This window comes from Numenius arquata, chromosome 4 (genome assembly GCF_964106895.1).
Source record: "Numenius arquata chromosome 4, bNumArq3.hap1.1, whole genome shotgun sequence".
NCBI classification, from domain to species: domain Eukaryota; kingdom Metazoa; phylum Chordata; class Aves; order Charadriiformes; family Scolopacidae; genus Numenius; species Numenius arquata.
The window spans coordinates 28928362-29505077 of NC_133579.1; the positions used below are offsets into that span (position 1 = coordinate 28928362).

A 576716-nucleotide genomic window follows, 5' to 3' on the forward strand; every position below is an offset into this window, starting at 1 on the left:
TTCCAGCAGCATTTCAAACAAATGCAGTTTTGAAAGTAATTCCTGAAGTTGGTGAATGCTAAGTATCCTCTGAGAACACCGTTACACAGATATTCACACTAGAAATCCAGAGGAATGTCCTGTTTATGACCATTCTAAAAATGAAGTGCTGTGTTTCTCAGTCTCTTTAGAAAAGGGAGTTTGAGAAATATCTACTGAGATGTAATTAATCTTTTCCAGTTGTAATTAAGAATCATGCAATTAAGAGCTGCACCCGTCATTTGTAGATGTGCTTATAAACTGCTATACATACATTTCTAAACTCTAACAGATACCTCCTTCCAGTTGCAGTTTGGTTTAGAGAAATTTAATTTTAGATGAATTTTTAATTCTTTAAGAAATTGAATTTTATCCAATACATTTGCAATTGAAAGCTATTTCTTGAACATTATTTCTGCAGATAATTGCATCCCTTATAGCAGTATGGGATAAATAAAAAAACATCAGAGCAAAAGAAGAAAATCACATTATGAATGAGGAAATATGATAGCCAAACCTTATAGGTTTAAGCCCCTTCTTATGTCTCTATATATGTAGACAGCTATCAAGAAAGGTAAACTCACACTGTCCAACTAGGGGAAGAGTCATCTCTCAACCTGCTCTCTCTTTCGCATCGGTTAACATCATTCTGCTTGCAACATAAAGACAATGGTGGCTACCAACATTCATTTAGGTCGGTGTTTCTTTTGACACTCCAACTCATGGAAAATGAAAGAAAAGCACTTTCTCTAGCTACTGGTGAAATGAGAAATTGGTCAAAGACTGAGGTCTTTGAGAAAGTTGTCTAACAACACGAACTCCCATGCAGGGGGACACAACTAAAATGACGCATAGATATTAGCAAGGAAAAGATGCATTTGAATTTACATACATTTACTTCTCCAGATTCTAGAAGTTTATCTTTTCTATAGGCATTGTAAAGTATGACAAAATAGATCTTTTCTCATTATTTTCCCTGATCAGAAACCAAATGGCCCAAAGCCAACCCATGAGAAACTCATGAATGTTTTCAACCATTCTACAAACTTCAAGTATGGTTTACGCCTTTGGGAATTTTCTGAGTCTGTGGAATTACTGAAGCAATATTTATTAAATATCACTTAACCCGATCTCTTTCTTTTTCCAGATGCTGCCATGTAATATCTGCTTACCTATTGCATAAACTTTTTACCTTTTCTTGGAATTAATACAATGAGTTATGAGTATAGGAAACCTAAATTGAGAATTTTCTAATTTAAGTCCTCTGAATCATCTTCTAGAAAGATGCTACTGGCCTGTTGGGTTTTTAATGCTAGGTAGTCTGAATTCTGTTCTATGTTAAACATACTACCTACTCAGAGTAGTAAAAATTTACATCCATATTTTGCAGAAACAAAGGGAATGCACTGTCAAAGCAGTGAGCCTCTGTTAGAATCTAGGCCTACATTAGGCTTTAAATTCATCAAACCACCAGTTTATCTCCCAGATGTTGTAAGGTAGGATGTTAGGTTGCTATCACTATTCCTTCCCTGAAAGAATGATCAATAGCAAACATGATGGATAGTGCTAGGCAGAGAAAGAGTGGTCCTGGTTGTGAAAGATGCTGATTACATTTTGCCCTGTGGGGCAAACTTTCATTTCACAGAACTGCTAATACAAAGCATCCCTTTCACTCAATCAGGGCTTATTGGAAGGCTTCTGTTCTCTCCCTTGCAGCTCTAAAAAAATATGGCACAGAAACTCTCCAGTTATCTCACTGTCAGAAACCTAATGTTTCTGGCTTCAAAGCTGTTTACAGCAATGCTGTGTCAAAGAAGGCCACTGTCACATTTCCTGAGCCGTTATCCCAAATCAGTGTCCTAGAAAAATTTCTCTGCTTTTTCTTCTGCCAGCTATTTCTCTGCTATTTACTTTTCCCTTTTCTCTAGCTCAACCTAGGGACTGTGTATGGTTCCCTAATCTTCAGCCTCTTTGACTAAATAATGCTATGTGTCACTATTAACTGAAATGTAGGTCAGAGTACCGTATAACATTATTTCTTAAATTATTGTGGTTATTACTTCATCTTGCCACCAAAAAAGGAATTATGCCTGTGACCACTCTTTCTCAAATATTTCTGCACCACCATGAAATATCTGAGAATAGACAATAAAATTGCTTTTTCTTCTTTTGTGTCAGAATGAATCTAATGTACTATTAGGGAAAAACTGTCTCCATTGCAGGAAAGTCACTTGTGGTTCGCTGCCCCAACATCATTCAACATGCATTGAAAGCTGTTTTGAAGGGATGCAGTGACAAAAATATGTGAAAAATGTATTGTGTTTTTACCTGAAATACAGCATCTTCTTACAGTCTTCCTCCATGCTTTCCAAATCAGAAATTGGGTAGGAGGGAACAGAGTGAAAATTGAACTTAATAAAAATAGTCAAGAAACAAGTAAAAAATCAAAAGAGAAATATTTAAACCAGGACTCTTTTTTTTGACAATTTAGAATCCTATATTTATTCATTTATTTATTAGATACTTACTTATAGATTTATATTCATAAAAATACTCATAGTGAGATTGTAATAGGTATCTCTTTAAAAAATAAAAAGAAACTTTAAAAAGCTGGTAGAATTAAAGCCTGATATTGTTATATTTTTTAATAATTAACATTTAAAGATTCAGGTGGCTTAATCATGTCACAATTGCATCTTTAAAGATTTCTGCAGCTGACATTGTTTCTGACTGTATGGAATGCAAATTCAAATACCCATATCTTTCATTGTTTGTAGGTATGTTTTTTATAGAAATGTCCTCTGAGTATAACTAAGAAAAATAAATGTTTTGGAGAGATATTTCAGCATAAGATTTATTTATTTTTTTTGTCTCTTAATGTTATAATTGGATTGTTGGCTATTGCAAAGATCCAGAATGAGGACCTAACATATAAAGTACCTTATTTTGTACTTTACCTATTTCATATAGTTTAACCTGGCTAGCAGTGTAGACCAGACAGACGCAACGAGGAATTAAAATCCTCATCTTCAACATCTGTCTTCTCTAACTTCTTCCTTACAATTTGCTCCCATTCCCACTTTCACCTGATGTCCTTACACATTTCTTTTCTGAAATTAGAGGTTATTTCTCTCATCATGGCTATGTCTTTTCATTCACAGACCATGAGAAAAAAATCAGTCTTGGAGTCTAAATTCCCTTATAATTTCTAACTGTTAATTCTTCAGCTGAAAAAGAAGACTGTTTAAAGCCCTGACATCACCATGTGAATTTTATACTAGGGTCTTCGGAGGTAAGTGTCACTGGTAAGTGTCTTTCCAGGTTCTGTTGCTGCTTTTAAAATTATTCCTGGTACCACAGCACACTAACTTTTCATAGTTGTAAGTACTGCTTACAATAAGGCTTTGTTTGGGTCTGCCATTTTCTCTTGGAAAGTATCAGGTGACAGGAATGCAAAATGCCATGTTGACAGCAAAATGCTTACTTGACAGTTTTGACCTGCTGTAGACATCACATTGACAAATGCCACAACAGGATCCAATGGGTGGCATTTGACAGGTGCTATGCCAGGCAGACATACCTCCTGGCTTCCATCCTTTTCCTTCTGCTCTTGCTTGCACTCAGACAATGCTCAGTCTTCAGAAACAGAAATACATTTACAACAAAAAGCTTGTAAACTGGGATGGTGAAGGCATAAAGTGTGAGAATGTCCCTGTAGAGTGTGGCATAGGACAACAATTCTAGCAAAGAAAAATGAATTGTGATATTTTATAGCTCCTGGTAGATTGCAATTTTGAAAAGTGAAAAAAGAAAAGCAAAGTAAGTCTGACTTAACACATAGGATGTAAACAATGATGTAAACAGCATAAAACATAGTGTTTCCCTACAATTTTCAACAATGGATTTTTTTATTGTTTGCTAACATGTCCAAGGAGATGTTATGATCTTGGTTACTCATTCTGCTGCTGAAACAAGCAAATAGGTCAAGGCAAAATCTCCCAGAGACAGAGCTGCCTTGAAGTCCATCAGTCTAGATGCCAGGCAACTTCATGCTGAATCACAGTCTAATTAATAATCAATGTTGTTGGTGTATTCTACGACAGCAGACTTACCCTATAACTATTTCGCATAAATGTCAGAAAAATCTTGTTCAGAAGTCTACGTAATTATCCATTTCCTAGATCCCATCATTATATCACGCATAACGGGTTTGACATCATCTTAGCAATAGTTACCACAAAATTTGATCTGAGTAGAGTCCCCTTCACAATTAAGATATCTAGAATGTAGAGTGAATTCTATTTTAACATGCCATTTAATGAGCTCTAAATGTGATATGAGTAAAGAATAAGAAAAGCTTAATTTCTATTATATACTTTGACCCATTCCATAATATTTCTATTCAGAATAAATATACCTAAGTTCAAACAATAGTCAAAATTCAATATAATTTCTAAATGTCACAAAAATATGATTTTAGTCAGATAAAATCTTAAATAGAAGCATGACTAAAATAATTGTGATTTTTTGCATATTCGTAATAATAATCATAATTTTTATAGCACTTAAGACTTCCAACTTATCTCTTTCATTTAAGGGTCTCAGAGCTCATTACTGGTTTAAGAGCTCAGACATCTTTATAAAGTGAACAGATGTTATCTTCGTTTTGCAATAGGAATATTGGCAGAAAATCATCTTCTAGGAAAGTCACTAAAAACTGTTCCAGACTCTGTTCCTCCTCTCCCTATATTATATTTCTGCATATTTTAACTATCCCAGCACTATTGCTTCAAAATTGGAAATGTTTTATCTGGTTAGAATTCAGGAATGCTGTGACATTTTTACCTGGTTCATTCTTTCAGCTCAGTATGTATACTTATTTCATAGTCACTCATTTTCTTGCACTTATATTTACATAATGATAGCACAGTTCTATCTTAGTAACTTTTAGCATAGTATGCAAATTCCTATTCTCTGAATTGCAGGAAGCTGTTATTAACCAAGCAAAATACAGGGATTTACATTAATCAATGTGTTGCTCTCTCAGTTATTTTATTGCAGTTATCTAAATTTCATAGCTCTAAATATCTAAGGTAAGAAAGAAAGACTTTTGAAAATTGAGCTGGAGTGAACTGAGTTTTTGTAATTGACATGTTTTTTATTGACCATGGTTTTGTGGACCACACGGTCTTGTAGCTTTTTATGATAAATATCACACAGGTAAGAAAAATTATAAAAAGTAAAGACTGTACAATAATCTAGGTGAAGGCACCATCATATAAATGTTTGTACAGTAAAACGTGTTGCATAACATTTTCTTCTAAATCTAGTTTGTTGATAACTTTATCCTATAGAAATACTTATTTAAAATACTGAAAGATGAAATGTTCTCAGGGAAGCATAGTTACTTAACAATACAGTAATAATAAGAATAGCTACTCAAAGATACAATAATAATTGTGGCATTAGACACATAGAGACAGGTTTCCCAGTATCTTTCTATCTATCTGTCTATCTATCTATCATCTATCTGTCTATCTCTAGTATCACCACTCTGTTGACTCTGAAAGAATGACAGCAATTTACAGAGGGTCAAAGAAATTTGTCCAATATACTTAAGTGACTTAGAAGCTCAACTGTAGAGAACTCCAGCTCTTAATTGTGTAGGCACATTTTCAACCCTTTGACCTATTTGTTCTGGGAGACGTTTAAGAATAAAAATGTACATTTGGTCTTAGGTGATTCATCCTCAACTTTAGGAGCACTTTGTGTGATATCAAGAGAAAATATGTCACAAAAAATAACAAGCACAATTTTTCTTCATAAGGAGACAAAACCTCTCCTTTGCCTTGTTCTCAGAGCAGCTGCAGGCTGGTGGCTGGGACACTGCTTGGGGAGGTGAGATGCCAGTGGAAGATTAGAGCCAGTTTACATCGAGATATGATTTGTCTATTAGGCTGCCAAAAGTTGTTTGGGTGTTATACCTTGTACCGTATGTCCTTTGATATGTTTAATGTTTCTTCTTTTCTCATACTGGGGTAGCTCTTGTCTTGGGGATAGTAAGATTCACCCCCAACCACACACTTTTATAATTCTTTGAGTCTTATTTCCCTCCTGCTAAGCACAGAGTGCACATGCTGTCAGCAAGTCCGTAATCATCTTACACAGTTGTAATTATTGGGGAGAGCAGGGGGGGATGCTCTGGTTATACCCAAAGCTAGAGAGGGTGGCTTAAGGTAACTCAGGATGAGCATGAAAAACAGCATTGAGGAGAAAGTGAGAAGATCCCTGCGTCCCAGCTGTCCTGTGATTTTGTCCATGAGGTAAATGGACTGAGTCTATTATATAACTGTTTGCTTCAGCCTCCTTCTTATGATGAACGTGAACAACTGGGGTTTTCAGTCTTGAAAATCTGCTTTAGGAAAGCATTACAAATTTCTTAGATTTCTGTGCCTACACAGTAGCCCTTACCCAGGAATTTTCTGGCTATGCCCAACATGTCAGGTGGACATAGGAAAATTCAGACTAAGCCAAAAAGAGGTGCATAGGAGAAAACAGAAAAGTAATATTGATCTAATTTTCTGTGTTCCAATGTATTACACTTAAATATTCTAATCATTAACATTGTCTTTATAATCAATGATCTATACTGTTTTGTGTAATACTTCTTTTCTCTAAGCCACCTCTGTGCTACATACATGCAAATGCACACACACACCTACTGTAAAATTTTCTGTTGAAATTCCTATCAGCTGAAAACCATTAGAGCTGCCACTGTCTCATGAATTAAAGGTTTGTACAGGATAACTGTATACACATCTGAGAAAACCTAAAATGAGTGTTCAGGGCAACTTTCTAGCAGCTGTTTTGAAGCTATGCAAAGCAGCTAAAACTGGGACCCAGAACTGTTCTCAGTGGTTTTAGATTAATACACCATTCCCAAAATTAGGGGTTGTAAATATTTGTAATTGCCTGCAAATTTGCAGCAGCTGAAATAAAGTACTCATTAAACCTGGTCTTCCACTCCAGTTATCTTTGTTTTTTTCTTTCCCTCAGGAATCCATTTTCTCTTGGCTAATGCCAATAGTGCTAAATTTTTTCAAGACAATTGCTATATAAAACGTATATACATTCAATATTAATTTCATAACTTCTCCACAAACTATCAGGAGTGATATGAAAGTTATTGTCTATACTCTTATGGAAAGATAATTTTATAGTATTACTATACATTAATAGGAAGCAACGGAGACCTAAATAGAGAACTAATGGCTCATGCATGTGTTTATTTTTTGAAGTATGAGTATATCCCCGGAACTCAAATATAAGCACATATAGAAACATGGCAAGATTTTGTTCTAAAGTTATTTGTTTAAGACTCTGCAAATACAACAGTGTAATTATAAAAAGAGTACATCTCATAAACATATCCATAGCCTCAAATTTACAAATGTAGGAGCAGAACCACTTAATGATCTCTGGAAATCAACTAGAATGACCTAAGGGACTAGCACATATTTTGTCCCAAAGTGTTGGTTTTAAATAATTTCCTGGTTTTTAAATCTAGAACCCTAATTTGGCATCTCATCTATTTATATTATATACATATACATATACATATACATATACATATACATATACATATACATATAGGTTCTTTAAAAAGGAATACAAAAGAACCAGCTTTATCATCAGGCTGATACCTACTGTTGGCCTGAAAGAAATACTGACCTACCAGTGTTTTGTACACAGGGAGGCACTTCTTTCCAACCTCTATTGACAGGCTCTTCAAAAAATTAGTCAATTTTTTCAGAGTTAGTGATGTTGCTATGTTTTCCCTCCATAAATTTACATATAGGAGTATGCAGTCAAGAGGCCTTGACGAGGACCTAATACAGATTTCTTACTCCCAGAGCATCTTAGCCCATACTTTGTGAGGCGTTTGTTCATCTAGGCGTATACAGGTGTGCTCTGAGAAGCATGTGCTCTCCTAATCTGTGAAGATTTCTAAATATAGGTCAGGCCTACATGAGAGAGAGTTCAGCCTGGAGAGGAATTTCTTCCTTCATAAGAGGCAAAAAGATAAAACATGAACTATCTGAGAACTGTAAGATAAAACTTATGGCCCCAAAGATATTTGCATGTCTCCAAAGTTTGGTAGCTACTGAGATGGGGTTTTTAAAACCACAGTTTTACAGTAACCAAATCCATTTATGTGCCTCTGTGGATCTGGTTCCTCTTTATCCTCACCAGGCTCTCGATTAAGCTTGTCTTTAAAAGCTTTGACTAAATTAGACTTTTATTACTAAGAAGAAAAGTAGTGTCTTTGTTTACCGTTACAAATGGGAAAATGTTTGAGTTTGTAGTCACAGCACTTTGGTAAAGAATGAAAGACAATTAAATCTAACAGGGAAATCTAATAAATCATTCACTGGAAAAACTGGGAGACACGTAATAGTTTTTCCTGCAACAACTGTGAGGAATCCAGAAAGATTTGCTGTCTTCTGAAGCTGAACAAGGCACAAATAATAGCGAGCACCAGAAAAGAACTATTGCTTCTAATGCTAGTCAGCTCCTCACAGCTAAGTTTTTGCCCAGAGCTTCTGTTACCTTTTTCTTCCTGGGCTCCTGTGATATTACATTTATTTTCTCTTGTGGTCTTTGAACAGAAGTGTACAAAACCTTCAATATAAAACTTGGGTCAATTTTCAAACTCAAAGAAGCTACACAGTGATCAGTCACAGAATTACTGATTGAGGCTGGATCTGTAGTAGATATGTACGGTTTGTATGGCAGTCAGCTAAGAGTTGGGTCTGTGTGCAAGTATATTATTATTCCAAACCAAATACAGACCTCAGGGGGTACAAACTCAACTGGATCAAACCTTAATAAACCAACAAACCTGAAAGAAACAAATTCCTTTCCCACACGTAGGAAAAGGAAAATATGCTGCAATTACATGAGACAGCAAAACCACAGGTTTTTACATATATCTGTGAAAGGTGTAACAGGCTAGTATTTAACTACAATCTGCTTTGAGATTTAATGAAAAAAACATGCTGCTGTTGATGATGTTACAATGATAGTGAACTATTTTGTTTGCTAAATAAAATTAGGTTGTAAAGAGACAGATTGCTAGGATAGCAGCAAAAGTGAATTTGGGGACAATAATGCTTTCATCAGGGAAATAATCCAAAATGTTGCTATGTCTCTGGAGTTTTTAGTTTTTAGTTTGCTGAAGGTTTTACAGGCACATTAAGAATATAAAAACATCATGGAATGGTTCTTTGTAGAAAAGGTTTCTTCTTCAGCTCTCTTGCCTAATGGCAAATATTTGCAGCTTCATGAGACTACCCAAAAATTCATCTTCCTTTGAGTTTTCACATGCCAAAGGATTAATCTGGAGTAAATCAGAAACACTCAGAAACGTGTAGCAGTTATGAAGCTCACATAATTTTGAAAATTCATCTTTGTGGACTTCTTAGACGCACAAATCAGATTAATGTTATCTGAAAAAAAAGTGCCCATCTCAAAAAACTTACATTTAGATTCTTATCAATTAAGACTGTCCACGGATTTCATACCTTGATTTTGTGTAACTTAAAGGTGAAGATTCACCCAATGTTTCTGAGGGAGATAGGGCTTAAAAGAGCTTGAGGGGAGTGAGCTGGGCCTGCAGTTTATTAAGTCAGAAAGACAAATGGCAGATCTGCAGCAGCAAAAATATTAATGCATTATCACATAAGATTTTAAATACTGCCTGTAAGTTCAATTGCTGATAAAGTGGTATTAAATTAATTCAAATTACAAAAATAAAATGCACAAAGTAGCAATAAGATTCTACTTTCAGTCTTTGTGAAAAATACAGTTCTGGTTTGTTAGGTAACTAGACATATGGCTTTTGACCTGCAGAACTGAAGGTCTACTCAAAATTGCTTCAAATTTTGTATGACAAAGAAACAAAGAACAGCTGTGATGGTTTAAAGCTATTATTGTCTCTGTTTAGCTAGACCTCTTTCTACTAGAACTAAGACTCTGCTTGAAGTCACTTTTTGATAACTTCTCAAGGAGATGGGGAGATGGATTTTATTAGAAGTATGCCATAGCCATTTTCCCAACCTTCAAGTACTCAGAATGTTGCCCTCTGTTTAGTTGCCGGTTATCCAAATGAACGAAATAACTGAAAGTTTGTAGTTCAAATTTGTATGCGGATTTCACTGCTGATTTTGATTTCTGTGTTCTTTATTTATTTTAATTAGATGAGTTTGGATTTGCATTTTGGTTTTAACTTTCTCTTTTTTTTTCTTGACCTCATTTCAGGGCCCATGAATTTCAGGCAGGATGTACTTTATGTCTGATTTTTAAAGCTTTACATATTTGTAAGGATTACTTTGTGGTTTCAGATAAATTGTATTGTTTTGGCCTGCATCTTTTCTCGTTAGCCATCACATGTTGCAGTTGGCAACACATCTTTGACAGGATTTTTCCTGGTTTTGATTTGATCCATGTTCTCTTGGGTTATGTATCCCAACCCAGGGACCATTAACGTAGTTACAAGGCTGTTAACAAAGACATACTCGTTTGCTTCCACAGAAGCAGTCAAAGCCAGGAACTTTTGGAAATTCAGCTTACAATCTCCAACAATGCTCTAGCTCTTTGAGTCAGCAGAATCACTCCAACTTGTTTCATGGGGAGCCATTACTTTTTCAGAACCCACACTGCCTAGACCATTCTCCAGGATGTTACAGGCTCATAAGGTTTGTTAACAGCACATGCAATAGGATTTTGGTATAATTTCTGGTTAAATCTCTTCCTTGAATAGGACAAACTGAAATGAAGTAGAAACAAACTCTAATTGATCACTGACACGTATTTCCCAGTGATCAAGGTTTCAAAGGGGGAGGGGAAAAAATTGCATTAAAATTAATTAATCTCTCATAAAAATGTGTAAAGCAGTCAGACGTACCTATATCACAGAAGGCAGGTTTCAAATGCTTTCCGTTACTCTGAGAAACCCCTTCTTCTTATTTAATGAAACACAATGATGTCACAGTCGATGTGGTGGATGGAAAAAAAAAGTTCCCTTTTTCTTTTCACAACAAGAAATATTAACACATTATATGCATCAATGCATACAAAAATCATATAATTTAGAAAACATTCTCTGCACAAAAGCTAGTTTAGCACTCTAGAGCACACAGCACTCCACCCAGAAAAAAAACACAGTGGAAAAAAAAAATAGTCAGTGTTCTTTTCATAGTGTATGATGATCTTCTGGTGTTTGCACTTAATATTCTTAGTTTGCTCTGTTATTGGTTTTATGCATTATTGCTCTGTATATAAAGTATAGATATCTTACCAATTATTCTCACCAGTTATCCAGTCTCTATACTTCTCTTCCTGCCCTTAATTGATTGCTTTGTTTAAATTTTACATAAATCTTTATCTTTTCAATATAATTTTTTATTTAATATCTTCTGTAAAGAAAGGGAGAAAGAGCTGCTCTTTTTCTGAAGAGAACTGAAATGTGCACAGCATTAGAAAAGAAGTAAAATTTTGTGGTTTTTTTACTTTATCAATGTTTAACATACATTAGTTAAGTATTCAGTCATTATTTATCTTCTTTTCTTTTTCTCTTCAGTGTGGAACCAAAAGACAGTGTTTGAGGAAGGCAGTACTCACAGTTCAAAGAAATAATTTTTAAGGTCATTATTGCAGCACTGAAGCACTTTCTCTTTGTGCATAAAACTGACAATTTTGATGAAAGGTGGAGCGGCTGTTTCTTCCAATTTCTTTCTCAAAATGATGTTTTGTGATTTCTTTTTAAGTGATTCCCTTTCATGTTTATTTAGTTGTGCAAACTACAGAATTGGACAGGGAAGCAGATGTGGCCTGAAGTTGTAATTACTCATAACAAACCCAAACACTTAGTGAAGAGAAACCTTTTGATGAACATGATTTATGTAATTGTCATTTGACAAACAAATGTCATCATAACTGATGCATTTCTGTATTGCTGGTCAGTTTGCTTCTGTTAAAGACAAAGTATGGGTATGAGACAAAAAATTTAGTGTTGAGTTTTTTCTATAATTTATGAGATTGCAACTTAAAATTATTGTAATGAACTTCAACAAACTAGTCTGATTCAGAAAGTCAAAAATTCTGTCTATGATCTAAAATAATGCAAAAACCCTTGTATTGAACTTAGAAGGAAATAAAATAGGAGAGTAACAAAAGTGAAAATGGAAAATCATGAACTCATTTGCATACATAAAGGACAAAAACCTAGTTGCTTTAATTCAGTCCAGACTGATCTGACTCCAAGGTCAGTGAAAGTTCCCTAAGTATTGAGGATGACTACACTTATGAGAGAACAGAGGACTCAGACGAGAGTGTGCTTTTCCAGCAGCAATAGGATCTGACATCAGAATAGCTTTTGAAAAAAAATAACCAGCCACACAAACCAAAAACAGAGACGTGCACTAACATACACACGCAGTGGGAATTACAGTTGTAAAATACAAAATGGACTTTTGGGAATAATTGCCATGATTCTCATTTCTGGTTTTGATAACTCATTTAAGCATTTTTTCCCTCATTTAAGAAAAGTTAATGTCTGCTTTTTAGTGATGATATCTGGCTGAAACTAGCAGCACCTGCTTTACAGTTTTTGCTGCCACAGGCAATCTAGAAAATGTTCATGTAGGTGAACCTCCAGTGGCACAACAAATGGTCATTAAACAATTTGCTGCCCTTAATATTTTGCTGCCCTAGGCAACTACCTGTTCTACCTGTGTGGTAGAACCAGTTCTAGGAATTGCTGATGCCTCACGTGTCTTATCTTGCTTTTTATGTTTGACTCTGCACACTACAGCTCACTGATCCTCTAAAATAACATTGATTCAGTTGTCTATCCAGCTCCAAAGGTGGATCCCTTCCCAAATGTTTTGGGTAGTACAGAATCTCTTGGTTTCTAATCACTGTCATTTTATTGCCTAACTTGCTACTGGACTTTCATTTTGGCAGTGAACTCACTATTTAGCCTCCTGACTTCATTTCTATCATGGTGCTGAACTTACATTAACCCCTCTATACCATTTTTTGTCCCCTCCTATGTTCTTTAGTTCTCTGTCTTCTTACTGTCTCCTTCCTTTCCTTTCACACTCTGGCAGGCTACCACTTTCTTGTTACTTTGACTGCCCTGCAATAGATGGTGTGCACTCTGATAGCCCTCAAGCTGCTTATAGCTACTCCATTTCTTTTTCTGTGTGGCAGGAAGTCACAGACTTAAATATAAAATAAATAAATAGCATAAAATATTAGAAAGCTGCAAGTTCTAACATTCTTCCTTTCTCGCTTTGAGCTCTACTCTAATCCATAGAGCAAGACTGTTATGATATTATTTCTTAAGAAAAATGATGTAATAATTAAACCCTCAATGTCCACTTTAAAGTGTTATTTTTTTCATAGCCAGTGCTAATAATTTGGCAAAGGAAAATAATTTCATTGCATTATGTTGACATTTTGTCCCATGGGTCAGAGAACAGACTCTCTTGTCTATGTTCCCTTTTATCCTTCTAATCTTGATCTTCTCTAATAATTTTCTAACCTAGAAAACAATAGTGAGGATTCTTTTCTTCAGTCAATAGCTGTTAAATTTTAAAGTAAAAACTAAATTACCCATGACTGGAAAAAAATTCAATATTGTATTAACATACTGTTCATGTTCTCTCTTCCCATCTAATGACCCACATTTGAGTTTTCAGATTTTTAAATTTTAGGATTAAAAGATATCATATTCTTATGCGAAGTTATATAGTAGATTTCTTGAGTAATGATCAGTGTAAGTAAAATATTGCCTCAAGAATGCAATGTTTTAATATTTTTGTTAGCTGTTCTGCAAGCCACTTGCCATCCTGGAATATCAGATACTTTCATGCAAACCAGACTGAATCATTTCACCACAGTCAGGTTATTTTTGATATAGACATGAATGGGCACATCGTGGCCTTAACTGCAAGTATTTTTGCTTCCCTATTTACAAGTACCCAAAGTAATTGTTGCTCCTGAGTATTTCTGAGGCTTTCTTTATAGGGCAAGAGCAGGGATAGGGGCAAAGATACTGCTGGATCTTGACACAAGAACATGGTTAGAAAGATGGAGTAGTGGGGGAAAGAAAACTTAAAATGTCTTTTTGGCAATCAGAAGTCCACAAAAATCCTTAAGGAATGGGCTGATTAAATTGAGGTCAACTGAAATTGTGGGATGAATCTGTTTTGACTTCTTCCTCATAGTGAGATCCCAAAGAAGATCTAACAGCATAATTAAGCACTAAATACAGTTTCTACTAGAACTTACATAGAAAAAGATGACTCAAAAGAATTTATCTGTCTCAAAATCTACAGTCTCAAAGACTTTGTCTCTGAGTTTATTCAATTTCTTCCAGGAGAGGAGAAAACTCCATGTTTTTAGGGAGTTCCACCAGACTGAATTTCTCCCTTTTTAAAAGAACATGGAAACATAGAATAAATACAGAGCTATTGTCCACCACGGATTATAAAATCAGTTCTGTACTTCCAGTCTCTAAAGAAGTTGTCTCAAAATCTGGTGTACCATGACCTGTGCAGTAGAGAAATTTAATTCAGCTCCTGGTAATTACCAGGAGGGAGTTCATTGCACTTGACCTCTAGGTCAGCCCACTTCCTATAGAAAAAATTGCATGTATTTTTCATATTCATCCATACTGTAGAATCACCTCCTTTTTTTCCTTCCAATAAGTAAGTAAACTCCATAGGTGTTGCTGGGCCGTTTATATTTAAAGCACTGTATATGCGTGTGCATGTATGTATATATAAATGTATATAAACATAGATATATAAATATATTCCATTCATCTGCCTTCATATTCCCTCATATCAGTACCTTTTTGAACTCCTGACCATGTGCCCAACACTGATTGAACGTCCTGTAGTTCCAATCCCAGTGTTACCATACCATGTTGGATGACTTGACTACAGGTCAAACAAAACCCACTAATTTTTTAAAGTACTCACAGAAAGTTTAAAAAGACTTAAGGTGACATTTTGACCTTGAGACTTTCATCATATTGTTGGAATATAGAGCGTATTTTCTTCCATGTTGCCTGAAGAAAAATTTCAAAAGCAACAAGGATCCAGGTGTACTGATCTCTGTGCAGGAACAGCCGGGCTTGATTCACACTGGGCACCAGTATTGCCTATGGCCAATGGTATGTTTTGAGTTCATTCAGTGTAGGTCCAGACACTGTACTTATGGTGTGATTTAGCAGGTTTTTTTCTACTTCCCTTAATATTTTTCATTTTAAAGGACGGCAGCAGGTACCCCCTATCCTCATGAATTAGTGTATATAAGTTTGGCTGCAGTTGTATTCTCCTGCCCTCCCCTCCCCTCCTCCTATATATAGTCTACATAGTCTACTCAATATATATACTTGTTCCTAATAAATTGCCTCGCTCTCTCTCTCCTCTCTCCTTTTTTATTTTTATTTTTTCACTGTTATACTTGTTTGCACTCAAAACTGGTTGTAACTCCCAGTTTGGAAATTTTGAGTTGAAAAAAGGAAAGCATTGAAACAGAAAACAACTAAGAGATTTATAGCCATTTACATTTCTTGCACTGACATAAGTTCCCAAAAGCCTCAAATTGTCAGCAGAACTAGAAAGGATTCATTATTTTGTCAGTCAGCTACTGCAACTAACTTTAACAAAAACAAGTGATTCTGAAGAGCTGGTGTAAATGCAAATAGACGAATTCCCTTATCTACCTCCCCCTTATGTACTTTCTTGAAGGAACTGCTAAGTTTTCACTTCTAGGACAAAGCTGAAGTTTACCCTTCCTTTCCAATGTCTTGTATGGTTTATAAAATCACTTGAATAAATTTGGGTTGGGGATTTTTCCCCTCTGAATTATTCTTTTTATACAGCTCTTTTCCTTTTGCAGATAACATTTTCACTGTTCTGATGTGGTATATTATTGGTCCAGAAAGATTTGATAGATAAATTTATACAAATAAATTTGTATTTTTGTATATAAAGTACTGATGAAAAAATATTTGCAAATAATTAACCAGAAGAATCACACCGTGGTGTAAAATCAAATCTTAAAGAGTAATCAAGACTACATACCTAGTTTGTGGGTGTCTTCAAATTGGATGTCAGCCTGAATTCCAATAAGCTTTTGGATGAATAGGCAGTAAATTTAGTTTACTACAAGATTGCATTGCTTCATTTGGAATGTCTTCCAAATTTGTGGTATTTGAAGACAACTTTCAGCAAAACAGGTTGATGTTGCTGTCTTTTACTTCATCAAATTTTCTCCTGGTAGACGTAAGACTGTCTTGTTTGAACTATGAAAATACTGAAGAGTGTAATTTAAGTTCCTGTTCTACTGTCTGTCTAAGGATAGCATGAAATATCTATGTCATGAAAATACTAATGACAGTAATAGCAGTGTTCCCTACAACAATATTCAAAACTTCCTTTTAAACACTATCTTTGCTCACCAGAAAAAAATAAGTTGTTCTTACTCTGTTCATAAGTTGATAGGAATGGGCAAGACATAAATTGCAGATGGCTAGCTATATATTTTTGTCTTTTACAGGTGCCAGGCTCTTTCAAATATATCTTAAGCCTGTATTTTTTAAATCCGGCTGCCTTCATTTCCCTTAATTCCAGAACTACAAAGCTTTGCCGCTAATTAAATGAGGAGATGCATGGGGATCTCTTTTCACACGTTAACTTTTCTCGTGCATATTGACTTTTTTTTTCCCCCTTCAGGACCTTAAGAACAACAAAGTGATTAAAATGACTAGAAGACAGGTTCTGAATAGACTACTAATGTATTGTTTTCACAATAAGTAGCACAGACCATAAAACCATAAAACAATAAGCTCTCTGCTTTACTTTTCCCCAGAAAGCTTTCCTACATTCCCTTTAGCCCACTTATTTTCATCTTTATACTGAAGTGAGCAGATTGCTCATTGCAATATCTATGTTCTCTCTCATCAGTTAAGCTTAGTGTCTTTCTTCCCCCTTGCTACCTAGAATTGTAGATTGTAGATTGTTCAGTTTGTACTTGTATCCCAAGCTTTGCCTGGAAAAAGCAAACTTAGGCAGCCTAGGGGATACCAATCTGGGGTTGAACACCCTATTGTTACCCTAGAGCCTCAGTATTACTGCTTTCAGCATCTTCATTCTTGCAGCTGTTAGGTTTCCTGCTGATTTCCTTGGTACTGCATCTATCAGTCTAACTTTGGACATGCAGCAGGATATTATCATTACAATAAACTAAGGAGCGTATAGAGGTTCTATCACAGTATTGTAATCTTATGGTAAGTGATAAAAAAATTTACATGGGACTGAAGTTAATTTTCATTCTTCGTATGTATATGTGTATGTATATGTGTCTGTACACATGCACATTTTAAGGATTTCTTTTTTTAAGCTAATTTTTTTTTTTTTGGCTAATTAGAAAGCAATTGTTTTCCAAAACACTTTTTGATTATTTCTTTTTTCCTAGGTAAATGTCTTTGAATATATATTCAGCAGTGAAAAAGGTAGCAGTACTTCTGCTGCACAAAATTTATCATGAAATACCACATAAAATCACACAGCTAAAGCACTGGAAATAATTTAATTAGAGATTTTAAAATATTTTTGACAAATAAGTTTCCATTGAAATATGCTGTTTTGATACTGTTTCATAGTGGGTTTGATGGTAGTTTCTCTGGATTGTTTTCTCAGATCTGAATGAAACTAACAAAATTAATCTGTTCCATCTTTCCCCTCTATTGGTTTCTTTTTTTCCCATTGTAACTGAGAGCAATTACCTGAAATCTGTGTTCAATGCTCAGAGTTTTGCTCCATATTAGTTGAAGACAGGCCTTAAATTGGGTGTCCCAGACACAGTCATCTTTTCCGGGTTAAAGACTTGTAGGACTCCTTGTTTTGGTGAAAACTTAAAAAAGATTGGCCACTGAAAACAAGACACGATTGCTGTTTTCCAACCAGCAGCTCACAGGAAATTAACAGTGTCATACTTTCTGATCAATGTAATAGAAATGTTTGTCCACTGCACCAGACTGTGATAAGGTTAAATTAAATATTTCAGAGTTGAATATATAATAGAGAAGTCTACATTTAGTTATTATTTTTTAAGTTATTGCTAGAAGACTGCGCTTGAAACAGTACTGGGTAGTAAGCATTCCTTCAGGATTTGAGCAACTTGGTCTAGTGGGAGGTGTCCCTGCCCATGGCAGTGGGGTTAGAACTTGATGATCTTTAAGGTCCCTTCCAACCCAAATCATTCTATGATTCTATGATTCCAGGATCAAACCAGCAAGCCACCATCAACTTAGGAAACACACACCAAGCACCATTCCAAACACCTTCATAAGTGTGAATCATATGCAATCCCCGCTGATGCTAATCCGACTTGCTTCCTTGAAACTGATACCTGATGGGAGGTACTTATCTTCCCTGATTGCAGAAAATTTCACAATGAATTTCAAACAGCTATCCAGACATGCAGAACCCACATTGAGTGAAAGAAGAGGAACCTGTGAAGCAGAAGTTAATTTCTGTCACTGTTCCAAATGGCACCCCCCAAAAAAAAAAATAAAAAAATTCTTGTACCAGAAAAACACAGATGAGGAATCTCTAGAAAATAACCGTTTTGTTGTGGTTTTTTTTTTTTTTTTGCAAGAATGAACACTAGCTTTGAAAATTTATTTCAACTTCTAATAACCTCTTCTAATAAACTTCTAATAAGAAGCCTAATATCTATTTTCTGGCACAGTGATCACTAGAGGCATGCCACTGACAAGAGTGAACAATGTATAGCTTCTGATGCTAAACACCATGCTTACGTAAGCATATATTAGATTGGGCTAGATTAGATTGGAGGGTCAATGAATGAGAAGGAATCAGTAGAGCAGTGGGAGAACTAAAAATAGCAATAAGTGTTTCATGGAAACAGTAGATGGATACCCAAACCTCAGATTTCCAACATTCCTAGTTTTAAGTTATGCTTATGTACCCAAGATACTTAGGTAATTTCCATTTTTTGCGTGTTTGATTAGTGTTATGGACATATTACTGATACGCACACCAAACGACTCAGTGGAGGTAATGATGTTTCACAGTAGTGTTGAAGTTGTAATAAATTCAAGAAAGCTTAGTGGAAAAACTATATCCAGTTACATGGTTCAAGTAGGCTCCTTTTCTGTAAAAATTTTCCCAGAATCCAATTACATTTTCTAAGCATTCCCAAACATTCTGAATACCTATCTGAGACCAACTAAGCCAGACATATGAATTTTACTGGTTTTAACCATTACAGTAACAAACCAAACTCAGTAAAATCCAGTAAACTCTCAAATATTATTAAAAAAGAATATAATTTATGTGTTTTTAAACACTAAAAGTTAAATATCAGCTTCCTTCTTTCCTCATATTTGTTTTTTTGTGCAGGCAAGAATTAACAAGTAAATAAACAAGATTGATCAACATTGCAATGATTCTTTTCCCTCCTGGAATTAAAATTCTATTAAACCCATTTTAAATCTGATCTACAATGGCCACAAATGGCAACACAGATTTCAAGTCTAACTCTATTAAGGTTAAATAACATTAACTGGCTTCTTCAGAAAAGGGCAAAAAAATCCTATTCTTCTAGTGCACACTATAAATATATTTAACCTAAGCTACTTCTCTTGGAGTAATATATTACCAGAAAAATAACATGAATAATTCTGTTAAAAAATAGTCACTCTCCTTTTCACTTATTAAAGAAGGACTCAGATTGGGGGGGATTTCAGTATTTCAACTCTAATTTTCAATATGTGCTTTCAGTGGAGTTCAGTTTAGAACTGATAATTGAATTTGTCTCAAAGTATTAGTCACTGACATTGCATCGGTGATAGGAAAATTAGTACTCTTTCTCAACACTTTATTTATCCCATTGTTAACAGTCTTGCTGATATAAATGCTGCTCACTCCAGGTATGTGACAGTATATTAAAAAGCTTGAAGCTCTGTTTGCACTGTTGGTAACACTGGGAGAGACAAACTATGACTGAAGAACAGTTATTATAATTAGCACTATATATAAAGCTACAGTTTTAAAATTAAGGGCATCTTGCTATAAATCTAACCCTATTGTAAAAATTCACACATCTCATTTTCAATTCTGGATGCCATGATATTTCTTTGAACGTTTCCTGATATAAATGTTTCTTTCTTCACAGGTGCAACTTTAATTAATTTATCATTTGTGAAGCAAACAAACAGGAGGCAGTTATTTCAACTACTGCTGTTACGGACAGCAGAAGACTATTCAACAAGTAGTCAAGTGACTATAGTTATAAAATGGCAACATTCTGTATACTAAGTTGAAATATAAATCCAGTCTATGTTTAAATTGTTCATTCATCAGATTACTCTTCATACTAGATGCCACAGCCAATGGACTAGTAGTGTCTATCCATGCTCATTTGTTCACACAGAACACTCTCCAGAGTACAGAAATGAGTTTTGGACAACAGAGAATTACTTCCCTGTTCCTTTAATAGCTGCACATCTCACCCAGCCCTTCTGACAAGGAGAAGGACTCTCAGTTCCTTCTAAAGTCAAAAGATTCAGGCTTTGTTTCTGCTTTTTCCATTCCAGGTTGAGTAGTATCAATGCAGCAGTTAATGAAACAGTTGCAATAATCCCCATGTTACAGCCCAGCTTGCAGGAAATCATGAATTCCCAGAGCAAGTAAGTTTGACCTTTAAGCTTTCACACATCCTTGTTTCAAAAAAAGAAAGAATATACATACATACATAAATACATACATAAATACATGGAAAAGCAAACTATATAATAAATGTTTTGATCAGTGTCTGATATTTCCAGGGGATTTCGGACCTTGTATCCTTGTTTCATATAGGAAAAATAAACATACATACATATTTACATAAATACATGGAAAAACAAATTATATAACAAATATTTTGATCAGCAACTGGTACCCCCAGGGGATTTCGGATGATTGGCAAGGTGCCATAAATACCAGAGAAATAAAATGCAGAAATTACTTCAGCCTGATGGATTTAGAAGTCTAAAGCGGTCTAATGCACATTTTATGCCTCAGTCTTTTTATGTCACTACAGCTTATACTACTGCATTGACCACAACAGAATGATCTTTACCGTCGCTGAATGTCTGGATGTGCTGTTAGCTGCTCATAAAAGATTTGAACTTTCATTTTTTTCTCACTAAAAGCAGTATCCTTTAGCAAAGTAGCATTCCTTGCACTTAATTTGTTGTCATCTGAACATACTCTGTCCTTCGCATGTCATCTCTGTCTATCTTCAATAGAAAATCAGTACTTCTCTAACAGCAAGAAAATATTGGAATTTAGCTTTACTTTGAGATTTCCGATGCTTCTGTCTTGAACAAAAAAATTGAAGGATATTGCTGGGCATGTTAAAGCATTTTTTACTGACTGTACTTAATGAATATGCCTCTATCAATACATGCATATTAGTTCCTAATTGAACAGTAGTAGAAATTAATCTTTACAATATGATAGTTATTGTTAAAATAGATAATGAAGGTGTTTGGGAGTTTTTGTAAGAATTTTTTTCCTTGATTTGAATAGTAATAAAATCTGAACGTAACATTTGGACATAGAAAGGCCTGATGGTTTAATGATGCCTTATAACCATATCACAGTGCATTTCTATCACTTATTATATGTTACAGAAAGATCCTACAGGGTACAAGACAAACTTATCAGCAATTTATTGTGTTATGTTTTTATCAGCCAGTAATGATTTGACCTGAATTATACTTGAAAGCTAGCCTGACTTAAATATTTACCTTAGTAGAAATGAACTCTTTTCTGTTGAATATACAGCTTAGAACGATTAGTTAAATATATGACTATGAGCAACACAGAGTGGTACTTTAAAACAAGCTCCTTAGTATTCATAAAATTTCACTTGTACCATTCAGAGCCACAACCTGTCATTATTACCTTTGCTATTAAGAGACTGTTTCAGCTTGTATGTTTTGGGCATTAGTGGCTTTTAAGGTTATGTATTCATCCTGTTGCATGCGAATAACTTGTAATTCCTAGTAACATTCTGGGGAGATACTCATACAAATCCTTACTGAATTAAGAATAAAGAAAGGGCAGCGTAAATGGATAGAACATTGAAAACAATGAAAACTTTTGTTATAAAAGAGTAAAAGTCAGATTTTGGTGCCCAGTGGCCAATTAGTTAATTTAATAGTGTCTCAGTTTATGCACGCATAAAATAGTAATGATTTTCACCAGTATTTCATCTTGGAGCCAAGACTACAGGCTTGTTAAAAACATAATTAAAATAGTTTTAGAATAATGCATGGAAGATATCACCAAAAGGTCACTGGCAGAGTTTATTTGTTATTTCTACTCTAGACAGTTCTAACTTTGTCATCTCTGGAAATACGTTCCCTAATAATTCTACCTTTTTCTCTCCGAAACATAAAGAGAAATCAAGTGACCTTTTAGCTACTGTAAATGTCATTATGAGCTGTGATGTGAACAAGAAGGAAGTGAAAGTTTATCGATTCAATCCTATAAATGTCCAGCAGACAACCAACGCAAATAAAAGAGGGGTGGAATTTCAAGAGCTCTTCACAGTGACCTGACTTTTACTCTTGTCAAATAGACACATACACGACCTACTCAGAGTAATTAGCAGACACAGCGCCTCACTTTTCTTACAAATGTCCTTCATTTTTATTAAACATTTGTATTTTACATGTAATTTAACAAGGAAAAAAAAAAAGTTTCTCTATATAATAAGCACAATAACACTACACCAGAACTGTTCCAGTTTTAGGTGGGTGTTTTTTGTACTTGTGTTCTGACATCAGTAAGAAAACAGCTGGACTTTGACAAAAAATGAGTGCCCCTCTGCTGTGTCTGCAATCTTGGTGGATGATATGGAATTTGTGAAATTATGACAATCACTAGCAAAATAAGAATTTGACTGACATTAAAATATGTTTGGGTGAGAGGGAGAGGAGCTGGGAATATTCCTCAACATGTTCAGGCTGGCATATATAGTTTCCTCCCATAAATTGCCTGTGACAAATATTTTCATTCCATCAGCATCTTTACAAATCTTTTTCATTTAATTGTTGTTAAATGCTAATTGGTCTATGAGAAAATCCATTATCATATTTCATTTGTCAAGGACAGCAATGAAATTTATGTATTAACACTATCAAATCCAAGAAGAGGAAGTTATTAATGTTTTATCTTAATTCAAACATGAATTCAGTGCTTTAGAATTCAGTATGGTGCTTCTTATATCAGTGGTATTACAGATTTTGTAGTGTCTTCTTGTTTCCCATTTGCTATGCAATCTGAGATGAAGATTGACTATGAAAGGTACAGGATGCCACAGGCTTTATATGGTTATAAATCTAAATGATGTCAAAATGGTGAAAATGTTGGATAATGACTTTGGAATATTAATGAATGTCTCATTAGAAAGATTAATAGTATATAAACTAGATTTTCATTTTGGTTCTAAATTTGATACAGAGAACTGTAGTGAAAGCACACAGAGACATGCTCAATTATTATACTGCTCTTAATTATAAAATCAATTGCATGGGAAAAAAAAAAGTGCTGTTTGTGTGCAGTAGATAACTCATCTGGGTTAAACATCATCCCAAATACAAAAAGTGACTGAACTTAGTAAAAATGAAGTGAAGAGAGGAGAAAATAAATAGGAAGGCCAAGTTTGTCTGGTTAATTCATAGACTTTGGTCTTCCTAAAATTGTATTGTGTTGACAGAAGTCCCTGGCTATACTATTTTCAATATGCTTTGATGCCAGCAATCCAGAAATCCATATAATCAGACAATGTAGCTCTTGCCTCCCCACATAGTCCTTTCTCCATTTCTTTGTGGGGTTGGAGGCAACTCAGTTCTCAGGGAATGAATGATCAAACTTTTAGTAAAAGTATGACAATGTTGGAGTCAGAAGGTAGTGTCATCTTCTGGAAGTGGAAGATGGCAGTCCAGGGTTGATAGGACTGTAAAACTAAGAAGCTTGGGTAGGGGAAAAATATAAACATGAAATTAAGAAGAGGAGATTATGAGCTGTATACTGAATCATATTCTTTCTAATATTGCTCTACCATAATTTTATTATATTCTTTCAGCTGTCCCTCACCTATATTTCTTAATTTCTGTTTTGGCTATTTAGGTCGCTCTCTTAAGATTAGTTCCACATGGACAGAGATCTGTGCTTACATGGAGCAAGTCTGCTCCACTGTAGTAGGACTCATTATAAGACTTTGCAAGTGCCCTAATTCACCAAATTTTCTTAAAGTGTCTATGAAGCACTGAGAACTGTTTTGCTATGGATAGCCAAGCACTGAAAACTGTTATTCTATAGATAGCCAATATCTATAAGTCCAAACTTGAATATTCTCTGGATGAAGTTCTTTTGACTTTTCTATTTTAATATTTTTTTATTATTAATAACTAATATTAATTATTTATTAATGCCTGACCAACCTCGTTACCTTCTAAGAGGGAATGACTACATCAGTGGACAAGGGAAGAGCTACAGGTTTCTATCTATCTGAACGAACCTGTGTTAGGCCTTTGACATGCTCCCCCAGACCATCCTTCTCTCTAAGTTGGAAAGATATGGACTTGATGAGTGGACTGTTTGGTGGTTGAGGAATTGGCAGGATGGTCACATCCAGAGGGTAGTGGTCAATGGCTAAATGTCCAGATGGAGATTGATCACAAATGGTGTCCCTCAAGGTTCCGTATTTGGAGACCAGTACCGTTCAATATTTTCATTAATGACTTAGAAAGTGGTATTGAGTGCAATCTCAGCAAGTTTGTGGATGACACTAAGCTGAGTGGTGCAGTTGGCATGCCTGAGGGACAGAGTGCCATCCAGAAGGACCTGGACAGGCTTGAGAAGTGGGCTTCTGTGAACTTCATGAGGTTCAACAAGGCCAAATGCAGGGTCCTGCACATGCATTGGGGCAACCCTGGTATCAGTACAGGCTGGGAGATGAAGGGATTGAGAGTAACCCTGCCGAGAAGGACTTGGGGGTATTGGTGGATGAAAAGCTGGACTTGAGCCAACAATGTGCACTTGCAGCCAACGGTATCCTGGTCTCCATCAAATGAAACATGGCCTGCAGGTTGAGGGAGGTGATTCTGCCCCTCTACCCTGCTCTGGTGAGACCCCACCTGGAGGACTGCATCCAGCTCTAGGGTCCTCAGTCCAGGAAAGACATGGACCTGTTGGAGTGGGTCCAGAGAAGGGCCACAAAATGATCAGGGGGTTGGAACACCTTTCCTATAAGGACAGGCTGTTGGGACAGGGTTGGGGTTGTTCAATATGGAGAAGGCTCTGGGGAGATCTTATTGCAGCCTTTCAGTACTTAAATGAACCCTAGAGGAAAGATGGGGACAAACGTTTTAGCACAGCCTGTTGCAATAGGATGAGAGGTAATGGTTTTAAATTAAAAGAGGGAATATTTAGACTAGATATAAGGAAGAAATTTTTTACAATGACAGCAGTGAAACACTGGAACAGGTTTCCCAGGCAGGTGGTAATGTCCCATCCCTGGAAACATTCAAGGTCAGGCTGGATAAGGCTCTGAGCAACCTCTTCTAGTTGAAGATGTCCCTCCCCATGGTGGGGGAGGTTGGACTAGATGACCTTTAATGGTCCCTTCCAACCCAAACTATCCTATGATTCTGTGATTATTTTCTCTGTGAATGGTACTTCATTTGACCATGTTTTCAGTAAAAAGAGAAATAACATAAGAAGGTTACATTAAGACTTCTGGCTTAAAAGAAAATTACATTTTAAGGAAGATTTCTGTCTTAAAAATCATGGAAATAGCCATAAATGTAAACTATACTACATAAACACAGAGCAAGCTCTATGTCCAAATTTATTGCACACAAGAATATTGTATTACAAATACAGACAAGTCTGACACTATGAAAGGTTCAGGAAAGACAACTGCTACTGAGGGTTTTCTTGGCAAGGAGAAGAAAAAAGGTCACCCAGAATAAAATAGCTTAAAAGAGTAGGCAAGGGATACACAGAGAAACATGTAGAAATGCAACATAAAAAGTAGGACCTGATTGTGGAATAATAATAAGAGTGAGTATGGGAAAACTTTAAGGTGTTTGAATGTGCAACCATTAATTTTGGTATGGTAATGACAGGATTATGTGAAATGGTGGCTTCATTGGTATTGGTGGGAAAAAGCTGGTTTAGCAAAGGACAGCTGGTTTAGCAATTTGGATACCTAGGAAGTAAATGACTGAAAAAATTCAAAGGTATCAAATCAAGAAGGTAACAAACCCTTGTGATCTGAACCCATCTTGCACCCGTTCAGCACTGATGGTAGAACTGACTCCCCTGCTGCTACCCTCCCCAGGCAGCTCATGTAACTGACACTGGGCAGGTGCCCTGCCTCAGGCAGAGGTTATAAGCCTGCTTCAGGCTGAGAAACAGAGCAGAAATTCAAGTAATACATCATTCCAGCAATGAAGTGGGTGATGGAAGTCAACTATACTCTCCCTTCACTCTCCCAAACGAGAAATATATTGTCTTGACAAGCCCACAGGATATGTATTAATGACTGGCAAAAGGACACAGGTAGGTATGCGATGGTGTTGAGATAGGGATAGGTGTTTGGGGTCATTTGTTACTCAGCTTGGGGACCTTTGTTAACCCTGATTCTCCCTATTGCTTAAAGGAGGTGTCAATGAAAAATCTTAATTTTGCTACTTCAAGGCAAACTTGTTTCATCCTTACCATTAAGTTTTGCTTTCCTTTCTAAGAAGTCTTGAGGGAGCTTTGAAAGTAAAACAAGCAAAACTCCCACCAAAACAGGTATTCCAGAGACAATGGAAGACCAAATGTGAATGAATAGCAAAGTTTATAGAGAAATTAAATAAGAGACCAATGATGTAAATCTTATATAGGAAGGAAAATTATTTTGTTAATTAATTGGAAAGTATTTAAAGGGATCAAGAGGAAAAATAAAAGAGTTTTAAAGACTGTTTTGGGGCTTCTGAGAAGCTGGAGATGCAAGAATATGGGAGATATAATGGCAGAAAAGTAGTCTAAGAATAAGCCATAAAGGTCCTAGATGAAACCTGAGTTTTAGGTAAAAGAAAGCTCAGTGGGCGACATGCTACAGACAGGAGAAAAAGAGAGATGATGCTAATAAGAGATATATCCAATAATCAAGACAGAAATTAATAGAAGAGAAAGAACATCAGGATTTAAAAAAAAAAAAAAAGGCATAGAAAAAATGTTTGCTTTGTTGGGTTTTTTTGGTTTAGATTGTGCCTGCTATTTCAGTTCAACAGAAAGGCCCAGAGATAGAGAAGAAATCATCAGAAAATTACTTATTCAAAAGCATACTTTGACCTGAGGACCAAAGAAGTGAAACTAAAAGTGTAAGCGTATAAAGTTGGAAATGAGCAAGGATAAAGGAATATACCTGGACACTTGAAAAAAATGTTTAGCTGTCTGAGCAGTTATGATAGGAATGGGGAAAGAAATCACTTATAAGAGAGGTCACATAGAGTAGAGAAGATGATACAGATCTTTTCAAAATTAAAAGCTCCTCCCTTTCAAATCTATGATGTTACTGAAGTGAGAGTGCTAGCTTTAGGAAAGAACCTGAATCCAGTAATCGCACCCAAACTACAAGAAGATAAGCAGATCCAATTTAAAAGAGGATGCTTCACAAAACAGCACTTTCACTGACTATGATATATCTTGCTCATGATGTGAAGTTATGGTTTAATCCTCTTGTAAAGAAGGGATGTGAATGAATGTTGTTAACAAGTTACATTCACATTCAATTGCCATTGCATCTAAGTCACCTTTAAGTAAATGAGATAATGAGTTTGGGAAAACACGAAATACAAAACATGCATCAATGTAAATAAATTGATGATTTGTGCATACAAAAACCACAATTCCTTGGAATGCACAATAATTAATAAGTATAATGTTTTTTGAAACTCTTTCTGCATAGATATTATCAATGTCATTCTGTTCCTTTTTGCTGGCTCATGAGCATTTAGTCCTAAAAGTACTTGGTATGTCTGTATTTCTTTAATTAATTCTTGCTGCCAAGAGGCTATTTTATCACTTTAATTCCAGCTCTGAGCAGAGAAGTACTTCTTGAGGTCTGTACTAACACCACTTCTTTATGGGTGTATAAGCAGCATGACATGCGGCGTTATGGAGCAATGGAGGTGGCATTCATCACTTCGGAGTCTGAGGTTATGATTCGGAACCCCCAATGTGCAATAACAGTATCAGTGAGATTGGAGCATTTTCTTCACTGCAAATATTGCAGTCAGTTCTGTGACCACATGAAGTTACTCAGCAGATCAAATTGCTTATTTTCAAGGTTTAATTCTAACCTAGCTGCTTTCTCCGGCAATTATTTTCCTTATCACAACTCACAATTACTGTGAAAGCATTCTTCTGAAATTGGTTTCTGTGCTGCAAAATAAGTGAAATAGTAAACTGCCCAATTATTTTGAGTAATGAAGAACATTTTTTGAGGAAATCTTGCCACCATTTGTACAAACCTTCAGATTCATAAGTTTTCCAAATTTCACTGAATTTCACTGAATTTTTAGAGTTGGAAGGGACCATAGAGATCATCTAGTCCAACTCCCCTGCTGAAGCAGGATTGCCCAGAGCACGTTAGAGCATGTTACTCAGGATTGCATCCAGGCGGGTCTTGAAAATCGCTAAAGAAGGGGACTCCACAACCTCCCTGGGCAGCCTGTTCCGGGGCTCTGTCACCCTCACCGTGAAGAAGTTTCTTCTCATATTTGAGTGGAACCTCCTATGTTCCAACTTGTGCCCATTGCCCCTTGTCCTCTCACTGGCAACCACTGAAAAGAGTCTGGCTTCCTACTCCTTCAACCCACCCTTTAGATACTTATAAGCATTGATAAGGTCTCCCCTCAGCCTTCTCTTCTCCAGGCTAAAGAGTCCCAGCTCTCTCAGCCTTTCTTCATAAGGGAGATGCTCCAATCCTTGAATCATCCATTCATCAATTAACTGAATTACTTTGAAATGGGACTATTCTATGTGCAGTATCAAGAAGTGATATGGTTGTTTTTCTTTGCTAAGCAGCAAGTTTTACATTTCAATGTCATTTATGTTACCCATTGCAATGAAAGTCAACTGGAGTATAGTTAGAAAAGTCTGTCGTGCATTTTCAAAATGGCCAGTCTTCCATGAAGGAAGACTTCCATGAATTTTTTCAGAGAAATAAAGGTTATTAACATACAACTGTGGGTGCTTATTAGTCAAGGAGTCATGAAAGTTTTAGATTCTCATTAGAAAGAGAGCCCAGTCCAGAAATATCTGTACCTTGCCTGCCCTTTCTCCTTCACTAGCAGAATTGAGACATTTTCATAGTTAAAACAGCAGCCAGAAACCACAGCAGATCATCCTGGCCCACTGAAACATTATTTCTGAGGTCGTATGTAGTGTTATCTATGGGTTTGAAAATACCCGTTCCTCAAGCCTGATTTCTGAAACTTTAGCTCTAAGAGTTTGTATCATCATTCCAGTTATAGAAACACACACGTATGTATACTGAAAAAAACTCTTGAGCTGCTTCCTTAGAAAATCTATATCTGCAAAAGACACCAACATTAAATATTTGCAATGAAACTCTGTTGTGGTTTAACCCCAGCTGGCAACTAGAACCATTCAGCCACCCCCGTTTTGCTCCCCCTCCTCTCCTGGGGGGAGAAGAGGGAAAAAAGGAGGGGAAAGGGAGGTAAAAAAAACTTGTAACCTTGTGGATTGAGATAAAGACAGTTTAATAGAAACAATAACAGAAAAGAAAAAAAAAAATAAGAATATTAATAATGACATGGGTCACTCTCACTGCCTGGTGAACTGGCACCATCCCAAGCAGTGATCACAGATTCTCCCACCCCACTGACTAACCCCCGTTTATATACTGAGCATGACGTTCACGGTATGGAATATTTCATCATTATGTCATTCTGTCTATTTGTCTATGGAAAGCTGAAAAAAGTCCTGGAATACTGTAAATATCACTTAGCAACAACTAAAAACAATAGGCATTATTGACATTCCCTTCACAGCAATCACTAGAAAGAAAATTAACTCTTTCCCAGCTGAAACCAGGACAAGGTCTAAGTCATGTATGTCTATCAACTGATTCTTTGTAAAGAATGAAGAAAGATGCATGAAAAAAATGTTTGAAGTATGAACCATTTACTCCTTTTTTAAGGTAATTACACTGTTTGAAGCAAGATACCTGGAGACTTTTCAAGCATCAATTTTCACTCTCTGTTTAACTTACATAAATAACAAAGCCTTGCAGGTTCCTTGGGTCATTTTCCTCTATGGTTGTATAAAGAGATGGAAAAGTTTAGAGTGTTTCTCTCGTAGTTTTTCCTTTGCCTGGAAAAGCTATGCATGGTAGTGTTCACACTAGTTTTTTCTGTGGATTCCAGGGCTGGCCTGACTGCTCTCCTTTCAACACCAGAATTAGGGAGATGTGAAGCTCTCCTAATGTAAGAACTTCTTTTCCTTATGTTGGTTTCAGCAGTATGAGGTGCTCAAAAATCACAAGATTAGCACATTTCAAGAAGATCTGTCCCTTCTTGTATCAATTTACAGTCAATATAAAAAATGGTTGAAATAGTTGTTAGTGCTTTCTACACAACTGCTATTTATTAGCATGACAGAACTACACACTAAGAAAATTGAACTCTGTGTTGTGACACATTATGAAATTTAAAGTTTCAAATAGTTTTCTATCCATGTACATAGTACCTGCTTTCATGTATTTCTTCACGATATTCACTACTGCAATGTATGTGTCAGCTTCCAAGTTACTCATTGGTTGTCATGTGTTTTGTTACAAAATTTTGTTGTTGTTCTGGTTTTTGTACAAATATGTCCTGATATCCAAGAGCCAAAGTTTAAGTCTGTATGTCGTCTACTGCCTAATTAATCAGGTCATCAATTTGTTGGTCTTGGACCATGACCACAGCCCTGATAGTCCTTAAAGTTGAAAATAAAAGGTTTTTCCAAGAGCAGCTGAAGTCTCCTGACATTACAGTCTCCTTCTGTTGTTGAACGCTTTTCATTACTCATACATATGGTTTAACTGGACATAAATTTCTAAACAGTCATTGCACATCCTCGTGTCTAGAATGCTTCTTCAGGTGTGGTGAATATATTCACTTCATCCTAAGTTTGCAGAATTATTAAACAAAATCTTGACTTTTACTTGCAGTTCATGTAATTTCTTGTAGAAAGTGTAACTTCCAATGATGCTTGTCTTTGTTATTTCAAGGAAAATATATTCAAAATATGACTACTGCAGTTTATTCTTTTTGGTTCTTTGCTTGTGATAATATATTGTAACTCCTTTTCTGTAAAGAGGTCTTTGTCCTCTGTAGGGTTGTTTGACTGACAGCTACCTACGTGATGGACCTGCAAATAGTTGCGGCTTTCCTCATCTGTGTCTAACATCACAGTTCTGTTGGACTCTCAGAATCAAGTGTTGAAGTCACTTGAATGCACTCAGCAGCTTCATCTTACTTTCAATTTCTCATACATGCATGTCTGAGTGCATGTTCCTTGTGATCTTAATGGTGATCAGGCTGTTAGGTGTTCCAGAGAGTGCAGAAATTAATTCACTATAAGCATTGCCCCTATTAAAAACTGCTGGCATTGTATCATCACACCTGAATCCTTTTCCAAGGCACAACATTACAAACTTGAATTATTATTTTTTTCTTTTTCCCTTGCACTGAGAAAATTCTGGCCTTGTATGGCGATTAAATATTGTCTTACTACTCAGCAGTGGGTAGCACTGCCTTGTGTTAATTGCTACACAAAGTGATAACATCTCTTGTTTCATGGCTTTCTTACTGACAGCCTGCATGCACCCAGTTGTAATTATGACAATTGAATGAATGGCAGCTCACTTTTCTAGGACATGTACCTTAAGAATCATGAGAGAGATTACAAACATGCTTTTCCTTGGAAATTTCTACATCCGCCATATCTGCATGTACTGAGCTTCTTTTTAGCTCTTTCTGCTGTATTTTCACCATAGGGAAATAAGTACTCCAGTTTCTTACACTTTTTCCTCTGCATTATCATTTGGTCTGTCTTTGTCCTGTGGTCTGAATTCATTCAATAGGATTCTGATTATTTGTGCTGAATTATTGATTTGCAATTTTCATTCCCTTTTATGGATAAATCAGCTGCCCTCCTTAATTTGGATGCATGATATATGGATTAAGTATACATCTTTCAATTAAAAAAATAATTTAAAATTTTTCTTTAATTGCAGGATTCTTTTTTCTCTATCCACAAAGTTACAGAGTTCCCATCTCTTTAGCAAAAACATTTTTCTGCTTCTCAGTATCAGACAAAAATATCCTCCTAGTATTTCATTTTCTAAGGGTAAAGTATTTATCTTACAATTATATTGGCTGTGCCCATGATTCAGACATAGTTGCTGACAGTAGTTTCACAGACATGTCAATTCTTGTCAGACATGTTATTGATTCATATGACTCTGTTCTGAGTTACTCACACCCCCCCATCTTACGCCTTTGTAACATGCACATGCCTGACCCTGTGCGAGCTCAAGAAGCACTAACGCATACCTAATTTCACTTCCCCTTTTTTTTTTTTTTTGTCTGGAAGTTCAGCTTTCTGTGTTGTCTCTATCCTTCTCTGATAGCCTTTTCCCAATGCTTTTAATTACTGTATTGTGTGATTATTAATCAAGTTCTCTTTCTCCGAGTGTCCCTTCCATTGTGTTTCATGCATTTCTTGCTGGAAAATGAGAAAAGGTAAGAAGTTTATGATAACCTGTGATCTTTGTTAAGACATTTATCCAAATGATAAAAGCAGTTCTAACACTGCATTCCCCATAGCTTAATTCTCTGGGACATTACCCAAATTCCTCTTAATGTAATTTCTATTCCTTCATCCAGTTCTTTCTATGTTATTAAAATTCATATTTAAAAGTAGGCTGGATTGGCCAGCAATGGAGAGATCAGGGGGATGGAGTGAAAAGGAACAGGAATGCCTCCGTTGTGTCTGAGGAGTCTAGGGTGAGTATTTAGAGTTTCAGGAAGAATTAAGTGGGATTCAGAAACTGTGGGAAGATATGTATGTTTGAGGGGAGGGTCTTTCCCTCCCTTAATAAACATTCCTCCCTCTGGCTGCTCTGATCTCTAAAGAAGGCTCTCGCAGCCCTCTTCTTGGTCCTTTCCTTCCTTCATGTAATCCCCAGTGTTCATCCATCCTGTCCTCCACATGGCATTTGTCTGTCTATCACACATCTGCATGTGTGGTTGTTTTTTTCTCACTAAGACTGGTTTTTCCAATTATTCCTGTTGCATTTGTAAATGCTAGGTTTTAAGAGACAGTAAAGTATTATGTATAAGAATATTGATTTCTGTTTAAATATATTTTGAAAATGGAGAAACGGAGTTTTGCAAGGAGCAAGTGATGACCAAAACACAGGAAATAAAATGCCAGAATTTTAGTTTGTCCTCACTTCTCCATTGGAAAAAAATAACCTTTTTCCCCTTGGAAGTTGTAATGTGAAGTCTGAATGGAAACCTAACCATAATTGCTGTTGCTGTATAATAAATCACATGAAATGTGAAAGGTACAATATGTAATACAAGTAGGAAGATCAGTTGTCTGGCAGATTACGTTAGTGGTAATTAAATTCTCACTGTATTTTCTAATATTGAAACTACTGTGTTAATAGAGCCGTGTGACCTAAAGGTGTATGTCTCATTTTGTTAGCTCAGAATAATGATGCAGAGAGGATCTGTGTGACAATTAAATGTATATCTCAGTGAGAAAAGACAAGAAGTAGGACCCATCTTCTTGCCCTTGCTACTGCTAATACAATGCAAAAAGAGCTGCCCTCTTCTCAGCCAGGAGACATGTTCCTTCACCAAATTTGCTTGAAGAATTATTCTCAGAGCCTGCATACGAGAGTGCTGAGAAGCACTACCAGGAGCACTGGTGAGAATGGCAGCTATGTTGCAGTATCAGAAATTGTTAGTTGGAAAAACACTTCTGAGAAACAAACACATCCAGCCAATCAAATCATCACATCAAGATCCTTGAACATATGAATTTTCCTGGGAAAAAAAAAAAAAAAAAAAATTAAATCCCTTAGAAGTATACAAAAATTGCCAAGAAGAAAACCAACAATGACACAGATAGATAACAAACTATGATGAGATTTTGCCTAATCCTTACCTCAGTGAAGTGTTTGGAAAGGGAGTTGACAGTGTCCTAAGGGATTTGGAGAAATGCAAAAAAGGCTGCCACAAATAACATACTTTTTAACTCTCAACACCAGGACATGGAATTCCACCCCCTCCTAGGCATCCAGCCTAAGTCTCAAACTGCAGATAAATGGTGAAACTGTGGGGAAGACTGACCTCCATCTCTTTCTTGCCCACCCCAAAAGCTATCTTACGCTGTGCCAAGTTTGGTTTCTAACTGTAGCTTGAAATTGTTGGAGTCATATGTGACATTCTTTTGCATCAAGATATCTGACATGCTCCACCTGACTCTTTCATCAAAGTAACATTCATTCACAACTATGTGCCATTGCCCTGGTGATTTAAAGGCATTGCAGAGTATGAAGAAAAAATGAATCACGGGCAACCAATACAAGAAGTGGCACGGTTTGCAGGCTCTCAACTGAAAGGACTGCAGAGACTCAAACCTTTTGTTCCAAAAGTAGCCAGTACTCCTTTGTGTACTTTCTGTATGCTTACTTTGCCAAATAGCTATGAGAAATACTGTGGCTGGTTGTAAAGGGAAGGCAACATCATTTACCATTCTGGTTTGCCTTGCTGGACTTAGAATTCAGATACCAGTGGAGAAAGAAGAGCCTTCCATGTAAAGATTTCTTCTCTTTTGCATGTGGTCTGCTTATTGAATCATCTGTGGGAAGGTATCTAGGACACTGAAAATTCCCTTGGTATCCCCTTGATGTCTGTCACAGCTGTGTATCCCTACTGTAATCATATTAAGTTTTAGAGTGTATTTTAGTGATAGAAAAAAGAGTGGCATAAAACATAAACACCGAAGTATATGCCACTGCTAGATGGGCAGAGATTCCTGTTGGAAAATGAAGTAGGGTTTCCTGGGTTAGATTAGATTTGATCTGTATGATGTATAAGATGAATAAAATATTTTAAAAAGAACATATTTTAAAGCTCTGGCTTGTTTATCTGGTTGTTTTTTTTCTTTCTACTATATACATGGAAGCTAAGGTAAGTAATTTTTTTATGTACCCATCTGGAACCAAAGCCCTTAGTGATTCAAGAACAAAGCAGATTTGATGCACTATTGATTTTCTACCTTAGCAGTAGAAAAACAATTGCTCTATGCTAAGACCTGTTTTTCTGAATCTCTGCCATCCATCTTCTTAACATTTATGTAATGTAGCATTTTCACAGAAAAAGAAATTCACACAAGGTTAAAAAGGGAAAAAAAACTTCTTTCATAACAATTTTAAGCAAGTCTTCATATTGTAAAATAACTTTTGAAAAATATTTAATACACTTTCCACTATTAAATATCTGGACTTCTTTGTAGTACGTAAATGTCCTCTGAATTGCATCTCTTACTTCCCTGCTCTCAGATCACATGCTGGTCAGTTTACCTGAAGCAGTGCAGGGACAGGTTTAGTCACTATTATGTGCTGAATTTCTTTTCCTAGACAGCCTTGAATACAGAGTTTTGGCCTTAACTTTCCTCATTCAATCTGTGGTTTATGTAAGAGGCATCAGGAGCCACCAGTTTGGAAAATCAGTACCAATGCCTCTAAGGAAGAGTAACAGGAACGGTGTGCAGGAAGCTCCTGCTTGGGATCTAGTTACAATGCATCTGAGTACAATCCTCTCTCTTGTAGGATTTCTTTGCCTGTGATCTGCAGACAGTTTAGAGCTCTTCAGAAGCGGAGAGCAAATCACAGGAGCTGAGTTACAGTGTAACCTTCTCATGATATATTGTACTATAAGGGCTATTTTACAGCAGCATTCACAAGTCACTAAAAAGTCCAAGACAAAGCAGTATCTTATGTGTTTATAGGTGCAGACGACAGAATGTTTAAGGCAACAATCCCATCAGTTCATAAATCATTAAAGGTGAGACTGCCTCCAGTTCATGACAAAGTTCAAGAAGAATAATATTTTGTAGAAATAACATGTGATATCTATACAGAAACCTGAAGTTTTTACATATTCTGAAAAAAATGAGTGCCTTCCTTCAAAAGGTCTATTGCAAACCACTAGAAGATATGTCATTGCATTCTACTGTCCAGTCTAATCCTGTATCATTTAGTATGAATAATAAATAGGAATCTGTTCCTATACAAGGCTGATCAAAATTCAAAGTGAATATTTTCCATCCCTAAAATCAGTGTTTTATGGAAATGTTAATAGCCATCAAGAGGGAAAAAAAAAAAAAAGAAAAAAGAAAAAAGAAAAAAAGAAAAAAATGAACTGGAAAGATTGCACAGAAATCTAAGTGAAATATACTGTGTAAGGTTGCACCAAAAATAAAATAAAAATATAAAAATATTGTCATCAGGATCCCAGATCAGCGTCTCTCAGATTGTCCCCAGATATTTCTGGATTAAAGCAAATATTAGAAAAATTCTGTTTTGCATGGAGGAACTGCTCTCTTCAAACTCCTTTTGTAGTCAGAACACTCCATCACAATTCTGATTCATTCTTTCAGAGGTGGCATCATCTACCCAGAGAATGTTCCCATCCTATAGTCCAAAATTATGATTTTCACAAAGATAATAACTTTTCCTGCCACTTTTTCCTCTTTTTCTATTTTATCACATTGTACTTCTGTTAATCATGACTGATATTTTTCTTCACCCAGCCTTGTCTCTTCCTCTGCTCTTTAATATCATTTAACTATGTCTCTTCTCCATGATTTCTGTCTGCCTAGAGAGTGCAAGACAATTTGGTAAGCACTTCTTGTCAGGATTTCTACAATTTGGTCTAGAATGCTTCTTCAGAAGTACTTTATTACTACAGAACCAAGCAAAATCAAAAAAATAGTACATGTGTTCCTATGGAAAAGAATATTTATGAAATTCTTGTCTCCTTTAACCTTGAATTTATTTCAAAGCCTATAGATGTCATTGACAGCCTTTCTGTTTACTCCCATATTCTTGTGTTCCAACATACATGACTCTTGTGAATAAAATTTATATCTTATACATGCAACAAGAAGAAAGAAAGAAACAAATAAGTAAGGTTGGGGAGAGGCAAGTGATGCAAATCAGTATTATTCCATAAGCTTCAGTGGAGCTATGCTGATTTATACAATTTGAAAATGACCTGTCTTAGAAAGAAATGAAATTAGCTTACATCAAAGATTAGTATCCCACAGAAGAAATTTGCCACCTGTTGCTGCTACCTTATGGGACAGACGGCTTTGAGGAAGGGGTGGTAAACAGTGAAACAAGTGAATGTAAGAGCCAATATTGAAATTTCACTGATGAACCAAATAATTGCTTCTTCCCAATCCATTTTACAATTTTGGATTTACTATGCCACTTGGATTGTTGACAGTAGATTCTGGACCACGTGAATTAGGTGATAGTAGCTGCTAAGTTTTTCATCAGTTCCATATTCCCATATTTTTACATATTCTCTCCTTGTGGTTAATTTTGTTTTGCAGAACTCTTTATGAGTCCTACAAGTGCTCCATGATAAGATTCTGCTCAAAGGACTAAGATAATAAATATAACCAAAAAAGAATCAATGTTGTGACAATGATGTGATGAACCAAAGAGAATCTTAAAGTTTCTATTTCTAATTGCATTCTGGTTTTACCTACTATTTTTGGCTTCTTTTAAGCACCATAGGAGTAAACCTTATCTGAGGACTGATTTTCATGTCTACCTTATTCAAATAATGATTCCCACATTCTGGCTGCCAAGGTAGATTTTTAAGATTCTCATAGATTATATTCACTGTCAAGAAAACACAGCTTTAGAAAGCACAGAAACAATCAAATAATAAGAATGTGTGAAGTATGTTCATGCAGAGTGTGGCAGACAGACTAACTGATTGACTGAAAAGACAAAATGTTACTGTTAAGTTTTTTTTTTTCCTAATTTAATGAAAAACTAAAGAACATTTAGCTACTTTTAAACTACTTAGCTTCAGTTGGATTCTAAGAGTAAACGCTTCTCATTTCTCACCCAAAAGAAGTGAGTAAGATTATGTCAAGAAGAGCAAAAACTGTGAATTAACCATAAGAATTGCCTGTCAAAGTCTGTAGTTTATAGTTTAGGCATTATTAGAGGTTACTCATAAGTTTCTTAGTATGAAATGAGCTGACATCTTTTCTCTCTGTATTTTTGACTCATGTCAGTTTCATAGAGTTCTCCAAGGTTTCAGCAATGTTTTGGCAAGGCTGTGGTGGTTGCTATCTTTATAAGTAAGTGAAGCCACAGTAAACAAAAAGAATTATATGAGATGTCCTTGAGCTACATACAAACAAAAACTTGTCTACAGAAAGAACTATAATGAATCTGTTTGTGATGCATAGTAATTCATCAGATCAAACAATATTTACTAGTGTAAAGAAGGCAAGGTGTGCACCCATTAGACATAAGATAATCAGGAAACACTATCAACTGAGTGTGAACAATAAACTATGAATCCATGCATGCAGTATAAACTAATATAAACCTTTGAATTTCTGCATGTACACCCTCCCCTTCCCCTGTCCACTTCTGCTTCTCTTTCTTTTCAGGACTAGAAACAAGAATGAAAGGGGGATGAGAATTTGTTCCATGTGCGCTCCCTTTCTCAGTAGGGAGTAATAGTTATAAAGGAAATCCACAAATCTTTTTTTAAATTCATTTTTTGTGTTGAAGTTTAGCATTTAAAAAAATTTAAGTTTGTTTTGTAATTATCAAATCTGAAACTAATATGGCAAATAAAGAAATCATTACAGTGCACAAGTTTATTTCACTCTCAGGTCTAAACCTGAAGCATGAAGAAGCTGTCTAATATATCTGTTCAATTCCAACACAGTTTTACACAAAGTGATTAGTCACCAGAATACCTGATATCCTTTGTTACATCTTCCTGAAACCAACCCCACTTTGAAGTATTGCTGTTGCTGAGGTCTCCATGAGTCAGCCAGGTTTGTTTCATTGAGACTATACATTGCCCTTAAATGTTTATGGTAAATCCATATTTATTGCAACAGAAAAGCCATACATGGATGTCTGGTCAAAATCTGCCTCAAAACTTTTAATGCAAATTTGTGCAGTATGAACAGCTTTGTTCATTTGGTGTTATGGAGTCAAACCTGCATGTCTGCAATTTTTAGTAGCCATTAATTGTTGTCTTGCACTGTTCTCTGTGCCTTCCACTTCATTAATCACAAGCACAGCGGTAGACCAGGGGGTGCACGATAGGAGCACCTAAACTATAAGGAGTAAATTTTTTGCTTCTGCTCAAAATTGTGCAGTACGCTGCCCTTCCAATGTTCTCTTTTATAGGAAATGCTATTTGAAACCAGTAGGAACTGGACTATCTCAAAGTTATAGTGAAAGACACAATATTATGGTACCTGCACTACTTTCTATATCTATTATCTAGTGATGGTACATTATGTGATGACAATCCTTTGTCACATAAATTTAAAACAATGAAAGCTTTAGACTACCCCTGGGAAATAGAGAAAGTAACGAGTGGCATATTTGCAACTTGGTTTTGTTGCCTGTTCATTTTTCTCTAAACATTAGTAAAAGTAATCAAACAGCTGCACTCAGTGTACTGGGCACACCTGGCTACAGGATGTCCTGTACAGGGTGAGGCCATGATCTTCCCTGTGCTGGTCATGGATGTCACTGACACCAGTAGGAACAGCACTGCAGTCTGTCAGGGATCCCCAGTGCACTGACCTTGATGCACTTAAGAAAGAGACATGGCCACCACAGGGAGCGAACATGTGAGGAGAAAGGTGAGGAGAAATGGAGGGGACATGAAGGGGCAATTTCTGGGGACAAGGCTGGAGATGCACTCTGTGAAGGGTGTGTTCCATGCCAGAGCAGGGACTACTGAAGGACCATGGCTGTGGATGACACACTCTGGGGCGTAAACATCCCCAAAAGACTGGGGCCTTCACTGAAGGTCTTGGGAGGAATCAAGTATAAAAACCAGCAAAAACAATTGGAGATGAACCTGGGGAAACAGGGATGTTTCCTAAGTGCTTGTTTAACTGACTATTTATTCCCAATATCTGAATTGGTAATAAAAGGATTGTGTTAAATGTCAGTAAATTAAATTAAACTTGGTAAATTTACCCAGGTTGAGTCTATTTTGCCCACAGCAATGGGTTAAGATGATTCTTTTTCCCAATATTTTAAGATATATTGTGGTGACAGATGTTTTGATTTAAATTAACCCGACTTTGCTCCTCTCTCAATAATTTGACAATTTACTTTGCTGACCATATGGCTATAACTAGAACCATAATCTATTGTATTTGAACTGAAGAACAAGGTGCTGAGGACAAACGATAAGAGAATAATTTGCTTTCCGTATCTGCTAATCACTGCAGAGATGTTTTGCATAATGAAAACAACGTTCTAAATTAAAATTGTTCCTTTTATCGTATCAAGATTCTCATCCTATTTAGGCATTTTTTAACATATTCAATGCTTTATTTAATGCTATAATTTTCTTATTTTCTAGTAGAAATCAAAATCCTAGAGTCAGAAAAGGGAAAAAAAATGCTGAGTTCCTGATTTTTCCGGTCAAACTTCTGCTTAAACACTGTGTGCAATGTATGTAAAGAAGGATTGGATTTTCAGCACTTAATTATTTTAGCCAGTTGCCATCTGTTCTTTGAATTCTGACCTTTCTTTCCAGGTTGAGGCTACATGGAGTATCTGCAGGCAAGCCAATTAGATCATGGATGTTTCGTGCTGACATTACAACAGACTTAATGTCCACCTGCAGAACCTCGGTTTATAAATTTAATAGTGATGACACAGTGGCCTTCTGCAACCTTCATGCAGCAAGCAAATAATAGTTTATTACACTTGGCATTGTTCGTTTCAAACGTGGCACAATGAGCAGTGGCAAAATCACATTTTGATTTGTTTCTTCAGCCCATGACATTAATCATACTTTGTCAAAAGTTTTTCATGCTGGTTTCTCACAAAGATAATGCAGGTTGACTCTAAAACACAACCCCATAAAACTACCCTTTTCTTGGCCAAGAGGAATAGTCACAGACTGAAATAGCAAGGAGCTTTAAGCCACCTATTCTCCCATAAAATTCTCAGACAGCCAACGTCGAACTTTGTAGGAAGTCCGTCACTCTACTCTCATACCGCCTGTCTTCTACTTATGGAAATGATTAACTGTCTACTGAGTTCTTGCACTGGCATCATGAATAAATACAAAATGTCACCATATTTCTAAGAGTAATCATGTTAACAGATGATTGTCCATCAACATATAATAGTGATACAATATTATTTCAATATTTTTCACTAGTAAGCGGTACCAAAGACATACTCAAGTCTACCTCAGCCTCTAATGAGGACCTAATTACTTACGTGAACGTCAAATTTCACCTCAAACCTCAAATGTTATAATTCATTAATTCAATATTATCATCAAAGTGTATACATCTATAGGACTTAATACCTAAAAGTTTCTTTGTAAAGAAGCTTCTGGAAAAATATATAGCTTCAGTTTCATTAAGTGTCTGAAAAAATAAGAAGAAAGATTTGAGGAACATTTTGAAGCTGACTGTAAGTGCAAAGATGAGCTGTAGGGCATGATGTGAAGCCTATCAATGTCAATGAGCATCAGCCCTTGTATTGATTTTAATGGTCTTTGAATCAGATCTTAAGTGTGAGATTTTGATAACCCATTAGAGCTTCCACATTTTAAAACTGAACTTCTTCTATTGATCCACTAATTCAAAGATGGAAAATAAACGTTACATGAAGAAGCACAAATCTTTACGACTGCATGGGAACACACTACTTCAGTGTTTCCTATGCTTACAGTATTGAGTCAGATAGCTGTATATGTAAAGTACTATGTTGTAGAGTTTCAGAAGCAATTTTGCTAAGTTTGAAGGAGATTAATCTTTTAATAGAACCGCAAGTTGTCTGTTTGCTCTTAATAGGAACTTTTTATTCCTTTCTCCACTTCTTCGATGCTGCAAAGTGCAATAAAACCAACTGTGTTTGCACTGGATGAAATTCCCTCTGTTTCAGTGCTAGGCAGTGATAAAACTTCTAATGAGCCACTTTGTTCATTCTGTTTATTTGGCAGCATCAAACAGAAAACTTATGCATCAGGAAAAAATATCTAGAGGTTATGTCATCTTGCTGATCTATACTCCTAAACGGAACATTTTCAGGATTCTGGATAGAGAACTAGATGTTAATTCAGCTTAACAAATGAGTCCAAATACTGAATTTCTTTTGTACGGATACTGAGATGTTTCAGCCCTTCCTCAATGACATCTGAAAAAAAGGGAAAATTAAACTGACTTAGATAAACATTTAACATAAAACATCTTTCTTAAAGGTAATAAGCACGTTACATTCAAAGTGTCACACAGAAAGTAATTATATTTTTAAACTGATATGTGATGCATTTATGTAAATGCTAAACTTTTCATTTGAAATAATTGGGCACAATAATGTACTTTTTTTTCACTGAAAACTACAAATCACATCAATAGTAAATGTCTCAGTCCTTAATTTGCTACAGCATATCATTTATCTCTATGATTGCTTCTTTATTACCATTTAACCATGGCTGTGGCAAGACACTCTGAAGACCAGGCATGCTATTCTTTTCATGCTTTCCACCGTCACTGCCTACACACTTTTTTTCCAATTAAATTTGGCCTAAGGAAGAGTAGTACCAGTAGATGAGTATATACAAAAAATTCTTATCCTCCATGCATTTTGACTCTTTTGTCCCCTTGTGATAATCAATATTTAATCATAGATTTATTTTTTTTATTCTATCAACATATTTATCACATACTTAGTATCAGTCTTGCTCAACCCTCCTACTGCCCAGAATACAACAGACAATGTTCAAGCAAACAGAAATACTATTTTATTTCATTTTCTCTGTTCTATTGTAGGCTGACATACTGAGTTGACAGAGATCTTACTTTGGTTAGTCCTTTTCATTTTTTGCTCTTAAGAAGCAGTTAATAAATGCTTTTCTTTTTTAACCTCATTTTGGTAAGTCAGTTGTAACAAGAACAACAGAACAGAGAAAATGTGTTGCATGGAAACCTCCCTGCTGCTCAGTCTGTGTGCCATCATGTGTCATCTCCTCTCTCACTCATGCCTTCACTTGTCAGGCTGCTACGGGACTGGCATTAGCGTGATGCAATGACCAGGCATGACTAGGTCCTTAGAGTTCAGAAGTCCATTTTTCCAGACCATGCCAGCTCATTTTCGTCTGTTCAGTTGCCATTTTTGGAAGGGATTATTTAAGTTTAATTAGAAGACTATGAAAAAACATTTGGCCTCCATGGTTTAGGGCCAAATTCATGCCATGTTTATTTATTATTTTTTTTTTATTACTGTCCTCTTGAATTCACAGTAACACTATGAACTGCATTGCTTGTAAGCAATCATGGATCCAGTGAAGCCAATCTTCTTTCTATTTATATCTTTTGGAAATAAGGACCAGAGAGCGTGTAGAACAGACCTTTTTTAGGAAAAGATTAGTACCTCATTAGAAAGCATCTTGTGCGTTACAGTACTAGAACATTCTTGCTCTCCATTCAGATTAGGTAATCATGGAGTCAGCTCATCAGTTGCAGTAATGATGAAAGTGGAAATCACTGAGGAAAAAAATACTACATCATCATTTAAAAAAATCAAAATAAATCAAAGCATCAAAAACCAATCTGTCCATATTTTACAGCAGCTATGCAACTCATGTCAAAATACTGTGATATACTGAGGTACCCTGGTATTAGTTACAACACCTAACAATATAGGGAGACACTGAGATAGAAGCAAGAGGCCACTGTCCCAAGAAACAACATCAAGAAATAAGAACACTTTACTGACATTATAAATTTTATATTTTGACAGAAATTGGTTTGAAAAAAAAAAAAAAAAATGGAGTTCATGTTACTGCATTAAAGAGATAACTGAATTTTATGCTCAGTGAGGACTAGGGGATTCATTGATTATATGTAGAACAACTGAACAGTTAGTGAAATTCCAGCAGTATCTCTCAGTCTTGGTCCTAAAACCAGAAGTCAACATGGGCATATCTGTGCTACACCTGTAAATCACCCATCATTGTCATAACCAGCAAGAAAATAACCTGAATGTTACTCACCGTCATTCCAGCTGAGCTGTAGATTTAACGTTTGTATACTTTATATACAGTACATAAATGTTATCAGTGACTGCTGGGATTTAAGAGGAAACTGAGCACTCTGCAAGAACAAAGCCCTAAATAACAATTTGTATTCTGTTTGAGTAGAACCTGAAGCAAAAAGTTGATTCACATTTGCTCATTGATTGCATTACAATGCAGAAAAAGATGACAGTCAAAAATAGCAGAAATGTTTTATTTCACAGCTTTTTGGTTCAACCAGCAAATTAAACAAGAATAACAAAACCAATTTCCTTATTTTTAATGTCTGTGATCCTTTCAAATTTTTGAAGAAATTGATCATGACTTCACTTCCTTGAATTAAAGATTATTTTTGCCCTTGTTGAAAGCAGTTAATGTTGCAAATTATTTCTTTTCAGGCATGCCTGAAGCATTTTAATGGGAAAAATTCATCCCAGTGACATTTTTAAGTAGTGGATTAATGCATTCTTAATATAACTGTTCTTTATATAGGTTAAAGAAGCTGGGAAGTTGTTAATATTGCCAAATATTTAAGATATTTACTTCAATCTAAGGCATTACGGTTAACAATGTAAGAGAAAAGATTAAACAGATAAATTTTATTCTCTTAAAATTTGCAAACTACCCACACATCAGTAAATTACGTGAGGCACTTGTTGAAACAATGGAAATAATACAGAGATCTAATTTTTTATATATGAATACTTAAAAGACTATTTTAAATTAACAAATTTGAGGGACTAAGTTTCTAGTGATAACTCAGTTTTTTCAACTCAAAAACTAAGATTGGATTAATCTGAAGATACCAAAATTAAACTTCTCAGCTTTTTTTTTTTTTTTTTTTTACAGTTAGCTGGATGTATTTATTGACAGCAATGTTCTATCACAGAATTTGATTTTGACAAACTGTCATTTTCTGAGAAAAGTTCCTCACAAATTCAACATCTGATGTTTAAAGGAGTAAGGACCAGAGTTTGCCATTCATGATACTTAAGGACAATCAATTTCCAGCAAGGACTAAATAAAGTAGCAATATTTTCCCAGTGGGCTTCAGCTGACTGGAGTAAACAATATTTCACAAAAAAAGTTCACAATATTTACCTTTATGCAGTGTTCTTTGTTCTACACACAGTTCAAAGTAGCTAACAGAATGAAAGGTGCATCCAGAGTGAGGAATGTACCAGAATTTGTAGAATAGTGAGAGAAAAAAAGATACTTTTTACAACAGAAATCACACATTTGTGTTTGCTTAATATGGTATGAGCTATTTTACATGACAAGAGTGTTAGTATAGCTTTTCTGGGTAACCAGGGTATGAGTTAAGAACCTATAGCACCAAGAACATAAAGTGATAAGAAATTTAAATGCTCATAGTTAATTTATATAAGTCCAGATTGAGACTTCTGGAACATCCTAAAAAATATCTGAAACTTCTTCAAAAGCTTCAATGATTAATATACAAGCAACCTGAATTTTATATTAACATTTCTGTTTGTTTTACCTATCCACTTAACTGTGAATCAAATATTATCTGTGAATTAGACATTCCAAAGCCCAGTCTAAGTTATTCTTCTCCTTTCTATGTAATGCTAATCTTTCTTAACATCTGGAAAGTAAAGATGAAGAATAACAAAAATACTGGAGTGAGGTCAAGTGATGATCTGATACTTTTCTATAATTATACAGTATGTGTATGATGGACTTCCCACGTGTTTGTGCAAGGAGCTGATAGGTAGCTCACAGAATTCCTTTGAAACTGTTATGGTCCATCTTGAGTAAAAAGGAAGATGAACTTGTGTTCACTTAAGATGTTTTGACTGATTTGTTATGCTAGAACAGAGGAAAAGAGGAACTGCCATGTGAGGCAGTAATTTTTGTCCTTCAGCTTTCTAAGACGTTAACACAGCTTCCTAATCATTGATGTAGATTAAGTTAAAATATGTCACCACTCACATATGAATAAATGGAAGAATTTTAAATGTTTACAGCATAGTATAAACTAGTCATAGTACCTGTGAGCCATTACTCCTAAATTAATCATGATCTTCTTGATTTAGTACTCTCACTCATTTTCATTTCTCTCTTACGTGTGTGTTTCTCAAACACGCAAATATGCCCCAAACAGCATACTTGCTCTGATTCCTAAAGTTTGTTCTAATTTTAGGTATTTCAGGTAAGAAAAAAAAAATATTTCTTTTCTTTTGTCTTGTTTTAGCTTGGAAGGATTTGAAAGATGGTTGGTGTCTCTCTGCTACCTTTTGCAGCATTCTTCAGATTGCTTTCTGTCAAGTTTGTTTGACTTCTGCTGGTAAATTCAGTAATATTAGGGAAGAGCGACATATGTGATCATGTGTGTCTCAATTCTATAAGAAAGCAAGTAAAATGTACACTTGTTAAATATTAGTTTTGATAGATTATTTTTTATTAACTTCTCCACTTATTTATCTTGTTTAGGCAAATCAGTGGAAAGACAAGAGAAAAGAAAGATGCGACAATAAACTAAGACCTTAATCAACCCTTTAAGTGGGAATAGTATAAAAATGGGGATAGGCAGACATTAATTAATTTTATTTTTTCTCTAACCAAAAATTCCACCCAAGTTTTGACTGTTTTAGACAGGCTCAAGTTCTGCTTGACTGAGTAGCCTAGGTTCTGGGCCATGACAATGCAGTAGCAAACTTTTTGACTCTAAGCATGATTACATATATATCTGTAATATCAGTGAACTCACATGTACCTGCAGAATATTTCATCTGGAAAAAGGACAGAAGTTCTCTAGTAATTAAAAAAGAGTTAAAAAGTCAGAGAGTTATGGAGAATACATTAACTGACAGTGTCAGTTTTACAGTGGTCACTTTTAAGAGGAGACAGGCTTCTCTGGTCTCCAAGAATATTATTTAGTGTAACTAAAAAGTTGCCTGGAAAAGCATCCCAGATCAATGTCTTTATCTCAGTTTACATCAGTGGCTGATTTTGCCTGCCTATTCCATATTGTCAACTTTAGGACAAAATCATATATTTTCATGGCATGTGTTGTTTCTGTCAACTACACAGGACATGATTATAAGAATGATTGTTGGCTGGCTACTGCCATGAAATAGTTACTTTTTTTTTTTTGTTGTTGTTGCTGCATTTTAACTGTGTTCTCCTATTTACACACTCACACTTCCAGGGACACCAGTCCCTTCCATGTCAGGCTGAGTTAAGTGGACTTTTAGCATGAATTTGAGTGCATCCACACTGTAAACTTACTTTGTAGATGTCAGGTCCCAGCTGTTCTAACCTACAACATACCTGCTCTTAGCCCTCACTGACATTTTGAAATGTAAGTTGCTACTGTGTTACTGGACGGTAATTTGTGCCATAGAGGAGATTTTCTTCACAAACTAAGTGGGACTGCAAGGGTTCTCAAAATATAACTTTTTTCTCTCATTTGGAAATAAACCATTGCATAAAGCTTTCAACTTTCCCTTATGTCCTTGTTCAAAAAATAAAAGTAGATACACTGGATTCAGGCATTTTTTACTTTCACCAGCAAGTCCAGCACTCAGGTTAAGAAATTTAGGTGACTTAAGAAACTTAGCTTTCTATAGAGACTTAAAAGACTTCATGCATTTTAAAACACTTTAGCATTTTTAAATAGCTTCAAGGTTTTGAAGATGTGTGAGTCCTTTAGGACAGGCTATCCTGCTGCAAAACTAGTTTGCATTTGTTTGAAATAAGAAAGCTACTTAAGGAACCTAAGATGTTCTAAGCTCCTACTTTAAACGTCTCATAGTCTTATCTCTGTTACACAGGATTTGGTCTGTGTTTATAGTGCAAATAGAATTGCAAAGCTCTGGAAAAGATGCACTCCCTGACTTTAAAAGAGAGAGGGACTGGGCCCAAGGCTCTGAAGTAGTATTGCTCCATCTCTTCCTTGGAAAGCCTTGTCATACTATCATCTAATGTAGGAATATTTTTTCTTTCCTAAGGACAAAAGCAAAGCTTGCTGACAGAATTTAACAGATAACTGCCACTCTGAGTCATAAACTTTGACTCCTTCTTCTAAAAATTTCTATATCCAACATATTTTGATAGATTGCCTGTTCTGCTGCTAGTTTTTCTTGGTTTTGGCAATTCATGATATTGCTACAAAATCACACTTCCTCCTGCCTACCTGGTGGTATTCCATACACATTACCCAGGTCAGTTGAAGTTTTAGAAGCCACCTATGGCAAAGGAGGTTATAGGTCTGAGTCGAGATCTGAACTCTGTCCATAAGTGGAAAACAGGAGACAGTGACTGCATAGATAGAGATCAGCTCAAGAGAAATATGTTGCACTGCATTTCAGATAACCATGTATATCCTTGAAGGGTTGTCAATAAACACCAACAGAACAGCAGTCTGGGCCTACCATAAGACATGGACTGCTTCTATCTCCACGTCAGTGAATTCCTGTATCTTCTATTCTGTTGCTCACAGCATGAACGAAGCAATATCATGGGTTGTCACTAATGTCATAGTACGTAGTCCAGTGGGCTTACCTCAGAAAAAGGTTTTACTCTAAAAGTTGTGGAAGATGGCCACATGTATGAAGGACAGAAGATAAGGACACCGCAATACAGAGACTGCCCAGTCTTGAATGTTGACAACTTATCTTTCAGGGGGGATGAGATATACCAGGTAAAGCTCACATGTGACACGTTTCAAAGCATTTTCTAAATGGTACTTTTAAGAGTACCATTTGGTAAGCATATCTCCTTGTTCGATTTATTATCTTTATTACCTGTTATTGGTATTAATGGAAAGACAAATCTAATCTTAGATTATGCTTTGTGGTTCTCAGGTTCAAAACAGTGACTTAGACCACATTTGAAGAAAGTGGGATTTTTAAGATCAATTACAGGATGTTAGTAAGAGGAACAAGGTCAGACTGCCCAAGAAAGACTGGAAGAATGACTTTACAAAAATCTATTTAATGAAGCTTTCATATTATTACAAAAGTTTAAATTACATTCAGAGCTGCCTAAAATTATATGACATATTTACATCCTACTTTCAGTGAGAAACTTTCTTGTAATTTCACCCTCCTCTCCTGATCTGGTAAAACAAGCAGAAGACACTTGAATGAAGGAGATACTTGACAGACTTCTATAGCTAATAGAAGTCTAATTTCTATATCATATTTCAGAGATGAAATACTATTATCAAACCTTCTTTTATATACAGTTGCTCCAAAGACACTTAGGGAAAGCTTCACAGAATCACACAGAAACAGAGAATGATTGAGCTTACTAAATTACAGTCATTAAATCATGGAATTGTAGAATAATTTACGTTGAAAGAGACCTCTGGAGGTCCTCTGGCCCAGAGCAGGACCAGTTTGGATGTTGGATCTAATTAGGAAGTTAGAAAAGGTTGTTCAGTACCTCATCCAGCAGAATTTTGAGCCTCTCCAAGGAGATAATACGTTATATTTTCCTACAGTAGTCAATCAGCTTCTTATCTATTTCCAGGAAGCCCACTCAGTGAAGCTCCGTAGTTTCGAAGGATTTGGATGGTGCTTTGGAAGCATTTATTTCAAGAATGGACACACTCATGCAAATTCTTTAGTGCCAGGTTCACATGTAGGGCCTAGGCTCCTAGCCAGCTCAGAAGGAGAGCTGAGCTATCTCACGTTTATCTGTAAAATGGACTTTATAGACTGGATATCCCTAGTATGGCATATCTTATTTGCCTAAGGAGCCTGAAAGAACCATCTGGTCGTTTTTGATCCTCATAGTTATTGTGATAAGAAACTCATTCAGGCAATTCTTCTGCAGCTGCAAAAAAGTGGTGAGACAGGCTGTATTTGGAAGAGAAAAAAAGATCTCAAATGCTGCTAAATATGTTTCAGGATAATGGCCTCAATAGCACATCTGATGAGTATTTAGGATAAGTGAATGCTGAATGCTTTATCAGTGATAACACAGACAAAGGTTATCAGCATGTGCCACATATCAAACATTGATCTCACTGCAATTAATTTAAGTGAAAAATTGTCTCCATCAGCAAATGCTTTTGCGCAACATCAAAGCCCGTTTCTTTGCTGTTCCTCTTCTTTTTAATGGGAACCTTTGACCTGTCCAAGCAAGTAAGAAATCTTTGTTTCTTTTAATTTATTAGAGTTTCCCATGCTTTGTAATTAACCTCTCAACCTTGCAGCCTGAATGTGGTAGAAATTTTTATTAATGTTTTGATAAACGACATTCTTTTTTCACCTTCTGGGATTATTTTTGTAGAAATGTAAGTATTGTAATCTTAATATGATCCAAATCACCTTCACTGTATTAAGAGATGCTCTACTGATTCTATTTTTTACTATAAGATTACTCAAAGCCCATTTAAATGAATGTCAATACCCATGGAAATTTTGAATATATATTGTCATTGTTATTAGAAGGTACTGGTACAAAGGTTAGCTTCTGAGGTACAAGAAGAACACTTTGAAAAGATGACAGCAACCTAAATACCGCACACTGGTAGGGGCAGTGTGTGACTTTGCACAGGCACTGAAGAAAAGAAACTCTTACAAAGGAATAGAGGCAAAGTTCTGCCAGCAGGTTCTTGAACACAGTCATGGCCATGTCCAACATTTATTTAAAAATATCAACATGTACAAGATATGCAAAACAAGGACAATAATTAGAACACAGGGTAACTGCATTTTGCTCCAAAGAGACCTGGGGCAAATTGTTTGGGCAACCATTATGGGCATAATAAATCAATTCTAGAGGTCACCAGCACCAAACAGTGTGAACATAAAGCTGCACTTTGTGTTTTACCCTGCCCAAGTCACATTGTGGAACTGATTAATTGACTATGGTCAATGCTACAGGGTTGACTACAGAAGGACTGCAGCAAAAAGTGCAGTAAGTAACTTTGCTGAGCAGAAGTACAACCAGACAGTCCAGTTTGTTTCCAGATTACCACGTTATGATTTCAATTTACTTGTAAACTATGCCAAAAGAAAGATTATTACAAATGAAAGTTTGGCAGAGTTTTCTAAAGGGCAACACAAAAAATATGAATAGAGGACCATCAGTAAAAATATTATAAAGCAAGCACAAATTACAGATATATGTAATAATGCAACATCACTCTAATTGTTCTGATTACTTTAACTTTTAATCTGCAGAAGATAGACTCTTTGAAAAAAAAAATTAAATTGATTTTCCAGTGTCCAGCTGTTCAATACTTATATTTATTGCATGATCTGTTCAATACTCTAAGATGTTCTCTGCCTGAAGAGACTGATTATATTAAGAGTATTGTAAACTAATATTCTATTTTCATAATATTGACTGGAAGAAGAAAGCCTTCATTTAGATTTTCTTGCCTTTGCCTTAATTTGTAAGAAAACATGCAAAACCAACAAGGAGTACAAGAGTTATACATATCTTAAGTACAATTTATGAAGCTGACATACCGTCAACAAAAACTATAAAATTATTGTTTAGCCCATAAATTGATCAACTAGAAATTGTAGCCCAGGGAGGAGAATTAGCAATGTGATGTTGTGATGCTGGCTGTCAATGACATATGTAAGTGGCTGAAAAAGGTATCCTGCTGAAAAACAACTCACCTTGCTCTTGGAGATATATGCAAAAGACTTTGGATAACCAGATCACACAACAATGAGAGTGGTATGGTTCTTGCGGGAGGACTTCTGACTGATTATTTGAAGAAATATAGTTCTGGTAGGAAATAAATACTCCTTACAGTCTGCAATACTGTAGGTCCATTATATTGGCAACACACACAGAGAGGGGAGCCTGGTAAGAAGAACAATAACTGAAGTTTCCACTGTATTTCCATTGTACTGTAAACTTAGACAGAAATCTCATTGTGTCAATTTTGACCACCTTTCTAATTCTTCCCTATACCGAGTTTCAGAAGTCCTACATAAGGAACAGAGATTATATGTATTTGCCTGCTAACTTTGTATCTTTCACTAGTGCTCTGCCTCCTGCAGCAATATTACAGAAACATTAACTACCTATACGGCACTTAGAGTAAAAGTTGCACATTTCTAGTATTGCTTGCTAGTATAGCCCATAGGAACTCATGAGACAGTGTCTGCTCTTAGTTACACCACCTCTCTCCAAATTTCTAGATCACAAGTGAGAGCCAGTTTAGAAAAATTAACAATAAGATTCACAAGCAAGAGCTAGGTGGCAGACCAATAGTTATCCAGATTTATATCAGAGCCTACAAATTGTAGAGCTACTAAAATCCTGCAGGTTCCTGACATCCAAGTTATATGCTTTTGCATAAAATTAAAGCATCTTCATAACGGCTTACAGCTTTTCTCTACCCCAAGCTTATATATCTTTAGAAGCTAAAATAGTTGTACACTTCAAAAGCAAAAGCAGTAAAACATTTATTTATTTTCAAATGTGAAAGGTCTCCTTCCTTTCAAAACAACTGCATTTAATTATTAATAGCAACGTACTGTAATCTTAATATGATACAAAAATTCAACTAAATCACCTGCTGTTGCATTTGCAAATGCACATTTCCATGGAGAGGCACAAATTGGATTTATTTGGAGCAATATATGACATTAATACAATCAGAGCTAGGATGAAATATATACTTTAATTATTAAATAGAAAAAAGCAAAAATACAAATATTTAAGGGTCTAATATTTCTGAAAACTTCTCATGGAGAAGTTTCCTTTCTTAAAGGACAATATTTTCATTCATTTTGTCAATGAGCTATTTCTATGGAGCTGAGTATTAGCAGTCTTATATTAGTTTGCTTGGGTCTGGATACACTGCAACATTATGTATGACTAGCTCTAAAGTCCAATATAGTATGATGTTGGCCCACAGTACACAGAAGAAGAGTAATATTTAAAGTGGACTGATTCTGAGCACATGAACGCTAGTGGCTTGTGACTCTTTCTGGTCTATGAAAATAACAAATACTTAACATTTTAATCATGAAATAACTTAACAAATACAGAATATGACTGTAATATTCTCGTGTATCATGTAAAATATAACATGATAACCCAACTTAGAATTCATTCTCAGCACTTTTTCTTTAAACGATTTTTTAACTGATTGGGAAAAGATTTTTGTCCTTTTTTGTATGACGGCACGATGCCATCCAGAGGCCAACTGAGCTCATTACAAGGTTTGGTTGCTATACAAAAACCTTCTACAAAAGCCAGCCATTTCCTGGTCCACATAAGGTTTGATCCCTATTTCGCCATTAGGAAATATATGTTTTTTTATAAGGAGACCTCACCTAGGACTGAAATAATATTTATATCTCCATGACTCTCAACATCTTAAAAGTTCTCTATATGATAGGACTGTTCAGTAAGGTAGCAAACAAGAAGCTTGAGAGTTACGACTAATCCAAGAAGAGCACATTAGTAGAAGAGAAGTTAGGCATTAGACAACTTTAATAAATTAAAGCATTTAGCTTCCTGAAATTCCCTCATGTACTTTCTGTCCTGTGCGTCACTCACTGAGTACTATAAAGTGGGAAAACAATGTCCTCTCAGTTTTCAGCGGCAATAGCAGAAAGTTTATGTATAGCTTTGAATTTCCTTAAGAGTTCATTCTCAAAGAAAAATCTGCAGACTCACTGAATATTTAAAAGTAAAACCAAACCAAAATAAACACACAAAGCTTTATTTTTTTTGTTCCCAGATTATTTATCTTTGGATCTAGTATCACATATCAAAGTAAAGAGTGTAATTCTGAGATGTTATTTCCCAGCCTACAGCATATATTCATTATAATTAGACCAGAATATTTTCATCATCTATCTGAAAAACAAAAAAACCCCCAACTTTCTTTTACTTAAACATGAGATTAATTGCACTTTTAAAATTTTGTTTATAACAAAATTTTTCCATTTTTCCTTTAAAAAATAGAAGTCATATAAATGTTGAAAAGATTTATGTTGCTTTACATTTCAATAAAATCATTGCTTGCACATAATATAATTATTTTTCATATGAAAAAATGCATTATGACAAGGGTACATTAAAATATTAAATTCATATTTCCAAGATTAAAGAACTCAGGAAATGAAAATTATTAATAATTAAATGGGAAAAGAAGAATAAAGTTAATTCAATATTTTACTCTCAGAATGACAATATTGGACTTCATTCACTTTGTTTATAAATCCTAAGTAAAGATTAAAAACTTGACCTCTGTGATTAATTAGTTGTGTTCCCGAAATTGGAAAATTTATCCCCTAAGATTTTTATAAGATGTGAGAGAACTTGACAGAAAAAGTTATGACCATGCACCAGTCAAATCCTACTCCCAGACTTGTTAGGAATCATCAGGTTGATTATGAAGAAGGTAATGATTAGCAAATAGGCATAGAATAAACCAGCTCAGTTGGATTTATTAGACATGGTGCATATCTTCAGATGCTTCAGTTTCTGAAGAGGAAAGTTTTCTTGGAGTCAATAAGAGTACATTTTAAGCTGAAAGCTGAGCTTGAGTCAAGGCTGTCTACATGCTGCACTAAAGGCCCACATGGGCAGCATCAGCATCATCACAGACTCTAGAAATTTGTACACCGAGTGTGGATGGTTTGCACAAAGTCAGATTAACATCAGCAGTGTGTCTAATTCATGGCCATTAGCTTGCTTAAGTCTTCCTGTTTTTCACTTCATAGGGTGGGTGTAGCTAGAGGATTTTGTTTACTTGAGGGCTCATAGGAAACAACGTATTTTGGGAACACGCTTGAAGTCACATAGCACATTGTTTCTTTATGCCACAAGGAGACGTGATCCACAGTATTTATTTCTCCTTGAAAAGGATGTAATCATAAGCCATTTCAGACTTTACAAGTTATTTTCTCTACAATATTTGAAGTTCTCCATGTTTTAAGCAGCGATGTCAAAGGAATCTAGATCACTGACTTATTTACATTCACGGTAAAGTTTTCAAGAAAGAAATATATTTTCTATAAAAAAAAAAGATAGATTCAAAGATATAAAATATTTTATCTGTTTCCTGTAAGTAGTACTTATCTCAGTAGAAAAATCTATAGAGACTATGTTACATGGTTCATTATGATGTAAGAAATTCATGAGCAAACAGAAGGAAAATTGATTATGGATAGATTAGCATTATTGCAAACTATGTTCGGTGATTGCATTTTTTTCCCTGCATGGTATTCTATGAACTACAAGACAGTATTGTGAAAATACTACTGAGTTAAGCGTAATTTATAAATTAATTAGACTGGTCTTCTGTAACTAAAAAAAAATTAGAATTCAAGTTGCATTATTTTAGATTTATAGCACCAGTGATAATTAACTTCAATCAAGCATGATGAGTTGTAACTTCAGTACTAGGTTAATAAGGCAATTGTTTTAGTAAAAACATAGAAAACATTTACCCTAACTACCAAAAAACAAAATGCATATTATAAAAATTCCACATTGTCCTTTTCTCTCTGAATATAATCAGTGTCTTTTTCTATAATTCATTAGTATTCTTGCTGTCCCTTGTTGTATTCTTTTCAACTAGCCTGTGTGAGAAATAGAAAGCTAATACTTAAAAAAAAAAAGTTCCTTTTCTAAAGAAAGTTCACCTTCTATATAGAGTCCATGTGAAAAAGAAATCCAAAGAAATATTGCTCTGAGATTATTTCAATTAAAAAAGTGGGATTTAATCTGCAAATACCTTGGAAGGGCAGGAAGGTGTTCCTGTGTCTAGTAATCTCTGAGTTATTGTAGCTACTAAATTAAAACTACATTTACTTCAGTACTCCTTCCTCAGCTTTGCTTCTGCAAAGATTTCTTCACCAACTTAATTGTATACAATACAATTAATCATACAAAAGTAGATTTCAATGGAATTATTCATTACAGTTAAGGCTAAAGTTCTGGCTATCTATTTGAAAGTTAGAATTTAAATGTTAAAAAATGTATCAATGAGCAGTAAAACAAAAGCACTCTGGACTTCAAATTATCATATCTATAAATTTTACTATTTGGAGTCTCATCTGGACTTTGTTTCTCTAGCCCCCAAAGTGCATTTGAGTTCTCAGGCTGGTCAAATGGGCAAGCCATAGCACTTTCTGTATCTGGAGAAGAATAAGGCATGGGAAACTTGGGGGATAAGAAGAAAACATTAACATGATCGTGTTTTAGGCACAGACTACGCATATCCCCCAAAATGATTGTTAGAGATAATAGGGCAAATAGTGTGGTATGCAACATGCACTACAAAAATTGAATCTGGATGCATTCTATGTCAGCCTGTACTTCCTATACTATTGCAAATGATGTATTAGTCTGTGTTTTTTGAGTGGCTGATGGTGGGTTTTTTTCCATATTCTTAATTATAATGTTGATTACTTTAAGCAATATTAAGAAAACTGGAAGTTGCTTTATATGCGAGAGCTGAGCTGCTTCCAATTACGCAGAGAATGTCACTTTTCTTTAGCAGGGTAATCAGTCTATAATGTTACACTGAAATTTTGACTTCACTTGCAATAAGATGCAGTTAATTAACTTGAAGCAGTATGAAAGTTCATGTTGAAGAGTCATTGGAACTGAGTGAAAAAGTAAACTCAACTGAAAATCAAAAGACAAAAATTGTCTCTTTATCCTGTGTTTTGACTTGCTCCAAAAATCCCAGTTCTCTTAGTAACTCCTCAATGCTTTATTACCTTCTTTTAATATTTTTTTTCTGCACCTCTTCAGTCTCTCATTTTCTATAATTTTTGATCAGGTCAACTATGCTTAAGACATTTTGTTAATTTTAATCAGTTGGAGTAGATCAAATGGAAATCTATCAGTGAATCCCTCAATGTCACACGACCTCAGCTTCTGTCTCATGTTTCCAGTCTTTTCTATGAGCCAATATTTGCATTTGAAATATATTTTCTGTGATGCATGAGTCTCCCTTTGGCCGATCTAAATGCTAAATCGTGGCATTTCCATCAGGTAGCCTCATCTCCTGAGGACAAGAAACATGCAAATTGACATCTCTGAATTTATCCTGCCATTGGTAGAAAAAGTTCAACAGGTTAAGTAAAGGTGAACAAAATTTTCTTTCTAGAAATCAAAAAACCATGTATTTGGCTTTGTATGCATATGTAAAAATGGACATTTTGATATTTGATGATTATATTTTTGGAATTCTGTGTGCAATGACAAATTTCAATACTGATTCAGTACAAAAATAAGCATAGAAGAGTTTGAATTTATTTCAGAGCAGAAATCAAATTTCATAAGAGATGGTCCAGCTTTCCCTTTTTTTCATAGAATATCTGTGTTCTAACCATGAGCTGAAAAGGCCAGTCCTAATTTATTCTAACAACCCATTTCTATGGGACAAAATGTTTCCTGTCTCATTGACTTCCACTCTTCAGTGAACTCGAACATATTTCAAGATTAATTTAAAGGATGTAATTAGTTTGGAGAAACTTGCAGCCTGGAAATTAGTTCTGTTTCTTCCTCTTCCTTCTCAAACTGGAACTACATTAGAAATAGTGATTTGGTCTAACAAAAGGCTTGAATTTGGAATCATACAATCAGAGAATCATTTAGGTTGTAAAAGACCATTAAGATCATCAAGTCCAAACATTATCTTAGCACTGCCAAAGTTAGTTAGCCAAAGTTAACCTAGCACCACTAAATCATGTCCCTAAGCACCACATCTACGAGTCTTTTAAATACATCCAGGGATGGTGACTCAACCAGTTCCCGGGGCAGCCTGTACCAATGCTTGATAACCTTTCGGCGAAGAAGTATTTCCTAATATCCAATCTAAACCTCCCCTGGGGCAACTTGAGGCCGTTTCCTCTACCTGTTACTTGGGAGAAAAGACCAACCCCCACCTCGACACAACCTCCTTTCAGGTAGTTGTAGAGAGCACTAAGGTCTCCCTGTGGCCCCCTTTTCTCCAGGCTAAACAACCCCAGTTCCCTCAGCTGCTCCTCATATGACTTGTGCTCTAGAGCCTTCACCAGCTTTGTTGCCCTTCTCTGAACAGGCTCCAGCACCTCAATGTCTTTCCTGTAGCGAGGGACCCAAAACTGAACACAATATTCGAAGTGCAGCCTCACCAGGGCTGAGTACAGGGGGACAATCACTTCCCTAGTCCTGCTGGTCACACGATTTCTGATACAAGTCAGGATGCTGTTGGCCATCTTGGCTACCTGGGCACACTGTCAGTTCATATTCAGCCAGCTGTCAACCAGCACTCCCAGGTCAGTTTCCCTGGACAGCTTTCCAGCCACTCTTCCCCAAGCCTCTAGGGTTGCATGGAGTTGTTGTGACCCAAGCGCAGGACCCAGCACTTGGCCTTGAACCTCATACCATTGGCCTTGGCCCATCAATCCAGCCTGTCCAGATCTTTCTGTAGACCCTTCTTACCCTCAAGCATATCAACAATCCTGCCCAACTTGGTGTCATCTGCAAACTTACTGAGGGTGTACTTGATCCCATCATCCAGATCATTGATAAAGATATTAAACAGAACTTGCCACAATACTGAGCCTTCTGGAGAACACCACTGGTGACAGGCTGCCAACTGGATTTAACTTCATTCTTCACAACTCTTTGGGCCCAGCCACCCAGCCAGTTTTTATGCAGTGAAGAGTATGTCCGTCCAAGCCATGAGCAGTCAGCTTCTCCAGAGGAATGCTGTGGGAAATGGTGTCAAAGGCTTTACTAAAGTCTACGTAGACAACATCCACAGCCTTTCCCTCATCCACTAAGCGGGTCACCTTGTCACAGAAGGAGACCAGGTTAGTAAAGGAGAACCTGCCTTTCATAAGCCCATGCTGACTGGACATGGCTGTCCTGTACGTTCTCATAGTTCAGTTTAAAAGTTTCAGAGTCTGAGAGAGAGTTCAGCTGCATGGATCACCAAACTATGAACTTTGAAGTGTTTTTTTCACAGCATTTCTCATTATCATCTCATTAGAAAAATGGAAGGAATATAAAGGACATATTTTTATATTCTTTACCTATAGCTGTGATACTTATCTACTTAGATGAAAGCTAATTTTGACTCAGATTTTAAACAGGAGCAAGACTAGAGCATAGTATCAAGTACCAAGTACATAGGGTAGTTATAGTAGAACCTTAGAATCATAGAAAAATTGATATTTGAAGGGACCTCTGGAGGTCATCTAGTCCAGACCCTGTGTTCAAGCAGGGTTACCTACAGCCTGGTTGCCCAAGACCATATCCAGACAGCTTTTGAGTATCTCCAAGGATGGAGACTCCACAGCTTCCTTGGGCAACCTGTGCCAGTGCTTGGTCATCATCACAGTAAAAACGTGTTATCTGATGTTCGGATGGAACCTCCTGTGCTTCAGTGTTTCCCCATTGCCTCTGGTCCTGTCACTGGGCACCACTGAAAAGGACCTGTATGCATCTTTTTTGCATCTTAGCTTCAGCTATTTATATACCTTAAAAACAGTATTCCAGGTGTGGTTTCAAGAGTTCCAAGTAGAGGAGAAGGATCACTTCCCTCGACCTGCTGGCAACAGTCCTCTTAATGTAGCCCAGAACACTGTTAGTCTTTTTTTTGTTGCAGGCGTACATTGCTGGCTCACGTTCAACATTTTTGTCCACCAGGAACCCCAAAGTCCTTTTCTACTAAGCTGCTTTCCAGCCAATCAGCTCTCTTCATGTACTGGTACCTGGGGTTGTTCCTACTCAGGTGCAGCACTTTGCACTACCTCTTGTTGAACTGCATGAGCTTCCTGTCAGACCATTTCTCCAGATTGTTGAGGTCCTTACGGATGGCAGAACAATCCTGTAGCATATCAGCCACTCCTCTTAGTTTTCTGTCATCGGCAAATTTGCTGAGGGTACACAGTGTCCCATCAACCAGATCATTAATGAAGATGTTGAATAGGATCGGACCCAGTATTGACCCCTGAGGTACACCACTAGCCTCCAACTAGACTTTATGCTACTAATCACCACTTTTTCAGGCCATCCATTCAGCCAGTTTTCACTCCACCTCATTGAAATGGGCTGCTCATCCAGCCTATACTTCGTCAGCTTTTCTATTAGGAACTGATGGGTGACAGTGTCAAAAGCCATCCTGAAGTAAAGGTAGAAAACATCCACTGTTCTACTCTCATCTACCAAGCCAGTCATAGTAGACAATGAGCCAGGGAACATAATCTTGTTCAAGAGGAATTTGGTAGTTCATAAAAACCATGATGCAAGAAAGGGAGGTTCATCACGCTCTTAATTTATGAATGAATAATTATTTCAAGTAATAACTTCACAACAGTGGCAGCAGTAGAGAGGAATAAAGATACCATAAATGCACAACTAGTGTCATGAAAAGTAGGTAGCTATTAAACATTATCAATTAATCCTTTCAGATAGATTACTTCAGAACAAATAGCCTCCAAACTAATGATAACTGTAAGACCGTAAATAGTTAAAAGCAAAGCATACCTTATGTTCTTTATTTGTGTGAACCAATAATAAATTAATGCATTAGTTCATACTTTTTCTATATGTAGAGTTTGGAGAAGCTCATAACCATCTTAATCAATCCCACAAATTATTTGCTTTTGTCATAATTTTTTTTCATTAAAGTAATGAAGTTTTTCACTGAATAAAAATGAAACAGGAAAGATGCAATGTTAATCTCTCTAAAAAAGCTTATTAAATATTCAAAAGCTTTTATGTGGAGTAATAAATTTTAGCTGAAGACCCATACATATAGGTTACCACTGTGTGATATATATATATATATCTCTCACAGTTAAGTGTGATTTAAAGGCTTCTGAAGGCTGCTACTGAAGCTGGAATGCATTAACAACTGTATCTTTGAAGCTAAACCTGTCATGTTTGTTAGCATACATACACCAGTGCAATTAATAAATATATTAAATTGTCAGGTATGGTTTCTATTAAATACCGTAAATGAATTCATATTACTCTAGAAGTCAACGAAAACAAATGAATAACTGTTATACAAATTTAAAGTCTGAAATAATACCAGCACTTAAAAGAGAGCCTGTGCTTTAAAGCTGAAATATTAATGATGATATTCAAATTGCAATGTAAATCTCTTTTTAAAATTACATTATCTAGCTCTTAAAATTTCATATTATTAAACTTCCTGTAAATGAGATAATTGCCTTGGAGACTCCTGAATTTTAGGTACTAAGTCTCTGGTGGGTGAATGGTTTTACCATATAGACTTATTCCCTAAATTCGTCAAGGTAAAGGTAAGAAATAGAAAGAAAATAGAAAGAAACCATAGTGTCAAGAAGTCTTATGCTGAAATACCAATTAATTCTGATGTTGCAGTGAGAGAAAATAGTCAGTATTGTCCTTTTGTCTACATCTGCTTACATTCCTGAAGAGACGTTGGATACATGTTCTTTTGTGACCTGCTCAGCTGAGTGATTTGTGCAGATAATTTAAAATTAAGAAGTAATACAAAGCCTCTGACATCTATCTTTTCCTTGTTTACAGAAGAGCAGTCTTTTTGAGCATATTTTCAGCTAGTTGGAGGAAGAGTGTTCATGTGAAAGGTACTGAGAAGCTTCTATCCATTTACAAAAGAGATAGTATTTCACAAAATTGAAACTGTCCAAAGATTGATTAAATCTCCCCAGAAAAGCAAAACCTAAAAGAGTATCTGAAACCATCTCAGAGAAATGCATCTCAGAGAAATTGGGTGTCCCCGTTGACTGCGGGGGGGGGGTCAGACTAGATGACCTTTGAAGGTCCCTTCTGGCCCAGATGATTCTATGATTCTATGAAATTATGAAGAGAACTGAGGAATCAATTAAAATGACAGTTGAGTTCTTGTCAAATGCCTGAGGAGTGGCTTGTAGACAGACTGCAAAGCCACATAGCCGGACATAAAATATTTTTGCTCACCCGGAAAAGCTGCAAACAGATACTGGTATTCAGTTATGTGTACACATCAGATGGAAGAATGATCAGCAATTTCTCTGTGATAGATCAAGATGAGGCAAGAATGGAAATTTTAGAACTAGTGGAAAGCTTTGGCCACTGCAGAATTTCTTGCTTAAAGTGAGCTGAGTACAGAATGCAGGAAAAAATTGTCAAGGGAGGAAACCACTGTGAAAACTGTCTGCTTGAATAAAAAATAAGGGCAACCAGAGAATTTGAGACAAGAGATGTCTAAAACTTCCATTTTTCAGCTCAGATGAAGAAAAGAAAACTAAATCAATGCAAAAATTTTATTTTCATGGAAAGCAAAACTCATCAGATTCTCTTTAAACTCAATTTAACCTCATATTTCTGCTGAATAATTGGCGAAATGAATAGGAAAAAGTATTTCTAGCACAAGTTTTCAGCAGTGCAATAAACAATATTACACCTTTAAAGAAAAATCTTCATTAAAGGGATCTAGCACAAACTTTCAGTATGTGGCTTGGATCCACATAACTTTTTTTTGTTCACTGGGGAAAGAAATCTCACTTGAACTGCCAGAGGATTTGAAAAAAATATATATCTGTCTGACTTACCCAGACACCTAGTAGACCTAGGTACTGATGTTTAGCCGGATATTGATTCTCAGATTCTTATTCTGAAATTACTATAATTGTTATTTATCTGTGAAGCAGACCAATAAAATGAACACAGACAAAGAACTAGATGAAAACTATCTGTCATGTGTCCCACAACATATCTAATGAAAAAGGATTGCAACTTGTTCTTATTTGCAGTGTCTTGGAAAGGAAAAAAAAAAAGAAGAGTTAACTATCTCAAATAAAATGAGAGGAGACTGACAATAACATAAAAGCCACAACTATAGAGAAATGTGCCTGCAAGACAAAAAACCCCAAGCAACCAAGCAAACAGAAGCTTTTCAAAGACAAATGAAAGCCTAAGCCAAAATAAGAGGATTATATATTCAAGTCAAACAGGGAAGAATATCGCATATGTCTAAGATAGTACCTTAATCTGTTGGAAAACTGTCAAAAAAACTGCTCACCACAGACAAAAACCAAACAAGTATCACTTTTTGAACGGCAATATTTGGTACCTGCTCATCTGGCACTACACTACTAAAAGCAACATATTGCAAACTCTCTTCAGGGGATGATTTTTCACATCATTTGACAAGAAATAGATCAACTCTTGTGTATGTATACATGTATGCTTATGGGTATGTGCATGAGTATGTGCATATATGTGTGTATATATGTGTGTATATTCACTTACACACGTGTTTGATAGAGAGGATGGATACAACAGCAGTGTCAAATAGAGCAGATGTTTGTAAAGGTAAGCAGCTGTTGCTGTCCCATGACATGAAACAGTCTCTCAATAGTTAATCTGTGACTCCACATCTATCACCAAAGATAATTGCAGTGTTGTCATAATATTAAAGGGTGCAATTACCTGGGCCTTAGAGTTTTAAAGTATTTAACCACCTTAAGTGTATAATTATCCATTAATCTGAAGATAACATTTGATTGCCTGCTGCTGAATTCACACAGTAATTACATGTTTATCCATATTATAAAGTAAAATAAACCTTTTAAGATAATAGCTATCTAAATGTTTGTTTCTTAATAAGATTACAAATATATCAGCTACTACAATTTATCAGGCAATTTTTTATTTTTTTTTTAATAGAACTGCATCAGGATGAGCTGAAACTTTACTGCTACTGTCAATTTTAGCACATTGCAGTAGAGAAGCAATCATGCAGAAGCCATATTCATTCATATTTTAACACTCCAGGGGTATTGGAAATGGTAGAATATGTAATGGATCTTTTGGGAAATCTGCTTCTTTCTTTTGCGCTTGTTCATTTTGTCAACTAACCTGTTAGTTCCAAGGTCAGCCGCAAGTTAATGTCCTATCACAACTATGTTATGTTTTAGTAAGAGACATCATAGCTCTGTGATGTAAGAATACATTTCCTGATTCTTTCTCTTTATGAAGCTTTAGCAGTTATTGAGACAGAACTTGTAAAAATTTACAACTGCAGAAAATTTCAGTAGTACCAGGAAAGATCTCTCATGGCTCCCATTTGGCATTTTTACCTGCTCCAATGTGACAGAAAGGGCAGTTGCATACAAAGTAGATATGACATTGTAACAAAACTGCATGAACACACAAGTAATGGCAAAAATAGTGTTAAAAATGTCCAGAATTTTAGTATTAATGCTGGACTCGGAACAAAGAAGAATCATAGGAGAGGAAAAAAGGCAAGACAACAAATTTTATTAATATCTAGGAATAAATTTTCTATTTGAAACTAAAAAAGCTTTAGAGAAAAAGTTTGTTCCATCTGTTAAATTACAGTATGTGCTTTATTAGAAAAGAAAAGAAAAGAAAAGAAAAGAAAAGAAAAGAAAAGAAAAGAAAAGAAAAGAAAAGAAAAGAAAAGAAAAGAAAAGAAAAGAAAAGAAAAGAAAAGAAAAGAAAAGAAAAAGAAAAGAAAAAGACTTCTTCAAAAACAGCAAGGAGGGAAATATTAATGCATTTAGGCTGAATGTACAGAGAGTAACAGAATGATTTGGGGTCTTAGCCATTAGAATTCATTATTTTCATTAATAAACTGAATTGTATTTTTTAAATTCAAAGTTGTCACCAAGATGAGAGGGACTACAAGAAAAATGAAGAGACTTAATAGAATTTCTAAGTGGTCATGACGGGTAGGAATTATATCTACATTGTCTGAAAATAAAAGATAGTCCCGAGTAGGGACAAGCATTGTGTTTTATGTTGGGAACTGGGCAACTGCATAAAGATAACCTGGGGGTAACTGATTAAAAATCTGGTTACAGGGATCACAAACCTCTATGGATCAGTAATGTCATGTTGATGTAAAAAAGGGCAAGTATCTATCTTCCTTGGAAGCATAAAGAATAGTATGGCCATGGAGAAAGGAAAATATTCTTTATCTCTGAAGAAGACAGTGCAGAAAATTTACCTACATTCCAATGTGAGGACTCCAGTTCAAGAAAAATGATGCCTGAGAGAGAGACCAGAGGAAGTCATGGTTATGTGTTACAGACCTCTGACCATGATCTATAAAGCAGGTTTCTGAATAAACTAGAGAAGTTTAGTCTGAGAAATAATGTGATGGAGATACAACAATCTTCTCATGCATAGAAAACTGCTGAAGAGAAGAAGATGGTAGTCTGCTCTCAGTAAAATAGGAGAAGAAGTAAAAAGTTTAAATTCCAGCAAGGAAGGTTCCAGCTGGATGTGAGGGACAGGAATAACGAACTATGAGAATGAGTTGCTTCAAGAATTTATGGACCTTCCTCATAGAAAACTCATTAGAACTGTCTATCCTGGTTTCTTAAGGAATTTAGTCCTGTGTAACAGGTCTGTCCATATATTTCTCTGTGTTTCTGATCCACCAAACAACAGATCAATTTAAACCAGATTTGATGAACAGTATAGGTCTCAAAGATATTTTATATATTTGAAGGAAAATATATTATGGGTAAAGGTAAGAAGCTTCGTTTAAATTCCTTACGTGTATTTTGAACTCAGCCTTTGCTAAATAACAAAGACGCTCTCTATGAGATCAGATGTGACATGAATGTATATGAAACCTAGTTCAGTTTAACTGTTTCTACTGTATCATGGATAGACAAAAGGGTTTTGAGGCATGTGGAGTTCCAGCTTTATGTGTGCTTCAGTTTTGACTGTTTGCAACTGACATTCAGACTAATCTGATTGTAAAAAATTAAGCTTAGATTATATTTTTAAACTTTTTTCTCATCCAAATTAACTTTCTCCATGTCCTTGTTCTGTGATGGTCCTTCCTCTAAATTCTGATTATTTGTCGGTAGGACTGGAAAACCTGAGAAAATCATTGCCCAAATTGGTTTCACTACATATAAAATCAGACAAAAGAAATACTTGTTTCTGTAATGTTAAGAATTTTCTTATCATCAGGACGATAACAACATCACTGAATTGTTCTGGGGTGAGGACAGGATGATCCATTATGTTTGTTTCATGATGGAATAATGTCTGATCTCCTAGGACCTACTGTGTGCATGATTTATCTCAATCCTTTCTGTCATTTTCCCATTAAACAACCATGACTAAATATAATAGGTGTATAATCTCACACTTACATTAGACCAATGGACTGTATGAATATACATATGGCACTCTCCAGTGCCTCTGTCAGTATAATGCCATATACATTTATGACAAAATTAAGCTTTGTTAACTTTGTGAAGAAGATTATTTACATTCCACATATGAAAAAGCTAGCCCATAAATGTTGTCATACTATAAAGCCATCCTGTCTTTTACTTCACCATGAGTGTGTAGTCTTTTTTATATTTTTACTAATGGCGGGCTTATCCTTCCCTTCCCTTCCCTTCCCTTCCCTTCCCTTCCCTTCCCTTCCCTTCCCTTCCCTTCCCTTCCCTTCCCTTCCCTTCCCTTCCCTTCCCTTCCCTTCCCTTCCCTTCCCTTCCCTTCCCTTCCCTTCCCTTCCCTTCCCTTCCCTTCCCTTCCCTTCCCTTCCCTTCCCTTCCCTTCCCTTCCCTGTTTCTTGATATAGTTGTAAGCTATAGCTGGCTATATATATATAGAAGGTTTCTCATGTTAATGTGATACATTTTGTTTTGTTTCTATTTCAATAGCCTGAAATCAGAACTGAATTAACAGCATCATGCTCCCAAAATGGAGCAGTTAACGATTGCATTACAGAAATTTTTTATCATACCAACTGGATTCTTTATCACTTACTGGTTTTTAGGGAAAAAAACCCCATATGAAACGGAAAATAACTATTTTTTTATTCTTCAACCCATTATCAGATGCATAGTATTTAAAATGTTTGTTTTCACAGAGAAAAATGTTCCTTTTTATTTAGTGCAGGTGAGAATAACCCTGTGCTGTATATGTGAGCATGACAGGCCATTTCTTTGAACCTCTCATGATTGGTTGAAAACTTTCTTTAAACAGAAGATAGGGTGTCAACATGTAAAATTTAATGGCCACATCTGAGCTGCAGAAGCACTCCTTGTGTCAGGGAAAAAGTTCACTATCTGCTGTCTCCTCTTCCTCTGTTTCCCATAGGGAAAAAAAGCAGAGCCTGCAAGCAGGGAGGGAGCCAGGTCTTCCACACTGGATGATTTCAGCAGCCCTGCAGCCATGTCCACAGCTCTTATCTGCTGAAGTGCTCGTTATAGCACCAGGCCTTTGAAAGCACCAGGTTACCTCAGCTCCGCTGACAGAGAGGCGTGCTGATGCATTGCTCGCAGGTGGGTTATCAGTACTCAACAGACCAGGTCTGCATGTGCAAAAGGGCTAACAGCATCAAAAGTTTTCCTTATGCTGTTTGCAAACATAATATGTGATTAAGGGTTTCAAGCGTACTGCCTTAATTCTTGTATGGAGAGGCAGGGGAATGGAAGTGATAGACAAGTTCAGTTTACTTAAAAATAAATCATACTTGTCAGTCACAATGTTTGGCCTCAAGATTTTTTATTTTATTTGTAGCAAAGGATTTCAGGCTGAGAAAGATGACTAACCCTGCTTTAATTACTTCAGAGAACTTTGAAAAGCAGCTTTCTTCCAGTTTAATGCTCTAAAAGTCTGTAATTTTTATCTATAAGCTTAATATGTACCCATAAGGAGAAAAAAAAAATGCTGTTGGAGAAAAGCAAAATAATTAATTTATAAATCCATATTTATTTTAAAGCATGCTGAGATAAAAGACTAGAAGATTTCATTGTACTGAAATAAACTTGATTATATTAAGTTCTCTTAATTTAAAAAAAAATATATATTTTAAAGCATCCTGCACAATTCTTCTACAAAGCTGTAAGAAACATGAGAAAAATCAGGATTTCTAAATATTAGTTTTTCCCAAAGGCATACTACTGCTTGTGATGTTGTTTCTCTAAAATCCTTATTCTTCCAATATTATATGCTTGTCAATTGACAACTGAAATACAATATTGCCATTGGGGTTACTGAGAGGTGAAGCTACCAACAACACAGTAGACTAACTGCTGTAGTTTCAACTGTGTCAAAATTTCTGCTATCACCATTACTTCTTGGCAAAGTATAGAAATCGCTTGCTTGCCAAAGTACTCTCAAGGTCAATGACAAAACATTTACTGTGAATTCCAGAAACCGTTTTTATTTTAACAAAATTTCAGAGAAAAAATAGCCTAGTTGGTAAACTTAAAAAACCCACAGAGCCTCTCAGCAGGTGGAAAAGTACAGGACTAATATTTTGGAGTAAAAATAATAAAATATATTAAGAAACAATAAAGATTTATGGAAAAAGCATTTGGCATTTATGTCTTCACTGGTCATTTGCTTTCTCCACAATTGTATCTATTCCATTTAAATATATACGTTCTCAAAAATAATATATTCTTCCAAAAATGAAATGACACTAAACAAAAGATCTATTAATACTAGTATGAGACTTCAAGAGATTTACTTAGAGCTTAATACCCTCCTTGGGACAAAGCCTTGAACCTACCAATGCTCTGGAGGCATGTGTTAGCAGTTTCGTAAAACATATCTTGTTGTGTCTTAGTGCTGCAGTTAGATAGATAGTGGAGTTACATGTGCTCCTCAGAACGGGATTAATAACAATTTCCTGACCTTGGAAACAATACTAATCAGTGCTATTGTATTTACATGCAAAAAATAAGAGTTTCTGTATCCTGCTACTGTTCAGAGACTTGTATGTATGAGGAAGTCTGACAACACTGCCATGCTTGAAAGACACCTATACACTTAAGCGCTTTGCAATGAAAAGGTCGTTTTTAAAAGCAGAATACTTAGGGGGCCAACATAGCTGGCTTCCTAACTCTGCTTTTAGTAGATTCCTGCATCAGAGAATGATGGAATTTCAAGGGCTTGACTTAATTTTGTATGACCATAACCAACTCTTCTTGGTCTCTCCATTGAGGTTATCTGTCTTTTGAAAGATCATTTGGCTGGAGAACATCATGCAATTGCAAGAGCCAGCCTTTCCTTTAGTAGTGATATAGTAACTTCTCCCAGATGTTTTTTGAATTTTTTTTTTATATATTCTAAGGTTGTACTGAAGGGCACAGTAGTAGGATGCTAGCAATAGTTTGTGTGAGGGCTATATGTTATTTAGAGAAATATATCTTATGTTTTTAATGTGTTTATGAAGCTGTTTGTGAAGAACTACCTGATCTGAGTTCTGCTTATTCAGAGACTAGTAGAGAAGATCAGCTATATTGATATTCTGAGTCTGCTGTAAGTTTGACTGTGATTCCTATGTGGGAAAAAAGGGGCCATATGTGAGATCTTTAAGGTGTGTTAGCAATGGGGAATGAGATGGGTGAGATGGGTCCCTAGGCACCAAGAGTGCAGAGGTGTACACCAACAAAAGACACTGCCCAGTCTGAACACTACATGAGGCTAGAAAGCTAAAAGCACAATGTTCCTATGGGACTGTAAGAGTAGTTAATTATTCAGAGCTGTTGGTATGGTAGTAGGTTATGATTGATGTTCAAAATAAAGTCAGTGTAGACTGGTGCTACACAGTGCTGAAAATCTTTTAATTTGCAAGAAAGTTTTCCAATGATCAAGACAAAGAATTGCATTTGTATAATGGGACTGGATCTTATTTGTTCACACCATGGTTTATGGCTTTCTTTACTAGGAATGATTGACTTTAGCTTCTAATAGAGGCTGAGGATCTGAGTAAAGACACTACATAATAATCTTTGAATGGAACTTGCAGGTGAGTATGATGGCAAAATGCAAATATTAATCAATTCATATTTCAACAAGTCAATTGTAAAAAACCTTATAGATTTGCCTTATTCCAGTGAATGATTTACAAACGTATTTAATGGGGTCTAGTGGCATGAATGGTGCTGTTGGAAGTACCCTTGAAATGCGTGGTGTTCCTTTGCTCTCAGTTCTGGAGCAGGCAGATACTGTTCAGAGTTCGCCTGTACAAAAGGTAATACACTCTTGCTTTTTCTCTTTTGAATACCTTCAGTGTTACAGTGGTAGCTCAGTGTACTGTTCTCATTTTACATCACCTTTGTGAGCTGATAAAAGTTGAACATGCATTGAGTTTTAATAAATAGAGCAGGCACGGATGTGAATGGGATGATTTCAGACTGTTCCATTGTGACTTTTTAGCAACAGGATAATATTTTCTGAATTCTATAAGAAAATGCTGCATAAATCTTTCTTCTGAGAAAAGAAAATGCAGTTTCATCTTTGCGTTAAAAACAAAACAAAACAAAACAGGCTCAGGACCTGCAAAATGTGGAAAATTTAAAATATTTCCCTTATAACTTTTTTTTTTTTTTCCTGTAGTTCTTCTTAGTGTTAAGGCAGAATTCAATATACATATTTTATTTTAGGCTGCTTTGAGAGGTCGGTATGTAGCACGTCTACCTTTCTTTCACTTCTATATGTATGATCTATATGCATCAGTGTATATATGTAATCTGTTAACCATTTCATCAGTCAGAAGTGTTGTCAACATAGAAATAGGCAATCTGTCTGCCTTCAGAGATCTATTGAAATCTGGAGCTAAACTTATTGTTGCTTTCTCCTCAGAGGTAAGCATTTTTAAGGAAACACAAAGGCAAAAAAGACTTGTCCAAGCTACTGCCACTCTTCATGTGCACTTCAATGTTTTAGGTTCTCCGGTTGGATTCACCTGCCACTGCCTGATAGGACCCTCAGCAGTCAAGAACAGCAGTTGCTTCTCCTTGACTGAGAACAGAAGTTGGGAAATTTCATACATTCTTAACTAGGAGGCATTAATGAATTACCAAATATATCATTCTGGCTGCCCTCAGTTTATCTTTTTATTAGTACAGAAACTGGCAAGTAACCCTCACCTTTCAAACACAGATGCATATATGGGAGAGGTTTAGAGATGCTGGTTGAGCAGAAAAGTTTACCTTTCCAAGACAAAAAAGCAACTTTTTTTAGATTCAGAGTCCATTCCCAAAACTGCTCTTAACAAATAGCAGGATGCCTAACCTGCTCTTTTCCCCATACTAGCCTACTTGCTTTGTAGGAAAAGTACAGGTAGATATGTAGGTCTTCCTACTTGAAGAGAACAAATATTTAATTGTGTCCTTTATCCTGATAGTGTTCTAAACCCTGAATTTATAAGACAATATAGAACAAGGTTTTGTTTTCTTACAACTGGTTTCAAATGAAGCAGTTCTATTTAGTATTGATATCACTGCGAAGTCCAAGAGAAAGCTGGTCTATCACATATTTTAAAGAGTTATGAGGAAGAAACAGCACTTCTGGGTCCTTGTTCTCATATTTACCTCATACAAAGTTATTTGGACAAAGTGGTCTAAACTTTTTAGAAGAACAGACTTCCTTACCATATCATGCAGTCACTGAACAGGTTACCTATATGGAAAATGAAAAGCACATCCTACTTCTAATTTGAAAAGATGCCACCTAGAACTGTCTTTTTCTTGGTCCTACAATGTATGAGGCATAAACTAGCCAAACCAGCAGACAAAGTTTTGTCAGTCTAGACGTGCAACTGGGCAACTGTGTTCCTTTGATTGTGATTTCTTAATTCATTTCACCTCAAGCACATATTCCCGTCCCCCCTTTCTTTTTTTGGTTGCATTTGGCCTCTGAACTGAAAAATCACTTTTTGTTATAACTCTCTAGTTTCCACAGCTATAACTTTCTTTGAGGTTCTTCCAGAAAATGTTTTGTGGAGACACTTGCTGTCTACAAGGCACCTTTCTTGTAGAATATGCTTGGAATAGACAAAACAGAGAGAGAATCATAGCTGTGATACATCAGCCTGTATCAAAGTCCTGTTGGTGAAAACAGAATGAAAAAAACCTAAATGACTTAATAAGAAAATAAGGTTCTCAGCCTTTCTTTCCCCCCACCCCTCTTGCCCCCAACCCCACTAGGCAAAAAAATCAGTAGCTTGTATCCTTTTTAAGCAATCACCGTCTCTGTGCTGCTTGGCCTGCCAGCAGTGTTTGCTCTCTCAAAACCTGCAACTGTTCTTTTTCCACAGGCACACATTAAATCACTTTCTCACAGACAGTTTTCTGTAGACAAGTTACATGAACGACATTACAGGAGATGGTCCAATGAGAAAGAGAGAATTACTTTTTAAGGCTTATCAACTTCTCTCAGAAATTCACTTGGCTTTCAGAAAGCAGCTTTAGTCAGTACTCCCAGAAATCATCCCCCTCCAAGCAACTTCTTTTTCTTCTTTTGTCTTTGTCATCAACTTATGGGCAAGGGCCCATTCCTCTTGTCACAGACACCTCTGGCATCATAGTCTGTGTTTGAAACAAAAATAAATCACTGTACAAAGAAACGCCTCACTCTAAGTGTCCATCTAACTTAATGACATACATGCTGCATGTTTTTGCTGAAGTCTGGGCAAAAACAAGAACTATATTACAAACATTTCTGTTTACTCCTCATTCTATGTCGGTCTGTTGAGAGTCTCTGACTACCTTGGCACTACTTGGGTGAATACTCGGTGAGACCGAATGCTGCCACACCTGAGAGAGAGCACATCTCCTGCACTGCAGCAGTTCAGTGTGTCTAGTCTATTGTACACAGGCTTCCTGCTCACTGACACTTAGCTGCCATTTCCTTGATAAATTGGGAATGTGGGGCTCTCTGAGAGCACCTTGTGATCATACTCATTCAAGTTCTCCTAACATTATATACCAAATGCTTTCTAAAGCTGGAAGATATACCTCTATAGCGGCTTGCTTATGTCGTCTTCCTCCAGCTACTTGCTCTTAGCTTTTCTGTGCTTGTAGTTAATCAGTGTGCTCTACCACAACTTAGGGCTAAGTGGCACTAGCAGGCAGCTTTACAGGTCTACTTCCACTCTTTTAGATTTAAGACACCGCAAGATCTCTCCCACCTCCAAATGAATGGATTAATATCATTCATCATTTATGCATCTTACTTTAGTATGTAAAAGGATGTCTGCACTCTTGTAGAGACAGTACAGTTGTATCATCTAAGTACAATCACTTAAAAAAGTTACAGTACAGCTCTTCTCATTAAGAAAATAACCTTATTTTTGTATTATAAATACTTGCTCTTGCAGCACTTGGCAGGCTGTTATGAATTTAACCTGGGCCAGACAAAAATCATAATAAATCCTTCTCCAAGTTGCTGAATTAACTGAATGAATAAACTTATATACTGCTATTGTGCATATTGTTCTCTTTTTTATCACTCCAACCATCAAAAAAAAAACCAAAAACAAACCAGTTTTGATTTTATCCAGCATACTACAAGGATTGTGCTTTTGGGTCTGGAGAGTCTGAATTTAATTGTTGTTTTTTGTTGATTAAGGTCCACTGAATTTAAATATCAAGCTCTCATTGCAGTCTTGCTTAGCATGAAGAACACATCACAGTCCACCTAGGTTAAACCTGAGTAATAGAAGCGAAACAATGATTTTGCTTTGTTCAGTTTGTTATTGATGGAGGTGATCAAAAGAAAAAAATAGCAAAATTTTAAAAGGTGACTTCATTTCAAAATTTTGTGATTTGGGGCAGGAATGGGTTTGTTATAAATGTTTGTGTTGTGAAAAGAGTTGTAGTTATTTTTAGGATACTCTTATCCACTGAAGTGTGATTTCTATCATTAAAATAAATTATCATAAAATGTACTTATTTTTATCAAAATTTCTAATAATATATTTTTTTGCTTAACTGTCTTTACTAACAAGTAAGGCTGAACTTAATACATGGATATAGCATCTGAATACAAACCTTAAAAACAGATACACATCATGAACAGATAACACAGATGTCTGCCAAATTTGTATTAAAAAAATTCCTAAAGTTATAAATTTTTAAGTGATACTGACTGTTCACATTGATAAATAAAAAGTTTCAAGCCTTGAACATGAAAGTCCGTGCCTATTTTTCTGATTTAGTGTGCTATTGTGTAGCTTACACTAACCTATACTGTGGTCTTCACTCTGTGCAAGGCTTGTATAGTATTAAAGTTAAAACATGTAACATGTAAGAGATACCAAAAAAGTCATGTGACGAAATCTTCAATTTTTTCATTCATGCTATTTCAGGCAGTCTTCTCCTATGGTTAAACTGACCAATGACATATTTAAATTAGGATTTGAGGTCACTTCTTTCATATTAATAAATTCAGTATATGCTAAAAAGATACCAAAGTAATGCTCAATTGAATTATTCAGTAGGATAACTAATGTTCATGCTTTGTTCTCCTTGAAAGCAGGCAGTGGTTAAGGCAAATAGAATCTAGAATGGATGCAGAACAGAATGAACAGCAGCTCTTACAGACTCAATCTTTTCTTCAAATCCCATCTTTTTGTATTTCCTAGGACTCAGAAGAAATTTCTCTATTCCTTGAGCATGCTTTAATATCCTGTTAATTTTCTTTGCTTATAGATTTTTGGATGAATAATAGTGGACTTCTGTTCTGTTGTTGAAAAGCGGAAAAAAAGAATGGGAACAGAAGTTTTTGGAATGCCTGTTCATGGAAAATATGTCTGAGAAAGTCTTAGAGAGCAATAAAACTAAAAACAAAAGTGGGGGAAAATGCAAATCTTTTAAAATAATACTTTTTAAATTATTTTCTATCAATATCTAATGCACTGGTTCTGAGTTCCTTTTCAAAGGCTGACTCAAAGCACGAACATAAGCCAATGCTTATATTCATTTGCTCTGTATCAGCCGCACGTTATTCAGGTTACATGGTGAAGTGTTTGAAAGTTAATGCAAGGTACAACTCCCTGTGTAGTCCTAGATCTGTCATTGCATGTAGTCCAAGGACAACTGGTGATTTCCTATCAAAAACTGTATTATGCCAAGTAACTGAAGGCTGTACTATCAAGCACTTAGGAACTAAGAGGTGGCTTGAGGACTGTGCAATCAATCTGAATTCTGATGTTTCCAAATCCACCTTTCAGTTCTTCTCCTTCTCCTGCTTTTGCAGTAATGTGGTACTTCCAGGCAGCTCAATGTGTCTGCTTAATACATTGCTTAGGAGTAGTATAAACCTGGTCTGGGAATGCACCAGGGTAATTTTGGCACACGACCAAGATTTTTTCCCGAGGAACAGAATTTAAGAGACGAGACATTTCTTTTTTTTTTTTTTGTACCTTCAGTCAAATGTGAATGTGATTCCATGAAAAGAGAAAACTCACTTTTGTCATCTTCATAGATTTCTTCCCTTCAGGCTCCACAGTCTGTGGCAAATTGCAGAAACGTGGAAGTTTTGAAAAACTTCTTCAAATTGGAAAGCATTAGATGTTTTGAGTATATAAGCCATAATAAGCTACTATTATAATACTCAGGAAAGGATTTTCTGAACTTTGGTCTTGGTACAAGAAAGAATGTGCCATTCACCATTAAAAATAAACTAATAAAAAGTCATTGAAAAGCTGAGAAAAAAAAGTGCTTCCATTACCAATAGATTAAAAGAAGTTCAGTTTGGTCCATTTTTCTGAAACTGTTTTTGTAAAAAAGGTTTATTTCATATGCAAATATACAAGACAAAAATCTCCCATAACCTAAATGGAAATTTTATGAGGTAAAAATCTTCAGTAGCTTCCTACTCATAGGGCATAGATTAGGGACTGCACGGTATTTGACACGTAAACGGCATTGCCATTTTGTAAGTTATATATTAGACTCATTCAAAACCCAAATGCATGCACACACATGCTGGTGAGAGCAGAATAGGTCTGCAGTCGCACAGCTTTAGCAGAAGAATATATAGTAGTGCACTACAGGGCTTTGTAACCACTGTGGAACCATGAGAGGTATTTTCACCTGCTGCTGTACAGCTGAGCTCTAGGAAGACATGACTATAAACAAGATATGAATATATACACGTAAATAAATCCATACTTACGTTCATAGATTGTTTAAAATGCATCAGCAGTGACAGCAAAAACATTATGTAACTGGTAAATAGAAGAAAAAAGTTGAAGAAACCATAAAAACAATTATAATAAAAAGAAGGAAAATAGCTTACACAACAGGTAAATTATCTGAATTTCATACAAGGCCAGAGAAAAACTATTAAAATTGGCTTAGATGTTGGACCTGCTTATTCAGTCCTTTGCAAATCCTAAATTGTTTATGTTTTGTATAGAAAACAGAAAAGTGTAAATAGACTCCTTCCCCTGACACCTGTCTGTGAATCCATGCAAAGCTTTGATTTTTCTTGTTTCTCTGAGCCTCACCACTTAGATTTTCTGAGTACATGACTAGTGTCATATGTCAATGATCTTAAATGAACTTCAGTAGTACTCATAGGAGATCCTCTGTTGCCTTTTTTTTAAAGATGCAATCCAATGCCACAGTAGCTGTGGAATGTTTGTTAGATATTGCCTGATTTAGAAGGTCCGAGAATGGAAAATGCCAGCAATTAACACATGTGGCTATTCACTCCTCAAAGAGGAACAGATGTCTCTCCAGCAAGATTTTGAAATGGATGGACTCCGTAACATTCTCAGAAAATGAATATTAAAGGAAATAATTTATAAAGGATACATTGAAGGAATGTGAAAGTTTTTCTTCTTCAAAGCTTTCATCAAAATGGTATTTTGATGAAATGGTCAAATGATCCTACTTTTCCTTGGCTCTGTTAAAGTAGAGAAGGTTACAAACAAATGTTTGATTGTAATGAGACAGGATGTTAAATTTGCCTCCCGATTTCTGCTTAGATGGACCTGTGGCTTTCCTTAATAATCTTAATGTGACAAGTCAGAAATGGAATCAGTAAAACTATCAAGAGTTAATTGGGATCTCTTCAATGTAATGTAATCTAACTGTTAAGCTTATTATATCACCCACATTTTGGATTGCTCTACTGCCTACCAGGCTCTGAAAACTTCATCTACAGTCTCATACCTGCTATTAATATCTATTTATTTAGTTCTGGGGAAAGATCATGAGGGATGTAATTCAAAAGCCTTGTTTTAAGTTCCTCTTCTTTTTAATCTTGGCAGATGCCTAACCTTCATCACCATGTGGTTGTCATTTATAACAGGCATGGCCTTCATAGAGTATGAAAGAAATATTTTATTTGGAGCAAATTTATGCATTATTTTTAAAAAAAATAACAAGCTAGAGAGTATAAAAGGGTACCAATTTTTTATATTAATAAATGTTTCCTACCTAAATATGCCTTCCAGAAAAGAGAAATTAAAAAAAAAAATCTGCTTTGCAGATTCAGAGGAGAAAGAAAAAAAATCTTAATTTTCAATAAATATAATACCTACTGGAAATCATATAACAGTTGTAGTTATCTCATCTTTGAAATCAATAATAATGCTTGCTCCTGATTAAAATAGTCAGTCACATGTAAAAGGTAAAACCTGGATTGTCTGTGGTAAAAAAAGAAAAAAAGAAAAATACAGGTAGCAAGAGCAAATACTAACATTACCTTCTAATAAAAGATGATATGCAAGTAATAGCGTATCTGACAGTCACAAATGATCAACTTGGAAATTTCTATCAAATCATTACAGTTGTCTGAAAATACACTTAGTGCTCAAAACTGTTAAGTTCATGGAAAGTACTCCTTTCAAATTACTGTCTTTGGAACAAAAGAATGAATTAGGTGCCCAGATCTGTATAACTAAATTGAAGCTATTAAAAAAAAAGAAAGAAAAGAAAAAATGCAGTCAAGTAAGTCAGACGCTGATGGATTCCTGGATGATTTTTAAACACTCATAAAATGTTTAACTCCATTTTATAGACATACACAAGGGTTTTATTGCACTGTTAGGACATGAAAACAGATAACAGTTCTATTATAAGTTACACTTTGGACCCTACATTTATTTGTGTATGAACACATGCTTACATGTACATTTAGAAGCAAATGAATGAATATTAGAGAAGAATTTTTCGTTCAGCCTAAAATGTCACAAATATTTTCAAATAAAATGATACCAATTTTTCAGAGAAAAATTACCTCATCTGAAAAACCTTTTTTTAACTATTTGACCTAGAAAAGTGTTCATATATTCCATTTCTCAAAAAAAATGTTTATCCATTTTCTATTTTCTCAAGCTGCAGCTTCGACTGTTCTATACAGGGAAAAAAAAATGCGTTAACTACAAAAAATAGTATTAAGCATTAATCTTAAAAGATTAAGAATTGGCAATTAGCTGTGTACATAATACCTTTATTCTAAAGATTTACAGAAGGTCAGTGGTTTCAATATTAAACCATTTTGCAAAGGTATTCAGGTAAGATTAAGTAAATTGCGAAATCATACATGTATGTGTTTGGAGATAAGTAGGGGAATATTTATGTTTCACATTGTACATATTCTGAAGGGGTGCCTACCACCTACTCTATCTGATGCTGCAAGAAATGGAGGGTGAGGAATGATGACTTGGTAACACATTAAAAACAGTGACATGACACAACACTCCATTTCCAGTGGAAAGCACATGGCTGTGAGGACTGAAATAGGTTTTTCCTCCTTATGTTCCTCAGCTGCCCACACGAAGGACCCAGGCTGGAATCGCTGGGGTCACGCAGAGTAGAAAAATTCAGTGTCAGCCCAGGGAAAATGCAGACTGCAACCACAATTCCTGTAGACTTTAACAGTTTGGTGCTGGGTTTTTCACTGGATTCGAAGGCAGACTCACATTAGGGTATATAAAAATGCAATATCATCCCCGGCTCTTGGGCCCTACCCAAAAGGTCTTGAAAGGTAGATGTCCCCATGAGCTCACAGGTTTTTTTGGGACTCTGCGAGTCCCAGCCTAGTCCTGTGAAAGTTATAGGTACTGACAGCAACCGCAGAACATCTCTACAAATTTGACATCTGTTTGCTAGCATCAGCCCAGATACACCCACACAACAGTAGAATATGCACCAGTTTCGGGTATGGTGCTCCCAGGATGTTCTCAGGTGAACAAAGGTTTATAAAACAGTGGGTTTATACACAATCCTGGAGGAGGTGCTTCATCCAGTTCTCTAAAGCTTCAGGATGTTTTGTGGTAAAGTAAATAATGTAAGGTATGATACTGAAGCAGTGGGTTTGTGACCTCCTCCACTGCCATTGGTAATACTGTATTCTGAAATATCTGATATCCACAAGGGCCACTATTTGAAACAGTGAAGGCAAAAATTTTGGTTGTGAGCCCATGGAAAAGTTATGCATCCAGATGCCTTTCTCAGGCTGCGGGGGCTCCTCACAGTGTCAGGGACTGGTGCACTGTCAGTACAGCTGGATTTTAAACAAGCCATTTCTTGATCAAAACCAATGAACTCTAGGAATTTGTGGGTTTTCTCCTCTACTAGATGTCCTAGTCTCAGTAACCACAACTCACCTGCTGTATCCTGCAAAACCTGGGAGTAAGAAGCTCATGCTGTATATAGTCCAGAGTGAGATCATGGGGATTGGCCACAAGGTAACAGCAACACTGAATATGTGATAGATGAACTTTACTTGCCTTCCTTTACTGATAGGACTAGTTGCAGACTTTGTCCTTTACCTGACATCAGCTTTCACAGAATTTCTAAGCTACTACCCACCTTTAATTTTTTTTATTCTTATCAGACGGGGTAGTCCGCTAAGCTGTGTCAAGCTTCACAAGGATCCTGAGCATGTTCTCAAGGATGGTCCCTGCTTGACATGTTTCGCAATACCTTCCTGCATACCCAAAGCTTTCCTGCATAACTCCTGTTATTTCTTTTCCTCAGATCTCCACGCTGGCAACTCCCGGATAGTCTAGACAACAGAAGTGGAAGTACATGTTTCTGTTTGAATATTTTAGAGTGATATAGGTGGAAGCTGAATATCGAACCATTGCAGTTCCTGTGTCTTAGGAATAGGCTCACTAGAGCTGTAATAATGAAATATATTCATTTGCATGCAACCACTCAGAGTCAGCTTTCCTGATAGACAAAATTTAAGGCTAAGAGATTGTCATTTCCTTAAAGCATAGAGTTGCAACAATATCATGAAAATACATAAAAAAAAATAAATAAAGCAACAAAATGTGTGATGAAGACTGTATTTAACAATATTCACATTTTATTTTTCAGCATCTCAGCTAGATTCCACTCCTCTTTCTGTTAGGTTAAGATGGAATCTCCTTAAAATTTAAGACAGTTCTCTCTTCCTCTTATTTGCTCAGGTTCTTGCTGTCTCCTGCCCCTTGCGAAATGGGTAAGAAGGGGAAAGCATAAGACAACTATAACACAAAAACATGCTAAGATGGATTGTCATTGCTTTCACTTGTGTTTTGGAAGACTTTGTGAAATTCTGCATGGAGACACTTGATTGTGTTACAGTCAGTCCCATTCCTCCACCTTCTCAAGGTTCTTCAGTTAACATTTCTATCCCACATCTTTATTATCACATTCTTTATTTTAGGTTGTTTTGTTCCTTGTGAATATTTCTGGAGACATATTCATAAAACCTTATTCTTTATATTATAAGAAATGTAAAATGAATAGTCCTCTTTCCTATGTTAATTCTATGTTCATGTGGTTTAGTTTGGAAGGAAATTTTTCTTTTTTGAGACTCTATCACAAGACAAGATTTAACATTACCTGAGAGGATGGACAAACAGAGAGGTCAATCAAATATCATAATTTCCTTGTGGGAGAAGAGGGAATTGTAGGAATAGGATATGCTTATAATGAATTTGATGCCTTTTGTTCCACTGTGGTACTTTTCATTAAGGATAACTGCCAATTTATAGACTGGAAAGTCATAGCAAATATGAAGAAATATGGTAAGTAGGTGAAATATTTTTTTAATACAGGACTTCCTGTGGTACAAAACTTTGAAGAATGAGAATTTAAGTTTGTCTCCAGTTTTAAATCTACTTTGTTAAGTTTCAACCTTTGTGTTTTTCAATATAATTACAATGGAAAATAATACTTTCTACATAAAATGTGATTTTATTCCATAAAAGTTTTCTGCAGCTGTTTCTGAAGATTGTTGGACTATTGTATGTAAAATGCCAAACATATTATTTTACATAGACCACTTATGTGTTATTCACCATGTTTCATGTTTAGAAATTGGCAGAAGCCAGTCAGAAAATTGTTTTTATAGCTATATTTTTTTGCAAGGGGATTAGGCTCAATGGCTTCTCTAAGATATAGCTGCCTTAATTCAAAACATTATTTCCCCCATAAGCAGAAGCAAAGTGTCTTACTCTTGGATATTGCACTTCATAGTCAAATATATCAGCCTAAGCCCTTTATGACAAAACCAGTATACATATAATTCTAATATCCCTGCTACAGGGCATTGTTCTCCAAAACCCAAATGGAGCAGACATCTAGGGGAAAGTAATGCCTCAAGATGGTGTAGTTACCTCTGAGAGAGCACATCTGTCAGGACAAAGTTAGTTTGTCAACACAGATTTTGGGGTCCCAGCCATGCCCATGGGATTTCTTGTTTTGGGGCAAATAACAAAAAACATTAATTATGTTTTGCATCAAAAGTCAGAGTCTCAGAGGAGCAGAGTTTTGACTCTCACTAGCTCTCTGGCAGAAAAACAGGGGTGACAATATTCCCTTTTCTGATCTCCAGAAACAGACTAACCTAAATCAGATATGATTTATATCACCCTATAAACCGTGAGATGTCACTTTTTTTTATTTACCTTTCTGACACGGGTCAGAAACAACAGGGTAAGATATTAGCCCATCCATCTACCCTGTATTTGGGGGATGAAAGAATATGCTCCATGGGCCTGGATAGTAAACCGGTAATAAATATGCACACGGTTTTATGCAGGAACTAATGGCTTTGCTTTTTACAGTGCCCATGGAAAACAACAGTTTTTTAATATTGTCTATCTAGGTGATTTATGTTTCATGCTAGTTCACAAAGGACTCTGGTTAGTATGTGATTTATGGGTTGGAGCAAAATAATTGTCTGAAGCCTAGCTGAAGGTAGGCTTCCAATGCATTAATAATACATTAGTTAATGTTTCTTTCTTGGCATTGCCTATGCAAAATTCTATTATCATAATAAAAATTACTGTTTATTTTAGATTGGAAACAGCTTTAGGTGAGAACATGTTTTTTATCAGATGTCTTGATTAAACACTAACTGCCAGTTCCCTGATAAACTTTTAACCAGAGGGACTCAGCTGGTATTTGGTCAGGGAAGAAGAGGGGGAAACAGTTTGCTTTGCTAAAAACTGAGGGAGGGAGCTCTCTCTGCTCCTCTTTGGTAAGTGTGGTGAAAACCCATCCTAGCTGGAAACTTCAAACACCGATAACTGTCACTAGAGAATTGTTCACGAGCGTGAATTGTTCACAAACAGGGGATATTTCAGTCAGATTTAAAATATATACTGCCAAAATTTGTTCATTTTGTGAAGCAGTCACAGATGAAGAAAATTTAATTTAAACCAATTGCTTTCTGACAGAGGTAAATGGCAATGCATATTGTCTTTCCAAAATAGTATTAGATTTGATTGAATTTATGTTGGGTAGATTAGAAATTAACTTCTCTGCTTGAAATAATTTGTGACTTGATTACCTGCTGAATCATTTCCCTTTCTAAATGATGATTTCACATCAACAGATATATCAGAAAGTATCTTTTACACAATATATAAGGCATTAGTTTATAGCAATGTATTCTTTGTAAGGTATCATACTATATCTTTCCTGGCTCCTCCTTTCCTCCTTCCTCCATTGAATTTGTACCTACTGAGTTTCTGAGAACATTTGCCTTCCTAAGATTTCTGAAAAAAACACCAGAGTAAAGCATTTGGGGTGACTGCTCTGGGGAATCTTTCTTCTTAATTGTGAGTTTCACAGCAAATACAATGTATGAATGTATTATGAACACAATATCATTTTGACAGGGAAGGAACAAAATGGTTCGGCTGTATTCCTGTGATTCAGAGTGGCCTTGCTATGCATTTGTGCCACAAGCTACCCATGGGACCTGTATGCAAATGAATATTTGATCGTTCTGACTGGTGTTATCCAAAGCAGCTGAAAATAAATAGTAGATTGATCATCTTAAAAGCTCAGGCTGGCTAGTTTGCACTATGTAGAATATAGAATGAAAATGCTTTGTATTTTACACTTATTTTGCTTATCTCTTATTGCACTTTTATTATACTAAAATAAATAATAATAATGCAATACATACATAGATTGAAAGAAAAATACGAGACCAATAATAATTATGCTTAAATAAAATCTGATTATGATGATAGATATGAATCTATTTATTTTTAAATAAAATAATTATATTTAAGTAAAAATTATGTTTAAAGAAAATCTGTTTAAAATTACTAATAGAGATATGATTAACTATGCCATCAAAACCATTTTCCATGCATGTTTTATGATAAAATAATATACTGAAGAATAAATGGCTGATTAGCTTTGGAAATATATCACCTTCTTCACTTTCACTGGCAGGAAATTTTCCAAACAGTAGAGTTCTGACAACAAGACATGCATGTTAGGGAGGTAACACAAGTTCTCCTGCGTTGTAACCCCTTACTGCAGAGATCGGAAAAACTAAAAAATGCCCAGGAATGCTGTATGTTCTGAAACTGTTGGCCTTTTTGTATGATATACAGCACAAACTTAAAAAAAAAAATCATACCATTAGCTCTCTCAATTTGAGGACACATACAATTTTTCTCAGATCCTACAAGTCAATTTTTGTGTAGTTGAGAGGTGGTGAAAAGGGGGCAGGGACTGCATGTGAAATCAGGTCTATAAATGGAAAAATCTCTTAGGGTTAATCTGTAAGGGAAATGTCTTTTTGTCAGTTAATTGAATAGGATTATGTACTTTTCTGGTTGGCAATTGAAGGGAAATGTTCCTCTCCTTTTTGATCCTTCAGGAACGTTCTGTACTTTAAACAATCACTAGTCTCATTTTGAACAAAGCTTATGTTTAATATGTTGTAAGGTGTCTTGAAAGAATTCTCTTATAGGCATGTCCCAGTTTTCTCTCTAAAACCACAGAATATTCTGATTTGACACATCATTAAAACAGAAATTAAGGAAGAAGTCATATTCTGCCCAAAGTAGAAGTTCAAACTTATAATATCCTTTTGACACTTTATTAGAAATACCTAGGAAGCCACAATTCTATATAGGCTAAGTATTTTTCTCTATTCCTTTTCATGATCATATATTCTACAAACAACTGCATAATTATATAGAAGATTTTGCCTGGATAAAAATAATGCAGAATCTTACCCCTAGCAGATGTTCCAAAATTCATATAATCGGGAATCAAGTTGCTAGAAAATAAAAAGGCAAATAAACTTTAATCTGCTTCACCATTTACTAATTTACTATGGCAAAACCAATCAGAACAAATGAAATAACACGAGTTATCGTGGAGAAAGAGAATTTTCTTGGCCTAGAGTCACAATATTCACACTTGTTGGTTTTCGATGAAAAGCCAACAGCAGTCAATGAAGATGTAAAATTCTTTAGATAATATTAAGATTCTGTTGGTTTGCCTTTTTTTAAATGGGATTCTACACCTGATTTATAGTGGGCTAGCAAAATACTTTTAGTTCAGTTAAATATGTTTTAGAAATCAGGAACATCAAGATTTCTCTTTTATCTCCCATTTCCCCTGTATAGTTATATAAAGGGAAGCAACAAAGGTTTTCCTTATAATTCCATCACCCAAGCATTGTAATCAATTTTCTAGATTGTATCTTCTCTATTTGCTGCAAGATTGATCTCTAGATGTAATCTCCGAAGAGCTTTACGGAAAAATTCTAATTTGCAGAAGGTTGGATATGCAAAAACAACTAAGTTATAACAAACTTCATAATCCATTGGGTAAGAATATTATCAATTTTGAAAACCTGAAATAAATCTGACAAACTTTCAACTACAGAAGCACTTTTCATTGTCCCAGTCTGTAGCACACTGTATGCTGCACATTCATAAAACTTCAGGGCAATGGTGCAGTAGGAAGCAGACATCTAGGAAAAGACCTTATGAAGCTTTTATTAAGCTTATAATAAAAATTGAACTTTTTTCACTGAAAGTGTTTATGAACTACAATTTTATAAAACAATAGTAATACATTCTCTTGTAAATCCTCTGCATTTGTAGTTTTTCTTTCTCAAGCAGTTTAGGTTCATTCTTGTTCATCCCTATTTTGCATATAACTAAAGCAAACAAGCAATTCCAATTTCTTTCTCATCCTGATCTCTTCTGAACATTGTCTGTTTTTCTGAGAAGTCATTCTTTTTCCTATATCCACCTCAATGGGCAGTATAAGTAATTAAAGACACGGCCATCACTGCGGAGGGCACAGAATGCCTATGTGTGACATGTCATTTTTCAAGTTCAGATGGACTTGTGCTTTTTCCTTTTACTTTTGTAGTTTAGATGTTTGTTTAATTGAGTTAGTTGTATTGACACAATATGTCAACGTTCAGTGGTGGGCGTCTACGCGGCTTGGCTGAAAGCACAGGCGGAAAGATGCCCTCCTGGGCCGTGTTTCCAAAGGAACCTGCCACCCGAGCGGAGGATGCTGCGGCCACGGCCACGGCGATCTGTCAGCCTTGAGAAAAGTGGGGAAAATCGCCAAGGCCGAGGAGAGCATCTGTCTTCAGCTCTGTGACATGCCCGGGGGTGCCGGGATCGAGGGGGCTCACCCCCCAACCAGGCTCCGAAGGTCCGCGCCGCCCTCCCAGGGACACCAGTCCGGGCGGCCCCGACCCCCGGCGGCGGGCAGGGCCGGCACCGGAGGCGGGTTCCGCGGCCGCGGCGCCGGGGGCGGTGTCCCCGCTCCGCTCCGCCCGCCGCCCCGCCCGCCTCCCCGCCCGTAGGCGCGGGCAGCCGCGGAGCCGCCGCCGGGCGGAGCGGTGCGGGGTCGGCGGCCAGGGCGGCGGCGGCGGCGCTGGGGAAGCGAAGGGGCTGGCGGAAAAGCGGGGCGGCGCGGAGCGCGGCGTCCGCGGGAGGAGCGCGGCGCGGGCGGAGCGAAGCGCGGCGCCTGCCGCTGCCTGGATGCCAGAGGCGCCTCGGGAGCCGGCGGCCGGCGGCACCCGGGAGGGCCCGGGGGAAGAGGAGGAGGAGGAGGAGGAGGAGGCGGCGGCAGCGGCGGGGGAGGAGGAGGACGCCTCCGAGAGCGAGGAAGCAGGCATCGCTGGCCATGGCTTCCAACTTTAACGATATAGTCAAGCAGGGCTATGTGAAAATCCGCAGCAGGAAGCTGGGGGTGAGTGAGCTCTCCCTTCGCCGGCCCTGACCGGGGTCGGGGCGAGGCGCTGGTGGCCGCCTCGCTGGCCGGGGTGGGGGCGGCGGTGCCCCGGGCCGGGGCCGGCAGTGCGGGGCGCGGCGACCTGCTGCTGCCGCTGCCGCCGCTGCTTGGACTTTGCTCCCTTCTCCGTAGGGGTCGGCGGGGATGAGCTGCCATTGCACGGCGGAGGGGTGGATTTTCCCCTCTCCCGCTCCGGGAAGACGCCGCTTGTCCCTGCCTTTTCAGCGAGCGTCTTCCCCGGTCACTGTCCGCGGGAATCTTCTCCCCGTCCCTCCGTCCTCCCCGAGTCCCACAACCCAGGCCGGGGCAGACACCCCTCTTCGGCGGCCCTCGCCTTGCTGCCTCCGGCAGGGGCTTGGGCGGGGGGAAGAAGGCGCAGGCAGGGTCTGTGAAAACTTTGTGCACGGACTCTCCCTCCCTGCCGTTTTGGGAAAGGGAGGTCTTCAGGGCAAGTTCTGAAAACATTGGAGGCTGGCACCAGAGCAGCTCGCTAATAACTGGGAAAAGCTGGGGGGAGGGGGCAACGACAACACACTGGTGCTGGAGGGCATGGGAGGCTGGGGAAGGGGAGCCTTCAGTGGGCCGAGGGGCAGGCAGGGAGGGAAGAGGGTGACAGCCGCGTGGAGCGAAAGGCTGATGCAGGGTCTGACTGTGATCAAAACTAGGAGTGGCCTCTTAGCTGAGGGTGGCTGGCCTCAGGACCCACCGGGATGCTCAGCACGGCCAAAGATAAGACTGTGTTACCGGGTTGGCCATGGGCGCTTTCCCTGGTGGGGTACAGCAAGCCTTGAAAAGGCAGTGAAGGTAAAGCAGAGTCCGTGCAGGGACCAGGATTTCCTGAACTTCAGATGGTCCTGGGACTCATCAGTTTGAGCTTTCTGCTACCCTTTGTGTGTGTGAGAACAAGAAAGCTCCGGGGAGGTGGAAGCTCCGAGGCCTCCGTTGGCTTGCACAGCTACGATGATGCCAATAATCCCAAAAGACCAGGGTCCCTGTGGTCTTGAGACTAAACCTGGCTGGGGCTGGGAGGAGGGCTGGGGTTCTTCTTTGCATTCACCCTTGGGTTTTTTTCTCTGTGTGTACAGAAAAGTGCAGGGTCCCTACCTGCTCTCACCTCCAGGAGGGTGGGCTGCCTCTCCCTGCTTCCCCTGAAGCCTAACAGAGCAGGGACCATGTGAAATCTGCCCTCCTCCAAGTCATGCTCTGTGAGCTTATCACCGTGCTAATATTTATCTCCTCCTCCTTCTCCCTTCCCTCCAGATGCTGTGCTTTGCTTGGAGACACAGTGTGCAGGATGGTGGGAGACTAATCATAAATTGACCTTTGGAGCCTTGGCAGGGCTGGGCTGTTAATTCCGAAAGAGAACAGAAGAGTTTGGTCCGAATCTTTAATAGCGCCAACTCCACATGTTTGAGCGATGGTGTAAATCCAAAGAGAATGGATGCTCTTATTATTGCAATGCCAGAGTCACTCCATGCATCAGTCAAGCATTAGTCTATCTGAAGAATCAATTTCTAAGCCCTAGTTTGTTTCTGGAAGTCCTCTGCTTAACCTTTGCTCATCACTTTTTCCCCAGCTCAGCAGTGTTATTAGATCTCACACAAAGCAGTGAGATGATGGTATCACATCACCTTGATGTTGGTAGTTGGAAGCAGAGTTAATCTATTTGATTTGCAAGTCTGCATTTGAAGGTACCTGAGAGTCCTTTAAGTGTGAAATTATGTATACGCATATCTCTATATGTGCGAGTAGTTTTATATACCTATGTGCATAGTGTATATGCAAAAAATGTAGAGTTCATATTACAGTAATCTTGGAAGATACTTGCTGACTTGTGAAAATGAAATTATAAGGACAGTGATATTGCATTGCAGCGTATCTTAAGTAGCTTGAATATTTTGTTTTGGAGACAATCTGTTTTTTTGGGAGAGGGCATGTAACTGCTTTTTTTTTTGGAGTGGGTATTATTCATTGTCAGAATGATTATCATACTTCTACATGAAGCAGAAGTGAAACAGTTCATACAGTGTCTATGGAGGATTTTCTCCTGCTGAAGAGGTGTGTGGGGGTGACAATTCAGACTACACAGCCTCAGGCAGGTGGTAGTATAAGCTTAAATATGACATGGGGATACACATCTGAATAAATCTATTAAGTACAATGTAAAATGGATTATATTTTATAGAAAATAGCATCAAAATTCAAATGAGTATGATGGTTGAAAGGTATGAATATGTGTGTATATATCCATAGCTAATTGGATTCTTGTGACTGAATTTCTGAATTAATGCAATTTTTATTCACCCAGTGAAACATTAAAGGTTTGTATTTTTTTCCCTTATGTCTATCTCCAAGTCCAAACCTTAATGAGTTACACTAGAGCTGTCATAATGGAGGTGAATACATCAGTTTTCAGGGATATAAATGTCTGTTAACAAATGAGCCTCCACAAAATATTGAAAGGAGGGACGAGACCTATGTGTTCTGGAAACTAAGGCTAAGATAATTTTGAAAAATGTAAATAGAATTATATCTCTTGACGGTTATGTTTCATTCGTATACATTGGAAGTTACTGATTTTTTTTTTTTTTTGGGTCATAGTAGTCTACATTCTTTGAATGCTTCAATGTCTCCTGAAAAGTAGATTGATTAGAACTTGGAGAGCTGAGGTGACTAATACCAATTTTAGTGCTAGACTTGGGCAATAAAACCAATTCTAACCTTTAGGCTGGTAGCCAACTCATTACGGAAATTCTTCCAGTGCAGCTTTTATTCTGTCTTGTTTTGTGACTGAGGGAGCCCTGGCTGGGAATCAAATAGAAGATAGTTGAATAGAATGCAATCCGTGAAGTTTCAAGTAAAACTGAATGGCATAATACCATAGAGCAAAATCAGATAGCGTATTTCATTTTATAAAAAAACCTCAGCAACAACCTTTGACTTGGGGTGGACTTTTTGGTAGAAATTAGTTTTCCAATAATTTTGTTTTCAAAAACTCAAGTGGTAAGTCGTCTTCTGATTGCCTCCTTTTATTGATTTTGTACTTTGTAAAATAGAAGCTCTATGATTTATTTTTTTCATTATTTTTACAAGGTATAACATATTTACCTCTGACTTACTATGATTATACCTTGCTTTATGTACTTGTTACCCTGGCTACCTACTCCCCATATATCTGCAGGTTCATAGTATGCATGAGTGCTGTCTCCAGTCACGGAGGATGGACAAGCGTCCATCCTGAACCATGCAATCGGGATTTGGAGCTATTTTGCCATAAATAAGTGATTCTGTTCAGAAAGGTTATCTGAAGTCAAAGACAAGGCCTAAGTCTTGATGGAAATACATGGCAAGAAGTACTGTGAGAATTTGCCCTTACGTTTTGTTTAGTGATACCTGATCATCAAGACTTTTTGCCTTCTTTTCACCATAATCCCCAAGTGCTTGTCTGCCATTGGATTTACATCGTAATGGAATTCTGTATATTTTCTTACAGTCCAGTATTTTCAAGTAGATCCCGTTGTTCTGATATCTTTGTGTTGTTAAAGATATCAGGGTTGGATAAAGATGCAGGGTTGGATACTGAGTTTGCCAAAATGAGGAGCTTTACAAGCCTCTGTGTTGTTGTTGGGAGTCTGACATCTGCCTCCATTGGGAATATCGTGCTTTCTGCCATGGAGGCGTTGGGCCACAAAGAAACATCCGGCCAGTTAGACCACTTAGGCTGAGCTTTATATAAAACATTTCTATAGTGCTTTGAAATTTTAAATATATGTTCAAGCCTATGAAAAACACTGACATGTATACACGACACCTTCATTGAGGTATCACAAGTATCTTTGAAACTTAGAAAATGTAGTCAGTGAGGATAACTGTAATTAAAGCATCTTTTTAAAATCTGTTTCCCTGCAGCCTAAATATGCCTTTCTTCTCAGTGCTCTGGCATTCCTGCGCTGTTTGATATTTTGCTTTTTTCTAATACTACATAAAGGAAATACCTCATTCTTGCAGCCATTACATTTGACCTGTGTGACCCTCCTTTGAAATAAATTTGATTGTAATGTGGTGTGCTGTTCAGATCAGAATAGGTCATTTGTGTAGCGTGGAACAGGACTGTGCTGCCTTTGTTCTTTTGGAATCTTTCATACTTGTGTCGCATTAAAATTCATATGACACAATTTTATTCTGTGCTGGCTGTGCTTATAGGCTGAAACTTTCTTGTAGCAGATTGGAATCCCTTTGTTGCTTCCTAGTAAACTAAGCTGCAAGGATTTCATGCCTTGTTGAAGTGCTGTTTCTTAGAAGAAAGACAATTTGATGTCACATTAGGAAGTCTAATTAAAAATGAGCATTGTGTCACTTTGATAGTCTTGTTTTGACCCATATCAACCTTCGAAGTCATAATCTTTTTTGTTTGTTTGCTTTTTTTTTTTTTTTTTTTTGGCACGTCTTGGCCACAGAACAGAAGAATCCTGTATAATGGAAATTTTCACTCAGTTGGTGAATAAATACTGATTTTTATGCGTTTCTACGTACTGAATAGAATTATTTCCTGAGTGGTTCAGCTTATACTTTAATACTGCTATCCAAAGAGAAAATTGTACCTGCCAGTCAGTCTTGATTGAGTAATAAATAACAGGTTGCTGTTAGTTAACAAAACGAAAAGTTTTACCATATAAAACCCCCTATTTTTGACCATACTTTTAGATCATTACAGATACCTTTTCTGGAAATGAACATAGTGTTTCTCCTGCTGTTAACACTGTCTTCAATCAATCAGCACTAACAATGCTGTGAATTCAAACAGGTTATATATAATATATTAATATAATTATATATTATATATATATAATTATATATAATATAACCGAAGAAAATAATGCAGCCTGGAATGGATATCCTTTCCATAGATTATTTTATGTTATTATTTATGGCAAATCTGCTCAGCCTGTTTGAAAGTACTGAGATTGCCATTTATAACTGCATCCTGAAAGATGACCTTAACTATGAATTACATCTCAGAGCATGAAAATAATTCAAATGAAACTTTAAAAACTGAATTCCTACTTATAATGATTTTTAATAAAGCTCCAGAGTGACAGGATTTAGACGCCAGATTCCTTCCGTGTAAAGGAGGTCCTTTTTCACACTAGTGCGAGGCAACCTGAGATATATATTAATTAAGAATTAAAAGTATTTCACTGTAATCCATTAAAGAAGATAGTCACATTTGCTGCTTAATCAAAGTATCATTTAAAATACCAATAATTACTGCTTTCAGTACTTTTTCTTGCTACAGTTACATGAATGTATTTGCAGTATTAAATGGAAAATATATGGATTTCCAATTTGGTCATTATGGAAATAACAATAATTTTGAGCTTTTGACCATTTCTTATTGATTAAGCGTATTGTGCAGGAAATGGAAAGAAATATCTTGCAGTCATTATAAACAAGGACAAAAAGTCCAACAACTTTTTTATGCTAATGTTTGCATTTAAAGAAATTTGTGAGTCAGGCTTGTAATAAGCACTTCAGAGTTGCTGTGTTTCCCAGTTGCTTTTCTTGATGTGCTTTTCTACTTCGTAGTTCTCAAGAGGTCTGATAGCCAAAGGTCGATTAATTTTGTAATGGATGACATTTATTGAAAGGGACGAATAGTTTCTTTTTTTCAGATACCGTATCAATTCCATGTTATCAATGGATAATAGATGCTGCTATTTTCACTCTTGTGTGTAATATCATTAGCCTCGGTGAGACTATATTTTAGCTGTATGACGACTACACAAAGAAGTGTGTGTAGACTTGATCTGTTTCACTTGCATATTGTGAGATGGTAAAATTTCATTGAGAGTTTATTTATATCTCCTGTGATGTGATGGCCTTTTGGTTTTTCATTTAGGAGTCTGTCATTTTTGTCCTACAATGGACATTAAAGACCAGATGAAAAGACCCTAAAGTCAATTTAAAGGAGCCCATTAACTTTGGTGGCTTTGGTTAAGAGTCCAGGTGGTATCATTAACAGCATGCATAGAACATGAATTTCCTTCTTGTAAAATGCCCTTCAAATCCTACTCAAAGGAGTTGTCCTTTCTCGAATCGGTAATTATGGAAGGAACATTCTCTATGAATCCTTGAAATATACAACGAATTATTCATGTCATTCCAGTAGTGAGTTTTCTTCCTAGTTTTTTAGAAATAATCTTGCCTTGAATCATTCATTCAGATTTTTGCAAGCAGTGCAAAATGCTTCATTGCGGTTGCCTGGCAACAACATATTCAGGCAACAGCATATGTGAATCAGTTGTTAGTTATACATTTATATATATGACTATGTATAAAGAATACATTTTAGAGAGGTACTAATGAGAAATTTCTAGAAAAGCACACTGTGAAATGCTCTTTTGGTTTTTTTATGACTTTTTTTAGAAAGGAGTTTGGGTCTACATTACCCTGGAAAGTTTGTCCTTTATTTTAGCTTGTGTAAAAGATCTGCTAGTTGAACAGCTTTTCACAAATGTCATGATATAGTTAATATACTTGTATGCAGTCATAGCAAGTAATATAAAATATTCTTTTTGTTGAAGATGAAAAATACTTGAATATGTATGGATGCTGATTTATATCCCTCACTGTTCTTTAATAATGTATTATTGAACCAAAATGTGGGTACTTCACTGTATACTGCAGCTATTCAAATGTTATATTTAAAATAATAAATATAAATGTTGTGCTGTATTTTATGTTTTTAATCTCTTCAACTTGCAGTGCAGCTCTAAAGGTATCAATCACACAATCAAAAAGGTATACTGGTCTAGGATTGTAATTAACTATCATTTTGTTGAAAACTGTTTTCCAGTTAAAACATGCAGCTCAACTCTAAAAACTATGAAATTTCTTTAGTAAGGTCAACAAAGATAAAAATGGAAATCTTTCAATCTTGTGGAGAAAGTTTGTATACAGTAGGACAAAATTGCAGACTTATAAAGAGGAGTTGAGGGAGAGCAGTGTTTGCTCTAACTGTATCTTAACACTTTTGTGTTTCATAAATGCTTTAGGTTTTTTGGTGGTTTTTTACTATTCATAATACATACCCAGGCACCATGTCTGAGAAGAAAATTTGCATGACAGTTTAGTGCAGCTAGCAAACCACTAGAACTGAGAACCTGGTACAAGTCAAGAGATTTCAAAATAGTGAGATTTTTCAACTGGTTTGAGAATCAGATCCAGGTGTACTCTTTCTGACCGGGACAGGCAGAACCTTTTTCAGAAAACTGTGAAGAGTTTTGATGATGAATGTTAATATTGAATTCTAGTTAGAAATTAAGGGGTAGAGGGTGGGGGAATGCAGTCTGTAAGGTACTGGTGAAATATACTTCCTTTCTGTGAACTTCACCACAAAATAATTTTGCAGCTTTTTAACAATTGTGATGTGTGAAACGTATCATGGCCATCATACTGAGAGGTTATAAGACCATGCAACTGGAGCTTCAGAGGAATTACTTTTCACTTCAGATGCACGTAAATTAGGAAGATAATTAATGAAAGTGTGTACATCTTTTAAAAGATTGATCTTATTTCCCTCTGTTATTCAGCTGCCAAGCTGGCCCTCATCATCTCCAGCTTATCTGGGCTGAACTTTGGAAAGGTTGTATTCATTAACGTGTCAGTAAGGAATTAGAAACACATGGCATTGACTAGATCCGAAAAAAGGTTACACGCTATCTGCCTACCAGAGGAAAGGCTCTTTAGCATGTTTAACCTACCTGCAAAAAGAATTAATAGCAAAGTTTGATATTAAAAGTTTTCCACTGCTGTAGAACCAATAAGAGCCATTTTTGAGCAGGAAGCTCATGATGCTTCTAACACTTTCTGTTCTCTGTCCGTGGGGTATTTTTTTTAGACACTGTTGCTCCCACGTTTTCTGCCCTCAGAGTGAATTGGTATATTCTCTTTTCACACACAAACATTATTTTTTTTTTCCTGCAAAGAGAAAGGAATATGTGAAGTCATACAAAATAATAATTAAAAGGGTTTTCTGAAGGAGCAGTCATAATTATTGTTTTGTACAGTGCCTGGAAAGAGGAGACCACATTTGTGGTTGTCCTTTCAGCATTATTATGATAAAAGCAATTACAATAAATATAAGTTATATTTAGGTATTGTTCTTATTTATCTGACTATTTGTAGAGAATGTAGTCTTTGATAAAGTATTTACCTGATGGAGTAAATGTGTTATCTAGCTCAAATGTGATGAATGTGAAAAAATAAAATATATGAGGCTTAACTAAGGATGGAGATAACTTCCTTTTTAACTGAAAGTTGATATACTAAATTATTAATCGCTAGATTACTATGATGATAATAAGGTACTTAAAAATGAAATTGTTTTGCTGATGAAAGTAATTTTTGTTGATGCAGTTAGAATAGTAGTACTTTCCCTGAATGGTAATTACTTTTCTTCTTGAAACTACTTTTCTGTGAATACCTCAGCAGGATGTAGAGTTTCCATACAAGAACAGAGAGAGAACAAGGAATTTTTGGCGCAACAAGAGCAAGTTATAGCTGTTCAGTGCATGATCCTTTCAGTTGCTAAACATGTTCAGATCTCTCTCTCTGGCTCCTGTGGCAGGTTCTCAGCTTCTCATATGATAGCATTCTTAATGAAAGTCATTTTATGTGTTGATTATGAAAGGCCAAATACTACGTTAGTTATATTGTCTACTCATATATTAGTGATACTTTAAGTTGCACGGTGTTTACCTACTGTCTGAGAGAGATTGAGACTCTTCACCTGGGATGGCTTAAGTTTCGTATCTGGGAATAAATTTCTTAATTTCTGAGTACCAAAGAGGTATTTGATGCTTGGTATTATTGTTCTCAAAGTTACAGTTTTTTGAACTCCACCCATGTATACTGTTACTGATAATCCTAAAAATACTGGGACTTACAGAGATACAAATACACAAAGAAAGAATTTTTGTGAGTGAGGAGAAATATATGCTGCTTTTTGCCTTTCAGGAGAAAAACTTGTATGTGTGTATATATTTATATGTATCTATATAAAAGAATAACAACATCCTAACAACAAAGCTAGAAGTTTAACTTTCCATAGTTGTAGCAAGAAGGGTAGTAAAAGAAAAGATATTTTACTGATTTTTTTTTTTTTTTTTTTAGTCCTTGTATCTTAAACTACAGTAAGTTTTTTCTGGAGCTTTTTGAACTTTTGATGAAATAACCTCTTTCTATAAGACAGAAATCTTTGTGCTTACATGTTGGACTGTATATGAGAAGACTTAAATTTTAGTCTTTTTCAGAGATGTAATTTGTGATCTTGAGCACTTTGATTCATTCCAGCCTTATTCTCAATTATACTAAGCCCACTGTACACTACATAAATTAAATTTAAAGCTGCATTAAGGCCCCTTATACTGCCAGCATAGTGAAGAATGCTGTTAGCGTAAATGGGAAACAGGCTTTCTAAGCTTAAGTTTTCTGTCTATAAAATGAGTATAATCTCTTTTCTTCCACTACTTCTTTATTTTGTCAGCTCCAACTATAAACACTTGAAAAATTCTTATTTTACATATGTAGGTTGGCTAGCACTGATCATGGTCAAAACTGTTATTAGATGCTACCACTGTACAGGAAACATTGGAATAATTCCGAATTTATTTTTAATACTTCGAATCAGAGAACCATGGAATGGTTGAGGTTGGAAGGGACTTCTGGAGGTCATCTGGTCCAACACTCCTGCTCAGGCAGGGTGACTCCGTATTTTACTGTTGTTTGAAGACTAATATTTTTGGTTTGAAAATGTATTTCATTGAATTCTGTGAAGTATCTCTTTTCACAGTCAAGATTTTTTCAGGTATCCGAGTTATTTTAATTTTTTGTATGTAATGACAGTAAATCTTTTGCTCTGCCCTGCCACGATCTTACTGATAGAAATGATTGCTCATCAATTTTCATCTTAGAAACAGGTGTCACTTATAGAAAGGCGAGAAGTCTGAAGCTGATAACTTTGATAGGCCTTGTGCCTCTTTTGCCTTATTTGAGAGAGACTTGTAGCACAAAATCTAAAGTCTCGAGTGGTTTCACTTTTAAAAGTAGATATTGAAAATGTTAAAGGTACATCTTAAGTCACAGAACAATTCTGAAAGCTGAGTATGGTCCATGAGAAAATTTCATAAATGCTACGGTTACTGGTCTGCAATTGTGGATGTAAATGTCTGGCCCCAGACATGCAGAAATTAGCTTTGTCAAATGCATGTCACACAATAAAACAATCTTATTTTAAGGGGGAGGAAGGGTTAGAAATGTTACTGCATCATCTTTTTCCTTTTCTAATGCAGCGTATCACTGGTCAAATTTTGAGAAGATGTCGGAGTTTTCTCATCTCCAAATTTTATAAAAGGCATATTCTCCCAAAAAACAATTTGGAAAACTCTTACCCCGTAGGCTTATATGAAGCTTTCTGCTAAGGACTGCTAATACCTAGCCTTAAGTTGTGCATTTAATCCACTGATATCTTGGAGCTCAACACAGGGAGCGTGTATTTGCCTGGTACCATAGAGGAAGATCTGTGAGACTTTGTGCAGGTTGCAGGATGAATCATTTGAGTGCGCTTGCAGAGTCTAGAGGTGACAACATACGTTGTCTCTTGAGGAAATCTACCTGCGCAGTATGTGCAATAAAAAAGTAAGTACAGAAGAGTTTATTGAAAAGGAACGTATGAGGTAAAAAAAAAGCAGTTAATCAAATTATGGTTTGTTCAGAATAGTAATGCTAGCTTGAGCACTTCCAGAAAAGGCATTTTAACAGTCAGTATTGTCAGGGTGATGGTTTGCCTTTAATAAAAAAAAAAAAACAACAACCAAAAACAAACCAAACACCTTTATCTGCAGCCTTTTGAAATCACTGAAAGGTTTTTATTCTCTTCAGTAGATCATAGCTCAAAGCAAAAATTTGAAAGGATACTGGGTAGCCTTTTCTAATACGATGCGTATTTGGTTGGATATACTCTTAAGCTTATGCAGTGTCAAGACATTTGAGTAGTAATGTCTTTAATGAAACTCAGTTCCTTCATCGTGTTACATTTTTCCAATTTTTGAATAATCCTGAGGTTTAGTTGGGTTTTTTTTTCTAATAATGAAAATTCTAATGTAGACTCATCCAAAAAAAAGAATAGAAAAGGGAAATATTAAAAATAGGCAAATATCCTACTTTTTGCAGTAAATATGAACATGTAGATGAACTAGATCAGCTGTTTCTGGTGTATGTAATCATTCCTTTCATTAGATCGTACTATTCTGTGCAGGTACATTTTTTTATTGCTTCTGGCAAGTCATAAGATCAAACATTTTTGCAAGAAAGGCTGTACAACAGGCAAAAAGTTCCTAAGCAGTAAATCTACATTTGCATGTAAATCTTAGCTGGTGTGAACTAGTGAAAGTGAGATGTACAAAAAGCCGAGTAACAAATTCTAAGATCTATCTTCACCTATTGGAACAGAATGTCTGACAACAATTATTCCCGATAATGGCGTGAGGTGTATCAAATGTTTAAATATTAAAAATATAGCAGAAGGAATAAGGAGCAAAAGAAGGGAAGCAGACTGTTCTTTTGTGATGTCACTGTGTGAAAAACAGGAATTCAATTATTTCTATGGTCCCAGAGTTCTTAGTAAAGCAGAAGACTGCAGTTATTTTAAAGGTGGAGTAGATATGTTAATGCAAAGGCTCTATTTCTAGAATGTAAGCCAGTGCACGATACAGGAGTTGCCCGAGGCCCAGTGGCCAAACACGATATTGCTGGGTGACTACCGAAGCTTCAGGTTATTTTGAAGAATTACGTCTGAATGCCTGTATAGGAACGTTAGAGATGATTGTTTCCAAACACTTCCTATAATTTGGGATGAAGACAATACTTACAAATTGTGAAAGGGAGGTGTAAGTAATGATAACAGCTTAGCAGCCAGTGGAGAACACTGGTTGAACCATCAGAGTGAGGTGTCTGAAGTGCTTCAAAAACTGAAGCCGCGCAATGAGACACAGGGAGGAGTCTGTGGAGAAGCCATGGAATAGAGGTAGATGAGATTTATGGGGAATGAGGAGAAAATTTATACTGGTGGGCCTCATGCTGTACTTATTTGAGGATAAATGTTACTCTTAACAGCTTTTATACGATAATATACCTACAGTGTTTAGATGTATTGCTTTGGGACTTCTTGAACTGAGGGAGAAAATAGAAAAGTAAATGTGTATATTTTATGGACTTTAAAATGTTTTTGACATGATTTCAACACATTATTTTGACATGATCGTATCATAATGCAGTTTATGTCCTAAGAGAACCCAGAGGTTAAATACATTTCAAGATGTTTTTGGAGGTGTATTTTCCAGAACTCTTGATGTCAGAAAATAATTTTTGCCAGTGATCTCTTTATTTTTATTTTTTTTTTTCCTCCTCTGCTTCTCTATAATGTGATTCTGTGGCTTATGGTCATTTCTCCTAAGGAGAAATATTCTAGGTGAATTTCTTCTCCACTGCAATCTTGCAATCTGAACAAAAATTAGTTTAATGCTGTTATGAGGTGATGCCTCTTGTTCAATTCTTTAGAATCCTTTTCTTTTTTTTTTCCCATCTCTGTCTTACCTGAAATATTTCCTAGACCAGCCTGTAGATAAATAGTTGATCTTCTGATAGCAAAATTAACACTTTTCCCTTCTGTAATCTGGGAACTACTAGAAAGAGTACATACCTGTTCTCATTTAAGCAAACAGATACGATACACTTCCTAATATACCTAGATTGATTTACTTGTATTAATTATAAAGGGTTCAGCTAATGGGCCAAATATCTACTTGTCAGTAGAAAAGGATATGAAGAAATACAGTCTGCTTCGGTTATATGAGGCTTTTTGGTCAAAGAAAATGTAAAAAGTTGTAAATGATATTGATTTTTGTTGACCTGAGCTAACCCATGGCAGTGCCACAGCTGTGCTCTTGCTGATATCCATGGGTGAGTTGAATGCTCAATAGATGAACTAAGTTAAACCAGGGGACTGAAATGGGGAATGCTACTTGCTACCCTTTGAAGTCAACTTTAGATACGTATAAAGCAAAGCCTAGCTGCCTGTGTAGCTCTTAGGATGGTCATGACTGGAATAGTGGAAATAGAGGAAGCACAACTAGCAATACATAATTACCAAGAGATTTTTATTTTTTAATCATCACTAGTGTTTGTTCATTAAGTTAGGTTTGCAGTGAATTTATATACAAATACAGAGGAAGGACCTCCACTGAAGAGGTCCAAATCTGCTCTTGTTTGTGCAAATATCTCTGAAAGCATATGTGTTTGCTGATATTACATACCCGCCACAGGGCTCACCATAGCAGTGAAAATTTTGATCGAGTTTTATTCAATCTTTTGTTGCAGGAGTTTTGTAAAGTAAAATTCAATCAGTCCCAGAAAATGCTATTAAAAACTAAGCTGAATAGAGCAGTTCCACGTTTTCAAAATTCTGATATTGAAAAGATATTTTGAAATATCTTTTTCTAGGTAGATCAGTAATTTTAGGAGTGCATCCCATGTAAGTAGGTTTTGTTCAGATTTCATGTTTCAGCTTTTCTTTGGAATCAGGAGGGTTAAAAAACTTAATTTCTGAAACCAAAAATTGAAATGCTTGTAGAATATTTTGTCCTCAGGACCAGATGCCTTAGGCATAGGCCTTTAATCCCTGTGCCCTAGTTACAGCAATTAAGGTTCATGAAATATAAATTTTGTTACATGTGCATCTTGGTTTCTCCTTTTTTCTTCTGTTTCAAAATCAGCCTGAAATATTAATGATCATATTAAATGCACTCTGTTATGTGAATTGCTGTTAATATTGCATTCTACTTATCCTGACAGATGCAGTGAATGACATTTTCTAACATTTAGACTTAAATGTGTATTCTCTTGCTGAAGGAAATCTGACTTTCATAATATGGTTTCTTGTAGGCCTGCCTCTTTATCTGCATTTAAATTAAAAAGGTGCTGAAGATATGCAGCACTTTGGAAGACCACAGCTTATAATTGTTCATGATTTCTAGTGCTGCAGTGCAAATTAATCATTGTCAAACTGTGCTGGGGAGCATAGAAATGCCTAACAACGTCATGGTCCCTGCCTGAAAGAGCTTACACTCTTAACATCTGAAATGTTAAAGCCATCCTTCAAAGTCTCGTGTTATTTTTTTCACTGAAAGGTGTCTCTCCATCTAAATTTATCATCTGTTTCTGCCTATCATGTCTATGCAAATGATTTCTAAAGCTTGATTGTAACAGCTCCCTTCTCCCCTCAACTGATGAAGAAGCAGTCACCAATGTGAATAAAGTCCCCATCAAAGCACTTGTATTACACAGTTTTCTTGGAATCAGGGAAGGCACTGATGGAGGTGGAAAAGCGGTTTGGTTTAGATGATTCAAAGCTGAAACCAATCAAAGAAGTGCTGCTTATGCAGCAACAGGTATAGCAATGCTTAGGTTGCACTTCACTTATAGAGATAGTAGTCACTTTGGTAGAGATGTGAAAGCTGCCGAATGAAAAATTCATAGCCTGCTGGGGGGTTGGTTTTGTTTTTTAAGGCAGAGGCGTATGTCACTGTAAAACAGCTATGTCTACTTTAATGTGGCCAGAAAAGAGGCACTTAACCGTACTACAGCGAAAAGAATGAGTTAGTAAACCCGGCACACAATCTGTCTCTGCTGTAGCTCTTGGCACACAACAGCTCTAATTGGTGGAAGCTATTGAGGCCTTAATTGCTGATTTTGCAGTACTGCCATGTTTACTGATAAGGTTTAATGCAAGCTAAAATTTGTTAACTAGAGAGAAACAGTTACACTTGCGCAGAGAGTGTGAGGACAAACAGCACCAAACAGCACCGTAGCACCAAATGACAACGAAGTATTTCAGCACGTGGCATCATTAAATTTCCCCTTTCAGGCTAACAAAAATGTCTTTCTTTGAGAAGAAGAGCAGGAAAAACATTTCTGAGTTATACATTATGCAGCTAGTATTGAAATAAGCCAATAGGTGAAGTAATAGCTGGATGTTCACCTCAATAATGTACTCTTAAATATAATTTTTTTGCCTCCTGGAGGAGGACAGATGCAACTATTAGATTTACGTTGCATCAGGAGGTCTGGGATTAAATTGAGTATATAAAAAAAGAAACACCAGTTGTGGCCGTCAGCTGAAGACTAGCTACACCAGTAGATGATGTAGTAGTAGTATCTTCCTATTATTAAAAAATAGCTTGAATAGCAAAATTTATTCACTAAACTGTCATTTCCTTCAGGTTTCTGAACATCCCAACAGCTTCACTGTCTGCCAAGTGAGTGAAGGGCCACTGCATTTAAATTTTAAGAAGTTTAGTTCTTGAACTGAGAGATCCTCACATTTATTTTTAATGCAGTGTTATTACAGTGTAATACAGTAGCTTTTTAAGCTCCTAACCTGCTGTTTCATTTCTGAACTATAAGTTAAAATCATTATTTGTATTTGAGTTTACATAATAGTAATAAAAATACCAAGTAATGTTATTATATGGTTGTTTATGTCCCAAAAGCTAAAAGGAAAAATAAATGGAAATGTGTTTTGTACTTAAACATATCACTCTGGAAGTGCCAGTTTTCTGTTTCCTAGCATGTTTTTCAGGTACTGGATGCATAGCTTAGAGCAGAGGAACATGTAAGATATTAGCTGAGTGAAAAGCAGATGCTACTGTCAACTCCAGATGAGTTTTTGTTTTTATGTTTGAAAAATACATGACTATGTATTCAGAGAGATTTTGTGCTTGCAGATGATTAAGATCTGTATCATTTTGTTACTGAACATACTGTATTTTGAGTATATTCTGTAAGCCATTTATGTCATCTCACACAGTTCATAAGGGTCTATGACAGTGTTAAAATATTGTAAGTTTTGTTACGTGGTGTTTTAATAGATATATAACAAGACAGCTTTTTTAAATACAGACAAGTGGCAAGTTTTCAGTTTCTTCAGGGCTTTGCATCCTCTGTAGTAATCCATAACGCTGGGTGGTTCTAGCCTTGAAAGGCTGAGAAAGAGCAAAACAAGCCTTTCATCATCAAGGTCATCATTAAACAAAACTTATCTAGATACATGAGAGATGCACTCCAAGTCTATCTACTAATGCTCTGTTACCCACAGACAGGGCAAAATATACCTAAATCCTGTTGATTTTATTAAAATTGGAACAGCAAGGTATTTCCAAGAAGAATTACAGAAAATGAGAAATACTTTGCAGTGTGAAAAATCTATGGTCTCTTTAACTCTCTAGCTGCATGCATCATGATGGGGTTTAAAAAAAAAAAAGAAAAAAAGGGAAAGTGAAATGTTCCTTACTTTCCTTCCTGTTGCCAAGAAACAGTTACCAAAATGTATCTATGTGCTCTCTTAATATAAGAAAGGGTGTTCAAGTCCTAGTGACAGCAAAATCATGAACTCTTACTCTGCCTTTTTCTTTTACTTTACTGAAGTGTGAAACAAAAAATATGAAACAATAAGTTTTTAATCAGATAAACAAACTAGGTAACACTGTTGTAGAAATATTGACTTGGTATTTCCTAGCCATTTAATGGATGTGTGTGTTCACAATGTTGCATTCCTAGTTCTATGTTTCATATTCTATCAGTAATTTTAAAATCACATCTTTTTGCATGAACTGTATGAAGTGAATCACGTGTGATGACTCTACTGTATAGTGCTTTACATCTAAGGGTCATGTAAATTTGTTTTATCTCCTATTTCAGTTCTTTTCTTTTGAGAACTTCATCCCTGTAACATTTTAAATAGTAATAATGAGTTAAAATATGGAGAACAAGGTTTTAGAAACACAAAGTAGTATTTGTTTGTATCTTCCCATAAGGTATATTAGCTTACAGCAATAGTCCACCACCACACCACCCCCCCCAAAAAAAATCAATATTTTGTGTTACTAGCAAATCAAACTTCTGAAATATGCAATATTTATGTTAACATTCATTAAAAAATGTGCAATAATGCACATTATTAATTGCTCATTATTATTTTGCCTTCTTAAGAGAGCTCTTCTTTGTCAAAATCAAAACATTAATTTTACAAGAGACAGAAAATTCTTATTAAAAGTTTGAAGCACCAGTCAGAAAGTACTCAATGGACTAGACCAGGCTATCTCCTCTTTTACCTGAAGCCTTGTGATGTTGTAAACTAATAAAAGTTACTTAGCTGCAAGACCTAGTTTTTCTAAATTAATGAGTCTGAAGATTTAAAAGAACTAAGGTATTAGTCTAAAATTCAGTCCATTGTTATGCTTCAGCTGTCCAGAACTTTTATTCGGCTTACGAGGAGTTAACAAATTTCAAACTGAAAATTACCTTTTTCAGTAATGATACACTCTTTTAATATTTGCTTTTTGCCTAATCTGAAATCAATGATGAAAGAAATAATTCACTATTATTCCTTTCTTCTCTTTAATCAGTAGATGGCTCTACCAAGCCACTAACATCTTCTGGTCATGGTGACTGCATTTGATTGAGGGCAGTTGAGTGATTTGAGTAGGTAGTTAAGATGTTTGCAGATGAAGGAGGCTCTCTTCGCTCCTTTTTTTTTTTGTTTGTTTTATTTTATTCTCTTTTCCATATAAATTAGGGAAAAAAGGGATAACATCAAATGTAGATACTGAGGTACTAATTGCATTTAAGTGTTGCACTCATGATTGATGAAGTCATCATTGTTCTCAGTCAGCTTGACTCACTTATTTTGAATATGCTCACAGCAAGATATCTTGGACCAAAAAGAAGAATTTCCTGCTTTAAAAGGAGTAAGTTAAACAGTATAATCTTGAATATAATAATAATAATAAAAAAAAAAGATTTAGGGAAAGAAAAATATTCTCCTGCCTCTGTTGCAGTTGGTTCCTCAATTCTTTTCAAAAATTTTCCTTTGAGTGCTTGTCAAGTGTATTCTCCATTATTTGTTGCTGACATTTATTAAAGGTGAACAGAATTGGTGATAAATTATATTCATTTCTATCATAGGAAAAAAAATAGCTAAAATGAAGAAACAATTTGTCTCTGTAGTTTCATTTTCCTCTTACAACTCTTTGATGCATCATAAATGCAGTGAACACGGCTATTGACTTGATTCACTCTCTTTCACAATACGTCGTTGCTGCTCTGGAGAGAGATTTGAGACAGCGCTGGACAAGCAGAAAAGAGACATGAAACAGAAGTAAACAGTTTCAGAATAAGAAAATAAAGAAGACTAGAAACAGTCAATTTAGTATATGGCAAACATTTTCTAAGTGAGAAATAAAGGAATATAACTTCTGTAGCTTAAACTGGAGGTCATAGTTTCTAGCTTTGCTATGCTTGTTATAATAGGAGTTTCAACCCGCAGTACTCACTAGTCTTGTGTGGGAGGGGTATTACTGCAGGACAAAAGGTCCTATCTGATTTCTTATTGTGAGGCTGTTTAATTGCACATTAATATAATGCCATGTACAAATGTGGTACTAGATGAACTGCACACACATGTTGCAATGTAATGCTTTAAATTTTAAATCTTTGGCTAGATCTGCCTTTTAAATTTACTTTCTTGCAGCTGCAGTGGTTAATAATGTATTATTGCTGTGACTGGAAAAAAATGAACTGTGAAATTTCAGGCACTTGACTGGTCACTTTTAAAAACATAGCCAAATGCATGATGTCAGTTCTTGTTTTCGAAGAAGATAAAGCAATTCTGGGATCATCCAGTTCAGTGATGCTAATCATATGTGGCCAGGATAGATATAAAAGGGAAAGAGTAGGGAAGATAGGTTCATGTTTTAGTTTCGGGTTTTGCTTGGCCCTTTACTACCTACACTAAGGCAATTCAACAGCCATCTGTGATGAATAATAGAAAATGAGCAACTACATTTTGTGTTTCACTCTCTCAAATTCTCTGAACCTTTTTCTGTCTTACGCATCTGCTGCCAGTGCTGTTGAGTCAGCAGTTTATTTCAATTCAAGTAATCAAAACTCTCAAAAACTACTGTGCTTTTGTTTGCCCCCCAAAAGCAGCTTCTGTCAATATAATATCCTTTTATTTTACCTCTGTTCTTCACCCTTTTCTCTGGTGGAAGTCTACCCTTGTGTCTGCAAGGGTTTAATTTCTGTCCAAGGTCACAGGACTCTGGACTTACCTAGCCTTACTGGCAGCTGGGAAAATTACATTTGGCAGCAAGACCATTTTCCTTGGAGCTCAATGAATGCCAGCACACTGTTCAAGCTTTGCTCTTGGCTAATACCTTCTCTACTGGAGATCTGGAAAACTGTAGCCAATTAAGATCTTGCTTCTTTTGGTTTCATCTCCGCAAATGGCCATGATACTGGCTCATTGTCAGTGTTGTAAACTCTCTTTTCCCTAGGAGAAGAACAAGTTGAGGGAATACACAAATAGTAATGAATATTGCTTAGGACAGCTTTTATTCATTAAGCTATTATTATTAAGTAAATCAAACCATTATTATTAATAGCAGATACTAATTCACACAACATGTTTACTTATTTGCTCTCACAGTTTACTTATGTGCCTGCTTATAGTTTATATAGTTATATAGGAGGAGTGGTGGGAAGCCAATGTGGCTGTCTACCCAGTAGCAGAGGGCTGTGCTGGCATGCCAGGGGCTTCTACGGAGGTGTTGAGGAAGAACTTCAGGTGGCCCTTTTGGTCATCAGGTCTGCAAATGATGCTGTAGTCTTTGCATGTGCCAGTCACTGCCTTCTTGGATGGGATCAGAGTTGTACAGCCTGTTCTTGATGTTTGTATGTGCCCATGGCCTTGTCCTTGCAACTGGCGGCTGGTGTTGCGAGTATATCAGCTCTTGCAATCTCAACAGGAAACTTGGTCTCCAGAGCTTATCTGTCCTTGGGGAACTTTCACACACTAATGTCTCATCCACATTAGAGTTCAAATGCGTTTCCTCTCTTTGGCCAATTTTCTGATAAGTAGTTTCTCCATTGAAATATATACAGGCCTTGATAGCACCGAGGAAATTGCATCGGTTGATTTGCAGCTATGTGACTCTTGTCTCCAACACTGATGAGAGTAATCTTTTTCAAGCTCTATGTTCTTATTTCACTTCCACTTTTCTGCTTGCCCTTTTAGGAATAATCATCAGTATTAAATTAAAAGTGAATAAGGATCTTCCAGCAAAGGGGACTGATGCTAAGCTAAGTGCAGAGTGAGAAGACAACCTATGAAGAGTAAAAGAATGCCAAGGTCTTTATAAATAAATGCAGAAACACATGATAAGACTAAAATTCTTATTTATTTATGGAATTCAGAATCAGCAACTGTTCACTGAATACCTCACTTTGTGTCCTCTCTTGAAGTTAAACTGGCTACTCAGCAAAATTCACTATATATTTCGTAATATTTTTGACTGTGTGTTTATGCAATGATGCTACACTGATCAGAAAGCAAGCAGGAGGTTAATTGAATACAACTCTAAAAGCCCAGACTGTGTAAGTTTTGAGAAGCTTTATAAGTGCAGACTTACTGAAAACATATACTGTTTTGCACGCGAGTTTAAACACTGTGTAAGTCTGTCTTCGTAGTTCTCACTTTTAAATTAGTTTGCTAGACAGATTTAATGATATCTTACTTTAAGGTGTATTAGCTGAATATTTTTCCTTACTGATAACAGTTCTTGGAAGGGTGGTTGCCTAACTGAACGTGCATTTACCATTGTGAATGTAAGAGCACTTTTATCCTTTTACTATAAAGTCTGTGGCTTTTCATACCTGAATGAAATGCTGATTTATCAAATGAATAGAATTTATTTTGTAACTGAAGTTGAAATACTTGTAGTAAGTGAAGGACAATGTTTGACATTGAGGATAACTCAATGTTGTAATTGAGTTAAACAAAAATAATACTTTCTTGTTGCAAACGTAAACAAAAGAAGAAGTGCCTGTGTGAATAATGGAGTCTGACTAGAAAGAGTCATACCTTATGTTTCAGGTAAAATATTTTTGCCTAAACTGTCAAGTTACTTACTACAATAGCTGTGCATCTAGGTCAGGAGAGAGATGAGAGAGGAGTGGGAAGATTTCATTTCACCAAAATTATTTTAGACAAATCGTCAAATGCAATTTAATTGATGGGAAAAATTCTCTAAGATGTGTCTCTGCAACTCTGCTTAGGAGGCCATGCGTAGGCCAGGCCACATAGTGAGGACTTCACCTATCTAAAGCATTTCTGAGTTGTCAGTCACTGCAATAACTAAGTGTCATACTGATTTGAAATTATTGTAGTATGTACTATGACAGAAGCTTCCTCCATGCATATTTTTGCAGTTTTTCTCAAGATTTCTGCAGAGAAATCACCTCTGGAATGACAGAATGTATTGGTAGTGTAGTCTCAGATCCCCCAAAAAAAAGGAAGATCCTGATTTCAGTTTGAGGGATTTATCTTACGTAAGAATCATTTAGGCTGATGCAGTATTTCAGAATGACCACAGTGACTGGGCATTGTAGTACGATGGTCGCGTTCGTTTAGTGAAGGTTGGATGCCTGAAGTGGTTTAGTCGTATAGGATTTTCCTTCCTTGTGCCATTCCGTCTTTAATCTTCCTATTAGAAATGCGAATATGTGTGGTTATATTCTCACAGAAAACTAAACCTAAGAACTTACTAAATAACACTGTGAGAAACTGAATTATGTGGGTTTAAGACTGACTAAAGTATGTTAATTTGTGCCGTGCCCTTGTACACTTGAATTCAATGTTTTCTCTCTTTTACTTCAGGATTATTGAGTCCTCAAGCATTTCCTGGCTTTTAGATAACACAGCTTCACCATTTTATGTCTGAAAGGCCTTTGAACAATCTCTTTGCAGTAATGGCATGCCACACTCTTACATTATCAATGCTTTTAATTCTTAGAAGACTTAAAGTCCTCCTGAAATCTGTGTATACTATATGCACGTTTTTGTGGGTATTTTCCTTGAAGCTTATGAATTATGCAGGACACTTTGATGTTCAGTTCTAGTTTCATATACTAATTCACTATCCTTTTCATATCAACACGTTAGTCAAACATATGCTGAAATGAAAGGAGAGCTGGGCTGCCTTGAGTATATATGTATCTGAGCACATGGGTAGCAAAGCACTGAGAGAAATGTGTCTTTCATTTTATATATGACCTAATACGAGGTTGACTCTCCATGTAGAATTTTTCCAGACCACAGTTAGTGGTCCTGCAGAAACCGTACAGGAAGGCATAGAGGTTGTTCTTCCTGTACAGTGGATTTTGTGGCCATAGGGCTGGCACAAAAAATAAGATTGCATGGGATAACTGAAAGTCTTCCTGGTTTGAGGGTGGTTGGCCATCCCTTCTTTTCAACTCCAGATAGGCATTTAAAGGTCTTACGGTAGAGGCATTGAAAGACCACTTGCACGAACTGTTACGCTAGAAAATGTTTTACATAGTGGTTAGTTGTGTTATCTGTAACTGGTGTGGCTCAGTGACAAGTCATGCAGTAAATAACCTATTTGTGTGTCTATATGTTGAAAGCTTTGTCTGAGCACTAAGTGGGTCATCCAAGGAGAATGGCAGCCAGATGGGATGTGTGCTGCTGTCCTTTGTGTGGTGTTTCAGCAGTCCAGGAGAGAAAAGATCAGTTCTTGGGAAGCATTTGTGTGTTTGTTAATACGCTGTCACTGTCATAAAGTTGTTGTGTGCATCTTTTTGTATTCCTGTATACCTGTGATAAGTGATGCCCATTATCCTCATGGCACCATGCTGTGAACTGGGCAGGGAGATCTGTGCTGAGGGTGCCACTGGATGCGGAATGTAAAGATGTGTTTAGCTGCCAGGCATCACTTCTAAGCATGCACAATATGTCGTCTGTTTTGAATAACCAGCAATCCTCTACACTGCTTTCAATGAGGGTGGGTAAGCCTGGGCTTGCAATGCTTTTAAGACTTAATGTTCTTTTGGGTTAAACCTGATGTTTTTCAAGAGAATCTAACCCAAATCTTAAAAATCTATAGGCTATGTTTGGACAGAATCTTTTAACACCTGTATTTCTGTAAAATGCACAGCTGTATGAAACAAGTCTTCAAGTGTTACAACACTTTTCCTCCCCCCACTTCCATAAAAAAATAGCCCTGCCATTTCTTTTGATCTTTTAGAGAAACCAATTTGTGTAATATAAATTGGTTTCATTTTGTGATGTTTTGTTTCCATTCAATAACAAGATTAAAATAATTTAGCACCTATTTTTAGCTTGGTTTGCATTCATAGGGCTGCTTTAATCAACCTGACTTTAGAAAGGCTCCATTATGTTAAGCTTATCCCTAGCTGCAGATGCAATAATTCTGGATTAGTGTCATCAAGGTGTGCTTTGAAGGTGGGAGGGTAGGCCTAACATTGATAGCAACCATATTAATAGCTGAACTTGTGAGTTTTCTTAATAAAAATGGGAGTAATTTTCATTTGGTGATTCATTCACATGAGACTGACCCTTTTTTTAACATGGGTAGATTGCCCTGAGAAGAGTAAGGATGCTGACAGAAGAACAGGAATAAAACTGGCACTTTACACTAGAAATTCAATTTAATCTAATACTATTTAATATGAAATTATTTGTCTTAATACTAATACAACAATATGTAATTTTAAAGGTAGCCTTTTCACAATAGTGATGTAAAACTTCCATGGCAAGTCTGAGTTACTTCGTCAGTTTTTTCTTCATTTTATCCTGACTTCTCAATGATTCTTTAACCAATTTCCCACTTTCGTCACCAGAAGTATGTATTATTTCAACTCCATTTTCCTCATTAATTAATCCAGGAATTACCCTAAAGCCCATGTTGTGCATTTTATGCCTCGCTCATGATGACTAAAATCACCAGAGTTCATCTTCGTATTTCATTTTTCATCAGTAAAATACAGACGATGTTAGCTAAATAAGTCAGAACATGCATTTTCTCTTTAACAAGACTAGGACTAGTGAGCCAGCAGTAGTAACAGTGTGAACCCTTCTGTTAAAAATTGGGGGCTTTGAGTGCTTGGCTCACTTAAAACCTCACTAGATCTTTAAGTAGAGGTGTAAATTTGCATGCCTAAACTTAAATGCATAGAATTCAGTCAATAAACATACTAAAAGGGCAATCTCAATTCCTTTTAATGAACAGATGTATGTGCTAATTAGTAATATATGTTCATTGTTTTTTTAATTGTGAAAATAAATTCTTTCATTCACGACTTCCAAAGCTTCTGATCCACCAGTCACATTTGGGAATGTATATCTTCTCCGACTAGTCTATAGAGCTATCGTATCTACAAATCTTTTTCCATAACTCTTCGTAGTGACAAAAAATGCAATTAAAATTTATCCTCCTGGGGAGAAAAATCTGTTTAGGGGATTATGCCACTTGTGTCATAGTTAGATGAAGTATGTTAGCCCTGTTTAATGGTTTATACTAGTCATGATTAAGATGATACAATTTCAGGTGCACTAAATACTCAGTATTTAGATATTTTCACATTATAAATGTCTTCTTCCCTTTAGAAAATATAATCTAGGTTCTTAACAAAACTTAGGTCTTACAATTAGACTTTTCTTTAGTATGTACAAATCCAGTGATGTACATAATGGTAAAAGTGTTGATTTACAGCATTATGACTAATTAATGCATAGTTTAATAGTATTTGTTATTTTAGATATAAGCGTAAAGCAGAACTCCAGTTTTAAACTCCTGGAGTTTAGTAATTTCTCATAATTTGCATTTTTTTCTTTTAGACAGTAGATATGTTATTCAATAAAACAATTTTTTCTATATCATTTGCATCATAGTTGGAGTGTAGCTGAGGAGCAGTAGCAGATATTGTATGTTTGAGGAAGGCAAAGAGAATATAAAAAGATGATATCTGATGGCAACAAAATATTTAATAATAATATTGATGAAAAGTTTCAAATGTGAGTTCATAATAGGCCACAAAGTTCACAATTGAAATATTATGCTTATGTTAAGGATTTTTCTCCTTAATGTTTAGGAGCTAGGCTGAATAAACTGCAATACACTGATTGTAAAAAGGGAAAATGTGATATACCTAAGGGCAGAGAACATTGGTATTAATTTTGTTATGAAAAGTTATTTGTAAAATCAGAAAAACATTTTTCTGACATTTTGCCTGGGAATGTTTAGTCTGTGCTTCAGTTTCTGCTGAGTTCTTTACAGCCAGGTTGTAACGTCACTTTTGCATTTGTCTGTTAGTGTAGCAACACATTGTGGGATATTTAACCAGAGTCCTCTTTTTGTTATTGTTCCACGTCTTTCAAGGTAGCATAAACGTGGCAATTCTCTGGTTTGGGGAAAAACAAACAAACAAACACAATACAAAAATAAGATTTTTAGGACATAATGAGATAAAAAGTAAATTATTTTTACAGAAATATCTGATGTTGATTTTTCTCTTTACAATTAACTGCAACATATCAGAGAAAGTAAAAACGCTAGGAATGAAAACATCTGTTTAACATCTAAGCACACATTTCAGACAACTCCATCATTTTCAATAACATGACACAAATATAATTACCTTATTTGTGATCTTTGTATTAGTGGAAGGAGCTTCAGTCATACTTTTTTGTTCTACTCTTAACTATAAGGATCCATCTTACACTGTATGCTTTAAAAAGCCACAAAGTCTTGCAAATGATAAATTACAGCATAAAACCAAAACCACTCACAAACATTTCTAGCAAGCTTTCTAACACTTATTCAGCATTGATACCAACTGATTTCTGTGATGATATAACAGTACCCTACCTCATTAATGTTTCCACATAAAACGGAAAACCAAGACTCTTGTTTTGAATACAAATGGCAATTAAACACAGTCCTAGCACAGGAATTGTTCTGAATTAGAATGAAAATTAGATAATTTTTTTTTAAGTAAATGCTTAATTTTCCTGTTTATCAGATGGTTGTCTAGAAAAGTAAAATATGAATGGATTGATCTTGAGAGGAAAATACATCAGAATTGGAGAATATAAACAATACAGACAAACATTTGAATAATTCTGCAGGATTTTATTATGTAAGTCCACTTGTATGTGCCAGGGAACCATGTCATTCAATAAATACTCTTTTTACTAAGACTACTTTTTAGATAACTACCTGAAATTCATTAAGTAAGGAAGAACATTTATGAAATATGAAGATATCATCATGGAAGTTGAAATATACTGCTACATGGATCACTGCATATAAAAATTATATCGGATTCTGCAGGCTTTGAAACCTATTATATTTCTTGAGGGCCTCACAACATCAATTTTAAATACAAAAATTATTCAAATAATAAGTGGAATAGCATGTCTTTGCAAATGGCAAAATGAACCGTTAAAACGGAGAAGGGATGGAGCCATAAAAACCCCAAGTCCAGTTAAGTTCCCTGATGTATTCGATAATGTTTATCAATATACTACTATCAGAATTTAGAATTCCTCTCCATTTCAACCCAAAATTTCCTTTGCAGAAGAAATTATAAATGCTGCGCCAGCTCAGTGATTATAACTATTTCCCATTCTTAGTGATTGACAAAAAGTGCTTACACAGAAGTCTTTCAGGATCGGATACTGTAATGTTTCCCATTCCTTTTCCCTCTGCCATTTCTTTTCCTTTAAAAGTATCTCTCTTGAACAAGTTGCTGGGGAAAAGGTGTGTCATAATAACAATCGGCAAAATGATGTGTGTGTGTGAATGCCTGTGAGAAGCACAATACCAATGGGCTTGTTCTGAATCAGAGGGGTGAGATTGAGAAATTGATTTTTTTCTGAAGCACAGCTTACACGTTTATTACGATTCATAGTGAAAAACTTAATGTCTTCTTTCAGTTGGTGGAGAACTTAAATGATATTTCCTGTATGGTGGACTAGTCTTTATGTGACCTTTAGCTATTATCATGTTCTTGAGAAAGATAACAGCACTGCTTCTTTTAGCATCACTGTGTCAGAGATGAATTGCAAAGTTCCTTATCCTTCCTTTGCAGTGATAAGTACAAATATCGTTCATTTCTGATCTTCTCTTAACTCAGGACGGTAAAACTGGGCAGAGAAAAAGCAAGCTGTCATCATTAGGAAAATGGCAGTTGACAGGTAAAAACAAATTCTAATTTGGAAGTAAGGTGGAATTGTTGTCCCTTAGGTGGGGTTAAAGAGATTACTTGCCCCTTGAGTGAAGGTTGCACACTCAGTTTAAAACACAAATAGATTGATCTGAAGTCCCCAGACATCAGTTATTTTAAATTTTTTTTTTCTGCCTTAATGGGCTTTTTCTTGTGTCATAACTTTACATCTTGAAAAATTTGATCTATTTTTCAAGCACTTTCAGTAATTGTATAAGCCTTCCTTTCTCTTTTAACATAATACATCAGGCAGATTTGAGACAGGGAATATATCTTGCTTTAAATCGTAAAGTAACTTATTAGTTTGCTTTATAGAAGCCTTATTCTGATATCTACATGGAATAGATCCTACAGCCACTTGTTTCCTAAGTAGCTGGTAGATGTGAAACCACTTAGGTGAGATACCGCATTATGGCACAGCCTGGCCCTAAATTTGGGTGTACGCTGCTGGTGCTATTTGTTGAGGCTGTTATCATCATCGTAACTGCACCATTTATTTCACTGAGCAGCACAGCAAATGACATGGTAATCATATGTAAGCAATTTACACAGATGTGATACAGTAGTTTGGGTTTGGATGCTGTATTATCATAAATAGAATTTTTTTGCTACTGACATTTTGTATGAGCCTTTGGATATGTAATTGTGAGGGACATTTAACTGAGCTTTGAGAGTACCCACTTTTCAAGAACATTTTGGTTAAATTAGTGCCCATTTTATTACTCATTACTTATGCCAAAGATATTTTTAAAAGTGTTTATTCAGTAAATTATCTTAAACGATGGAAACCCTTTCCTCCTCACAGTTTTGTTCAGTCTTGTTTTTTTATTTTATTAAAACACTCCATGAACTGTCATGCCTATGTTTCTATATATTCATGCTAGGTATTAACTGATTAATCCTCCTGCTTGAAGATTATGAAGTCCTCAAATCTGAGTATAATTCAACAAATCCAGATTAAAAAGCTTTTAAGCACTGAGGATCATGGATCTCTTGGGGACTTCAACAATTATTTCATTTTTTTGCCAAGGAAACCAAGCCATTAAGAATCATCATGTGCTTTAAGTTCTCTGAACCCAGAGGGCTGACTGACAGTATTGCCTGTTTCTCATTTGCTTGATCATTTATTTCCTTCCAGCTAGCTCCTTAGAAGCTGATTTTGAAGGGCTCTTCCCACACCAAACATACTCATTCACACAAGTAGTATACAGTCGCTTGCATAGGCAGGCACCCAGACATTTGTGCAGATACCTAAACTCCATGAGAAACAGAATATTTTATCTTTCATTTCATTTCAACAATTCCCTTCTCATATTTTTTTTTTAAATCTGTTAGAATTGTTTAATAATGTAGTTTATGAACTTAACCTATTATTTGGAGAATGGCAGCTGAAAAACAAATTGTAAAAAAGAAGAATATATACTAGTATCTTACAAGTATTTTTGGCCTAATCCAGAGAGAAGAATTTTCTGTTTGAAATATGAATTCTGCACTGTGTTAATTCTGATTTGAAAGGCCTGAAAAATGTGTGTTGCTTTTAAAATTCTACTGATATTAATTTATCTATTTTGGTATGTGGCTTTTGTGCAAGTCAGATTCTTGTTACCCAAATATTGACTAGTCCATATTTTTTTTAATCATTCTGTATGTATAATTCAATATAAAGTTAAAAATTTATTCTTTCCCTCTCTTCCTTCTCCATTTTGGAGGGGGAGTTTGGTTTTTTGTTTTGGGATTTGTTTGATTTTTTTTTTTTGTAAAGGAATATCTTAAAAATGGCTTAAACTAAGAATTGCATTTAATACAAGTGGGCCTGGACCACAATTAAATGATAACTTGGAATAACAAGCTGCTGTCTTGTAGGCATCCACATACAAGCCTAAGTCTGTTAGCAGTGAAAGAATCAAGTTCTAGTTGTTCATGGTTGTTTTCAGCTCCCACAGAAGTGCCTGGGGGTCCTTGCTATTGAAGGGTTCCAAAGGAAGGAAAAAGAGAGTTTGGTCATTAGTGTTTTATCCTAGATGGTATATTGTTCATAGAACAATCACTGAAAACATTTGGGATCATACTAACATACTGAAGAATTATTTTTTTTTTGAGGCAGTTGCTTTTCCATTGGCTGTTTGTTGCCATAACAGTCTTCCTTGCAAAATGTGAGATTGTTATTTCTGTTTATTGTCCCTGGAGACATAGAATGATGTGTGGTTGTCCAGAATTAGGCTGAACAGATCTGAATATTCAAGCCTCTGTTCTTCTCTCTCAGCCCCCTGCATTTAGTTGCAGTAAGTAAATCACCTAAGTGAGGAACTCAAGCTAATTTGGAAATGTGCAATCAAAATTTGCAAGACTTCTGCAAAGACTTCAGCAAGGCTTTTGACACTGTCTCCCATAACATCCTCATTGGGAAACTAAGGAAGTGAGGGCTGGATGAGGGGACAGTGAGGTGGATTGAGAACTGGCTATGTGACAGGACCCAAAGGGTAATGATTAATGAAGCAGGTTCAAGCTGGAGGCCTGTAACCAGTGGTGTCCCCCAGGGGTCAATACTTGGTCCAGTCCTGTTCAACATACTCATCAGCGACCTGGACGAGGGGACAGAGTGTATCCTTAGCAAGTTTGCTGATGATACCAAACTGGGAGGGGTGGCTGACACCCCAGAGGGCCGTGCTGCCATCCAGCGAGACCTGGACAGGCTGGAGAGCTGGGCAAGGAAGAACCTCATGAGGTTCAACAGGGAAAAGCGTAGGGTCCTGCACATGGGGAAGAAGAATGTTAGGCACCAATACAGGTTAGGCGTGGACCTGCTGGAGACAAGTTCCGAAGAGAAAGATCTGGGGGTCCTGGTAGACAGCAAAATGACAATGAGCAATGTCCACAGTGTGCTCTTGTGGCCAGGAAGGCCAATGGAATCGTGGGCTGCATAGGGAAGAGTGTGGCTAGTAGGTCGAGGGAAGTCATTCTCCCCCTCTACTCTGCACTGGTGAGGCCACAACTGGAATACTGTGTCCAGTTCTGGGCTCCCCAATTCAAGAGGGACAGGGAACTACTGGAAAGAGTCCAGCGAAGAGCAACAAAGATGATTCAAGGATTGGAGCATCTCCCTTATGAAGAAAGGCTGAGAGAGCTGGGACTCTTTAGCCTGGAGAAGAGAAGGCTGAGGGGAGACCTTATCAATGCTTCTCAGTATCTAAAGGGTGGGTTGAAGGAGGAGGGAGCCAGACTCTTTTCAGTGGTTGCCAGTGAGAGGACGAGGGGCAACGGGCACAAGTTGGAACATAGGAGGTTCCACTCAAATATGAGAAGAAACTTCTTCACGGTGAGGGTGACAGAGCCCTGGAACAGGCTGCCCAGGGAGGTTGTGGAGTCCCCTTCTTTGGAGATTTTCAAGACCCGCCTGGATGCAGTCCTGAGTAACATGCTCTAACGTGCTCTAGGCAATCCTGCTTCAGCAGGGGAGTTGGACTAGATGATCTCTATGGTCCCTTCCAACTCTAAAAAAATTCAGTGAAATTCAGTGAAAATGAAGAGACAGATGCCTCTAAAGTGCAGCTCATCCCAGGTCCCACAGAGACAGGAGTCACAGTTCTGAGATGCTCCCCTGCATGTATTGCATAGAAGGTCCCACGCAGAAGTCAGGGATGCAGAAGATAATATTGGGTGATCGTGAAATCCTAGATGAAATATTGTTAATAAGACTGTGAGACAGAAAGTAAACGTTAAGAGAAAAAGGATTATTCTAAATTTATGCTTTTTACAGCTTTGTGCTGCATTAACTCAGAGAGGAATATGAAACTTGAGTGTTTCCTTACTTTTCTTCTGCTTGTTTTTTGTGATTGTAATAATTAAAGATTGTTCATTCCCTACATCATCAGGAATACTAGTGGTTGCACCAAGGAGAAAATTTGCCGAGAACAATACCCTTGGAATCACTTAAGAATAATTATCCTCTTTCTTTTTGCATTCTCTTTTTGAGACTTTTTTTCCCACTGATGTCAATGTTCATCTTATATTTAGTCTGTAGGCGCCATTATATGTAGGCTTTTAGGGGACTAAAAGGATTTTTGGCATAAAAAGACTTTTTAGTGGGTTAAGATATGTATTTCTTGTGGAATTTTGTACTTAAATCAGTATTCAAACTGCCCTTCTGTCTGCAGGTTTTCAAACTAAAAATAAAATTTGTCAGAACAATAATAATAAAAGAAGAATGTTGTCATTTCACCACTCAGGTAGTGATGCCAGACCCTAAGCATATCACTGTTTGCTTATTAGTCACCAAAATATATTTGCTTCAGTAGCAGACAGCAGCAGAAATGGCATACTGAAATATTAATTACTCACTGAGAAGACACAAAACATATTGGAACTTCTTTTTCAAACTGTTGTGTATACTTTATTGGCACACATATACTGTCTATATTTTCCATATTATCACTTCATGAGTTCTTTTATCTTGTCCCAGTTGATCTATTCTTACATTTTTTTCAAGACTCTAGAAGATTTATTAAATGCAGCTGAAATATGCTTTTTAAAAAGCTAAACTCCTCTTGAGGTTTTAGGTTCTTCCTAGCTCCATTTTTTTGTGTGGTAATTGTATAAGGAATTTAGGGACTGACTCAGTCCAGTGGTGCTGCCTTGCTTACACAACGTATTCTCTACTAGAACTCTCCTGTGGATGATAATACAGGTGTGTGAGAGGATTTAAAGCAGTAGGTCCAGTACTAACAGAAGGATGCTCTCTTTACAAGTATTATTAACTAGTTCCAGGAAGGAGTGTAGTCATTTATATCATAAAAACAACACAGCAAATAATAAGATTAATATTTCTTAAAGTTAAACTGAATTCAATTAAATTGAATTCTTAGTGAAGGTCACTTTTGGTGGCTGAGTGAAAGGCCATTCCAATTCAGAAAGCAAAGTCTGGATGCGAAGAAGGAAATTAACCTATGAAGATTTAGTATCTCTTCTTCCTCTAGTTTTTCTCTTGGAGTTGTGCTATGGAAGCTTCTCAGCCTGTACCCAATACCAGCCAAACTACTGGTACAATCAAGATAGCGTCAAGTTTCAGATGTCAATAATGTCTTTTTCTTTTTCATATTTTAGTTACTACTCTCATGTTCTCTGTGCCTCTCAAGACAGCAGCATAGTATGAAACGGCAAAAAAATTAAGCTGAACATGTTACTAGCCATTCCTGGAGGTTCATTCAGCATTCTTTACCCGAACTACAGTCTGATCTGGACCACGGGCAGCCTGGAGATCTCTCTCTCTGAGTCCAGCAGAACATGCAGCTGCTCTAAACAGGTGCTCGAAACCCTCAGGTTTGAAAGGGAACCTTTGGTGAGACTAGCTCCCACATCACATTTTTTTCCCGAGTTTAACTACTGCTTACTTCAAAAAGTGACAGTTGTGCTTCATGCAAATCGTAGCACCATCTCCCATGTACTCTACAAGTGCACTGTATTAGTGAACAAAGGGGAAAAAAGGACAATTGTGGTTGAATCATTCTTGGCAAAAGACGTCAGACTTAGAGTCCTGAAGTTCTTTGTTGTGGGGTGATGAGGTGCAGCGTGCCTCAGACAACTGCAGCCCCCCTTGCTGTGTATCTGAATAGTCTCCCCGTGAATTTTCTTTGGCTAAGGCAGTTCCCATCCTCATGTACATTCATGTGTATGCCTCCCTCCGTGGCCTAGCTGGTTTTGCATTGCTATGTATGATTCATCTAGGCTCATCAGTTACTAGAAATCTATAGGAGTTTTGAAAAAGAATACTGATTTGAGTTTCTGTTTACTGTTTCAGTCTATTAATAATGTCTACCAACTTTAAACACTTAAATGTAGAAATATGCATTAAAATTGGACCATATAAGGTGAAGTTTTCTAGTTTATGAATTTTATTTCTTTAGGAAAAGTACGATGTCTTTGTTAAGTACCTTAACTACATCTAGCCTTTTCTTTTAAGGGCCTGCATTCTCACAAGGGAACCATTCAGTGCTGTGATTGGATTAATACAAATTGGATGGGAAAATGGGGCTGGGGTAAGAGCAATTGAATCTGGAAAGTTTATGAGAGCTGCTAGTTCAGGGTGAATAATAAAATAAAGACAGCAGTTTTGCAATTTTGAAAAGCTCTGTGCTATGTAATAGACTATAATTTAATTCTGTGAGACTATTTTATTAGATTTTTTCCCAAGTAAAATCACAATTCCTATTGTTTCTTATCATATGTCTCATTACTGCTGCAAGTATTATCCTCTTTATATGATTAGAGTGATTCATACTTCACTCTCTTGGTTGTTTTGTACATAGTTGCAAGTAAATAATGGTAGCAGTTTGGTGCTTCTGCATATAAGACCAATAGGTTCTTTGGGTTTTTTTCTAAACAGGGATGTATATTTTTGCAAAGGAGTGATGTTATCATCTGTTATCACGTTATGTGATGTTATCATGTCTTATACTGAGATCAGTCAACAGATGCGTCACTGATAAACTGTAAATTCTCAGCATTTGTCACAGTAATAACTCTGAAGAAATGCTTGTGCCAGTCATTCATAGTTTTACAATAAATCTCTATGAAGTTCATTGTCATTTGCACTTATTACACTGTGTAGATACTTCTTGAAAATACATGGTTATCATTTGTATATTTGAACATACAACTGTGATAAAAATGTATCTAACAAACAAAATAGTCCCTTTTTGAGAGAACCTGGTTCTGTGTGAGAAGGAACACTTTTCCTGTGTTTTTCTAAATCCAGTCAAAGCCAAAGAGAGTTGGGAGAGTGAGGTTTCAATTCACCCCTTACTGAATTGCAAGGACTTCACTGGCTCGGCAGAAAAGAGCAATTGGTTCCAGTTCCTGAAGAAGCAATGGTTTAAGAAATGACTTACAGGAAAGAAATGTGGCGTTATTGGTGAAACTGTTTGATGAATTGAGACCTGGTTCTTATTCTTGCCCATTCAGAGTTGTGTATAGCTATCAGATTCAACCGGGTGGGACTGCCTGAGAAGATGAAGTTATCTCAATGTTGATTGCCTGGTTGCTTTTTACTTCAGAATTTTTAATTAATGCTTACTTGGTGGAAGAGATGGGGGAAAGGGAGGAGTAAGGAAGGGAGCAGGGGATGTCTGAAATGACATTGTGCTGAAGCAACTGGTCTAAATATAACTGCAAGTACAGCAAAGCACAGACATGCTCACAAAACTGTGAACAGAAGCATAGTTTTTAATGGATTTTTTTCAGTTCAACTAATTTCATGAAGGATTTTTACATTTTCTCCTGCTTTTAAAATTAGGTGCACTCAATCAGGGGTTCAACTTAGGTGAAGGTAGATACTAGTAATGGACAATATGGGCTATGCACCCATTGTGCCAAAGGACAGCATTAACATTTGATCCTTACTGAAGAAGGTTGGGGAATTCAATGAGTCCTGTGTTTTGGGTTCTGGATTTTACTCGTGGATCAGAGCACTAGTTTAGAGTCTGCTCAAAAAGTATACTTAAACTTTCACAAAATGGATCAAAGTATATTGGATATTACTTTTTGCCTGCCTTAGGGTATCTCCAGAAATTTGTTTTAGTTATTGTATACCCACATTAATTAATATATTGTGTGGTAGTGCAAGAATATTTTTTATTTATTAGCTTTTCTACTTTTTGAATTGTCAATTTTAAACTGATTATTAAAACTCTTCAAAAAGCTGCTGACTTGTATTTTTACATTTCCCTCTCTGTTCCCCTCCCTCCTTCCCCCTTTGGATTCAGATAGTAATTAACATAGTAGCTGTCATTGAAATTAAATGCAGAGGAAAAGGATTTGAAAGTATTGCATTGCGGAATGTACATGACAGTTATAAACAGTTTTATTACAATATTGAGAAATAACTGAGAAATTGAGTTGTAAAATAAGAGACAAATCCTACCTATATTTTTTTGTGAAAATACTAATATTAAATTTTTGGGTATGCTTGTCTTTAGTGATTTCTCTGTTTCCTTCTTAAAGAAGGAAAGTATGACACTCTTCTTTGGGATGTAAATAATAATTTCATTAAAATTACATTATTCTGTCACTATTTCTGTTATTTTAATTCATTGGATTAAATGAATTCAGCTTCATTTCTCATGAAGAGCCTTCAAGTAACATATCAGCTTGATTTTGTATAACTGAGAAAAGAAACATCTCATGAAGGCTGAATCAAACCATGTCATACTTTGTTGCATTCTCCAGTGGAGCACAACATGGTAGCTATTAGATTTTCAATTTTTGAGATTGTCATTGTTTATTACTGCCATGACTACATTTACTCTTTGAATGGGAAATGCATACTGAATTTGTTTCTGAACTTTCTTCTTGTTTACTTATATTACTTTTGTGTTTAAGAGATTGAAAGTTTATTAAAACAAAAAATTGGAAAAATTACATCAAAGCCCAAGGTAGTTTTCTTCATTTTTATCAAAATATTTTACCATAAGTTTTAGGTTCCAGCATAGCTTAAATATTAAAGTAAATGTGAATGATTCTGATTCACATGGAAAAGAAATGTCAATACTAGTAGGTTCTAATAACTGAAATAATATGTCAGAGACTTAGGGATCATCTTTTAATATTTATGTAATGTAGGTTAAGTGAATGTGAAAACCATGAATTGGTAAGAATGAGGTGGCATTCCTCCAAGTGAAAGTAATCTTTAAGAGCTTTACCAAAAATAGTTACAGATGTTTTAAATGAGATTTCATTATTTTAGTCAGTTTCATTCACCTTTCTGTTACTTTTTATGAGCATTTCCACTTCCAATCTGCTGCTTTTATTCAGACCTAAGACATAGTAATTCCATGATGTCTGTTTATGATACTGCAACATGTTGCTATGGAAATTATTAGGAAGTCATAAATGTGAGGCCTACTTCTGACTGAGGTTTTGGTCTCTCTGCTTCTCCTCATTTATCAATTTATCTAACTATACAGCTACTACAAATCTTCAGGCTTATTCAGGATATAATTGTGAAAGTATGAGTATGCCAAAAGTGCAAGTAACCTTCTTCAGGTGTTTTAACAAGGGACTGGAATGATCAATAGGAATTTGATATCTCTTTCCTACATGAATCCATGATGTTAGAGCCAGATGTTTTAATATATTCAACCCAAATGTTTTTTGATTTGTAGCAGTAATATCACTTTATCTTGTAAGTGTTCTTCATCTGACTGTTTCTGAGCTTTCTTTTCCCAAAACGTTAATTAAGTTAATGTTCTAATGTGCAGTAGGTTAATATAGTTTTCATTTTACAGATGAAGAAACTAGATCTAAAAAGGTCATGTCTCATGTCAGTGACAGATGGAGGTACATAGTACTGTTCTGCTTTAGCCACTGGGAAAAAATAAGTCTTTCTCCAAGCTGTGCATTTGCAACTGTTACTATAACCAGACATAAATACCCAGAAATTGGGCTTTTCATTACAAGAACACATATTTCCATCAGATGAAGGATGCCAAAGCAGAGGAATGACATCATTCAAGTGCACTGGTTACTAGACATTGGACAAAAATGTAGCATATAGCATGTGTGTGTATATACATACATGCATGTGTATGTATGAATATACATAGTTAATATATATTTTAAACTGTGCTTTTTAAAGAGCTGTGGAAAATCTTTCAGGAGATCTGCAATCTGATTTTATGTTTAGAAATATATCAGAAAGAATCATCTCTTCCAGAAACAGATGTATTTCCCCAGGTTTGAAATAGAAAGTCTGTTCAGTAGTCTGAAACAAAAACTGATGGGGAAAAAACTCTTCAGTGGAGTGAGCAGCTACATATTCTGCAGAATAAAAATTTTAAAAAAATTATTTAGAGAAAAAAGTGTTTCATTTCAACCTTTTAACTAGGTTTTGAGACCGTCCCTCCTTCTCTCAGAAGCTCCTAAACATTCTTAAATCCCGCCTTCCAGACATTGCGTCTATGGAGAATCTTAGACAGATTGTAGGCCTAGCATCTAGGCTTCCCAGGATTTCTAGGTTGCTCTTGAATAGGTTTTGAGATGTCTGAAAGTATTGCTCACTTGGTCAAATTTGAAAGCTGTGGGAATTTGAAAGCTCCTCACCGGCCTAGTTCTGGACTGAAAAGGCTGGGAAACCTGTTAGCTTTGGCTTCAGTACTGTTTGACCTGTAGGATGGATGTTTCTATGTAATTGGGAACAGTTTTCTAAGAGAAAATTACAAATTTTTAGCAAAGCTGAAATTTTCTCTTGAAAGTCATAGCACTTGTAGAATACACATTTTCTATCAAAATATTAATAAAAGAGGAAGTTCCAGACCAGAACCATCAGCCAGTTTTCAGTAGGATGATTCATGACTATGGACGATACTAGATGTAACCAAAGAAGACTAACTTGTGTAATTGTATATAGCAGGGTGTTTTTCATATATGTAGGAATTAGATTACCTAGAAATGCAATTAGATACATATTTATCCAAATTTAATTTTTAGCAAGACACTGAGATACCTGCCATTGCTTGTAATTTTTCTCTCTAGCCTAAGTGAATAACACCACAGTATACCATCTGAATTACTTCACCACCATGAACACACAGACTGGTGTGTTTCTCAAGAAATGATTCAAAAGCCCTCTTTTGGTTGCACTTAGCACTTCCTTGTTATTTTTCTGTGGAGGTGATCTTCTGTCCCAATCCTATTTTCGTTTCTGTTGTAAGGGAAGCCAGTTGTCGAGGGTTTCATTTCTCCTGTTCCAGCAGCCTGCGCACATGCATGTTCCAAGTCTCTCCTGTACCTCGTCTTAGACTCTCAGCCTAGGCAGTAGCTGACCCCTAGACCCCACTGTCTCCCCCACTTGGAGCACTTGGACCTATGACCCCCTTACATTTGTGGTCCCACTCCAGTTGCTGGTACTCGGACCTCGTACTGTCCTTGCAGGTTAGTCCAGCTCAAAGTTCACTGCTCCCACACAAGCTCACTCAGAGCTAAGAGTGCACCCACACAGAAGATAGACTACTAACGAGATAGGATGGGCTGTGATGCAATGTAGGGCTCAGTCAGGCAAGTGTGCCGACCAACAACCTGTCTACATGCAACTAGCCTCTTTTGTCCCCTTTTCTCTCTATTTTCCCATGTTTATCCCTCACAGATCCATCTTGACCCCTGCTTTTCCATGTCGTTGGTCCTTTCCCTGAATATCTCATAATAAGTTTTACACAATACCAAATATTCTCTCTCCTTTTTTCCCTAATTCTTTTCCCCCATAATAAACCCTATGCCCCGGTCACCCCATTTAATGTGCATGGCTTCCCAGGGAGAGAATTTCCCTCTTTACCCGCTTCAGCGGATGTCCTTACCAGGAGCAATGATCTCATCCTTTTTCTTTGATGGCCTTTGGAGGCCATCAGTGTGCTCCCTTTTTGTTTCTTAAGTTACTGAGGTTTCTACACCTATCACTGCTCCTCTGTGTCCGTGGTCATCAGCTGTTAGTTAGATAACCTAGCATTTGTTATCAGACAAGATCACTGATAATTAGGTTAGTCTGGAAGCGACATAAACAAATTACCTCAGGCATCCAAAGCAGACTTTGTGTAGAACTTAGGTTACTCATCCAAAACTGTGGTTCTCACTACCCCTTTTCACAGCATCTGGTTACGTGAATTTTCTTGCTCTCTGCTGTGCATTAGGACTTTAGTCCTAAGGTTTCAGAAATTAAAATCACTTCCATTTTTATCCCTGGAAAAGCTTGATTTATTAGACATGTTCAGGTCCCTTTTATTAGATTGAAGCAGGAATTGCCCATTTCTTTTTGTAACATAGCCAGTGCACTATATATATCCTGCCTCAAAGCAGTACTTCAGGAAATGAGTTAGCACAGTTCAGACCTAAGTGCAAATCGACCTCCCCTGAAAGTTAGCTAACACAGAGAGGGAGTGGGTTTCAAGAAACATTCAGCTCTTCCCTCTCTTTTTTTATGTAAATGTGATCAGGTCGCTTCTTGCATAACAACTTGTTTTAGGTTCCTCCTATACAGAATACATGTTTATACAAATCGTAACCTTCCCATAATTTTGTAGAGAAATAGGTCATTTAATTAGGACTGTTACTTTGTTGTGGGGTCAAATGTCTAAAAAATGGGTAATGAAACTGATAGTCAAAGCATTTAAGGAGTTGATATTGTTATATTTCTTTATAGAAATAAGGGTAAAATGCATAATCTAAGTTACAGCTTTAAATAAACTTAATGAGTGACAATTACTACTGTCCTCTGGGAAAGAACGAGATAAGCACAAGGAAACTAATTTTTTCAACAACGAGAGTTTTAAAGGTACTCTTGCCGTGTATCCTTTCATAGCTGGAGTTTCATTTGAAGAGTGGTAGACTCCTGGAACAGTTGGTTTTCATCAGAAATTATTAATAAGAGAAATGGTATAGTTTGGCAGATTTGCTTGGTGAAACCTTCAAAGAATAAAAGCAGTATTCTATAATACTCTGTTGGTTAAGCTGAACTAATTTTAAACACAAGTAGTTCAAGTTCTTTTTGAAAAACTAAATTCTAATCTACTATACCTGCCCTCTTCCTCCCCCTCCCCCACTTTTGTCTTTGCTTTTTTTTTAATTTAAAAATATATAGAAAAGTAAGTGTAGAGAGATTCTTATTGATAAATGAAATATTGTTATTGACATGCAGATGTCAGGGGACATGTGCCTTAGATATATGTCAATTGAGAGCTTTGTTTTAGTTAAAATATTGATATTTACTGTTTTTCTAGTGTCAGAATTATATCTTGCTGACTGTTTTGTTTGGGTTTTTTTGTGTTGGAAATTATAAATACATTTTCCATTCTTTTGAATTTTCCTTAGCCAATTTCTATTGCTATTCTTATTAGTGTGTTTCTTTCATTTTATGTAATTTTCTATGATCTTTGAGGTCCCTTCCAACTCTAACCATTCTATGATTCTATGATTTTCTTTTATTCTATTTTTCTTTGGGAGCATTTTGTTCCTCAGAGTAAAATGTAACCTCATGTACTAGGTTCAGCCTTGTAGACCTCCCATGCCTTGCCTGTTTCCAGATAACACAGGCATTCCAAATATATTGGGGAGAAACCTGTGTGTCTTATAATATTCAAATTTTGTCTGTGTTCTCTGAATTTATGTACAAGAATAACTGCGATGTCAGTTGAAATAGTAGGGTAGAAAAAAACCCACACAACAACAAACACAAAAAAGCATCTGATACTCATCTGGTTACTGTAAACTTCAATTTTGTGACACTTATTGAACAACTAACATCATTCACTGATGTTTTAAAGATATGAGTACTATCTTGTGCATAGAATGCATTATTTCATTGAGGGGAAGAGGGGCTGATATGCTCTTGGGTGACAGAGTTCTTAAGGAGTGTTTTTTTCAGTCAAGTTACTAATATTCTTTCTCTGATACGAAAAGCACAATCCTTTTGTTTACATGGAAATTTGTATTGCATAACTGTGTGTGATTTTCAGCTCTGCTCCACAAATAGAATATGAAAAGAGCAATGTAATATAATAGTGCGTGTCCCCATGTACTTTCTAGAGTAGCATAAGGTTGTCTTTTAAGAGTTCTGACATTTTTTACTAAAGATATAAATACTGTTTAAAGTTAAAGCTGCTTTTATGTAGCCTGGTGTGATGGGTTGACCCCCACCAGCGTCCAAGTACTCACTCAGCCGCTCACTCAGTCCCCCTGCCCAGAAGGATGAGGGAAAGAATAAGAAAAACAAAAGTGAGAAAATTCATGGGTTGGGATAAAGGCAATTTAATAGATGAAAGAAAGAGGGAAAAAAGAAAACAAGAAATGCAAAAGAAATCACTTATCACCTCCAACAAGCAGACTGATGCCCAGCCATTTGCTAAGCATCAGCCACATTGGGAGGCAACTCTTCACCCCTCCCACTTCATCTTCCTCTAAGCCAGTTCTTGTTGCTGAACATTATGTTACATAGTATGGGATACTCCTTTGGCTAATTTGGGCCAGCTGTCCTGTCTGTTTTTGCTCCCGACTTCTTGCCATCCCATGCTGGGTGTGAGGGCAAAATGGGAAAAAGAGAAAGCCTTGATGCTGTGCAAGCACTGTTCAGCAATAGCCAAAACTTTGTTGTGTTATCAGCGTGTTTGGCCACAAATCCAAAACACAGCTGTGAAAAAACTAACTTCATCCCAGCCAAATGAAGTGCACCTTTTTAGCATAACTAATAAATGGAATATCATGCTGCAATTTTAGAAGCGTATCCGACATCAAGAGAAGTAATAGGAATAGGTACTGAGTAATACATTTGGATGATATCTTAGGTATGAACAGTGATGTACATTATATAGAAGTGATGGTGGTTAGAGGTATATGAAAAAGTTGTAATCCTACTTTATTTCTGAAGTTATCTTTGCTTATTCTGCACTGCTTTACGATATTTCCATTTGATATATTTGCTATCGTTTGTTCATGGCAGCATACAATGAATTGTTTTATTTATTTCTCAGTACAGTCAAACATTAGATCTTGCTGATCTTCAGCAATGCAATGTGTTAGTCATCGGAGTCTAGCTTTAAGTCTGCATTGAGAAAGTCTGAAAGTAGCTGGTTTTATATGTTCTTTTTTTCTAGTTCGTGCTTAATCTCTGAAAATGCTTCAGTTTTCGTTGTATTAGAACTGTTCATTCTTTAGCTTATAAAGGCAGATAAAAATACAAAGATGAAGGAAATGAAACAAGAAAGTACATAGCGAATATGAGATAATTGCATTGTGCAACAAAGGAGGAAGAAATTCATTTTATTGTAAAGATTTGAGCTCTCTATTTTATTTGATTCCAATCTGCATTGTCCTCATAATTTTGCTTCTTGTCCAACACAGTGCTGGAACAGTATTTAATCCATAATAATTTTGTACATAAGCATAATTCAGATTTCAAAAAGCCCATTCTGTTCTTGATATTCTAAGTCATTACAAATTGATATTTTTTTTTCATAAATGACCTCCCCAGAAGTTCAAGAAAACAAAAAATGAAAGAATGAGATCTAGCACCTAAATTCCAAAATTAACCACAATAAAAAAGAGAACTGCTAATAAATGTTAATGTCTGAGTACAGTTACTGACTGAGGACTTACATTGTGCATTTTCACTATGACTAGAAAACTGGATGGGGAGTAATGTAAACTAAATCCTGAGGAACTGGCAAGGCATATTGCAGGGCTGTGTGGATTTTCCAGCATGTTTGCAAAGATGACCTTCACTAAAGCATTTGTTTGGTGATATCTTCAGTTATAGATACTTTGTTAATCCTTAAAAGATAGCCTGAAAAAATCCAGTTATCCTTTTGGATTTTTTTCTGCCTTCCCATTGGACATTTTCTCTAAATGCAGCTTTTTTTTTTTCTACCTAAAATTTTACAGAAATACTAATTTTTAAGCAGATATTCAAATGTCCATCTGTTATCTAAAACTAATTCTATAAAAAGCTAACAGCAGACATGTTTTTGAACAATCTCAGCGTCAATGTAGAATTTTTATTTTAAACTGATTTAATGGCAAGATTAGAAAAGTCTACCTGAGACTTCACAAAATTATCTGTATTTTTTTGTAAAAAGTTGTTTGTTTGGCTAATAGTCTACATTTATCTGTGCGTTAATAAGAGAAACTTAGTATTTCCTAATACATTTGTTCTCTAGATGAGATGCAGCTCAGTGAAAACTTACTTTACTTGTATCAGTCGTTTCACCAGTGGACAAAAGACCACGGACTTCTTAACTTCTAGTGTAAAACATGAGTAAAAATGTTGACTTCTGAGACCTGAACATCTAGGGGACCTAAACCCAACTGTTAAGTAGTATAGGTAGTTAAATATGTATAATAACATACATATATAAATTCTGAATTAGAACCTAAAGTCTAACTTAACAATGAAACTTAGCTTTATTTCACTTATTAGATTTTGCCCAGTTATCATAGAATCATAGAATGGTTTGGGTTGGAAGGGACCTTAAAGATCATTGAGTTCCAACTCCTCTGCCATGGGCAGGGACACCTCTCGCTAGACCAGGTTGCTGAAAGCCCCATCCAGCCTGGTCTTGAACACTTCCAGGGATGGGGCATCCACAACTTCCCTGGGCAACCTGTTGCAGTGCCTCACCACCCTCACAGTAAAGAATGTCTTCCTAATATCTAATCTAAATCTCCCCTCTTTCAGTTTAAAACTGTTACCCCTCATCCTATTGCTACACTCCCTGATAAAGAGTCCCTCCCCATCCCTCCTGTAGGCCCCCTTCAGGTACTGGAAGGCTGCTATAAGGTCTCCCATTTCCACTTAGACATTGAGCCGTTGACCTCAACACTTTGAATGCAGCCATCCAGCCAGTTCCTTATCCACGGAGTGTTCCATCCATCAAATCCATGCCTTTCCAATTTAGAGACCAGGATGTCATGTGGAGGACAGTGTCAGTTATATATGCATATATATCAAATTATATTGTTGCTGTATTAGAAATCTACATTGTATTGCACTTTATGCATTATTATCATGTAATAATACATAATATAAAGTTCAGTATTAGAAAAAACAAAAAAAATGCAGGATTTTGATTAGCACAGTAAAGAAAGTGAGGTTTTGTAAGTAACCAATTTTGTTTAAAACTATCTGTTCTTGAAAATATCTTGAACATATGGACTAAATAGTTGATTGCAATGAAAGCATATTTGTGTATGAGTGTGTAGGAGTTTAGGAGAAGGAAGGAGAAGTAGGTGTTAAACATGACAGTAAGGTGGGAAAAAGTGACAATGGGAGAATGAAAAACCTAATGCAGAAATTTATCTTGTGCAACTATCTTTGACACTTATGTAACTTTGGGTACAGCTATATCTACAAGCTATTTCTGAATCAATACCTGTATACTCTTACTCTGCTGTAAATATGAGGCAGCTTATTCCTATTAATTTTAAGGCAATGTATATACATAATCATATTCTTTCAAAGAAAATCATCTTGAGTACCATCTTATATGTTAACTCCAGGATGCTTTTAGCCATTGGAATAGGTTGCTTTTCATACAACAAGACAAGTAAGACTCTTCCATTATGGCTTGGAAGCACTTGGTATTTGTAATGAAAATTTCATGTTATAAAGTGTAACTTTACTTGAGAGAATTCATAAATACTGACAAGGTGACAGATTTTGTATCTTTAAGGAAAAAATTATGTTTATCATGAACCTGACACTTCATCGTCTCAGGTTACATTCCAATCAAGTGTTCATGCAGTAATTGAGACAAATATTTTTTTATATATTGAAATGAATTGAAATTAGTATGTTTATAATGTCTATAAAATGTGGAATAAAAGAAAGGAATTATGTACTAAGGTTAGGTTTGGGGAAAAATTTTCTGACCTTTAGCAGCTAATTACTTTACTTGCTGAGTGATTAAAAGAGCAGTGGATTGTATTAAGATGTTAACAACTCTCAGTAATGACCTGTTCCCCATTGGCATGCCTCTAACTTTATTACCTCTTGTGATAATTAAATAATAGCTAAACCTGTGTGAGCTCCCAGGAAATGCAACAAATGCAAAAATATGATATTTTGTGTTCATGTCATGCTGATTTTTGTTGCATATTTTATGGTTTTGTTTTCACAACAGGTTTTCTTCATTATGAGTGTGTACAGGTTTACATATGGAAGAAATAAAGATGAGAAGTTAGAAAGAGTGTGTCAGAGGCTCATTGTCCTAAGACAAACTTGACAAGATATTGTTAAATTCGTTTCTATCAATAACATTGGATTTAAAAAAAATAAATTATGTGCCTCACTGACAGCTTACCTTGTTTAGGTCAATGGTTTATTCTCCATTGTATTAACAAAAAGTGTAACTAAAATGGACAAACTCAAACTTGTGTATAGATAAGAAAGGGTGTTTCAGTGTTTCGTAGGAGATGCAGGCTGCCTTAATCTAAAAGAAATGTCTTTTCTTTTAAACGCTAATTTCTTTGGGCCAGTCTTTAAAACATGACAGTTTTCAGTTGTACTGGAACTTTCCTTATGTTGTTAACCGTGTACAAGAATAGTGCAGCTAAGGGCTCCACCATCTGGCTAATAAACAGTGAGCTCATAAAGTGAAGTCATAAACCTGAAAGAGCTAGGAGAACCTTTCACCAAAGCAAGCTGTGTAGGTTCTTATGACCATTTCTTCAGGGCTTGTGCATCCTCCTGTAATTCATGAAATGATCTGACAGCCACCCAAGGAAAATGTGTTAGACATTTTAATATATTTTAATATTTTTCTTTTGGTTTTAGGTTCCAGTAGAAGCATGAATGAAAAAATGCAGACAATGTTTGGAATAGAAATTGGTGATAAGTCCATTTTTTCTTGTATCCCAAAGTTCATTCCAGACTTGTGTCAGACTTGTTCTGATGAACCTCTTTAAGCAATTTGTATACATTTCTATACATACATAGAGTATCCGTTATATCTGAGAAATGGAAATTTTCACCTTGGTCCTTTGTTCCACTGCTTTATATATTCCCTTCGTGTCCTAGACCTAAGCATTTGCGATCTGTAGAAGAGAGTAAAGATTTTGTGTTCTGTAAGCAGTCGATGTAGGGATCTGATACATTTTCCATTTCTTTTATTTCTGAGTACGCTTCTTGATGTCTTGTGTAAGTGTTCTATATTCCTGAGGGTTGGTGGCTTCATGGCCAGGTGTGTTGTATTGCTGAAGACAGGAGGCAGGAAAGCATGTTTTATGTGGTCAGTCTGTAACCTGCTAGGATGAAATGCATTGTCTGAGCCAGCTATAGATAGTAGAACACATTCTTTACATAAAGTATAAACTATCATAGTTCAACATCCTAAATTCAGGAGCAGCCTTACATTGTAATCTGCGTCAACCAGTTTACAGACACAAATTTTTAAACAAAGGCGATGATGTTATAGATAAAACTCCTCAATGTAATTTCCTTTGCCAAATTCAAGCATATGAACCTTATCCCAAGTTGGTATCAGCCAAGTGTTATTCATCCAGCCAAAATTTTTAACGGTAGTGGAAATTGTTATGGGTCAGTTTGTTTGGGCTTCTTTAGCAAGGTGCAAAGAAGTTCTGCAAACGGGATATAAATAACTTGAAACTGTAAAGCAATAATTTCTTGCTTGATATACAACAGATAGGCAGGATCTAATGAACTCTTAGGCTAAGCATTAACATGCTCACCACTCCTATGAGGCAGCAAAAAGTCTTTGCTAGGTAGACAGGCAGCAGTTAGGAGAGGAACAGTTGATACCTGCAAATCCCTGGAAGGGGTCTTCACAGCTGCTATGTGTCTATCCACCACCACCAGCACTGATGTGGATGACACTGGTGACCCAGCAGTCCTCACCCAGACCAACCAGCCTCTCTCTTCCTATTTTTCTTTAGGGTTTTATGCCTTTCTATGTTGGCATCTACTTTCTGAAGTCCTTGAATTGCTGATAATTAATAATCCTACTTCTGTCTGTAATTAGAGTGAAAGCCAGGCTGCTGGGTCATATCACAACTGGGCCTTGCATCCTTGGTACACAAGCAGGGGTTTGAGTTGAAGGGCTTGGCTACAGTGAGGGAGGACTAACTGGAGTTGGAGAGAGAAAGGGTGACAAGTTATAGATCGTGATTAGTTATACTTTATATTGGTGTGTGTTACTGACACATCATGCTGGTGCAATTTTCCAGAAGTTACAACTCACTTCACACTTGCCCCTGAATGCGGAATAGAATGAGGACAAGCAGGGTTGTTTTAAGGACTCTGAAAATGAAGATTTTTTTGCCTAGATGATGATCCTCAGCAGCATATTTTGGGCTTTTTGTTCAGAAAGCATTCAAATACATTCAATAAATTGTTCTGCCACTGTCACCAGCTGTGTCACAGAGCAGTATAGGACAATTGAAATTAATAGGTTACCACTAATCAATGACAGCAAAGGACCACTAGAAGTCATTCACTTCTGTAGTCTGCCTTGAATCCACATTGTGCCCCATCTAAGTTCGTTGGCTTTTGTGAACAGGCCTGAAATTGGCTTTTAGCTAGGTTTTGAAACTTTGTCAGAAAAGGAAATTTAACTGTAGTCAATAGTTAGCCAGAGGTGGCTTGTCCCAAATGCAGTTTTTTTCATATCTGCTGGATGTTTTGAAGACCTTAAAGAAGGAAAGAAAATTTAGTTCCTGAATATATCAGTAGATGTTTTCTTCAGAACAGTAATCTTCTCTTACAAGACAGGAAAGTGGTTTTTCTCATTTAAGTCAAATTGCCATCACAGTATCATCTGCTTTCTTCTATGAGAAGATAATAGGGCCAAAGTCATGGAGCAAGAGCGGCATGTTTTCTGATAAGAGAAAGAAGGATTCATGCAGCACAATGTGTGCATGTGTGCAGCACATGTGTGCAATAATACAAGCACGTATCTGTGCTTGTATTATTCCTTCACAGATTCTAGCAAAGAAAGAGTCAGTCTGTGGTACCTAGGACTCAGCTGGCCAAAGTGTATCAAAGACAAATAATTAAAGTTGACAAAATGGTTCAATGTTTTGTTTTAAGTTCATCTATTTTTGTTTTATAGAATCTAACCCTGAATACTTGTAAGGAGTTTGAAAGTCTATGAAGAATTTGCAGTGTATCCCAGCAGTAAATATGAAATAGTAGTATCTCATCAGTAAATCTGAAAATACACATTTTTATCAATCTAAGAAAAATACAGTAAATTTTTAGAGGCAATGAGAAGATAGCATAAAATAACATAGTGGCCTTTGGGGATAGTTTCCTCTGTTATAAGCGTATTAAAATAAGCTGGTATCTGATATTTTTTTCTGACTTCAACAGCAAAGGTAAAACTATCATGTTTCTACAATTCTGGTGCCTTGTAATAGTTTTAAACTTTAATTTCTCAATAATTATTTATTATGTAAATTTTCTAGTTTATTAGTCATACAAAAATCAACTTTCAGTAAAAGCCTAGTCTTTTCTACTTTTAAAGTCATTATATTGTAGCACTGATTAATTCATGTAATCAGTAGCAGTGAAGTAGCATTGGAGCAAACTAGATTACCGTTCAATCACAAATGTGTAATTTTAGCTAAGTCAGTATCCCAAAGTCAAGTGAAAAGTTAGAAGTAGTCTCATGTGGATGGACAGGATATTTTGCTACCCAGAAGAAACATCTACTAATTAAGAGCTACTTAAGCAATCATTAAGAAATGTATTAGAAGAATGTTTTACCTCAGCTATTGCTACAGAAGCAAAAGTAACAATATCTGCTATTCAGCTTCAGTTTAAAATAAATCTCTGCTTCTCCCTGAAAAGAAAATATAGTATCAATGTATGGAATTACTACAATTTATGCTCTATGGAAGTTCAAATGAAATGAGATCCTTTTCAAAATCTAAACATTCAAAAAAATGAGTCTCAAGGACAGTGCCTAAGATGTTGAATAGAGTTTCTGCTTTTGCATGGTTATGTTTATACAGTAAGATAATATTTTTTACTTCAAAAGAATCAGTTCCTTTCAAACCTGACTTTTTCTTTTTTTCTTTTTTTTTTTTTTTGGTTACAATTTTGGTACCTATAAAAAGAAGCTCTTGACATTTTACATCATTCTCTACCCTTGCTCTTTATATAGAACTCTCATTGATTTCAATTGTGTATATTGAATTAGACTAGGATAGATGGCTTTTCATTTATAAAAAGGTGGTGACAATATTAACCTCTATGCTGATATAAAGGCTGTTAAATCCTCCTTCATTATAAAATGCTTTAAATAACATCTCAGGATTACATTTTATAATTTCTAGGCCATCATGAATTGAGATGCTGTGAATGTATGAAGGCAAGTAGAATGAGTTCTGAACATCTTTTTTTTAAAATTCACTGTTCCAAAAGTTGTGCAAAATACTGATTGTTTCTGCAATGAACTTTTTGAATCATGGTGACATCCTTTGTCCATCTAAGAGTATTTTAAATAACAAAAATGTATTAATCACCTTCTGTAGACTCACAAGGAGATATTTGCGTTGACCTCCCTCTGAAGTTTTCCCATATTATTATATGGGAGAGAACAAATTTTTCCATGCACTTTTGTCTGTCACAGAAAGGGTAAATGAATCTGTGTCTATCCAAAATCTCTGCCACTGTTCTGTGGTCTAGACTGATTTTAACAGCAGTTGAACTACAAAGTCTTTCCGGGCATTGGTGTTCCCTGAAATTCATCTTAAGAAGAACATGACAATGAAGAAAAAAAAGGCATAGAAATATTTAATTTTATAAATTGTAACATTGGATCGTTTTTCCTTCTTCTTCTTTTTAACCCACTTCTTCACTGTCTTTGTAAAAGCATCTATGATATTCTTGGATTGTTGCAAAACATGATCCTTGAACATCTGAAAGTTCAAGAGGATTAAAATTTTGACTTAGGAAACGAGAGTGGACAGGGAAAAATACATGCAATTCCAACAAAAACAGTTAATTGTGGAGAAATAATGGAGATGCATTTCTCTGTTACTTCTGCGTATGATAAATCTCAGAAGGTATTATGACAATATGTATTATGCCCAAGCTGTTTGATATATCAAAGTTGAAAATATAATAATTTGATTCCCCTAACATGAGTCAGGTAAGTCCTTATGAAGCCTTAGTGGACAAATAATATGTTTATAAATATACAGCCACTACAGAGGATAGTTTTTACTACATATAGAATTTCTGATAACAAAGGTATTAAATTCCTCTTCTGTTGATTGAATGGATACTGGATGTGCCACACAGATACTACAAGCAGTAAAAAGAATATGTGAGTCAAAATAACTTATACAGATTTAGACCATAGAAATCTGCATTTCTGTTATGTTTCAGTGTCCAAGTTGTACAAAAAACGAAATGACTTGAATAGAACCCTTTCTTCAGTATGGAAAACATTACCCAGCTTTAAAACTAAACATAACATCTTTTTGACTATTTTGCTGTTGGTTTTCCTATTTTGTATTTTGCAAGAAGTGGCAAGATATAGCTAACATCTCCAAAAGCATTGTCTGGAAAGGAATGCATGTGGTTCAAAATGAAATTACATTTCTCTCCAGTTAAAAAAGGAGCTGTTGTGAATACGTCTGCTGGCTAATGCTCACTGTTCCTTCTGAACAGTGACTTAATGTCCCAAGCCTTGTTTTTAAAGCTTTGAGTAACTACAAAGTGCTGAAGAACTGTTCTGCCTCAGAAACCCCGTTCTTTAGGAACAGCTCAGTTTTTAGAAACTCTGTTCTTTAGCAACAAACTGAACTGTATTTTCCATAAGAGAGTAATCCAGCAGTTTAAAGGGAGCAAGTCTAGAGTATTGTAAACCAGATATCCATAAAATGAGGGCATATATATGATGTCTGTATTTACTTCTGAAAGTTGTTTTTCTTTTAAACTAGAAAACTTTTTAGAGTTTCTGTATTGGTTCCATGTTTGAATTAACTTTATTTTTTAACATTGGCTTGAGTGCTTAGCACCTTCTAAAATTCCCTTCTATTAATATTTCCTTAAAGCAAACAGATTCATTCCTTTTCAGAAGAAAACCCAAAGTAATGGAATTTTGTATCAAAAACAAGTGTTAATTGGGATTAGTATTAACACTTCTTATTTAGGAGGACATATAGTAAGTATATTGCTGTCTAGAGAGATGTCTTTATTAATTGCACATGCTGGTCATTGTTTCTGTGTTTGATATAGCTTTGAAAAGGAATTAGACAATTCGAGTTGGTAAAAGGTCTTGTAAAAGGAAAGCCTTATGTAGGTGGATTTTTCCTGTTAACTCCTGTGAAAGTAAATTATGTAAAAACAAAACAAAACAAGGAAATGAACTCCATTGGAAAAAAATGCCTTGTTAAAATAATTTAACTTTATACTCAAATTGATTTAAAAAATCATGGCAGATAATTAATCTTTCATTCCTTGTGCTTACAGTTTAAGAGATCAGGAGCTTTGATTAATCCTTTATTTCATCAGCACTATGGTTAAAGTGATATGGATTTGGAACAAAATTTGGCTTTTGTGTTGGTGGAAAAGGAAGGATGTGTTATATGTTTTCCATGCGGGGAAGCAGGATGTCAAGATATCATTTCATTTAGAAAAGTAAGAAATATTGATCTGCAATAGGTAACATTTAAATTCATAAACTTTCACGGTTCATTATTTTTTCCAAGCTTTTGCTTGCCAGGATTAAGCTAGATATGCTCTATTTTGTCAGGAGAGTATAGACTGACACCTGACAACCTACCGTCTGCTGCATGAATATATATGTTTTCAGCAAACAGTTGAACTTGTCTTGAGCATGGGGCCATAAGAAACATTGGCCAAACAAAACAAAACAATCCAGCATTTTAGGGTCCATCTGTTAAAAAGATATCACAAAGCTGTTTTCTCCACTGCTGAAGGAAAGCAATTTAGCCCAATATGTAGTTTATGTATTTATACTTATTTCAGTTTGTTATAATTTCTTGAAAGCTTGATTTTGCCTTGGGACATAAATTGTTTCGTTTAAACAAAGACTTATCAAGAAATTCAGAAGAGATTGTATGTGATCGGAATTAAATCTGTGTTGTTAAAGGACAGCTATAAATATTAATTCCTCTTTATTTTTGAGTAAGCTGGGCCTGCAGTAAAGCTTTTCTTTAAAGAGAAATAAACCTTTTAAAACCCTACAAATAAAAGGAGGCAAACAAGCATGATTATGGAATTATGAACTGGAAGTCTGCTGTTACATTGGCTGTGACTGATTGAAGCAACATCATTTACCCAGCTTCTTTAGCAAAAGAAAAAGCTGGGGGCGAATCCTGGAGTGCTTGCTCAGTTTTTTCTCAAGCAAAGCTTTCCTTTCAGTCAATGATAGGTGGAATACTTTGAAAAAGAAATATATACCACTTCAATTAGGTTCAATTAGATAGAGAGAGGACACTGGAAAGTAAATAAATGGAAGTGTGGGACTCAATAAATTAGGGCAATTAGCACCTGTAAAGAAGTATCAGTACACTGTCTTATCTAGACACACTCTTATGTAAATTTTAGCCTAGCTTATTAGCACTTACTAGATTTCCTGACATTTCTCATTATAAGAATTGATTTTAAAATGTTAATAGCTTATCATATTTTTTATATTTGTGCTAAATTATTCAGTCTATAATTTAGCCCTTTTATTGACTCTGTTTTCATCAGCTTCAGTTCAGGCAGCAACGCTGAAGAAAAAACTTGTTTAGCTACATTAGAACAAAGAAACTGTCGTAGATTACTGAGTTTAAGGAGGTGTGTCTGATGAAAATAATTTGAGAAGCTCTTTTAACTTCATGATTTTAGGTATAGATTTCTTACCTGGAGGAGATAACATTTGTGATAGAAGTGCAGAGAGGTCATAGGCAACCTGGAATTTCAGAAAGACCTTGGAACAAGGAGCTGGGCAAACTGATCAAACAGGAGGATAGGGAACAATATGAGCAGAGGGGTCCTGGGAAGGAGAAGGATAACAAACAGAAACAAAATTGGGAAAAAAAAGGAAGAGACTGGGATGCTTTCCCAAATGAGATAATAGCACCGTTGGACAGGGATTCTTGGTTTGTGCTTCAAAGGCTTTAGGAGTGTGTTAGATAGACAAGAAAAAATGGTAGTGAGACAAAAAACAGAGGGTAAAAGTTCTGAACAGGACACAAAGCAATGTAAAACTTTATTATACTATGTGTGCACAAGGATAAAAGTGTAAGATTGCACATGCAGTTTTAATTCCATGTAATTTCCTAATGACTTTTTTTTTTCCTTTGGATGTCTGAAAGAAATACGGGAGTTTAAAGCCAACTGGAAAAAGAAAATTGTGTTCTACTGTGTGGTGTCATACAGATGCCAACTTCGTCCACCATATTGCTTAAAAATTTTGGATCTGTGACATGGTTTTCTGCCATTTTAAAAATAATTGCCTTGATGACAATAGTAAATTGGCATTTACTGCCAATAGAATTACATGTGAAGTTCACTTTTCTACTGGATTTTAAAAAGCAAGTGTGGATTTGAGGAGGAATAAGTAATCTTTTTTATGTTCAAGGAGATGTTTCTTCGAGATTTTCTATCTGAAAAGATGGCATAATATTTATTTGGATGATCTTCTCTCTCCATTTCCCTATTCCTTTCTTTGTGAGGTTGGAAGATTTCTGGTAACACAGACATTCTCTCGAGCCTTTTTCTCTGAGAGGACTGTTGCTACAAAAACAGGTATTCAAAGAAACAGCAACCTAAAAACGTATGGAAGACCTAATATTGCAGTACTCGGTTATTTGGCATACATCAGTCTGTCAGATAATGTTATCTTAGTAAATGACAGTCCTGTGGATATGGCATTTAGTGAGATAAGAAAGAAGTTCTAGAACTGTTTAGAAATATGTGACAGGCTTCAGGGAAATGATGGCAAAAAAAGGTATAATATGATTTGAATATTTTTAGATTAGCAAGATTTTCTGCATGTGGTTATTTTCTGAGGTTTAAATAATTGCAACAATATACATGAATTCTAATCTCCATAAATTTAGATATGCCAGTATAATCTATCGAACTTAACTGGCATTTGAGAAAAAAAGAATAGTAAAACTTATTCCTTTCACTATGCAATCTTTAAAGGTAAGGGTCCTTTGGCATAATTTGAGCAGAGTATCCTTTCATCGCTGTGTGAATACTCTTTCAAATATTGTATATTAAATATGATAACTCTGTTTTATTTGCAGTGTTTGAGTGCCCCAGCTCTCTTACATGGACACAATACTATTTTTTGTAACAACTCTTGTTATAATCATCTATGAAATTTGAGTCACATTTGAGTGTTACCTCACAGCCCAGAACTTTCTCTGAATAATAGTTGAAAAATATGTGTAATAGTGAATTGTCATCTGAATGTATTTTTTTCTTCTTCATTGTATACTTTGATTATGAAGGGCTGAGGTTATGAGACAAACATTGTTTTATTGGCTCTGCTTTTATCTTTTCAAAGCAAAGGTAGTCTTGCTATCAGGCTTTAGATTAATTTGATGTAGTGTTCTCACTAGCTACTCTGTCAGTATTAACAAAGTATGAGTAAAATAAAATGTGTTTCAAAATGAAATTGGAATTGCCAAAAATGCAACAAGAGAACTGCTGACATGGAAGAAATCCTCAGTTAATTCATTGTATTATATAAATAAGTTATAATTTTTGAGGGAAATTTAGCAACGTTTGCTGCTGTAGTTGCATGATACTGCAAATCATTAGCATATTTTGAGCAGTAGCATTTTCTCCCTTTGCCATTATAAATATTTATGAAGTATTTTCTTACTTGTTTTAGAGTGTATTTTTATAAAATATATTTGGAATATCCATGTGTATTGCATCCAAGTTACAACCAAGGTTGGGGTACCAGACCCCAACAAGCATATAGGTAAAACTTACCTATACCAATGTATCAATACAGGATATTAGAGTGATCAGTTCTCTATAACAGATTCTGAAGGAAGGTGCCTTTCCAGCTATCTGGGTTTTTTTTTTCAGTTATACGCAATCAAAGACATTTCTGCCTAGGCTGTCAATCATGGGCAGCTGCAGTATGTTGCTACACAGTTCTATACATGCTTGAGTTATACCTTAAATAAACTTGTATTGCACTTCTCAGAAGCTAATCTTTTATAATGTGCATTGATACCATTAGGCATTATCTTTATGCTTCTGAGGTTTCTCCTATCTTGTATCACTACTTTTGTATCTTCTGATGTAGTTTGTGGTTTTTTCTTCAGAAACCTATGAGATGTGGCTTCCTGATAACATGACATTTACTAGCACAATGCCATTATGTAAAGTTTCTTATTGTTGTAGGTTTAATCTAGGGTCATTCACTCTGCAAATATAATAGGTCCATTAAGAGATTTCTGATAGACAGACAGTCAATGCTTTCAGAAGTACTTGTTACTCATATCTATTAGTTGTTGCACTATCTCTAGTCCTTTATCAAAATTACTGTTAGAGATAGAGTGATACAGTTCTTATGCTGTTAGGCATTGCTGTTGTACAAGAAGTAGCTGTTATCTTGCCTAGACTTCCATAACGGTTTTGCTGCCATCTCATAAATGAGGAAAACTTCCACAAATGGATGTAAAATCAGATGAATAATCAGGGAACTATTGATACAATATTAAAACAGTGTTCAGGGAACACTAGATCACTGTTAAAAAGCAAGGATGTATCCAAAGAAATTTCCTTGGGATTGTTGTGGATCCAGACTCCCAAATGGTTTCACCAATGACCTAAATGAGGAAGTGGAAAGCATACACGTTAGACTTGCTATATGTAATGACTTACTGCAAATACCTTCAAATATATGATTAGAATTTTATATGATTTTGGTAAACTGAGGAGGTAGTTTAAACAAATTCGAAGACCCATAATAAGGACATGTATACAAAAAAATTGAGTGTGTAAGCTTGCTTTGAAAGAGTTCAAAAAAAGCAAATACAATTTGCTCAACCTTAACAAAGGCCTTTAAAGTAGTCTTATTAAACGAGTGTGAAAGGTCCAATACAAATAGCATAAATACACCTTCTAGCATGAGCCTGAATGGGAACCTATTCACTGACCTGCCTTGCTAAACCACAGTGAAGACCGAAAAACTTAGCAGCAGTAGATTTTGCTGTCAATATGTGTTTTGAGAATAAACCACAAATTTTATGAAGAAATGTTGGGTTTTTTTCATTTATTAGATAGTATAAAAATTAAAAATTTGATAAATATTTGAAATTGCTGTAGCGTAGAGCTGAGACCAGCAGTTTGGAGTAGGACAGCACAGAAAACCTGTAGGTCATTTGGAAAGTATGTATTGAGGAACTGTGCCCCTTTACTAGGTTTAATTGAACCTTATTTAAGTAGATCTTTGTGACAGCTAAATAGCTACCTAGAATTAGAAGTTTGTGATATTGTGAAATTGCCCATGTGCAGGGAGTCAGCAGAGGTCTTCAAACAGATAGTGTTTTCTGAAGAGAGTGGTGAGACATTTCATTGATCCTTTAATTGTTTACCCATAAGTCTAGGAATGTGCTCAGCAAAAATGTTCATAACTTGTATAGGAATATACAAGGGCTGGAAAAGCATTTAAAAATAAAGAGAGCAGGGGATTTGTCAGTAAGTAGATCCTATCATCCTCTCTCTACCTTTTGGTGATGTAATTGGTACCTCAGAAGACATTGCAGCCAGTGGGCTGAAATAGGGTGGCTCTAGGGTATTAGATGAATATTGAGTTGCTCTAGCCAACTTGGAAATGTCCCAGAACACTTTTGGTCTGGCCTACTGTTTTGGCTTCAAGAGCATTTTACATGCATAGATTTGATGCATAGTACAAAGACAACAACATCCCAGCTTTTCTGTGTCATAGGAAACTGTGTACATAAATTACTTTTTAGTGAACAGTCCAACTTTGGTCTGTATTTTTATCATTTCTAAAAGATATAATGCTCCTTTTTAGCATAAAAATTACTGAATTGAGGAAAAGAATTTAAGACAGACAGACTGCATATAGTGCATACTGCCAGCACATCTGGAAGACAGTTATTCTCTATTTACGCAAGAGACAGAAGAGAAAACTGGCAGCTTTGCTGCTATTATAAATCCCATCACTTCTAAAGGAGTTAATGGATGCCCAGCTAATCAGTCTTTGTTATCTTGTAACATTCAGAGGCAAAATAAAGGCCATAAAAATAAAAAGCAAAGGAAACTCATTGGTCTGGTACATTAAAATATGTGGTTTTGTCTTCCCAATGGACTCCCAACAGACCTGTTGAACAGTGTGTAATTTGGTTTTAAAATGTGCAATGGTTTAGTTGTTTGGATGAAAAATTGATTCTATAGGTGGAATGGCTGTTGTGGTTACTGACTTACATTCTTTCATCTCATCTTTTGAGATGAAAATGGTTCTATCAATTTTACCACCAGCTGCAGGGCAGTCTTGCCTGTAACAAGCTTTGTTTTCTTTATTCTGAATTTGACTGCAAAATAAAAGAGTACATCGTGTGTGACAACCCAGAATATTTCTCTCCCTTTTCTTTGAAGACAAGAACCACAAATTACTTACCGCTGGGTAGACCTAAATGAAAAAGGAATCAAATTCTATTAGTGTACAGCACTGTCTCACCAGAGCAGATAAGCTGAAAAATAAATTTGCTGAATGACATAAATAACAGCCTAATTTGGAAAGGGTCCTGAATATCATCAGGGACATTTTAACATTGCCAAAATGTAACCAAAATATAGTATCAAGTTAAAGAGAGAGCTTCATTCCTCACAAGAAAATTCCACTTAAATCAGATTCTCAATCATACAGTTCTTAGGAAATAAAAAATGTACATTACTTACTCCACATTTGTCACTTATTGAGGGATGGAGTAATATATTGACCTGGAGATGAGTGGAGGAATTCCCCTCTGAAGTTAATAAAACTGGATTATGGCTCACCAGGTCTAACACCCATTAAGTATCCCTCACTTCATAAAGAAACCACTAGTCCTTCTTGTCAGTGCCCACTGAATAGCTTTCTTCACCGGTCCCTATGTCTAGAGCAGCAGTGGGTCACAGTATAGTTCTGAATACTGTAGAAATGAGTGCCTTCTTCCGCGTGGCCTTGCTGCTCTTTTCTGGTGTTTTCATGGAAAGGTAGGACTGTCAGAGCACAGTGGAAAAACCAGCGTAGCTGCTAGTGCATCTGGGGTTTATCTCAGCCGTTGGTTCCTCACAGGAGTGGGATGTGAGTAATAGCCTCTACTGTGCTGCTCTGAGTCATAACAGGAAACTTTGTCAGAACAGAAAACTGTCAGGGAGTGTTTTTTACTGTGTACCTTGTCATCCCACCTTGTTACTGTCTTGTGGGAAAGCTGGTTTGTGAATAGGTGCTTTTTGCTTGTAGCCTAAATGGTTGGAAACAGCTATAGAAGAATTTTCCAAAATAGCTGACTGTCTTTCAGCTGATCATAAACATAACTTGGGTTGATACCACCCATCCCCGTTCAAAAATAGCAAGACAAAATAGTCCAATTGCATTTCTCTGTGCTTTGCTGTCATGGGATACTCTGTTGTAGAATTGTTTCAGGGAACCACATGGGGAGATTTGTCAAACTGCCATTTAGTGAGCATGGCCAGACTGACTTTGAGTAGTCTGCTTTCCATTTTGCACCATTTTTGAAGACTCCAAATCAGATATTTTAACAACTATTTTTTATGGCCAACGCATGACAAAAGAAGGCTTATGTTTCTTTGTAGGTGAAAGAAACTTGAAAAGAAAACAAAGGATCGAACACTTCGGATTTTTTTTTTGTCTGACACTTAGATCAGTACTAGCTAGGTAATTACCCAAAGTCATAATTCATACAAAACACTCTGGATGTCAAAAAAGAATTAGAGATCTGTCTTTGGGCTGCATTAATTGACTTAGTTCAAGACTAATTTTCCCATATTTGGGCATCTTAAAAATGCAGCATTAATCAGAAGTATACTAACCTGGATGTGAGATGAGACTTACTTCTTCTCACTGCAGAACTCACAAGAGGAAAACTGTGATTTAAGGTTTTACAGAGAGGAGGTTAGTTTTTCACGCTATTTTCTGCAAGTAGAATGTAAAATATGAGAAATCCCTTCTTACCAACCCTGTGGCACCATGACTCCTTTATGTTAGCAGCAGCATGGTTCTTGAGCAGTTCTGCCTGGGATATTACAACCATTGAGTTCTTGATGGTTCACTTTAAAAGCCTTGGGGGAGGAGAAATGAAAAGTTCTGCAATTATTTTTTTCTTTTCCCCATCCTACACAGCATCCCTGTAAGGGTTTCACATGTAGACAGTACATGGAAAAAATACTGCAAAAGAATAGATAAGTATTACATATAATCTAGAATTTTTCAGAAAAATTCAGTTTCTGGCTGGCCAATTTCAACTACTATGGCCATTAAAATGAAGATTTCATGACACTGTCCCTGTTTTCCTCAATTATAAACTGTCGTCACAAAATCAGAGGCCAGACTGATCACAGTGGAAGAGCAGAGATTTGAGCAGTTATTTATGAACTTCACAAAGTTCCTGTTTGTACAACCAAATCATGTAAATTCCGTGTTTTCTACAGATTTCTGTGAGGACCTTTTATTGTAGTGCCTTGCTTTTGAGCTTTATATTTTCTGGCTTAGTGTTATGCAAATACACTGTGCACTGTTTTCACACATTTCTTCATAAAAAAGTTATAGTTCATTATAGCAATAAGTTCTGTTTATTTTGGGTGGTCATCACTGTACATCTTTTTGAATTCTAATACAGCAAAATGGATATATTTGTTAACTAGAGACATCCATGTTCTCTGCCACTATAAAATAGCCTACTCTACAATGCAAAAGGAAGGGAGGGAACTGGTAAGGTTCATAATTAAATGGTTGTGCAGAACTCTGTGGCTGTGGATTGATGATAGAAATTGGCCAGTGGCTTCCTGACTTTGCTCAGAAAGTCTCTCTATTTCCTCCCTTCCCTACATTTTCCTTTCTAGGAAGCAGCAGAGCAGTCACTTAGTTGTGCCACCTGAGATATGGATGAGGGAAGTGATCCTACTTCAGAAATACATAAATAATTAAATGAGTATGAGCCCTCCCCGTCCCCTCATAAGCCAAAATAATGTATCGTAAGGCTTCAAAGTGGGTTCCACAAACAAATATTCTTTTATTCTGGCACCAGCAGAGCACAGAGATAGGGGGCGCAAACAAGTGGTTGGGGACAGGAACCTCTAAAAGTAGTTTTGTTGCCAAGGGCATCTTAACATGAAAACACAGCCTTACAATAATATTAGGAACGGAAATATTTGTGCTCTCTGCAGGGAGCTGCATCTATTTTCTCTTGTGTTTGGTTAATGTAAATTTAAAAATAGAAGAATGTACAATATCCTCAACTTTTGTCTCAATTTGCGGCTAATGAGAGAGAAAACACATTTTCATCACAATTCTTGCAGATTGGAGGCTTGAATCCCAAAGCTATTTTTTTCTCAGTCTTAGTGTTTGTTCTCAGTCTTAGTGTTTGTTAGGGATTTTCTTTTGAGTACTTAAAATTTTAAAGACTCAAGTAACTTTTTGTTTTGTTAAGGCTTTTGTGCTCTGCACCCATTCCAGGGTAGCCACTGGTCATATAAGAACCAAGAAGCAAGAGCAAGTCAACATAACTGCCTGAAAGTAAAATTAATTTCTGTAAGATCGGACCATCCAATTATTGTGAGATTAAATATTGCATAGTTTTGGCACCTGCTGTGAGAGCAGAGTAAGACTTTTATTAGGTATTATAATCTATGAGCAGTCACAGTATTATCAAATCTGATGGGATTCTCTGTAAAAAAAATACATACTTTTTTTTTAAGATAGTTTGCTTATAGAAGATTTACTGCTTGAAAGAGTAGATGCTTTAACGATTCAATACGTTTTCCTCAGAGATACAGTTTTAATCTGCAGACATTAATACTCAGGCTACATAAAAGGAACATTATTGACCAGTTAAGGCAATATATTCCTTGAAGAAAGAATGAGCTTCAAATGAAATGCTAGGTCATGCTTTGTAGAAATGCTGCCCTGTCTTCCTGTCTTTCACCTTGTGGAGGTTTCTGAAAGGGACAGTGGGTGAATTACAAACGGCATTTGAAATGAAACTGAGTTTTCTCATCCACGTCCTGAGACTGAGTTCTCATTCAGAATTCATCCTTTCTGGCCGTATTCCTGGATTCATGAGCCCTTATTATTATCTCTGGTTTCCAGCATGGTTCTAATGAGGGCCAACTATGACCTCCTTTATTCATATAAGCCAACAGAGGCTCCTGTGAAAATGTTTGTGGCATTTCAGTGTAGACTTCAGAGCACGCAAGATTAACAGAATAAACTTCTACAAATTCTTTTTACTCAGATTTTCTGCTCAAAATTTCATATGCAAGCACAGTTAGATTCTAGACTCACAATCCATAGAGAGTGAATGAAGACATTTAAAATTAATAGAATATATTGTATTAGAGTAACGTATTAGATTTAGTGAAATAAAGATCAGAAACAGCAAAGTAAATGGATACTTTCTTTTCTGAAATGTGCTTTATGTAATGGCTGTACCGTCTGTCCCACCCAGTATCCAATGAAATTAGTAGAAGACACCTATGTTAGTAGCAGTAAAACATCAAGGCAATTTTAGGGTGATGATTCTTTCCCCAAGTTCTTGCATTCATTCTTTTCTGACCTAAGGAATTCATCAATAGTGTCATGTGTGCTACTCCCTGGTGAGCATTTCCCTCTGAATTTGTCTATATTGGCATCCAATACAGCTAGAGCAGTAAGTTCCACAAAATTATTTTTAGGGATATGAAGAGTACTTCCTTTATTATTTTATTTACTGAAAAATAGTTTCATCTAATGTCCCTATTTTTTTTGCATTATGAAACAGTGAATAAGTATTCTGTATCCATCTTCACCTTGCCAGTCATAATTTTATGTGCTTACACAATCTCTCTCCTCGGGCATGCCTTTTCCAGACCGAGGCATTTCCAATTTCTTAGCATATCCCATTACAGAAGCTCTTATGTACTTTTAGTAACTATTTCCCTTCTCCATACATTGCTGGCTGTACCATGTCAGTTCTGAGAAGCAATAACTCTGGTTCCAAAAGTTACATTGACTTTTCACAATTTTACAATACTTATCCACTTCCTATTCACTTTGTTCTTTGTTTTGTTTTTGACTGGTTTGACTGGTGTGGAAGCCAGGCTTACTGCTCTGTATTTCCACAGCTCATACCCAGTCTCTTTGAAGAAAATTTTTTGTCACATTTCTAACTACTGTAATAAGTAGAAGGGCCACTCTAAAGGCTGAAGATTTTTCACTTGAGTTGCTCGACTCTTGTATAAGTGCTATTGGCTTGTATCTTTTATTGTTCATTTTATTGATGCTCTGCCGTAGTGTTTTAAATAGTTTAAATCCTGCTTAAAAAAGACTTTAACCTTTTAACTGTTCCATTTACTTTCAGTTTACTAACTTAAATACTTACATGTAGTTCCTCTGTTTGAAGTGCATGTTAATGAGTGAATGTTTTAATTTATTAAGCTTAATTATCTTGTTTCTTCTTTAAAGCACCATAGTATCACCTCCTATGTTATTCTTGTATTTCTCTACAAGAATGTATTCAACTAATTATCTTTTTTAACACAATATCCAAGTTGCCTAACATATCAGTGTCCTCCTTCTGTAATTGCCTGTTTCATTTTCATTACTTGTGAACACCTGGCTGATGTTTATACTATATATCTTTTCTTAATACCTATCACTTCAGAGCTGTCATGTTGAAAATGTACATTTCCTTAAAAAAAAAAAAAAAAAAAAAGGAAGAAAGAGAAAAAAAAAAGGTTGGTATTATTTTTACAAAGAAAAGAGATTGCTGCCTGTGATAGATAAATGTGCGTCTTCTCCCCTTTCCACTGTGACATTGAAAACTCATCAAAAATCAGTGCTCTACTATCTCCTTTTTGGATAATTTGTGGTACTCTTTGCTAACAGAAGGAGTTAAAGTTCCTTAAAATCCAAACAGATTCACTATCCTTTTCCATCTGTTTTTGCTTTGTACTGGAGACCTAGATCCCACAGCTGTGTTTCTAATTTTGCTTCTATTACCATTAATGTGCACTTAAAAGAAATACAAATTCCTGCTCAAAGGAAATGCAAATTGAGTACATGGTAAATATCCTGACCTGTACACATCAAGAGCTAAGAGAGGAGCCTAGTTTCTGGTTTTATTCTGTTTTTTACATATTATTCAATCAGGTACTTCAATAGCATTAAGCTAAAACTAGAGCAAACAGGAGTTTTGAGGAAGATATGAGACTACTATGGAGTAAGGTATAACTCCACAGGCATGAATTCCTTTCTTCAGATATGGATACAGATAGAGCAAGGGATCAATGAAAAATAAACGTATATAAACTCTAATAGACTAATCTAGTACTAAATAAGCATGCAAATACAAGCTTAGTTCTGGATTGTTTCACAGAATGCCAAAGGAAGCTCTGACACACTTTTGGCTTTTAGTGTTCCTTCTTTATATCCTGTGACAATTAGTAAGATTAATTATCCAAGCCAAGCCAAGTAGTCTTCCCAAGTGTTGCTGTATTTTCTTTCTCTGCTCATAAACAGCCAAAACTCACAAAATTTGGCCAACAAAGACAAAACCTCTTTCTGTAGGCAGTAGCAGGTTACCTGTTCAGTGTATTTAGGCTTGTTTCCTAAAATCAGTCTTGATTGCAGTGAACTAAATTATAGAAATAGATATTTATCGATCTTTCTGGTTACTTTCAGTGAACTCATCCCAAGGTAACAGCTTACCTTCATTATTTGAGAGGAACTATATATAGTATCTCTGATATTTTGAACAGTAGTGGAATTTTTCTTCTTTTCTTTCCATGAAAGAGTTTCGTTGTTTCTAATCACTTTGTTAATAGTTGAAAATCTGTAAGAATTTTCTTTGTAATTGAATGGGGGTTTTGCTTTAGATGGTCACTGGTTTTTTTTTTTTTCAACTCAGTGGTAACATTCTCAACCCAAAAGAAACAAAGTAGCAAAATGTCAGCTTCCTTGCATGAGCATTCCCTCATAACATATACGTTGCATATAAAAAATAACTTTCTCAACAGTTTGAAATTTTGAATTTGCATGAATCAACACAATGTTTTCCTTTCCAGATGACTAAAAACACATTATAAAAGCTTGTAAGTGTGATTTATGGTGGAATTGGTTTTCGTTTTTTTCAGTGGAGGTATTTTCTAAGACTTAATTGTTGGCAGTTTGTATTTTAAGGAGAAGCTGTACAGTTTTTTTTTTTCATAATTTTCCCCAGTACTTTAATTTGAGGAAGTCACATTTCTAGCCACAACTTTTAAATGTCAGCACTAATGTTTTTAAATTATTCTACACCACTTGTAATATAAAATATTTATATTTATGCATTTTGAAAGCAAAGTTAGAGAAATATCTATGAAAATTAGTATGATGCTTTTTTTTAGAAAAAAGTTTTTTTATCCTATTTTTTTCATCGTACTGTTTTTTCTGATCTGTTTTTATCACAAACAGATGTCTAAGGGCGCATCTGCCTTAGCATTTCATTTGGAGTAGAAGGGCCTTTCTTGGTCCCTACTTAGGCTTTGGTTTGCATTACAAAGCCATCTTGGAGGACTCAGAATAGAATTCTTTTAAGTGAAAATCTCCCCAAAGATGTGCTGGGGGTGTGCCTAATGCAGTCCAATGTATAAGGGCACTTCCTCAATCAAACAAAAAAATTCCAAGTGAAATGTCTATTACATGGACACTGGCTCCTCAGTACCATCCACAAACCCATGGTATCTCTGATGTAGGCATAGCCTTTAGAACAGGATCCAGATTTCTGTTCTGTGGGAAAAATTCTAGCAGTGGCAATAGAGAGAAACAAGTAATAATTTCTAAAAGAAGTACATTTAAGTAATTTCTAGATACTTTGTTTATTAATATTAATGGTTGAATTTTCCATTGAAACTCTGTTTGATGTCTTCCTACTAAATTATTTGTGACACATCTACTTTCTTTATTAAATGTCACTTTTTCCACTGTAACTCTTTCAGTTAAAATCCTAAAGTCTGTCATACATGTTGTCAGAATAGGAAATATATTTTTTTCTTACCTGTAAGAAATTGTTGAGCAACCATACATTGGCTGCACTGTACCAGAAGATATTTACATACAGGACCAGGTTCTCCTAATTCTTGTCCAAACATAAATCCTGGGCACAAGCCCTCAGATTGTTTCTGATAATTCATGTGATCTGCATGTTTTGGGATTTTAATTATGTTAATATTTTACAAGTATGCTGATTTCACTCTTTGAAAGAAAGATAATAAGGAACATCTGGAAATTGGGAAGAATGATGTTTATTTCACTGAGGAGGTCTGGCTGAAGAGCTATTCATTTATAAGCATTGTACAATTAACGTAAACAAGACATATACTATAGCATGGTTAGCATTTGTCTTGAAGAACAGCATTCTCCCTAAGTACATTTGTTTTCAGCATTGACAGCTAGGAAGTTAAAAAGCAGCTGCTTGGCAGGTGGATTTAATTCCTGTCGCGAATATGTTTGCAATTGATTTTTACTCTCACTCGCTGCATAAAATCCTGTTAATAATTATTTAAAGATAATGCTAATATTCTGAAGGAAAAATAAGAAAAGTTATTAATGATATGAAATTAAAAGATATTTTAAAAAAAAATCTTTAAAAATCATGAAATAGGTTTTTTTTAAATAAATTTAAAAGCAAGTTCATAAAGCACTTCTTTATTCTTTATCTGTGCTGGAGAAGGATCACAGTAGCATAATAGGTTTTGATCCTGTTAAAATTATCATAAAGGCTATCAGTCATGTCACTGGAAAAAGGTTTAAACCGATAGGATTCTGTTTGAGGTTAAAGTATTTTGTATATATAAGTGATGAATGAATAGCAATTTTCTCCATTAAATACAGTAACAAAGTACTGTTTTCATAATGAGCTGTCAGCTCACATCTTTTTTATCCTATGTGTTATTATTGGTATTTTTCAGGTTGGCATTGTTAATGAAGATTCATGACTAGTCGCTCATGCTTGTAGTTAACTTTAGGTATTAGTTATGAAAACTTCCTCAATCAATTCACAGAATACGGTTTTGCTGATGCTGCATATTTAGTGCTATGAAGTTCTGCCAATGGTAAGCTTGTGAAGCCCTGAGCTAATTGACTTTTTCAATTTCAAAACTGAAGTAATATTGTGCCAATTTTCTTGGAACATTATTTTATAGAAATTCTTGCACAAAATTGTCCCATATGTGTTATTTTCCGTCTGTTAAGAAAACCAGAGCAGACAAACCACAAACCTTAAGTAAAAGAAATCTACCATATTCTACACATAGAAGTTGACATGCAGGAACACCATAGAAACTTATATTCAGAATCACACTTTTAATGACACTGTTGTGTAACAAAGTAAGAAAAATCTGTAGTACTGGTTATTGAAAATCATTTTTACTTTGTCCCTTTTCCTCTGATGTTTCTTTTATGTTCCCAATAAACACTTACCACTATTATTGTTCTTTTGATTTAAGGGATTTTCAAATGTGCCTTGCATCAGATAATAGCAGTCCAGCATTTCATATTTGTGTACATTTTCATTTGTAATTTAATGTAAACCCTATTACTGTAGCATGTTTTTAAAGGCAACATCAGGAAATATTCTAAAGAATTAAAAAGTGGCATTTCAACTCTGGCTTCTGGAGGGAAATGCCAAATTTTAGAGTTAGGTTCATTGGATTTCCCTTGAAGGGCCTAGATGGCTCAGATTGGATTCTGAAATATGCTGGCTGAGGAGTGGTCATAAGTGGAAAATTGTAGCATAAGGATATTCCTTCTCTCTCTATTGAATGGTTATTCAGAAACAGCTTAATAACCTCTAGTTGGAGAATGTACTTATAATCTTTTTTAAAAATGTTGGTAGCTAGCTTTTCTGTTACAATATCCTGAAGAAAACATTTGTTTGAAGATCTAGACATGGACTTCTTGTATCATAGGTGTGCCATCACCTACACAATCAAATATAAGGAATGGAAATTACAGTTCCTGTATTTTACTCTTTAATTATAAGGAAGAAAACGGTTTAGTTCTGTACATATAGTTGTTACATTGTGGAAACTGGAATGGACCTTGAGGGATCATCTTGCCTTTGTCCAATAAGTCTGTAGGATCAAGTATTCCAAAGAATTCCCTGACATTTCTCTAAGTTGTTTAGAAATAGTCTTTAGTCACTGTATTTTAGTATTTTAAGATCAGTTTGTTTCTTTTGGGACTGAGAGGCTTACAGGATTTTTTAGGTCACAGGCCTGGATTTATGCATTCATTACACCCAAGTTTTGTTGGGTTTTTTTGGCAATTTAGTACTTACTTGAATCTGCTTTTAATGTTATTTTTTTAAAGAAAAGGCTGTAAGTGTTACTTCTCTTTTAATTTTTTTTTTTTTTGGGGGGGTGGGTGGGGTGGGGTGGTGGTGGTGATGGTGGTTTTTTGTTTGTTTGTTATGGTATGATGTTTCCTTTTATGTGCTATGCCTTCCAGCTTGTTTTTGAAAGGTATGTAAGAAGATTTGTAAAGATGAGGCTGTGTCAGAAATGACATTTTAATTTTTGATGTCTGAAGAATTTATAAACAAAGTTATTTACCTACAGGAAAGTGCTATAGGGTTATCACTGACTTTCTGTTGAGGATGCACAGGATGCATGATGGTGGTCTTCAGCAGCTTTAAAAAGACAGGCTAGTCAGCACTGAAATATATATTCTGCATGTTTGCATTCTATCTCTTCGATGTCATTACCTGCAGTCTTGTCAAATTTTGCAGAAGGTAACATTTAGCACAAGAAGGCATTTGAAGAAAAGATAAATGACTGCAGAAAATGGGATGTTGTTACTTTTGAATGTTCATTGACAGAAAACTCAGCTGCCGTTTTTGTGAGGAGTTATGTTGCAAAACTTGAGTAAACACAAAGCCTGGAGTTCTCATTTCATTTTAATGTCCCTTCAAGACTTTCACCAAGAGCAGGGAGGTGACTGCTTAGGTATTGACCCAATTCATAAACATAAGATACATCATGGGTTGTAAGAATGAAAAGTGCATCTAGCACGATCATTTTTCTCTATCAGTGCCCATAAGCTGTCATGCAGTGATCAGTAAAAGCAAAACAAGTGTATACGATATTTTTCACAACTGGTGTCCCAGCGTCTAACAGTTGCTCACTCATGAGTTTTCCTAAGTCTTCCATGGTTTGTCTACTTGGTAACTCTTAACAGATGCCTCCTCCAGCACATGTCCAGCCTTCCCTTGAATCCCCTGCCGATGTTTTGCACCCACAATACTCTTTGCCAAAATAGTTCTATGGCGTCCTAACCACTGCCAGACAAATCGCCTCCTGTGACTGGTTTGAATGTGGATCTTGCTGTTTTCATCTCCTACCCTCAGTTCCTCTACTGGAAGTGTTGGTGAATAATTTACCCCTGGCTCTCCCACACCATGTCACTTCTGATCTTGGAGATCTGTACTTTAGCCACCTACCCTCCCAGCCATGCCATCCATTCTTCAGGCTGAAAAGGCCCTGTTACTCCTCTGACAGAAGCTGTTTATTACCTTTGGGATAGGTCCCGATTTCCCTTGGAGGTGACCCTTCTTAGAGGGGAATGAAAGATGGAATGAACCATGGTCTTAGTGGCATAAAAATGCTCTCCATTTTTCTCTGTTGCTTTCCTAATCTTTCCTAGCACTTGATTTGTCTTTCTGCCTGAGCTAATGATTTTAGGGAACTCTGTATACTGATGCTGAGGCTTAAAGTCCCTAATTTCCTAAAATAGATGGGCTTGGTTCCCTGGCTTCTGTTTACAGATGTGTTTCTCTGCTGAATTTTTGTATAATATTGCCATTGCAGCATTGACAGCATTGTTGCCATTTCAATGCTTGGTTGCTCAGAAGTGCCTTGTCTGCTTTCTCACAGCTTGCCCTCATCCTGGTTATCTCCAGAACCAGTGTATCATTTCCAGTTGCCTGACTGGTTGCCCTCTTATGAGGCCCTCAGGGGATATGGTGAGCAGCACTGGACCCAGTAAAGGGTACTGCTGACCCACCTCCATCATGACAACTGAACATGTGCTCCTACCCATTTCCCATCTTTTACTCAATTATTTATCTGTTCCATGATATTCCTTCTTACGTCAGGGTTGCCTTGTTTCCTTAAAAGTCAACATCAAACATCTTTTGGAAATCCAAATATGTATTCATAATTTTGTTTAATATAGACTATTATACTTAGAAAAATTACCTTTGTACTCTAGCTTATGCAAGTTATTTTCTCCCTATATTACACTGTGTAGTACCAATATAAGCTCTTTAGTCATGCTCCTCTTCCTTCTGAAATACAGCTTCAATGGTTGGTCAAATGTTTTCTGACAGAGGGACATTAATGACATGGCCTATATACTTATATCAGAGTTCAAATTTCTTATCTCAATTTAAACTGAAAAAAAATTACAGAAGACACTACATTTCAGTTAAATCTTTCTATTCTTTTTTTTTTTCAGGAAAATTGGTTGCTACTTTCATCCTCTAAGATCAATGAATTAAATATGGGTTCAGGATAAATTTTGTGCCTTCCTAACTGAAAGATCTTCATCTGTTCCATGAGAAATTAATGCAAATTCAGTGTCTTAGGTAAAGATAGAAACAATAAATCTATGGCTTAGATAGATGGATATTCTTATTTTCTCTAAATGAGGATATAATAAATTAATTTTCAACTATAACAGAGGTTAGTGATTGGGAGGGAGGTTATTTCTGTTGAACAATAGAAATATTGCTAAAAATTTTTTTGCAAATTTCAATGATTCTATACATATGTATTTTCTGATTATATATTAACTTACCTTCATTAAGCTGTTCTTCCAAAACTCAGAGTGTTTGAATTTATCCTCCCAGCTTTTAGAGCATCCATATTTACTCATGAAGTGCCTGCTTAGTCCATAACAAAATATAGCTTTGGTAAATAGGTAAATATATTTATGTAAGAGGTTCTTTAAGGCAAATCCCCTGAAATACATGATGTAGAGCCTATTTTATTCTGGTTTATATCTGCAAAAGCATTTGTGATTATGTTAAAAAAATGGCACCCTAAGTTGTAAGTTGTTTTGGGTTTTTTGGAGAAAAAATTGTGACTTTATACTAAATACTTAAATGTGGAAAGAATGTAAAAATAATTTCAAAAAAATCATAAATGTCACCACTGATTATAGGAGTACACTGTACATTGTAGAGGGCTTGAGATTCAGTATGGATAACCTCACCTCAAGAAAATATGAGGAGATGAGTCACTTGGCCTGCCACTCTTGGAATTCAGGACTTTTCTTCCTTGTCAGCTCAGAAATTAATTCAGCAAATGTCACAATAGTTTTCTTAAATCAACTCCTAAAAAAAATGAAGTTGTCTTTGTGGAAGTGTTTACATGATCAGGGTCTGGAATAGAAAAAAGAAGGGAGAAAAACATTGTACAGGTAGAAGAAACAATAATAGAATAAGACACCAAGGACGTGGCAGGGTAGCTGAACAGATGTTCACATATTGGTCTATTGTGTACTGTTTTCTTCAAATAAAAAAGAGAAGATTTTTCCTCCCAAACTGATACAATTTAGAGAAGAGAAATATACATATTCAGCCAGCTAGTTATTTTTATTTAAAATATCTATGTAATTTCATTAAACCTTCCCTGCCTCAGCGAATTTACTATTGCAAATGAAAATTCAAATTACGGTGTTGGTGCCTACATATTAGAACACATTTTACGTATAAATAGGATAATTGTAACAGACTGCTCAAAAGGCAGGAATTTTGTCCCTATTTGTGTTGTTCAGTGAAGCATAAGCAGCAGCAATAATGCTCTCAAGAAAGATAAAAAGAGTAAAAACCTGTGTACCTTTAAAATAATTGGCTTTGTGTTTGTGCATGCACAGCAGCCAAGGACTTAATGAAAACTTTAAAAACCTTCATTCATACAGTCTCATGGAGTGTAAACAACCAGGTAGAAGACTTTGATAGACTGCCTCATTATAGCAGTGCCTGTACCATTTAATCACAAAGCAAATGTCAAGCCAGTGGCCTCTTACAATGTAGAATGTAATTTTTCTATTTGAAACCTGTTTTGCACAAGCCAAACTCAATTGCTTTAAGAGAAAGCTGACACCTATTCCAACCTCCTTACGTTAACGCGCACACATTTCCTTACAATTTAGGGTGGATATACCTGGTTGATATTCAGAGCTGTCGAAATATTAACATACATAGTAAGTTTATTTATAAAAAACAAATTAGCTTTGACTATTAAAGTTCATCATTTTGGTCTTTCTCTTTTTTCTTTTTATCGTATGGGCATTAACAAAAACTTGCATCCCTGGTGGAGCTGTTGTGAATTCTTTTGTTATTTTCCTAGAATTGTTTTTTTCAAAAATACAGGCCAAAATTCAGGTGAAAATATGTTAGAGTTAGATGCAAATTGAAATTCTATATAAAAAATATTTGGGTTTTAGTTTCTCACAAAGTGTATTGTCATCTGCATTTTAAGAATTCAATGATGTTAGTCAAACCCATGCATAATGCTGTCATATCTCACTTAAGTTTTTTCTTTTCATTTCTTTCATTCTTTTTCTTTTCTTCATTTAAAAATACCATGTTAATAGTAATATTGGAATATTTAAAAACTCCTAAGTATTTGTTTTTTCTTAATCATGAAAGTCCTCTGTCTTCATTATAACACTGCAGTTTCATCTTAACAGTACGATTAAACTTTAAGAAAATATGTAATTAAACCTTCTCTGATGGAATTCAATTTATAATATTCAGCAAATAGAGCTTTTCTCTTTGAGTTGTCCACAATTTGCATTAGCAGTATGAATGAGTATCTCTTATATGATGTGTTCTGTTGTTGGGTTTTTTTAAGAGAGGTGTAAATACTGGGCTACAAAGACTACAAAGCCTGTTAAGCATAAGTAATTTTGTACAAATATATACAGTTCTTCAGACCAAAAGTGGAATTCTATTCTATGAAGAACTGTAACAAAAGTCTGTGCATGGACTTATATCCCAAATAGCTTGTCAAAGTGAGACTGAAGAGTCTTATTTAACACAGCGAACTGAGTGTCAGCTTTCTGCACAGAGCTGGATTGTGCCCTACAATTACAGCAAGTTAGAGCATGAATTATTTCAGTCATGATATTTTCTTGCATTTTAGGTGGAAGTTTGAATCAGCAAATATTTATACAGCTATAGCTGCTTGTTGCAGTCAATCTTGCTGAAGCTAAATGGTGCTTGCTTGTGACTATCAAGAGATTCTGTATGCAAATGTATGTATATGAGAAAGATAAGGTTTCTAGATGGACTGAGTGATGATAGCTACAGGAACCTTCTCTGTAGCTACTGAAATTCCATTGTCTGAAGTGAAGTAGGAAATACAGATACTTTTTCAGCTATTGAAACTGTTCAACATTATTAACTTGATCTTTAATATATTACTAACCTTGACCATGTGTCAAAGTGAAGCAGAAAAATACACAGAGGAAGCCCTGTATTCAGTTATAGCAGGAGAAAGAGTGTCTGTGAATACAAAGTGCTGTTGGTGAGATAACCTTTATGCTGTAAAGGTGCCATGTAAAATATGCAGAAGCTATTCCAGATCAGAGTAAATCAAATTGCTAAAGTAAGCAGGTTGCCATCTCTACTTTTCATTTTGACTGATTAGTAGCCTAACTAAAAGCCACTACAATTTACACAGTCATTTTTTCTTTTTTTTTTTTTTCTTCCCTTTATCTTTGAATTTTTTTTGTTGCTTTAGAAAAAGATGCTCATGGAATTATCAATTCTATGTATTCATCAGTAAGGCTTATCTATTATGAATAGATACTCAATATTTTTGTTTCATCTGGAACTAAGCTTCATAGGACAGAATAACTCATTTCAGATAGAGGAAATAACAGCTGGTTTGCTGGTTTTTCCTGCCTACGTATGTACTGTGTCGAGTTCTGGGCTTCCCAGTTCAAGAAGGACAGGAAACTGCTGGAGGGGGTACAGCAAAGAGCTACAAAGATGGTTAGGGGACTAGAACATCTCTCTTATGAGGAAACACTGAGGGACTTGGGTCTTCTTAGTCTGGAGAAGAGAAGGCTGAGGGGGGATCTGATCAATGCCTATAAATACTTAAAGGGTGGGGGTCAAGAAGATGGGGGCAGTCTTTCTTCAGTGGTGCCCAGTGACAGAACAAGAGGTAACAGGCACAAACTTGAACACAGGAAATTCCATCTAAACATGAGGAGGAACTTCTTTACTTTGAGGGTGGCAGAGCACTGGAATAGGCTGCCCAGGGAGGCGGTGGAGTCTCCATCTCTGGAGACATTCAAAACCCACCTGAACACATTCCTGTGCAACCTGCTCTAGGTGGATCTGCTTTGGCAGGGGGGTTGGTCCAGATTATCTCCAGAGGTCCCTTTCAACCCCATATCATTCTGTGATTCTGTACATCATTGCATATTATGCATATTATATTTGAATGATATGTACAAAATACATATGAAACCTAGTGACAGTTTGTGGACTGGACTCTCACAAAACTTGGCACAGGGGCTCCTTGTCCTGTTAAACAATCTGTGTTTTTCAGGTTTCAAGTAAAGACATTTGTGTTTTTGTCATGAGAAAGCAGAGTCCTAATAGTTGTCATTTATCATCCAAAGAGAGACATGGATCTGAAGAACAAGAAGATTCCCATTAATGCTTCAGCCAAATGACCGTCTTTCCTCTTGAAGAAGGGAATGTCACAAGCTCTGTATACTAAACCCTTAGATGGTCAACCTTTCTTAGAGGGTTTCAGTATATCTCTTCCTGCAAACAGAAAGGTCTTGATCGTGTTCTTCTGGAACAAATGGAAGGATTTCCACGGATTTAAATGCAGGTCAAACCAAAAAGGGACATCCTTATGCAAGAGAACAAAGGAAAATTACTGAACAGTTTGAATGTTTTTTTTTAAAAAAAAAGCTTCAAATTTAGTATTTGGAAAAAAATTTGAAGTTTCAAATCTGTGGTTTTGTTTGCTTTATGGAAGACCACTGGGATTAAGTAACTACAAGAAAAAATGTTTATGGAGCTGACAAATACAACAATTAGAGGCCAGCTGGGAAGTTTCTCCAAATACTCCCTTTAGACAAATAAAAATCCTATAGAAATTATTTTTTTTTAATAAAAAATTAGAGAATGGATAAATTTTAAATTTAGATCAGTTTCTAATTTCCAATTTGAATTTAAAGATTTAAACCCAATATTTTATTTTACATTTGTTAGACATGAAAATAAATATTTAATTTATATTTTTCCCTTCCTGAGATTCCTTGCCAAATTTCATCCCCCATGATACAAAGTTTAGTTTGACCTATGGGTACGTCTTATTGCGACAGTCATATAATGGGCAATGTAAGATTCTGGCCTGTGGAGAAAGTGGTAGCAGCCTGAAATGCAACTTAAATGAGGCGGAAGCAGGGCATCACCACTGAAAATTAATTCTAAATTTGGAAAGTGTCTGGAAAGTGAGAGATTTCCAGTTATTTACTTCAAAACTTTTTAAATGTAACTTTAAAAAAATTTAAGTTTTCATCTATTCTGAAACTAAAACAAACATTGAAATACAGGGCTTTTCACCTGGCCAGATTTCCTGAAAAGCTTTCACAGCACCTAGCACATTGACTGTGGTTACTAATAACTGGCTTAACTAGAGACTCATTGCTAGAGAGTGAAGTACATGGCAAATACTCATTATCCTTTTAATTTCATACTTGATGTTACTGTAATTCAGATACAGTATCACCACAGTGCTTTTACAAGGTATTTTTTCTGTCACTTTGTTAGTTTGCTGTTTGTATGAGTTACTGCTTATTTCACAAAACGAAGGTGTGTTATTGAGATGACCAAAGACAGCAGGCCTGTTCATGTAAAGGTTAATAATAAGAGACCTGGATAATTTAATCCATACCTCTCTTTGTTCCTTTCTTCCTGCTTGCAGTGAGTGTTCACCTGCACAGCTGTTCTAGAGGTCATAGAAACTGTAATAATTCATTGTACACACTAGAACAGTTCTCTGAGACTCTGAGTACAGTCACACTAATTATAGTAACTATATTTTAACTATTAAAATCCTCCTTTAAGATGAGAAAAACCTAAGCTTCCAGAGTGAAAAAGGTGTTACCATTTTAATTCTTTGAGATTTTTAAATATAGTGAAATTAGCCATTTAATGTTTTATGCAAGAGTGTAATCATCTATATTCAGTGATTTGGCAGAAGCACAGTAAAGAATGGAGATAATACCCATTCCACCATCATGTCTCTTCCCAAAGCAGCTTTGGTACACTGCTGATGCCAAATTACATAAGCATCTCTGTTATACTTTTAAAGTCTTCTGCATCTTTGCTGACATTGCTTAAAGGTGTGCTAATTACTGTCAGTTGCTGCAATACCGGACACGTGTGAGCTTGGAATTGGGCAAAGAAAACTGATTCATTTTATGTAGGACACTGAACAGGCAGCAGATGGTAATAAGCTTCAGTCAACACCAAGCTGGGCAGGATTCACACCACCAAGCTAGATGTGGAAAACTCACAATCCCTTGGCTAATCCCATGAGCCAGCCATTCTCCCTAATTGTGTCTTTCCATAAGAAGATGTACTTTACATGTTCCAGTCTCAGCTGAATGAATAAACATGATTTAATGTACTGACTGTAGGATTTTACTAATCTATTTATTAGTTCCCCTTTCAAGGGAAGTTATAATGATGTGTTTTCACTTAAAGCAATTAGAATGTATTTTTAACAGGGGAAATGACTTAGATTATAATTACAGAGCATTATGCTGTACTTTTAATGATTTTGCTCTTTAGAAAAATGAACAGCGAGAATCATTTTGCATGAAGTTATTATCTTGCTCTCACAACATAATACTGACTTCCTTCTCAGGCTGTTAGGTCACCACAGCTATTGGATCAGGTGTGTGTGTCTTAGACTAAAATAAAAAAGAAGAAGATTAATAAATATTTACAGTTACATCTGTAGTACCTGAAATGTCTTGTCTTGATTACACTATTTGACTCGTGATATAATTTTGAGGCAACACCAAAGCTAAACATGTGAAGATTTTACTGGTCTTTTTTATATTTATAATTCCCAGTGTTGCACGTCTAAAGCAGAAAATTACATCTAGTGCTAGATTTAATCCAGATTATCATGTCATGTCCTATGTATTGAACAGAGAAGATAAAATAGAGATAGAGAAGCTAGGGCAAATGCAATTCCACTCCTTATAGTAAAGGCCAAAAAAAAAAAAAAAAAAAAGCCAGAAAGTTATATGACATACCTGTTTTGCACAGAGCTGGTTTACAGTCTCATGAGAAAAGGGGACAATCACAAAACAGTAGATATGAAGCATAGCAGGAAGGTCTTCAGCCTTATGTATCCACTGGTTTGCATGCAGGCATTGTGGTAATGGGAGAAGAGGCAGCAGCTGCGAGTCCCTTTTTTTCCTCATCTGCTGTGTAAACTCTTTTCTAAGAAGGCTATTTGGCTGACTAGTTTTGGCAATATTTTTTTCTCAAAATACGTTAAGGAAGGTAGTTATGCTTTCCAAACACTGAGTCTTTCAGCTGGTGTAGATATTACTGAAATCGATGGTAGGCAACAAAAAAGAAAACTCATATTAGTGAGGTTATCTGAATCAATCCTCTGTACTGAGACCTGAGATCTCCTAAGTTACCCCACATCAACAATACATACTAGCTCCCTTCCTGTGAAAGTTACTTTTCTAAAAGCAAGCAAGTAAAAAGCATAAGTGGTACTGTGTTGTGAAAGTGAGACAAAGCAGGAAAAGTTTAGAGATTATGGTTTTACAGCCAAATAGTTGGAAACATTAGTCTTTTGACAGTGTTACATTATTGCTGTTATCTCTTAGGTAAATGCTTGCCCTTTTTAGATGTTTCACTGTACTGTGTACATGAATAAAGTGTGATTTTCTGAGTGTGATAGGAGAATAGCATAGGAGGAAGGTTCTGAACTGTACGAATTTCAGGCAAGAAAATGGGGAGAGCTACTTATTGCTTTCCTAGACAGGGCAGGTGGGAAATGCACTGGAATGAGTGGAGGTGAGCTGGGACAGTTTGGACCTTGAATGCATGCCTGAAGTATGGGACTGAGTGCAATGAAAACAAAAATAATGGGGTTGAATGAGTTCATAGTGCTAAGCTGAAATTGGAGGAAATGGGAGAGTGAGATGATGGGGTAGGAGGAGGTAGGGCTCAGCAGATAAGGAAATAGGAAGGATGCATTAGATGGAGTAGACTCATACCCTAGCTCAGCTTTCTTCCAGACATGTTACTGATACTTTAAGAATAACGTTTAACTTCCTGCATCACAAAACGTTTTCAACCATCATACCAGTTCTCTTTTTCTCCATGCAGCTAGCCATTTTCTTTTAAGGTACCAGGTGCTGTGAATCAAAGCATCAAAAGAGGGGGTTTTGTGATACGTAATCCTATAAGATGATCCATGTTTTTCTTTACCCGTCTCGTGACTGACAGAAACATCTTAATTTGGTTATAGACATATCTTTTAATGCAGGGATTTCCTTTAGTCATAACAGTTTATTAAATCCTCTCTGTATGTGATGGCTGGCTGTTTAGGATGAGCTGACTGGGTGCCATTGGAAGCATTTGGTTCTTGTAAAAGTCTATCAAGACTTGACTTTTTTGTTGTCAATCCCTGAAAGGGTTACAGGATTTGAGGAAAAAAAACCCATGCTGGCTCTTGGGTAGGTGTGTGGGTGGGCTGGAATTATAAAGATATGAGTTGGGAAGGGTGAAGTATGGACATTTGATTCAGAGCAGTTCTGTAAAAGGCAGAGGAAACTCTATGGAAAACAGAGCATGTGTTCAATGTGTTATTAATTTTTCCTCCTTTTGCTTTTTACTTTCTGTTGCAAGGCTGCTATTGGGTAAGCAGTTTGTCAATGTATAATATATTTGAAATACTCTGATAGGAACACAGTGATTAATTGGCTTGGCTGTATTGAAGGCATAGCAATTTGTAGTCAAATGATTTTTTGATTAGCTTTAGGATTTCTTCTGAGAAAATACTCTATGGGGCGTTCATAGATAAACATCCAAATTTTAAATTTCATCAGAGTTCAGATCACTTGCTAAAAAAGATGATATTAGGTGATTTTTTGTTTGTTTTAATTTTCCTGCAACTTTTTATTAATGTGGTAACTTTCTTCCAGAGCCTTTTTGTTTGTTAACTAATAATGAAACCTATGCTGTTGTGAATATAAATTTGCTATTAATGTTGTTTAGTAAATAATGAATGTCAGCAGTAGGCAAAGAAATTTTAAATCAACTTAATGTTTAAAGCCTAGTGTACTTTGTATTCTTCTGTCCTCTACGGGCTATATTGAGTGCTGCTGCAGTAAAGCATGTGAAGATGTCATCCCTTATTGAGATAATGTATGATATAAGGAATGGGAATGAACAATAAAATAAAGTGTCTATTTTGAAGTAGTCATCCATTCACTGTTTGAGGTTTACTGGCAATAACTAAAGAACTTATACCTTGAAATTGATTGAAAAAACAAACTAACCAACCCAAACACTTGTTTGTTTGCTTTTTAAAAGTATCTGTCCCAATATTCTAGCTGAAGATATAGAGTTTGGCCTACTTTAAGAAGGTACTTCAAACTAGTGCTGTGTTTGAATGCTTGACAAACATTCCCTCAGCCTTGTTTTTCTTTCAGCTTTCAGTGACAGTAGAGCCATGATGATGCTTGGGAAATTAGTGTGTTGCTATGGAAATGGCTGTGATGCCACCAGTTCAGCATTTATGCTTCATTGCCGGTTGCAATGCAAAGAGATAAATGAGGGAGAAATCTCTAGGCTACTGTATCTATTCAAGGAAAAAATAAAAATACTCTAAATTTTTATTTTACTGATGAGTTCATGGAGATGTTATTAGTACCTCAGGATATTCAGATGTTCTTGGTTTTTGTTTTGGGGGTTTTTTTGTTTGTTTGTTTGTTTGTTTGTTTTGTTTTCTCTTTCCTATGGCTGATAAGTTAAGCACTTGTCTGAATTTTGAGAGATTCAGTTTCTGTGCCTGATTCAAAATGATCCAAGACAAAACTATTTCAACCCAGGAATTAGGGCACTCAACAGGGATGTCAAATTACAGCAGAGCTTACATAAATAACCTGTTGTCCTGCCTTTTCAGTTCCCATAAAACAGGACGATTGCTCTCCAGTAAGCTGTAGGCACAAATTCTCCTCACTAAATTCAAGAAACTAGCGAAATCATTGAAGAAGGAACTGCCAGCAATCATGTACTTTGGAGTTTCTGGTTGGGCGTCTGTATGTGTGCATACAGGGGAAGGGGTTCTGTCATACATTTATTTTGCTTGGTTTGGAAGGATTAACTAAAGAAGTTGTTGGAGGAAGGGAAGTATTGTGAAACAATACAGAAAGGAAGAGAAATGGTCATTTATGAGACTGTTACACTCTGCTTGTTTTGCTGCAATGCAGGAAATATCTGTCCTATGGGTGTGAACACGATCATTCATTTATGAGATGCATTATTTTTTAGGGATTGTTCACTATAGCCACAAGAGCTTCTTGTTATAGAAAATGTGTGTCTGAGTCATGACTCTCCTCTGAGTTTTCCTGAATGATAATGATGATCTATGGTCATTCTTGGGGTGGCTTGTTTTTTTGCAGGCAGCCATCCTGGCCTTCAGCCATGAGGCCTGATGTGACTGCCTGCAAGTAGAGTGGGTAGCTGACCATTGCACAAGGTCACAAGTGTACTTGCTTGGACCTCTTTCTCTTCCACGGTTTAGTCACTGCTGCTTGAATAGATGCAAAGTTTCAGCTCCGGAGGTGAAATTCTTGCTCATAAACAAGACAACTGAAGTGCCAGCTTTCAAATCACTGAGGTGTAAGCTGCCACTTCCACTGGCAAAATTCCCCTGCACTCAGACTTGGACCATCTGGGAGTCTTCTCTGGAGAGTAAATGTTAATTATTTCATTCTATCTGAAAAATGATTCTATGGTGAGGCTGGATAAAAAATTAGTGCTAATTTCCTTCTAATTCTCAGAAATCAAATTAGTTTGTCCAGTTAGTATTTAGTTGTGAAAAGTTACTTCCTTGGGGTGTTGGAAATACTTATATGTGAGCAAGAAAATAGAAGTCAGGTAACATGAAAAGAAGGATAGCCAATCTTTATTTATTTATGTATTTACCACTGTCATATTTTCTTAAAGGAATCTACTATTGGGAATTGACAATGTGAATTTTTTTTCAAAGTTTTTTATCATTTCTGGTGCATCTGACAACCTGTCAATAGCTTGAAGCAACTTTCGATGCTTGCCTTTAGCAGTACTTGTAGTTTAGATGAAAAATGAAGTAATCAAAATCTAGTTATACATCCTAAGTGTCTTCTTCACACAAAAGTTTTTGCCTTATTCATTCAGCTATCATTAATTGCAGGTGACATGCAGGAAATTAGTTTTCTGGAATGCTTAGAAGCAAATTCTTTTCTGTTCAAGCAATAACGTGCATCCTTGGAGTCACACCAGACTCAGTGTTGTGACTCTTAGGACTCCTGGATTGGTTATGAAAATGTTAGAAATCCAATGGAATAATGTTTTAAGAACACTGAAATTTCAACTTCTAGTTTGCAAGGTGTTAAGTACCCTTCTGAAATCAACAGGAAGCAGTTGATTTGAGCCTGTGGCTTCTCTACTGTAGGTTGTGGTGTAACCTTCATGAGGGCAGTTGTCATCAAAACCACTGCAGCAAAGTAGCAGGGCTGTAAACACTCTGTGATTTGTTCAATGCTTCTCTTAAAATATGACAAAAGTGTCATTACAGGGAAAAAAAATTAAAACCCCATATGTTGGTCATATACTATTTCTTCTCTAAAATTTAACAAAATGGTCATTGTTAGCATGCACAGGATACAAGTTATCCTAGACTGACAGTAAAAGATACAAGTTTTGAACTGTTCCAGCAGTGTCTGATACAAGTATCTTGATGATGTGATCAAAACTTTAAAAACTTGTGAACAAAGAGTACCTTGGTGTAGTGGAAAGTAAAAGCACACTTTTTTGTAATAGTAGATAAAACTGTGATCCCAGATACGGAGTAATTTTTTTCCCTTCATATTTTCAGAAGAATGGAAACTACCATTCTAGTGCTTGAAATCTAATTTCTATTCAGCTTTTGTTCAGAGCCTGACATCTGCATGCATGTTTTGAACTGTGCTATGTTTAGACTGAAGAGATGAGGTCAGAGAACTACGCGACTTGGAGGCATAAAGCGTGATGGATTAAAAAATTGGAATTACATATCCTTACTGTAGACAAAGCCACACTAAATATTTCTTTAAAAATTACTAACCCTTAATCCACAGACACTGTAATCATATTTTACAGCCATATAGAGGGCCACAACCATTGTTAAAAGACCCTTACTTTAGCTCATTAACTTTTTGTTTTGTTTTGTTTTCACTAAAGTTAACAACACCTAAGCTTTTTAGGAAGTCCTTTATTTGGAAGGGAGAAAGTTGCATTTCAGATCTTTTTGCAATCTTAAAAGGGGAAAGACCTGCCATCCTAAGTTACTTCTCCCAAAAAGCGACAAAAGTTTTGTTGCTGAGAAGGTAGCAATGAACGAATGGGGTAGAGGGAATGGAAAGAGAAGACTAAGGTTGACTTGGGAAAAGCACATTGTGTTAATGTTTTCTACAGTTTCAGAAGTAGACCTTGATAGAAGACTGCTTTGATACCTTTTAACCATTTGCCTTTGCTTGAGAGCCCAGCTGCCAGGGTCTGCAAGTGGCAAAACTTCTTGTAGGCTCTATGGACCAATTTTGCTCCACCTCATTGAAGTCCAATTTTAAACAGAATAAAGGGCAAAACTGAGAAGAATAAAAAGGCTGTGTCTTCAGAGAAAGAGCTCTCCAAGTTGTTTTTCCTCAGAAATTCTTTTCAGAGAAAAATATAACTAAACTTGTCTCTAAAAGAAAAAAGTGAGCATTTATGGTTGTATTTAGTAATTAATTCACGTATTCATAGGATCATGGAGGTGGCTAGTCCAACACCCCTGAGTTGCCTACTAGTATGTGATTTTAAAATAATCTCAGCCAAAATATCAAAATTTTGCTATTCATAGTTTGCAGGAATCCTCTGCAGCAGCAATGAAAGGGATACCAAAGTAAATTTCTTAATGTAAGCACTCTCTTATAAGACAAACACCATCCCTATGACAGTTCTAGGAAATTTTAATCACCAGTAGCAAATCAGAAAGAGTGCTGCCTTAAAAATTAAGAACTTCAGTCAGCAAAGCTTGCAAGTGCTTATTTTTTTAATAACATGTACTTTGTTTAAATCCTCTGTGCTAATGAGTTTTCCAATTGGTGTGCCTATAAATTAGTTAAATTTTGACATCTTCTGTGCCTTCATTTGAGAGTGTACATTCCTCACAATAAAGCTTCTGAGTAAAGGTATACTTATATATATATATATATTTAGAACAAACACTTACTTACATAAATGATTTGCATCTCTGGAGAAGTGATGTAGTGTTGTTATAAGGAATGGTGACAAGTACAATGACATAACACACACGACCTTAAAGGAATTAACTATGTGTTGTATTGTGTTACTGAATTAACTTCAATGTTTTTTTTAAATTTGCTGGCTTTTCCTGAAAAAAAAAAAAAAAAAAAAAAACAAACCACGAAGAATTACTATTTCCTTTATGAAAATCAAACTTTTTTTTTTTTTTTTAATATTTGTAGACATGAGGGGAGAGGGTGAGGAACTTTGAACTTCTCTTTTAAAATAATCCCATTTTAAATAGGCACTGAGATTCCAAGACTAAGCCCAAAACATGGTCAATCCAAGGTTGGTGCTGGACAAAAAAAATGATTATCCAAAGGAATGGAAAACATGTTAGTTAGTCATAGGCAAAGTTCTTTGGGTGCAAGGAATTTGTTGCTTCAATTTTAATTGGAGTTTGTTTGAAGACTTCTAGAACGGAAGATTAAGGTAGGAAAAAAAAACCACCTGTTGCCTTCTCACAATTTCTGAATGCTGAATAGCACTGAACAACAAGCTAAATATACGTGGACAACTTTGTGCAAATTCTGTTGGGACAATTATAACGGTTCTTGCAAGGAAGACATAGGATAAGAAAAAGTTAATACTAGTGTGCTTCTAGAGTTTGTCCACAAGATCAGCTCTAGTATTGATCTGTGTAGGTATATCTTGTAAAAGTATTACTTTCCTAATTTTTTACTATGTTTTGATTGTGAATTTTTGTTATCAATGACCAAAAATTAAAATTCTGAAAAGAAACTGGGAAAACATTCATGTAGACCTGTTCAGAGTAATTTCGACCACCTGTCTTATAGTATTTTGAAGCCAAGCTTGACCCAGTTTAGTGAAATAGACCATTGCTCTCTTGTCTTACTGGTTCTGTCTGTGGTCAGTGAGAATATTGCTCTCACTCCTTTTTGAAATACAGATACCTACATCTGCACCTGCAAAAGATGATTAGAAAAGTTTAATATAAATAAAGCATAAATAGAAAACATGTAGTGAACAGCTACGATATTACTTTCTTAAGAGACCAAGTTTAGAAAAAAATGAAAACACCCATAAATCTACTGTCTTCAATGCCTTTCCCATTAAAAACTGCTTTCTAATGATGTTTTTGCAGACTTCAGAAACAAGGATAGGACCATCAAAAAGATCTGCAAAATATTTTAAAACACTTCATACCAAACCAAGTATTGCTGTAGAATGGAGTTTGCTAATGTTTAAGAATGGAAGACTTCAGCTATGTATGTTGGATGGAAATAAACAGACTCTTCTGTGGCATTGCACCTTATATCTCCTGGAACATATCCTGTGAGACAATTACTACTGCTAATAATACTCGTCAATTGCTGTGATGCTAATGCCAAAAGAATGGAGAGTGTTCATAGCAGAAAGGAATTCCTGTCATATGCAACAATAGCAGCAATAACAGAGGTAACAGTAGAGAAAAATAGAATTCTGTGAAAGTCAAAAATTTTCCCTGCAACTTTCCCTGTAATGGTCGATGTTCCATTATAAGTCAGCTCCATTTAAGTAATATTTTATTCATTTATAAAACTTTAGAGCTTAAATCCATCATAAACCAAGACTGAAGTCATTTAAGATGATTATTGAAAGATATTTAAAGTCCAACAGGGCAGGCTTAAGAAGACCTGAGGGAAAACAATAGGAAGCAATGACTTGTTAATTTGAAAGGCAGAGGAGCCGAAGGAGAAATTACATACAATGTGCTGTCTGAAAAGAACAGAGTTGGATCCTTCTAAAGAGAAATAGAACAAAAGGTAAGATGGTACAGCATCCTCAGCTACTGACTGTCACAGTGGCTGTCTTGCTGTGACCTGATGCTGTGAGTTCACTGGTGAATGCTGGATTGGACTACCATGTCTGCACTTGAACAGCTCTTCCTGCTGATCGATTCATTATAATATATGTTAAAAATACAAAAGCTGGTAGAAGAATGTACTAAAACAAGTGATTTGAAGTTGAAGGCAGAAATTGTTAGTGCAGATGTGAACTGCAAGAATTAAAATTTCTGCTGGGACAAGGCTTATAAATTAGGTCACAATGAAAGCTAGCTCTTCAAAGCACGATGGTTGTATATTAGCCACTGAGCACCTATGAGAAAAGTATTATGATTGTGAAATGTCCAGTATTTTGTTCCCTGCTACTCTTGAGGAAGGAAATTATTTCTACCCTAGTGAGGCAGTGCCATGAAGACAACAAGAAAAACTGTCAGACTTCAAATATCTTCTTGGTTATAAATAGCGTGACGAGTACTGAAGGAGATCAAAAAGTAGCAGGCACCTATTGCATGACTTTCTACAACTGAAGGAGCCAGGACTCAGTGACTTTCACATTTCTTCTCATTCATCTATGCCCAACTGTTACCTAACTCTATTTCGTTGATATGCAAGCTGCATCATTTTAAGTGCAGGCTTTAAAGCAAAAAGGGAGTATGTGAAGCAATTGTTCCTTTGCAGTGCTGGACTTAGATCTGTCTGTATTCTAGCAAGATTTTAATGGCCATGTAAAAAGAGTTGGTTGGATTGATTTCTGAGATACTGGAATGTAACTGTGACTTTAGAGTCTTATTTATGATGTAAATACATCAGCACATCTATTGGTGAATGACCAGAAAATATATTAATTAACATGCAGAAAGTGAAGTTTACCTACTGCTATGAGTATGTATTGTCTGACATGTATAGATGATGTAAATATAAACACCACCTCTCAAACTCTGAATCATTCACCAAGGATGCCTGAGATTATGAGTGCTCATTTATGTAATTCTACACTGAAAACTTTTTTTCCTGACTTGTCTCTCGTCCCCACCCTACCCCCAAATGAGAAACTTTAATTCTAAGGTATTGAAAATAATTTGGGAATTTTCCCCATGACTTCATTACAAAACAAATAAGTCTAGAAGTCACACTTTCTGTGGACTCTTGATTTGAGACAGTACCTGTGGTGAGCCAGTCAACTGGCACCACATACATAAATTCTTACTGTGAAGAAGGTAAGAATTGCTCATGATACTTTGCTTATTTCACTGTTCTAATGCTAAAACTTACAATAAAGTTATTCGTCCATTCTCTGACAGTCTCTGTATTTATCATACAGAATTCTGCAGAATTTTTTTAGTTCATGATTCATAGTATATTCTTATTCAGAGTAGCTATTAATAAAGGTAGAGTAATCATTCTATTAAACCTATGGGGTATTTTCCATAAAATCTGCATATTTTATTTTATTTTATAACTATAGTTTTCTACTGACTTTTTACATGGAAAGTTTGCTTAAGAAGAAAGCTGACTTCCTGTGGTTTTCTAAGTTTACTCATTGCTATCACTATATAATAAAACTGTATCTGTAACAAGTCTCCTACTTTTTAAGTCTTAAACTCTCACTCAGACTTCACAACTGAAATTTGAGGATTAACCAGTTTATACTGCAAAGCCAAATGTTGCTTTTGGTAGAATTAATATTAATGAACACACAACATTTTTTTCCCTCTCTCTCTGTCTTTCTCTCTTGTGTTAGACCACATATTGCAACTTCAGATCTTGTAGATGAGACCATCTCAGCAGTTGTAGGAAGGGAACAACACAATTTTCTGCTATTGACCTATTTGCACTTTTAATACTGCAAGTGAGAAAAGGGACTTGCATTAGCTAATATTGAATGAATATGCTAGATGTTTGTACTCTGTATAGGCTATTGCAGGTTGTCTGTTTAATTTGACCAGAAATGCTACAATATTTTTCTTTCTCTTCTTCTACTCAGTCTTGCCCTCGGGCGGTCCCCAGAGCAGAGAAAATCAGGATGTTTTCTATGTATATGCAGCTGATGAGAATAGGAAAATAAATAGCATCAGTTTGGCAGACTAATAATTTTCTTCTGCTTATAAGAAATGATTGTAAATGGACAGTCTTATCTCCTATAAGCTCTGGAAAGCTGGTGGAAGTGATATTGCAGGGAAAGTTGTTTTGTTGTGGGTTTTTTTTCCCCTGAGATCATATTATTAACTTGGTGGGATGTGACCATCTTTCCCTTAACCAAGAAATTTGTGTTTGATCTATGATGCCTTGAGTGTTACTGGTTTGGGTCTGAGCCAAAGCATACAAAAGCACTGGCATGGCTTCTCTGGATTTACCTGGATAAACTTTGGGTGAATCTCTACAACACTTCCAGGGCAGATTTTTTTGAGTCCTATCACAGGTACAGAGCAGGGAATTTGGAGTGGTCTTTCGTCTTATGAAGTCTGGGTTTGGAGACCATCTGCTTTTCCTTTGCATTATTTCCCTGGGGTTGTAACAACATCATTTCTAATCCTCCGTAGTAGCACATTTCCCCACAGAGTGTCCTGGATGGGAATGTAACACATCAGCTGCATTTGAGTTCTTAGGGAAACTCTTTCATGGTAGTTTTCTTTGAGCAAAAACTGGCTTTATCTGTCAAAAATTTGCCGTTGCAACAAAAGCTGAACAAAACTGGTGTTAGTAGTTACAAGAGCTAAGGACTAAAGCTTTTTCTTCCAAATCCTCATAGTTTTGTGTAAAAGTGTTTTCTCATAATTTTCTTGCTTTGGATTACTTGTTTATTCAGTGTAATATTGCTGCATAGTAATAACAGATTGGTACATCTTGAAGCAGAGGTTCTCAGTAGTAGCACGAGTGGCACAGAGCAAATCATTAATATAAATGAATGAAATATTTGAAATACATATTTTTCTGTTTGCATACATCTTGCTCTTAAACTGTTAAGACCCAGAGCAAATTAGGGTAACTTTTTGGTTTGGTTTGGTTTAGTTTTAGTTTTGTTTTTACTTTAAAAAATCCAGGTAGTTCTGTCTACCAAAAATTGCAGAAAATTTTACTGCAGTACTCAATTTTAGTATCCCTTTTATTTCTACTGCAGAGGGTTCTTGCTAACTCTGGGCTTTTAACTATTTCCAGTTACCATGACCTGTTAGTTTATCTTCTTCCTCTTCAATTAGGTTAAAAGATATAATGAAGGTCTTTGGGGGTTCAAAATGTGATTCTTTAGCAGGAGACAATTTAACCTGTAGGGTACAATAATGCAGTGATCAAATGTCAAGAAAACAGCACTGATATTAGACATCGTCTTGATCATTACTATTTGTAGGATCCTGCTCAAATCCTACTGTAGGCTTAATTTTGAAGAATGGTGTCTTTTCTATATAAAATGAATTTCTCTGTAAAATCTAGCAAAAGTCATAATAATTACGCTCGTGAGACCCCCACCTGCAGTACTGTGTCCAGCTTTGGAGTCCTCAACATAGAAAGAACATGGACCTGTTGGAACGGGTCCAGCGGAGGGCCACAGAAATGATCAGAGGGCTGGAGCACCTCTCCTATGAAGACAGGCTGAGAGAGCTGGGGTTGTTCAGCCTGGAGAAGAGAAGGCTCCGGGGAGACCTCATAGCAGCCTTCCAATAGCTGAAGGGAGCCTACAGGAGAGCTGGAGAGGGACTCTTTGTCAGGAAGTGTAGTGACAGGACAAGGGGTAATGGTTTTAAATTGAAAGAGGGGAAATTTAGATTGGATACCAGAAAGAAATTCTTTACTGTGAGGGTGGTGAGGCACTGGAACAGATTGCCCAGGGAAGTTGTGGATGCCCCATCCCTGGAAGTGTTTAAGGCCAGGCTGGATGGGGCTTTAAGCAACCTGCTCTAGTGGAGGTGTCCCTGCCCATGGCAGGGGGGTTGGAACTAGTTGGTGGTTAAGGTCCCTTCCAACTCTACTCATTTTTGATTCTCTGATTCTATAATACTTAAAGGATGTCACTTCATAAAAAGGGATACATTTCATTTGTAGGAAACCCACATGATTGATTCATACAACCTTTTACTTCAGAGGTTTATTGAATGATATGTCATTGTGTGAGCCGATGCAGGCAGGATGCAGGAACAACCACAAAACCATGGATTAAGGGCAAAGAACAAATTTAATCTCAATACCTCATGGATCAGGGAACCTCTGAAGCAGCACCTGGGCAGAGGCAGGCAAGCAGGGGAACGCAGGCACGGCGGAGCAAGAGTCCTTATTAGCAAGAGCGTCCTTGTTAGCAAGGGAGTGCGAGAGCGAGGGAGCTCCCACTTGCTGTTTGGGCCTGTATTTCAAGGATTCTGGCAGGCAGAGTTTTCTGCTTTGATCTCTTCAACAGCAGGGCAGGAATCTCAGGCGTGTTTGATAAAGTGCCCCTGAGTCCATCCCAGGCCTGTGTTATCTAAGTGCAGGTGTCCTACTTGTTGAGCACACAGAACTAAGCAACAATTAGTGTGATATATGTGTTTTCCAGCACCCCACATGAGAGTCACTTGAGCGTATTTACAGTCCTCCTCGCCAATCTTCCGTTACTTTCCCACAGTCATGTATAAGTGCGAGTTTTAAAATCAGTACTCTGTTCTGTAGTGCAATATATCAGAGGATGTTTGAGGGGCTTTTCTTCTACGTTAGCATTTCTGTATTGTTTAGTCTCACTGTATTTAAACATGTTGCATACACTTCATACGTATGTGTGTGTGCCTGGGACTGTGACCAGGCATTTAATAGCAGCAACTATAGATTACAGTAAGGTTCACCCATACATATCAGTGTGGCTGGATTTGCAAGGTGTTCTAGATATATGCTGAAATGACAACATACGTCCAAGAATAAAAGACTCTAACTTTCTTATTCTACTTTGAGGATCAATTGCTCTTAGAAATTATTCACCTACAGAAATATACAGTTGGACTTAAATTCAGCTCACATTTTTGTTCTTTCTGGAAAGTGCTTTAGAGTTGGTGCTGTGCTCAGCTATATTAAATCTCATGCAAAGCACATCATTTCCACTTATTTTATCAGTCAAAATAACAGCATCTTGAGGACTGCAATACCTCTGCTAAGACAAGTTTCTGTGTGCTAATACAGAAAAAAGTAAGGAGAGATGTGGCAGAATACTAGCTGATGTAAACCTAAAGAATGATTTTTGATTCTGAAGCTGAATTTGAGCTTGTAACACTCTAATTTGAGCTGTGAAAATTATTTGAGTTTTTGTCCCTCAGTAGTACAGAACAGATGTTTGTGATTGCTGTTCTGCTTCATTTTAAGGTATTCTGTTGCGTGGTTTCGATTTTGCAACACTTATTTTCACAAATGCTGGCCTTCCTAACATAAAACATTAAGAATCTGCGCAAATAGATACAATCTTTCAATATAAGTGTGTTATCTCAGATTTGTGTTAAGGTCTGCATTTTGTATTATAAAGACCTAAATAAGAAGTCTATCTCAATAACTCAAACTTGTCTGTTTCTCAGCTTTAAGTTCCCTTGTAGATATGCTAAATGCTTTTAACGTTTTGAAGAACGAAGTGATGAGTGCATACTAAATATGTTTCAAATATAATGCATTTCAGCTTAGTAAGCTTGTATATGGAAGAGTCAAAAATTAAGATGCTTTATTGCAGTGGTATTTCCATTACTTCAATATATAGCTATATGATTAAAAACTAAGGATAGGAGTTATAACTTTTCTTCTGAAAATATTACTTTCCATTGCAAAATATCAAACAGTTATTTGTGGTCTGTCATAATCAAGCAGACTGTATTTATTTGTAACTAATTAAAGTAAAATGTTATAAAATGTAGGAAAAAAAATGGTATTTCCACTAAAATTCTTCAGATGAGTGAAGCTAGTTATTCCAGTTCAGTATGAGAAATTACTCAAATTCAGTATCAAAATATAACAAAACCATAACTTTCTCTGTAGGTATTTTTTTCTGATTACCTTTAGGAAAGGTACCTGTGGGAGAAGATACAAACTTCAGTACCAATTCTGGCTAAGTAATTGTTCATAAGTAGCTGCTACACGTTCAGGTTAAGCTCAGTTAAACCACTTGAGGTTTCTTAAGCATAATAATTTCTTTGAAAACATTGCAAGTTCTGGGATTTTCCTGCTGGATGCCTGCTAAAACGGTTGTAATCTTTTTTTTTTGTTGTGGTTTTCTTTGAGGTTTATTTGTCATCTACTCTGAGGCCAGACATGAAGCAAACAGTTTTCCTCCAAATGAATCACTGAAGTTACTCTTGCCAAAACTGAGTCAGAAGGGCAGAAAGCCAAAAAATGGCTACTGGAACTGATTTTTTAAAATAATCATAACATCAATTCAAATGTAAGTGATAACTTCTGCTGGTCGGCAGACTGCTATGAAGACTGAGTGCATTATTTATCTAGTGTGTCCTTCTGTCCTTGAATTGCCCTGCTGGCAGTTCAAAGCAAACATAAGACAGTGCGTTTTTAAACTCTGGGTGCCTAAGGATTCATAAAACTGTGTAACACTTTCCACGTGAATACAACATGCAAATCTTTCCAGATACGTATTTTTCCCTCTTCTTTCAACACAGAAAAAAAAAAGACTTCAGATCCCATAGATGAAGTGTTTATACACAAAGTAGTTTAGTTAGTATAGGAATAGCTGGAAAATTACTGTGGTGTGCTTTGGTTTCACAGAACTCTCTAATAATAAAATAAATCTTTTTATGGATTACATGTATAGCCTGTGACTATAGCACCATAAATTATAGTATATTATGAAAATCTATATGAATCTATAATGGCATGTTATGGCAGCAGAAGGATGACGTGTGTGTATATATATACTATTACTGGTTGAATTGTCCCTAATCATTTCTCTCTAACCATCTTAATTCTCACTGACTGCAATCAAGCCCACAAGGATTGATCTAATCTGGGATGAAACAGTTTGTAGCAGATGTTTCTATATTTCTTCTATTCCCAGCTTTAAGTGCCAGTAGATTTGCAATCTGGAAAATAATAATAATAAAAAAAAATAGTATCAGAAATTTTAGGATTTTTACTATGACACTAAAATGATCTGAGGCCTAATTGTGTTCTATAATGTTGCAGAAGGTCATACTACAAGGTTTATAAACTAGAGGTTTAACCTTGCTTCCTAATTAGGATGATAAAATGAAGCTCAAGGGTATGTGCAAGGTTATCATATATGAGGAATGTTTCCCTGTTGGATGGCCTTCATAACTCACCTTCAGACAGCATTTTTTATTAAAGGTGTTACTAGTGATCTTTTTGGGACATATTTGTGGTTTTTTTTAATCCTGCCTTTACAGTTTAAACAGCTTTGCTTTTATTGCAATTGGTTTGTAGTAGATGTTTGAAGAAAATCTGTTGAAATAGGCAAGAGCAGGTGGAGAGTTAGAATCAATAAAAAAAGGGAAAACCTCCCAAGGCTTTTTGTATCTTTTGATAAAGTTTTGGCCCCACATCCCAGAGCTGCTGACAGAAGCATGTAACCTCATGCTTCTGAGCAGGGCTAGGTGTTATTTTTGCTTCTCCTCCTGTTTGCAGGGAAGTGGGGTGTCAGAGGACTGTGGAGGACCTCTGCTCTGCTTCTGGGAGGTATACAGGTTCCCAGTGGTGTGGTAAAGGAGCAGGAGTTGGCCTCCTTTCTCTGCTACTCTGCACCCTCTGCACTAATTTGGGAGCTCACTGGTGTGTGGTAGTGTTCCACCCACCTCTCCTGCTTTGCCATACGGATCCAAATTTGCCACCCAAAATGCACCCACTTAGTGCGGTGGTTACTGTATTTCAAAAAAGCAGACAGTGAAATCAGTGCTGTTCAAGACAGGAAAAAGCTTCTAGGACAGGAAGACAGGAAGAGTTTCTAGGGCACCTTAATTTCTGAGATGCCCGGTAACCCAAGTGTGGGAGAGATGGCTTGTCTTGTTATAAAGTGTTGGTAACTGAAATAGGTGGCTTGCAACTATAAGGGTGGTTTTTTTCTCTTTTTCCTATTGACTTTACTCAGCCATAGCTTAAATACTGTAACTTGTTTTCATTAGCTGAGGCATGAATGGTTTTGTCTTCCCATTTTCCTCTTGGGCCTTTTTACAGATAATAACTGCTTTTCAATTTCTCTTAAATTTTACTTGAATACGTGACAAGTGTAGTTCCACTGAAGCGATAAGGTGTCACCCCTCATCTCTTCTCCCTTTACCAAAATATGCACAGAAAAAGAAAAAGTGGTGGGTGTCAAAACAATGGTTAAATATGACTTTACTGTGACAACTATTTTTATTTTTCTTATTATGAAGGCTACAGTTTTTAATTTGTGAGTCAAGGGGTTTTTTTAGCTGACAACATACTTCTTTTATCTCACATACCCCCCAAAAAAGACAATATCCATTCCTTAATGGAGATAACTAGCAAAGTAAATTTGAACATTTTCATGGTTTCGTGCTTTTAATACACACAGTGCAGATGTCATTATTTAACAGGAGAGCACTGCACATTGAAAGTCAAGGAGGAGAAACCAACTAGCCTTTCCTACAGATAACGAGATGTAAATTCAGGACTGGACATTAATCTGTAGATGTCTTCCTGGGAGAACCTTTGTTTTATTATGCTAGCAGAAAGCCCCATGAGTGGTGCTTCAGTGACCATTCTGGTCAGTGATGGTTTCTGTTGGTAACTAGGAGCTGACTCACTGCTGGTTCTCTCAAGAGACAAATGTTTCTACAGCTACTGACAGAAAATTAGATTTTTAGTTTTCCAATATAGTAAAGATGGTGATCACCTTTTGTACTATCTTTTAGATAGGGGCAGGGAGATTTCAGAGCATCTTAAGTGGTTTGAAAAAAAAAAAAAGCTCATAGTGTTATAACTTTTCTATTTTGGCATTAAAAAAATAAAAATAAAGAAAAAGAGTGGAGTTTTGTTTCTGCTGGGTTTTTTTGAGGTGGAAATTCTAGAATAATTTGTACAGATGTGTCAATATATACCCCTTCTCTAAATATTAGTGATGACTGGCAGAACTTTATTAGCTTCAGCTGTGGATGAAAAGAAATGTTAATCTCAATATCATCTCTTGTAAATGACTAGGAAAAGTCTTTAGAAATCTATGGAAAATGGAAAATCCTATGTAAAATTCCCATTGTAGAGCAATTATTTTAAATCATTTTCGGAAAAGGAAAATATTTTCTTCTTTCTAGAAAAGTAATTTAGTCAATGGATTTCCTGTAATATGTTTTAATGGCTTTATTATCAATAACCATGGCAACAATAAAACAGAACTGTATGATATGAACATGAAGAATAATGATACATTCAGAGGTCAAACTTTTGCATATATTAGTCAAGAGTATTAAAAAATATAAACATGCTGGAAAGGTGAGCTGAGAGGTGCATTAAGCAGAAGAAAAAGTAAGACAAGACAGTTATACAGAGATTTTCATCATGAATTGGTCTATTGCAGCGTTTCAAGTAAAATATAAAGAAGTGATCTCTAAAGATTGATAGAAATGGAGCAACACTGGAAGTCGAATTTCTGACTGGAAAAAGTTCAGAAATCATTTGGGGTTGATAAGATTATGTTATTGCAGATCTCGAATCCTGTTCCCTTGCTAACGAGATAAGGCTACTCAGAGTCCGTCTTTAGGAACAGAGGCTTCTGTCCTTTGCAAGCTTGTACATCATAATGAAAATCATCCCCATATGATATTACAAGGGACAGCGAATCAGTCTCACTAGACCACAAGTGTTTGGAGTTACTGCCATTGCTTACTGACATATAGTTGCACAGGTAGTGGAATCTAGAGGAATATTTTTTTTCTGCTTTGTCCATCTTGTAAAACTGAGAGAGGAAGGGTGCAGTTTAAAGAGGTTCTGCTATGCCGTGGACTCAGCAGATAATTTCAATAGAAGCCTTCTCAGGTTTGTATTGAGCAAATTTTGGTCCTTCTAATTGATACGTTAATAAAAGGAAACTGAAACATAACATGTACTTAATGCTATCTTTCTGAATTTCTCCAGGAAAAAAAAAAAAAAAAGCTACAGTGTAGTGTTAGACTTCATCTTGTTTACCCTTGATGCAAAATTTTTATATCATTTTTATTGAGCCATGAGTGCTCATCCAAGAATGCTGTAAAACTGATTAAATGATCAAATATTTGGCATTTCTTCAGCTATGCATGTGTGAAAAACAGACACTTAAATCTCACAGGAAATGCTATATTTTACGGAGGCAACATTGCAAATCGTTCTCATTCTCTCTGTTGTTAAAGGGTTGATACTGTTTTCTTTCACAATGGCTACCCCAAGTATTTGAGGACTTCAGAAGTCTTTCAGAAGTTTTGATTACAGCCAATGGCATCCTAAACTAGGCCAGGGATAAAAGAGTATCTCACAGTTCGTGAATAATTGAGTAGGCTTCTGTATAACAATGAGGTGCCTTATGAAAGGCAAATGTTTGTTTTCTGTGTGCTCACATCTGCACCTATTTATTCATATTTATAGGTAAATTCATATGCTAATGCTTTTTCAAACACTGAGATAAAAACTGTCTGTTGATGTAATCAGATAAAATACTGCTGAAGTGCGGGGGAACTGTATGTTTATACAAGCTTTAAAAGTGATTGTAGGTTAAAAAAAAAAAAATTCCAAAGGCAAGGATGTACCATGGTATATGTACATACCAAATCAGGAGTCCTCTTCAAGTCATTCCATTCTTCAGATCTCTTCTCTCACTAAAGGTCTGGAAAAAACAGATGTCAATACATTGAAGCAGTAACAGCCTAAAGGTAAAAGTTATGGTCCCCGCCTCTTGATGTTCAGTGTTCTCCTTTAAAAGTAAGGGCTGTTCATTCCCGCAGTCTAAATGCTGAAGCCTTTGAATTAATCCCAATGCTGAAATTTGGGAAAAGGCCTAATGAGGAGCATCCTTAAAGATATCTAATATCTAGCCCTCTTCGATGAATACCTTGTAGTCCTCACTCATAAGGGTGTCCAAGCCTCCCTCTTGAATTTTGTCAATTTAGCTTCTACACTGTCCCAGATTGATATCCAGTGAAAAAAGACAAGTTGCCATTCAGGAGAGTCTGCTCATTTATCACTGAAGGAATTGCTTTGTAGTATGCATTAGATGACCTTTTATCTGGAAAATATTCTTATCGTCACGGGGAGAAATCTGACTCCTTAAATTTGCTTGTCTAGTTTTCCATTTATTAGGGATATTAATACTGTACTGGAGCTAACTGATAATTTGCATTATAACAAAATACAACTGTGCCATATTAAAAAACAAACAAAAAAAAAAAAGAAAAAAAATTACTCTGTCAGTTAATACAAAGCTTCTGTTACTTTATCACCAGCTGTCCAAAATTCAGGTCATCTGTAAAATGTGGATTCTATGTCTGTGCTAAAACCCACCACCACTGATGATGGGGAATGTAGGTTGATCTGTTTTTCTAAAGAGAAGTCTGTGAGGACTGTAAACCATTTAAGGCAGATAATGGAAATAAGGAAATCAATACAAGATTTGAAATGAAAGCTATGGTTTTTACCTTGATAAAGAACTTCTTAGGAAAAGACTTTCCTCAGAGGAAGAGAGATGAACTGAAAATACACATAGACTAAAAAAACCCCCAGAAAACTCTCAGAAGAGCCAGGAGTATTATTAAAAGTCACACTTTTGTTGAATGAATAAATATGTCCATTTTGGACAGTTTGTGTTATTGCTTCTAGTAAGGTTAAAATAGAGTGAATATCCTCTACCTGTGTGTTACCTGCAAAAGCGGATATTTTCACACTGTAACACTGTGAAGAGTTAATGTGAGTTATTCAAGAGATAACTATGGGAGCAGTTCTGTAGCTTTGGTAAAATAAGTTGCAACACTGCCAAGATGTTATTTGAAGAAAGTACTATCTAATAAAGATGGTTTATGGTGTCCCACAGTGTAATGTCATTTTTTTTCAGGAAATATGATATTGTCTTTGCTTTCCCCCAGGTTAGGTGAAGTAATTTCTGAGGTAGGAAGTACAGTTGTACGGTTGCCACTTTACAACCTTAGTAGAAAAAAAAAAACAAACTTGTGTGCTTTGTAAGAAGTATACTTGCAGAGGATTTCATTAAATGTTGTTTTCTTCCAAAAGTCTTCATAATTAAACATATTGATATTGTGGTCCAATGTTAGGTTTTTAAAAGAAAATTTTATTTTGATTGATAATATTAATCTGAGATAATGACAACAGGATAGTGTCAGTATTAGATCAGAATGTGGATAATTAAGCTTAATTATTTAATGACACTGTATTTACTGCTTATACTCCATTTGGACAGCATCCCACTGAGGGGAAAAATCTTCAATTCAGCTCTCCCTGCTCATATTTCCTTGGGTGTTTTTATTCTTTCTTTGGTAATGAGAGATGTGTTTGATCTGATCCAAGTTAAATAGTTCTGTGCTTCTTGCATTGTGTCATTAAATTTTGTAGAATTTCTGAAGAAATAAGGCTCCTCATATATGGGCAGTAGAACCATTAACTAGCATTGGGTTGGTTTTGTTCTTTAATGTATCGACATAATAACATAAAATTCCATATGGTATTGTTTATGGAGCTGTGCAAGTACTGAAGAAGAGGATGAAGTGAACTATTTTTATAGATTATAAAACTAGCTTGATATCTAATCCCTTATTGTGATTATCCTTAATCAGCTTCTCTTTGAAGTACAAATGTATTCTTATTTGATAATTCAGTCCTGATTTTAAACTTCTGGTTATGGCAATACCAACAGAACACTTGGTAAATAGTCTAATAAAGTACCCTCATTGCTTAAAAATGCATTTTAAGCACAATCTAGTGTGTTTCTCACTAAAATTTGAGGATAATATTGTTTTGTGCTTTCTGAAGGATTTTATTTTTCACTACATGTTCCCAAACTTTAACAATCTGGTTTTTTCCTTAGAATGTTTGTCATTCAATTAAGTGAGAGGACTAGATGTTGTTGTCCAGTAATGGTCACATTGGTGCTTATTTCAACTTTGTGTTTTCTTTTCTTTGTGTACTATCTTATAGATTACTGTGTTGTGTTAAAAGCTGCAATGAATGTTTATCAATGGTATCGATACTCCCATAGAGTATAGAAGTGAAAGCTAGAAATGCATGAAGTAATTTCTGAAAGTGCATTCTCCAGTTACAACCTTATAATTCTTTTCATTTGCAAAGTTCATGGATTTACTTGCATCTCAGAAATTGTCAAATTCGGCATGCATGAAAGAAACTGAAACAGAATGTCTACAAAGGACTGACAGTCAATATGTATATGAATTGAGGAATTTGGGTTACTTATTTAGAAATAATTGATGTCCTCAGAATTTGCCAGAGTTTTAAAATAAAATATTGTCATTTTAAAATGTCTTAAGTCAATTATGTAACTGAATGCATTTGTGATACTTACCATTTTTAAAGAAAAACTGATATAATCCATTAATTTTGTTTGCAGATTTTCAGGCGTTGTTGGTTGGTTTTCAAGAAGGCTTCCAGTAAAGGACCCAGGAGGCTAGAAAAGTTTCCAGATGAGAAGGCAGCATATTTCAGGAACTTTCACAAGGTAAGTCATGCCTTTCTTGTGAACTGAAGCATTGCTTGTTTACCACTCTTCCTTGCGAAAAGAATGTTCTTGATATGTCTAGTTTGCAAACAATGCAGCAAGAATTGGGTTGAAAACCTAATCCCGACAGTGAAACTCCTGTAAATCTCAGTGATGCAGGTGAGGTATCATCCTGTTTTTTCCAGATAAGCACAAAAACCCCAATGTGTGTGAAGTGACAGACTGATGTTTTGGTGTTTTTTTCTTTAAACATTAGTATTTTGGAATGTGTAAAATTGGCTGCTTAATCAGATGTTTAACCTTAGGTATTAATTAAGTATTGAACAAATCCTGAAAATGCTGAATGCTTCAGTTGCAATGGCAACACTGGTTGAATATGTAACGTTTCTCCCAGAACTCATCAAGATTTACAAGCTCTGTCAACAGCAAGGATTTTTATGGGTAAAAATTCAGAATTCACTGAATGAGATTCTCCCTGCTTTTACTGTCACTCACTTCTGTGATGGAAAACAAGATATTTGAGCATGGGTTTTTCTTGCTGTCTTGTAAATTACTGTTATCAGCTCCCCAAGTCAGTCAGTAGACTTCAAGCTAACTGATCCCAAAACAGGGCGGGGCTCTGTGCCTGTACTATTGTCTTCTATCTAGTCACCTTTAGCTTTATGTCATATTCACATTAGATATTATGTTAAAACTGGCAAGTTGAAACACAAAGATGACTTAGCCAAGGTCACATGGCATGCAGTGAAAGCGTGTGGATGTAAGTCTAGATCTCTTGAAGGCAGGTCTAATGCTTTTTTATCATAAAACTACAAATTAGCCTTTAAGTTCCAGTAACCTCTTGGTATCTTTAAATGAAAAATGTATATATAATAAATAGCGTACAATTACCCTGTGAATATTTTCTAAGAAAACTGGCCCCGGTAATTTCATACTGCCAAAAATCCAACTTCTGATCTTGTACTGGTATCCAGGTTCAGGACTGACGTGTACTAGACAACTTCAAAAAACATTTACTTTGAAGATGCAACTGAATGATGGGTGTTTAAAAGGTTTAATTAGATGGTTTGGACTGATAGGTGCAGTGATGGCTGAAATCCCAAGGACATCCCTTATCTATGAAGTTTGTATGGATTAGCAACAGGGCAGAAAGACCAAAGTGTGAGGCTTTGAGGGGAGCTTCTGGGGAAGTGGGTAAAAAATATTTTTGGAGCATGTTATTGCCTATAGCATACTTTATGTGTAAAAGGATTCATAAACACTTTCTATGTTGCTTGTCAACTGTCGCCTTTGTAGAAAAATCATATGAAAAGTAAGAATAATTTAAGCTGAAAAAATACCATAGTGTTGTAGCTGCATGTTGTTGTATTGATGGAAACCTGTCCCTTTGCATGTAAGGGGTTCTTTTTCATCCCTTTTTTTCCTCTTATTCCACTCCTTGGTAGGAGAAGAGATACCCTATTTAAAAGGATACAGAATTTTGGCTGTAGAGAAAAAAGAATTGTATCCATTCACTTGGATGATACCCATTTTTCAAATAAAGTAATTAAATAATTTCTAAAGTTATACTATCAGAAAGTAGAAGCCCTGAATCATATTCTTAGGCTTGATTTGGCTTTTTTAAAGGATATCTGATTTTTTCATAATGATTATTCTCAATTGCCTCCATTCTAATAAATGAAATAGTGGTGAAGTAGATGTGCATGAGTTGTAAATATTCATCAAGTGTGACTATTGAGGGAACAGTGCAGGTCATTATGGGATCAAATACAATTATTTGATTTCTGTATTTGATCAAAATACCCTGATTCTCTTTCTTTCTTTTCTAGAGCTGCTTATTGCTTTATTATGTTTTGAAGTAGTTCAAAATTCATGTTTATTGCAATCCAGTGCAAACTGTTAGGCCTGTTTTGAAATTATGCTCCCTTATTCATTCACAAAATACAAGGAGGGCATCTGGTGTACAGAGTTGAAGGGTAACACTGAACTCTAAGAATCAATGAAAAAATTGATTAAATATTAAAAAAAAAAAGAAAGTCCTGGTGTTTTTTAAGGAAGATTAAAATATGTTTCAAGCCTGATTCCTTATGAAAGGACAACATACTTCAAAAGGGTGAGAATCTCTGATCACATGCTAATACTCTTATAAGATTATGTATGTCAACTCTGAGATCCTTACTCCCAAACAATCTCTTTATAACTAGTAGAAGAAAGGAGGTGGTGCAGAGGGGGACTCAGAATGTACTGGGATTCTCTAGGAACTTGTGTCCTGCAGACATTCAGGTTGGTTTAGGTTACCATGGGAGAAGGTCTAGGACTAGCACACAGTCTTTCTACATTGTGCTGTGCAGGTTTTCTAGCTTTCTCATGCAAAGAGTTACAGGAGAAAAATTTACCTCTCAAGTGGAAACATAGCAAAAATTAATGCCATTGATTTATCTGCATTCAAATCAGTATGCAGGATCACAAACAGTACTCCAATATAAGTAACTCATCAAGATCTTGAGCATCTCCACTTTTCCATTGATGTCTGGGCTTGAAATGCAGCTCTAATCATATTCCCATGTAAAGCACTTTACCTAGATGGCTATGTATCTCCTATACTTGCATGATAAACCTGTGTACTGGTAAATGTGAATTACAGAATTCTATGATTCTACAGAAGGGGCTGTGCTCTAAAAAAAAAAAAGTAAATACATAAAAAAATGAAGAGAAACAAGACTAGTAGCTCAAAACTAGGAGAATTAAAAACAGAGATTTTCTGGTTTACTTATCCTAAATATATATTTATTAATGTAGAGATAAGCTGGCCTCTTTTGAAAATGGACTTCCCCCTCCCTGGTATCCAGTCAATACATGAGTTTATTTCTTATTCTATAAATTCTCTAATGCTGTTGTGCATTCTAGTTATTTTCTTAATATAAATAACAGTAATGGCATTAGTCCTTGTAGATAAGTGCCTCCTGACAATAACAGTGAATATTACATTCATTAGTTGAAACATGACCTCATGTGTTCATTCTAGTTTCTGTTATTAAATTAAAAATTCTCATTACTGTAAATTTAGATCATTACACTCTTGGCCAGGTAAGTTATAGCTTAGATGTACTGTTTTCCCTTGAACGTTCTTTGTACAGGTTGTGCAGAGCAGCCGTGTCTACTCCCATTACTCCAAAAAGGGTGTGAAGTGGCAATAGCTCTGCACCCGTCCCAGGGGTCCTGCACCTGGGACATGGCAATCCCAGGCACAAATACAGGTTGGGTGGAGAATGGCTGGAGAGCAGCCCTGAGGAGAAGGACTTGGGAGTGCTCGTGGATGAGAAGCTCAACATGAGCTGGCAGTGCGCACTGGCAGCCCAGAAAGCCAACCGCATCCTGGGCTGCATGAAAAGAAGTGTGGCCAGCAGGTCGCGGGAGATGAGTCCGCCCCTCTACTCTGCGCTCGTGAGACCCCACCTGCAGTACTGTGTCCAGCTCTGGAGTCCTCAACATAGAAAGAACATGGACCTGTTGGAACAGGTCCAGTGGAGGGCCACAAAAATGATCAGAGGGCTAGAGCACCTCTCCAGTAAGACAGGCTGAGAGAGCTGGGGCTGTTCAGCCTGGAGAAGAGAAGGCTCCAGGGACACCTTATAGCGGCCTTCCAGTACCTGAAGGGGGCCTACAGGAGAGATGGGGAGGGACTCTTTATCAGGGAGTGTAGCAATAGGATGAGGGGTAACAGTTTTAAACTGAAAGAGGGGAGATTTAGATTAGATATTAGGAAGACATTCTTTACTGTGAGAGTGGTGAGGCACTGCAACAGGTTGCCCAGGGAAGTTGTGGATGCCCCATCCCTGGAAGTGTTCAAGACCAGGCTGCATGGGGCTTTGAGCAACCTGCTCTAGTGGGAGGTGTCCCTGCCCATGGCAGGGTGGTTGGAACTCAATGATCTTTAAGGTCCCTTCCAACTCTAACCATATTCTATGATTCTATGATTTTCTTGGGAGCTGTTCCTATACTATCAGAAAAGGCCAAAACCAGACACTAAAGCTTTACTAGCTGAAAAGAGGGAATAAATGACAAGCCTTGATTTTGTAAAAGATAAAAGGTATGTAAAAGGTTACATTCTTTCAGGTGTTGGAGACATACTGATCAGACAGTACCAGTGCCTGTTACACGTTATGGGGGAGCTTGCAGGAGCATTGCAGTAAGTCAGCACGGCTAAGTAGCAACATGAAGGTTACTGGAAATGAGAGGTCAAACTTCAAAACTTGAAGCGTATCCAAATAAACTAGAAAGCATTACACAGTTGACCAATTAATTGTTAAAACAGAATTAGAAAAAGCAAAGTGGAGCTTGAAGAGCAACTAACCGGAAGAGTAAAAACTGTTTATAAATACAGATTCTGACCCACCAGGAGCAAAAAGCTTGTCAAAGACACTGCGCATCCAAATGACAGCCAGAGTATAAGGGAAGTGAGCAAAAAGGAGAGCATAAATGAGGACAGTTGCATTGGGGTTTACTGGTGAGGAAACTGTCATGCTCTGATATGGGTATGCAAGGGAGCATTCTGTGGAGATGTCTCTCTATCACAGACTTGATCATAGATACTTCAACCCCAGGTACACAGAATGGTCTCTAGGAAATAATGGAGAACATTTTAACCCAAGAGCCTAAAGGGAACTTAGGGATAACATAGCTGAATTACTAATGACAGTCCCTACACTCCAAAATTGGAACCAACAGATTTGGATTCTTCAATTCCTTGTAAAATCTCCAGTCCCATTAATGCACGCTTCCCTTTCACTAATAAGGTAAATAACCTTCACATGAAGTGAAGGTGCAAGTTGGGTCTGTTTTTGACAAGACATAGCTGTCTTGGGGCAAGAGAAGCTTGAATCTCTCAATGGTGGCATGCTTACCCTTCAAATAAATAAATAGGTAATGTCTGGCATAGAGTTCACTATTTATCAATTTAATCCCTCCAGTATGGGAGATTGTTCTGTTAAGATTGTGTCAACAACAGCTATCTCTAAGGTTTTGAGTTTTAAGTTAGCAAAATTGAAGTAGGACAAGATTTTCAGATGGTTTTATTCTTTAATTGTTTTTTCTCTTATCACATTTGATTATGATGTGCTTTATATAAATCTGGAAATGCAAAATAAAATAAATTGCACAACATTTTAGCATTGACTTTGATAGTCAAAAATATATATGGAGCAGATGGTCTTAAGCATGCTATACAATATGTGTCCATAAAAATAAATAATAATCAAGAAAAAGAATAGCAGTAGCCTTCTAACTGTAATCTACTAAATTAAATTTGTTGTCAGGGCCACACAGGGGAAGCTACATTACATATTTTCTTTCACTGCTTGATTATCCTGAAGAAACTTGTCGAATGCTAAATACTAGTTTCATAAAATGGTGATTCATGTAATGCAATCCCAGTGTTTTTATGGCAAGTCCTTATATCAGCTACAGTGTTTTCTTGAACAGATCTCGGCAATAAGATCTTCTGTGCATATGCACACACAAGCGCACTCCCAGAATTTCTGTGGTGCCTTCGTAGTCCTGTTTTGTCAGAGGAAGGAGGAGAGAGATTCTTTTTGTGTTTAAAAACTCATTATGCAGAAACAATAAGGTATTTACTCTTCTACAGCACAGTTGCTAGTCTCCAATTGACATGGCCTTAAACCGTGAGGTGGTTATTCACTTCAAAATATTTCAGGATAAACGAATTCCTGATAACTTTGAAAAACACTAAATTCTGCCACAGTCATCTATGTGCTAGCCCATACTATACTCAAATGTAATTACAACTGTAAAATTAAAAATAAAAATATTTACATATGGTAGCATTATGGTAACCATTATAAGAACTTCTCACTGATTGTTTCCACTTACTCAGTTACCTTTTGTTTTTTGTTTTTTTTTTTTTTTTCTCAGTGTTCCACTGCCAGATTGCCTAAATAAAGATTCTTATTGCTAAAGAAATGTGAACTAGCCTACTGTTTATTCTAGTTTACTCCAAGACTCCTGCTTTATTGTGGAACATTTCAGCCTCTTGTGTTGCTCATACTCACTACATATCGGAAGTTATGCAAGTCTCCTTATGGACATGTATAATCCGGGATGTTACTATTATTACTCATGATGTTGCATTGCTTATTAGATGTAAAGGCATTCTCAAAAGGAAGTTGGATAAACGTCTGTCAAAATGTAATTGTTAAGCTTGAGTTCTTGCTCTTTTTATGATAAGATATATTATAACACTTGATTTGCGTCCAAATTTGAATATTATTTGAATTCAGCCTTCCTTGCTTTTTTTTTTTTTTTTAATAAAGTTAATGCTTTCTGTTTTTCAAAACCTCAAAGTCAAACCTGTCTGGGTTTGCTATGTTGATCATTCTGTTTCCAGTAATTAGTGTATTTTCTCCTCTGGTTAAATTCACTCACAAATATAAAATTTGTATTAGAGGAAAGCTAAATGTGCACCTTATGAAGATCTGATCACATTCACAGATATTGGATTTTTAATTTGACAACAATCCCAAATTTAGACCATTTTGACCTTTCCCTCTTCTCCCCTTATCCTCGTTCTTTAAAAGTGTGGTCATATTTTAATGCCCAGAACTTCTTTCAGAAAATTTCAAAATAGTGATCTCAATGTAGTATTTTCTTAGGAGCCCAGTGACTGTGTGTGTGCATGTGTGAATATCTTAGTTCTTGAACAGTATTTTGCAAATTTTTATCTGCAAAGAATTGAGAATTTAACAGTTATTTTTTGTGAGTCTTTACTCCTTGAGGTTGAAAGATGTTCTCAAATGTACTTTGTATGGTATCCTTAGTTTGCTGAATCTTCCAAAGCATAGAAAACTACATTTTCCTGAAAACTGTGTGATTTTTTCCCTATTTTGGCATGTATTTCTCTTCAAATATTTGTTTACAGCACTTTCAATTAATATCTTGTCTTTTAGCAAAATCATCTTGTTGGTATGGGAAGGTTATGAAGGACATTGCTTTCATGGGCAGCTATTACTCAGCTGATGAGTTTAAAATGATCACTATTTAAATGAATAACTGTTAGTAAAATTACTCAGTTCTGTACAGCAAACAATAAGATTTGCAGTAATTATCAGATCCCTCTTAAAATATAGACATATCTGAACAACATAATTGTTCAAAGCAAGCATTCTGTGCACCAAAAAGAAAATTGCAGAAATAATTGGAACTGTGCTGGTAATAAAGCTGTTAATAGAGTCTGAGCATATCTAAGGGCAGCATGAAAATGAATAAAACAAAATCTTTTTCAGCAATCTTTGTATTAAGGCAGTAACATCTTTCCTTAACAATGTAGTGAAGAAATCTACGAGCTGAGCATGCTGACAGGACTTTGAGCTCCTACAAGCATGGACCTAAAATGCTTAAATGACCCTATGAGTCTCTTCCTGTGCAGGACTCTACTCATCCTTCTAAACTTTGAAGGCACAGGGTATTAGGAGTGTCAATTCACAGAGTAAATAAAGGATTGATGTCAATGGGTGGCTTTGAATTCCTCAATAGTGGCATCAGTGGCTGAATCTAAGTATCAAGGAGGGAATAAATGGTGGGAAAAGTAAAGATAATCCCTTAGTCTCTACTGGTAACACAAAGCAACTTCCAGACGTGTTAGTGATGGTTCTTATATGAAGATCCATGTACATTTACTACAGTAAATTTATAGTAGTACTTGAATGCATGCAGTTTTGTAGCAAAAGGGATACTCTACTCTTAAAAATCAGCTGTTAAAATAGGAGGCGGTATTCCTGTTATATTAAGTGTTAAAACAATCTCTGACTGAACTATTTACTGTAGAAAATATTATTGGATAGGGGAGGAACATTTAAATATTTCAGTGGGAAAGAAAAAAAAAAAAAAAGGAAGAATTTTTTAAGGTAAAGCTTCCAAAATGTCATTGACCCACAGAATAATTCAGGTTGAAAGGGATTTCTGGAGTCCATCTAGTTCAATCTCCCACTCAAAGCAACACCAGTCAGATCACGTTGCTCATGGCTGTGTCCAGTTGGGCTTTGAATATCTTCAGGGATAGAGGCTCCACAACCTGTACAAAGTTAAACATGAAGTCCTGCACCTGAGACCTAATAACCGAAGCAGGAAAAGAGGCTGAGGTCTGAGTGGCTGGAGAGCAGCTGTGCTGAAAAGGCCCCGAGGGTCCTGCTGGGCAGCGAGCTGAGCCTGAACCAGGAAGCAATGAAGGCAAACCATGTCCTGGACTGCCTCAGCAGGAGTATGGCCAGCAGACTGAGGACTCTCAACTTGGAAGGCTCCCCCTACTGAGTGCTTGTTAAGCCATACCTGGAATATTGTGTCAAACCAGGACACCCACGCTGCTCTATTCAAGAGAGAAACTGAAAAAACTGAGAGGGTCCAGCAGAGGGACAGTGAGGAAATTGGAAGTTGCAGAACCTGGCATATGAGGAAAGGTTGAAGGAACTGGCTTTGCACAAGTGAAGAGAGAAGGCCCGGTGGGATCCAACTTCCCGTTTTGATGAGGTGGCTGAGGTGAGAAAAGGAGGTGCTCTCTTCTCAAGGATGTGCAGGGTAAGGACAAGAGGCAACAGGCGGAGGTTGCTTTAGAGCAGATTAGCTGGATATAAAGAGAAAAAAAAAAATTAGCCATGGGAACAACAGCATCAGAGCAGAGAGGTCAGTGTTTCCGCACTGGAAATCTTGAAAACCTAGCTTGGCAGAGCCCTGTGCAATGTAATCTAAGGCCCTGATTTCAAGGTTGGACCAGATGATCTTCTGGGTCTCTTCCAACCTAAACTTTCATGTGAACTATGAAGTGTGCGTCCTTAAAGTTGTTATGGGCTCCTGATACATCCCTGTGCTGCATGTGTTTTGTCAAACTGCTCCTGCCCCCTCCTGACTATATTTCAGGTATTTCTAGTGACGGAAAAAATATACTTAATCTTCCTAGTGTCTCTTAAAACAGCTCCAACAGAGCTTTTCTTGGAACTACTTTATTGTTACTGCTTTACAGTAGAGAACATGATGGTCTGTGTGTCAGTTACATTTATTCTAGTTTTGCCATGAAAATCTAACCATGTTTTGGCAAAGTTTAAAGCCTTTGCAAACCTGTATCTTATGCATGTTTATTAGAAACACTGCTGACTTTGACAGCTAAAATGTCTCATGTCATCTGTAAAGCTTTGTATGTGATGGAAACTCAGATAATTTTCTCTCTTGAGTAATGAAATATGTTCCCTCCAGTTCTTTCAGGGCTAAAGCCTGACATTCACTCTAATAGCTACTTGTCATTTCTGAAGACTAGTACGGGGTCAGGTATTTGAGATGAGATCATGGAGCCATTCTTTGTATGTATATCCTCTGGCACCTAGGTAACATGGAAAGGAAAGTTTTTGAATTAAAACTTAGAGAAGAAATAGACCAAATGTTAGAGCATAGGGGAAAAATAAAGGAATAAATGTTCTGGCACTCTATGAAAGCACCTTATCAATTAGATATCTGGGCAAAGCACCAGGAGCTTCTGGCAGACAGAAAGCTGGCTGTTCAAGAAGTTGGTATGAGAAATGCTAAAGGCAAGAATGGAATAGGAAGATGGTGAAGAAAGTGCATATTATTAAGGGTAAACCGAAATCCATTTTAACTGACTTCACACAAAAACAAGGAGATGGGTACAGAAATAAAAATCTGACAATGAGAGGGAGGTGGACGAGGAAGCAAAGAGTATGGGCATAGTTCATCAGCTCAAATATATCTTGGGCAAATATATCTTGGGCAAAGAATATCAGTGCAGCAGGATGGATCCACATTAAGAGAAAGTAAGAGGGATTGTTCAGATTTTTGCACCAAAGCAAATTGCACTTTAATAATACTACCTACCTCATTTGTTTCAGCAGCTGGGAGTTGTGCACTTCTCAGACATTTCCCAGGATTAGCAAGTTCTGAAATAAGAAGACCCAATGTTTGGGAATGAGGGTTTCAGTGCCAGGTACTCAGATGAAGCTGGGGGACAGGTACTGCTGAGAGGAGAGACTGGAAATAAGGTCTCTGAAGGAGGTCTCCACTGGTCCTTGGGGAGAGATCAAGAGGAAACTATTGAGCTAGAATATAAAACAGCTGGGTTCTGCTGTGGTGATTTGCACTAAGCTCCCCTTTTTAATGCAAGGGTTGTTGAAAAGCTGAATCCTGGATATTTCAAACTCAGATCAAAAGTTTAAAGGGCATATTTTTGACTTTCATTTGTTTTCACCATAAAATTTCTTTGTTCCTCCCCTGTCAATATTATCCACACCTCTCATAAGTGAGGAAGGTGTGAAAGGAAGTTATTATTTGTGAAACCATCTGTGTGAAATATCCTTGTGTGATGACCATTATGGAAGAACCCTGAGAGAAACCAGGGTGTAACCAGTATACCTTTAAGTTCAGGAAAAAAAGTATGAAGTTATGGGAATCAAACATAATTTATAAAGTTTCTATTTAACAGGATGGTATTTATCACTTATTCAGACTAAGGGAAAAATAGTTATGAAAAATCAAATATGATCACATAATTAAGAGAATGTGTATCATAATATATATAGAAGGGGTGCCAATAAACATAAAAGTGTTTATTTGTCTTAACATACAGAGATCAGACCCAACCGGACCCGGTGCCATACAAACAATAGTAAAATGGTGGACTAGACATATAGAACTAGTAGTCAAAGTAATATTTAAGCCTTCCTTTCCTAGCCTTCAACACTTGATTCTGCAATTGTTATTTTTTTACAATATTATGTGTGTCTATTTTCAATATTCAAGTGTAGAAAGTATATCTACATAAATAGTAAAAGTTCATGATGAAAGTTAAGGACCTAATTATCTAGCCTGCTGTTTATAATACTAGTAAAGAAATGTTATGTGAGGAATTATTTTTTTTCCTTAATGATAACATTTTCCCTTGAAGCTACTCTGAATTGTGTCTGTGTTGTTGGAGGAATGTTTACCATTTTGATGTGGAAATGGGAGGAGGCCTTGTCACCTGTCCAGTAGCTATAAAAGGAAACAGACTGGTACAAACATCATGTTATAGTGTACCAGGGAGAGCAGACAGGTTTGTCACTGTAATTCACTTTCTCTTAATAAAAGGAGATGAAATATAATAAGTCTTACGAATACTAAGTTTCATTTAAGGTTTTGATTTGCTTATAGTAAGGGAAACTTTGCAACGTAAATAAAGAACAATTTATTATGAAATTGGCACAAAGCTATCTAATTTTTACTTCTTCATAGAAGGAAATTTGAAATTCAAATCACTGGCTGATGAAGGTTATTAAAAATGCATTAGAGTTGAAAATGTAGCTGTATATAATTGTTATAATAGATATTCAAAATTAATTTATTCCCAATGACAATTAAACTAAAAGAATTTTCAAATTATCAGCTAACAAATTTCAGTTAATTTTAGAAGCAAATAAAATGAAAACATTTTTAAAAGTTTTTTAAAAAATAAAACTATCTCTTTTAAAAAAATCCAACAGAAAGGTTACATTTCTGTTCAGAATCTTTCCTTTTCTTCTTTTTTAAATTACTGTACTCTATTGCTTTTTTTTTTTTTTCCTCAGGTTCTCTCTATTGCATTTTCTCTCTTCCTTAGTTTCTCCTAATGAATTCTGGACCATTTTGAGCGTATGTGTACACACGCATGTACAGGCATGTGCTGAATGTATGTTAATTTAAACTCATAAATTTTCTTTCTATATCTGTTTTTTCATCTAGTCGATACATTTTTCTGATGAGTAACAAGAATTTCATAGGTAATATTGTGCTATTAATACTGCTGTCAGAATATCTGAAATGCCTTTAATATATATGTTTATATTTAAGAACAGTGTCAAAATGCCAGTTTTTTTGTTGATTGGAATGGGTGCTATTTTTAAAGACACTGAGTCATATTTATACCCTTTAAAAATAAATGGGGGTAAAGTTTTCTAAATAATACCATTTTTTGTGGTTTTGTATCTATTGTTTTGATCCTTTTTAAAAACAAAACAAATTAGGCAAGTGGGTATCTCTGTAGTTGTGTTTGTATATGTGCATGCATGGGCTTGTACCACTTGCTGTTGTCCACAGCCAGCTACGGGGCAGAGCCCTCAGCTGAGTCCTGTGCTCATGTGTGACTTCCTCACCCTTGGATCAAGTGAGAAGAGCCAGGAATGGGGAGGGCAAAAATGATAATTTTTTTCTCCTTTTCTGGTTAATGTCATTTCTCTTTTTCTGAACATAGCTCTTGATAGTTCAGTGGATACCCAGCATCTGAGAGGTCCTTGAAACCTCCGTCACGAGCAGTCTCTCAACTGTGATTTTTTTTTTTTTTGTTCCCCTGTGAGTGGTACAATGGGAGTAAGCCAGCCTTTCTCACCTAATTTTCACCCAAGGCTTCCTCATGTTTTCAAGATCTGGCTAAAGGGAGCTACAGCCTTAGTTGAAGGTTTTCAGAGTTTGAAAGGAGTAGGAAGGGGAGTTAAACTTAGGGCTCAGCCACTGGAATAATGTACAGCATAGATACAGCCAAAATAACTTATGTGCATTGAAAGCCTATGGTTACTTGTATCCTCTAACACTGCTGACCCTGTTTGGCAATATGGTGAGGATTTCATAGCTAGGGTTATACCTAGCAGTTCAGCAAGAAGAATTACATACCTGTCACTTACTGCATCCAGCAAAGTTATATTTTGTAAGCGTGTCTTTCCTTGTAATTTGTTTTCAAATCTAGTCTGTTAATAAACATGTATTTTGAACTTATCTAACAAGATAAGTTTGGGAATTATTACAGATCAGCCAATTTAAGTAAACCAAGAAGAAAATTTAAATGAAGTTTTGGAAGGGTGTATCTCTCCTTTTCTTTTTACTCGAAGACGAATAGCATATTCCTTTTAATTAACCTTTTTTTTAATACCTTTGGGCCGAAACTAGAAAAGGTCTGCATATAATCATGTACTTTGAGAATGTTAACAGTAAGAACTCTTAAAAATGAAAACAGTTTCTAGCTGTCCAGTATATTTTAGTAGCCTCATAAGGCTATTAAAACTCATATAATGATATAATTCATTTACACGTTCATTCTGAAATATTGTCTTATTACTCTACTTGGATAATTACACTACAGTAAAGAAACGCCCCATTTTGTTTCTCAGGCATAAGCACAGTGCTACTGTTTGCATACCTCGTAACTCTAGCAGGAAGTTTGATACTGAAAGTATCTTTCTTTTTATTGTAGATGAAGTTTGGAAAGATAATTGGGAAACCTGCTTTATTTCAGTTGTAAATCGCTTTCCCTCCCTGCCATCTCTCTAGCATGGTGTGGCATTTTTCAAGTGTGAACCTGGGTTTCAAATTAGAGTGTTCTTTTAGTAGTAAGGCATTAATTATTTTAAATTTTGTCAACACTCACTTTTACAGAAGGCTATTTTTTCCCCCTTTTTTTTTAATACTATACTAAAACAGTGGTCTAGTATTCAGTTTGCACATCAAAATGAAAGGTCGTATTGGAAAACATGTTTCAAAGGTTCTTAAGGACAGTAAGGAAATGGGATTGGGAAGAACTGGAATTTTTACATTAAAAATGACTGTCTAGAAAAATACCCTTTGAAGTATGAAAGCATTTATTTTTCAGTATGTATTTTAAAATCCTAATTAAAATGTTTGTTAAGGGAAGAAGTCCACATACACATGAACTGATCAGATTTTAACTATTGCTTTAAAACACTAGGTTATCGGCCAAAACCAGAATAATCTCAACAGGCTGGTTGATTTTATGGATTAGGCAGCAGTTCAATTCACAGAATCACAGAATATTTTTGGTTGGATGGGACCTTTGAGATCATTGAGTCCAACCAACAAAAAAAACCCAAAAAAACACACACCCAAAAAATCCCAGAACACCAACACCAAAACCAAACCAAACGCCCACAGCCACACCCCACCCCACCCCACCCCACCCACAAACAGACACAAACCAACAATCTCGGGCACTAGAGCATGCCCTGAAGTGCCATGTCTACACGTTTCTTAAATACCTCCAGGGATGGCGACTCCACCACCTCCCTGGGCAGGCTGTTCCAGTGCCTGACCACTCTCTCAGTAGAGTAATTAATTCTTCCTAATACCTAATCTAAACCTCCCCTGCCTCAACTTCAGACCATTTCCTCTGGTCCTGCCATTATTCCCTTGGGAGAAGAGGCCAACACCCACCTCACTACAACCTCCTTTCAGGTAGTTGTAGAGGGCAATGAGGTCCCCCCTCAGCCTCCTCTTCTCCAAACTAAACATGCCCAGTTCCCTCAGCCTCTCCTCATATGACTTGTTCTCTAGACCCCTCACCAGCTTGGTGGCTCTCCTCTGGACACGCTCCAGCAGCTCAATGTCCTTCCTGTAGTGAGGGGCCCAGAACTGAACACAGGACTCGAGGTGAGGCCTCACCAGGGCCGAGTACAGAGGCACGATCACTTCCCTACTCCTGCTGGCCATGCTATTCCTGATACAGGCCAGGATGCCGTTGGCCTTCTTGGCCACCTGGGCACACTGCTGGCTCATGTTAAGCCGGCTGTCCACCAATACCCCCAGGTCCTTTTCTGCTGGGCAGCTTTACAGCCACTCTTCCCCAAGCCTGTAGCATTGCCTGGGGTTGTTGTGACCAAAATGCAGGACCCGGCACTTGGCCTTATTAAACCTCATCCCATTGGCTTTGGCCCATTGATCCAACCTGTCCAGGTCCCTCTTACAGCAGTACAGTTTGAGGGAAAGTAAAGTAACTTGGCTTGGCAAAGCCTCTGCTTCTTTGCTTATTAAAGGTAGCTGGTATGACTTAATATGCTTATTCTGCCCTGGTAGGTTTGATTTACAAACACTGTGAAACAATATAACATTTGAAGTGGCATAACAAAATCTAATCGAGTAAGTTTGGTTTCCATCCTTTATATCTTTAGATTTCATTGATCAAAGCAAACAGTTTGTAACTGCTTATCTGGGAAGTGGCCAGTTAAAATACAGCATGAATCTGGGTAGCCAGGTGGTAGCCCTGATGAAAATCAACAATAGTAAAACTCAGCAATATTTAGCAATAGTAAAGACAGAAAAAAGAGGTAGTTGAGGTAAAGATTCAGGTTTTCTCTTTCTTTTACATTTATTTGAATTTTGAGAAATGAAAAGATAGTTATTTTATTTTATATTCAGTCTAAATTTATATAATGTCATCTACATTCTCCATAAATGTTGAAAAATTTAAACTTTTTCATTTTTTTAAATCTTATTTTTATCTGGAGGGCAAGAAGAAATTATTCAGTATCCCTCTGCTATCAGACCTAGGCACATTTCTTCCCATGAAACTTCACTTTCTTGCTCTGACATTACTGGTTTATACTTAGCCTGATTTATTTTTAATATATACATTCATTCTGTCCCCCTTTTTTTTTTCATTTGAGTGTATTATCTACTTATTAAGTAACAGATGAGATTCTTGCTGCTGTTATAGGTGTGGTTTCAATTTAGTGCTTACAGGAATGAACATTTACTTGACAGCAGTTTCTTAAACTCTTATTCCTCTGAAATAGCAGCTGGAGACCTGCCCCAGAGGTATAATGTGGAGGTTGATATGCCACTCCTTGGCAAAATTCCTGGAGAGTGTTGTTACCATAACAACTCATCTTCTCCCAAGGATAAATCTGCATGCAGAGATGGGGAAAACTCTTCTGTTTTCTTTTGCTTTTCTGATCCTGGGATTTCTCTTCTCCCTTCTTATGTTCTTGTAATCTTGTGTTTTATGTTTTGCTATTCTTTCATGAAATAGGTTTTTCATTTTTCTTTCTGCCTCTTAGTACTTTCTTACATCAAGTCTTGATTTTCAGTTTCTTGCATCCCCTGGTCCTATTGTTGATTACCATGTGCTGTTCTTGTGCAGAATATGCTGAAGTCAGGAAAATGTGTTTCAGCTTAAATACTCTGAATGCTTACTCCTATATGGGTTTGTCCAAACCCATAAAGGTCCAAATAGCCTTACAGATCTATTACCATTCCTTTGTTAGACTCGCGGGTTAATTCAGATGTGAATGGACCTTAGGGGATCTCTTGTCCGACTCCTGCTCACAGTAGAGCCAGCTCTGATGTCAGACATAGTTGCTCAGGGCTTTGTCCAGTTGTGTTTTGAAAACTTCCAGGGATGGAGACCGCCTCTCTGGGCAGCCTGTCCCACTGCCAGGCTGTCTTCATGGTGAAAACATTGCTTCTCATATGTGGCCTGAACGTCTCTTGTCTCAGTTTATGCCCTTTATCCCTCTTCCTTCCAGCAGTCACAGCTGTGAAGAGCCTGTCTCTGCCTCTTTGATAACCTCCCTGCAGGCACTAGGGCTGCTGGTAGGTGCCCCCAAAGCCATCTGTGCTACAGCCTGGAGCAGCCACCATCCTTCAACCTCTCCCCACACAGGGCAGGTGGTCCAGCTCTGGCTGTCTTGGGGGCCCTCTGCTGAACTTGCTCTTGTTTATCAATTACATTGGGGTCCTGAAACTGGATACAGTATTGTAGACGTGATCTAATGAATGCTGGGTAAAGGAGAAAAGTCACTTCCCTTGCTGCACTGGCTGTACTTCTGTTAATGCAGCCGTTTCCCCAGTCCCACAGGCCTTTATGCTTTTCAAGCAGTGCATTACCTTTTTTTTTTAAAAGCCAAAATCACGTCCAGCTCTGTCTGAATCTGTAACAAGACTTCTACTCTGTGGCAATTGGATTTAACCACGTAAAAGGAGCTGCCACTAATTGCAGATAAGATGAGACTGAAAACTGAGCTGAAGGGAGATGGTTTGTTTCTTTGAGATACTCCTCTCTGTAGTCCTTTCATCTGCAATGGACCAGCATCTCCTTTTCTCCTTTTCTCCTTTTGCAACCCAGCAGCAGCATTCACAGTAGCATTAGCATATCGATGCCTCCTTTGCCCTTTCCTTGCTATGATAGTTCACATAGCTCTTGCTTCTTATCTCGCTCACGTATGGTTGTCAAGCTGTTTCTGGTTTGAGGTAGTTCTCTACTGTCTGGGCATCACTCACTAGAGTCCCTGATCCTTGCCACTGTGTTAGCTTTTGCTCTGTTACATTACTGCTTGCGTGTTTTTGCACAACAGATGGTAGTATGTGGGCCATTATTAAGAAATAAGAGGATGAACATTTACGTTTTGTTGCTCTCTCTTCTGCTTCCATTTTTGCTAGATAGAAATTAAATGACAGGACGGGATTGCACAATGAAAAAAAGAAATCCATTTATGTAAATTCAGACCTTTTCCTCTGCCCAAGCAATTTCCAGGACTCTGCACAGTGGAAATAACATTCAGTAAATGGAATCGCAGAATCATTCCCCTCCCAATTTCATACGGAAAGCACACATTTGATATTTTATGCATGGTTGTGGTTTTTTTTTAATCTTTTCTGGACGTCCTTTCCTATTTACTGTGGAATTATATTTTTTCGTAGTGATGTAGATGTAATGTGTGATTTGGAATACTTTTATAATGGTGGAAGAGTTATTCAATCTATTAAAATGTACAATTTGAGCATCAGAGCCATAGAAGTATCATATACATATATTCTTTACATGTTTATGTAACACAAAAGTGGATAGTGTAGGTCCTAGATGTTCAGCTCCCTGACTATAACAAATTATTAGTACGATAAGCAAACACATAAATGGTCAGTGTAGATCAGTGATGAAGTATGATGGATTCAAGAGAAAGTGTGTTGAATTGTTCCTAAAATCCTTCCTCTTTGAGAGAACTAAATGTAGTTCCAAAGAAAGTAATCAGAAAAATGTCAAATTATGTTGACTACTAAGAAGCAACAAATCCCACTTAATCTGAGCCTTTATTTAACTTATGCATATTTTGTAATTTAATAGCCTTTCACATCAAAGAATATAATTAAGATGCCAAAAAAGAGAAAAAAAAATGACAAAACCCCCCAATTATTTTAAAGGGCAGGTATCCTATTTAAGTTGCATTGACAGCGGCTGTTTTGTCATATCAAATATTTTGCTGACATAATGGAAATGTGCTCTTGTAATTATTTCCTGTTGTTTACTTGGGTAAAAAATGCACTTTCAAAAAAAAGACTATAGGTCTCTATAACTTGGGTCAAGGACTCCAAGACCAAAAAAATGTGTGTGTTTTTCCCATGAAAAAATAAGCTCTTGACCTGGATGAGTTGTTATAGCCAGCGTACAGACTGGGAGAGTGGGAGAGTTCTGAAATGTCATGTCAAGACAGGTAAGGGTTAAAGCACTTTTAGAGAGACCAGAAGTTTGCAATCTATTACCTGATCTATTCTGGCTGGTCAGAGGTAACCGTCTACTTCAGTGAATGGATCTACTGTTCAAAGTTTCCATATAGCAATCCTGAATAATTTCCTTAATCGTCAGCCTATGGCTGTGTATCTTGCTTGGATTTGGGCTATTGCTGCCTGCCACTGCAGACTAACTTATACTAATAATTTTCCTGTACTTGAATTATTTACTAGGAATACGCAGCATGACTTTACTGAAATCAGACTGCAGTTGTTTTAGGTAAGGAGAAGTGAAGTTAGACTTCTGAAAACTGTCAGGATGTTTTCAGTTCTTTTCCAAATCTGTTGGCACAGAAAGGCACGAAAGCTAATACAGACCAATCCCTTAGTTTTTCTTGTAACTCAGTCCCCTGGCATCAGGCAATGCTTGGGCATTCTGACAGAGAATAAGGAATGGAAGTGATTTGGTATTAACATCAAATTTAGGATCTTCATGTATAAAGGTGACTTCAAGCTCCTGTGAACTTCTCGAGGTATAAATGATTGTCATAAGACATAGGATGGGGAAACTCTTCAAGGAAACTAAGATTTTCAATTTATTTTTTTTCTAAGTGAGTGCATAAGCTCTATTATTCCTCTGATCCTCTTATCTTTTTGACTATATAACATGAGATTTGTTAGCTTCTAGTTCCTTCAGAGGAGTCCTTTCCCACTTTTCCTCTTCCTCCTAAGGTTGATGCCATGTTCAGTATTTTATTTTTCTTTTTCTTTTAAAAAGAAACTTTTTTTATACAGTTATAATATAGAGCAGCAACCAACGCTCTTTTTTTTTGCCTTCTTTTCTTTTTTCTTTTTTTTTTTCTAATTGATCCACTCAGATGTGGCTAGACAGCATCTACAAGATGATGATTATTGATATTATTATTCCTATATAACATTTACTTAAAGGAAGCAAATAGAGCTCTGAAAGTGGTGCCCTTTTTAGATGAGATGTTATACCAACACAAAACAAGTTTTAAGTATTGGGCTTATCTGCAGACCAAGATAAAGAAAAACAATGAGGATGAGAGGAAGTGCATTGCATTACTTGAAGCAATATTTGGATGATTCTTAAGTTCTCCAGACATCTGAGCAATGGGGGCTGAAAACTAACTATAAGCTCTTTTGCATTCTTGTTCAGTGCCTGATATTCCTCTGTAAAGAAGTTTTGCATTTTGGTGAACAACTTGAGACTATTCCAAAAAAACCCGTGCAGATCAAGCTGTTCTGATGTGGAATCTTTGAGGTGATCCAAATTCCTGACTGTGAGAAGAAGCAAGTTACCAAACCCAATGCTGATGTGTAGCCTTGATACCCTGGTGCAAGCCTAGCCTAGTTTAATATTGCAGGAGTAAGATGCTGCCTCTACCAATCCTAGAAATTCTCCTACCTTGTAGCCCTTCAGGTTTATGTCCTTTCATCAAATATTAACCAGAAGTAAAGGAGCTGGATGTCTCTGATATAGCTATTTCAATCCCCCTCCCACCAAGAAAGAAAAAAATTTTATATATGAAAAAAATGCAATAAAAAACCTTTGGCAAGAAAAAGGTTCTTACATTTAAGGAACTATTCCACATCTTTTTTTCAACCAGTATTCATTGTCATTCTAGAAACAAGAAAAATGGTTTTAGAGACTGATACAGGAAAAGACCAAGAAACCAAGTAGAAAAAAAAAAAGCAAGGAAATGTATGCGTGGGCTGCTGAGTGATGGACATATGAGGCAGGAATTATTGATGAGGAGTAGGAGAACTGAGAAATGGGCCAGGTGCTAAGAGTCCCTAACATGTACCACACTGAGCACCATATGGAGTACTGCTCTAAATGGTAGTGCCAATGTCTAGTACAGAAAATAAACTGTTAACATACTAACGCTAGTGAAAAGTTGTAAACTACATAATCGTAGCTTAATACAACAGGATCTGTTTAGCCTGCTGGAAGAAATCATAAAGGATAAGAGTAGGTAAGAAATCTATATGCAAGATTACTCACTGAACAAATAATATTAGGGATTTTATAAATGGGAAATAGGAAAACTGATTTTCCAAGTTTTTGTTGATTTGTGTTGGTTTTAATATTACTAAAGTGTTAGGCAATATGTAATGCCACAATGGGAATATTTCCATCTTTTTTTTTTGTGGAAAGTCTAGGTAAGACTCTTACATGTGTAATAGCACATTAAATCTTCCTTTTATTTTTTCTTCTTACTGGTACAAGGTCACCAATGGTGTTGGTATTTCTAGAATATTATTTTGTTGTTGTGAAGAACAGCAATGTTTTCAATGAACTAGCCTGTATTTTGTCAACTTATGATTTTGTCTGTTATGATACCGCAGGAAGCAAATTTTGGTATAGCATTCCGTACCAAAAAATGTAAATTTGCCTAATGCACTGCTTATTAAAAAAGGACTTTTCTTTTTGATAAATTTTCAATTTGATTAGTCTTGTAGAATCTTCTTGAAGTTTGCAAAGAAATGGTTTAAATTATTTTTTTTTAAAGTTATTATTTTTGGGGGATTTTTTTTTTGTCTTTTCAGCAGCTTTGATACTTTTTCCCTTTTAAAAAGGTTTCCTTATTTATTTATTTATTAAAAATAATATCTAAAAATGTATACCACATTTTTAAAAATCACTGAGACAAAGCAGTCTGGTTGCCAAGGCAAAGTTCTTCATACAAAATAATATAAACTCTCAGGTGTTTATTTTTTAATTGCAAATGTTCAGCAAGTAGAGAAATGACTCAGGCTTCATTGGCATTAAACCCAGAATTCAGAATTTGATTAACTTCATTTCTCTCTAGCAGTGGGAGTATAGGCTTTCACAGTATTATTACTCTTGCCACTATCTTTCTCCTCTGGTTGTGGAGGGAAACATACAGTACGATTTCAATAGATGAACATGGAAGCAAAAATTCATATCTCTATTTGATATTAAAAATTACATATCCAATAAAAATATTGAGGGGCTTATTTGATAATATGACCTCTCTCATTGTTAGCATCAGCTCAGGTTCCTGAGACGTTAACTGGTGGGGTCTTTTTTCTGTCAACCTGCCCAACAGATAAAACTGGAACTGCTTCTTCAACTTGTATATGGTTTGGTGTACATCACCCAGCAATGTGCTCTTGCCACAAAGAAAGCTAACAGTATCATGGGCTGCATTAGGAGTAGCATTGCCAGCAGATCAAGGGAGGTGATCCTTCCCCTCAGCAGCAGTGCAGCTACACCTGGAGTACTGTGTCCAGTTCTGGGCTCCCAGTACAGGAGAGACATAGACATACTGAAGGATCATGAAGTTAATGAGACAACTAGGGAAAGCCTGAGAGAGCTGGGACTGTGTAGCATGGAGATGAGAAGGCTCACTCATTATATACTCATCAGTGAAGGATTTAGAGAAGACAGAGTCAGACTTTTTGCAGTGGTGCCCAGTGGCGGGACCAAAGGCAATGGGCAAACACTGAAACACAGGTGGTTTCCTCTGAATATCAGGAAACACTTTTTCACTGTGAAGGTGACTGAACACTGGTACTGGTTGCCCAAAGAGGCTGTAGAGTCACCCACCTCGGAGATATTCACAAGCCATCTGGAAATGATCCACAGCAACTGATTCTAGGTGACCCTACTTGAGCATGAGGGGTTGGACCACATGACCTCCAGAGATCCCTTCCAACCTCAACCATTCGGTGACGTTGTGAAATTTCCTGCTTTCTCAGATACAATGATGGGATTGAGTGCTAAAGCTCAGTTACTTTTTTTCTCTTTTCTTTTTCCTGATAGTTTGCCCAGTAAAATTAATTATTTTTCCTAACTAACATCTGTATAAACTCCCTTTATCCTCAGAATAGTATGACTAAAACAGTAGTATTTTCAGGAAAACCTTCAGTTCTTGTAACGTAAAGCATTTCAAGGTGAAAGATGTGATTATTTTTTTTCTTAATTATCTTCTTTAAAAAAAAAACAAAAACAAAAAACAAAACCAAACAACTGGCAGAGGTGTTTTGGCTACCCACATTAAACCTTTAAAGCATTTGACAAGAAAAGAGATATCTCACAATATCTCATGGTAGTTTGAAATATGTCCATTGTTAAGGAAAGATGTACACAAGGGGAATGTGACTTCTGTGTGAAAATATGAATGGCTCAAAAAACCTTGCTTTAAAAAAATTAAGTAAAAGTTGGAAGAGGCAATTCATGTAAGTCTTTACATGTCATACAGGAGTTATAAGAAGTTCTGTGCTGTCTAAGGAGATAGTATGATTCCAGAGACAAAAGAAAGTTGAAATCTGTTTTTTAAAAAAAACCCTTTTACCCTGCATGGAGACTGTTTTTCTTCAGTTGCCTTGCATTTTGTTCAACAAAATCTCTCATATGGGTACTGAAAAGAAGCACATCAGAATCTGGTGGTGTTTTCATTGTGTCTTTCAGACATTAAATTCCCACCAGCAAACAAAATAAAATTCTATTTTTCATTCATTTTGTGCTGACAATATTCCTAAGTGTGTGAATGATCTTGCATAAAAACAATGTTCTGACAATATTTTAAATAAAACAGGCTTAATGTACTGATCAACAAAAGAACACATACAATCATCCTTATAGATGGATAGGTGTGCATCCCTAGTTGTCTGTATTTGTGTTTCGAACAAAAAATACTGTGAAAGTTACGTAACATTGATGCCAGACATGTAAGTTTTTTGGATCTGTTATCAAACTTATCAGCATTTCAGGATCTTTCAATAATCTATAACACTCAAATGTTAAAGAAAAGAATAGATCTCTACAGTTTGAAAGGGACTGGAAGAAGGCTTAATATGCCCTGTTGTCACTAGTCAAAGTACTTCTGTTTCCTTTCCTGCTATTCCAGAAAGAGAAATTTCCCCTTTTTAACATAACAAGATTTAAGTTTTTTTTTTTTTTCTGCATGGTGTGCAGTCACACATGCACACACACATAGAAATACCGCTTTCTGTTTCGTTTGCTTGTGTTAGAATCACTGCAGTTTTTTCTTCCTATTATTGTTTTCCCTTTCATATTGCACTGTCAGTTATCTTTTTGAACCTTTGAGAAGAAAGCTATGTGCATATTTAAATTCTTTTTAAAAATATAAATTCTCTTTAAGAATAACCTGGACTTTTTGTGTCCCAGATCTTTTTAAATATTTTCCTCTTATATCCTTTAATTATTTAGCAAGACTAGTAGATCCATATTTTCGCTGTCTCCTACTTTGGGTCTACTACGGATCTGGCAGGCTCACTTCAGCTCATGGGAAGAACCATAGAGTGAGTCCTCTTAGAACACATTTCCAGGCATGTGGAGGAGAAGACAGTAATTGTGAAGAGGCAGCATGGATTTACCAAGGGTAAATCATGCTTGACCAATCTGACAGCTGTCTATGATTTGGGATGAGGAGAGAAAAGTGGATGTCATTGGGCACACAGCTTTAGCATGGCTTTTGACATTATGTCCCATAGTATTCTTATATCCATGTTGGGATGTTGTCATCTAGGTGGGTGGGTGTCTAGATGATGAAAAGCTGGTTGGTTAGTCAGACTCAGAAAGTCAAGGTTAATGGGTCACACTCTACCTGAAGGTCAGTAGCAAGTGTAGAACTGCCAGGGTCTGTACTGGGACATCTCTTGGTTAGTATTGTTGTCAGGGGCCTGGAGGAGGTAATGGAGCATGCACTCACCAACTGTGCAGGTAGCAAATTGGGAAGGATCACTTGATATGCTTTCAATCCAGAGACCTGAACAGGCTGGAGGAATGGGCTGACAGGGACCTTCTGAAACTCAATAAGGGCAAGTGTCAAGCACTGACCCTGGGACAGAGGAGCCCCTGTGAGGGCACAGGCTTGGGATGGACAGACTGGGGGCAGCCCTGTAGGAAGGGCCCTGGGGCTTGGTGCCTCAGCCATCAAAGATGGCAGACAGCTCCACAGGCTGTATGAACAGGACCATGGGCAGTCAATACAGAGAGTGATTATCCCCATCTGGTCAGCCATCATTGGAACATATCTAGAGTACTGCATCCAGTTTTGGCCTACCTATTACATAAAAAATGTTAACAAATGGGAGTGAGTTTTGCTGAAGGCTGTCAGGGTAGACCCCATAGCAGTCTTCAGTTCTGGTCTCAGGTTTGTCATCAGCACCTACTTCATGCTTTGTCTCAGTTTTTTTCCCTGGCTTCTTGATGGCTCATCTGCTCACAATCTTTTTTCCAATGTCTTTGCCCCAACATTTTCCATTTTTTTACTGCACTATATAAAATCTGTGTGTTAAAAAAACATTCTTTCCAGCATATGAAAAGGAATCCTAAAGCTGTACACAGGGAGTATAAGAATTACAAAACAAAACAGAAAAACCCAGCCACATTCAGGCCATTTTTTCCCTATAGATGGCCAAACTCATATGGATGACATTTTAAAGAAATTAATTCAGCCTGAGGCAGATGTCCTGCTTGAAAAAGCTAACTATAAACAGAAAAAGTTTGCTCAGAGTTCCAAGAAACTGAGAAAAAGATTTTATAATGTGAAGTGTTAAGCAGTTTAATATAGGCTGTGCTATCAGCTCTGGTTGTAATAACATGTTTTTTTTCCATTTATGTTAATTGCGGTTATCTACTTGCATCAAAGGAAAATGGAAATAGAATGAATTGTTTATGCTATAAATTTGCTACAAAAGTATTTTTTTGTTGATAAGCTTTTCTAATATTTGGAAAATAAAATAAAATAGTGTGCTCTTATGAGGATGACAATTACACTTTAAAGACAGATGAGGATCTATCCTTACAAATCTGAGATACTAATTGGAATGATAATTGAGTTATTTCCCTTAACTAATAAGACACTGCTGTTCCTACATTAGGTTATGTATTTGATGCAGATTCTAATACTAGTTAAAGTAGTACAAATCTAGAAACTGAAAAAAATATTGTAGAATAATCACAAGGCTGTCTTGATGTCATTGTGATAACTATGTTTCCAAGTAGAACTTTATTAGAGAAGTGGACCATTCTCTTTTTGATACATTACATTTTATAGAAAGTTTTGCAGCTCTAGACTCTACCTATTTATGTGGGTTTGCCTATTAAAAACCTTATAAATGTAAATAACCTTAGGGTGAAAAAACAGATTATAGTAAAAATCTAGTAGTTATGGATAATATTTTTACTAGTACTATTTATACACTGTCCTAAAATACTTTTCTTCATTTTAAGGTAACTGAGCTGCACAATATCAAAAACATAACTAGATTGCCTCGAGAGACAAAGAAGCATGCAGTGGCAATTATCTTTCATGATGAGACGTCAAAGACATTTGCGTGTGAGTCAGGTAAGCAATCAGTACTGCATCTCTAGCTTGAAGAAATTAAGTTACACACTGAAGTCTTGCTCAGATGAATTAACTTAAAACACCAGATAGAAATCATTAGCTTAAAGGAATTTGTTGTAAAGAAGAACTTTGGAGTTTGTGGTTTAGGCTTTGGTAGGGATGTTTTTAATATGCTTTGGGAGGTGTTGGGGGTGATACAGACCTCTTTCTTCCATTACTTATCTTTGATTGTACACAGGTGGTCTAAAGACTGGAGATTTTCAGCTAAACTTGTAAAACTGTGTGAAAAATACCTATGGGATGTTATTAAGTCGAGATGTGAAACGTTCTTTTTTTTACCAATTTTTGCTACATGCACTTACTAAACTAATTGCCACGGATTGCCATGGAGACCAGCTTCAGGGCAAGTAAGACTGTGCTGGGGGAGGGATCTGTAGCAAAAAGGCCAATGAGAAGCACTTTTGGGGGCTTTTTGAAGCCAGGACAAGCCCCCTGCTCGTGCTGGGGCTGACAGCTGGTGGGAGGTGCTGCTGAGGGAGCCTGGGCGGAGCCACCACCGCCCCTGGTTCACCAAGCCTCCAGGTTATAAGAAGCCTCAGGGAGGGCAGGGACTAGTCCCTGGCCACAGGGCGCAGAGCGAGCACCCGGTGCTTGTCTGTGTAACCCGGCGGGTGCCTCAGCCGGCTGCAGTCTGTACGGCAGGGCGGTGAGCCTCTGCCAGTGTATGAGGTAAGTTCAATCCCTCTAAGTGGCCAGAGGACTAGGGGGCTCATCCCAACTGACCTTCGAGTCGCAAGGTGTCAGTTGCTTGTAGAGATCCAGCCATGGTTGCTACCTGGTCAAAGACTGTTAGAAAAGCTGTGGGCACCCAGACAGAGGCCCCACGCAAACATGTGGGTGTTCAGGCCTCTGGCTGCAGAGAGTGCCAGGGCCTGGCTCTTGTGATGGAGGGTAGGGGAGACAACACCTGTATCAGATGTGAACAGGTGAATGATCTGCTCAGCCTGGTGGCCGAGCTGAAGGATGAAGTGGAGAAGCTGAGGAGTATCAGGGAGTGTGAGGGAGAGATTGACTGGTGGGCCCGCTCCCTGAGAGTAAGGGAACAGGTTGAGGCCTCACATAAATCAGAGAACTCTCTCCCCTCTTGTCACCAAGCAACAGGAGGATATCTCAGAGAAGAGGGGGAATGGAAACAGGTCCCTGCTTGGGGAAGCAGGTGAGCCCCCTCCCGGCCCCTCCCACCTCCCCAGTTACCCTTGCAGAACAGGTATGGAGTCCTGCAGGAGGAACTGGCTGTTGGAGAGGAGGATAGTGCACCCAGGCTGGAGAAGTCAGAAAGAACAAGTCACCATAGACCCGGCATCACTACTAGCTCCAAAAGGAAAAGCAGACGGGTCATTGTTGTGGGTGACTCTCTACTGAGGGGGGCAGAGGGACCAATATGCCACCCTGACCCACTTCACAGGGAAGTCTGCTGCCTCCCTGGGGCATGGGTTAGGGACATGTTGGAAAAACTTCCTGCCCTGGTAAGCCATTCTGATTATTACCCCCTGTTAGTATTTCTGGTGGGTAGTGATGAAGTGGGTAGAAGGAGGCCAAAATCAATTAAAAGAGATTTTAAAGCCTTGGGACGGCTGCTTAAGGGATCAGGAATGCAAGTTGTGTTCTCCTCTATCCCTTCAGTGGCAACTATGAATGAGGAAATTAATAGGGAGAGGCAACAGGTCAACTTGTGGCTCTGGGACTGGTGTTATTGGCAGGGTTTTGGGGTTCTTGAGCATAGGCAGCTATACGAGACACCTGGCCTGCTGGGGGCAGGTGGGATGCACCTGTCCCAGAGGGGGAAAAGAATTTTGGGGCAGGAGTTAGCAGGGTTCATTGGTAGGGCTTTAAACTAGATATGAGGGGGGAAGGGGAGCTAACTGGGCCTGTCAGGATTAAACCCAAGGGAAGCATGTCAAGGCTTGAAGGATGCTGGGTTAGTGAGGACTCTCACTCTGTCTTTTCATTTGAGAAAAGGGATAGACGTTTAGAAATTTCTGATTGCGAACAATGGGAAAACCCTATCCCGAAAGGGGAAAAGGGTACTAGGCCAGGAGTTAACAAAGCTCATGGACAGAGCTTTAAACTAGAGGTGGAGGGGGAAGGGGATAAAACCAGGCCCACTGATAATGAGCCTGGGGGTAAAGGGTCAAGGATGGGGGTGAAATCGGGAGCCCAGCTCAAGTGCATCTATGCACGTAGCATGGGCAACAAACAGGATGAGCTGGAAGCCATGGTGCAGCAGGACAGCTATGACGTAGTTGCCATCACGGAAACATGGTGGGATGACGGTCACGACTGGAATACTGTGATGAGTGGCTATAAGCTCTTCAGAAGGAACAGGCAAGGAAGGAGAGGCGGGGGTGTGGCTCTGTACATTCGGGAGTGTTTTGACTGTTTAGAGCTGGATTCCAGTGATGACGAAGTTGAGTGTTTGTGGGTAAGGATGAAGGGGAAGGCTAACAAGGGGGATTTTGTGTTGGGAGCCTGCTATAGACCACCCAACCAGGATGAGCAGGTTGATGAAGTATTCTGTAAGAGGCTGGCTGAAGTCTCTCAATCGCCAGCCCTTGTTCTGGTTGGGGACTTCAACCTACCGGATATATGCTGGAAATATAACACAGCAGAGAGCAGGCAGTCTAGGAGGTTCCTTGAGTGTATGGAAGATAACTTCCTGACGCAACTGGTAGGAGAGCCTACCAGGGGAGGTGCCTCGCTAGACCTACTGTTCACAAACGAAGAAGGACTAGTGGGAGATGTGGAGGTCGGAGGCCATCTTGGTCTTAGCGATCATGAAATGGTCAAGTTTTCAATTCTTAGTGAGGTAAGGAAAGGGATTTGCAAAACGTCCACCTTGGACTTCTGGAGGGCGGACTTTAGCCTGTTCAGAACCCTGGTTGGGAGGGTCCCTTGGGAGATAATCCTGCGGGGCAAAGGGGTCCAGGAAGGCTGGACGCTCTTCAAGAAGGAAATCCTAAAGGCCCAGGAGCAGGCTGTCCCCATGAGGCGCAAAATTAAAGGGAGGGGAAAATGGCTGGCCTGGATGAACAAAGAGCTTTTGATGGGACTTAAGGAGAAAAGGAGGGTTTACCACCATTGGAAGAAGGGACAAGCAACTCAGGAAGAGTACAGAGATCTTGTTAGGTTATACAGAGAAAAAAATTAGGAAGGCAAAAGCCCAGCTGGAACTCAACCTGGCCATTAATATAAGGGACAACAAAAAAAGTTTTTATAAATATGTCAACAAAAAGAGAGTGAGGGAGAATCTCCATCCCTTACTGGATGCGGGGGTAAACATTGCGACCAAGGACGAGGAGAAGGCTGAGATGCTTAATGCTTTCTTTGCCTCCGTCTTCAATAGTCGGACCAGCTACCCCCAGGGTGTACAGTCTCCTGGGCTGGAAGATAAGGATGGAGAGCAGAACAACCACCCCGTAATCCAGGAGGAAGTAGTTAATGATTTGCTTATGCACCTGGACACGCATAAGTCCATGGGTCCAGATGGGATTCACCCAAGGGTACTCAGGGAGCTGGCGGGAGAGCTCACCAAGCCTCTCTCCATTATCTATCAACAATCCTGGTCAACAGGAGAGGTACCAGATGACTGGGGGTGGCCAATGTGATGCCCATCTACAAGAAGGGCCAGAAGGAGGATCCAGGAAACTATAGGCCTGTCAGTCTGACCTCGGTACTGGGAAAGATCATGGAGAAGATCATCTTGAGTGAGCTCTCACGGCAAGTGCAGGGCAGCCAAGGGATCAGGGCCAGCCAGCATGGGTTTATGAAAGGGAGGTCCTGCTTAACCAACTTGATCTCTTTCTATGACCATGTGACCCGCCTTCTTGATGCGGGGAAGGCTGTGGACGTTGTCTACCTGGACTTTGGTAACCAAAGTCCCCCACAGCGTTCTCCTGGAGAAGCTGGCGAATTATGGCATAGACAAGTGTACTCTTCACTGGGTAAAAAACTGGCTGGATGGCCATGCCCAGAGAGTTGTAATTAATGGGGTGAAATCCGGTTGGCGGCCGGTCACCAGCGGTGTCCCTCAGGGCTCAGTTTTGGGGCCGATCTTGTTTAATATCTTTATTGATGATCTGGATAAGGGGATTGAGTGCACCCTCAGTAAGTTTGCAGATGACACCAAGCAAGGTGGGAGTGTTGGCCTGCTTGAGGGTCGGCAGGCTCTACAGAGGGACCTGGACAGGTTGGATCAATGGGCCAAGGCCAATGGGATGAGGTTTAATAAGGCCAAGTGCTGGGTCCTACATTTTGGTCACAACAGCCCCAGGCAATGCTACAGGCTTGGGGAAGAGTGGCTGTAAAGCTGCCCAGCAGAAAAGGACCTGGGCATATTGGTGGACAGCCGGCTTAACAGCAGTGTGCCCAGGTGGCCAGGAAGGCCAACGGCATCCTGGCCTGTATCAGGAATAGCATGGCCAGCAGGAGTAGGGAAGTGATCGTGCCTCTGTACTCGGCCCTGGTGAGGCCTCACCTCGAGTCCTGTGTTCAGTTCTGGGCCCCTCACTACAGGAAGGACATTGAGCTGCTGGAGCGTGTCCAGAGGAGAGCCACCAAGCTGGTGAGGGGTCTAGAGAACAAGTCATATGAGGAGAGGCTGAGGGAACTGGGCATGTTTAGTTTGGAGAAGAGGAGGCTGAGGGGGGACCTCATTGCCCTCTACAACTACCTGAAAGGAGGTTGTAGTGAGGTGGGTGTTGGCCTCTTCTGTCAAGTGAATAATGGCAGGACCAGAGGAAATGGTCTGAAGTTGAGGCAGGGGAGGTTTAGATTAGGTATTAGGAAGAATTACTCTACTGAGAGGGTGGTCAGGCACTGGAACAGCCTGCCCAGGGAGGTGGTGGAGTCGCCATCCCTGGAGGTATTTAAGAAACGTGTAGACATGGCACTTCAGGGCATGCTCTAGTGCCCGAGATTGTTGGTTTGTGTCTGTTTGTGGGTGGGGTGGGGTGTGGCTGTGGGCGTTTGGTTTGGTTTTGGTGTTGGTGTTCTGGGATTTTTTGGGTGTGTGTTTTTTTGGGGTTTTTTTGTTGGTTGGACTCAATGATCTCAAAGGTCCCATCCAACCAAAAATATTCTGTGATTCTGTAATAATTATCATGCCATTGCAAATAAGAGGTAAATACCAACTAAAACCTCAGGATATTACAAAGCTGGATGTCAAGCAGTATGCAGTTTGAACAGCTACATGGTGTGATGAATGAGTTGACAACAGACTCGGGCGTCATGGTACATAATGACAGGTAGTTACTTGTGAGACGCTGAACACTGCACTATTAAAGAGCACTGTTTTCTTGTCAGAAAATGCAGTTGTACATGTCCGTGTCCTAGGGTATATTTTACCTGAAAAAAAAAGTTTTTAAAAAGAGAATTTTTTTAATGATAAAGCTTCTGTTTATTTAGTGACATATTTGAGACTGTGCTTTTTAAAATTGTATCTTAATATTATGATATAAACATTGCATGGTGTACAATCTAAGTTAAATACAATGAAACAAAATTCAAGAAACCTGTGGAGGAGGTAGGTTAAAAGTGTCTAAGGTCATGAATTATGTGGTTTTTGGATCAAGTATTGCAAACACTGATATGTTCATCCCATCACAAAAGACAGATTGACACAGTTTTGTTTGTTTATTCATTTAAATTTAAAAACACACACATAGAAAATCCGTGGCTTTCTAGGATTAGTTTAACAGATTATTAGATAATAGTTCATATTAAAGACCAAAAAAAAATACTTTTCACAGCTTGTTTCCACAAGAGTTCTGCCTTTGCACAAGGAACTATTACCATTTGTACTGCTGCCAAAGTGTGCCAAGTACTTTACTTTCCTTTATAAAACTTACCAAAATTTAAGGAATATTTAGAGATCTGCTTGTTATTTAAGATGTTTTCTTCTTCTCAGATCTCAAAAAAAAATATTTAGTGGCAGTGGTTTCTATGGGACAATGCCTAGACTTTTAGCCAATTCCTGTTGTATAGTGATGTACACAGTGGGGTTTATTTTTCGAAAATCAGGCCACTTCTTTGGTTAACACAATAGTGCCTGTACTCTACTAACACCTCTTCTTTCCTATAGCTTCAGTGGGAAAGAACCACTCAAGTGATTTTGACTCAGTCAAAAAATCTTCTCCTGGAGCCATAGCTGCTTGACCTACTTGAATTATTTAGGGAGCCCAAAGTTTCCACCGTGGAGTCTCTAAATATACAGAAGTAGATATTTTGTTTCCTATCATGTTGACCTCCAGGGGCAGATGGAACAACAATAATGCTGAACCCGTTGCAAAAGGTCTGCTGAGCATAGAGTAAATTATTTCTTGGAAAGGATGAGGAAGTAATGCTCAAAGCTGAGTTGGTTCTGTATGGGGGCTGAACAATGTGCAGTAGGGTTTTTGTCAGAGTTTTACCAGGAAATGTTTTAAAATAACCGTATCATTTTGATTTTGAAAATATGTGCTGATATCTTTGTACAGTCTAAAAGTTGATGAGATGAAATATAGCACATTTTTCTGGTACTTAGCTTTCTTAATTATGGAATTAAGCACAGTAAAACGCTATTCTGTTTTAAAATGTGTCTCTAAAGATATAGAACACTTTGGTCCTCCCCAGGAAGCCTGAGAGCTGTGATACCAGCACACTGGGTGTGCTGGCTGGGAGGCTGTGTTTTTTTCCTGAGCTCCTGTGGCTTCTAACCCCTCAGCTCACTTATTGTCTTCAAGGCAGCTACTGTCAAGTCTGAGCTCTAGATGGGCTGTAGCCCCCATATTTCCATTAGGATTTCAGCAAACTAATCATCTGAGGAGTGTCTAATTTTGGTAATCTTCATTTGCTAAAAACATTCTGTAGAACACCAAGCAATAATCCCCCACGTGCTTTTCTTATAATTTAGCAGTTCCCATCACTACCACCAGTGATCCCCACATCTGCAACAGCTGTAGAAATCTGATCCATTCTGAAGCTCTATTGAAATATTTTGAAGAGCAAACCAGTCTCAGCTATTACAGTTCCCTGATTAACAGCATGGGATAACAAGTCTTTGAAGAAGACTTATCACTCTTCAGGGAGAGAGGGAAGCTACTTGCTGTCACTGTATCTCTTTCTGACATCTGTTCTAGTGGGCAGAGACCTGTGACTTCGGTGATTAGCAAGCAACATTTTTAAATTATCTCAGTTACCATCAGAATTTTTTCAGTGGAAGTAAACTAATGAGAAGACTTGGCTGATTAAATAACATGAAAAGTAGTCATAACTCAGTGAACTTAAGACAGGCTCTAAAGAGTGGCAGCTCTAAAGACCATGGCAAATTGCTGTCACCTTAGCAAGGAACATGCTAAGGTCTCAGTTTCAGCCTCCCTGAAAATTATGTGAAAGTTATTGCCATTAAGGGAATTTTAAATATTTTTTTTTTTAATCAAGAATCATGAAATTCTGAGTTGCTTTAGAATCAGGGAAATGCAAAATCCTCAGGTTGCTAACAAATTAAGAATTGAGATTAAATTAGATGTTGCCAAATGTATAAGCAGGTTGAACGGAAGGGCAGAATACTGTGAAGAGAAATAAAGCAGTTTGCGGGATTTGAGTATATTTACTCCAGCATAATAAAAGTTAAAAAGATATTACTGTTGACTTTTAGATACATCAAGGAGGGAAAAAAAAGGAATTTTTTTAGGATATAAAGTGACCTTATCGTAGGAACAAATATAGAATATATGCCCAGTATCAGTCTATGTTGCTATGGCCATTCAAATAGCAGGAGCCACACAGACTGAAAACTTAGAGGAAAATAAAAGTTAAAGCAGTGAGGTTCCACACAGAAATCCTTTCCCATTCCCACATGTTTTTTTTCTGCTCTCCACAGTGTATTATCAAGCAAATGGAGAAATTCTTTTAACTCTGGATGCTAGCTACTGAGTTTGAGGTGCTGTCTTTCCCAAATACCTTTTGAAAAAAACTTGTTGGGATGGGTTCTGTTTGTTTCTTTGTTTTGTTGTTGGGGTTTTTTTCAGGTGACTGTGATGTTAGCTTTTGTGTAGATATAGCTATGCTCAGACACATGTATCTATTAAGAAGCTCTTCTTCCTGCAAGCCTAATGTCTGTAATAAGGCAGTAATCCACATGTCTGCACTGAGACAGGCATTCTGAAATGCCCTGTAAGCTCTCTCTAAAGTTGTAGGTATGATGCAGTGAGAAATGGTGGCTCTGCAGGGACCAGCAAGAAAATGAAATTGGTGGACATGAATACTGATTAAAGCTGGAAGTTTATGTTGCTATTATGGAAGTTCCTAGTATGATGAGGATTGTGCCTGAATAATAGCTAGCTTTCAAGAAATGAAGACTCCAGGTTGCACTAGGTCAGTGACAGGCCATACGGGAGCGTGTTTTCCCATTTAGTGATGCCAACAAAATATTAAGCAATACAAGTCCCTGGCTCTTTTAGTGTCAGTGGACCCACCAGCACAGGTTTGTGTAAAATTTATTTTGATTTGCAAACAACAGTATGTGAGGAAAATTGATGAACTTGTAAACCTATTGATAAAATGAAAGTGAGGTGTTGCAAATAGTATGGATTCAGAGACAAGAGAGACAAAATAAATTAGGGCTGAAATGTGATTTCAGTGCTTTGAGTATAGAATGAGACTTAACGTAAGGAAAAGAGAAGAGGCAAAATCATAGAGAAATCTTAAAAATGCGACTGTGAAACAAATGCTGGCATCCCCCAAGACACAGATATTTGTCTGAGTTCTCTTCAGTATAATGCCTCATTCTGTATAGAATTAGATTAATTGAAGGGGTTTATTTCTTTGAAGGCATGCATGAACTGCAGTTCTAGAGTCATTGCAATCAAGAAATGTTTTCATTATTTTTAAGAGGTTATACTTTGGCATTCCCTTAAAACTTCCATGATGATCTCCAGAGGTCCCTTCCAACCCCATATCATTCTGTGATTCCACTGCTCAAGTTCTGGGGAAAATAGAATTGGGGCATTGCAAAAAGTCAATTAGCTGCCCTATTTGAAAATTCTGGTTTAGGGGTTTATTCATCATTACACTACATTGATATAGCTTAACAGATATTAATATTCTTGCAGCTGTTTTGGCTCAATCCACTATGTTAATGTCTTGAATGTCTTGCTGCTGTGATGGCTACCTTGATAAAACTCTTTATACATCTATAGCATAAACAGTCTTTTTCTTCTATATTCTTATGCTTTCAACTTTTTCTGAGTGCAGTCAAACTGTGATAAGTAAGTCTTGTTATAACTGCAAAAAAAAAAGGTTTTAATTTGTTGAAAATGAAAGACTGTTGGTGTCAAGTGACAATGTGTTCAGCAACTCGTTTTTTTTAGTTCTGTGCATATTTTTCCTTTTAAGCCTGTTTTCACCATTTGTTGGTGTTGCTTTCTTTTCTTTAAAAAAAAATTACATTGCTGCTTTCATTTAAAAAGGCACAAATTCAGTTCACTTTTGTACTGAAAAAGCTTTTGGGCTATTGCCAAATTACTACTGATTATGAGCTGGGCTTTTTCTCCTTGATAGTTTTCACAAGCAAAAATATTCTGTGCTTGAAGAGTTTGACAGATGTCAGTGGAATATTAGATGTAATTCGTATCACTATATCCTTTGACAGCTAAGAAGCCTGGAGGTTTTGGATTAAAATTACAGAGAAACATTGAGGCTTTGAGATGAAGCATCAGTGATCTTACCTGCTGTTATTACTAGAAATAAAAATGGCTACATAAACCTTAAAAGCAACTAGATTAAAGTTCCCATTTTCACTGTTAGTTTTGCAAGTTTGAAGCTCCAGGCTCGTAGAGGTATTGCAAGTGAAGAACAGCTTCCCAAATGAAGTTTTGGTATGGGAAAGAGGAATACAAAGTTCACATTCTGCATGCAGAAAAACAATCCCATATAGGTGAAAATATTCTGAAAGATGGTATATTTCTCTGTTAAAGTGATAGGGGTTGTTATATGAAAATCTGTGACCCTGCCTTTTCTACATTCTGTTTGTAATTTTTATTTTTTTATATATACTGAAGGGACCTTACTTACTTCTCTGTAAGGCACATGGTTCATTGGAGGTCAGACACATGTTCTCACTTCCACACGTGCCATGATATTTTAAGACCCAAAAAAAGAGTGAAAAGACGGGCATTGCATGAAGTTAAATATGTTTCTCTGGAATCTTACATTCTCCCTTTTTGATCATAATATTTGAAACACTATCCACATTCAGAGTAAGGTTATAAATTTTATATTCTAAGATTAATATTTAGGATATGTATTCTTTTTTTTTTTCTGGACAAATAGTTCCCTTTTCATTAATAATTACTTTTATTTCCTAAGTTTTTTCATGTTTGCCTAAAAACATGCATCTTTATTCTGACTTTAATTAGAAATATGCAAGGTCAGCTGAATTTTGGTTTTAGAGAGACTAAGATAAATACATGAATTTCAAAACCACTTCCTTAGAAGTTCAACATACAGTTACCTTTCCCAGTAAGCACAGAGTGGAGGTAGGTTAGTGAGGGTGAAGTCCAGGCTGTCAGGCATACAGTAGTATGGAATTGTTTGTTGAACTTTAATAAAAGGTTTCATGGTTGCTCATTTGTTTGGAGTTTTTTTTCCTCATAAGCGACTAAACATCTGATGAACCTTGCCAAATCTGCAGCCTCCATGTTTCACACCAGAATAAAGTTTGTATTAGTGTGATGGCACAAAACCATAAAAATGTAGTCTAACAACATGGTCTAACATAGCTTCTGGCTCTTTACCTTAAACTGAAACCTGAAATTATTAAATACTTTGTGCATCTATATGTAACGAGATTTCTTCCTGATTCCCTTGTGAGATTCTTAGCAGGTTTGATAAATATACTGTGCCGTAAGTAACTGCTAGTCCTATGAAACAAAGATATGGATATACTGTTTTATCCTTTATATAATTCATGGCATAAATGAATTTCAATGACAGAATAACTTTTAATCATGTTATAAGTGTGAAAGTCCAAATCGTACATTTTATTAGAAGGTAAGGCAATCAGGCACTACCTGATGCCTTCATGCTGTGTGTCCCACAGTGTCCCTACCCCTTGCTTTTAAAAATATTGGCCTGTTCTACACTGCCAAAAGGCATTCGCACACAATAATAAAAGTATTACTGAGAATCTTGATGAGTTTTATGCATAAAATTGCTTCACGTTTTGAACTGTTATTAGCAGTTTGTGGAAGAGGGAATGAAAATGCAACTTCATTAACTGAATGCCAGATAAATGTGACAAAGCCTGGAAAAGAAACTCAGGCAGAGGACTTCTCTCCATATTAAACATCTACTATAGATATATATATCATTATTGAATCTGCTTTCACTAAAATACCTATGCATGAGGTTGTAGTATGGATTTGCAATTGCTATCACCAGTAAGAAATGTGAAATATTAAAAAAATATGCAAAATAGAGAAACGATCCTCTTTCTTCCTCTTCATCCACTTATTTCTGATGTAGCTAGATGCTTGTATTCTGTGGTTATACCTTGGCATTCATCAGAGAAATTGCACAAGTGGTTTTCCACACAATGTGAGAATAGATTAACTATGTTCTGAAGCAGGATTATGCCCATGTCATCTTCCTCCTGGAAAAAAAACCCAAACACCTGCTTGTTCCAATTGCTGCATATTTTATATAATGTAGAAACAAAAAACACTCCAGGTTTATTTTTTAATGCATTCTTACATGTGGGAATCATGTTATGATGCAACACATTGAGCTCAAAAGGGGTGAAGGTTGCAAGCAAATTTAATGTTTTCATTTTAAAAGTACCTTTGGAATACCCATGTTAATAAGCACTCTCGTGTTTGCAAAACAGATCATGGTAAGTATTTGTCACTGAACTTTAAGTAAAGTAACTTCTTACTGGCTTTCTGCAATATAAAAGTTTTGGGGATTTTTTTTAAAGACCTTGTAAAGTTGCCATTATACTTAAGGTAGTTTTTCCCTCATACTGTTCTGGTTCTTAGGCATATTACCTTGATTTCATTCTGATGATCGTAGAGCTGAATTCTTAATAACCACTGCATTTGAAATGATGGTCTGATTGGCATTTAGCCAATTTTAACCGATGAAATTTCATTATCAGAAAATATAGAACAATACAGAGTAAGTCTTAGCAGGAAAGGAAAAAAAAGTGAAGAAAATAATAATTGTTTGTATTTATGATAGAAAATAAGGCTGGAAGTAATCTTGGGAAGCCTCCCTGTCCTAAGGAAGTATACACTATACCTATTTATAGGTGTATATGTTTATTATTGTGTATATGTTTATAATTCCGGGTGGATTATGTCTTGTCTATTTAGGTTTTTTTGAACCTAATTAAAAGAAATGAAAATGTATCAGGAATATTAAGGCTAAAAAGGCAATGGCGTGTAGCATACAGTTGAAACTAGAGCAAAAATCCTGTCTTTTCCATCTTGGTTAATCTGTCCCACACTGCATTATGTACGTGGTAGTCTTTAATTGAATAATTTGTTATAGGGACCTCTATTGTGGTAGGTACTTTAGAAGAGAAGTGTATGAGACAGCGTTTTAAGAAGTTTTCTGTAAAGCCAGGAAAAATGGATTCAATTTCTTTCCTAGGCTTGTACTTTCTAGCACCTAGCGCTACAAAACATAATAGTGTACGTTTGGATGTTTTCAAATTTACTACTTCCTGTGTTCTAAGATTGCAATTTAAAAAAACATTTTTAAAATGTTCTTGTAAGAAGGAAATTAAAACAAAATATTTTCCTTGGAAATTCAGGGAGGACTCCAGAACCTGATTATTGCAGTGTAGCTGTTCTTCTCCAGGCTTTTAGGTTTCTGACCCCCATCAACATGATACAACTGCCCTTGATGCTGAAGTTGTGGATTCTTCAGCAGCCTGCCAGGAAGACAGGCAGAGAGATGGGTAGATTTCTGACAGTGCATTTAGGTCTTGATGAATCTGCATTTAGTCAGAAAAGTCCCAACCAGGTCTAAGGATGAACCAGTTCGAAGCAAATCATCACTGCCTTGAGATTTATCCCCGAAAACCTTGCAGAAATGTTAGCACTATATTAAGAGGTTTCATCTGCAAAGGATTGTATTTTTCATTGCCTGATGAAGGGGAGAGTCAATAAAGAACGGTTTTTTGGTTATGCCTTCGTGCCTAGAAACAACCAGTCTTGGCTGCAAGCCAGCCTTCTGCAGGCCAGCTCTAGTCTGTAAAATGTGCAGCTTTAAGTTAGGAAGCCATCGGGTCTCTGCAAATTTCCCATGCTCCACATCTGCTTTGCAATAGAGTCAAAATAGAAACTTGATCACCTGCTCTTACCAGTAAACACAATGCTGGGCCTGCGAGGAGTCAGGGCATGTTCAACGACAATTTTCAGAATGTATCGTTAGCTAAAATAAATCTGCTCTACCTCTGTTTTCAACATTCTTATCTAGGACCCACAGAACATGCAGTTATGTTGTAGTGGCTTGACCTCAGCTGGCCACCAGATGCCCACCAGGCCACTCTCTCACTCCCTGTCCTCAGCAGGACAGGGGGAGAAGATACAAAGAAAAGCTCTTGGGTCAAAGTAGGCACAGGGAGATCGCTCACCAGTTACTGAAACAGGAAAAGCAGACGTGGGGAAGATTACTTTAATTTATTGCCAATTAATAACAGAGTAGGATAGTGAGAAATAAAAAACAAAACTAAAAACACCCTCCCCCCACTTCTTCCCAGGCTCAACTTCACTTGTGGTTCCACCTTCTTTCCCCACATGGTGCAGAGGGATAGGGAATGGAGGTTGCAGTCAGTTCATAACATTTTGTTTCTGCTGCTCCTTCCTCCTCATGTCCTTCCCCTGCTCCAGTGTGGGGTCACATCCCATGAACTTCTCCAATATGGATCCATATCTGCTCCACCATGGTCATCCTCTGACTGCAGGGGGACAACCTGTGTCTTCTCGCAGAAACCACCCCTGCAACACCCCTTACTACCAAAACCTTGCCATGTAAACCCAATACATGTAAAAAGAAATGTTGATGCATCAGGGAGCTGTTAGCAAATAAGCAACTCTAAAGTAACCCTATGTAACTCTTCATTATTTACTTTGTGTCTCTTCTTTCATTTTTTAGTTTTTTATTATTGGAACTAGTATTATTAAAGCTCTCGGGTTTTAAGCATATCTATTTACTTTGATTATCAGTCAGTCAAACTCCTAATTCTTTTGGTCTGCCCTTCAGCAAAGTACTGGGGTGTTACTGACTTGGTATTAATATGCGAACACGGAGAGGTACATAGCTGGTGGACTTCTAGATGTTTCCTTTTTTTCCATTTTTTTTACCCATTTAAAAACTTCTGTAACAGTAATAGAAGATACCACTACTCAAATCATAGTTATTGTGTTTGGGCATATTTCTACTTCCTTTCCCTTTGGGATTGGTGTAATACCCTACCTGCCCTCCACAATTTTGCTAATGGTGGGGTGGAAGCCAGGTATCACCTGAGATAAAAAGTCTTCTGCTCATCTACATGAAATGTAGGTCAGGTCTCCTGGGATTTGTGAATATATATCACACTGTAAAATTACGTGACTTCTGCAGTTCTTGACCTCTCCTGAGGATAGCATACATTTAGTGATAGCACAAAAATCATGACATTAATTTATAGATTGAATTTGGAGTATTGACAGATGATGTATGGCAGGCTGAGCCTAGGGAGAGTTCAGTGTGTAACATGATAATTTACTGCTCCAAACCCAAAACACACAATCTATTTTTCATTCTCTGTCACTATTCAGCTTGCATCACATTTGGCTACTTACAGTGTGTAAGGTATATAGGACTGTTAGAAGGTTAACTCTTTCAAAACACCTTTGTCACTGAATGAAGGCAAGCTGAGAAGAATAGCATGTGTAAGAAAAAGTTTTGTATGCTACCAATGTGTACTTAACCAGGTATTCAGCATGGGATATTCTACTTCATGTACAGGCTAGGCATGAAAATTTTGGACAAATTGTGTACGTTTGGGTTGTTTTTTTTTTTATCCCTAAGATAAATATTTGATGTTCACTGTCCATCTATCTTCATATAATTTTGAGAGGTTTCTTGAAGTGCATTGCCAATATGAATGTTGCTATCAGCATTAAAACCCCAGTGGGCTGCTGAACAATCAGAATGGCAACTACAGTCAGAGTGATCGGTAAAGCTTATAAATTTGCATTTTGCTGCTGAGAACTAAAGCAATTCTTAAGACAGAACCATGTGTGAGACTACAGGTGTATAGTGATAGGCAAAGATAACGTTTTATCTGACTTTTGTCCACATCTTCGTGTGTTATTTTCTAGAGTTGTCCGAGCTTCTTTACTTGCAGAGCAAAGTTAATGTGTTCTCACAGCCCATTTAGGTTTTTTAATCTCTTTGGCTTGAACTATCATTTAACTTTTTAAGAACACAAGTAAATAATTTTTGGTTAGAAATAGCTCTAAATTTCATTAATTCAAAATGTTCACTTTTCCTGTGTATTTGAAAAGACTACCACATCTATAATTTATGTCCTTCAAACAAAAGCAGAAAATGTGCTCTCTTCAGAAACATACAAGAAGCTTTCCAGTAAATAATTATGGCCTCATAACCTCTGAGAGTAGCACACAAAATAATCTCTTGTATTCTTACTATCTGGAGACATATCCAGTCCTTTTCTGAATTTTATACAGTACCATGTTTATCTTTTAAAATATCAATTCTATTTCCCAGTGGTTATGCATTAGTTTTAACAGTAGTCTTATCAAGACTATATTTCCTGAGAGTAGTCTAGAGCCACTGACACTGGCCACTGGTTTTGAGATTTAACTAGAATAGTTCATTAATCTTCAAAAATAGGGTTGTGGTTACAAACACGCAACAGTTTCTTTCATATTCCCAGATTTCAGGTGTGTATGCAAATGAATTACAAATATAACAATTAGCAGAGATTTCAATTACTAAATAGTGTGTTCCGAGGTGACTGAGATTCCCCTGTTTACAGTAATTGATGATCTTGGGATGAAGTTCCAAGCAAGTCAGAATTATTTCTCTCAAAGAGAGGACTCGGACATTTCTCTGGCAATAAATAAGAATGTTTTCCTGAATTAATTTTACTGTGTGAGTAGTTCCTCTGTCAGTTTGGGATGGTCAGCCTTAAATTCTCTGGGGATCTTACACTAAATCCTTTCTTTTTTTTTATTTCAAATAGGGAAATTTATTGTAAGGCCAAGAAACAAATTGTGCTTCAGATGTCCAAAGAAGCTTATTTTTTTAAAATAAGGCTTTATCAGCCATAATCAGTGTTCCTTTTAATGTAGTTTTAAAGTAGCATGGTTTTAAAAGTGGCCCAAAGTATGCTGCTCTTCTTCAAATCACTATGACATTAATTGCAATTCAGTCTTTTCCATATCAGCTCTAGAAAAGCTTTCTTGTTTCCAATTTGTCTCCTAAAGCATGGCTGCTTTTAAAGTTTTGTTTAAAGCAATTCCAACGGCTACTAAATATGCCTTGCAAGTTAATCTAAGGTTAAAACTGAAGTTAATCAATGGAAAAAACAATAAAGGGAGCTGTTGACTGCACAGGTCTTCAGAATTTGCATTTTAGTTTTTAAATAGTCATGTAGTTAAATCTCTTTTTAATTTTGTTTTGAAACTTAAAAATAGTGTATTCATGTGCAAATAAGTCAAGTAAGGTGTTAATGATGGAAAATATGTTTATTTTAGCCCTCCATTGAAATAGCGACCACTCATTTGAAATTTTTATATAAAAATATGGAAATTTTATATTCTTATTTGTGGACTTTTTTGCATTTTTAATTTAGATTCACCTTTTTTCAATTTGTAAATTTTCCAGAAAGCAGAATAAACATCATATTAGATTTACATTTTTCAGGTGGTTGGTGGATCAAACTTGCAAAGCTGTTTGATAGTTTTTGATGATCACGTAGTGTGACAGTTCAGTACATCGTTTCAAATAAGTTTTGGATTTCTTTGTAGTAAAGGGATTATTTTTTAATTAATTCAAATTGACCAATCACCTATTTAAATCCTTCTACATGCCATGGTGAAGAGATAATCAACAATTATGTTCACAAAAATAATGTAAATATTTCCAAACTGTGTTCATGTTTTTCTTCTAACAATGCATTCATATGCTGTCCTGGCATGTGTTAGAGGTTTGAGCTTCATGCTCAGTAAAATCTAGATCATATGTATTAATGTTCTGGCATCAAGTGAAGATTTGAGCCTTACTTTGAAGTAAAACTGCATATTCATTAGAATTATGAGGAATTTTGATCTAATTTTAAATGATGGAAATCTAGATCTGTTTACAATCTGGAAAGTTTACATTTTGAAAATATGGGACATTTCTTAGTCTTTCCATGTTTGTGTCTGTATCTGGACTTAATTTTACACTGTTTAGTTTTTTTTTTGTTTTGTTTTGTTTTAAACTGCACAGAATAAGATTATGAGCAGCTCTTATTGGACTGCCTCTTTATTAGATAGCATTAAGGAGTGATTAGCCTGCATGTTTATGATCATGTAAGGTAAAGCTGAAAAACTGATATTATCAAGTTGCTTGTTTGTTTTCTAAACTAAGCCTTTCCTTAAAAATGTGTGTAGTCCTAAAGTTAAAATACCGGCATAATGTTGTTATTTTCCTAGTAATGAAAGCATGAAAAACTGGTCTATTATGGAGCATCATTTGCTTCTAAACTAGATATAATTGCAAGTAATCCCCAATTTAGGAGAAAACAGGAAGGCCTATTGGTTAAATTATGTAGACTTAGAATTAGTGAAGTGGAAAAAGGAATCAAGTCAGTCAGCAAGGTGATCATTTAATCATCTTTAAAGCAAGAGCAATGCCTCACTAATACATACTATCTCTGTTTCAACAAATGGGAAATACTTTGTAAAGTGTCCCCCAAAGATAGCTCTTTGGACTGATGTAGGAAACTCAGTCAACTCCATTTCAAAATGGTACTTGCTCAGTGACAGTATGAATTTGTCTATTTCTTTAAAGTTCTTCAGTGGCCAAACCTCTCAGTAGCATAGCATTTCATTTCAATTTCAAGGGGAAAAAATAAATCAATCCTGTAACTGAAGTTTATATTCCATAAATAAAACATGAATTCAATATTACAGCTGTTTTTTCTGCCCAGATTGTGTTACGGATAATTTTGACTGGACCTAGCAATTGAAATAATCAAATTAGAGAATTTGCTGTGGGCATATAAAATTAATGTGGCTCATAAATGTGAAATGAAAGAACATTTGAACGTGCTAATGGACAATCTTCTAGATAATTAAGCTAACCTATCTAGGAAAGACAGGTTTTGGTAGGTATGTTCCTATAAACATTAGTCCAGTAGGAATGACAAAATGCGTTACTGTGTAGCTTCTGCTTTATATTCTAAACATCTACAGTCATACCGTGGTAGCTTTGCTTGAGCACGCAAGGAGGTTAGCCTAAACTTTGCTATAGCATACAATCACCTTGCTGAAAAAGTGAGAAGTGAATTAAATAAGGTGTCTGACATTTGTCTTCTCTATTCTCTTTAGCAATGGGAAATGAAATAATACAGGAAACTAAAAAAATCAAAGTAATTTCAAAATTTTTTTGCTTAGTGATAGTGTGAATCTTTTCCAAGTGTAGTATAACATCCATGACATCTATGTGATTCAGGAAGCAGTGCTCCCAGTATATGTCACTAGACAGAGGCACACCCATTAATAAATGCTGTCCTTGCTGTGTTACTCATCAGTAATAGAGTACAAATCAGCATTATTCAGGTATGCAACCTCTCTATATTATGTTTGTCTAACAACAATTCCAGCATGTGCTGAGTATAACTAGTTTTCTTTGCACATGACATTTCATGCTGACAGTTATACTTTTTGCTAGGAAACGTTTATTATTTATCTATAGGAAAAGACTGTAGTTTATTGTGGTTAAGAACCAACTGAAAAGAAATTCTAAGGATCCAGTGTCATTAACTAGTCCTGCAAATGCAATGCCCTGTTATGCATTTCTTGATATTTGGAGATTTTCTCAGATTCGTATCCTATCAAAAATTGCCATTTTAGTTAAAAACTAGACATGAGTATAATAAAAATTAATACTGTACGACCACAATCTAAGTGGAAAGGCTTAATGTCTTAATTTCTAAGGGTTTATTTTCGAAATCTATGATCATATAGTACTAGAAAATGTGAGTAGGAAGGAGCTGGAAAAAGACATGTATGTTTCTGCATGTGATTATGTCAAACTACTTTATAGGCAGTTTGCATCTGTGTGCATGCTAAATTAAGAAACTGGTGGTAGCCCATGAATTATGAAGTTTTGAATCATTTTAATTTTGTAAGGTTTTCACATCTATAATTTCAGTCGTCTTTGTGAATCAAATAGAAGCCAGCATGTAAAAAAAATTGTATGTATGCTGATGAAGATTATTATGAATTCTGAAGAAATATTGTCTTTAATGGATGTCTTGAAGAAAAACTACAAATTTATAACTCTAAGTAGTGTATATGTAAAAATCTTCATTCAAATATGATTTTTGTACTTAAAAGCATTATACATGTATTTGTCAATACAAACCTTGGGCTTCAAGAGGGATCAGATCAGTGGTGTAAAGGAAGATGCCAAGTTTTCCATTGTAAACGGAAAAGATTTTCTCTCTTTCTAGCTTAGTAAAGCACTACTCCTCCAGAATTTCACTGTCGTTTTTATAACAAATTTATTTAGTTTGTGCTTCAATCTACTATATTACACTACTCGTTTTAGTCATGGAAACCGATTCATTAATTTTAAACGTTATAAAGATTCTATGCAAAGGCATATGTTATGGTTTATTATGAAAATGTAAAGAATAATAAGTGTCTGACTGCCCTTACCTGACTCAGTAAAAAGGAGAGAATTATGCATTTAGTTGCTTTTTGTGATTTGGCTGCTAGTATTTTCTCATCATAACACTGATCCAGGAAGAAAACGCTGATGTCAAATTCATTTGTTTATAAGTCAATAAACTCCTGGTTACCTTTACACATCACAAAAAAAGAAGGTGGTTTTTTCGCATTTTTTAAGGCAAAAAAGCTAGGAGTAGGCCACAGTTTCCAGGCAGAAGGAAGAGTAACACTGCAGTCAGCAATTTCCTCATGTAAAAGAATTAATGCAGAAAATAAGAAAGAACGTATAGCAGCGTATATATTGTACGTTTTTTTGTCCATTTGTTGAGTGTGCACTGATGGTGCTAGGTAACTGCTTTCAAATGACAATGATCAATTTTCTCATCACTACTGTTAATAACTCATTTCTGTTTATAATTGGTTTTCCAGCTTGTTCTCTCCATGAAAAGCTATCAGCCAGGGAGAACCTGGATTTGAATTTAGCTTAGGTCATGAGAGATCCCAAAGAGGAGTTTTGCCTGGAGTCCAAGTAAGGAACACAGAAGGAGACCAGTCTTTGCTAGTGTATGAATCCAACTCTTCCATAAAGGAAAGGATGTCTATCGCCTGCTCTCTAGTACTGTGTGTGTTTATAAATCAGTTCACACGGTAGTTCTAAGTACCAGTCGGTCACCAGTGTGCATAAATTACAACTTCAGATGCTGTTTTTCACTGTAATCAGCACCCCTGATTTACAAACCACAATCCTAACCTTTCTGTGCAGTTCTCACTTTATAAGGTTCAAAATATTAAATTTAAACATTCGGTATACTTTTATGATGAGTTGTTTACCCTTAAATAAGGATGAAAAATTTGAAGTAAAACAATCTTTCATCAGTGAGTCTCCAGTTAACATGGCCTTAAGCCATCATTCAGCAAAGTTTTTGAAGTTTCAAATGATTTAATTGTGGTGTGTTCTGTAAGATTGCACTCATCAAGACTTATTCTGATTTTCTTGGAGGAAAATGACACATAATTGAAGTTAGATCTATTTGCTGTTTTCCTGGTTCAGCAAAGGACAGAGTTTTGCTGAGCTGAATCTTAGAAGTGTTCCACTGAGTAAAAAAAAAAATAATAAAAAAAATTTTAAAAAATTGGGATTCTGAGTTTCAACGTTAAGCAGACTGCCTCTTCTCAAGCAGTATGTGTCTCTTACTTAAGACCATGTTGGTAGAGATATCAGCGGTGCATATCAAAACCCAGGAATCTAAAATGGCATAACTTAGATATTGTATTTTAGGAGACTAATACTTACAGGAGATTTTGCCTGACTGGAAACCATCTGTTTTCATAGAAATTCAAAGAATGTCTATTCTCATAAAACATTTTTTAATTCAAATAAAATTTAGGTGCATCAAATGTAGGGACCCATTTATTGCTGAGAATAAAAGATACAAGAAAGTGTAAAATAAGAGTAAGAATTCATAATAAAAAAGAATCCCTTTGGGTTTAAATTCTGTAGATATGAAATTTGAGAAAAACATTTCTCATTAAATTTCCTTAGATACTAACTCCAGACTATGCAACTTTTAAGGTTGGTTTTTGGTTGGGTTTTTTTTTTTTTTTTCTTTTTGCAGCACTACCACTTTAAAATCCACAGAGGATAAAGCAAAAGACACACAGAGTCATCTCTAGCTAATGCTTAGTTCTGTTTGAGAGTAAAATTTTACACAGCTGGAAATCAAATAGAACACATACCACAGTGTTACGATCTTGCAGATTAATTCAGTCAGAAGTTGTCTGCAATTGCTTTGAACCAATTTCTTTGCACTTCCAATAACAAAAAATCCTGCTTGTTGACTATAATAGTAACAAGGACTCACGTCTTTACAATACTAATTTTAGGGTCTGGGGGAAAATGCTGTATTTCTTGGGCAATGGAAGCACAGAAAGAAAAAAAAATATTCAGGAGGTTTTTTATTTTGAAAGTGGCATATAGCACTTTGCAGGAAAGGTTTCCTAGAGCCTTAGAGCAACATCAGAAGGGGGCAACACTGACAAACAGTGCCCTCAGTGCTCAGCCAAAAAATGGAACAATGTTTAATAAATCTTAAGTATTCAAAGCTGGAAGTCTTGCTTTAGTCAGACATGTTTAGCTAAAGAAAGGAAGACAGGGAGATTCCAAAGACTTCCTAGTCTGCTAGTCATTGTCTGCTCCTACTGATTGAACGCAGAAGATATTCAGATGGCTGGAGTGAAAGTCCTGTGGTCAAAGGCATAAGAGCAATGAAACATACAGTGGCAACAGTGCATGTTTTTTCTGCCATGTATTGAAACTAGTCTTTATCACTTTGAGTTTGTATAGGAAAATAATGGTTTTAGAATTATTTACCTTATCTAATAGTATTTCTGATCTTCAAGTGGCAAGATTTGTCAATATTTCAAGGATAAGACTGAATCTTTAACATATAACAAAAAAAGGGAAATTAACCTTAGGATTTGTACTAGTTTATTTGGGTATGGATTCTCTTATTAGACCATAAATTAAACATTTGACAATAGGAGAGAGGCATATTTTAGATCTACGCAGAAGTTATACAATTTTCCATGCATGTAAGAAAAGGCCCTATAACCTTTCAAGATGAATAAAAGTATTATTGGAGTAGACTAAATCTGAAATATTAAGAAGTTTTAAGCCAGACAAGTGCTATTGCTGACTGCCAGTCATGGGGTAGCTGCATAAGTTGATGTGATAGCATCCTCTGTGTGTTGTTACTGGTGACATACCTTTTGGGACACTTGACTGATAGTGTTTATATCATTCCCACTACAGACAAGCTGCCTGAGGTTACTTTACTTTCATGCCATTGTCATTTAATGTTAGTAATTGTTGAAACAAGTATGGATTGACAATCCTGGGGAAGCAATTCCCATGCCAGATTCTTGTAACTGGCCTGTTAGTTTCAGACAATAATGTAAATGTTTCTTCTATGTTCAGGCAGGTTTTCATAACTATTACTTTACACTTGAAAGAAAGTTTGAATTGAGAGTGAAAGTTGGCTAGGGATATTTTTGAGTAATGATGCTCTGTCAACTCACTGTTGATCTGTTGGACATACTAATGCTTGATAAACATTTATGGTATAATGAAAGTCACTAGTCCTCAGCATGAAGCAGTATACATGATCTGTAAGGATAACCATAAATCTACCTTCATGGACTTATTTATCCACTAAATAGCATTTTCTTCCCAGAATGGCATCATTCATTTCTGTAGGACTAATCACTGAGTAAAGTGATATTCATTTTTTTTAATAGCAGAAATTAGCCAATAATAAAAAAAAAAAAAAAAGGAGTCCTGAAGTTACATTAACACTAGTATTGAGCAAATAAAATCACTTTCTTGTAGATTAACTATTTTCCTTCATTTTCACATAAACTCTCAATTTTTTAAACAAGTCAAGTAGGTTCTATTTCTGTATGAAAATTATATTCTCAAGCAGCATTTCAGATGGGAAACTTCATTTCTTACTGCTTTAACTTTGGTTAGAGACTGCTAGTCTGTGTTGTGGGGCATTTATTTCAGGGTTTGAGTGAAAGGTGCTCTTTCACTGCAATTTTGCACTGGAAAGGAGGAGCAATGTAGGTAAGAGTAGATATTATATGCAACTAAAGTTTATTTTAGGTAAATAGTTTAACGGATAGTAACATCAATATGATAAATCTTTTTAAATACTGTTATTGCTTTCAAAAGCATTCACTTAACATTGTACATGTTTATATTATAGACAGGATAGTATACAGTCTAGCAGCTGAGTGCTGGTTATTCAAGCTGACACTTTTGATCCGACTTGCAGAAACGAAGAGGATATTGTCAGGAAAATGTCAGTTTTCATAAACCCCTATAAGTACAGGGATACACAGCTGGCTATTTGCAAACAGGTACATGCCCAAATTAAAAAAAACCCTGTTTGTGATGTATCTTGCAGTATCCCTAGGTAAGTGTGGATGATTTTTGGCAGATCCATTTTAATTTTATTATAGCTAATAAAAGTCTTTTGGCAATTATTGCAATTAACTATGCTATCCTTATGCCAACACAAGTTTAAAATAGCAAATTATGGGAAAATAAACGTTTCTTTTTGTATAATACTTAGATTATATCTTCACTCAGTTAAAAAAAAAAAGTGCATTAGCAAAATATACCAACAAAGTTACAGAATGTGTCCTTATTCTGTAATTATTTGTTTAGACTGCTTAGATTTGTTTAGATTGCTGCATTATTCAATATTTTCTTAAGAAAAAAAATTTATAATTCTCAAATTGTACAGAGAAAGGTGGGTATGTCATGAAACTGATGGTATATTCAAAAATATGCATACATTTTAATAGCTGGAAACAGTTAAAATTTAAGTGTCTTATGATATTAAAAGAAAAAAGTGACAATGACATGTCACTGACTCTTTTTTTTCTAAACAGTGCTGTCAGATTTCCTTTAAAATATTTTTCCACAGCCTGAATATAGAGCATTTTCAGGAAATTAATAAAATTTAACAGTATACATTCATCACTTTTCCTTTGCCTTTTTGGTTCAGAGATTTACACTTATGCAATAACAGGACACTCTACTCCAGGTAAAAGATTCAAAAATCACAGTTCAAAAAAAATTAAAAAAAGTTTCCTTAGAGGTACTACTAGTTGAAGTCCAAGCAAAAATTCTATATATGAATCCCATATCTCATAAAATGTCTTCAAATATAATTGGTCAATAAAAAAATCATTTTAATATTTCTTTCAGAGTTACATCCCACTATCTTTGTTGCTATTTAATTGAAATCAAGTTTTAGTCTACATACAGACTAATTTTCTGTTCTTTTACGCTGAATGTCCCCTTCATTGCTTCCTATCATTTAACAAAAAAATTGCTTAATTCATGCATAGCCAGCGTTAATCAGTAATAAATGTTATTAAACAAAATAAGGACTATCCTCCAAGCAATGACAAGAAATAGCCATGCTGCTTTGCATTTGTATGTGTTTGAGTGTGTGTGATATGCTCTAGCGAAAGTGCCATAAGTAGCAGAGACACTTTTAGATAACATATTTTAAATATTTATAAAATAAAATCATGTTTGAATCATCAAAGGATGATATATATCCTGATAATGGATACAGGTTTTTTAAGGTATTATTGATTTTAATAAGGAATTACGTGCCTGCAGGCAATAGTATTATTTGCTAGTGAAAAAAAAATGAAATTAATTTGCTGCATGTATTGTATGTAGTGCAGTACAATAGCACATCAGTCCTTTGGGGATCCTATGATTTTTTTTTTTCCTATTAACTTCTAATTAAGGCTGGGTGATTTTTAGAAGACCCAAACTGGAAAGTGGCTTGTCTGCACCATCTTTGTTTCTTGGTAGAAAATATCAGATGATATTGATATCAGTCCTAGTGAAGCAGACAGGATAGATTCTCCAATTTCATTCAGAGTAAGAATATTCAGTTGGGTTTGGACCTCTTATAGGTGTAGTTTAGAGGGAAGAAGAGTCAAACAATTTGTGCAGGAAATGCATAAAATGTTTCAGAAGCGGAGAAACTAACATTCTAGGTTTATATATTTTGACATTAAGGAACACTCAAAAAGTAAGGGAGGTTTTTGGATTTGCACAATGGCAGTGTTTGTTATCCTCCTCTAATAGTGCATACATGTTATTTCCAACTTAAATCCTTGGTCACATCACTTTGTGTGGGCTGCATGAGAAGAGGAAGAGACAAACTTCCTCATCTCTGTTTTTAAACTTTAAGAGGTGCGTATAAATTGACACATTTTTTTTACAAATGCAATAATTTGTTGCTGGTGGTGATTGAAGGGATCTACTGCAATGGAGGGGACTGTTACTCAGGGAGACAAAAGCAGAACTGAGTAGGAGTGGTCACCTCTTTGGGGCTTTATCTCAGGCTAGTGGCATTCGACTGTGCTGGCAACTTGTGGTGGGTGATGAAAGGCTCCTGTAAGATTGTGCAGTGTAAGCACAGGAGGTAAATGTGAAAAAATGTGAAGTTATCAGGATTCAGAAGGGATTTGATTTAGTCCCTGCACAAAATGCTTCCCAAGTTAGGAGTCTGAAAACAATCCCATCTCTAGCTTTAGAGGCCTAGAGAATCTCTGAGGACAGTGAAGTGAAATATATCCTTGTATCTCTATCTCTGCCCTCCACCACTTCCCTGTAGAATATTTTGTGTAACATAAAGTGTTTTAAACCATAAGTAGCAGAAGAGCTCTTTCACTCTTACAAATTTATAATTCTGACACCATTTGCCAATATTATTTCATCATCTTTATTATATCACCAAACCCATTTATCATTTGCAATACACAACTTCAGTGGTTGGCGTAGGCACAGCACCAGTTTAATCACCTGGGAACTGAAGTAGAAATGACATATAATCTCAGGCATGACCTAGAAGCTCAGGTAAACTGCAGGGAAATATTGCTAATAACAAGATGTGTGTTTTCAGATAACAATTTTACAGATTTGTTCCCCAAAATATTTCTTATGCAATAAACAGTGCCTAATTAAGGTCTCCCATCTCTTTGAATTTGATCTCACTTCATGACATTTATATAGCAGCATTTTCTGATCGAGTAACAGTAAAGATGAAAATGCAAGTATTTGGATTTTATTTATAGCTGTGAAAGCATGCTTTACAATTTATCATTCAGTCTAAGAATTCAGTTATCTTAAAAGGAAACTAAATTTTTCAATGACAAGTACCAGTTACAACTAAAAACTCAGCATTTACCACCAATAAATCTAATCTATGTGCATTAAAGAGAAGAATTTTGCTGATAGCTTTTTATGGCTTGGTTCCACTGTAATATTTCATCTGTTCCAATGTATCTATATAATCAAAGTGAAGAAATAACAGTTGTAGCTGCGTTTTGTGATGTGGTAGCTGTCATTCTTAAAGATTGCTACTGTGACTGAAGCATTTATGTACTAAAAATTATAATAAATAAATTTTAAATATCATAAATAATATTTAATTTGTTATCCAGAAACACAAAACATTCTATAGACCTTTTACAAAAAAATGGTGAACTGCTTTATAGATGCACATAATGAAAGGAGAAATACAGCTTTAGCTTTGAAAGGTAACTCACCTGCTTCTAAAGAAGATTTCACATGTCTGTCAAGGAAAAGGTTGCAGGCAATCCCTTGCAAGTAAGAAATAGCTATTAGGATGCATTAGGTAAAACTACCTCGCAGAGTGCCATCATACCCTTGACCTTACAAACACATTTGTAGATAATGTTGTTGTTTCTGACAGCAGACACAAATCCTCACAGTTCTGTGGGAAGATATTTCAGTTCTGCATGGAAACTATATTTTCTGTAGTATTAAGTCAATCATTTTTGTAAGATACACAGTTTGAGTATTACAGTAATACAATGCATGTTATACCCCACACTTTGCAAAATACAGCCATGGTCTTATAATGCTTACAGTAATATAAGTTCCTTCTGTGTGGCAGTTGGAGAAGGGTCTAATCTAGGTCTAATCACCAATGTCTGGCAGTGAAGAAGCAGCAGCTTAAACTGCCAGAGTCAAACATTCTGAAAGGCAGTTTCTGAATCCAGACTTTCAAGATCTAGATGTTCCTGTCATAGAGAGAGGCAAATGGATTGAGGAGATGAAAATAAGGACTCTTACAAGAAACAGCTTTCTAGAACAATGCGTCTTGTTTGTTTGTTTCCCAAAAAATCTGCTGGAAATCTGGTGAGAGAATACATATAAATAGAACTTGTTGCTGTTACATGAATCCTGTTTTGAATATATATTGATGTTAAATTAAGCTGGATTTATGGAAATGCCAATATGTTTTCCTTTCTCCTTAGACGTTTGTAAAATTAGAAAGGTTAGTTTAGTGTTTGTTTGCCATCATATCATTCTACATTTCCAGAATGTACCCTTTCAGGCCGGGTGCAGGCACAGTGAAAGAAAGTAATAAAATGCAGATTTTGTAAAATACATAAAATGTTATATCCTGACCATGTGCCAGGAAAAGCTACAGGCTTTATATAGAGCTATGCGTTCTGTCAGCATATATATTGTTCTGCAATATGATTTAGGCAGAAAAGAAACGGTGAGGGGGATGGGAAGGAAACATGGGAGCACTAGACTAGATTTGCATTGTCACCTTTGTGCTGCCAGCCTTTCTGCAATGATTTCCCTGAGTTTATCTGTAGCTGAAAGCATATTTTGGGAGACTCAGTGTGAACCCTCCCTGGGGGAGCTCGGCTTACCCATATGATGGTGCACTGCCCCGCACACTCCCTCTGCGTGCTGCCAGAGTATGGCAGCATGTCTTGTAGTCCACTTTTGTCATCTCCCTGACATGAAGCCCTCTCCATGGGAAGGTATGATTTATAGGCACAGCTCTGGTTCAACAAATAACCAAGGAAATAGCAAAGACTGAAGGAGAGGAAGGGAAAACAGGAGGGAAATTTCTTCATGCATGACCAGAAAATGAATTTTGGAGGTAGGCTTTTAGACAAATTCATCTTATTCCTTTTAAAAGCCCTAAGTTTTTATTGCTGTCCAGAGATATACCTGTTCTCTCCTTACTTCCATCAAGGAGGCTGTATCTGTAGAACTGTTAAGGAACAGTATGTTGTTACTTCAGTATTTTTTTCTCACATACAAAGTTAAATCAGTATTTTTTTCTCACATACAAAGTTAAATGCCATCTGGATGTTAGTGACAGAAAGTTCTGTCTCTTACAAGCAGAAGTTGAGGTTGTTATTAGAAAACCAATTTTGGGGATCTGTGCTCCAAGACAAAGACTGCAAAAAAACCAGGAAGGATAAGGGAAACCCCTTTGCTTACATCATTCTGGACAAGCCCCTGAAATTGTTTGTGTCCCTGTGACAACAACATTTGGCTCTCAAAAATCCCAAAACAGGCTCTGCCTGGGAACTCAGTCAGCTGGTAGCCAGAGTAACTCAGGAGAAATCTATTCCTGGATTATTCAGGACCCTGAACAAAGGATGGTATCCAAACATTCTTGGAGACCTGAAATTGCATGCCTGTCTCCCTTTCTTGTCCAGCAAATGTTTCTGTCACTTAAGATCTATGCCTAACCAGGCAAGGATTTGAGGACTGTACCAATTAGGCATGGAAAGATTTTCCTTGGATATAAATTTTCACTAATTATAATGAGTCATCATCACTAGGTGCTTCAGGGCTTGCATGCAGTATTTTTTCTATCTCTCTGAATTTCAGCAATGCATGGGAGAGATTGTCACGAAAGTATTTTCCAGATGTCCCCAAAAATAGAAATGAAAAAACTGTGGCAGTTTAATATAGACATTTCTAAATGACTGGAGTCACTCACTCCTAAAGATGATCAGATATAGACTGACTGTGACAATGGATGCTCAGCGTGTGCCTGGTGCCAAGCCTGCTCTCCAGAAAGTTTCCCTAAGGTGAAGCCTACTCTGTAAAAAAAGGCAGTTGGCCTAGTTATATGATTTTTGTTAGTTGTGGTTTCACACTGTGTGAAAGCCAACTTGAGATACTACTTGTTTGACCAATGCCAGAGATTTTGTGATGTTAAGTTTGGGAGGTGGATAGGATGAGGCTGGGTGTGGAGGAGGGGCTGTTGTGGTGTCTTGGGGCTTTATGCCTCGGGGAATTTATATCTTGTAGACTAACAGATAAGGAGCTTTCAGATGTACGTGATTGGGATGCAACGGAGGACTGGGAAAGAACTAGGAGGTTTTGAATTTTCATACAAATGTTCCAACTAATGCCCAAACTTCTGTGAGACGAAAAGAAGGTGAACAGAACTGAAGAAATTAATTATTCAAGCTAACTTGACAGGCATAGCTGTTCTGTACAGCAGAGAAGGAAGTTTCAGATTTGACAATGCTTTTATTACTGTTTTTTATCTTTCCTTCTAGAAAAATACTCCAGAAGCTTTAGAAACAGAAAGTTTTTTAATAGTTTAGATTCACCTAAAGAGCAGTAGAGAATATTTCAGATATTATATCTAATGTTCTTCTATATCGCATTTTTTCTTTCAAGAAGGTCTACTAGGAAGATAATGCCTTGAAAACTCACTAGTCCTTTCTCTTTTTTGTTAACTCTACCTCCTACCCTCAAATTTCAGAATGGGAGATGCAGTCCTGATAGTCTAAACCCCTTTAGAAATTCATAAATCAAGGCAAAGGAATAGGTGTGGAAGTTTATGCTAATAACTCATGTTTCAACACAAGCGTATTGTCATAAATCTGGTCAGTAAGAAGGTATTGATTTAACTTCACTTGGTTTTGAGTAAAATATTAACACTAACTTTTTTTTTCCTGTTTTTCCAGAACTAGAGGCAGAGGAATGGTGCAAACATCTTTGCATGGAGTGTCTAGGAACCAGGCTCAATGATATAAGTCTTGGGGAACCAGATTTGCTTGCTGCTGGAGTCCAGAGAGAACAAAATGGTAAGTAATTTTGTAATTGCTCCTAGATAATTTCTTAAGTTATCAAATGCAATTCCCATGTTATCTTTGATTGTGTTTGTTGTTGCTAGACTTTTTACTATTAGCTAGAAGCACATCATTAATAACTAAACCTTTTTATGTGTTTTTAAGGCTCATTCCTATTTTTTCTCAAATAAAGATGATTAAATTCCATACCAAATAGCATGGATAGAGTGACTTCATGTGTCCATTGTGTTTGCATTTTCCTGTCATGAGAAATTATGACTATGACCTTTCTGGTTCTGGAAACAATGGTCTCTGTGCAGAGGAATAAAGCAGCAGCTGTTGTTCCACAGCTTATAAAAGACAGCAATGAACATATCAACACCACTTTGGACTGCCAAACACATATTTGCTTTAAACTTATACCTGTCTTGAATAATGAAGTCAAGGTCATCTAAGTTGTGAAATACAGCTGAAAAGGGCAATGACAGATGCTGGTCAGCACTAAGCCTGAGCTTGTAAGTCTCCATATAAAGGCTATTTGGTGCAGAACTTTAGATTAGATGTGTGTACAGGAAGGATGCTAGTGGATGGAACATGCAATAACAAAAGAATATCTGTGATTATCCTGTCATTTAATTCCTATTAATGAACATGAGGGCAACTCAAAATGTGCTCATTTATTCCTCCCTAAATTACAGCACTCAGTGATTATTACTGTCTCAATGCTTTTATAAAACCCAATAGCTTTTAACAAAGTAATAAAACAAACTGACTCAATGGTCATAAAATATCAAGCCAACTATCATTATAAACAAAATTACGTAATTAAATTATAGAATGAATAGCACTATATTGATTATATTGTATTAATTTCATCAGAGTCCAGACATATCTGAACATAATAACATGAAGTATGCAGAAATCTTTAAGAAATTTTGTTCAAAAATCAGACATGTTCAAATGCAATTCAAAAGAAGTTCAAATGTTTATGAAGTTGTTTGCTTGCTATGAGACACAGGATTTAATTTGTAGTCTCGAACTAGAGACTACAGTTACTCAGCTACTGAGTAGCTCTCTCAAAGGGAGAGCTACTAATGTTGTAGGGCAGCAATAATGATCAGACACCACTCAAAGCATCCTATCTGCTATATGCTCATGATGCTCATTTATACCATACCATAGCATATGCTATATGCTCATTTATACCATACAGGTATAAAACTCATATGCATATGATTGATAACAGAACTATGTGTTTCTTCACAAATGCAAAGGGAAATAAATCTTGTCAAAAGCCTGTGATGTGAGAAAAATAACTTGAAATTTCTCATGCTCTTTCTGCGGTGAATTCATGTACTGTCCAGCAGCTTTCAGACATAGATGGCAAGTATTACATTTCATCTTGTTGTTGAAAGAGATCCAGTTATACACAAGACCTCCAGAAGACATAGATTAGTTCTGTTCTGTGCACTAGTCTTGATTCAATTGCTTTAGTCTAGAAATTAATTGTAGTGCTACCAACCAGTATATATGAACATAATTGACATCTTTATTATTTTAAGTAAATAAATGAAAAGAAACAAAGAGGCAAAACATGTATTTTTTGTACAAATCACATGAATAATAATGTGTGGAAAGTATCATTAGCCATATTCTTTTAAACCAAGTGGCTGAGTAGGTATAATCCAATATTTGATGATCATGCTCTGCTAAATAATTAGTTACAGTATCTCAGACAAGTAATTTTGATACCTATCAGCTTCCTTCCCTCATCCCCTTGATGCACAACTCTGCATTTTAATAAGCATGTTTGAAATTCAAAGTTGTCTCCTCAGTTGTCTTGTTTAGAAGCAAAGCAAATTCTGGCCTGGGGGGCCTTTTAATGAACTTGGAAGTAGGGGAGAGCACAGAGATTGTTACTATTGGTATGAAATCTAGCATTTTGTTCATTTAGCTGTGCTGTAAGAACCTGCAGTTGCATTCAAATTTCTTTAACAGATTCCTTCAGTAAAATCAGTTGAGTGGAACTCTGACTTCAGTTTACACTAGTTATCTTATTCTGCAAACTTGGCAGTGCCATTTCCCATATGACAGTTTTATGGAAACAATGACTAATTGGAGGGTGAAATCATTTTGTGAGCTCTGATAAAAAATACAAATTTAAAAATTATTTTCTTGCACATTTTCCCCTTATTGTATCTTTTAAAGGCATGCTATCAATAATTGTAGTTCAAAAGATACCTAAAAATCTTTCAAAACTCTACTGAGTTTTTTCTGACCTGAAACTGAAAGGTCAAAATTAATTTTCCAATTTGAAATCCATGAAAAGTGACTATATGTATGAAATGTCTAAATTCTTACTCGTGAAAATGGCAGCTATGTCACTCTCACGGTCATTTTATTATTTTTGTGTTAAATAAAAACTGTTCACTGGTATAGCAGCTTTCAATGGCATTGTTTCAAAACATTGCAAGTATGTCAACTTCATAGAATTCCTCTTGAGTTAGTCAATGTAATAATATTTACTTGAAACAGAGATGTGAGAATACAGTTTGTAAAATTTGAAATAGAATCATAAAGCCTCAGCAACTAGTTTCATGCAGGTTCTGTTGCCTGAACCATACGAGGGCTTTCTTTCAGGTGACTGAACAAAAGGTGTCTCTTAGTATCTGAGCAAGACCACCGATTGCAGTATCATGAAGACTACGGTGCCAGTGGTTTTGCAGTTTCAGATATTTTTTTGTTTTTTACATTTTAAGAGCTAAAAGCAATTGAATAAGGGTGTTATACTGTTGATATCTCTGTGATATGACAGGGTGTTAATACCATTAATCCCAAAAGAACAGGTGTATTAAACATTAATCTTATGTCATTCCACTGTCTTTTCATTTTGCCCTAAAGATTTTCTGAAATGTTTAAAATTTAATAAAGATACTTCCTTGATCATAAAAGAACTATCCTAATAAGGAGTGGGGTTTTTTATGTGCTGCTTTACATTTTCCTAGCAATAATATTTTTAATACAAAATGTTCTTAATCTGTCCAACTACTTGCCCATTCTGTTCCCTAAATGACATTTGCATGATGTGTGTCATCTACTTGTAAGGGTCGAGTAAATTAGCTATCTCTGGAAAAAACAGGAAGTTTTCTGTTGTGTGGGTTTCTGATTTAGTCGCTGTGTATGACCACTGTAGCCAGTACCTTCACTTTGCAACATTTATAATAATTTTCTTAATTGTTATTGTATATGCCCTGGGACCATAAAAGCTCATTGCTATGTGATACTTATATTGTTTATACCCAAGAACTTACATTTCAGAAAATACCTGTCAAGGAAAATATGTGTGTTTGCTATGATTTATCTAACATCTCTTTTTGTTACATCTGGGCCTGTTTATCCTCCCGCTCTTACTCTTGTGGTTCTCCTGAGATGGTCTTTCGATTTCAGCGGGGAAGACACCTGATTCTCTATGACACAAATGCAACAATATGGTTTGCAAAATGGTTTGTTCCAAAGGCTGGCAAAGTTGCTGTTTGGTGTGCAAATGTCACAGCTAAAAGGCCATGCATTCATGGGGCATTTTTGTCACAGGAGGATAAATGTTTACAGTAGTGCAGCTATCTGAAAGAGACGTTCCTTTATAGTTCTGAGTTGTTCAGTAAGTACCAGTGAGATCTATTTTATTGGTTACACCCTTGCTTGACCCTCCAGCACCAAGCAATTCTGCAGTGGTGATAGCTAAAACAGCCAAACTATAGATCTGCACTGGTTATAGCAGAGACCTCTGGCTATTGAGTCTCCTAAGAAGAATAGAGATATTTAAGCAATTCTTGTGCAAAGCATACCAGTAACAGAAAGCTTCTCACTGGATTTCATCTCTATTACTGCTTTCAAGAAGAATTACTGCAAATCTTACTGTGTAAACTCCATTGTGGAAAATGTCCTTTAGGTGGTTTTGTTTTTATACTTAAGGCTCACAACTAATGACTGCTTAGTTTGCAATGATAAACAGATTCCAATAAAAGTGAGACTTGAAATGGAGCTTCTGTTACTCTCCAACCATTTTACCTTCTCTCTCCTACAAATCTAAGTGATTTGTTTGTGTTCCTCAGCCCTATAGCAGCAAGCCTGTTTCTCTTTAAATTTCTTTTCACACGAAACACAGTCTCTTACTGTTTATGAAGGTCCATTTAGATTATTTGATAAAGAATGAAAATATATTATTAAATCAAAAGCAGTAAATACTACATGATCAGGTAACGAATTTAGTATAATGGCAGTGGAGCTGTATATACAATGATAAGACAAATAATAATACACATTTATAACTCCAGGAAAGAAAATCTGGACTCAGTTGGATCTGATAACACTGTTGACAAGTAGTCTTCTAAGCAATATCATATGATACTTACACACACATTTATTATTCCTTAGGTTTCTCAAGCTGCTGCTAGGGAAAGAAATGTAGAGTGCAATATTCATTTGGAAGAACTGGAAACTTCCTTTCCAGCTCTCAATGCATTTGGAAGCATTTTGTAGTCCACACCAAAATATGACAACAAAAACAAATCTGTTTTCTTAATATACCTTTGCCTGCCTAGCTGTCATCGTATCTAGAATTTTGTCCATGCTCATGATTTTTTTTCAAAATATCAGTTTCCAGTGTGTCTCTGTATTTTCATTCTCTATAAAAGGAGATAATTACAAAGAAGTCATCCAAATGGACAGATCCAAACAGTCATCCAAACAGACTATGTTTATGTGAAAAAGAAATCAAAATATTCAACACAATATTGGTTAAAAAAGCATTGTATGTAGACAGTGCTACTAAATTCACTCTTTAAGACCAAGTGCTTCTCTTTGGTGAAGACTATTCCTATCTATTTTGAATACTAAATAATAACACTAAACTAACTGAATACTTGTACTAAATCATATTCCATTATTTTTTACTTGTAAAACTATTGTAAACAATGAAGAAAATAGGCAAAGGCAAATTTAAAAATGCAAATTTTTTCAGCTGAAAAGGCCTGTTCATCTTTTGCTGCTGTAGCACATTCATTGTTAGTCTCATGTTTGAGATGTCAATATGATGCTTTTCTATTATGTGTGCTGGTGCTTTGTCTTTTTTCTTTTAATACATTAAAGCTAATTTTGATTTTATAAGTCTGGAAAAGTTTGAAAGATAATTGATTTTTTACTCTTACTCCCTGCCTAATATTTAAATTAATACCTCATAAAAATTCCTTGTAAAGTTTTTCCTCTTTTTCCTAACATTTCTTTTACCTTCCTTTTTTATTTAAAAAGATTCCACAGTACAGTAGTATTGCTTCCTGGATTTTAATTGCAAGAAAATCATTAATTTCTGTTAGTAAAGATGTAACGTTTCATAGTGAACAACGTCCTTGAATCCTCAGAAGAGGATTATGAGTTATTTCTTTATGCTGCATATTGAGATTAAAAACTACAGCCAAACCATAGAGACTTTGTAATTATGTTCAGAGAGCTGACTTCTTTTAGGGCATTTTCTAGGGTCTGTAGAATTCCTGTTTGTGATTTGCTACATAAAAGCATTTTGCATGTTTTTTATTCATTTTCTGTTATCCTTAATCCCTTTTTATACTTTGTGGGTTTTTTTTTAAGTAAACCAAACATGGCTTTATTCAGGAAAGAAAGGTGTTTACAGTTTTAATGGCTGGTTAATCCAGTGAGTTTTCAGATTCTTCTATACCTTGCTGCTTATCAGTGAAACAAATTAAAATAATTGATTTATAGCAGTCTTTATATTTTCATTGAGATGTTAATAAACTGTTCCATTCATTTTAATGGAATCAGAGCAGAACAATTATAAGCAAAGGGATAAAATGAATTCTGAAGTCCTGGTTCCTCACTGAGTAAAGCAGGAGAGAATCATTCTAATAGACCTGAAATATGATCAAACACAAAATTGTGACTTCAAGACATAGATCTCTCTTTTCACCTGAAAATTAGCTACAGAAAGTCAGCAGCAGAAGTCTCATAGATGGTGAAGGAGTTTCCTCCAGATAGAAACTGAATGTTTGCTTTTGAAGCCTCTGCTTGTAGAGATCCCACCAACCTGACTGACTCCTTCAATAAGTACTTTTTTCCTCACATTAAAGCTGAAATGAAACAAGCTATCTGGATTGCAAGATTGCAATGTTATCTGGTCAATTTTCCAACAGGGATGATTTAAGCAAAGGAATCCAGTGGTAAAATGGCAGAAACGGAATCATTGGCGTCACAGTCATTTTACTTCCCCGATACAGCTGGACTTTGAGCTGGAAGACAGCATTTCGGAGTTGCTGCCAAGTCTCTGTCTCAGTCAATATGCTCGTTTTAACAAAGACTCTTATGCTCCTGTGCTCTCGAAAACATTATTAAAGGTCATATTCTTGCCAAAGCCCAAATGCTAAACACCTTTATATGCACAAAGTGTATGATGAAGCATTGCTCTGCTTATTCAAGGAGATGGGAAAGAGCAGTTACACAGAAAAGAGCGGAATAAGTGTGGCAATATATCAGCATTTTTTTCTCATTCTGGCTCCCCCACTCTCTGAACTTTGCTCTCACCAATTTTAGAGGAAGGAGGAGAATAGTGATGCTGAATGCTGAGGAATGGCACCTGCTCAGTCTCAGCCTTGTCTTTTCCAACAGGATAGCACCTACTTCTATTTACTACCCAATGGACTGGTATGGTCTCATCCCACTCATATGCAGGTAGTCACTGACCCACAGAGATGCTAAATATCCTATTCAATGTGATTCAGAAGATCTGGTGACAGAATTCAGCTGGGATTCCCAAATCTTGCCTATGAATATTTGTTATTGCCTGGTTGTTATTGTTCAAGGGCAAAACTTGCCTCTGAAAATGGAACGATCGTATTACCATTACCTAGATACATGTTCAAATATTTTATGAAATGGAATAAGTGGACCCTGCATTTTAATTCCTAAAATCATTTAGTAGTGTCCACGCCTTTCCGTGTCCTCAGTCTTCCACTACTCTAAAGTCCTCCGTTTTGTTTCAAAAGCAAATATATCCATCCTCAATCTTCTTCAGCACATATGTTTGTACACTTGCCACTTTGAGTAAGTTCCAAGGGATCAAAGTTTTGCCCTGCAGAGGATGTTCAGTTTAATCAAACATACTTTCTTTAATCCATGACACCTCACCTTAGATGCTGACCTCCCATGAAAAGTTAGCAAATGACTCCTGACAGTTTGAGGATACCATGTGTCCTGAATACCCTTCATGATATAATATTGTCAAACACTTCAGAAAAGTTGAGCGTTTCATGACTATCCTGGTAGCTTCTAAAACAAGTTGAAATATTCTGTGCCTTCTACACAACAGTTTAATGTTTACTTCAGAAAATAATTGCACCTTTCCATTTTCTCTGCTGTCTGAGACGATGCCAGTGAAGACAGGGAAAGATTTTGATTCTCATATAGTAGCCCCATTCAACCATAAACACATTGTGTGATTTCATGTAATATAAAGGGGAAACTGAGAGTACCAGCTGATATATTGGTCATCTGTATCTTTCTTTCAAATAGAGGAGGTAAGTAAAAGGAAGGAACAGCATGGCAGTGCAAAACTGGAGTCTAATAAATGATAAAAGCACAGCTGTGAAGCTCCTAGGCATTTTTGCGTGACCATCACAATGACATATGGATACTGAAAATGATCATACATATATAAAAATATATATAATTCCATTTCAAAGTATAACTTACCTTGTTCTCCACCATTCCCTTCCAATGCAGTCATTGACCCATACTCCCATGTAAGTCGTTCCTTTTACTCCAGTAGGGGTTAGGTTAGACCTGTGCCCAATACATTCCTCTGAGGATTAAGGGAAATTCTTTGCAGTGATCTCAGCAGCACCTGCTAATCTATTTGTACTGTGTGTCAGAAGACTTTCATAAAACATTAGGAGTTTCACACTTGGGACCTTAGTCATAAAATGAAACTTTTAGGGCTAACACCCATTAGTGTGATTAATGAGAACTAGAGCCTGGGAGAAGAGGCTGACTTGCTATGAGACTGAATGAATCAATTGGGGAATCATTAATAGAACAAAATTAAATCAACTGAAACAGAATAACACTGGGGATGACAAGTTTACTTATAGCTATGCAGGACAAAAATTCTTACTGTTCACCCAGCAGTTCCCTGCTTCCATTTATTCCACAGCCAAACTTTTGCTACTTTATTGACACACACACATACTTATACACACACATACTTATACACACACTTCTAACATTTTATCTTAACTCACTTAATTGCAATATTTGTCGGAAAAGTGTATATATATATATCAAATATTTAAAAAACGAAGACATAATGTCTGTGATACTGAATGTCAAATACCATGGGAAGCTGCATCTAATTTTTACTGTTATGATAAACTTCTCTCATTTTATTCCTCTTCTGATTACTTTAAAATCTTTCCTAGTTTTTATGAGGACATCATGAGAAAATTCAGTGCAAATGCTGGATTAAAAGTGTTCCACACCAAACTCATTCATTTATTAAGTCATTGAAGACAATTTTCTCATCAGATGTCCCTTTAAAGTACATTTTCCCAGTACTGTTTATTGAATGAGCATTGCTCATGCTTATACTTTAAATTGTTTTTACCTTTTTTAGCAAGACCCTTCAGTGCTGTAGCACTGACATTTTGCATTTCTATCCTATTTCAAAAATGAAAGGAAATTATGAGAGGAAGTTGTGAATCAGCTGCACTCTCCCATATTATGCTATTAAGCCCTAAGAGTTCAGTGCCTTTAGAGTTAAAATATAGGCTAACGCTTCCAACTGTACAACCTGAAATTTAACTGATTTTTTCGTTCTTTGTAGAAGCAGATCATAGAAACATTAGTTATTCTTCAAATAAAATTGCACTTTTATTTAAAATTCTCTTGCTATTACTGTAGTTTACTTTCTTCCATATGAGTTAATGGTGTTTTATATCATCTTGGTTTTTTCCTCTTTTCCTTTTTTTTTTTAAAGATTTTTTTTTTGTTGCTTATTAAATCACATGCAATTCAGGCACTTCAGAAGATTGTTAATGCCCTTGACCTCTTACTCAATGAGTGCACGCTGCAGTGGATCTGCAGTGGAAGTGCAGCTTATAGCAATTGATGTCATGACCATAATAATATATTTTGTTAGATTAGATTTTTCAAGAAAGCAACAGATGATTAAAAATGTTATTAATTTGACAAATGATAAGGAGTTTGGCAAATAAATAGAAACTGAACCCAAAGAACATCATTATTAACAAGCTTCAATAAGTAAACCTGGGTTTGCAATTTCAAGGACAGTTTTTCTAAGGAGCAGTGGTTGTACGTACATGTTTTGCCAACAGATCTGTACTTCTGTTCTTTGAGAGAAGAGCCTCTATCTGAGTTCAAGTAATTGTAAATTTTGATTTGCAAAGAGTCATGAACCTTAATGTGAGGATAAAAGGCTTCGATTAAGTTGCTGGGGACATGTTAAAGAGGACTGTGAAGATCATCTGTGAAAGGTGTTTCAGTCTGCTGCTTTATTTATAATGAAAATGAAATGAAGATTCTGAATCCTCTCATGTACATTAGAAAGGTTTCTTCGACATCAGTGGATCTTCACCTCTGTTCAAGGCTAGAAATGTGGTCTTGATTTCTGAACCATCAGTAAATAAATACTTTTTTACTTTTTTTTTTTTTCCCAGTATAAACTCTTGCTTTAACTGGTGATGCCTTATTCTGTGGTTTGTTGTTTGTTTTTTTTTCCAGAACGATTCAATGTATACCTTATGCCTACACCAAATTTAGATATCTATGGGGAATGTACAATGCAGATCACACATGAAAACATCTATCTCTGGGACATCCACAACGCCAAGGTCAAGCTGGTCATGTGGCCTCTGAGCTCTTTGAGAAGATATGGACGTGATTCAACATGGTTCACATTTGAGTCTGGAAGGTAAGATCTAAGGAGAAGCAGCAAGAAGAAGAAATTAGCAGTGATTTTTGAGAAGTAGTCTGATAAGTTATATGAGCCCCTTGTTATAACAAAAAAAAATTATAAAAATTATAACAAAAACACGGCCTCTCCATAGACTTCCATTTATTGAATATTACTTTTCAATATATTCAACCCAGTGTTTGAAATAAACATTGATATATCTTATATTTATAATGAGCTTAAGCTTTCTCTGACTTTTATTTAACTGTGGCTGAATTGCCATTCTTAAGGTTTATGAATCTCACTGTGCTTAAACACTATTGTGGTATAATTTGAGTACTTTTGGTGTAGAAGAAATTAATTCTGGATTCTGGAAAAGGCTCATCACACAAAATGAAAGGAACAACTTCTGTTATGGTAGATATTACTCTTTTTGGCTGTTCCTGATGACTGATTGACACCCTAGAGTATAACTGCAAGCAGGAGTACAGAGAGCGTTGTGAACCCATAAAAAGGCTAGCTCTTTTTTCTGCCTACAGTTTTAATCTTCATTGCCATTTTCATCCTCTGGTCAGTTTTAAATGTCCGTGGAGCTCTGTTTTGCCCCCCTTTCATATCTTTTTAATGCATTTCATATCTTGCCATTAGGTCCACCGCCTTTTCTGCACAGAAATAATTCTGCATTTATCTCTGTCTGGTGATGTTTCACCTTGTATTTTATGGTTCTAGACTTTTCTGAGTTTGTCATTATCCCTTATGCTAAGCCTGAATTTTCTGAAGCAATCTGAAATTGCAGGTGTCTCTACTCTCTTGGGTTAACCTCACTGCCTTGTTAAAAATCTTTATACGTATTTCGATGTGTACTTCCTTATTCAATATCATTAACAAATATTCACAAAAGTAGTTGGTGATCACAAACAAAAATGTGGATCAAACAGACCCTACAGCCTAAGAAGATAAAATTCCTCTGCAGTTTCTTATAGATGGGAATTACCACTTAACTCATAATTTTGTATATCCAGATTGATGTCACCAGAGCATTTCAGTGCTCTGCTACTTTTCTGTGATGACTTCACTATTAAAAATCATGAAGACGTCATTACTTTTTTTTGTTTAATATTGTTTAACTGAAAATTAGCAATGGCTGATCCATGTTTCAATTTAATTTCAAAGATTAAGCTGTGGGAGTCATTCAAATATACAATTTTATCAAGAATAATTGGCTAAATCATTCCTTCCCCTAGACCTCAAACTACCAAATGTGAAACCAGTTCAAGCAGCGTACCTATGCAACTCCAGAAAGCAAATAAAATGCCAAAAACAATGCCTGAAACCCACCACATTATTCTGGGGAAAACAGACAAGTAAGCAGACAAAGAAAGAAACAAAAGCCCCATGATTTAGCTTTATCATCCCATTCTTTGTGAATATCCCACTCGTCTGACCCTTTGGCTAAATTTGAATTTGCAACTATGCATTTTATTAAAGGGGAAGGAGTTATTTTTGCATAAAAAGGCAACAGTTGAAGACTTACTAATGTTTGCTCATTCAGAATGAGAAGGGCAACGAAGCTGGTGAGGGGTCTGGAGCACAAGTCTTACGAGGAGAGGCTGAGGGAGCTGGGGTTGTTCAGTCTGGGGAAGAGGAGACTGAGGGGAGACCTTATTGCTCTCTACAAGTACCTGAAAGGAGGCTGTAGAGAGGCGGGGGTCGGTCTCTTCTCCCAAGTTACAGATGATAGGACAAGAGGCAATGGCCTCAAGTTGCGCCAGGGGAAGTTCAGGTTAGATATTAGGAAATATTTCTTTACTGAAAGGGTTGTCAGGCATTGGAATGGGCTGCCCAGGGAGGTGGTTGAGGCACCATCCCTGGAGGTATTCAAGAGAGGAGTTGACATAGTGCTTGGGAATATGGATTAGTGTTGGGTGGTGTGGTGGTGTGTGTGTGGGTTGCGTGTGTGGTGGTTTTGTTTTGTTTTTGTTTGGTTTTTTTTTTTTTTTTTTTTTTTTTTTCATTGGTTGGACTAGATGATCTTAAAAGGTCCCTTCCAACCTCTGTGATTCTGTGATTCTGTAATAGTATATCTGTCTGTGCATAGACCCACTTCTTTTAATTGATTCTGAAAGGAACTATCTTTGGAAATGGGAATCGTCGTTACTTAAATTAAGCTGCTAAAACTAATTCAGATTAATCAGTTGAAGTTGATTTCTTATACGTCTCAAAATGTAGGTGTGTTATTCACTACAGTGTTTTAATTATGAAAAAGTCATTCTATATGATAGTGAAATTCGTTTTTTTTTACAAGATAGTTACTTTCTGTATTGCTCTATTTTTATCTATGGCACATCAGTACAAACAAATGATGTATAGTGATTGTGTGTATTCAAGTAAAATGTGAGTTTTATCTCTCTGCTTTTTCAGACCTCCTACAGTATTTTAAATCCATACTAGTATCTGAATATCATCTTCCCCTACAATCTATGGACCGTGCAACTTGATAAAAAGGGGATTGTTTTCTTGTGCTTTATTATGAGCTAGCTCTTCCTTTATCTGTCATGCTTTATTGTCTTTGATCTGATTCCTCCCTTTTGCTTGCTTGGGAGCACTTTATCTGTCTGATTCGGAAATGCATAAAGACTAGATTTAGACTGGCAGAAAAATGTAGAGGTAGAAAATAGGCCTACAGAAAAGTCAGTATATTCAATAACATCTGAAGACTATATAGGGCAAAGCTAACACTAATTTTCAAATCTGTTGTTGATTTGTTTGAGTTTTCATTTTTATTTTTTAATCAGCATCTTTCTGAACATGCTTTTCTTTATCCCTTGATCTACTAGTACATTAATACAGTAAATTCCTGATGCATGCTGTATTATCAGAACTGAAGCCCTCATCCATGTTTTATGAGAATGTAACACAGTAAAAGTGATGTTGCTTTAATTTTTCCCTAAGGCCTAAATATTAAATGTAGACAATTGCTTTAAAGGAAATATTTTTAAATAGGTTCTTATTTTTTACTGAGTTTTAGCAGCTATGCAGTGTATGTGGTTTGCATGAACATTAAGTGTTCAGTTTTTTAAATTATCCATACCAGTTTTGGTATTTCTGTGGTTCAGAAAATAAATCCCTCCCATTAAAATAAATGGACATATTCACAAAGAGACACTATGATAAATAAATGGATCAAAATTAATCTTTTAGACAATTAAATTTATCTTTTAATAAATACATTGCTTTACATTTAAATGGGACATGGACTCAGAGGTATAAAACTAAACTGTTCACTTGTCTAATGAAATGTAATAACTACATAATTGGGATGATGTCTAAAATATGGGAGGAATGAACACAGATTCTTTTAGACTGCCAGTTTAGTTTTGCATTGGAGTTCGTAAATATGTATCTTTGCACTACCTATGAAGTTAGATCCATCATCCTTATTTTTCATTATTTAGTGAACCAATGAAAGTAAATATTTCTTGCACAGTCATTTACTTAATCTCTGTTCTTCTCTATCCAAACTCTGCTGAGATTTCAAGGAAGCACAGTTTTGTGTGTCTTAGTTCAATGCTGGATGGAGGGTTTCTCATTATTTAAAGTACCTGATTAGGGCTAATCCCATGCAATCTATCCATCGATCTGAAAATAGTATATCACAATTCCATTAGGCACTACAATAGCTTTGTACTGATTAATACTGTGCATCTAACACAGTGAAAGGGTCCCACAGTAATTCAGAGCACCTAAGGTAGGAGCCTAGCATTTCCTTTTCCAAGAGCTAGGCTTTCCACCTGATCAGCTTCAGATTGGCTTGGGGAGTTTTAATGTTGAATCATCAATGAGTCAACAGGATTTCCTTAATTTATGGACCTGTGTAATGTGTTCCAGCACCTCATTTTCATTATTTTGGGTATTGAATGTGCTGGCGACGCTATGCCTAAGAATGCAGTTGATATGCATGTTTTAAATTCACTCTCTGGAAACTGCAAAAAGCAGTTGTCCAAGCTTTCCTTTTAGTAAAACAAGATGGCTAAGGCACCTTTTTAGGACCATAAGAGAAGACTCCTAAGAATTCAGAATTGTTTGTCATCTCTCGGGGTGAGGCACTAAGAAAAGTAAACACATATGGATTCTTTGTTCCTTTTGAAATGTTCTTTATTTTGTTTTGCTGCAATTCTGCCATTTACATTAAACAATATTTCCTATGTATGGAAACTGTCTGGTCACATCAATTAAGTGCTGGCCAGAAGTATCCCAGAAAAAAGCCAAAGTCAAGCTGAAGTTAAGCATGGTGAGAAAATACAATAATGGGATGGGCTGTGGAAGCCCCAGCCAAACTTTGTCAAATAATGTAAGTTTCCAGCTGAGTGGAGAGGTGTAGATGGTAGGTATGTTATTGGAGTTTTGAGAACAGAAGGAGCCACAAATCCACGACACACTCTTTTTTTCTGAAATATATTTTCTTATATTTTGTAGACAAAATGTTGAAATTTATGTATTTCTAAGTTTATTCTTGTTGTGCATTCAGAGACACCCATTGAACCACACTAAACTATTCCGTCTTTATTTGCCTTTGATTTTGTGGTTTTTTCTTCATCAGAGAAAATCTAATGAAATGTGGTATTGTCTGTCACTTCTAAGATCTGGCATCTGTTTCTTTGGTTGAGAAAATACTAAGCTGAGGCATTGCGGAGTGGTGACATGAGAATTACTTAGGTTTTTTTTTTTCCTTTTATGCAACCCAAGACTGACTTACTCATTTTCTCAGCGGTAGATATGCAGATGGTAGGGTCATCTGAAGCAGAAAGTTCAGTGTTTGCTTCAGGCGCTACATCTGACTGAAATCTTTCATTTGTCTGTCAGTCCTCTGTGGCAATTTTTGGTGTGAATGTGAAATGTATTAGTCAATTAACCCTTAAAGTTAGGTTAGAGGAAACATCCTCTTTTTCCTTTATGTGGGGAGTGGCCCCCTAGGTATGTGCGTCATGAGACAGTTGTTCCGGGACTTCATACACCAATGTACATATCAACTCAGCTCTATACCTCCCTGAGAAGAAGCATTCAGTTCCTGATTGCTGGAGGATGAAGTGTGCCGTGGATGAAGTTTCATAGAATCATAGAATGGTTTAGTGTGGAAGGGATCTTAAAGATCATCTTGTTCCAACCCCCACCATGGGCAGAGACACCTTCCACTAGACCAGGTTGCTCAAAGCCCCATCCAGCCTGGTCTTGAACACTTCCGGGATGGGGCATCCACAACTTCTCTGGGCCACCTGTTCCAGTGCCTCACCACCCTCACAGTAAAGAATTTCATCCTAATATCTAATCTAAATCTCCCCTCTTCCAGTTTAAAACCATTACCTCTTGTCCTATCATTACATGCCCTTGTAAAATCTCCCTCTCCAGCTTTCTTGTAGGCCAGCTTTCAGTTGGCTTTCTGGGCTGCAAGCACACATTGCAGGCTCATGTTGAGCTTCTCATCCACCAACACCCCCGAGTGCTTCTCATCAGGGCTGTTCTCAATCCATTCGCCGCCCAGCCTTTGAGCATATTTGTGCTTGGGATTGCTGTGACCTTGCACTTGGCCTTGTTGAACTTTATGAGGTTTGCAAGGGCCTAACTCTCAAGGCTCTCCAGGTTCCTGTGCATGGCATCCCTTCTCTCCAACATGTCAACTGCACCACACAGCTTGGTGTCATCTGCAAACTTGCTGAGGGTGCACTGAATCCCACTGTCCATGTCACTGACAGCGATGTTAAACAGCACCAATCCCAATACGACCCCTGAGGAATGACACTCATCACTGCTCACCACTTGGACATTGAAACAGTGACTGCAGCTCTCAGTGCTACTATCCAGCCAGTTCTTTATCCACTGAGTGGGTCATCCATCAAATCCATGCCTCTCCAGTTTAGAGACAAGGGTGCCATGTGGTACAGTGTCACATGCTTTGCAGAAGTCCAGGTAGATGACATAAATTGCTCTTTCTTTATCCACCCATGCTGTAAACCCATCATAAAATGCCACCGTATTTGTCAGGCATGATTTTCCCTTAGTGAAATTGTGTTGGCTGTCACCAATCAACATTTTTCATGTGCCTTAGCGGAGGATCTGCTCCATGATCTTGCCAGGCACAGAGGTGAGATTGACTGGTCCGTAGCTCCCTGGGTCTTCTTGTTTTCCCTTTTCAAAAGCAGGGGTTATGCTTCCCCTTTTCCAGTCAGCAGGAACTTCACCAGACTGCCACAAGTTCTCAAATATGATGGATAATGGTGCAATATAATGGTGTAATAAACACCCACAACAGTGTCTCTCATTAAGGGGCAGTCCAAAATGTGAGACACTATTGTGTGTGTTTATTACAGGCCACCTGATCAGGATGGGGAAGCTGATGAGGCCTTTTACAGACAGCTGAAAGTAGCCTTGCAATCACAGGCCTTGGTTCTCATGGGGGACTGCAATCACCCTGATATCTCCTGCGAAGGCTACACAGCCAAGCACGTACAGGAGGTTCCTCCAGCGTATTGATGATAACTTCTTGACGCAGGTGGTGGAGGAGCCAACAAGGTGAGGTGTACTACTAGACCTAGTTCTGACAAACAAAGAGGGACTGATGGAAGACATTAAGGTTGGGGGCAGCCTTGGCTGTAGTGATCATGAAAAGATAGAGTTCAGGATCATGGGTAGTATGTGCAAAACAACAAGTAGGATTGAAACCTTGGACTTCAGGAGGGCTAACTTTGATCTCTTCAAGAAACTGCTTGGAGAAATCCCATGGGTTAGGACTCTGGAAGGTAGGAGAGCTCAAGAGAGCTGGAGGATATTCAAATATTTCTTTCTCCAAGTTCAGGATCGGTGCATCCCTAAGAGCAAAAAATCAGGCAAGGGAAGCAGGAGACCTGCGTGGTTAAGCAGGGAGCTTCTGAAAATGCTCAAGTGGAAGAAGAAAGCTTTCTTGGGCCCATCTTCCCTCTAAGTCTTTATTCCACAGTACTCTGCCAAGCAGATCCCTGAAGAGGCCAAAGTCTACTCTCCTGAAGTCCAGGATAGTGGGCTTGCTGTTTGCCTTCCTTGCTGCCCTAAGGATCTTGAACTCCACTATTTCATGGTAACCAGCCAAGGCTTCCCCTGAGCTTCACATTTCCCACCAGCCTCTCCTTGTTGGTGAGAACAAGGTCCTGCATAGCACCTCTCCTTGTTGGCTCCTCTGCCACTTGGAGAAGGAAGTTATCATCAGTGCAAGTTTATCACAGGTTAATCATAGAATTATAAATCATATATTATAAATCATTCTAAATATATCATCATTATAAATCATAGGCTTGTCATAGAATTTGTACGTCACTTTGGGTTGAGCAGCACCATGAGCACTCATGTGCAGCTGCAATAAATAGATCTATCATTTAATGTAAAGGCTACCTCAGAGCTATCAGTATCCCACACTTAATAGCTAAGTTTTTTAGGATCTTCTTCCTCTTTTACACCTTCCTAATATTTTCAAAAAGTCTAATTATCGGACGTGAACTTTCTGTGGTTTTATCTGTTTTCTCACTGCCTCTTCTCTTCTTTCTTGTATTCTTTCCTCAAGCAGTACATATTGCTAAAATCTGAAAATAACTCTAAAAAAAAAAAAAAAACAGGAATCACTTGTATGTATTCACCCCCTTGTTTCTTCAGTAATGGCTTAGTTCTTATTTTAGGACAAGTGGCATTTTTACCACTGAAAAAGTTTAATTAGTTCCTGGTATTTAGCAATGCCAAGGTTATACTATGTTGTAATTGTAGCGTTCCATTCCTACTTTTTTTCCATTCCAACTTCATTCCAGCCCTCAATTTGCCTCCTGCCAAATTCTTGACCTGGAATAAGTTCTGTGTTAGTCATCTGATTCACTTAAACCCTACTTAAAAATGAGCTGTGTGTTTAACTCATCTACAGGACTCTTACTCTGGTTTAGATCATGGTACCTAATCTAAGAACTCTTTTACCAGCGGAAACTAATATAGCTCATTGTAAGTGATTTATAAAGCGCTCCTTGCATTTTCTCTCTGCCAAAGCTCCTCTCACACTGCTCTAGTGTTGGTAAGTCAGAATGTGTTCCACCAAAACTCATATACAATGAAATTCTCCACAGTATAACCTAATATGGCAAACAGAAAATGAATTATATACAAGCTTTGTTATCCTAAATTTCTACTGCATGTTCTAAAATCTTCTGCTTTTTTTCTTTTTGTCTCTGTTTTGACAATTCAGCCATCATATAGACACCTACGAAACACTTTCCCCAACTGACAAAGAATGCCTGAACCATTTCACTTTGCTGTGAAAGCTCTAATTTTGATGAGAAAAGCAATGGCATCTCAAAAAAAAGACAGTATATTGGCAGAATAAAGTTACCTTTATTAAGCTGTAATTTTTTCACAAATAGATTGAGAAGCCAGTGACTCCTATGACGGAGAAGCAAGCTCTGCAGCTGAAGTTGTGTGGAATAGTAATGAACAAATTTATAAATATTAAATTGATAGAAATGAGCACATCAGTAATTCATTAATTCACCATTGCCTAAACAGTAAATTTCCTTATGAATTTGCTCTGAATGAAACATATGCAATTAGAAAAACAGTCACCTAAAGTTTGTCCAGTTAACACAAAAGACATACAGCTCAGGAAAGCTGTAGTCTCTGTGGTATTTATAGAAGTGTCTTGTATTTACATATTTTACAACCCAGAGGGTGCAGCATGAGTTTTCAAGTGATCACTAGATATCAAATATCATTGCTATAATTCAAATGTTACAAAGATTTTTAATGAAATTGCTAAGAATTGTATTATGTTTGCCAAATGTATTAGCAGACAGTATATTATGTCCCTTCTGATGATCCTGAGATAACATGAACTGTGCCCTTCAGCTGAAGCACTCAGTTTGCCTTCTCCCTTCATAACACGGTTGTATGTCATAATCAAAATAGCGCTTGTTTTAAAATATTTTGATACCAGCTGTCATTTTGCTTTCAGATGGCTTTACATCCATGCTTGGCTCCAGGTTTTGTATTTACTTACCATATTCCAATCGTCACTTTTTCATAAATTTGCTCTGCGGTAAACTGTAAGCATGCATTGCTAGATTAATATTCCTGATGCTGAATATGACTAATGAGGTTATTGCTGTGTAATCTAGGAGCAGAGAAGCAGCAGACAAAATAACTCATACATTCTTAATCATATTAGGACTCACTTGTTGTTCCAACTCTACATTTTAACGTTTGAATTCCACAGTGGGCAATAGCAAAAATTAGTCTCATATGGCAGTTGTAAATATCTTGAGATGCTGCAACACCAGGTCCTTCTCTCTCCAAGAGTCATAATAACATTTAACCTTCTACCTCAAAAAGCAGGAGGACTGAAATATCTCAGGTTTGAAATGCAAAACAATAAAAAGCCCCATTAAAATAAAATAAAATAAATAAACAGCAAACCCCAGAAACTCACATATACAAAATGCTAATAAAATTTGTAATGGTCTTCATTTTTTATATAGATACAGTAAGAGCCAGAGTGTCTATTTTAGCACTTAAATACTGTTGCATCTCTCCCTCAGCAAGCCTATTTGCATAAGCTAGTTAAAAATGCTGAAACTGGGCACCTAATTGTCTATAAAGACAGTAGGAGAGTGTTAAACACTTCTCAAAGGGTAATGCAGAAGGCCGTGTTTTGCACAGAGAACCATCTAACCAGAAAGAATGCTAAGCACAAATAAATCCTCCTTTTCTCCAAAGCTTATGAATGTAGTATCATCGATTGAAGAGGAGGTTTGAAATGCCCTCTGTGCTGTGGCTGTGTACTGTACAAACGTAGAAGGAAGTGATGAAAATGCAAAGGCTGGAATTTGCACAACAAAAGAGCCTTGTTCATGAATATGTAGGAACCTGTGCAAACCTGCGCTCGCACATACACACACCCAGCATTTCAGAAGTGTAAAGGGGCACGGTTTTAAATGTTTGTGAGCTTCATTTGTTGTCAGGAACTGTGATTCCTCAGCTTCAGCTGGCACACATGTTTATTCTAACTGTCATTCTAGTGTCTGAACAGTTGTCTCTTGTATGTCACACGTAAAAAACTGCAATGGAAGTTACATTTTTCTCTGTCTTGGGACATGATTATACTGGAATCAAGTTAAGTACAGCATGACTGCCAGTCACTACTCGTGAGCTGAGAAAGCTGCTTTAGCAGGCTGGTCTTGGAAGGTTTGCCTAATACCTAGTTTCCCCTGTTCTTTAGTGTTAATTTATTGTTCTCACAAAGGCACAAACTCATCTATAAAATACCTATTGGCATTTTTTTGATTAATTTCACTAAAATGTAGCTTTTATTGAGGATGAGAATACCCAGTAACTTTGCTTCAAAAAGAGGTCAATAGAGCCGTTTTGGCCTTTACTGTCAGTCACAGATGTATAGCAGTTCCAGAAGTAACTCTGTATTCTGGATATAATGATAGTGTGAGAGCAGAAACTAGTGTGGAAATTTCCATGGTGGTTGTTTTTTGCAGTAGTTGTACTCTGGCTTTTCATTAGTAATTTGAATGCCATTACAAACAGAGCTATATATATATATGTATATTTTATATATATATGTTTCCAAACATACTTATGTATGTGATTTCAGTACACCCAGGACTGTGTTGGAATATCTGAGTAACTGTGGAGGTTACTAAATTTTTAATTTTTTTTTTTCTATTGCTGTAGTTTTTTACAAATTTTGAATGCAGAACTCAGTAAATAATCATGGAGGTAAAGAATTTTCTTTATATTTTCTTCTTATTGACTTAATTAATTAATGATTTCATTAATTATGTTACTGACTAGAAAAAAATATTCTTCTATAAAAAAACTATAGGTAAACAAAACCAAAACAATAATATTGAAAGTAAATCAGTGAGGAGTTTGCATTCATTTGCTTTTTGTGTGAAAAGGATTATTATTTTTAATTATTTTTATGTCCATACCAGAGAATACCTAGGATATTTTGGTTCAAACCTTTAAAACATGCTAAAAAAGTCTTATATGTTCTTCACCACTTCTGAACAGTTGCACCCTTAATGAAATCCAAGTTACTGTTGGTGAACATTTGCTACTAAGACAGATACACACACACAAATATGTTTAAAGACATATAAAATAATATAAAATGTATTCTTCCCAAAATGGGTATATAACTAAATAGGAAGACCTGAAAGAACTTCCAAATTGACCATTTTTGAGTAATTCCTTTTATTTTTTTATATAGTGATAGGATATGCTGATTGAATGCAAATCCATGTGATAAATTCCAGGTTTTGTTTTCATAAAGCATTTTGCTAAGGAGAAAATAAGTAATAATTGAAAACCATGGCGCAGCCCTCTTATCATTATCATCTATTATGCCCCCTTCAAGTCTTATTGCAACTAAATGTCCTCTCACTCTCATTTAAATTAACTAAAAACTCTCAAAATAATGGCACATAAGGGAGATGAAGAGGACTTTACACAAGGTGCTTGCTCAGTAGCATTCTGGAAAAGTCAGGCTATTTTTGAGGTGACTGGTTCCACAGGCTTCTTTAATCTTCCGCTTATTTATAAGGTACTGAAGGAAGGTTTGTCCCTTAACCCCTGTTAGAGGAAATGCTATTAGCTACTGTGTCCCTCTTAATAGTACTTCTTTGCTATCATGGTAAGTTATTACTATTATTGCACTATTAATAATGCTGTACTCTGTGGTATGTGATTTATTTCTGCTGTGAGTAGTTATTTGTCACATATTTTCTAAAAAGCTTCTATCTTATTAGAAAGAGGGGAGGGAGAAGCAGCATCTAATGGAATCCCTCAGTCTCGGCAGCTCCAAACATCATTTGATCTTTCTGACTTTATGGAAGAAAACTCAGTACAGTGCTATAATTCACCGAGATGCTTCATCTACTTGATTATCCTGTCAGCAGCCAAAAAGTCAAATATAACATTGCACTTACATAGCTTGCTTGAACCAGTGCAACAAAACAGATTTTCACATTTTAAAAATGTTATTTTTTTTAATTCTCTGTCCAACTTGGAAAATGCCTCTCCTTTAAAATGTTACTTTAAATAATCCCTGATACACTTTTTGAGAACAACATTTTGGGATGAATGACAGGAGAGATTTTATTTTCCTGAAATGTGTGCTGTTACGGCTGAAATTTCATTAAATTGACTATAAAAGTAAATAAAAATTATCACTTATTGCAAAACTGCTTTTATTACTATGCAGTATTTAAAAAAACTCATAAAATTGAAATTTTCTGACCATTAGTATCATTTACGGTCAGGAATGGGATTGAAGGGCAGAAAACTTTATAGTCTAGGTTATGATTCAGTGGAAAACCCTGAAATTCCTTCAGATGATGACTGAGGGTGCCAAACCTTTATTTAATGAAAGAACAGGTTAGATCATCTATCTTTCTGGTGACTTACTTATCTAAGAGTACTGTCACTGCCACCAGAGAATAAAGAGTGACAGCAGTGATGCAAATCAACATTGGTCTGGGGAGGACCAGGACATGAATGTGCTAAAGCTGGTTTGCACACACATTGGACAGCAAGGGGACCAGCTTGCTTGAACTAAAATAAACTCAAGGTATTGATGAAAATAGGAGGGAAGGTTTTGTGGGGGTGGGGGACAGAATGGGCTAAACACACGGAATAGGAGATAGGAATGTGGTGATATGCATGGGCTTATAAACCCGAAATAGGGAGGGAAGGAGGGTCTTTTGAGTAAAAGCAAAAGGTAGCTGGTTTTCCGATGGGACACTGTAGCAGCTTTTGGAGTACATGTAGCATTTTAGGAGTAACATCTAATCAGAGTGTGCGGAAGATCTGAGCAAAAAGTAGCTAGAAGAGGTTGGCCAGAATAAGTGCTTGTGGTTGGCAGATGTTCACAATGCCATCTCAAATATATCATTTCACAGGTACTTTGCCTTTTTGTGGGAGGCTTCTTTAAGCCCCATTGGACCAAATTCTCAGAGAGAAACAAGTGAAAGATGAGTATAATTAGCTCTCGGCCTTAGAAGCACAGATGAAATGGAGGGCAGCCAAGAAAAAACTGTTCAGTGCATGTGGAAGTAGTGTCGAATAGCTTGTAGAAAGGACCATCAGAGAAATTAGAGCAGAGATAGTAATACACAGAAATAGAAATGTATATTAGCATTTATCTTGAGACTAATATTCTGTCTATAATAAGAAGAATGCCTACAATATGAATGTTCTAGAGTGAGAAAATGGGGAAATAATTCAAAAGATAGGATACTCAAAATGGTTTTAATGACATAAACAAAATAGCCACAAACATACCCAAGCTATTATGTGTAAATGTCTAGGGAAGGTATGGTGACCTTTTGCTGCATGAGAACAATGAACATCCATTATATATCATACTGCACATAGGGGATTTTCACCCTTTCTCTTCTGCCACCTGTAGTGCTTCCTTTTTGGATAGCTCTATATAAATGTTTGATGAAGCCAGTATGTATTGCATCTATAGTTCATGGATTTTTTTAAAGCTGGCATACAGAATCATAGACAGAAGGGATTGATGCATTCCAGTGTTCAGAGCAGTTCCATGGCTGTTATAAATTTCTTATAAAAATATTACTAAGGCAATGTAGAAGCCTTAACTCTGAAATATTGAACTAGAGGAGTAAGCTCCAGTGTAAAAGTAGCTTGTTAGTGTTTTTTCAAAGCAAAGGATGATTGCTTTTTTCATTTTGCTTTCTAACAATGCCCCAAGTTCCCTGGGAGGAGAGCAGGCATGCTGTGCTTTAAAATGTTATGCATTAAAGAAGATGCATTTCATACTTTTAGATTCCACTGTCCCAAATTTGTTTTGCAGTCTGTTTTTCCACTCTTCTGGTGGACTTGTCAAGGTGCATTTCTTGTCAATTAGTAGTATCTCGTGCTATGCAGAGAGCTGGTCGGAAGGAATATTTGCCCAGAATAGATGGTGGCAGCTACACACAATTCTTACTTAAACCTTTTTGCTTTAACCAATATCCTCACCAAAGATAGCATAAAACGCATCTTTATCCAGTACAGCGTCAGTAGTTTCACACACTACTTATAGCAGATATTCAACTAAGGGAACCTAATCAGTGTAACTGCTGTTAATCAAAGGTGGAAACACACATTTATGAGAACATCAGAAAACGGCTAGCTGTTGCACCCCATGAAGTTTTAGAAAGAAGATTGTATGAGATATGAGATATTCTAAGAAAATATGCGGGGACCTCAAGTATGTAGCTGTAAACTAAATACGGCTTTCTGCTTAATTTTCATTCTTTTGTGTGCTTTTCCTGTCCTTTTTCTGCATAATTTGATATATGTGATTCTTTGCGATGTTTTTCTTTTGCGGGACCCATTTTGTTTCTTTGGTTTTACGCTTGTTTTATCCACTTGTACCTTTCCCTACCCACTTCCTTGTGTAATTGAAAGGAGTAATAAAATTTTACAAAAACTATTTTGAGTGTTCTAAAGCCCTTATCAAGTTGCTACTTACTGAGACACAGACTACAACTGATTTTAGCTATCAGGCTAATGAGAAATCCTTACAAAGAATTTTCCCACTGCTGGAACCATTAACACAAGGATACACAGAGTCAGAGTTGGAGTCAGAGATGCCAGGTGAATGCAGTGCGACTTGTTTGATCCATAACAGAATTGCTGCTGTTTGCGATCGAGACAACAGGGAAAAATCTGTCTGCTTCACTTCTGTCTGGCTTATATCAAACAGGAAATGTTGAAGCAAGTGGGAGGGAAGTCATGTTTCCTCTCTAAATTGAGTACCACATGTAGAAAATTGGTGGAAGTTCAATGAATGTTTTATACCTGGGGGGGGGGGGGGGGCGGGGGGGGCTGTACATTTTCTGTAATTATTTTTTGATGTTATTATTGCACATCCAGTTTACCACCAAAGATATTATTTGACCACTTGTGTCTGTATGCATCTCTAGTTAAAGTTCAGACTAGAAATGTGGCCTTCAGCTAAGATCTGCAGTTCTTACTGTCAGCACCTGAGAAATACAGCTTTTATTTTAAACAAACCCCTGCCTTGTCTCATCTCTGGTGCTTTTGTCTGTCCCAGGTGTTGCTACTGTGGCAGGCTGCTCCCAAACTGGAGTTGACAATCTGCCAGTTTTGAGATTAGTGTTGATGAGTCCTTGGATATCATTAGCATATGTTAATTACTCATTAGTGTATGTACATAGCATGGTGAGTGTCTCTGAACCAACCCTATGTGCCCGTAATATTTGCATATGACTTTCTGAAAATTCCTCTGTGGCCACAGTGGTCAAAGCAGTAGCTCTCACACCTTGAAGACGGAGAGTGACATTGAAAGAAGACAGCAATACTTAAATCCCTATCACGACAAAGTCATACTGTACTGAAAGTTTCAGAGTGGCAAACCATAAATGATTTAAGTAGCCAAAAACATTATTGATGGTGCTTTTAAATTGGGAGGGCAGGTGGGGAACACTTGAAAGGCTTTATTTTGAAGTTGTCGTAACTCAAAAATCTCAACATTGAGTGCTCAGTGTGATAGTGATTTCTTTGCACTTCGTGCGTCCCACTTTTGAAAAGAGAGAATGCAGCATTAATTTTCCATGAACTGGGAAAACAGATGTTTTGAATACACATTATGATTAAGTGTGACTAATTCACTTTGATTTCCTGGTTCTATGGTTCTAAACCTGGCTCTATATTAGTTCCTTAATAATTTTTACCTCTATTGTCTTGATATTATTCATCCATCAAAAAGGTTAATTGTGTGTGTTAGTTCATTTTTGGCCCTCCAGAATTTTGCCTCCTCTGCTTCGGTGGATATATTCTTATACTTTGATCAAAATGCAGGAAATACCTGTTTTTTATTCTCGCTGTCAAAATGAAAAAGAGAGCAATGACACAAACACAGATCTGTCTGCATCAAGGTAGGGGCAGTGTGTTTCTAACAGCATTCAATACAAAGATGAAATGTTATTGAAGCATTATAGGACAAATCCTCTTGTAGATCATTTCAAATGTGGTCCTATGTTAAATTCTTAATATCGTATTTGTTGGTATGTGCACATGTAAAACTGGTTTTTATTAATTCTTTTTAGCTTAACTTGTAGATTGAGCATAATCAATTACTACAAATATTGTTGGCACCTCTACAATAGTGTCCAGTGTAATAGCTTCTAAGCAGCCCAAGTTCCTCAAAGACAAAGTAAAATGAACAATTATACCTACATATATTAGCTCTTTGGCTGTTGCTATGCTAACATTACAGATGACAGATGCCTCCTTCTTACAAAACTTTTTAACTGGCAGATGCCTCCTTCTTAGAAAACTTGTTACTTCCTGAGAAAAGATCAAGTAAGTTCAGAATTGTGTCACATTATGTTCAGAACTAACTCAGCCTCTAGTGAGTATCATCTAAGAGGATTTCCATCTGCAACACCATGGGCAAGGAGTAGTCCCAAACAAAACTGACTTTAGGGCTCCAAAAGGGAAGGAAAAAAAAAAAAAAAAAAAAAAAAAAAAAAGAAGAAAATAAAGATCCTGGGCAACTAAGTTTTATTGCTTCTGTTGTAGCAAGTAGTGATGCGCTGCCACAGGGCTCCTGTATTATTGCACTTATTGTATTATTATCATTTATTTTAACCAGTAATGGCCTTATTTGGGTTTTATGTCTTAACATATTTGTGTTTGTCAAAGTCAGAGGTATTCATGTAGTTTAATTTTTCTTCACCTGTGTTCTGCTACTAAAGACAGTGAGAGGAGCTGAGCAATATTGTTATGCGATGTGTGTGTCTTCATTGGGGATTATTAGCTCTGAACAGGGTGGCAGAAGTCCTGTAGCAAATATCTGTATTTGAATATGATCACAGCTTCCAGCTTCCTCTCATTCAAAAGTGAGATGACAAATAATAGCCAAACCATGATGAGTGAAAAGATTTAATCAAAAGAATTTAGCTGCTTGTAGTCTTTGCAATCTCTTTATTTTTCTCAGGCCAATGTTTTTCATTCATCTGTTTGTTGTACAGCCAACCGTAACTGCTGCTTCTGTGCTAAAATATTAATAGTAATATATGGGTGCTTGGTTTATCTTTCAGGGAGCTGGTAAGAATAGATACTTGTCCAAGAGACTGTTAAATAGTATTTCATTGTTACCAACAAGACTTGAGCTTTAAAAACTAACAGAACTAATTACCTAACAACATTCCATGTTTGTTCTTTTACTTAAACTGTCAAAAATGCAATTGTCTTGTGTATTTAAGAATATGTCAACAATTGGTTTTATTATTCCCCCCTTTTTTTTTTTAATTCCTTTTTGTGTAATATATGATTTTTTTTATTCTAAAGAAAATTTAAAGTGGTAAAAAGGTCTCCATAAAGTGGCTTGTTTTGGATATACATATGCATTAATTACCTAGACTGATTTCTTAAATAATATGAACTGAATACTGACACGAGGGTAATTTGCATACGCAACCTAGAATCCTTCTTACTTAGAGGTAATAAAGCACAAATAGCACAATTCAATCTTCCTCATCAAAATGTCTAGGTCATGTTTTATGAAACTAGTCTATAAGCAGGAAGAGACAAAAAATGTAGGTAAAGTCATAGTAAAGTTTTTGGGATTCAACTTCTTAGACTCCAGAATATTGCTTCTCTTGTTGACTATAGTTTCATTTCTAGGGTCTAGGAAATGGAAAACAAGCTCTGCACAGGGTGTTTACTATTATGTATGGCTATATTTCATAATTACATATCACTCTCCACGTTCTACCTTCTATGAATTACTTCAATAAAATCATCTTTTCTGCTTTTTATGCTGTAATTAGCATTGAGAATGAGTTACTATCTTTGACTATTCAGCACCAGTTACATTTATTCTGACATATCAAAGTAATTACAATAAACAAGAACATTTTAATGAGAATAGATGGGAAAGCTTGGTGCCAACCAAATGAAAGTGGTCTGCAACAAGTCCCAGACAGAATCCTCCTTCTGTAAATGTAAATACATTTTTTTCCACTGTGTCTTATGATGGACAGGGATAAACTCAGTGGAAATGAATTACAGTGCTAGTGGCCCATCATTGATAAAGTCCAGAGAAAGACACAGCCTGCTTTCTGCACTTCCATTACGCAAAAAGTGGAAAGCATCTGACATGCAGGAATGGCTTAGTGTCCCTGAAGTTTTAGCAGTGTGATATATGCCCCACTAGTCTAAATGTGCTATCACAGAGGGCAGCGCCAAGACAGCAATTGTAGAGGCAGCACAGGCAATGAGAAGAAAAAATATCCCAAGAGGCATAATTACCACTACTACTGTACAGAAATCTCTCCCATCTGACAAAACAAATAAAAACATGTTTTCATGAGAAAATTTCTGTTTATATTATATTATACCACTTAAATGGTCATTTGGTTTAGGCAGAAAAAAAAAAATAATCTTATCGTGAAAAGACACAATTCTCAGAAAAAATCTCCCTTTTAGAGGGAAAATTCTGTTCAGAAAGATCAGCAGTGTATTTATCAGACTAGCACATAAGATTTTTGTTACAGCAACTGCATATAATATCTTACAAAGATGTGCAGCTATCACTTGGAAAGTACTAAGGTCCTCTAGGAAATATTGGAGCAAGTCTGCTGGATTCCTCTGAGTCATGAAATCCCAGCTACCTGGGAGCAAATCATCACTCATTTCCACTCCATCTCTGAGCATTTTACTTCTCAGAATTGCAAAATGTTGCCACAAATGATCTTATTAGGAAAGCTGCTTTGATGGTATGAGAGATTCTTTAGTTCTTTTAGTTGAAAAAGCTGAGGATGACTCAAGAAATACAAGATCTGACCTTGAACAAATCTTCAGGGCTAAGCTCCATGATCAAGTTACTGAGCCATATCAGAGGTGTGGTAATACTCCATGTTCCCTGTATTAATTTGGGCCAAATTCAAGGAGATTGCACATGAGTGCTAATTTAAGTTTAAACACTTCTGTCTATATCTCATGAGCATGTGCAGGAACAATGGAAAGTTACCCGCCTCAGCTGATGTGCAACAACATGACGATAAATGTTATGGAGGAATGTGTATAGCCAGCCAGTAGATATCATGCATAATTACTTTTTCACGTTGTATATTCTTGCCAATAAATAACCATCATTAAGGGGGGCAAGCAGATGCCTCATATATCAGATAATTTTCATTATTTGCTTCTCAGATCATAAAATTGCCAGGATACCCGTTTGACACTTTGGATAAAACTCTGAAATGCTGACAGCAAAGCATTGCAATCTAACTCATTATTCACGTAGGGTATGAGTAACAGGCGTCACACAGAAGATTTAGAGAGTCTATGTCTTGTTGTTCTGGATGTTACCCTTTATATTGTTTTTTTGCTTTGTGTTGACTATCTTCATTTCCCTTTCACAGATTTTTCATAGGACATTTTTGCTGCTTACACCAACCTTGTCCCAACTTTAGTTCTTTCTAACCATGTCTGATGTTGAAGTTCTATACCTGAATCAATTACACTTTATGCACATTTCCCATTAATTGCCTTCTCTCTGCTTCACTGATACACCTTCCTAGGTCCCATACATATCCTATTTATGTAGTTATCTTTTTTCTTATTGATTCCCCCACCAAATGTATCCCTTTTTTGCTTGCTTTATTGTAAGTTAGGATTCTTACCAATATTTTATTTCTTCCTCTGCTTTTCTATCCTTTCAATATAGAAGTTGACTTACAATTTTATAAAAACGTACATGGTTTATTTTACAGTGGTGTTGATAAGTATTCCTAGGTATAAAGGGAGATTTTTATCTCAATATGCCCCAGCCACAAAGAGTTTACTTGCTTTCCTTGCTTTTTTTTCATTTTCTCAGAAAAGAACAAGTTTCAGAGGAAGCAAGCTAGCATGTGTTGAAGGCTGGAATGAGCAAAGAATTTGGACCCTCAGGGGAGATTTGCATTCATTTTATAGTGAGGTCTACTGGTTAGCTAGCCTGTCTTTAGTGTACGCTGCGTGTAACGTCCTTGCACACAAAGAACAAACAGGATTTCTGTCAAAATGGCTTAGCTCAAGTTGAGATAACAACAAGGAAAGAACAAAAGTTAGATATCCACCAGAGAGATAGTGTTTGCGTGTCTCCACTGATAATCTAATTAAGTTGGAGACAAAATTGCTAGTTTCCGCTACTTTTGAGAAAATCAAAGCTATAGCAACACAAGAAATAAGTGTCTCAGTTCAGAGCTAAGTATTGCATACCAATTAGTTTTTTCCTGACTGACAGCCACAGCTTCAAGGCTTTAAAGAAAGGCCATCTTTTATTTACTACTCGTCGTGTGACAGTAGCAGGTCTGGTCCCATATGTGGCATCTGAGTACCTTCTTCGGCATACAGGAAATAAGCACTAGCTAATTTCATTTCTGGGCCTTGAAGTGCCTGAGCAAACAGCTTCACTGTTTAAAGGAAATAATTTTTCTCACATCAGGTGTGAATGATGAAACACCAGTTACATCCAGCTTGGTACTAGTAACTTTTAGGACTCTGATTACTGGACAATATCTATTCATGATCTGTTCTCATTTAAAAATTTGAAGTCCTTTTTTTTTTTAAGAACAAGAAATGCTAACCTAGGGGTAGTTATTTCTTATATATTAGTTATTAATAGCTATACTTATTCATAATAATGAATAGTAACAGGTTTACAGTAACAGTAATATTAATAGTAACAGGTTTTTATGATATTTTTTCACTGCCTTTTTGAGGATGTTTACCTTTTTTAGTTTTGTATGTAGTTTTATATACTTTTGAGTAATGAGTTTACAAATCAGCCATTATTTCTTTAATGCTAAATTATTTGTGGGTAAAAAGAAATCATTCAAATCCTTTAAAAATAGGTCTAGCTATATGAAGAACTAAAACTTTTTGTTACATTTTTCATTTATGCTTTCTTTTAAAATAAGAACTTATAGCAAATTATAGCATATAATGCTTCTGAGCATCTTAGTTTTCAGACAACCTTCATTTTTGTGCAAATGCATTTTACGCTTAACTGAAGTAGTGAAGTGAAGCTGAGATGTCAAACTCTTGGCCTCTCATGCAGTTGCAGAATATTGCGCTGTTTATTAAACTTTTAAATATTTCAACCATGACACACAAGCATGAACCTCTATTTGGGAAAAAGTACCATTTGTTAATGGTGGTCAAGTGAAGTTAACAAAGTTTCCTTTTTGAAGGGAACTCTGCAAGGTTAATATATAGCATTGATTCTGCTCTAAAAAGACTGAGTTATTGTAGTGAGCAGAGGGAGTGGGAAACCATTGTGTGAATTTGGGAAATGTTGCACAAAAATCTGGCACTACTGGTGGTAAAAAATCTCTTTGGCTTGAACAGAAGCCCCTTCTTTGAGTAAAAGCAAGAACTTTCACTGTTGATCTCTGAATCCAGTTTGTCCTGGGCCACAAGCTTAGCTCTCACCTTCTCTCTATTCCTTCCTCTGGCTCTTGAGACAGGTCTACTAACAATGATGGTTGTGAGAAGCTGTGGCAGTATTTTAAGAAGTAAAAAAAAAAAAAAAATGATGATTTGTAACATTCTTTATCTACTGGTTTCGTTATCTGCCCAGTTCTATCATTCTGTAATAATACAGAAAAAAAAATGCACTTTCCTATTTCAGTCAAAGCACTTCATACATTTTAATGCATTGAATCCTTAAATATCCTAAAGCACAGGTTAATGACATCCCTGTTTTAAAGTTGGAAAACACAGAAATAGAGAAGCTAACATCAGCACTTTTCAAGCATCTGCAGACTGTTAAGTTTCTCATAAAAAAATTAAAATATACAAAGTCATTGAAATTTGTTTTTACAGTGAAGTTCATACTGAGTTGGTTGGGCTGCAGTGCACAACTGTGGCAGTATCAGGAAAAGAAGATGCCCACACCTTTCTTCTGTCTTTTCTCTAGAGTGATTCTAGGAAATGTAAAAGCTATGAAGATATTACTAAATTGACATAAAATTATTAACAAATTTTTCTTTATGAAGTATCAAAAATGTAGAAAAGCATTTTGCAGAAAATCAAAAAGTCATAATTATGACAAGTTTTGGAAGTCTTGTGACAAGTTTTGGAGTCTCTATGCTTTGGAAAAGGTCTTTTTAATTTTAAAAGGTTGGTAGAAAGCAGATATTTTTAAAGGTTTCTCAAAAGTTCCAAGCAGCAATTATTTGATTGATTTTAAAATATAATTCAAAGTAACCAAAAAAGATGCAGCTAAAAAAAAATGTATGCTTTAAACACAGAGAAATTTGAATTTACCCATAGTTATTTCACTTTCGGTCATAATAAAGCAACACATTAACAAAGTTAAACCTGAAACTCTGGCTTTAAATGGACAGATATCTGGCACTTAGTAGAGGCTGTAGTGAAAACAGTCTATTTGTTCTGCTCTCTGTATTTGAACTGTAAATAGAACAAGAAGTGTGTTTCAGCTCATGGGCTTGCCCATTCCCATTGGCCAGATAAGTAAAGGTCCTCTGTTTGTTCGGCAAAACTCTTAAGCTTAGAAAAGTACACTTACCCCTTTGCCTGTCCCCATCTTCATGCCTAGGAGTGCTTCTAATTAGCCCTAAAACATGCCACTGCTCTTGGTGGCATAATTACAATAGAATCAAAAATGATAGTTTTATTCCAACAATTTTTGCTTTTACAGAACTCAGATGTGCCAGGTACCGATTGCTTCATTCTTGGGGCCTTCAAGTCCTGTTAAACTTCAAAGCTAGTTAGGGGTATTCAGCACTTTAAAAAATCATGCCCATAATTCTCCTCCATCTCCAGTTTAGAGCAGCTGTGTGTATTTCATCCATCATTAGCCAAGGAAGCCCACAGTCCAGACACTGGGAGGCTGCCATCAGTGGCTTTCCAGCATTGTCATGACACATCCACCACAGTCACCCATTGCGGTTGGGAAGCAGGGCCCCATGGTGCTGTCCTGTGCAGTGGTTGGGGTGCAGGGGCAGTGCCCCATCCTGCACCACTGCCTCCAACCAGGGCTCATGCAGATGTGGTGGTGGCTAGGTTTTGCTCAGTCAAAACAAGCAGCTTAACTCCTGAATCTTAATCATGGCCTGTTGCTTGCTTCCTTGTTTTTATCCCTGTAGGATTTTTCATCCTCTGAAACTAAGAAAAAGATCATATTTTGCTTCAGTTTCTGAAACCTCATCGTTTTTTCCAGACTTTCCATTTCACGGTGTTTGGATTTTATTAAGATCTCTTCACACAAAAGCAGAGTACCCGCTATATGATGCCCTGAGGGATCTGAAAGGCTGTTGCCATAACGTTGCAAAACTCTGGAGACATTTTATTTCTACCAGAAGCTCTTTGGAGAGTTGTGGCTAAGGATATAAAATATCTTAAATGTTTACAGCAGGGATCTTGATCTCTGTTGAAATTTAATACAAAAGCTTCTCTTTTTTAGTCTATTAATTAATGCACCACATTAATACTGTTCGAATAATACCTGTCTACTATGTGGATTGTATTTTCTTTACATCTTGAAATGGGGAAGACTATTTTTATTACAGAATTATGGATAATATCCATGTGGATGGTATCGTGAATCACCGGTTCTTAAGACTGTGACTTTTTTATCAACACCTCAGTTGACCATTACTAAGTATATCCACCAGGTATTTTCCAGAAGCACCTCTGTTTTATCTGTTTCTGCTTCCAGCACTCTCTGGTCATCCAAAACCAGCAATGCATGAGTTCTTTATAGGAGGCTCATGAAAGCACATCTCCTCCAGTGAATAGGCAAAGCCTGTCTAAGGGTTAATAGGGTTTTATTTTCACTGGTCAGCCTTGAAATCAAAAGCAACTGCTGAACTCTCAGTAGTCTTTTATATGGCACAATAGTCCTGTTCAGACGAGTCTTGAAATAAAATTGTGTAGGAAGCTGTATTCTAATTTGACAAAAAGAAGTGTCATGAAAAAAATATCCCATTTTCAAAAAGCTGTAATGTAACGGTGTGTGTGCATGCATGCAATATGACGGGAAACATACTTAAATGACTCTTTAATTCAAACAATATAGATCTAGAGGTTCACTTGACAGGAAAATATTTTATAAGATTTAATATAGGAAAAATCTTACAGAATCTGGGATGCAAACTCTAAAGATGTTGATATTTAAAAAACTGTTAGAATGTTAGACTATTCAGGACACATTTTTCTAAAATGCTTTGCAAGTCTTCATGCCTCAGGCTTTTGGGGGCCATGCTGAATGTGCTGGGATATTAAAAAAATTAGACTACTAATTATAATATAAGCAACCCAAACATTAAAGGAATCTGGTATTTTAAGGCAAATCAAAATCTTTCTATTGTTGAAGGGTGTTATGCATCAGTGACTCAAATCAACAATGTTCTTTCACAGATAACTGAAAATCTTTACAGGAAGTATCAGACCAAATAAAAATGATTTTTAAATTCCATTTCTAAAATTGCAAGAAGTCTATAAAAATACAGAAATCAGACACTGATAATATAATGGAATTACTAATATAAATATGTCGAAGTGCACCATTATTTAACACCATATATATATATCCTCAAAGTAATGGTCACTCAATGATCTAACACAGTTGTTTACTCCCATTTTCTATATTTCCCAGCCATCTTTGTTCTTGTATTTACCATGGACCACACTTCTTCCTCAGAATAGTACTACAGCGATATCACAGATAACGATAAGAGCAGTTGCTCTCTCAAAAGAAGAAAGTGAATTTTATTTCTGGTGTTTTTTTTCACAATTTAATCTTCTTATACTACAGAAATACTGTTCCTATTGTCAAATAGACTGAATGGCTTTTATAATTATCAGGATAGCCTTAGACACTGCCTCACATAAATGTACTAACAGAGACAGTTATAAATTAACCCTCTTAATGCTGTCTTTCAATACAGCTTTTTTGTAGTGATTAACTATAATAGCATTTTTCATTGGTCAATGTTCTCTTAAAATGTCAGCTTTTCAAAGTCATGATGTGCTATGTACTTCTGGCATCATTTGGTTAAGAAAATTAAATTTATCTCCTACTTACCAGTGCAGACATTTGAAACAATGCTGGAAATAGCTGACTGTATTACCTCAAGTTTTTATTCTATGATAAAACTTCTTTTTCACTCTCCAGATGATGATTAAAACTGAATCTAAAGGTTACACTCACGAAGTTCTGCACATCTCTTGGAATATGTCTCTCTTCAATGGTAAAAATAACTGCCAATGTTCAGAATTCCAGAGTTTTAACTACAAAAGTTGGCATTTTCTGCTGCAAGGTGTGCACTTTTTTGTAATAGTTAGATACAAATTACACGGCACTCATTTTTTTTCCTTCCGTTCTCTTTAAATCTCACTGCAGGATGTGTGACACAGGAGAAGGGCTGTTCACCTTTCAGACACGAGAAGGAGAAATGATATATCAGAAAGTCCATTCTGCAACACTGGCAATAGCAGAGCAACATGAAAGATTAATGATGGAGATGGAGCAGAAGGCACGGGTAAGTTCCTTTCACCAAAATCTTTAGGCTTATAAAATCTAGTAATAAGAAAAAGAAGTATGGAGTAATAGCAGCCCATGGATTCAGCCATAATGACGGTATTAGCTCTGTGGCTAAGACAAAACAGACTTTAGGTTTTATGTACTTTCATGGTCAGGGATTTTCAGCGTGTGCTACACAATGATCTGTTGTTGGTGTGTTTTTGGAATGCTGGCTACCATTAAATGCTAGATCCATGGTTACCATCTTGAAAATTGTGGCTCTATTACTCAAAGATTAAGCCTTTAGCTGAAGCCAGCTGTGAGTTGACTGTCGATGAGTAAGTGTTAATTGCTCCTCATGGCCTCACAGGCAATAAAAATAGTCCAGTATAAACACTCCTAGGTGCAAGCAGACATGTTCTGTTTTTCTTAATCCCAGAAAGATATTATTTTCCCTACACTATCATAAATAGCAATGCAATGTTGGTTCAAAATGAGGGTTTTTTTAATTTAAGTTCAGAATTTCCAGTTTGCACAAGTTACCTTTAAGCAACTACTGAAAAGTTTGGAGTTTTTTAGGACAAAAAGAAAAAAAAAGTGTTTCCTGTATGCTTAAAATTAGAGATGGTCTTAAATGATCATTCCTGAAAGATAACTTTAAACTGTGGTTTGAAGGTCCATTTATATCCACTAGAGAAGAAAGATATGGGGAGGACAGAGAACCCGGTTTGCGTGCTTTTCCTCTCAGGTGACCACAATTGCCCACATATCTTTGTCCCTAGAAAGAGATTTCAGTGTAATTGCACCATTTCCGATGACTCTCTCTTCCTTCATTCCCTCGCACACCATGTACGTGCCCATAGTTAAGCAAACATGACTTGCATGATCCTCTCCCCCAATAATCCATCACTGTCAGAATATCTTGCTCACACTCTTGAGAGAAAGGCTCTTGCAAAGGGCAACTCAAGACTCCAGTGTTTAACTCCTTCTCCTAATCACTCCCCAGATAAGTCTATCTTCCCCTATTTATTGAAAAAGAAACTTGAAAAATACTTAAATTTCCATGCCAAAATCTGTTATGTTGAATGCTCCCCTCAGACTCTGCATGTCTCAGTCAGAGCTGAGAGACAGGAAGCCATAAAAAGGGGTTTTTTGGTGGTTTTTGAAGAAAGGTAGATGAGCTTTTAAACAAAACTAGACAAAATATGAGCATTTCCACAATAGTTGAGATGCACGAACTTTGGGCAGAAAAAGCAGGAAGAGGAGAGTTCAGAATTGAGATTAAAATAAGGTTAGGGACACAGGAGCAATTGCTGGAAAGTCCAAGACAAGATAGATGATACAGTAAATGAAAAAGCACCTAAAGTAGTAGAAATGCTGGCAAAAAACCAACTGCATTCTTTTGGGCAGAAAGTAATTGAATAATAGTCCAAAACCAGGAAAAAGCATCATTATAAACATTTTTGCTTTTAAAGTGTCTACACCAGTAAGAGAAATGAGAGCATTTTCATCCTCCCATAATAAGTGCTTAGACCAGGATCATACGGGATTTTCTTTTCATGAAACTACCACTGTCAAGTCTTCCAGCTATCGATTAGCAGCTTTGCTGCTTAGCAAGGCCGTTTCTGGTCTGCCATCAGATTACTTCCTTGAAACCTCATTTATGAATGCTATGGCCAGATGGTATGTAATATCAAACTCTGAGAGCAGGTTGAGTAATAGAAATGACTCATCAGCCACACAGTGTACAATGTACTTGGGTCCGGGATGAGGCTGCGCTGTGATGTGCAGAGGGAGGTTGGTAGAGGCCGGTAGAAACTGTGGGCTGCATAAAAGAAGCTGAAAAATCTGTTGATTTTATAGTTTAAGCTAATGTAGCTTTGGTTTTGGAAGCTCAGCTGCTCCTGACTGATGGGTTGCTGAACTTTTAAGGGGTCATCTGTGTCATCTGCATCACTTGAGTTGTATTCATGTTAGAAACCAAATCTGAAGATATTAAGTAGACTAAGTATGTGTTATTTTCCTTTTATCAAGTATAATTGCTTCTCCCATATCTAAATCCAACACTTATGCCTATATATATTTTTTCCTTAAGACCTGGAATTGAAATACAAGCAAGAGTATATTTTTAAATCAAGGATCTAGAGGCCGTAAATATCTTTTAGGTCTTCCCAAAGCTTGACCTTTGATCCTTTGTATCTGTAGCTCTATAGTTGGGGGTTTTTGCTCTTTCCTGACCCTTTCTCTAATGAACAGCTCATGTTTAATATTATAGAATTAAATCTTTTTTTTTGGTAAAGGTGAAAATGAACGGAATTTTTAAAAGTAAAGAAGGCTTAATGCTAATCCATTATTATGCAAATCAGAAAAAGGGAAGAAACATAACAATAATTCCAACTTTATTCCTTCCTTTCAATCATTCAAAGTTATATATTAGAAAGGACTCTTGAATATTTGTGTATTCTTTCCTAAATGTTAACACATTTTAATTACTTATAATTACTTCAATGTATTAATGTACACTGAAGTTTATTAGTGTATTAATATACACTGAAGTTTCATTTAACTTTTTTGAGATTATAATAGGTTGTAATTCAATATTATAAAAAGTGAATACAGTTTATAAAAGACATCAATGTTCATTTTTTACCAAAGCAACTTTGATACATATTACGGTTAGTTCTTATAATGAATATGCAAAGTTTGTTGCCTTACTAATAGAAAGGACAGAAAACACACAAAAAAACCCCAGAAACAAATTCTGGCAGAAGAAAAAAGGTAAAGTTAGTTACTGCTGCCAGAGACTTGTCAGATAAAGGTATTGCAAGCAGCCACAGACCACACTTATTCCATTTACGGAGGTCTCTGCACACAAAAATACTGCTTCAAAATACTAAGCAATAAATTCATTTTCATGCTAAGAAATCCATTGCTCAAGCCAAGTAACATGCTGGATAACTATGTAAAATAGAGAGAGACATGAGAAGGAAACTAATTCTTCCCATTAGCTTCAAAAGTGCATGGATTGGATGCAAAATTGTTCTGTGGAAGCTGGTACAGTACCAAGTCTGCCTCATTGGCATCACAAGCAGAAGAAGAGAGAAGCCCAGTCAGTTTACGTAGACAGTCGTGTGCGCACTTTTGTCTTCTGCCCATTTCTCTTTCAAATTATAACACTGGAAGAAGGACCTGAAATTCGGGGTCAGTAGTCACTGGCATAGGTATGGTTTCAAGAGGGTTATAAGTTTTACTGGGGCTGTATTTTATTCAAATATTACGGCAAAGTGGACAATGATCTAATATTGCTCAGGTGGTCTTGACTGAGTTTGAAACATTAAATTGTGTCCTGGGTTGAGAGACACAGGACTAACTTTTCTTCTAATGCTGGGGAAAATTGCACTTTTAGAAGACTCTAGTGTCTGAATTTGTGAAAATATTTACTTTATAGCCAGCCAGGCTCTGTGGGATTCAAGGGTTTAGTGTTTTTGAGCCTTGCCAGGTGCAGGGACAAGGAGGAGCAAGGCCTGGGCATTTGACCCAGGCTGGCCAACAGGAGTATTTCATACCATGAACGTCACATTCAATATAAATTAGAAAAGTTTGCTGCTCACTCTCTCCATGATGGCAGCGGTCCAGACAACTCCTTGCCCCGGTGCTGGAACCCTGAGGCCTTTCCTTCCTCCTGAAGCCATTGCGCTCGCAGTGTCCGATATTAGCTGTCCACTGCTGGGAGTGCACAGCTTCCTACTGATAGAATTGGCTGAGTATAATTCCTGTATATCTTATATCAGTATCAGGATTAATACTGGTTCTTTAGTATTATTGTTAATTATTTAGTCTTAGTCTATTAAATCTATTTATATTTCAACCCTTGTGTTTCTTTGTGTTCCCCGATTTCCCTTTCCGGATGGGGAGGGGTCATTGGGTGATAGAATAATTGTCTATCGACAATAGATTGTTATGGGTTCTCTCAAACCATAACAAATTGGCAGAGTGATAGTATTTTGTGCTCACTTTGTTTGGGACAGTAGTAAATTTGGGCCAATGCTAGTACTTAAATTTAAATTCTTTTGGGGGAAATTGTTATCTGTATATTCACTTTTTTCAGTCTTTCTTTTTTAAATGGATCATTGTAACACAGATGATAATTTTGTTTTGCAGATGTTTTGGGGGGAGGAGGTGATATTGGAGTTTGCTAGTTTGGAAAAAAAAAAATCAAGCTAAAAGGAATAGGATTCTGCAAGGTTACTGAGCTGAATTAGTTTACAGAGGCAGCAATAAACCTTTATATCTTCTCAATCATCCAGTCCTGAGGAGAGAAATAAAAAGAATAATTCACTCTTCATAAATGCTGAGTATTCTTCTCCTTGCAAGCATAAGATGATGTCAGTTTTCATGATCTGTTTTTAAAGAATCTGAGTTAAGCTAATTTTTACACACCAGCATATGAAAACAGTTGTCCTCAGCAGCACTTGTCTATCTAACCCCTACACCAGGATGACAACGTGCTTACCGGAACATGGCATTGGAATTTAAGACCTGATTTTCTTCCTTACTGCCAGCTTTGATCTTCTGCCACTCAGCCTTCACTGAAAACCTTCCTGGTGTAACTTCTGCACCCACTGTTCTTCCAGTGTATAAAATGGGAGCTAAGGGCTGTAGATTTCTCATGTTATAACTACACATATGAGTGAGGCACACTAAGGAGAAAGTCATACCTTTGTGACCTTATAAATTACTTTTTTCAAGAGCTGCCAGTAAAAACCTAGTATGTAATCTCAAAAGAATAAAAATTTATAATGTGTAAAACAATAATTCTAAATAAGATAGCACTAAAGTTGATGTTAGCCAGCTGAAGTTAATCAAATATCAGTAAGACTGAAGTATAAATACATGAAGAAATGATGATGGTGCAAGTTTCATAATTTATTATCATAGGAAATTTTCTGACACTTGTTTTGCTTTAGACAGCAGAGCTGTAAAAATGATGTCATTTAAGATTGTGATCCTTGTAACATTTACCAGAAGATAAATGCCTTTATGAAAAACTGCATCTGTATATTTCTCTTCTGTTCTCATTATTTACAAGTCTTGTCTCTAATATTCAGCTTAATATAAGTGAATAAGTCATCATGATAGATTTGAGTCATTTAAAAAAGATAGTATCAATGAGTTTATGTATTATTTTAAAAAAAAAAAAAAAAATTATTAGGAAGGAAATATGAATGTGCCAAAGAAGACAAATGCCAGGCAATGGAACTGGGCTTAAGGAGAGGTTGGAGAGGAAAGTGGCTGAGAAAGAAGCCTGCAAGTCATTTAATCTTTCTCTTTCTTTTCTAGAACAGAATGAGGAGAGTAACAGTATTTCATAGGGCTGGTCTGAGGATAAATATAAATTACAGGGTTGTCAGGTATGGTATTAATAAGAATGTAAATACAATAAAGAATATCAATGTAAATTGTCTTAGAATCATAAAAGAAAACAACAAAGTCTGAGGCTGGAGAAAATAACAGCATTAGTTTCATAGTGAACTTTTAATTTAGCTTTGCTCTGTAAACAAGTCTGCACTATTTCTCCACGTATTTTTAACCTGATCACAACCTAAACAAATACTCATCGAAGCAATACAGGATCGAACATCATCAACAAACACATCAAACATTCTAAATTTTCCTTTTAAAATGATGGCTTCAATTTGAAGTATACTACCTTTGCCAATGTGTCTTCAGGGCTTTGTCTGGTTTATGGTTATTGTTTATGTCTTTGTTCGATGGTTTACCTATCACCTATTATTTTCAAGTTGTGAAGTATGAGAAATGCAGAGAGACACTAGCGGCTGCTGCCCACTCAATAACTATATGAAATATTTAGTTAAAATATATGTTTTTGGGCTCCATTTCAGCACTGCAATTTACTTAATATGAAAAAGCTCTTTTATGTTGTAATTCTGCCTGAATGCATTTGTGTCAAGTCAATACCTGGGGGAGAAAATGAAGAAAATTCCAGAGTTCATCCATAGATGATCCCATGTCATGACACATTGGTCTCTAAGTACATTTTCTTCTGTTTCCAAATTATGTATAAGCTCAAATACTGAGGTTCTGAATACATATGATCATTCTTGAACTCATGCAGTTTATGTAAGCTAAAGTATAGCCTCAGGTCAGTAATTCATGCAAAAAACTTAGCTCGGTATTGTTCTGTATATCTCATCTACTGTATGATGTTGCTGTATAATGTTTGTTTAGAAACTTTATAACCCTGTAAAAAGCTGGATGCTTTATTGCAATACATGGTGAATTGTTTACTTGGTTCGCACAAGTGTTGTGAAACTTATTTTGATTACTAGTTCTAGAGGTCTTTGAAAGTTACAGGTTAAAGCTGAAATAGCCTTGCAATGCTTTTGACAACAGAGGACTTCTAGAGAAGTAAAGCACACCCTTCTTTGCAGTGGAAATCAATAATTGAAAATTGGGAGTGTTCCACTGGATCTGCCTGTGCACTGGGAAGCTATGACCAGCTTTAAACATCGCCAAGATTAACAACAAAAACAAGAATGCTGACTTCTTTCCCTCCCCCCCTGCCCCCAGTCAGAATCTGTGTACTTTTAGGTTTGAGTTTTGTAAACCTAATTCCCTTAAGTACCAGTAATTTCCCACAGGGTTCTTGGTTCATTAAGCACATAATGACATTTTTCCTGAGTCTGATTTTTCTGTGAGAATTTTCTTAAGAATTTTGCCAGGCTTTTTGTTAGTCCTCAGGCTCAGAAAATTGTATGCACTTGGATGAAGTAAATCCTAGAGTCGTGTCGCAAGTCTATTCCCGACATTCACCACTTCAGACGTAAGGGTATTGTGAAAATTCAGACTCGGTTTCAGCAGCAGTTAATGATTCCTCAAACTGGAGCTGTTTTATTTCTTAATCTTATTTGAAAGAAAAAGTTTTCATGAACATAGACTTATTTCATAGGCATTTTTTCAGGGACTGTTACTCATATCCAATAATAGGCATTCAAATAGTGCAGCAGCATTAAAAAACTATGCAGCAAGTGCCAATCACTTCCTAAAAAAAATACTTCATGCCGCCATGAAATCTGAAATTCCACAGCCACTAGAGATCCCTGCCTACTCCTTTCTTACCAAGTCAACACCTTTTTTATCACCTTCCTCTGTCAGCTGCAGGAGTCTACTGTCTCCTATATGGCACCCTGCAGACAGTGAGAGGATGAGGTGTAAAGCCCGGCTTCTGCAGGGGATGCTGCAGGTGGTTGATGTTACTGGATGTTTGCTGTGTGTCTGAATGAAACCACAGTATAGGCAAAGTCTTTACTATGGTGAGGAAGGGTTAGTGCAGCTTCTTGTATGCAGCGATAGAGCTGGGGGGGTGGGGGTGAGAACAGAGCTATTCGTCATGTCAGAAGCACTGCAGACAACATAAAGATTTGTGGAGTGTGTAGGCAAGTGGTGTGGGTAGGTGCAAGAGCAGAGCTGGCAAGTCCTTGCATAAGAGTGTATCAGATATTTTGGTAGTTGATGATGTAACTCAAATGCCATTTTGCCACTCAAAAACTAAAGCTTGCTCTAGAGTTTCGGATGTTTTTGAAGCAGTGGTATTCATGAGGGCTCTCATTCAGAGCATGGTGGGAAAAATTAAATTCCTCCCTTGCCTGACACAGTTTTGAAATTTCTCTTATCTGTAGCCATTGGGCTGGACGACCTTGAATGCAAAAAGATGCTCTAAATCTCTCCTAGAGACTAAAACCCAAGTATCTCATCACATGGATGTGCATCCTAACTTAGAAATTACTCTCATTCTTTCCTTCTTAAAAATTTCTGGGATATTTTGTATAATGTTAGAGTATCGTTCTAGCTTTCTGTCTATTGTACTACCTAAGAGTCAGATTGAAATCTGCCTTCCTCCTAATATAAAGTAGGAGCTGAATCAAAACTTGTAATAAAAGCTTCACAGAGGTATCTCAAAACTGAGATAATTCAATTTCTTGTCTACCAGGAGCCTGCTCCATCCTATGAATCCACCCTAAAGCTGCATACATGAATGCTATGAAGATTGTTTTCCCTGTTCTCCTCATTTATATGTTTGCATGAAAGAATGCTGTATTGTGACCATTTCGATTTAAGCAGCCAGGATCTGGTTAGTTTGTTTAAATGCAACAGGGCAAAGATGTTTGCGTAGTCAGGTATCTGAAGATGCAAACCCTCCTGAGAATTTAGCACGTAGGCGCTTTCAAAATCCATGTAGCCCCCTATCTACATTTTAGGAACTTTTTAGAGTTAGGTACGTATTTCTTAGAGGTCAAGTATCATTTATTTCAACTTCACAAAGTTGCATTTGAATATAAGTGTATTTGAAAGTTGATGACATAAGCACATTTGCAATTTTTTTCCCTTATACTTTGCAAAATATCAAAGAAAAAATAAAAGCTTTGCAGAGCTATCAAAGTAGTTGGAGAGGCAATGTCAAGTTGAAAATAATATTTCTTTCCAGAAAATGCAGAAAGTGAAAAGCCAAAGAACTTTCCCTGAACAAAATTGATGATTTGATTAGCACTCTTATTTGCTAAAAGCCGTGGGTGGTATAAGTGATAAATTAGGAATTGTTGCTGTAATTATACGATAGTTGTTGCATGCCTGACTGAAACCTATTTGGCTATTCCTAGCCCCCCCCTTAACTAAACTCTGAGAAGCCTTTAGTATGGAAGGGAAATTTTCTTTGGCATTGTGTACATTTAAAACAACTTGCTTGTATAACTCTACTGGTAGGTTTTTGTCATCAAACTGTCTTAACAGAGGAATAGGTTATGTTGATTTAAGTATTACTAGAAAAATCATTCTCAAGCTAGTTCTCCAGTGGGCTTAATTTGTTACTAATCTCATATCTGCTATTTTGAGAAGAACTGTTTCTTGTAAACTAAAGTAGCCTATAGAGCTCCTATTATTATTAGCAAAAATAATAGCTGATGAAGTCACCCAATGCTCTCAGGAGACAGGTATTATTATAATAATTATACTAATGAACAAAATGAGGCACAGAAAGATTGAGGCCAAATTCAGCTGCATATGAATTGCCCAAGGTCATAGAGTAATCAGCTGTATGCTGGGAATAGCACAGCAACAAAACAACAAAACAAATCCTGAATCATAGTCAATTACTTATTCACAGAAGAATTAACTTCTGAAAAAGTTATTTTTCACATGATTTTCATCAGTCTTTTGAACTATATTATCATTCTGTGTCTCCTGTCAAGCAAGACCTTCCTCTGTTTCAGCAACAGGAGTACAGGAGTTCTTTATATCACCCAAGGGAATAGTTAAGGCTTTGTCTCTGATTAATAGGAAACTTTTTTATCAATGATTTACAGAGGGGAACAGTGCTTTTCAGAGAATAGGAGAATTATCAAATGTAATAATCTGAGAGGAGATCAAAAATTCTCATAATAGTCCTAAAGTTACTCTGTAAATCCCTCCTGTGCTTTTTATGCTTTGGCTCATCAGGTACCTGTTGGTTGGACAAAAATTAGGTGAAGTTCACCCTTTGTCTTCATTTTGCTTTTTTTCTCTGTTTCAATTCCTTTTCATAAAAATGACATGCTTTTTTAACAGGAAAATTATTTCTAATAATCTCTCTGATTATGTTTAGATTGAAGACAACACATATTTATTCTCTAAAAAAGCTGTATCTGAAATACAGGCACTTTTCCTAGTACAAGCTCTCTTTTGATATGTATTAATCAAAGCCTGTCCAGATAGGGGTTGTTTGTGTTCCTTTTTTTCTCTCAGCCTTGGGTCGTAGTTCTTGCCTCACTGATATCCCATACGATGCCAGCCATGCTAACAGTTTCTAATTATCAGCTGTGCAGGAATCTGGTTCAGAAAAACGTAAGACAGTAGTACAGACAGTATGACCCTGTACTGTTGATTTGACATTGTTTCATTTACTACAGTAGCTACATTAAATAAAGATATGCAGCTACTACAGTAAGCAAAATAATGTCATGTTAATGCACTGGCACAGCACATCTCATTAGCTCTCAGATTTTCAAACTTGTTGACTATAGGGTCAGAAGAACTGGCATTGGAAGGGACTGCTGGTGAACAGCTCACCTAATCTTCTGTTCAAAGCAGGGATAGCATCAAAACTAGATCAGGTTACCCAGGGTCTTATCCAGTTAAGTTTTGAATACCCCCAAGGACATAGATTATGGGTACCCTTTCCAGCACTTGGCTGCTCTCATTGTGAAGAATTTTTCCTTAAGTCTGTCTTGAATTTCCCTTGCCATAGCCTGTGACTGTTGCCTCTTTTTCTTTCACTGTGCATCTCTGGTAACAGTTCTCTTTACCACATACCTTTAAGAAGACAGGGAGGATCCAGAGTTAGATTTCTATTAGCTTTCTTTTTCTCATGCTGAACAAACATTAGACTCTTAATCCAACGTCACTGATCATATTCTGCTTCTTAGAGGTTTTCTGTCAGGCTCTCCCCAGTTTGATGTTTCTCTTGTGCCAGGGCACAAGACTCTGTGAATGCAGCTGAACTTCCAGATGTAGTTTCACAAATGCCAAATAGTGGGGAAGTGTGATTTCCCCTGACCTGCTGGCCATGCTTTTGCTAATGTGGTCCAGTATGTGGTTAATGTCCATCACTGTGTATGTACTCTGATCACTCATGTTATCACCAGGACCGCTATGTCCTTTTGTCAGAGCTTTTACCTAGCAGGTCAGTCCCCAGGCTGTACTCATTCACTGAGTTGCCCTAACCCAGTTGCAGCATTAACATCTGTCATGGCTGAACTTTGTGAGATTCCTGTCAGCCCTTTCCTTTGCTTTGCTGAGGTCTCTCTGAATGGAAGCCGTCCCATCTCGGGTCTGACTGCTCCCCCCCCAGTTTGAAGTCACCCCCGGATTTGCTAAGGGTGGATTCTGTACCATGCCCATGTTGATGATGTTAAAAAGTTGGAGCACTGACCCATCTAAACCGCAGGACTAGGTTTTTCAAAAATGTTTCAGTTCTGCAAGATTTTCAGTGGCATCGCTCTGTTACTTAAGACTGTCTCAGGGTAAAAGCTGCTAGTCTCATCACATATTCAGTCTGTCAGAATCCATTTCCATAAAAGTAGCTGCCAGGCAAGTTTCATATGGATTCATATGGCTGGGTGTTGAATGCATATCTCTACAGTGTCTGTGATTCAACATCCATTGACAAATCAGCCTCGGCTGTTGTTTATAAAATGAAAGAACTTGTGGTCTCTTCACTATTCTTAATCATTTCCTTGTAGGACACAGTGGTAAAAGTTGCAATTGCTACTGGCTGATAGATTTTGTAAAATCATTTGTAAAATGATGGCATTTCTGGAATGTTTCCCACATATTATTCAGTGATCACCTTTACATACATTTTGTATTACATGAAGAAAAAAAGCAATGGAGTTGCAGATTTCCATGGCAACAACTATAATTCTATTTCCTTTGTTTCATGAAGCTGGAATTTACCAGCAAAGAGTTGTTCTGTTAAATGGCAACCACGGATCTCAAAAGGCTTATAGGGCATGCAATCATGCAACTACAACCTCTACTACAGCAAGCAACTTTTGCCAGGCGAAAAAAAAAAAAAAAAAACCTGAGCTATTGTCTGAAAATGAAATTAAACAGAGAAGTGTTGCCAGTTGTAGGATTTATTAGGCTCCTGCAAGTATGTTGAAAGATACAGGAATTTGCAAACACCTCTCTGTTTCCAAATTTGAGTTCCTGATTTCCAGCTATTTTTGCTACATCAGTAAACTAGCATCAGTAAGGGTGCAAAGATTTCACTAGCTTACTTTATATGCAGAAATTTTGACTGTGATTTGGAGAGTCTTGTCGCTGATTTTAAGTTCTCTGATCCAAAAAAATATTTGCGAAGATGCATTATGTACCTTAATTTAGAAGTGTATGCGTTTCTTTTCAATAAATGCTTATTGCAGTTTTAAAACTGAGCAATGTCAAGAATTGTCTGTATATCTACCTGGATACATGATCATGATGTGATCCTCATGTGTGTGGGCACAGAGAGTAGAAAAGAATAGCCCTTTATTTTTATATACCAGCTTCTCAGTTGATTTTAAATCTGTAAAAGCCCAATAAAGGCAGTGGAGCTACTAAAGTAAATATTAACGGAAATATGAATAAATTACTTTAAATTAAACTAATATGTTTATTTGGGTGTTCATAGGCACAGGCATATTTTTTAGCCCCTCCATCAAAAAGCTAAAACTTAATTATTTACATTCATGTACATTGATATGCATTGCACATGTTTAACTAGCACCAGTATGTATGATTCAAGATGCATTTGTCATGTTTAAAAGTAACTAGTTAAAAGGAAGGAAATGTGTTCCTTTGGAAGGTATTGAAGAGTCATCTAAGAGGGCTTTACTACATGATAGCAATCTTTATGTATTTTGGGTTTGTTATTTTTTTCTTCTTAACTGAAATGCCTTTATATGACATAAAACTCAGTTGTGAAAATGTCAGAAAGCAAAGGTCAGCAAGACTATGTGTGTTACTGAATACTAGAGTCACGCACTGATAAACTTAATAAAGAATATTCATGAAAGATTATTGATGATTATTGTTTCAGCAAGTATTCAGAAAATTGTCTTCCTGTCATTTTATTAAAGTTCATTGGTAACAGCAATTTCTATATACTGAAATGAAGTAGCTAAAAATGTGATTTCCACAAATATGTGTAATTGGAAACTACTGATCTGGTTTAGATCACACAAGAAAAACTTCATAAGAAAGCTTGTGAGGTCCAAGGCATTTGCTTTATCAGAAAGAATGAAACTCAAAACTGCGCATTGGTAAGCAATCTTAGTACAGATCCTAGCCTTTTTTTTTTTTTTTTTTTTTTTTTTTTTTTTTGCCAAAATACATATGTAAGCCTTAGAATTCCAGTTTTTCAGCCCCAAACTTACTCATGTAAGGTTCTCCCAGCTGGGGACATTCTGGGCTCATCCTTATTTCACATTTGTTGCCACATGCTGGAGAGAGTTTTTGAAGTCCATTCTCCACCAAGGGACATTTTTTCATGCCGTGACTTTCACCATACCAGCTCTAAAAGTGGCCAAAGCCAACTTCTAAGAGGTCAGAAAGGCTGTCCTCCCAGTACTCCCAAGTAAAATACTGAGGACTTGAACCCAAACACCTCTTTAAGATATGTCATATCTTTTGGCAAGAAATACCATGAAGAAACTTGCACACTTTGAAATCTTCTCCAAATCATATCAGGTTGAGGTCAAACACAAGCAGATTTGTCAGAGAGAGGGAACCCAGCAAAGCAAGGAGTAAAAAACAGACAGAGATGAAGGAGGACAAGACTTTTTAAGTTGGCACTGATGGCAAGCCTCACTATTTTTAACTTTGGCTTGACACACCTCATGAAAGACAACCTTCTGGAACACCATAAATCTTAGGTTGAGTTCCCCAAGAAACACTTACTCCTGGTGAAGCATACCAGCATTTGTGGACAGTCTCTTTCTTTGACCTCTCCAACTGATCCATTTCAGTTCATTCTTTCCCACCCCAGCTCTGTTTTAGTTTGTGTCCATTGCCTCTGGTCTTGTCACTGGGCACCACTGGAAGGAGTCTGCCTCTGTCTTCTTTGTAGAGGTTCCTTCAGGTATTTACAAACATTGATAAGATCCCCCTGGAGCCTTCTCTTCTCCAGGCTAAACAGTACCAGCTCTTGCAGCCTTTCCTCATAGGAAAGATGCTCCAGTCCCTTTGTCTTCTTAGTGGTGTTTTGCTGGACTCTTTCCAGCATGTCGATGTCTCTCTTGCACTGGAGAAGTCTCTTGCCCAGAACTGACGCAGCACTCCAGGTGTGGCCTCATCAGTGCTGAGTAGAGGGGAAAGATAACCTCTCTTGACTGGTTGGCTCATGTTCAACTTGATGTCCACCAGGATCCCCAAGTCCTTTTCTGAAAAGTTGCTTTCCAGATTGGTGGCCACCAGCATGTACTGGTGTCCAGGGCTGTTCTTCCTCAGGTGCAGAACTGTACTTCCTCATGTCGAACTTCATGAAGTTATTGTCAGCCCATTTCTCCAGACTGTTGAGGTCCCTCTGGATGGTAGCTCGACGCTCTGGCGTATCAGCCACTACTCCCAGTTATGTAACATATGTATATCTGTTGAGGGTGCACTCTGCCCCATCATTCTAAGCATTAATGGAGATGCTGAACAGGACTTGACCCAGTATTGACCCCTGGGGTACACTACTAGTTAGTGGCCTCCAACTAGATTTCATGACACTGATCACCACCCTCTCAACCCATCCATTGAGCCAGTTTTCAGTCCACATCATTAAAATGGGCTGCTCATCCAGCCCATACTTCTTCAGCTTCTCCATGAGGATCTTATGGGAAACAGTGTCAAAAGCCTTCCTGAAGTCAAAGTAGACAATATCCACTGCTTTCCCCTCATCTGCCAAGCTGGTCATTTCATCATAGAAGAGTATCAGATTGATCAAGCATGTCTTCCTTTTTGTGAATCCATGCTGACTAATCCTGATGAATTCCTTATCATTCATGTGCCTGGAAATAATTTCCATGTTTAGCTGCCCCATCACCTTCCCAGGGACCAAGGTGAGGCTGACCACCCTGTAGTTCTCTGGGCCTTCCTTGTTGCCCTTCTTGAAGATAGCAGTGTTATTGGCTTTCCTCCTGTCCTCAGGCACCTCTCCCAGTCACAGTGTTGTTTTGGCAAACTAAATAGCATCTTCTGTACTCTACAGGCTACTATTAACTCCTTAATTCAGTGAAGACCAAAACTCCTCCTAGCCCTCCCATCATTGACTTGTATTTTATATCACCTCCTAAGAAACACTCATAATGATGCACATAATTCACTGCTTGTTTTTGAAATGAGACAAAGCTGTAAATGAATATTTCAGTAATGAACTGCTTGAGATGAATGACCCCTAGAGCATATCTTTGGAGGTTAAGCTAATACCCTAGAGCTTAAGCTGATCTATATCAGTGCATTCTGTACCACCCGCCGTCACTTTAAGCATTCATGAGTCAACATGATGAACTGTTCTAGGACTGTGATTCATTTCCATTTTTGACTTGAATAAAATGTGTAGGGATGTGATATTATTTTGGATTTTACTTTTTGGTTGTAGGTGGTTTTTTGCTCTGATTCTGCCCATTTCCCATCTGCAAATAGCCATACCTGTAAACAAGCGTATCAGTACTGAGCACCTTCAAAAATCCTAGATTTTTACTTGCAAAGCCTGAAGATTTTGTCCTGGGTGACACTGCTTAGAGAAATTATTTCATGGTTCCACACAGTCTCATCCCCAAATTCTGTATATTTTTGGGTCAGCAAATATCTATCTACAAAATGTTTTCCTTTGTGTCGTTTAACAGCACCTCTGTTTAATTAAAGCTCCCATTTAACGGTAATGGGAAGGACAATCAATATCTGCAAATAATGTCTCTGCTATACTGGATTCTCTATCATATAGATACAGATATATGTATTTATCGAAGAAATTTGCTCACACTTCTAGAAATCTCTCCTATGTGTTAAAAACTCCTACCATTTGTTTCCACTAAGACCTACTGTATAATCAGGCTTGAAATAGTCTCAACTCTGTTCATGTCAGCATCATCTCTCATGTTATTAGTGAATGGTTTTATTCAATGAAAAATTGAATAAAAAAAGTATTTCATATATTGCCTCTGTATAATACAATGGCTCAAACCTTGTAAAGATGTAAGAACCTGACCTTCTGCCCTCACAGTAATTAGTAGTTTCCATAGACAGGAAACTTCTTTCATGAAAGAAACAAAACCACAATTTTTTGACAGAATATGGGTGAAGACACACACCTTACTCACACTTAACAAATATAATCCCAATGCACTGTAAAATCCAGCTACTTTTCTCCAACATTAATCCATTCTGTCAGACAACAAAGTGATCTATTATGAGCTCCTTTTAGAGTAAAGGAAAAAAAAAAAAAGAAAGAAAGAAAGAAACCCATAACAATTCTGCCAGAAAAATAGCAAAATGTCCCAATTCTTTCTTTATAGTGTGGCCAAGGAGACTGGAAAAAAATATCAGTCCCATTGAATTTCCCTTCAGAATGCTTTTCTTTCACCATTGCTTTATTATTCATACATAATGTTATTCCACCGCCAAAGACAAATCATCATCCACCTTGGCACTGCAAAGTGGTGTTATTATTTAGAGATTTTTTCCTCCATAATTGATTAAGAAACTCTCTAAAAGGTCATAACAAGGTTAGAATAGCTACTGAAAGCTTAAATGTTAGAAATATATTATAAAGGCTGAAATCGCTGAAATGACTTTCACAGCTAGCTTTTCTGTAAGTCTTTTCAGAAGACTTGTGAGGTCATATGTGGGGGGATTTGCCAGTATTGTGTATTCTGTCAGGAACAGCAGGCTGGATAAAAATAGAAAAATAAACATAAAGCAGTGCATAGCAAATAAATAGTATGCTGATACCTATAAGCGTTTATATTAACAGTCCAAACACAGTCCAAATAACACATGACAATTTTCTAAGCAAGCTAAGTAATCATGAACAAAGGGTTATGGGGAAATTATAAACAGAGAGTAATTATTAGTAATACATCACCAAAGGGAAGAATATTTTCATTGGACTTTCATAGGAATATATCCTGCATCCCATTTTAGTACTTTCATAGAGGGTCTGGATCAAGGCACAATCCAGTTATTAGACTTCTTGGTCTTACAGGTGTAAGACAATATGGAAGTGGGTCAACAAAGAGAAAGAATTTAAAATTACAAGTCAGAAAAAATGTTTGGAACAGCAGAATAAAATTCAACAGAAACATGGACAAATCACAGTTCTTAAGAAGAAATAATGTGCTTCCCACTACTGGTTGGGAACAGTTTTTATAGAACAGGTCTATGCCATAGTACAGAGGCTGAGCATGTGATAACAGTATCTGCTTTTGCTAAAAAGGCAAACACGACACTTTTCCTTGGTCGTTATTGAAAACTCATTTAAACAGAAAAAAATACTTCTTCCCTCCTGCTTGTTCTCTAACTCACCTGATAACTGAGCTGGTACCTCAGCTGATGCTAACTTCTAGATTGTGTGATTCTTAAACTGTAGTTCACTGTAGATACCAGTGAAATGAGTCTGTGCTATTCCACTGTCAGATAATGCACACTTGAGAAGTGAAATACATTTCTTGAACCTTCTTCCTCTTCAAGTCATAACACACAAAGCAAGCTTCTTTAGAGTTACAAAGAAAAAAAAATCTAAATAGTGATATTTAATTCATATTTCCAGACTACAATTCTCATTAGTCTTCTGTGACCTAGTTCTCTTGCTGTTTGTTTAAAGACTCTAATGAGGATGTGAAATGAGACAGAGTTTTTTATCTGTAATAAACTAACCTATTTCCAGAGCATATCTGCAAAAACAAACTGTCTTTATTGCAGGATTGCAGGCTAAAATTGGAATTAACTGTACATTGTTCAGTTCTTCTCCCCAAGCCAAATATATTTTCTGTCACCTTCGGTGTTTTGACTTTTTTAATGCAAAAAGAAAATGAGAGAATAATGTGCTAAACAGATCAAAGCTCAGAACCCTAATACATTTAACAGGCTCCATTCTTGGAATTGTATTCATTATTGATATCAGAATAACAAATCTATTTAAGTCAATGGAGATACACTATGGGAATTAAAAGAAAATTTAACCCTTAAGGGGTTAACCCTTAAGGGTTAACTTAACCCTTGTCTCATGAAAGAACAATAATGAAAAATATGGGGAACTTTTTACAGTGACACATTAATAGATTTTTTTTTTATTTCTATTTTGATCAAATAGCCCTTTAAAAATTACAAAGTTGTTGCTGGCAATGCAATGGCTTCATATGACTTAATAATTTGGATGTTTTGGATTTGGACATTGGATTTGGATACAAGAAAGAAATGCAATGCCCACCGTGTAAAAGGTATCTTATTAAAGAAAGATTCTGGAGGAAACCTAACTACTAGTTATTTCATGTGAGATAACAAAAACATTTCAATGATGGAATTTTTTATATTCCCACTAAAAAAAATCTGTGAATTGATGTTTTGATTCATGCATTTCTACTTTTTTGTTTTCACCCAAGTTCTAATTACATCATCATTTTCTCCCTCTAAAACGGGGTAAAAAGTCTGGATTATGTTTTGAGTTTCCTGAAGTCTCATCAGATATTTGTAGCAACATCATTCTAAATGGATATTTCATTTCATGCTACATTAATATATTGTATGTGTTTAATTTGATATACTGGTTTTACTTTCCTCTATATTTCTACACCTAGATACCAAAGATTAAGGTCAGTTCATAGATGCAAGATTGCACAAAACCTTCAGTGAAGTCATAGAATGGTTTGAGTTCGAAGGGACCTTTAAAGATCATCTAGTCTAACCCCCTGCCACGGGCAAGGACATCTTCAACTAGATGAGGTTGCTCAGAGCCCCATCCAACCTGACCTTAAATGTTTCCAGGGATGGGGCATCTACAACTTCTCTGGACAACCTGATCCAGTGTTTCACTAACCTCATCATAAAACAATTTCATCCTTTTACCTAGTCTGAATCTAGCCTTGTTTAGTTTAAAACCATTACCCCTTGTTCTATAGCAACAGGCCCCACTAAAAAGTCTGTCACCATCTTTTTTATAAGCCTGCTTTACGTTTTGAAAAGCTGCAATAAGGTCTTCCCAGAGTCTTCTCTTCTGCAGGCTGAACAACCCCAACTCTCTAATCCTGTCCTCACAGGAGAGGTGTTCCAACCCTCTGATCATTTTTGTGGCCCTCTTCTGGACCTGCTCCAACAGATCTATGTCTTTCCTGTGCTGAAGACTCATCAGAGCAGAATAGAGGGGCAGAATTACCTCAAATTCATTCTCAGATCAGCCAATAATATGGTTTTTATATTGATAAAAAAGATTAAAAGTAAAATTGTAGCTGACAGTGATCTAACAATAAGTAAAAATAATTTCTTGGACAAATTAATGTGCTATTAAATTATCATCCTTTATATGATACACAAGGTGATAAGATCTTTAAATATATGTGTTTATATTTCTATTTTAAAGTCTCAAATTAAAAACAAAATTGACAACGTATTCTTAAGTTATTTTTTTCCCAAAGAATCACAGAATCACAGAATCACATGGGGTTGGAAGGGACCTCTGGAGATCATCTAGTCCAACCCCCCTGCCAAAGCAGGTCCACCTCGAGCAGGTTGCACAGGAACAAATCCAGGCGGGTTTTGAATGTCTCCAGAGAAGGAGACTCCACCACCTCCCTGGGCAGGTTATTCCAGTGCTTTGCCACCCTCAGAGTAAAGAAGTTCCTCCTCATGTTTGGATGGAACTTCTTATGTACAAGTTTGTGCCCATTTGTCCATTTGCCTCTTGTCCTGTCACTGGGCACCACTGAAAAAAGACCAGCCCCGTCCTCTTGACACCCACCCTTTAAGTATTTATAGGTGTTGATCAGATCCCCCCTCAGTCTTCTCTAGACTAAAAAGACCCAAGTCCCTCAGCCTTTCCTCATAAGAGAGATGCTCCAGGCCCCTAATCATCTTTGTAACCCTCTGCTGTACCCTCTCCAGCAGTTCCCTGTCCTTCTTAACTGGGGAGCCCAGAACTGGACACAGTACTCCAGACGGGGCCTCACCAGGGCAGAGTAGAGGGGCAGGATAACCTCTCTTGACCTGCTGGTCACATTCTTCCTGATGCATCCCAGGATGCCATTGGCCTTCTTGGCCACAAGGGCACATTGTTGGCTGATGGTCATCCTATTCTCCACCAGGACTCCCAGGTCTTTCTCCTCAGAGGTGCTCTCCAGCAGGTCAGCCCCCAACCTGTACTGGTGCATGGGGTTATTCCTCCCCAGGTGCAGCACCCTACACTTGCCTTTATTGAAGTACAACAGGTTCCTCTCTGCCCAGCTCTCCAGCCTGTCCAGGTCTCGCTGTATGGCAGCACAGCCCTCCGGGGTGTCAACGACCCCACCCAGTTTTGTATCGTCAGCAAACTTGCTGAGGGTACACTCCATTCCCTCAACCAGGTCATTGATGAATATATTGAAGAGGACTGGACCCAGTACTGACCCCTAAGGGACTCCACTTGTTACAGACCTCCACCTAGATTCTGTGACTCTAATAACAACCCTCTGAGCTCTGTCTTTCAGCCAGTTTTCAATCCGCTTCACTGTCCATTCCTCTAATCCACACTTCCTAAGCTTACCTATGAGGATGCTGTGGGAGACTGTGGCAAAAGCCTTGCTGAAGTCAAGGTAGACAACATCCACTGCCCTCCCCTCATCTATCCAACCAGTCATGCCATCATAGAAGGCTATCAGGTTAAGGAATTTATTTTAATAAAATAGAAACTTCATTTTCTCTCTATAGAGTCCCTAAAGAAATGTAGTTCATCTGGTCCTGTTGTAGTTAGCATATGGCAATACTACTTGCCCAAAAGGTGATATCAGAAGTTGTTCTTTAATTAGAGAACAAGAGGAAACAAAGAACTGTGAGTGCTCTCAATGTGATCTTCTGCACTAGAGCAGTTCTTGCCTTAATTTATAATCAAAATGTATATTTTGATTCTTTCAAAGCTTTAATGTGTGCTTATAAAGTTCTGCATTGGTGTTGGTCAGATCAGGAAGGAGCTAGTCATCTCAGACCAGGAATAATGATATAACTTTAACCACTTCAATTCAGTTTAGCTTTCAGATAATGAACCAGAGTCAAAGGGGTTTTCTTACTGGAATTATTTTTTATTTATCTGCTTTACTGGAATTATTATTCTGAAGAATGCATACTAATATAAAGTATTGCCTATTATCTCAAGACTAGAATTTACCTTTTAGGTCAATAAATTATACACAGAAATTGTCTGTGTATAGAAGTTACATGATTTTCTTTATTTTTCTTACTCAATGAATTTACTCTTGTTACCCTTGCTATACTAACATGGTACAATAATAGGTTGTTTGATATTGCCCTGATCTCCACAATAAAGGAAATTCTCTGTATTAATAAACTTTAAATTCTCCAGTATTCCTAAAAATAAAATTGCTATGATAAGGCTTTTGAACTTTTTTTAATGGAGGAAATGTTTCTGAAAGTTCTTTACTTTGTACCAAATAGTTTCCAGTGATGATCTGCACTACTGACAAATGAAATGTAATATTTGGCTATAAATGAGCAGAAAAGACATTAGCTGTAGACAGGGAGTAATTTAGATGACAATTCTTAAGAAAACAACAGAAGTAATTACAGTAGATTGATCTGATGCAAAATATCTGCAACACATCAGTGTGTGTTAATACACAAAAATGAAATAATTGTGGATCTCTGTGTGGATACTGTCTATAAAAGTGGCATAAAAGTCTATAAAAGTCTATACTGTCTTTTTTATTACAGAATAGCATGAGTTTGTACAGATAATTTATTTATTTATTTATTTGGCATTATGATTCTGAATGAGAAATCCCTAGGAGTTAATCATTAGCCTACAGTAAATTATCCAAACTTTGAATACCTTCTGCTCTGTAGCTGGACTCTCTGAAAATGGGGGTTTCTATGCACACCCTTTCAGAGTATCACACTTACCATCCTGGTGCTGCTTCCGAAATTAAGGTGTTTTCTACTCTAAATCTGCAGACATAGTTGATCCTTCAGTGTTAATCCTTCCAGACATCGCCTGAAGAAATTACATGCCCCACAGCATCACCTTGATTTGTTATTCCCACAATTGTAGATTGCGGATATTGTAGATCCTGCAAATTATTGATCACGTTTTATATTCTGTAAAGCCAGAAGTACAAAAATTTTGCAGATACATTCTCTTTTCTTCCAGACAGACAAAGCATAGGTTATACAGGTATATCCAAAGAAATTGTCAGGATGTGCAGTCCTTCATCATTCTTTTTTTTCTGTAGCCTAGTCTTGTCTTTCATTCACATCATGCATTGGAGACCGAGCTCTCTTTATTAAAGTTTACATTCCTCCTGTCAGGTTTCTGTGCTGTAGCTTTTGTACATATGGACACTTATCATATAATTGACAGTTTCAGTTACATGAAGTCCTCCAGACTGGGAAAATTTTTGCTTGAGGCTGTAACCTGCTGCTGGTGATGAGATGCCTCCACTTGAATGGAGTATTAGGGGATTAATGGCTCTTCATTACTAATTCTCTGCTGATTCAATCCAATATTCAATCCAATATGCAGGTTAAATGACCAAAAAGAAATGTGGTAGTAGAGGGTTTTAAGATTTCAGGTATATGTTAATTCTTCATTATTTTAAAATAAAAAATAACAAAGTCCTGGTAGCAATAAAAATAGCAGTAGATAAACAAGGACATATTCCTGTGTCCTAATATTAGCCTGTGCTAATGAACCTTTATACCCAAATATACTTTTGCAGATTTTTCCAGCGCATTCACAGTGCTGATGTTTATAACACAGTTTCAATGATAGTATAAAATCTGTGGTAATTCAGAAAATACTATCTTCATAACAACATTGGTTCAATTTACAGTTTTGAGATTATTTATCAAGTATGGTTATGTGTGATCTTCCATTTATGTTTGCTTTGGTTTTTAGCTCCAGACCAGTCTGTCTGAACCAATGACATTATCCAAGTCGATCTCACTTCCTCGTAGTGCATATTGGCATCATATCACCCGGCAGAACAGCGTTGGAGAAATCTACAGTTTACAAGGCAAGTTCCTTATAAGTAAATGTCATGTCCATTAGCTTCTTTCCATTTGATCAGAATTCATGCAAATTGCTTTTTATTTGCACTGGCTGTTTTCTCTCCATTTCACTTTATCAATTGTCAGGAACCTCAACAGGATTCCCAAATTTACATAAAACAGGGTTTTTTTAGTCATTTTGTAAACTAATGGTGAAAATTATTCCCAAAATCACCACATAAAGCTGGATAGACAATTTGGCTCAATGTAGCTTCTCAGTAGCTAATTAATGTGAGGTTGTTTTAGTATTTTCTTCCAATAAGACTGTGTATGTATTTGGGCAACCTCAGGGTACCCAATTAAATCTACATAAAGTGGCTGTATGAGTTGCAAGATTAAAACAAAATAATTATAGGAATAAGAGCTATTCTTGGTGAATTTACTTGGCAAATCATACATATAGACAGTTGATTGGACTAACAGGACTTGTGTATGTACATATCATTGTGGTTTGTCTCCAATTCTCTTTCATATGTTTAGATTCTAAGCTATTTGCTTATGACTTTAAACACTATAATTAACATAATTTGATGATGATGATGAAATTGATTTGTATCTTTCAGGAAACTGAAATTATTGTTATATTTAAAATGTAGACCTTAGTTAATAGTATTGTTTTCACTTTTAAAAAATAACAACCTATCATAAACATATTTCTTTGTATTACTTGGAGAGGGCTTAAGGATTTTGTTTCACTTATCTCTTAATAATCTGTTTGCATAAGCAATTTACATTTAGATAGGAGATTAGAAACTGCTCACAAACGAGTACTCAATGCAAGAAAACATATTACCTGTTTTCATGAAAATAAGTGAAACGCATTATATAGATGAAAGACATGAAGTGTTTTATTCTGTAAATTATCACATAAATTAAAATCAGCAGCTGAGCTGTGAATTCAGTGCGTGACTCATTAAAGGGTACAGCATTTGTTTCCCATCATCCCCCATCCAACAAAGACAAAGTGAATTTCTAATCACGGTTATAATCTTAAAGTTAAATAACAGTAATGGAAAAAAGAAAATAACCTTCCACAAGTTGTTTGTTAAAAAAGTTGTGCTTGTAGATCACCTTAAAAATATTCACCATATCACTGATAGTTTTTCATGAACACAATAAGAATGCAAAAAAAAAAAAAGTTTATTTGTAGAGATGTTGGAGTACCTCTTCTTATGTTCTTGATATGTCTTTCCTTTGGCAAAAAGATAGTAAAGGTGTTACGATATGCATGAAGTGAGATAAATGTATAGAACATCTTTCCTTCTCTGCAATCTTTTGTTTTTTACAAATGGCCGTTGCAATAAGGGAAATCAAAACTTGATATATCAATTAAAAGTTTAATATCTATACTAATTGGCTTTGCAGGAGGAAACATATTGGAAGTGTATTATTAAAAATGCAAGAATTTTACTTTCAGAAGTATTCAGATTTTATTCACACTTCCACTGAAACATGGGGCTAATGAATATTTCAGACCGTAAGATTGTCATTTCTCTTACATGTATTATGATGACTGAAACTTGAGAAAATGTACCTGATTTCAGGAAACACTAGTTCAGTTTTAACAGTGGGCTAAGAAATGCATCCAGCGGAAAATTTTGTCTCCTTCTGCTTGCAAAACTTTTACATGCAAGATTATTCATCATCTGTAATGAAGGTTTCTTTGAACCTTCTGCTGCAATGACTAATTAAATGCAATGTACTTGTACAGAAGTTGAAAGGAGCACAAAATACACCTTTTCCTCCTAGTACCTGTTCATACTGATAGTCTTTGCACAGCAGAAACCTACTGATTGTCAAAGCATCAGCCCACAGATGCTTCATAGATGTGGGTGGAAGGTGGGTAGCAAGGAAGCAGATTGCGAACATCACTTCAGCCCTCACCTTAGTACAGCAGCCAGCTGAGAGGAGCTGTTGCAGAGGGAAAAATCACTTGCTGCTGCTGTGATCTCCTCTGAACTTGGAAAGGTGTATTACACCTTCAGAGAGGAGACATTTTCTTTAGAGAATAATCCATCAGACTCAGTTCTGCACTTCAGGTGTATTTATGGCAAAGCTTTTTACATTCAAGAAACAAATTTTAAATTCTACACATTCTTTTGAATAAAAAAAACATATAACAAACTCTAAAATGAAATAACTAGTGTGGTGTCTGCCGGTGTTCAGATTACTATCAATACCAGAAAAGTAACAACGTAACTCACTGTTAAGTACAGTGTAAAAGTGTTTCCATAGTGGCAATTATTTCAAACTTGCAGTCTGAAGTAACTAGAATTTAATTAATAACAGCTGGTGATATATAGGGAGAAATGAATATGTGCTCATATTACCTTAGATAAATTGGCTCTTTGGGAGTTATTTAGCAGTCGAATTTAACTTAATTAGTAGTGTGAGTTGATCTGATAATGAGTATGCTGTAGAGTACAAGGTAGGGGGTTTTGTGTTTGTTTGTTTTTGTTTTTTTTAAAGACTACATTTCAGATGAGAAAAGGCAATTCAATAAATGGGCACTGGGTTTATCATCCTCCATCTGCCCATGAAAACACTTACATGTAAAGACCTGAAAAGATTAAAGCACAGAATAATACTGCTAAAGGAACACAGGTTGCACAAAATACACCAAAATGAGGTGGGCTGGTTTCTCTCTTTACACAGCTTTTCTTCCATTTGTGTCTTCTCTGCACTCTTTCAGTTCTTGATTGCACTGCTAAGATAAAAGTAGTAATTTAGTAGTCTAATTAATCTTGTCAATAGGAACAACTTGGTGGTTGGCTCTTACTAGTGGCAGCACATCACTACCAGTATTCAGTTCCAATTTTACAGTATAGTGCTGCAGGTCTGACAGAGTTCATGCGTGATCTGCAGCCGCTGTAGAGGTTGTGGCATGGGGCCCCATTAGCTGACACAGTGGTGCCCTTTCAGCTCTGTGCTTTGCCTCTCCTCTCTGATGTGACATCGGGCATGTGGCAAGCCCCACCACTGCACAATAAAAAGAAAAGGGGAATTGCTGCCATGCCAGGAAGCAGCACAAAATTTTTACAGCCATCAGGTTAAATTTCAGTCTAATCTTCTGTGTTGGAATGATTTCACTTAAAATCCCATTTGATACCCACGGCTTTACAAATCACAATACTTCTTTCTAAAGAGTGCATATTAATAATCCAGATCTTGCCTTTAATTACAATTCAGAAATGAAATAGTGTCCTTACATTTTTTTATCATAAAATAGTTCAAGTAACAGAGAAAAAAAGAAAAAATAATTACTTACACATTATTTTTTGTGCATATATGTCTTACATGAATTGTACATTTTCATGTATAATAAACAGCTTTATGAAGGATTAGAACCCATCTGAAGATAAACTTTCATTGATATGTTATGCTCTCCTATATATAAAGATTTACAAAAATACAAAAACTACAAGCCAAGAGCAGCCTTCTGAACTGAGGTCATAGTTAAGGAGAACACGAAAGCCTTGTAAGCATAAAGAAAAACCCCTGGATGTATCCTCATAACTCATTGTTTATTGTTATTACCTGGCCTATGATTTAGCACTGTTTCACAAGAGATTAAAAATTGAGAAACAAAGCACATATCTTTTTATGCATCAAAAGATAATAAATACTGTTAATCCATTATATATTTTAAAATTTTGCATTTGGGGTTTTAAATTTGTTTAGGAAGAAAAAATGATTGCAGATTGAGTTTTCAGCTAGCTGAAAGGTACTGTTGTAGTTCTTGCTGTAGAGAATTTAGACAGTACAAATTTTAAACACAGTCAGTTTGGATATTATTAAACAAATAAGGCCAGGTAAAATTTTTATATGGGAACCTGCATTACCTTTTTGTATTGCAGTTATTGAAATCCCTGAGGAAATCATTATTTAGAAAATCTGTTTAGAGTCTGGCCTTCCTCCAAGAAATTCAAAATTAAGAATCACTTTCAATCACCCCTGTTGTGTTTGAGTCTGGTTTGTATTCCTTATTTGGACTTCGGTTTTGCGATTCATACTCAACGTGGTGAACATCTATGCACATAAGCAATCCTATTAATTTCTATGAGAGTACTCATATGAAGGAATGTATATTTGTATAAGAATTACACCAGCAACATCTTATATGTTTTCCTCTTAAAGAGAACAGTAATGTTTTGTCCACAGTAAATTGCTAATCACAATTTCCTTATCACAAATGCAAATTTTCTCTTTCACAAATGCTCACCACATTTTGTTGTAAACCCATAGCAAAGTAATTAAATTCCACTGAAAGATGCCTGCAAAGAGCTAGAGTCTCATGTTTTTAAATTTAGTGAGGAACTTTGAGAAATAAAACTATAGTCTTCAATAAGGAGAGACTCAAGTTGGAAGCATCATTTGTAAGTGCATGTCAAAATCAGAAACACACAGAAGTAAAAACTGGCCTCAATGAAGTTTGTAGGAATTTTGCCATTGATACAATTGTCTTTTGTATTGCACACTAAAGATGCAAGAAAAATAAATCTGCTTTTGCAAATCAAAGCAGAGGGAATCATAGAATCATAAAATAGAATCATAGAATAGAGTCATAGAATCGTCTAGGTTGGAAGAGACCCTTGGGATCATCGAGTCCAACCATCTACCCTACTCTACAAAGTTGTCCCCTATACCATATCCCCCAACACCACATCTAAACAGCTCTTAAACACATCCAGGGATGGTGACTCAACCACCTCCCTGGGCAGCCTATTCCAATGCCTGACCACTCTTTCTGTGAAAAATTATTTCCTAATGTTGAGTCTAAATTCCTAATCCTTTCCTAAGGATTTCCTAATTTCCTAAGGATTTCCTAAATTCCTTTCCTAATGTTCAGCCAGGAATCTCTGGCTCCTCTTTGGCCTCAGTAAGCAAGTCTGCATTGCCCCATGTCTCTTGGCCTTGTTCGGTGAGAGCTCACCCTTCTTTTGGTTTTGGATATATTTTAAGTAGAATAACATGTAGTATTAACCCATTCAGCTAAAAGGTTTTGTATGTAAAAGGGAGACAAGGTCACACACAAATGATTTCTCTCAGCTACGTTTCCAGCCTTTTCAAAGTAAAAGCTCTGATATGTCATTAAAAGTAATCAGAGAGTATTCGAGTTGCTAAGTATTTAGAAGGGTTTGAATCATCCTTTTCAACTCTCCTTAGGCTAATCCTGCAGGAATTTCCTATGTGGGCTTCTGCAGTTTTCTGCAAATTAAAGTATGCAAAATGAATTGGAGGACATTCATCATTTTGGCATTTCCATTGTTTGTTCATATGCCCAGCAATAGAGTACAGAATCCATTTCCCTATCTAATCTTGATGCCAGAATAATGTGAATGACATAAAATGTTAGAATATATCTGTTATATAAAGCTGATCACTCAGTAATGTTTCACTTAGTGTCTACCAGCAGCTAAAGCTGAAATGTTTTATAGCCTGCCATCTTCCCATTTCCTTTGCTGAATCTCATCAGGACTCTCACATTAGTAAATGAAGCCTATAAAATTTGAAGTATGAATAAAGGACACCTGAAACAGGATACTTACTGAGAAGAAACTACGTAAAAGCTACATTATTAAAATGACTGTATTATGTGGCTTCTCAAGTCTTATGCAGTAGATTTGATCCTTTTATTTTGAGCTTTGAAATTCTGTACAAAATAGCGCATCACTGGACTGATTTTAAAATGGCATATTGGAAATGGGAAGTGTCTTAGAAACTAGTAGAGAAGAACCTTATTTTGTTCAACAGTGATTGTTATAGCTAATTGAGAGCATTACTGACAATCTCTAAAGAGTATCTTGACATATTCCCTTTCATTCTGATAAATGGTTGCTGAGGTAAGAGGTTCTTACAGTTATAAGCCATGAAAAATAGGGGGGAAAAGCCAAATAAGATTAATAAAGAATATTCTGTTGTCAAATTCAGAAGTTCTGATTTCATTTAAGAGCTATATTGTGATGCCCTTTCTCTCAGAAGATAGTCCTCCAGTGAGATCACTTGTCAATGAGGTTATTCTGTGCTAGACCAGAAAGTGTAGAAGTCACTGTAGTCTCAAGTTACAACTGAAAGCCCAGTGTAAGAAGAGCAGTTAAATACTGGCTGATTGCCTCCTCTCCTTTCCAAAAACCAACAAATGTAAGTTCTTCAGTGCAAACTAAACAAATTATTAGTTATAAATCTATTTTTATATCTTAGCTTAATGACTTCATGAATATGCGATGGCACTAGCTTCTTCCTCACCTTTAGCGTGAGAAGCAAATCAAGCTTTGTCCCTAGCTTAACTTACCTGAAACCAGGAATCTTTACTCTGAGTTAGTTTAAGACTAATTACAGTTATGCTACAGTCATTTGATATCTCTGTTGTATCGTAAAATTCAGCGACCTGCATTGTATCATGAGAGCTGTAGTTCAGTGAAAGAATATGTGTAGTGGGCGAATAGGCATAATGAGCTCCACGGATGACAACTGTTGGCTGGTATTGGATTGTCTGAACAAGAAAGGTTTGCTATGTTATATCAAAGAGAAAATTGAAATACTTGTCAAGGGCCAATTTTGTGAAAACTGCTTTTTTCTATTAAATCGTTTCACCAATAAAGCTGGACTACTCTAGCTATGACTAGCTTATTTTGTGTTAAGTATGTTATCACAGTTAAAATCGAGAAGATTGTTGGCTCATTTTTGTAATTTCAAACCAATTGAAATATTTCTCTGCTGACAAACCAGATTTTCTAGTCAAATTATTACTCAAAATCATGGATGCGTTAAACCTCCTTTAAAACAATTTTGGGCAGGGAAAAGCCCGCATATGTGTGAAAAAAGTACCTGGGCAAAAAGATGGATTTTCTTTAGTATCTATTTGCAGGAACTGTTTCTACTTCGTTTTCTTTCAATAAATACTTTTAAATAAAATAAGAATTATTGAAATTGATACTTCTATAATAATTCTTTTATAATCTATTCTTTTATAATCTAGAAACAAATTCTTTTATAATCTAGAAACAATGTAAGTTTTGAAAATAAGCTGTGTAATGGGAAGAGTGGGGGACATTAATAATACCAGCTTTGCCAGCACTAATGAGGAAAGAACCCAAGATCAACTATTTCAAGTGCAATTGACTGTGTTCTACTTAAGTGGAAAAAAGATCCAATCCAATGCCCCCCTTCACATTCTAATGTTTATGACATAAAATGGGATCATACAAATATATATATAAATATATATTTAAGTGCTTGTCAGAAGTGACGTAACATTGACCTAACTGCCTGTTGTTTGGTTATTATGAAGTTTAAAATATATTTGTTATAGAAAGAATATCCTAAGATCTCAAATACATTAATTCTATGTTTCTGTAAGATTGTCTTTTAGGTGTATCTCACTTTACTAACATGCAAAAATATTACGGTGACATTTTTGGCACATGACATATAGTCTGTTGTTACTAGAGACCTATTTATTTTCACGGTAGGGCCAATTTAGGCACGATGGACACCCTACTCAGTATGTTCAATTTAATCAAGCCATAAGAATATATTCTTTATAAATCCATAGTGAATTTCAGCTGTGCAGGACTGATTAAAAAATCATAGTATTATTCAGTAGAGAGAAAAAAAATGTTCAAAAAATCTTAGAACATCTTTCATTCTCTATTTGTTCAAAAAAGCCTTTCATCTTGGTGAATTCTTATATCCTGCCAACTTTTTATTTGATCAAAATGATACATTGTAAGAAACTAAGATAAATTTCACAGAAGTAAGAACTGTGAATAACAATGAGAATTTCCTCCCAGTGCACAGTTTGCAAGATTTCACCAAAGTGAAAGTTTTTCCTCTTTTCCAAAACTGAAGTCTGCCAGCTCCCTGTTTGAATACTCGAAGTTTGCCGTTTAGTTGCTGGATACTTATTTATCCTTCAAAATTCTTTGAAGATGCCTTTTGGGAAAGGATTTTAATCAAAGGCTTATTACCCTGAGTTTAAGAAAAAATGAGATATTCTGTTTTAAAGCTATATGGAAGAAAGCAAAATGCAATACCAGACTGGGAAAGAGATAAGAGAGAAAGGACTTGGTAGAAACCAGAGGAAGGGTGGGGTTAGCAGCTCAGTAGTGTATAACTACAGGGTCTGGAATTTACATTATAAAAATGAAAGACTCTCTCCTTCCTACGTCTAACAAAAAACATCCACACGAGGATTCAGTGTAGAGTAGCAGAGCAGCGTATCATAAAGCCATATCTATCCTGAATGCAGATGGTAGAGGTGAGGTCCTAAGTGGAATGAGGGTTTTCGCTGTTCAGTAGCAAACACCTTAATTGGAGAGTGAAGCTCGAATGAAAAGATCCTTACTATTCCTTTTAATGACTTAAATATTTATGTTATTGCTGTTAGGCCAAGTTTACACGCAGCGGCACTGTGCCGTAGTTATTTTCTCTGACCTGGTAGTGCATGTGGCACAATGGGGCATGTGTGGTTGTGTTCCCAGCAGCATCCTGTCTCCTCCTCTGTACAGTAATGCCACACCTCAGCCCAGCTCAAGGAAGCAGAGGAAATCCAGCAGCCTGCCGGCTGAGGGAGGCACGGCTTGTCTCCTTGTGCTGGTGGGGCTGTTCTGCCCAGGGTCTGTGGACTGAGAAACTAAGGATGCATCTTCTCTCTGCCTCCTGTCCACCTTGGACTTTCATCCTTACTCAGGGTAGAAAGCAGGGTCTTGTGCATCCCTCCTCTGTCCCTGGGAATAATCTTTGGTGGGGGCTGCCACTGCCAGTAATGAACCCACTTTTTTCCCCACCAAACTCTGTTGAACCCTCTGTAGCCACCACAGTGTTCCCAAAGCTGCTTAATATGAGCTGAACTAGGTGCAACTTATAGTCACTGTTATCATGCACTCAAAGTAAAGCATCTACTTTGTTAATGGAATACTTAGCTGAGAATTAGCTAATTATGCACAGGTGTGCGTTTAACCTACATAAGACACATGGACAGTTAGTTATATCTATACCACTGTTTTTATCTTTCTGAAATATAATTAAAAGAGGATTTTGATTAGTTGTTTGGTTTCAGCTTCCAAGAAAAATACTCTTCTGCTGGCTTACAACATTGCTTGATTTTCTTGAGTTTCACTAATTAAACAATTAAATCCCTCAGTTTTATTCTTTTCCATACTGTACTTCTCTAAAATTGTCATTACTGAGTATGGTGCTTTTTCGTGGAAGTTAGTGAAAACTGCATGAAGCAAGTTTTCATTTTTATGTCATTTTGCTACTTTTCCACACATCTGTATAAATAGATAACAGTAACAGAATGTTTTCTTCCTAAATACCTACTATGGACGTGCCAGAGTAGCACCTCTGTGTCCATACCCTTGCCTACTTTTTTACTAAAATAGGAACAAGTCTTGCTTTTTAATAAGGTTTCTGCATGCTGTGTTAGGGTGTCTAATGGGAAGTTGTTAGGTTTCCTAGCTTCTTGGTCATGGACTGATGGCATCAAACCAGGAACACAGGTACCCAAATGTGCTTTCTATCTTCTCTCTTCATGTGTAGACATCTCAGGTTTTGGGAATATTGGTGCTGAAAGTATGGTTCAGAGCCTGTGCTGAGGCTTAAATTTTAATTTGAAAAAGCTTATTCTCATTGTAATTGTTATAAATACAGCATCAATTTAAATGATTGATTGTTAACAGGCTTTGGCCACTTGTTTTTATCCATTATTGCTGTTATACTGTTCCAGGATGTCTCGGCAGGTTTGCAGGGCTCCTGTTTGTGAGGTGACAGTCCTATCATCATCAAACATTTGAAGTCACAAGCTTTTTATGATGGAGAAGATAACCTGTTCTAGGTTACAAAATTGAAATGTATTTCATTCAGTCTTGTCAACTATCTCATTATTCCCCATTCATCAGAGCAGGTATTTAATTCTGAGAAATAGCTCAGCAGTTTTTCATCCCCTTTCATGCCTCTTATAGAAACGCTTTCCTCTCATCAAGTATGTGCATTTTGGTTTAAGTGTCAATCTGTTTGTGAAGAGTCTTGTTTTTCTCCTAACTGTCACCATGTACTAACTAAGACAACCCATTTTTAACAAATAAATGCAGGGAAGGGGTCCTGGCCGGGGGGAGAGGAACAGGGCCAGGGGCAGAAAATTGTGAACATTATCATCACTGTGTGATTTTTCAGTCCTAATACGTACTGGTTTTATGCACTAGTAATGCCTTTTGACTCTCTAGGATACCAATGAGAAGGTCTCTTCTCAATGCCCGTGGCTGCAAAATTCTTGTATTTTCTAGACCATAGATCTTCTGTTCATCTAGAGTAAGAATGAAGAAAAGAGATTTTTCTTGAACTCCTTCACCATTTTGTACTATTTCCGGATTTGCTGGCCAGCACTTCAAAGCAAAGAACTACTCCATCTTGTGCTCATGGATTGGGCCAGCACCAAGGTGCCTTAGGACTAAAGAAATATAAAGAAGGGCTCAAGATGCCTCTTTATGTACTCTTATTACCTTCAAACCTTGTATCGACCTGTAGGAATTAGCCATAAATTTTGCAGTGGTGTTTATTGTGTAATAAATTACCAAAGAGGGGGACAATTTAAGCTGTTATCTTCAAGGTGTGACTGGTTTTTTGCTTATGCTGCAGTAAATCAGGAATGTTGCCAGAGACATGAATGACATTATGCTAGTGCATAACTACTATAAAAAGGGAAAATGTACAGAAAATATAAAATAGTATCATTGCTGTGAATATAAGATACTTAGTCATTTTTTTATTTAAATATTCAAAACTGCAAGATGTAAAAGAAAACCTTCATGACTAGACAAGAAAGAAAAGTTAATTTATTGTTAAGGCATTGGTCCTCAGCTATTACAAGTCATCCTTGTTCATGAAAAAAAATATTCCGCTGACCTAGACAAGATGAAAACCTTTCTCTATAACTCATGTCCATAGAGCACTGTAGCATAAGCAGGACCCCCACTTTTGAGCATTTCTTCAGTGGCCCATGTAATTATGTAGAGCCTTTTTGACTGAAGTTAATCTTTATTCCGATAGTCATGGATCTCTGTTGGATTTTTACATGGCAATGTAGATGTATTTTATATGATAAAATATTTGCGCATTTACTTTGTTCTTAAAAGCCATCTATATGAAAGAAATATCTTTTTCTCATTTTTTTTTACATTGATGTGATTAGACAAAAAAAGAAAAACCCTCAAAACTGAGAATATCATTGCAACTGTGGAAATGGTTTAATAAAGCCTTCTCAGTACCATCACATAGCGTGAAATTGTCCCAACACACATACTGTTGCAGTATAGATTAATACCTAGAGAATGCGTCCATACCATTACCCTGTCAGTAAAGCAATATTCAGCCTCAACAGTAGGGAGTTATGATGCCCTTATCTCCCTGAAAACAGCTCAGTAGGAGCTCTAAAGCCAAACTCTGTGAGTTGCTGCTTGAAAGTATTTTTTATCCAGAAGTGATAGACAGAATTAGCTTTGAACTTTGCTTTTGCTGACCTCAGAGGAGTAAATTACCTTACTCTTAGAGGAAGTATGACTCACTGTCTGACTGTTTGCACAGCGTTTGCAGGTTTCACCTGTCTGGGGAAGAATCGTTGAAATCCAACAATTATTTCTCAATAATTATCTCTTATCTGGCAGCCAAGCACTATTCTTCGACAATGATGCCAGAGCGTATGCACAATTTTAGTAGATACTGTTTGAAATTTGTTGTTTCCTGAAGTGGAAGTGGCTGCTGAAGCCATTAACCCATCAAGACAATTTTACCTAGGAAAAAATTATTCAGAATTAGTTCATAGCATTTTATTTGCAATGGAAATAGTTATATGTATTTCCCTTACGCAAATGTACTTCCAGATAGTTACAGATGTGTTTTTTGTCTGGAGTTATACTAACAGAAACTGAATGCAAAACTCATTGATGAGTATATCAATCATTCCCCAAATATCTCCTACAAAAATGTTAACAAGGTTTTTAAACCTACACAGTGAAAAAGTATTATACAGATCAAAATGAAATATATGATTGTAGATAATATGTGCATGGTAAGACAAACCATGTTACAAAATGATCATTTCAGCATGAAGAGTTTCATATATTATCATACATTACTTTTGGATGCATTGTTGTAACACAGATATTATTTCAATGTCTTCTAAGCTGTATAGCTAAAATGTATCAAGATGTGTCAGATGCTGAATATGTACATTATATGTCTTGTAAATTGTATATTCAGTTCTAAATAGCTGCAAATTTAAATCCAACTCACATCTAGGTGCTTTTTCTCATGGAAGTACCCGTTAGATCAAAAATATCATTTAGTGAAAATTGGAGTTAAACAGAAAACCGTGTTGTCTATCATATGTTTTACATATGTATATCAGACTTCACAGACATAAATATATGGCCAGGTACAGCATATTGTACATCTCCTTAGACCTTCTGTGTCAGACAGTTGTCTTTTATGAGTTGCCCAATGTACAGTATGTTCCTGTTAAAATCTTTTCTCACTTCTTTTCCATGTAACATTGTCTTTATTTCTCATAGATCATAAGTGGATTTATTCCCTATTGTTCAAATGCATATCACGTCTATGATATGCAAATAGTTGGTGACAATTAGGTCCAGTATTCCTGGTTATGTGATAGAACAAAATGAGCGCCAGATCCCAATCTGTTATAGATCAACATAGCTCTGCTAAAGAGACTTCTAAGTGTGTTTATGAGAGATTCATATTTCTATTCTTACTGCATAATATATCAGAAATGTTTATCTCACCACAGTTAAGTATCCTTTATATGTTAGTATTCTTTACTTGTACTATCTGCTGTCATAAATGCAATGTTTAATATTTACCGTTATAATGTGCTAAAAATATTTTTCATTTGAAACTCATTTTTGTCATCCTAAAGTTTCCTTTGCTGAGCAGATGAATTTATGTTTTGTTTTGTATGCCAAATCATGACTTAATTTTTTTTATGTTGGCATTATGGCTATGTGCAAAATGGTATTGCTGGCAAGCATTTGCTGTGCACTAAATCTAGTGTTTGTGGAAAGTGTAATAGACACACTTACTGCCACATGCCAGCTTGAAGCTTCTTTCCTAAGGACTGGCTCATCATGCACAAAGACAAAAAGAGAGATTTTCTGATTTGGATGATCACAAAGAAAGAAATATTGTTATAGCAGTATAGCACCATTAGACTGAAATGGAGATGCCTTCGACAAGAGTTTTCCATAAGGGGATAAGGAGTTCAGGTCTTTCATATTCACTACGACCATCAGCACACCGAAGAAAAAAGTGAAGGAGCAAGAAGAAAGTCCATGTTCAATAATATTAATGAGCATTGTTAAGTTGAAAAACTTCATATCTTCAAATGTTAATTTAATGAAAGATGTTTGTGGTTGGTTTGTTTGCTTGCTCATTTTCAATAGGAGAAGAATCCTGCATGGATTTTGATGCTCAACTTAGAAATATAAATTATTATAAGCGGTAGCAATGTCTTGATTAAAATATTGCCTTGCTTACTATGATCCTCTTAATGCATGGAATAGGACTGTGATTTAACAAGGCAATAAATCCAATTTTTATGTACTTACTGCTTGATAAGAAATGCCATGGCTATGTGATTCAGAATGCTGAACTGACACACTCTTTAAAACAGTTCAAATTTGCTCAAAATATTTTGATAGATAGCTTTGTGAAGGCAAACTTTATGCCAAATTAGACATCACTTGAACTTGATATCAAAGCAGGTATTGTCTGTCCTCTGGTTTCTGGCATAATGCCAATTGAAAGGCATATGGCTAGCATAAACATTCTGCTGTATGTTCTCACTTACTCAGCATCAACAAGCTCCAGTTCTGAGGCCTGATCTAGATTCAGTCTGTGGGATCAAATGATGTATCTGTGCCTCGTTGGCATTAAGAACCATGACCCAGATCTCCACTTTGAATTTTTCTCCTCAATGCCACGGTTGTGGGACTCAGGTCAAACAACTCAGGTTCAAAGACTAGATCTCCAGCAGGGATGCAAGAGATGACACACACATTTTGGACAAAATGTAATTGAGTCCTGGCTCTGAACCAGTCTAACATTTAAATCGCCCTAAATGAGTTGGTCTGCCTTTCAGATGTAGATTACTTCTTCCTCAATATTGTAGGGAGTATATGTTACCTTAGGCCTCTGGAGGGTATAAATCCCTAAATAGAATTCAGCATTGATATTGATATGATTATAGCTGCTCATGCAAGCTGAAGGTGTGACTCCTGGGAAAGTAGACAAATGCCTTGAATTCTCACCAGCTAGGAGTATAGTGTTGGTACGGAGAGTACTTTAAATATTGCAAGAAAGCTCTCAGGCCTTCTCAAGACCTTGTGTCAAGGCAAAGGCCTCATAAAACAATGCAAGTAGTTCCAGATACCTATGTCTATGTATCTTATATAGACCATGTCCATGAAAAACTGAACGTTTTAAAATTTTTGTGTGTTTTTTATAATGGATTTCTGTGATAACATTTTTCTTTCCTCAATCCTTTTCTCAGTTCTCATAGTTTATGCTGTGAAGTGGGATCATTGAACTGGCACAGATAATACAACAGTTTCTTCCTTCTGGAAGAGAGTGGTAGATAAGTCATGTGGAAATTATTAGGAATAGCTTGTTTATCTCTGAAATTAGTTCTTTTTTCCCACTGAGAAACAGGGTGATTTGGAGAAATATTATACACAACCACTATTGCAGTTTTATGTAGTTGATTGGGATAAAGGATGTTAGCCATTAAACATTACTATTGCCTGATTCTGAAATCAAACAAATAATTGTGCTTTAATTCCTTATCATGATTCTCAAGAAACACTTAATTTTAATTGTTTTACTGTTACATTTTTACTACTAACACTTGTTTCACTAACATGAAATTTCAATTTCATCATTTTACTTGAATATCTGAGTCAATTCAAGAAGCCAGAAGCAGCCAAAAAATAACTGAGATACCTCAGGATGGGAGGCAAGGGGAGGTGGGAGTGGGAGGATGTTTTCTGAGAAATTTTTTCCAGAAAGAGAACTTTCAAAAAGTGAATGATCAATATTATATTGGGTTCCTCCTACAGCAGAAGCTGTGTGCCAAGATTTAAGCTTATTTTTTAATAATTGCTGTATTTTCATGGCTGGAGAGTTTCAGTTTGGATCAGCATCTTAGGAGAAAGAGGAAATGCATTAAACTCTTTTGATTACTAATTGCTTAGAAATGATAAAACAGTACATTATATCTACAGCTTATCTTATAGCTACTAACAATGAGCACCTTTATGTTTTAATCAAACTGTAGTAGGGCTATATAGTCTAACACTTACAGACTAGAGGAAGGAGTGTGTTTAATACCACAGACTTTTGTAATCCTTTTAAAAATACTGAGTGAAGAAGGAGGTGAGGTTATATTTCATAGTGACTCAAAAATATGAAAGATTTTGGTCTCTGCCCTGGAATGTTAATAAAAGCACTGTAGTGACAAAAATATATAGCCTTTTCCAGGATGGAAGGAACGAAACGTATGTTCTGCCTTCTGGCAAGAACAATGGTTAGGCATTTTATCTGTCAAATCTATCTGAATATGTAATGCTTCTAGAAACATAATATCTGTGTACTAAAATATGTGAAACTTAAACTAACAATTCTACAAACCAAAATCATGATGAAAATAAAAAACATGTTCTGAATTATATGTGTAATTTCTAGGAAAAGGAAGAACATCAGAGATGTTAAAATTATATCCATTATCTAAATATTAAGTAGGTTTTTATGTGTGTATATTATACAGATGGTGCCCAAAGAAGAAATTATCTTTTTAAAGGCACTATTAAATAGCTCAAATTTGACAGAAGGTTTTGCATATTAAAAACTATTACTGGATTTCTTCCAGTAAATTAAAAGTTTAAATACAAATTTTCCAGATTTTTTGGGGGAGCTTACTTTTTTGACTTTATGTTGTGAGAGAGTGGCCACAAATAATACAACATTTTCAAATATTTTGAGAAGTACAATAAGTATAATCCAATAATTTAACAATCAACAGCTAGAAATGAAAATCCATTTCTAAAATATTTTATTTTAGAGAAAAAAAACTAGGCAAAGAGTGTATTCTATTAATATCATTCAATTGGTTGACTCAAATTTACATTTATTTATTTTACAAATAAAATTAATTTAATAAGTTATAAGAAAATTCACTCTAAGCTGCTTTCTAACTTTGAAAACTGCTTGTCTTTTGTGTAATATAGATCTGCTCATTACCTTATTTTCTCACAGTGCATGCATAAACTAACTCAACTCTACATCTGTATTTGGCTAGACTTATATTTGTATCACTTCATTCTCTTATTTGTTGAAATAAGACTTCGAAGTGGCCTTTTATTTGATATTTTCACACTTTGATTACATTCATGTTCTTTGTCTTGCATTTCTTCTAGCAACAACAATCAAGATGGATATACTTAATTTTTTGTTAGTATATTTTCTGGTGATAACCGCTTTGTTATTTTCAGGATTGCATTTAACATGCCAAGGAGATTAAGTACTATTATCATACAAGAGGAACTAACTGTGTCTATGAACAAATTACCTTATCAGTAATTGTTCTTAAAGGGTTAGTTCACACGCATAGATTGCAGTGAACATCTGGATCATTAATCAGCTTCACCATAAATATTTTAATTATTTTAATTTCCAGTTGAAATTTCCTAGCAAAAAGGCAAAGAAGTCATACTGACTTGCAACATATGTCCTCACTATGATTTGAGACATGATCCACTGATCTATTCTGTAATTTACTGGTAGTTTAAATATAATAGATTATAGATTTATAATCTTGTTCACTTTGTTAGCAAAGGCCATCACTGTGTGCAATAAAATTCAGGCAAAGACAATACCCAAAAAAAAAAAAAAAAAACCAACCTGTCACAGCACAGTCAGATCTTTATAAGAGAAGTAGAAGATACTGTCATGAAAGACTCAGATGAAAGGGTGAAGGAATGTGGGAATAGTGATACTCATTTGTGTGCAAATTATCTCTCTTCTTTATATTAAATATACTTTTTTGTTGTTCACATTGAAAATCCATAGAAGAAACAGTTATTTTACTTTATTTGCATTTCTGTCATTCTAAATATAATAAGCTTACAGCAAGATGATATAATATACCCATAAATGTAATAAAATCATAACCTATCATCAACATCTATCTGGTTTCAGACAAAACTATAGAGTAGATATGATGAGAGCAGTTTGTGACACAGTCTTATTATATTGCTGAAGTGGCTGAAACAACTGCTTGGAACAGAGGCACCTAGATTTTACCCAAAGGAGAGCACATTCTGCACTTGCCATGAGAACAAGAGACATGAGTTATTTCTATAAAAAGGAGCAAATTAGCTGAACACCTTCCCATAGGTCAAGAGACATGCTAGGTTTCACTGTCACATGCACAGTATGTAGCTATGTACTACAATTGGAGGGCTCTAGGAGCTATATTTATTGTCATTATTGCCATTGAATGACAAAAAAGTACATGTGTACAAGAAAATGTGTCTTTTGCCCTAAGGAGACTTCAGTTTTTTTGTAAATGGAAAATGGCCAGTATTAGCTAAGTCAGACCTGAGATATGCTTACTTTGTGTGGAAATTCCATATTTTTTGGTGGGAATAAGAAGGAGTGACCTCTACCAGAAGTTTTTGTATTCAAGTGGACTTCTATAGAAATTTCAGATGTTAGAATAAATCAGTGGATGGCAGAAGAGAGGAGCATTTGAAAATGCAGGATCAGAATAACTTCTTAATCTGTAATTTATCATATTACTTTTGCGAGCTATGGGGTAGATTACTTATTCTCATATTTAAGAGAGTTTTATTTTTCTCAGAGCTCAGACCACTACGAGAGCTTCTCGTTAAAGATGACTTTATGAAATAACTGTTAGCTGTTTCCTTTGCTCCCAGTCCATTAACTGCTAATGAGTAAGGGAGGGTTCTAATGTCTAAATAATGTCTAACATCTAAGCCATCAAAACAGTGTATGAAACAGTCAGTTTCTAAAGACTACAAATGTGATCCCTCTAGTAATTTGCAAACTTGGCAAAACTAATTAGCTCATAGACCAAATGCCATTTTGTGATCAGAAGGGACAGCAGTTACAAGACTGCTTAAGTGCATCCATATCACAGTTAAAGGAAAAGGTAAGTGACATAAATACTCCAGACAGAACTTCATACCACTAGACATTAGGTCTTTAAAAGGAAAATGGGATAGGCTAAACTTGGAGGGAGCGTGTGTGTGTGTGCGCAGCTTTTTTTTGTGTAACTACACAAACACAAACCACAAATTAAATCTATTACAGAGCAGCAGAAATACTGTAGTGCAGCAACTTATGCAACTTCTACTCTGATTCGATATTAATCATTATTAATCAGACTCATTCATAAACTTGATGGGATTGGTCTATCTATGATGCTGAAAAAAAAATGTGTGCTAATGACTGCATACAAATGAATTTTCTGCCTGCTCAAGTGCTGAACCCCTTCCCAATCAAAAGTGAGAACTTCAAAGGAATGCTTTAGCACAAAGGTAACATGTTTGATAGGAGAAGTTGAGTTGTATTCACTAAAACGTTGTGACAGAGGAACAGAGTTGTTAGCTTTACTGTGCTAACAGAATTCCATCCAGACTGTTCAGTTAACTGAAACAAGAGTATCTATTGAGATGGGCTGTATTTCATGTCTGTATGTATTTTTACTATTCAGAAGAACTTTCCAATGTCTATACTTTTCTTCTTCTCTTAGACACTATGATGATCTCAAGTGTAGCCCAAATTCCTTTTTCCTGGAGAAATGATTTACTATGCATTTTTACATGAAAGTAGGCATTTCTTAGAGCAGGCTTATCATAGTTCTGCATGTAGTCCTGACAGTGGGAGAACTGCTATTTCCTTAGCAATACTAAAACTACAGTGCTGGGTTCCTCTTCCATAATTTTAGCATAACAGCAGGATGGAGACATTAATTTTCTGGTGAAAAATTTAGAAGTTTAAAATATTCCTTCTTCTACAGACTGTGAATCTAAATGCAAATGCCAGTGCATGTTTTGGTTCAAATTCAGAGAAACAGAGCGTAAGAATGATAATTTTCATTTCTTAGCATGATATTCCTTCTTTAAATTGTTATGAAGTTGTCACATGAGTTGTTAAACAGGTGCTTTGTTTCATTCCACACTGCTAAGTTTTAGCATTTTGTTTGTATGTGTGGCCATACAGTGCTCCTGGTTCAGTGTTATTCTCTGGCAAAGTATGTAAGGGGGAAGACATCTATGCTACCATTCATTACTTTCCATTACACAACTCATTCTAATTGTTCTTCTTGCTTGTTTAATGATACAGTAAAAAATAGATATTATGATGCTTTCAGTCTGTACTTTTATGCAGTATATGATATCATAGGGCCAAATTACCATCCATTATTAATGTTAGGAAATGGTGGCTTTAAATGTCCTCCTTATTAAATACATTCTCAGACTTTTAACTTTTTTCTAGAAGTATACATGATGAATGATTCTGCATATGTCTGGCTGAGAGAATGTAACCTGAAAACATAAACGCATTTCAAATTGGAATACTGTGCCATGTGACAAAAAAAACCAGAACATTTTCTAGGGCCATTTATTTTTTAATGAGCCTAACTAACATGGTGTGGCTTCAGAGCAAGGGAATTAAGATCCATTGCTCGGTACAATACACTACTGGAGGACGTGAAAGTGTCCTTGACATAAGCAGCAGTTGAGGCAGAGAATCCACTGTTTTTAAAAATAATCCTACTACAAGAAACTATTTTCCAGTGCAATTTCAGTTTGTGTGAGTTAGGTTTGGTAAATTTAATGTCATCAAAAGTGGTGATTTGGGATGGGGGGAACACAGAAGTAAATGACACCCAAACTCTTTGTCTTTTGTAGTGCCATGCTATGTCAAGGCAGTGACCAGCATCTTGGAAATTATTCAATGAGTAATGGCAAATATTCTTTTTGTATAGTCACAAGTCTTTGAATTTACCTTGTTAGGAAAATGGCAGCTTGGATGGTAGCACACTGAAAACAGTATGCTGTCTCTTCCCTGAACTAGCAGAGATTGCAGGGAAAGACTAAGAGATTCCCTGCTTTGTTACATTTCTGTATGAAGGTAATCTCCTTTAAAATGGATCCCTGGGCAGCCACCAGCTGCAACAGTCTACAGCAGCATCATAGATTCAGCACAAACATATATAACCTTTTTCCCCCCACCAAATTCCCAGAATTATCCAGATGTGTCATTCTCCCTAGCTCATTCCTCATGGGAGGGTAATATTGATTCCAGCTGATGCTGTTGTTATAAAAGCACACTTCTGCTCCTACATTAGTAATCTGAGCATGTGGTATCTAAGTGAATAAAAAGTGCTCCCTTCCATTCAGTGGGTTGCGTGAAATAAGTGTAGTTTTTCTCCTCACTTTTTAAAGTGAAGATTCCCACAAAAGTCATCAGTCTGATATACATCTGCAATAGTTGTTGTATGCTGAAAGTCTGAGCAAATTAATGAACAGTTTGAAAAGAGTTTGAAATTTCAGTTCAGGGACCGAAAGATTATTTTCAAGTCTTCCTGCATTTAAAGAGAGATTCCCTTTAATGGTAGATTTGGTCTGTATTCTTCATTAACATTTCTTTGAGCTTTTCCTAGTTCATAGGGAGAAAACTGGGGAAAAATTAAAGAATTCCTATATGAGCACACAACTGATTGATATTATCTATGCTTCTCTTTGCAATACATTGCTTGATTCCTTGCATACATATGACTCGTATGATGTATCTGAAAAGGTGGGCAATGTTCTGACCCTAAATCTTATGCTCTGCAATATAAGTAGCATGTTACACTATAGTACTTATATACCTACAGTTGTATATGTAATATAACTGCAATTATTGTTCTGTTTACTGCATATGAGATGAGTTCAGAGTCTGGCCTGCACCCCCTCTGTTGAATAACTGTGGCAAGGCTGCCGAGACCTACCTATATGGCTGATCAGTCAAAGCAAATCACCTTGTCAGTAGCTTATCTATGAAAGTCCATGTGGGTTGTCTGTATGCTTATCTGGTACTAAAATAGAAACAAGCTTTTCTTCTTTTTTTTTCCTTTTTTTTTTTTTTTTTAGAGTGGCTATAGATATCTTTGCTGAGTCTCAAACAGCATTGATACTTTTCTTGCAAACTAAGCTTTTAAGGAAGTACATTTTCAAGTATTTCCAAAGTGAAAACATTCTTCATTTTAGAATTTGGTCAAGTACATTCAACAATGATCAGAAACACGTGTACATCTTCCCCTTTTCAAGCTGTGATTCATCAAGCTTCAGAGTCGTATTAGGCAGAAATCTTTTGTAAGACTGAGGAAATCAGAATAAATCAACCAGGGATAAGTTCTTTAAATTCCTAGCTTTTTCACATGGAAAGATTACGTCTCTGTACTCTTTGATAAGTAAAGGATATTTTTTTTATTGCATTTAAACTTTCTGGCTTGCTTTGTTTTCCCTAACTGTTTTCTTTCTTTGACTCTGGAGCCCACATCACTAGGTAGATGGGATAGACAGATGTGAACGCCAGTGTTAGCCTAAATGTGTCATCAAATTTAAACTGGTCTCAAGTGGGTTCATCAGTGTGTGAAAATTTAAATTTTTTTCTTTCCTACATTACATATTTTCAAAACTGTAGTTTGGGTCCAATCACAGGATTCAGAGCAAGGACCATTGTGCAGGAGAAAGAAGAGCCTTGTTGGCAGCTTGCGTTGAGACTCAAATTGCCTTCACTCACTGCCTTCTCTCCTTGCTTCTTTCTGTCAGTAGTATGGTTATATCTGTACAGATCAAATCTTGCACATGTCGGTGTCTGTGCTTCAGCCCTTAGAAAATGTGTATTTAGCCCCTGAGTGGGTTAATGTCAGGAGAAGTCTTTGATTAATTCTCTGTCACCTTCCACTCTTTTCCAGAAGGACTCTAGCAGAACTAGTAGGTTCCACAAAGTATCGTTCAAAAAGTACGGCTGAAAGGAGAAAAAGCAGCATGTCATGTCTTTAAAATGCATTATGGCTCTTCTGTATACATAAATGACTGTGCATGTACTCAGCCACGTATATTTTTGCAGTAGGGAATAAGTAACTTTTATGGATCATGCATTAGATCTGCGGTTGAAAATGAGACTTCAGGACTAGATTTCATTAACTCATTTCTTCTCATTACTCGTATGGATTTTGAGATTTGTTCTCTGGTCTTTGTCAGTGACAATTGAATAACAGGCTACCTCCTGGATCAGCAAGAACCATTTACTCTTTCTTCTTCCTTATTCTTTCTTCTGGACAGAATAGCAGCTATCGTTATTCTTACTGAAACAGGGCAGAGTGCTTCAAACTACAGGAGTTTCATTCCTACAAAATTCCAGCAACTTCTTCAGTGTTGCAAAAGATTTTTACCTAATACAGTTCTGCAGCTAAATGAATCACGGCTCAAAGCCAGGTGGCATATGTCTTGTGACTATACACTCCCATAAATACAGTAGAGCAGAAGCCTAAATGGAAACACATCTTTTTGAAACCATCTGTTCTTACAGATATCTGCAACAATAAAGAAAATAAAGGCTTTAAATGGTGCTATGCTGTTTTAAACCTTAAAGGCATTTCCTGTTAGTCTTTCCTTTCATTCTGAGAAGCTCAATTTGTTTCACTTGGAAATAACTTAGCTGCCATGTTTGTTGCTGTTCTGTTTATGAGCTTTGGAGAATCTGACTGTGGATGGCTTACCTATATATGAATATTTATAAAACAGAACCTTTTTTGTGCTGGAAAGTGCTGGGTTGCCCTCTGGTGAATGTAATTTTTCTTTGATTTTACATTTTATAATAGTTCACAGGATGAAACCATTCCCTTAGTGGCTTGTTTGTTTATTCGAGGGAAGTTGTGTATGATTTGTTCAAAGACAACACCGCAGTGGCTCAGCCACAAAGCTGATAATGTTTAACTATTGCTTATTTATTTAATTGCATCACATTGCTATCATGATATCTTGACTGTAAAAATGCTCAGCTGGAACAATGTTCCTAAACTTGTGTATTTAGATCGTACTCCTTAATTGGTGCAGTCTATATAATGTTAACACTGATAAAAAGAGGTGTTTCTTACTGGGGTTGAATCTATTGTTCTCTCAGAGTTGTAGTCTTTTGTGTGTTGCAGCCAGTGAGTGCTGCAAAAAGAGTACTATTACAGATTCACATCCGCATCCAACAAATCTTCTCATGACTGAAACCTAATTTATAAGATTACAGAGTCTTTGCTAATGCTGTGGTCAATGTTTTAACTCTGTTTACAAAATTTCTGTAGTCCCTTGCAGTGTTGTTGGAAGACAGAGATTTCTTTTAAAGTGAAATACAGATTGCAACTCTCAGAAATTCAAGATCTACAGCAGTATATGGGACTGAACCACAGTGGCATAAACTGTCCCATTCCTGAAAGACTAACAAAGAGCAGAAGTGACAAAGGGAGAAACTGCAACTAGAACTACAATTTCCAGCCTAGAAGGTCAATGTTAATTCATGGACACCTATGGTTTAACTGGTTATCTGAAATAGTTAAACCTATATGTTCCACATACTTGGCAAGCAATTCTGCTTAGGCATCAGAATTTGGGGGGCAGGAGAAATGGCACAGGTACCATACCTAATTATAGGTATGTTAAAAAAAACTGGCATGTTTGATCTACATATAACTACCTGGCAGCATAAATTTGTAGGAAGCACGTTAGCTTTCTTTTTCCATCATGCCTTGTTTTCAGCAGAGTGATAGAGCAGGGGAAGGTCACTCTTGGCCACCCTGGGAAAGGTGCCAGCCCCTGAACTGCAAAGCATAATTGCCCTTTTACTCGAGGCCAGAGGCATGTGCTGGAAGAAAGACCTTTCTGCCCGAGTGTCTTCTCCCAGGGAAGGGAGACATGAAATGTCACACCAATTATCTGAGAAATGAACAGTGTAAGGAAAACTGGCTGCCTTGTGAAGCTGCAGCCAGAGCCCCAATTACTGAATGAAGCTGAGGGGTTTTTTATAGTGTTGGCCCCGCATTTGGCTGTCACACTAACCGCAATGCCCCATCGTGTGTGGAAGAATCAGGTGTGACCGCAGCAAGATGAGCTGCAAAATGAGGTTGTGAGCCTTTGGTGGGGGATGAAGGTGGGTAGAGCCTAAATCGACCTTTGCTTTCAAAGCCCTGAAGTCGTTTCTATGGGTTTTGGGAGCAATCTTCCTGAAGGAGGTGGAATTGCAGGGCTGCAGCTGGTATCTGGAACAGTGACGCCTGGGTGCGCGAAAAGCTGCACTCCGCTTCAGTGGTGTGTTACTGGTGGAAGAAAAATAATCCCACTCATCAAGAACATTTCAACCAGAACAGGGATTTTGGGTAGTTATTTCTCAGCAAAACACAGTCAGCCAAAAAGTACAACAGAACGTGAAATACAATACGCTATTGTTTTATCAGGAAATTAAATCTTTTGGGGAAAAAAAGTTTCCACATTTCAGGTGGGACCAGGTTGTTGTCATGCAGATGCTTTATATCCAAATGATACGCTTTTCTGGTGCATGAAGAAAATTTGCATTGTAATACAGTTAATTAATATTCACAGTTTTCAGCAGGTGTGCTAACTTCTCATGTGACAGTGGGATGTTCTGCTAAGTGCTGTGACATGACAGCAGCTGTGATGAATGGAGCTAAGATATTAAAATCTTTTAAGCAGCAATGGTATTCTAGCTGATAAAGCACCAGTTTAAAAAATTGATTTATTTAGAGGTTCTAAGACAGGTAAACAGCTAAAGGAGTCCAGCAAGACACATTACAGGTGATAAAATGCTTAATGATATGTCACAGCATACTATACTTCAATATATTTCTCTTCATTTCCCTCAATAATATTTAGTATATACTCTGTAAAGCATCCTTTTTTATCAAGTCCTCTTTAAATGTATGGGCATTTGAGAAACAAGTAATAGTGAAAGAATTTTTTTACCTGAGACATGATCTGCTTATATAAAATAAAGCCAATTTAGAAATAAATGCTATGAGAAAAAGTGAAAGAGTAAAAATTAAAAATATTAAAAGTATTTTTGATTCTTGATATTAAACTGAATAATCTGTAATCATAGAATCATAAAATGGTTAGAGTTGGAAGGGACCTTGAAGACCACCAAGTTCCAACCCACCTGCCGTGGTCAGGGACACCGCCCACTAGAGCAGGTTGCTCAAAGCCCCATCCAGCCTGGCCTTAAACACTTCCAGGGACGGGGCATCCACAGCTTCTCTGGGCAACCTGTTCCAGTGTCTCACCACTCTCACAGTAAAGAATTTCTTCCTAATATCTGATCGAAACCTACCGTCTTTCAGTTTAAAACCATTGCCCCTCGTCCTATCACCATACTCCCTGATAAAGACTCCCTCCCCATCTTTCCATGCTTAATGGGAAAATTTTATGCATGATATTGCTGATTAAGCTAAGAAACAATTTATGGAAATAGGGAATGTATGAATCCTTACGAAAATTCAGTTATATCTGATCATCTCAGGAGAATTAGTTTTCCATCATCTATTGCTAGACAATATTTGAATGATTTGGGAATATTTGTGTGGGAAAATGAAAATAGTATTTTATTTAATATAAAGTAAATAAATCAATAAAATTTTAATATTAAAATTATTATTTATCCAAATTTTAAAAAGTCTGTGTCTCTGTCAATTATCATTGCCCAATTTATCAATTCTTATTCAATCAAGCTGAACATAAGACAAGTGGCATAATGCTAGTTAACTCTCATTTATCAGAGCTAAAGAGTATGTTTGGATTTTGATGAAGTTTAAGAATTTAAAAGATTTCTCAAAGATAAGCAAACAAATAGGTATTCTTGCCAAAAGGGGTACAGTTATTCTGTTTCATGAAACTGCTGAATAAATAAATATTTTGTCATCTAAAATGAACAGTAATTAATATTTAAACTATTTGTAAAAAGACTAGAATCTAGAAATCATTTGGGGGGGTTGTTTGTTTTTCTTTTTTTTTTTTTTTTTAATAAAAATGACTTCCTAACAATATCTAGTATTAAATGTTGTATATAATTAGAAAAATAAGTAAAATAGCAGACTTGAGACAGACACAGAACAAACTGCAAATAAAAACTTTATATCAGCCAGCAGTATTTGAAAAAATCATCACCAAGTGCCCTTATCTTTTGCATATGCATGTTTATTATCATTTAGAGACAAGTCCTACTGTAATAGCTCTGCTTTCTAGTCATTTCTAGTGAGGCAGGAGCTGGGTGCAGTAGAAGATGATACTAATAGAGGAAAATAAGAAAACCCTCTGTTTGAAGAGGTATCCTCCATCTCACTAAAAGGACTATACTCCATCCCTGTGCCTTACCTTTGGGCATTAAGGAGTAAAGCAGGCAGGAGAGTGATCACCGTTACTACAGACTAATAAAAAAGAGTGTTTTATCTTCTGTATGGTGTTCTAGGCAGAAATATTAGAAACCTGGAAACCTCCCAGTCCTGTTCCTACTACATCACAGGTGGGTTGAGCAAGGGACAGATCATCTTAGTGGTTTGGTATTGCTCATCATTTGAAATTATTCTCAATGTTTTCATAGCTTCTGTTTGGCAAATTAAATATATATATATTAGGTTTTTGTTAGGCAAAATTAGGGTATTAAAATAAATTAAAAGGATAGATCTTGTGTAAAATCATGCAAGTGACTACTGTAGATGTAAAGTCTCTGATCAAGGAGTGATACCAAATGAACCAAAAATCACATCCTATTTTGAGGGAGGAAATGCTTTCTGTCACATAGTACCTCCATTCTTAGATTTAGTGGAGTGATATTTGCCTCCATTATTTAATTCAAAGTTAAAATATGAATATACTACTTCCTTTTCCTCCACCCCAGTTCTTGCGAAGGTCCAAGTACACAAAAAGAAAAAAGCATGTGCTGTAGAACTCTTTCTTTACTTTTGATTTATTTTTTTTATTACTTTTCAAATTAGATTCCTTTGCTTTTGTGGGAAAAGAAATTCAAGATATTGTGACACATCTCTGCTGCTTTTCAAGGCAATTAATTTTTAAAATGAAGAAGAATAATAGCTAGCTGGCAGAAACAGTAACACTACATTTTTCAGTGTTCTCCTTGCTGCTGCTGCTTCCTTATTTTTCCTTTTAAGGTAGCAGTTTAGTAGTAATAGGGTAGTTTTGTAACGCATCATGGCAGTCCAGTTGCCTGTTTCATTGCTACTTAGCCATTCTACCAAAGACTTAAAAACTGGATCTCCCCTTGCTCATTGCCTCTTCTGAAATCCCTGGGTATCTTCTAAAAAACACATTTATAGGAGCAAAACATATGGTCTCGAAGCCTTCAGCAGCAGGTCTGAATGTCTTCTAAAATTCAGATAGCTCCCCAGTTGTCTTTTGAATTCAGTTCCTGATTATCCTCTAACACAAATGGACAGACACATCCCATGTCCCAGAAAAGTTCCTTTTTAGCATGATTGTTCTCATGAAGCTCTTTAAAAAGGCTGACATGTTTGTTTTGTTTTGTTTTGCCTTTCAAAGTGGATTTATGAAGCCAGGGATTGTTAAGCTGAGTATTCACTGGCTGACATTTTGCACTAGTACATCAGTTTCTGAGCTATTTTAGAGGCTTCTATACCCATTCTTGTATTTTGTTGAATATCAATCGTAAAGAAACAAAAGTGGAAACAACTGTTACCTGGGTCTCATTCTCACACTTATGAAGAAAAATATAAAATCTTAAACAAATTCTAAGATCTCATCTTGTGAGAGACAAAGGTCTCCAAGAAAGATATAATACTCCTTCCTCTGTGCCTTAGTAGTGCATGTGTCTGCAGCTGCAAGACTATATAAAGAAAATTATTTCAACCACAATTTCTAGATATGGGATGTAAATATGGTGATTTTATGATGCAGAATCAATGTCCTGAGTAATCAGGATGGTGCAGTTATCACTGGTGTGAGCTGTAACATAAAAGATTTTATTTTTTGTTCTTCTTTTGATATAAATTATTTATATTTTGTTGTTAATAGCATATCTGTTCCATGAGAATTATCTCACACCTCAGATTGAGGACACAGCTAAGAATTCCTCAGTACTGCTTTATTCTGTTTAATAAGCAATAAGTAAAAGTCCTCACAATTACTGGTTTTTGATCATTATTTCTCCAGGGAGGAGGAGGCTATAAAGAGATAAATTGAAAATAACTGGAAAAAGCCATTTGTTTTCTTCTTTATTTTAGCAAATTGCTTGGTTAGGTATTTTTAGTTATTTTTTTTCTCCTTAAAATTGTCCTCAGTATGCTCTTAAAATAGAGGATATATATGTTTAATTTTAGTTTGGCTTTACTCTTGCATCCTGGAACCAGTACCTTATACAGCACAGTTTTGCAAGCTGCCATTTTGCCTTTAATGTAAAAGTATGTCATCATGTTTCATCAGTCATATGGTACCTTCAGCCTAATTTCTGCTAAAGTTATACTTTAACTTCCTTTTAAATATCAGCTGATTTCCAGCTCTCTAAATTCCCATTTTTTTGTCCTGCTGGAAAGCTACTTGTACTCTGTTATTTATTTCCCTCCTTTTAGAGCTGTACTAATAAAGTAAAAATTTAAGTGCAAGTTAATAATTTTTCCAGTGTTCATGAAGAAGTGGTGCCACAATTCAAGAATACCATCTCATATTGTATGCGTCTACATTATGTGCTGCTCAGGTGTAATAGGCACTGAGAGTAGAAGTAGCACAAAAAGCAGCAAGCCATGGTGGCAGAAAGCAAAGCTGGTTTTAGTTTCTTTTGTGTCCTAGTGTACTCTGAGCAGCGACACACAAAAGGCTGCTCTGAATTTCACCTGCCTCTGTGTGGCTGCCAGTGGCTGAAAATGACTGGAGCGCCGGGTGGTCTAACCATAAGCAAGAAATTCCCCAGATTTCATTCAGAAATTATGAAGTGGGTCCTTTATGCTTCTTTTCTTTCCCTTCTACTGCTGATGGCTCCATGCTATCCATCTTGCTCTTAGCTAAACTGCTACCCAACACCAGTATCTTTAACATTCAGCTATCCTGTGAGCTTCATCTTTGTTCGTCTCATCATCTGTTATCTGTATACTGCGACTACAGACACTCATAATGAATTTAACTTCTGCAATACAGCTCTTTCCAGTCAAAGCCAACGGCAAAATCGCCACCAGGAAAATGCCTTGCTTTAATTTAAGACACTCTTTTCTCAAAACGTCTGTATGAAGTATAATTACTTTGTACATGTCACATTCTGAATCTCATTGCTGGTTATTGCTTTGTGCTATGGGCACTTTTTTTTTTTTCACTTCCTAGTTTGCTTTAGTAACACTTAACTAATAGGCGGTGAGAAAGGGTGGAATGAATGTGCCTTAAGAGATGATAGTTCTCTACCCCGCTTCCAGCAGATCAGTCAATTGATTTGCCAGAATGCATTGGGGTTTGTCAGGGCTCTCTCCCCAGCAGCTGGGATTAAGGAAAGCTGTTGCAGGGACTGCTGCTGCGCTGCTCTTACAGCTTCTGTGATTTGAGTGGCCAAGAAGGAATACCAGCAAAAAAAATCCCAATCTTCAGTGAGATGAGGAACAGAAGAGGCAAAACATAGGACAGGATATTTACGGGTTTAATAACAAATGTGGGTGGTAATTCCAGTGTCTCTTATTTTTATCATTGATTTTGATATTCTATTTATTTATTTATTTACTTGTTTGGATGGGGGAAGGAAGTAAGTGCTTTGGCTTAATCTGTTTCTTCTGTCATCCAAGAGAGTAAAGAAAAAGGGACTTCTCCCATCTGCAGGCACAAGCAGATCAAGCATTTTGACACACCTTTACACAAGTCTGATGCAAATGACACAGCTTGTTCCCACTGAATCACAGTGAATTCCCTTTCAGGGAAAAAAAAGCAATAGAACATCACTTGCATCCCTCAGTGAATTACAGCCATTGTTTTTTATTTCCTAGTGGGTAATTGAAGGCTTTTACAGCTAGAAAAAATTATTTATAGAGTCATGAAAAATGGATTAACTTTCCTGAGTGCTTCATTGATGTTTTAGGCATCTACTTTATTCCAATTAAACTTATATAATCTAAAATCAATGAACTTCTTTATTTTAGAGAATAAATTATAGAGGAAAATAATTTGTTTAGCCTCTGTGAACTGCCTTATTTCCACATATTTTATATATGTAATCTTTGCAAGGAACAAAAGAATTCAAAGTGTTATTAAGCTCAATACAGACAGAAACCTTCCTTTGTTCCCAGCACCTTCAGTGGCTGCACAGAAGCGAAGCTTTGGGAAGGAAACTAGGAAATTTCCTGCTGGGTTAGACATGCATCCATCTAATAAACTGTTCTTACTCTTGCAATGGCTTCTACCAAATGCCTCAGAAGAAGGCATGGAAATGTGCAGGAGATGTTATGTATCTTTCCCCAAAATTAGGTTTATACAGCTTCCTAACAGATAGAGAATTTCTCAGACTCGAAATACACCTTAATTATCTATCATAAAATCAATTTATGTATTTTTTGTGTACGGTGTTTATGTTTCCCATCTGAAAACTACAGAATTTGGTTCCAATTCAGATCAATAAATGTCGATTTATCTCAAGAGAATACTTGGCTAATTAAAGACAAGTAAGTGCACTGTTTAATGATCATAACTAAAATAAGTTTTAAAAATACAATATAATCCTTATTAATGGGAAAAAAAAATCATTCTCAGTCTGAGCACTGAACAGAGCATGGGGGTGGGAAGACTTTCAGTTAAATATCACTGACTGGAAATGGTCATTGTTACTATGTCAGCAATTGGCATCAAGTCTGTTGAGTTAGCTCAAGATGGGATTCGCTAAGATACTTATTCCAAGGTTGCTGGAGTTACATCAGGTTTGCCACATGGATCTCAAATTCTTCTATTAACAATGAATTTTTATGCTCAGTAACTTGTCTATGTGTTTGAGCCCTGAGATATTTTAAATAGGCACAGGGTTTTATTTCTGTTTCGGTGAATCATGCCTGGGTTATCCTGAATAAACTGCTAAATGCGAGAAATCTGAACTTAATCATGTAAAAACAAAGAAGGCATTAAGTTGTTATTCTTCAGAAAATATTCAAGAAACCTTCTAGAGGCAGATGGAATAATGATTGAGAAATATCCAAAACGTAAATTAAAAAATTAGTAATATAAAAAGTACTAGTTTCTTCTAGTCAGTCCTTTCAATCTCAGCTTGTTTCCTCTCTAAAATATAAAATAAACTCAAAATCTTAAATTACAATAGCATATTGGTAGCCTGCAAAACTTCTCATCAGAAAAACATTAATTACTTTTTCTGCTACAGTTTTACAACTTCATTTTACAAACAGACATTAAACATGTAATAATACTATCATTTAAACTGAAAGATTCCCTCTTGTTTGTACAAGCTGATTTGGTTTACTGCTTCTTTTCAAAACTCTCTCCTGGTTTTCTACTTCCAGAAGTGTATAAGAGGAGTTTTTGCTGCAAAGATGATAGCAGGAAGAGAGGGAGTTTTTAACACACTTTTTCTATAATTCCACCATGAAAGGAAAGTGTATCTCTATGATACTTTTCTATCTTTACAATTAGCTATCATCATGCTTTCATTGGGTTAGCACCAATGATGCATTTAGTCTAAGAAACATCTGTAATTTACAAGTGTTTAGTGACTGCATGTCATTCAGGAGATTGTCTTTGTTATTTTAGTGGGAAAGTATCAAAGCATTCCAAAATTCATAGTTACAGTTTTTCAGTAATTTCAAATAATCCTTTTAAGTTGTTATAAGCAGGCATAATAAAAGGTGAAGTCTATTTTAAAGAAAGTCAAGCAACCTTGCATTTTAGATAATATGCCTCAAGTCTTACTAAGTTTAAGAGAAGCCTATAATTTCAAGTTGTTATTTTAAACGTTAGCCTTTCTTCTTTAGAACGTTGGCTGGAGAAGTGTGTCTTCCTGGATTCAAGTGTTTGAGGAAGCTTCTTAATTGTTGCCAGAGAGCTAATTATCAGCTAATGCAATATTTTCACTTTTATATGGCATCTACTGTTACTATCTCATTGTAGCTTGAAATAATATTAAGGCCCTCTAAAGAATATTTCCAAGGACTATTTCATAGAAAGCTACTTCATAGAAAGCTTAAATCTGAATAACGAATGGTTTAATAAATGCTTTCAATGCATGGGTAAAAAATAGAACAGATTCTGAAAGGTTCTAAAAACTGTGTTTCATCCCTGCTTATATTAATGTGAGATCTATTATCTTTTCTGAAGTTTGTTCATTGGTGACAGGAAAAAATGCAAAAAATCACAGAAAATCTTTAGTTGATTGAAGTAACTCATTTTATATAATTGGGGACTACATTTTTACCTCCCACAAACCACCCGCCTCTTCCCCTTCCCGGAAAAATCCACATAAGCAAGACTAATTCCTCATTTTACACCATAAATATAATGGTCCTTGAATGAAAGATGTTTTACCAGAGTCCAAGAATTTTTTCTGGTTTTGGAGCACATTGCCTACAATATGAACAACATTTTGTCCTTTAATACCTATAGGGAAATGCAGTAATGGGATGACTCTGGGTCCTGTAAGAGAGATAGAAGAATCAAGATCAAAATAGATGATGACTTTTGCTGGTTTGAGCAGTAGCAGAGCTCAAACGGGACTGAGACTGCAGTGCAACAATTTGCTGAGGTAATCTAAGACACAGCTGATGCTAAAATGAGTGGCCCAATTACACCTCATAACGATTTTCAACAGCCAGGCATTACTACCTTTACTTTGAACAGGCCAGAAGTGGAGCACATCTGACTCCACAGTGAAAACCAATCAGGCATAAAACAGGTTTTGGATTTGGGTTTGCTTTTTTGGTTGGTTGCTTGGTTTTGATAAGAGTTAGTTTTGTTACCCTTTATCTCCCTATTTCCCTGGCTTTTCAGATGTGCAAAGTGCCAAAGGAAAGGCTCAGCTGTATCACCACAACAACCCTGAATGTCTTAGATTTTATATTTTGTATGTGTTTATTTATCACATTATACTCACTTGATAAAATTATCTCTTGAAATTAACATTTGTAGAATAGGTATCCATTTGGGGTGGTATAAATCATAAATCCTTCGTCTCCATCTTTTTCTATGTCAAGAAATGTAAACTATACCACCTGAATATTTTTTTCCTTTTATTTTTTTTCCAATCAAAGCTGTATTTTACTCACATAAAAACGTGGTGAAAAACATATTCCCTCCATCCTGTCAGACCAAATTTGCTGTCTGGCTTCAGACCTCATGTGCTGAGTTTCATTTTATGGCAATTTTTTATAGGCTAGTTATAAATCTTTTTGAATGGAGTGTTTATAATGAAAATACTACCAGGCCAGAAAATATTGACCACACTAAAGATCAGCAGAATTATAACAGCAACAAGATTGAACAGCACTGATCAATTAGCCTCCAGTAGCATCCCATTTTCAAAGTCAGTACGCTATCTCCACTTCATACACTTTTTGTCAATGTAAGTAATTTTTTCCTTCATTTGGCTTTAGATACTCTACTTTGAAATTAGAAATTCACTATTTCACTTCACCTCTGTAGTATCAGTAGAATTGCATAAGGTCTATATAGTGTTTTGTGGAATAGTGTATCCAAGGGGAAATGTCAACATGATTTGAAATGCAATAAATATTTAACAGTGAGATATTCCTTATCATCAAAGTGATATGCAATGTCTAAATTTGCATTTTTGCATTGAATTTTTTAGTAAGGTGGTTCATGCTAAATCTGTAACAGGTTTAGGGCATTATTTTTTTTTAACAAGCTATCTGATAAGACCCCTGTCTTGACTGGACATTTAGTTTGGCTGTGATGAAAATGCAACAAAAACATTTTGAGGAAGGGAAAAGGGAACAGTGAGCTAATAAATTGGTAAACCAAGATTATAACACTCCATACATAGCTGCCTATTTTAAATTACACTGGTAGATGTAATTTTTGAGGATGTAAAATAAAATTATACTAGAAATCTATTTATGCACAAAGATCAACAATCAGTTGACTCTCATAATGTCTTGCTGCTCTACACAGGCATCAAAAGCAAAAGATGACAGCAAAGTGGGTAGCTTTACCTACTTAAATACAGAAGAAAATCATTACTTGATACAATGTAACTGCACACAATTTTATCAATTTTTCACATTTGTTTCGTTTTTAACTACCTTTATATTCTTCCCACTTCTCAGTTATTCCAGGAGGGTAATTTTTGTGAGTGTGTCCTTTTCTTGGTTTGTTATGTCCCCATAAGGCGAAGTACTGCCAAGACTGAAATAATATTCTTACTGTTGCTTTCCTTAGCTGTTTTCTCTTCCTCCTATATTAGCCTTTCCCAATGCACTTAGGATTAGAGCATTGTTTTCTTCTTATTTCTTGCATTTTGCCATCATCTTATTGTTTGTCATCATTCTCATCCAATTCAAATGTTCCTTGAAGTGAAAGAAATCGTCACTTGCACTTCTACCATTTTCTTTCCTTAGTATCAGTAGCACAGAATGTCTCAGTTTCGTGACATTTCTGTTTAAAAAGGTCATTAAGTTTAGAGTTTGAACAGGAAAATGGAACTACCTGCATTTAGCATAAAAATGCTTAGTCTCTGTGTACTGCTGTGGTCAATGAAATAATTTAACTTTACTTTGGACAGGCATGAGGTTCAGAAACAGAGATATTATTCCCATAATAAGCCTCACTTATACAATTTACGTGGAAGTGTTTTTTGTTGGTTTCTGGTTCACTAAGGCTGTGGTTAAAAGGATAAATTAGTCTGGGGATGCTAGACACATTCTATACTCAGCCTTTTCAGGTAGCTTTGTTAGGGCACTCATTCAAGATTGTATTTAGAGTCTTAAGTAACTTGTTGATCATTTTGACACATTTCCTCTCAAAGGCTTTTCTTCAAGGTCGTGATGCCTATATCTTTCATTATAAAACAAAGCCCTTGACCACAGTCACTCCTTTAGCACACACAAGTTGTATCACCTGTTTAATGATTCAGAGAAAACTCTCCTAATAGAGTGCCAGTCAGGAAGAACAGCTGAATGTTTTCTTTAACTGATTGAAAACAAGGTAGCTTGTTTTCTCTCACAAAGCAAAATAGCCGAAAATAAAGTATTGCATCATATCACAGAATAGTTTGAGCTGGAAAATGACTCTGGAATTGATTCATTCCAACTGCTTGCTCAGTGCAGAGCTAGTGTAGATCAGGGTTCCCTGATAAATACTTTAAAATCAATAAACTTAAATTTTAAAGTATCACTGCAGAAAATTTCACTTCTGCACAATCTGTGAAACCAAGCTCGGAAACCCTTCTTTCTGAGAGTTTTCATCTGGAAAATTCTGTTTGTTTTGAAGCAAAGTTGGACCTTAGCCTAATTTTGTGTTAAGTGAGAACATGATTATGCCTCCTTCAACTGTGTTGGCATAGTGAAGGAGCTGGACTGAGAACAGAGAGAGAGAGGAGGCTGGTTTCACATTGCAGCATTAGCACAAGTGTAAAAAGCTGTAAAGATGAAATCAATTAATCTCTGTAAGGACCACTGCAGTCTGTGTATGGAAGACAACCTAAGAAAGTGCAAGCTTACTGTCTTCATCTGCGTGTTGGCTCAGAGTGCAGGACTGAAAAAAATTGCCACTCAGGTCAGATACTTTCTTTTATTTAATCTCCCTGTAGTTCAGGCATGCAGACATACAATTATGTATTACAAATAGAACAGCACAAGTCAAAGAGATGTAATGTGTAAAACAGATTACTTTTCCCAAATATGTGTCATATTTTGGCTGCAGGAATGGGGGTAGAAAGGGGAAAGATTATTGGGTAATATGAGATGTGTACAAATAACTTTCTTTTCCATCTCCTAGGTAGATGTTAGGTAGCCAGTGTTTATATATGTCTCCTCTCTTTATAAACACACAGCAGCATAAAAAGCTGGTACTAAGAATAAAAAGAACTAGAACAAATCCCTACTGGACAAAGAATAATGAATTAAAATTAGAGGGCGAGGTAAAACCTGTTCGTCTTTGAGAAGGATGTAGTTGATGTTCTCATATTTCTACCACAGGAGCTGCATCAGCTTGTGATAGCTTAAGTAGGTAATACACAGTTTAAATGCAATAGGAGACCAAGTATTTGGAAACACACAACCACAATTAAACCAACCTGACCTTTAGTCAATACATTAGTTTTAGTTATGTGACTCAAGACACCACTTTTATACTTGCTATTTTAGATAAGGGGACAGATGAAATAATTCTTATTTTTTATATACATAATGTTTATAAGTAATTTACATTATTCATAGGTATTGAAACAATTATCACTGTTGCAAAGCCCTAAGGACATGTATTTTCTTTATTTCAAAATAATGACATGTAAATGTACTCTTCATAAAACCCCAGCATTCTTGTGCCAAAATTGGAAGGTTGAAAACTTTGTCCTTAACACTAAAAAATTTGACATATTGTAAATTTACTGATTTTAAACTACCAGTCCTACAATCTTCTCTGCGTGCGCATGTAAAATTTCTTCTTTTCTAGAGGAAGACTTGATGACAATGCCAAAAGCTTTTAAGATAAATAATAGTCTTCCAACTATGGAAATACATACATATTGTATATACTGTATATATACTGTAACAAATATATTCTACTAAGATACTAATCCAAACGATAGCAAAAAAAAAAAAATTAATTCTAAAAAATTCTAAAGAAAATTAAAATGTTATTTAATTAAGAATAAAAAGGAAATATTTTAAAATATTGGGGGCGGGTGTTACATTAACTCTCGTAATATATTTCCTGTGTATTTTATGATCAAATTAAATTATTTTTGCTCAAAAATATTTCTAATAAAAAATATACTATTTTCTTAAAAATCTGCCTTAAAAATTATGTAATTCTCTTTCCTGATATTCATTTTCCCCTCAGAATGATAAATATTTGATGAAATGAAATCCAGAATTATTTTACAAAATATAAAAGTTGGAGCCCAGCTGTGATCCCTGGAGTTTTAATTCCCACTGTAGTTAAATTCTAGGGAAAATTTGTATTTCTTTACATGGAACTGAAACAGACCCACAGTTTCACTTTCAATAGGTATATGGAAATCAATATGCTGTAAAGTAGTTTATGCTATTTTTCCATCTGCTTCCTTCCATTGCATCTTTTTGTGAGTGACAGCATCGTAATTGCTGTACCAATTAATGCCCTTCCAATCCAACTGCATCGTTAGTGCAAAATAAATGTTTTGCTTTGTAGCAGTTTGTCCTGCTATGAAACTTTGCTTTAGTTATTCCAATCATCTAACAGCAGAAAAGGAAAAGCTGCTTTGTCATCAACAGCTCAATAGAAGACACTGTATATTCAATACAGGGAGTTGGCAGAATTTTAACCAGTATCAATTTATAAATAGGATAACAGCAATCATTTATTTTCTGCCTTAAATGAAAGTATCCTTTTTGATGCAATAATAGCCACTTAACTGATTTGAGATTGTAGTGGGGTTTTTTTGAGGAACAATTTCTTTATGCAGAATAAAATGTGGAGTCTCTTTCTTTGCAACAAAAGCTCTTAGAGGATAAAAGCTTCCATCTGACATAAGCAGTCATAATAATTTAGTTTCCTGCAGTAAGTGTTTCATTTTCCCTACTGGGCTTTCAGTGCATAGCTACAGTGCCTTTCCCAGTTTGTCCTGTGTCTTAAGAAAAAATCTTCAAAGAACATCCGAGGTTGAAGCATCCCAAGACAGGCTTCTCCACCAAAACCATATCCTCAGTACAATCTGCAGGCTTCCTCTGGTATAAATAGGAGCTTTCACTGCTGTTGGAGAAAGTCCTTAGAGGACATAAATCTAGATTAAAGTCTGGTACTAGTTTTGTGAACTTTTCTGGCTGAAGGGCTGCATTAATTGTCTGGTGAGAATTGTGTCAGGAAACAACATACAACTAACTCCTTACTAACATTTCATGCCTGAAACATCTGTTAGCTAATTGTTTTTTTTTCCACCTCCTTGCACCATCCTTTGTGGATAAAACCTCATTTTCTCTATTTTACTGGTTTCCAGACTGTTCTGTTTATTGTGAACAACAGAATTTTCCAATGAATATTTCTAAAAAGAAAAGATTGCTTTACAGTGCAACAAGTGATTCAGTTTATTTGGTCTTAGCTTGCACTGATTAACTCATAGAAATTTCTTTTGAACAACCATGTTTTTCTATAACATTTATGGAAACATCTATAGCAGTCACAGAGCTCGTCCTCATGAAGTCTCAGAGCATTCACAAGTAAAAATGTATAAAACATAATACTAATAAAGATATCCAATTGGCTTTAATTTAATGACTACAATTTTGTGCTCATGGTCTTGCAAATGGAAATGCCAAATTTTATTTTCAAAAATAAAGTTGATTATTATTACCTATAAAAGTAGAACTGCATTAGAAGAACATCATTTTGTTTGTAAAGTCATCTGTTCAGAGGTTAAGAAATCCCAGATGAAAGCTTGCTGTGCAGCTGCAAAAGTCTGCTTCTTTATTTTTCCTAATGACTATCTAATATGAGGTACTTAATAGGCCTGTAGCAGAAGCTGAAACACAGGAGTGTCTGGTTCTATTAATTTTTAATCATTGTACTGCAAAAAATATGCACTTATATTAGATCTTGTATTAGAAAAGCTTAGTCACAGGGCTTCGAAAGTGATGCTGCATCAGAGAAGTGAGTAGTCCAGTAGCAAGAGCATTCACCTGCATTTTGTTGCATGTTGCTCACAGGTCATCATTCCCCAAACAAACTATCTGGAGCCAAAGCCAGTCTGAGAAAAATCCTGCCATCTCTTACCCTTGGCTGCTTGTTCCTGCTCATCAGCTGTGCCAGTACAACGATTTGTAGGGCTCTTGCAAACCAGATGACCAAAGTGCTTCAGTCTACAAAGCAGCCTTTCAGTCGCAATGGCACAACTGAGGGACAGTGTACAGCAGAGAGGAGAAAGGGAATATTTTCAGCTGATTTTTCCATTACAGAAAGTGTAATGTTGAATCTTACCCACAGGCAGAGGGGAATTTTAACACGACTTGTACATCACAGATAAGTACTCTAACCAAAGAATATCAGATGAGAGAGTCCCTTGAATTCTGGTGCTGGAAAAGAAAAACATGACCTTTTTTTTCACTTAGAATAGAAAAAGGGTTGGCCCCTGCCTCATGGTTAAGAATTTGAATTCTAAATACAAAACAGAGAGACAACTCCCAAGAAGCAGCAGTAAGGGAGCTTTTAAAGCCTATCCCTGGTTCTCTTTTTTTTTTCTTTTTTTTTCTTCTTTTTTTTCTTTTCATTTAGCTGAGTACTGCAAGTTTTCTCTTAGAAGTTGTGATCGATCCACTTATATGTACATCAGTCACTGCTGTTACTAGGAAACCATTGGTTTTTTCCTCTAAAGATTTGTTATAAATAAGCACCATGTCATGAAATAAGATCCTTGTGTATACTGCCTCTACTTCCAACATAATTAAGATCAGGAAAAATCTAATTTTGGTGTAATTTGCCAGGTTACATTAAATTATCTTGATGAATCATTCATATCTAATTGCTTTGGACTACAACTTCATTGCATTCTGTGATCCTAAGAGTAAATTTAAATAAAGGTTGAAGTAGGCTGAATATCTTTCCAAGGTCCTGTCCTAGAACAGGAAAAACCCAAAACATTTCGTATGTAAACCACAGGGAAAAGGTCACGAAGTATGTGTTAGTCAAATTCCTTTTATGCTGACTTCAGAAGAACTGTGGAGAGAGTTTTGTGTTCTTGAAAACAACCGTGGTACCAAAGAACTGCAAAATCCACAAACAGCATTCTTCTTCTCTCTTAAACTTTTAAGGCTCAAATATGACACAGAAAATACTATTGAAGCAGGAAGCTTAGAAAACTGTGGAGCTTAAATTCTTTGCTGCAAAAACTTTATCTTTAGTTTCAAAATCCTTACTACTGACATAAAGTGTAGCTGTGGAGACGCTGCAGTACCTAAGACTCCATAAGGCTGTCAGCTGTATGAATATTAAAATAATATTTAGTAGGAATGCAAATAAAAAAAGCAATTATCATTTAGAATTTCCAGTATGAGACAGACCAAACTAAAACGAAAAAAAAAAAAAAACCAACAAACCCCTAAATTTTGGAAATGTACTACTTAACATCTTAAGCCAACTTGGAACTGTTGGACTATTTCATTATTTTACCGCCATTATTTTTGATTCATTTTATTTAAATATATTAACATAGTTTATTGTTTTAAAGAAATTAATTTGAAAGTAAGTATATTGCGTAGAGGCATTCTTTCCTAAACTCACAAATTCTCTATTACCCATAGCTTTCTCATTTCATTTGAACTGGTCCTCTATTTTATTATTATTTCCATAGGCTGATGTCATTCTCTCCAGCTTGAGCCTCGACCAAGTGTCTTAGAGCCTTTGGTTGTGTTAAGTGTGTCTTTTAATCTTCTGGATCTGAGACTCCCTCTCTCTGACTACATATCCTAGTAGTCAGGGAAGAAGTCACTTATCCTCATTAACTCCTTTGGTTACAGAATGGCTAAAATCATAGCAGCTACAAATTTTCTTTTAAAAAACAGTAATGGATGTGCTAGCAGCTGAGGCACACATCCAGGAAATGGAAGACCTGAATTTAATTTCCTTTCTAACCTTAATAGGTTCAAATTCATCTTCTGTGTTCTAAGACACTGCCTTGATACCTTGGTTACAAATTAGTTTTGTAGGAGCAATCTTCATCACTGTATTGAAGCTGCAGTATTCTACAGAAATGAATTCAAAATTAATTATATGAGATACAGCACATGATACAAATAGGCCTGAGATTAGGGTACTCTCTTGATTGGCAAGCGTCTTTACTCCTGCTCATTGTCACAGGGTATATTTGTGCCGTTTACATTTTTTGGATAAAATACATAAAGTGAGTGGAGGAAAATGGTACCTTGACATATTTTGTTTATCTTTATTGGTAAGAAAGAGAAAAATTTTACATAGCCAGTCACATGGCTGGATTAGCAGTTCCCTATGGCCCTTAGAATATATATGATTCTAGCTTCTGGATAAAAAGAATACAAGGGCTTATATCCTTAGAAGGAAAAATGCCAGATTTGGAACACAAAATTAAAACCTACAATCACGCAACTTTCTATGTTTAGGTTTGTATTAAATAATAAAAAAAAAATTAACAGTAATTGTGATGCTAATCACAAATAAAACTGAAAATATATGAAGGTTTCACTTAATATCATGGTTAAAAGTTGGTCAAAGCAATAAAACATTTGAGAATATTTACAAACAATTTATTATCAGTGCTTTTGCTTAGCAGCTCAGACCTTACAGCCACTATACATTTTAATTCAGTTTGATGCAAAAGTTTCTTGAAGCAGAAAAAATTTAAACCTGGCATCTCAGTCAGATTTTGGTAGCCAATGTCAATTTAACCCAGTGAATGAACAGTAAAATAACATATACAAAATTCATCCTGCTTGGTCATGCTATGAAAGGGATTTTTATTACCATTAACAGGCCACTGTGAATTCAGTCTCTAATTTTATTGTCTCCAGTGTCACTGAGACGTACCTTTTATTCTATTTTTCATTTAGTTGAGTTTTTTTCTGTCTTGGTCCCAGTATTGCTCTGATAGCTCGTCTTCAAGGGGATCACAATTTTTTTTCATGAAGCAGTCAGTAACATTTTGTAGCCAAACTTTTCCTATTTGAAAAACAGTAAGTACCTGAAGCAGCATTTGTGTGACAAACCCCTTTGAAACCACTGGCATTACTTCCACCACTTAAGCAGTGCTTCAGATAAATAAGAAGTGCACTAGTTCTTCATCAGCTTTAACTAACAAATGTAACTGAGATTTATAGGGTAGGAAATATAGAGATATGATATTCTAAAATTAAAAAAAAAAAAAAAAAAAGAATAAAATTCTCACCCTAACTAATGCCTGAGTTGGGTTTGGGACCTTCTGCCTCCGCTGGGCATTCATCTCCTGCTCCTGCCTCTGGCACGGGCAAAACCCTCCTCTGCAGCCCCAGAAAGGCCCTATGTGGCACATCTCTCCAGGCACCCTGGCACCACGGGCCATTACAAAGTTAGCCCATCGGAGCCCACATCCATGGCAAAAGTTCTCGAGTATATTAAAATTTATTAAATTAAAGCCCAGTTACATCTTTTGCGTCCTTGTCCTCACCCCCACAGGTCACAGCCTCGGCTCAGCGAAGGTGTCCCGGGCGCAGACGTTTCCCAGCTACCCCTCGGAGCAGGGCGAGGAGCACCAGCAGTCCCTCTCGCTGGCCAGCAGCTACGCCTTCAGCTATGGCTCGGGCCTGGTGCAATGACAGCCGGGGGCAGCCGGCCAAGAGAAGAGAGACAGTTGAGCCTGGAGCCTGCTGCCAGGGCCGGGGAGCCAACCGGCCCCCTCTGCACCCACCATTTGCCGTGAAAACTGATGCCTACCAGCTCCAGCCAGGTCACCGCCAAGGCGGAAACCTGGAGAGGTGGCTTCCCCGAAGCAGAGGCTAAGTCTTTATTTATTTATTTTGCCGTTCCTTTTGTCGATAAGTTCAGAAAGGAGGGGGGTTGGGGGGAGGGGGGGGAGGGGGACGCGTTCGTGTTGTGAGGAAATGGTGGAAACAAACGAAACTGTGTTGGTGTGAAGGTTTCTTCATGACCAGAGAAGGCCCCTTCTGGGGCTTATCGCAATGGCGCATTCGACATCAGGGCCTTCCTACCCACCTCCACCAGCAGGCCCAGCCCGTCTTCACCCATAACGTTGTTAGGTCCTTGCTGCAGCCCACTGATTCCCACTGGCATCGCTTCAGTGTCACCGACTTGAGACACAGTGACAGCACTTGCAGGGGTCACCTTCAGATCCAAGTGAGTTCGTTCATTACCCTGGAAGGTGGTCGGGTGTTTTTTGAGCCAGATGCCAACAGATACTGGAGTAGCAGGCTAATACGGTGTGTTGGGAACAGAGTTTGATGTGTTAAGGTTATTGCCCGGTACGGCTCTAATCTTAAATTCCTGGGGCACAAATTCACCCCTTACTAATACATGTGTAATTCTCATAACACCCCTGAGAGCTGTGAACATCCATATCAGCAGCACAGCCTCGTTCTCAGAAATGCTGTGAAGTCGTCTTATTTGCAAATTATTTAGGTAACCATGCCTGCAAGGCTAACTTTAAAAAGCGGGAAAACTGTTCTTCAGAGAAATAAAAACGGGCTGCATCCCCAGCTGGCAACCGCCTGTGCCACGGCTGGGCCAGATACGCTAGAGCTGAGCTCTGGTCTTGTCTTTCTGGTCAGCGTTACTTTGATTTTCTCTGTTTTCTTCTCAGATTTCCATTTTAGGTGCACATTGTATCTTGTATGATCACGTGTCAAGCATCAGTTTACTTTGAAAAGGAGGATGAGTACATCTCGATGGAAATTTTCTGTCTTTGGAAGACATCTTTATAAAATGAACTGTAGTAGGTGTGTTTGTAATCAGTAACAAGGGAGTAAGCTGGAAGGCATACCTGCAGGTGGGGAACAAGTTTTATCGGTCCTGAACACTTAGATTTTTGTAAGTGGTATCGAATATTTATGTGCTCCTCACAATGCCCTGATATATTTGAAGTTGTGGGGAGAAAAATCTGCCCTCTTGTTATGATCTGAGCAGCCTTGTGTTCTGTTCCCAGTGTGAAATGATTGCCATGATTACCAGAGGGATTCTTCTCATTAGTTGTTTCTCAGGACAGGTTGAAGAAGCGTATGAAGGAGGAGACACATAGACTCTTTTCCAATGAAACAATCAGTTTTATGTACCATAGTTTAACTGAAAAAGTGCTGTTGGGTTGTTTTATATATGCACATATATATATATATGTATTAAAAAGTACGGAAGAAACTTCTGCTTTTGATTAAACATTTACTGACACAGTATGTCCAGCTTCTCTCCCACCATTTTGCAGGCTAAGAGACCTTGCAGAATTACAGCTTTCTACACCTCAGTGAACAGCTGCTGAATAAAAAAGCTTTGTGATCCACTTGAATGAAACACGTCTACCCCACCACAATCAGCTTTATTTATTTTTCCTCTTTTCCCCCGTCTCATTCACTACGTCTTTACCTTCTCACAGTGCTGCCATACTCAGGAATAGAATGGCTCCCTACAGAGGGTATTTTGATGAGCTAAAATGAAAAACTGCTCTCCCACGCTGTCAGGGAGCTGTACCTATGGTGCTCTCTGAGCTGTACCCATCAAGGAAGCTTCATTCACACTTTCATTTAAGAAAAAAGTTTGGTTGACGCTTTGCTTTGAAAAAATTTCCAGTTTGCAAATGTTACATACAAAATGTGATACAAAAGGATAGATACTCTGCTGGTGTAATTCTGTTATTCAATGCAGCTTTGCCAAATACATGCCTTTTGAGAAACTGGCCAGTTATTTTTATTCCTATGCAACTGTGATTCTTTCACTTGCCCTAAAATTATATATTTTCTTTAAAATTCCTCAGATTAAGTTTCCAATATGTTCTACAGATTTCTATGCTGTGTCCAAGTAACTATTTTCCTCTGTGACTCGAATACTAGTCATTTAATACTTACATGTTCTACATAGTCCAACAGTGGGGAAAAGGCAAAACAGGAGAGTATCAGAACTGCTTTATAGTTCCAGTGCCCGTATACTTTAAGAACCTATCTAAATCCTAAAGGTAGTGCTTGGATAAAAAGCATAAGATCTACATAGTGTGCTCTTTCCATTTCCTGGGAACAGTTGCTGTGCGTCACAGGTGATTTTGTCTTCCTATGCAGTGCATTAATATAGTCTAGTTAATGAAAACGTAGATGCTATTTCCAAAGAAAACACACACACACAAAAATGGGGGGGGGGGGGAATGGCCGTGTATAGGAGCTTTCATTACATAATGCAACTCTCAATTCATACATTTATAAATATCTGTGAAGTCCCATCATGTAGCAATAGGCAGAAAACTGAACTCCAGGACAAAGCTGGAGAATGCAACCAGCAAAAGCAAACCTATTTGGAACCTCTTTCATGGAGAGAGTAAACACAGCCACACTGGAAGTTGAAAATAAGGATGCAACTTCACAGCATACTGTAACACAATCTAAGAAAACTGCCACCTGAAGCACAAAGGTATTCAGCAGCCAGTGGATGTTGCCATTGGTGCCACTCCAAACCAGCAGTTGATATCACTATAACATTTGTGTATCCATATAGCTTCCAAAAATGTTCCTCAGAAAAGCTCCATGAGAACCAGGCAGGCACTGTGCCAACAAGTTTGCCAGAAAATTCTGTTTTCATGGAGTTGCTTTAATTCCTGGCATATGCCTGCTGATAATCTAAGTGATTCCCCACTGAGACTACTTTGTACAGCTCCTAGTGCTTCCGCCAGAAGGAAAACTCTCTTTTGGCACACGTGGTAGAGCTGCCTGCCTAGAGACTACAAGGGCCTTTAAATAGGCCCAGGGACCCCATGGGTCCCTGTTCAAGTCTCGGCTTTCTTCATGTGCAAGGCACAGAGATAATACATCTACTCCTGACCCAAGAGAAGCTCTCTGTTTTCTGCTAATGAGCTAGGAAGAAATGGAGGGCAAGAAAATGTCTTCAGTGGTAACCAGATGCTACTGGTACAAATGGAATTTAGCATTAGTACATTATAAAATAGAAGAAATAATATAAGGCTATAGCTTTCATTTTGGTTCTGAGGCCGTGTTATGAATATATAACTGTAACCATGATTTACATTTTTTTTAAATGACCCTTGATAACAATATATTGACCCTTATGAACAAATAACATACAGCATTACTAAATATAGTTACTAATATATCTTAACTGTGAATATTATAGATTGATTGCATGCTGGTACTTTTGATTTTGAAGTTACTTGGTGCAGAAAAAGAGAAATAGAAGACTGGTAGTAAATTACCAAATGGTGATAAGTTACTTGAGTAGCCCCATTTTTTAAACAGCTACTTTTTATTATTGATAGTTTAAATCAACTGTGAGTATACTCTTTTGAAACAATTTTGCCTCCCTATGTAAAGTAAAAAGAAAGAAAAATATCTTGTAACATGGAGTTTGCTGTCTTACTGAGTAAATTTTTAGACTTTACTTTCCGAGGCAGGCTCTGATTCCAGTTCCTTACATGTATCAGTTCCGTGCAAAATTCTGTTCTTGTGGGTTTTTTGTTGGTTTTTTTTTTCTTCCTAAAGCTAGCAAGTAAAGCTTGGAAACCAAAGAAGTTTGCTAGACCACAACAATAGCTGCTGTCTTTTGTTTTGACAAAACTCTACCATGATATTTTGGGAAAATACTTCATTTCACAACACGTGAATAGAAATCCTGCTGGGAAGCGGCACATTTCTAATCAAGTCTTGTTCTAAGCCAATAAGACTTTGCTGGAGGAGGGGCTGAAATTGAATATCTGAGGTCAAAAGTCTTTTAAAGTGCTCTCTATAGCAATAATTTAAGTACAACATACAGCCTTCAGGCATCCATTTATTTAGGAGTTGCTAAGTGCAGGCAGTCCGTTAAGACCCTTACCTGTTTATGGGACAAAGAAAAAGCAGAGGATTAATCAGATCTTTCTATTGCATTTATCAAAAAAGGAATGAACTTCATGCTTGTTCAGTTATCCAGTCTAGTAGGCAATACTATGAGAAGCAGTGATTTTTGAGATATTTGATCTCTAGGAACTGAACAAACCATCAGCCTGTAGAATATAAACTTCTACTTAGACTTAGCTCACCAGCCACATTCACTAGTTTTTGTCTGGTAACCTAGAAACCGCAGGGTGGTATTCCATGGGAAAATATAAGCCTCTTGAATGGCTGTGCTTTTTAGCATGAAATACAGCATTATTTACAACTGTTTCTTCCCAAAAAGGAAGGAGGAAGCTGTTTCAATTAATGCCTTTTTTAGTGTTTAATATGAGTGTATCTTAGCTCCTTTTTATACCTGCCGCAAAGGAATAAATGTGGCTTTTATCCACATACAGAATAGAGTGGACTGCGGAGAAAATGTGAAAAGCTGCTGTTTGATTACAAGAACAGATCCAACAACACTGGAAAGTTTCATTTTTCCATACATTGTCCAAATACTTGTGAGTCTTTCCAAATCAACTTGTTATGCAACTTGTATATATTAGAATCTTACATTTTCACCACAAATGGCTGGGGTGCCTTCCTATGTTTTGTAAGTAGAAGATAATGACTGTGCAACACCGTTGTAGTGGCATAACTTGAAAATCAAAGGGTATAAGGTTGGATATATTAAATCTGTAGGTATAAAGTCTTGCACTCCATAAAGGGTGGTGTGTTTGTTCTTGATATTATAAATAAATGCTCTTCTTTTTTTGTTTTAGATAAAAAGATGTGCTATATTGGAAACAAGTATATGCATACAGTGGAATGAAAGAGATGTCAAAGAATATTGACTAACCTGTTATAACAAGAAGTTGTCTCTCTCTGTGCCCTTACAAGACAGGAAAAGGTGATAAGTGAAGGTGCTGTGTGTTCAGCAATTATTTAAATGCCATTATGCTTAGAAACCTAAATATGAGAATTCAGAGGTAAACTAGTTCCATTGAAGAAGATGAAGTTTCAGTTGCAAAGATTCTTTTCTCATCTTTGCATGCGTATGCAGTGTGACAGATTTTTATGGACGTGGTTAAAAGATATGAAAGTAACTGATGTTTAAGTATGATTGATTATAATTAAAGCATTTCAAAATATCAATCTTGCTGATATTGCAAGTTGTAATGGAGAAAATATTTCCTTTTTAACTATATGCAAGCTCAGAATCTAATATGCTCTCTAAGATGAAGGAGTTAATCTTTTTAAATCTCACACTGAAAGTCCCAAAGAACAGATTTCATTGGGTATTTTTTCCTTCAGTACAGAAATCCTCATGAGGTTAAATAGATTTACCATGTTCCGTTACAATCCTGGGATTTTCAAGTGAATTTTACAGCAGACTTTTTCCTGTAACAATATTTGACATGAATTAAGTTAACCCTCATTTTTAATATAGGCTACACATTGTTTTCAATCTTTTTTTTTTTAATTGTATGATAGCAGGACTGTAGTGGGCATAGAAAATAGCACAAAATTAATCAGCTGTCTTAGGAATTCCGTACCCGTAACAAAAAAATAGGTTGCAGTTAAACACTTATTCTCACTGCTGCTCCTATAGCTAAAACAGAATAAATAATGTAAAATAAAGCTATCCTTGTTGATGTTAATTGTTGCATTTCCTGAGTTTCCACAGATGACAGGCTGTGACAGGAGATGTTTATTTTCCCGGTCTGCTTTTTGTAAGTTATACTGATTTAAGGTGATTACAGGGAAAAATAGACAATTCAGAAAAAAAGTATTATGACTTCTTACCAAAGTATGACACATGCTCACCTTTTATTTCTTTTTCCTTCTTTGAATAACTTCATTATAGAAAGAGAGAGAAGTTTTTGAAACCTAATAAATAGGAAATGAAAAGTATGGTAAGAAACCAACAAAAATAAAAAAATAGATTCTGTAATCTTTAAAAAGATTAGGAGAATTTAGCAGACATTTAAGCACGTAGCAATGGGTCATGTTGAGTGCAAAACAGTTTCCTGGAGCATTCATCTTCTTCTGACTTTGTCAGGAGCTGGGAACAAGTTGCTCTAAGTTGCTCTGTAACAATGGACTCAGGAGTGCTGGGCTCATTTTCCCATAACCTGGCTGGAAGAACCAAGTACCACTCCAACATGCATTTTGCAATATAGATGCTTAAAAAGTAGTATTTTGCACAATGCATCACAATTGTTATCACACAACTTTGTGGAACTTACTGCAGCCAGGTATTGCTAAAAATACTATTTAGAATATTTCAGAGGTGATCAAATTCTGGGTAATAAAAACAACATCTGCATTTATGATGCATAAAAATACATACGTAGGTGCTCAGCTTTTATGCTTCTAATTACAAAATGATCTGACAGAGTTCTGTGGGAAACTTTCTCCCATCCTACCTTTGTTGGGTAAATTTTGGAAATTTAAAAGAAAATAATAAATGCCTGCTTCAGTTTTATTTCAGAGAAAAGAAAATACTATTAACAGAGAGTAATTTTAATACATATAAATATTCCTAACATACACTTCTCTCTTCAATACACATAGAGACATCAATGCAAATGGAGAAAGGTATGGAGGGGGAAAGGAAAGATACTGTTTATTTCTTTGACTATATCTTAGTATGATAAGCTATTGATCACTTATCTTATAAAACTTACTGGTTAATACTACAAATGAATTATTTAGTGTAACAATAATTAAACAAACTTTTAAGAAAGGTGTTAAATATCCTTTAGAATCACTGAGACACTTCTTTTCTAAAACTACAAAATTCTCTTTTTAAGTAAGCATAAAATTAGAAGAAGTATGTCAGCCACTGCTAGTAATTCATATTAGATATCTAATTAGACTGGCTAACAATGTGGATAGTGTGGAAGTAATAAACATATTATTATTTTGAAACTTGTCTTAGATAACTTTGTGCATTTCCTTTGGTATTTCTAGCTTGAACGTTATGTCCTAAGTTATACGTAAGGTTATATAACTGCAAGACTATAACACAGATAATAAGGTAGATCTACAGCTTTATATCTGAAGCCTAATCGGGGTCAAGAAATGCATCAGAGCAGTGGCACAGTCCTGTGGCACGGTGGCAGCCTGCTCCAGTAGTCTCTGAGCTCCCACAGGTGAGGCTTTCTTGGTGATCCTGAGGCTTTCTTATTTTAAAGGAAGTGTTGGCAAACTCATCATGTGTTTGGCCCATAGTTATCCAGAGGCTCATCCTCTTCTCATCACTCTAAATGCATGTTACTCTTAGAAATGAACTGATAAAAAGAATTATGGGCAAAAGCAGAAACAAGGACACACTCACCGGAGGACTGCCCTGCTGAGCATTGCAGGCTCTTCTTACTCCTTAAAACGTGAGTTGTTTCTGTACAGGAGCCCAGCTTCATGGGGAAGGCTGGAAAGGGCAGGGGAGAGGAGGTGTGTGTCTGATGCAGATCTAGGGGAGAAGTGGGTCAGGGTCTTCCATTTCCTGGCTGGTTTGGCAGGTGGGATGCTGGGTGAACTGACTGTGGTAGCAGAAATGGCCAGCATTTCATGTGACAGTGAAAAGTCTAGCCCAGCTTAGTGTTTTGAAGACCACTGTGGGTCTTCAGCCTCAGGGTGGAATCCTTCGCACTGGATGTCAAAGGGACAGTGGCCACTCTGAGCCCACACATACCCTGACACCACATCCCCGCGAGGCATGGAAATGGAGGCACAACTTGTGCTCTAGCCCAAAACAGTTCCCCAGGAATGTGGGAGTGTTGCAAACGTCTTTGAATTGCCTTACTTACACCTTAAATAATACTGTCTGAGAATTTGACGTATAGTTTCTACTCCTGGGCTCCACAGCCTAAAAAAGCATTTTTTCACCTATCCTGTAGACAGGCAGGGCCAGTTTTGGAACTAGCCCTTAGTGTCAGACTTACAAAGCCATTTAGGGGATTAAGTCCTATTGAGCATCTAGGCTTTAAAGGAAATAAGTTTTTCACTTCCACTGGGGAGTACTCACTGAGGCAGAGTTTCAGCTACTGTAAATAAATGTCATTGATTTGAACTTTCACACAGCTCAATAACAAAATATTTAGAGGAGCATGATGCAGATAAGATTTAAAAATAAATTTTAAAAAATCAGAGCCCTGCTTCCCAGATGCCTTCATGATTAAAAATAGATCACTACCGCCCCTCAAAAAAACACCACAAAAAAAAAAACACCACCAAACTAGAAATGAATTGGATAATGAGATCAGTCCTCTGAAATCTTTTCTTTTTCTGAAGTAAGGTTTCTTATTTGGATCTCTCAGGAGTAAGGTAGCATCCAGCTGTCATCAAAATAATAAATGCTGGTAGCACTTTTACGTTAACTATTCTGCCTGCTTTGTTGCGTTAGTCCTCAGTCCTCTCCTCTTGTCCCATGTCATGTTACTTCTTTGATTTTTTTTTTCCTCCTTCTTAGCTATTTGGGCAAGTGGTACAGCATGAAATAGCATAGTAATTGTTCAACATAAAAATTTCCAAATTACAGCTGATGAAGTTTACTCATAAGGAACTAAAAGTTACCAGAAGAAAAAGGCAAATCTATGGGAAATATTGAAAATAAACAGCAATAAACAATAGTTTGTACTATTTTACACAGGAAAGTCTATTTACATAATCGAAACTATCACAATAAACAGGCTCTTTCTGGGTTTCATCTTGCCAGATTCATAAAACATTTAAAGAGTTTTAATATTAGATTTCAAACTACACGTTTTGAAGTTTCTCTTGTGTGTAGCTTACTAGTTTTTAAGCCAATGAGAATATTGATAAGTTTTGAGTAGTTTTCTTTTGGTTTTCATTTATATCAGTCTCATGTTCAGCTGCTGTTCACTGATATTACCATGGTACAAAAATGAAGCTGTTGTTTCGAGTCTTTTTTTTTTGTAAAAAAAAAAAAAAATGGTTCTTATTATGCTATGTGTGATGTGATTTTCCCTGTGGACTATGCTGGTAGAAGTAATATGTCTGGAATTTAAATTAAAACAGATTAAATACCTGCAAAGATGTGCACTACAGATTTTTCTTTTCTTCCTCAAATCTCAAAAATAAGCAGTTATTTTGAAAAGACAGGCTAAAAGCACCAAGGGAGGCAAGAAATAAGGGCATTACCAGAAATAATCCAAACAATCTGGTATTCCAGATTAACCTCAACCTCTCCCCCTTTTTTACCCTCAGTAAAGTAGGGATGTATTTTGACTGTCTCTACAAACAGTGAAACAATACCAACTTCTCGGCTTATGGGTACTTCTGTACTAGGGTTCCAACTGAGAAATTCAATGTAATCAAATTCATTACATTATCATTTTGGCATTTTAATATAAATGTTATCATCAAAGAAACAACCCAATGCTACAGGGTCTTATTTGTAATGCTGTGCACAACTTAGAATTATCTGCTATAACATTTGATAACTCAGGAAATAAACCGACTTATTAATAGTTCAGTTTTGTGTATCCTCATCAACTTCACATGCAAGCATTTATATAATCTGGAAATATTCACTTAGTCACAGAAAAAAAAAAAAAATCCCTTGCAATGTTTATGTGTCCTTGTTCAGGAGTACACAAAACCAAAACGAGATGTTTTCTAATGGTATATGACCTTGTGACCAGTTTAAGACTTCAGTGCTAAATTGAAGGACCCTTTGGCTTAGGATTTTAGATTTTTTGCTGAAGCGTACTATAGCCACACAATGCTATTATCGCTCAAATAGTTTCAGAGAATCCTTCTGTCTTCGTTATTCCCAGAAGAACCCAGACTCCTTTTTTTCTGTGCACGTGAAGAAAGCTTTCCATTGGAAAAGGCAACGCAAAATGTGCTTTTCACTGTCAGGCTGTTGATGCTCCTTCCTAGCCAGCCAAGTGGAACCAGTAACCGATCTGTAGGCAGACTCACGATGTCTCCCCACCAACCCCTTTCCAAAAAACCCCAAAACATATTCAGCAACACTTTTACTAATGCTTCAAGAGAAAAGGGGAATCAAGCATAGGTGGGCCAGGCACCTGTAGTATGCAGACATATATGATTATCAGCTGTCATGGTAACACCTTCATCTACTGGGATTTCGTCCTCAGTAATACAGCAGATTTGTAAAAGGCCAAAAGATGCGTAGATCCTAATTCTCAGGTCTGCCTTCTAGTTCTGTTTGTTTAAGGATTTTTTTGTCTGTTTGTTCAATTTCTGTGTGATTTCTTCCGTAGGTTTCGGCAGAATATATACATATGCACACATACAACTGAATATGTATGTGTATTGTTTTGTAAATGTTCTCAATCATGCTTTTTTCTGCTTTGCATCATTTATTCACTTCTCTTCCATGTTCTCATTTATTTTTTGTGCAACTAAACCTTATAATAAATTATTATTAAATATGACCTGATGGTGGCAGTCTTCATGTTTTGTTTTCTTCTGGGCATGAGGGGAGGGGTTGAGGGGGGTGGAGGGAGGGAGGAGAGCAGGGGCTACACTTCTATTCCATTCCCAAGTAAAAAGCACTGAAATAACCGTGGTGAGTGTAAAACCACACAGCTGTCAGATAGCAAGTTTCTGTTCATACTTTTAAATCTAGGTTCAAGGATCCCTGATATATTTGCTTTTGTCAGCTGAATAGTGCTGTTTGCCCAGCAGCAAAATAACACCTCCTGTGTGTAAAATCATGGATATTTATTATTCTATAGAATTCTCAATTTGAGATGCAAAAATCATGGACGTAGACAACATCGAGCACATTTTCTTTCTCACCCTGTCACATAGGCTTCTGAGACACAGAGATTTCTCAGACCAAATTAACTTTATGTAAACGTATGCAGCTCCATTCTGCATATCAGAGCTGTTCTAAAATTCTCACTTGAGAGTACAACTACTGGGTAAAAATGCTTAAATCACAGAAGTACAGATAATCTTTAATTCTACATATGAATCAAAGGATACTTTAATGCCACAGGCTGTAATACAACGCAGACACACCTGGCTGTCCAGCCAAGGCAGCCCAGGCAGCGCCCAGCACAGCCAGTTTGCTTCCACGTCTTGCTGGTGCAAAGGAAATAAAGTCTAAGCTGCAAATATAAGGCCTGTGCTTTGGTTCCTTCATTCTTAAGAAGGAATTTAATGGTCTTTACTTAGATTTGTGTGGCACATTTTTCCAGTTGACATAAATCTCCTCTGTCTGCCAGGGTGACAATTCTCCTCTTCTTTCTGTGTTCCGTATGCCATGAAAATTGGATCTTTCATAACTGTTAGCAGGCTAGAAGAACATTAAAAAACAGAAAAGAAAAAGGTGAAGGACTTTTCTCAAAACAGCTGCAACTTTGACAAAGGATAAAAATGACGAATTTTCCTCATATGCTGATTAATTATTGGGAAATATTCAACCATCAAACAAAATATTTTTTGTCTTCTTTTTTTCTATGGCTACATTTGAGGTTCAAGTCATATGAAAAAAGAAGTTGCACTTTGAATACGTTTCACAGCTGTCCTACATCAGGTGCCTGGTAAAGCACCAGCGATGTGCCCCCTTCCCCTTGCATACACACTTCCGATTCTGAAATAGTCTGCTACGTCAATCTTAAAACATGAATTACTCTAAAGGTATCGACCCTTATGAATTAGTCATATCATTAAGACAACTTAATGTGATGGTGCCTTTGTTAACAGGCATGGGAGAAAAGATGGTTTCTGAAGCAAATGGCTTGTCCCTAGCATATGGTCACCCTAGGAAGACCTTCATTCTGGTACAAACTGACCCAAGAGTCAGAATGAGAGAAATGCAGGCGTTCAAAATGCTTTATAAGGACATATCTGCAGTGAAGCTCACTGTTAGATCATACAGAAGTGGCATCTGAGAGGAGATAGGTGGAAAGTTAGAGTCTCACATCCACTGTGAGAATTAGGTAATTTCCCTAAGCACAACATAACTTCATACCTTGACTTAAGGTGTGAAGAGACAAGGCAGAAGCAGTGAAGTTGGCTCCTATCTTTCCACTTCTAAACTTCAGGCCATGAATAGGATTAAGGGGGGAAAAAAAGGCTCGAGCTCCAAAATCATAGAATCATAGAATCATAGAATGGTTGGAGTTGGAAGGGACCTTAAAAATCTTCGAGTTCCAACCTCCCTGCCATGGGCAGGGACACCTCCCACTAGAGCAGGTTGCTTAAAGCCCCATCCAACCTGGCCTTAAACACTTCCAGGGATGGGGCAGCCACAACTTCCCTGGGCAACCTGTTCCAGTGCTTCACCACCCTCACAGGAAAGAATTTCCTCCTAATATCTAATCTAAATCTCCCCTCTTCCAATTTAGAACTGTTACCCCTTGTCCTGTCACTACGCTCCCTGATAAAGAGTCCCTCTCCATTTCTCCTGTAGGCCCCCTTCAGGTACAGGAAGACAGCTATAAGGCTTCCTCAGAGCCTTCTCTTCTCCAGGCTGAACAACCCCAGCTCTCTCAGCCTGTCTTCATAGGAGAGGTGCTCCATCCCTCTGATCATTTTCGTGGTTCTCCGCTGGACCGATTCCAACAGGTCCATGTCCTTCCTGTGTTGAGGACTCCGGAGCTGGACACAGTATACCAGGAGGGGTCTCATGAGAGCAGAGGGGCAGAATCACCTCCCTCGACCTGCTGGCCACACTTCTTTTGATGCAGCCCAGGATGCAGTTGGCTTTCTGGGCTGTCAGCGTGCATTGCCAGCTCATGTCAAGCTTCTCATCCATAAGCACTTCCAAGTCCTTCTCCTCAGGGCTGCTCTCCAGCCATTCTCCGCCCAACTTCTACTTGTGCCTGGGATTGCCATGTCCCAGGTGCAGAACCCTGCACTTGGTTTGGTTGAAATTCATGAGGTTTGCACGGGTCCACCTCTCAAGCCTGTCCAGGTCCCTCCAGATGGCATCCCTTCCCTCCAGCGCGTCAGCTGTGCCACACAGCTTGGTGTCATCGGCAAACTTGCTGAGGGTGCACTCTATCCCACTGTCCATGTCACCAACAAAGATGTTAAACAGCACTGGTCCTAGTACTGACCCCTGAGGAACACCACTCGTCACTGGCTTCCACTTGGACATTGAGCCATTGACCACAACCCTTTGAGTGCAGCCATCCAACCAGTTCCTTATACACTAAGTGGTCCATCCATCAAATCCATGACTTTCCAATGTTGAGACCAGGATGTCGTGTGGGACAGTGATTGTTACAATACAAAAAAGAGAAGAGAAGCACAGAAACAGCTGTCCCAATGAATTATAGTGAAGCTGAACTAGAAGAAATAGATAAAGACAAAGGATATCACAAGATACAATTTTTTGCCTCAATTTTACAAGTAGTGACTTGAGAAAAAAAGGTATTTACAGTACACAAATAGTAGAAAAGCTAGCAAACCCGAAGAGCTAATTTGTTAATAACATGGAACACAGTTGGGTCTCTAAATGTAGCTGTAAAACATGAAAGAACATTCTTCAAAAAACAGTGACTGGCGATAATCGTACTTTAAAACATTCAATTTTTCCTGTTTTAGTTTAAGATTAGACTATAAGATTCAAGGGATATAAAAAGCAGATACAGAAGAGAAAGATGTTAAATATACAATATAAAATACGAGTAAATTCCAGCTCTCCAGCTGATCTTACCATCATCTGGGTAGAGTACAAAGCTTCTGATAAGGCCTCTGTGATCCTCTTCCTCTTCTTTCTGATGACACACATTCAGTCAGAAACACAGTGCAGGAAACTGCATCATACATGATAGTATAGTCCAAAATATCTAATTCCAGCATACAAGAGAGATGCTGGTATTGCTTACTTTCCCACTGAAACCAATCAATACAATAAAAATCCCAGTAGTCTTTCCTCTGACTTGCAAATTGTAACATACGTGAGATTAGCGGTGTTTCATAAAACCTCTACACTGATAAGAAGACCCTTTGATTCAGGGGCAAATAGAATAATATACTGCCAACAAGTTCCAGCAGCCTTATATTTTATGGTAGGGGAAGAAATATTTTTTCTGCTCACAATTTCTTTTCATTGGAAATAGAGATTCTGGGTAAGACCACTAGTGTATATTTAGCAACAAATACAGCAAACTTAGATAATGATTTAAACTATTAGTTTGGATCCAGCTATGAGCAAATTTGGAACATAAAATCAGAAGACAAAAAAATACTACATGTAGAAAACCTCAAGTTGTCACTTCTCCTTCTCCATGCACAAAATAGGAACAGCCTATGCTTAGGTGTATGTTTATGTTATTCCTGACAAATCACCGTTGGCATGAAGTTTCACCTAATAGTACTGTAAACTTTTAGCTGACTAAGGAACTTGAGTAAGCCATTTGTTTTTCTAATGTGAAAAAAAGGGGGTGGGGGGGTGGGGGGGTGGAGAAAAATGTCACTTTTTTCATAGTCTGTAAAACTGATTAGTTTTTTCAAGTTCAAAATTTTGGCAAGAAAAGTCAATTTTCACATCTACTTTTTATTTAATTAGATCTGAAGAGGATATTAGGATGAGCTGTTAACACCTTCATACTTACCTCTTCAGTATATTAAGCAAACTGGTCTGTTACTCACTTTTTGTGATAAGCAGTGGTGATGCAGAAGATCAGTAGGAAAACTAACAGTAAGACAGCAGCAGAAACTCCTCCAGCTATGTAGATAATAAAGAATTTATGATCCCAAGTTGCTAAAATATAATTGTAATAAATATGGTTAGTAATCTGTATAAACCAGCATGAACTTTTTATGACAAACTAAGTTGAAAATCAATTATTATGTAGAGACGCTATTCCAAGACAGCTCATGCCCAATATTCAGACCTCACAACCATTTCCTCATTTCTGAAACGTCTTTCTTATGCTGAACTAGCTCCTATGAAAGTTGTGACCGGGATGATCAAAGGTGAGTGAACACAGCACAGTTATATGAAAAAAACAGTGATGCCTTGTATAATCCTTTCCTATCTCCTTCCCTCCCTTGGTGAGAAATCAGTCCGTACATAAGTGACTGGATACATGGATAATAAAAGCACTTAGACTGCTGAAGTGAATGTTCTTGTCCTTGTAAAGGTTGTCCAATAAGAGATACCTGACAATCATTCAATACTTCCGTGGGCAACAAGGTATTTTTCAGAGTACCAGGAAGATCATGTCAGTCCTGAAGAGGTTTTCTATTCAGTACTGCACATGGTGTATCAGTTATTTTCTGCTTGAATTAAAAAAGAAATCTGTTCACATTTTGACAAAAATATTTCCACAGAAATTTCTCCCATTGTGATGGCTATTTTTTTCATAAACTAATACTGTACTTGCTTGGATGATGGATGTTAGAAAACTCACTCTATTTGTTCCAGCCTAAGCAAAAACCTCTTCTTTGAGATTTACAGTCAAGGCAGGAAAAGTTACATTTATAGTAATTTTGCTTAAAATACATTTTCTTCAATACTGAGTCACATCTCCAAATGAAGCTAAGGAGCAACACGTAATAATGAAAAAGTAGAGACAGGCTTCAAGGTATAAGTCAATATATTCTTATGTTGCTCAAGGTTATAGAGAGGTAATGTGAGATCATTCTCATTTTTGAGGTGAAAAAAGCTGGAGGAAAGAACAGGGATACTCAAAATCACACAGAAAGCCCACAACACAAGGCCTCAGCACAATTATCTTGCATTTAAAACACTTAAGAGTTTTCCTCTTGTCACAATTCCGAACTTGGTTAGTGGTAGCATTTCAACAACAACAGCAAAGTGTGTTAAACCACAGAACTTCAAGTCAGGTTTTTGCAGCCCACCACAGTGCCCTGCTTCCTGTTTCTCTTGTATCTTTGCCCTAGTGCTCTGCAGACTTCAGACTAATAGCACAAAAAGCAAGCAAACACAAATAGCATGCAATGAACACTTCTGTACATGGTGTATTTGTGGCTAACAGTATCAGCTACCACGGGAAACATCTTAGCCAAATGATCTTCTATCAGTCTCAAATGACCCTATACGTCAGCAGTGTCTTGAGAAGGCAAGCGCTGGTTGTGACTCTGCCCAGTTACCTACCAAAGAAGGTATGTTCTTTGCATAAACATGCATATTTCCTGCATATTTCCTGCATGTTCTTCGGTTTCTCAACATATAGGAGTAAAACAAAACAAGAACTCCAAAAAAGTGAGGATGCTCTGGGACAGAAAAGGAGTAATGCCTCTTGCATTACTTACTACAAGAGATGGTGATCATATCTTGTGGCAACAAACTTGTTTCTTGTGTTTCAGAGAAACACTAGAAATGTATTGGTGAACAGGGACTAAAAAACTGTCTTTAAGTTAGTCCCTCTTTAACGTTCCGCTCACTGTACAGAAGAAGATAGCATCTGAAGATGAAAGCACAGCTGCCCCAAAAAGCTTTCATTCTGGGCAGACAAGAAAGTTACATGCTCAATTCATAGATGAAGGAAAACTATCAGTATCACTAGCGACAGTAATCACAGCTAACCAGCTGCTGAACCATCACCAGGTGGCTTTTCTCTCCCAGATCAAAAAAGTTCCCAGCTTCTAATCTGGCTATCCTGAATACTGGTTGGGACTTGCTCAGGTACACCTCTTTAGTATTAATGTGCTCGTTTGAAAGGATAACAAAAAAAATACTGATTACAGAAGAGTCTTATCCTTGAATTCTAATGTTATTTTACTGGAAAGAAAAAAGAAAGAAAATCCTCTCAGAAGTTGTGCTGCTGAAGGTGTGTGACACAATAGAGACAGCTGCCTGATAACAAAAACTGATCTCTTTTGTATAATAACTGCATATTAAATCACTCTACTTCCAGCATGTCTTCAATTGCTGTGCACTTCAAATGACAGGATGGTGCATATAGCTATGTCCAAATTCAGGAAAAATTAGAATGTCTTTTTTTCCAAGTGTTTAGCTACCTGCCACAGAAAATCATTATCTGTGTCAGTGAGTAATTGTGGAAATAAGGGGAAAACACCCTGTAAGCAACAAAGAAAAAAAATTAAAATCTTTCATTTAATTATCATCAAGGATGGCTGAATCTGGATAGAGTTCCAGACTTCAGCAGCATCCCCACCCTTCAGTCTGAGCACTCCAGACCTCTTTTTTTTTTCCTGAAGTTTCACCTTCAGTTTTATCAGGTCAAGATAATAATCTCTGAGTTAATGAGTTTGAGAGCTGAGATTATCAGATGTCAGTTAAATTTGGGTGAGAAAAATCATTAGACTTTTTTTAGAACCGACAACAACTCAAAGCCCTTTTGCCTTTTCTCTTTTGAAGTGAGCAAAGCCTTCCTGAGACATTTGTTTTCTTTAATTATACAAAAGTTAGTAATTACTAACTTCAACATAACATTCAAGGTTTTGCAGAAACATGTCAGAGGCTTGTCATGTGTCTCTTTAGTTCTTGGGTTCTCATCAAAGGTGATATGCTGACAGGAGGCTATTAAATGTATTTTCAGCATCAGTACAATTTCTGTTAAGTATTACACAATGTGTCCCTCTCTCTTCCATTGTCGTAGCCTTGGCATTTTCTCTGCAAGATTGTGAAATTTTTTCGTGGGAAGGGAAGGTTTTGACCCTCAATGCTCTGACTTTGGTTTTGAGGAGGAAGCACTGATGGGCCAGACAGTTATTTCTTTTAACAAGAGATTTGAACTGCACTGTAAAGATCTTCATGTAACTTGTCACATGCCTTGCTGGACTGGCACGTTTGGTATGCTAACTAGACATCACTGAAATAGTTTTGCCCAAAACTGAAAGGCAGAAATCCAGCATGAATGCGGTCATGCCCAGAGAAAGGTGGTTTCTTGAGTAGAGACCAACAGACATGGACTGATATCTTGTGTTCATATTGGATGAATTCCCAAAGGAAGAAGGGAAGCTAATTTCACTCCTACCCTGATTCTCCTCACCCCTGACTGCAGCCTTATCTTCTGTCCGTTTTCTATGATGCAGAAATACTGCTGTCTCATCCCAGGTCAGAAGGACTTTATGATAACCCTCAATGACTGGAAAAGTCATTGCTTCTCTATGAAGATCATATTGAGTGCTATTGAAAGACATTAAAAGGGCAATTAGAGGCACAGTCAGCATGGATTCACAAAGGAAAAGTCCAATCTAATTTGATATCCTTTTATGATAAGGTCACCTGCATAGTAGATGAAGGGAACAAATGTCAGATTCTGCACCTGGGACGCAGTAATGTTGGGCACAAGTGCAAATTGGGAGAGGAGTGGCTGGAGAGCAGCCCTGCAGAAAGGGATGTGGGGATGCTGGTCACCAGCAGGCTCATCACGAGTCACAGTCTGCCCTGGCAGCCATGAGGGCAAACTGCATCCTGGGGTGCGTTAAATACAGCGTAACCAGCTGATGCAGCCTCACCCTGAGTACTGTGTGCAGTTCTGGGCCCCACAACTTAATTATATTAAGGTACTTTAATGCATCCAAAGGAGGGAAACAAAGCTGGTGAAAGGGCTAGTACAAACCATAATGTAATTCTGACTCCTAAACGTACTTTAAATACAACCACCAACCAGTTTTTTCAGATCTAGTGGGAACACACAGCAACACAAAATGTTTTTATTTTTCCTTGTCTAAGAGAGCTTGCTATCCTGCTCTTTGCTACAGCAAGAAAATAACCAAGTAAATCTTTTTAAAAATGGCTGGGTCTTCAAGGTGGACTAAGCATTTCTTTTTCAACCCTTCTAATTTTTCAGTTCTTTCATATGACATCTTCCCTTCTTTCCCAATCATCTAGCAAAATAATGCATGGATTTTAAGACTGTTTCCTTCCTTCAGAAACATGTTAAAAATGAAATCTGACCAAAAGAAAAAGCATGGTAAGTAAAAGTTAGTAATGTTTAGATGTGGAATCTGGTTACATGACCAATCTCTGTATTAATAGAATTTTTAGAAGGAGAAATATGGTGGAGAACACATCAGAAATTCATCCAAAGTCTCTTGAACCCATTATGTAATATTCAGCCTCCTGTTTCTATAGGTGTTGTCCAAGAAAAGCTGCACTTTACATACACATCTTGCTTTATGTGTTCCAGGTTTTGAGGTCAAAAAATATTTGCAGAAGACTCATTTCAGATTACTGAAAAACCACAATCACAATATTTAGTGGGATAGGATAGACAAACTTAATGACATTGAATGGATCTCATGGTTTTGTTTGCGCTGATGTTCGAAAATATTAAATGTAGCATGCCAACTTCTACTGATACAAATTCAAGAATATCACAGGCTTTTCCAAGACTTGAATACCTATTTCCCTCTCTGCATTTTTATTTCATAGCAATTCTATGCTGAATCTCCTGGCAAAAATACATTCACCTTTAGACAAGTAGTAAGTTGCTTCTTTCTACTGTTGCTTCGTTCTATTGTAGCACCTCTTTGAATCAGTAGGTTTGGAACTACTGTCAGTTCTGCAAATAATCCTGTGCTTTTATTTCCACCTCCTTTCACCCAGGATTCCTCCTCTTTAAAAATTCTTGGCATTGTATCAATGACAGCTTCTCAAAACAAAACAAAACAAAACAAAAGTTTCTTATCATTCCTCTTACTCTCAACATAAACAGTTTTCCCTCTTACGGTTTACAGTGCAGCTATTCTCCCAGATCCTAGACTCAATATTTTAAAACATCTCTGGAACTGGGCAAGGTGAGAAGATTTGCAGTACCCATGCAGAATCACACCAACAGAGTGAAAACATTGGAAGAGTTTGGTAGGAAATCCAAGCTAGAGTGTGGCTTAGCTGCAATGCTGAGCCGAAGAAAATGAAGGGACTGAACTGACAGAACACACACAAAAAAATAGCGTAGCAAGTTTCTGTCGCCACTTGGTTTATTCAAGCCACAGCTGTTGCATCAAGCAGAGTAAGTCACTCATGAGTTTATGAGAGACTTAACTGGTTATACCACAGGGAGAGGTGGGAGCTGATGCCTGGCCTGTCTCTCCTTTCCCCTTTGTGTTTCTCCATATCTCACTGGAAATATTAACTGTGTATTATGAAACTGTTCCAAACGTTAAAAAGAAATAACTGGAAATCCTTGACAATTCACTTCCTTTGGAATTAATGAAAATTCAACAAAATGCACTTCATAAGTGAGGGTTTAAAAGGGAGACAATGGGGTGTTCTTTGAATCATACTGTGCTTCAGCTTCTTCAATGGTTTCAGACATTTTTTTCTCCAAGAAACATGCATAACAATGCTGGCCTTGTTAGCACTAAAAATGATAAATCGGATTTGTTCCAGGAGCAAAAGAAGCATGGAAACTAAACTTCTTTTTTTTTAAGAAGAAATAGTTTGTGTAGGTAGAACTGACAATTCTTAAAGTTGTGGGGTTTTTTTGAACTCATTATATGCTTTCATTTCGGTATGAGAAGCACCGTACTTGGAGTAAACAGAAAATATTTCTATTGCTCTACAACTTGGATATTCTTGATTACATGAACATAGACAACATATTGAAATCTGAAAGTTTAAAATTATCAGAGGTGAGAGGAATTTTTCTCCTGATACCCCTTTTCTTTTCATCACATTCTACTCAATTTCATGGACTTTTATGGTCAAGTATTCAGAATAAAGCAGGTCAGCATTTTTTTTCCCAAGCACATTCTCCACTTCTCAATAAAAATATCATAGATCATGCATATTCCAAAGTTTCATACTTCATGCCATAGCTCTTAGTACTGCCAAAGAGAGGTCTACTAACATTTATTACCAGGAAGAAAAGCAGTACCCTCAAAAGATACCAGAGAGATGGACTGAGTGCTGCAATAGGAGAAGAAGGACTGGGGTGGTACAAGAACCACATCTTCAAAATGCATGCTATAGAGAAGAACCAAAACTGAGGGTTTTTTTCTGTCATAACAGAAAATAGAAGTAAAGGTGGGATTCAGCTCACAGTTTGAGAAATCTGTTTTAAGTGTCTACATGTAGAGACCTGAGTTCCCATTATAATCAAACTGTGACAACAGCTAAACCTAGAGAGCTTCTCAGCTCACCCTAAAGAAACTCCTTCCATGAATAAGGTAGAGGTTGTTTTATGAATTTTTACATTTTCGTATGAGTGTGTGCTCTTTGCCTTTGTTGGAAGATAGGTCTCTCCCCTGGGACCCTGCAGTGCACTCTGCTAATGGAGAATTCCCTTCATGGCTTCTTTGGGAGAATGCCCACCTCTCCCTGCAAACTCAAGCAGTCTCTTCTTTCAAAGTATCTCCTTCCAAACATCAAACCAGTTTCTCACAAACAGGTCTAAAGTCCTATAATGAAATAAGACAACTTTTAAACCAGCTTCTTTCTGTGGAAACAAGATAAATTGTTAAATTTGCTATCTTTTACATGCTGCTAATTGAAATGCGGTATTTTAAACAAATTCTCACTTGTTATTGAAGAGTTATTTTACATGGGTAAAAGCGTTAATAGCTCAGATGGTCCTATTGTAAAAACATTTACCACTTCCTCTTCTACTTACCAGCCACAGTAAAACTCATCACATAGGTTTTGTTTCTTCCAGTAGCTACGCAGCGGTACGTTGCAAAGTCAGAGTCAGTAATGTTTTGAATGATGATCATGGAGTTCGCCTGATCAGAACAATCCACCAGTGTACGCTCTTTGAAATCTGAACCAAAACTTTGCTTTCCTGATGGGTGACACAGAACAACAGTATCTACCTGATCTGCTTTAATCCTTTCCCACAACACTTGCTGCACTGAATCTCCAATTTCATAAGGGCAAGTAAAAGTGACATTTCCTCCTGGCTTGGTAAACATGTGATTAGTTTGTTTCTCAGATACTTCAAAAGCATCTGTGGAAAAAACACAAAGAACCAACAAAAACCTGCTTATAATTAATTCAAGTGAATTTTAGTATCAACAATTCCTGTATGGCAAATATTAATGAAATTGACTTACAGCAGAAAAGTACATCATTTGAACTATTGAAAAATACCATTTATACCTATCTATGACTATATTTTTGTGCACATTTACACAAAACAGTCTCTATGGAACTGGGAGGCTGCGATGACATTGCAAGGCTATTTCTATACATTTTGAGTACATGAATGCTTTATTAACAGTTTCAGCAAATATTCAACAGCATAAATTATTAAATTCATTATAGTCTTGTTCTACTTTCACACTAATTATAATAAGAAAATGGTTTGGTGTGACCCTAAGGACATGCATAAGTAAATTATGTTAAAAGACGTTCCAGCCTATGAACTACATTTCTCCCATTCACAAACTTCACCACTGAAATGAAAAAAAAAATTTCCCTTCATATGCTTATCTTGGGAAAAACCTGTGTGATGGTGAGGCTGTGGTAGCAAAGGAGACTTCCAGACAAATTCAAGACTTCCACCGCATATAAACCATAGATATAATACATCTTAAATATTTTTGACTGAAATCCCTGTGCTCTGAGTTGTTTTTAGTAATAGAATTCACTGTTTACAAATTGAAAATAATAATAATAATTTAAAGCTTCAGTAGAAGGAGTGTTAATGTTTCTGATATTCAGAGCATTTAATAACCACTTGGTTTCTAAGGTCAGCTTTGTAATGCCTATATGCCATAAGTTAGGGTTAGCACCGTCATCTTTTTGAAGACATCAACGTTGAAAAAGATTAATGATCACACTGCTTTTCCTGTACTGTAAAAGGACTGATCTTTCCAGCTCTTTCAAGCTCTTCAATGAATTTCTTCAACGAAGAGAATGCACTCTACGAGTGCAGAGGAGGGCAACGAAGCTGGTGAAGGGCCTGGAAAATAAATCATATGAAGAGCGGTTGAAGGAGCTGGGACTGTTTAGTATGAGGAAGAGGAGGCTGAGGGGAGACCTCATCACTCTCTACAACTACTTGAAAGGACACTGTAGAGAGGTTGGTGCTGGTCTCTTCGCACAGGTAATTAATGACAGAACGAGAGGGAATGGCTTCAAGCTCCAGCAGGGTAGGTTTAGACTGAACATTAGGAAATAATTTTTCACAGAAAGAGTGGTCGGGCATTGGAATAGGCTGCCCAGGGAGGTGGTTGAGTCACCATCCCTGGATGTGTTTAAGAGCCGTTTAGATGTGGTGTTGGGGGATATGGTATAGGGGAGAACTTTGTAGAGTAGGGTAGGTGGTTGGACTCGATGATCCCAAGGGTCTCTTCCAACCTAGACGATGCTACGATTCTTTTTTTTATTAGATGTCTTTAAGCCAAAAATGTCACTACTATATATTTTTTATGTGTTTGCTGCTATCTACGGTGGCAATGGGAAGCAGAGACAAATTATGTTGGAAAAATGACAGTCATAAAATGCAACAAAATCTGTTTATAAAAAAAAGTTTTAAAATTAAGGTGTAGCCAGATTCGTGGGATGGGATGGTTACAGTAGCACTCTGGGTGGAACTGAATACACTGTAGGAAAAAGATATATTTAGATCCTCCTTGATATAACATTTTTATCAAAAATCTATGGCAAAAATTCCCAGTAAACTGTATTGCTTTGGATGCTGGTAGTGCCAGGGTTGTCAAAATTGTAGGTACTGGAGAAATTGATACAGATTGGCCTAGCTCACCTCCTAAGATAGGTGCAAATAGTAGGATCTCATGCAGATAAGCATACTACCCTGAATCTGGGAATAAGTGATTCCATTCACGTTGTCAGGATGGAGACTTCATTATGGAAGTCTGTGACTTCTGAGACGTGCACAGTCTCTGTGAAACAGTGAATGAAAAAGACTAGCCTGCAATTTTTTATCAATGGAACGCAGCACAGAAAAATTACATTCCCTCTGCCTTTGGAGACCAGAAGTATGATTAAAACATTGAAATGTTGAAAGACAAAAGGAACTGTGTCTAATGAGTTTACCTAAAAAAAAATTAATGAAGAACTTGAAGATCTATGTAGACTGCAATCAAGAAGACAGAAAGTTAATGATTGACAAGGATGGAAGAGAGATAAATTCACTAACCCAAACAGAAGGTACAACACAGTGAAGCTAATTAACTCCTTGGACAGCTTGCCAAAGACAGTTGAATTTCTATTACTGAAGACGGCTGCCAAGGCTGGATAATCATTTAAGATAGCACGCTAGTTCCAGCAAGAATATACTCATGGAAGTCTAAGCATTATTCAAATCAGACTACTATGATGGGACTCTACACTTGCAAAATATGTTCCTTGAAGTGCAGCCCCTCAAAAGTCACTACACTAGAAAATGTAATTTTTTTCATAACAGCTAGGAAAGAGGGGTAAATGAAAAGGTAATTGAAACCAATTCTCTCTCTTGCCCATCACATTCTAACAGGTCAGATCTTTAACTCCTGCCCCCCTTTCCAGACCAGTAACTTCCAGCAAATATCCTTCCCTGAGAAATCATGTCTTCTTCACTGTGCAGTCTTTGCTGTATTCTTCAGCTATGAGCAAACCCTACTGCTAACTGTGCTCTCCTTAGGAGCCTTGAAGTCTCCCCATCTGTTCCTGGGTCCATCCTTGCCGTCCTATTCATTTCATACCAATGTTGCCACGAACTCTGGGTGTTTCTCCTATCTAAAAACGCTTATTGGGGAAATTACATGTATGATGATGATACCTCCCAGCTTCCAGAGGATTCCCACCTGACCCAAAGGGCAGCAACCTGCCCTTGTGTAAAAAACAGCCTTCTTCCCTGCTGCCCTCCTGCACATTTGCTAGAAAAATATACATTATACATACAGTGAACTGACAACAAGAAGTTAAAACATTTTCCATCAAAATCATGAAAATCCCTTCTGTCTTAAAATTTATTAGTTAACTTTGTATGTTGTATTTGACAAACAATATATCACAGTTTCCCAATAATATATAATACTACAACATACTATAATATACTGTAACAGGTACATTACAAAGCAAAGATTGCCTTGCGACTTCAGTGAAGAATTTCCAGGTATAAATCTTGATATATTTGTGTAATTTTCTGGTATACAAATAATATGTTACTCGTGAGAACTATGTAAAAGGGCCAAATTAAAAGAGAAAAAGGTTTGAGATTCTTGGCTGCTGTGCATTCTATCATAAACATTTTCAAACACAGACACTATGACACATTTTATTTTTTTGTACTGCAAGTATATTTTACTTGACAGAATGCAGCAACATTCAAGTATTTTCACTCTTGATGAAAGATGTAAGTTGCTCCCCTTCTTGCACTATGATACCTTGCAGAAATTAAATGATTATGTAAGGCACATGCAGTGGAGAATCAGGCCTACGTAGTTCTAATTAAATCTTCCAAGCACACTGAAGTGTTCCAGGCCTTTGTTTTAAGCAATTGTCCCATTTTATTTTGACACCAGCATCAGCATAGTTCTTTCCTCCCCCCTCTCCTCTGTTCAACCACTTTCTTTATTTAGCACCTTTCTGAACACAGTTTCTTTGCTTTCAGCCTGGTAAGCGTAGGATGAGAACCTCCCGCTTTGAGAAATACTTCTATGGGCAAAAGGCACATGGCACACCCACATATGTTCACCCCACACACGCACAACCCAAGGTGACACCATGTGTGAACATTTCAGAAATGCTAAAAAAAAAAAGTATCATTGCATTTGATAAAAATAGACTTCTCCTGCCTCTGCTCATTCCGGCCACTGCCACTCCTGCCTGCTCTGCCCCCTGTCATGGCCATGTCATCTTGCCTCCTGGACAGAAAGTGGGAGGAGGTGACAAGCCCTCACAATAGGTGCACTTGCCTCTGCTTAGAAAAGAAGTGCTCTGGATTTGATATCCTCCCCACATCTCTTTTGGCATAAAGTTATCTCATCATATTTTGCAATTACACTTTTTTTCCATCAACTTTAGGGCCATGAGACATATAAAGGAGAAAAAAAATGTAGGCTTTCCTATTTTAAAAAACATAATCTTTCCATATTTTTCTTGGAAAACAAATCTCAGAAATATAGAGCTATTAAAGAGAGTAAACCAACTTCCCAGGATTTAAAGGATCAAGCAACAAAAATGAAATTCTGCAGCAGGGAAATTGTTGAAATTAAGAAATTCCTTTTGGAAGGAAAATAAATTAATGGTCTAATCTTCCTTTCCCCCTGCTATACCTAGTCCCTTTGCTACAGGCAAGTAAAAGTCAAAATCAACATCACGTAAAAGTTTGGTCCCCATTCTTCTGGGTAAAGACTTTATATGCTTTGTCTCCTGTCATTCTTTCAGTCTTGATAGGATTAGCTGGTTTTGTTTCTTCAAAGGAAAGCTACTTAAACAGCTGGACTTGTTTTCAGCCAGTTTATTAATTTTTAAAGTCAGTATATGTGACATTTTAATTACTCAGACATCCCAACATACAGACATTTTCCACATGCTCCCAGGTACCACAAGGTCAGGACAAGCTCACGCTGCTCAGACTGATGGTAACATAGTTACCTTCAGAGTAGCTACCCTTAGGAAGTAATGCTCTCCATCAGAAATAACTAATGACCTTAGGATATTTTTCAAAACCACAAAGCTAACTTAGCTCTACAGCAGAGACAAGTTCCCAAGTCCCACTTGGTTTGCTGAAGCTCTGCATAAAAACACAATCTTCTTCCTCTGCTTATAATAAGAAGTGAGAAAATAAATTGCAAATGAGAAGGAGGCTTAAATTTTTATGAAGATGAGCTTTCTCCAGGGCTTTTCTTCGCACCAAGAAAACCAACTTTCAGATGAGAAAAGACTTCAAGACCGACCCCTTCACCCTTCTTGAATAAGCTAAATATGGATTATATTTAGCTCCTAAACTAGTGTCTTCCAAGTGTATTAACAAATACCATGCAATTTTGTTGAGTTTCTAAAAAAAATGTTTTTGCCCTTTTTTGAATGAGACAGGAAAATATGGATGTAAAGCTATTAAAAACATGGGACAATAAAGATCTTAATTTCTAATGAGCTGCTGACACCAGTTCTACAATCAAACTCAGAAACGAGCAGTAGTGAGGTGTTTGAAAGGGATTTATTTTTCTAATTGCGACTATTGGGATCATAAAATGAAAGTATTTACACTCCTTTGCCCTTAAAACATCCTTTTAATATATATTAAGTTATATTGTAACAATTTCGTGAGTCTTTCTGTACAAATTATTAATCCTGCATGATGTTATAAACACTGCATGCAATTTTAATTCACCTGCCACCTTCTGTTTGTTTACCCATATTCCACTCCTCTTTGGTGTTATTTTACTCTTTTAAACTGAACTTTAATTATCTAGAGTGCAAAAAAAAAAAGAAGAATCCAAAGAGAGGGAGAGAGAAAGAGTACGGTGCTAGTAAGAGTGAGAAAATCGTCCTCTCTTCAGGTATAAACATTCATAAACGCCCAGCAAGGAGAACTTGGTTGTTGGGGAAGAAGTCATTGGATAAAAGCAAAAAAACCCATAAAAACAGGATTCATCTGCAGGAGAGTCTTGAAGATATGAGTTCAAAATCTCAAATTTTCATTCTCTCTAGGAATTTCATTACTTCAGGATGAAGGGAGTTTACCAGCAATAGAAGGTCAATGAGCAGAGAGGTGGAGTGACACAGGACACCGTGCTCAGGGTTCAGTTATTGTTAATGATTTGACAGTGGATGAAGAGAAATGCTATACTGAGAAACCACGTCACAGCATACTTGCATATGTGTGCATTTGTGCCTACCTGCTCACATCTTCCATGAGGCTCCTGAGTGTCAGACTTCAGGCAGAGCAGAGGATAGCAGAGGATATCATGTTTTAAGCCACAAAGAAAAAAGGCAGGAGCAAGGGGAAGGGAAAGGGTGTGGAAAATGAAACTGGCTCCTAAGGACAACTATTTCAATCAGTGTTTCTCAGGAGGAAAAGCCAAGGGTCCCAAGGCAATGGACAGGGTACACACCAGTGCTGCCCAGCCACAGAAGTGTTATAACACCCAGGAGTGCAGCATGAGGAGACTCTATGGGGTATCGCTGCCCTGCATCTCAGATCCTAGTTATTCTTTTTAATGGATTGTTTTATTGACTGAAAAGATACTGAAGAAGAAGGAAATATACAGTTTATTTCTTAATAAGTTTGTTATGCAGCTTGATACCAGGTAAGAAAATGAAAGAAATCAATATAACATCAGTACTTTTTACTGAATGTTTCTTTTCCATTTCTTTTTGTCCTTATTAAGTTATAAATTATATCCCTGTCTGACAGGCCAGTTGAAAGAAAGGTTCATCATTAGAAATATAAGCAGCAGCAGAACTTCTGCAGACAGGAAAATTTCAGAACTTAAAATATTAATCACCTCTTAGTGATTTGCTTTAGAGCATTTGGAAGTTGAACTATCTGAATTTGTAATTCCTTTTACCCTATGCTTTTCACCTATCTCTGTTCATTCCATAACTTAACATGTATTTCCCCAAATAAAATATTGTCCAGTCCATGCTAGTCAGTACTACCTCCTTAATTTTGAATATTTTAAAGCTGTCACTGTGCACTTCCTATTTTCCCCTGCAATTGCATCCTGTAATGATTTCCAAATACCATTAAATCAAAATTTCACCCCTCACATTTACACTTTCAGAAAAAAAAAAAAGAAGTCATAAAAATTTTGGATCTGGATTTAACTACTGGGTTCCACAACAGTTATGGTTGATAGTAGAGATAATACCATACCTTAGGTCAGCAGATGAACACATGAGAAGTGAGAGTCATCCGCAAATTATCACACAACAGCAAGTCAGTTAATAACTATAGTATCAAGCTGACATGCAATGCACGTTCATCAAAACAATGCTCATAAGGAACATATAAAACAACCTTTCTAATTTTATCTTACTTTGGTAAAGACACAACAGTCCTCATGGGTACTGAATGTTACAATTTTTTTTCCTTAACGTAGCATATTCTGATGCAAACAAAGTAACCAAGAGTACATAACAACATCATTATTCTTAGTAACTAACTGAACATTCAAAATGGTAAGGAATAAAAAGATAAAAAGAGGGAAAAAAGTCAAAAAATCCCCAGTGCCGAATAAAAGGATCTGGATGCTCTGATCACTAGCCAAATAAAATCAAAAATGTTATTGCATTGTCTGTTTCCAAAAGACAAATTTTCTCAGGTATGCCAACAGAGAGTCATATACAAGACAAAGGAGGCATTATTCTGCTTCATATAGCAATAGTAAGACCTTAGATGGAACATGGTGCTTCATTCTATGTAACTTATTTTAATAAGGTTATATACAAACTGGAAAAAATTCTAATGAGAACAAGCATGATGAAATTTAGAATCATGAACTAAGAAGAAAAGTTAAAAGAACTGTATTTGCTTTGTACTGATGACTGAAGGCTGGCAAAATGAGAGCCTGCCTTTTTTTCAAAGGGAAGGCTATAGTGAATAAACAAGAGATACGTAGGTTAGCTATAATGGGAAAAAAAATCTCCTTATAAGGCTTCTAGAATGACTACACAAGGATATTATGCATGCATTTCCAAATGGGAATTGGTGAGAGACAATACAGATATGCTTATCCTGCCTCAGAACACAGAGGTGGATGAAATGAATTTGGAATGTCTCTTCCAGCCTCAGTTTTCCAAAATTCTATAATTCCTTCTGATCTAAGCTTTTCCTTCAGAAAGGAAGAGGAGATATCTGCTCTACTCCCAACAGGGCTGGTTTGGGCTTTTTCCCCTGGCCTTTGCTACTGAAGGGGTATCCAATCCTTAGTTCATCACAGAAGATAAAAAGTAAGAAAAGCAGCATTTAACAGGTCAATAATCACAGCAGAGGTGTGAAAAAGGCAGCTTCACTTGCCTCCATGCTCTTGCTTTCTAATTAGGTGCTGACAGCTGTGGTTGACGCTGTGTAAGATATAGAGATAGTCCTTGCTCTGGGGAGCTCAGCGTCTAAGAGTCGAAGAATGAAGATCCCTCAGGATTAGTTCTTGCTTCCATGTGCTTTAAAGGGCTGATAATTTTTCACTGTAGACCTATGAATCACATTCTAAATTGAGACAGAGATAAATAGAAAGCAAGCTATTTCAGGTGGATAGGGACTTGAAAAAAATCTATGCAACGTGCTTCTTTTGGCAGGCAGAAGAACATTAATATAGAAGTAAGTGCTGAGTGGCACGGATATCATCACACTAGCTAAGAATAGAAAAGCTCTGTGTCTGCTATCACAGAAGAGGTTGATCACTCTATTTAAAATATGGGAGCACTTCATGGCACATCTGGCATTTAAATACTGTATTAATGAACTTCCATTCTTATTCAGAGTTGCTAGCAAAACATACCCCCTGAGCAAATGGTCCATTGTCACTGAGTGACAGAAAAACACATTTACACATGATTTAAAAAAAAAAAAAATTAAAAAAGAACAATTTCCAATCTTAAAACAGAAAAAAAAAACCCAAACCAACCCAAAAAAACCCCACACCAGACCAACCAATTGTGAAACTCTGCATAACTCACATTATGGATGTAAAAGCCACTACGAACATCAAAAGAATATTTCCCATTCTATTCAGAGAATAGAATGGGATTTTTTAAGTCAAACTAGTACTATTTAAATGCCTAACTGAAATAAACTCCTGAGAATATAAACCTAAGTTTCATAATATACAGAAATTCATGTTAGAATTCAACAGTTTTGAAAAGCAAATAAACAGAGGACAAAAATATTCCTGGTAATTTTAACTACATTCACTCTTTACGTAAATAAATATACAACACTGCTCTGCCATAAAGGTCAGTTTTCATTTAAACAGTTTATATATCACATAATTCTTCACTGCTGAAGAATTTTGACTTTCTATCTAGATGTGTAGCAATGTCATAGTGTATAGAGTAGAAAAACATCAGTTTGTGATCTCTCTAATGACGTTTATTGTATTCTATATTTTAATTTAAATTTGCATTGTAAATTTGTTCGTCATGTATTTTAAGATTGCTCATCTAACTTTAAGTGAGTTCTGCATCACAAAGCTCTTCACAAGTAGCCTTACTTTGCCTCTTAAACAGTTTTTGTCTACAGTCAATCATCTCTGATTCTGTTAACTTTAAAAAAATCAATATTCTGACTACACACTTTAATGGAAACTTAAAAACCCTTAATTCAGGGATTGTTATATTTTGATGTAATGCAACCTAGAGAACTAACTATTAATACGACCAAGTGTTTTGGGAGGATGTGTGAAGCACGTGAAACCAGATGTACTTACCAGTACTTTGCAAGACAGAATGAATCATAAGATAGTTTGTAGTTGCGTAGGAGGCATCAATCCAGTGGTCTGGTAATGTGAAAAGTATTGCACTGAACTGCAGCTGACAAAGAAATGCCTCATACTTTCATAAGGGCAAGACACAAAAGGGCAAGATTATCATCATGGGCAATGACAACACAAAGCTATAACCAAGTAGTAATAGTACATCATGTATCATCACCGGTATGAGAGTGCAATAGGAAAAAAGTTTCATGTAGCGTCTATATAGGAAGTCTAAATTAAACCCATTAAGTTCAACAAAGTATTGGACCTGGTAGACATTTTAAAACTAAATTATCAGTAATTTATTTTGCTAGGTTGGGAATAAGACAGAAATAAACTTCAGATTTGTAGAAGTCTGAAGATCTTGATGTATAGATATTAAAGGAAATTGTATTTTGAACCAACAATTGTTTACTGATCTTTTCTTAACATTTTCTGTTGATATATATATCCTCTTTATAGTGCTCCATGGAGTCAAGAATGGCTGAAAAAGAACAGACAAAGCTAAGAACTTAAAGGCACGATATGCATGACAGGATAACAGGACCAGACCTTAATTTCTGTTGAAAAAATGATGAAGAGGCCAGAATAATTCCTTCAACTCTTTTTCTGTGACTTATTCAAACTCAGTAAAAATCCCTTCAAAGATAAGTAACTTGTTCTGATGGGCTCTGATGAATTAAGAGAGAAGAACCAAAGGACTGCCAACAGGTTTGGAAAAGGATCAAGTAAACAAATGGATTATGTCTCAAGTATCCATAGGTAAGCAAAGATCTGGACAAACCAGAAAAAGACAAAGGGTATAGTATGAAGAAAAAAGGAATTTTGCCAATACTTCTTCCCATTCCTTTGTAAATTAAAGTCATTCAAATATCCATTCCGAAGTGCTAGGGACTGGAAATGTATCCTTTCTCTGTACACATTTCTTAGCAAAAGTTTATCATTTAAAAAAAAAAAAAAAAGAAAGAAAGAAAGAAGTAAGCTTGCAGAATTCCTGCTGCTTTTTTGCTATTGTTAGGTACATGGTTGGCAATTGGCAAAATGACACAGCAAAGTACTGTGCTTTGAGTGGCGACCTGGGATGATGGTTAAGCATGCACCTCCGTACACACCGGCCCAATAGACTGACCGAGTACACTGCTTTCTCAGTTGCTCTTTCATTTGAAAGTAAAATTACACTTGCAGCTTTAAATGCTTTCTCTTCCAGGCAGCAAACATATGAAATAACATCTTTTTGATGATCAACAGTTCCTGTGTGACGTCTCCAACACCAGTGCTTCTTCTATTAGTAGTGCTCCTCACATTTTATACGGCACTCAAAATCAGTCTTCAGACATACATGTCTAAGCACTGTATATAAGAAGCTACAGATCATCCTTGAACTGTTCATGAAGAAAGGTGAACTAAAACTACTGACTATTGCTATAAAATCATTGCATCTTATAAAAAAGTGTACAAGGATTTTTCTCTGAAAGTATGAGTTTTGTTTGCTTAGTGCAGGAGTACTTGTGACTCATAAAATGTGGGAACAATAAGGGGAAAAAAAATGCCTTGAATTCTGTTCTGAAAACTGTTGAATATATGTTCACATTACAGGAAAACAGAAGCAACAGATTCACCTGGTTGGAAAATATCTTCCTGTGGGATAACTACACTATTCTTTGCCAATATATTAAGATGTAACAACGGCAGAACATACTCTCAATTTCTTCACAATTATGGTACAGAATTTCAGCACTGCATCCACTTTTAAAAATGTCCTGTAACTACATAACTTGTGAAGTTTCCAATATAATATCCTGAGTATTATTGCTTTTCTGTCAGTATATTTCAGTAACTGCCCAATAAAGAAAGCATGGATAACATTGTACAGTCTGCAAGAGTTCTTCCTCACCTATTTCATAGATGTCATAGGAAATCTTTAGCCAAAATTTAAGGCAAAAAGAACAAAATATGTCCCAATATTTTTATTATATATCCTGATACAGCTCCATGACTAAGCTTAGACCACATCTAGTAAAAAAAAAAAAATCAATTACTACAATAATTACATCAAAAATTTGATATAAGTGGTGATTTACCACCACTTCTAGGATCTTCCATCTGCCACTAATGCAGACCGCTATAATGAGAGCTATAACCTCCTCTGTCTCCTGGGATCTCAGATCCTTATGACAGCTCAGCCACTGTTTATCCAAGATTAATCTTTTGGGGGTTTTGTTTTGTTTTTTTAAACTTTTGTCCCTGATTGAAAATAATCAGGTTCACCACACCTAGACCATGGCAGGGTGAACTGCTCTTCTGCAACCCGAGACTAAAGCAGGAGCAGAGTCCTAAACAGAGTTTCTCCAGTATTATTTTGCCACCTCATACACTGCAAATCTGTTGTGATCTTTTAGTCACTCAATAGTATCTTTAATCACATATGAAAGAGTGTAACCACAGTGGACTTTTTATTTATAAAGCTGCCTTTACTCTAAAGGGAAATAAATTGGGATGTTGTCAAAATACTAATAAAAAGAAACATGCTTAATGCTTTTCAAATACTCGACTTTTTTCTTCTCTTTCTGTGTTTTTGTTTAAAAAAGAAAGTCATGGTCCCCAAACTTTTTTAACTGCTTGATCTTGTAGTGTCAGGGGTCTTGTTAACACTTAAGTTGCTGGATCTAGTGACACTACTGTAACCGTTAGACACTACTTCAAATATATTCTCATTAAGCATCAGCCCCTCAGGCTTCAAATTATGCAAATGAAAAATGTTGACAAATTAGAATCATACCAATTTTACTCATTTTGTGTTTGTAATTTTAAAAAATTATACAAAGCACATGGGAAAGCAGAATCAGACTCATGACCTCGAAGTTGACTAGAGCAGCTTCGAACAGTTTGAGTGCAAAAACATTCATTGTTTTGCAAGCTAGCAAAAGCTAATCCAAGATACTTTATCCAAATGTATGTAACTTCCAGCAGATATGATTGCCATGTGAAGAACATTTCACCTTATACTTTAATTAAGAATCTCTATCATGGGTATAATGCCATATGGCATTATTTCCATTTATTTCCACTACTTCTATTCAATGGAAATTCTGAAAGCAAATCATATATCCTGTATCTATATTCTGTCACCAGCTTTCACTGAAGTGTGTGCTGCAAAATCCTCAGTGGCATGCTTACCTACTTAAGTTGGTGCATAAATGTCTCTTGGTCCCTCAGCAATAGGTCAATATAGATAAATCCTGACAATTTTCAATGCCCTGGTAGCACAAATTAAATTATAAACCAGGCTTCAGTTGAGATTGACAGAAGAACCTTAATAACATCAACTTAACTTCCTCTGTGCCATTTTACCAGAGCAAACTTAAGTTTCATGTTGAATATTATGTGACAACAAAGTTGCATCCATTTAAAGGCAGATAAAACTCTAGCTTAGCCAACTAATCTTTAAAACTAAAGCAACAAATTGCAAAACATTATACACCAGGCAAGTCTTTAAAAAAAAAAAAAAAACCTCAGAAAAAAATAAGCCACACATTAGTCTATTAAAAGTTTGTTGATTAACTGTCATAAACAGAAGAAATTGATTTTGCAGTAAGTTGTTTATTTGTCTGGGGTAGTGTAGGTAAATTAATGTTTTCAGAAAAGTAATGTCTATTGGGAATCAATAAATCTTAAATCTCAACCAAAGAAAACGATGTAATTGAAAAAAAAGTTTTAATTGCCTATAAAATGATCTTTCTAGTAGGTTGGCCAGATTTCTTTATCGCAGAGAATATTAGATTCCTTAAAAACCACTTCATTTTCCAAGACATCAACTATTTGTGTGTATTAATCCTATAGAACAAGATCCATATCCAGTGAAATTATGAGACTAACATTCAGCTTTCTCAAAGCTTTTTCCCTGGTGCAGAATTAAAGATTAACATCAGTGTCCTAATTTTACCAGTTGGACGACAAAGAAGAAAAATTATATTTCTAGTGTCAGCAGCAAGAGAAAATACTGACTGCATTGAAGGGAATTTGAAGTTTACTGTTGATTTAGTCAAAGTATGATGTCATCCAGGGACTTTAAAATATTTAGTACTTATGAATGTGTTAGTAAAGTAAGATAAAGCCTGATTGATAACAGCTCTTCTATAACTGCTACATAAATAATTAGCATCTCTAAACTTAGGTTTTAATAATGTTTAATTTTCAGTGCAGATTGAAGTAGTAACATTTTATCTTCCCTGGTGATACACTATATTCTCTTCAGGTCAATGTATATAAAGATCATCTTTATACGCGTTTATTGGCAGCTGAGCAGGATTGATTGTTCCTGTTCTCAGAAACCTTGATTCTTTAAATGGAAAATGATTAATTTCTATTCAACATTATTATGTCCCTCTGTAGTAGAATTAAATTGATATACTTGAAAAATTGCGAGTTTGTTGGTTTGTTTGTTAGGTTTGTGTTTTAGCATGTTTAAACCAAAAGAGGAATCTTACATACTGAGAATACTGAATCCCAGAGTATTATTTAAAACAACATACCTCTGACAACTGATCCACTTTTTGTGTGGTTTACAGTATGCTGAACTCTGTAAGTGGATTACCTAATAAAGGTATTGGAGTGAAGGGTAACATCCCACTAGAAAGTGACTGCCTTGTTTCTTGCGTCATTTCAGATTAACCCTAGCCAGTACATACAGGAATAAATAGCTGAGATCAGTACTGCCTCATCCAGGAAAAGGACTAAATGAGCTTGCAGATCTCTACTGCTTCTAACTTTTAGGATTTTATAGAAAACAAACCCAATGGCTCAGCACTGCCAGAACTCAGGTTGGACCAAACCACATAAGAGAACTAGTTTGCCTGTTCCTTTTTGTAAACAGCAACCTGTATTTCCAGATCTTAGCTTATTTGAATGCAACCGAAAAGTATGTTTCTAATGCCTACAGTTGCATTAATTTTGTGCACTAAAAGGACTGCCAGAAAAAAAGAAACTAGGGAGCTAGTACTTCAGTAACATTACTTACATAATAAAAAAGACACCAGAGCAAAGCGAGCATTCAGAGATACCACTAAAGTATCACAATGGAGGAACTCTGACCTGGACCACAAGCCCACCCTAACGGACCCCACTCAACTCTTTCACTAGTAGGAAGTTCCCTCTTCATGTGAATGACTGTGAATTGTACAGTTACGCCAGTGTGCCACAACGGGGAAAATCGTTTCAGGTTCAAACTATCTTACCTAACTCAACAATCTGTGGGAGACGATAACTTTTTTCAAAGTCAGGGCAATAACTTGTGTGTGGCTTAATTTCTGAATTGATGAGCAGCAAAGTTTGCTAATAAAAAGCTAGCAGAGATAGGAAGACAGATTGGGATTCCTATTTCTTCAGTGTCATCAACAAACGTGCTGGCTAAAATCAAGTTTCAAAAACCTTCAGTGATGAAGGCAGGAACAATATACCTTCAATTTTTGAGGTTTAGATATCTCCTACATGAGTCAGGTCCACTGTTTCATTGTAACATTGAAATTACAGATATATAGATAAAATAAGATTGAAATTAAGACTCTGGAGGATTAGTCTAGGAAAAGAACAGTCATTTTTATCTTCTGGTCTTTCAAATGCTAGGAACTAAATTTTCCTTTCAACCTATTCTTTCCTAGCTGCGAAATACAATAAAATATTGAATGAAGTCTGTTTTCACTCTGGAGGATTGGAAAGAGGAACAGATTATTTCTACATGCACAGTATCAAACCAACAAACCAATAACCAAAACTATCTTTTGAAGGCTATTCTGTCATATGTACATAATGATATTCTAAGGAATTCTATCAGAGAAGTTTGGTAATTTGCATCAGAGTTGCCAGTTGACCATGCATGGAAACATACTAGAAAAGGGTTTTCTCGTCTTAGTCATACAGCTGGAAAGAAACCCAATTGGATGAGTGGTCAGGTAATTAGAGAGCCTTTCAAAAGTACACAGGCAGCTACACAGAAAGTACACGGGCATAACTTGATCTTTCTCTTTCTTTCTTCCCTTTCCATCTTTAAAAAAGTCTCCTTTTAAAGAAAAGGTCTTTTTTTGTTCATTTAAACTTTCCTACTTCCCTCCTTTTTGTTGCCACAGCATTCCTAAATGGTTATTTTGTTCCTGAAAAGCAAGCACAGAAGAGATTCTAGAAAATAAAAACAAAACCAAACCAAACCAACAACAAGAAAATCATAGTTTCAGACTGGGAATACTCTCACCATATAACATAGTGATAAAAACATAGTATCCTCCATAGATAGTCACAAGGTTCATCCATGTAATTTCATGGATAGTTGTGATTTAATGCTCTGCAGATATCCTATATCTTGTTGAAATGCTATGAAAACCTTGTCCCAATGGAAATATCGCTACTGCAATGACCGTAAGTACCTGAAGTCTGCCATGTAATACATTGCTGCTGTGACATCTGTCCATCTCCTCCGGTTCTCCTCCTTACTTCCCGCATCTCTTAAAACAACCTTTTGTCAAGGTAATATATTTCTTTTCTGTTGTGCTAGTTCTTTCCCCAAAATTACTCCATTTCTGCATGCTATATAACTGAAAAGAAAAATTACAATGCCAAGATACTCCCTCAATTGGCATGGATTTCTGTTTAGCATATCAGAAATTTAAAAAACAATGAGAGATGTACTTACCTGGCTGAATAATTTCTATTACTTTTTCCCAAACTCCATCTGGGTAAGTTACAATAGAGCAAAAGTAAAGACCAACATCCTCCAAAGTGCTCTTGATGAAGGATAAGGACTTGTCTTCCCTGGAAGCATTTTCAAAATAAATTCTTCCATTGTATTTGTCTTCGATATGTATGCCATAGATTGGATGCAAGACAGCTATATTTTCTTTATGAGTTACATTAAATTTCACCCAGGATGTCTGGATTATCACGGCATGTTTTGGATATATGCATTCCAGTTTCACCTTCTCAGTAAGTTTGACAGTTGAATCCACAAACTTTCCTTCCACGTTGACTAAAACACACACAGAAGTTCAGTTTCAGAATTAATATAACTGAAAACTGAAATTCTAGAAAAACTCAGAAACAACTTTGGCAGCACTACAAGCAAAGCACTGAAGAAAAAGGTGACTAAAAAAAACCCAAACCCTAGACATTATTATTACTTTTAACTTGAGGATATCATCAAACAATTAAAATTTGTCTGAACCACATGGTAATGCACTTGTGAATTGTGATTATATGTGTCACGATGCAATTAAAAAAAAGAAAGATGTTAGCTAGGAATAAGAAAGCAACCTTACTTCTACAAAGCTGGAGAACAGCAATGAAGAGAACTGCGTGGTCCATCTTGAAGAACACTGGAATCAGTGACAGTAGCGTGACATGGTTTTATTCATTCTCTGCGCACCATGTGCCCTTCTCACAGGATGCTTTTATTTTTGAAATATGAAAAACATAATGAGCTTTTTACTTTCACATTCTAAGAAGCATGAAGTTTGAGGTCTCAGTGCAGTTGCATCAGAGAGGGACTTAATTCCTATCAAAATCTACCTCAGAGTAGTTTGCATTACTAATCAATCTCTAGCAATATGCACAAATACTATGATAACTGATGAAGCAGGGATCTTTAGGTTTCAGCAGCAGAAGCAAACAGAAGTCTTCCATGCCATGTATCCAAAATCAACAGAATTTTTCCATTTTTCTGACACAACAGTTCAACATTAACCTATTATTCAGGGAGTATAAAATGTAAAGAGAAGGCAAGACAGTTCCGATATATTAGAGGTCATAATTCTGTGACTAGTTATAGAAAGCAATGTCTTGAGGCCTGAGAATTTATTTGTGTTAACGTCATGAGCTAGTATTCTGGGATCAAAATTATGCAGCTCAAAAATTCTTGTTCAAAGGTGTAAGAATCTTGAGTATTTGTGACTCATGTTGAAATTTGTCAAAACAAGCCACACTCTTACATTTTTTATGGATTTTTCCCAGGACAACTGCAAGCATTTTTGCACCTCAGCAGGCTATAGTTTTATAGAGCTGCTTAGAATTGGAACAACATGATTGACTTGAAGTCAAAACTAAGCTTGAATCGACTGGCTAAAATTCTCAAATGAGTAAACAAATGTAATTCAAACTAAAGCTGACAACAGAGATTATATTTTAGGTGAGTAATAGCCTGCACAAGCTTGAGCAGAATTTAGCATTAGATCTGTTTAAGACTTCTCCCACAGTGCAACAACTTGTGCATAAACTGAAATCTGTATATATTTCTCTGTATTATACTAGGCATGTTTTAGGACTAGACAACATTTTGAATGTTTTCAGTGATTCCATTTTGCCATTTCCTAGTTATATCTGTAATTCTCCATTGTTATGGTTGCATTTATTTCTACTCTACCTTGTCTGGATTCTCAAAGTACACCTAGATAGTCAGTAGTCCATCTAATGCTGAGTGTAAAAATCTAAATAGAAGAGAATTGAGTTGAAGATTGAGTCTTGTTTTATTTGCATTACAAAGCTATCTTTTCAAACAGATCAAAAGATTAACTTGCATTAAGCTTGTCTCAGGAAACAGAAGTATTGCTGATAAGAAAAGCAGGAAACGGGAAGCTTCAGAGACTAAACTGCAGATTTTGTTTTGGAAAAAAAAAGGGATCTTGCGAGTTGAAGAGGTCCAGTTCCTGCATGCTGTGGGGCATAGGGGTCTTTAAACCAGCTACCCAGGTTCTATATGGTTCCTACATTTAAATCTTGAGCCGCAGTGGCTAGCTGTTCTCAAATTGCAGTTACAAATGAGGCAAAAAGACAAAGTAACTCTCTAGCCTGAAATACTATTTTTTATGTCATACTACGTATGTATATAGTAGTTTACAGATGAGTGGTGTTCCACAAAATCTAAAGTGGAATGAAAAAGATAAACATATGCTATTTTTTTTTACTATTACGACTACAAATTAATTTTTTTTACACATCTGTTTTCTTTATTTAAAGTTAAGATAAAGTACTCAGGAAGTCTCCAAAATGAAGACAAATTCCACTAAATTAAAATTATTCTTTACTCATCCATTTGTAAATATAAATTACAGTTTTATTGCTCTGAATTTGATGCTCGTTTTTCTCCATCTGGCATTGAAAGAAAAACAGAAGTTAAGAAATTAATATCCAACTCCACATGATGACTATCATTGATCGATGATATAATCGATGATATAATATACAGTTAATATCAATATCATATCGATGATATACAGTTAATACAAATGTCAGACATTCTTGGTCAGCTAGTCACAAGAACAGGGTCTCTTGTCATACCTGCTAAAAAAGGAACCTGTAACCAGAGCATTATGAGGTCTCCCTCTAAAGCCTGCAATACAAGTACCCTCCAGACACCAGTATAAGTGCCCTCTAGACATCTGGGCAACACACCTGCAAGTCACAAATCAGAAAGCAGTAGGCACTGTGGAAGTTGGCTCTACTAGTATAATTTGGGAGCAGACACACACTTAAAGTATCGTATTTTTACAGAAGATGTAACCTATAGAAAGAGAAATACACACCATCTCCACTCTGCCCTCCCGGGCAGTGGACTCATCAGAGCAGGCAGTGTAGGGAATGTCCATCGTCCAGCCCCCTCCCTTCCAGCCTCTCCTCATACGTCCCTGACCTCTAACCTCTGTTTCTCCCTGCCTCCCCACCACTGAAAGGCTGGAAAATCTACATATCTCTGGTCATCTGTGGATAAGAGACTCACAGCAGCAGCACATTTCATGGAACTTGAGCAGTTCTGCCTCTCTGGTTCTCTGCCCACAGTTCCCCACAGCCTGGCTCTTTTTTGACAGTACTTTCTCACCATCCTCTGAACCCCCAAAGCAAAGGAAGGGAAGGCTCACAAAGACAAACAAGCTGTATTTAACTATTTGTTGGCTAAATGCCAATTACAGTTTGGCAACAAAAGCAGCATAGCGGAGTTTTCCGGCTGAAAGTACAAGTGTAGGATGTGGTTTAAAAGAAAAAAACTAGAAAAAAAGAGCAAAAAAGATTGTGCAGTAAACATAATGGAGATCTACAGCTTGGATTTTAATCATGGCTTGAACATACATCTTCAGTGACCCCGGGTGAGCCATTTCATTTCCTGGTGCATTAATTTCCCAAACTTCAATATATACATAATATGTAATGAATGCTGCTGTTTCAAAGCATGTTTCAATAATCTCTCTAATGAGGTTTTTTAATGGAATTTGCTATAAAACTGTGAAGAATAAGGCATACATATAGGGCCAGCACAGTATGTTAATACTTTTTTTAATGATTCATTAGTATTTAAGATTTAACAGATAGGCCTGTAGCAATAGTGCAGAAAGAGAGAAAAATATATGTGCAGGCTGCTGCTACCACCAGAATAAAAAGGCCTTGACTGTGGCAGTGCAATGAAGCAGCTAAAAAGACCACTCCAGGTACCACTTCTTTACCTACAAACATGACCAATTGGAAAATGATCAAGGTAAAAAGGTTCTTTAGTTTCAGTGAATGTCCAGTGAAGATAATGAAGCAATTGGGCTGGAAGAAGGGAAGTTTTAGCTATTTTGCACTTGGTGTGAGTTTCCATGAAGATTAGCTCTAACCCTGTAGAAGCCAAGTTAACCAACCCAAAATAGTTCAGTAACAAGTGATATAACTCCTTATTTCTTTGTGGATGAGGGTCCCCTCCACGCTGCCAGTGTGCTGCCCTCAAGGAAAATACCTCTTTTTCCATTCACCATTCTGTGTTTCTTTAAGCAGGATGCCTGAGCGGTACAGTCAGATAAAGGCACAATAATTCTGTTTGCTTTTTCCTATTCTGCATCTAATCTAATTGAACAAATAACACACACACACACACACACACACCCCAAATTGGATTAATCTATAGGCATGCCTGATTTAGTAACATAATGGATAGGATTCTTCAGCATGTATTCATAAATCTCAGAGGAAAAGTTAAGTTAAAGCCAGATATTCCTTCAAGGAGAAAGAATAAAATCATGAATTAAATACAATCATATTTTGGGGATATAGCGGGAAAGATGATTCAGAGAAGAAAAAAAAAATTATTCTAAAAGGCTTTCCCAAATGTAGAAGAGTAAAGAAAATATAATCTACATACTCAAGTCCTTGATAATTTTTAATTGTTAAACATACTTGCCTCTAAGAGGTTACGTTACATAAATTACGGTTCTATAATGAAATGCTTGACCCCCCAAAAAAAAAATGTCTTTGCAAGAGGATATGTATTCAGGAATCTTTAGATAAAGGAATAAGTTTCTACATTTCTGGAACTGGAAAATTATTTTCATTTTTGGAACTGGCCCACTAACTGCATACTCATCCTAACATAACACCCAACGCCTAAATGGGTCAGGAAGCTAAAGAACTGTTGTAGTATGAAGGCGAGGTAACACTAAGTGTTTGAGATTCAGGAAGGGTATTTTCACAGCTTTTTTCAGCGAAATTACTCATGAGTAATGGATACCATCTGAACATGGAAAAGCTATGTTTAGTGACAGAATATGCTAATGGTGAGATGTACTAATGGTATAAAGATCTGATTAAGAAAGTGGAAGAAACATCACTGCTGAAAAAACTTCGAACACCATAAAGCACTATTGCTGCCGACTCTTAGGCGAAAGGTGTGTTGGTAGGAGATAAGATTTGTGGTATCTTTTAAGTTCACTGTGTAAGTAACATTCCTTTGACAGATTCATAGCATGAGAATCACCCTGTGACAACTTGCTGAACTTCAGTGACGTTTGTGGGCCTGCATGTGAGGGGGAAACCCTTAAAGCAGCCAATCAAAGTACTCTGTCCATTTGAATAACACAAAAGTGGAAAATACAATAAAAAAGTGAACTGAAGATAATTATGAAGACAATGAAAAAAGCCAAGTTAATCTACCTAAACAAAGAGAGAGAAAACCTCAACAAATAATCCCAAGAAAATATCCAGTTAATTTATTTTGTTTATGTTTTTATTTACATCATTGCTTAATGATAAAAGCTATCGCCTTGCTTTTTTCTTGTATCTCAACCTATTCTGTTCTGTGATCTTGATTGTAAATGTCTGCCACTGATTAGGTCAATAAGGTACCAAAAATGTCCTTAAAAACATGTTATAAATTCTTCTACTTTTATAACAGGAATATAGTACTGGATTTCTGTTCACATTTTGTTGATAATTACGCTATGCATTTTTATCCAGTAATAACATGGAAGACAGCATTTGAAAGACATGAAAGAAACTAATTCACAAAGGAAAGTAGCAAATTACATTTGAGTCTCAAAGAATTTCATGTACTAATACTGTTCAGTTGACTATGCTTACTTCTTTCAGTTTAGTTCTTGTCTTCCTGTTGAAGTCTCTAATTTTATTAACTTCCAAAAAGTGATATTATTTGCAGAAACCTGAAAGTTTCATTTTAATGAAAGAAAAATGAAAGCAGAAAGGCTTCAAGGTTCTTACACAAATCCATTATTGGGATGGGAAATGGACCTTTCTGTTTCAGAGGACAGCCATTCTCATACACCTGTCATTTTTTCTGAATTATCCTTTTCCTGGTTCAACTCTACTTTTTATGTCCATCAGGTTCCTAAAAAAAAACCTGTTAAAAGTCAGTTTAAGGAAATGAATGTGGACTTTTTCTTTTGCTGTCAGAGGCTTACAGAGCTGTTTTCTAAACAATACCCTCAAATACAGCATGGATGTGAAAACTTCCTGCAGAGGCGGTTCACTTAAGGTTGAGGTTATCCTTAATTATAAGATGTTGTCAGCTCAGACGTGTCTCCAAGAAAGATCTGTAACTTTTATATGGCAAAGAGGCTTATGAGTTTTAAAATGACCTTCAAAATCCAGGAAGAAAGCTAAAGAGAGCAAACAATGCATCTTTCGTCTATGGCTTCTTTAACCGTTTTTGTTGATGCATCCAGGACCTGACACAGTCTACCTTTCTAGCAGAGAAAGTTATCTCATGCATCTTCTTTTTCTTTAGCACTTTTTGTGCCCCTTTATTGGGAAAAAGCTTGGTAAACAGCAAAGTGACAGTTAATCATTTTCTGATAATGCACATCTCTTTCCTACAAGATCCACTCAAGTAGTCAATGGTACCTAAAATCTCCCTCCTACACACAAAAAACCCAGAGAAAACCAAAACCAAAGGAAACCACCCCAAACAACAAATGCCAAACCCAAATATCTTCAAGTTAGTAGTGATGATGCACATAAACAGAAAATCAGATTAGTGCTTTGTTAGCTATTTGTGGTTTGATGAGCTCTGCATATTGGTTTTTCTATTTATTAAAAAAAAAAAAAAAAAGGCAGTGGGGGAATGTGCCATTGGGCAACAGAGATGGAAGCTGCTGGTGGTGCTGGGCTGGCTGCCCCAGTGGAGACCAGCCTCTCCCCTGCCCACTGCTGAGATGAGCTGGATACAGTCAAGCACTGAGATGGGGATGGGGCAGGAAGCCATGTGCTCGCCATGTAGGCACTGGCTGGGGTAGTTGGGAGAAGATGAGATGGGATCCCAAAGCATACAAGACTCATGGGGTCAGTGTCAGGCTGCCTTTACAGGCACAGAGGTGGCTGCAGGGGGCTGCTCACCCAGATGGTGTGGAGAGGATTAGCAGCAGAACTGGGAGAGAGACCTGCTCCCATGAGGCTGTAGGGTTCAGGGGAAAACTTATTTTCAAACTGTCTTATTTAGTCTGCTACACCTATCAGATTTGAGATCTGTCTTTTTAAAGAGATACCTTGCTCTGGTTAATTACCTGTGTTCTGAAGAAATGCAGCCAAGGACATCCAGGTCATACCTTGGTATGGTGGCATCAGGGAAAGCAGCAGTAGTTCCTACTCAAAGATCCTGCTGACTTAGTGGTCCTTTACACAGAAAGGTTTGTATTCAGATTTCCAGATAACTACCTAGGCACAAAAACATGGTCACTTCTTTCCTTCTCCTCTTTTTGATCTTTGACATTTTTAAATGTTCTAAGAGATACCAACCCAACCATTCAAACTGCCCCTCAGAAGGAGCATACTTCAGAACAAACTGAAGTACACTGCTTAAAGATTTTCAAAATGGAAAACAAAAAAATATTTACTAGTAAACTTTTGAATCAATAATGGATTAAGCTCTCCTCACTCTATGACCTTGGAAAGGGGGATTAAGAAGGACAAAGAAACTATGTAAAAACAGTTACCTCCTACTAAATCTTTACATATGTAATGAAATTAAAGAATCAACAAAACCTAAAGAAAAAAAAAAAAAAGATTATTTTCTATTGTAATGAATGAAGGTAATTTGTTGGTTTTGGAGGTTTGGGGTTTTTGGTTGTTTTTTTTTTTTTTTTTTAACTCTACACCCCCATATACTGATACATAGCGATTTCTCAGGTAAAAATTCTTTTTGTACTAAAATCTAGAACAGATGTTTCTTGAACACACCATTACTTTACAGAAGTTCATTTGTTTAGGCAAAGGCAAAAAGAAGAGCAAAGCTTTTTCAATAAAGGTATCACAGCCAATTGTAAATTAATGGAAAGAAGGAATATCTGCTGCAATCATTTGTTTTAGTAGAAATAGCATAATTGTACCATAAACTCCTGCCTGATTCACTACAACACACTACGTCTGTTTTATGCTAATGTAATTCCAAGAAAATCAATGATACTTATACTGACATAAAGCAGTGGTGAGTCATATTCTCAATTAGTCTCTTCAGTTTGAGAAGGAATATCAGAGATTTTTCTTTATTTTCCAAAATTTAGCCTGCAACCATGTCCATGGTTTTCTAAGAACCTGAAATTTTAATTACATCTATAGGGCTTCAGAGCACCCATTAAAGTATCATCACAAGTTATTTTATGAGGATTTATTTTTTTAATTTAGTTATTGTGACTGCATAAGTCTTTTGTTTCATTATGTGTTCATAACAAGAGGCACTGGTCTCTGACAGATTTTTTTTTTAATTATGTGTGTGATCTACAGGAATGATAAAATGCCTATAAAGTAGCTTAGCTGCTCAAAAAAGGCTTATCAACTGTTCTAACACAGCTATCCTAACATATTGATTCTGCTATCAATTAAAAAGACTATGCTTTTATTTTTATGGTTGGATTCAATTCCTCTTACTTGAAATCATGTGTGAAGACCCTGCCTTTTTGAAATATAACCCATTTTCAACAATCCAAAGTTAAAAATTGCAGTATTTCTTTACTTACAATTATGTCTTTCTATTTTTAATTTAATTTCTGTTTCTTTTTTGTTAACAAGAAAGAGATTTTTAAAAAAAGTAGTGATCTGAGTGTATGATGTGCGCGAGTGCTCAAAGGCTTACCAGAATAATCTGATGCATTAGACAGGCAAGAATTTAAACAGATAATCTGAAGCAAACCTTGCTAGGATAATTGTAAACTGTTGGTTGGCTGAATTTAGGTTGATCAGAAATAACCAGAGACTTTGGTTTTGCAGGCAGTTCATTCTTAAAGAGCTAAGGGGGAGAGCTGCTCATGTACACACTAGACTGTCACCCATACAACTTCAGGTTTCGAGTTCTTCAAGCTAATAGCCTGGATTAAGATCTCCAAGGTCAAAATTGCATTTATCATCTTCCTTGCAGTAGTGTTTGTATATATTACAAATTATATTTTGCGATGTGAAACCTGGATACATAGCATTAGTATTTTTTGTTTGATTATTTTTCAAAGCATAAAATGAAAGCTGTGTTTTACCCTTGGATTCCTGGGATTGAGAGCTTTGTGTGCTGGTTTTTGTTGTTTCTGTTGTAGATGATGGCAAATGATATTTCCTGAGTGTTATGTTTCAGTCTCAATGGGCTTTTTTTCTTTTTCTCACAACTGAATCAACTGTATTTTCTACTAAGCCTGAGATGAATACATATGCGTCCCCCTTTCATTTAAGTAGAAATTCTATTGCTTAAAAAACCATACATATATATATAAATATACAGAATGTGGCAGCTGACAATTCATCAAATAGTGAATAAATTCTTCTGAGAACAAAGATACAGATTTCCTGTCATTCTGATATTAGCTATTCTTTGTATAGGATGGGTAGCATCAAAAGCATCTTAAACAGTTCTCAGCCTGCTTTTCTGAAAAGATTTTGACAGTGTTAATTACTTCTGCTAACAGACATTTCTGACACTAATATGACCTTCTGCTGCATTTGAAAAAGGCTGTCATCTTTGATGCACTGATATATCCCATGAAAAACCCGAGAAATGAAATGAAATGAAACAAAACAAAACAAAACTTATCATGAAGTCATTTCCAGTGACTTCACCAAAACACAGATTTTACTTCTTCTCTGGGGGGACTTCTGTACAAAGAAATTAACTCCTTTTGAATGTACCAATAACATGCACCGATGGCAAGAGAGGACAGAAGCACAAAACTCTACTCACTGCCCCATGAGGTAGCCAGCCTGGCTTCACAGATGGGCGAGCTAGTCAGAGTTTGTCTGAGATAGAAGTTGGTGGTGGGCCTGTGCACCATTTCATCCTGGTCAGCATCTGATTATCTGCAATTCTAGAATAGACCATGCTAGTCCCTGTAAAATCAGAGGAAAAGACAGAAGAATTCTAACTAAACCCCAAAAGAACTATTATCAGACTGTAGGAGATGGCAGAATGGGGATGTTTTAAGGATGAGAAATATAGAATGCCAAAGTAGATCATCATATATTCACTTTATTTTCCATGGAAAAGATCAAGGGCCTTGCTGTGCATGAAACTTGGACCTTTGCACTCCCATGGTTAGAGTAATGCCATCACCCTTGGACTGGTGCATTTGTACCAACACAAAATCTTGTTTATTCACTACTTGTGGTTTCATTCACATATAAGAAGGTGAATATACACATGGGAGTCAACTTTATGTAGCATGTTTGTAAGAGAGTAACTAATAATGTTACACTGGTATAAAAAAAGCTGACCTTATGGTAGTGTAATAACGTCAGTATAAAAAGATCAAATATTAAAGTATTTGGCACAAAATCTGTTGACTGACTGTTAAGTGCTTCAGTTGCAATTTATAGGTAAGATTCAACAAAAGTTTCTAGAACTGCAGCAATGGAAAACACCTTAAATAGGTCATTGCTAAGCACAAAGGAAAAAAAATAAAGATCAAACAAATGAAATTCAAACAATCTATGATGGCACAGATAGCTGCTGCTTTCACACGTGTTTATAGATGTGGTCCTTTGAACTTATTTTCTACAATATCAGGCTATTTTATGTGTTATGCTATTTCTTTTTCTTTCTCTCTATTTTTTTCCTTTTTTTTTTTTTTTTTTTTTAAATGTACAGTTTCACTTAGGTTTCAAACCCTTGGTTTAGCACTTAGTGGTAGCACACCTACCACTGTTTCCAGTTGGTCATTTTACCTCTAACTGAATATAAATTTATGCCAGCATGTCGGGGAGAAAACACAGAATATTTTAAAGTCATATGAGAAAGTGTGCAGGCTGTTAAGGATCTTTATTCTGGTATATTATTGCAACTACACTCCCAGCACAGGATAAGGAGATTTATTACCATTAAGAGATGTTTCAGTTCAGAGGGAGAATAAAATAATCCACCCTGAAGAGCTACATTCTGGGTGATTACATTTTGACCTCAATTCCTGCTATATTCCCTAGTGAATTTGTCCATACAATAACATTTCGCCTGCTGGGACCGAGTCCAACATCACCTAAAGTTAGATTTTTCTATTTATTTTTATGGTCTTTGGCTTCTTAAAATCAGTTGCTGTTACATCCATAACAATTGTTTTCCATGTTCATTGCTCTGTCATGAAATGTTTTTAAAGGCACACCAGATAAAACCCACAACATTAAACTGCATGTTTAATAACATACAGGCTCTGAATAATACCAGTGGAAGAATACAAACCTTTACAATCTATTGCTGTGCTATATTTTTTTTTCTTGTTTTTATTCTTAGGATACAAACTTCCAATCACTAAGAAAGTCAGCTTTAAAAATAATATTCAAAGGCATTTTTCTGGTCTCAGTCATTTGGCCACTTAAAACTGCATAAAAATAGTTGCTTTATTCAAATCAGGGTTGTTTTTTTTTTTTCCCTGCTGATGTGTGAAAAATGCAATAAATGGAAACAATGCAACAGGAAATTACTGTCACCAAATACCCAAAGTGAGCAGAAACAGGTTTTTTTTTTCCTATAACTATTAAATTCAAAAAAACAGTAAGGAAAGATTTTTGGGAAACCATTATTAGTTTTACACTGAACATCACTGCTCACTTTCAAATCATTCTTGTTATTTTGGCTGCCGTTTGGTTGCTGACTTTGTTGTGTCCCCCCCCAGCACAGGGAGGGGATGTGGTGGGAGGGTGAGCCCTGAGATGCAGAGGCAGGCACAGGCTTTGCAGTGCCCCCAAAACCTCAGACCTTCCCCTGCGGGCTGCTCCAGCTTCTGGTGACCTCCTACCAAATGGCTCCACTCCTTCTCGTGTATTAATACACATTTTTGTAGAGGTGCTTTACAAACCTTTAGTTATTGCACAGTAATTCAGGCAACACAAGATTTTTCACTCAAGTGTAGCATTTTTATTAGGTCAGAAACCAGCGTGCAGGTGTATTTAATATTCCTTTTTAAAGCATATTTTTAATGCTGGAAACTGTACATCTTGCAGGCATGAAGCAACCACACCAAAGTGCCTAAGGAACAGTCTCCTGAGCTGGGGATTAATGAGCAGCTGATGTCTTAATTTACACAGAGTAAAAATCACACCAAAAGCTTCAGAAAAATTGTGAATTCCAGTGGCACTGCTTCTACTTGCAGGAGAAGCTTGTGTTAACCCTTGAAACTTCACGGTTATTTGCCATTTATGAAAAACTTTCAAACTGCAGAGAATATAATCATAAAGGCACCAAAGCCTGCGCGTAGCCTCAGGATTCACCAAATTCCAGGTTCAGTAAGGCTCTGAAATTCAGAAAAAGTAGCTTTAATTGGAAGCAACTCACAGTTTTTACTTGGGTGTTGTTATTCAGCTCCAGAAGACACTCTTCTGGAAAAATCTCCTGATGGGCAAGAAAAACTCCAGCTGAGAAGGAGGAGTGAGTTACACTCCAGCTGCCACAGTGATGGGAAAACAGTCCTCTGCAAATCCTCAATTACACAGAGTCCTGGAATGGCAACCTAGAGGAAAGACAATTTTCCCCTTCCTGATTTGGCAAAATCTACTTTTGAAGTGGAAGCACTTTGAACTTTTCTACAACAGCCTAAATTTGTGATGCGAGCATGTTGGGTGCTGTTGCCTCAGTTAAGAGTGCATCTTTCTCAGCTCACCTAGATGTTGACATCTGTATTCTCTCAAAAGAGGTTTTGAAGAGTTTTTTTTGTTTTGATCTTTTGGTGTTTTGTTGGTGGGTTTTTTTCTCTCAGTATTGTTCAGGTTTTGGTTTAACATTTGGTTTAATGATTGGCACTAAGCCATACTAACTGGTCTTGGAAGTCAGTAGCAGCCTGTGATGCAGATCTAACACAGGAAATTAAACCGAGGAGACATTATCTTCTTGTTAAACTGAGTTAACAGACCCCAGCTAAATTGGCTAGCCAGTTTTTAATAACACACATTTATGACTCCTGATCTAAACCAAGGACACAGGTGATCCTCTGACTCCAGGTATGTGTAAGGTACGGGGCCACAGGCAGCATGGACATCCCCTCTCTCTCCCATTCTCTGTCTCTGCAAAGCCCGGCACCGCTACGTAGGGTTACTGAAGGAGTGAGAATAGAAAACACCTAGTTTTAAAAGGCATTACTTGCTGCTGATGATCTCATATGTATTTCAACTCCAGGTCAGTTTTCTGGAAATATTCTCAATTGGAAAGCATTTGTAAAACTGCCTCTTTAAAGAAAGATAGGGAACACCAGTGAAAAATTACAAGTCGTGTATATTACTTATTCTAGTGAACAAAATCTTGTATTATCTACATGAAGCACTGGGAATTGGCAGCCTGTATTCTGATGGCTTCAAGTGCTTCAAACATTCAACTCACTAGTGGTGTTTCTTGTGTCATGCTACCCTACACTTCATGTTTGTTTTAGAAGCACTTTTCCTATGGAAAAGGAAGGAAAACAAAACAAAAAAAGTTTTACCTGCCAGTAAGAAGCAAAAGCTCTTACAGAAAGTACGTATGGATAAGTATTGCTTTGGGTTCAGATGTGCTCTTTATTGGCGGTAAGAACAAGATGTGACTTAATCAGACCTACCTGGCTGATTGAGAAATTTATTTCACATGCACACAAAAAACCTCCTGTTTTCTCCTAAGTTTTCTGCGAGCCTTTTCACTTTTAGAAATTAATTTTTTTTGGTCTTTACTTCTTTTTGTGCTGTTCTTGGCAAATATTAGGTCAAAGAAAATGCTACGATTTTATTTTTAAACAGTAAGTTAGCTATATTTTACAGAAAGCAGTACATGCATGATTTGGGGTTGCTAACCTCAAGGCTTCTCAAGACAGAGTATCAGCTTTGATACTAACAGTCAGAAGTCCCCTTATAGAGTGATTCTTTTGCAAATAGACATGACTTGGCCAGCTTTAACTGTGAAAGGAAGTACAGCAGTTTTCCTTGACCCTTTCTTCTTTTCCAAAAAATTTTGTCCAGCTGAACCTCTGTTGCACTAAAATGGTTCACAAATCAAAAAGAAAAACAACCACCTTCCACCTATTCTTGTCAGCAGTGGACCAAAAATGTTTAAGGCACACCTAAACCAGCTTTCCCCCCATTTTCAAAGAGAAGGAACAAACAAATTGGAACTTGGTTACAGTTTTTCCTTCTTATCAATAAAGTCAGAAACTGGATTCAGCCAAACCTCCCTGCTCTAAATAAAGAGATGTGGGTGAATGCGGTCTGTCCTATTATTTCAAAGTTAGGCTCAACTCTATGTCCTCATGGCTTGTGAACACAGCTCTCAGCTGGGCGAGCTTTGGGCTGGTTCTCTCCTACTATAACCTAACTGTGAAATAGCTATTGAGTTTTGAGGGTATTACTTATTTCCATTCTGAAATTCTAGTGGGTTTTGGAGTGTTTTGTTGTGGTTTTTTTTTTCACCATATACCTTTAACTCTCACAATATCCAAGTAAATAAAATACCACACGAGATGATAAAAGACTATGTCTAATCAGCTATAGCAGATTCTACATTGGAAATGTTTTGCTCACCACAAAATGCTTATTAAACAAGTATTCCAACATAAGCAAAGAAATCGTGCTTACAGGCTAAAACACATACATTTGGCTAAAGTATTTTGAACATTGCACCATTGTTAATATGCATAATTTACTATTAATAAAACATCTTCACTTGTGACAAATATTTGTCACAACTATTTAATGTGATAATTTCTTGCACAGGATTTGCAAATGAGGGGAGCAACGTTAGCAAAGTTTTCTGCTTTTTTGCAGAGGCATATATCTGACAGGTTGAAAGTACCAAAAGGGGCTTGTGTGCATCACCCATCCTTTGTAAAACCACAAACCAACAGATAGATACCTGCTAGCTTCCTGAAAATCATCAGTTGCGTTCGGTAGCAAGAATTACTGTTAACCTCAGATATTTCAAGAAAATCACATGAACGTTGGTCTTAACTTGGGGAAAGTGAAGAAACAACAGATGCTGCTTAGAAAAAATAAAGGACAATTAAAAAAAAAGTAATAATGCATGTACTTTTCAATAAAACAACAAGAAATATTGAAATTCTATGATTTAATTTTAAAAATCAACATTATATTTCAAACTAGTTTGATAACAATGGCTGATAATTTAAATGGCATAATTGTTCATATTGAAAAGAATTAGAAATGCCATATGAAATTCAAGATTCATGTATCTGATTAAATTGTTGTCCAGAAAAATTTACATTTTTACACCCTAAATAATGCATTGCTGGATCTAAAATGTAGACAATGGTGTGTCAGTAATCCAAAGCAAAGGAAAAGAGGCAGAATAGAAGCAGAAAACCCTGGCACTGAAGTTACTCAAAATGGATTAGAAACCTCTGAAAAAGTATAAACATCTTAAAAATATCTAAAAATAAACCCCATAAAAATATTGATAATTAATGTTAATCAAAAATCTGTTTATGAATCTTATGACATTTCTTTATAAAGAAGATTATTTTCAGGTGAAGTGGAAAGGAAATGTAAATATTTTGTGGAACAAAAAATGAGCTTGTTTCCAAACAGCTTAATCACGTACTTATTAAAAACTCTTTTAACTCCCAACTGCCTCCCAACATTTCAATTTTGAATGAAATTATATAACCAGAAGCAGTATTGATTTCTATTAAAATTACATTTCTGCTCAGCAAAGACCTGTACACATCAAGTGAACACTAAAGACCAGGATCTAAAAACGTAGAACTTCATAGTTCTGCTGGCAAGTGATCAAGAAGCTGGAATGACAACATAACATCCCAATTGAGCATTCAGAATTGGTCCATGGGTTCACGAAGAATGAGTGTGTTTGTGAACCTGAGCATGCTGCTTTGCTGTAAATCCAATAGACTGACACTCCCATTTTGGATGTAGGAAAGCAGGTGCTGTGAGAATCTCCTCTTCCAGTGAAAATGAAACCAGCATTCACACCATACATTTTTTTTCTTGAAAATTTTGTGGTGGTTGAGATAGGGTCGGCGGGGAAAACATGCAGCTGAATGCCAAACTGAATCGTAAAACCCCTACTGTTAATCTTCAACATCTAAAACACCAGTTATAAAAATAAAACGTGCCCAAGGGTAGCTGGCACTGAGGTCATAGGGCACAGACTGACCCTCACCCATGGGGCCAAACCCTTCTGAGCTACACAACAGGGTGACTAACCAGCTCTTTGGAGTGCCCAGGGGCCACACAGAGTGGCTGAATGAGGTCAGGTAATAACCAAAAGATGAGGAGGAGGCGATAGGTGAAGAACACACATCTTCTACAGTGTGGCCCAGGAGCCAAAAAGGACTGAGGTGAAATTACATTTCCCACAACTATTACTTCTAAAGTAATAGTAGTATGACTGCTCTCACAGCAGTGCAGCTGTAAATGATGACTCTAGGAGGCCATCTGGGGGAAAGGTTTTAACAACCAGAAGAAACCTCAAGTAAACTGTGGAGTGTCCCTAAACTCCTTAGAGGACAGCAATCCTAGGTGTCTGCTAACCAATTTTTTTTTCCCCCCCTAGAAGACAGTAAAACACTCCTGCGAAGGACAGTCAGACTTGAGAAGCTGACATGGTAGATTCTATTTTACTGTGACAGGAAATCCTTATATAAAGCTGTGCCAAAATCTCAGTACAGAACATTCACCTCCTCAGTCTGGCAAGTACTGCTCCATCATTCCACTGAAGCCAGAAGCCTGTAATTTGCAAGTTTGACATGGAGAGGAACCAGTGAAAAACTCCACCAGGGGCTGTGTAGTCGCTATGACTGAGTGAGGAGAATCCATAGTTCTAAATAGTTGGAAATGCAAAAAAAATAGCACCTTTCTCATGAATTAATTCTTTTCCTGAGAACGTTCAAGTAGGCTTCAAAACCTATTACTCAAAGGTTTGAAAAATTCATCAGCAAGTCATGACTTAAGGTCTCTATTTGCATGAACACAGACACACAATCAAAACTAAATGATTTAAGTTTAATCCACAATTCCACAATTTATTACCACTCAAGCAAAAATTATTTCTTTGAAAGTTTTGAACATGCAGTAGATGACACATCAGTTTGAAAAATCTGAAAGCCTCATTTGTAGTGGATTTTATGTATCTACCTCTTTTGAATTTAAAATAACTTCTTTCTTGATTACAAACTTATCATAAAAGATAAAGCAATGAAATAAGAGCATAATATATCTGCAGATAGTACAAACGGTAATTGTGTTTCAAGAGACTCCTAGCTTGCATGGCCATGCTTTTTATTAGAGAAACTAGATGCATGCTGAATATTACCTTTTAAATTCTGTAGTCTATTCAGGTAATCCATCTCCACCTTAATTGTACTTTCCTCTGTAGGATACAAAATTATTTTATAGCTTTTAAAATTTGAAGGTATTTTAGGATTTAATTGTCTTTGAAAATCCAAACATGATAAATAGCACACCCTTGAAAATATATTTATCTCCAAAATTTTGAAATTAAGTTTAACTGTGAATGAGGTCTCAATATTTTAATTTTCTTCCATGAAAGCTATTAAGACTAAAGGTTATTGTGAGGCTAATTGTGCTAGTCTAAGTACCAGCAAACAGAAATTATAGGGTCATTTACATTTTATAACCCACCTCTTTATTAACATGCAGGGAGACAGGATGCAGCTGCTGTGCATCCTCAATTTTTGAGGGAAGAGGTGATGAAGAGAGTGCTGTCCTGTAAATAAATAAATAAATAAATTTCTCTTTCCTTAATCTCGAAGGAGAAAAGTTTTAACTTTGTACACAAAGTCAATATAGAGACTTGATCTACATGCCCTTAGAGGCTAAAAATTTTTTTTATTTTCCTGAGGAGCAACACCAAACAGAAGTATTTACTTACGCTATCACTACAGTTGCTTCCCACAATTGTAAAATGGTACAAAATACTGAGAAAATAGTGGTTAGATCTATGCTCATTTTAGGATAAACACAGGCTTATTGCCTGCACTGATATGCACTAAGGCTTATTGTAACAACAAATGTATTAGTAATTTATATGGATTTTTCAATATGAATAATTTCTTCAAGAATTTGTACAGCTCAGTAAAATAGAAATGTTTAATAGAAAACAAGTATCTAGTTCTTCTATGTTCTTATTATATTGTACTTGCATTTAATGAAGTCCTTCAACTATGCAGCCTTATTTCACCTTGCTAGATCTGGATATGTGTATTTCTACACTTTGAAAGAGCTCTTGCTATCCTTGCAGAGTGGTTACTTCCGCCGGAATTAATTTAGCATTGAGTGTTCTCATTTTTTGTGTCTCTGAAAAAGAAAGCAAACTGGTAAACAATCTGCATTTTGACTTACAACCTGATTTATGAGAGAAATCATCAGGGCCGAGTACGCTGAAAGATAAGTCCCTGTAGAGAACTGGCACTTGCTAGTCTGCGGGGAAGAAACCTCCCACCAAGCCCAGGCAGCAATCGCTGACTTGCAGAGCTGTTTGCTGTGGAGTGTTCTGCCCTGCAGCTTACTCTTCTGCAACACTATGGGACAAGCATGACAGCATTTAACAACCACTTCGCAAGTTACAATAATTATGCAACTTATCAAGAGGAAAAGAATCAGGCTCCGGTGGTCTATTCCTTGCTTTTCCTTTGGTGGAGGAGTGGGAGGTTAGCCGATTAGTACATGTCTAGTAAAGATTTAATCCAGCCACTATAAGCATCACACTTATGTCAACTGAGTAATATCAAGTCACACATTATTTACAAGCATCGTTAAGCAAACAAACAAAAAAAATCTCCTCTGTCTGTGGAAAATGCTTTCATCACCTGGTTAGCAAGAAAAGGCTAATTACAGGTAAACACAGCCTTGCTACTACTCTTTTAGAGGTGCTACCCAAGTTTTGCTTCCTATTTTCTTTTTTTATATTGGATATTAGGAAAAATTTCTTCACTGAAAGAGTTGTCAAGCACTGGAATGTACTGCCCAGTGAAGTGGTTGAGTCACCATCTCTGGAGGTATTTAAAAGATGTGTAGATGTGGTGCTGAGGGACATGGCTCAGTAGTAACTTGGCAGTGCTAGGTTAACAGCTGGACTTGATCTTACAGGTCTCTTCCAACCATAATGATGCTATGATGTTATTTGCTCACTTTCATCTGTCCCTGCTGTAACACAAAACTGTACGTGTTGAGGGAAATTTAAACATCCTGCTGGATATTTCAGAAGCACATTCAATAAGACTGTCATGTGTTTAGTCATCAATGTTTAAATATTTTTCTGTCAAACTCATTTAGCAGAGAATACCGAAAAGCTTACAACAATAATAGTTACATGGGACCAGTTCAAAGAAAACAGGCCTGGATAACAGACTGGCTTCTACTTCAAGGAAAAGATTTGAAGTGTTTATAAATTGGAAACCGACAGATTGTGGCTCAAATATTTTCTATGATGTTGTAACTAAAACCGATGCACATATCTCACATCCTGAATAAACTGCTATATTAACATAAGTGCTACCTGTAATATTAGCAATTGAGAGCTCTTTTCAATTGCTAGCATCTTAAAAAAAAATGCAGCAGTTTGAACTGAAAACCCCTTAAAAAATAAAACACAGTTGTCTGTTCTATACCAAATAGATATAACATACCATGACTGCCAGCATTTTCAGTATGCACTGTGCACACCCACAACATTAAAAATAGTCCACTGACAACAAATGCTGACGTCAATTTAAAAAACCTTTATTAAGACCAATCTAAACCAGCAATTCTAATACTTTACAGTAACAATTTCAATGCATAATTTAAGAAAATTACTGATTTTTCACATCCTTTTCTTCGGTACATTCTTTCTTCTGTGTACATACTTTACATAGTAGCATCATTATAATTTCCCATTGGGATTACAGTACAAATAGTTTGAACCACATTTAATGCAATTTCTTTGGTTCAAAGTGATGAACTCCTTCCTCAAAGGCTTCATAAATTTCTTCCACAGCACCTATGCTGCTCCCATGAATCCGTGAATTAGAAGTGTTTTCTTTAAATTTCAGGCTGCCATTGAATAAGCTGTCCGATTTCAACTTGAGAAGTCATCTGATGATCATTAAGAATCAAGAAGGTGCACTATATTTTCTAAGCATTTTAAATAGTAGGCATGTAGCTCATTTTCTTCTGGCTGTGGAGTAGCTAAAAGGAAGAAAAAAAACCAGATTTGAACTTCCAGTTGATTATTAATACAAAAGTATTTTTTAAAGATCACATCAAATGCCTTGCTAGAATTCGTGCTATTTTATGATCTTAACCTCTACATTACAGGTAGTAAATCAAGTACTAATGTTGCAAAGTCTGGGGTTTTTTGTTTGTTTGGGTGGGTGGTTTTTTTTGGTTGGGTTTTTTTTTTTTGTTGTTTTTGTTGTTTTTAAAGGCTAGGTTTTTTAACAGCATTCCAAGCCCCTACTTAGTTGTAACAAATAAAGTGAAAAGTGCCTTTTGATTATGCTATGTTACAACGAGGTCATGCCATGTTCCTGCCAAAACTTCTCCTTGGGTGGGACAAAGTGGGAAATGAAAAATAACAATATACGTGTCGAAAAATTCCACTACTTGAACTCAGAAGAACAATCTATCATTTTAGCACAATTATCACTGTAAGTGATAAAAGCTTTAATAGGGTAGACTACTTGAGAGCCTTAATGCAGGAAAACATAGATGACAACTTCACGTGATTGTAAACTGTAAAAATTACAGTTGCATAAAATCTTTCGTACTCAATATTTTGATATCTAAATCTTTATTGAATTAAAAATCAATCTTTCAGTCTAGGACTTTATGTTCTAAAATAGTACATAAATAATTAGGGATCAAAGCTACACTGTGCTAGTCTGTAAAAGATGCATATATCTGCCTTGTTGATTCAACATATTTTTACAAGTTTCTTATCAGTGGCAGTTATGCTATAAAGAACAATACAAACTATTTATTAACACACTATCAGTTCATGAAATGTTGCATTATATTATGTTTAATGGTTGACTTAGTAAAGAACAGTAACAGTATGTTGACAAAATCAATGGATTTGGGTAACAGTACAGGGAGAATTCTAGCAAAAATACGTCTCCTTATTAGGATCCTGACAGTATTCATTGTAGGCACAAATTTTGTGGCAATTCTGTTGTGCAAAATAACCACTGGAACTTGTATTGTAAGCCCCTCAACTGATAAACCTATTTGAGTACACCTATACAGCAACTAAAGTCAGTAGGAAAACTCACTGGCTTAAAATGAAACATTTGCATGTTTTTGCAAGATTGGAGTCTTGACGTGACTAACAACAAATAAACCCATTATTAGCTATTGAAACTCCAGCTACAGACCAGTGTTTGAACATCTTTCAAAATTAACGTTCTTGAGCTGAAGATAGCAACCTATCATATAAAAGCTATTCAAACGATAGTTACATTCAGCTACTTGAACAAAAAACTCAAGCTTTCAGAAAGCCAGCTAATTCACGGTACAGTATTTTAAGACCAGCACTGTGATCTGTTCTGATCCCTTCTCTGTGTGACTGAACACAATAAGGTTGAGCACTGTTAAGCAAAGTCAATGCTAAATGAACAATTTTTCTTATCACTAAATTTAAGAATTAACACAAAAGTGTACCGTGCAAAGAAAGCAGTTTGCTGCAAGCACCATCAGACCTATTCTTACAATTCGCAATTACCTGAGGTCTTATTTATTATTTGTTAGTTTATATCTGTATTTATAAGATGCCTAACCATAAAGCATATTACTAGTCATGATTTTAGAGACAAAAGCATCCTTTCAAAAACTTGCAGCACAACAAAAATTCTTGTGATGACGTAAAGTGAAATGTATTAATGATCTACCTGATGGAAAAATACAGAATTGGCATTAGTTGGAACTAAGATTTACCTTTCTTCACTAAAGAATAAGCCTCATCTATTCTTCTCCTTATTGATGGATTCTTCAAAGTCACTTTTGCCTGCAGCACACACAAAGTACAATGAATTTACTTTCTTTGCCACACTTTCGCGCTTTAACAGCAAAGTTTAGAAAATAATTCAGCAGAACATGAGATGCAAGAATTTTAGAATTAGCATATGACTGTATCATCATACAGATTGCATTTATATAAGAAATCACAAATCACAGAAGGAAAGCTGCTCCCTTACCATGTTGTTTAACCCCCTAGCCTGAGCCACTATGTGATTAAAATAATAAAATGGAACTGCTGCTGCAAACTTCATTTACTTAAAGGTTACTGTATTGTTTATAGCGTAATAAAATTAACAATACATTTTTTTCAACTATTTCTCAAATACTAACCTTCTGATAGTTGTGAAGCAAAGCCCAAAGTGCAGCTGCTCCTATTCTCTGAACAGCACAACTATCACTCTCCAAACAGCCAGACAGTACTGCAATCGCTTTATCTAATGAGAAAAAAGGAAAAAAAAACCCTCATCTAAAAAATACCATCAAAAGCACACAAATACATTTACAAGTCTCAGTATTTTGATCCTTGGAGTACACTTATTTCTATGAAAAGTATTGGCATGGCAGACCAATTACAGAAACTTTCTAATCAGATTAATTACATTTAAATATGCTCATGAAATTGGCAGATTACATTGAAAGAAGTGTTAAAAAGAATATAGCAAAACAAAATGAAGCAATGTTAAAAAATTAAGCCATCAGCATAAAACATGCATGTTATGTACAGCCATGAGCTATGCATAAGGACTAAGCCATGAAACTGTTTGATAACTCCCAGTAGCCACATTTTGAGCCACATCAGGATAGAAATTAAGCTGTTTTTATTTTCCTTAGTACTTATTATGTAGATGATTTGTAACAAATGAGAAATATCTGCCACCCCACTGTAGGTGCCTTAATTTCCTAGCCTTGCTCTGAAGTGAGACTCTTCAAGTTTGCTTGTCCACTTCATAATAAAAAAATCACAGATTATGTAACTGAATAATGCATGTTTAATTAAGGCAGCAAATCAGCATCTTGGGGAAAAAAATGAAAAGCATGGACACTATGGAAAACCTGCTGAGAACTTATAACAGCTATAAGACAGGAGCATTCTCTGTGCAATTAAATGGGAGAAAGAAACATGCCTTTTACTAACAACCGAGAAAAAAGTTCTGTGCATGTTGTTACATGAAATATAAGTGCCATGATCATAACTTTATCATTATCATAAACGTTTTCTGCACATGAAAAAAATACAAAATAGTTTGTCTCAGCATCCATGACTTGCAGGAGCTAATAAGGTTTTCTCCAACTGAAAGACGGGAACTTCCATGGCAGAAATACTTTTTTAGAAATATTTCTAAAGTCAGTTATTTCAAACTGACTGACAGAATCCTTCAACACTACCTGCCCTCTGAAAAATTAGCTGTTTAAGAAAACTGCAAAAATCCTTTCATTCATGTGTTATTATATTTAAATGACCACTCATGATAAATCTTGATTTTTTTTTTAAACTATTTATTTGCTTTTCTTTTTGCTATATATTCTTATTTTAATTGCTTTTCTGCCAAAATATATGTTCTATAATTACTTCTATTAAAATAATTTTAATGAAAATGCTTTTCTAAATAACAATATGAGCTCTTGGTCAGTAACCCAAATTGCAATGAAAATTTGGTATTCTGGGACACAAAATATTCTCAGGGTACAATAGCTTGTATACCCTTTAGATACTCACCATTAGCTAATATCTTTGGTTTATTAGTTGTACTAAAACATATGTTATGTAGAATGAGAAGTGCTAGATGTTGGCTGCTCTTGTGTTTGTAGTTACACATTTCCACAATCTGGTCTAAAAAACCATTTATCTTCATGATCATCTGCTGTCCATCTTCTCCAAAAGATACATTCAGTAGCAGCTTTAGCCAAAGAGTAGACATATTACCAGCATTTTTATGACTTCCTTTTGGTGTTGAAAGAGACAAAAAATTCTGCAGGAAGTTACTCTATCAGAAGGAAGAAAAAGGATGTTAGAATTTATACTATTCTATGCTTTGTTCACTGCTGTTTGACCTTCTAATCTGCATGCTTGACCAAAAACCAGTACTAATGTTTCATTTACATATTTCAGGGTACCCATTATTAACCAAGGATTTTTGAAAGAATTACATACAGAAAAGAGTCCACATCTTGGTTAAAACCTTTATATGGTAATACATTTTCTTCTGTAATAATTTTCGCAATGTAGATACATAAAAGTTGACCCAACACAATGTATTTCTTTAAAGGCTAATTCCCACCACTACATATGCTTTTTGCTTTGCACTTATTATTTCTGCCCAAAAATAAGCTAGAAGCAATTTAACCGAATCAATACACCACTGACCTAATGTATTCTCAATTCCCTATTTATTATTGCTTGCATTATTAGCAAGTGTTAAAGTTATCATAGAATCATAGGATATCACCAGTTGAAAAGGACCCATAAGGATCTATAGTACCCCCCACCCTGTTCACTGACAGCCATAGTAGTGTCCTCTATTTTTGTCAGCTTTGAAGAAAAAGATCTGTATGTCGACATGGCATACTCTACTGCTTCCCAATCTCAGGGTTTGCCTCCACTTTAAGGAGATTCTGAGCAGGTATAAATCTATTGCCCTGCTGCAAGAGGGAGAAGTTCTAATATAAGATTCCTACGATGAAAAAAAGTCCTTGACTAAATATTCCCAACCTCACTGACCCTCGACAACACATACAGGCGTCTGGTCAAAACCAAACAATCCAGGATACAAACTCATTGTGTTTTTATTCACGTGAATACAATATTGGTAATATAATTTTAAAAGATGGAATTAATAATTCAGCATTGCTTACACTTATGAAACCAGAGCTCACAGAGAGACAATGAAAACTAAGTACTATCACACTAGAGTGAAACTCTGAAGACAGCAAAAGTCAAAACAATTCACAGAACAGAACAGCTACCATAAAAAAGATCTCAAACTCTTTGTTTCTATGAAAAAGTTTTGAGTATCAGCAATTTTGTAACTGTATGAACATGTTTTACATAATTAGCACCAAAAAAAAAGATCATATTCCCCCCTGTCTTTTTTACCAGTAATTAGGTCCAAGCACAGAACATTGTTAACGTAAATTGAAAGAAACTGTCGTAGTTATTAAACTAATATAAAAGATGCTAAAAACAAATAGATTTTTTATGATTTCTGTTGCGTTAGTTGATTTCCTACATGGCTGGACTTGTCTCAAGGTTGTGAATTTATTTAAATGATCAAAGTTAAATTTGAAAGAAACAGATTTTTCAAAGAGCATTTGATAAAATAGAGTAAGGATCATTCAATATACAAATTAAAAAGGGAAAAGACAGTACTTACATTTATATAGTATGAATAGGTTTCTACCTAACAGCCAATTACTGACATGAGACATCTTCTCTAAAACTGTAATTTTTATAAAGATTATGTTTCACATGGTATACCTAATTATTTAAACAATATTTAATTTCTTGTTTACCCATATGCAGTTTTTTCTATTATATGCTCACTTTCACGATCCACTAGTGATTTCTATCAACATATATGGGTATTAAAAATTTTACACTCTACTGAAACTGAGAGGTTATAAAAAACTCTAGCAAAAACTGTGTAGTTCCATGTGCTGTTTCTGTCCAGACTATGAATATGACCAAATTACGTGCTGCACTTAAGGAACAGTAACACAACTAACTTAGAAGACACAACGGTTTTGATTCCCCCAGAAGCATCTCTGTGTGACAACAGGATACTCCATATTGAAAGGAGGGCTTATTAAAAAGGAAAATACATCCTTCACTTTGCTAAAAATCAAGAATATTATTTCCTTACCTTCTGAATAATGCCTTTACAGTCATGAGACAGTGCAAGGTTAGAAAGAAGACAAAAGACCACCTGCTGAATTGGGCTGTTATCGTTTGACACTTGGGAAGCCAATTTCAAGATGTTATGCATTAATGAATTGCCAGCTGCACTTCGGGCAGATGGAAGTGATGATTGTCCACCACTGGCCCAACAAAGTGAAGCACAACCTTAAAGAAATCAAATGTTTATCATATGAGAAATGCACATATACATTTAAAAAAAAAAAAAAACAAAAACAAAGCACTATAGAAAGAGCAGTCTAACAGCTAAAAGATTGAGATGGGACTTTTCAAAGGACTGGTTTTTTTTTTTTCTTCCTGTGAACCACAGTGAATTCAATGGGACATACTTTGAATAGAAACATGCTGAGCGTGACAGTTTACTGGAATAGGAATCTACTGTTCTTTTGTTCTAGAATCTAAGAGGCAATTCTGCTGTTAGAGAAGCCATTGCTCCATCTTAGAAAGTCTTCTTAAAAAAAAAGAACATTGTATCTAAGGCATCATACAATTATTCGGCATGAGAAAGGACCTTCTGAAACTGGTTCAGGAAAGGAGGTCTCCATACATCTGAAAGGTTTAATAAGTTTCTAAACATATTTTTCTGAGAAATAAAAGCACTGTCTGCATCTGTCATTACCTTGTGCCACAGAAGCATATAAAACCCTGTACTAGAGTTACAAAGCTCAAATTGCCCCCAGTGACAGGGAGCAACTAAGTTACCAACATGTTGTTTGTGCGCAAATATGCATATATACCTTTTTATTTAGTGGCATTTGCCATCTGCAATAACGTTTAACTTCTTACAGGGCGAAAGTAAATTAAAACAAGACAGTTTTTAACTGTTACAAACATCTACGTGCATTTCTTTGTCTGACTACACCAAGGGGAATTGGTTAACCAGTTCAAAGTAGGTGAGTTTGGGTCACCTCATAAGCCAACTAATCTGAACAGAAAGAAAAAACACTAGTAATCTAAAACCACTTACCCTTATTAGGAAGGAAAATAAAAATGCAGCCTAGAGTCACTCAGACTTAAGAAAAAAGAAAGACCATCAGAAATTCAGCTTGACTTCTAGTACATCACAGGACATTACATTTTAATTTTATATCCTGTGGCTGACTAATACATATTCGACCTTTCATTAGTTCACATTAAAATAATGTCTTTATGAAAAAAAGCATTGCAAGCTCATTTAAGGTCTGGAGACATTAACTTAAAAAGAGGGTAAAAAAGCCCAGAAACTGTTCAGTTAGTATATTTTAACCATACTAACTTTTTTATGGTATCTTGACAGGGAGAAATCAACAGATACTTATATGTCTCTTCAAGCCACTGGGAAATCATTATCTGAGTCAATAACCAAGATGTAGAATGAGACAAATTCATACTACAAAAAGGAACAGGCTTCTAGTACTGGGCATAATTACTCGTCAGTGGAAGTAAAGCGTTTCCTCAAATGAAGAAGAGAATCCTTATAAAAAATATACTTTAGTCAAATACCAGCTACTGAGCCCAATGCATAAATAAATGGAAGGAATTTAATACAGAATTAAATTAGATTATTGAATATTTCACAACCAGAATGTTTTCAATAAGGGCTGAAATACAAACTGTATAAAACTACTGATACACTATTCTCTGTGAGAGAATTCCTAGACTAGTATTTCTACAGTATACTATTCAGTTTTGGCAGGACTTCCAGTGTAACCTTCAAACATAATGGTTTGAATTAAATGCTATTTAATCCCTTAATACAATTGTACTCTTGCTAAATCCAACAGACTGAAACAGGATCTGAACAGAAGTCTTGAATGCATTAAAATCAAAACACTTGATAGACTTTGATGGACCAGTGCTTTTATACTTTCCTCTTACGGTAGTAATAGACATTCTTTTCCCTTTATTATGCTTTTCTGTCTTAATTATTCCAGTTAAATATTTTGATGAATTACATCATAGAGTGACTCTCATACCTGCAGGATAGTCTGCAGTGTAGACACAAAGCAAATGCAGAGCTATGTGCATTGAGGAGTCATCTATTAAAAACCACGGCCATAGTGAATGCAGAACAGGAACAAGATGAGCTTTGAGTGCTGCCATCTACAAGAAAAAGGGGAAGAATTAAAACTACTACATTATTATATACTTTGAAAATGGAGTATAAATGAAGTGAGAAAAGCATATTTTTTATCTTATTGTGTCCTGCTAGCTTGCTTTAAAAGATTGTACGGAAAGAACTGACACCCTCATTTCAACACTAAAGAAATAAAGTCTTATCCCAGTCAAAACCAGCACACATTTTAATTACTGAGCCACATGCAAACAAAAGTAAAGATTTATTCATTCCAACTGTGATTGTTCAAGAACTCCCTATTCTAAAGTTTTACTTTACTTTACTACTCCAACTAAACTAATTCTTGCTATTCAAAAAGCATGGAAATAAAAGAGTACAGTTGTACAGAGAAAATGATAGAAAACTTCAGGTATCAACCACAACCTCCTTCCCTCCTCTAAGCAATTGTGTCTGCAGACCCCGATCAAAACAAGAAAAATATTTCATAATAATCTTATCTGAGATCATAGCACAACCAAGTTATGGGGACGTTAGGGATAACCAGATGGCTTATCCAGGCCCATAATTTACATGGTGTTCTGTATACAAAAAGGATGCTAACACATGCGCTCAACAGGAAGGTCTGGAAATCTCGTGGTTCCACCAATGCATTTACTAAAAGTAGCACAAGTTGTATCAGAGTGCCAAGACACATTAAACTGTGAAAGACAAAATGGAATCAGCAAAGAGAAATGGTATCAGCAATAAGAAAGTGGAAGAGTAGTGATCAGAAAGAAAGAATATAGGAAAGAATGAAAACTAATGTAATATTTTCATGGAAAAAAAACAGGTAGGCAGAAGAACTGAAGGAGAAAAGAAACTGAAAAGCACAGAGAAAAAACAAAGAATATGAAATGAAAAGAAGAAATTCAAAACAAGACTCTGAGCAAGTAAATTATTTAAAAAAAACAAGATGAAAACAAAATTGTGCCCTGCAGGATTAGTGTAATTTAACCTTAACTTAATTTAATCTTAACAAAGAAAAGTAAATGGCAAATTATTATTTAAGATTTGTTTTCTGCTTGGGTTTTGGTTTTTTTTTTTTGTCTTTCATAAAGGAAAAGGAAAAAAGGGTAGAGGAATAACGAGATGAAACTATTTTCCAAGACGCAAAGTGTATCTCCTCTGCACCTTTCTTGTGGCCGCACACTTTTCTCCACTTCCGTTTTTCACATTATATGCTTTGAAAATTGGAATTATGGATTTAAGCAAAGCAGAAGTGTGTATAAAGGACGATAGCCACCTGAAACCTTTGGGAGATGATGTTTCAATATGAACATCAAATTCCTAATGCATGCATGAAATATTCTTAGGAGGTGAGAATCACGATGAAATTTGAAGCATTTCTTGCCATTAATTTCAAGCTTAAATTTAGCCAGCTTGAAAATAATTTCCAAGTAGAAAAAAAACATATGATATTCATTCACTAACTGAATGTGCTCACATTATTTCAGTATAAGAATACTTACTTTGCATTCGTCATTTTGAAAGAGGCAGTTTCTGAGGAGCTGCATAGAACACTTTAACTGCTTGATGAGGTTATCCTCCTATCCAGAGAAAAATATTTGAAGATCATCAACATAAGACCAGAATGAATTTTATACAAAGAGGAAAGAGATTTCAAATGAGAGGTGCAAATCTAAGGCATCAACATTTGGGTCATATGTCTTCAGCAGAGTTTCCTTCTGATCTCAGATAGGATTCATCTCAGCTACCTTTAAACACGTATACTAAAGACATTTTTAACAAGTTACTCAACAAGTCATCCTCATCTCTCTTTATAACCCACAGATACTATTTCTAGGGGCACTGATCTGGCCAAATGCAGACTTGTAATATAGAGCTCCATTTCTCTTACAACTAATGAAGAATGGGTGGGAACATTTTCCAGATATTTGTTCCATTCTAAAGCAGACATCTAAAACAAGTCAAATGAATCACTCCCTCGAAGTACCTATTTTTCTTCCTTGAATAAAAACAAGGATAAACTAGCTCTGTCTTGCAGATCTCTATATTTGGTCAGACCAATCCATCCTTATATTCCAGTGTCTTAGTTCCCTATTCTTAATAACAGAAATAGTTTCCAACCTGATAAGAATATTACAAAGATAAATACGGACCTTTGGACAGTGAGGTACTATGCTGAGATTCATGTATATGAGTAAACACAAAACCAAACAAATCTATCTTCATAACAGTGCTGTGACACTAAAAGGCTAGTAATAGCTGACCTAACTTCTATAAGGTTGACATACTAAACCAATTCTGAAAGATGATGAAATTCCAATAAGCTTGTTCACCACAAGAGACTATTTCTGTTTTATCAAGCATAAAGGAACAAAAATGTAAAATAGGATTCATGCTTAATCTCAGACAAGGTGAAGCAACAATACTTGCTTATAAATCATATCATGCACACTTGATAACATTTGGAGACAAAGTAAAAGTCTATCTCAAAAACGTTAATAAAAGGCAGGTGTAGTAGATGAAAAAGTCATCATTACAAATGTATTTTATGATTGATTTGTCTCATTTTTAGCTAAATAAAATGCTAACTCTAAGACGTTCCTTCAAGAACTTTGATATTTATTAATTTATTTAATAATACAAATAGCACTAAATCCTATAAAATGCCACAAGCTACAAGTTATACTTTATGTGTAAACTTCTAGGAGGTTGAAAAAGTTATAGACTGTGTTTATGGCACTATTTTTATGTATTTATTTTAGGATATCTTGCTGTAAAAAGCAAGAACCAATTTTGAGAGTTTTTTTTGAAAGCTTGTCTATTTGTAAATACTTTTCATGCCCTTGGTTAGCATCACAGTAATTATTGTGAGAGTAAAGAAATATCAGGTAAAATACTTTAGTTGTCCTGAGAATGAAGCTAGGTCAAACACATTTTTCCCAACAGTTACAGGAAAAGAATGAGAATGAGAAAAAGAAAAGAAGCTGTGAAAACGTCCCTTTGACAGCCTCGAAGTGGGCCGAGAGGCAGTTTTGTGAATGATCAGCTAAATCTGCCTGTGAAAGCAACATCTCAGCTTCCCTCACGTGAAACTAGATTGCTTGTTGTTATACATGACATATGATGAGCAGTATTCATACATATGATATAGCAACCTACAGTCCCAGCTCAGCAGGGAGATCTGCCACAAAGTCTTGCAAATCTCTTTCAAAAAATTCTTAATTAAATATAAACAATCTTTCTGACGTATCTCAGAGGCTCCTTTCCTTCAATTTCTTTCAAGTTTTAAATTCCTTCTACATTTAACAGAGGAGCAAATGTCCCCAGCTTCCCCCTTCTCAACCCAAGGACGAGCTGGCTTCAACCTTACTGGACACGTCCAGAGCAGGACACCTTTCAGCCTTCATCCCTTGAAGAAGGGATAATAAATGTGTTTAGGGGATCTCAAGAAAAAATATCGTAGCCTTCAAATATCAGGGTCAAACTCAAATTCTTTTAAGAGCTCATTGTTATAAAACAGTTCCACACTCTCACAAACCAAGGTTAACGCCTGTTTGTGCCAATGCCTCAGAGAAAAATACTATTGAGCCTAAACAATGCTGAAATATCCTGCAGGAAGATGTTTTCTTCAATTTCTGCTCTGTGTGGGAGTGGACAAGATATCAAACTTGACAGTAGAGGTTATTGTCTGTAATTTAATAATTCTCTTAGATGAAAGTGTTAGAAAACAAGCAGATTGCAACAGAAATCTTATCAAACTGTTGTATGATGGTAAGAAATAATCTATGTCTAGATGTGGTAAGGAAGAGCTGGGTGATGTCAGAGTCTGGAACAACTGGAAAGAAGGTTGAAAAGAAAAAAGCTAAACAAAAAAATTGTGAATGGAGAGAAGAAACCGGGAGTACTGGCAGTGGTAGAAGTGCAGTTATGAGGTAAAAAGAAACCCCTCTGACAAGAAGTTAAAGCCAGAGACAATTTAATCTGATGACAAAATGTCCAGACCAAGTATGCAGGAGGACAGAAAAAAGAATTAGAATTGGAAGCCAGATAATATGAAAAGGTGGAGAACAAAAAACTATGACTTACATGTGCAAGCAGACTGGAACTAGTTTTGGGGTGGGAGGGAGATTGATGGGTACAAGAACAGAAAAAAAAATAAATGGCTAGCACTGGTTGAAGGACACCAAGAAAGAAAACTTGAGAAACAAAAATTATTATTGTGGAAACAAGATGAGAAAAATTAGCTGAATTGGATAGGACCATGAAGTCAAGGCTGAGTCCAACTATGAAACTCTTAGATATTGTTGTAGGCTAAACAAAAATAAATTGTGAGCACTGGCAGGTGACAAATGGATGAACATATATGTGTGAATGTCTGAAACTAAACTTTTGAACTCTCAATCAGAAGCCTCCTAGTTGCTGGCTTCATCTAGAATGGGCTAGATGCTAATTCTGATAAGCTTCCCACTAGAAGTGGGAAGTCCTGAATCTTCAAATTAATAAAAAGACATGAAATAGAACCACTAACTCAGAGGATGATCAGGTATTGTACTTTGCACATAGATTATTTAGACTAGGTAAACAGGAGCTTGGAGTTCTGGAAAGAAAAGCTGGTGGCTAAAAGAAGTATTCCTGAAAAGAAATGGTCTCTGAAAGAAAGAAATGGGCCCAAATATAAGAATGAGAAGATCCTGGCTGGAGGAACAATCCTGCAAGCGGGAGAAGAACCTGAAGACCAGAGAGATGCATGGAGACAAACACCAGCGCAAAACCAAGGGGCTTTGGCCAGTAACACCCAAGACTGGTAACTGAGCAACTGCAAAGCACAAACTGATATGGTTTGCTGCCTGACTTTCCTGAACCAGCAGTCATCTCCATCCTGGAAAAGGAAGTTGAGATCTAGTGAACATAAGGTTGAATGGGAGAGTGAATGTGCGAGATAATCAAGTTGGCAAAAGCTCTAAAATCAATGAATCTTAAAGAAGTCCCAGTATCCAGATCCACTACGAGGTGTCATTTACCTGTGACAGATACCAACAGTATCCACCTCCAGAAAAACAACCCAAAACAAATAAACAAGAGCTGGGAAGTGCCTTATCATATCAGTCTTTTGGTTTCTATAGTTACCTTTTTCTTCTGTGCTTTCCCAGGCTTTAGGGCATCCAAATTCAGCTGTGCATGAATATGCTTCATGTTTTCTATACAGCTGTCTATCAGATCAACTGGAAGACAAAAAAAATATTAATATTTAGAAGTTCATTCACAATCGAAAATATTTTATGAAACATAAAATATCTTTTTTGCAATTATCTTGATTAATATTACCCTCTGGAACTGAGATTTAAGGATTCAGATGTTCAAATTCTGCTAGTTCATGATATATTGTTATCTTCTTAATACCAGGAAGTAACTAACAGTCTCCAAGATAGAGTGTGTCTGGTTGAATAATCTCAAGAAGCAAGAATACATTTAAGTCCTCTTGCAACAGAGTCCAGTGAGTGGAATGCCCAAAGGAAGGACTGATAAGATGAAGAGGGGAAGATGATTTGGGAGGAAGAGGACGGCAACTCATAACTCTACAGGATATCTTCAATGATGCTGCCTAGAAGACTGAAACTGCAAGAGTTTAGGGCATGCATTTCTCTTATCCAAGTCTTCTCTAACAGCAGCAGATTTGCTGCATCTGAGGTAAAGGAAAGCAAATGTTCAGGTAACACAAAGTGCAAAATGTTGAGTTAGGCTCTTTTCTTGGGATCTAAAGTCTTTATTACAAGATCATGACACGGACCTCCACAACAAGGAGGATTTGATGGGTGAACTGTTTGGTGGATAAGGAATTGTTTGGATGGTCGCACCCAGAGGGTAGTGGTCAAGGGCTCAATGTCCAGATGGAGATCAGTGACAAGTGGTGTCGCTCAGGGGTCCGTAGTGGGACCAGTACTGTTCAATATCTTAATCAATGACAGACATAAACAGTGGGATGAAGTGCACCCTCAGCAAGACTGCAGGTAACACCAAGCTGAGTGGTGTGTTTGACATGCCTGAGGGATGGGATGCCATCCAGAGGGACAAGGACAAGCTCAAGAAGTTGGTCTGTGTTAACCTCATGAGGTTCAAGAAGACTATGTGCAAGGTCCTGCATCCGGTCAGGGCAGTCCCCAGTATCAATATGGGCTGGGGGATGAAGGGATTGAAAGCAGCCCTGCCAAGAAGGACTTGGGGGTACTGGTGGATGAAAAGCTGGACATGAGCTGGCAATGTATGCTCGCATCCCAGAAAGCCAACCATATCCTGGGCTGCATCAAAAGGAGAGTGGCCAGTAGGTGGAGTGAGGTGATTCTGCCCCTCTACCCGGCTCTGGTGAGACCCCACCTGGAATACTGTGTCCAGCTGTGGAGCCCTCAGCACAGGAAAGACATGGATCTGTTGGAGCGAGTCCAAAGGAGGGCCACAAAAATCATCAGAGGGATGAAACACCTCTCCTGTGAGGAAAGGCTGAGAGAGTTGGGGTTGTTCAGCCTGGAGAAGGAAAGGTTCCGGGGAGACCTTATTGCAGCCTTTCAATACTTAAAGGGGGCTTACAAGAAAGATGGGGACAAACTTTTTAGTAGGGCCTCTTGTGATAGGACAAGGCATAACGTTTTTAAACTAAAAGAGGGTAGATTTAGACTAGATAAAAAGAAAGAATTTTTACAATGAGGGTGGTGAAACACAGGAAAAAGTTGTCCAAAGAAGTAGTAGACGTCCCATCCCCAGAGACATTCAAGTTCAGGTTGGATGGGCTCTGAGCAACCTGATCTAGTTGAAGATGTCCTCATTGCAGGGAGGTTGGACTAGATGAGCTTTAAAGGTCCCTTCCAATCCAAACTATTCTATGATCATAGGCTCATGGAATAATTCAAGTTGGAAGAGATGGCTTCCAGAGGTCATACAGTCCAACCTCCTGCTCAAACCAGAATCAGCTGTAAGATTAGGCAAGGTTTACCTGACGCCTTATCCAGTTGGGTCTTGAAAACATCCAAAGATAGAGACTGCATACTATGTATAGCCCCTGCTTGATTGCCTTCAAGGGGGAACCGTTTCTTTACAGCCAGTCTGACTCTCATGTTTCGATTTATGCCCATTCTCTCTCATCCTCCTACACAATGTACTGCTGTGAAAAACCTGAGTCTGTTTGCTTCAAAATCTCATAGGTACGAGAAGGCTGCTATTAGGTCCTCCTGAAGCTTTCTTTTTGCCAGGTTGAACACGGCCAGTTTCCTCAGCCTCTCCTCTAAGGACAGGTGGACACAATAACCTTGGTGGCCCTCTATTGAACTTGCTCCAGTTTGTCGATATCTTTCTTACTGGGCCCAAACTGGATGTATTATTCTAGATTTGGTCTAACGAGTGCTAAATAGGGGAAAGATAATCCTTTCCTCTCGATCTACTGGCTGTGTTCCTTTTAATACAGCCCAGGATGCTGATAATCTTCTAACATTCAGCTTACTGCCTACCAAGACCTCAAGGTCCTTCTCAGATCCCCAGTCACTGCTATAAGGGTTGTTCCTTTCCAGGTGCAGGACTTTGCATTTATATCTTAAAAAGTAGTCCTTAAGAGCTGAACAGGTGATGTCGGAGCTACAGATACCTTCAGGACATTGATTTGAACCCCAGAACTCCTCTTCCTCTTTTCTAAGGTTTGTGTTGCATCGCAGCAAGGATGACCTGAAGGCTGCTCTAGCACAGAACTTGATGCACTTCATGCACTGGCAGTGCCTTCACAGGAAGCCAGGTCTATAGACGATCTAGTGGGTCATTAATAGAAGAAGAACCCCAGTTGAAGCAAGCGCTGAGTAGACGACCAGTACACTGGGAAAGAGCATAAAGTAGGTATACAGCATATGATTTGAAGTTCAGAGTTTTCTGCCATTGTTGGGGTCAGACACGGAGCACATATGTGTAGGCTATCTATTTCAGTGTAGGTTTAAAGGACCAAACAAACCAACAGAGAGACACAAGTAACGAGAAAGCACCCAAGACAAAGTGCACGTGGGCTGATCAACAGGTATTAAATGCATGATACATAAGAAATGCAAGTTAACCAGTCTTTCCTGTGTTCTAGTGGGCGTAAAAAGTCTTTGATTAGAGGTTTGGTTTTTTCACTTTACTACTGTAGTATTGTAGTATTAACTACTGTAAAGTAAAAACCCTAGGCATGAAAGATGTTGCATTGCAAGGGAAGAAGGCCCTACTTAAACTGTAAAATGGGAAGAAAGAAACAAAGAGGCAGGGAAAAACAAAGCTAAGAAAAAAGTCTCTTCTTGTCCAGGTACAGCCAGAACTGAGAAGACAGGGCATACTTTTCACCTACAAACCTGTATTGGCATAGCATGAAACAAGAAATGGAGGATACTGCCAGTACAAAATCTCATTTTGAGTGGATGAATATGTCACTAGCAGTAAAAGATCACAGATCCCTTCTCACTCTAACACAGACCTATGATTTAACCACAAATTTTTAGACTGGCTACAACATGTTGTATCTGCAGCTGAAAACTTTAATTATTAATAAGCTTTCTCCGTAAAAATCTGCAGAAAATGCCACTGAAAACTATGACTTTTGTTTTTAAAGAAACATTATGATTTAAAAAAATATGTAAAACACCTGCAAGCATTTAATTCATAAATCATTTAACATACATTTTGAAATGCTCACCTTCCAAAGCACATTTCTGGGCACTTTTACTGACAGCTAACAGAGACAGCAATGCATTTGTAGCAACTTCTTTCAGCACATCCTTCGAAGATTTTGTTTCACAGACCTACAAGTAATGCAATTTCATTATCAAAATGAAAAAGTGACCATATTAAGAATAGTATTCAGATCTATAAATATGTTGTCATAGTCTATATTTTCATAGCCATTTATAGACTGTTTGTGTATGTTCATTGCTATATTCCTATCCAGAGTTCTTCCTCTCTATATTGCTGTTTATAGTCTGTCTGCATAGAATTGATTCATTATTTTTTCTAATTAAAATTAAAAAAAAAATTTTTTTTTTTTTCTCCTAAGCCCACTCCTCTTACTCTTTTCATAACATTCTACCTTCCTAAAGCCTAGATTCCCAGCCCTAGCATTCCAGATCTTTCCTAATATTCAGACTTACTATCGCGGACAATTCACTGACATGCCTTAAGTGCAATCTCACTTTCCTTAGACACAATGATGAAGAAGAGATATTAAATATCAGTGAAATTCTTTAGAATAAAAATATAATTGACATATGGATGGTTTTTTTAGTTACTCTTCTAACCAGAGAAAAATGGTAGTTTGTCCTATTTTTGTGAGGCCTTTGTGAGCATCATCACATTTCTAATAACAAATATAATCTCTGCGCTTTCACAGGAATATTTATTTGGAGTCATATAACAAGATAGCTGAAAGACAAGGAGCTGTCTGTGCTTTATATATTATGCACTACAGAATTTTGTCCATCTAGCAATTTTCCCTAAAATATCATTCCAATACTGACATCCAATATAAACATATAGGAAATATATAAAGGAAAGAGGTATGCACTGTAAGCAGAATAATATAGTAAAATAAGAACTGTTGCTGGATCACAGTAGAAAGAAAAACATATTTTAAGATTAGCCAGAAATACAGCATCTTAAGAAAAGCTTAAGACAGATAGACAGATATCTAATCACTTCAGACAGGTATCTAATCACTACCTAGCCATAGGACCTCACAGATTATACACCTCTACATACATCACATATATCACCTTTTATTGGCTTTAGTCCTCCAGTTAGTAATTGTCTAATGAATTTTTCAAATTTTAATATGCAATAAAATATCAATGTATGCTCTAGTTTTATCATTTACTGAAGTGTTCAGTGTAACCAGGACTGAAAATGTTAAGGGATGAAAACTAATAAAATTAATAACTTGAAAAAAAAAACCCCAAACCTTGTCATTGATAAGGACAACTGAACCAAGTTAAAGCACTAAAGCATGGACTCAGTTCTGCATTTATAGCTGACAAAAAAAAATTTCAAATTTAGACTATAACTGGTTTTATTAGATCCCAAGTGAAATCTCAAAGCTATCAGCAACACAAGAATGTTCTAAGTAAATTAACTATTTTTCTGTACTGATGATTTCTTTTCAAGTTAAATAATTTAGATGTTTTGAGTAATTAAAAATACAAAAAGCTTAAAGTTTAAACTTGATGCTAATTAAAATATGCCAGGAAAAAAACCAAAATGTTGAGTTCCTTCAATCCTGCATAACTGAAAATGTAGATATTGATTTATTCACTCTAAGGCTTTTGCCCTATTAAAAACAGCTAGCAACTTTTAATTTTTCTTAATACTTAGGAATGTTTTAGTAATTAAAAATCATATATCCCTGTCAATCTCTTGGGTATTTTCCTTTAATTATTATGTGGCAGGTTAAAACTTATTAAATAACTGAAGTGGGTTGTCCTATATTTGTATCTTTTTAAAAAGTTTTAAATTCATCTGTTTTCTAAACTTTATCTTAAAAAATAGCAAAAGTCCATTCTTTCTTGAAGCATGCTCTTTATGCATTTTTTCTTACTCTGCAATAAAGAACTGCATTTTATAATAAAAAGAAATTTAGGTCAATCATAGGGAACACAAATAATTAATTATCAATTGATGATTAACTAGTAGTTGAATGGAAAAAATCAACTCTATGTAAATTTATAATGCCTTCTGCCAGCAGATTCTATAGCTTTAAACTGCTAGAATTAAAGTATTAAAATGAGAACGGACATTTTTAATCCTTTTTTAAATTATGATGTGTAATGAATTTATGATGTCCCATAAATCTACAGCAGATCTAGCTATGTTAGTCTGCACCTACTGTAAGTTAGTTGAAGGTGAGATCACAGCCTTTCTAAAACACTGTAAATTTTATATCTAGAAAAAAAAAGGTAGGGCCTAAATTTGAGACTTTTTATGTATGGATTACGGTTTCCTTACTACTTTTACTTCTGATCTTAAAAGCATATCTACAAGGGTTAAAGTTTACATACACAAAAGCACCAAAACTTTTCAAAGTCGGCATGTGTGTTTACCAGATTGGTTGGATGCAATAATGCATACTAATTTAGGACCTGGTCTGCTAATATTCACACCTGCAGACTGGGTCCCAAGTTAGCTTTTGTCATTGCATATCACCTATTCTGTAGGTTTTATGTAATTAGGATGATTAATGGAGATGACAGATTGTTTGAAAATTCTCTCATAGCCTTTTCTATGTTAGTCAATTATTTGCTTGTGTGTGCCTCTTGAAGAAAGATCATATTTAAATCTTTTGGGTTGTGTTTTTGTTTTTGTTTTTTTTTTGTTTTTGTTTTAATAGCTTACTTTACATCCTATGGGCTCCTCTTTCAACTGTCTCTCAATGACCACCAAGGGGTGGGAGAGGGGGAAGTAAATAAATATCTGTAAAACTAAAACTGTTTCTTTCCCAATTCTGTTATCCTTTTTGGGGGATCATAGCAGCTATATCCTTTTCATGTATTAGAAAGCCCCAGACAGCATAGGTTATCTTTTGAGATCCTTTATGAACAAATGTAATGTCCATCTACAGTTCTGAACAGCTAAAGAGCAAGCTGACAGCTGGTATCTCTTACAATACTCAAAATATGTCATAGTGTCTCATGTACTTTCATTGCCCTGGCTACAGTTAATTCCTCATTGTATAGGCTTCTTCTGCTATCACTGTAAGAATCATCACTTTTTGCTGGCAAAGGCTGGTAATCAGCTATGTATACTTGTACAAAAATAGAGGAATATGACTTACAACACATCTTTGTCTGACATGCTTTCATGCAGTTGCATTTTTTGTGCCAGAGCCAAGGAGTTCAGTTTTAGGCACATACAAAAGCATTAAACACAAAAACCTAAGAGGATATCGAGCAAATCATAGGATTTTAATAAAGTGCCCTTGTTTTGCTGTCAGAGTCTGAAAATCATGTCCTTATAGGAAACCATTAATATATGCTCCTTAAGTGCAACAACAATGATCTTAAACTGTCAGGGAATGAACTAGAAGGCTTAAGGATTCATTTCGGTTCACAATTTTTACGAAGGCAGCTGGTAAGAACAACAATGCTGTCATTTACAACAGGGATAACTACATCTCAAACCTTAAAAAACTCACTACATGTTTGGAAAAATAGAAAATAAAAGCATATCAGTATTTGGCCAAACATATTCTATCTATGTATCACCTTTCTACATGCTGTTTCACCATAACTGCCTCACAAGGCATTTCCTAGAAGTTGCTGCTTTGCAATTGTTCCAGCTTATTACATGAATTTCAAAAATTAGTGTAATAGATGTCTCAAATTAAAGAGGACTTGGTTCATAACTGGAAACAATTGCTTTTTCATTAGCTAACTACATTCCTTTTTAACAAAATACAAAAATGAAAAATATATCCTGCAATTACATTGTGAAATTTTAAATACCTGAATAATTAATGCAGTAAGTTGAGTTACTGACACCTGGCATCCTTCGACGCAATCCATAAGAAAGCTAATAGTTGGATTCTCACATATACTCTGTTTATCTTGGAGCTGTCGTCTCCCTTCCTCATTCAAAAGGACAGAGAGGAACCGTAAACTAGCCATGTATAAAGCAGGATATGTGGCTGACAGATGAATACAATCACAAATGGTATCTGAAAGGTTAAATAGAAACATAAATTTTTTTATATTTAGTTCTGAATAAAGCTTAAGTGCTTCGGAACTCAGAAAGACACATCAAAGAAAGTGTGAGGCAAGAAGTTATACCTGTGCACTGCACAAGGAATTCTACAAATGCTATGCATCTGATAAGTCTTTAAAAATCCAAGGAAGAAAAATTTGAGTTTTATAGGTTTGAATGAACTAATTGCTCTGCATTAATTTGACTATAAAACAAAAAAGCAATTTCCATTTACTAAATCACTTGTTTGTTCAACAATTTTCTGAACTCTCCTCACTTTATTCACCAGTTTACAATATAATACCAACAGTATCCACCAGCTGCTTTAATGCAATTGGATTTGGATTCACCAGATCATTTAACATGTATCTGGTTGAAATCACAACCTTGAAAGGACCATGCTTATACTTCAGTATTGAAACATATCAGAGAATATTGGTGACTTAGAGCCCAGACCAGGCAAGTAACTAAGGAAGGAATAATTAAAAAACAAACAAACAAACAAAACCCTGTATAATAATCTTGAATTCCTATAGCTCTTATCTCCCCTCAAAACTTTGTTTTCCTTTCACGTAAGATACAGAAAAGCACATAAGGAAAACAATGCAGTGCTAATGGATCATTTCAGGCTCTACTCACAGGTGCCGTATTTGGTTAAGGTTTACAACTAGAATCACTACCCCATATATGCAAACAAAACTCGTGAAATTATCTGGCAGTTCAAAAGTTAGTCTGATGATATAAGGAAGAACTGTAAAAATCCAATTAAGGGAAAAAGTCAGTGAAGCTCTGGACAAATTTGGTTTTCATTCTGGATATTTCACTGATAATTACTTAATAGCTTCTACACAGGAATGCCCCTTTTCTACTTGTTTGTTTATTTTACTCATTTCTTCGTTAAAATCCATCTAGGAATAGTTATTACCAATGATTGCTGTACAATGATTTGCAAGGGCTGCTGTCACAGCTGGAAAAGATATTTGGCCAGTCTTCCACAATAACGTAGCTAAAAAGTCGAAAAAGTCTATCCATGTTTCATGAAGTACAGACGTTAACTCAGTATCTGCAAAGATAATATAGAAAAAAAAAAATCAAAACAATTACACATGTGCAAAAACCTGGATAGCTAAGCCTGAAACAACTGTCAATTTAAATGAAGGTGGTATGCAAATGAAGACCTGCCTCTATCTGGCCGTACTAGAAACAAAGTACTTCATTACCTAACCCATCTTTGGAGCGAATGGCAAGAACCGAGAAGGTATTTCCCAAGAGCGGTTTCAACAGTTCATCCTGGATTACAAGCTGAGAGTCCACCAATAAACATGATTTCAGAAGCTTGGACACAGACGACAAGTACTGAAGTTGCAATAACACCTGTTAAATATTTTTTAAAAGATATGAAATAAATCCACATATTTGCACTTTCCACGTTTTTTTTTTTTTAATTTAAATACTCACATTACCTCAACTGATTCATAACATTTTGAATTAATATGCATCACTTAAAACAATAATAGGATATAAATTAAAAATTGTTCTCCTAATTTTTCCTGTAGAAGAGGAAACACAATTCCTGGTCTGGTAACACATGTGTGAAACCAATTTTCTAGAGACAAAGAATAAAGTTCCTTGTGAGAAAGTCATGACTCTCATTATATGTACAGCATCATATTCTCTGGAAGCTCACGAACTAAAACTTAAAAATGGTCATTAACATTGACAAATATATGTGTGTTTCCTGAAAACGGCAGCTCAATTTGAAACTTTAAAAAAAAAATTATTCCTGAATTATTTATTTATTAATTTCCACAAGATTTCTACAGAAACATCTTCTTAATAACCTGGATATTTTTCTTCAAATTAAATCTGAACGCAGAAGCTTTAAAATGGTGCTGAGCCAGGAACATAGTATGTTCTATATGTTATATATACAGAGTTAAATTTGATAGAAAAGCACTTCCGTTGACAGTAACCCTATAGGGTTTGCATAAATCAAAATTAGTTGAGAGTTATATAAGTGTCTGCAGGATTGGAGATAAAGCAAAGCAGCCAGGCTTGTTGTGGAAAATAAATATTAAATATGTCAGTAACTGTATCTGGCTTGCACTTCACTACCATACAAAGAAATTCTATTATGTTACCTCTGTAACTGCTAAACTCAATTTATATTTTTAAAACACAAATGTTCTCAGTTTCAGTTTGATGGTTCTAGGTATAGTTCTAACACAGAAATTAATTATTCTGTGTTGAATATAACATGGTTTATTTTCTCTTAAACCTTGTCAAAAGCACAGAGATTCACATGAATGTACCCTATAGCAGTGTGTCTGGACTATGTTAATGAACCTAGATTATGCAAACATAATCAATTTCATAATTTAAAAAAAAAATTAGAGAGTAACAAATGCTTCTCTAACCTGAACTTTTATGTGTTCTCTATGACATGGACGTCCCAATGGAGCTTTCAGTTCCAAGATACATCTCTCAACCAGATTAGCACTTATAAGACTAAAATAAAATAAAATAAATTTGTTAGAAATATACTTCAATAATTAAGCATTCTATCAACTTAACATTCCATAGAAGAGAACATTTTAAATAAACAGAATAAAAATAAATTATGAAGCACTTCCTTAAAATAGTGGGGTTTAGCAGTAAGTCTAGTGCAATGGTAACTATAGTAGCAGTAAGTTGTTTCAAAATAGTTAGACTAACATAAATTCCAATGGCTGTTACTGCGCTGGTAGACACTCTTTGTTTATATTTGATTGCTTATTTTCTTTCCTGTAGGAGAATAAACAGCTGTGTAATAGTATAAGCTGTATTCAAACAAGGTAGGCTTTTTTTTAATTAATTGCAGTATGAAAAGCAACTACAAAAGGTCTTGAAAACCTTAAAAAGAACTGAACTAATTTTCATGCTTCACTTCAGGACTTCCAAACAATTTCTACAGATGAAAGAATTTGTTACGATGCAAGTGGAAACATGATATACAATCTGAAGACTATTTTGAAGAGGGTCCTTCTTTAAAAAAAGAAAAAAAACACTAGGGTCTATCATCCAATACTTTCCCAAATCTCACAAGCATAATTTAGCCACTTTTAGTGTGACAGCCCTTGGCTCATCCTCAAAGTATTGCATACAATTCAAAGAAGAAAATCATAAAATTAACTGAAATGATCTGCAACTCTGAATACCTGACTATATAATGTACTCTTCTACTAAAAAAAAAAAAAATAAAAATTTAAAAATCACCACTCCAAAAAGGATGACTGAATGGCTATCTAGACAAAACCCTAAAACATTACCAGAGAACCACAGTAGTCTGGTAGAAGATAGACACCACAAATGGAATCACCAATATAACTACCTTTTCTGTGAAAAAAAAATAAAGAAAGATTCCAAATTCTTTTCTTTTGTTGACTGTATTATTAGAAAAAGGCATTTTTGAACCCTTCAGAAGCAAGAAGTTATCAATATATTTAACATTTTTCGTAAGAAACACTGGTAGATCTCATTTCAAACTTATCATCTCTATTGCTACACCTTGTTTGCAGGTCAGCAGTTATTGATCTCATACCTGCTGAGAGCTGTTAGCAAATGTGCTTGTTGAAGAGCAATTCCAGTATCTTCTGGTGTGACAACCAGCAGATTGTGCAGAAGGCTGCAAACAGCTGACAAAAGGGCAGGTGTGACTACAGCATGCTGTTTAGACAGAGTAGCAGACATGGGAGAACCATTTTGACTTGGAGATTCTGTTGAGGTTGTATCACTTTGACCTAGAATGTGTTTAATAAAAAAAAGGAAAGAAAAACCACAAAAGATTAGAGCAGTTACATAAAACAAATTGTTGTTCCTTTTTCATAAAATATCCAAGTTGCCTCTACATTTAAAACAGTATATTCTGTATATATAAACAGTATATAAAATAGTATTCTGGAATGAGAAAAAATAACCAAGAAATCAGATACAGGAAAAGTGCTATTTAAAATAGTTCTGAAATAAAATGTTCTTTCTACAAGGTATTAATAATCATTAAAGATAAAAGGTAAATTTGGAAAGATCTAAATCTTCACTTCTCTCAACAGAAAAATGTTTATATTTGTAGATATCTCTCCATACATACATCTTTCTTTTTTTCTGTACATTATATATATTTTTATCTTTCTACATATAAAGAGAAGCATATATACATATATATACGCGCACGCATGTACGTATATGACAGCTTTACCAAAATGAAATATTTTGAAAGGGTGACTGGATGATAGGAATAGAACCTTAGTCTTGAGTTACATTTCAAGTCATATCAGCCATTTTCATGTATTTCTGTCAGATGTATTTCACCCTATCTAAAGGAAGCATTTCATGTTTGTCTTCCAAAACAACTACTAGAAACATCAATGGTGCTTGTTCCAGCAATACACAATATGCATGTTTAAATACTGGAATATGGGCAGGCTAACACATTGTATTCATCATTATGCTCACAAAGTTTGACTTACCTTGTGTGATAAGCCGATCAACTACAGTTTCAGGAATAAAACCAGTTGAATTCGTTGGGACTATTGCCTGAAGTTCAGCAGCACTCTCCAGTGACGGTGATACAGACTGAATCTAGAAAGACATAAAGGAAACTGGTTGACTCCAGCTTTTATAGAGCAGACTTCTACTTTATTTTGCTCGAACAATGTGGGGGAAGGAGGGAAACAAACCACTAACCCACCAAAATCAACTAACCCACAGAACCAAAAATGATACAAAAATTACTGTTCAAAGTTAATTTGATTAAATTTTTCTCACCATATGTATATATATAAAAATATAAACATCCAATAATTGAAACTATTGAAAGATGTGCAATATGAGCAGCCTGAAACATTTCAGTTAAAAACTGATCAATGCCCATCTTACTGGAAATTCCTCCTCTTCATCCTTCTTTTTCATCCATATAATTGACTCGATCTACATTTGGACTAAGATAGAAAGGCATCACTGAAGCATTTAAACTCAAATTTTTCATGGACTATTTGCTCTACTGAGAACATCAGCACTTGTCCATTTGTACCAGGACACGCTCAGATAAAAATATCACAAGCACATTAGTCATTAAAGTTGAAGTTCCAGAATCTTTCCAACTCTGGGTACTTATCTTAACCTTAGTCCTGTGATCCTTACATGCATTCATTTCACGGTGAAGATATAAGATATTTACATGACAGTAGAAAATTTTCCTGTCATACTACCATGATCCTTCTACCAATTCTACATTATCTATCATATTATTAATTTTGCATGCTTTCAAAAGTTCTTAATGCTCTTGCTACTGTGTTTAAAACCACAAGCTTGAGATCAGAAGATCAGCATAATAACATACTTTTGTGACACGACATGACCTATGACCTGTTTCAGCATATGGGATAAGGTCACTTTTTCACTTCTGTTTTTTGTTTTCTAGCTGGACAATTCACATCAGATAAATTTTCTTCAAGTGTCACTATACTGTGTAAAGAATACAGAACACTGGGGTATACAAGGAAATCCTGAAACAGTCACAGCTCAAAGGATATTAGACTTCCTCACAGTAAGCTTTCTAAGGAATACTGAAATATTTCAAAGGTTTTTTTTTTAAAGTTTTATTAGAATATCAGTTGGAATATTTTTTTACCTAAGGAAAAGTAAAAAAGGGTGAAGGGAGGAAATCGCAGATTACTGTCTTCCTAGCTATTTTACCCTTGCAGTTAGGTCACTGCTTTCCAGGCTTGGCTTTGATTTACTCAGCAGCATTTTGAGATATGGAAATTCTTTACTTAGTCTTTTTTCATTCCCTAGAAGGTTTAGTCCCACTTCGCAATCCCCATCACTTAGGCTTCTATCAGCACATCTTCAATTGAGACCAGAGTCCCCGCATGAGCTAAAAGTTGCCACTTCCATGGTCTAACTCCCTTCTCTCCCCTGTTTTCATCTGGTCTCCCACCACTGTCCATCCTACAATCTTGAATCTTAGTCCTCAAGCATGCTCAGCTGTTTCTCAAAAAAACCGGAAGGTTACTGTAACACAGAAGACAAGCTACAGTAAGATTTGGGGCATATGTCTCAAACTCAGGATTCACATATAGCTTGAGTCACAAACACTAGGACATGCTTGGCTAAATAATTTTCTTATTAGCAAAATTTAGTACCAAATTGTACCAACCAATTGAAATTCAAATTCTGTTTAGATTACACAAATAAAACCCATATTTGCCAACTGAAATAAATTATTTAGTGTTTCATGCTTGCTGATTTAAATAATTATTTAAAATCCATTATTTATATTAGAGGAAATCAATCCATCTTGACACACGGTAAATTCTGCATTTATTCAGCACTACTCTTCAGTTCCAAGCATTCTAAAAAATGACAAAAACCATCACTTATTTTCTTTAAAAGTACAAACCCAAAATGCAACTTCTAACAGTCCATATGGCTCTTCTGCAACAAGTAAAGCCCTAAAATGAATTATTACTATGCTGCGAGTAATCTTAAAGATAATATTATGAATTTATACAAGCTTTCACATATTAGTAAATAATATCTTCTACATTCCACAGCAATTCTTTCTCCATCTTCTAAAACTGTCTAAACATGTTAGGCAAAGAAATAAAAATAAGGTCTTAGATATGTTTAAAAAAAAATCAATAAAAGCTTGATCTGGTTAGAAAAATATCAGCTTCCTCTACTGATGGAACATTTATTGGTAATTGCTTCACAGTGGGAAATGGGTTAAAACCAGAAATTTTCTGCTATCTTAACAGAAAACATACAGTAACACAATGGAGTTGTTTCCACAATGCTCTGCCTTCCAGGAAAGAAAAGATATTACTGCTTTTATAAATCACCTTTGATAAAGATGAACTGGGGGTCTGAGACATTGCATCTAGTAAAGGATATTTACTACTGTCACCATATTCTTTCTGGGAGCAATGAAGCATTCTGTTGCTTAACAGTGAAACAACAGACTTTGGATGGGGGTTTAATTGAGGAAAAGAAAGGGTTGTGTAGAGGGAGAGATGGCAACTGCAGATAAGAACTAACACAAAAGAATACAAAAATTGCCTGACTGGAAGTACAGGAGAAATGTGAGGGTTTTGCTGTTTATCTACTAGATATGAATAAAAGGTCTTTTCTTAACCTCTAGTATAAAAATCCCTCTGGCATTGCTTTAATAGGCTTGCAGTGATTAATTCTATTCAGTTCTCTTTTCAAAGGTTTAAATCACTTAACTGTATAGCAGTCTGGTAACCATGGCTCCAGAAAATAAAGCACACATTTTTATAAAATAGCAAGAAGATTTCATAGAAAAGAATGGCCATGACTTAAAGCTATCTGGGAAATGTCTGTAGATCTTTAACCTGCGCCATTTTTAGCTCAAGTTTTTTAATAACTGCTCATTTTGCTAAGCTGTCCTGGGCACAGAACAGCCCTAGTGTATTTATGGAGCGTGAAGCAAGTCAGTATCTTCATGTTGATTGGTGATTTCAATCATACATACTAAACACAAACACGCTGGTTAAAATAAGAATAAGGATTTGTTCTCTGTAAGGATAACCTGAGTTAATGTTTAAACTATGAATTCTATAAAAGACAAGATTCTTAATCTTCTCCAAATTGGACTTTTGCAGTATCCACATTCCGGTTTAAAGAAAAATAAAGATAAATTTGTCAAGAATCTATAACCACCGAGATCTTAAAGACACTAAATACATATGAGTACTGCATATGAGTTAACAGAGTACAGACAATCCAGCTCTGCTGTTGTCTTTTACACGACCTTGAATCATTGATTTCATTCCCACATCGCCATTCTTTACTCTATAAAATAGGCAAAATTGTCAGTACCTCTGACAGACTGGTTTACGTATTGAAGTAAAAAAAGAATAATTTCGGTTATTAATTTACTTGCTTTTTATTTTTCTCAATTTTACTTTCTGCAAATTAGGAGAAAAATTTGTGGATGGGGAAAAAAAGATGAAGCCAAAAGATAATTTAGATACCGTTTTCACTTAAGGTTTTATGAACCTTTGATAGCAGATAGCTCAATTAAAGTATTGATTACATGAAATCTGAAAAAACAGAGAAAACTCATAGTGTCTTTTTCTTCTTGTCAAAACTTTTTTCAAATATCAAAAAGAAAGAATCCAGCAGACCTTTTCTCTTCACAGAAAAGAAATTCATATAATCCAGTAAAATACATTACTTTTGCTTCTGCAAAGATCTTCAGGATGTAGCTTACTGAAGCAAAAAGCAGTTTCAGCTTCCTAGACTGACATTCATCAAATGAATAGATACGGACATATTTAGAAGAAATTTTTTTTTTTTTCCCAGTGTTATTAAAATATCAGAGAAGACCTTCCAATAGAAACAATAACTCTACTTGGTCTGATAGCTGATAAGTCTCAATTATTTGTGGCTTTTGCCATCAAAACTGTACCATACACACCCACAAAATTTCCAGTCAATAAGACCTGCAGACTCCCTTTAATCTGTGATGGGGATAGCGTGCCATCTAGTGGGCTTGGAATAACTACATCTTCCTACCATCAATAAATAGTATATAGAGACAAACTCCTACAAACTTTGGTAATGGCTTCATAAATGTATTTCTTTTTCTCATACATCCAAATGGAAAGCCTTGGGCCAAACTGTAGGAACATGAAATGTGAAGTTATATAGGAATAAATTGCAAATGTCTGATTTCAGAACAACTTTGAGTTTTTAAAAGTATTTTCAAACTTTACTAGATAGACAGTTAATGGTCATTAACCACCCCCTGAAATACAGTTTGTATTTAGCCTCAGTTCACTTCCCCTATCTTTCTTCTCCTAATTAATACTGACATTGGAACATCAGACCTCTGCATCTTTCCTTCCATTTTAGAAATTCACTGTCACATCTGCACCGGTATTTTTATAAAGATAAGAAACTTAGTTAATAAAAACAAGAGTTTACAGATGCTAAAAAGATCCATGAAGGACAAATGAAAATTAAAAACTTCTATAAATGACAATCAAAGTTTTTCTGTGAAATCTTCATATATATCAGGGGAAGAAGGAAAACAAAACCAAAACCAAACTTGAATAAAACTGTCTTACATTACCTGTAAGAGCGTAATGTTAGCAAATATGAAGTCTATAACATCTTGAAGACTAATAAAAATGAGTGTATCTTAATATTACATTGTGCTTTCCACTTAAATAATTAGTTGTCCATCTGTTAAATGGAATTGTAGAGCTATGCCTTTATGTTAAACCACGATACTACTTTACACATATAAATAAAAATACATTAATTTGATCTAGTAGATTCCAATTTTTATTTCTTTATTTCTTTTTTCAAATTACTGAAGATATTTCCTGTAATGAACTCTCCAACTCTTAATAAGAACTCATGCACAACTTTATGTAGATTAGACACTCAACCCTCATAAGAATTGCTGAAATTTAACTTTTCCCTCAAGTAACATGAACACAAGATGATGAAATTTGTTCAACTTTTATTCCTATAAGAAATTGGCACTCAATTGTTTCCAAATTGCTTTTTATGGAATAAACTGCTTTTAATCAACACAAGATGTAAATAGTTTATTAAGCAGTATTTATATCTACTTCCTGATTTACATGTACTTTCAAGTATTCAAATACACTGCAGTTTATGAAAATATATGACCTTTATCAGGTAATTAATGAATGTTATAAAAGCTTCCTCCACAGCTTGATCTGATATTGCAAACCTACTCTAGAACTGGTGGTATGTATTTAGATTTCTCTTCCTTTGCATTTGCCATCTTGAAAGACAGCATATGTTTACAGCCTTTTATTGCAGCAATCATCCTAGCCAGAAAAATTTTTCAAGTAGCCACCTGCTTTCTTATATTTTTCATCTCTATTTTGGGTCTTGCAAACATTTATGCCACTTTTATATTTTATAAAAGCATTTTCAGAATCCAGAGTTTATTATGACACAGAATATAATTTTAACCCAATGTACTCCTGCAGTTTTGATTGATTAAGTTCTTTAGCCATGTAGTGTACATACAGGTTCACTCTGAAAGAACAGTTTGGATAAAAGCAGCAGAAGTGACAACTAAAGATGGAGATGACTGCATTTTGTCAATAAAGCCAATTACAAAGTACTCTTTAGGGAATATGTCTTGCTGTGAGAAGCTACAGAATTCAGCACTGCCTTATGCATTTAACTAGTCAAGGTAAGCGATTTTATTTATTTTTGCTTAGGTAAATAACCATAAAAGTTCCATTTAGCATATTAAAGCTACTTTAGAGTAAATTTCAATTTAGTTTCAGCTGTTTAATTTCATTTTTGTTTTGTGTTTTGGTTTGGTTTTTTTTAGCATTTGTAAGAGTCCTAATTTTCTTCAAAGCGTTTAATGAACAACTTCGTATTTAAAATAAATAGATTACTCTGCAAGTTACCATAGTTTCCGATGTTGACTGAGAATGTGAAGTTCGGCTTTGACTGGATGGAGCCTTCCAAAGATCAAGAGAATCATCAAAATCTGTAGGAAAAACAAAAAGAAGAATTAAAATTGAACAACATTTTTTTCTTTTTCATTACCACAAAACCACGAGTGAGCCTAACAAGCTTTTCAAAGGATTGTTTCAGTGAAACAGAAAAGTAGCCAACCAGAGTTATCCTTCTGAAGAGCTCAGAATACAAGTTTTCACACATTGTACTGTTGAATTCTTATCCAGCAAATTCCTTGAATAAACAGAAAGTAAATAAAATACAATTTTCAGCTGCAACATAGAATAGTCTGGAAAAAGCTACACTTAGCTCACACTGCAGTAGCATAGCTTTTAGTAATTTGAAATAGTTCAGATTTATTTTTTTAATGTAATAGGAACAAAGCATTGAAGATACTGGGGTCTCACAGCACAAACATAATGAACAGGTGTCCTTGTCTTCAAAAACTTCAAGTTGACATTCTAAGAGGAGGACTTTTAAGAGAACCCATATTCATAAGTATAATGAAGGCAGAATTACTTTGTAAATCTGTTTCACAATAAAAAGTGCTAAAAAATTTATAGCACAAACCTGTTAATAATGGGTTTTGAGGCTTTCATATATATATATAAAACAACAAAGAATAAAGATTACACAGATTCTGAGTGCAAAACCCACAAAAGTAGAAGTCCTATATATATCTCTTAGCTAATTACTAAACTGAGATAACTAATTTTATTTTTAACATAACTTTGCAGATGAGTTCTTTTTATATTCCTGAGAAATGTCAGGAAAAAATGACAAAAATATTTTCAGGAAGATAAACCAAAGCGAGATCTTCTATTAAGAGATGACAAAGGACCTACTAAAAAGCAGAATCAAGTCATTATAGATAAACAATACAATTCTAAACCTCTGAACAAAGGACTTAAGCCTTTCAAGCACTATAGTTTTAGAGATGGAGCAAACATTGTCCTGTCCTCCGTTTTTAAATAAACAAAAATTTGGTTTCTTGTTCCTGAAATATTGTAGATGTTTCTTCCCCATATTTAAAAAATGCTGGATTTTTTTATTATTTACTTTTCAATGACCTGATAAAACGTATATAAGCTGTTCACTGAAAAGTTCTGCAATCCTAGAGTTTGAGCTACTCTTAAACATGATATTGCATCAGCTAACAGAACTACCAAGAGGCACAAAAACAGGACCATGGGAGGAATGAAATGTGTTGGACTGCAAAAAATACATTCATAGATAAATAAAGGAAACCACAGAAGAAATCGAGGATTTTTATGGCTGGAATTTTTTATACTGCTGATGTACTTCTCTGATAATTCAGTGAGTTGACCAAGAATATTTTGTTTCCTTGGGTCTGTCAAAGTCATAACTTAGTAGGGGAAATAGCATTCCTCTTCTGTTCATGCTTCTGCAATGTAAGTTTAAGAGAAGCAGGCCTATGAGAACTGTTTAAATATGCAGTCTTAGAGGATGGAAATACAGAAATCTAGGCACACAATAAAAGAAAGAAACCAAAAAGAATTAACTTATTTTCCACCCCTTGAGCAGTTTTTGCTAATTGAGCTCTCTGAAGAATTTCCTAGCTTTCTAAACCTAAGTTCATAATACATATTTGGACAAGAATGTGGGTTCCCACAATGCATCATACTAAGACATAGAAATACTGTTCAGAAAACAATTAGTCAACATAAGAGTTAGATCTGAGATACTCCAAGGGTATATATACAGGTTAAAAAAAATAAATCAATCCAATCTGAGTATTAATTTGGTAAGTCTGTAAATTAAACTGTATCTGTCTTAGAATGCAGCTAACTTCAGCATATTAGAGTACGCTCCTACTCATGTATCTTTGAAAGTGAACACATCAAGAAACAGGAGTCCTAGAAACAGTCCATATATTTCTTTTTCCTAAACTTTCATTGTACTGGTCTGTCATTAAGTCACAACTTTGAGCGTGGTGAGACACTGGAACGAGTTGCCCAGAGAAGTTGTGGATGCCCCATTCCTGGAAGTGTTCAAAGCCAGGTTGGATGGGGCTTTGAGTAACCTGGTCTACTGGAAGGTGTCCCTGCCCAGGGCAGATGGGTTGGAAGTAGGTGATCTTTGAGGTCCCTTCCAAATCTAACCATTCTAGGATTCTATGATTTTAACTGTAAAAAATATTTTACCCCCAATACTTTACAAGAAAATATATTGAAGAACCAATTACATCTTTTCCATTTGTAACTTTTTGAAGATGTAAATAGCAGCTCAGAGCTTTTCCTGAGATATGTTTAACTAGTGACTTATCTATTCTTAGATCCTTAGAGCAGTATTTTGACTTAACAGCATATTTAAGTTCATGGTTTACATGTTCAAGTTCAGTTCCGTTTTTAGTAAGAATTACTTGAGATAAGCTACTTAAAACTAGAAGTTATTTAAGCAGTTTTAAAATACTACAGGATTACATTAACATCACTTACCAGTTATACCATCTTTTTCTATGATGAGGTGGTCGTCCTTGGAAGAATTCAAATCAAACATATAACATCCTAGGTAACAGTGTTTCACCATCTGATTCACATGTTCATAGAACTGGCAGTGATACAAAAGGGCCTTAAGTGCAGGTTTTCCTGTCTGAGAGAGGCCAGATTCTTCGTCATGTACACAGGGACCCTGAAGATGTGAAATTCATAAAGATCACTTCTTTAAAGGAGTCTCTTATGTAAAATAAACTGTCAAAAAACCCAAGTTAAGCCTAATACTGTGTAAGTGTGTATACACATAGCTGGTTTACAGACTGTAACAAACAGATTCTGCAAATCAAATGTAGGTTTTATTAAGGCTGAGCTAAATCACAATATTTTACAAAAACTGCAATGATTTAGCAAAACAGAAGTAGCTGTTTAGCTCCTGAGAAATTTGTTAACAGTTAAGTAGAAAGTCACTTAAAGCTAAAACTGCATGGTTTTAATCCAGTGTATGTATCAGGAGACTTTACAATTTTCATTTCTCATTTAATTCTACTTACAGATATCAACTAATGCAAAAGTTTTCTTTGGAAAAAGAGCACACATATACTAAGATAAAAGCAAATATCCTGAAAAGGTCATCCTGTTCTAAAGTATACTGCCATTTTACCACATCAATCCAAGTCAATCTACTATCATAAAAGATTTATTTAGAAAACAAGACATAAAAAGAAAGAAATTCTCTTTGAAGAATGGTTTTCAGTGATTTCTTTTTAAATACTGACTTCAGGGAAAACTTTCTCAAGAAGTAGATTTACACCTGAAAAGAAAGACTTCATAGTCTTCTTTCAAATAAACAGTTTGATTTGACTGCCTTCATTACAGTATTTCTCCAGTGTTTTCTATGGTAACAGGAGAAAACAAGAAGTTTTATTGAACTACAACATAACCTGTTTTAGAGTGACCAATAAAAATAGAAGTGTTAATTGGCAAAAGAACCCAGACTGAGAAAAATAATCAAACCAATTACATTCTGCAAGGCAGTTTTAGTAGGCATCTTGCAGTACTTCAAAAAGAAACTAGTTAAAATTACGGAAAGAAAATTTGTCAGCGCTAATTAGAAACTTTCTTTGGCAGTCAGGAAAGAGCAGAGGTAGATGAACTGCAAGTAATTTGAACAACACTATTTGTCCCCAAGAGGCTCTAGAACTCATCCAACCCCTCCATTTACACTGAATACAAGCTTATGTTCCAAGAAAACAAAACAAAAAACAGGTCAAGTAGAAGCAGTAAAACTATTTTGTGTTACAGGGTAAGTTATAACCAGAGTTTTGGATGGCTACTGCTCACTTTTTTTGGTTTCTGTAATATATTAACAGACTATTTTCACTATTTGCCTTTTATGCCAACTAATGGAGAATCAGATAGGACAAACAGTTTGAAGAAGAATATAGCATGTCATATAAACTGTTCATGATGAATTATAAAACTGTACTCGTACACTGTCAGCAATATACTTAGACTGTATCAACTATGATAAATGCATAATTTGAAAATTTTGTTAAATTTAGTCAAAATTTTACTATCCAGAATTGTCTTTGACAGTTAAAAAAGCTATGCCAGACACTTTATTGTACAAGAAGGGCCCTGAAAGAGTTATTCATCAATTACATTCATAAAGTGTTCTGACTTCAGCAATCTTCATACAACGCAGCATGTTGCAATCTTAGAATACTTTACACAGGTTGACTTTACTCATGACAAAAACATTTCCCAAGCAGATCAGCGAGATAACAACACCACTATAGCCATTGTCATGAAAAAACTGGCCTACAAACTCTATTAACAGCCTTTCTCTTTCTGGCCCTATTTGTCTAAGAGATAAAATGAGTTCTATGTTGGCTACAGTACGTTGTTACTATTACTCACCCAGATACTCTTAATAGCTTTCCTTTGAACTTCTCGCATTAAGGGCAACAGACAAACATCTTATTCAGGGCAAGGGAAAAAAAGTAACTCTGAAATATAGAATTTGATCCTCGTAGTATCTTAAAATTTTAATTGTTGTTTGTATTTTCAACAGTTTTAATTTACCAGTTACCATAAACTGTTCTTTGATAATATCTTTCAGCATGAACTGCTCATCACTTATTAAGTGATGAGCAATCTCCATTAAATTGTACTTCTTAATAAGGATCACATTGACTCAAAGCTTCTATTAATTGCAGTGGAATTCATCCAGAATTCTGCAACTAGATTCAATTTTTGTCACCTCACCAGAGTTGTTGAAATGTTCAAAAAAAAAGAAAAAAAAGCAACTTCAAATAGAGTTTATATTGAGAGTTACAATGGCTGCCCCTTGTAAAACCTCCGCTACTATAAGTAGTAATTCTTTACATTCAGATTGATAAAATATAAGTAATAAGCAATACGACTGAAATAAGGGCTAGACTGTTAAGATTACTTGAACTTCTTCCTTTATGATCGGATGTAAAGAAAAGATAAGAAGTACTGTAAAATGCAGCTCTACAAGAAACAGCATAATTGTTGGGGGCTGAATCATAGATAACTTACCCTAATAAAATAAGAGGAATGTCTTTCAGCACTAACTTGATCTTTTGCAGAAAGGAATAGATAAATAGGATATAGTTACATCTGCAGATTTCTTCAAAAAAGAACATACACAGTTCTTATACAGGTGCAATCTCACACATTTGAAGGAGCAAGATGGACAAAAAGAACAGGTATCAAGACCACAAAAATTTGAAAAATGGGGAACTAAGGATCAAAGATCTTTAAGTACAATGAACCAGATTTGCTAAAAGTAACATGAGATGACTGACTTAAGATCAGAACTGGAAAATCTCCAGGGGATCTTATCAGTTTGCATAAATACCTGACGAGAGAAAGTAAAGGGAGAGACATGCTTTTCATTGCTATCCAGTGACAGGACAAAAGTCAATGAGCAAAAGATTGAAATACAGGAAACTGTATTTAAACTTAAAATTTTTTTTCCTTGTGAAGGTAGTGAAACTTTAGAACAAATTGCCCAGAGAGGTTGTGGAGTTGCCATCCTTGGAGGGGTTATGCTTTTAAGAAGCATTTAAGTTGACTTAAGTAACAAGCTACTTCATCTTTGGAAAGGGTTGTTTCTCATAACTTAGTTATTTCTTTCAAAACATTTTATAAACATCGTATTCTTAGAATTTCTCTTTCCTTATACCCCTCAAATCACATTGCATTCCAAGTGTGGGTAAAATAAATGACCAATTTCTATCCTAAAGTGATGCTATATAAGTAAGCAAGTTTCCTATGAACCCAAAGATGCTACATTCATGAAAAACAACAAACATAAAACTAACTTTAGTTCTTTACTTGAGCTTGCTGGAAGTTTGAAAGAAGTTTGTCATATATTTCTCCTTCCAAAATGTCACTTTAGACATAATTTTTTAAGTTTATATTTCATAGGTACACTAACATAAGCTTTTATATCAAATAACGTCTCTCTATGACAATATGACCTTTCTCATTAAATGTAATAGTCACTTACTTGCCAAATACAATCTTTCATGTCTTCTGTAGGAATTGGAATCACAAGGAGATTTTGTAGAATAAAAGCAGCCTGAAAGAAACAAAGGCATCTATATTGCCATCTAGCCGTTAGAGTTCAAAAAAACCCACATCAGATTAAACAGCACATTCTACATATTACTCCATTGCTCATGTTGGAAAAACACATAACCTAAAACCCCTCAGACTTAACCTATGAGAGATGTCATCAGGGCACGGCAAAAGAAAAGGCTGGTAAGAAAAAAAAGATACGGAATCCATGGAATAGAAATCACTAGGAAACAAACTTATTTTTGTATAAAATACTTTCATCACTGTTCCAGGACTGTCAATCCTGTTCAATAAGCATTACATAGCAAGAAGTATTTGAAAAAAATCCCTGAACAGGAAAACCTAGGAACAGTTTATGACTCTTCACTCTATTGTCCTCATTTATTTTTATTTTTTTTTATTCATTAAAAAATAATTGGGGCAATGTGGAGACACGTAGACACATATGTCCCAAACAGTTTCCTTTCTCAACACATGGTATGTGTATTTTTCTAATTTATATTACACGTTTCACATGTATATGTGGGTGGACTGAAATGGCTTTTTAATACTTTTATATTTTGTCAATATTTTGTCAGTATTTGACCCTTAGAAGACTACTAAAATTATTTGGGAATTAAATAAAAAAATGAAGCACACATTCTCAATAGCATTTTGCACAAATAAATTCAAAATATTACTTTGGAATATGTAATTAGTTGAGCAACAGAGCTGGGAAGAAACTAACCCACTATTTGTCACTGTTGTTCTTTCTTAGTCATTGGAAAACAAGAAAACTTTACAACTGGAGTTAATAGAAAGTTGCAAAAAATGTGTACGCAGCTTAAATATAGTATTATAAAGTTCTATGTGCTGTTCTACCAGAGTACAAACTTTCAGTTTAGTGCTTTGGCAAATTAGGTTACCTCATGTCTGCAATGAAGAGATATTTACTACAGATCAGGTGATGGGTTTATGAACACCAAAGCATTCATAAATTGAACAAAACTGCCACTAAAATTTGGGCTAATTTGCTATGCTTTAGCAACCTATTTGTCTCCTGAGTAAGCCTTAGGAGTTTTTATTAGCTCACTTATATTTTTAGATCATTTCTGCTTTTATACTAGTCATCTGTATTTGTTGCCCCTTGAGTAATTCTAAGTAAGAAGCTGAACATTTATTTTAATTAGGTAGTATTCAACATACAAAGCAGTAGATGTTTGCAGCATCAGAGAACAGATATATGGAATACAAACTTTGAAAAAAATAATCTTTCCTCCTTAATGAAAAAACCTTGACAATATAAAACAGCAGAAGAACATAAGAAACATACCTCCCTGCGTACCATGCTACATTCAGATTGGTCCAGAAGGATATTTATCACCGTTCCCCAAAGCCCTCCTGAAATGTTCTGGCAACTTTCTGCTAAAGCAATACATCCCATTTCAAGAGATGTAAGAGCTGATCCTATTCCAAGTGCTGTAAATCTGACCTAGTACATACAAGCACAACACAAAGATATTTCTTACAGTAATTAGCAACACATTTTTAAATTATTAAGTTGTATCAACTGAATCTGGAGTTTAAGGGAATTCACTTAAAAAGCAACCTCTTTTCCTATACTTCTCCGCCCCTATACTCATAATCACAACTATGTGTCTGTAAAAATGTCAGAATTAATAAAATAGATAATTAAATATAATTAAAAATACTAATAGTCTTCAATAGTCTTCACATTTTACCACTTAAAAGTAGTTCCATTATGCAAACTCATATAATTTAACAGATTTGCATCAAATACCTTTACTCTAAATTTGTAGTTCATGTAAATGTTTCTGTTTTGCAGCTAAATGACAGCATTGTCAATGACAATTGCCTATGCATAATGATCATGAGTGACTAATGAAAGCACAGAAGGCAGAAGATGTAGGTAACTATTTCTCGGAGATGTTTTTAAGGAGAATGTTTCCATATCTTTACTGTTATTTAGGATATAGTCAGTAACATTTTAAATAATGCAAAACAGTAGTTTCAATATTAAATAAATTAATGAAACAAAAATTTTGCAAATACTTCAGGGTCAAAATATGATATCAACTGAACATTGCATTAACTAACCTCAGGGTCTCTATCTACCCATAAAGGAACCAGCCATGCCAGCCCTAGCTGAGAAGCAACTTGTTCTTCACTGGTATCATAAGGCAAAGACCAGAGAGATATCCAGTCCTGATTAGAAAATAGAAAATAAATAAATACATTATTTTACAACTCTTTCAATGCCACGCCATTCTACCAAAAGTCTGAGCTACCAATTACATACTAGAGCACTTTAAATGCACACAATGCTGATATTCCAAGAAAAAGATGTAGATTCTGTCTCTATAAACACATCCTTAATCTGCTGACTTCACGTACTGAACAAAAATAAGTTTGTATCGTCTTCTTCATAGAATTAGGACAGCAGTGCTAAAGAGAGATTAAATATTTTACTTTAAATACTTGGATAATAATTTCCATTCAAAATTTACTTCTTCATAATTCATTCTTTTTATTTAATCACATGGCAGGTGCATGAAGAAAGTCACGCAGACTACCACATACTACTTAGCTGTAAATTGCATGAAATCATACTTGAATTTGCAAATTAATTTCTTTAATTCAGGTTTAAAAAAACCCACATACCTACAAAGTGCTCTGTTTAACCATGCAAGAACAATGCATTAAGTTCATAATGAATCATGATACCTAAAATTTTATGTTTGTGTCTTCTGACCATCTCAGTCCTGTATATTTTCACACAATAGATGACTGATGTTTCATTTGGAGCAGACCATTTTCCATGGATCTTTTCAATACACACAATATTAATTACAAAAAGCATAGTATTTTACAATCTTTGAATTTGGGGAGGGAGGGCATTAACATACAAAGTGAAATACAAAACATAGGTCAGCAAAGCAAGACCAATGAAATGATACCATAGCAAACAAACAAAACATTGCAGCAATTCTAGCATGCCCTAAGTATATGCTCTATTTCTCATGTACTCCTACATGAGAGTAAGAGCTCTCAAGTAGTACTCCTACTCTGTAAGTAGCTTCTGTCCATCAGTATGAGCTAAAGCATCTTGTATCTGACTTAACAAGGTGATTCTTCTAATAATGTGGAATGATAGTGGATCATAATACTGCTAATGAGCAAAAAATAACTTGCTTTAACTAGTTTTAAATTCAAGTCATTAGATTGTGCATTTTAAGTTAGTATTAATTATATTAATTTTTTTAAAAAAATCATAGTTATCCAGTCTAACTCTTGTATAACACTACTTGCACAGAGGAAGAAGACTAATTTTGTATTTCTCTTTCCATAAGATTCAACACTAAATCCCATGATGGTAAAGAACAGCCAAGATTTAAAATTTCTTTGAGATTATAAATTATTAGTATAGTCTAGACAGTAACGCTGTTGTACACACAGATTATGATTTATAGTCACAAAAAATGCCACCGATCATTATGCTATTATACATATTATTCTACGAGACTGATATAAAAAAAAAAAAAAATGCATCCTTCATCCATGCATTTATGAGCTAATTCTTTGGAGGCTACAGTCTTCCTGCAGTGTATTTAATACTCTGTCCCCCTGCAATTTTAATAAACTTTGTCAGCACTTTGTATCTTGAAGAAGGAGTACAGACCTGAAGAAACAGACATCTGGAATTTGGAGAAGCAGGTATACTGCTATTTCTAGTTACATATGTATTTATTTCTAGTTACATATGTACTCGATCATATAGAAAGATATTCACTTGTGGCTATCACAGATATTAATAAGAATGGATATTAATTCTCCAAAATGATTACACTAAATTGTTGAATTTCTTTTAAAATGGCCTTCATCCTGAAGCAGTTTTCTAAACTCTCAAAGATTTAGCTCTCAAAATACACACATGGACACAAAACACAGATGTAAATTTTGCTAAGTAATGACAGCTCCTTTTATAAGTGAGATAGTAATTCTTTCATGTATACATATATACACACACGAAAGAATACACAAATGTATGTGTAACATATGTTAAAGAGCCTGTTACCTATACAAGTGTGAAGAAATAATACTGTTATAAATCCTTAAATTTATTCATCCTACATAAAATCCTGATTTCTCATATTTTATGAAAAGAAAATTATACCTGATGCTGATAGAAGGTCTTTCTAAAACCACAGAAATAGGTGCAGAATTATTTCAGTAAGGTAGAATCTTTAGCTTTCTTTTATACTGTACTCTATTCTATTCATTTATCTAACATCATACACCAAACTAGTTTACCTGATTTTTTTTTTCATTTTTAGTATCTGCTGCAATGTAAGACATCTTCCCCCACAGCATAAGAAAATTCATCATTTAACTTTAGCATTAAAATATACCAGTGCATAGCCCTCACAAATTACAAGATAAGGACAACTGTAATGCACTCACTGGATCCTTGGCTTGGGCTATCATTTCATGAGATAAGTGAAGCAAGCAAAGAACTGTACTTTTCGTAACACCTTTTCCCATGAAGGACATAGCATTTCCTCCCCATTCAACATAAAACGATGAGATGACCTAGGGATGGGGATACAAGTTCATGGTAGCTTTAGTGTAAGCAGTATATAGGTAGACTACAAACTGTCCTACAAGTTACTAAATCATAATTTAAACCCATGAAAAGATGGCAGATTTTTAGCTGAATTTTAAGAATTTATTTATTTATGAGTCATTTGGTCATGTGATAGCTTCCTATATGGCTAAACCTCTGAAGTTCAATGTTTTTTATCTGCCCCTTCAAATGAAGAATGCAGTGGAGCTTAAAGACTGTGTCTCTTTTTTCCATCAGAAATATGGTTACCATCTTTATACAAAATGTCCTAACACTTATCTGGTTGCTATTCTTATCATTAAGAATCAGAAATTAATTAAAACTACTTTAAAACTTTTTCAAGCCTCTTCCAAACTAAAAAGAAAACTTCTAAATGTACCTATATTACTGAATAGTTGTGAAACAATCAGAAAGCCAGATCTATGCTTTTATTACAGTTTTAAGATGACTAGAGTTTTCAAAAGATGTAATTTTAGGAACAAAAACTAATTACCTATCACATCTATGGACTTAGCAAACAAATAGGAACACTCAAAACAAGAATGAAGTTTTGGCTTCCCAACAACTGCAGCAACTTGAAATACCTCTTTTATGCTTTCTTGGTATTAGTAATGTGTCTAAAGAGTTTCTGTTCCCCCAGACCCCCTTTAACGCATATATTTTGCCTGTGGGAGAGATCTTGGATTTTTCCTCTTTTTCTTCTTTTTTTTTTTTTAAAAAAAAAAAAGAAAAAGAAAGGAAAAAAAATGCACACCAAACCCCCATACATCTGTTTTTCATCTTGCTTAAACTATAGCCACTTTATGTTACCTCTTAAACAGGGGATGAAGGCACACACACTACAACCTATCATATTAAGTACAGATACACATCACTCAATCTAGACTCCATGTTTTCCCTAGTTACTTAGCAGAAAAAGCATCTTTTCTGTACCTATTCCTAGTGATGATATTCACTAAAAGTGCATCCTAAAAATTATAGTGTCATTAGTTACACAGTTCTTCACAAGCATTCAAACCAAAAGCTAAGTGATAAAATAAGCTACTTACTTCAAGAAGACCTGTTAAATATTTCTTACAAATTGTGACAGGTTCAACTGCAGCAGAGTAGGTACTCCAGTCTGGAAGGGCGGTAACATGAACCATTCCTCGTAATGTTCTCTCCAGTGAAGGAAGTCCATAAAAATGTGGTGCATCTGTTAGCCTTAAGCATTGTAGCAGCTTCAGAGCCAGCTCGGTTCTGAAAGAGCCAGCAAGTTCCAAGCCCTCTCTGGTTTAATTGTAAAAAAAAAAAAAAAAAAAAACCACAAAAAAAATCAACTCTCAACATGAAGCTATTATAATGAATCATTTTACAAGAGGCCAGTGCCTCATTCTTCTTACTGTTAGTCTATGAGTCTCGGCACCTCAATTAGTTACTGTTGCCTTATGCACAGAATAACATGGAATTAAATTTGACATTTCTAGCCTCACCCAGGTTCTGAAAGCATAGTATTGCACCTGATTATAATAGGGCTGCTTAACCAAAATGGGACAAATTGGAGATAACTCTAATTATTAAGAAGCATGTTGAATAAAGAGAGAGAGATTGAAGATGATGGATAACTTGAAATGTTGCAAAACTTATGAGCTACACTTATGTTCGGTCTGGTTCAAGAGACAAGTTTAAAAATATTTCCTGCAAAATATCATCAATCTAGAATTCAGGTAGATAGAAAAGATAGAAAGTGTGAGATATAACTAGCAGGGATTTCTATAATCCTCCCTTTTCCAGCTGTCAAAATTTTTAGAAAATTAATAACTGTGTGGGAAGAATGAAGGTGGTAACATTTTGAAAGTATCTTTACAAACAGTTATGTTGTGGCACTTACACAAACAAATGTTATCTTAAGCTGCAATTTTAGTATCTCTTAGAATACACTTGGACAGAGAGATTTAGTGTGGGAAGATGTTATGTTACAAAATTGAAGGAAAAAGCTAATAGAAATTGGTTTCTGTGTTTGCCTGATAGAAAAAGGTTGGGACTTCTTGCTGGAAGTAGCTATCCTAAATAATCACTAATGTGCTCTGATATACTGTATTAAGCCAAAAAGGAGTTCAATGAAAATAAACAGTTGTTGATATTTCAAATATTTCAATGTTTTACTTTGCTATAAATAAATGCACAGTCAACCAAGTTATCGTTTGCTTGTGCAAATTTTCAGCAGTGAAAAAGAAATAGCCCATCTTCTCCCTTCCATCAGTTTAATTATTATTTGCTGAAAAAGTGACTGCTAGTACATACTCTTCCAAGTTTCCCAGTTCATTTCCTAATTTTATGGTGAAAAGGTGTATATAAATGTTGAACTTCACTTCAAGAGGACTATACTCCATTTTTACAGTTTAAAATTATTGAGTCATGATGCAATTCTATTCAAATTCTGACCGAGATACAGCAGCAGCAGGTATTATGATCCCCCATCAGAATTACACAGGCAGGTCCATTTACACTGTACCTGTCAGTCACTGACACAGAACAAAACAACAACATGTTAAAAAGACGAATGAGTTCTTTATCCAGTTGCTGCCTGACAGCCGTCTGTATTTCATCTATTTCATCCCGCACTTGGGATTCTGATCGCACCAGGAGGTCCAAAAGAGATTTTGGTTTCTAAAAGAAAAGAATAAAAATACATTATGCATTGTTTAAATCCTATTTTAATACTTACACTAAACCATTTTTCTGTTGAGAGCTTGCAAATCACACACATTATAAATCACAAATTCCATTATTATTTTACTAAGAAGCATTTCTATAAAAAGCACAGTAAAAAAATTCCTATAATTACCAATTATTTGAATCTACTAAACATCATAAAAGAATGTACTGTAAAGGCCTTTAAAATCTCCTGGTATTAAGCCATGATACAGTGTATTTTGAAGCATGAAAGAAAAATCAAAGTTATATACAACAATAACCTGCAATTAAAAAAAAAAAAAATCACAAAAAAATACAAGAAAATACTAGTAGAAATATTAGTTCAAGATGTATCTTGTATGTCTCAGTTGCTTAAAAGACTTAAAATCATGTGATATAAACATTTTATACTAACATATTGAATGGGCCATACTTACAAAATTTTATGATTCCCCGTTAGCCGTATAAAATCAAGTACCTGAATTCTATAAGCAATTGAAATGAAGTCTACTAGCATTTTTTTCCAAATGTTTTCATTTCTAAATGTTTAGATTGTATTTTAAAAAGCAAAAACATAAGGGCATGCAGACTGTACTTAACATATGATATCCCTTGTAAGACCATAAATGATCTTGCAAGTGGGCAGTATGTCCTTGCTTTGTGAAGCACAGTACTTTGCAGACTTCTAAAACTGAAGCCATCACATTTATCTTTGGCTTTTAACTGTTGTTTTTATACAGCAAGACTGAGTTATATTTTGAAAAAAAGTTGTTTTCTACTGCTTCATGATGTTCAGTTCTTATTTGTTTTTATACTTTCCAATTTTACAAATCTTAAATAAGAGAGAATGAATTCTCTCTAAAATTTGAGAATGAATCTCTCAAATAGAAAGCACAAGAGTCTAGAAAAAATGAAAAGAAAGATATGACATCCTTTCAATATTATATATGCTTTTTGACAACAACTGCACTGTACACTCATATACCTTCCTCATGCTTATAAAAATATTTTTCCTGGACATATTATAACCATTTCCAATCAAAACTGAAGTGACAGACACACTGAAAGCAAAAAAATTTCTGTCCTAACTTTCAATTCTTATTCTTAATGTAAGACAGATAACATTCATTTTTATCTCTTTGCCAAAGAGAAGATGCCCACGCCTGTATGGAACCTCATCCTTTTAGTTACATAGATAATACATATGTAGTTATGTAGCTAAGCTTACATTATACAGCTGTCTATGTATGCAAACATGTGTATGTATAGTTACATAGTTAACCATATCATATAAGTATATATAGCTATACATGCATATAGACCTCTGCATAGCTAACTACAGTTACATGGCTTTATATAACCATATTACCACAGTTAACTACAGCAGAGCAAGGCACACAAAGGTAGATATTTGCTTTTGGTAAGTATATTTGAATTTAGAGAAACAATTTGTATAAGCAGTAAAGAAGAGAAGGAAATTTACTTTTCTTCAAGCTTCCCGAAACAATAAAACCATAGCACTGACCACAAAATAGCAAACGTTAATACCATCCTATTTCTTGCTTTTGTTTAAATAAGTTGTTTTCCTTGAGGAACTCAACAGAAACAAACCAGCCAACCAGTTCAGAGTTATATCATTTCTTACAGTCTACAGCTAACTTGTTGGGCATATTCTTACATTTTTAAGCAATGATTTCAGGATCCACTTTACATGGTCTGACTCCAAACTTGATCTCTGCTCTCTAAGCAATTTGTTTAAAAATCTTAAGACATCTACCAAAAGCTTCTCATCCTCCACAGAAGCTGGAAGCACTTGCAGAAACCTGCAATGCGAACAAAAATATTTACTTTCATATTTGTAGCATCTTAAAAGAGAGTTTAAGATCTCAGTCTAATGGTACTGGTCACCTGCAAACGTGGAATTATAGAGTAAATATGTATAATATTACATATATTTAAATATTTTTACATAAAATATTGACTACATATTAAATTATACTTATATACTATTATACATTTATTGTGTATTATTACCATATAAAATTAAGTACACTAAAAATTGTATTTAGTATTAGTAAACATGGAACTGCATATAGTAAAAGGTAGGAAAATCTGAACAGGGCCAGAGACAGGAAAGAAAAAAGGTAATTAGCAATTAAATACTAGCAATTAATAATAATAGCAAAGCCTACCTACGCTTTTAAGTAAACATTATTTTAAATACAGGATTATTATTTGTTGCCAGTTTTGCATATGTAAATTAGAGAATCGCATCGTCATTGAGGTTGGAAGGGACCTCTGGAAGTCACCTGGTCCAACTTCCCTGCTCACACAGGGATGCCTCAAGCCAGTTGCTCAGGACAATGTCCAGGTGGCTTTTGAATATCAGTCTCTTGAGGCAACCTGCTGCTGCTGCTTGGTCACCTTCACAATAAAGAAATGTTTCCTGATGTTCAGAGGGAACATCCTGTGTTTCAGTTTGTGCCCATTGCCTCTGCTCCTGCCACTGGGAACCCATAGGAAGGGCCTGGCTCCATCTTCTTTATACCGTCTCTTCAGGTATTTGTACACATTGATAAGATCCCCTCTCTGAGCTTTCTTTTCTCCAACTAGTCCCAGTTCTCTCAGCCTTTCCTCATAGGAGAGATGCTCCAGTCTTTCATCATTTTAGTGGTGCTTTTCTGGACTCTCTCTCCAATATGTCCATGTCCCTCTTGTAGTGGGGAGTCCAGAACTGGACACGGCACTGCAGGTGTGGCCTCGCTGGTACAGAGCGGACAGTAAGGATCACCTGCCTCATCCTGCTGGCAGGACTTGTCCTAATGCAGTGTTAGACTTCTTTGCTGCAAAGGCACATTGCTGGTTCATGTTCAGCTTGGTGACCATCAGGATCCCCAGGTCATTTTCTGGAAAGCTGCTTTCCAGTTTGGTGAACTCCAGCATATATTGGTGCCTGGGGTTGTTCCTCCCCAGATGCAGGACTTTGCACTCCCCTTCGTTGATCTTCATGAGTTTTCTGTCAGCCCACTTCTTCAGCCTGTTGGGGTCCCTCTGGATGGCAGCACAACCTTCTGGTGTATCAGCCACTCCTCCCAGTTTTGTAACTGAACCAAAATTGCTGAGGGTCCATTCTGCCCCACGATCCCAATTATTAATGAATACGTTGAACAGGATTAGACTCAGTGTTGATCCCTGGGGCATATTGCTAGTTACTGCCTTCCAACTGGACTTCATACAACTGATCACCACCCTCCAAACCCAGCCATTCAGCCAGTTTACCATCCATTTCATTGTCTAGTCATACAGTGCTTGCCTCATCAGCTTGTCTACAAGGATCTTATGAGAGATGGTGTCAAAAAGCCTCCAGGAAGTCAAAGTACACAATATCCACTGCTCTACTCATCTACCAAGCCAGTCATTTCATTGTAGATGTATATCAGTAGGCTGGTCAAACACAACATCCCCCTGGTGAATCCATACAGACTGCTCCTGATGACCTTCTTGTCATTCATGTGCATGAAAATGGTTTCCAGGATTGGCTGCTCCATCCCCTTCCAAGGGATCGAGGTGAAGCTGACTGGCCTGTAGTTCCCTGGGTCCTCCTTCCTGCCTTTTGTGAAGATAGGCGCAACATTTGGCCCATTCTCAGGCATCTCTCCCAATCATCTTGATTAATCAAAGTTGATATAAAATTATATCAGCCAGGATATACTTATGGGTGCATCCCATCATGGCCCATGGATTTATGCATGTCCAGTTTGCCTATGTATTCCCTAAACTGATCCTTGCTGTCTTCCTTGCTCCAGAGTTTTCCCTGGTCTCGGGGACCTGGAATTCCTGAAGACTAGCTTATCTTGCTAGTAAAGACTGAGGTGAAGAAGGCATGCAGGACCTCAGCCTTTTCCATATCCTTTGTCCCTGGGACATCTGTCCCATTCAGCAGCAAGCTCATTTTTTCCTAAGCCTTCCTTCTGTCATCTATGTACCTGTAGAAGCCCTTCTTGTTGCCTTTGACCTCCCTTCACCAGATTCAATTCCAGGTGGGCTTTCAGCTTTCCTAACTGTGCCTCTGCATGGTCAGGCAATATTTCTGTATTATTCCCAAGTTACCTGTCCCTACTTCCACCCTCTATAGACTTCCATTTTATCTTAGAGTTTTGCCGGGAGCTCCTTGTTCATTCATGCAGGCCTCCTGGCATTTTTGCCTGACTTCTTGCTCAATGGCACAGACCGCTCTTGAGATTGGAGGCAGAGATCATTGAATACTAACCAGCTTTCTTGGGCCGCTCTACCCTTCAGGGCCTGATCCCATTGGACACTAACAATGAGATCTTTGAAGAGGTCAAAGTTTGCTTTCCTTGAAATCCAGTGCTGTGATCTTATTTTTCGCCCTCCTCCCTCCTCTCAAGATCCTGAGCTCTACCACCTCACGGTCACTACAGCCAAAGCTGCCTTAGACCTTCACATCCCCAGGGCGCCCTCACTTGTTTGTGAGCATGAGGCCCAGTAGAGCACCTCTCCTTTTTGGCTCCTGTCACCTGTACCAGGAAGTTGTCACTGATGCTCTCCAGGAACCTCCTGGACTGCTTATGCCCTGCTGTGTTGTCCCTCCAACAGACAGAGGGAACAATTATATACATCAGAATCAGAGGTGCATGTACAATCAATTCCATAAATTTGAAAATATGAAAACTAGGAAATTTACAATTTAAGCATCATAATCTTTAATGGATTTGTGTAGTCAGTATGCTTACCTGTTTATCGCTTTTTGCCAAACAAAGCACTTCAAAGTGGTTCCACAGGACCCAGAACTGCATCTCAATGCAAGTCTGTCATTCAGGACATAAAAATTAAGCCTAGTAAGAGCTGTCCTAACATCCCTGTGGGATACTGCCTGAACGATTGAATTAAGGCAATCCTGCAGTCCATAGTTTGTGTGAGTTATGTTGAGTATAAGAATGTCTTCTGAGGACAGTTTTAGTGAGTCCAAAAATCTGAAAAGGTATACAAGAAAAACGATTAACAGCCAGTATCTTTACAAGCTATTTCAGCAAGCGTTGACTCCTTCATTTCCCGGTTCAAATGAGAAGACAAAACATAGGATTAATTAACAAAAATAAATTTTTAAGTAAATTTTTGTCCTCCTTCCCCCTCCCCTGCCTCCTCCAAAAAACCAAAAACCAACAAAAACAACAAACAACGCCACCCCATTTAAATCCCAGGCTGCTTAAGTTCTTTGGAAAAATGGCACCTCTCAAAAAGTTACTTGAAAGGTGCTATTGTTTGTAATAAATTTTTCCTCCACCCTATTGTAAATGTTGACCATTTGGACTATAATATTTTCCTATTTTCTTTTTAAGGGATTGCTTTGTTTTTGCATGAGGGAACTTCAAATGAAAATGATTTATCAAATCAACAACTGCAAAGTTTCCAATGGCTCAGAACCACACCGTTTACTAATAAAACTTGTAGGACACCTTAAAGGACACAAGCAAAAACTGAAAAATTGTGAAGATGGACAGAGAAATGATGCTTAATGAGGAGCTAACCAAAGGACATAAAGGACATTTTTTCATTATCTACATAATTCTTAGATTTACCATTAAAAAGAATAATTCTGTGAAATTTAAATCCCCAAGGAAAGAAAGAGAAGAGAAAAAGTCTTGTAACTATAAAAGGGAAAAAAAAAGACAGCTCCCTAAAAAAAGCCACAATGACTACAAGAAAAAGAGCCACTGAGCCCATTTTAAATTGTTTGAAATTAGTTTGGCCATCAATACAAGTTGTATCAAGCTCTTGACTTCCTGTATAAATGCAATTTAGGTGAAACATTAGCTGTGACAACATATCTACAGCCTCTTGGGATGTGATCCTTTACGTTTAAAAAGATAGCATTCTCAAACAAGTAAAAAAAACTTGAACTGCTGTTTGAAGTTGAAAGCCTATTTAAACTTGATGGAATCCGCTAACTTAATTGAAATACATTGGGATTTAAAATCAAGATAAAATGACTCACGTTTCTGCTTCCTTCTCATAATTTACCAGTTGCAATAAATTTTCAATCCCATGGTACCATGAGAGATTCCAAGCCATTTTAAGCATATCTGACAGAGGTTTCATAGTCAAGCACTCAGAAGACAATGGCACCACAACAGTATTAGGGCTAACTACATGATGAGCAGTGATCCTGACTGGGAGATGATACCTTAAAAAAAAAAAAAAAATTGAAAAGTGGGGTTTGTTTTGTTTTTTAAATTAAGTGCTCTATAATAGCAAGCTTTTAAATTTACAAATAAAGTTTTGAAACTCTTTTTCAGAGAACAAAGATTTGAAGAAAAAGCTCCATGTTTAAAAATGCAGACAACTTTGAATTTAACACCAGACGTTTCCCTTAATTCTCCTACCTCCGTACTTCAGGGAGGACAGTAAATGTAAAGAAGCAAAGTTAACTGTAAAAAAACAAAACACAACAACCACCCTCCAAAAACCCCTCCACCAAAAATAAACCACCCACACATACCTTCTAACAACAGCAACAGGCAAACTAAAGGCAGGTAGGCTGCTATCATTAATGGTTATGCCATCAGCCCTGCAAGAGATTAAGTTATAGCTATTATTCCCTATGTTAAGCTTCCGTTTCCTACTAATGCTACACTTATTATTTCTTTATTATTCAGATATAGCTGTATTTTTTCCTCTAGCTAGCCCTTCAGTAACTCACTGATGAAAAATTTTTATTAATAAATATTTCTTCGTTATTATGCAATACTAAGATAGTTCTTAGAACAGACATACAGAATACTTGTTGCAGACATGCTGCACATAAAAAAAAAAATTAAAGTTAACATACCACAGCAAATACTTGATTCCTTTTTTCTATTAAAGAAAATGCATACATTATAATTCTTTTCATTATAGCTCATGTGTGTGAATTCTAAAAATTTTTTTTTAATTATATGCAAATTTCAAATAATAAAATATCATAAACTGAGGTCTGTTGTTTTAAGGACAACTCCTAAAAAGCCAAATAGGAGAATTCTAATTAAGTTTAAAAAACCATGCCTGCGGCTAGGTTATTTTATTTGTGCAGTTTCCATTTATAGAAAAGATGGATTACAGACCAATCAGGGGTTTTGAAAAATTAAAGTAAGCTTAAAATTAACACTGATGTACAAAGTATTTAAACTGCAAAATTATGCCATGTAGACCTATACAGCATGCAACCCAAATATTGAAGCAATTTGTTTGGCCTACAAATATGCAATTTTGGATATATAAAAGTTTGAAGCATAGTTTCTTTGGATATATATAAAAATGTATTTTCATTAAAACCTTAAAATTTTGACTAGAGAATGAAATAACTTTTTCCATACCACGTTTCTGTTCTTGCTACTTCATCAAACAACAGAAGACAAAGCAATACTGTAGTTTCAGTTACAACAGCACGATCATTTTGGAATATCAGGGAAACTAAATGCAATAAAGATTTAAAAAAATATGTTAGGAAAACATTGATATTAATAATACATAGAAGGACACTGGTTAAAAACAACTGATTTCCACAGTCATTTTGCCAACATCTTCAACAGATACCACAACACAGGTAACACTAGCATACAATGGTATACCTTTTGAATATTAGAGACTACGAAGCAATCCAAAGTTCTTAAGAAGTCTTTTGATTAAACATCTAACTGTATTTCACACATTTTCTTTCCACATATGTATTAAGGTCAAAATAGAATCTTTACCTCTGAATAGCGAAAGCAGTAAAGATAATTGCTGTGCTAGGGACAGACGAACAACTGGATCAGCATATACAAGTTTGCGTAACAGTGTTAGACATGGTAACACTATGGATTCCATAAGCTTCAGGAACAGAGGAAAAAAAATATTTAATACAGATAACAATTAGGATAATGTATGATGAGATGCTTAATACAAACTGTCATACTATGAAGCAATACATTCCATCATTTATGGTAGAGGAACCTAGAGCTTTCTTAGACAAGCACATTTCATCCAGACAAAAACTGCATGTTCATTAGAAAATATTTATTCAATTCTGGTGTTATTTAATTAGTAATTGATGATCATTTTATTGGTCTCTGGTGTCACACCACAATTATAATGTTTGTATTTTTAAGAAGCATATATGTGAGCTGAAGGATTTCCAAAAAACCCCAAATATAAACAACCATATAAGCTTACTCATTTTTTTTTAAATGCAAATAACTTATTGTATCACATTCATTTTCTGGGTTCCAGTCTTTCAGATCAAGAAACCTAAGAAGGGAAAGCAGCTTGCTAAAAGTTACAGTATCAGTGAATGGCCAAAAATATGACAAAAGTCACTGCTCCTAAGAATGAGAAGACAGTATGTCTTTCACAGTACCATTACTTTGCTTGTTCTGCCTTTAAATGTTATTTTGTAAACTACATCACCAAATATAGTTTAGTTTAATATTGAATAAACAAAAGCCCTGCTTATTTAGTATGGAAACAGTCTTTTACACAGCTATATATAAAGCCTTATTTAAATGGTGCTTTTTCTGCCTACCACATCTGTTGTCTTTTTCTTGGTAGTCACTTTTCTAAAAACAGGTAAGGTCTTTTGTTTCTTTTTTGTTTGTTTTTGTTTTCTATTGATTTTAGGATGAAATCAAAAATCATTTGAGGGGAGAACCAGAATCTGGGCTATATTATCTCTGGATAACGTCCTAATGACTTATTTAATCAAACCTACATGGTCTTCCTTTGACCTAATGAAACTTGCACTACTTTGTGTTTAGACTAAGCTATATCAAACAAGAGGAGAGCAGTGCTCCTACTTCAATTTTTTTCTATTCTGGTGAATAGCTCTGGTGAATAGCTTTTCTATTCTGGTAAATGGTGAATGTACATTTTCTTGGGAAGTAGTTTGAACTGCCAGAACTCGAGAGCACTAAGGATGGGACCTCTACTGGTTGTGTTAAAGAGGTAGGAGTAAGACTGCTTAAGTTATTTTGCAGAGGAAACATTTTACCATTATTACACAGAGTAGATCATTTGGGATCAAAAACTTCTACCAACACAAACATATTTCTGAATGCTAACACTTGAAGAAGTGGAATTTCATATACAGCTGTATATGAAATTATTTATACCTGAAACTCAATCTGACGTGTAGCTTCCCATTTACAATAACATCTCATTATGTTTAGAGACTATGAAATACAGTGTAACACACTTTTTTTTAAGGTCATTAAAATTTTTTTTTAGTCTCTACTGAGAAAGCTTCAAGGAAGTTCTGTTATATTTCTGAACCACACTAAACATAGTTCTCTGGCTGACTGTTCTCATAGGTAGGCAAACCAGTCTTCTTTTGTTAACAGAATCTTAGCATTATCAAAAATACAATAAATAAAACACGTATTGCAATTAAAATTGTTACTAAATATTTGTATTCTGTGCAGAATTAATGCATTAATGAATTGTTCTGCGTTATAAGTGCAGAAAAAGGCAAATTCTACTACTGTCATGCTGTGCAACGCTTGCAGAAGCACTTTTAGCAATAGTTTTACCTTGCCATCCACATGTATACATTCATTAAGGTAAGACAAAATCTTTTCTATCACACCCAACTTTTTCACAGTGCCATGCATTTTGATATCTGTAGGAAAAAAAAAATATGAAAGAATCACTGGTTCTGCACCAATTTAACATTAAGCTTCTTTCTGCAAGATCACAAACTCTTGCTGTTAAGAACAAGTTTCCAAAACTGCCAATCAGCAGGGCAAGAACAGCTCTAGCACTACCAAGGCAAGCCTCCACAAGCCTTGCTATCTGACTATAGTAACCTCTTGAACAGTAGACATATCTTGAACAGACACATATCTTAAATAACTTCCCATAAGAACTTCATGTTCCACAATTACAGCAATCCCCAGTGCAACTCAATTTCAGTCAAACAAGGATTGATTGCACCTGTGATGCAAAGTTATGATGTAAGTGACTGATCATAAAGAATAAAAGGAGGAACATTTTCCCTGCAAACATATTAGATGAAATGCCACAGGGAGTCTGCCTCTTGATATTGAAAGAGGGTATAGTCGTGAAAGATTAGCTTGAGTTTACTGAACCCTCATTCACACAAGCGACATTTCAATCCATTTTAGCTGCTGTTACTACTTAAGCTAACTCAAAATGGAGGAAGAAATTCAGAATGATAGAAGTTATTCGCTAAGTATAAAATTCCTTTGGCTAGCCTGTATAATCTAAGAATTAACTTTCTGAATTAAAACATAACACCACCAAAAAAAAAAAAAAAAAATATATATATATATATTTGATATTGACCATCACCTCTCTCACTCAAGACCGAATATTTGAGTTAGCAATAGCAACAAATTTGAAGCACCATTAGTTCTGAGACAGATCAACAAATTGGCAAACATTAAAGAGGAAAAGCAGAAAAAAAGCTCTTGCACGGCTTACTCCTCTATTACCCAAGGGAGCTGTTTTTTAGAATAAGACAACCACTTCGTATTCTTGAGGGCAACAACAAAAAATAACTATTTTTTTTTATATAAATTGGCAGATTATCCACAATAGTGTTAAAGTTCTGGTCCAACAACACAGATCAAAATTACAAAGAGTGTCCTTAGTAGAAACATACAGAAAACCTAGCAAAACTGCAAGCTCACACAATGATCAGCACATGAACATAAATTTTTTGAAGAATTTTACCTTCTAAAATGATAGCTAGCTGCTCAGCCGCAGACTTTCGTAAAACTAGGTCAACAGCATCAGAAGTAAAGATGTCATACAGCTTTTCAACAGTTTCTGCCTAAAAGTAAAACTATATTAGATTTGCATTCAGTACTCTATTATGAAACAAGATAACCAGCGAAATTTCCTAACAGAAAGTAGAAAGTAAAAAAAAAAAAAAAATCTAAATTCCCACCTGTGGAATGCAACAAGGCAACAGTTTCTAGTGCACAAGAGAAACAGATTTCTAACAAATAATGCTTAATTTATCCAGGACTATAGAAAGCTCAACACTACACAGAAATGTTAGAAGATACTTCTATGTCTGTGAAAGGGATTGACTTTTTAATGGCCATAGGATTAAAAAAAAATTCAAATAATCCTACATATCCATACAAATTTCAGGTCCTAATTTTTTGAAGGATGTAGGGGAAGAGTATAAATCAAGTGTACAATGAGTGGTCAGAATAATTTCTTTTCAGAGAGCAAGCATGTTAGCATTTGTTTAATATATTGTTGTTAATCTGAAAGCATTAAAGGGTAAAGAAGGAAGAAGAATAGAGAAGAGATGGTAAAAAAAGAAAAACAAGAGAGATACAAGTTTTCCTGTAGGTCAAACACTCGTTATTTGTTTTTCACTTTGCAAAAGCAGCAGTGTTAAGAAAACACCGACATAAATTTATAATTTGTTTTAGAATATTTCATACTAAAAATTATTTGTGCCTGTTTCAATAAAAATTGATTTTGCGAGGGAAAAAAAGGTTCTATGTGAGAAAAATCAGACTCTCCCCATGCACAATGAAATTGTAAACACAGCAGGCCTGCGTTCTTTGTACTCAAGTTAAGTCTTGCTCTTAATTACCTGCAGAGAGGAAAAAAAAAAAAAAAAAGAAAAAAGAAGAAAGAAGGAATTCTTAATTCTTTTCTTATTGTTGCATACGGTAGCATAAAAATTACTCTTTAAATTCACAAGGAAGGAATATATCAACAAATTTCTTTTTATGAAGCAAGTGAATTTGTATGAAATATTGCAACCTTCAAAAATGGATAACTTTAGTGACTGGGCAGGTAGAAGAGCCAATCAACGACACAACATTTGGACAGTTTACTCACCTTAAATATCGACTCCTTTTTATCATCCAATTTTAGCTCAACAGATCTTTCTATAATAAATAAGTTGAAAATGTTGGAAAGCACGCTACCATGCAGATCTGGGCGTTTCAGGTTTGCCCCTTCTTCATTCAAAAGATGGAATGTTAAATGTTTAAGTGCTATAGAACGAACCCTAATGGAGTAAAAATTTAAAATAAATATATAAAGTTCTCATACTGGAAAATTTTATCTGTATAGTTAAAAATTAATTAGTTTATAAAATTAAGATGGGGAAGCACTTACTCAACTCAATATTGCTTAACCTACCTTTCAAATTAACCCACTGCATAATAATCAGTTGGGTTTTTTAGAGCAGACATTTTTGTCATCAACATTAGAAAATGTGCTGGAAAGCTACAGGACGCTACTTACAACTGCTTTTTTGAGAAGAGAAGACGCAGAGCGGCCCGTACTCTAGTAATTCTAGGGAGAATACCCTCTCCTTTGTCAGAGATTGTTTCACTCAAATTTAGGATACAGTTACCTAGTGCATCTTCTGTGTCAGCATAACCCTAAAATGAACAAATAACAAACAAAAATTTCCAAAATTAAAAAAATCCGCTTACTAACTTAGCAAATTAGACAAGGTGATTCCCCTTTTAGGGGCCAAGGGAGGGTGGGGAAGGAGCAATAACTTTTAAGAAAACATTCAATTTCTGCAGATTAATATTCCTCAGCAAAAACAATTTTATAAATTAATAAATGATTCTGTATAAACATAAAAATAAATATTTTTATATGGCCCAGAAGTACTTTGAAGCTTTACCCTTGAATCTGTTAACATGATGCTGCTCTGTAAGGTCAGTTTCCATTTCAGTAAATAAAACTCAGTCCCTACAAGAAATGACTTCAAGACATTAAATCCTATCTTTTTACAGATATTTAGTCAAAGCATTTTCACATTAACCAAGACAAAGCAGAATCAGTTACATCAGGTAATGATACTGCAAATATTTAAATAGTAGAGTAAAATACAAGGCATTTTATATGCATCAGGTAAATACAGGCCTCAGGTACGGTGTATTCAGGTATCTACTGTACATAGCCACTACAGGCTATAAAAAAGAGAAAAATTCTACTCACAGAACTTACGCCTGCTCTTACTTTTTTCCTCACATGTTCAGCCTATAGCTTATATTAAACGCCTACCTATTTAATCTTGAATATCAATGGAAGTTATGTTTGTTGGTAACACAGAAAAGCTGATATTACTGCATGAGAAAGCTCTGACGTAACCTTTCTCCCACCACTTTCAAGTTCTTGGTGTATTTCCTCTGCATATTTTTCTGTCTGAGCTTCCTATTTCATGGTCCATTGTATTTGCAGTTTCTCCCCATTTCTGCCCTGATTTTATGCAGTTTATGTAAGGGCTTAAGTTACATTAGCAGTTTTTTTTCAATTTATGGTAATACTGAGGAGCAGGGTCCTCATTTAAGGAGTCAGTCTCAGTCAATACTTGCTGATTTCACTACATTTCAAAGTTCCCCATTCTAGTAATACCAGGCTAAAATTTGTCTACAAATTTAAAGTAGTAAGTTTGGCTGGCATTATGACCTCTATAAAACTTTTCTCCATTTGACATCTGACAAAACAAGTGTGTAGGTATATTACTATTAATCTGTTTTCAGCCTGCTATTTAGGTGAATATTCTGTTTGTTGTTTAACATGACAGTGTTTCTGTTTACATGTTTTCATGTATTAAATTGAGATTAAAGCACTTAGAAGTACCTGTAAAACAGGAATGACAGGATAGAGGGCCTCAATAAACTTGTTCCAAGTCAATACTGCCATTACTAATCGTCCCTGCAATAGATGCATCAGAATGGCCTTGGCTGTAGAGTTCACCTGCTCAATTACCAAAAAAGAAGAAATGGATGTAACCACTGATGTGTCTAGGTCAGTTTGTCAATTCTGTAATTGGAAATGTTATACAAAAACATCTCAAAGAGAAAGGACCTACAAACAAAATATTGTCATTGCAGAATGCTACTTTTAAATTGTCAGTCACACTAAACATTAAGTTGTTAGAAAAGTTTCTCAGTGAAAACACACAAATAGTTCTTCCTAAATAGCACCCAATCATTTTCCCTTAGAACTCCAGTTTGTCTTTTCTGAAATAAAATAAATCATTACTTCTACACCTTGCAACTTCTACACCTATTGGTCCCTCTATCCTGCAGGTTAAACAAATTCTGTTTCTTTTCTTTCCTGACTCTACATTTCTGGGTCATTTCTCAGCCTGTATGATATGCTTCTGAAGATATAGGAAGAAAAGATATTTAAAGCCTGTTACATGATCATTTAACTTTCTTGAGGCAAACAGTCAAACTAGGAAGGTTACCAAATATTTGAAATTGTACATGAATTCATCTGAAGCTCTTCATCAAAAAGGAAAAAAAGAGGCATGTGATACAGCACTTATACTGTACTAATGTATCCTGTATATAGTACGTAACGTATACTATATGCAATATTGAAGTATTTACTTGCTAATTTATTACTACAATGGGAACAGAGGGAAACAAAACAGCTTCTCAGAATTCACTCTTCCTTACATAGTGTAAAAACACCTACCTTTAGCAGCTAAAAACCTGCATTTTACACCAGAGAGAAAAATCCTCTCACCCCAGGCAACAAAAACAGCCTTTAATAATATCACTCCAGCTTATGTTTAAGGGACTGGATTTGTAAAATGACATGGCATATCTTAAGCCCAACCTTGGAATTGTCACATGCCTGAAGATTAAACTGATGCTTTATGAAAACTTAAGTAGCAGATATACATCCAAGAAATGAAAACATATTCTTGGATATGATCTTCATTACACCTTTTGCTAGAAGAATAATAAGAATGCATTATAAGGTAAAGAGAACAAAACAGAGAATGCACATTTACAAAATTATCTTTTCTCAACAATCTTTTGAAATTCAATATCAATTGAAGACTCTTTGTTATGCTTGACCAATCACCAAGACAGAAAACTGGCAGTCTTTTTAATAAGGCATCCAAGGGAGTAGTCAAAGAAAATAAATGCTTTTCTTGGACAAGATAAATTATGTACAAAGTACAAATACATAGCACATTGTCAAAGATATTTTACTTTTCCCTTTAAAATGCTAACATCTAAAAAACAGCTGCTAAATGGAATTGTGCGCAGTACTGTGTTAAAAAAAAAAAAATCTCTTCAGGAGACAAGCTGAAAAAAAAAAGTTAAAAAAAATTGTTAGTCAATGTTCTTTCCCCTCTGACTATAGGGAACTTATAGATTAGCTATAAAGTAGTTACAAATTACCCAAGTAATTTTTCCCCCTCTCAGAACTCCCTACTTAGCTTTATATGTAAGCGAGGAAATAGTGGATATTTGTTAAGCATTCATGCATATAAATGAACCCTATACTATAAATCACTTCTGTAATACTCAGGTAACTAAATTTAAACAAAGATGTGTTTGTAGTGATGAAATACATTTTTATAGCAAAGATATTGCAGATTTGAAGTGTCTTGTTGCTCCCTCAACCAATACACACATTTCAGCGGTCATCCCACCTTTACAAAGACTTGACACTTCATGTTTTCCATCATACGTACTATTTCATCACATGCACATTTCATAAGGGCTGAATATATTACAGGAAAAGATTAAAAAAAACATATTTTATTTTTCATTGTTCTTTATTACATTTAATAGCATCGGATGCATAGAACATTATTTTGGCTCATCATTGAAAAAATCTTACCGTTTACTACAACTTCACTGTTTGCATAGCTTTTCTATATACAAGAAACTGTATGGAGTCAAAACTTCAAGTAAGCCTCAGACCGCCATAGAGAATATCAACACCTACTTTACATGCACATCAGCTTATAGCTACTAAACACAGTACCTCATTCTTATCTTCCTGAAGGCCAAACGCACAGATTTCATATAAAACTTTTGGATGAAGAAGAAAATGTACTCCGTGGCAGATTGAAGACACAGGCTTTGCAATACTATGAATACCTAAACAGTCCTTCAGTAAAAATGAAGTTGGTTAGTTTTAAAATTCAAGATAGTCTCCACTACTACATCATCTTATATAGACTCTGAAATTGTCATCCAGTGAAAGGCTTTCTCCATGCAGTTTGGAAAACTACAGTTCTGAAAGCCCAGGAAAAAAAGACCATCTTTATAAATCAGCGATTGAAAAATCCTATTGCTACACAGCACTAAGAAACACAAAATAATTTTGTTTTTATTTTAACTAATAGTGAAATAAATTTGGCAAACTTTATATGTTGGTTGGTATTACATTAAAATAAGCAAACCTGAAACAGACAGGTAAAAATCCCACAAAAAGATTTATTTTTTTTTTTTTGCAAAAGACCAGCTCCAGAATCTTTGTACATTAGTGAATTGCACTATAAGCACACTAAATTTAGCTGGCGTCCATTATAGAAAATAAGAATTACGACAAAGTATTATATCAAAATAGAAAAGTGATTTCTATTTGGAGAGCCAATACTACTGAATACCTAAAATGACCTGATTAATATGATGTTGCCATTCTTAAAATAGAGTACAGTCATACTTTTAGGAAGTTCATGATCTTTATCCCTTGGGTTATCTTTATAAAAAACTAAGGCAGTGACAAAATATCTGTATAAAACTACATCAAATCCAAAACCAACAACAACAAATTAACATTTTAAAATAACAAATACATAAAAGGACTTGGAGATTTCACAGCATATAACACAGTAAACAGTGTTTGCATTAAAAATGCTTCTGATGAGGAAATCTTATAATAGGCATTATTTAGTGCAACACCAAGCGCATTAATTCTAACCTTAACCACTTCCAAACAGCAGCGATAAGCTTCAGTTTTTATATTCAGCAAAGGATGAGACAATAGATGCAGAAGCACCTTTTGACCCTCAGCCTGGAGCAATGAGTTAGCCTCAGCAGACTTCCAACTAAAAAATGAAAAATAGTTAATTTAACTATTATTTACTTTACAGTACCCAAAAATATCTTCAAAAATTTTCCTGTTAAATTTCAGCATAATCTCCAAAAAAATACTTCCTGAAAAGGCATACATCCTGAAAAATGACTGGACAGACAAAAGTTCAGATATCACAATATATTTGCCAAAATAAAATAGAAGTATCATTCTTCACATTTGTACATTTATTTACTATTTTTAAACATGTAGGTAATAAAGGACCATAGTTTTTTGAAATTCTCTCATCAAAATTAGAAGCTTGACAAACATTTACGTTTGTCTGAAAACATAAAATTCTGTTGAGCTTTAATAGGCTCCTTAGATGATGGTATATGATTATAAAAAAAAATTCTGTGCTTTCAAAATATATTCCTTCTAGAGATAAAAGTCCATCTCACTATCACAAAGTGAAATTATGTTAGTTAAAAAATTGAAGTGAATTTCCAGTTACCTGAAACAGTAATCAAACAATAATTAATTCTAAAAGCATTAGAACACTGAAAAGTGTTTTGACATTTCATAACTTAGAAACAATATTAGAGAGCTCTTAAACGTAGCTTCATTTGAAAAAAATCCCTAAAATTCTGAATCAGTACAAAATTAAGATTTTGTATTTCTATTTAAGTGTTCAATACAGAACTTTGCCAGGCACCAGGGGGTAACCTAAATTCTCTAACTCGAGATGTGGAAAATCTAAAAAGCAATAACAACATGCTGCAAATGAGATGCCAAATTGTGATATACAGCATCTACAATTAAAATAAATCCTTTAGGATTTCTGAAAGTAAAATAGAAGTAAGTTACACAAATACACTTCGAACACAGAAATTTTTAAAAAGTTTGAAAGACAGGTCAAAGTTTTTTAAGACTGCTTCTTTGTAAATCAAGTAGTAACTTTATATACAAAATATTAAAAAATTATACATAGAAAAGAATAAAACTTTAGGTTTTTAGCATCTGAAATTCACTTTTCAAGAAATCCGCTAGAGAATGACACAATTTATTTAGAAGAGACCTTTCAATGGCTAAAAGAAAACAATTTTTCAAATACAAGGAATAAACAAGTTGATCTTCTACTTGAGAAAGTTTATCCATAAAAAGAACTGTATTTTCTCAAGGAAGAGTTTTAAATAGTAATGTACTCACATATTTGAGCATAAATGAATGCATTCCTGAAGCAAGGGAAAGTGTTGATGGTAGGGTAGACTACTCAAGGCCTGATCTGCCAATTCTACTAATTCGGAAAGATTTTTGTCGCCCTGAGAAGTAAAATGAGGAGAAAGAAACTATCAGAATTAGTAATATAAAAAGTATACAATATTATTGCATAATCTTTCTGAATTTATCATCATTTAATACATCTACTAACTAGGGTTTGGTTCAACCTCTCAAAGAGTTTATAAGTAACCTGGTTACCAAATTCAATAGATTGCAAACAAATTTTAGAACCTACTCCTAGGAGCTGAAAAACCTTCAGCTGCTGAATCCAAATAAACTTCAATTAGACTCAATGGGAATAATGTATGTCTAACATTTCACAGCATGAATTACCATAACTCTATTCAAAACACTGTCTAAAATGCCCAAGAATAGACTCACATCCTTGAATACTTTATGCTTTTAATTAGATTATTATTTTTTAAATAAATATGCATTTTATGTGAGAAGAACATAATGAAAGATTTAACTATTAAACTTTTAACAATTCTCTATTAATATTAAAGACCAAGTTTTGGTTTTTTAAATTTAAGGACATATGTCTTCATACTTTTGGTTACCAAATACATTAAACATGACCCATTTAAATTTGATGCAACTTCACTGTAATTCACAATTTAACTTCACTGTAAACAGTATTTTATGAACAAAGTATTGCTTCTATTAAATTCAGAACCTGCTTATATAAAGGATAGGTTAGCTCAGATTTAAGATAGCACTACATTTATATTTCTGTATTTTATTAATTTATTTTAGTATCAATGGAACAAGTATTTTGCACAATTATTTGTCCATTTGGATAATGGAAAAAGAGTATTTCCATACTGTGCTAGAATCTCTTAACTAATAAAGCAAAGCATATTAGTCATATTCATAACAAAGTGAAACAGACAAATCTCACACAGTCTAGAAGTAGTTGTTTATAAGAGCTACAATTGCCAAGTAGTTGGGAAATAAAATTTTCTGAACTATTTAAATACTGGGCAACATACATACACAAACACACATATACTATACACACACCATATATTTAAATAGAGTATTTACTTCTTTCTTACTTCTTTGCCCATAAAAGGTCTTGTGTCCACTCCCAATCACCACGTGTTTATTTCTTTGTTTTTACTTAGGATAAGTTGCGGTTTGTTTGGTTTTTGGGTTTTTTTGTTGTTGTTGTTGGTTGGTTGGGGTTTGGGTTTTTTGTTTTGTTTTGTTGGGGTTTTTTTTTGTTTTTGTTTTTGTTGTTTTGTTGTTTTTTTTTTACAAATATCATGAGCAGTATTAGCAAAAACAAATATAAATTAACTACATCTCGCATGGTACGGAATACTCATGGATTTTCTTCAGCTATGCTAGACTACTGTTTTTACCACAGAGAAAAGGAAGTGGAGGAAAGAAATTTGCCTGCTGGAAATATTTTATATAATAAAATTTCACACCTTCTTATGAACTTCAGTCATAAAGCTACAAGTGCATTCGATGGAATATGCAGCTTCTGAGGCTTGTTTATAAATACTGTAGTTCTCAGTGCTCATCTGCTCCAGATAGGCTGCAATAGATTCATGAATGCTTGGGTGTTCCAAGGAGAAGGACAAGTCCAGAGAGAGAAGAAATAAAGCGTTCAGCAAACTCTTTTGTACAACTTTACTCGCCTTTGAAAAAGAAAACAACTGTCAGAATAGCAGCCTGAAAAAACAATAAAACCAACAACAGCACTTGTAGTCATTCAACAAGTGAAATCACTATTGCTGCTACTTAAAAATTAGAGAAAGAAATACATATCAAGTGAGTTCTGTATGAAGAATTATTTTTTTTTAAATTACAAAGTGAGAGTTCATTAGATGTCAGACGTGCAACCAGTCAGGAAAGTTGTATATGATCCAGACGCAGCATTAACAACCATGCACGCCCCTGGCCAGGATCAATTTACTGTCTAACCACTAGATGGCAGAGAATACATGGACCACGATTATTTCTGTATTTAATAAAAAGCTGTTTACAATTCCACACAGTAATATCATATACTAAGAACTAGGATTTCTGGTTTTGTTGTTTTGTTTTGTTTGGATTTTATTGTTTCTTTGTTTGGTTGGTTTTTTACTGCAAGTGTTCAGTATTCCTTCAATTAAAATTTTGACCTCAAATACTGTAACTTTTTTTCCAACTCCTGTCATAGACAGAATTGGAATCTTGTATTATGTAGATAAGAACATAAAGACAAAAATTATAAAAAGTCATTAGATTAGTATGTCTACACTTGTTTGCAGGTACAAGAAACTACTTATATTGATAGTAAAAGACTTAATATTCGTGACACAAAGCCTGTAACAGAAAATGAATCTGCTACTCAGATTGAAGAACATCTAAAAAAGAAAAACTACACTGTAATAAAAACTGATCCTAAAAACATGCAAACCAATACAGGTTTAAACATCTTTTAACACTTTCCATCCCACAAAAGATCCCCCCCATCTGAAATAAACTGGAAAAAAAAAAAAAACCACTGAAGAGCTACAACAGAACTTTTAAATAGCATTTGAAGCAAAGAACAATTAAAATCACTACGATGTACGAAGCATAATTGCTTACTATGTTCCATCGGATTAAGAGTGATGATTTAGACATTATGTAGTTCTAGTCTCACTTGCATGCATATTATATACGAGTAGGGGGCAGCACAGCTTTGCAAAGTATGCATCATACCAGAAAAAACACTATAGGAGGAAAAAGAACATTGAATTCCAAAAACTCATTAAAAAACAGTATTGAAAATATTTTTTGAAGACTTGAAATCTGCAGAAGAGTCTGTAGAATGCACCAATAACTGAAGAAGAGACAAAGTTGCCTTCTGTGATCATACATCAGCCAATGTAAATCAGATTAATTTCTCTGTCCAGTGGCTATTCTCCCAGTATTAAATCACTGAGGAAAATATCGTTTTTTGCCCTTTAAAATGTAAAATCAAAAGACAATCACTTTAAAGTAGTGATGTCATACCTTTTCTACAGGGAGAAGTATTTGTAGCAATCTAACAGTGAAGAGTGAAATACTAATAAATGCCATTCTGTGATGCACCAACATCATCTCGGGCTGCTCTGCACTTGTATTGGTTTTGTGATATAATATAGTTTCTCCAAGCAAACCCAAGACCAGAAGCAATTTGTCTTTCTGAAAACAAAATCAGAAATACAATTATTAGAAATAATTGAGACATTACTGTATCTTTACAGTGGTTATACAGCACCCTTAGCATCATTAATTATGCCAATTATACAAAATAAAAATGCAGAAATGGTACAAAATACACAGCATTTTTTGTCATCTGAACAGAACTGTGCATTAGTTCTAGATCTTACTCTACTTTCACTTGCAGTTGTGAATACTTTGGTCAGTAATTACCCATTTACTGGTTACTCTCCCCCCTCCCCCCCCCCCCTTTTTTTTTTCTGTTTTTTCCCCTCTCAATTCCTTTTGAACTTCTGGAATTTTAACTATTTTGAAGTTCACTTTTAATATGGAAATATTAAGAGCTGGTTTGAACCTGCTAATAAAGCTTTACCTTAAAACTTCACAAAAAAGAAAAAAAAAAAATCAATAAAAAAACCGATCCAAACTTTGAGAACATCGAATGTTTTTTATGCCTATTCATTCTCAACGGAAACAGCAGCACATTTCTCAGATTATGTAAACTCCTACTTGAGAATCACTATCGTTTGAATAAATCCATCCCATTGGCACTGGAGGAAACAAAATTAGTTTCTAGAATTTTGGCCACAGGAAAGAGACAGGTTTGTACTTAAGGACACTAGAATAAAGGTAGAATTAATTTCAGTTGCCAGTTTTGGAATGCCAAATAATGATTAAGAAGGCAATAGCACATGTGAGATTTAGCTTATTAATTCCAGAAGTTGATAATCCGTGTTAAGCAATTAAGCACTATTTATCTGAATCAACAGAGTTGAAGAAAACAAGAAGAAATTGACTAAATCAAATCAGTCTTTTAAAGTAATTATCAACACACGTTATTACACAGTAAAATGAAAAGGATTCATTTTCCTCTTCCGGAGTTCAAAAAAGTGAGTTTCTTTCTGCCCTACTACAGTTTGCAGAAGCAGGAAGAGCCTCTACTTCAAGACCACGGAGTCTCAAATCAGCAGTGGATTCAAAAAGTTTATTCCTCCCTTAGGCAGGGATGACTGTCTCACAGTCATCTGATCCAAAAAAGCTGAGGGGTTACAGCAATCTGTAGTACCTTTTTGACATGGCAGAATCAAACTGCGCTTAAGTACACGTGAAAAAAATGGAAAACAGTAAAAACTTTACTTGGGAGGAAGGAAGCATAAACTCATGGTTAAAAAAATACATAGTTACAAACAAGTATTTTTGAATGGGATTTCCAAAATACTTATTTTTCACAAATATATTCCAATGGAAAGTTTTAAAATTGGATAAACAAAGAAATGTAAAGCCATAAAGTTATGCAAGAAATGCTTTCAAGTTTCCTAGAAAGGAGACACATGACCCCTTTCCCTTGGAGCTAATACAAAACACAAAGAGGAGGCATGTTTTCTAAGCACTGAACCCTAACAACTCTAAAAACAGTCTACTGCTGATAAAAGAAATTTTATTTGATGCAGCACTAAATAATATAAAGGTAAGTTTAACAGTTATTTCTGAAAATTGTCCATTCAGTTATTTTTATTTATTCAAACATTAAGAAAGATGAAGAATGTTTTTTTTTATCTCCTGCCTTACAATTGCTTTATCAAAATTAGCTTTACCGAATTGCACTGCACAGTCCAGCTGTGCATCACAAATTGATGTAGAATGATAACTTTCGATGGGAGGTGAATTTCACATCTGAAAAGTATTTTACTAATTATTCCATTGTTAGAACTTTGAGATTTAAGTTATATCAGCAAAGCTTTTTTTTTTTTTTCTTTCTTCTTTTTTTTTTTTTTTAATCAATATAATTGCATACAATTACCCAGCTTATTTGCAGAGTTTTGCTCGTTAGCAGCCTGGAAACAAACATTATCCTACTAACAACAATCAGGATGATGTATGTGTGATAATGCCCACAGTTTCTACTATAGTTTGACTGATTTATATGCAATGAAATATACTGATTCGGGTCACACAACAACTAGACAAAAGATTATATTAAGCTTCTTAGATTAAATATTCTGCAAGGAATCTTCAGTACTGATTTGATGTTGATCAATTATAATAGTTTTTGACAGATCAGTACACTAAATTCAGCAAAGAAAAGCTCTCACTCACTGCTAGGTCCAAAAATTATACAAATATTATCATTTATAACATAGAGAATAGGGAAGCCTAGAGTAATATTTTAATTAATAATTATTGCAATACCATTGTTTCATATTCAGTGGTATTTTGAAGAATTCTAACTTAAGTCATATGCATTTAAGACTACGTTTAACACAAGTTTTTATACAAGTTTCAGTCTGCAACTTTGGTATGTCTGTTACGCACATAAGCCATGCTGGCTTATGTTGAAGCTTTCAGTTGTCTCAAAAGAAATTCACTAATTTGATATTTCATGTATATAACAACTCTCAACTGTGCTCAGGTATGTATTTCCAGCAATTTAAATTGTTTAGTCAACAGCACCTTAATGCTTTGAATCACTCATGGGCCAAAAAGCTTTCTCCCAGCCAAGCAACAGAGTTAAGGAGAGCTGAAATCTGTGCGGGGATCAATAGGTTCTGCGTAGGAAATGGATACCATGTATCTTACCATTCCAGTCTCAGATCTAAACAATTATCTCCCTAATTTTAAACAGATAGTTTATAGTTATTAAGTTAAAGTGAAAGTTGTCATTTACATCAAATTAGTCTCCAACATTTGTAGTCTGCATTTTTTCCCTTAGATCCCCTTCCCTACACATGCTTCTCTCAACGGCTGCTTAACAGCCTTTCACTACAAGACAAAATTCAGTACTTATTTTCTTGAGGTGAAACTTAAGTATCACCTGGTAAAAGAACTTACGTTTAAAATAAAAAGTATGTGCCAGTGATAAGAAACTATTTAAGATTTTCAAAAGGGTAGCTCAGCAGAAGATTAGATACGTATATGAATGACTGCAGAAACTGATTATAAAAGCCAACTGTTAAATATGGTTGATCAAAGCCTAAAGAACCTTACCAATTCCAATGCAAAAAGGCTATCATCTTCCCAAACATTTTCAGAAATAGCATCACCAATAAGGAACATGTCTTCAACAAGCAATTCAAGAACTTCCATCGTCACTCTCCTACTCCCTAGGAATATAAATGAGAGGATAAATTCAAATACAGACAAAAATATTATATTATGATATTCAGAAAATATTGTTTTGAACAAGGGATTATTCCATATCTGAAATTCTGATATTTTAATTTTCCTATACACTTCTACTAAACTAATGCTAACTGACCTCAACCACAAATAGCTCTGAATCACTGAAGACAACAACTAGCTAAAATCACAATAGAAGAGATTAAAACTTGAAAACTTGAAAAGACTGCATTTCCTTAAATCCTATAGTATTACATAAACTTCATTAAAACTGTAAATCCAATCATTGGACTTCTTTGAAGTTCAAAACAAAGTGACTTATTTCCACCACCCAGACCGCTAGGTTACAGATCTTCCATATGTGTTACCTGTTCCTGTTAATCTGCATTTTTGGTGTAGCAGGAGTGGCTTGCTTCCTGGATTATTTTGTTTGAGATCATCTTTTTGAAAAGTAAGGAGGTGAATATCCACTTTATCCACTTGTACTTTTCTCCATAACAATTTTCTCCTCTTGTTTTTAGGCTAACATTTATTCATTTTCATTGCTCCTTCTAACTCAGTATCTCTTAATACCAAGGCGAATCTGGTTTGTCCGTTAGTGATTTTCATACAGTTTTACGCTTGAACACAGGGCCGCAAAGAAACCTGGCCCAAGCTTAAATGTTTACAGCCTACATTTACTGCAAATATAAACCTTCCCCTAATAACCCCAAATAACGAAGCAATAGAGAAGCAGTCAAAGGTTAAAAGGTTTCGTGAAGAACAAGGCAGAGTATCTGGAGCCAGACCAAATATTTTCAACCTCATGCAACAGAGGATGCCAAAAACTGTCTAGCATCCTAGGGAACTGTACACTGACAGTTTTCCCCAAATACTCGATTTAGTGCAACTGTTAGCTTAGATACTTGTTGGTGGTATGTTTCTATTTAAAAGCATGGATGGATTTCACACAACACTAATGAATCTCCAATCTATTTTTTAACAACCGTAAAAATTTTTCTTCCTTTAAAACCTGTTTAAAGAAAAAAAGCAAGCTTTACTGCTTGTTATGACTGAACATTAATTTCTTTGTCTCTTTTTCTATTTTTGTCACTTTTGTACATTTTATACACTGTAGAAGCCTTGTTGATATACTTGAGGAAAAACATATAGATGTATGTATGTGTGACTATATATACAGTGAAAATGACCACCACTCATACAATTTGCAGCTCTGAGTGAACATATGGCAGAGAATGGCAGAGGGTCTTTTTGAAATCTTGCTTTTTTCCATCTCATGGAAGTGCTGTTTTCCATTTATTTTAGGCAACATGTTGTCAATTTGAAGAGTATATGCCTGAAAACTTTTTCTCTCTTCACAATTATTTTGCAAATTCTTAATCAAATTTCTGTGTTTAAAAGATTTGAAAGGTGGCTTAATTTCCATTATAATTCAAGTATTAAAAAATGGTGGTTTTAATTTGAGTTATAGTTTCAGAAATATTTTTAAGTTAATAACTAAACATAACATCTGCAACAGCAATTTGCTGTAGCTGTCGTGATCTACAGGCATGGAAGTGTCCCTGCTTATGGCAGGGGGGGTTGGAACTAGATGATCTTTAAGGTCCCTTCCAACCCAAACTATTCTATGATTCAAAGTTCATTCCACCATACTCTTACATGAATATATCAGGAAAAAGACTCATTTCCCAACATGTGTGGCAATTAGTATGGGCTAAGAATTCATTACTACTAAATGAACAATAAGACAGATATAATCAATGACTGTAAAACAAATCTTTTGCTGTTCAGATTTAAATAATTGTCTTTAAGACATGCAGTAATAACACTGAACTTCAGACCAGTATAGTAGCTTAAAACTGATCACCAAAAAAAAAAAAAAAAAAAGAAAGAAACAAAAAAAAAAAACAAAACCGAAGAACACACAACCCGCAATGCTATTGATTTCTGAAATGACTTCACTCACAAGACGGGCTGGCACAAAGGAAGAAAAATTCCAATGAACATCTCCACAAGGAACAGAATTTAAGCTTAACTGAAATATATGTTACTTTGTAAAATACAAGCAATCAAATTTTACAGTAAGCTTACTTTTTTCTTTACCCAGTAGTATAAACAGTAAGAAGAAAAAGAAAATCTGCACTATAGTATAAACTGATAACAATGTTAGTAAAAGGGCCTGTTGATTTTACTGAAGCAAATAATTCAGAAAACATAAGCACATGAGAAACTTTGTGTTACTGTCTGTCACTGTCTCACAGTATTACAGTGTGCCTTCAGATCACAGGATTTCAGATCAATGGGAACAGGATAAAAATATTAGTTTGCTTACAATCTATGTCTCATTAAAGCAGAGTGGAAAAAGAAATATGATCTAATAGAGTTTAAAAAGTGTAAAAAAAACTGAGGGCAAGAAAAACAAAGACAGATCAACTTAATTTGAAAACAATTTTAGTTCTATGACAAGATGCAAAGAAAGAATCCTGAAAGATGGAAAAATTCACCATATTTTATTTCTGAAGATTTGAAGTGACGTGTACCAGAAATGGAAAAGAGAGAAAATACATTTTCTGCAGTTTTACATTATAAATAAAAGAGAAGATGCCAGAAGTCATGAATGTGTTGATGAAGAATTAATATTTAAATATCACTATTCTGAAAGGGGAAAACAAAACTTTTATTCATTTTAGTTTATTACCAAAAAAACGAGGATTGAATAATTTTCCTGTGCACACAGATTAATGCTGATGTTACTTTGAAATACATAAGTAAATTAGTATTTTGTGACAGAACAGAAAGTCATAAAAAGTTATAAATAATCATGAAAGCAATAGTAAATGAAAGTTTCATACATATTTCATACAATTTTTGTAAGTTAAAGCCTCTACTCAGCTCAGGAAATGTTGACAGGTATAATAAAAGGAACATCTTTATTATTCTAGTCATAGATAGGAGCTGGAAATGTGTACCTATATTTGAAAACCTTACCACGTTTACCAATACCTGTTTTGAATTACATTGTTTTACAAGAACACTGTTTTACAACTAAAAACTATTTTAGACAACCAAAGAGCAAAAAGACTGTCCTTCAAAAAGACTTCGTACTTTAGAACCTTTTTAAGTTAAAATATCATTAGTTGCAATGAGAATATCGTTACTTCTGTTTTTTAAAACATAATTTGTTACTTGATGCATAAGAATAAAACCAAACCTTTTCCCAAAATTTTTGTTTATTATTTCTTGAACAGGAGGAAAACTCTATGCTCAAAGAGATCAGAACATGGTTTAATGTGGTTATTTTATCATTTTCTTGAATGACATTTTATTCAGCCACCCCACTTTTCCTCTACAAACTCACTTTTTCCTACCATTTCTTCCCATCACCAGCAAAAAGCACTTGAAACCTCTGCAGCAATTCTGAAAATCAACCAGATGACTCGAACTTTACAACCTGAACAAACTCATTAGAGAATAACTGTTATAACCAGCTACGGTACATGAGTAATTATCTATACATAATACCAACTTCTTAAAAGGTTTGTACTAAAGATGGTAAGGACACATTAATGAAATACTTAATTCAAAACTTTCTCACCTGTTCTTAGAAGAGGTATTGCATTTTCCAAGATGGAAACACAAAACTGAGGAAGACTAAGCTGCTTCATCTGTAATTCCAAAGTGTCCTCGTTTTCAATATCTAGCGGGTCAATATGTCCTACGTCAAGCGGGGAATACAGAGGGATTCTGGAGTTTGCATTTGCTTGAGTACTGTTTCCACTTAAAACAACAAACAAACAAAAAATAAACAAAAAAGGAGACATAGTTAACCAACGATAGTTCTCCAAAGAGAAAAGCCATATATGTATAAAAATAGCATCAAGTATTTTAATGTCCTCCTTCCTTGATGCATATCTTTCCTTCCATCCCAAGATTCTCTGCCATCCACCGGTGTTGCAGGAAGGGCTGGGGGGGTAGGGGGGTTGTTTGGTCTTTTTTCAAATGTCTCAATGAGTAGCATCATGAGTGAATGCCTACCGTTTTGGCAGTCATCTTCAAATGCACTTCGAAATGTGTACTGGAAGAAATACACGTGCAATGAACATGATCTTACAAGAGAAAATCGGTTGATTTGAAATGTTATTTTTTATTAATGAAGTCTATCAGTTGCTTGAAGCAAGGCCACTTACTAAATCAAATCTCAGCCCGAATTATACCTATTACATTAAGACCATTCTATCTGGCTAGCCACAAGAATCCTTAGAAGGAAAATTAAGTGTACCCTATGTTTAATCCTGTAACACTTCTTTGTCCACTGTAAAACAGAAAATATCCCCTTATCCAAGAAGGCCTTAAGTGCAACCAAGTATATATTACAAAATTTACATATAGTTATTTATATTTTTTTAAAAATTATAGCCTCTAGATATAGTTCATGATTTTATTATTTTCCAACTGCTTTCAAATTTAATCTAATTCTATTGGCAGCATTATAATTAATACAATTCAGAACGAATGTTTTCTAATGTCTTCTCTTATCCTAAACAACATTTAGCAATGCTAAAACTTGTATAACTTTAATAGTTGTTTTTTGTTTGGTTGCTTTTGTATTATTAAACAAGCTGAAGAAACTGAATTGTGCCATGATGGCGTTACATTATATTGTTTAAATAAACATAAAAGATGTCTAAAGAATAGTAATCAAGAATTTAAAAGCAAACTGATTTTAAGAGGTCGATAGAAGACTAGAAGCAAAATAGAAGATTTCAGCAGTGGTTGATTGCACTTACCAGAGGGTAAGGAAGGAGAGGTATCAATCATAGAAACAATTCAGAGGAGGAAAGGTTAAGTTTCCAGGCAGAATTTGAAACAGACAAACAGATAGATTGAAGAGTCTCAAGATTTAAGAACAAGGAAAAAGAAGAGTTACATATAAAATGGCAATAAACAAATAATTTATATTACAATTATGCTGAAAAAGACAAGATTCACTAAAAGCAGCTCTTCCATATCAAAATCAGCAATGTCAGAGCAACACTACAGTCATTTCTCTCTATCATATTTTCTATTCAACATCATGTTTTTCTTTATGCTGTCTCTGAGCTACATTATGTCTTTGTAAGAAATGGGATTCATGGCAGTGAGCAGCTCTACTGCAGCACACAGGATACAAGAAGTTAAAAGTGTACAGTCACGAGTAGCTCATAATGTGGCCTTATATTTTTAATAAATTACTACTCCCTGCTTTGTAGATGTCTCATCATGGCCTTAACTGGTGCTTACTCTTATGCAGGTTTCCTTACTACACTGATAGCCAGACCATTCCTATCTCTTGCACAGTATACTCCAGCTACTATCAAACTGTAAACTTCAACTGGGGAAAATGGTCAGGTTCCAGAATGCATAAAGCTCTGAGTTTGTTTACATTGCCATATCAGTTGCAAAATAAAAAATATTAGACTTAAGATGAGTAAAAATAACCTCTTAACATAATTACTGTTAAGATGCATTTACAATTAACTATGTGATCTATTGTCATCTGTAATATCACAATCTATTTGAATACCTAGGAGTTACTCAATCATTAAGCTAATATACCAGAGAGACTCAGAAGAACTACTAGCAAGCACGCAGTAAGGATTCACACAGTTTCTCCATCTCTGCAGACATTCAAAACCCACCTGGACAAGTTCCTGTGCAACCTGCTCTAGGTGGACCTGCTTTGGCAGGGGGGTCGGACTAGATGATCTGCAGAGGTCCCTTCCAACCCCATATCACTATGTGATCCTGTGATTCACAAGAACTTTTAAATTCCTACATACTAAAAGGCACTGGTTCTTGAATAGCAGCTTTAAGTCTGTTGTGTCAAGATGAGTAAAAAATCCTCACACAAATAACCACCCTCAAAATTTTGAGGGTATATAGACAATTCATAATTTCACTTTGAAGTTCAATTTTAAGATGATATACAACTGAAATTTGTTGTCAGATTTAGGAACAAAGTTTAAAGAGTTTAATGGAAATATTCATACAGCATAGCATTTTTGACAATATTGTACATTGTTAACTATGGGACGGCCATTCAGCTTATAAGAACTTATGGGGTCATCTGCAATAGTCTGAATAAATGCTTTTCTGCATCTTATAAACACATGCACAAACAATAACAATGGGTACTAAGAGACCACTAAAAATATTGGTTGGGTACAAAATGTGGCATGTAAAACCAATCTTAGGTATTCTGAACATCACTTAATGAACTAACTGTTTAATTCTTCAACATGGTTTGAATTTTCACATTTTAACAAAACTCTCACATCATCCCACACACTGACAAGGAGCTGATGATATAATCCTATATTACTAGTTTTCTAATTGAAGTGTAAGTTATTTCTTATTTTGTTCACCTGGAAGATGCTGCATCCCAATCTTGACCATCTCCTCTAGGACGCTGAACTGTCCGTCCAATCACAGACGGCCGAGGGCTACTACTTCCAGGTGATGGATTCTGAGAACGAGGAGGACCTCTTGCTTCTTGACAGTAAGATATAGATGAATTCTGGGAAGCTGTGCCTTTACATAACACAAATCATATATTTTCCATCAGTGGAATCAATTATTCTGAAATATACTACATAGTGAAGTAAAAGTAATTAAGGTAGGATACGGAAAACACCAGGTAAACATTGGAGAACTACGACAACCTATCACTGGCTAATAGCAGAGTTTGGAAACTCAATTCCAAGGCAAAACCACTGAAAATTGCAGCTGAATCGTAAATCTTGAGTTTTAAAATACAAACATACTGTTTGACTAAGGCTATATGTTGATGTTATAACTGATTTAGCAAAGAAACAGCCAATATAATTTATTCAGACACCAAGTACAGTGGCAATCTTATGAAGAGAAACAGACTACCAATTTACAGAAACGTTGATTAAATTCAGCTGACAAAATGGAATCAGGAAGATAACTTATCTACAAAATTTAAGCATTGAGAACATTGTGAAATAGCCCTAATAACTGTAAAATCCAAAACAATGATTAAACTATTTTCAGTCACCAGAATAAAAAAAGAAAATTAACATAGCTCATGAAATTAGTAACTAAACTGTTACGCACTAGTAACTCGAAAATTTTCTGAACCTGTGCCCACTTTTATTTTACAGTGTTCATTTAGTTTTAGTTAAAAATCCCCCTCCTGCTCACAGTTGGATACTGGGAAAAGTTGATAAATGGAGAATCACAGCAAATTGTGAAAATGAGTAAGTATTTTAAAATAATGCAAGTACTCAAAAAAATATTTTCTAACATGAATAGTAATGAACAGCATCATTTAGCAAAACAGTTTCACAAGATTACATTTGCTATAAAGCTGTGGTTTGGCTTTTTTTTTTTTTTAATAATTTTAGAAGATTTTACCTGTAGTAGAAACACAACAGTATTTCAAATATTTAAACATACCTACCTTGCTCTGTGGAAGAAAAACTTGGATCTCTGTGAAAGTTAAGTCTGATTCTCAAGAAGATGCACAACTGTTGCAGGCACGACACAGCCTGCAAAGCTAACCGATGTCTTCCATCTCCTCCAAAAGCCAAGTTCAGCAGAGACAAAAGGCTCTGTAAATGTATAACCACCAACACCAGCAGGTGAGCATTAATGCACCTTCATGAACAACCATGCCAGCAAGAGTCTTGCACTAAATATAGTTCAGAAATGTTTCTAAGTGTTTACAAATCACAGCAAAGATTAAAGTCCTAAAGAAAAAGATGAGTTCCACATTATATTTTCAACAAAGTCAATATTTTCATTATGGGAGCCCATTAGAGGGTGTGCATACGACAGTGACACAACTTTATCTTACCCAAAAGAAACAAAGTATTACTTCACAGCACATTTGCTTACTGATTAGCAACATACATTGTTACAACCAAATAACTTATACAATATATAGCTAATGTCCTCTTTTCTATGCACCTAGAGTTTACATAAAGGAACTTTTGTTAGCTATTTTGTTTAGAAACAAATTTTATAATTTACATCAGTTCTTACTTGGCACGATTTATACTATAGGACAATAAAACCTTTAAACTTTATGTGAATTCTTGCCTGTACAATCTTTGGCCTTTGAAGGAAGATCTCAGCAGGAAAATCTTGCATAATCACATCCTGTAGAAGCTCACACGTACTCCAAATTAAACTTTGGTTGTTACTTCTCAAAGAGCTAAAAATGCAGTTCATATTTAAATATGTATTACAACAACAACAAAAAAACAACCAGCCAACCAGTAATCATTAGCTTGCACAAGCCTTTACAAGAAAGTTATTATAACAACACTGAAGAATATAAAGGGAAAAAAAAATGCTGTAATTCTATTGTCATACCATTCTTAAACTTGAATTATTCCTTAGCTATGCTAATTCTGTGTACAATGAAGAACAAACTCAATTCCAGCTGTTATCAAACCCCACATAAAATTAAGTTCCCAGAAGAGAAATAACTTCATTGATTCTGAATTTGAAATCAATATAAGAAAGTCTGGAAATTCCCTGTGAAGCTAGTGATTATCTCAGTGGTATACAGCAAGTAATCTAATTCTTACCAATAAGAAAGTTTTTTCAGTACCAAGGTTCATGTATTAAGTTAAAAGTACTTGAATTACATATGTGGGATGTTACGTAAAGGAAGAATTTCATTTGCTATCCTCTAACATGTATATTAGTAAATGATAAGAACCTTTCTGGTATTCTACTTCACTTTTTTCTATTTTTATTTGTTTGAAATCAACATTTCTGAAACCACTGTAAAAAAAAAAAAAAATCAAATATGTCTAGTTTTAAGGATCTGTGCTCCTTTACTAGACTCAGGCATAAAGGAAATTAAATATTAAAGAGGTTTTCCAGCTTCAGAGGTCTTTCAAAAGGAAAAATAAACTCAAAAACCTATTACAAGAAAGCTTACAGTTAGAGGAGACTTGTTAAATAGTCCAGTCCATGATACCGCATTACTGGCTATGCTAGAAATCTATCACAGCTCTGTGTCAACTCATAAGGAATCCCAGCTACAGAACTTTTTCTTGGGCCACTTCAAACACTGTTTTTCTAAATGAAAGAAAGATGCAGAAAGATGATCTGAATGACTCAATGCCTGGATAAGGCTTTGTACCTACACTTATTGGCCTAAACCTAGTTAAGCTACTACTGAAAGTATGGATTTCTCTGCCAAGTGGCTGTGGGGTTAAAAATAAATAATGATTTTATTCCAGCTTGTTCTAAAATTGACTAAATAAAATCTTTGATCCACTTGAGAAATTTAGAATTTCTCATGAACAAAAAATGTTCATGACTCATGAACAAAAAAATGTTCTCGGAATTAAAGACAAAGAATGGAGAGCAACATTAACAGAAAACCTGTTGTATTACAACTCACGGTTTATCTGCTCTGCCCAACTTCAGCGCAGCTTTTATGATCATTTATCAAAAATTAATGCATTATGTTATTTACAGGAACAGTCTACTGATGCAAGAGGACAGAAACTTAGAACCACTCTTACCCAAGAAAAATAAAAACTACAAGCAAATGGTAATGTTTCTATTATTATACCTTTCATTTGATGAAAGAACATGTCTATCTGTTGAAGTCAGAGTTAGCCAAGGAAATGTGGAAAATTTCAAGCATTTCACTGCAAAAAAGAGAGTGGATATTTTGGAGTACATTTTATAGAAGTATTGCACTGTATATTTCCAGAGCAAAGTCAAAAAACTTATGAACTATATACTATCTGAAATAGAAATACCTTTTACTAAATATAGACTCTCATTAACTCAAGTGCTTCTAGAGAGCGTTTTCAGCAATACAAAAAAAATATTAAAGTCATCTCAAATCCAAATTAAACATGTTTATTGAAAAAAGTGTTAGCAAATAGAAAACACAGCATTAGTGGAAGAGTACTTGATCCCCCACATCATGCTTTATATCAAATTATAATTTTGGTTTGCTACTAAAGAATATTTATTAGGATGATCTCCAAAAATGGAAAATTGACCTCATGCTTTTACTCTTTAGAGCAGTAGAAATTATAGTTGTTACAAAATTATGACACAATAACTTTTTAACTAACATAACTTTAAAGCTATTTTTAACTTAAAGATTGTAATAATTATTGTGCGATTCTAAAGATAGCCGATATACTGCTAAAAAAAGTCACCTGCTGATTTACATACAGTAACTCCAAAGTCATATTTTAAAATCTAGTTCTCAGCACCATATTGTATGTTAACTATGACGCTCTCCTGTGAACTGTTACTAGTATGAAGTACAGACAAAGACTTGCCAAAATAATATTGGTCTGTATTTGTCAGTGAAACATTTCATATCATTCTACTGAAAAAAATAAAAGCATAACACTGGTTGTCATTTAGATACAAGGTAAGGATTTCTAAAGCACCTAATCTAGTTTTCTGAAAACTAGAAAGGCACTTCAGATTTTTTTTTTGTAGTTGAAAAAAAGTTTGTTGAATCGAAAAGGTACTTAGCCATTTATGACTACAGAACACAGACCTTCTGAAGAGTATTAGAAATTTAAATATTTTTTACAATTACAGCATGTTTTAACACATTTTACGTATTCCAAAGAGTTACACTAACTATTTACTCAAAAAGAGAAAGACCTATTAAGATGAATGTCATTTTTATAAGCATTATAATTGTAGCGTCTGTGAAACTAGATATCACAGAATAACAACAGGTAAAAAGAGTAGCCAATAATAAAATTTGTAATGGAATTTGACCTAAATTACAACTCTAAGCACTTTCTGCATTTAACATATTCTCATTTTATAACTACACATACCAACTGTTCTTTTGGGAGGCATTTCTAACTGCGGCAGGTGACTTCTACCTTGACAAAAATATCCAGTGAACAATTCCTCTTGAGGTGGAACTAAAACAAATAAAGGTAAGTTAAAAAAATGTACACTAAAAAAAAAAAAAAAAACAAACAAAAAAACAACAAAACCAAACAAAAGTAAATTCAATTTATCTTCACGCCTTTCCTGAACTGCCTCCCTTTTGCCCTTGGGTTTTAACCTATTAAGGAATCAGCAAAGTGGAGTAAAAAGAGTGTTGATGTTTATTTTTTACAATCATATTCTGCAACTGTAAAGATTTTTTTCCATTTTCTTACACTACCTCACATACCATACAAGCAACAGCAAAAACAATTACACAAAATGTATTGCCTGATGGAGAACTGGCAGCCAAAAAATGTTTTCCCCTAATCTACCTATGTAGTAATAAAATTAACTTTTTATATTAACCATTTAAAATCTTTTTCTACCAAAACTGCTGTCTTTTCAGGTCAGCTGAAAAGCTGTCCCCCCTGTACATAATATGTATATTATTAAATACATGTAATTAATATACATACTGTATAACAAAATATATATCAGGTATGTAACATTAAAAGCAACCTCTCCAGAACATAATAATTGGTTCAAAGGATCAACCTAGATAATTCCCAGATGATTAGTTTACAATTTTTCCCAGTAACCATAGTTGAAATAGAAAAAAAAATACAACACTCCTGTTACTAAACTTTAATTTATTTAATCCACACATGTGTACAATTTACAGCATAAGCAGGAATTATGTACAATACTTCAATTGGGTACTTCAAAAATATCAGTTTAAGAATGCATATTTAAAATAATAAATTATTACCCATACAGTGGCAATCTTAGGTAAAAATCTAGCTAACCCCTTATGTGGGCACAGGGAGGAAAAAAAATATTAAAAAAAAAAAAAAAAAAAATCAACAGCCACCACATAGTTCTAGCAAACTAAAACTCCACACATTAGACAGGCTGCAGAAAGCACAGGAAAATTACTTTTATCTCTGAGATTGCACAGTATGAGTGACAGAGGTGTGGCCATTACTACATCAGCAGCGTCTTTCTCACAATAACCAGAAGGAAGAAGTAAGGACCTCTGTGGTGACCTCTGTGGTATGTAATTTTCTCCTCTGTACTTTGTGCTAAAATTTTTAAGGCACAATAGGAGAACAACATGGGTTTACTTTTTTACTACATCTAAGAGACACTGTAAAACAATGTAACAGGGAGATAATAAGCTAGATAACAGAGTCAAGTAATAGCTTGGTGAAGCACTTCACACATAATATGAAATTTTAAACAAAGTTTACATATTTTTCTATGACAAATACTTATCCAAAACTAAGCAGATAGTGCATAGGACACTAATGTAGTTTTAAAAATCATTCTACTAGGTTCACTTACTGCCTTTTTTTTTCCTGGTTTTTTTTTTTTTTTTTAGATCTTAATATGTCTCAAAGTTAAAGTTTATTACGCGAAGAAAAGTAGCAAAGCATGCTGTCTTCATTACAGATTTGCTCTAAGTTGCTACACTTGCTGCCATAAAGCAGACTGGAAATTCATGTCCTGTATCATGCCCTTATGCCTTTTTTACATTATAGCAAACAGGTGTTACATACTGAAGAAATGGACAGAGAAGGTCTGGTTACAAACAACAAGATTGTTCTTGTGCTAAGAATTCCATCACGGGGACGTCACTATCTGATTTAGCTAAGATCACACTTTCTCTGCCACAATTTGCTAACCATACCCTTCACTGATCTCTCAGGAATCATTCGCCTACTACACCTGAAACCTCAACTTTTCTAGAAGCTTTTAATTTACTTTATTTTCATTTTAAATAACCCATACTTCAAAATATATACTTTACCTGGCTGATCTACTGAAGACTGAGACTGAGTCTGATAATGTACTGATAAAGAACTAGAAGGAAGTCCAGAAGGAAGGAAGAACAGCCCATCCACAATCCCATCAATTATAGCCTGCAAGGTTGGATTCACATTGGGACGAAGCTGAGAGAAGAATTCCACTGCACCAATGCCAATCAGTTTCTGGGCAGCAGGTGGATGCTATGTTAAGACAAATAACTGACAAAGTTAGTCTGAAGAGTCTCCAGGTCTCTTGACCTTGAAGGATGGGGAGGAAAGGAAAGAAACATAATCAAAACTTTAGTTAGATTTTCCCTTTTTTTAGGCCAACCATCAGGATTTTTTTTCCTCTGCATAACTGCTGTGTAGTCATCAAAACATAACAAAGTATTATGAGATCTTTGAAATTTCTGCAACTTTTTCTCAACTTTTTTAAAATAAGTTGCACTATTGTTCCAATCTTCACTTTTCAGGAACAGTGCAAGCGCTTAGCTGTAAATCACATCCCAAAGAAGAAATTAAACACTAAACGAGAAACTGAAGAAGCAGCAGAACTAAAATAGAAACCCAGAAAAGAATTATTTTTTTCTGCTATCCCTATGACCAATTACAAGCCACTCAAATCGTTTTCATTTCTGTCTACTTACAGTGGCCTTATTATTCACATCTTTGTCAAACACTCTAAAATCTCATTACAAAACTACAAAATACAAATAACATCCAATTTTATTTAGCTTTATCATTCTAAAGACATATAGTTCATATATAAATAAACATCAGTATGTCATACCTTGATCAAATTGTTCACAAAATTCAGTACTTCCTCTTTCATTGGTACAACTGGAAAATTGAACCACTCCAAAAGATTAAGGAAAAGCACTTTTTCATGGACCAGATCAGCATATGAAATCAAGTCATGATCTAATTTAAACAGAACAGTCTTCAGAGATCGTTCTCTTATCTCTGCCAGTTCATGACCTGCCAAAAAAAAAGGAATTAAAAGACCCATAAAGTCATCTGACATAATTTTTATTTGGACAAACCACAATGCTGTCAAAGATCTGTGAAAAAAGCTAGTTTTTATGCTGTCAATATTATGCTTAGCAGGATGACAAATCATAGGATGGTTAGAGTTGGAAGGGACCTTAAAGATCATCGAGTTCCAACCCCCCTGCCATGGGCAGGGACACCTCCACTAGAGCGGGTTGCTCAAAGCCCCATCCAGCCTGGCCTTAAACACTTCCAGGGATCGGGCATCCACAACTTCCCTGGGCAACCTGTTCCAGTGCTTCACCACCCTCACAGTAAAGAATTTCTTCCTATTATCTAATCTAAATCTCCCCTCTTCTAATTTAAAACCACTACCCCTTCCTGACAGAGTCCCTCTCCAACTCTCCTGTAGGCTCCCTTCAGATATTGGTAGGATGATATGACTGCACTCACCAGCAGTAAGCTAATCAAGTACGACGGTAGAGTCTAAAAGTGTGAAACGTTAAAAAATACACTGTTATAATCTGGTGCCAAATGCAAAACATGAAGATGGCCTTTTTCTTGAAGCATACAACCAAACCCTGAAAATGCTGCAGATACCGAAAGCTCACAAACTGGACAAAAAAACTACCCCAGCTCATTGACTCGAAAGGCACCATTCCCGACGGGGAAAGCCGCCGGCGTTTCCTAGGGAAGCATCACCGTGTGCCCTCGTCCCCTCCACGCCTGCAGCAGGTGGGGGGAAGAGTGGGACAGCAGAAAACAGAAACCTGTCGAGGGGTCGGAGGTGGCTCGACGGGGTGGCCCTGTGGAAGCGGAGGCCGGGCAGGGGCAGCCGCGCTGCGCGAGTGCCGAAGAAGGAAGGACACCCCCCCGCCCCTTCCCTCCCACCCTCCCCAGCCAGCAGCCGGGCTCCCACACGCAACCGACGGGCCGAAACGCCCACCAGCGCTGAGGCGGGCGGGCGGGCGGGCGGTGGCGGGGAGCAGGCCCTTCACCGCCCCCCTGCACGCAGCCCCGCCGACGGGTCAGGACAGCCGCGGCGCCCCTCGGCAGCCGAGCCCTGTGCCCCGGGGAGGGAAGAGGCAGCCGTTACCCAGCTTCCTGACGAGCGATGACAATTCCATCGCGCCCCTCGCCCCGCCAGCATTCAACCGCCCCGCCGGTTCCGCCGCCAGCCCGCCCCGCCTGGCCAATGGCGGCCGCGGGGCATCTCGGGAAACGTAGTCCATCGCACTTCCTCCTTTGGCCTCCGCTTCCCCGACCGCCCTTTGCTCCGCGCGGAGCAGGCTGGGAGCTGCCATCAGTCCCGCCGAACGCCGGCGGGAGCAGAAGCAACTACAACTCCCGTGCACCCCTGCGCTGAGCCCTCGCCCCGCTACGGGAGCCGGCGGGGCTGCTTCCCGGTGCGCGGTACCCAGCGGGGAGGCAGCGGTTTTGCCTGGCCGCGATCCCTGGCGTGGGGTAGGCCATAAGGCGGCCGGTGGCCTCGTCTTGGGCCGTTGCCTTCCTCTTCCAGAATTGTCACCGAAGCGGTGTCCCCGACCACGGGCAGCGGGGGAGGCCCAGGGCCTGGCGCCTCCCAGGGGTCGTCACCTCAGCGGTGCGAAGGACCGAGGGAGAGGGCACCACCTGCGAAGAAGTGCTGCCGGGAAGGGAAGGATCCTGTGGGATCCTGGTGTGAAGAAGCGCCGGCTAAGCCAGTCGAGTTTTGCTGGCAGACATAGATTTCTTCGTTATCTTTTTTTTTCTCCTCAGTTTTTTCCGAACGATTCCTGGGCTGGGGGGTGGAGGGGCTCAATGAACCGAATGAGTAACTGAGAAGTCATTGTAAAATTTCAAAAATTTAGAGCAATGCTTTTGAGATAGAAAAGGAGCGGTTTTGCATGGATTTGTCTTTCAATAACCACACCTGAGAGAATTAAAAAAAATAATCAGTGGAAACAGACACGTGGTTTCATCCTCCAAAGTAATCGGAGAAGCTTCAGGTAGATACATGCAATTACTGATGTGCTTCTAACAGTCAGATGTTAATTACCCATGCCCTAGAAGCACAAGCCCTTCCTGTTGGTATTATGTGCAATGCAGAAACCCAAGCATGCAATATGAAAACCTGTGTATTCGCAGCCTTACGGCTCAGGATGCCGTCCGTACCCAGGTAGTGCAATGGTGGTCCTGAGGATTAGTCTCCCGAAACCAAACAGACTGCCTGTCTAGCAGCATCTGGAATAGTAAGCATGTCAATAGCCACTGCTGCTTTCTGCCCAGACAGGAGTTGTCACATTGGTATTCTGTTGGTAGCTTGAGTATGGGCTTTGCACGTGCCTATAGGATGATGGCTTTTCATATCTTCAAGTTCCACCATCATTACTTAATACATATGTGCAACATCGACTTCTGCAAAGATCATAATTTTCTTTTCATCTGAATCCCGATATGAAATTGAAAAGGAAGGGGTGTGTTTCTTCATCCTTTGGTACCTATGTGGCCCAGATTTGGAAGCCAGAGAATTATTTATGTTTATAGTAATAACAGTATTTGCTAATGTTTCTTTGATGCATCTGATAGCACTCTGGATATAGCTCTTGCTGACTTGTGTAAAGCAAATGGATGAGGGGGTGAAGTAGGAGCAGAATCGTGAGGGGTTTAGGGTTTTCTTTTTTATGTAACCTAGACTCCAGAATTACATTGCTTTATTTATAATGCAAGGCAGTTTCACAAAGCAGATTTTCTTAAAAGTGTAGTAAAGATGCATAGTACATCGTAGGTTGTCTAATCAGAGGACTGATTTTTTTTTTTTTTTTTTTTTTGAAAGGTTGTGCTTACCATCATAATCAGAAATAATAAATTGATGTTAGGTGGACAAGTGGTGGACATTGTTGTGTGTTTATGCTCATGAAGTTTTTTGCATGTAACTGCAGGTGCACAAAGGAAGATGGCCTTGTAATAGTCACAGTTTCTTTTTTATGTCATGTATTGCATAAGAAAGTACCTTTTATCAGCATCAACAGAAATGTGAAAGGTGCAGTAGAGTGTATGCAAATGATCTCCAAAGGGATGCGCGTCACTGCCCTCTCAATTTACGTCCAATTGTTTTTCCACCCTGATCTCCATCACTGTGCTGGTCTTTCACAGTAAATTCACATTAATGTCCTCCATCTGCTGTATCAAGGCTGTACTAAATTGTTAATCACAACTCAGAACTGTCCGTCATTTTGCAAGACGATATTTCTGTCTGTGGAGCAATAAAACAAAGAGGCTTTATTAAACTAATTATGAATGTGCTATGATTCCTGCAATGAGGTTTTTTTCCATGGGAGATTGAACTCACCTGGTTTTCAAGAGCAATCACAAAAGAAGCATCACAGTAAAAATTCCTTTTGGCAGTACACGATATGCTCATGTAATAAAATACGAAGAGCTCTAATCAGATGCACACAGGGCTGCTCACATTTCCCCAAATAGGATTGGTGGGAATTTTATGAGACCCAGGATGAGACTCAATGATAATAGTGGAATGGATTTGTATCTCATTTGTCCAGCAAGGAGAAGGGATTGCTGAAGTAGTTATTTCCCCAAATAGACTAAATAAAAACAGTTCTTCACGAGGAAGAGATGCATCATTCACATCTATAGGAGTGTTCGATCCAGGTCCTTCTGACCTTTTTAAATACGGTCAATCTATATTGCATCAGAAAAAAAAAAATGTTTTCTTGCACTGTCTTCAGTGTCTGAATTAGTGGCTACACAAACAATTCATAGAGTTGTTGCTAACTCACAGGTGATGTGTGCACTCCCCATTGCTAATATACTCCTCTGCACTGTAACCATGGGCATTTCATTCAGATTTTCTTAACCGAAGGCCTAATTAACTTCAAAACATATTTCCAACCCTGAAGAGCAGCTTCAATTTTGCTACTCTTGTTTTAGACCAGATAAGGGGTTGTGTGTACCCAGAACAGTGATCTGGGAGCACACTGTATCAGCTGGTGCAATATATTTTATGCTATCATGGCACAAGACTAGTATTCAAGGTGATCACCAGTAATCAAATTTTCATTGTTACAAAGAGAGGAGTAATATGTTAGGGGCAAAGTGTGTATCTCAGGAAAAATGGAAAAAGAACAAAACCGAAAAAAAAGCTCAAACCTTTTTACTGGATATTAAAAATGAAAAAAAAAAAAAAAGAAAGTGGATGGGCTCAATAATTACTGCTGGCATCATGAAGCAATCTCAATAGGAGAAGACTAGTCTCTCATTACTGGCAGTGCTGATTCCCTCCGTGTCTGCATCTCCTGTTCTGGACTCCCACGAGTGCCTCCTCTTTCCCTCCTACCTGCTTGTTGCCGGTAGCCTGCAGATTCCCATACCTGCTTCTGAAACCAGTTTGACTTTTTCCTCTCCACTGGCATTATTTAACATGGATGTCTCTTCTACCATGTATATTCTTACTGATCTGCAGTCGAAGTGTGTAGGAGTTCCACCACTGGGGAAATTAGTCACTGAATCTCATTTACATTGTCCCTTGTTGCTTCCTTACTGCACTCCACATAAGATGAACTTTAAAGTGCTGCCTACTCCTGTCTCCTTACAAATGTGGTTTCTGTAATTTCAATAACTTTTTATAATCTCTTCTTTATCATTTGGGTTCTATCCCAATAAATTGATGATAGCTGGACAAGCAGTGGACATTGTGTGTCTGTGCTCATGAAGTTTTTGCATGTACTGCAGGTGCACAGAAGAAGATGGCCTTGTGATCTTCACAGTTTTATGAAGATTTTTTGATAAAAGCCATCTTTTAGCACTTTTAATACAGGATGCTTTGTGACTTTGAAAATTCCCTTCAGTTAAACGTCATAGAGAGACACGAGATCATTCATTACAAGATGAAGTCTTATTATCTCTGCATTCTTTTTTCAAAGCTGTCTATTCACAATGTTTTATTTTCCTTTCCTTACTGCTTTTGAATTCTGTCCTCTAATGTTCCTAAAGTTCTCTGAAGTTCACCATATCAAAGACTCTGTCTGACAGGGTCTTGATTCCATTTTTGATAATATCCTTACTCTAATTCTGAGCTTAACTGTTGCAACTCCTAATTCTCCATGAATTTCCTGCTGTATGGATCTTCACATACATCAAAAAGCAGCAACCTTATGAAGAAACATCAGGCATGTCACATGCAAAAAATATGAATTCCAGGTCCCTCTATGGAGGGACGCCCAATAGGGACTGTGATGCCCAAACATCACTGACTGCTACAGTTAAAATGAACTTTATGACCTGTCAGCTGAAAGAAGATTGCAAAAAGGAAGGAGAGAAAGCAAAGAGAATGAGAACATTTGGAATGGAAGGAGGCAGAAACGGACAAGAGAGTTCAGATGAGGAATTCCCCAGCTGAGAAAATTATCTCTGTATATTAACCATCTTCTCAATTTGCTTCTCAATTCAATTCAGAGTCCACTTAAAAGTATCCTTTCCTGCACTGAAGGCCTTCCTTGCTTGCTGTCATCCCCAGCTTTCTCATCCTTCTCTGTTCATTAGCTCCTATTGATAAAAAAGTAGACTGGTATCTAAAATTAAAAAAAAAGAACCTGTTGGTTACCTATATATAGAGTCCATACTGCACCTACCACACACGCACGGTAAAGACAACCTGGGCATATGCCGTAGCTGTGTGTTTATTGCATTAACTGACTACCAGATTCCTGAAATTAGTATTCAAAATCAGTAGGATGATAGCAGGCTTGTAAAGGTTTTCTGTAAACATCAGTGGAGCTGCATGTATAAAGACCCTTTCCTTTGTGCAGCCAGGAGCAGCATTTTATTCTTGCATTACCTTAAAGCTTGTGACAAGCTCTCTAACAGGTGCTTTGTAAATTCCTGAATTTTGCTGCTTCCAAATGAGGTACATAATACCCAGCCTAAGTACTTGTTACAAATATTTGTGTTTGCAGCACTGCAGATGCAAATTTGGAAGTTCATTTATGGTATTATTAATTTATTGTTTATATTTTCTTCCCCAGTGAGACTTTCTAATTTCTCTGCCTTTTTTATTTTCCATTTAGCTGGATCTATCTTCTGTGCTAAATTGCATATGCAGATATTGACTTATAGAGTGGTGCAGAAAAAACACTTGCATCTAAATAATTGCTAGACAATTTAATTTCATACACATTATTGTATTTGGTGAGTCAGTCAATATCAATATAAATGCCTACCATGAAACTGCAAAACAAAAGGACTTTAAAAAACCTAAGTGAGAAAATCTTTCATCCGTGATGTTTGTTTAAAACATATAAAAGCACATTTTTACACCACGGGTAATAAACTTGCAGAATTTGTTGGCACAGGAGGCTGCCGATGCAGGTAGTGCCAGTAAACCCCAGAAAAGATTAGGCAAAAAGGGAGAACAGGCCCACAGAGAGACACTAGAGGCACAGGCAGGGATGGATGTGCCCACTGACCTTCCAAAGCAGTGGTTGTGGTCTCTGGACAGGAGAGGGCAGGTGGAGCTGGTAAAGCAGTTCTCCCAAGCAGTGTCTTGGGTCATCACTTGGGGACAGCTAGGTTGACCTCCCCCAATAAGACGTTTCTTACTCTCATCTGATGTATGAATTTAGATCCCATCAAAGGAAACCTACCAGGAACAGAAAGGGAATACAACTTCAGGGATGCAGACAAATAAGATTATTAACCTTTACAGCTCTGAAAAGAGCTCCTGCTTTTAGCATTTGTCACAGTCCAAACCCTTCAAAAGAGAGCTATAGCCCACAGATTTTTAATGACCTTTTCACAGGTAGTAGGCATCTTCTTCCCTCAGAAATATAAATCCAAATTAAACTGAACATTGGCATGGGTTAGTTTGTGGGGGTTTTTTTCCCAAATGAAAAGGCTGGACTAAACTGCCATGAATTGCACCTGCATCTACTTCACAGAAAGAGCTGGCAAGGCAATGTCTAACGTGTGTAACTAGTTTGCTTTATTTGAGGGTACAGAGCATTACACATGATTTCTGGCTCAGGCTGCATAATTACCACGTACATTTTCTGTTTTACAAACAAATTCTAGTTATATCATTTAAAATTAATAAACAATTCTGATAAAACCTGTGACGTTATTAGAACATCTAGCATTTTTTCTTGTATCAAGGCACCTCACTGCTTTTAGATTAATTTAGCACATGGTGTAGTGCGCTTACTTCATAAAGACATTTTATTCTAAAGCGAGCTTCTGTTGTTTATTTCCTTTTTATTTTATTATTAATATTTCATTAAAGTAATTTAGTTCCTTCTAAACTCATAAATCTCTTTATCTCCCTCCTCCTATCCTTGGAGTGAGAGGTTGGGTGAGAGCATGTCGCCTGTAGTTGGCCGACTCAGCCTAAACCATGACAGGGGGTTGCTCTTTTGTGCCAATACTAATGCTGTACAACATTGCAAAGGATAAAACCATTTAAGTAATCTATTCCTGGACTTGGAACATATTCCCATTTTAGCCAACATTATGACATTTTTATGGTTTGTTTTTTTTTTTTTTCTGATGTAACTGTAATTAAATTTCCAAGCCTGGGTCAAAACAGGAAATAGTTCTTCTTAAATTGATGGAGACATCATTTTGTATCGTATTAATTTATGGACTTGTAAAAACTTCATGAGATGTTAATAGAGCTCAATATAACTTTGAATATTATTACTGTTAATTAATAGCAATAGTATTTGCACTGTATGTAATACTCTTTATTTGCCTCAGAAAGTAGTTTTCCAAATTCGTGTCATTACACCTGTGCATCTCAGTCATATAGTCACATTCACAAGTCTGGCCATTGTGCTCACTTCAGAGTTACAGAAGAAAAGAAAAGCCAGAGGTTGAGTGTCTCCCATTTAGTACTTTTCTCCAATGTTACTCTTCCCTTAGAATTAATAAGTAACCAAAAATGGATGCCAAAGAAAGAGGAAATGAGACTCTGTTTCCATTCTGTCTTTTCAAGAACCTACCAAGTTCCTCAAAATTATGGTTCTCATCACACAAATAAGAGGTTGCCTGCTGTTCATGCACAGGGCTTGCATCCTCCAAACATTGTAGATTCACATTGGGCATAAAGGACAAGAGGGAGAAAATCACTAAGGCAAGTATTGTAGTATAAATTGCATCCTGACTTGAGTAGGGCACAGTTTCTGAAAAGAAAGAGAAGAGATACTCATACAGCAGTGATTTGACTTGTGCTGCAATTGGCATTGTATATTTTATGATTCTCAGCTTTTCTAGCTTTTGGAGAAACGTTGAAAGTACAACAGTCATATGCTGAAATATTTGACAATGGAGTTAGATGCTCTATCACATGTTCAAATGGAAGAAATATATTGGGTAAATTTTCTGTTGTCAAAATCCTCAACATTACAAAAATATTTATATTTCTATCTTGAACAAAATTTCAAAGTGGTATATGCCTGAATTCCAGATTTAGAATCAATTTTTCAGATAGATTGTCCCTAACACAGATCTGATTTCTTGATTTCTCACATGACTTCCTAAACTTTGAAACTGAATCCTGGACTCCAGGTATCTTGTGATACCATTCCTTGTTCTCTAGATATTGCTGTTGCGTTTCGTACTGCATGCTTTTTTAAGGGCAGTAACTCATAGAGACCTTAATACTGCATATTTCTCAGCTGCTGTTTGTGAAGGCAGCAGAAAGTCATGTGGCTTGTCATTGCCCGCAAATCTGACATCATGACATCTGCAAGAGCTGTAGTCGCCTGAATGTTCTTGGACAGTAACGTGAACAATGTGAGACTCTTAATTTTTGGCAAGCTTTCAGAGCTTGTTAAGACAATTAAACGGTCTTAGAGTAATATGTATTTTGTAATGACTACAGATCCTAAAGATAAGGCATTTTTTTCTAAAGTATTTTATATAATTGTCATTCTGTTGCATTCCTTACTGTGTTTTCCTACTCAGCTTCATGTCTCCCTCTGAATTGCTAAAAATGGAAGACTATCAGCTGGCATGTTTTGAATGGCAACTCTTACCTTTTTTTTTTGTGATCCCATAAGCACTTTTTTATAAACATCATACTCAAATTCACCTGTAACACTTGTAAGAGATACAGTGTATGCGGGAAACCTATTTTCTGTACAAAACTTCAGTTCTGTCTTTAGAAACAGGCATTTTTCCAAATATCCTGAGAACATTTTTCAGAAGTCAGTTTCAAAATGTAACCATATGCATGCCTTCACCTAGTCATATTTTCTTAGTGAACTGACAAAAATAAGTTTTCGCTAATGTCACCCTGCTAAGTCAGAGTAGCTGCCAAGCAGCGAGCTGGATGGACCATATTCAGCCTCCAGAATTAACTACAGGGCTGATTATTAGCAAGATTGAGTCTCTCCAGTCTTCAGTGGCGGTAGGCAATGAAGGACAGGCAGAGGAAAAGTGACACGGTTCATTTGCAGGTAGCTGAACGCACTCTGTTCATGTACTGGCACATGTAGCCTGCGAGAATAAATAAGACATTGACAGAGAGACACCCAGCAGAGCTGCCAACTTGGCATTTTTACAATTTTTTCTGATCATAATTTCGTTTGGTTAACATGCTAAATATAAAACGCAGAAGCTTCAGTCGCACTCAGTGAAGAAGAGGTCATATGTTAAAACACTAAAGCTTGGATGTCAGCGCTACTTAACAGGCAAAACAAACCCAACACCTTTGTTTCACCAGCACTACAAGTTTATATATATTCGTCTATTTATCTATACTATATATACTTTCATATATATATGTATGTGCAAGTAACACAAAGAGAAGACTTCCACTTCTGCTATAGTCTCTCTTCACCTGTCTCTGATTTTCACCACCTTTTCCCCCCGATTTTTCCAGGACTGCCTACAGGACTGAATTATCCAATGGCATGCATTATCTGAGGATTTATTTTCAAATGCAGGTGCTTTTAAGGGTTGCTAATAATCTGATGTATTCATAAGCATGAAAATATGGAAAGTTTTCTGCTATTATCAATGAGTCAGTTTTAATTGGTTTTCAAAGTGTAAATGACAAAAAATTATATTTTTGCAATCCGTGGTAATGCTTTTTCTGGTTTCATATAGGAAAACTTTATTAATAGCATCCTAAAGATATGAGATACATGACACATGCTTGGCTAAAAATATTTTTATTCCATACTGAATTCTTTACCATCTTGGTTTGCACATTCGTCTTGATCTAGTAGCAAATTTCATCCAAAATATGCATATTTGGATGTAACAGTGATAAAATTATAAAATGTTTTAATTTTAATTTTTTCATAGAAAAGTCATTCTGTTTACAGGCAGTATCTAGACGCTCAAAACACTATATTTAGTGAAGAAAAACACACTGCTTTTTAATAAATAATATAATGGTGACCATTTGGAGAGCCAGGGCTGTTTTGTTGGACTGTGTTTCTATTCTTCAGTTTACAGGGCAGAAATATGTTTCCTAACATAATGATCTTTTTGAAGGGTTTTTTACAATATTTTTTTTTTAGTGATTTAAATTCTATATATTGACTATAGGCCATAGGAAAAGGGCCACCTAGCCGTATATACCTTTCAATTGCTATCGTCGGGGCCAGAGGAAATAGTAACACAGTATCTATATCTATTGCTTTGTTCATTGCCTGAAGGAAGCACACGTATACTAATCTCTAAGAAAGACTTTTATTATAAAAGCATTCCTTGAAATTGTCTGTCTGTTTGCACTAAGCAAATTTTCTCTCCAGATACTGAAAGAAACTTGGATCAGACAGCTGTAACAGAGGTCCAGCCAGCCTAAAGTAGTTCAACAGCTCTTTTAATAAGAAGGCTGTAGCTAAAGAATGTGAAAACTGTTTCCAGTGCCAGCAGGTCTCTCTTTACAATCTAATTAACTCTACAATTAGAAAATAAGTAATTTCATTAAGAATCCATTTGAGCTCTGCAACCCTTTCAGAAAGCAGCGTGTAGATTCTCTGTTACTAGTGCTAGATAATCCTTTGTCCAATATGAAGCACAAATTGCTGTTAGATTTCAATCTTGTCATTCTCTCAAGTCAGAGGTCTATTACTGGCTCACAGTTCAGTAGAGAGATGACTGAGGGTTCATGTCGCCTTACTATGTATGGATTAAACGGCATTTAGCTGGTGATGTTTCAAAATAAGAGGTTTGGTCCCAGACCGTGCCTCTCCAGATTTCTCTTTTAGCTCCAAGCCACCCATTTAACCTCCTGAAAGCTGTATCGCTGCATGGATATCTCTCGGTGAAACGACAAACTGTTGGCGAGCATTTCTCCGTAAGTGTATGCATAGGAAAGAGGATAAAGAACAGCATGTTCTTCTCTTTCCTTATTTTGATCTTTTCAGAGCTTCATATATTTCATCAGGACCTGTCAAAAGCAATAACAGAAACCTCATTAGTGGTAGGCGGCAGCCCTGACACTGTTCAGGCGATGATGCTGCTCGTGCGCAGATGTCAGCGGAGCTGGGCTGGGGTAGGAGAGGGTGTGCACAGCTCTCCGTAAGGGCAGCAGCAGCTGCTGTGTGTGCACTCCCAGCACAGCAGGGAGCAGTGCTGGGAGCCGTTATTAGTGTACAGCTCATCTTCCTCACTGCTAGCCTGGGGTCAAAACTGCAGTCTAGCTCCAAATTACTGCCCGATAGGTTGTACACTCTAAAATGACATGATCCTGCTCTTCTTCAGCTGCAGCATATTTCTCTCTGAAGACCAGCTGCAGCCTCACTGCTGTGTGTTTGTAGACACCCACTACTTGACACAGTGTTTACAGAGCATGACAACTAATGAAAAAGAGTTTAATTAAATCTTTTTTTTTTTTGTCGGTTCTGTTTTTAAAGGAAATGTTCTAAAAATGCAGCGATGTAGGCCACCTCTCTGGGCAAGCAGAGCCACTGTACAAGAGCCTGGTGATGCAGACAAGACTGCTTTTCTTTGCCCTGAAGAATGAAGTGCAGCAGAAGCACAACCTGGGAAAATAGGAAACTCTCTGAGATATGCTGTAGATAGAAGCATGATTTAGCAGTGACACCAGAAGATACTCAGAAGCAGGGGAATCTTCATCAAGTTCTATTTGACCACAAGGTATATTATCACAACTAAGCGTCTTTAGGGGGGAGGGAAAAAAACCCCAAAAGATGGTCATTTTCACTTAAAAGACATTTTTCAGATCTCATATATCAAGCCAGCAATTATCATTAGTTCATCCTGTAACCTTTCAAAACAGCATTTCAAAATACCTGGTGAATGCTCTGGAGCTTGTTGGCTTTTCTTTCCACACCAAGCCATCACTGATGCAAGTAGCAAAGCCTGGAATGCCTGGTAAGGAGCAGAGTAGAATTTCCTCATGGTCTGTAGGCAGTCAGAAGGAAAACTGGTTTCCTGCATGTTCCCTTGAGGGATATTAAGGGAAAATTTAATGAAGTAAATTACTTCATTGGCATATTAACTGTCTTAAGACAAAGTAATAAAGAAAGCAATGCATGACCTGTAACACTAACAAAAGAGGACAGAATCATCCTTTATCTCCTCAACGGCTGTAGATTTTTTATGAAATGTCTTTTTGACCATTAAATGATGGATTAGGGCTCAGAGTTTTCATAAGCAGCTAAAACAGCTAGATACCCCCTTTCTGTTAACAATAAGGAAACTGGGCACTCAGTGTTGCTAGGCAGTTTTGCAACATCCGCATCTAGAAATTACAAATGAAAGAAAGTCTAGAAAGTATTCCAGCTCATTTTTGCATTGAATATCCTGTCTAGTATTTATGAAGTCTTTATTTAACCTATTTTGACTGTTTCTAATGATTTCTCAAGTTTGACTTGTGTAATTAGTCTGAACTAATTTTTTTTACTTTATATATTTTTGACTAATCTTGCTTTTCTGAATTCCATTTTGCATGCTTATGTTTTTATTCCTGACAAACAGACTATTTATAACCCTCTGATTCTAACACCGTATATATATTAATCAATGGGTACGATGTTGTTTGTCTCAAAACCTTCTTCCCCCATGCAATTTCTATTCATATTTGTTTTTATTCGTTTTCTTAATACATCAGTTTCTACAAACTTTTCCATCTCTAAAGAAATGCAGGATTAATTGATGTGATTTACAAGCTGTAGTACATAAAAATGCAAGCCCACTATCACCATTACAAATTGCACACAAAAGTTGAAACCTTGGTTCAGTTAAGTCATGGATGTTTTTTATTCACTTAGAATGTAGTCAAGTCAAAGGGTTAATTTAAATTATTGACAAATGAGCAGCCTAAGGTGTATATATATTTGTTATTTTTCAAAAAGAACCTACTTTTTTACTTTTAAGAACTTAGGTTTCCTCTTAAACATTTTGCTGGACATTTGGAGAAAAAGAACTGTCAAATCCTAATATCAAATATTAGGACTCAGAACAGAGGGAGAAAAATATCCCTTAACAAGCCTCAACACTAATCAGTCCCGACATGTTTCAGGTTTATATTTTATTCAGATCAAATCAGAGATGATGTAAGCAATATTTTACAACTAATTTTAAAAATGTTTTCAGATCTAAGGCCTTATATGATAAGTATTCATGCTGAAATTGTTTGACAATTACCAGCTTCAAAAAATGGAGCTTAATAGGGTGACACTGAGATAACCCCAACTATTCTGCTGCTTCTAAGATAAAATGATATATTACAGTACAATATAGTTACATTTAAAATTCTTTCTGAGAAAATGAGCAGTAATTCACTACTAAAGAAATTCCACTGACTTCATAAGCTGTGAAGTCGTGAGTGCTCTGTGAAAGAATGCTACCAGAAATCCAAGAAGATCCTGTTACTTAAATATTTCATCACAAGTTATTTGTTATTGATGTGACAGTTCTCATAGTTAGCACAGCAAGCTACCTCATCCAGCAGCACTAAAATGTCCTTTTCTAGAAAAGACCCTGTCCTTGTGTGTGAAGGATATTTCAATAAAACATGCAGGCGCGAGGGTGCACACACACATAGTCGCAGGCACTTTTTAGTAGCAACACTCTGCTTATCCTCCAGTCTTGAGTCTGGCTTTTCATTAAACTGTTTATCTCTAGTTTTCAGTTTTTTAAGGAATTACTTTCATAGTTCCCATTGCTTTAAGTTGGTTGAGAGGAGTCAAATACAGCTGTCAACTGAGACGTGTTTGACAGGGAGGAAGTACAGAAAGGGATGCAGGGAGCCGGTCACCATATGCTGGTCTCAGGCAGAGTCCTGCACATGAAGGAATCCTAGGGGCTCAGCTTCATATTTGGACAATTTAGGAAGTAGATGCATCTCCTAAGCTCTCAATAGCATTACACAATTATCTTGGTATTTGAGGGAGTAGCAAGACTTCCTCTTTAAATGAACCATCCCACACTGGACAAAGCTTTAGATAGATTACCAGGTTTAGATAGGATGTTAACTCAGATGTTGATCAGGTGTGATGAATCCTGTCTTTGTATCTTTCCATGACACAAATAAAGCTAGTATTTTTCTCTCTGTTTTACTCTTTGTTTAACCTGAGATGTTAACATTGCAAATTTTTGACTTTGAAAGATTCTAAACAGTTTTGAAGTTTCAGGCTGCAATTGTAAAATAGAGTTTTCTAAAGACGACGCTCCTTCTTTTGATAACGGATGAGTCAGAGAAGAACATAGACATGGGCTTATTGCCTGTAAACTTATATTAATAGAACTTCCCTGTTTGAGAAAATTGTTCATAACTTCAAAAAGAGATACTGGCCCAGTTGAAGTAAACACTCTTAAGTGCCCGGATATGACTAGGTTTGGAAAGAAAAGGTATTGATATTAGAGATAGTTCAGCTCAGCAGTGTATCAGAACAGCTGCAAAGAACAGTGCAGTATTTCAGGATACTGAAGTGCACTTTAGTGCTTATTCCTGGCAAATGGCATGGAAACATTTCTTGCAAAAATGTGGAAAGATACAATAAGATACTCTGGATTACCACATATGTGATCTTTATGGACTATAACTTTTAGTTTGGCTATAACATTATGACAATGAAAGCAAAACCAAAATACCCTCTTAAGGAATTATGAGCTATCTAATCAGATAACTAAATCACATAGAAAATGCCTACACTTAATTGCTACTTTATTTGCATACAGAGGTGCCGGTCAAATTTTTAAAGAAGGTCTGATTCTTGGCTGGGGTAAGCACCTTCCATGAAGGCATAAAATACAGCACTTTCATAGATTTATATTTTACCAAAGCACTGAGGTAGGTTTATAATTTTGTGGAGGGGTTTATCCCCATGGATCAATGAAATCAATGGAACTATGACTCAAAACATTGGAAGGGCTGCGCTGGCCTGGCCATTAAACCTAAGAAACAGGAAAATGGAATAAATATATGGTCAATCATACTCAGAATTATACACTTCCTTATATTATTGGTTTTATATTATTAAAAAAAAAAAAAATCCCTGTATTTGTGCTTCCTTTTTCTATTTTTTTAATATAAATTAATACTCTATGGCATTTCATGTGATTTCGTGGCTTGTAAAATCTCTGTGGGAAATCCTAATCATATGGGAAGGTCCTACATAGAAAATCCTAATAACTATATTTAACTACATTTATATAACTGACACAGGAAAATGATCTCGGTGATTTTCAAATTAAACTTTCCAAGCCAAAGAAAAGGGGACTTAGAAAAAGTGGTAGTAAGGAAGCTGGTTACATGCCTTTCAGTGAAGACTAATTACCAGTCCTTAACTATGTATTAAAGTGATAATTCCCATACACATGTAGTGAGAAGACAATAAAACGTAGGAACAGGAAGAGCTGGGAATACAGAGAAAGTTATCTTCATTTGTTACCTTACAGATTATGTAACTCATTTGTTATGTCAAAGTGCTGCATGTCCACATATATACATCAACGTACCATAAAATTTTGGATTTTTTTTCCCTTTATGATTAACAACATAAAATAGATTAATTTTTCTTTTACATAGAAATGTCTGTAATTGAAAGTCAAACTCCAGGGGACAAATGTTACAAAGATGTTTGGCTCAGAGTTCATTAAGTTTTATAAAATGCAAACCTATTTTATAAACAACTGCTGAATCACAAAAAATTATGTAAATTATATACAGAACAAATTTAAAAGATCAAACAGCCCATCTCTTGGCTGTTACAGGATTGTTCTTTACACTCCCAGTACAGTCCACTTCGTTATCATCAAAAAGAACAGTTAATATAGTCTGAATTCCTCCTACTACAGATTTTGCATTTAAGTGGATCTAACTGTCGTGCCTAAATATTTTGCTATTTTAGGTCATCTCCAAAGTGACTAGTGTCTTCCTCCCTGCTTCTCCCAATTTAATATAGCTTAAAGGGGCATCTTCAGGGGATAACACATACGCTTTCTGAGGATCCTGATATTTCACAGCAACTGTTGCACCAAAAGTACTCTACAGGATCTGCTACACTGAAATCAATCAATGCTGTTAATTCAGTCATATTTCATGCCCTTAAATATGCCTTGTGAGAAAATAAAACGTGAATAAACATCTAAGAACGTTTGCAGATTGAAATAAACCTGCTTCTCAATGTAAACTTTCTTTTTTTTCTCCACCCACCCCGGGGTTTTAACAACTCTGAACCCTCTGATAAACTGGATTCGCACCTTTTCTTCTGCAGGTTTTTCTCCGTTGTTTCTTGGGTGCAAGACTCTCATTCATCCACTGAGGACTAGCTTATTTATTTTTAGATATTCCTGCTACTAATGCCAGCAGATGTGGACAACGGGGGAAAATCGATGCTAACTTCTTGTTTCTTTCTTTCTATCTATCTATTTCTTTCTGAGATCTTTCTATCTCAGTCTCTTGGTTATTTGCATACATTGTCATGTAGTTGGGTTACAACAATGACTGTCCTAAATGGCACATTGCAGCAGATTTGCATGAATAACAATGACAAGCAGTGAAGGCTCACAAATGGCTTTGTTTGCTAATTTGTAATGTGGCGGTCAGATATAATGGAATCTGACCTTTGAGGGTAAGAGGAATTGCCCATATGCTGTTCCCAGATCCAGAAACAAAAGCTCTACACATAAAGTGAAGCTATTGTTAAACCGCTGTTACATGGAGAACACTTGATTCTTTATTTCTTTGTTTATTCTGTAAGCCATTTTCTCAAAACTTAGTTACATTGGTGCAAATTGCAACCAAGATCTGCCCTAACTTAGAAGCTCTGTCTCAGCTGAGATTAAAAAAAAAAAAAAGGACCAAATTGTTATAGGAAATTCCAATTATTTTTTTCAGCAGCTAAAAGTAGTCAAGAATGCAAAATGTCATTTATCCAAGATAAAACTAAAATCAAAGCATTACAAAAGGTATTAATGTTTTGTTTGTTTTCTTCAAGGAATATTATTAAGTACTGTTTCACAGGATGAGTATACTTTTATTGGTATAACTTAATTATTGCAGTAAGGGTAAGATTGCCCTTCAAAAGAAGTAACAAATGCATTAACAATATAGCTGCATAGGACTGTCCAGTTTCTACAGTCAGGCTTTGTGAAAATATTTCTTTAGTTTGAATTGATATTAACTGAAACCTTGAAACCCAAATCATAGCCAACTCGTTGCAGTTTACAGAATTGGGGATTTGGATATCAGAGGACATTATAGTCAGTGAAGTAACTTTAATTACCAAACTGCATCAATACTGAAGAAGAGGCAAATTTAAAGTTTTACAAAGTTAACCTTAAGCTAGATAAGACTAGCAGAAGATGTCATAGCTGCTAACTCACCACTGGAATTTAACCGAGAGATGACATGTAGTTTCATTTTGCGAGCTCAGCATCTCCAATCCTATATGACATTAGGTGATATGCCAACCAGAATAACTCTACAATTCATGCTTTTTTTTTTTTTTTAGTATGGAAGAACAGCAAACATTTCTGCTATTTCTTAAATCTAGTAAAAGCTTTCAGATATCCTGAGAAATTTAGTAAGTTCTTTAGTTTAGTTAGCTCAGTTTTGTAATATTGGATGGCCAGACAATATGTCAGTTCAGTAGAAGAACAATTTTCTCTGGCAATTTTTGAAGAAGCCATGAGAAGTTTTGTTAAGAAAAAAAAAAGCTATGAAATGGCCTGCTGATGAGAAAAGAATGCAGATGGTCTGTGAGTAACTGGGGTTACCAACTCAGCCAAGACTTCTTTCCTATTTTGTGATACCACCAGTTTCATACTCATGCCTATTGCTGATGTTCCTCCTGACTTTCCTTTTTACACTGATGTGCTTTCTCCAGATGCCGCTCCTCACAATGCTTAATGCAAAATGATCATCTCTGAAATGCAAACCTCTGCTCTGTGGTGATCATTGCCATGCAATGAAAAAATACTTCCACAAACTCCCCAGAGACTGAACAAAATGACTAGGTCTATAACCCAGTGTCATCTAACAGAAAGTGATCTCTGCCAGAAAGCAGGTGGAGGAGGTTGATTTCTCTTCTTTTTATTACTATCTTAACAGCAGGTGGAAGAGAGGATATTTATGATTATAACTACAAATATGATCTTGAACCTGGTGAGATAATGACACACTTTATTCTTAATATTAACACTTTAACAACGAAATCAGCATCCTTTTCAAACAGATAGCAAAACCACACAATTTTGCAAAAAGTTTCCTGGCTACAAAATTTTGCGAGAACCAGCTTTCTTTTAGTCTACATTTCTTCAAGATGGATGATATAAATTAACCGGGAACATAAAGCAGACTTCCTGTAAGCTTTAAGAACTGCTCCCCACCAAAAGCCCCCAAACACTTAGTTTCTTTGCCTGCATAAAACCTAACTGCAACTCTTAAAAGGATCTGTTGTGAGGAAAGCAGATTTAGCTGTTTAGAGACAAAAGAGCTGAGTAGCTTGTATCTATATTTGATTCTGTGCTTCTAGACAGTTAAAAAAAATCCAAACCTGATGCTTACACTGTTAAACTTTTCCCACAGTTTTACAAGAACTGACAAGGTCACAGCCTGAGGTAGTATGGTTGCCAGATGTCACACCATTAGTTACAATCTTAGACAGAATAGGTGTAAGAAGGGAGAAGCAAGACTTAAAATAACTCTTCATGTAATGTTTTTCCTGCCAATGCTCTTCTAACAATGTAAGAACTATTTCTTATTTCATAGTATTAGGTGGATCTCAATATTTTAACAGAAGCTAAATGTTTAACTCAAGTTATAATTAAGTGGAAATAACTGTAGCTATTTGTCCTGTACAAACCATGTTTTTAATTATCAAGCTTTTCATAGGAAAAAAGCCTTTGAACACATCAGATCCTACCACTGACCTATGGTTTCTTTGAACTGAACATTTGTGCAATCACTTTCAGATATATTTGCTATCCATTTCACTTTAATATATTGCATTCAATAGAAAGCATAGTCTTTTTTCAAGCAAAGGCAATATTTTTTCAAAACACCTCTCTTAGCTTTGAAAGTCACTTTCTCACACTGGGATGCACATAAATAAATCATTACCTCACTTCATTGGCTTTTGATGCAAGTTTTCTACAGGTCATTCTTCACTGAATGAAAGCTATATATCTTTAGTAGCAAGCTTGGTAATGTCAAGCTGATGGTGGTTAGTCGTTCTGAAACTTCCAGAGAGAAACTGGAAAACTGCAAGCAATTTTCTACACTTCTGCTTTTGTTCAGCCTGTCCCTCCAGGACTGTGTATTCTTATTACTCAAATAAGGTTTACTACAGTGAACTATTTTACCTGATGAAAGTTTTCTAGAAGTTATACTCTTATAAAAAAAAAAAAAAAAAAGTATTCTTGTCCAAAAAAAGTAACTTGTCCAAAGCATGAGTATATGGGGAAATATACATATATATATATGTCTATACCTGTATTCTATCTGCAAAAAAATGCTGTTCTTTATAGCATGCATACTTGGTCATTGTATGCACCTGCATAGATATGTAAAGGGATAAAAACCCATTTAACAGTATCGTGCCATATAGTTACTATTTCCCTTTGTTTTGCAGCAGAATTGTGGAGGCCAAGGTCTGACACATTGGACAATGTGGCTAGTGTTGTTATGCCAGTGGACTCAGGAGAATATATACTGCCTGGTATGGATCCAGTGCAGTGGGGAATGCTAGACTGGAAAGCAAATCTGTAAATCATTGTACCTGATCATCAAAACCACATCTAACCATAGATGTTTAATCCAGGAAGGTCTATAAAAAAATATCCATTCCTCTTCCAACATGCTCTCCAAATCATACTTAACCAGGCAAATGAGACACTTCCAGTACTGGGAACAATAAAAATTGTGGTATTATTGAACAGTAAATTTGAACTTTGAAATAAGGAAATGAGCAAGACTGACTTCATAACATTTAAAACTATTAAATATTATTGCTCTTTGATGTGTTTAAGACTAGTCAACTATACATTACAGTATCATTCACCCTTACACAGAGCACGATCATTAAAAAATTCAAGTCAAAGTATTATAGAAGTTACTGCATTGCAAAAAAAAAAATAGGAAGAAAAAGAAAGAAGAAAAGCCTTGTAAATAGACTGACTAATGTAATATGTTCAGTGTCATGGAGAAGGACATAGCTCACATACGAGACCCTAGTAGACCACTGCATGTAACTAAATAGTTGTTCTATGCCTGTTTTCATATGGTGTTCATTAGAAAAACAAAAGAAGTGCCTCCAGCAATTTTTCCTTAGAAGCAGACAATGCAGCTTTTGTCTTTTGAATCTACATAAGAGAGTCACAGACTGGAGAAACATCTAAGTTTCCCCTGTGAATTAATGCTATCTAAAAATAACAAGAATGAAATATGTTTTGATTATTAGATGAATGCTAAAGTTTAAGTAGTGCTCTAATAGATTTTATTCTTAGAGAAAAATGACCTTTTTCAAATGCATCGCCTATTTGCTTAGGGCAATCTTGCTAAGAAACATAACAGTAAATTATCATATACAAATTAAACTTTGATATGGAGGGGGTCCTTAGAGAGCTGGTGAGAAGAACCTGCATATAAATGTCACAATATGGTACGGAGGAATCTAGTGACTTACAGGGTAATGATAGGTAAAGCAATACAAATTACTACAGAGAAATAAAGTCACCATAGTGATTACCTTACGTGCCAGTAACCTGAAAGTTTGCACAGCAAGGCTTACATTCACTTTCTATTATTATTCACCAGTGACTGATTAGTAAATGATTGGCTAGAAATAGGCTCTCCGCTAGTATCAATTTGTGTAATTTCACTGAAATTAATCGATTTTCATCAAAGATCAGCCACTTAGCATACCTCCACAAGCAGACTGGAAAATCTGAAATCACTGAGCATTCCCAGAAGAGTCCTCCCGTGGCATAAAGTGAGTAGTTAAAGTTATTTTGATGTTTGTGAATGAGGTTCCTTTTAGAATACTTTATGGGATTTCTCCTAAACATGCTTTAGAGCTCTTACCTGGTAGGGAAGATAAATTAAGGCACCAGAACAGCAGTAGTCAGCTGGAAAAATACTCTGAAAAGCTGTGTGTCTGCTGCTGCTGAAGTGCTGCTGAACCTTGGCCAAAGCACAGCGCCTTCCACTCATCCTTTAGTTGTCTTGCCTGTTCACATTGTAATATCTGCAAATCAGGGATTTCAAGGCCCAAGAGAGTGAGATCTTTCTCTCAGTTAGAGCTTCTGGAAGTCATCGCCTTACTAGGAATGACAGAGCACAGGTATGAGGACAGAAAAGCTCAGAACTGATGGAGTCATAGTTTGAATCACCCCATACAGGTGTGAAGCACCTGTGACTCATTTATTCTGCCCATACGATAACAACGTAATTCTGCAGAAATTTCTAGAAGGTTTGGTTTGGTCAAAAATATCATTCTGCTTTGCGGCAAATATAGAGAAAATTTTGTTGTTCAGTTTCCATCTGTGTGCTTCATTAAAAGTATATTTTCCTATTTATGTTTGTGGGCGTGCTTTTTGCAGAGGAAATCCTACTTCATTGACTTGCAGAACAAGTAGGGGATTTTTTCCCACTGTATAAAGTGATACTTCATTAAGCAATTTACTAAATGATTTACAAAGTGATTGAAAAGTGCCAACACTTTTTATTCTTTAGTAAAGAACTTTTTGAAATTATTCTTTTAAAAAACCATTACTGTTGAAAACCCATTTTAAGATCATAGAATCATAGGATGGTTTGGGTTGGAAGGGACCTTAAAGATCATCAAGTTCCAACCCCCCCTGCCATGGGCAGGGACACCTCCCACTAGAGCAGGTTGCTCAAAGCCCCGCCCAGTCTGGCCTTGAACACCTCCAGGGATGGGGCATCCACAACTTCTCTGGGCAGCGTGTTGCAGTGTCTCACCATGCTCACAGTAAAGAATTTCTTCCTAATACCTAATCAAAATCTTCCCTCTTTCAGTTTAAAAGCATTACCCCTTGTCCTATCACTCCACTCCCTGATAAATAGTCTTTCTCCAGCTTTCTTGTAGGCCCCCTTCAGGTACTGGAAGGCTGCTGTAAGGTCTCCTCAGAGCCTTCTCTTCTCCAGGCTGAACAGCCCCAACTCTCTCAGCCTGTCTTCATAGAAGAGGTGCTCCAGCCCTCTGATCATTTTCGTGGCCCTCTGCTGGACTTGTTCCAACAGGTCCATGTCCTTTCTGCGCTGAGGACTCCAGAGCTGGATGTAGTACTACAGGTGGGGTCTCACCAGAGCAGAGTAGAGGGGGAGAATCACCTCCCTCGACCTGCTGGCCACACTTCTGTTGATGCAGCCCAGGATGCGGTTGGCTTTCTGGGGTGCCAGCACACATTGCTCATGTTGAGCTTCTCATCCACCAACACCCCCAAGTCCTTCTCCTCAGGGCTGCTCTCAGTCCATTCTCTGCCCAAGCTTTATTTGTGCCTGGGATTTCCATGACCCAGGTGCCGGACCTTGCACTTGGCTTGGTTGAACTTCATGAGGTTCGCATCGCATGTTTAATGTTTGACCAACTCTAGTTTTGATGGAGAAAAAAATCCCACTATGGTGTTCCTAGGAGATATGGTGCAGTTTGCAGCTCATGACCTGAATTTTATTGTCCCAAGCAGCAGGTGTTGTTCCCTCTCCCTCTTCTTCCCAGCAGTGTCTGTAACAGCAGCAATAGTCTCTGTCTATTCTGTTTTGACTGAGCCCATCTCTGTCCTGCTGTTCTTCCTTCTGCCATTGGAATATGGCAGGGCTGCTCAGCAGGGCAGCAGCAGAGTTGCCAACTGAGAAACCTCAGCCTAAGGATGTGGGTTCAGCTCAGACCTCATCTGGTGTGACTGTGGGCTGCTGATAAAAGGGCGATCCTGCTTTTTCCTTTTGCCTTCCAACCTAGTAGCAGATCTAGCAATCACACATCAACGTGCGTTGGATCAGCATGTTGATCTGTCAGAAAACTAAGCCACCTCCTTCCTTGGCAGACACTGTGTGTGGTTGGGGATTGAGCTGATTCTCCCCTGCAGCAGCACAATCTCCAGGCTCAGTTCACGAAAGCATCAAGGACACTTTGCTGGGAGTGGGGAACGAAGAGATGTTTGCAGATTACACCAATTTAAATGCAATATGACGCCTCACATCACATACAGCATTGTAACTGTTTTCAAAATCACAGGTTCAAAATCACAAAATTATTGTTGTGTTACACAGAGTACAGATGGGGCAGGAAGTTAAATTAACCACAACTCCTGAAGGGTGCCCTTCTCCCAGCCTGACATGGGCAGGCTCAAGGAGGAGCTGCAGTCCCCACCTCACAGTGACCATGCAGGCACAATTATAGTAGTATCTTTGCCACACATATAAAATTATGTTTGGTTTTACTTAAACAGATAATCCTAAAATGCTGCCTTCATCACTAACGTAAATCCGAAAAGTTTCCTCCTACCACATACAAACACACCCCTCCCACATACATATCAAGTGCAATCAGCCACAAAGTTTCTCTTGGTGTTCAGTAAGACTGGGAAAAAGTCTAGAAAATTACTGGCCTGATGTGGTTTTTGATAATGAAGACTTAAAAGAGAGAAATATAATTAACTGCCAAATATCGTAAGCTTACAAGAAATGGGTCTGGTCAAACCAGCTTTTGTGGGACTAAAGTTTGTCTGCTAAGTAAAAGAGTATTAATGTAACAAGCTGGCCCTTACCTTACTATTAAATAAGTCTTTGATTAAGATTTAATACAAATAAAGGAAAATGGTGTGATGTGAGTAAATTAAATCTCATTGAAATGATATATTTAAGGACAGTTTTTCACTTACAATGTAGCAGTGCTTTTATGTTTTTTTCAAGAACACAGGGAAATGCAAGATTTCTTATGAATTGGAATGCTCTGGACAAAGAAGCTGAACTGTACAACAATCAGTATTTATTGATACCAATTCAACTAAGAATGGACAACAGCCAGTAATAATTTGATGTAGTGATCAATAATAGTAAGATATTTCTCAAGAAAAAAATTAGAGCATTAATTAAATAGAGCATTTTTACAAGAGCAATTGCCTCTTCTAAGACAACAAAAAATAGCCACTTCTGTTTACATTAATTTGCTTTTGATATTCCATTTAGCTAATTCTGATGTTTTTAATAAAAAAGGTAGTTTGACTTCCTCTGAATCTGAAGCAGGAAGGTTTTAAAATTGTATTCCATTAATTTTATCTTTAGAATATTACAGGAAGAGTTTACTATTCAGTACTATACATAATACCAGCCATTCTAGTTAGTATTTAAGCAAGAGTGAGCAAACCATAGTCTTCCTGAATTGACTGGCAATTTTGCTAAGGATTTAAATGGAATAAAGACTTTGTTTCAAGCTCTCCACTATACAAAAATAAATGTTCATTGATAATTAAGCTTCTATGTTTAGTTGTCATGTATAAAAATTGCTCCCATTAGGTGTATACTTACATATTACAAGCTTTTAAAGTATTTTCTTCTTTTTATCAAACTTGTCTATCATTATGAAAAAAAGTAATATTCTATATTTGTCAATGTGTTCTACAACTACTTAATATTAGTGTTACATAACATGTTTATGTTTAATAGTTTATAGTATATATATATACATTATAAATGTTTATAGTTTAATAACCGTTTCACTTTTTTTGTTTCAGATTAGAGAAATAGAGATTTTATTATTTTTCATGTATGATAAAATATCCTCTCTGATGTGATCAGACTGAGATTGCATGGATTTTTTAGCTGTTGAATACTATTTAAATCAACATTCCTTGATTTACGCTCTTCACTTTTGCTAAGTATCCTTCAGCTTTACAGCGATTAATGTTTTCCATGCCGCCTATCAACATATTTATAAAACCAAGTCAATGTATTATTTAGAGCAAAGACATGATAGAGATGAGTCACAAAAGAAAAGAAATTCTGTGTTAAGAAAATCCTAATACAGCAAGGGAGGATATTTTTTCAAAGGCATAAAGATCCACGAGGCACCTAACTGATGTATCTAAGTGCCCTTCACGTCTTTGAAAATCTGCCCTGAATGCACGTTACTTAGTAGAATGACATTGCTTCCATCAAAGGAAACATTTTCTTTTCTGGAGGAAATTTTTAAATGCAGCTAAAGACTGATTTTTACCCACAAAAGAGACTGTGGTTGTTTATTCACTATGTGAGCACATTTTGAAACATACCAACGTACTTTTTCAAAAAGAATAGCCTTATTTATCAGTTTCAGCTGAAAGTTCTGGGGTTTAAAATTATATTATTCTTAGTGTTGTCCCTATTGATGTAGATTTTAGTGGTATAATGAGGAGTGCATTCAAATCCACTGCATTTGCAGTGAGAAGAAGATGCTTCAATGTTATTTTACATCACTAATAATTTCCAGCTTTTGAATGACACATTACATATTCAGCACTGGACTTTTCTTTGATAAAGTTTCTGGATTAAATGAATGACAGCTGTGATATGATCTTCAGTGTGTCCAGGTTGTAGTCATTGAGTCTTTCTTTTATCTTTCTTCCAAAAGATGCCTTCAGTCACTTCTACCAGAGCAAAGAAGAATGATTAAAAATAGGTTTGCTACACTATAATCACAGTGACAAAATTTACTGTTTCATAAATAAAAAGCAGAGAAATGCTTAAGGGATCTGTAAAGCTTTTGTTGAAGAAGACAACTTATAGAAAAGATCATTAACTTACTACTACAACTCTTAGTCACTGAGTAGCAGCCAGAGAAGCTGGCAGAGTATTTCCTATCTGTTTTGCATACTAAAAACAATATACAAACCCAATCATAATCTGAAGATTTTTCTTTTTCTTTGTTTCTGAAGCTGTCAAACTTCATCTTGTCCTCATATTTTTTTTAAATGTTCAAGATACTTTTTGTGATTAATTTGACAAATATTTCTGAAGAACAACCCACATTTCATGAGCTGATCATAAAGACTCCTCACGCTTAAATATAGACTATATTTCAGTGTGGCTCTACACTTGCATAGGTGTCTTCATAAATATTATCAGAATGTTTTTGAAAATGATATGCAGAGTCACAGTAGAGTATTTCCTAATGAATGCAATGCCCTTTCAGGATCTTACAGTGATCTGACTTGAGTCAAGACCTATTCAGAAGTGTACTGTGAGCACCAGGGTCTTTTCTACCCTGTCTCGTCAGTCAGCTTCACCTATACTGAGAGACCAGTGCACATGTGACGAACTGTAGTTGGAAGCTCAGATTTCAATGAGAAAGTAGATTTCAGGTACAACAGAGCTTTTAATGTCAGTATTTTATTACTTGTTGTGACAACAGTAATAAAACACTGTTTTGGAAAATTGTAGAAGTTAGTACTGTTGATTTCTTTTTGAGAGACAAGACTTTTCATTTTTGAGAAGAAACATATTTAAAATGTGCATGTTTACAGTACATTTAGAAACAAGTACACCGATTATATCTTCTGTGCTACCCACTTTAGAAAGCAGCTGATTGTATATCGGCTATGTAACAGATGTCAGTTATTGATAGTTTTAATTTGCAGGTAATGAAGACCATGTCTGAACTTGTGACCTAAATGTGAAAAGTTCCATATGTACTTCTGTGAGCCATCCAGATTTAAATACTGTTTCTTCAACAGGAAATTTTATTCCAGAAGGCTGTGAACTGTATTGCTTGACTGATATAGCCCAAAGTTTTGTCTGATTTTTTTTTTTAATTGAGCTTTATAAGTATAATAAATATGCATTAAAATTATTTACAGACTTTGTCCAATTAAAACTAGCAGCTGCAGGTACACCATCTAATGGGAAGCCCTTGAGAAACAAGAGGATTGGGGCAATTCTTGATATAACTGCAAGTACGTTGCCTAACTATAAGCCCCTGAGAAATTAGTATACTGGAGCAGCCCTGGATCTAGTTGAAGTCAGTGGGAGTTCAGAAATCAAGAGAAATTGTTCATGGCATTACAGGCGCAGCCTTACAGCGTTGAAGCAAATGTGGATCTTTTCTGTGAACTGGAAGGAAAGGATGAACAAAGAGGGACAAGAACTGCTCAGCTAGCATTGTGAAATCTGCTGACTTCTTGCAACCCTACATCCATTTTAGGGGGCAGAGTTTTTTTGTTTTTAATATGCTTCTTCCCATAAATTGAGTATTTTTTATGGCTTTTATGTATGTGTTTAAAAGCATATTCTTAAGAAGGAGATTAGAAAGAACCCGTTTGACCTTCTTTTTTGTAACTAAGGAAATGGCTGCAACACTTAAAGCCAAGAAGAACAGTTAGTCATTACACAGAAGATAGAAAACATTAATTTCTAGGTACACCTGCTACTACTGGTTTTAGACATTTTTAAATTTAACATAATTCTTTGTAGTGAAGATTCTGACTTGATATTTACTCTTTACTCTGCTCTCTTTTATGTGGTCTAATGAACTAGGTATGATTCTTGATGTCTAACCAACTTTTATTTTTAGTTAGTTTAATAAAATTTTAGCGGTGTGCTTAGTTCTCATATAACTCTGACAGGAGCTGGCTGAAGAAAAAATGCAAAAATAATATTACCTCTTGAGTTTTCAAAAATATTTTTTCCCTGTGAAAAAGAGTAAGTTATCTTCTAACTCCTTTTCACTTCTTTATTCCATCCACTATTGCCCCATAAAAATGACAAACTATTGCTTCTTAGATGATCTTTAAGGCCCCTTCCAATCCAAACCATTCTATGATTCTATGATGCCTTTCCTTTTAAGCAGTTCTGCTTAAGAACAATAAACTTCCAACAAATAGAATTGCTCATTTTTAAATGACTGGGTTGATATTTGAAAAATTTGGGGCACGTTTTTGTCATGAGCTCTGCCCTGAAAAAACAGTTGAAGTGCAACATTTTCTTGACCAGTTTCACCCTCTGGTCAGGGAAACCAGGAAACAGACACTGAGCAACATGTGACCTTGCCACAATCTCAGTCAAATCACACAAGTCTCATTTGATCCTCCAGACTTATGGCAAACCCATAACCAAAAGTTCAGAATATTTTAGGTATTGTAAAGTGACATCTGGAGTTGTTTTGGTTTGTCTTTGGTACTTGCTCTCCTAAATTATTGCCTCATGTGAGTTCTGTATTCCTTGGGCCAGTTGTGAATACTTAAGGGCTACAAAGCCAAGCCCGTGAGCTGTATTAAAAAGAACAAGAAAGAATTTAAATAGAATTAATTTGGCTACAGAGGAGAATATAAGGTTCCAAATAAAAATATACGTATATTTTTTAAAAAAGGGTATGACACCAGTACCCATAAAAATTCTTACTGGACATATACTTTCACATTTTAAGGGCATAAACTTTACAAGTTGATGAAGGAAGACTCTGTGAGATTTCTGCTCTTCTGTTACAGAAAAGTACATGACCATGGCCTTCTATATATTATTTTGATGAACTAGTATGGGGAAACAGATGAAACAAGCCTATATGTACTCCAGTGTGTTGGCTTTAAGAGTACAGACTTCATATATATGTTGTCTTCATTAGCTATGTCCTGCTCCAGGTTAAAATCCACTACGCCAAGAAGCTCAGACTGGTTGTGTCAACAGTGCTTGTACAAATGAGATCTGAGCTGGGATGAATTCTCCACGTTGCCTATCTTTCTGCATCTCCAAATCTACATAAGTCACTGCAGACTTGAGTTAGTTTACAAGCAAATGTACAGGCATAATGGACAACAGACAGGATGCATAGGCTAACCTAGCAGCACAGAACTATTCACAGCAACTATTGTCATGATTTACTGTGTGTCTTCGACAACAAGAAAAGTGATAGATTATTTCCCTGACTTTAATAGAAATCCATGTGTGACGTTAAATTTACCCTGACTTTATTCAGCTTTTGGTCCATAGACAATTAAAATGACTCCTCCCTTTCTCCATTACTCAGCAGATTAGAAGTTAGTCTTCTTGTGCTGTTATTAGAAATGTCATTGTGCCATACTCTGTTGCCTACCATAATGTAATTGTTAGACAACTTTGATCTAAGAAAATATTGAGCTGTGCTTTTGCTAAAAAATGAACACTTCTATCATCAACAGAAAACTTTGTAATGGATTTTAAAATCTTAATTTGATTTTAAGTGCTCATCAATAATTTTTAAGTACATTTCCTCTTGAAATGAAATTAAACAGGTAAGAGTGGCACTCAGAAATAGGTGTAAATTAGAAAAAATTTAAGTAAATAAGCACTGGGTTTCTTAGGCATAAGCATAACAGATACAGTACAGAATATCACAAGATAATCACAGTATGAAGTAGAAGCAATAGCACTACTCTGAAATGTGACACACGATTTATGTGTATGTGTTATGGATAGTTTATCCTTGGCAACTCTAGTGAAGTCTTAACGCCATTTGTACCTTAAACTGATTTCAGCAGTGCCACTAAACAATGCAAATTTAACTCCAATCTGAGACAAAGGAGGGGTTTGAAAGAACTTCTTGCATACTTCACATTGTTTTGGTGTTTCTTCGTTTGTTCTTTTTTTTTTTTTTTACACTACTATTAAACTGGGTGGAGGGAAGTCCCTCCAAAAACAAAAAGGAAAGAAAACTCCAACTTTGAAAAAAATTTGCATAAAATAAAAAAATGGCTTTTCTGAATTATACTTTCCAGAAATGGAAAAGATGGCGTTTGTGTCCATAAAATACTATCACATACACTTAACATGCTTGCAAGGAGCTGGCATTAACGACAAAGGTATTAACCCTTCACTGCAACTCAGGCTGGAGAGCCAGGAGGAGAGTAGTTGTTACGAGATCAGCAGTAGTGACTATGACTCTCTTAAAGACAGCGGGATCATAGTTACTAGCTGGGCTTGGCTGCAGAGGTAACACCTCCAGGTAGTCCCGCTGGATACCCTTTGGGGTAACCAAGTTGACCTCTGCCCCAAGGGGAATTATGGTTACTTTCTCCTTATCAATAGTCCTCATCAAACTATTGACAGTATTTCCAAAGGTGAAACAAAAAATTTGTAAATCTGATCAGTGTATCATTGCCTTGGGCCCCAGCCCATGGGTGGAAAGATGGGCACAGTTGGGTTAGCTCTTGAGGATGGGCTACCTGACATGTGCCTGACCTTCACATGGACTGTGACATTAACAACTTGGTGATGTAAGGGGGCGGCCCTGCATCAAAAGCCACAATCGCCGCCAATGCTTCTCCTGATTACTGGAAAAGATCCTCCAGCCGATGGGCATTTATGGAGAAGATCTTGGATGTACATCCTACGGAGTCAGAGATAAGGACTGTTGGAAGGGCCAGATCATCTGCAGGCAGTAACGTGATTGCCAACAACGTCTGTCCTGGTAATCAGAAGAGATTCCCCCAGCCATCATGGCCTTGGTGAAGATACAGGATGTCTATCCTATGGGAGCTAGTGTTGGAGAAGCCAGAACATCTAAAGGCAGTAATTCTGTGTCTGGGACTTAGAATTGTGCGTGAGTGTTACTGTTGTAACTGATACTGTAATAACTTGATTGTGACTGTTAATAAACTAAGCATGAAACAGGGATGTAGGATCTCGTGATGATTACTAGTAAATAGCATGACCCGTCACATACAAATAATGACCTATTACTGGCCATGACTAGGTGGACAGGCCACCTTCACTTAAACCGGAAATATGTTTAATAAATAACCTATGCCAGGCAAGCAGGCAGCAGTAAGATAAAAAGTGTATATGGTGCATATAACATCAGCTTTGTTGTCAATGAACACTCATAATTTAGGTTTCTGACCTGTCTCTCTGAACTACAGACTTGTGTATACACAGATCAGACTCAAAAGTTATGAAATAATTTGTAATCACACTTTTAAGTATAAAAAAGGAGAATAAAAGACATAAGCTTATAAAAATATGGAACTTATATACATGCAAACCTCAGTTGAAGTAATTAGAAACTGGGTCTGGAGCTCCTGATTTTAGAAGCTCACGCATATAAGGACATCAGATATGAAAGATCTGAATTTTGTACTACAAAACCCAAATTTCTAGTCCCCATCATTTTGAACAAAAGCTAGCAACTGAGGCAATAGGTGACATATGCAGAGAGTATTAAAACAAGATGTCTGAATGTATGAACTGCCCAATTTAGTTCGATACGTGTTTTTAAGCCAACAACAAATTTATCCAAGCAATCCTGCTAACATCCTCCTTGTCTGCCATCCAAGTTGCAACGCCAGTAGCACACTCAGGTGAGTTCCCCCTTCGTGATAAATTGTTGCTCTCACTGAGATACCGCTGTTCGCTGCCACATTTGGGTGGAAAAAAAAAACAATCCAGAACATGAAGCTATATGTTAAGGCTGAGACAAGCCAACAGCACGCTGGTGGCCTATACAGAAGATCACAATCCCTGATCCTTCTCCCCCTTTCTCTCTACCACCACTCCAAATGTGCAGACTACCTCTTCTATTTGTGTAGGCTGCGATACTCACCTGATAACAGGTTGAACTACACCAGCTACTAATCCAGCTGGAAAGTATGGTTTGGTTTTGCTTATTCAGTTTTCTTGCCTGCCTTAAAAGACCCTGACTTCTCATAAACTGCTTAGTGCTCACAACCTGAAAATGATGTTCTTGTGAACTCTTACAACAACAGATGACAGTTTCTAAATGATGGGAGTGAAAAATAAGGCACTTATTCTACTTTATGTCATGATTTATTGTTAGGAAAATGAACTTCTGATCTGAGCTGGTTTAGAGAGGTCCAGTGAGCCTGGAGCCACTATAAAGAACATGAAAACTCTAGTGTATGGGCAGGAGGAGGGAAGGAGACACAAAGACGAGATGAGGAAGGTCACTACTTTTAGTAGTGATACTAATTTAAGTCATATTGAGTTAGCATCATCCCTAGTTAAAGGTAAGAAAGTTAAAGTATGGAAGACAAACTGTGGGGGAAAAGCCTATGAAGGTTTTTTAATTATTTTCTTTCAGCTCTGTAGGGTTGTCAATCAGTGCCATTTCTGCAAAAAGCTAAGCCTTTTGAGTTATAACAAAGAGACAAGGGGGCAGTTTCAGACACGTGAAAACCTTTGGTCGACACATGGGCTGGAAAACTTCATCATCCAGAAACAATATTTTTTTAATAGTGTAGGAGGCTGTAGAATAAGATTCCTAAGACCAGTTTTTTGTTTTGTCTCACATGCAGCATTGTCTACTGCAAAAGTTGCCTACAGTAAAAGCTGGCTGAAGGAGGAAAAACTTTTTTACCCCATTTGGCTTCTTCTCATACGGCTGCTATTGCCCCGCAGCTGCTGCCAAAGACACTGCTTAAGTTAATACTACGTACATTCGTCAAGCAAGAATACCATCTGGATCCTGAAAACAATTACTTGTTCAAATGCTTGTATCCAAGGGAAAAGGAGGCCTAAGAATAAGGTAAGAACACAAAACAACCCTCCTGTTTGAGAAACTGACAGAATTGTACGAGAATTAAACCAAAACTTCCCATCAGGGCCGCCTTCTCTTACACGGCTCTCTTTTAGTTCCCTTTTGGATTAGGTTGCTAAACTCTCAAAAGTTTATCTAGGAAAGGAGGAATCTACTATGTTGGATAAAAAGGCAGTATTTTGTTACTTATTGCATTTTTTTCCTTTTTTTTGAACACCACTGCCAACCTAGAAAGTCACAAGTATTTTTCATACCGACAGCATTGGTTTTACAAGCAAGAGCTACACTCTATAAGGTTTCCAAAATGATCCACTTGGAGCTATTCTTAGCTTTGTTTGTTATACCACTGATAACATGTAATCATAATTGTAAAACAAACAGTTTTAATATAAAACACTTAACAAAAACATAAATCATACGAGATATCTTATATTTGAAAAGGCCGAACTTTATATTTGAAAAAAAATAATTTATTTTTGCAACTGTTATTAGACATCATCTCCTGAAATGGTCTTGGCCTGCCAGCAACTGAGGTCAACCAGACACATAGAGAAGCATACAACTCTTGGATGAGACTCAAGAAAAGCCTGTAACTCTCAATAAATGCCCGAGATATAAAAATGTAAATGCAATCAGGACACATTCTGACCTCAAATAGATTTGGCAATGGAACAATTCAGTGACCTTAACCCACAAATATCTTTGATCTCAGTAGAAGAATTCAGGCAGAAAGTAAATGAAAATTCTCACAACCTTGTGAGTTTTATCAATTTATTTTAAAACATTAAAATCAGTTAAGTAGTTGCATAACGAGTCTTACAAATAATCTCACCGACTCTTGTGCGATTAGGTAGGTAAGCAAATTATGCATATCTTTGCAAATCAGGTTTTGATTTGCATCAGTTATATACCACAAGCAAGAAACGAAGACAGTATTTTACTAGCTCCACATCAGTCAGCAAATACGACTTGAGACAACTTTTAAGACCCATATTGTCCACAGATTTTAATTCTTCTCCCCCCTGCTAGTAGCTTCCGTCAGTCTCGCACATCCTAAATTAAGAATTGCTTTGGTGTTCTTGATTTAGCATCTTATTAAAAAAACAAAACAAAACAAAAAACAAAAAAAAACCCAAACCAACAACAAACCACAGGGAAGAAAGCAAACAGCCTGCTTGGCTGAAGTTGTTGTGTAGCACAGCTGATGCGCCTGAAGTTTAGCGGCGCTTTTCTCATGGCGATCTGCGAAGCGAAGTTAGACACAAAAATAGCGTCTTTTCTCCCCCCATCGGGTTCACGGCAAGGGAGGTGTAAGGGAAGATGAAGCGGAGGAGAGGGAAGGGGAGGGGAAAGGAGACCACCTCCCTCCTTGTCCAGCACGGCGCCGGCCCGCGGGGCAGCGCCCATCCTCGTGGCCTCCCGGCAGGGCGGCAGCAGCAGGCCCGGCCCGCCACCCCTGCTCGGGGCGGGGAGCGGCCGGGGGTGCCTTAGGGCAGCCTCTGCGGCGCTGCGATGCCCCTCGCCGGAACGACATGGGGGTGGGGGGAGTAGCTCACTGTGAACTTTATTGATGAGTTTTTGTAGCTGAGGGGAGACGTCAAACACGGGAGCCGGGTTGGGCAAGGGGGGGGAGGAAGGGGCCGGGGGCCAACAAAGCCTGACCGCCTCCCTACCAGCGCGGCTCCCGGCTGCCTTTCGCGGTACTCCCGCGTCCGCCAAGCGGGGACCAGCCCGGGGAGAGGCGCCGAGTCCTAGGGAAGGGAAGGGAAGGGGCCCCGGGGCAGGCGGGCCGCAGGGGGCTGGGGGCGGCCGGGGCAACCAGGAAGGCGGAGGGACGGAGCGGTGTCGTCCCGAGCCCTGCTGCCCCCGCCGGCCTGTGCGCGGGCGCCGCAGCCGTGCTGGTGGGAAGCGGCGGCCATCGCGGGCTTGCCACCCCCGTGCGCCCCTCCGAGGACGGAGGGGTGGGGGCAGAGGAGGCGGAGGAAGCCGCGGCGGCGGCGCCAGGAACAGGGAGGCGGCGGCACGGCGAGGGAGGGAGCCGGAGCCGAAGCCGGGCCGGGCCCCGCAAGAGCAACAGCAGCGTCAGCTCCTCCTCCTCCTCGGTGAGTCCCGCTCCGCCGCCCCGGGAGGCTGCTAGCCGCCGAGCCCGGATGCCGGCGCAGGCCGGGCCGCGCCGCCGAGGTGCCCGGGAGAGGCCCGCGCCGGGAGCGGGACGCCGCGGCCTCCGCTGGGTGAGCGTCCCCGGGGCAACGGGCGCGCCGCGACCCGTCTCCCCCTTCCCCCCCCCCCCCCCCTTCCCCCGGCGGCCGCAGAGGGCTGGTGGGGCGAAGGGAGAGCCGGGGGATGGGGACGGCGCGGTTCGCGGCTTACCCGCCGCCCTCTTCTCCATCCGCGGCCCCGGCCTCCTCTCCCCCTTTGTTTGCTCGGCTCCCCGAGCCTGCGGCGGCGCCAGGCCCCGCGGAGGCACCGGGGCTGCGGCGCGGCCTGCAAGGCGGGCGGGCAGGCGGGGAGCAGCGCCGGGCCCGGGCAGCCGAGGCGCTGCCCAGCCCCCGCCGTGACAGGAGGGGGACGGGGCCGGCTTCTCATCCCCACCAGCCGAGGCCGAGGGGCCCGCCGGCCTCCCCCCTCCTGCCCTGGGCCGCTGCCCAAATGCACCCCGCTCCTACCCGTGCCATTATCGGTGGCGGCTGAATTAGGCTGATTCCCTTTTCTCCAGCCGCCTTCAGTTTGGGCTGGGGGGTCCCCGTCTCCAGCTGGGCGGGTGTCCGGAGGTGGCGGGGGTTTTTGGGGCGGAGGATCCCCGGGCGCCGTGGTGTTGTGAGGTGAGGGTGCGCCGAGGGATCCCGAAGGGGCGAGCAGAGAAAGGCTGCTTTCTGTGACAGGCGGCACTTAAAAACTTGACTTTAACAACAACAACAAAAAAAACCTCACAACACAAAAACCTCAACTTTACTGCCTTTCATTGTTCTTCAAGCTGCTTCCTACGTTCTATTTTCTTAATGGTGCCACTTCTCTCAGAAAACAACTAGTCCTGGCCCATGCCTACCCTTTTGCCTAAGAAAAAAAAGCCCTTCCAAAACACAGAGGTTTTAAGAGGTGCAGAGGATGGTGCTTCTGTGATGTGAGGTGGTTTGGCTGTGTCCCTCATCTTTATTTTTTCATCTTTCCTCCCCATGTTTTCAAACTCATGTTATTTTGGAATGCAGCGGTTTTTTTTCTGCAGAAAAAGAGTTGTTAAAGAGCTGGTTGCAGAATATGCTTAAGTCGAGGAACTCTTTGCTTCCAGTTACTAATTTCTTGTGCCCTTTCACTATCAGGTCCCAACCCCTCTTTCCTACCTGCCAGGAATGCTTATGCCGTGTCCAGCCTCTTAATACATCTGTAGTTAAAAAATGCTGCAGGCCTGCTGTCTTATAGAGCTGCTGCCTGCAAACAGCTTGAGGAATAATGCATGTGCATTTCTGCGCTGGGTGGAAAAAATAGCACTTTTTTTTTCTTTTTTTTTTTCATGTTAATAAACACATTCTTGGATTGTGGAAAATATGGAAGCTTCAGTATAGTTATGAAATAAATTGCTTAGCTTGGCTGGAAGACTTTAAACCACGGGAGAATGTGTAGGTATTTTTGGAGTCTTCCACAGTAAGACAGTAATTGTAGCTAACAGTTTTGTGTAACTTATGAAAGACAAATTTCAGCTTTTTCAAAATGCTTATTTCTTGGTTTTATGTCATTGTACTGTGTTTGGAACTGAGCTTCTACACCTGTTATATGCTTCATCAAGCACGTATTCCCCATATCCTGGGTTTTGAGATTTAAGTAGATTTTTTTTTTAAAGTGAAAATTCAATGAAATTAAGCCTCAATGCTTAAAAGTATGAGTGGTCTCAGTGTAGTGTTATACAGAGATACCTGCATTTGCTAATTCCCTGGGAAGCTGCAAGGCTATGGAGTAGTAAGGAAGAAGCACTGTGGGGCTTCGAGAGCTTTTGTGAGTGTCTCTCTTCATTGCACTGCGTATGTGAGGCATCAGTGTTCACATCATGTTCACATGGGTTCAGGAGACATGATGGATAATCCTAAACTTCCTGAGAACTTGACATACTGAAATCTAAAAAAAGATGTATATTAATTTATACTATGTGTTAATTTTTTCCACCCTAGATTGTGAAGGTCAGTCAAACACTGTGGGTAACTCTTAGAGATGGACAGTTTGAAGAAATGATAACTTGGTCCACATGGTTCTGCAAGTAGATTACACTTCCGAACTCTCTTAGTGCAGTGAAGTACTGGAGTGAGAGAGTGAACTCTTAATTAAGAGTTCTTCTTGGGAAGCAAGTTAATTCTTTCTACTCTTTCTTATGAAATCTTCTATAGTTATACAGTAACTTGAACATGTGAAAGACTGCATCTAGTAGTGTTGCTGAGTTCACTACGTGTTTGATACACTGTTGCTGGCAAAATTGAGGCCACAGTCCAGCGTAATCCCTTACCCAAGCGCCTTACTTGCTATTGCTTTACTGCCCTTCTGGGCCTACACAGTGCTGTTTTGGTAGTATTTAGGTAGTATAAGGTCTTGTAGGGAAGTGAGTGATAACATAAAGTAGATAGATAGAAAGGAGACTGTTCTCTTCTGCTGTGTGTCTCAGTGTTTTGTAACTGAGGGTAACTCAGTTACTCAGGGGGTAACTCAAGTGTTTGTGATGCTCCAAGGAGCAAAATAATACACAAGTAGTATAAAAGTAAATGTAATCTAATTTAAGAATGCAAAGGCTAAAGTATATTGAATGCAATTTGGACAGGATTGGGATTGAAAAGCAGAATAGAGGTTTCTTATGTAACTTAACTGTATATTTTGTAGTGTAAAGCATTAAGTTGAAAAGAAATAGAGAACTTTGAGTTTCCTCTCTTTTGACTTTTTTTTTTTAAAGAGAAATAACAATATTTGGTAATGTTCCTCATCCTTATGTTTGTGCCAAAATTTAATTTCATTCCATTTTAATGTATGCTTATTTTTCTGGAAATACGTATCAGTCTTCAGAAGACAATAGATGTACTTGATGAAAAACTCCTAAGTTCTTACAGCTTCTGCCCCAGCGCCTCCCGATAAATTTATAGTAGTAGTAGATAAGGAAGCATCCTTTGAAAAAAAACAAAAACAAAAACTGTCCTGAAAGTTTTCCTTAACAATTTCAGGTTACATACAGCAGTATGTACTTTTAGAAAACAAGAAGATTGTGCTTGTAATGAAATATTTACTGTCCATGTTTAAAAAACAGCTTAATTCCACTCAAATATGCTTTGGATACAGCAGAGGATAAAGATTCATGACACATAGTAGGTTCCTTCTTTTATTGTTATTTTTGGTTTTTCTTCTAGAAATAATTGATTTCTGAATTAAAGCTTTGTACTGTGTAAATTGGATAAATTTCTGTGTTAAAAATAGTTACACTAGTTTTGAAACAAACATTTAAAAACTCATAGCTTTGGGTTTTGTTGCAGTAGGTTGGATTTTTTCCCCACTGTGTCTGAATGATCTTAAGCTATTGAAAGAAAACTGTGTCACCTACTTCAGCCTTTCCTGGTGTTTAAAAACGAAACTAAAACAAGCTGGCCTTGAATTATTGCCCTGGATGTAAATGGGAAGCTGAATGTATGTAAAGTGTTGTCTAATACATCAAAAATATAAAGAAGGCTACACAAACTTTGCTAGAGTCTACACAGACTGAACTTGAAAAGGCAACGTGATGCAGAATCTGACTTAGTCTGCTTATTGTGAGAATTAAAACTTGAGGTCAAAGTGTTAGAAATTTATCTCTGATTTCTTAACCTCACTTAAATAGAAGTTGCGCCAAATTTTTTTTTCTACCAGTTTTCATGGTCTTCTGACCCCTGCTTTTGTCATGTACAGACATACAAACAATAAACATCAGCAACTTCAGATAACTTCAGTAAATTTTGAGGTATATGGCTTTGCAAATCTGCCTGCTGTTCATTAGAGCCTGTAACGTGGATTTAAGGACCCATCTTTAGATATTTTTATTAAAAAAAATGAATTAAACTATTATCTGTCATGAAATTTTATTCTGGAAAATATTAAGATAAAATACTCTGAAAATTATCAGCCCTTTTCTGTGTTCTTAACTGTTCACATAATACTTCGGACTCTGAGGAACTCGGTTTCAGTTACGACAGGGATATAAGCCACACATTACCTAAAAAATTGTTCCTTGGTTGCTACCTCACCAAGAACAGTATGCAAGTTAAATATAAGTCTTTATTTGTTTAATATGGATGCAGGTACATTGACTGACTTGTTCTGCCTCTGACTTTAAAACTCCTTTGGAGGAATAAGAAAAAAAATCTTCTAGCTTGCAGGTAACCCCAACCTAAGGATGCAGCATATAGGCATTTCTGTCCAGGTGCTGCTCTCCCTAACATTGCTTCCTCTTGTGTGTATATAGGGCACAAAAAGCACAAGAGGCTTCCTGTCTTCTGTGAAACATTCTTTTCTTTTGTAATCTGCCAAGTGCAGTAGGTTGGCAGTTTTAAAAAATCTCAGGTTTGTAAGATATGTGGGTTTTTTGTTATAAACACCAAATAATTTTGCTGTAAACTGCTGTAAAACAGTTTTGGATGAGAGCCATTTTCTCTGGCAGTGAAGGTATAAATAGTAGATGGTAGTGTTTTTTCAGAGTTTAAGTGGTCTTTTGTTAAAAAGTTTAAACAATGAAAACTAACCTATGCATATTGTTAGATAAATCATACGGATATATGGTATTTTGCTTCCTACTGCAGTGTATAATCAGCAGCTGTATTTGTATTATTTAACTTGCATGGTTTGTGATACTGATCTGTAAGAGGACTTATATAAGGTTTAATGTCAAGTTAATATGGTGAAAATGCAGGTAGCTGATAAATTAATTAATTTTAGGATTTGAGACTGCAGACTAAATACCTTTGGTGTTGTTCCACAAGGATATTCCTTAAAATAATACATAGTGCTACTCCTGACGACAAAATTGTTGGAAATGAAGTTCCAGTCAGGCTTGGTTTTACAGCGTGTGATCTCCGTTTTTCTTGAGTAGTTTTATTCTTAATTAATCTTGACGTTCTCTGGTAAATGTGCTAAAACAGCAGTTTGTAGGAGTCTTGAGTAGGTGATTGTTTTTCCTTCTCTAAAGCAGTCTGCATTCCTCAAATAGGTTGAGAACAAATCAGTAGGCTACTCCAAATGTTTCCGAAGCATGTTTATTTGATCCCAAGATGTCTCCGATACAGTGGTCAAGCTTGCTTTCTTTTTTTGTTCCTCCTGATTTAGGGAGTCCTGTCTCCCCTGATTTTGCCTCAGTAAGTATTACAAGAGTGGGCAGTTACAAGCTATAATCTTGACTGTGTTTTTGGCATCGGTAATGGGTTTTAATACCCTTGGAATCCCTTTTAGTTGGTAATCAGGTATCAGATTAGGACGTTTAATAATTAAAATAGAGAAATGAAGATGAGTGGCATCAGGACAAAGGCTTTTGATTACAGAATGTGTGCCTTCTAGGATGAGATTTGTGGAAGCTGCACTCCAAAAACAGGGTAGGCAGCTTTTCAGGCTGACACTCTTCGTTCAGGAGCTGGTGGGAACTGGGCGAGTGAGGAATTCTCGCCGGATTCACTGAACAGAAGCTGTTTGTGCAGGCATACTGGTTTGGGTGAAACCTGCGCTGGGGAAGCTTTCCAGGCTGGAATTTTGGTCAGCCCGAGGAGACTGACTCCAGAATAGTTGGTTTGTGCAGTCAGAGGTAGGAGTCACTACATTATGTGTAAGATCTTAAGTCTGGGTCTGTGTAAGGTAGGTGCCTGGTGGCTTTTTTTTCCCCCCTTCCCCTCCCTGTTCTCTCCTCAGTGCAAACAGAGGCAAAACCAATGCTGATCCAGTGTTCTCTGAAACACTGACTGGTCTCCTCTTCTTGGCTTTTTACTGGAAGAGCACTGTTGGTTATTAGTAAGTAATGTTGAGAAGTAATAAAGGATTAGCCATAGGCCTTTGGCATGATTTTGTGCAAAAAGTCTAGTTACTTGGGAAAATACTTACATGTAAATATAAATATTCTGAAGTTTCTTACTGAAGGAATAAAAGAGACTGTACTGACCAATGCACTAGTTTTATTTGCAGTCTAATCCAGTGATGGTCAAAAGAAGAGGGTGAAGGGAAGTTGTTACATCAGTACTGACTCAGATGTCCTGTATATTACAAAAAGAAGTGCTTTTTGGAATCTCCAGTGTTTTAAATACTGTTTGACATGGAAAACAGGAACAGAAATTCTGTGTGTCAGCATTGAAAAGTATGTGTCTATTCTATTTTTTTTTTTTTTTTTAATTTGGCTAATGCATTTTTTCATTTTATTTATTGTGTGTGTAAGTTTAAATGTATGTCAGAGAGAACAGGATAAAAAACAGTCTGTGTGCATGTACATGACTTCTTTTTCATGCTTGAACTTTTAAGCTTAGCTAGCTTTTGCAGCTGGGCTTCTATACTCCTGGCTCTGCAGAAATTTGACCTTGCTCTGGAGATAGCTATCTTAAGGGCTTCGAGTTTGTGTAAATCTCATAGAGCATATTACTTCATATAGATAGTGAAAACGTTATTTTTTGATCCTGCGTGTGAGAATTTATACACCAAGGTGAAGTTGCTCAGTGTAAGACCCCAATTCTTCCTGTGCAAGCTAAATATAATGTACAGTGAGCAGTCCCATTGTTTCAAATGACTACTCACAATTAATCTTTGCTGTGCTGGGACTGAATATTAGCAAAATCAGATTGTTTAGGGCTGTGTGGAAAATTATTTTCTGCTTCTGTGGAACATTATTTTTTGTGGTGGTGTTTTTTGTTGTTTTTTTTTTTTTGAAACCCCAAACCTTAAAGTCTTCCAGTGTGCAGGACAAAACAGTGTCTGTCTAAAAACTTTAACTGAAGTATTTTCCATCAGATCTGCTGGTTGGGGTAGTGAGACATTTCTGTCTGCAGGTGATTAAAGTGTAGGAGTAGGAGGAAAAAAAGAAGTTCCTGATCTTAATCATGAATAATTAAGAGTCTCTCTAGTTTTGACCCAAAATTAGAAAATTTGCATGTAGAGTAAGCTTTGTCAGAACTGGTATAGTCCTGTGAAAAGGTTTTATCCTGACAAATCAGGACTTAATTAAAAAGATGGCTAAGCAGCTTTGTCTGTGCAGTCAAAATTCTGTTCCCATTCTGGTCAGTGCGCTAGTTGTGCAGTGTTAATGGACGTGCCTTCTTAAAAGCAATCCTTGAACTTAAAAGGACTGTCAATTCAGAAAGTCTATTTAATGGTTCACCTCCTATTTTAAGGGAAACAAAATGATAAATAATTCTGTGAGATTAGATGGAGATAATACTCTCTGTACAGGTGTGTTTACCCGTGTATTTGACAGTACTTTGAGCGCAGCCATGTCTCCTGTTTCCCATATATGGATAGGCTCTAAACCATAAAGAAGATAATTAGTTTACTCTTTGTTCTTATTGGGCCTTCTGCCAGTGAAAATGGGAAGGGAAATATATTAAATAAGCTGTGTTTTACATTCTCGCTTTCCCAAATGCAGAGCGTGAGTTACTCTCTGCAGTGGGTCCTATGACCTTGGAGGAGCAGCCAGGCTGAGCACATGGGGGGCCAGTGGCCATGCGCTGGGTGCGTCTTCTGTTCAACTGATCCAGGTTCTGCTGCCAGAGTGTGTTCTAGTGGCAGCCACTTAATTACAAGAGGTACTGTGTAGAAGAAGCTTTCCTCTTGGGCCCCCACCTGACTGAAGTTCACCTAACCTTTAAACAGAAAGAAGTAAGTCCTCTTTTTTTTTTTTTTTTTTCTTTCTTTTTTCTTGCTTGTTGTGCTGGCTGGCTGTAAAATAAACCTTGCTTTCTGTTTCATTGATTGGATCTGTTTTACTAACCATGAAAGGCTGATCTTCAGTAGCTGATACTGTTTGACATTCCATGTATAAAATTGGTTGAATTTGAGATTGACAGTGATCCTAACCTAATCTTCCTGTATTTGCTTTGATACAGGTACCAACTTTCTTTAAGTGAAAAATACTCACTTAAAAGAACCATGACAGTTTAGAAGGGTGATTTTCAAATGTCTCATTCTTAAGGATTTATCTCCTCAGAAAGCTTTAAAACTGTCTCAACTTTGTTTAGCAGTTGACAGGCTAGCTTATGAATCATGTGGAGTCCAAGGGAGGAAGTAAAATGCTGGAGATCCTGGAAATAGAATATATTAAAATAAGGATTGCAGTAAAAATAATTTGGAGTCATAGTAGTGGAAAAGAGAACAGAATTATGAGCCTTCTTCAGTCTTGTTTTTGCATGCTGTGCTCCTAAGATACCCGACCCTTCTGTAACTGTCTTGTATGAAAACTTTCTGATTCTGAAGATGGCGAAAATTATTTTGGAATCAGTAGTGAAACTTTAAATATTGTATTATTGTTTTACTTGGGTATTGGTTCATCAAGGTGAACATGTGAGTAGCTCTGTTAAAATAATCTGTCTTTCAGTGATTAGAAATCTGAGGAGTGTGACTTCTACCCACATGCGCCTCCCTCCCTCCCTGCCAGCCCCTCCAAATTTGATTGTATTTAAAGGAGTTTAAAATAATGGAGTACTTAGAAATGAAGATGCAGGCAATGGGGAGCCTGTGTACTTGTCAAATATTATCAAAGCTGGTAGTTTTTTGATAAGCACTTAGTTAAGTACAAATAATGGGGGAATAAACTTTTCAAACAAAAGGAATACTTGGATATTTTTTTTTCAGATTAATTGTTGAAAGGCAATTAAAATTCTTTCTTGTATCCCTCAGAAGTGATTTTGTTTCCTCACTTCAGAATATACTAAATAAATCCAGCCTGTTGAAGCACTTTTCATTAGTTTTTCAGAAAATAGGATTAAAATTATTTTTTTAACCTTATGGATTAAGTTGCATCTGAGTTGTACGAACTTCTAGCTGATGCTGTTTGAAAGACTCTTTCAGTGTTTATGACTCTGTCTCTTTAAAAATGAGGTTGTTTTATGTAGTAGTAATGGGAAATGGTATGCTTTCTTCATCAGTATGAGGTACTAAATCACTTGAAGTTTTTTTATTTTATTTCAGAAAAAAAATTGGACTTTGGTTTAAAACAGTCAAAGTGTTATTCAGACCTCCTTTTAGAGTACTTACTGCTGATGTTATGATTTGCATATATTCAGCAATAGGTGTGAGGTACTTGAGCAGTGCGGAACATTATTTTTCTGGGTGAGGTGGTTCTTTGAGGCTTAAACTATAGGTACTTAATGAGATGATGAAGATGGACTTACAAATCTATTTGGTAACTATTATGTATGAATAAGGCCTTCCTACTAATAAGAAGAAAGAGAGAAAAGTATATTCACTTGGAAAGAAGTTATTAATAACATTTTTCCAATAATATTATTTATGCAAACTTTTTGCCTTGGATTAAGTTTTCTCCTCTACTAAGTACAATCAAAGCCTAAACTAAACCAACATTAATCTTGGTTGAATTGCATCTTGTTAAATAACATAGGTGTTCCAGATTAGAAGTGATATACTCTTAGACAGTTATATTTGTAAGTTCCTCACAATTGATGTATTAATTGCTTTTTGCCTTTAAAATGTAATCCCAAGTGTGTGTGAGTGAAGTATATTGTTGTCACTGTTACTTCCTGGGGACCATGTAATAGGTGGACATTGGGCTTAGCATCCATGTGATGGACAAAATTTACCTGCAATGCAACATGATATTAAATATAAACGTATCCAGCTAAAAATTCCCTTGTCATTTGCACGTACAGGTTTAACAGACTGCAAGCAGTACAGGCTGCATTTCCCAGTGATGTAAAATACAGGATGTAACAGCTTGGTACCTAGAGCCCTCATTCAGAATGTAAGATAGCCAAGCTAATTCTCCACTTTGACCCTTTCTGTATGAGGACTGGCCTGGCTGCTCTAGTATGAAAGATTTTCTATTCCTTCATTTAAAACTGTTCTACAGAAGATTAACAGAGCTCAAAAAGAATGGGCTAGAGATGGTATGTTTGCTCATTCCAGTGGAGTAAGAATTTGTAGTTTGCTTTCCCATGGTGAGAGCTCCTTATGTGATGCAGAGGGATACTGTGGTTGTTTACCTGCTTTTCACGATGTCCAGAAAAAGAAGTGGTTGCCACAGTATTTTATTCAGCATGGTTCTGTGAGGTGATGATGGACAGTTTTAGAACATGCCTAAGGAGGTAATGTGAAGGTATAGCCATGAGGTAGGCATTGATACAGTTCTGCTAACACTAAGTACTTCTACTTTTTTTTTTTAATACAAAAATAAGGCTAAGGGCTACTAAGGATTTTTTAACTAAAATAAAAAAAAAAATCCCTTTGAAATTTTGGTACTTCCTAGATTAAGCAACTCTCTGTATGTGAAGGGGAGAAGGGTTTTGATGAACACAATTTTGAGTATAAGGTCCTCATGTCTGTGGATTCCTAAGGAACCTGGCCCTCCTAGTATGCTCTGAGTACTTGCAGCTCCTGTTAATTTTTGGAGGAGTTGCTTAGGTACTGAAAAATAATCTGAACTTGGACAAAAGTCAGATGTTTTGTCTCTATTTTAGGTAAGACTGGTTGTAGTTCTGACCTTTGCAGTTTGTCAAAAAGTACTTTGCTTTGAATTGTATTTTTGGAAAGCAGGCCATCAGCCTCAGATCTGGTGTATCGCAAGCAGAATACGGTAGGGGGTTGTGAAAATATTCTGTGCCTCATTGGAGACACTGGTTTAGCAGACTTGGAGTTTGTGTCATATAAAGCTTACGCTCAGGCCAGAAATATTGTTGGCCTATCTGTTAGTCTGAATTTACTTTGCAGATTATGCTTTCATTATTGGTTTAGAACTAACTGTGAATGGTGTTTTGACTCCTTTAGCATTATACCACTGATGGATCTTTTGCTCATCATCTGGCTACCTGATACTTTGTACTGTAAGACAGGTGATTCATTCACTTACTGCCTTGCTAAATGAAGCAGTTGGGCTGAAAAGACTTTGTAAAATATCTGCTGAATTGTGAAGTTTTAAAGAAAGTCAGGAAGTTGAATCATGACTAAATAAGGGACAGTGATAGAAGATACCATGAAAGGTTGGGTATGTCTCCACAGGATGATGAAACCTAAGGTCTTGTGTTTGGCTTATTCCTCTATTGTCAGCAAATTCCTGAAAGGGCCCACAAGCTTTAACTGATCTCCTTCAGTGGATGACGATTTGCTGTTGCAGTCAACTACCGTAGTCACACTTGTTTGGTTCTGTTGCCAATTTATATGGAGAGATTGGGAAGATTTCAGATTTTAGTAGATATTTACTCAAAACCCTAGCAAGTCAGCTACCCTTGCCCCCCATCTCTCCACATTATGGAAATTCAGAATTCAGGTTTCAGAATTAAATTACCTTAATTTGGCCTGATGGTGCATATTATTCAGCTTATGAATCCATCCAAAAAAGTGGAAATTGAGTTCCCTGTGTTCTGGCTTATGAAGGGTTGAATAGAGCATTGAATGCCTGTACATTAACATTTAAGTGTCAGGTACAGAGACAGCAAAAATTTCCTTAATGAAGCCAATAATTCTGTCTGTGAGCTCTGGAATTTTGAGTTTAAGTAAATGATGGGACCATATATTTCAAAGGTTGGTGAAGAGTAGAATTAATGTAAACATTTTTGTCCTGTATGCGAGGCAAGAAAGAGAGAATTGCTCAGGCAGCTCTTCTGGCTTTTCTCAATTTTGAATTCTTGAACTTTGAAACTTAATGAAATTACCTACTATGTTTCCTATATAAATAGTTCACATAAAGTATATAAAATGATTTTTCTTAGTATGCCTTTGTTCAAGAGGGAAAACACAAAGAATTTTACTCACCAATAGAAGTTGTCTATGATTATTTTAGTGATTATATTTTAATTTTTCAAGAAAGTAAAATGGCTAGTGGAACGTAGCACTTCAGGATTAAGGATACTCAAATTTTGAATTAGTGATACATAGAAAATGTTTTTAATTTTAAATTATTTTTTTTTTGCTAGTGATTTCTTAACACAGTGGTATAAAAAGTATCACGTAAGGCTTTCTCTTTTTAACTGCTAATTAGAAATTAAAACCAAATCATAATAAGAAACCACTTTTGCTTCTAATGAACGCAGGTGGTATCTTGATGGTTGAAGGTAAACATTTTTTCTGTTACAATGAAAAAATTCTGTTACATGCTTTTGTGAAGCATGTCTCTGAGGAATAGATTTGTTTCACTCCACTTTCCTCCTTGCTTTTGGAGATGCTTTTCCTGTATTTAGCAATTCCATGCCTTGGATGTCTATGTCTATAAGAATACATGAATTTTTGCTACGGCTGCTTCCTCAGTTGAGACACTGCCTATCTGCTTATTTGGTAAGACTTTGTTGGGAAGCCCTGAAGAGGCTACAGGACATACAGACAGAAAGAGCTTTGCTTGGTCAAGCTTTGTTTCTATAGGAAGTGATGCTAAAACAAACTGTAGTCTTTGAATGTGAGTTTAAGTCTGAACTTCTGAGAAATGACTAGGGAACTCAGTTTCTTGAGTAGTAGCCTGTATTTTATGTGAGATAATAACAACTAGACAAGATATTGTAATATACTATGTCAAGGATTGGAAATTCCTTGATTGACTAAAAGTATTATTTAAATGTAGCCAATGCCTTTTCATCTGAGGTACTTCATATTTCACTGAACATCTATTTCTCTTTCAGTATCTTATACTGAATGGGTGCATATACTTTACATTAAGGGCTTTAAACTAGGATCGAAGGGGGAGGGGGTTAAGCGTAGGTTGAGCAGAAAAAAACTCAAAGAGAGCCTTCAACCTGCCATCTCAGCTAATAAGTCGGCCCCTTTAGGCACCCAGCTGAAGTGCCTTTACACAAATGCACGCAGCATGGGGAACAAACAAGAGGAGTTAGAGATGTGCGCACGCCTCCAGGGCTACGACATTATTGGCATCACCGAGACGTGGTGGGATGGCTCTTACGACTGGAGTGTTCGAATGGAAGGTTACAAGCTCTTCAGGAAGGACAGGCTGGGCAGAAGGGGAGGGGGTGTTGCCCTCTATGTCAAGGACCAGCTGGAATGTATGGAGCTTCACCTGGGGATGGGTGAAGACAAGACAGAGAGCTTATGGGTCAGGATTAAAGGGAGCACGGGGGCAGGTGATGTTACAGTAGGAGTCTGCTACAGGCCACCAGATCAAAGTGACAGCGAGGATGTGGCCCTCTACAAACAGATAGGGGCAGCATCGCGCTCACACGCTCTGGTCCTCATGGGGGACTTCAACCACCCCGACATCTGTTGGAAGGACAACACAGCAGAGCACAGGAAATCCAGGAAGTTCTTAGAATGTGTCGACGACAACTTTCTTCTGCAAATAATAGAGGAACCAACGAGGAAAGGAGCAGTGCTGGACCTTGTCCTCACCAACAAGGAGGGGCTGGTCGGGAATGTCAAGTTCAAGGGTAGCCTCGGCTGCAGTGACCATGAGATGATAGAATTCAAGATTCATAAGGCAGCAAGGAGGGTGCGCAGCAAGCTGGCTACCCTGGACTTCAAAAGAGCAGACTTTGATCTCCTGAGAGATCTGATTGGTAAGGTAGCGTGGGAAAAAGAACTGGAAGGGAGAGGGGCCCAAAAAAGCTGGGTGGTATTTAAGGATTGCCTCCTCCAAGCTCAGGAGAGGTGCATCCCAAAAAAGAAGAAATCGGGCAAAATAGCCAGTAGGCCGGCGTGGATGAACAAGGAACTGCTGGACAAACTCAGGACCAAAAAGGAGGCCTATAGAGGGTGGAAGCAGGGAAAGGTAGACTGGGAAGAATACAGAGAAGCTGTCCGAGTCACCAGAAACCTGATCAGGCAAGCGAAAGCCCAGGCAGAACTAAATCTAGCCAGGGATGTGAAAAATAACAAGAAGAACTTCTATAGATATATCAGGGATAAAAATAAGACGAGGGAAGCTGTGGGTCCCCTCCGGAAGGAAACGGGAGACCTGGTCACCCAGGATGTGGATAAGGCTGAGCTACTGAATGACTTCTTTGCCTCAGTCTTCACTGGCAAGGGCCCTAACCACACTGCCCAAGTCACGGAGGGCAAGAACAGGGGCTCTGGGAATGAAGAAGCACCCACAGTACAAGAAGACGAGGTTCGAGACCTCTTAAAGAACCTGAAGGTGCATAAGTCCATGGGACCTGATGAAATCCATCCACGGGTCCTGAGAGAACTGGCGGACGAAGTTGCTAAGCCCCTCTCCATCATATTTGAGAAATCGTGGCAGTCTGGTGAAGTTCCCACTGACTGGAAAAAAGGGAACATAACTCCAATATTCAAAAAAGGAAACAAAGAAGACCCGGGAAACTACAGGCCGGTCAGTCTCACCTCTGTGCCTGGCAAGATCATGGAGCAGATCCTCCTGAAATCCTTGCTAAGGCACATGGAGAATAAAGAAGTGATTGGAAACAGCCAACATGGCTTCACCAAGGGCAAATCGTGCCTGACAAATTTGGTGGCCTTTTACAATACTGCCACAGACTTGGTAGACAAGGGCAGAGCGACTGACGTCATTTACCTGGACTTATGCAAAGCATTTGACACTGTCCCGCACGACATCCTGGTCTCAAAATTGGAAACTCATGGATTCGATGGATGGACCACTCGGTGGATAGGGAACTGGCTGGATGGCCGCATCCAAAGGGTTACAATCAATGGCTCAATGTCCAGGTGGCGGCCAGTAACGAGTGGTGTTCCGCAGGGGTCGGTACTGGGACCAGTACTGTTTAACATCTTTGTCGGTGACATGGACAGTGGGATAGAGTGCACCCTCAGCAAGTTTGCTGATGACACCAAGCTCGGTGGCGCAGTTGACACGCTGGAGGGAAGGGATGCCATCCAGAGGGACCTAGACAGGCTGGAGAGGTGGGCTCGTGCAAATTGCATGAAGTTCAACCAAGCCAAGTGCAGGGTCCTGCACCTGGGACGTGGCAACCCCAGGCACAAATACAAGTTGGGTGGAGAATGGCTGGAGAGCAGCCCCGAGGAGAAGGACTTGGGAGTGCTTATGGATGAGAAGCTCAACATGAGCAGGCAGTGTGCACTGGCAGCCCAGAGAGCCAACCGTGTCCTGGGCTGCATCAGGAGAAGTGTGGCCAGCAGGTCTCGCGAGGTGATTCTGCCCCTCTACTCTGCGCTCGTGAGACCCCTCCTGGAGTACTGTGTCCAGCTTTGGAGTCCTCAACACAGAAAGGACATGGACCTGTTGGAACGGGTCCAGCGGAGGGCCACGAGGATGATCAGAGGGATGGAGCACCTCTCCTATGAAGACAGACTGAGAGAGCTGGGGTTGTTCAGCCTGGAGAAGAGAAGGCTCCGGGGAGACCTTATAACAGCCTATCAATACCTGAAGGGAGCCTACAGAAGAGCTGAAGAGGGACTCTTTGTCAGGAAGAGTGGTGACAGGACAAGGGGCAATGGCTTTAAATTGGAAGAGAAGAGATTTAGATTAGATATAAGGAAGAAATTCTTTACAGTGAGGGTGGTGAGGCACTGGAACAGGTTGCCCAGGGAAGTTGTGGATGCCCCATCCCTGGAAGTGTTCAAGGCCAGGCTGGATGGGGCTTTAAGCAACCTGCTCTAGTGAGAGGTGTCCCTGCCCATGGCAGGGGGGTTGGAACTAGATGATCTTTAAGGTCCTTTCCAACTCTAGCCATTCTATGATTCATTCTATGATTCTATGATATACTTTCATATTATACGTATGTTATGTTTGTGTTAATGCTGTGCATTTGTAGTAAAACAGTTGTTTATTACTTTGGAAAAAAGTCACTGTCTAATAAAAAATTGAATGAACAAAATCTATGTGAATTTCACAAAAACAAGATCTCTTTCATGGTGCACACCTGGGGAATGAGAATAGTATCAGTTGTCAGTGTTTGTAGTCTGTTGGAATTTTCCACTATTAGAAATTGAAGGTATTAACTGATTTAATGTGCATAAAAAAGCAGAGACATGGAAGTAGGATTCTCTGAGGGTTCAAAACTTATTAAATCTTTGAATTGCACAGCAACTGAATGCCTTGACACAAGGTAAGTATTATGCAGTATTGACATTAAACCCTTTTGTATTGTCTTGAGGAGAATGGTGGGATCTTTGTGGTGTCTGTGTAGAAATTACATTGTGTTTCTCTCTCTGATAATTTAGTGAAGAAAGTTCCAAACCAGAGGAGGAGGACAGTCCCTTCCTCTCTGTGATTCTGAGGAATGTCCTTATTAACTGCTTCTTCCTCCTTGGTATGCTCGGACATTTATTTCCACCTGTGAACACTGCACAGATGCTAGGAAAGATCTTTCCACTTTTATTTCCCTTTAATCAAGGCACTGGCCTTTCTTTCCCCTCAGACCATAAATGGGTCCTCTTAATCCTTCCATTTATGTAGAGGGTTAACTGCAATATAAAGGATTGCTGTATCTTAAATTGAGACGATAGAGGGTTATCTTCTAATGAAAGAAAACTTTAATTGTTATTGAAAATGCCATGGTAGAGGTGATAGGGGATGATAGCTGCAAAGAACTCGGAGATCCTACCTGGTCATATGTGTTTAAAGGATAATTCAGCCCCAGTCAGAAGCTACAGGTGCAGCCATCATCAGTCGTGAGATCCAAGGCAGAATGGTAAGTACAAGAGTGGTGTTAAGACTGCAGTGTATTGCCATTCATGCAGGCCTTCTAGAGAAGCTGAAAAATAGGAAAATGTATCTTCAAGCACAGGCCCTCCAATTGTAGAACATGAACCTGCTTGATATGGTGGAAAAGCGGAATCCTTTTTTCTTTTTCTGTAGTGAATTTTCAAACCAGTCTCTGTTTTAAAAACCATTTTCAGCAGCTTTTTTTTTTTTTTTTTTCAGTTTGTATACATGTTAGACATGGAATGCATGGAATAAATTTATCTATCTTAACATTTCTTTTGTTACTAGTGGAATAGATTAGATTACATTTGGATTATTGCTTGAATAAGAGTATGTGCTTAATTAATAATTTTTGGGGGTATTTTTACAAAGGTGGTGTTTTTTTCTTCTCTGGATATTTTAAGTAATTGTACTACCTTGAAGTAATTTTTGCAGATTTTTTTTTTTTTTCCCTGTTTTTGCACATCTTTGATTCCAGGTGAATGTTATTTGTAGGGACAAAGGCCAGTTATGTATGTTTCTGGTTGTCTGTCAGAAAAACAAAAATGGAAGTGGGAAGGTGAGCAGTTTACAACTTGCTGGTCAAGATACCAGTTTTACAAATATGTGCTATGAAGCCACCTGTTGGATAGATAGTGTGGCTAGTGAAATGTTTAAAACAGAAGTTAAAGCTAGCTTTCATTTTGCTATGAATGTGACTTATCAAGTCTCCTGATGTATTGCTTAGGTTTTTCATTTCTGCTTCTCAAGAAGAGAGTATCCTATGTTGCACCTTAACGAAAGCGTAATTATCATTATCAGTCATACCTCTTGCTTGGTGCTACACTGTGTAAATGCTAGTTCCTCTCTTCTTATTTTCACATCAGAAGAACTGGACAGGCAGAAGCAAGTACGATGGTTATAACAAATTGACAGCTTGTAATTTAGGGAGAATGGCAACATTAAAGAAAAGTGTTTATACCAGCAAGTAGTATAGTGAAGTGTGTGGTGATCCTATCTAAACCTTTGTAATTTTCAGCAGAAATAAGTTATGAGGCTTCTGTTACTTTTCCTGTGTTTTCCTCCTTCCCCTCACAGTTTCTTCCTTTCTTTCCTACTCTTATTCTTCTGGCTGCAGACAAGCACGTACGTGTGGTAACTGGTGTTTCTGTATTGCCTGTTCGGTACGTGCCCTGTGTACGTCTGTTCTGATTGCACTATAGGAAAGACCATTCATGGTACCTCTTTTATGTCTCCTTGTGAAAATATCTGTCTGCAGCAGGCCCTTTTCAGCTGCCTTTGTTCATGGTTTGGAAGTTGCACACAGTGACTGTTTCGCTGCTTGCTGTAGAAAGTACTAGCCTGAAGGAGCTCAACATAAACTTTGAAAGTGAAACCAACATCAATACAAGTCAGTATCAAGTGGTAACATACAGTTGTTGAATGTCTACAAAGTGTTTTCTTTCCTTTTTTGGGAAGGGCTGGAAAACTGTTTCTCACAATTATGTTATTTAGTCATTAATATTAAAAGTATGGTCAGATTAGTGCCGACCACAGAGATCACTTTGAGAGAACGGTCTGGTTTATTATTTCTGTCTTTCTGGTGTATGCTTTAAATGGAGGAACCACATTTCTAAAATTACATTTTGAAATGCATCGGGATTCAGAAATGAGCTGCATTTAGAACTGAGTTTTGGTGCCTGCATCCATATGATTAGATAGGTTATGTTCTTTTCAATGTATATTCTAGGATTTAGGCATTTTTGTGTGCATCTCTATAAAAAGAAGCACAGAAATGCAAATTTTTTGGTTTTACTGATTGTCTTTCCCAGTCTTTCATTTTCACTATATTCATTTCAAATACTCTTTTGTTCTCAAATAAGTAGGCATAGAATTTGTTCCTTGCCAAAGGCAGTTTATTACTGTATATTGTATACTGGTTTCTACAGGTAACTTTACAAAAATCTTATAGCAAAATTGTTTTAAAAATTACTCCTTTTACAGAACATGATGCTAAATTAGAAATTGGTTTGTAGAGCATTGCAGTCTTGCAACTTTTCTTAGACTCCTAACATAACTGTATTAAGGTCTAAGAGGATTGCATAAATATCTTAGATAAGCATAAAGTTCTCCTTGTTATCATGCTGAGCGTACCACCATACCTTACAAATGAGGAGAAACATTTTGGTGTATCCTCCTTCTGTCAGGATGGACCCTTACTTGGAAAGGAATTCTCATACATCATCTCCCAGGAAATCTAACCTTTGCTTATGAAGCTAAACTTAATTTTTGCTGGCAGACAGCCTGCTGCAAGGCTGGCTGCTGCAGTTCTTGTAAAATAGCAAGAAATGAAAACTGAGCCTGACTGAGCATTATTCTATTCTCATTTTAGATCTGCTTCTGCACAGGTGTGTGAAAAAGAAAAACAAAGGTTTATTTGCACTTGGTGGATGTGATTTACTGCAATGACACACATGGACATGGGCTAAACACACCAGGTTTCTTTAGTGACTTCTCTCATTTAATTCAGCAAAACTTTCACTTTTTCCACTGCCTTGGCATGTATTGATTTGCTGGGCTATTTTTGTTTGCTTGTTTTCCCCTCACTGTTAGTTCATCAGGATCTTAAAGCCAAGTTGTGGCTTTCTTTTTTCCATGTAGTTTTTCAGCATGCTTGAAAAATTTTGTTTGCAGTATACTTTGTTATCAAATGTCTGCTTAAAAGAAAGCAAAGAGAGCTGGTACTTGTGCCAATATTTTAGTAAATCTAAAAAAAGTACAGTCTGCGTTGTTCCCTGTTTGGGTGTTGATTCCTAGTTGGTGAGAGATGTAGCAGGAGCGGCTGAAGCAGTTACTGTTCTGGCTGTCATCCACCCAGCTCACCCAGAGCTTTCTACTCCAGCAGCAGCTCTGGTCTCATGATGCTGTGTGTTCTTGAACTGGTACCAGTAGATACCAACTGGTGCTGATTTCAGTTTAATATACCAAGTTAGTGTGTCTGTGGCAGCTCGGGAGCAGACATGTATCCCAGTCAGCCATCCTTGTGTAAGGGAGATGTACACTTGGGTGAGGACTTTTAGTGTTAGTAACTGTGTTTGGCTATTGTAGTGATGAGATTATTGTAGTTACAAGACTGTATATACACAGATGAACTGTAATACAAAGATGCCATTTAACACTCTTCAGTTACTCCCCAGAGGAAAACTACCAATCAGATAAAAATATTCTGTCCTGCAACCAAATATGGGAAAGAAGAACAGGACTTACTGCAAGCAGCCATGGATTAAGTAGTGTTTAAAAAAAAAAAAAAAAAAAAAAATCAGGAAAATCCAGATGTTAAGGGACATCCTTTTTCAACAGCAGGCCAGAGGCAAGCAGTCAAGGTATTTGGACTTCTTCAATGGTTCTATTCCTGGCCTTGTATACAATTAATTGCACTAATGGTGGTGAAGAAAAATACTTTTACCCCAGTTTTCTGATTATTACCAAAGGCATACCTTGTTTATACTCTCTGATAAAGATTACTAATAGTGAATAGGATTAATCTGTATGATGTTAGAACATTAGTGCCCATGGACTGTTTTCCCTTTAAGCTTTGTAAAAGGAGGGAAAAAAAAAAAAAAAGTAGAAGGAATGACATGACTAACTGTTGGGGTTTTTGTTTGTTTTAAATTGTAATCTGTGTAATACCTGTTAAATTATATTGGTCTCTAGACACTACTTTCCTCAGCTGTTTGAATCCTAAGTGGGTGGAAGTTTAAATTTTGGTGAATATTATCTACTCGGTGTCCAGGTCTTTGACTAGTTAGCTTAAAAATAGCAGACTTTAAGTACTCTTGAATTGTTAAGAGTACAAAGTACTGTTATATGAGCTTCTCTCTTTTTTTTTTTTTTTTAACCTTGTTTCAATTTTATATGAAAATGTGCATCTGTGCTTTTCCACACTCTCTAGAAAAGCGGGTATGCAGGAAAGGATGGGCTTTTATAAAATTAGCAATCTTACATTAAAACAATGTTCATCCATTACCAAGCAAGCCACTACTAAAACCATCTACGTGTTTTGTCATTTTCAAGAGTGTGCAATGGAATTTAGATTATTTCATTTAAAAACTTTTTTCATATCACAGAGTAATACAATGTAGGAACTTCTTGAAGTTCGGGGAAGAGAAAAACCTCATCATCTTCACTATGCTAATTGCAATTATAGTGTGAAAGCCGAAAGCTGCCATGTAGTGTATATGTTCTATCAGAAACTGATGGTGTTTTAAATAGGTATTTAATCTTTCTTTACTTAATGACTATTTTATGTGTAGTTTCTTTGCTTATATAGACTGAAACTACAAATACATAGAAGGAGATATCTTGAGTCAATATTTTCTGTTACTCATTTCAAGAAATAACTTCTAGTGATACAGACTTCATTATTAAAGTAAAATTAATGGGAACAGGTATGGAGAACAACTTCTTAGTACTTTACGTCAGTAGATTTAGGAATTCTGGAATAAATTTAGCTATTTAGGAGTTTCCAAAATATAGCACTTGAAGTCCGTGTTATCTTAAGATGCTGTTGTTGAAACACCCTTCCAAGTAAGGCATGAATATATTTCAGCAAGAGTTTGAGGTCAGCAGGGGAAAAACACCTCATACTTCTGCAGATAATTAGACTAGGCTTCATTAACTGACTGTAACGAAAACCTGGTGCTTGTCATGTCCCAGGAATGCAGCAACTTTTTTTCAGTTTCAAGGTAATTTTAGTTATTTTCTTAATAAAAATAATGATGTTAAAAATACAATAAACTGTATATGTGCTATGACTCCATGGAAGAAAAACACTTTGTAGTACAACATTTGCAGTTAATTCTAGCTTTTACTTTTTCTTTATAAATTGAATGTTCTTCTTCTCAACAGTAGAAATAGTTAACAAATCTGTAGTATTGCATTAAAGTTGGAAATTAAGTTCCTAGATGTTCTCAGACATCAATTTTTACTAAAAATAGACCTAAAACATTAAGTTTAAATATTAAAACAGCTCATAATTTTTAAAATTATAGAATTACATAATAGTTGAGTTTGAAAAGGACCTCAGGATGTCTCGAGTCCAACCTCCTTTCAGCCCTGAGATCAGACAAGGTTTCTTCGGGCCTCATGTGGTTGGATCTCAGAAACCTACAAGGATGGAGACTACAAAGCTTTTCTGGTGAACATATTCTACTGTCCTCATGGTGAAAAAGCTTTTTCTTTTTGTCAAGTTGGAACTTCTAAATCTCCAGATACATCTTTTTCATGATTGTTCCTTGACTGTCTACATTATTCTCTTCAGTTTAGCTCCATGCATAGTTATGCCATATGTTCTGAAGCAAGTTCTGCTTGACTTGAAGTTGTAAATTATTTAAGTCTTACTATGATTCGATATAAGAATAAATGTTATATATTTCTAATGGATAGCCAGACTTCTCGGGAATAATGCAGCTGTGGGTTCAAAAAAATCAAGTTTAATGCTCGACTGTTTCACTTTATGGAAATATATGAGCAGACTAACATTTATTTTAGGAAAGACTAAGTTATCTGAAGCAGCATTGATTGATAGTTTAAAGCCATTTTTGTGATGATATTTTTATTAAAAATTTTTAAAAGCCATTTTTTTCATTCAACTGTGAGTTGTATTTTGCTCTTTTTCCAGTATGGTGGTTTCTGTCCCAACTCCTGAAAGTTAGTACTGGTTTGGTTTTTTTTATTATTATTCTTTCTGTAATAGTGTATTCTGGCAACATTGTTTATAGTATTTGTCTCTGGAAATGAGTGCACCTAACCTAAAAGTGTGAAAAAAGATAAGGAATGTATGAAGGCCATATAAATATAAACAAACTTTTTGTTGATGTACTTTTGCAAACACTGCATTGAGATAGCTATGTGATTATAGTCCATTGAAACCATTTTGTAGTATCAAACTGAAACTGCTCTGCAGTATTAAATATTCAAACTAGATTTGCACAGACTTTTTTTTAAGCTGTTGTAGTTTTCCATAAATTGGTGCTGGCCACCACAGTAACAATTGTGTGATTGTTGGATCTGCTCATCAGACTTCTGAGAAGCAGCCTGCAGAGTAAAGTTTTAGCTTTAAATCTCTTCACTAATAATTTCACATGTGTATGTGATTAATAGATGTTTTTCTTCACTTCAAAATGAGGCATGCAAATTTAGTTTTGATTATTTTTCATAAACACCAAGGGGACCATGGTGTTTGCTGGGTAATACTCTAGTAGTCCAGGTAATTTTTTTCAGGAGGCCTGCGTTTTGCCAACCTGCATAATTTTAAGGATTCCAAGGTGCAGAAATAGTGATGAAAGTTCATAAGTCAGAATTTCATTCTCTGTATTCTGTGTGTTGACATCTCATTCTCTTTCTGGGTCTGATAAATCTCCATTTTCTATCTGTACGTTCCAGGTATTTCTGCATACGTAGCCACCAGGCATTGGGAGTACGTTGGCATTGTTCAGAGTCTGTTTATAGTCACGAATACCTGCCAGCAGAATTTCTAGAGATGTCTCTAGTTAGGTCGTCTAAATTAGCTGTTCAGCAGATGGCATTGGAAGAGCACATCAGTGGGAGACCTCGGTTATGCTGTAGTTAGTACAAAATACTAGCGAAGCTGTTGCAGTGCTGAGGGTTGTGAAGAAGTTGAGTAGTGCATTTTAATGTATTCCAGGAAGAGGTGCATGCTGGGCTGTTCTGTTTCAGCTCTTCTAGATGTAGGCAACAGAAAAAATTCTACACTTGAAAGTGTATGAGTGTATCATATATTGAGGACTGATTACACATCTCTTTTAATGCAAAATTACTGGTATTTTTTAAGTATGTGCAAAGAAGGAATATCTGGATCAATTAGGATATTTGACTTCAGGGTAGATTTGCTTTCTCCTGTCTTGGATAAAATATGTGTAAGAGATTTCATAAAGTAGGGTGGTTCTGTCACCTGTAGGTGTGTTCTTGAGAGACCTTTGACCTGAACTGTCATTCACTAGGTTTTACTGTCTTTTCCTGGATGAATGAGCTGGACTTCTGGATATATGCATGTTGTTTGTGTGGTTCACATTTGAACTTCAAACCTTTATTATTTCTTTATCTGAAATGTTACAATGATAGAAGTAATGAGTCGTGCATTTGGACAATCATATGTTTTGCTTGATAAAGCTATTGGCTACTAAGGTAGACTGACAGATATAAAACACTTTCACTCAAGCAGGGTCAGTTGTCACTCCGAAAGTACAAAATTTTGGCTTCTCTATATGCTGCCATAGCGACTTGTTGAGATATTTTTAGATTTAGGATTTTCTTTTGTAAAAAAAATCCCACAATTTGATACAGAAAAACTAGTATGTGGTAAACCCCCATTTTTCAAGCTACTTGCTTAGTCTTTTAGTTATGGAGAATCTGAAGAAACATAGTTCCTTCAGTCAAACTTTAGGTAACATTCTTTTGAAGCACACTAATAAAAAAAATAATTGGTGAACCAGACAGTTTAGAGCTCTATACACGCTCTCTCCCCAGTCGACAATGTGATAATGTTCTTTTATTTTTCTGCATAGCTTAGAAGGCAGATTTTATTTCATGCTTGCTTTTTTAAGGTTAGGAATTGCAAACAGTGTGATGTACTTCCCACAAGGATGGGGAAACATATCTGGTGAATTGGAAATAGAATCAGCTTGTGGATATCAGTTGGAAGCAGCTGGATTTCACAGGTGGGGCTAATGTGAGGGTTCCCAGGATTCTGGTACTACATACACAAAGACACAGTTAAATTTATCAAATGAACAAACACTCTGAATTTTTCAGTTTAGGAGCAGCATAGAATCCTGAAGTTATGTTTTTCATTTATTTTGTAGGTTCACTTAGTTACATATGACAAGAATAGTACTGTAAATTGGTGAGATGGCAAAATACAAATGGTTTAGGGATAGAAGGCCAACAAGGCATTTTGACAATTTTAATTGACATGTAACTCGCCCTTTATCTGTATCTAGCTTTTTCTTAATTAGTCTGCTTTGTCAGTTATTCTCATATACCGGATCTCAGGCATATAAAACTCACTAAATGTATTCTACTCATATTTTGGTTTCAGTACTTTAATATTTCCCAATTATTCCAAATGTATGAAACTAATATTAAGCATCAGTATTTTTAAACATGAAATTTTATGGTTCGGCATGCATCAGTCATAAGAAAAGGAAAATACCTCAATATCAGCTTCAAATTGTGCAAGTGATATACGATTTTAAGTTGTCAGGACTCCAGGCACCACAGGAGTCAAGTTAAAAGTGGAAAATAAGCAGTGAACTTCTAAAAAAAAAAATACTAGTCCTGTTTTTTAAGGTTTTAATATTCATTTATAGGAAGAGCTGGTTCTTAGTCTTTTGTTTGTTTGTTTGTTTAGGAAACAAGGTTTTGGGGTGTGTTCTTTGCTGATGGCAAGTAAATCAGTTTACAGGCGGAAGATAAATCTTTTAGTTTCTTTCCTTTGAGAGAAAGAAAAATGCCATTTAGTTTGGTAATTAAGAAAAGGAAATCAGAAGAGCTGAAGATACTCTAAAGATGGACTTTGGGAAACGTTGGAGGTTATGGCAAAAACAGAACAGGTCTTCGAGGTCGGATGATGCAGATTGTGCAGGGAATTTGATGATAGGAGTAGGATATAAACCCAAGTAAATCAAGCTTTAGTGCTTCTGCTGTTTGAGAACAGTGTTCAGTCCCCCAGCAGCAAGGGGGGGTGAACGCCCCCCTTTTTCAAGGTATTTTGAAGTCCAGAATCCTTAGATGCCTTCTATTGTCTTTTAGTTTGCTTTAGATAAGATCCTTTGGCCTTTGTGTACTTGAGGACCATAAAAGTTGGTCTGGACAAGGGTAATAGTCAGCGGACTGCTGTTTGATTATAGTAATCATTCTTACATGCTTTTATGCAATTTTTGAATGGTTATTTAAGAAAGTCATATTGTTTAGTTGATAAAACTTATTTTACATCATTGTACTGTTTTTCTCAGTTGCTTTTATTGTGATACCGTTGGAGAAAAGTGGGAAGTGTGTACACAAGAGCTGTTTTATTTTCCCCTTTGTCCCCCACTCCTGGAAGATTTCTTGAAAGACTCTTAGACTCCTTCAGCTTGCCATGCTTAGCCTGGAGCCAGGCTGCTGCAGTTTGCTGTTAACATAACACATATTTGGAGTTAAATGGCTATATGTTAAAATGGCTACTACTAACTGTAGTACCTACTTCCGTGGCAACAGCATCTTCCCCCTGTTCTCTTTCCCTTCTTGTTCTTTCCATCTCTGTGGAGCTGCTTGCTTTGGAAGGTCTCACTGGCATTAAAAATTAAAAAAAAACCCCAAACATCCAACCCAAAAAGCCAAACCCCAAACACAAAAACCAAGCTGAACTTATGGAGGGGGTGGGTACGTGGCTCTGGAAGATGCCAGGGGGGAGGAGCTGACTAGGACTTGAGCAGATGTGTCCACTTAGTCTTGGCAGAAGTATTGGAGGAAGAAAAGCTCTAATAGTACTAGGGAAGGAGAGCCTCTTCTATATCTAAAAGAGAGGTTGGAAATCACTTTTCTTTCATAGAAGTTCAGGAGGGGAATTCTATGGTTTGCTCTAAACAGATAGATAGTACTTTGCAGTTAATTTCTCTCTATTTTTTGACTGGAGTTAATTTTCCTGTAATTATGTAACTATTTGAATATTGCTCAACTTTCCTGTGTAAAGAGCGTATGACCTTGTAAGACCGTGTTTTGAGGACTAATCACAGTTTAACCTGTATGTAGGAATCCTATTGGATAGAATATTTTCTAGTTTTATCTTCTATAGTTAATTTTGTGGGGATATTTTTAGGAGCCTTCTGAAAGAGAGGGATATTACTGTACTTGAACATTTTATGTATGTGCATTAAATATATATGCCTATGAGTGTGGTGTAATGTGTGTGTATATTTTAAAAATAGCGTGCTAGAAGCAGAAAAAAAGTTGTGGAAATCTCCAAGGCAGATGTAGTAGATTAATTTTTTTGAACCTGATTGGTTTCCAAATCACCTGTCTGTTTACTTTTGTTTGATGCCTGTTACTTAAGTACTGCAATTTCTGTTTTGTTTGGAGAGGGAGAAAACCTTATGGATAATTTTAAAAATACTTCTTTTGTGAAGTTAATTGTTTTTTATTTGTTTCCAGGAAATGGCTCTTGAAGTTAAATGAGGCTGGATAAAACACATAAATGAAGCAGAAGCTGCTCTGCATGTGTTAGGGCTATATCACCACAAGCACTGCTGATCAGCCAGACTTGGTAACTTGTCATAATGAAGAAAATTAGTCTCAAAACAATTCGCAAGTCCTTTAACTTAAATAAAAGTAAAGATGAAAGCGACTTTGTAGTGGTTCAGCAGCCATCGTTAAGTGAATTTGGAAAAGATGACTCCTTGTTTGGCAGCTGCTATGGTAAAGATTTGGCTAGCTGTGAAGTCAATAGTGAAGATGAAAAAGGAGGCAAAAATAGATCAAAAAGTGAAAGCTTAATGGGTACGTTAAAAAGGAGGCTTTCAGCAAAGCAAAAACAGAAAGGCAAAGGCAGCACACCATCTGTAAGCTCTGCAGATGATGACACCTTTTCTTCCTCATCTGCTCCAATAACCTTCAAAGATGTGCGAGCTCAAAGACCTCTGAGATCCACTTCCCTCCGTAATCACCATTACAGTCCTACTCCGTGGCCCCTTCGACCTACAAATTCAGAAGAGACTTGCATCAAAATGGAAGTGAAAGTCAAGGCCTTGGTCCATTCCTCTAATCCAAGCCCTGCACTGAATGGCGTTCGAAAGGACTTCCATGACTTGCAGTCAGACAACGTGTTCCAGGAACAAAACAATGCATTAAAAAATACGGAATCTCAGAATGGGGACTTGCATCTTCATATTGATGAACATGTGCCTGTAGTTATTGGATTAATGCCTCAGGACTACATTCAGTATACTGTGCCTTTAGATGAGGGAATGTATCCTTTGGAAGGATCACGTAGTTACTGTCTGGATAGTTCCTCACCCATGGAAGTTTCAACTGTTTCTTCTCAAGTGGGGGGAAATGCTTTCCATGAAGAAGAGAGCCAAGTGGATCAGGATGTAGTCGTTGCATCGGATATCTTTGTGGACCAGACAGTGAATGGTTTGTTAATTGGTACCACAGGAGTCATGTTGCAAAGCCCAAGAGTTAATCACAGTGATGTCCCTCCACTCTCACCTTTGCTACCTCCAATGCAAAATAATCAAATCCAAAGGAACTTCAATGGATTGAATGGCACAGATGCCCACGTGGCTGAAAGTATGCGCTGCCATTTGAATTTTGATCCTAACACTGCCCCTGGAGTTGGAAGAGTTTATGATTCTGTACAGAACAGTGGTCCTATGGTTGTGACAAGTCTCACAGAAGAACTGAAAAAACTTGCAAAACAAGGATGGTACTGGGGCCCCATTACACGTTGGGAGGCAGAGGGAAAATTAGCTAATGTGCCTGATGGCTCGTTTCTTGTTCGAGATAGTTCTGATGATCGTTATCTTTTAAGTTTGAGTTTTCGTTCCCATGGAAAAACTCTTCACACTAGAATTGAACACTCAAATGGTAGGTTTAGCTTTTATGAACAACCAGATGTGGAGGGACATACATCTATAGTTGACTTAATTGAGCATTCAATCAGGGACTCTGAAAATGGAGCTTTCTGCTATTCGAGATCCCGACTGCCTGGATCAGCAACTTACCCAGTGAGACTGACAAATCCAGTATCTCGGTTTATGCAGGTGCGTTCTTTACAATACCTGTGTCGTTTTGTAATACGTCAGTACACCAGAATAGACCTGATTCAGAAACTGCCTTTGCCAAACAAAATGAAGGATTATTTACAGGAAAAGCACTACTGAAAGCTTATGGGAATCTTGCATCTTGCACTTTGGGAACAACAACAACAAAAAGAGATTGAATTACAGTTTACAGACTTTCATTATTATCAAAATCTTTTGCTGCCATAAAAATATTTCATTTTTGTGTGTAAAAGAAAAGTAATGCATTTGGATTTATGTTTGTTTTGGGGTTTTTTGTGTATTTTGGGGGGCTTTTTTTTTTTTTAAAGAATGATCTCAAGTTTATTTTTAGAAGTGTGAAATAGCTATCTTTCATCAATGTGCAGATTAATCACAATGTGAATGATCAAATTCTCCTTAATTTCCCCCAAGTCCTTTGCTGCTATCCACTGTGATTTTTATGCATTGAAAGCACATTTCATGTGTATTCAACCATAAGTAAAAGTCAGATGAAACCTGTTGAATGGATTTTTTTTTCCTTTAAAATAGCCTGTTTGAAAAAAATGGTCGTGGATAAAAACCATACTGGTATTCTAAATTACAGAATTTACGTCTATGTTAAAAAAGATTTCCTTGTATCCTAATTATAAATTTCTATAGAGATATGCCCTAATGTAGAACTTACAGACAGAGCTGTGTGATAAGAACATGGTTATGCGGCATATCTTTGGGAAAAAACCCTGCCTTTCTCCTAAGCCTTGTATTGTCTGTACGCTATTTTTGTTTGAGAAGGTTGGTTCAGCCACCTTCTTGTCTCAGTATTTTGTCCTTCTAAAAATGGCCTTTAAAAAACCAGAAGTCTGGGAAAGTTGATATATAGTACCTATAAGGAAATTCCGGTATTAGGGTCTTGTCAAATACTACCTTTTTAAAATCATGTCATCAGTTAAATAAATGAACACCTACCAGGTCCCCGCTTTCTGTCCTTTTCCCTCCTACCTCCTCTTGGGGGATGGGGTGGGGAGGGCTGGAATTTCCTGAATTTGTAGGAAGACTCTAGGAATTGTTATTATGTGAGCATAAATTGATAAGCCATTTTAGGGATGGGGTAAAATTCTGATATATTCAAACTACTTGAAATTTTATAATTTTCTGCATTTTTTTCACTTCAGAAATGCAGTAATACACTAATGTCCTTTGGATTGTTTTCCCCTTCTTTGGATATCCTTTGGGGAGGAAGGAACAGGACTGATAACATTTTGAGTGGAAGATGCTTAAAATGCATCTCTAAAGCTCTATTCTCATAGCCTTTCAAATTATGGGGAAAAGAGGTTTGGATATACATTGACCGCAGAAAATGTTTCAGTTTACTGTCATGAATTATGTTTTGATGTATGAAATACTGAATCAGTTAAGTAAATGTTTATATCTGTCAAAGATTCTGGCATTTGAAAAGCTTACAGTTATTCTAACCTTCTGTAGGGAAAAAAAAAAAAGACTTTCAGTGGGGAGTACAGATTCTACACTGTAATATTTTCTTCATGCGAGGTTAATCCATGGCATTTTCCTGGTTTGTTTCAGATTTTTTTCCCCCATGATTCTATTATTTTTATGAGTTATTTGTTAAAGGGGTCATGGCTGGCTTGGGAGAAGGCTTGTTTTGCGTGCCTCTGCCACCCTGTTTTGTATTTCAGAATGTCATCTTCCCCATCTCTGGTAGGAGTTCATAGTCAGTAAACATCAGCTTAGAAAAGGCTGTTCATCTTTGATACAGCTTTCTTGTTTAGGTCATTTTCTTCTCCTTGTTTAATCTAGCCTTTTGTCCCCTGAAAGGAGTCTTTAGTAATGAATACAGTATTGCTGCAAGGTGGTGCAATAGCACTACATCTTGGGTTGCCTGAATTGATAGACTAAATTTATATTTTTTTAATTTATTTTTTGACCATAATGTTTAACTAAAAAAGAAAAAAAAAGAAAATAAAAGGTAGATAAAGGCTACCTTTGCTTTTAAGGGAGGGAGAATAAGGATTTCTTCTTTAGTCTAATAAAGTTTTAAACTTAAAAATCTAGAGCAGTCTGTATGCATAGTTTGTTGGCTTTGCCATTGAGGTATATGTATGCAAGTGTAAATTCTGTTTTCTTTTTTTCCTCTACTGACTTCCCCCCCGACCCCTTGCCCCCGAATCAGGATCACTAACTTTATTCAAAAAGGCACAATAACCTATTGTATGGTACAGTGTTCTGATTCTGTCTGTTGGGAGGAAAAAGAAAATAATTTTTATGGATTTCAGATGCATACTTTTGGAAGAAAACCTCTGGCATTTTTTTTCACTTTAAAAATTCTTTCACTGTACAAGCTAGAGGGCCTATGCATTCTACAGAATCTTTGAAAGATTATAGTATATTAAATATTTTCTTTGCCATTTAATACCACTATTAAATGCATTAAACATATGTTTATACTACGCCACATGCATTAATTTAGCAGTCATTGCATTGAAACTTAAATAGTTGAAGCTGTAATATCCTGGTCTTATTGCTGAATTGAAAAACGTGCAAGAACACACCTGCTAAATTTCTTGCCCATGCCTTTATAAATTTTGGTTTGTTCACTCATATGTGTTGATGCTTTTTTTGTAAAAAAACAAACAAACAAAACACTTCAGTTCAGCTTTCCAGGTTTTGAATTGCCTTCCTTGCTGTGTTCTTCGTCTGCAAACTTAATCTGGTCATTAACTTTGTCATTTCTCCCCCCCTCTAAAGCTTCCACAAAAGGAACACTGTAAAGTGATTGACACGTAGGATGTGAGAACCATATAGCACTTTGTTTCTAAATAAAAAATGGTGGTGATACTTCTACTAAGCTTAAAATACTTTAAAACAGTAGTAAGTAGACACAAATACTTACTTTTACAGGTTTCATTAATCAGAACCTCGCCGTATTTTTTCATACTGAGATAACTGGCAAACCAGGAGAAGGAACCCAGAAAAATTGACTTTGAAAATATTAAAGATACTTACAGTTTCTTATAATAAAGATTAGTATAAAAGAAACACAGTAACATTTAGTTATGGGACAATTTAGAAGTACTCGGAGTAACCACAAAAATTGTGTTGACTTCTGCTTCATGAAAATAAGAGGAATAAAGTGCCCTTGACAAATTAAAGGAAGATGATTGAGGATATTTTGGGGACCTTTGGAAGTAGATACACTAGGAATAAAAGCTAACTGACTATGATCCTTATAGAGTAGAGATATGGCTATTTATTCAGTACAACAGTTTTAAGGGTTCAAAAGGTATGCTTTTTATGTAATCGAATTGTGGAAAAATGTTTTTGAAAATGAAACTATGAAATAAAACTTTTTTTTGAGCATCTGAAATGATTGACTTTATTGATAACGTTGTCTGTTTTACCAATTAGAAGAGTAAAACACCACCATATCTTTGGAAATAGAAAAATAAATTTGCACAGTTTTCTCTGTGTGTTTTTTGTTTTCCTTTTGTAAGCCAGTGTTATAAACAACTGAAAGTGATTTGTATTCTTTGATCTATTTGAAGGATATAGCACTTATCCTGCTGTTGACATAGTGAATGCCATCTTTTTATCAAAATGTTTTTGTCAGAAGTATCAGAAATGCAATTATTAATTAAACTCTTTGTTCTCAGATGAGCTGACTTTACATTTTGTTAAAGCCAATTTCTTTCTGTGAATATTGATTGCAGGGCTAAGTGAAATCTGTGCAGTTTTTGTTTTGATGCATTTCATCTATGTGAATACTGGAATTATACATTTTAAACAGCATACCAGCAATATATGGGCTATGACTCTGATAAGTATTTCTCTGTTACTGAACTTTCAAATTCTGAGCTGATATGGACAAATTAATGATTGCCAATTTAATTTCTTAAAATCTTTTTATGACTGCAAAGAATAAAAATTACAAACATTCTTTATAAAAAAAATATTGGCTAGATGGTAGTTCATAATATGGGAAATATGGCATTGTCGTATCTGGAAAGCATTCTAAATTCTACACAGATAATGAAAAATTCTTAAAGAATTTTGTATGAATACATGTTGGGTTAAAGAATTTTTATAGTGATGATGGAGTGCCATGAAGTTAATACTTGCAATCCAGATTGCTGTAGTTTACACTTTTCTCTGTTTCAGACCTGGTGTGCACTATTTGTACTAAGCACGCCACAGAGTGAATTATCCAAAGTCCATTGATTTTAATGTGTTTTGGTTTGTAAATGAAATTATAGTAATTTCTTGCACATTTTTGAAAAATAATTGTATAAGGATTTATGTATCTGCTTCTGGATACAGTGTAAATAAAAATTTCATTCACAAAAGCATTTGTGGAGTGCTCTATATATTAAAGAGGTTCTAAAATGGAAAAACAGACTGCAAAATTTGGGCAGCTGACAAATTAATTTTTAATGGTTACAATTTAAATTATTATTTTTTTTAACCCCTACTAATTGACTTGTCAAAATATTTCTGTATACTGATTATATTAATTCCTACTTTTCAAAGAAGAAAAAATGCCAGAGCATAACTACAATATGATTTTTAAAGCTTCTGTATGCATATAGTAAGTTAAATTTTAAAATAATTTTTGTTGTTTTCTTCCTTAAAAAAAATTACAGAATTTATAACAAAAGTCTACATTTCAACTAGATGTATGGCAAAGTTAACATACCATCTCTTGACTTCCAAGCAAGCAAATGGTTCTTACTTGGTTTCAAGGTAAAAAAATTATATATGGTGTTGATCTTCATATATTCACTTGATGCTGTCCGAGATTTACTTTTAAAAGGGGTGGCATTTTAAACCCTGGGAAATCACACAAACGAGAAGATCAAGGGTAAACAATTTCTATGTTACAAAAGATATTCTCAATTGTTTGCATGTTTTCATGTGGCTGTGACTTACAGACTCATGACTCGAGTTCAAGAAAATACCACCTGCTTATTAGGTCTTAGTCGTAACTGTTTAGTTTTGGTTTGTGGTTGTTTGCTTTGCTTTGCTTTTTTTTGTTTTGTTTTTTAATCAAACAAACAAGCCAAAAAAAACCCAGCCTTGGTAGCTAGTAATTATTATTGTCCACAGCTGATATGTACTTTTCTATGTATTCTGTAACTTAATTCCTAAGACAGTAACCAGAAATAATTCATAGTCTTTGCCATTTAAGAGAAAGCTGCCTTCTGCTTCCTAGTGCTGGGGCTAGTACTGCCCGCTCAGGGTGGTGTGTGGTTCACGGGGGATCTTGAATTTTAAGTCTGCAGGATGCTCTTATCTACTTTCGTTCTGTTCACTTCAGAAAATTTGGCGAGAAATAAATATTTTGTTTCTAAGTAGTGAAAGGTGGGTAAGAGTTAATTTTACAGCTGCCTAGCATCATCCAGGCAGGACTGAAGTGTTTATAATCAGGATGCCTGTAATCCTAATTGTTTCTACCTTGCATTCAATCAGTTCTGTAGCTGTGAGAGTGGAACAGAAACGCTAAAATGCTGCCAGATACAGAAAGCTCACCATATGTCTGATAATGTAACCCTTGTACCAAGACCCAAAGCAGGGCTTGGGGTTGGGGAGATGAAGTAAGTCATCCTCTGCAAATTTAGGGAGGACCTCGGAGATTACAAACCTGTAAGATCTAGTAGAGAAAACAACATTTAGGAAACAATGTTCGATCACTTCCCTCCAGCACATAAAATTTGCTTGCAGTCCGTGTTTTTTTTTTCCCTTCTCAAAGGCTGAGATTCAGCTGAGCATTTTAGCATCCTTTGCAACAGCAGTATGCACATCTTTGTCTTTTCTGGTAAGGTAATACCTACTCTTTCCTGTTAAAGTCATGTAAAATAGGAATAGGTTGTTGTAGGGAGTGGAGACAATGGTTATTTGTTTGTTTTTGAGGAATGGCTCAGAAGCGGGAGTGTTCAGAAGTGTTCTGCCTCCTGAGACAGGAGCCTGTGATTCTCTCAGACCAACTTTCTCCATGAAGTCAGAAGCCCTTATGAAACAGACCTAAAAAAGAAAGGAATATTTCCTTGCATAGAATGAGGAAGGAAAGGTAAATGAGACATGTTTCACTTTCGGTGTGTGAGAATGATTAAGTTTGGATGCTCACAGAGGAAGGATGCGTGACGGAGTCTGGACCGCTCCTGACACTGACAGCTTAAGTGCCGTTTGGGCAATTATGTGTTGTGGAGGGAAGAATCAACATACCGTGAAAGGAAGAGGAGCTGTAACAAAGGTTTCTCAAGTTTTGTAAAACTTAGGAGCAGCTGTGTCTGACGTTAAATGTGTTATGCCTTCATCTGTTCTTCAAAATTTCTTAACCTTCATTCGCAAAATTTTTTAGCTGCAGTTCCAATTTTCATGTCTCTCTGATGAAGCATCGTGTTCTCCTCGGCTGAGCCTGCTGCAGTCAAAAGGGCAGTTTTTTTGAAAGCAATCCCTGTCAGTTTCAGCTATTTAAATAGGAAATATTGCTTAAATAGGTGGAGGAAGTAATTCAAATATATTTTCCAGAATTCTTCATTAAATAGCTAGGGTGTCTATCATCATGTGATCAATATCATACCTATTTCTTAAAAACGCATGTTGTCTTTTCATTAAACACCTTTCAACTAAGAAAGAAAGGAAAACACCTCTTGAATGTCTCAGGATGTCACTGGGTGCTTCTGTGTCTGACCACATTGCATCAGCCAAGGGAGTATCTAGGCTGAAGAGGTTTTTGGCAGTCTTGCTTTCCCACAACCCACATTCAACACGCCAGCTTTCCAGCAGGAGACAGCAGCTGTCTTGTTCAGTTTTTGGTTGGAGTTTGTTTGGATTGTCAAAAGGTTTTTTTCTGTGTCTATTGCTATGAACTGATGTTTCCACTGAAAAGCGTACTTTGTATTTTCTTTCAGAGCACCTTTCTTTCCTGCTCGTCTGCCCTGTATCACTTCAAGAAGAAAATAAATGACCTTGTGAATGTTTTAACTTTCCTCAAACCTGAAGAGAAACTTTCTGGTTTAAACAGTCCCATTTCGAGCTAATGGGAAAGTTACCTGAACTTTTTTGTGCAAGTGGTGTTTTCAGTCATTCTTACGATGCTGAAACCGCTAAAAGACTTGATTGTGCAACAACTTCTGAGATGCTCTGTAGTACTTATGAGTGTAGAGTGAAGCTTGGAATATATTCAGATTGGAAAATCCGAAGTCTATGAAATTCATCATTATCTTTTTCTATATGTTTTGAACTTCTGCATGGGAGCACCAAAGGATGGGCACACCAGTAAAATATAAACCATTCCTGTTGAGGCATTGTGCCTTGTCACAATAAAAGCTTCTGCTTAGCTCTGCTGAATGGAGAAGCTGTTAAGGAAATTCCTGAATCCCAGACAGAAACATGTAACTCCTATCATTCCTGAAAAAGAAAGGTGTTTGTGTGCAGGGTACATGGCAGAGCAGGTTTGACTCCTGATGTGTTTTCTGCCTGTGCTGAGAGAGTCCACAGGCGATATGACCTCTCATAGGTGAGCTCCTTTTTAACTTTTGACTGCTTTTTAAGATCTTATCACTAATGATAGTATGCTGCTGGTTGGCAATGTTCTGAGAAGCTCCTGTCTTTCTAGGCTGTATTGAAGGTGAAAGATACCAAAGTGCAGGTTCATGGCAGACTTGCTCCTTTTTGTCCCTCATCTGTGACAATCAATGACCAATTTTCTGACTTCCCCTTCTGTTTTCTGTGTCTTCACGTATTGTTTCAATTTCAGTGGATAAATGCAAACCTAATAAATCAGAGAGGATTGGAAATTGTTACTGTCACTGTATTTTCAGTAGGAAATTTTTTGGTCTGATTACAGGCTGTTGCATGAAATTTAATATTTACATCGTTAACATCTTCACACCAGTTAGATGTTAGGAAGCATTCATCAAAGAATCATTTTAGTTGGGAGCTAATTAACTACTTGTGTGGGTTAACATAATGCTGAAAGTGAAGATAACCTCACCATCATCTTTTGGTACTTAATTTACTGAACATCCAAGTTTCTGATGAAGATAATTAAATACTTAGAATGAAAGTTGTAACCTCTTATAATTAGATCATTACCTTTTCTCCAATTAACAGTGATATTTGGGAAAAAAATATTTAAATTCTATTTTTCTACAACCTGTTAATTTTGGAAAGCGTATCCTTACATGTAAAAAATATAAAATAAATTTTTGGCACTGTCACATCTTCAAATGAACATTGACCTCAATAAATGTTCAAGTATAATTAATTCTAAACGGAATCCTAGAACAGACAGTTTCCAATGGATAGTCAAGAAGCAGAATGTTAGACTGAAAGACTTTTGTTTCAGAAACAGTAACTGCCATCATAATCATCAAAGACTACTTTCTGTCTCTAAAAATCTAAACATATGGATTTAGTATACTGCTTTATTCTAACATAATAAAAAGGCTTTCCAACTGTAATGCGATACAAGAACTAAATATTACTTTCACTGGCGTTGTCCTATTGAAATGGTGAGACATCAGGTGGAAAATTCCTAATATCATGGCTGATGTCATAGTTCAATGACAAAAGAAGCCTCTCTTGAGAAAATCCCTGTCTCCAGTTACCCCAAAATCCCAAATCCTTCCTTTTATACATGAATGCCTTGCACAACTGTGAATGTAAAAGGTTTGTGAGGAACTGCAACAAAATAATCAGATTTTTTTCAAGTATGGTGAATCTAGTTACAGTTCAATGATATTAATTATGTACTAATAACTCAGTGGTCGAGATAAAAAATTATTCTAGGGCATCGTTTAATACACAAATTATGCTGTCATCTAAAAGTGACATGAAAATATGAAAATAATTTTTAATGAATTTGAATTTCAAGTAACTTTTCAGTGACTTAGTTATCCATCCAAGAACCAATGACAATCTTACTCAAAAAAGACTGATTTTTAGATAACTTATGGCTTCTAGTTAATACCCAAATTATTTCGTTACTTTATATGAATTTAATTATGTCGGAACTAAATTTGTTGTGGGGTCTAAAAGGGATTTTTTTGTGGGAGTTTGGGTTGAGTTTTTCCCCAATGTTGTCAGCTCTGCTGGTTCAGCAATATGAAAGTTACATTTTGGGCAGGCTTGGTTTGGAAATTGAGGTTTGTTTGCTAGAGATTTGCTTTTTTAAATGTTAGGTAGTATGTTCAGACATCGGAACAATGCAGTACTTGTAAAACCCTGAATATTTTGTAGTATAGAATATGTGATGTACAATGCAATGCAAGAGAACAAAATAGTTACAAAGATAATAGCTCTGAGCCCCTAGAAGAAAACGCTTTATTTATTTGCTTTCAAAAAAAGCAGATTATACTGTTACGTATTTTTGTTTTCCATCATAAAATATAGTTTTTAAATGTGACAAAATCTACTTGAAGAGTAACAATGTTTTAAAAATCACAATTTTCTTTTAAAAAAACAATGATTATGTTTTACCATACTGACACTTCTTCACATGCATACCTACCTTGGAATACAGGATTGCGTAGAGGCGACAGTTCTCTTCAGCGCTGTGACTCTTAGTTCTGACACTTCTCCCTCCCCACACTTTACCCAGACTGATAATTTACAATTCCATTTCTCCCGAAGCTTTAATCACTCATTTTGGTGTCATTTTCCCCAGCTGCCCTTGCAACATTGCTGACATGGTCGCTACATGGCATATTCATATTAAAGCCTACAATGTGACTTGATAAAATCTATCCCTTCATATTGGAGAGGAGGAGAAAGTAACAACAGGAGCATCATTCAGTTGGCTGGTGTTGCACATGCCATCAGCTTACTCAGGATTCATACAGCCCCATGAAGGGGCTCCGTGCGAGACCTCAGGGTTAAACCATCCACTTCAGCAATGTGGTAACGGTTGTTGCTTGACAACTTGAAGGAAGTCATCTGAAGTCAGGGAGAGCAGATAAAGTATTTGTTTCTGGAAATCTCTGTAGAAATCTTCCACATATATATTAGTTCCTGACACTTTTAATGATTTAAAAGAGGCATTCTCAAGAGTTGTTGTAACAAGAATAAGAATAATATGGCTGAGAAATGAGCTTCCATTTACAGCTGACGCTGTTAACCACATTCTGCCTGTCCCAAGTATGACTTGCAACTACTCAGGGTTGCCATAACTGGCCTGCTGTTGAAACAACATGCAGGTTTCTGGACAGGGGCAATGAAATTATTTCAGTAGCTGATGTACTAAGTGTGAACTGAGATCAATGATTCATTATCTTTCCCAAAAGAAGACCTAGGGGTAAAAAATGAAAGAAGCAGGGACGGGTTCAAAAGAAAGAAGAGGAGGAGGTTCTTCATACAGCCAATCTTAACTTGTGAAGCTCTTTTTCACGGGATGTTTTAGGTGCTAAGAATGTGTGTGGGCAAGAACATGATAAGTTCATGTGTTAAAAATACTTGCAGTTCTGCTAAATGCAAAGATGGTGCAGGATGGCAAGGAGGGCATCCGAAGGGCAGATTGGTTATGCTTCTCCTATTCTGGTCATCTTTTCCAGAATTGAGTTCTAACTGGACAACCATGATATTGAGCTAGGAGGGTCTTTGGACTGAATCTGTATCTATGCTTATGCTTTTACATCTCGTGAGAAATTGTAAATCTTGAAAACCTGTCTAACAGTTCTTGTTTCTATATTTTGGGGTCAGTAGGAAACATTTTTGATCATTGTGGGAAGTGTTACTTTTTCTTTTTCTTTTTTTAAGGAAACATTAAACAGAACAGTAAATAATTTGGCATTTGTAAGGCAAAGGATTTCTCCCAGCTGGAGCATCTAACAGATTCTTCATGAAGCTCTTCTGTACATTTTTTAGTGCAAAGCCAGTGTTAAAATTAATTCAAGATCTGCTTCAGATTCATTCTGGTACTGAAAGCTTTGAAAAACATCATATCCGAGAGAGAGATTTGTATTTGAACCAACGTAAAATCTGTGTAGTATAAATATTTCAGCACATAAGAAGAACAAGACCAAATCTGAAATTATGTTCTTTCGCCTGTGCTTGCTAAAGCAGTGCTTCCATGAGAAAATGATTGAAATGTCTGTGTATTAGTTTTTATCAGAAGAAAATCTGACCTGATCCTTATGACTGATTGGAAGCATACTGCCATCTTTATTTCATGTCATATTGTAATTCTTCTATTGTTGGTTGGTTGGTTTGTTTGAAGTGGCAGAGGTGATGAAACAGCTAGGGGCAATAAAGAAAAAATGGGGGAAATGAGGAAAAAGTTATTCACACTTCTCTTTCTATATGCAAGTGAAAAAAAGAAGAAATACTACTACAGTGGCTGGAGACATCTTGGGTAAAGATGACTATCAACACAACATTTGCAGGGGTTTTGCCTTTTTGTGTGTGTGTGTGTTTCTGAGTTTATTTGATGACAGTACTATGCATGTAAATAATGTCTAAGCTTCCTAATTTGATGCTTGTAAATCTATTTTTTCTCTGATGCATTTTGCACCTTGTTCCTTGAGATGTTTCAGAGATTATGTTTTCAAAGACCTATCAGAAAACAGCTTTTGATTTTTTTTTCGGTTCTTACTTTTCTCTTAAAGATTACATTGCTGTAGGAGAAAAGTAGTGGAGTCTAATTTTTCTGTCCTGGATAGTCTTGGAAAAGATCAAATACTCAGCTAATGAATGGATTAGTGCTTTTTCTCATTGCTTTGTGAGTCTCAGATATTTCCCAATGGAATTATATAAATAGATTTTGATAATGAACAAAGGGAAGATGTATTTTATTCCAAAAGTACTAATGCTGAAGGGCATGTCAAATGCTGTAAGTTTTTTTTTTTTTTTTTTCTCTAGGAGAGAAACTGAAAACCACCAGGGATTTTGACCAAAGATTTTTTTTTTTTTTAAATGGTGGGAAATAATTAAAAGAAGTAAGTGCCTAATAAGTGATTTCCTAACTCTAAAAGGACATTAGAAGGATCTGCAGCACTGAAAGGTACAAGAAAATTTGGGGTCTCATACATGTAGAACCACAAAAGCTTATGCATCCCTTCTTCCTTTTCAAGGCTAAATTTGAAAATGTTCCATATTTGGAACTGACCCTGTTGATAGCATTACAGGAAGAAAAATCATGTATTTTTTATTTAGTAAAAAAAAAGAGGGTTTTTGTTTTGCTTTGTTTTGTTTTGTTTTTTAAATCTCATATTCTAATTTGAGAGGGTGGATATTGTAAAAATGTGGCAATCAACTGAAATTCTTGTCTTTCTCTAGGGATCTGTTGAGAACAAGATGCTTATTCTTTTGATAGGAGGTGATAGGCAGTGTATCTTTTTAAACACAAATTATTTTGGGGGGCTGGAGAAATACAGAAAAAAAGGATGAACACAAAATTTTTCTCTGCGGCAGACCTTTTACAAGTTTCAAATCTTAGACTTAAAACCATACATACTTTAAATAATCATGATGCAATTGGGAGGATGGCAAGAACTAAAAATGTTTACATAATATGTAGAGGTTATATATTATTAAAACCTCATCTATCTTTAGTGGTAAGTTAGTATATAATTATATCCTCATATATTAAGAGTAATGTATGCTGTATTTTGGAACTGTATCTTAGCACCTTCTAAGCGAACCTGAAGATTTTCCATGCCTCACACACTGATCCTACTTGCAGTTTTTCAAATGTTTTACTTCTTTTCTTAGGCACACAGTAATACTAATATAGACAATATTTTATTACCTCATAAAATCCTTTGTCTTTTTATTCTATGTCACACAATTTTCTTAAATGCAGTTATTTGCAGGCATAAAGCATGAAAGGTTAAAAATCAGGACAGAAAAAGGAGCTAATTTTCTTCATTTTAAAGCGCTAACATCCTATTTTTCATCTTCCAAGAAAGAAAACAACAATTAGTGGGTTTCTGTTGTCTGGCACAGGTTCTATTGTAGCTACCAGCAGCTACTAATGTCTTTCCCTTTTAAAAAATCAGATACAGGATTGCCCATTTCTAAGTCCTGTCCCTAAGGGTCTGTACAAGAGGAGAAAAACTGCGATGAACCTTCCTTTTTCTGTCGGAAAAGGTAGTTGTATACACAATGAGAGATCTACTAGGAGGAAGGACAGAAGAGAACCTCTTCTTGATAAGACCAAAATTTACCTAAACCTATCTGTGGGAAAAAAACACCAATAACCCTCAAAATGTTGATGTTTCACCTTTTTCTCCCTATTTTGTATGCACTTATATATCTGGTTTTAATTCTTGATGCTAATTTTGGCTGAGCTGAGACTTATGTGACTTTGTAGCATTTGTACTGAGCCTCAGTAAACTTGCCAGAGCAACTGGACAAGAACAGAAGATCACCGGATAAAAAAGATGGGAAAAGAAAATAGAATTTACGCAAAGCACTATGCTTTGAGTTGAGTAATTTCGAGGGGAAGAGGTGAAGTAAGCACTAGACTAGACGCAGATCCCAAAGAGATCACCTAACTTACTCAGGTAGTTAACCTACTCAAAGGAAAAATACCACAGAGTTACTTATCTGAACATATAATGTATCTGTCCATTTCTGTGCATGTATGGTTGTGCACATACGTATGACTGAGCGAGAAAGGACGCTGAAGAAGTTCAGACAGTTCAAAGGAGCATCTAAGGCCTTGTAAACACATTTGTGATTTACTCTCATGTCATCACAAGCAACATGGTAACATGTAGACAAATGTTTACTTTGCAAATTTCGGTGATTACATAGGTGTATGAATAAATAGCTTGAAAGCACAATATGGAGCTGTAAAAAAGAGTGCATTTCTGCATGGCATGTGTTAATGAAGACTTACTTAGAATTAAATGAAGGGACTTGTTTCATCTTTGTTTTGTTCTAAGCTCCATGTGATCTCTCTTGTGCTAAGTAGCCTTGGGGTGAGAAACTACATGTGGAAATTGAAGCTCAGGAGCTTACTACCGAAGTTAAAATTTTGGCTAAATGGTATGAAATTCACATTGCTTAAAAGATGATTCCCAGAATACAGTATATGAGTGGAAATTTTCCTGTTTTTCCTTGTTAACTAAATTAACCAATAGTATCTTCTGGGCCTGTGTTTCCTGTATTTAATATTCTAACTTTAAGAAAGAAAAAAAAAAAAAGTATTAATGAATTCATGATCTATGACCAAAGCATACTTTTATTCTATTGCATTGTATAAATACCGTTAAAATTAATTTGAACCATAAATATAGACAAGCAGCCCCACTTGACCTTTCTGGCTAGAAAATCAGGAGCGATTCATATAATGACAAACATTCTTACTAAAAAGTATGACATTGCTTTAGCAAGCCAATATAAGCTGCCAAATATTGAAGAGGCTGTTGTTAGTCAAGATTTTGGGGGCAATTATGTGTCCGTGGATGTTGATAGTAGCTTATCTGTATATTCTACTCAAGGGAGAAATTTGTTCAGCCGTGAACATCAAACTGTAATGGAGACATTTCAAGAAAATTAATCAAGCCAAATGGTTTTGCCAACCAAACAGAAATGCTAATTTGTCAGAGTGTATAAGAAACTACTTGTGTCTGTGTTGTGAGGGTTTTTTTTAAATAGCACTCCCAGGCTGGTAGATATTGACTTGTTTTAGGGAAGCTGGATTCACTAAGAACTTTAAATATCAAATTACCCTTTTCTTCATATTGTTAGTCTTACTTGTCTCTTAGGTTCTGTCAACTTTAATTTCTCTAAGTAGCCTGATGGTTATTTTAGTGGTGATCTGGAGGTGAAAAACAATGAACAACACTCTCATTTGTGTATTTTAAGATATGAAAATTGCATCTATCATTTTAGCTTTTCCTGTTTGTTGAAAAGAAAAATTAAGAAGTAGCCAAAAAACCCAAAAGTCTGAGACAGTCTTCTTCTTTAATAGAGGTTTCAAAATATGTCATGGTGTAGATGGGAATTGAGACTATGGTTTAGAAATTGTCTGATAAGCAGATTTTTGAGTACCTGAGTTAATTACTTCACCATGTCATAAGTTTTGTGTGTTCTTGGAAAGTAATATGGAGAGAATTCACCTTCTGGTTTATCAAAATCAAACGTATGCAGCCTTCGGAGATGCTAGAATAGCACTAAGTATTTTTGCAAATTTCATAATACAGTGAATTTATTTTTATTATGTAATTTAGCAGCTGGAATAGCTCCTGTGGCAAAGGCGGCAGTATCATATGAGCAGTTACTTTAACAGATTATCAGATTGCTGTTGGTCAGTAGATACATGGAATCACTCTTCCAATTTGGAATTAAACTCTTTGTATAAAGCTGCTGCTCTCCCAAGGATGTCAGTCATTTATGTGGCTGTGGAGTGCTCTATTTATCTTTACTAGCGTACTGAAATAAACCTCTATTCAACAGCATGGTATTGCTTTATCTATTTATCTATTTATTTTATTAAGCTTAATGAAACATTCAAACTGGATGTCAGCTCTGTCTTCTGTTTCTTTTAGGCAGGATCATGATTCTTTCAATCTTAACAGAAGTTGGAAGTGTGAAAATGTCTTATTCGTCTAGCACTGATGTACATGTCAGTGGGACTGCTCTGTGAAGCTGGTCAGCAGTAAGCCAAATGCTGATTCCACATATTAAAGATAATACCTTTTGAAAGCAAACCTTGGGTGCTCTGTGGAGTAAGGTAAGGACATATTTAAAACCAATTTACAAGTATGCTAACCACTAACACTTGCTGGCTGAGAAGTCTCATTTCCACTACTGTTTCTGGTGTAGCTAGTATCCCATTGGTATGCCTGAAGCCCCAACAAGAGGTTCAGCAGGATTCTTGGGCGAGGCAAAGGTGCTGTTACGGGGTATCCGTCTCCTTCTTTCACCTCTGAAACCATTTGTTGGCCTAAAGCCTTAGGCTAGTCAATGTAAAAAGTTTATTGTCAGGTGAACACATATTTATATCATCATCGTTTTACTATAGTAAGGAATATGGTTGAGGCCCCTTCCCTTGAGATATTCAAGGTGAAGCTCGACGAGGCCCTGGGCAACCTGGTCTAGTAGGAGGTGTCCCTGCTGACTGCGGGGAGGTCGGACTAGATGACCTTTGGAGGTCCCTTCCGGCCTGGACCAATCTATGAATCTATGAATCTATGAATATATGGGATAATCACTACAATTTTAGTAATAATGCTATAATTTTAACATTAAAAAAAAATCTTGATTTAATAACATTTTTCAAATACTGTAGAGCCTGACAGCAGTGTACAGTCACCAGCTAGTAGGAAGAGGACAACAAGAGTACTCATTTAAATATATTAAGGAAGATAGATGTTTTTACTGGCATTATCAGATTTTGCTGATATACACTCAGTAGGTTGCCATTTGTTATGGTTCCTTGTAACAATGTGCCAGCAATACTTTCCCCGTTTGACTTATTCACTTTGTGGCTTTTAAATGAGCGATGTCAGGCATACTTGCTTCTTTACATTAACTGAGTCTCGAGTTTTCAGAAGGATTAATATATACTTCAGCTTTCATGCCTTTGTGCTGTCCTGAGATCCATAAAGCAAGAGGGATTGATAGATTCAGCATTTTGCTCATGTAACATGGAGAAATCATTTAGAAGAGTGATTTATGGTGTTGCAGTGAAACAGTTCATAAAGGATAATGTCTTTCTACTTAGAATTCACATACTATTACATAGGAAAAGCTTTGGCATTTGAAGGAAAAGTCAGCTGTGGTATCAGCTATTTATAACAGGCTATTTGAATGTGACATAAAGGGAAACACCCCATCAAACATTTTATTTCTGGCAATACTAGCTTCCCTTAATTAGTCATGGAGGACACCATTTGACAATTAGCCATAGATTTGTGATTGTGGTGAAGGATGGTTAGAAGAGAAAATGAAAGACACTAACCTGTATAACATTTCTGTATGTGTAAAAGAGGTAATTTATTCAAGGACGAGCCTTTAATTCTTCTGTCTTTGACATATGAAAATGACACAAAATGGGAAGGTTGAGGCAGGCTTACCTAGTTTATTCCCACTTCAATATTCAAAAACAATAATAAGATTAGAATATATTTTCATGTTATCAGCTGACCTGATACTTTTCAATACACAGTAGAATGAAAGCTATTATAGCAATCCCCAGATATTTGAATCTATTCTCATCCCCCTTTGATCTTTCACATTTTTTATTACTGGTTATGATTTAAATATCATCTCAGTCCTTCACTCTCAGTTTAAAACCAGCTGAACAAGATCCTAACCATCAACTTGACTGGTCATTTATTGTGGGAGCTACTCTGCCTGTGATTACTGCTTCTACCCAGGTGATCATGGGGAGCAAGTGAGTACCTGCTGACACACCAATAACACGACCAGGGCTCTCAGGAGAAAAAGAATTTTTTTTTTTTTTTTAAAGTTCACAAACATACTGTAAAAAAAACCCCGAGGTAGTGCACCAGCCTTCCCTGAGGTAGTACACCAGCCTTCCTTCTGGGCTGTGGAAGGAACAGGAGTATCACCAGGTACGAAGTCAGCTGAAGTAAGAGCTAAGAGGGATTTGTTAAATTTTTAATGAAATACATAAGTTCCTCATATGCTGTGTACAGAAGTAGAATAACCAGGCTTAGGGGACACTTTGTGAAGGGCAACGGAGACCCATCATGGCATTAAGTGGCTGAACAAGGCAATGTCTTGCTTACTAAATTAAATACAATGAAAAATTAGAATAAAACTTTCTTTATATCAAAGATAAGATTTTATCTACCTCCTTTAGTTTTCTTCTCTTCACTATTAAATTTGCTGGATGCTGGCAGAACAAAGTATGGGACTGTGATATTCTCAGTATTTATTGGCATCATATGGAAAAGATTTGGCAAAGATGCAGTGTAAACTTCTGTTTATTCTTAAATTGTCCCTATGAAGTTTAGGGGAAAATGTGATCTGTGTTCTTAATGTGACTGCATGCAAATACCAAAAATCTGGCAGAAATAAACAGAAAGAAGGTAGGTTGACACTGTTCTTTATAAGAAAAGGATATGGCTTACTGAAGTATGCAAAAATAAGATATTTCAATAGCAATAAGATTCATAGCACTAAAATGAAGAAGGTTATGAAGTGGATTAAATTTAGACAAGTATAAAGACTGTCCATAGCAGACTGAGATAGATCCACAATGAAAGCAACATTGCAGTACCTACTAGCTAGTGACTAGGGGCGTTTACTGGTGGCTGGTGGTGAAACTGAAGTATATACTCATTTATCTGTGTAGGCAAATTTTTTGCCCTTATTGTAGAAAAATGCTTGAATTTTAGTTCTCCAGTCACGTATTATGTGATGTGTCCTTAAAAGTAATCAGCTTTTTGTTAAATCTCAGTTAAAGAACCAGCAAGTGAAAATGTAGTTTTGTCACAATCTGGGGGATTCTCAAGTGTCTCCTCCCATGTCAGTCAAGCACAGATAAAATCTACTGAGAGCCTTTAAATCTACATGCAAGCATCCTCTCTCTTGATATTTAGGATACTGGTTTGATCTGTCACTGTTTTGTAGAGAGGTTTTTCATTGTTGATCATTATTAACCACTGGGATGTGGATTCTCGCCTCTTATATTAGGCCACTATCCAATCATTAAACTCAAGAAAAATGGGTATCTCTGGTGTCTAAAACTATTACTGACATTAAAATAATACATTTAGAAGGCACGAGGTCCTTTTACAATGAGGCATCTCTGGGTTTAACAATTTAGTTTTGCTGAAACGATATAATTTGTCAGTATTTACATTGCAGTTTTGCTGAGAGACTTAATGTTTGTTGAACACTGACAGTGTTTCCAAGAATGGGCATATGCAAACAGAAGAAAACACCTGAGGAGGTGATATACTTACCATCCCAAATAATGAGAGCTGTTTTGAGAACTGCAGGAGCTGCACAGGCAGCCTTTGGGACAGCCTTTTAAGTAGTAGTATGAAGATAGGACAGAAGCTGTTTGACTTGATGATTTTCAAAATGGGCAAGTGGCACAGAAGTTTTTGGTAACTTTATGTTTGCTCAACAGAATTGTTTCTCACTACTTGAGAAGAAATGTCATTTTTACTGTTTGGATCACTTTTCCCACAAACTTTTATAAGTGAGCCTTTAGTTAACCCTAAATGTGTATGGGTTGCTCTCTCCCTCTGAAGTCTTAAATGAAACTATCAAATGGAACAGGATCTTAATAATGACTTTGTTGGTATTCTGCTGTTATTGTGTGCATAAAACCTTCAAATCTACACTGCTTCATAATTATTCACTATAATTCATAACTCCGTCCATCAAAGACTGTAGTTTGTGTTTCTTGGGATTTTAATGCAGCTTTTATTTAGGGAATACAAGGAGAACTACAAAACTAGAAGGGAAGTGAGTGAGTTATTTTAGTTTTGTTTGCTGCTGCTATTTTTTTTTTCTAAGCAAAGATGATAAATTCTGAGAAAGAAGAGCATTGTAGTTCTAGCTTTTTCAAGCATTGCTCCCATAGCTACATTTCTTGGGAGATATGTCTCCTATTTCTTCCCTTTCCCTCTGCTTACCTGTTGCCTCAACCAGAGTGGTAAGTGCTGTCATATATGTCTCCTGATGTTGGTGACATGAGAAGAACAGTGAATGTATTTGTGTGGCAGAAGTCCTGCAATTACAGCAAACAACATGTTTTATCTTTGTATTAGTAACTGCTGTGATATTCAGTACTCTGCACCGTAAGTTACTGCTTTCACTTCCTTACAGAGTTGCCTCCATACCTGCGGCAGCTGGAGCTTGGGATCACTCAAACCTTGTCTATGCTACCAGGGACATGTAATACCACAGCTGTGAATTTCCTTAAATCAGAATCACAGAATGGTTAGAGTTGGAAGGGACCTTAAAGATCATTGAATTCTAACCCCCTGCCATGGGCAGGAACACCTCCCACTAGACCAGGTTGCTCAAAGCCCCGTCCAGCCTGGCCTTAAACACTTCCAGGGATGGGGCATCCACAACTTCCCTGGGCAACCTGTTCCAGTGTCTTACCACCCTCACAGTAAAGAGTTTCTTTCTGGTATCTAATCTAAATCTCCCCTCTTCCAATTTAAAACCGTTACCCCTTATGTAGTAAGAGATGCAAAATGATCTAAATATGTAAGAATTTGCAGCACTGAGATCAAATTTATAAATCACTTTGGGATGAAAATGTAAACTGATGCTAGTTAGGATCTGTGGGATGTGAGGGTCAGAGGAGATGAAGGTTCTGGGAGATGAGGGCAATGCTCTGCCACTGATGTGCCTATGAGCTTGAAAACCAAATCTCCTTTGAGAACTAATTGTAATTAACTCTCAGTGTTCTGGGTAATGACAGATTTTGGTGCCCAAGAGAAAAGCACAGATAATACAAACCTAAGTAAATGAAGTTTAGAATATACAATGTCTGTGCAAAGCCCATGCAGCCCACACAAAATTTTACTGCTTTCAGTCCTGAGCTGATTTGTGTTAGCTGTAACCTGAATCACTGAGAATGTCTGCTTCCAAAGATATAAACATGGGCAGACTTTCACTGTAGTAGGGTGGATCTAAGAGACATTTTATGATTTCTCAAACATGTGACATGATGGCATTACTGTATGCCAAAAAGTATCTTGGAAGAGTGTTCAGGGTCCTCAGTTCCATATAGACAGAAGAAGAAGACACATCCGAGGAAACCCAAATAGGCGGTAGTATTAGCCCGGTATCTTCTGAATGAAAGAGAGAATCAATGAAGTTTTGTTGTATCCATACCCACAAAATTGAAAGAAGGATCTTGTCCAGAAGCTTAAAGAAAGCTAAACCACTTGCAAACTCCAGTTTCATGCTTTAGGACACTTTTAGAGTCTCAAAGTAATAAGCAAAACTTCTGTGCATGGAAATGAACAACTAAGTGCTCAGCAAAAATCAAATGAAACCCCCATATCTTTCTTCAACAAAAACTGTTGTTGAACAATGCAATAAATTCAGGTGCCCTCTAAGCAAAGAATTAATTTTCAAGTGCCTTCTTTTAGATACTATTGTGTTAAGGATTACTGAGCTTAAGTCTTGAATTAAAAATTAATCACTTATTAATTACCTCTGTGAAGCATGTTAAACACAGTTACTGCTGAAATCATGTAGCCTTAAGATAAGAGATACTTATGCGTCTTGGAGTAAACCCTAGAGATAATAGTTTTCAGTCAGTAGTGAGTTTCCTGAAACCACCAGCAATTGGTAGGAAAACCTGAAAGTTATTTTTGTAATTTAAAGTATATCTAAGATACAAACACAGCTAACCTTTTGGTGTGAAATTAGTTAAAGGTTATTTTACTAAAAATGTCATTCTATCACTGTTATTTTCTTCCCCTGCAATTATTCTTTAGAAAACTTGCTTATTTGAGGAAATATACAGCTCATAATGTGATATGCCTGACACTGTGTCAGTGGAATTTCACAATAATGCACCTGATGAATACTGCCATACTAAGGGTTTTATATTTATATGGAGAGCACAAATCCAACCTACTTCTTTTAACTTAAATTTTACACTTATTACTAAATCTTTTAAGCATTAGTGTATCTGAAAAATTAGCTCTTATACTTTACAGCATTTGTCTCTACACCATCTTTGCTGACATAAATTTACATAAAGGATGATACCTCAGCAGAGGGGTAAAAACCAGATGGTAAAAGAGTTCTGGCTGTATTTTGAGGAATACTGAATCTGTCATGTAGTTTTATCTGAAAAACACTGTGACAGAGGGGAAGAAATTTAGAATATAAAAATATTTTATCTCACTCTTCTCCAAATGAAAATTTTCACCATCTAGTTTTGAAACTTAGTTTGGTACTATTTTGAAAATAGGTTGAATAGCATGTTCAATTAAATGTTTAGGGAAGTATTCTTTTTACAATCAGCCTGAAATAATGGGAATGAATAGGCACTTTGGATTGATGTGAAATGAAACATAGTCATCAATAATATTTATTACTGAGGGTTACTCTCATTGTACAAGTAATTGATATTTCCAGAAAGCTTCTGGCCAGGATGTTATCAAGAACACAACTCAGAAATGGTGATAACTTCCTTTACCACATATTCTTCCAGTTTCTTTGAATGACTCCTCCAGATTATTTCTTGTGATTTTTGTTTTGAAGGATGATAATATAGGGGAATTATAACTTAGGTAGTTATGTGTCTCATATTTACTATGTTACCATGGATCTTTTATAAGTAAGTACTTCATTGCTGTACGCCATTTATAGGGACTACCTTGGATATAATAATGGTCTTCATCTTATTTGCTGTATCTACTAATTTAGTGTTGTAGAGCTTACAAAGCTGTTGTCATAGATAACCTATCTCTTTTTTAATATACATATATATAGAATATGTTATCTGAGGTTCTTCCACACATTATTTTAAATGCTTGATATTTATGCCTATCTAATTTCAGCTATTGGTTTTCTATTTTTCAGGTACAAAAGAAAGTTTTAGAATCTGTTAGGATTCATGGGCTCATACATGTACACAGTTCACTACTGCACCCTTTCTTGTCATACTTTAATTTATAATGCAATGAAGTGAGTTATTGTTACTGAAAATGCAGTGATAGAGTAGTAATGGATCACTAATTCTAGAGCTTTCATGCCATTAAAGTATGTGTAACTAAGCAGTGCAGAGAGTTAGGGGTGGAGTAGAATCTGGCACACATTCAGGAAAGTGCATTTCCTGTTTCAAAGTGAAATGTTGGGTGGCTTCACTTGTACTATTGGTGAGAGGATCCGCCTAGTTGATGGGAGCACTGCAGGCCCTGCACCATCAGGGGAAGAGCTGGGATATGGAGGAAGTTGGTTTGGAGGTTTGTCAATGCCTGGATGTAAATACACTATGAAAGAAGTGACACAGTACTTTACTTGACTAAGAAACAATGGCAACACTTTACATTTTCTGCTGAATATCTCAAAATCCTTGCAAATACCATTAGACTTGTAAGTGTTCATTAGTAACAATAAATAGTATTTAATAAATGCGGAACATGCAGTGAAAGAAGTAATCCTATTTTCTATTATTAATTCACTTTCTGAAATTCCCAGTAAAGTAATGATAGTGTTTTTATATAGGTTTTAACGGAGTATATGTCTCAAAAGAGGTTTGGTTAATGTTATATAGGAAGTTTGCTGTAAAACTGGGAAGAGAACCCAGATTTCCTGTTTTATGGGTCTGTTGTAACAAAACAATCCCCCTCCTTCATACGATGAATGAATGATTTGGTCCTATAGCCCATCCAGTGTTTCATCATTTTTGAGACATAACAAGTGTGTTACAATGCATAAGGAGAAGGGAGCATTTAAAAGAAATGTGGCCAGCAGGTCATGGAAAGTGATTCTTACCCCTACTCTGCTCTCATGAGACCCCACCTGGAGTAGTGTGTCCAGCTTTGGAGTCCTCAACACAGGAAGGTCATGGACCTGTTGGAATGGGTCCAGCGGAGGGCCACAAAAATGATCAGAGGGTTGGAGCACCTCTCCTATGAAGACAGCCTGAGAGAGCTGGGCTTGTTCAGCCTGGAGAACAGAAGGCTCCGGGGAGACCTTATAGCAGAATTCTAGTTTAATGGTTTTAAATTGAAAGAGGGGAGATTTAGATTAGATACCAGAAAGAAATTCTTTACTGTGAGGGTGGTAAGACACTGGAACAGGTTGCCCAGGGAAGTTGTGGATGCCCCATCCCTGGAAGTGTTTAAGGCCAGGCTGGACGGGGCTTTGAGCAACCTGGTCTAGTGGGAGGTGTTCCTGTCCATGGCAGGGGGTTGGAATTCAATGATCTTTAAGGTCCCTTCCAACTCTAACCATTCTATGATTCTATGATAAGTACATCTCTGAAGTAAAGTGCAAGACTCTACCATGAGTAAGGAATGGTCACACCTCGGTATCTTCTAGCTCCTCCTTAGGTGGTCTCTGTCCAGGGTCACGTAAGACCATTTTATATAAAATGTGATTCTTTTCACTGTATATACCTCCAGGATGTAGGTATTCATGGATTGTATCTCAATTGCTGATGTATCTCTTTTCCTGTGGTCAGTGTTGCCGCACCAATGCTCACCCAGAATCCCCCTGAAATGACAGTGCTGCTAGCACACTCTTTTTGTCTGAGGCAACCACCTCAGGCCCTTCTACCAGGGCTGCATTATACAATATATCTCAGAACCGGGTCTCAGCTGGGAGTTGATAATGGCTTACAGAAATCTTCATTGCTTCAACTGTGGCTGGTTTTGTTGAATTAATATTCTGGCTTCATATGAATGACTAGTGTGGGTCTTGTCATTCTTGGGGCTGATTCATTTCCTCCCACAGCTGGGGACTTGGACTGTCCAGCAGCTACTGCCTTGGGACAGCCTGCTGCTGTCAATGTTACAAACCATCAATGTGATCATATGCTCTCACAAATCACAGGCAGTTAAAGAGCCATGATTGTCCACTTTTTCATTTAGGCATGTCATTCTGGTCTCAGAGGGATTGATGGGACAAAGTCCATCTGGCAGCTGCTTACTAGCCATGTCCTTTGGGGGTCAGTTCTAAGGCTGATTCTGTGTAATATGGTCTTAGTGAACTGAATGATGAGACAGAGATGGGACATTTGCTGTGCTTTCAGCAGATGATAGTGGGCAGAGCTGCTGTTCAGAAGGTTCTTGGTAGGCTGGAGAAATGGTTTTGCAGGTACTGCATGAAGTCAAACATAGTCAGATGCAGTGTCCTGCAAGTGAGATGGAATAACCTTATGCACTAATACAATTTGGGGCTGGCCGGAAGGAATATAGCTTTGAAGGAAAGGCCCTGGGAATCATGGTGAGCAATAAACTGACCATCACCGAGCAGTGTCTCTTTGCACCGCAGGCAGCCAGCTGCATCCTGGGCTGTGTTAGTACAACTGTAGCCAGCAAATCAAAGGATGTGGCTCTTTCCCTCTGACAGGCATGTGTGAAATCAGATCTGTAGTACTGCATCCCATTTTGGGGTCCCCAGTGTGATCCTCAAGGGGCTGGAGCACAAGATGTATGAGGAAAGCTGAGAGGACTAGGCTTGAACAGATCCAGTTTTGAGCTCAATGCTTGAAGAAGAAAATGCTGAGGGAGCTCCTATTGCTGTCCAGAGTTACCTAGTCAGAGACAGTAGAGAAGAAGGAGTGAGACTTCTCTTGGAGATTCGTGGGTATGAGCGGCACAAGTTGGTACATAAGAAATTTCTTCTAGATAGAAGCTATTTATTTATTTTTAAACGTAAAGTGGGTCAAACACTGGAACAAGTTTCTCAGAGAGAATGTGGAATCTTCATTCTCGGAGAGATTGAAAACTTGGCAAGACAAGAGCATGAAAAACCTTATTGAAGTGGACCTGCTTTGAGCAAGGAGTTGAACCAGGTGACTTTCAGAGATCCCTTCCAACCTGAATGATTTTGTGATTCCTCACAGGTTTGTTTACTCTGATCTCATGAACACTACTATACCCTTACAAGCATTGCAACAGGAAGTTAGAAGTTGCTTTTCCTGAAAGTTATAGGTTTGCACCTTAAAAATGAGTGTTATATGATAACTGAGCAATTATGACCATAGAATACATCTGTATAATCTCAACAGATCCCATCACATCCGTGGTTGTTTTAAATTGCAGTCCATACAAAAAAATAATGAGAAACAAATTATTGATTCTATCGTAAAGTTGACTGATGGCAGATGACACCAATCTCATTTGCTTTCCTTCCTCCCTGATGTAATTTGGACTATATCAGTCTTCATTACAGGAGCTCCTATTTTTCCAGTTATGACAGCTTTCCTGCAAGTTTTCTCATGCTGGTTTGATTCTGTCCTGGTGAACAGATAAAATGACCTCAGTGCCCCAAAGCACATAATTCTTCTGTTGACATCAGTGGATTTTCTTCCTGTCTCCACCCATTTGTGCTTTTTGCTGCTGTCTTCTATAAATGACTAGCTCTGTGGTACTTACTCCAGGATGCTGGAGCTTCCCAGCTTCGTTTGTCATTTGTATTCAACATACAGAAAGCAGAGTACACTTCAAGTCTCACAGTTTAACACTTGTACCTGCCACTTCCTAATGTTCTGATTATGAATCACATATATTGAAAATAAATCATTAAACATTTAGGTTTCTTCATTGTTTCAAAAATGTTTGATCTGTGTTATCACAGCAGACACAGCTCTGCCTTTATAAGACAGGAAGCAAGAAACATTAAACAAATGAGAGGGACAAAATTAGCAGCTTCACTGAGGTAGCATGGCACTTTGCAGCAGAAATTACAAGATGAACTAACAGACAGTATATTCGTCAAATAATGATAGGTTTATGTCCCAAAAAGCACTACTTTTAATCCATAGCGCAACACCCCAGGGCATGAAAGATGTGTCAGTAATAACTAGTGCGGTATATTCACAGGTATCTGAATCCAAATAGAAAACCCATCTGTGAAAACATGTTCCAATTGTGCTCACATGAGAGAATGAGAGACTGAAAGCAACCAGTGGGAAAGTAAAGCCTTTTGAATGTTTCATGGTTTATTTCTGACTTCCCCATACTTGGCAGAATTCAAATCTCTTCTTGAGCTATATTTAATATTGTCACAGTAAAATAAAACCAGGCTGAGGTTTATTTAGGTGTTCTTGGACTACTGCTGTGGACTTGTCTAGGCTGGGAGAATGATGTTTGACACTATGTGTTAATACAAGTTAACGATTACCATGTAGTGGAAAATTGTGCATTGATGTGTAAAAACATGTTAGCTTGGGGGTAGATAACCCTAGGATTGGCTAGAAGAAGACAGCACTAAAGCAAGAGTCATACTTAAAATATGGTGACACACTTTTTAAGTACAAGCTGTATTTACAACCAATAAGGGTAGAAAATGAAAGCAGAAAAACTGAAAATCTGTTCAGTGTGGAAATGCAGCACTGCCACAGAACTGTGTATAGGATTAGGAGAAGGGTGTGTCCTTTCTTTGTTCTATTATGCAAACCAGACAATACATTCAGTAATTCAATCTAATCAGACTTTCACAATCAGGTGCTGGCGTAGAACTATAGCAAATATTTCCTGAATCCTTAGCCAGCCACTTTTATAGCAATTGCGAAAAAATATGGCGTGGTAACCCCTTCATTGCGTACATTCATTCCCCACAGGAGAAGCAGCAGTCCTATAGAGTCTCTTAAGGCACTTCGGTCTGATAGGCCAGTGTGACTTCCCATGAGAGAAGAAAAATTGCTGCTTATATTTTTACTTCTCTGTCAAGGTTATTCCTCAGTCTTCCAGGAGAAGCTTTGCTCATGTACTAACCGGAGTGCAGCCTGGTAAGGTCCATCCTAGGTCACTGTTAATGCCCTTTGAATGTACCCTTTTAAGGTTCATAGATTAAATATCTTCCCCTGGGAGCCATAAGTATATTTATTAGGTATTTTCAGGTACCTGCCCTGTCTTATCGTCAGCTGCAAATCTGTCCTCTAAATTACAAATAAATTAAGGATTTTAGCAAGTGTATTTACAAATTGTCTGAGTATTCATGCGAGTTTTCGACAACTACTAGAAATTTCAGCCAATAATGCAACATTACAGCTTTGCAAACCAGGCTGTTAAAATGCCATTGTACGTGCAGAGTCAAACTAATTAATTAATGAACATAAATGCTCACATTGTAGAAAGTTCTAATAAGCAATGTTAAAAAATATCTCAAAACATACATGCAAACTGCAAAGTGGAACAACATTAATTGGTTCACTTTTTAAGTGACTAAAGATGATGTTCAGGAGCACAAAGAAAATTCATGTTTCAGCAAATGGCAGAATTTACAATATCTATCCTAGAAACTATCAGAATAGCAAACCAGTCCCTTTGCCAGAACCTTTAAACAGTAAAAGTCAAAACTTTTCATGACTGTGACACGAAAATATCCATTTCAAAAATCAAATTCTGGATGCAGCTATGTATGCATGCAAACTTAAAGTGGATTCAACTTCCTAAGAAGGTCTTTATTACCCCCAAACCACTCAGAGATGTAAATTTACTACAATTCCCTGGTACTGCTTTTCTTTTCCTGAGAGATTCCCAGTCCCAGCTGCTTCCCTTAACACTTCTTTGATGACGGAAGCCAGTTAAAGGGGAGAAAAAATATTCATGACCCTCTGCAATTAAAAAGATCTCAGGTTTCAAACATTAAATCTAAAATTCTTGCAGCAAAGTGTGTGTGGGTGTGCAGCCTAGAGATTAAATGAAATAATTCTTGCCAGCTTCTGTTAAGTAAATTAAAGTAATAAATACATTTAATTAAATGAATATGTTCAAGCATATTAACTGCTTACAGAAACTGTATTAAAGGGAAGTTAAATTCATTATTGGAAATAGTTCTATATTTTCTTGTGACTGTCTGTAAGGAGCTAGCAAGGACCAAGGACAAAAACTAGCAAGGACCAAGGACAAAAAGAGATTTGGGATGATATTTCCAGTCCTTGGCTGCTGGGAAAAATTCTCCATTAACTTCAAGAGCATTTCATCAGAAAGCAATTTATGCCTTTTTTATTCTCAGTTGCATTTCTTCTCCATTTTCAGTTTCAAAAAGTTTCTGTGTAGATGAGTATCTAGTCTGTTTTCACCAGTTTAGCCGTGGTACTAAAACTCTTGGAGACTGCTGAGTAGATGTAGCCTGAACTGTTGGCTGAGGACATTATTTCACACTTGAGAACACTCTTTATATAACTGTGCCTCACTGTTTCTGGCAAGGTAGAGCCACAAGGAATAAAACTATTCACATACTGCAAGTGTTTTTTATTCACTTAAATCTCCAGATGTGATGGTATAAGAAGATACCTGAATTTGGGGTAAATGTAGCAATTTGGAGAAGGGTGAAAGTTGCATTGGAATAGGTATAATTTAGGTGTCGTATCCTGAAGCTGTCGGACGGTCAAGGTAAGAGTTCTTTGATTCAAAAATCAAAGAGCTCTTCTTACAAGAACATCAGTATGAACAGTAGTTCAAGTAAAAAAGGTTACCTTCTAGGTAAGATGTAGTGATTTTTTTGTGAAATTCCATGTGTTTGCAAGGTCTGGCATCGATTACCAGCACAAATTTTCCCACTGTTTCTTTTTTCTTTCATTTCTGTTACAATCCTTAGGTTTCACACAAGTGACCTTTCCATCTTTAATTCTTTTTCACCCTTCATTTTAAAACTCTGTCCCGAAAATGATCCTTAATTGTTTAATTAGGTTCCCATTAACTATTTCAAATGAAAACTTCTCACAATATTCTTAACTGTCTTGTTCTGGCAGACAGTCAAGATTATGCTCCCCCCTCACTAAGACTAACTACAAAACCTGGTCCTAATCAGAAGGATCTAAAAGTCCTTCTGAGACTGGGGTTACGCAGGCATCTTGACTCCTTGTTTTCATAAAATGGAATTAAATTTCAGAATCTGGAGGGGTCTGTAGTGCCCAGGCATGACTAGGGAACCAGCCTATGTGTATGACCCTAAATGTGTCCATCTATACCACATTGTTCACAACTGAGGTCTCAGTCAAGATCCTCTCTTGGGCTAGTTTTGGGTTTATGGGTTGGTTTGTTTTTTCTATACTTTTTATTTTTTTTATTTTTATTTTTTTAAGTAAATGTTTCTCTTTCAGGTTTACTGACTTGCTTTTCTCAAGGTTGGTTTGTTTCTTTTGTTGTTTTTTTTTTTTTTTTTTTTTTTTTTTGTGGTGTTTTTTTTTGTTGTTGTTGTTGTTTTGTTTTGTTTTGTTTTTTTATGACATGTCCCTCTAAGGCAGTTATGGATAATTCAGGTGGGTTGGATCAGGATGATGCTGTGGTTTGGAAGTATTTTCAGTGATCTGGCTGCAGCTGTGATAGTTTATTGGTATAAATCAAGCAGCTCATTTCTGGCCATATTTTAGTTTACAAAGAAGAAGAAAATTAATAAGTCTTTCTCCTGAAAATGGCATTGACCCTGCTTTGGAGATGGAAAGTTAAAACAAACAAACAGGCTGAAGTCAATGTGATTTTCTTTTTATTAGCGTGTCCTGAATTATGTGTGTTATACTACAATAAGGAGAATTATCCTTGTTGCTGTCACTCTCCTATCACTGTTGTGGATCTATCCAGCCCTAGAAAAAAGAATTGGATACATCCTGGAAACTAAATGATGTTACTTACTATTTAATTTAATTTAATACAAC

General features: G+C 36.4%; 4 protein-coding genes across 4 annotated transcripts; 2 read left to right on the forward strand and 2 right to left on the reverse strand.

The window, feature by feature from the left end:
- The first annotated feature begins 86715 nt into the window (after positions 1–86715).
- Positions 86716–341968, forward strand: DOK6 (docking protein 6). The gene is made up of 8 exons (XM_074146578.1): positions 86716–86781; positions 184711–184818; positions 210383–210497; positions 240857–240976; positions 250766–250955; positions 276406–276544; positions 299201–299318; positions 341829–341968. The coding sequence occupies exons 1-8, from the start codon at positions 86716–86718 to the stop codon at positions 341966–341968; spliced, it is 996 nt and encodes a 331-aa protein (XP_074002679.1).
- An 11202-nt stretch (positions 341969–353170) lies between these two features.
- Positions 353171–380839, reverse strand: CD226 (CD226 molecule). The gene is made up of 6 exons (XM_074146872.1): positions 380794–380839; positions 380172–380504; positions 363736–364068; positions 356834–356945; positions 355896–355959; positions 353171–353525 (listed from the first exon to the last, which is right to left on the reverse strand). The coding sequence occupies exons 1-6, from the start codon at positions 380837–380839 to the stop codon at positions 353397–353399; spliced, it is 1017 nt and encodes a 338-aa protein (XP_074002973.1). The 3' UTR covers positions 353171–353396.
- Positions 380840–399905: 19066 nt separating this feature from the next.
- Positions 399906–484075, reverse strand: RTTN (rotatin). The gene is made up of 49 exons (XM_074146399.1): positions 484045–484075; positions 482749–482936; positions 481961–482159; positions 480042–480128; positions 478802–478880; positions 477307–477421; positions 476666–476816; positions 475605–475770; positions 472796–472977; positions 469069–469184; positions 465895–466065; positions 464337–464549; positions 462829–462941; positions 461527–461653; positions 460585–460710; positions 458428–458544; positions 457072–457211; positions 456661–456832; positions 455527–455626; positions 454362–454450; positions 452550–452667; positions 452145–452268; positions 451319–451357; positions 450815–451003; positions 449553–449792; positions 446477–446621; positions 444617–444771; positions 443172–443391; positions 441960–442088; positions 439596–439703; positions 438811–438969; positions 437428–437499; positions 433890–434082; positions 431379–431461; positions 425412–425523; positions 424487–424685; positions 423324–423414; positions 422127–422280; positions 421832–421969; positions 420669–420880; positions 416876–416981; positions 413305–413399; positions 409680–409757; positions 408071–408197; positions 406063–406262; positions 403920–404187; positions 402533–402636; positions 402119–402188; positions 399906–400372 (listed from the first exon to the last, which is right to left on the reverse strand). Exons 1-49 carry the CDS (start codon positions 484073–484075, stop codon positions 400290–400292), a joined length of 6693 nt encoding a protein of 2230 aa, XP_074002500.1. The 3' UTR covers positions 399906–400289.
- A 60903-nt stretch (positions 484076–544978) lies between these two features.
- On the forward strand, positions 544979–546583 carry SOCS6 (suppressor of cytokine signaling 6). The gene has a single exon (XM_074146805.1). It carries the CDS (start codon positions 544979–544981, stop codon positions 546581–546583), a length of 1605 nt encoding a protein of 534 aa, XP_074002906.1.
- Positions 546584–576716: the final 30133 nt, after the last annotated feature.

Bases quoted from the DNA above. Each gene is read 5' to 3' on its own strand.
- RTTN (XM_074146399.1), bottom strand. From the start codon at position 484,075: ATGGAATTGTCATCGCTCGTCAGGAAGCTGG. The intron at 482,160-482,748 runs GTATGACATACT...GTCTTAACATAG, and splicing joins TTGTGAACAATTTGATCAAG to CATCCACCTGCTGCCCAGAA. The intron at 451,358-452,144 runs GTCAAAATTTTA...TAATGATAGCAG, and splicing joins AAAAGTTATTTCATTCTCTA to CCTACCTGCCTTTAGTTTGC.
- SOCS6 (XM_074146805.1), top strand. From the start codon at position 544,979: ATGAAGAAAATTAGTCTCAAAACAATTCGCAAGTCCTTTAACTTAAAT.
- DOK6 (XM_074146578.1), top strand. From the start codon at position 86,716: ATGGCTTCCAACTTTAACGATATAGTCAAGCAGGGCTATGTGAAAATC. The intron at 184,819-210,382 runs GTAAGTCATGCC...CTTCATTTTAAG, and splicing joins ATTTCAGGAACTTTCACAAG to GTAACTGAGCTGCACAATAT. The intron at 250,956-276,405 runs GTAAGATCTAAG...ATCTCACTGCAG, and splicing joins TTCACATTTGAGTCTGGAAG to GATGTGTGACACAGGAGAAG.
- CD226 (XM_074146872.1), bottom strand. From the start codon at position 380,839: ATGGACCACGCAGTTCTCTTCATTGCTGTTCTCCAGCTTTGTAGAA. The intron at 364,069-380,171 runs GTAAGTACATCT...TTTTTTCCACAG, and splicing joins AATAGAAATTATTCAGCCAG to ATGCTTTTGAAGTATCTGAG. The intron at 353,526-355,895 runs GTAAGATCAGCT...ATGTTCTTCTAG, and splicing joins TGTACTCTACCCAGATGATG to CCTGCTAACAGTTATGAAAG.